At 38.5% G+C, this 576,716-nt stretch overlaps 6 protein-coding genes and 1 pseudogene across 21 annotated transcripts; 3 read left to right on the plus strand and 4 right to left on the minus strand.

Moving 5' to 3' along the window:
* The first annotated feature begins 83,913 nt into the window (after positions 1-83,913).
* Positions 83,914-332,799, plus strand: STXBP5L (syntaxin binding protein 5L). Of its 9 annotated transcripts, XM_041002601.1 has the most exons (28): positions 83,914-84,065; positions 85,202-85,398; positions 133,088-133,185; positions 160,118-160,199; positions 164,336-164,436; positions 167,684-167,818; positions 182,145-182,208; positions 194,504-194,587; positions 195,471-195,594; positions 209,443-209,527; positions 214,686-214,840; positions 221,357-221,429; positions 224,426-224,573; positions 225,719-225,786; positions 232,354-232,394; positions 235,094-235,311; positions 236,709-236,881; positions 241,454-241,579; positions 260,375-260,526; positions 262,510-262,581; positions 275,808-275,873; positions 303,945-304,115; positions 310,249-310,488; positions 321,863-322,223; positions 324,647-324,812; positions 328,496-328,607; positions 330,486-330,706; positions 331,286-332,799. In XM_041002601.1, the coding sequence occupies exons 2-28, from the start codon at positions 85,210-85,212 to the stop codon at positions 331,325-331,327; spliced, it is 3,567 nt and encodes a 1,188-aa protein (XP_040858535.1). In that variant the 5' UTR covers positions 83,914-84,065; positions 85,202-85,209; the 3' UTR covers positions 331,328-332,799. The 9 variants fall into 9 exon arrangements, with proteins under 9 accessions (XP_040858535.1, XP_040858537.1, XP_040858536.1 ...); XM_041002603.1 differs by lacking the exon at positions 262,510-262,581; XM_041002602.1 differs by lacking the exon at positions 83,914-84,065 and having other exon boundaries at positions 85,210-85,398; positions 195,471-195,601; positions 209,456-209,527; positions 331,286-331,838.
* On the minus strand, positions 122,494-128,278 carry LOC121171069 (annotated as a pseudogene).
* Positions 332,800-344,352: 11,553 nt separating the features above from the next.
* On the minus strand, positions 344,353-441,816 carry POLQ (DNA polymerase theta). 3 transcript variants are annotated; one of them, XM_041002882.1, is made up of 30 exons: positions 441,654-441,816; positions 440,937-441,116; positions 438,485-438,615; positions 436,161-436,317; positions 434,622-434,730; positions 431,304-431,523; positions 427,926-428,073; positions 427,072-427,218; positions 425,873-426,085; positions 413,951-414,093; positions 410,814-411,018; positions 410,208-410,350; positions 401,893-402,086; positions 400,710-400,834; positions 399,111-399,354; positions 394,912-397,958; positions 391,119-391,262; positions 389,685-389,881; positions 388,582-388,822; positions 385,155-385,348; positions 383,178-383,315; positions 381,366-381,540; positions 378,887-378,988; positions 378,054-378,173; positions 372,806-372,990; positions 368,944-369,055; positions 363,010-363,134; positions 348,470-348,623; positions 345,439-345,554; positions 344,353-345,053 (listed from the first exon to the last, which is right to left on the minus strand). In XM_041002882.1, the coding sequence occupies exons 1-30, from the start codon at positions 441,814-441,816 to the stop codon at positions 344,940-344,942; spliced, it is 7,686 nt and encodes a 2,561-aa protein (XP_040858816.1). In that variant the 3' UTR covers positions 344,353-344,939. The 3 variants fall into 3 exon arrangements, with proteins under 3 accessions (XP_040858816.1, XP_040858815.1, XP_040858817.1); XM_041002881.1 differs by having other exon boundaries at positions 378,054-378,175; positions 378,862-378,988; XM_041002883.1 differs by lacking the exons at positions 425,873-426,085; positions 427,072-427,218; positions 427,926-428,073; positions 431,304-431,523; positions 434,622-434,730.
* Positions 441,817-457,620: 15,804 nt separating this feature from the next.
* Positions 457,621-461,896, plus strand: ARGFX (arginine-fifty homeobox). Its single transcript, XM_041002560.1, is given in 5 exon segments — positions 457,621-457,747; positions 460,579-460,727; positions 461,345-461,401; positions 461,404-461,685; positions 461,687-461,896. Coding segments are annotated over 5 exon segments (825 nt in total).
* A 10,971-nt stretch (positions 461,897-472,867) lies between these two features.
* Positions 472,868-483,317, plus strand: FBXO40 (F-box protein 40). Its single transcript, XM_041002561.1, has 3 exons — positions 472,868-472,969; positions 478,876-480,801; positions 483,102-483,317. Exons 1-3 carry the CDS (start codon positions 472,868-472,870, stop codon positions 483,315-483,317), a joined length of 2,244 nt encoding a protein of 747 aa, XP_040858495.1.
* Positions 483,318-487,078: 3,761 nt separating this feature from the next.
* On the minus strand, positions 487,079-510,469 carry HCLS1 (hematopoietic cell-specific Lyn substrate 1). 2 transcript variants are annotated; one of them, XM_041002994.1, is made up of 14 exons: positions 510,341-510,469; positions 507,629-507,712; positions 507,038-507,111; positions 498,897-499,026; positions 497,301-497,411; positions 495,232-495,286; positions 491,295-491,405; positions 490,666-490,721; positions 489,998-490,067; positions 489,224-489,435; positions 488,724-488,828; positions 488,069-488,276; positions 487,841-487,912; positions 487,079-487,642 (listed from the first exon to the last, which is right to left on the minus strand). In XM_041002994.1, exons 2-14 carry the CDS (start codon positions 507,710-507,712, stop codon positions 487,509-487,511), a joined length of 1,422 nt encoding a protein of 473 aa, XP_040858928.1. In that variant the 5' UTR covers positions 510,341-510,469; the 3' UTR covers positions 487,079-487,508. The 2 variants fall into 2 exon arrangements, with proteins under 2 accessions (XP_040858928.1, XP_040858929.1); XM_041002995.1 differs by lacking the exons at positions 498,897-499,026; positions 510,341-510,469.
* A 2,018-nt stretch (positions 510,470-512,487) lies between these two features.
* GOLGB1 (golgin B1) lies at positions 512,488-559,965 on the minus strand. 5 transcript variants are annotated; one of them, XM_041002596.1, is made up of 21 exons: positions 559,675-559,965; positions 558,619-558,771; positions 558,267-558,419; positions 556,649-556,777; positions 554,884-555,000; positions 551,446-551,553; positions 550,226-550,339; positions 549,298-549,700; positions 547,683-547,798; positions 544,382-544,496; positions 541,868-541,959; positions 534,329-539,481; positions 531,461-533,357; positions 526,146-526,324; positions 521,264-521,429; positions 520,971-521,108; positions 517,854-517,997; positions 517,138-517,235; positions 516,451-516,585; positions 514,164-514,269; positions 512,488-513,902 (listed from the first exon to the last, which is right to left on the minus strand). In XM_041002596.1, the coding sequence occupies exons 1-21, from the start codon at positions 559,765-559,767 to the stop codon at positions 513,768-513,770; spliced, it is 9,744 nt and encodes a 3,247-aa protein (XP_040858530.1). In that variant the 5' UTR covers positions 559,768-559,965; the 3' UTR covers positions 512,488-513,767. The 5 variants fall into 5 exon arrangements, with proteins under 5 accessions (XP_040858530.1, XP_040858528.1, XP_040858527.1 ...); XM_041002594.1 differs by having other exon boundaries at positions 551,446-551,568; XM_041002593.1 differs by having other exon boundaries at positions 534,329-539,508; positions 541,886-541,959; positions 551,446-551,568; positions 554,884-555,009; positions 559,663-559,965.
* Between the last annotated feature and the right edge of the window lie 16,751 nt (positions 559,966-576,716).

Consider the following 576,716-nt stretch of genomic DNA (forward strand, 5'->3'; position numbering starts at 1 on the left):
AAGGGCCCACGGACAGAGAGCTAGGGCTGGGAAGGGCATGTACGTTGACCCTTGTCCTGGGTCCTTTGTCAATGAAGGCAAAGCTGGTCAGTTCATGGCAAGGAAGAGCATCATGAGAATAGCTACTCCTAAGAGTTCCCATTTTTATCATGATTACTTTTTCATGAGTTCTCTTAAAATTATTTATTTATTTATTTATTTATTATTTGAAAGGATGGGGCACAGATTTACTAGCCACTGGTTCATTCCCTAAATGCATGCAACGACCCCATATTGTGGTCAAAACCAAGCATTCAACCCAGGTCTCCCACAGGAATGGCAGGAGTCCAATGACTTGAGCCATTATTGCTGCCTACTATGGTCTACTTGAGCAGGAAGTTGGAGTCAGAGCTTGTAGGAGGGGTCTAACTGAGGCACTCTGATGCAGGGCGAAGGCATCTTCACAGGTGTCTGAACTTCTAAGCTAAAGTCTGCCCCATATGATTTTTTTTTAAGATTTCTGTAACCTTGTAGTCAAGGCTTTGCATTGATAGGAGTGGGAATAAGAAGAGAGCTTTCCTCTGGAATGAGGTTTAAAATTCAGGACAGAGAGAGGTCTTGCACTTCCGACCAGCCAGTTCTTGCCAAGACAGATACAGGCGTTTTGGATCGATGGAGCACAGAGAAAGGGAAATGTAGGGAAATAAAGCTCCTTTTTCCTGCTGCTGAATTTTTACAGATAGAAGTTACATTTTGAAAACACTAATATGAAATAAACACATTTTCACATATAGAGTTTATATTGATCCATACATGAGCACATAGCAGAGAAGGGAAAGGGAGAGTGTTTTATATTTCAGTTCATTTTCTTTTGTAGTAACAAAATACACGAGACTGGGAGATTTATAAGGGATGGAAGTTTGGGGCAGGTATTTGGAGCAGCAGTTGGAATCCTGCATCCCTGCCTGGGTTAAAAACCTGGCTCTGTTTGTGATTTCAGCCTGCTGAGGTACACCATGGAGGGAAATGGGTAATTGCTTGAGTGGTTTAGTCTCTGCCATCATGGGAGATTTGGATTAGGTTTCTAGCTCTTGGCTTTAGTCCTGCTCAGTTTTGGCCATTGAAGAACATGTGTGTATGGGGTGGGGTGCGATTGAGTGAATCAGTAGATAGGAGTTCCTTCTCTTGAACAAAGAGTTTAAAAAGAATATAAATGTGTTTGGCTCATAGTTCTGCAGGCTGGGAAGTTCAAGATCATACAGTGCTGATATCATAGTGTGGCAGAGGACTTCAAGGGACAAGACAGAACAAATTTGCTAGCTTGGGCTTTCTTCTACTTATAAAATCACTAATACCATCATGAAAGCCCCAACTTCAAGACTGCACCTAATTCTAGTTACTTCTCAGCCTCCAAATGGCATAAACATATACATTTTGGTATCAAGTTTCTAGGACATGAAATTTTAGGGGACACATTGAAACTGTTGGAAAGAGAAAACAGAATGGCCAGAATGAGGCAGGTAAGATGCAGATCTGACAACCTTTGGAATTATCAAGAAAGAGAAAAGATACAGTGCAGGTTGATAATAATCTATATTTATTGATCACCTATTAAGAGCCAGAATGGTGTTGAATACTGGGTATCCAAAAACTAAAAAGATATGCCTTACACCATTCCATTAAGAAGCTCATGTTTGGGCCTGGTGCCTTAGCCTAATGGCTAAAGTCTTTGCCTTGCACACACCAAGATCCCATAAGAGTGCCAGTTGGGGTCCCGGCAGCCCCACTTTCCATCCAGCTCCCTGCTTGTGGCCTGTGAAGGCAGTAGAGGATGGCCCAATGCCTTGGGATCCTGCACCCATGTGGGAGACCAGAAGAAGCTTCTGGCTTTTGATTAGCTCAGTTCTGGCCATTGCAGCCACTTGGGAAGTGAATCAGCAGACAGAAGATCTTCCTCTCTCTCCTTTTCTCTGTATATCTGACTTTGTAATAAAACAAATAAATATTTTTTAAAAAAGAAGCTCCTGCTTTAGAGGAGGCCTTAGATAGGTTCACAGATGACTTCAACTGAAGACATAAAGTGACAGATTCAATAGAGCTACAAGATGTATGCTGAGTGAGGCACATTAATTCTATCTAGCAGATCATAGAATCCCTCAAGGAAGAAGTGACATTTGACATGAAATGTGAAAAGTAATTTTATTTTCCTATGTTTTTTAAAATAGGCAAATCCATTAGCTTAAATATAAATCTCTCCTCCTTGCATTAAAAAAAAAATACCAGCAAAAATATGTGTGATGCCCCAGGAGGACATATTATTACTTGTCAGAGTTAAGGTCCACATCCAATTGCCTCAAAAGCCATGCAAAGGATCCTACAGACAAGAGAAGGTACAGTCCAGAGAGAATCTACTAAGCTATGATAAGAGACAGGAACTTCTTGAGAAAATGAAAAGATACTATTTGAGAAAGGAACTTTGCCCTTTCCCCAACAGTGTTCAGCTATTGAATCATGGTAATTATATGTTAGATAATTTTTGCAATCCACTGTTCTCATACTCGTATGGGAAATTGTTAAGTATATAGCAAGTGCTGAAGTTAGAGATTGTACCACTTCTGTACTTAACAAAGGTCAGAAAAGCTTCTGTAATGACCTGAAGAATATTTTCAATGTTTTAAAAAGATTTATAGATTTTTATTGCAAAGTCAGATATACAGAGAGAAGGAGAGACAGGAAGATCTTCCGTCCGATGATTCACTCCCCAAGTGACTACATTGGCTGTAACTGCCCCATATGAAGCCAGGAGGCCAGAACTTCTTCCAGGTCTTGCACGTGGGTACAGGGTTCCAAGGCTTTGGATCATCCTCAAGTGCTTTCCCAAACCACAAGCAGGGAGCTGGATGGGAAGTGGGGCTGCTGGAATTAGAACTGGTGGCCATATGGGATCCCGGCGTGTGCAAGGTGAAGATTTTAGCCACTAGACCACCGCACTGGGCCGAAATATTTTCAGTTTTGTGGGCCACATGGTCTCTGTTGCAAGCACTTTGCTGTTTTCGCAGCCTGCAGGGAGCCCTGGATCACATATCAATGAATTGGTGTAGCTGTGCTCTGGCAAAACTTTATGAAAACAATGAACTGGATTTGGTTCTAGAGTCTAGATTGTTAACCCTTGATTTTGACTGACTTTACATGGACTTGTCTTCATTCCTACTATGAAACTGCTTCTATAGCATGAAATTCCAGCACTCTGTTAGTATTTTCTAATCAATAGCTAATAATTTCTTTTTTTTTTTTACCATGTGTCAGGTATTGGTCTAGCTAGCAAGAATGAAGCAGTGAGCAAACAAACAAAACTAAGGAATTCAAACTTTCATGGGAAAAGACAGGCCTTATAAGAGATGATAAATGTGTAGTGTCAAGTAGCAATAAATGTTACAAAGAAAAATAAAGCAGGGGAAGAAGATAGAGAATGGTAGGGCACTATTTTGGAAAGGATTGTCAGATAAAATCTCTCTGAGGAGATGAAATTAGAGCATGGACTTGAAACCTTGGGGGCAAGGGTGTCCCTAGCAGAAATAACAAGTGCAATGACCTTTAGGCAAGGATGTGCTAGTTGTAGCTAGTTGGACCAACACAGGAATCGGTGGTCGCTGGAGGGCTGAGAGGAGATGGCAAATTCACACGTGATAGGGTTAGCAGTGTCTGAGATCCAGGCAAGGTAGGGTAAGAAGCATCATTACTTCATTTATAATTTATAGGTGTCATTCTGGCTGCTGTGTAGATATGAGACCGTAGGGGTAGAGAGCCCAAGGAGACCAGTACAAGAATCCAGAACTAATGGCAGCTTAGACTAACATGCTACCAAGAGGAAGGCAGGAAGTGGTGGAATAAGAATACATTTTGAATCATTTGCTGTGCACTGAATATTTAAGAAGAGGGGGAAAAAAGAAATCGAAGATGAATTAAAGTTATTTGAACAGTGAATGGAAAATGATGAGGGAATTGTGGTACAATAGGCTGAGCCCCTGGAAATGCCAGGATTCCGTATTGAAGTGCTAGCTTGTGTTCTGCTGCTCTGCTTCTGCTTCAGCTTCCTGCTAATGCACCTGGGAAGGCGGCAGATTATGGCCCAAGTGCCTTGGCCCTGCTATCCATCTGAGAGACTCAAAAGGGGTTTTGGACTCATGGCTTTGACCTGGCTCACACCTGGACGTTGCAGCAATTAGGGGAGTAAAGCAGTTAATGGAAGACCTCTCACCCTTCCTCCCTCTTTGTCATTCTGCTTTTAAAATAAGTAAGTACATTTTCAAAGCTTGGTGTCATTCTCTGATAAGAATATGAGGGAAGCACAGTAGGGGAGATACTGAAAATGTTTTCTGAATATGTTAAACTTTTTTCATATTGTTGATCTTATTTTAATCTCTGAAAATATCTGTTAATTCTCAATGGCATTTCTATAGTATTTAAATAGAAACTTGAGCATGTCTATTGTGCTACCTTTAAAGCTAGATTAGTCATAACTTTAATGGCCCCAGCAAATTTAGCGAAAAGAAAATTTTAAAAATAGTGACAGGAGATACTTGAGCAGCATTTAGTTATCTGGCACTATTCTTTGCCCTTTATAATGTATTTATTTGTTCTTCAAAATGATGTAAGGTAAAACAGGCATAGAAATATTTCAGACTTGCCCTAGATCATAAAGTCAGTGGTAGAACTTGTTTAGAAACCTGGGTAGGACCAAGTGTTTGGCCTAATGGACCACATCTGACACTGAAGCACTTGGATTCAGCTACTGACTCCATCTTCCTGTTAATGCAGGCTTTGATAGCAACAGTGATGGCTCAGAGAGACCTTCTCAGACAGAGCTTCTGGCTTTAGCCTGGCCCAGCTCCAGGCCTTGCAGACATATTCGAGTGAAAGAGCAGAGGGATTCTCTCAGTCTCTCTAAAATTTTGAAAAATAAAAGGCATCCAACATGGTTGCCTAACAAATCATTCCTTTTCTTGTGACACCAGCATTCCAAATGTGCATTTGTTTCAATCCTGTCTGCTGTAGTTCATATCCAGATCCCTGACCATGGCTCGGGAAAGCAATGAAGAATGACTTAGGTTCTTGGGTCCTTGCACCTACATGGGAAACTCAGAAGAAGCTCTTGGCTCCTGGGTTTGGATTGGCTCAGTTTCAGCTGTTGTGGACATACGGGTGAGTGAACCAGCGTATGAAGAATCTCTATTTCTTCTTGCTGTATAACTCTGCTTTTCAGATAAAAATTATGAAAGAAAAAGATTGCAACATTTACTAAGAAAAGAATCCCTGAAGTACTTGGATCTAAGGTTTATGTTCTGAAGCATATTCTACTGACTCATGTATAATTTTTCCCTTTGTTTTATTAATGAGGTATAATACACTAAGTAATTTTCATATGTCAAACATCCATGTGTTCCCAGAATAAATCCCACTTCATTTGAATGCATGATTTAGCCTGCTGGTATTTTTGTTAAGAATTTTGCATCTGTATTCACTAGGCATAAGTACGCACTTTCCTTTTCTTGATCTCATAGAATAAGTTTGGGAGTGTTTCTCTTTGCTTTTCAAAACACTTATGAAGGATTAGTGCTTGGCTTTTTGGCAGGAAAGACGGAAGATTTTTTCCCATTTGTAATCTCTACTTTTTATCAGTCTGTGAATATGTTCTGTTTCTTCTTGAGTCTATTTTATTAGTTTGTGTCTTTCTAGGAATTCTTCCATTTCTACATGTATTTTTTAATTTGTTGCCATACAAATGCTCATACTATTCCTTTTATAATCCTTTTTATTTCTGTAAGTTGAGTAGTAAGTTCTTCTCTTTCACTATTGAATGCAGTCACAAATATTCACTATTATTTTCTTGATCAGTTTAACAGAATGTTTTGAAATTTGTTGACTTTTAAAATCAACTTTTGATTCTTGTTTTTGCATTCCCTATTGCATTTATTTCTACTTTGAATGTTATTTCCTTCCTCTGCTTATTCAAATCTTCTGTTCTGTTTCTAATTTTTCAAGGCAGAAAGTTGGGTTATTGATTGTGATCTTTCATTTTTAAGATCCACATTTAGAGCTGTAAATTTTCCTTTGCCCAGTATGTTAGCTGTATTCATAAAGTTTCGTTTGATTTGATGGGTTTACATGTGTTTTCCTTTTCATTCACTTCAGATTATTTTTCTAATATTCACTCTACTTCTTTGATCTACTGTTTGTGTTGTATAATTTCTATGTATTTGCAATTTTCCCAAATTTCCTTTTGACACTGGTTTCAAATGTCATTCTGCTATAGATGGAGAAAATGTTTTGCATGCTGTTAATTTTCTTCAATGCATTAAGGCAGCTTTATGGATTAGTAGATATTCTGTGTGCCTATACAAAGAATGTGTATTCTTCTGTTTTTGGGGTAGATGTTATATATGTATCTGTTAGGTGGTTATAGCATTACCAAGTCTTTATTATTATTATATTAAAATATTATTTATTGTTTTATTTTGATAATCTTCACATAGTTGATTAGGGCACAAAGGGTCAAGGGCTAGAAGAAAGTGGGCAAGACCATTGTTTCAACATTATTATTATTTTTCTAGCTCTGGGGTAAGCAGAGAAATTAAAGGGAGAAGAATACCCAGCCTCCCACCCAACCCAGGTTCGTGACAATGGCATGCTCCAAGGGCACTGCTCAAGTGGTTTTGATAGTTCAACTGTTCTGAATTGCTGCCAATTTCACCATTCCAAGCATGATGAAATCTCTCCAGAATCCACTGGCTGACATAGTTCATTTTAGAGTCTCCATTTGCCAACACATGGCTGGGGTAGATATCAATTTGTTCTGTCCTCTGTCCTGTTGTGGTGCCATGTGCCCTCTGCAGGTTCCATTAGACTGCCATATCCTACATGTACACTTGGATTTGCTGTCTACTGTTCCGTCTGAACCTCTGAGCAGCCTCAGCTTTGACACTTGCACTCCACGGTCAGATCATGGAACTTGTACTTCTCTTCGTGGTTGGGGTTCTGAGATTAGCAGTTTGATTGTGGGGATTCCCAAAGAAACTTCATCTGAGGTGATGCCAGACCTGATTCTTGTGTGTGCATGCCAGTCCAGGGTCCATCACAGTCCATCTCCCCAATCAGCTTATGCATATGTTGGTGGTTGCAGTTGCTGGGCCAGTTCTGTTCCAGCCCTATCTTCCATACAAACAAATGAATGTTGCAGTCTATTTTATTATTGATTCTCCTTGTCATGTAAATTACATCTTCTTATTAAATCTTAACATAGTTTTATTTCCTATACATTTTTCCTAAAAATCATATGGGAAATAAGATTTAGTCCCTTATTGTTCTAAGTAATCACCTTTTCTGGGACTCTATTTTTCATGGATTTGAATTATTGTATAGTGCCCTTGCATTTTCACTTGATGATTTCCTGTCAGTTTCTCTTATAAAACAGGTATATTTGATTCTCTTAGTGATAGATTCTTAGTGTTTATTTATCTGTATTTTAATTTCTTTGTTACTGAAAGAATTTTTTTGGGTAACAATTTTTGCTTAATTGTCATTTTCTTTTGGCACTTCATTCCACTATCTTCCAATTATGATAGTTTCTGATGAGAAATCAACTGTTAATATTATTGAGATGCCCCTGTACAGTATGAATTGCTTGCTTTGTTGATTTTAACATTAATTGTCTTTGGCATCGAAGATTTTTGGTTTTAATGTGTCTCAATATTAATCTCCTCAATTATAGCTTACTTGGAGTTTGTTGAGATCCTTAGATGTAGAGACTAATTTCCTCACATTCTGAAAGTTTCTAGCTATTATTTCTTCAAGTATTCTTTCTGGCCCTTTCTGCTGTTAGACTTATTTTTATACAATTGTTGGTGAGTTTGATGATATCTCACAGGACTCTGATACTCTGAATTCCCTTTTCTTTTTGTTCCTGAAACTATATAATAGCAGTGAATTTATCCTCAAATTTAGTTTTTTTCCTTCTGCTAGCTCAAATTTTATATTGAGCCACAGTTCTAAATATTTTTAAACTATAAACTTTGTGTCTAGTTATTTTTTTAAAAAGTATATTTTATATGTCTTCCTTGAGTTTTTTTTATCTGGCTCTGTGTGACTGTTGGGACATTCCATCATTCTTTGGCATTTGCAATTTCTCCTTAGGTTTCACTTCCTGCTTATATGCAGCTTATATACAGCCAGAGTTCGTGCATTAGGGCCTTTTCAGGATTTAGCTGAGTGTTCACATAGTCCTGTACCCTCTCTGGCCATCTAGACTTCCTGCAATTCATTAAAACTTTTCAAATTTTCCTATGTATATTTCATTTTTCAGTTTCTCCTTTTAAGTTCTTTTTAATCTACTTCTTCTTTGTCTCCTTTAAGCAGCTGTAATGTTAGACAATTTCCACTGGACGTTTTTGACAAATGCTGAAGAGAAAGTATTATCCATGTCAAGTTGCCTGCTTGTCATTTTAAAGACAATCCTGTGAGCCAGGCCAAACAGTACCAATCACCTAACCTGTAACTCCTTCAGAAACAAATCTGCTTCCTCCCAGAAGCTTTCAGAGCACCTTCCTTCAGTTATTGTTATCACTAAAGCTGTGAATTATCAATGCTACTGAGGACTTAGAAGGAAGGGAATGAAAATAAATGGTTGTTGATTTTGTTTTATGGCTTTTTCATTTAAGGGAATGTATAGTAACTATGTAATAGAGACTATGTAATATAGTCTGGAGATTATCATATCCAGATGTGGAGATACAATGCAGTATGCATCTCTACTTTCAAATCAAAGATGAACTCCCAAAGAAACTGCTGAATGTATCTTGACAACAGGATGCTGAATTCTTTGGCAATGTCCAAATCTACAATGTTAGGATACATTTAAATAGTAGAATGATGGACTTAACGACTATTTATGAAGGACTATACTATAGCAATCATATAGAGGAAGTCAATGTGGTAAGAAGAGGTCTTGGGGAAGGAGTAAGAGAAATCCCAGAGCCTATGGAATTGTATCATAAAATAATAAAACTTAAAAATTTAAAAAGAAAAAAGAGAAGGTCTATCTATCAAACATGTTCATTTCCACTGCATGTCATTGTTTTAGGTTCTCTCAGAAGATAAAGAATATGAATATATAACAATCTAAGAATGGTGATAACTATAAACTTATTTTAGATTTTCCTTATCAGATTGTGGAAGGTTTTCTCTATACCTACTTTTCAGGCAAATTTTATTGTGTAAAAATCTTGTATAGTTAAAAGACATGATAAACATTGGTCATATAACACTTCTGATCATCATGATACAGCATACTGTATCTTATAAGTAGAGTTCATCCTAAAATAACAGTGAGACTATTATGAATAAATAAGCTAGTAACTTTCAATTATCAAGTGTTGTGTACTGTATATAATTGCATGTGTTATACTTTCATATGAGCAGCATTGTAGGGAGTTTGCATACAACATCACCACAAATGCCAGAGTAATATAGTGCATTGTTTTGATAGCTATCAGATCACTAGATGATGGGAATTGTTGAGTTCCATCATAATCTTATGGGAAAAAAGTTCTACTTGTGGTTTTTAAATTTATGTATGTGATGAATTATTTTTCCTTTTATCCACCATCTCCTTGAAAGACAATGATTTTATGGCTCTTTTTCTCTCCATTTTTAAAAAGATATTTGTTTATATTTATATATATTTAAAGTTATTTATTTATATTTATTGGAAATGCAGGGAGAAGGAAAGACAGAGAGAAAGCTCTTCTGTTGCTGATTCACTCCCCAAGTGGCCACAATGGCCAGAGCTGAGCTGATCCAAAGTCAGGAGCCAGGAGCTTCTTCCAGGTCTCCCATGCTAATGCAGAATCCCAAAGCTTTGGGCCAACCTCTACCGCTTTCCCAGGCCACAAGCAAGGAGCTGGTTGGGAAGTAGAGCAGCCAGGACACGAACTAGTGCTCATATGGGATCCTGGCGCATGCAAGGCAAGGATTTAGCCACCGACCCATTGTACCTGGCCCCAGGTGAACCTTTGGGCTCATTTCCTAGTTTACATGCTCACAATTTGATAATAAAGTCTCTTCTGATCCCTTGGTTTCCTAAACCAATCTTCATTCAATAACTAATAGAGCTAGAATAGTGTAATAACAAAAATTCTGAACTGCATTCAAAATGACGTTTCCCTATCCCCAACATGTGCTTACTGCAACTAGGAGTGTGCCTGCTGGTTGGTATAGGTGGGAACTTGTGGACTGTATTCCTTACAGCTGTCTTGCTCAATAGGCTTTTTGATTACTTCTATGGTGCGCAGAAGCATAGGAAAGAAGGAGATAGATTCAGCAAAACAATCTGACTGGCACCATAATAATGGCCTTCATTTCCTCTAACTGCAGCAGCAATGCAAGTAAACTCTCTGGAGGTGCTTTTGTAACCTCTTTGAAGATTTCCCTAGTGGATCACTTGAGTGGGGCCCCTTTCTGTGGTAGCCACTTCTAAACCATTTCATACTTCTGAGCTTCTCACTAACGGAAGATTGCCTTGCTTTCTCAAACAGCCTTGTGGGTGCTATCTTAATCAATTCAAGGAAAGTAGTCTTTCTTCTGAGTTGTTCGCAACTCATCTATGAAATGCAAGAACCTTGGCTCTGAGGGTGGGAATCCAGTTGCCTTTCTGCTGCAATGCTCTGTTCTGCTGCCATGGGTCACTTCAGATAGCATTTAATCCTTCCTATTTCTCGTAATTGGCCTGCAAACCTGAACTCTCTTGTGTTCTCCTGGTCAGTTCTCCCTCGTTTGGTTAGAGGTGCAATGAGAGGATCCTTGTGGCTGCAAGGTGAACAGATATGGAGAAGAAAAACAATAAAAAAGCTTACTCAGCCTCTCCAATCTTATTTTTTCTAAGACTGGTTATGGTTAACCAACTAGTGTTCACAAAACTCGATGTCCTGTTTTGGATATGGGGCATCTCTCTTAGAAATGTTGGCGTGGTTGGCATTCATTATCTCTTTTTTCCAATGAAACATTTTATTATGAAAAACTCCTCATTGTTATTCCTTGTGCTTTATTTTCCACCCACCCTCAGTTTATTTTTGTTGTTATTTTGATTTTTTTTAAATGATGTTTACCGTCTGGACTCATGTTTTCCATGGGGTGTGTTGTTACATTAAAAGAATCCCCTGCACAACAAGGTTGAATGTTTCATTATAATTTTGATTCCATGCCCAAGACACATCTATGTTTGATCTGTTGAAACTGGTTGCATTGCTGAAATTTTTCTTTATAATATATGCTTTATAGGTTTTTAGGCATTCATTATTTTAAGGGCCTCAGCAAAAAGGAGTCCCATCTTAACATCCCATTACATGTATTTCACAACACATGCAAGTCTGAAATGTATGTCTTATGCATGAAATACTTTTAACTTGTCTGGTTGTTCAACAGTTTTCATGAATTCCGAAGACTGAATCATATACTTTTCAGTTTGTTCTGGAAGGTTTGCAAAGACCTGTGGCTAAATAGTTTTAGAATCATTCATTAGCATAATCTTGGAACCATATCATATCTTGGAACCATATCAGATATGATGAGCCAAAAAATTCAGTTTATAATGCTTTCAGGTATTCTGAGTGTGGTGTTACAGTTTTATTTCATGATAGAGTCTACTTCTTTCCCTTGAGGCATCATTTTTCTAATACAGCTATAAAGGCAGCAGAAGGTAGTTCTGCGTTTATTACTTATGTGTTGGTGGAGTGAGAAAGAACAATTTCTAATTTCTGCCAGTAAAATTCTTTTCTGTTCCTGTCTGTTGAGCTTGTTCTGGCAGAATCATGTCCTCCCTCCCCCTTTCTCTCTCCAGTCTTAACAGAGATTCATTTGTGTTCATGTTGGATTGACGCAGAAAAAGTAGAAAAACTCTTTTTTTTGGTGGAACCATTAATTCCTTTTTGGATTCAGAAATTGGGACTGAGTGGCCTACACATCTAATTACCTCCTCTGCTATAAAAGAGAGGGAGCGTATGAAGACAAATGAGGAGTTAAATGTTTCATGGCATTTTATTAACAGCTTGTATCTTTTTAGCCCTTACTAATTATTTTCTCACCCTCCCCGTCTATTTATTGACTCACTATTTTCTTTACCCTTCTTTTTTGGAATGTAAATGATGTTATTCTGAATCAGCACAGGTAGCTAACATATACTGATACCAAGTGGCCTTGAAACATGAGGGAAAGCCACAAAGTAAAGGCTCATTTCTATTGAATGACAGCTATTCACAGGTTCAACACAAGTAAGAATGGTTTGATCTGCATCTTGTGCTCCTAAGGTTATTCATTTAAAAAAATTCCATTTTTAGGTTTATTTACTTAATACAAAGATAGAGAGATAGGGATAGAGATAGAGAGCACTCTGTCTACTGGTTCACACTGCAAGTGACGCTCTAGCTGACAGTAGGAGAGGCCTAAGCCAGAAGGAAAGGATTGAATCCAAGTCTCCATTGGTGGCAGGGACCCAATTACGTCTGCTGTTGCCCCTACATCCCAAAGTCCACCTGAGAGGGAAACTGGACTCAGGAGTCAAAACTGGCACTTAAACCTAGGCATTCCAATATGGTGTCTTCAACCTCTGTCTTAATTGCTACATTCAAAGCCCACCCTCTGGGTTTGTTCTTAACTGACTGATGCGTTCTGACTTAAAAATCCCATGGGTCATATTTTATGACCATTCCAACTAATTGTCTACGTAATCAGTTATTGTAGTGCTTGAGAATTTAGCTCACTAGTAAAGCTGTTGATATACAGTTCTATTTTATGCTTGGTGACAAGTTTTGCAGGAAATAATCCTCAGGAATCTTGGGAGTCTCCCCAACCCATGACTCTACACTCTTAGAGGACATGGCTTTTGCTTGTCTTTCTGCAGTTATCTTTATGCTTTATTGTTTATGCCTTATTGTTTAAGCTGTATATTCTTAAATACAGTAAGAGCTGTCAGGAACAGTGTTCTGGCTATGCACATGCCACTGTGCAAATATGCATTACCACATTTAAATGTCCAACATCCTATCCTAGCTCCCCAGTAATGTCTCTTCTCTCTCCTTCATTGGGGAAATTCTTATGATCTCTGGATGTAGCCATGTCATTAGTGTCACACTGACAAAATGTCAACATCTCTGCAAGCATGACTTGGACTCACCACCCTCTAACTCAGCATCTGAGGAACACTTCCACTTTCCCCTACTGATTGCTTTCTCTGTATATTATATCATCATTTTGGCTGTAATCCACACTTAAAATACAGTCACTGGGAAGGAAGGAGGGAGGGAAAGAGGGAGAGAGACAGAGAGACAGAGAGAGTTTTCCTTCTGTTGCCTCTAACACAATAACACATTGCTACTCCAAGCCTTCTCACCTCATCTAGGAATTACTACAACTATGTCTAGGGAAAGCGGTAGTGTTTCTTGATTCTTGGCACTTCACCCTTTCAGAACCAATCTTTTACATACTCTTCTCATGTCAGCTGGTTGCCAGTGGCCAATGGTGTTAAAGGCGAAAGATTTATACAATCTAAAGAGAAACCAGATTATTGCCAATGGTGTTAGATCTAAATCCTCATTCTGGTCCCATTTAGCTAAATTGATCTATGCCACCTTCTTCTTCCTAATCCCCAAAATATAATCTCTGCCTTAGTAAAACCTATGCTCTTCTTCCTTTTACCTAGGTTTCTGTTCAAATGATTCCCTTTATCCAGAATTTTCTCCTCATTTTTTACAGATTAAAAAATTTCTAGGCTTTCAAAAGTGAAACGATATTCTTGAGGTCATATTGTTAACCAATGAGCTGAATTTTAATTTATTTTACTGATTCCCAAAGCTTTATTTCTTTAATGTTGGTGCTTAGTTCAGAATCATATTAACATAGGATAGAATTCATAGATGGAAACTCAAATTGCATTTGTGCAACCAATGTCTGACAATAAAATTATTATCAGCTCAGGCCATCCTAGATCCTTGTACTGGACCCCAGCCATGGTAAATGGACACATTTCAATACCTCCAGCCAAATAGATCTGCAAAACATGGCTGAATTTTTAATAGCCTTTTGATCTGTAGTCCCTTTTAGGAAAATCTTAGAATTCAAATAAAATTATAATAGGGTACATATAATTTATTCTAGTCACTGAAATTCTCCGTTAAAGTTCAATTTCAATCATAGATGCATTGCTCATAGTTGTCCTAGGTTTGTACTTTAAGCTGCACCCAAAGTTCCAGCACTGTTTTTTCATGATTCTAAAAAAGGATCAGATAGCATATGTTCAAGCTGAGCAAGTTACTGGGATGCCAATAGTATGTTTCTGTAAACTTTTGATTGTGGATTTCCTATGCAAATCAGACTTTGGGTCTGTGTTAGTGTTGCTTTTGAATAAGGACATGACCTTTAGTTCAAACGAATATCAAACATTATTAGACTCATTCAAATTATTTCTCAGGGGTTCTAAAGTGCAGTGAGATGAATTTGTGATATGGCTCATAACTTACCAACGAATGTTTTTCTCCGTCTCTGATTCCTTTTCCAATAAATGTAAAAATTATTTCCATTCTTCTAGCAGTATCAAAGGAATAAAGGTATCGATGCACATCATTAAAAACGAAGATATATGTAATTTTAAAAAGCTTCTAGCTCTAATCACATCAAGGCGATAGCTGAATTTTATTACAGGTGTCTGTACTGGAAAGTTTTTCCTACTCATTTAATAAGTCTCATTATTTGTCATCATCACATTGATTTCAGTCTGAAAAGCCAGAAATTTAAACATTCAACTTTGGTTTTTTTTTTTTTTAAAGATTTATTTATTTTTATTGCAACGTCAGATATACAGAGAGGAGGAGAGACAGAGAGGAAGGTCTTCTGTCTGATGATTCACTCCCCAAGTGAGCACAATGGTCGTTACGGCACCGATCCAAAGCCGGGAGCCAGGAGCTCTTCTGGGTCTCCCACATGGGTGCAAGGTCCTAAGGCATCGGGCCGTCCTTGACTGCTCTTCCAGGCCACAAGAAGGGAGCTGGATGGGATGAAGGGCCACCGGGATTAGAACTGGTGCCCATATGGGATCCCGGCACGTTCAAGGCGAGGACTTTAGCCGCTAGGCCATGGCGCCCGGCCCTAAACATTCAATTTTGTACAAATAGAAACACTCAGGGATCTGATATTTTTAAGAATCATAAATGATCTAATGCCTCTGGACTCATTCTCTCTCTTTTTTTTTTCTAAAATTTTAGTATTTTGGTTTCAGAGGCCATTTGTTAAGAGTAGCAGATGTTATGCTAATCTCACTCCAACCTTCCAAGCATGATAAAAGTGCTGGTGAACACAAAAAAGTCTTTCTATTGTCTTCTGGAGGAAAACAATGCATACATCACACCACAAACAGAACAATTGATTACTCATTCTTTTATTAATCCAGTACCTACTATGTGTGAAATATTGTTTGTAATCAGGGGAATGGAATGGGAAGCTCAAGAAGAAGACACAATCTCTCTCTCTCTCTTTTTTTTTTTTAAAGATTTATTTATTTTTATTACAAAGTCAGATATATAGAGAGGAGGAGAGATAGAGAGGAAGAAATTCCATCGGATGATTCACTCCCTGAGTGACCACAACGGCCGGTGCTGTGCCGATCTGAAGCCAGGAACCATGAGCTTCTTCCAGGTCTCCCATGTGGGTGCAGGGTCCCAAAGCACTGGGCCATCCTCGACTGCTTTCCCAGGCCACAGGCAGGGAGCTGGATGGGAAGTGGAGCTGCCGGGATTAGAACCGGTGCCCATGTGGGATACTGGCACATTCAAGGTGAGGACTTTAGCCGCTAGGCCACAGCGCCGGGCCTTTTTATGGAATTTATATTCCAACACAATTCTGCTGTTCTATCTATAGCATAATTTATAATTCATTTCCAAAAAACGTATAATTTTTCTGCCTTCCTTTTTGTACATAAAGTGGAGTAATAAGCTTGAGATGAGTAGTTAAAAAATTTGAATCAGTTCTACTATTGACAAGCGTGTTTGGCCTTGATAAGTCATTTTGCTTCTCTGGACTCCAGGCAATGTTCTCATTTGTGACAGTATAAACTTCAAACTTCTCATTCCCTAAACATTCAAGAATTGTTACAGCAACTACTCGATGTGAGGCAGTGTTCCAAATACTTGAGAAACTCTCCTCTCAGATTCTAGAGGAAGACAGTGAATAATAAACATTGCAATAGATAAACAGTATTGTACATTAGATGATCATGTTGTAGTATAATGGGTACATTGCAAGCTGGAATCAGGAATATGGGATGGAGAGGAGTTGCAATTTGATAACAAATTTTTATGTAAGACTAAGAGCAAAGATTTCCAATATTTTCTTCAATGCCCTCTCTAAAATTTTTTTTTCTATGTTGTAAGAAGGGAAAATATTAGAGGACTGCTGGAATAGACACCGCAGAGATGACTCGAATTTTTCTAAATCCATGATCTATGAATTTTCTTGCCAATACAAAAGCCGTAGGCCATATATGTCTCTTGAATTCTTGAATTGAGACTGGTTTAAATTGAGATGTTTTAGAAATGTGAAATGAGAGATCTCCTGTGAGTTTAATTGGCATTCCTTTTAGTATGTCAGTTGATTTTTTTTTTCATGTGCACATTTAAGGATCTTTTGCTTATGTTCAATTGAAGAGAGCTTGATGATCATGTGTCTTGGTGAAGATCACTTTTGGTCAAGCCTGTTGGGAGTTCTGTACCCTTCCTGGATGTTGTTTCCAAATTCTTTCTCTAGATTAGGGAAATTTCCCCTTATTATTTCATTAAGTACATTTGTAAACACAGCTTCTCTTTCTGCACCTCTGAGACTCCCATAACCCTTATATTTAGCCTTTTAATAGTGTCTTTCAATTCTTTTTTTTTTTTAAGATTTATTTGTATTGGAAAGTCAGATATACAGAGAGGAGGAGAGACAGTGAGAAAGATCTTCCATCCAATGATTCACTCCCCAAGTGAGCGCAACGGCCAATGCTATGCCAAGAAGCCAAGATCCAGGAACTTCTTCCAGGTCTCCCACATGGGTGCAGGGTCCCAAGGCTTTGGGCTGTCCTCAACTGCTTTCCCAGGCCACAGGCAGGGAGCTGGATGGGAAGTGGAGCTGCCGGAATTAGAACCGGTGTCCATATGGGATCCCGGGGCTTTCAAGGCGAGGACTTTGGATTTGGCTGGTAGGCCACGCCGCCACGCCCGTCTTTCAATTCTTGAATACTTTTTTGGCCCGATCCAGCTTTGCTTCCAACTTTTTGTTTGTTTCCCCCTGGTGACAGGAAATATATTCTAATTTTGAGATTCTTTCTTCTGCCTGCTTCATTCTATTTTAGAGACTCTCTACTGTACTTTTAATTTGCTCCACTGTATTTTTCATTTCTGATATATCAGCTTTCATTTGATTTATTTCCAGTGTGACATATTCCTAGAATGCCTGCTTTAGTTGCTTCTCATTGTTGACAATAAGTACTTACAATAAGTATTTTGAATTCTCCATCCCCCATTTTCTTGATGATTTCCTCAGTGAACTCTGAGGTTGGCATAGGATTTTGCTCCGTTGCAGAGGAGTCTTCAGTAATATTCATTGTGCCTTTGTCTCTCCTTTTGCTCTTGGTCATTGTACTTCTGGTTATCATATTCTTCTCCTTGGGGCAGGTTTCTAAGCTCTGTCACCCCCAGGTCTACAGTTTGATTTACTTATTGTGGTTGGTACATGGCTCTTTGTTTTCAGTCACTTGTGCCACTCCCTCCAGCAAGTTCCAGGTGTGGGTTCTTATGTTAGATTTCCACCATGGTCTCTGTAGCCCCAACCACTGGCTCACCAAACTCCACCTCCTGTGATACCGTGCTGGGGCTGCGCCATTGTTTGTACAACCTTTTTTCCACTTCTGGTTGAAGTAGGTCCCAGGATTAGGGAGAGAAGGTGTCCTATATAGCTAGGTTGTTGGTGGTGCTAATCTTGTGGAACCTGTTGACTGTTAGGTCTGAGGGCCGCACAGACCTATTTTGACCCCTACGATGCCATAGTCAGTCACTAAGCTCAGTGAGTTCTTGTTGAGCTCAGTGCATGTGCAGTACACTGTTGTCTCCTGCAGTCTTAAAGCCCCTGCCACACCATATGAAAAGGTGCCTGATGTGCCAATACTAGAATTCTTAATCTGCTCGCCATCAGGTCTGAAGGTTACCCAGATCTGTCTTGGGTGGAACGTTATTGCCACGTTATTGCAATTTACTTAGGCAGAAATGAGTTCACTCCCAGCTCAATGCATGCACAGCACTGTTCATAGTCCTTGCCTCCTTAAACAAAATGGCACCTAATTTGGCTCTAGTAGTGGACTGGGTTGTGAAATCCACCCTGTTCTTGCACACCCCATCTGGGACCTGCCGCTCTGTCTCTGCTCTTGACAAAATGAAACAGACCAGCAGGATGGGGAGTTCTTTGTCTGGGTTCACCTCCCAAGCTCCCAGTGAACATCCTTTCCCACCTTGTTGCTGCTGTAGTTCTGGCTGCCGGTGGAGTTCAGATCGCTGTTTGCTGAATGGCACCAGGGTATCAGACACTTCAACTGAACACAGAACACTGCACAGAACACCGCTGTTTTTGCTGCTTTCCTGTGTCTGTCAGTCTCCAGGTCCCCCTCCGCTGTTGTTCTGTCCTCTCCTATTTCCTGGAATGTGTCCTCTCTGCTTCACACTGGCTAATATTTCTCCTTCTGTTTAAACGTGACCTTACTCTATTCTGCCATGTTGATTCTTGCTTCCTTCCAATTTTTTTGCATGAAGAAAAACAGTTGGGAACTTACCTCTTAAAATTGTTTAAGTGTATAAGCGGGTTGAATGCAATTCATTCCTCTCTTCTTCCATACCCTAAATCATTGTATTATCCACAAAGCCCTACAGAGCTGCACAAGATTGTTGCCTACCCTGTTATTTGTATTTTTTGTGACTTTGTCTATAAATCAGTTACCTTAAATTTTCTGTATTGAATTTCAGTCTGTTATCTTCTCATTTATCAATGTCTTGGGCTATGTGACCTTTACTTGAATCTGTGCTATAAACCATAGCACTGCTGAAATAAATATTCTGTAAGAAACCGAGAGAAACCAGACTCCTCTGAAGAACACAAGAGTAAAAGAACAAAAAGCGGGGATTGATTATGAAGAAGCAAGTAACTGAAAACCCAGATAGTCACATATGATGCAGTAGCAGGGAAGAGGTTCAGATAGAACATACAAGAAGTAAAATGATTTCTAGGTTTCCTGAGTTATATTTAAACACAGAAAATCCCATGCAGTAGGCTTAGAAATCCCCCACAACCCAGTTTAAAATAACACAGGTTGGGCTCTTTTATCCAGAGTAATTTTCTTTGAGGACAATGGAGAGAAGACTTTGTTCAGGTACTCTCCTAGGCTTTTTTAGACCAGTGTCCCCACCATTGTTAAGTTGCTCAATTTAATATCTTTGGTCTTGTAGGACACATTCTCCTTCATTGGGTTGTGAGTTCCTCAAATTTAGTGACAATGTCTTGTTCATTTTGGAGTCTCTGGGTTCAAGTCAAGGCTCAGAACAAAACAAAAATTCCATCAATGGTTTGTTAGTGAGTAGTGATTAAGTTATCCATTCATCAGAAAGCAAATGGATGATTGCCTTTTTATGCAAAATTGGCGGCTAATTGGTATTTTAAAGCAAAATTATTCATTTACTTCTCCAAACATCATTGGTAATAATCTAGTCTATGCACAATCAAACTTCATATTGATTAAATATCAAGAAGGTAAAATTTCTTCATTTTCTAAAAAATAGTCTAGACAATAATGCAAATAACATTTATAAAATAGTTTCATATATGCACATATATATGTGCATATATATTTAGATCTGCCTCTCTTTAATGAAAATGAAAATCAAGGTGATCATTTGTGTGAACTGTATCTAATTAAGGAAGCCAGAAGTCAATCACAACAAGTCTGTATTTACTAGCCATGAATTGATGGGGTCAGTTGAGAGTCATTCAGTTTTTGAAAACTGTGCCGGGCAGGACTGAAGACCAGACACCAGAGAGTATCATCATGGTTTGCACATCAAGTGGCCACGGCCTGCATGAGCATGAGGACTGCTCACTCTTTACTCCAAGAACGATTTTCTGATTGTTGATTTGTTTTACTGTAGCAGTTTAGACCAAATTGGAGACTGGCCCTTGTCCTTATGTGGTGCATGTGTGAGCCTCTGGGCTAAGGAAACTCTCGCATTTATTTCTCCACATGAGGGGAATTGAATAACTTTTCTGTCAGGAATGGTTCTGAGTGCTATAGAGGCAGAGGAACAGTTAGTAGTCATGCAAACAAATAACGGCAACAAATATGATTGCCACCATAACCTAGATTACCTAGGTATCTTTGCCTGGGGCAAAGTTCAGGATACAAAACTCATCTTGAGGTCCTGGCGTGATAGTGTAGTGGCTAAAATCCTTGCCTTGAACACGCCAGAATCCTATATGGGTGCCGGTTCTGATCCCAGCTGTTCCACTTCCCATCCAGCTCCCTGCCTGTGGCCTGGAAGCAGTCAAGGATGTCCCAAAACCTTGGGGCCCTGCACCTGTATGGGACACCCAGAAGAGCTCCTGGCTTTGGATTCAGATCAGCTCAGCTTTGGCAGTTGCGACCACTTGGGGGTGAATCAATGAACGGAAGATCTTCCTCTCTTTCCTCCTCTCTGTATATCTGACTTTCCAATCAAAATAAATAAATCTTCTTAAAAAATAAACTCATCATGAAACTGTTTCTCTAGTTCTGTTCCTACCTGCTGAGCCCTCTCCTCCCAATAAATACAACAATAAAAAATCTGAAATAATCGTTTGTTTTCACAGTCCTCCAAAATAATTTAGGATTCCTTAGAAGTGTCACAAGCTTTTTTTAATCAGCTACCACATGGTGTCTCTTTTCTGTAGTATAGCACATGGAAAATTCCTGATCAAAACACACTTCAATATTGCTGGCTATAAAATGTGGAGTGAAGTCTAGTAGAATACAGGATTGCCTGGACTGGAGGAAGTCACATATCTACATGGTTTGTGACTTCTCCAAAATTTCCCCTTGATGTGCATTTATTAAGTTGTATCTTGCCTTCATAGGGATGTTCTGCAAGGATTCTGTTAAGAAGAACAAGAAAAGAACAAAGAGATCCCTTTGTGCTGCATTTTTGGACTTGTTTTTGGCATGAGCTGGGCTGGCTTGCTAGACTGATGGAATGCTGCCATTGCCTTCTTTAAACTCTGCCATTTCTGTTTCTCTTTTTGTGCTGGTAACTGAACCAATTTCTCTCTGGCTCTTTACGGCTGAGAAACCTCCCAAATGGATGTCTGTCTCTAGGCCCATGCAACATGTCTGGGACTTCTTCCTGAGAAGGTCGTTAATGCTACCTTTAGTTTTTCTTTCTCTATATCTCTTCCTCCCCTTTTCTTCCCTCCTCCCCACTTTCCTTTCTTATTCTCTCTTCTCTTCCTCTTCCTCTTTTTTCCCCATTGCATTAGCAGAGAGCTGGATTAGAAGTGGTACGGACAGAACTTGAACTAGAGCTCATAAGGGTTGCTGACATTACAGGCGATGGCTTAAAATGCTACTTTACATTGCTGGTTCCTGGAAATGGTGGTGTTTTAATGATAATGTTATGTTTATTTGTTTGCTTAAAGATTTATTTATCTTACATGAAAATCAGAATTGGAGAGATTGGTGCAGACAGAGAGAAATTCTCCATCCACTGGTTCACTGCCCAAATGTCTGCTATGACCAGAGCTGAGCTGGTCTGAAACCAGAATTTAGGTGGATTGAAAGTGGAGCAGCCAGAATGTATAATGTTGCCTATGTGGTACTTTGCTGCCACAGGTGGGGTATTAGACTGCTATCCCACCACACTGGCCTCATCTAACTGTTGATTTTGCCAGTGATATTGGGCTTTCTTCCATTGCCTGTAGTTTTGGCTCCTAACTAGAACTCTAGACTTTGGCTATGCTGGCATTATGCCTTTGTCAACTGTCTAAACATGCCTTGAATTGACTATTTTCACTGTTTAATTTCCACTCCTCGTTCATAGCTCCATTTTCAAATTTTAATCCAAAGAGCTGCTGCCAAACAATAAGTATTTGGCATAGAGGCATTGGATCATCTCACATTTGTACAAGATTTACTGTTAATGAACAACTTTGCTAACTTTTAAAAGAATTTTAAAAATCTGAATCATTTCTTACAGTGGCAAAATAAGTTGAAGAACATTAATTTCCTCAAAATTTACCCTAAGTCCCCATCAAAAGATGAATAGACAAAGAAAATATGGCATATACATATAATAGAACATAATTTAGCCTTAAAAAGTGAAGGAAACCCTATCATTTGGAACAACATGGAGGATATTATGTTGAGTCAATTAAGCCAAGCACAGAAAGACAAATGTTACATTACATAATCTCCCTTATGTATGGAATCTTCAGTTGAACTTACAGAAACAGATGGTAAAATGATGGTTACCAGAATCTGAGGAATAGGGACACTGGGGAGACATCAGTTAAACAACACAAAATCTCAGTTAGAGAGGATGGGGATGGAAAATCTTTTTATGTCATGGTGATTATTATGTATTATATACTTTAAAAGCTAAGAAGTAGACTTTAAGTATTCATACACTAGAAATAAGCACATAAAGTAACACATACGTTAAATAGCTTGATTTAGCAATTCAACAACTTACACATACATCAAAATATGTAACATGCATGCAATTTTTACATGTAATCTAAAATATTCTGTAAGGTATGTGTAATTTTTATTTATAATTTTTAAAAATTGGCCCACCATTTGCTGGTTGTATTGTCCCCTTAGCATATACCATTCCCATCTAACACATATCCTTCCTTTTTTTTAAGATTTATTTATTTTTATTACAAAGTCAGATATACAGAGAGGAGGAGATACAGAGAGGAAGATCTTTCGTCCGATGATTCACTCCCCAGGTGAGCGCAATGACCGGTGCTGTGCTGATCTGAAACCAGGAACCAGGAACCTCCTCCAGGTCTCCCACATGGGTGCAGAGTCCCAAGCTTTGGGCCGTCCTCAACTGCTTTCCCAGGCCACAAGCAGGGAGCTGGATGGGAAGCAGGGAGCTGCCGGGATTAGAACTGGTGGCCATATGGGATCCTGGGCTTTCAAGGCAAGGACTTTAGCCGCTAGGCCATGCCACCGGGCCCCTTCCCTTTTTCTTTTCTTTTTTTTTTTTTTTGCATGATTGGTTCTTCCCTATAGTTTGTGTGTTGTTTTATTTATTTAATATTTAAAGATTTATTTATTTTTCTGGGAAATGTAGATTTACAGAAAGAGGGAGAGACAGAGAGAGATCTTTCATTCATTGGTTTATTCCCTAAGTGGACAAAATGACTGCAACTGAGCTGATCCAAAGCCAGCAGCCAGAACCTCTTCCAGGTCTCCCGCATGAGTGCAGGTCTCAACACTTTGGGCCATTCTCTACTACTTTCCCAGGTCACATGTTGGGCCCAATTTATGTCTCAAACATCACCCTCCAAATACCCTGATCCTTTCTAAGAAGCTTTCAAATTCCTGCTACATGGTTCTTGCATAGTTTATTTTTTTCTAGATTAATAACAGGTTGTGCTTGTATTTGTTTATGTATTAATTACATCTATTTTAAAATTTACGTCATTAGGCTATACATTCTAAAAGTACAAGTACACATGAATTATATTTGGTTAGTTTGAAATTATGATGAGCAATATGTAGAAATAAATAAACATGCTATGTGTGGTATAATATTTGGTAAAAGATGTTTTAAAGGAATGTAATCTTGACAGGAGATACACATGACAGCATCAGCTTAACAATGTTGTGCAATGGAGAGTGTCCTGGGACTAGACCAAAATGTATCTACACTATATATAGTATACATAGTATCTATACTATATGTGTGTGTCTATATATAGACATTGTAATTGGGAATGAAAGCACAATTGGCTGATGTCATGTTGAGTTCTGTAATTCCCAATAGATTTCAAGGCTAATCAACACTCAACCACAGTTGGCTCTCTGACCTAGTTTTTGCTGAAATGCCTCCTGAGGCCATGAAAGTTGATTAATTATTGGGTTAATGGACAAAAGATGAATGGTGTCTCCCGATTCAGATGGCTTACAATGCTGATGTAATGCATTCACATCCTCTTACACTGCCCCTTGCAAGATCACAGGTCTCCGTTTATTCTCTTCCCTTAAGTTAACTCTAATGTATGACTGAGAGATTTACTACCTGTGGATTTTTCTTTTTCCTAAGATATAATTGAAAAAAAAAAAAACAGAGGTGAGGTTCAACAGATGAGTTAGCAGTACAATCTGATGTGATCCGGGAATGGAACACTGTGTGATTTTATGAAATTAAGCTTATGATTAAATATTCCTGAAAATAGCACTAAAGATAATTAAGATAATCTTCTGTCACAATTGTGAGCATAATGAAGGCTTTCATATGGATTTTCTGTTCTCAGAAGGCTGCATTATGCATAGACTAATATATTTTATTGAGAAAAAAACTGGAACCTATTCAATTTAACAAAGTTTGCTTAAACAAAAAAAAGTCTCTAGACCCAGGCAGCATTCTAGATTAAAGATGATTCCAAATGCCTACTCCTTTCCTATGTAGTGAGCTACTTTAATAACCAGAAAGAGAGGAAATGACACATAGGATTGTTTGAGTACAGTGTGGTATGTTAATTAAGTTTTCAACTTGGAATTGGATGAGGGTTTGGCTACTGTAATTGCTGAGGCCCAGATGCTGGTTTTAAGAGTGTAGCCCTTGGATTAAGTTCCAACCTCCTGGAACATCAAGCTAGGTTGTAGTTCAATACACACAGAGTTCTCTTTGGGTCAAATGCAGTCTTGAAATATAGGGGTTGATTTAGGACATTTTATTCTGGTTCAACACTTTATTAAACTTAGGCAAAATAATAAGCTATAAATGAATATAGGTAAATGTAAGTGAGGAAAAAGAGGGAAACATTGTATGTATGCACAGTGAAAAACTCAATTCCTTTGGAATGGGAAATCCTCTAGGACTCCAATCGGGCCTGGCAGAATTAATCCTATCTATGCACACATTATGATCCAGCAATTTCATTTCTACATATATAAGTGATCAGAAAGCACACATGTTCAACAAAACATGCACTTCAGTGTGTACGGAAGCACAGTTTGTAGCAATTTCAAACTGGAAACTACCCAAATGCCCAGCAGCAACACAAAGGAGAAGCAAATTGCAGTATAATCACACTTTGAAATATTAGCCTGCCATAGGCAATTAAGATCTAAAGCTAAAATTAAAATCTAGTTACACAACAATAGGAAGAGAAATTTCAGAAGCATTATATTGAGAAAAGGAAAATGGAGAGTATGTAGAATATGATTCAAGGGGTATAAAATATGAGCACAGGCCAAACTATGCTATTACAAATGAGAATCTTAGCTCAGCTGGAGGAGAGACACAAGGACCAGAAAGAGCACTGCAGGTTGGGACTTCTGGAATGCTCTACTATTTCATTCCTTGATCTGAGAATTGGTTAAGTACAGTGTTTTATTTGTGAAATTCATTAAGTAGTGTATTTATGAGATGAAAACACTTCAAAAATTTGTGGAAGGGCCTGACATGGTAGCCTAGTGGCTAAATCCTTAACTTGCATCCAGAAAAAGCTCTTAGCTCAGCTAGCATCTTCTCGGCTGCGGATCAGCTGAGCTGCAGCTGTTGCGGCTCTTTGGGGAGTGACCTAGCAGATGGAAGAGTTTTGTCTCTCCTTCTCTCTACAAATCTGCCTTTCCTATAAACAAACGAACAAACAAATCTTTAAAATACAAAACAAATTAGGGTCTGTTGTGATAGCTGGTGGTTAAATCCTTGCCTTGCATCCACTGGTTTGTATTCTGGCTGCTCTACTTTCCATCCATCTCCCTGTCTGTGACCTCTACTGTTTTAGTACAGGATGGCCCAAGACCCACAAGGGAGACTTGGAACATATCCTGGCTCCTGGCTTTGAATTGGCTCAGCTCCAGCCATTGCAGCCACTTGGGGAGTGAACCAGTGGATGGAAGATCTCCTTTTCTCTGCATATATGTCTTTCCAATAAAATTATCGTTTTTTTTTAAAAAGTTCGTGGAAAATGAAATTATAAGTAAAGTTTATTTTGGCATCAAAATATTTTGAAATCTGAGCACACACGTGTGTGTGTTTGTGTGTGTGTATTACAATCCTTTGAGGCTAGAATTCCCCATTTTCCTAAATATCAAATGCTTAGTTTCTTTTTGCCTTTATACTTTTTTATTATCATCTTGAAAAAAAAATTTTAAAAGATGCAATATTCATTTAAAAGATGGAGTTACAGAGAGAGAAGGAAGGAAAAAGGAAAAAGACAGAGAGAGATCCACCATTTGCTAGTTCACTCCAGGGTTCGACCAGGGCAAAGCCTGGAGTCAGGAACTTCATCTGGACTCCCACTGGGTGGTAGGTGCCCAACTACTTGAACCGTATTCAACTCGTCCCAGGTGCTTTAGCAGGGAATTGGATTGGAAATCAAGCAACTGGGCCTTGAACCAGCCCTCATATGAGGTATCAGCATCACAGGTAGAGGCTTGACCTGCAAAACCACAATGCTAGCCTCAGTCTGTTGAAACTTTTTAGAGAAACAGCAAGCAGTAGTTTAAACAGTTAAATCCAAATAAAAACAGTGAGAATCAAAGCAAGTTAAAAAGAAGGAAGAAAAATAATTTTAAAAATAGAAGAAGGAGAAGAAAAAGACAAAAGAAACGTTTTCAGCCAGTGTCAGTTCATTTTCCCTTCCTTGTCCTGACAGTTGTTAGGCCTTCTCACTCAGTCAGCCTCTACTTCACCTGAGTGTGAGTACGGAGAGCCAAGCTCCACAGTCACGACTCTGTGAGCAGACGTGGCTGCCTCGAGCAAGAGACGGGGAGCAGAAACGGGTAAAGGAAGAGCTGGCAGACAGCTTCAGTGAGGCTCATTGTCAATCACCGCCAGCAAACTGATTTGAACATATTTTTAATTTTCCTGTCATTTAACTATTCAATGGCTGTTTTGGGAAACAAGTCATACAGAGTTTTCAAATCAAATAAATTTCACTAGATAAATGTTCCCCACTTACTCTTGAATTTAAGTGAAAACATTTCCTTCTTCAATACCATGTACACATTCTTATTTTTAATGTATTTCAAGCATTTAAAAATATTATTGTTATTATTATTTTCCATGATAGCACTTTATAGATATAGGGATTCCTCTCTGTCCTTTCCTGCTCTTTCCCCATCCGCATTTTCCCCTTTTACCATTTCCTCCATATTATAGTAGCATAGTCCTTTAATAACTGTTACGGGTTTAACATTCTGCTATTTAAGTGTGTCATGGCATTGTAACTATAGACAAAGATAGAAAGCCTAGTATCAGACTTTCAAGGTACGTTTAACTGTTTTATTTTGAGTCCTCCATTTATTTGGGAGTCTGGATGTCTACTGTGATGTTATCTTCCCTTCCCAGTAGACTAGTCTCCATTATACAGTTTATCTATGAGAAATATGTATATACTTGTTTCCCTATATATCTACTTGTTTTGTATTTTACATGAAGTTTGCCTTATATCAGAGAGGACATATGATATTTGCCCTTTTTGGATAGGCTTATTTCACTGAGCATAATGTTCTCCAATTAGGACCATTTTTCAAACATTTCTGTAAGTGAATTGCTTTTGTTCTCAGAAAGTTTCAATGACCTACATGGAATAAAAGTAAAACCTATTGCTCATTAAAAATGATTACTGTCATTTTATTTGAGGGAGGGAGAGAGAGAGAGAAAGAGAGAGAGACAGAGAGAGAGAGAGAGAGAGAGAGAGAGAGAGAAACCTTTCACTTGCTGGTTAACTCCTCAGATGCTTGCAACAACCTTGATCTTTACCAAAGTAAAAAACTTGGAAATGAATTCAAGTTTCTCCCATGAATGGCAAGGACTCAACGCTCGAGCCATCACTTACTGTCTATCAAGATGGGCATCACAAGAAGTTGGAATTTGGAGTGAAGTTGTGGCTTGAACTCAAGCACTCTGATATATAATGTGGGAATTCTGTGTGTGGTCTTATCTGCTCTGCCAAATGCCTACCCCTAAAAATTATTTTCCGAGAAAACCCTTCAGAGTGACTAGAAGCTGCCTTGGCTCGGTGAGCTTAGCCACAGAATAAAAAGACAGTATCAAATATCTGAAATCCAGATAGTATTGATTTGTGATGGCTTGTATCTTTTTCCGAGATGTCTCTATAATAACTTCTATGTGAAAAAGGCCACTGGGGTTTTTTAAATCTATATAAAACCCTACCTTCAGAAACATCTTGATAAACTATGTTCATCTGTAAATGAAACATAAACATAGGCGTTGTTACTGCTTTGCAATAACCTGGAAGATAAACTCAGCAGTCAAAAGAAGTCAGTGGTCTAGAGTCCAGGGTGGAAGGAGTTCCTTTTCTCACTCCATGTTAATTTTTCATTTTTAATAAATGAAAAGATAGGACTCATTCAATAATATACAGCTGGTTAGTTACTGGAATCCAGACACCAAAGTTCAAAGTATTTTATTAAATTTTAAATAATTAGATAATTATTATAATTGAACTGGGAGTACAGCTTGTAGAATCAGTGGCCCCACAACCTTCTTGGTAAAATATGCCCCACCTAGAATAGTTTTTCTGTGTTTCATCTTGTCTGCCATGAAAGATACTCTTTTTTCAGGCTGGCATTGTGGCATAGTGGATAAAGCTGTTGGCTGTGATGCCATCATCCCTTCTAAGCACCAGTTCATGTTCTGACTATTCTACTCCTGATTCAGTTCACTACTAATCTGCTTGGGAGAGTAGCAGAAGATGGCCTGAGTGTTTGGGCCCCTGACACCTACATGGGAGATCCAGATGGATTCCTTGGCTCCCGGCTCCAGCTTTTTTTTTGCTCCAACCCAGGTGACAAGGTTCCTGAGGCATCACTTGCCATCTCCCAGAAAGAGCACGAACAGAAAGCTGGAAGTGGGAACAATGGTAGAGCTTGAACCCAGGCCCTCTGGGTACCTGAGAGCTGGGTTCCACAAGCAATGGCTTCATTCTGTGCGTAACACTTGCTCTAGTAAGCAAATTTTTATAAGATCCAAAATAAAAGCATTTGTTTTTCTCCTTTGGTAAGACTAAGGTTTCAAAGAGTTATCCCAGACATTAGCATATGATGAGAATGTAGTGCTTTATAGCTTACTACTTTGATACAAATTTTTGTTGATACAAGCTTTCTTGATCTTTACACAAATATGAGAATTAGTCAAGAGAAGCATTACCATTTCAAAGATAAGGAAACTGAGGTTAAGGCAAATGAAGAAATATTTGCACAATCTCACAACAATTTTGCAGGAAGAAAGGACTTGAAACTAAATTTTTGATTTCAACATTCTGCAGGGGATTCTTAAAAAAAAGTTATATGTTGGTTGATATCCTTCTTTACCCCTCATTCCCTATTCACTGCTCTTCTTACTCAGCATAGTTATTCTAATGTAGACTCTTGAGAGTATAAAATCATGAAGACATACTGAAAAGAATGCTGGCTGTGTAAACCTCCAACCTCCTACCCAAGTGAAAAAATTCTGGTGAGGCCATCTGTGTAGTCACGCATTTGCTGGATGGCTGTGGGAGGATTGACAACTGCACTACCATGGATTCAGGCCCTAGAGAGTAAATATTGAAACGTGTGTTTGTTTCTGTTCATGTGCCTCAGGGCTCCGTGATGGGCACATTACAAGAATCTAAGTAATAATAGTCACGGTGATTCTGCCAGCCGTAGGCTTATTGCTAGTCAAAGCTTCCCCTGTAGGAGACCTGTGTCCATTTCGCTGATTACACAACTTGCCACACATTGGTGCAGCCTCTCTAGGCAAATTCCTGTTTCTGCTCTCTTTCGGCCTTGGTTCTTTCCTTACTTTTTGCTGATATCTCTTCTCTTTTAAAGGGGTCTGCTGTGTATTCCCATCCACAATGAATTTTTTTTCTAAGGATTGCTCACATTTTTATTTACTCTTCCCCATTTGTTGAACTACCTCACTGCACAGTCATCAAGGATTTCTTGAGTAAGGTACGCATAAGATGCCAGGGGACTACACAAAACAAATGGAAACTTAACACCTGCACTGAAGTATCACCACAATTGGTTTAGAAGAAATAGAATGAGTTCATCTAGGAAAAACAACATTCAACTAAGTGCCCCAAATTACAGATGATGGTACACACAGGAGAATCAAGGAGTAGAGGTATAAGGTGAGGTTAGACAGGGATGGATTTATGAAGAAGGAAAAATTAGTATCAAGTGGCAATTTAGATGAGCTAACATAGGCATCTCCATCAACACTAATTCTCAAATTATCCCAATTAAACAAATAAAGATAGTTGAAAAAGTTCAAATGTCAAGGGTTCTAATGTCTATTATGAAAAAACTGAATTTCAATTTTTTTTTAATACCAAAATGCACTTTATTTTAATTTCAATTTCTACTAACTTTTTGAAATATCCCGCACGAAATCTCAGATTTTCAGAGAACATTTGCTAGGCAATTTCAGCTCCAAGAGAAGGTTTGCTAGTCCTTTGGATTAATGTATAATCAGGCAAATTTACCATGTTTAGAAGTCTTAGAAATACACTAAGAAGTGTTCCAAAGGAAACTATGAATATAGAATTTTAGAAAAAAAATAATTTTGTTTACTGCTTTATCATTTAAAAATGTTATCTGTTGATGATTTGTTTTTGTAAATGAGAATTTACCTCCTGTATAACTCCACCTTTTCTTCCTGTTTACTCCATCTCTTGTTAAGTAATTTTTAAAGTTAATTAATATTCAATATTTTCATTATGATAATGATATAAATACTGTTTACCACCTACTTAGATAATGTTCCCTGATTATGTTTCCTTGTGGTGTAACTGTTTGCTTTTATTTATTTTTTTTTTTTGAGTAAGAAGTTATATTAAGATTTTAATGATTTGGACCCAGCACAGTAGCCTAATCGCTAAAGTCCTCGCCTTACACACACCAGGATCCCATGTGGGTGCCAGTTCTAATCCCAGCAGCCCTGCTTCCCATCCAGCTCCCTGCTTGTGGCCTGGGAAAGCAGTCAAGGACGGCCCAAAGCCTTGGGACCCTGCACCCGCGTGGGAGACCAGGAAGAAGCTCCAGGCTCCTGGTTTTGGATCAGCTCCAGCTCTGGTGATTGCAGCAACTTGGGAAGTGACCCAGCAGACAGAAGATCTTTCAGTCTGTATTTCTTTCTCTCTGTCTATCTGACTTTCCACTAAAAATAAATGAATCTTTTAAAAAGATTTTAATGACTTTATTCCTGTCCTTCTGCTTACTTGTTTCTAAATGCTCCACAGATTTTAAAAGCACCTTACAGTACTATTTCCAGATAATCTGTCAGTTTCTCACTGTGTGTGTGGGGGGTCGGAGGGGGCGTTCATTTTTGGGAACTTTCCTGTGCCCCGTCTCCAGCCCCCAGTTTGGAACAGTTGCCCTGCTATCATCCTTCATTGCTCATCTGGGCTGGATTTAGCATTTTCTGAGTCTTGTATCTTCCTATTTCTTAATTTATTGTATTGCTTTTAGTAAAGCGAATCCCAAGAAGTATTCTAGAAAAAAAGTCCATGGACCATAAAGTTTTGAGTTGTTGAGTACTCACACAGTGTATTCTCATAACTGGTTAATCATTTGTGCATGTGTGGCATTTATAGAAAATTTTGTTCCAGAATGTGCAGGTTTCACTTGTTATTGGAAAGTCCAGGGTATTCCAATCATTTGTGATTCAGAGTGGTTTGTTTTAGAATCTTCTATCTCATATGTTTGTGTGTGTGTGTATGAGTCTTAGTGCTTGGGATTTTAAAAAATTGTATTAATATAAGGAGAATAGATTACATGTAATTCATACACACAATGTTAAGAAGATAAGTGCCCTGTTTTTTTATCCTTTCTCATGTGTTATTCTTCCGTTTATCATTTGTTTTACATTGGAGAGCTTTACACATATTTGTCCTCCAAACCTTCTATTACATTTTATGATTTTTTTTTTATCAGAGGTTTTTTTTTAGCCACTGCTGCTTCACTTTCTAAATTGTTACAATACCAAGGGGTTGGCAGGGCTCAGTCAGGACCCAAGAACTCCATTCTGGTCTCCCATGTGGGTAACAGTGAACCAAACATGTGGGTGTTTTGTGATGATTCTCAAATGTATTAGCATGAAAGTGAATCAGACGCACAGCTGTCAGGACTCAAGTCAGAACTCTGATATAGGATGCTCGTTCCGTAAGTGGTAGTTTAAGTTGCTGAGCCACAATGTGAACTCCTGACTCATTTTTAAACAGAGAAAAAAAATGTTGAAGCTAATTTCTATAATGGTTGGCCATTCTCCTTAATTTTCAAAGAAAAGAATTATCCTCATGACCTAATTGAGGAGGACCAACAATTAACATCAGAAATGATATCCAACACTATGGACATCTCCATTGATTTAATTAATTCAATTAGACAAAAAGGTTTAAGTTGAAAAGATTTTCTAATTAATTAGGTGCCAAAACTTCCTATATATGTTGTGGACAAGATCTGGGTTTCCATAGAAATTTTCAAAACAACAACAACAACAGCAACAATATAATAGATCTAAAGCATTTATGAAAGTAAATTGTTAAAAATAAATGAAACACGGGATGAAGCACAGCGTTACTGGTACAATCCTGAAAAAATAAAGCACAGTTAAAGCAATGGATATCAAGACGCAAGAGTTGTCATTTAGAAATAATGTTATACCAGTTTTCTAATGAAGAGAACTCTGTAACTTAATAGTACAGAAATATAGGAAAGAGCATAAAGACTTTTGTAATCACTCATCTTTAGAATATGATGTATGTATACATGTACACTTTTGGTTCTGAAGATTCTAGTAAAGATAGCAGAACAAAATGGATCTTACATCTCCTTATTTTAAAACAGATATGTGTAAGTCTGAAGCCATGATATTGAACATATCTTTCCTACCTTCCTTCTTCAAACTGCACTTTCCCTGTGGCTATGTGGAGTGTGGAGGCTTAATAATATCTTATTTTCTAGGGATTGGTCTAACTGTTCTTCTTGACCCCTCTTGGAACACATTTGTTTTCTGGTTCAAAACTCCCAGAATTCTCTGAGTTCTCATATTTATCCAAAATTTCTCATCTGAGGGACATGCCTTTCCCCCCAAATAACAAAAGTATCCAATGTGCTCCCCTTTTGATTAAGGTTATTGGTTTTCATAAGTTTAGACAATTTGAAGACATGCAAAAGGATTATTTTGAGTATTTTATTGGACAAATGACTTTTTTGCTGATTATGCCTCATCTATTATTGCAGATGTTGAACTTTTATAAGATAACGCCCATTCACTATTGACCTCAGTATATGCTTTAGAGTTAGTCTTTAAAAAATTAATAGCATTTCTTTATTTTTGTATTTTTCTTCTAAAAATATAGAGCCATAAAAAACATGCTCAAGCAAGTCTCTCCTCGATAGCTGGGACTCCTGTAAAAGAGATTTTTAAAAACATAATTAAAAACTTTAAGAAGAAGGAAATGCTTAAAAAAAAAAACAAGGACAAGTGACTTTAATCCAAATTATCCTTCAGTGTTTCCAACTCATGAATGGAAGGAAAATATCTTAAGTCTTTCCACAGATTTTCACATTCAACCAAAGGATTGTATAAACATTATTTCCTGTTTCTCCCTTTTATCATAATTTCACTATTTATACTGCAACAGGATGAGATGAGCATTATGTGTGAAATTGCTATGAATTGTGGCTGGCAGGGAGCAGCACAGCCAGAATAAGTGATCAAAGAAGAGAATGAGGCATAGCTTTGGTGGGACCAGGGTGCGACTCTGCAGCTGCTACCCCAGCAGGAGAGAAGGGACCTGTTATGCAGTCAAGGGGATCATATGGTCTGCTTTCATCCTGACAGAGTCCCTGTTTCCACTGAATTCTCTGCTGACTTGAGCTCTCTGGCCAGAGGGAATTGGCACGTCATTTACTACCTGGAGGGATCAGAAATAAAGACCCAAACCCACACTGAGCCTTTGCATAAGGAAGTTTAGAAAGCCACAGAAGGGTGGACAGATTGCTCATAGCAAAGGGTGGAGGGTATGGCTTCTATACTAGGGTCCTAAGGAAATCCCAACTATAGGCAATCAGGAAGAAGAAAGGGTAACATCTCTGCCAGATGAAACTCTCTGCCTGGGTAGGAACTGATTACACTGATCTTGTGTTTATAAGCTTTTGTGAAGACTGCTTAGGAAAACTGGACACCCAGAAGCAGCTGTTCTCTGTTGACAATTGCCAAGAGGCAGTTTTCTCCTTGGCATGGGGAGTCCTCCATTTCTTACATACAATGCACTGGAACCTGGACACAAAGCTCCTTGGAAATTTTCCCAAGTGCATTCTCTGGAATGGGCCAAGTTCACTGCAGTCACTTTGAATCACAGAAACTTAGAATTAAAACGCCAGAAGGGGCCTTGGAGGTCATCCAGTCAGCTATGTGTATGCCCAACAGACTCCCAAGTGAATCATGAGTTTTCATCAAGTTTGGCAACTGCCTGTGAATTTACATGATGTCACCTCAATGCTGACAAATGAACAGTGTGGTTAGAGCCAACACTTGTGTGGGATGCTTCATCCACAGACATTAGCTGGTTAATTCGATGAAAAATCAGTTCTGAGTCAACGCACTGCCTCACCAGCAATTTTGCCTGGCTCAAGCTTCATTTTCCCATCAACATTTCTATGATTGCTTGGGTCTCTCCATTCTTTCATATTTCACTCTTATGCCCACTTTCTGGTGGGCTGGTTAATTAACCCATTCTTCTACACTTTGCTTACACTTTTGGCGTTATGCCTTCTCAACATCTCTCTCCTCAGATCAGGGGAAAAGAGCAGTAGAAACCAGGCCTCATGTGTCAGGATGAGAATTGATTGAACATTTTCTTTCAACCAGAAGTTCTTCCTTTCCCCTCTAGGCTCAGCATATCTCAGTTCCCCATTTTCTTCCTTTGGCAGCAAGGTGGAAGTTTTAGGCAATGGGAAAGGAAACAATGATTCTGATCTTGTGTATGGACCAAGGACAGAGACTAGGTCAGATATAAAGAATGCACTGTAGAAATTTAGTCCTAGAGAATATTCTTGAATTGAGGGAAGACACAGGACTGTAGCTAGAGAAACCTCCTAGCTACAAAGGTGGGGCAGGCTGCAGGGCCTTCTCTTAGACCCACTTAGCCAAAACCTCACTCTTAACATGAGACCATGAGTCTGGGAAAAAAATAGGTGCACATCAGTGAAAGGAATATCAAGAGAAACCAGAGAGACTATGTGACCAATATAATCCAAAACAGGAATACACACATTTCACGTGGGAATTAGCACAAGCAGTGTTTGTGCATTTCATTTCTGAACCATGGAATAATACTATCAGAGAAGCTCAAGAATTATGAATGCCTGTATAAACTGTATAAATTCTGAATCAGTGGCTTTCAACCCTGACATTACATTAAAGCCAACTGTGGAGAATTCTAAAATACTGACTAGTGGGGTGCTGCTCTCAGAAATTCTGATTTAATTGGTCTGGGGTGCTGACTGAGCATGGGACACTTTAAAGTTAGTCTAAGTAAATCTAACACAGAGGCCTGAAAAGCACTGTTCTGAAAACCAGATACTTACAGGTGACCTTGAAGGGCATTCCTTCCTAAGGGAAATTCCTTTGAAATTGGGAGGTGGTTTTCTCTCATAAGGGTGAGTGTGTGAAGGAGCCCGTGGAGTGTGACTCAACAGCTGCTAGAGAAGATGAGATATAATTAGATGCATCATGTTGTGACAGTACCCAACCATCAGTTGTGATTCCTCAGAGGGAGAAAAGGTCCCCTGAAGTCCTGGCAGATATTGTATGCAACTCATAGTTTTTCTTTTGTGCCTGAAATTTCCTTCTTACTGTTTCCAGCTCCAATCACACCTCACTTCTCTGAAGTGTTCCCTTACCACCTCAGGCAAAATCGATCTTTCATTCCTAGAGTATTGCATGCATATCGCTGTGCCCTCTTCTGTCACATTGTATTACAGTTATTTGTTTGCATGCCTGTCTGCTTTCCCAGCTAGATTGTGAACTTACGTAAATCAGAGACTTCATTTTTCATCTTTATGGAATAAAATTTTAGAGTGTTTGACATACATTAAGTGCTTAACCAACCATAAGAAAGAGGTTAAGTTCCTAGAGGGTAGTCCAAAATCCCATTTAATTTATAAAATGCAATTGAAATACATATACAACTAATGAATGATAGAAGATAATAATGTGAAAGTTACTGTCTTTCAAGTGCTATGAAATGTCTTTAAATAATAATGGAAACATTAAATACATAATGCAGAAATTTTATATTTCCCAAAACTGGACTAATCAGTGCTCCAAGGCCTTGGAGTGTCGTGTGTATGGGGTATAAAGCTGGTGAGAGATGCAGTTAGAATGACTGGCTGAAGATTATGGTGAGAAGTTTTGTAGACTACAGGAGGGGTTTGGATTTGAAGTTTGTAGAGCTAGAAGTGTTTTCTAAATAGGAAGTGACAGAATCAGATTCATCATTTCAAAAATCATCAAGTGGCCTAGAAAAGTATCACCCCCTGGTTTTTGGCAAATTTGTCACAGTGCGATAATGTGGGGAGACCAGGAGGAAGTGAGAGACGAATAAATGTATTTTCTGTATTTTGTTCCAAATAATGAGATCATCAATTTTATCACAAAAGCTAAAACTTAATATGTTGAAGTCTTAATACCAGTACATTCTAATTCATTTGCAAGAAGGCTATTAAGGAGGTACATAGATTAAAACGAGGATAATTTATGTATTTTTTTCTAACATAACATGACTAGTTTCCGTATAAGAAAACCCTGGGCATACTCATGCAAACACCCCCATAACAGGGAACACTGTAATACAGGGAGTGTATAGACATATGCAAGTGGGAAGAAAGGACATGAGAATCTACCCCTGTTCCTTGATCTTGGGCTTCTAGACTCCAGACAGTGAGAAAATAGATTTTTATTGCTGAAGCCACCTAGTCTTGTGACCCTTTTTTATGGCTCTCCTAGAAAACTAGTCCACCAAGAAAGTCTCAGGACATACTCAATAGTGAAGCTGTAGACTGCTCTTAGTATTATTTCTCATTGTTTATGCCCCTAAAGCTTGGTGTAGTTTATGGACTATGGAGTAGACCTTTCAATACACTCTTTAACTAAATTCTAAGGAAATCCTAGAAATGCCCCTGCATTAAAATTATAGTTTGGATGAAGAATAGAAAGCCTTCAAAAACTTTGGTATTTTTCATTGATTTTAGATTTCCCTGAATGAATGTATCACAAACTTGTGTGTGTCATCATTTTCCCTCCTCTGTTCAACCCCATTCATGCACTTACATATACTTACATGTAAAACCTACAGAGAGAATCTTCAGGACAACCCTGATGCCTCTGCAAGTAACACATCACGCTGACCAACTTTGGTTAGGTCATCCTGGGGATGGTCATCTGGCCCAAAGAGAACCAAAGAATTGGTATAGCTAGTGTCTCCTGCATTGATTGGTTCTTCTGAAGGTTCTTGATTCATAGGAGACATGTAAACACCCTCAGTCCACTCACACATCATCTTTGCTTGAATCATTTCAAGTACATTTCGCTTCCTTGCAAACTTAACAGAAATTCAGTGAATTTTAAGGCTGATGTTAAGCTTGGGAGACTAAAACCGTGAATAATAATGGATAAGTTCCAAAATACGTGCACTTCCAGACGTTATTTTATTCTTTAGCTGAAGAGGACAAAATCTGTAGCACAAAGTAGGGGAGAAGTAGGGTAGAGTAGAGAAGCAAAAACAAAAGGTAAACTTAGTTTTGCATTTTGCCAAGATAATCCTCTCATTAAATATGAATGAGTGTGTCTGTAAGAATGTATCCATCTGACAAGTATAACAAGATTGGGTTGAGAATTACTTAAGAAAAGAAAGAAGGCGGAGGATATGGAATTAAAGCCTGGCATTCTAAGCTCCACATAGAAAGCTAACAATTTAAAATTCACCCCATAATACAAGTACTTAAAACAGACACGTGAAATGCAAATATTTTCTTTGTTTTTTTAAAGAACTAGAAATAGATGCCTAAATTTTTCCATTTTCTTTGGCTCTTTCACGTGTTATGAATAACCAACTGAAAGACCAACCTGAACCTGTAAATTTTGAAAGTAGAAAGACTTTAGTAACTTTATAAATTGCCATCAAATTCCTGTATGTAAACATTTGAGTCATTCTTAATTCACTGAAAACACCCATCAAGGTGAATTGCAAGTATGATGCAATAACCTCTTCTGTCTGACTGACTTCTGCCAGATCAACATTGCTCTTGGTGGATATTGTCACAGACTCACATTTCATGAGTCAGCTCTTTCTTGGAGGAGGATATGCAAGGTTTAGGGAAGCTCTCTGGATTCATTGGAGCTGTATTTCTTGGCAGAGTTCTGTGTTCAATATTAGACATGAAACTGGGGTCCTAAGCCCACCTGACTCTCGTCGACTTTCACTAGGGGACCAGGAAGTCAGGCAAAGGCGATCTTGCCTTCCCCTTTTGGCATCTGTGCCAAGGCAGAGATCAGGTGACCAGTCCAGCATCAGGAACATGGAGATGAGTGTGATTCAAAAGCAGAGAAAGCGAAGCTATAAAGTGAGACACGGCACATGCAGATCAGACAAAGTAGCTTAGTATTTACGCTCGTAGGTCCCAAGGAGAGTCTCCTGGAGCCCAGACTTCTTGGTTTATTCACTTTCCTGACTTCTCCCAGTCCTTAATTCCCCTATCTGAACAGACACATGGCAACCATAGTCCATACCTCATAATGTCGCTTCAAGAATTCAGTATGATAATACACATAAAGTGACTTGCTTCTAACTCCTGTTTGACAAAGGTTTTATGTTGTTAATGTATAAAACTTGCCAACCTAGAGGGGAGATCAGCAGTAGGGGCAGGAAGAGGGGTATGAGCATGAGGGAAGGAGAGAATAGATTTGGGCTGCTTCTCACTTATGCTCCAACTGCCTATGGCACAGAGCTAGCCTGTGCTCCTCCAGCTGGGGAGCAGCACTCACACATTTTAGAGTTCCAGAGAACTCCAAAGAAAGCCAAGAAGAGCTGTGCCTTTCTCCTTTGTTCAGCTTATTTTTGTTCCCTGGGAAGGCCACTCTAGCTGCTCAAGTTAAAAAACAAATCCCTCACCTAACCAAACACACACCTCTCTAGTGAACTGAGAGATTCACATAGCAGCTCCAGTGACAGAAGCTCTGGCTGGCTGACTCCTCTGTGTTGGCTCCTCTCCATCCCTGCCCATCCCTGTCCTAGCTTTGGCTTGCCTCCTCAGCCTTCTCTGCCTAGCAGCAGAGGGTGTGCTGGGAGAGTTCTGCCCAGTGACTGACGGGATTGCAGCAGCCCCCGCAGAGGCAGCCAGGCTGTGATTCAGACTTCAGAGCACATTTGGAGGGTACTGTGCCTCAGCTGCCAGGAGCAGCAATGTTACACTTTGTGTTTAGTAACCATGCATACTCTGTGGTCGCTTTTCTCATTATTCAGTCTTCCTGCCTACTTCTCCCTTTTCCCAACTAGCCTACCTCTTTCCCCCTATTTCCCTTCTCATTCATGTTCTGTTTAACCCTCATAAATAAGTTCTTATTGCTAGAAATTCCTCTTGCTAATCTAAGGAATACATAAAAATTATGAATGCTTTTGGAAGAGTCTCACTTAATGACAAATGAGGCTACTCAATGCCTGTCCAAGGGGACAAGAGAAAGACTTTGGCTGCTTTCTATATCCCACACATGTTCCCTTCAGCCCTGAGTTTCCTAGACCAGGGACCCCCTAATGTGATTTTGTGTGCCATCAGATTGATCTTTTCAGATGCTGGAATTCTGAACCTTCAGGGACAAGTCTAGTGCCACTCACAATGTCCTATGATAAATCCAGGTTATTTTCCATACATGCACATAGGATTTTTGCAAAACGAGAGTTTGCACAGCACACAGCCTCATTGTTGATTGAGATATTTATGACATAAGGACTAGACCGGACCACTAGAGTTCAACAAAGTTGTGTAAGAGACTGCTGTGTGAAAGTGATTGAGAGCAAAGAGAAGCCAGTGCACTCTTTACTGTCTTCTCCTTTGTCCCCAGGAGTCTGACTTCTGTGGACTACAGAACTGGACTCTTTTGCCCTTTAGCGTTCCACTGGAATCAACCAATGGGAGAAGCAGGAGAGACTGAGGGACCAAAGGAAACAGAAGCAGGGCTGCTTATTCTTCCGACATCCTCCTTCCTAGGCTATGGGTTGCCAGTAGTTGCATGCATGTACTGCAGCCTGTATCTCCTACTTGCTGATCCTCTTCTGTAGCTATAGTTCTTTTTGTTTACGTTTTATTTATTTTTATTGAAAAGGCAGATATACAGTTAGGAGGAGAGACAGAGAGGAATATCTTCTGTCCAATGATTCACTCCCCAAGCGGCTGCAATGGCTGGAGTTGAGCCAGTCTGAAGCCAGGAGCCTCTTTCTGGTCTCCCTCGTGGGTGCAAGGTCCCAAGGCTTTGGACCTGCTTTCCCAGGTCACAAGCAGGGAACTGGGTGGAAGTGGGGATTAGAACAGGCACCCTTATGGGATCCCAGCATGTGCAAGGTGAGGCCTTTGGCTGTTAGGCTATCACACTGGCCCCCTGTAGCTATAGTTCTTACCAGATTTGGTAACCACTCAGGCTGCTCTCTTTTGCACCTTCACATCTAAAGTGCCAAGACCAGCTCCAGCCCTTCAGCCACTTTGACTTTCCTGGGATGATTTTCCTTTACCTTGTCCAGACTTTTGTGAATAATCCCTTCACTAAAAACTTTCACTCACCCTTCTTGAACTTTCTGTTTGTGTTTGATTTTGCTGGGTTAGGCCTGTAACTGATTGAGTTGTCTATTATAAGATTTGGTTTAGTAAAGGATTTTGCTGCTAAATAAAATTTGGAAAAACCATAGCACTGACCAATCAGAAGCATTGTGCGAACAAATGTCATAGACTTTGTCATTGTGATTATCCAAGATGGTTGAAGCAATGTCTTAAAAAAAAAAAACCTAGCAAATATGTGATCACTTTTATAGTTTCTGTTAAGAAATATATTTAATTTAGAACTAAATTGAAGACCTAAAGGGACTCTGGAATCACAGCTGCTAAGAACATCCTGTCTCTAGTGATTACTTGCTTTGTGACACTGGATAAACTGTTTTGCCTCCCTGAGCCTCAGTTTTCTAATCTACAAAAACAAAGTCGTAATGTCCCTTGCCTCATGCAATGGTTGTGAGAATTAAATGAGATATATGTACAGAATGTTTAGTGCTAAACTTGGTTCAATTGAGAGCCAATAAATTTTTATTCTTGCTATTATTTTCTAATAATAATAATATGCAAACAATACATCAAGCCAGCAACAGTCGGTAGTTTAGCGAAATGAGTTAAGTGCTGGCGTGGTAGCAAAGGAAACAAACTGATTCTTCACCTGTGGTGCTGGTTACCATATGCGCACTGGCTCAAGTTCCAGCTGCTTCATGTTCAATCATGTTCCCTGTTTATGGCATGGGAAAGCAGGGGAGGATGGTTCAAGTGTTTGTGCCTCTGCACCCACTTGGAAGACCTTAAAGAAGCTCCTGGCCGTTTGGGGAATGAACTGGATGATGAAGATCGCTCATTTTGTCTCTCCTAACTGTAAAAATAAACTTCAAATAGAAAAAATATATATGTATTTTTAAAGAAATGGTATTTGGGAACTTAAAAGTCTGCATGGAGAAACAAGAATTGTTTCACTTATAACACAAATTAGAACTGGTTCTACCTAGAGCTTGTATGTATTTAAAACAGCTTGCTGTTATCTATGGTGAGCTACCAAAATGCCCTCTTGTTCAGCAGAGAATAAATGGTGACAACAGTAAATTCCACCTGGCTTATATAAAGTGAAAAAGGAGGAAGTCGTCTGAGGAAATGATCAGTACTGGAGACTCTCTTTCAAATCTTGGCTTAAATGGTTTTCTCTCAATGAGATGTACCCATGGCCTAGTAGGTTATTTCACATTGTGGAAAAATGGAATGAAGCAATGTTCATTTTGGTGTAGAAATTTTTGAATTCATACATACAAGGGATCATGCAAAGTATGGACTATGAAAAATTATACAGGGATTTCAAATACTATTAAATATGTATTTTCATTTACTTGAAAGGCAGAGTGATAGAGAGAAGAAGGGAAAGAGAGTGTGGGGGGAAGGGAGGAAGAAGAAAGAGAGAAACACAGATCGTCTATCTACTGGTTCACTCCTCAAATACTCACAGGGCTGGGCCAGACCAAAGCCAAGACCTCAGAACCATGTGTGGATCTCCCACCTTGGTGGCAGAAGCCCAAGCCCTTGAACTTTTCCTTATTGGTTGCTTCCCAGGATGCATGAGCAGGAGTCTAGATCAGAAACAGAGGTGCTTGGACTCAAATCAGTACTACAGGATGCAGGCATTACAAGTGGTAGATTCACCCGCTGAGCCCTGCTGCCTGCCCCCAACTTATCTTTATTCTTATCTTTCCAGGACCTATTATTTTATAACTGCAACTTTTTTTCTAATACCCAGAGTTTCTGGTTTCCCACGCCTTGTAATATATATTTTCTTTTCTCCATCTCACCCACCACCTCCACTTTGGGTTTTGAAACCCAAAGTCCTATCCTCATATTTATTCTATATTAAAAGAACACGAACTCAATTCAGTTATGATGCTGGCAAATACAGTCTTTGAAATGTGATTGGATTGAATTAATAGAGTGCAGCCCCTGTGATTAATCCTGGAGCATTTAAAAGACCATATAGACACAGGCATCGCCTTGTGATGTCCTGTGCCACCTCTAAATTCTAAGGGTAACAACTCTCAGTAGAAGCTGAACCAATGAGGTCTGCCCAATTTTGGACTGTGAGTCTGCAAAACAGCAAGCCCAAATAAGACATTTTACTTATAAAGATCAGGTATGTTGTAATAGTGACAAGGTTGACTTAGATGCCTTCTAAAATTGCCATACAACTTTTTGTTTATTGCATTTCTTGCTTGTTATCTTCTTCAGCTAGAATGCAGTGTTCTCTGAAAAACTCACGGAAAATGGAATTTAAAACATATTTTGGTGTAAATTTTTAAAAATCCATGCCTATAATATGTCATCAAATTATTAATAGAAACTACATATTGTAAAAACATTATGTTTGGATTTCAAGATTTTTTGTAGTAAAACAGTTTTTTAAAGATTTATTTATTTGAAAGGAAAATTTAGACAGAGAGAGAGGAAAGACAGACAGACAGACACAGAGCCTCCTTTGTATGCTAGTTCATTGGTTTACTCCCCAAATGGCTTCAATGGCTGGGACTAGGCCAGGCTGAAGCCAAGAGCCAGGAGTCAGAAGCTTCTTCTGGTTCTCCTATATGATACAGGGGTCAAAGCACTTGGGCGAGCCTTTGCTGCTGTCTTGGGCACATTATCAGGGAGCTGGATCAGAAGTGGAGTAACTGAGTCTTGAACTGGCACCCGAATGTGCTGCTAATGCTGTAGATGGTTACCTTACATGCTATACGAAAGTACTGGCTCCTAAACATATCTTTAAATTCCATTTTTTCAGTCTTTTTGGAGTATTTTTGTGTAGGTGCCATGTGGCAGCATTTTATTTATTTTTTCTTTTTTGTCTTGTACACAGTTGCTTTTCAACTCTCAGAGCTCAATAAAAAATGCTGCTAAATATTGAATGTTGTTGAGTCATCTCTGCATTGTGTTGTGAGTGAGATTTGGCTACCAAATGATGCTAAATGTTAACCACTGGGTGACTGTTTAATTGTATTTAATAGATGTTTACAACGGTTTAGCAAGTGAGTTGTCATTTATGTTTGTCTTGACACTAGTGTAACTGTTTAATTGTCTGACACAAAGTGGGTACCCAATAAGTCTCTGTTGCTCCATGTGTATAATGTGTGTTGAATATAGCTTATTTTTGAAAAACAAAAAATGGCCTTTGGGCACATATTGTTATGTGAGTGGGTGTACAAGCTTTTAAATATCTGTGACTTACCCAAAAGGATACTTGAATTGCTTCTTTACATTCTCATTTCATTTTGATTAGTTTCTGTCACTTCTTTCTTTCGCCCAAGAGTGACACATTTGCTTTTCTAATTTTTTATTATTGAGTTTGTTTCCCACACTAGGCTAGTGCAACTTTTCTTAATCAATTTTAGTTCTGTTTGTACTCCTGTTGTCCCATTAGAAGGTCTCATGATTCCTGTCCAAATTATCTTCCAAAGGACTCAGGACCTTCTTCACTTGCTTCTTCTTAAGAAAGGTAGGGTTGGGGCCCGGCGCGGTGGCGCAAGTGGTTAAGGTCCTCACCTAGCACGCCCGGGATCCCATATGGGCGCCGGTTCTATCCCGGCAGCCCCGCTTCCCTTCCAGCTCCCTGCCTGTGGCCTGGGAAAGCAGTCGAGGACGGCCCAAAGCTTTGGGACCCTGCACCCGCGTGGGAGACCCGGAAGAGGCTCCTGGCTTTGGATCGGCATAGTATCGGCCCGTTGCGCTCACTTGGGGAGTGAATCATCGGACGGAAGATCTTCCTCTCTGTCTCTCCTCTCTGTATATCCGCCTTTCCAATGAAAAAATAATAAAAATAAATCTTTAAAAAAAAAAAAAAGAAAGGTAGGGTTGGAAATTGATGTGATAGTCTATAGCATTAGGTCCAAAACCCTGGGATTAATGCAAAACGAAGAATTTGTGATGGAGGATATATGGTAGGAAGAAGAAATGATAAGTTTTCTGAATCAAAAGGTGGTGAGTTTATATAGGACATTTGAAAATATGAATGCTTAAAGGTTCTTATCCAGTATGAAAGGCTATTATTTGTTTCCTCAAATCCCATGGCCATAGAAAACAAGTCCCATCTTATATTTGATAACAGTCATTGCTGACTGGAGTACTGCTTCTCAGAGTGTAGACTGACCCGTAACATTTACATTGCTAGGAACGTGTTATAAATGCAAATTATCGGACCTCACTCGAAACCTCAGAAACTCTGAAGTGATCTCTCCTTCAGTAAAGTTTTCCAGGTGATTCTGATGCAAGCCAAAATTTGAGAGCATCTAGTTTGCAGTATAATGTCAAAGATTCACTGAAGGAAAAACAATGTGGTAATCCATTAGAAACACCTATGGTGACCACGTAGAGACATAGAAGCTGGTGCACTATGGACTGGACTGATAATTCAGTTCTAGATGTAATTGATAGACATCATGCAAACAAATGAGTTAAACAAGGTAGTAGTTGCCCCAAAATTCTGAAGAACTACAGGAACAATTGATCACAATAACTAATACATGCAGATGGAATGGTGCAATGGGTCCATGGAGAGCCTCATAGGTGATGTTTTAGAGGAGATTCTAGAAAATGTAAGTTTCACTATGTTTGACAAGATATGATCCTAATAACTGCAATGTTTACGATGCATAAAAATACAACTTGAGGGCCCAGCACGGTGGCGCAGTCGTTAAGGTCCTCGCCTTGCATGCCCCGGATTCCATATGTGCGCCGGTTCTAATCCCGGCAGCCCCGCCCAGAAAAGTAGTCAAGGACAGCCCAAAGCTTTGGGACCTTGCACCCGTGTGGGAGACCCAGAAGAGGCTCCTGGCTTCGGATCGGCATAGCGTTGGCCGTTGTGCTCACTTGGGGAGTGAATCATCGGACAGAAGATCTTCCTCTCTGTCTCTTCTCTCTGTATATACGCCTTTCCAATAATAATAAAAAAAATACAACTTGAAAATATCCAGAAGGTTTTCCATAAGGAGTATTAAATATTTGCTGAGTTTATGGGTCTGGATTTTACAGTCAGTTTCACATATGAAAAAGTGATTTAAACATGGCTGTTTACTTCTGTGTATGTTTTCCCTCTGAAAGGAAGCAAACATTTCTAAAAAGAACATTTTTTTAATTTAAAAACTTATTTATTTGCTTATTTATCTTTTAAAGAACATTTCTAAGAAGGGTCACAGGAGTTTTAGGAGAAATGGCTCAGGGTAAAGTAGGAGGAAGGAAAAATGAACATTATTTGTTTTCTTAACACTGACCCTAAAGTTATGTAATTGAAAATTAAAGCGCTCAAAAGATTGGTGAAATACTTAGAATGACATTTTCTCTATGGCCTTCTGGTATTCTTAGGGATAATTTTATATAAAACGGCACAGTGTCCGCTGACAAGCACCACAGTATAGTTCTTCAAATACAAAGATGAAAATAAATTTTATTTTTCCCTTCCATTAATCCAAGTCAGGAAGAAGAAAGAATTAAGAGATTTATTTGCTTATGGACTTGTGATTTACAAGTTTGGAAGTTTTCCAGTTCTGCTGATTAGGCTTTGAAGCCTGAAGGTAAATAGTGGTTGCAACGCACATCTGTCCCCCGAGAGACTGGAATCAAGAAGTACATTGCCCTAATTCTTTAAAATACCATAGTGAAAGAGAAGGAGAAGGAAGAAAAAAAGAAAGTAAATTCATATAAAGATGCAACAATTTAAAACATGGCATTTCTGATCCACACAGAAATAGAGAGATCATCATTGACAGGTAGGAATTTAAGTACATTTGGACAATAAAAGTAGATAAGAATTCAACATTAGCATATAGTCTAAATAAATTGTCACTGAAGCTTTATTTAGCTGGTGTTGTTGCATAATCACCTCCTTGACCTTGGCAGTGAAATGAAGCTTGTTCCACTAAAAATTTGTTTATATTCCACCCTGTGGGGACCTGTCTACATTGGTACATGCTGTAGGTTGGTATTTATATGCAAACCAGCCAATTATCTGTGGTTTTCTTTGTCTCCCCTACAGCTGAATGGTGAAATTCATTTCTTGTATGTTTAATCCCAAGAAGGAATACAATGCTAATGAGGAAAAAAGAATTCATACAATTCCCATGCTACCAGAATGATCAAATACAGTTTTACATGTGAGAAGTGTACTTCATTTATTTATTTTTTAAAAAGAAAACCTTCATGGATAAAAGAGAGAAACCACATAAAAGAACAACAAGAACAAGCTGATTTTACCACTTTTTTTCTCACTAGCTATTGTCTTGTTGCTGTTCCTACAAAATCAACAGAGGTAGCCAATTATCTTTCTTGAGTCACCAACTATTTAAATCATTTGAATACACAAAACCTTTCAGTGGCTTTCATTTGTCGGCCAGGCAACCATAGAGCATCAATAAATAAATTGACCAATCACTAGTAACAAGTTATTTGTCACAGGACTATATTGCTCAGTGATGATGCAACTGATTTTTTTGCTTGTTTCTGAATTTCCCCTCATCCAGGTGGCACCTTCTTCACAAATCCAGTCTCTGCTTTCTCCCAGGGTCTTAGGATAAGTCCTAGACAATTTGTTAATTTGTGATCAAGCCAAATTTGTTGTTACCCTGCCTCTAATCCTGCTATCCCGTTGTTTGTTCTTGATTGGGTTCATTTCCTACCCTCTACTTGCATTATGAAGTGGGCTTTCTGCCAGTTTATCCAGATCTCATGTTGTCTGAAGCGTATTAGTTTGCCAGGGCTGCTATAACAAGGCACCACAATATTGATTCTTTCCCCATCCTGCAGCCAGAAGTCCAAGATGAAGATGTTTCCAGTTGGTTTCTTCAGAAGATTGTGGAAGAGGATCTGTTCCATCCTCTTCCATTGAGTTGCTGGTAAGTTGTGACATGACTTGCAGAGCCATTACTCTGATCTCTACCATTGGGATATCTGGTATTTCCCTTTGTCCCTGTCTTTGCACACAGTGTTCTTTTCAGAAGGACACTAGTCATACTGGATGAGGAGCCCAATCTACTTACTTGGACACTATCTTCACTAATTACATCTGCAAAGGTGCTATTTCTGAATAAGGTTAATTCTGAGATACTGGTGGTTAGGACCTCAACACATCAATTTTTGGAGAATACACCTTAAACCATAATAGTTTATAACTCCTAATTTAATTTCCAAATGCTACACCGCTTGATTTCTGTCAATGGCATGCAGGTGGCTTACTTTCTGTTGCTTTTTCTTTGATATATGTCTTGGTTTTGATCTAAATATCACCTGACGGTATGATCTTCTCATTTTTTAGGACACAAATATGCTAAGTCCATATCTATATTGGGAATTGTGTCCCATATGCCTACTTGTACGTGGTAGGCTGAATAACAGTTCCCCGTTTTTATTCATGTCTTATCTCCAGAGCCTATGAATATGTTGGGTTCCATGAGAAAGAGGAATTAAGGTTTCAGATGAAGTTAAAGCTGTTTATCAACTGATTTTAAAATGGGAAAATTAACCTGGGTTATTGGGGGTGGGGGACAAATGTAATTACACAGTCTTTGCAAATGAAAGAAGGAAAAATAAGACATTTGGAAAAGATGTAACCATGGAAACAGGGCCAAAAAGATGCTATGTTTCTGGCTTTGAAGGTGGAAGAGGCGGCTGGGAGCCAAGGAATACAGGTGACTTCTAACAGCTATAAAAGAGATCTCTCTCCTATAGCTTTTAAAAAGCAACACAGTTCTGCTAGTATCTTTATTTTGGCCCTTTGAAGCCAATAGTGTGTTTCTGAACTATAAAATTATAATATATTTGAGTTGTTTTAAGCCATTAAGTTTATGATAACTTATTAAGACATCAATGTATAACTAGTTAACCTTTGAATAAATAATTCCTAGTCTACCCTGTCAGGCCTTCCTGTTTCCCTAGCCCTGGGGTTGCTCCAATTAATTCATTCTATCACCACTTCATCCTGAGAATTAACATGCATTAGAAGCAGCATGGTATACTAGGGTTTGATAGGCACTGGAATCAAATTTGACAGCAAAATTTGAGTCTGAAACTTTTTAGTAACCTCTCCCTTGTCTACAAATTTGCCATAAGATATGCTACTTATTGTAAAGATTGATGATAACATCTGTAAATGCCTCTAATATGCTGCATTGTACTTTTTAGGCATACAGTAAGTTGTAGCTATCATTAAGGAATTTTAAATAACTTTTAAAGTTCAAAAAATTTATTCATTATTATTTAAAAGAGAGTGAGAGAGACAAAGAGAATTTCCCATTTGCTGGTTCTTCCCCAAATAGCTTCAATGGCCCAGGGTAGGTCAGGTCAAAGCTAGGAATCCGGAAATCAGTCTGTTTCTTCCACATGGGTGACAGGAGACCCAAGCATTTGAGCTATCAGTTGTCTTCTCCCAAGGTAAACAGTAACAGGAAGCTGAGCTGAAAAGTGGAAATGGAACTTGAAACCAGGGACTCTAATATAGGATGCCAATGTCCTAAGTGGTTTCTTAACTGTTGGCATCAAGTGCTTGACCTAAAGTATTTTGAATTCTTAAGCTCATCATTTCATTTTCCCACCACATGCTATTTTTAAACAAGGCTTATTTTGGATTCAGTATGTAAACAAGTGATGGAATCTTGAAAGGAAAAATCAGTGAGCCATTGTATCTTAATGGTACTTATTGGTGTATGGATAAACATTCAGGGATAAGAAAAAATAAAACTGCCAAATTTATATCTTGTGTTATTTTTTCTTGGAGTAGACACCCTGAAGCATAAGAAGATAATGCTCAGCAGACTGAATTAATCGTGAACAATGTACTTCCCTGCACTAGATAGAGAAAAGATACTTGCTTGGTTGAAGAATAATGTAACAAACCTGAAAGCTGTTTGAGAGACCATATGCATCTCTTCTTCTTCTTCAGAAAGCTTTGCATCCCATGGCCTAAATCTGCTTCATAACGTCATCTTAGAGTTGAAAAACCGCAAAAAAAAAAATATTTCAGAAAAACAAATTATAAAATACTGGAAAATCACTCAAACTTTAAAATATATTATGAACTTTGTTTAAAAGTATTTCCAGTATTTAAAAACAGAATCAGGGGCCCGGCGTGATAGCATAGTGATTAAAGTCCTCACCTTGCACACGCTGGGATCCCATATGTTTGCCAGATCTAATCCCGGTGGCCCCACTTCCCATCCAGCTCCCTGCTTCTGGCCTGGGAAAGCAGTCCAAGATGACCCAAGACCTTGGGATCCTGCACCCCTGTGGGAGACCTGGACGAGGCTCTGGGTTCTTGGTTTTAGATTGGCTCAGCTCCAGCCATTGCAGTAACCTGGGGAGTGAACCACCATCAGACAGACAATCTTGCTCTCTGTCTCTCCTCCTCTCTGTATATCCGCCTTTCCAATAAAAATAAATAAAAAAGAAAAAAAAAAGAATCAAAAGCAGAATAAGGATATGAAGAATGAAAAAGTGACACTAAAACATTGTACTAAAAGCTAATAAATAGATTGAAGTGGAAATTTCCTTTGAGATTCAAAACAAAACTCTTGAAATAGTAATAGCTGTTGAGGGTCTTGCTGTAGCAGGACAGTAGGGGCAGAGCATTTAAGGCAATACTTTCTGAGTTTAACCACAGAACTACAAATGTGATAGTATTTTGAATTCATGGCAATTAGCCATCATTGCCTCTTGATCCATAATACAGTTTTGTCAGAAATTTATCAACTAAATGATTGGGATAAGACTATTTTAAATCATATTTTGAGGCACAACATGTATTTTTTCATCCTAAGAGCCAAAACAAAAAAGTAAAAGGCTCTTACTAAGATACAAGATAGTTTTTGTTAACTACTGCTGCAAATTTCTTAAATCTGCTATTTTAAAATGAAAAATACACAAGGTTAGCCCTATGACTGTATCTTCTAGGATGCCAACATAATTATCAGAGCTTGTAGAGAAGGTGGGATTTGAACAGGTAATAATAGTGGCAGAGTACAACAGTGGTGACAAATGGTGAAGTCAAAGCAGCAACTATAAGGTTGAGGCTTTCAGGACGGTGGGAGGAGTCCACACTGGCATGGAAATGAAGCACCCACAAGAAACGCCTATGTCCCTCCTGGGGACGAAACATTTCAGACTCAGAGAAGTACAGTATGAGGCTGCAGAATACATGTGGCACACAAGGAAAGCATTTATGGCAAAGTAGAAAGGGCTGGTTAAGTGCAAAGAAGATAGAAATGTATAAATGGAAGCAGAAACAGTGTAAATTCACTCAGGATCACTGCACAGGTGCAGAGGAGGAGGCACACCATGAAGCTGCAGAATCCAGCAGGCAGTTCCTTCTAATGATGAACTTGTGCGCATGGCCTAATTTCCACAATGTCAGCCAGGACCTTCTGTCTGTTATTTTCAATTCCTAAAGTGGCCAGGACTGGCCAGGTGGACAACAGTATGAGTCTTGGCAAACAGTATCCTTGTGATTTGATACTATAAAAACAGAATGTCTTCAGGTGGTAGGTCCCAGAACACAGGCTAGGATTCTGCCAAACAAATATGTCCAGAAATATGATGGCAAGGTCTTTGCACAGCAAGGCTTTTGGCATCTTTACTTCTTGTCTGACGAAGATGTTCCTCATGTATTTAGCCAGTGACAAAATTAAACCCACGCTCCACACCAAGACATATCTTGATTGGGGCAAACAAAGTTGGCTTAATTTGGGATATTTGGTAAATTTTAGAAACCTGTGAAATGGAGGAAAAACAAGATCATGAGATGCCTAGAGTCAATTGGGAACTTCCTAATTCATCTCGGTTATTGATTTATGTAACGATTTCTGGCAAGTGGCCTTGGACAAAGAGTCCAAGTTTTAGACTGCATTTATAACACCAAAAAAATATGCTGGTGTGATAGCTTTCTCTTTGGGTTGAGAATGCTGGAACTTCTGCAAAGATGGACAGATGAACTGGTAAATGATCTAAGAGTTTTTGCTTGTTCAGCTTATTAGAAGCTGCTTTATTTTAATCCTTTTCACTAAATGTCTCACAGTTCACTTTTGGCTTTTCACTTGTGAATCTTTCTATGACATTGCTTTTGTTTAGTAAACATCACTCGAGTTATTGTAGCAACTTTATAATTGGCTTCCAGTTCTACTCACTTTCATTTATTCCAATTTCCTTTCCATACCGCGGTAATTGTTGTTTGGTTGATTATTGTTTTCTAACCTACCCAAGATTAGAAATCACTTCATTTTCCTGATTAAAATCTTTAATGGTGTTTCACTTTTCCTGATATAGAGTGACTATTCCTCAAAATGGTCTACAAAGATGTTCATAATGTGTTTCTCTTTCCTTCCCCAAATCACCTTCCACAGTCCAGTGCCACTGAGCAAGTTGAGACTCCAAATGCCATGATTTCTGACCTCTGGACTTTCCACTGATGTTCTCTCTGACTGTAACTTTCTACCTGACTGATTCCCTACTTCTTCTTCTAATTTCAGATTGACTTTTACTCAGACTGAAAGGGTGGCCTCGCCAGTGTTCTTCCCCTCTTTATCTTTGGCATATGAGCAGACTGTTCTTCCTAGCTTTGCCTGCAATGAGATGTGACCACGTGATGAAATGTGAGTGGAATTGCTGTGTCACTTTCTGGGTTTTCCCTTAAGAAATATGCTACCACTGACCTACTGAGTTCTGTCTTCCCATATATCATCTGACTGGGAAAGACCCAGAGGACTTTGTGGGGGAGAAATACCCAAGATAAAGATTCCTGGAACTTTCATCTGATTAAAACATAAGCAGAAAATAAAACATTAATGTGTTGAGCTGCAGAGAAATTAGAATTTGTTTCAACAGTTGGATTTACTTTCCACAAGTAACACAAGGTCTTAGATTACTTGTAAATTTTTCTGGGAAACCGTATTTGGACAAACCACATTTGTCTTCTCTACTGTGAATTCTATAAGGACAAGGAATGTTATCTTATTCACTGTTTTTATCTTTAGTTCTTATTATAGCATCTGCCCACAGTATCTAAACACCCCAAAAGAACTGTTGAATACTAAATAGGTGAGCTTCTTATTGAAGCTTAGAGAATTCATATTTGAGTGTTCAGAGGATAAACATAGAGAAATAGAATCGAAAATATATTTAATTTCTTTTTTGGAGAGTGTAGAAAATATATAAAAATAGGAAAATCTTACATCTAAGCAAACAAATAGCTTAGAAGAATAAATTGGTCTTTTTGGATTAAAAAAAAAGATGGTATAGAGTCAGATTTACTCCTCACTCTGGGTTCAAGCCTGCTTCCTCTCTGATTTTAGCTAGAAGAGAAAGCCATGATAACAATATCTGACATCTGGAGTGTCAAGAAGCTTTTGAAAACCTGAAATGGGCCTTGATTGTCCGTTGACTTTTAGAATTCCAGGCATTTCAAATCTGTGCTAGTATCAGTTGACACATGTATAAGAATGGGTAGTACACTTCATCATTAGGCCACAAAGTAACAGTCTTTTACTTTTGAGAAAAAAAAAATTAACCAAGAGAAAGCAACTTGTTATCCCTTTAGTATCAGCATCAAGTAATTTATAATATTTGAATAATCTGAAACTCTGCCTTTGCCTAAGATCTTTTTGTATGTGAAGTGGTTACGAGAGAGAGACAGAGAGAAAGAGAAAAAATACACTAGAATATTCTCTCCTGTGAATAGAGAGCCTAAGGTTTTCATATTTCATGGATCCCCCTCAGCCAGAAGGTACACTGTTGACTTTTCACTAAAACTAATGATGCCATAAATCAGAGAACACAAGATGAAAGTGGTATTCATAATTCATTATTTCTTTATTTATAAAAATTATTAGATTTATGCACAACCTGTCTATGAAAAGAATTCAGAAAATATTGTTTCACGCTGATTGAAGAAAAAACACGACTGACTGCTTTAAATCCATAACCTGCTTCTTTCAGAGTACAGAAGAATGACTTTGTGTTCCCCTGCAAATAATGAAGCATGATCAGAATGATTTTTTTTTAAGATCAATTTATTTTTATTGGGAAGTCAGATATAGAGAGAAGAAGAGACAGAGAGGAAGATCTTCCATCTGTTGATTCATTCCCCAAGTGACTGCAATGGCCAGAGCTGAGCCCATCTGAAGCCAGGAGCCTGGATCCTCTTCCTGGTTTTCCTTATGGGTGCAGTGTCCCAAGGCTTTGGGCCGTCTTTGACTGCTTTCCCAGGCCAGAAGCGGGAAGCTGGATGGGAAACAAAGCTGCCAGGATATGAACTGGTGCCCACGTGGGATTTCGGCACGTGTGAGGCGAGGACTTTAGCTGCTAGGCCACCACGCCAGGCCCAGAACGATGATTTTTTTACACCTTTCCTTCCTTATTTTCTTGACACTCTGAAGTGGTCATGTGATCTAGTTCTATCCAGTGAGCACTAAGATTGGATGTGCTGATGGAGGTTCTGAGACAAACATTTCTCCCGATAAAAAGGCATATACTGGCATTACTCTCCTCTTCCTTAATCTACTCTATTCTGCTTTGAATACATATGCATAGAGCTTCAGAAAGAACAATTCCTCAGCAGTGAGTTGAGAATAAAATCCAATTTTCTTTAATGATAGGGCTAAAAAACAGGAAGAGTTTAGGTTCTTGGGATTGTTGGACAGATCAACTAATTAAATAATTATCTCCAGGCTTCTGTTATAAATGAAAAATAAACCACTATTTGTAAGCCATCATTAATCAGATTTTCAGAAACCCTCAAAAACTTGATGCATACTTAGAAAATAGTAGAACACATTTTGAAACATGTTTAAAGCTCGTACTACATTCCAGTGTACATCTTTCATTACCTCTTAGCCAAATTCGCCTGGGATACAGGCTTATTTGTATTTGGGTATTGAGCATTTTTTAAAAAGATTTATCTTTATTTAATTGAAGGGTAAAATGACATATAGAGAGTGAGTGATAGAAAAGAGGAGATCTTCCATTTGCTGGTTCACTCCCCAGATGGCCACAACAAGAGGCACAGCCACCAGAATTGAACCAGCGCTATGGGATGCTGGAGATGCAACTTGCTGTGCCAAAGTGCCAGTTCCCTGGGAATTAGTTTAATGGTAGAACCATGACAATGGTGACCATAAGTACACAACAATTAGTTAAGAAATGCTGTTGTTGGTTACTACAAAAAGAGTTTTTCAAGACATCCTAAAGACAAAGCAGAGTTACAACAGAATGTATACTACATTAGAGAAGACTAGCAGCCTAAAGATTGAGTGACTTTTTTAATGCCTTATTTATATAATGTAACAAATTTCACATGCTTCACAATACAGATTTAGGAGCATAGTTGTAATTCACCCTTCATTCTCTCTCCAGCCCACCTTCCCCATCCATCTCTCTCCTTCCCTATTTCTTTCTTTCACAAAGTTTTACAAGGGTATACTTTCACTTCACTTTTCTAAACTGAGGTATTTTCACAATAGGATTTTTACAAAATTATTAATGGGTATGAACAGGATTGGTTGCAGTGGCCGGGACCAGGCGGGTCGGAGAGGGTTCTTCTGCGCAGGCATCCCCTGTGCACGGCTTGGGGGGGGGGGGGGTTGGGGTCAGGAAAGGCCTCTGGGTCGGCAGCTGCCGGAAACAAACAAACAAAAAAGAACAGGATTGGTCATCAAGTCTGGAGATGACCAAATCCGTAATCTAAGCCAAATAGGTAAGACATGGCTGTAGGAATAGAGAAGGTTAAGTCACTAGTGGATAATTATCTAAGAAGCTGTGAAACAGTCAAGAGAGTGTATATCACTATCAACCCATTATGGGGATTAGAAATATTCGATTACATCTTCGTTTTTTGGGTGGTTGCAATCTCAGAAATGCTTTATCAAATATCATCCCAATATTAGACTCAATGCCTATGAGAGGGCCTCAGCAAATTCATGGAAAATATGTGGGATGAAACCATATCTTGATTTCAAAAAATATTTGTACTAAAATAACTATATCTTTCAATTCTGTATTCCACAAATATTTTGCAGCACCCTCATATACAGTCAAATATGACATGAATGTAAATTGTTATGATGGTGATGTTGATCATGGAAATTCAGGCTAGCGTTTTAAATGAATCAATCCAGGAAACACTAATGCCTCTTTCTTATTTCCTTCTAAAAATCACATGTGACTGGTCTTCAGCACTGACATTTCATGAACAACCCTGCCCGAGCTCAGGGAGCAAACAGAAATGTGAGATTCAGTTGCTGGAGTCAAGGCAGTTGCTCTCAGCCAGCACATGTCTGGTAAACCCTCAATGTTCCTGCCAACCAAGGTGTGCTTTCCAGCTCACTCCTGTCTTCCTCTGTCAGAACTGGAGACATACTCAGTGTAAGAGTAAAAATCTAAACGCTTTCTCCTCTCTCGGCCTGGAAGAGGAAATCATTTGGCAGAAAAACCAACTGTTCACAGCTCTGACAAAGGCCTAACGTTTACTTTTCTCGAATGCATTTCTTATGAAATAGTACAGAGATAGAAAAACTTCCAGCAGTTTATAATGAATAGTCACGTGATTATCACTCATCTTGAGAAACACGAATAATGTAACTAAATCCCATCGGTAATCCTGGCAGAGTCATGGATTTTTGCAGGTAACCAGCATCTTGAATTTTGTTGCATGTGATACAACCAATTCTCTGTGTTTTAGCTATTAATCAATATCAATTCTTTGAAGAGAAAATCTTGCTAAATTTGTCAGTTCTTTAGTCCAATATTCCTTTTCTGTATCTTGTTTACAATTTTTTAAATTGAAAGATTTAATTGTTTATTTTGAAAGCAAGAGGTACACAGAGATAGGAAGGTATGGAGAGGTAGAGAAATCTTCCATCTCCTGATTCACTCCCCATATGGCTGCAATGGCCAGGGCTGGACTAGACTATAGCCAGAAGTCAAGAATTTTATCTAGGTCTCCCAGGTGAGTGGCAGGGGCCCAAACACTTGGGCCATCTTCTGCTGCTTTTCCCCCGGCCAGTCCCAGTGGTAGGATCAGAAGTAGAGCAGCTGGGACTCTAACTGGGCCTCATATGGGATGCTGGTGTTACAGGTGGTGACTTTATTTGTTACACCAAAATGCCAGCCCCTAAAAATTCTTTTTAAAATTGTTTCTCATTATTGAGTGTATTGCAACTGCCTCAAGATTTCAGCTTATTAGAATAGATGCTATTTATTTATTTTACAGTAATAATCACTGAACCTCATTATTTTTTACACTATGGAATGTATCTCCTATTCCTTCTGTCTTCGTGAACTCCTCTCTTTATTCGTATTGGCATGTGGACTTCTTGTTCCCACCAAATGAGTCAGTTGAACTAGAACGGATGTTAATGTCTCCTAAAAAAAAAAAAAAAAAAAAAAGCCATACTGCCTTGCAAAGCCACAGAAAGTGTTAGTTTGAGCCAAAACTGAAAAAAAAAAAAAAATCGGGAGAACTCAGATAACAGTCTGCATTTCTGATTTCTTTAGATAAATGAAAAACAACACTCATGATGACACAGTGCCACATTTTTACAGGGCAGTACTGCTTTTGAACCCAGGAGCAGCTTTTAGATGGGCATTCCCCATTGTTTCCATGTTTTTATCAAAAATTTTCCTGCTGGAGATTAAAACCAATGTCAGTTGGTATTTGTTATCATTCCTGGACTGCTGATGCTCCTTATAAAATATCTTGACCTGTGTCAATACTATCAAGTGGCAAAATAAAAATATTAATCAAAATGTCTAAACCCATTTTGAAGTCCCCCTCACGTAAACAGCTCACAGTATACCTACTTCTCGATCTCAGCTTTAAGAGAATTCTCCTTCCTCACTTATCACTTTGCTGCCTCTACATTCTCTCTTCTAAAAATTTAATCTGCTCGCTCTTCACTCCCAAACATTCCATCAGTCATCAGTCTCTTCTCTTTCTAGATTTATATGTAGTTTCATCTAGACTCAGGCAATGACTGTGAAAAATGAGATCAGAAAAATTTAGGAAGAAGATAAATATCAAAGGATTCCCCAATATAAGCTCTCCCTTTGGGATTAAAGGTAATGCCCAGAAATTGACACATAGTAGATAGCACAATTTGAAAAAACAATTTCACAGTGGAAACCTACGTTAAATATGATTTACAAAAAAATGTTGTTGGTGAAATGAAAGTATCTGCTTTCCTAACATCTCTTCAGTAAACCAATCTAAAATGTGGTGATGAACGATGAACTCTAACTTTGGATATCATATTGGGAGATAAAATTGTAATGACTTGAAGCACGTGGACAAATCAGGAAATATTAAGAAAGGAGAAAGACAAAATAAAGAAACAATTAGTCTTTAGCTGCATTCAAGGGGAAAAAGGCATTGTGGGAAGAATTTTATCCACTGCTAGTGGTATTCTGTGGTATTCTCTGGACAAAACATGTGTAAGTCATCTGGTTTACACATAAAGTATTCAAATACATTCTCTTTTGCTCCATGCTTGACAATCATCTTTAACTGTTATTTTGAGAAGACTGTGTTAACTAATAGAAATGAAGATAAATACTTCCTGATTTATAAAAATCTGACTTACAAAATAATTGATAACTTTAGAGTATTTTCTCTCAGAATCACAGTCCTGCCCACATGTCACTCTTTCCATGACATTATCCTTGCTATTTGCTCTACTGTTGCAGATCATATGAGAACACAGGGGATAAAATGCTGGGGCTGGGCCCACAGCCCCCATGATAACCTAGTTGCTAAATCCCCCCCTTTCACATGCCAAGATCCCATGTGGGTGTCAATTCATGTCCCAGCTGCTCTACTTCCCTGCCTGTGGCCTGGGAAAACAGCTGAGGATGGCCCAAATCCTTGGGACACTGCCTTCTCTCTGTATATCTGCCTTTCCAATAAAAATAAATCTTTTTTAAAAAGATGCTAGGGCTAACAGGAAGGAACAAAGGTAACTTTCAGAACTCCTACAGCTGCCCCACCTCTTCCTCCCTAGGCCCTTTGGTCATCTCTGTCCGCTCTGGAGGGACAGTGTCAAGGAAAAGCTGCTAAAACAGGATAAATTCAGGATGTCTGTATATACACTCTTCAATGCCTTTTTCCAAATAAATAATGTTATAAATTGTGACTAAAAGTTGCTGAAATAGAAGTGAGAGCATCACACTCAAGTATACTTTTTGATCAATCATTCTGAATTAATAGTTGAGAAATACTCCACACTATATATATACAAGTTAAATTTTGGAAACGACTGACTTTTCATTTTGGGAAATGTCTTCCCCTACAATTATTATAAACTACTGCTCGTAATTAATTTATAAATCCTCAGGCTTAGTTATCTTTTGATTGTGGATAGGAAGAAGTAATGCTGAGTTAAAATTTAGAGTCCCAAACTACAATACTGAACTTAAATAAATAATTCACAATTATTTGTTGAACACCAGTACGTATTGGGCAGCAGACTAGTTTTGAAATATAAACGAGTAAAATAGATGAGGTTATTGACATTAGAAAGCTTGTAGTTGTGGTGGGGAATACAAATTACTAAGCAGTTGACCACACCAATAATTGATTGTGATTCTATTGAGTTCTACAAATGGGTAGTACTTGTCCTCAAATTATTATAATAGCTGGGGATTATAGGGTAGGAGGAATGAGAGGGGGATGAACTCCTCTGTTTATGAATATGAATTATGGAAATAAACAATAAAATGGACAGGATTAAACAGGGAGAAATGGAAAAGAGAGACAATATAATAAGGGAGTTAAGAATTAGGGAAAATTAAGGAAGGCTAATATAGGGCAATCAAATGTGTACAAGGGAGGCACTCGTAAACAAATGGGGAATGAGTATCCCATTTAAAAGGATGAATATTTGAAAGATGCTAGAGGTAGGAAGAAGTATGGGATATTGTAAGAAAAAAAGATAGTATGGCTCTGGAACAGGTTGGCCTAAGCCCAGGTTAAGCTGGGAGGCAACAGACAGATCAAACAAAATGTTTTGTGTTTGTCATAGAACTTAGACTTCACTCTGTTACCAGTGGAAAGCCCTGGAATATTTTCATCAGGGGAATGACATAGTCAGATATAAGTTTAAATCCAGTTTCTACTTCGTGTATATACAGTTTCCCTCCAAATTACTCTGTGGTTGCCTCAATCCACTCTAGCATTCTGTATAACATACTTCTTAGTCTGTTCTTGGGATGATCCTTTAAAAACACAGAACTGGGACTGGTGCCGTGTAGTAAGCCTCCATCTACAACCCTGGCATCCCATATAGGTGCTGGCTTGTGTCCTGGCTGCTTCATTTCTAATCCAGCTCTCATCAAAGACCTGGGAAATCAGTGAAGAATGGCTCAAGTCCTTAGGTCCCTGCGCCAGGAAGAAGTTCTTAACTCCTGGTTTTGGATCAGTTCAGCTCCAGCTGTTTTGTTCTTTTTGGAAGTGAACCAGCAGATAGAAAACCTCCATCTATCTATCCTTCTCCCTGTAATTCTCTCAAATAAAAATAAATAAACCTACAAAAAGAAAAAGAGACATTACAGAATCATTGCATCCCAGCTTGCCTCCAATAAAAATTAACTAATTCCTCAGCCTGAGAGATAAATGTAGTTACGAATGTTTTTTCCTAAAAAATGATCTTCAGGGCCCAGCGCCATGGCCTAGCAGCTAAAGTCCTCACCTTGAACGTGCTGGGATCCCATATGGGTGCCAGTTCTAATCCCGGCAGCTCCACTTCCTATCCAGCTCCCTGCTTGTGGCCTGGGAAGGCAGTTGAGGACGGCCCAAAGTCTTGAGTTCCTGCACTCGCGTGGGAGACCTGGAGGAAATTCCTGGCTCCTGGCTCCGGATTGGCACAGGACCAGCCGTTGCGGTCACTTGGGGTTATACAGAGAGGAAGATCTTCCTCTCTATCTCTCTCCTCCTCTCTGTATATCTGACTTTCCAATAAAAATAAATAAATCTTTAAAAAAATGATCTTCCATCTTTTATTCTTATTTTCCATTATACAGTTTTACAGGTATAAGGTTTGACAGCAAGTTACTAAACTCTCTACCATTGATTATATCTAGTGTTATCTTCAATCTTTTAAATTATTTACCAATTTTTCTACTAGCCTCTAAGCTACTGTCTGGAAGTTTGTAGTTGAGAATCTATGTCAACTCCCAGGCCACCAGGAATTCATTTAAGGAATTGAAATGGCAATTTATTAGTAATTGGCATGGGAGCCCATTCCTTATCTTTGTTTTTGTTTCTGTATTTAGGCCATCCTGCAAAGTGGCAGTTTCTCATAGCCTGAGACAATAAATGTAGCATCTATATTGGCTAATTTGTGCCCAGTGAGAGAGCACACTAAGAGAATTTGGTTTATTATAAAATGCTTCCTGCTGCAGGTACCAGTTTCATTTAAAAAATAAATAATACAAATAGGATGCAAATCACTAAATTCAGACTCACAAGACTTGTCCTTTGTTTTTTTCTCACACATGCAGGGCACTGTCCAGTTATCCAGAGAACTCAGCCTACAGAAGTAAGTGTGTGTTTGGGGGCGGGGAGCAGGGCAGGGTGGACAGAATGATTCTGGCCCTTCATTACAAACTGCTGCCTTTTCACATTAGGCACACTTGCCTGGCCCATCTGTCTTCAAAGACTCAGCAGAGAAGTCAGAAAAACTTTCTCTTCAGTGTTTGGAGCTACATTGCCAAGTATTAATAACTCATTTTATTTGTAACTGATTCTCCAAAGTAGGAAAAACAGGTGGTACTTATGAAGAACTCAATAGTAGCCAAATTTCAAAGGTCAGATGCTGCAAGTGTTGAATGAGAACAAGCTTTTTTTTTTTTGGTTCCTATTCTTACTGTAAAAATGTTTGCCTGTGGTCCTTTATCCAACTAGAATACTAATACTTCTGTTCAGGAGCTCTCTAGAGCCTGAGCCTATATCCCTTGTCAAATCATTTTCTGAGATGTTCTCCAGGTTGTAGACATAAAGAAATGCTGTCATTTCTTTCCCACAAGGTCTTGCTCTAACAAATTGTCACCATCTATTCTCACAATTCAATGAACTATTTAGTAATAATTGTCTGTTGTTAAACCTTTCCAAGAGGCAATGATTACACAAGACAATGGAATCATAGACGAAGATTTCAACGAAGTAGCATGACAGTAGGCAGAATAAGTGTCAATTTTTCAAGCTGTGATCATGGGATCAGCACTCAACTTCTGAGAATTTCAGGATGGGAGAGATGTTAGGCGTAAGAGTTGTATTCTTTGAGCTTTTCTTTACTGTGGAAGAATTTTATTTCCTTTCAAAGACAAAGGAAAACCTTGCTGGGTACATTATTGTTGGACAACACTTTTTTGCTTTTAGAATCTGGAATATGTCACTCTATTCCCTTCTTGCCTGTAGAGTTTCCTGTGAGAGGTCAGCTGTGAGTCTGATTGCCATTTCTCTGTAGATCAATTGACTTTTTTTTCATGTGCGTATTTAAGGATCTTTTCCTTATGTTCAATTAAAGAGATCTTGATTATCATGTGTCTTGGTGAAGATCACCTTTAGTCAACCCTGTTGGGAGTTCTGTGCCCATCCTGTATTCTGTTTTCCAATTCTTTCTCCAGATTAGGGAAGTTTTCCTTTATTATTTCATTAAGTACATTTTTAAACACAGCTTCTCTTTCTGTACCTTGTAGAACTCTCATAACTCTTACATTTGGCCTTTTAGTGGTGTCCCATGTTTCTTGCATACTTTTTTTTAGCTTGACCCAGTTCTGCTTCCAGCTGTTTGTTTCCCCATTTTGACAAGAGAGATCTTCCAATTGTGAGTTTCTTTCTTCTACTGCCTTCATTCTATTATTGAGATTTTCCATGGAAATTTTAATTTGCTTCATTGTCCTTCATTTCTAATACTTCAGCTTAATTTAATTTCAGTGTTGCTATTTCCTGTGTGACATATTTCTTGAACTCCTGTATGTTCTTCTCATTATTGATAAGAAGATTTATAATGAGTTCTCTGAATCGCCCATTTTCTCAATGTATTCCTCAGTTAACTCTGAGGTTAAAGAATGTTTTTGTTCCTTTGCAGGGGAGTCTCCAGTAACATTCCTTGTGTCTTTGTCTCTTTTTTGCTCTTCACCATTGTGCTTCTGGTTAGCAGATTCTTCTCCTTAAGGCAGATTTCTAAGCTGTGTCACCCACAGATCTAGAGTTCAATTTTACTTATTGTGGTTGTTACCCAGTTCTTTATTTGTAGTCATTTGTGCCATTCCATCCAATGAGTTTCAGGTCTGGATTCTTGTGTTAAGTTTCCACCATGGTCTTCATAACCCCAGCTCCAGGTCACCACTTTCCACCTCCTCTGATCCCATGCCGAGGCTATACTGTTGTCTACACAACCTTTCACTCTCTTCCTTTTCAAGCAGTTATTAGGATTAGGGGGACGCCATGTGTCCTAAATAACTAGATCATTGTTGACGCTGATCTTGCTGGAACCTGCTGGCTGTAAGGTCTGGGGGTCATCTGGACTTATTTTGTCCTGTTTGATGCCAAAGTTGGTATATTTTCTTTATGAGACCATGCAATGTACTGAGCTGTTAGTTCACGTCCAGCTTAGTGCATGCGCAGCTCACAGTCCCTGCAGTTTCAAGCCTTTGCCACACTGTACAATATGGCACTGTGACACTGGCTGAGTTTTGGATCTGTCTGCCATCAGTTCTGGGGGCTACCTGGACCTATTTTGATGGACCCTGTAGGATGCCATGCCATTGCAATTTACTGAACCAGAAATGAGTTTGTTCCCAGCTTAGTGCATGCACAGTCCCTTCCTAAAGCCTTTGTGCTTGATTTGGCTCTGGTGTGGGTCTGGACTATGAAATCCACTCTGTTCCCACCCAGCCTGTTTTGAATCTGCTGCTTTCTCTACTCCTGGGTGAATAAAAAAAAATCAGTAGAACAATCTTTGCCTGGGTTCACCTGCTGAGCTCCCAGTGAACTCTCCTTCCCACCTGGTGCCGGTGGAGTTCTGACTGCTGGTGGAGCTCAAATTACTGCCCACTGAAACCAGTGGAGCATCTGGTCACTGCAACACCACACCATTGTTTCCACTGCTCCCATGTCTGTCAGTCTCCAGGTGCCCTTGCGCCATCAGTCTCTCCTCTCCTATTTTCTGGAATGTACCCTCTCTGCCTTATCCTGGATAATGATTCTCTGTTTGTTTTCCCAATATCTTTTCTGTCCATTACTTCTTCTCATAGTCATGTGTTGACTCTGAGGCTCATTTCTCCTGTCTACTCCCCGCTCTAATGAACAGGTGTTCCTGATTTTTGCTGATGTTTTAAATATACATAGATGATATTTCAATAGTTTTTGTTTTACCTCTTTACTTTCCTCTAATAACTTTGTTTCCCACATTATGTTGGAAGAATCACTCCATAGGTCCTATCTTAAAGGTTGTACTTAGCAGCGACTGAAATCTCCTCAAACTTCCAAATTTCCTCTCAGAACTACTTCTTCTAGCTCATTTATTCAGTGCCTCACTTTCAACAATCCTTCAAGTTTACCAGGAAAAATAAAATATCCATCTTACTACCATTTATCTAATTGCTCATGTAGTCACTTCTTTTGTGATTTAGCCTGAATTCTGAGGTCAATCATACAAATTCCCTCATCTATATCTTCAGTCACTTTTCACCTTCTCACTATATTGTTTCCATTTATCTTCAATTATGCTTAAATATAATTTTAAACATATTGCCTGCTTCTACCTATTCAGTTGACATAGCTAGAGAAAAAGAACAGTGCTAACTGGTCTGTTTTTATAGCCATGATCATTAACTTTAGTGGGCTCTTGAAGCTGCATGGCAACTATACTCCCAATCTATTAAGTTATTCCAGTCTTTCCCTTTTTCCTCTTTTGATTTTTTTTAAAGAATCATGTTTATTTAGTTAGTTGGTTGAAAAGCAAGAGGAGAGAGAAGAGAGAAAAGGGAGGGAGTGGTGGAGGGAAAGAGAAAGAGCTGAAAAATGATCTTCCATTGGCCGTTTCACTCCCCAAACGCCAAAATAGCCAGGGTTGGGGCAGGCCGAATGGAGAAACTTTCTCTGGGTCTCCAAAATGAGTGGCAGGAATTTAAGTACTTGAGTCGTTACCTGCTGCTTCCCAAGCACATTAATAGGAACTGGATTGGAAGCAGAACAGTTGGGACTTTTTATGGGATGCAGGAATCTCATCTGCCAACTTAACCAGCTCTGCCACCACCCCCTTATGCTGTTTTCCTCCCTGAACTCCAACATTCTCTTCCTCAGGATTTTGTTTTTTTCTTTTCCCAAGAAATATAAGAAATGCTCATAGAATATCCAAAGGCAATACCTGAAACATTTATGACCTTATACACTGCCTTTTCTCTTCTTATGGAAATATTTTTGCACTTCTAGATGAAACCATATCCTTAAGTTATGCCTTCAATCTTTCTCTTTTTTCAAATAATGTCCCCTAAGTAGTCTTCCCATTTCTCATGAATTATTCATTTCCTGCCAACGGGCCTTTCCTAATTACAAGCATAATATTTTTATTAAATTTTAAAAATATCAACCCTCTCTATCTTACTTGTCTTGTAGCTCATGAGCCATTTCTTTTCTTCGTTTATAGTAAAATTCTAATAAAAAGGTATTTGTACACTTGCTGTCCAATTCTAACCTTTCTGTTCTTGAATGTACTCTAAATAAGCTTTTACTCTTGCTGCTCCACCACAATTACTCCTGTCAATATCATCCATGACCTTAAGTCCTCATCTTATTAGACTCTCAGTAGCATTTGACACAGCTAAGCACTCTCCATTCCTGTTGGAATGTCTAAGGTTCATTCTATGTAATTCCCTTTTCCAGCTGTACTCATTCTCTTTACCAGATCTAATATCTTGTTCTTATCCAACAGTAATGACATATGTATTTTTAAATGATGTTTACATAGTTGATTAGGATGGGAAGAATCAAGGATTAGGGGAAAGTGGGTGAGAGCATTGTTTCCAAATTTTATTTTTATTCCTCCTGTTTCCGGGGTAAGGAGCAAAAAAGGGGAGAAGCAGCATTCAGTCTTCCAACCACCTCAGCACTTAGTGATGGGAAATAGCCACCAAATAGCAGCCCAGACTTCCTGATGTGGAGCATGTAATGAGGGTTCTGCTTAAATGGTTTCAATAGTTCTGACATGCTGTCAGTCTTGCTGATCCAAGGATGAGAAAAAACTTCCAAGGTCCATTTGCTGACATAGACTACTTTATAGTCTCCATTCATTCAGATATTTGCTGTCAATTTTTGGCTGGGGCAGTTCTCTAATTTGTTCTGCCCTCCTTCCTCTGCTGTGGCACTAAATGTCCTCTGCAGGTCCCAATGGACTACCATCTATTCCATGTGCATCTGGTCATGCCATCCACTGCTCCGTCTTATCCACTGAGGTGATGAATAAATTTGTCTTTCTAATATGTAAAGCTGAGAGTTTGCCTTTGGATGCCCACCTTAACTATCCAATTTCCAACTTTCAGGCACTAAAATATGATTAATTGTTCCAAAACTACTTGCTTGCTAAGTCTTCCCTTAAGTAGTGAGTGGAAACAACGTTCTTTTAATTGTCCAGGCCTGAGGCTGTAAACTTTCAGTACCAGTTTGCATTAACTGATTATCTCTTAATCAATGGTTCTTTTTATCAGTAGATTATTTTTCAATTACTGATTAATTATCACAATTGTTCAAGTAAGAGAAATTCTATCCTATGTTTTTTGGATCAAGAATATAATCTTCACATTTTTTTGGAATCACAATTTAAAAGGGCTTCAGATATCTGAAGGGTTTTAAGAGGAAATGACCAAGATATTAAGAGAAAATAATCATGTTTCATGACGTATAGTTAGAGAAATTAAAGACACATTTAACTTACAGAAAGAAGTAGAAGGAAAAGTTATATCTGGTATATATATTTCTAGATTTGCATATGAAAGGATGTTTACCACACTTAGACTACCTGTGCTAGTTCAGCTTAACCATTGGAAATGTGACTATACTTCCTCCTGAGAATGGAGGACTTGAGAATCAGCCACTGGAAGAATATGGTACTATAAGACTTAGGCTATTTAGTTTCTAAGATTATATATGCCAAGGGAACAATGTCTGGAGATGCATTACAATAGTAATATATTTTTGTACGTCCTAAGGACTTTTGCATGGTTGTTGCTTTTTAATATCCCTCTAGAGTAAAGAGGCAACCCATGGTTTCATTATTCTAAAATGAAAGTTTACTTGGATGTTACCAAATCTCATGTGAGGAAGTCATGGGCAGGCATCTCTTAGATAGAAAAGTAGAGACTAAAATCTGTCCCAAGAAAATCACATTTTAGATGAATTTTGTACTAATTCTCTTAAGATGAAGTCTTTCCCTCTTCCCCCATGCCTCCCAGGTATGTAAAAGTTTAAAGAAAAGGATCTTTCCCTCAAGGCTGAAAAACAAGAGTTTTATGTGATGTCTTTCACTCATCACTCTAAACCTTTCACTGATCTTTCATAGTAAATAACCTAGTAGTTGACTTAACAAGGAAAAGAAGATTTCCCCCTGATCTTCAGCTATATTCTTTTTAGGGTCAATGCATTATAGTTGCAGAGTCATATTTTGACTTTCTATAAAATCAATTTTATAATTTTCAAAATATGATATTTTGTAAAGCAATTGTTATCCATATAGGGTGCATTTGAAATCACTTTGGAAGGCTTTTTTTTTAAAACATAATCCTGGATCCCACCCTCAGAGATTTTGCTTCAGTTGATTTGCACTATAGGCAGAGATAACTGAAAGCTCACTATAGGTGTTCCATTGTGCAGTCAAGGTTAACAATCTTTTCTCTAGAGATATTTATACTTTCCATCACTGGGAAAAATGAGGGAAGAGGTTAGTAGTAGGGGGTAGTTCTTAGGTGTATGGTGAAGACTACCAACAGAAAATATTGTTGATATCATTTAAACATTGAACAGCTGACTGGAGTTCAATCTTGAGTTTCCAATCTTGAAATGCTATCATTTTGTTACTATCCACCATAATACATGCCTATGGAATCAAAAAAATAAATCAAGGACACAGGTTTTACTGATATGCATAAATCAGAATATCTTTGCAGTATTGCTGTATTCCTAGTTGCTATCTCTTTGAGTTGGTGAACTATTATTCTATTCTGAACTGCTTTTCAGTGCATATGACACTGTTTTATTAGGTTACATTGTGCAAAGCATCATTGAGTCAAAGTGATGTTATTAGCCTGCTAGAAGAAGCTTTTTAACCAGCTGTGCGGGCTCATTAATATACATTATGATGTTAATAGCAGACATGAACTGTGCCTGAGTAGGTGGTAGGGGATAGAAATTTAAACCAAATTAAGAATGTGAGAGAGAAGCAACACATGGGAAATAAATGCTCATTGCCACTAGTCTCAATTATTTTCCTCACTTTCAAGGTCAAGCCAGCAATTTTTCACAACTCCTACCCGCAAATGCCCTTCCCGATTGATTGACTCTTATAGCTAGAAGCTCTCCTTACACTCAGGAGGCAATGCTTGCTTTTTTGTCATATTAAAAATATTCTAAATGCCAAAGGGAAAGGAAGACTGGGCTTCTGTTTATTTTTATCTGAAAAATAAGAACAACATGCCAATTCTAAAGCAGTTAATTTTATTTCAGGATTAAAAAAAAAATTGCAAATTCTCAAATATTATGCCAAGGACACTTAAAATTATTCTTACTGGAATTGAATAAAACCTTATAATCATTCTGGTAGGTAGGAATTTTCAAACTCTTTCATTCCTCTCAATAAAACATGCTCTCCAGTGTGGGAAAAGAAGTAAAACCTTTCCTTCACTATATCTTCATCACTTCTATTGTAGGATGGAAAAACAAATCTAATGTTTAGACCTGTGCTGGGCTTTCCCTCATGTATGTATTTCTTCCAAATTCAACCATGGTATGAAGAATCAGAATTATGACTGTGGGCATTGTAAATGTAAGTAGTTCCTAAGGATTCTTAGTGGTCATACTGACAAAGACTGACCTATATACAGTTTGATAGAAGTTGGAGAATGAGATTGAATGGGAGAAGGTAGGAATAAACTGGGAGATAGGAGCTATCAGACAAACAGGAAGATAACATTTCTAAAGTTACTATTCAGTTGTAAGTATTATGCACTGTGTCAACCTCTCTGGTCCGATCCTAGATTTTCTTTCTTTTGGTGATCTAATAAGTAAGAAAAAGAGTTACTATGTTCATTTTTCCTACTGCTCAATAATGAAAGTGCAGAATAGGATGTAGACAGAACATAGAACTCATGGTCATAGATCAGTTATCACCAACTGAGGGAGAATGAATAAAGACTTCTGGTATGTGCAATTTACTTGAATGATGTATCCTTTCTGAAACATGGAACAGTGGTACTTTAGTTTGGAATATGTGTTTTGAAGATTTCTTTAAAAACATCATAATGAAAATAATAAGTAGACAATTGACTAGAGATATTTGTAACTCTGAAAAGAGATAGGCTCAAGTTCTCAAGCTATGGATTATTAACATATAGATGATTTTTAAAGCCATGGGACTAGACACCTCATAGGATCCAGGAAACAGAGTGTAAAGGGTAAAGGAAATGAGGAATGAGCCAATTCAACTCCAGAAAGGAGTGAACAGAGAAGTAGGATAACAAAAAGAATGAGCTACAGAAACTAAGAGAAAGGAATATTATAAAAAGAGAGATTTAACTATGTTGAAAATCAGATATGAAGGAAATTGAAAAGTCTTCCTTATTTTTCAATGTTTGAAGTGAATAACCTTAGCAGAGCCGAGTAACCTTAGCCAGAGCAATCAGATAGCAAAATGGAATTTTGGAAGCTTAAACAACTTTGAGATAACTTATTTGAATTCTAAGGAGAGTAGAGAGAGCATGATGGTTGAAAGGAAATATGAAAGAAAACAAATTGTTTTAAGATGGACAACATTCTAGAATTTTTACATATTGAAGGAAGGATAAGAAATGAAAACACTGAAAATGTAGCATACAGGCTAACTGGGTAAGGTTCCTGAAGAACTTGGAGGATTAGATCCAGAGCTCTTATCCTGGGCCAGGAGGAGAAATCCTTCTCAACTGACAATAGGGTAAGGTAAATACAGGTAACCAGAAATGCAGGTTTTGTTGAAAAGAATTGATGGTAGGGGGATGAGGACATTCTTATTGAATGGCTTCTGTTTTATCTACTCAGGGCAATGTCATTAGCAGGGGTTATGGTGGAAGGAGGAAAACTGCATGTTGGGAAAGGAGAAAGGTTGAGAAATAGATGCTGTAGGCTCTGACCTTGTTTCATCAGTTGTCTTATTTCACTTTGGAATCTGTTGGGTTTTTCGTAGTTCTACATCTTGGCCTCTCAATTGTAAGTTCTCGAATTAACTTCTATCTCCTCAGGCCTTTTCCTTTGCCCCTTTTTCATTTTCTTTGCTTTACATTTTCTTTTACTGCAAACTCATTGAAATACTGATTTATGATGGCTACCAATTTTTGCACACATTTCATTTGCTTGGTAAATCCTTAGAGATTAGGGAAAGGAAGATGACTCTGTGAAGGAGAAGAAAGAGCCCTCAATGACTTACGAGAAAATTAGCCAGGTTGAAGAGGCTAGATAGAGAATATAGTCCAATAACAGCCAAGACCATTCTTCTTAATTCCCTCATCTCTTCTTTAGTGAGATGACTGGAAGGAATAGCTCATTATTCCTTCAATACAAACTCAGGGCTAATTTACATCATTACTTTCACAGCATTGATCTATACTTAGGTGTTTGCATGTTTGACACTACCTCTATTACTATTTCTTCAAATTAGTATTATTTCTTTTGTTGTTGTTGTTTTTATTTCCTGTAATAGCTAGAATTGTATCTCTGACAAAATAGATACACAGAATGTATTTGTTGAGTAGGTGAGCATTTTATCTAGATTGTGGGTTAATTACATTTTCAAACTCAGACTTGACCTGAAAATCTAGCAAGAAAAATTGTTTATCTACTGATTTTCATTTATTTTGGTTAATATTTACTGAATGCCTACCATGTAATAAACACAATTGCACATACTGGATAAAAAAGGGAAGAAAATGGATTTTTGGTGAGTCATTTTACAGATCATAAATTGAGTCTTCTGTGTACTCTTGGTATTTTCTCTTTGCGTATCCTGCACTATAAGCTGCTGAAGCTTTCATTAAGCTTTATCTACGTAAAGTCAACAGGCTCCTTCTTTATGTTTTCCATTGCTTCTCACATCTCATAGAACACATCATTACTGATCTCGATTCACCCAGCTTTTTTTCTTTCTTGGATTGTAGAAATTTGTGTAAGTGTTGATGAATTAAAATATGGTAAGTAGATTTTTGATTTCTTTATTGTTTATCTAAAAATTCAAGTTCTTTTTAAATTACATATTTGAAATACAGAGAGAAACACACAGAGACAGAGATCTCCCATCTACTGATTCATTCTCCAACAGCCCACAGCATTCAGAAGTGAGCCAGGCTGAAGCTAGGAACTGGGAGCTCAGTCTACGTCTCCCATGTGTGTAGAAGAGACCCGCATTCTTGAGTCATCATGTGTTGTCTCCCTGGGTGTGCATTAGAAAGAAGCTGGAATTTATAGCAGGAGCCAGGACTCCAATCCAAACGCTCTGAGACAGAAAGCAGGCACACCATGCTACCTATCAACCACCACACCGAACACTCATCTTAGTAAACACATTTTTAAAAAGATTTATTTATTTTTTATTGCAAAGTCACATACATAGAGAGGAGGAGAGACAGAGAGGAAGATCTTTCATCCGATGATTCACTCCCCAAGTGAACACAATGGCCGGTGCTGCACCGACCTGAAGCCAGGAGCCAGGAACTTCCTCCAGGTCTCCCACCGGAGGTGCAGGGTCCCAAGGCTTTGGGCCATCCTGGACTGCTTTCCCAGGCCATAAGCAGGGAGCTGGATTGGCAGCAGGGCTGCTGGGATTAGTTCCGGTACTATAGGGGATCCTGGTGCGTTCAAGTGAGGACTTTAGCCACTAGGCCACGGTGCTGGGCCCAGTAAACACTTTTAAATCTACATGTCAGAGTACATATCTTACAAAAGGCCTATTTTTTACCAAGTATTTTTTCTGCCAACTTCTTACAGTAGTATAAAATTTAAATCAAATGTAATCATACATATAATGAATAAACTTTATTATGGAAAAATTATATGAAGAGAAAAAATTCAGCCAAGCTGTATATTAGTTAATACAATATTTGCATTGACATTTTCATCATCTGCTATAGAAATTATGGCATGTTATTACTCTTACACTTGTTTGAAGAACTCAGCTTGCTTAATGAGTCTGAGCTTGCACTTACTCAGCTTGCTCTGAGTCCTTCATGTGGGATATCAGCAAGGATTTTACAATGCCAATCAGTACCAATGATTATTTCAATCTCCAAAAGCCATTACTTAAACAAACAAAACGAAACAACAAAACCCTCAACAACCCATAAACCAAGCAAGCAGTCACAATTCCCTTCAATCTTGGGGTTTGATCAGAGCCAGGGAGATTAAGTTTACATAATTTCTTTCTGTCTGGAAGAGTGATATTTCCATGTTAAAAACAAAGATAGTCAGCCATTTTTGATCTGTAGTCACATTCCCTTTGTCTTGTTGTGCTGGAAGTTCTTGTGAGGAACTAGCTTAGGACTATCGTGTTCCTCAGCTAACGCTAGTAGATGCGTTGCCGATTTTCCAAGTTTCGCCATTCTGAGTTTCCCCATCTTCAACCAGGCTTATGATTTTTATAAATGGCTTTTAAATTGATTGCATAGTTACTAAACTACAAATGCCTGGCTACTCCAGATCATAATTAGTGGCAGTTTGATCATTTTCAAGTTAAGTTCTTTAATTTTGTATGGTGAGATGAACATTTTTTTGCCTCATTCTTTTATGATAATCAGTATTCATATAAGACTGTAGTGCTAAAAATTAATAGTAGTTAATCATTAGGGTGCTTCTTATGTGCCAGCCAGTGGGTTAAATGTTGGCATGAAATCTTTCACTTGATAATTTTTCATTTTATAAGTAAGAAAACTGAAATACAAAGACATAGATAACTTGTCCAACATCACACACTGGGTAAGTGGCAGACTTAGGTCTGCCTAAAACCACAGTAGCTGCTTTTAAAAATACACCATTGTGTATCTGTCACTCCCATATGCTTTGCCATTTGAATTTAAAAACAGCATTATGGAAAACAGTGGCATTTGTGGGGAAACTGGACTTTTTTTTTGATGGTTTAGGAGAAAATGGTACAGAATATTTTAAATAGGAGCTGTTCCAGAAAATTTAAGATATTTGGTCTCTCTAATGAAAGCATGCTAGACATAAAGGCACGCCCAAAGCTGAACAAACAAAATAGTATTTGCATTAAAGAAGGGACAGTGGCTAAAGAGAGCAGAGAACTTGGAATGATAGAGGAGCCAAGGAACTAGGCTGAAAAATAAAATTTGTTTTTCTAAGTGAAGAGAGCTGGAGGGAGGAGAAACTGTGTATCACTTGGGCTGTTTCTGTAAAAAACCAAAAACCAACCAACCAACTAACTAAACAAACCCCCCCCCCCCGCCCAAAACCAGAAAACCTTATAAAGTTCCTCAGCTTGGCAAAGATTAAGAGAACAATATGTTTTTTCAGGCAAAGCTAGCAAGAAGCTGATTGGAGAAGCCCCACTCAAAGGACTTCTTGAGCCTGCAGTTGGGCAGCCGGGAAACCACTCATCACTGTTCTACTTTGGTGATTCTGTTTTAAAAATGTGCAGCAAAAAGTTCTGTGAAAATGTATGTACGTACTCCATCTAAACTGAAATCATGGCCTCAGTGTGGTGGCTCAATCAGCTAACTCCTCATCTTTCAAGCGCCAGGATCCCATATGGGTGCCAGTTTGTGTTCTGGCTGCTCTGCTTCCCTCCTAATTCCCTGCTTGTGGTCTGGGCATTCCCAGTGGAGAAAAGTCCAAAGCCTGGGAACCTGAATCCGCATGGGACAAACTCCTGACTTCTGGGCTTTGGATCTGCTCAGCTCTGGGCTTTATGGCCAACTGGGAAGTGAGCCAGCGGATGAAGAATCTTTCTCTGTGTTTCTCTTCCATAAATCTGATTTGCCTTTCCAATAAAAACAAATAAATCTTAAAAAAATAAACCATACTCAATTACATTTTTGGCCACACTTCTCTGTTTTGTTTAGTTTATTATTCCTATGAATGTTTAAAACTCTTTATACACTTTCTCAACATTCAATTTTTAAAAAGTTAGGGCAGACTATCGGATTTCACTTTACAAGGGTCCTCCACATATATCTAAGTTCTTAATGAAAATATAAATTTTTATAAAGTTTTAAAACTAAAGTGTAGATTTTGCATTAAGTATGAAGACATAAAATGTTGACACACTAACATACCCTAATAATCTAGAACTTTACCAAATAGGTAGCATAAAAATATTCTTTCCATTTGTAGATATAATAGTATAAGGTTAGAAACAAAATATTCATAATATGGAGATAATTAGTTTCAGACTATCCAGATGATTTAATATAACATTGATATTCAAAATTGGTTGTGACTGAACATATTTTAATTAAATGGGGGATGTGCCCAACAAAATGTTTAGCTAAAAACAGTAATCAAAGTTTCCAATTTTTCTAGCTGTTAGACTACTGCCTAGATTGGCTTGTACCCAGGCACAGGTTATACTGCTGAAAGAAAAGCAGCCAGAAAATCAGGCATTCTTGGCCTGGTTAATGCCAAATATGTATTTACCATACCAGTGTGTCAGCATAATTATCTACTCTATTTATTATTATTGTTGTTGTTAAATATGTGATGAATTCTGAACATAGCTGAATTCAAGGGACACTGGGCTGGAATATGTCTCCCCTGCCACTAGGCACACCATATACCACCACTTGCTGGGATGGGGAGTGCTGCTGATTGCCTGGGGGAAAAGGTCTGGCACATGCAAAGGGTAAGACTGAGGGCAAAACCACTCAAGTAGCACCCTCAGAACATTCTTCCACACATTGGGATTTCTAAGGTATCATCAAATGACCACCCTCCATGCCTGGATTCTGACGTAGTTTGGCAGCAAGGAGGGGACTCCTCTTCTTCCCCCAAAACAGACATAAGAGAAAAACAAAGAACAGAACTGAAACATATGTCCCACCCAGCTTCCTCCATACCTCAACCTTCCTCATCCTACTTGGAGGCCCACATGGCCCTCTCAATTATATTAACAATATTTAAAACACAAAATTAAAAATAAAACAAAAAATTTTAAAAACTTCTAATGTGTTTACAAGTGTCCAATAAAGAAATACGAATATGTGCTTATATTTTCCAGAATGTCTACAGTAAGCACATATTACTTTTTTAAAAAGATTTTTATTTTATTTTTATGGGAAATATACAGAGAGGAAGCTCTTCCATCTGATGATTCACTCCCCAAGTGACTGCAATGGCTGGAGCTGTGCTGATCCAAAGCCAGGATCCGGGAACCTCTTCTAGGTCTCCCATGCAGGTGCAGGGTCCCAAGGCATTGGGCCATCCCTGACTGCTTCCCCAGGCCACAGGCAGGGAACTGGATGGGAAGCGGGGCTGCCGGGATTGGAACCACCATTCATATGGGATCCCAGCAAGTTCAAGGCGAGAACTTTAGCTGCTAGGCTAATGCCCTGGGCCCATACCTTACTTTTATAATCGGACACATATAAATGGAATTATTGATAAAACATGGTAAAAATATATCTCTAAGAAACTGTAATTTGTGTAAGCATACTTTTGAAGATATGCGAGTTTTATTCCTACTATATCCTACATTTCATCTCTATTGGTCAGTATCTATCATTGTTGTCCCTTTAGTTATCTTATCAATGAGACTTTGTAGTGTTTACAAAGTTTGGTGAACTTTGATTAAATAAATCATATGAGAGGGGGGAAAAAAACCCTCCTCTGTTTCATTTTTAGTCAACCTACTAATGCAAGCAAAGGACTGTTTCATTAATAATAATTAGAAAAGGAATTCAATCTAACACCAATTCTGTAAGTTATTTCACCACATTCTACAAACCACTTTTTCTTATATAGTTGCAGCCACTTATTATCATGGTCTATATTTGCTCTGATATAAAAAAGGAAAACGAGGCACAGAGACTAAACGGATGTGTTAGTGCTATGATTAGTAAGTTAGGACTTGTTGGAAGACTAAATCCCCTTCTCCTACCACATCACAGTGTGATGGATAGATATATGAAGATCTGTTTTAGAATATGCACAAAGAGCTAATTGTAATTGTTTAATAGCAAATATTTGAGTTTTGCCCTTGAAGGCATGAGTTCTGTTTGCAGTTCTGTTATTGATTGTGTGCTGAGCCATACTTTGTATGCTTTGATTCTATCCTAATGACCTCTAGTTGCTTATCTGGACCCCACGAGGCTGTGACACTGTTTAGTTAACCCTGTAATTTCCCCTTTATGGGCTTGCACTACGCTGAATAAGGACTGGTCACTATTTTCTGCCACGCTGATGGAAACTTGACCGACAATTATCAATCAATACACTGCCTGATGGATAAATAACAGAATCAGAGGGAAGTCAGATTAACATATAGAAAGGAACTGTAACTATTAATCTTCCTGAAAAATTTGCCAGAAAGGGTATACGTAGCACCTTGTTTTGTACTATATTACTTTAAGCCTGATAAGTAATATGGATTGTGCTGGAACTTTGTTGAGAAGTCAGAAGTGGGTGAAATACTGTTTTTCAGTGCAAGACTTAATACCTCACACCAGGCAGATTGGAAAATTTCATATTTTTCATACAAGTAATTTGCATACTAGCTTATGGTAAATTTTGTGCCATCACTGTCCACTCAAATTCTCTTTTAAGCTGTTCTGTTATTCATTGTGACTACAGTCTTTCTGAACAAATTAGTACTTCCTTACTACATCTAATAAACTACTAATTCACTAAATTTCTTCTATTTTGCTGGGATGCCCTTTTGTGACCCTGTTAATATATATCAAATTTTACTGAAATTTGTTGTAAAATAAGAATTTGGTCATTTTCTTGTAATCCACTAAGTCTCCAACTTCTGATACTCTGTGCATATAACTCCCAAAGTTCTTTATTCTATAGCACCCAAGCTACTAGTTATTTGTTTTTAATTTTTCTGCTGTTTTATCCTAACACTTGAATTTTGCCCATTGCTTTCTAATATCAAGTATCTATGCAATGAAATTTCATTGTTTTTTTTCAGAAAATTATCATAAGATAATGGCTTTGTTATATTATTTATAAGAATTCAAATTTCTGTTTTAAGACTTACTACGTGCATATGTCAATTGTTACCATGCATGATTTTTGTGGATATTAAATAAGAAACAGTTTTCCCACCATTTCATCTGAAGTTATGCAGAATTTGAAGACCATATTGATATAGATTGAATTCTGTCCCTGAATTGTGAGCAGACTTCAAAAAGTTTGTGGGAAAAGAAATTAAAAGATTAACATTTTAAGAAGTGTAAACTCAACACAAACTCCATCAAGTTCTTGATTCTTTTCTAAACAATTATACCAGTTATTTAGTCTATGCCCAAAAAACTGAAGTTCCTGAGAACAACCAAATCAGTGCAGTCTTTTTGATGTAGTCAACAGATGAAAATGGGTACACTGCAAAGAAAATTTAAGATTATGGAGGAAATAAAAGTCAGGAACAACTAGATCAAGACTGTAAGGTGAATGCCTAACAGGTTCCTATTAAAACTATACCAAAATATGGCCAGGATGGTGGTGTAGCAAGCTAATCCTGCAGATAATCCATGTGGGTGCCGGATCGAGTCCTGGCCGTTCTATTTCCAACCCAGCTCCCTGCGGACAATCTGGAAAAGTGGCAGAGGACAGACTAATACCTTGAGACCTTGCACCCAGGTGGTGTACCCAGAAGAAGCTCCTGGCTTTTGACCAGCAGCCACTTAAGGAGTGAATTAGCAGATCAAAGATCTCTTTGTATGTCTCTCCCTCTCTGTAACACTTGACTTTCTTGAAAATATATAAATATTTAGAATAACTATCAAAATTACCCTGTTTGATGAGAGGAAAATCAGGAGCATTGTCATAGAGAAGAAGGACTTTCTGATAAAGCCTTACAAGTGTTTTTCTGTTAAAGCTTTGAATGACTTTCTCGAAATACTCTCCAAATAAGCAGATGTTATTGTTTGGCCCTCCAGAAAGTCAACAAGCAAAGCGCCTTAAGCATCTTAGTAAACATGCCATGACCTTTGCTCTCAATCAGTTTATTTTTACTTTAGTGAGACCAGCTCTTCCTTTAGGTAGCCACTGCTTTGATTGTGCTTTTTCTTTAAGATTATGCTGGTAAGGTCATATTTCACCGCTCATTTCAATTCTTCAAGGAATTACTTCAGGATCTTGATCCTATATATATTAAACTATACATTATGTTAAACTATATATTATATATTATAGTACTATGTGTATAAGTATGGATACTATATAATACTGTATATACAGTAATTACTTACAAAGTGAATATGACAACTTGTTAGCAATAGTTTAAATTACAAAGCCCTACTATTAAGTTAATTTGGGCAAAAGAGTTTTGACACTCATCAAATAGAATGTTTGTTGCATTTTTATTTTCCATTTTGAGCTAATTGAGATTTGTATCATGTTTGCTGTTGTTTCTGTGGTTAATCATTGGTGCTTTCCATTTAGGGTATGAGCTAGATTGATTTTTCTTTACGTATGGAGGTAAATGGTCTCCTTCTGTGGCTTTCCTCTTCAATATCTGTTTTGTCCCTTATTGAAATGAAATGAATTATACATCTGCAAATAGCTTTCTTTGATAATTTTCCCCATCAATTTAATATAAAACATCAATGATTTTATCATTCTTCAACTCAAACTTTATCATCAATTTGATGCTTTTGCTCCAGTATTAGCAGAATTCATCTCTGATAGATACTCTATTCAAATTGATGACTTATGCTTCTTAATGCCTCAATTAGATCCTATTAGAAGTGTTGTGTTAGTATGAGTTTATTTTGGTGCAAAAGTTTCTTGAAGTTTATGCATAGTTTTTTTTTTTCACAGAATGCATTTCTTCATGAGTTTTTTGAGGGCCTCTCTTTTTGAAGTTTTAACCCTCAGTGCCTCAGGATATACCCATGTAATATGATAAAACCTTTAAAGAAGCTATTACGTTGAAGTGAATACATCAAACTCTTATCCAATTTGATTGGCACTCGTATAAGAAGAGGATATATGGGCACAGAGACAGACACAGCAAATTGGTGCCTGTGGAGAAAAGATCATGCCATGCCACCTGCAAGCCATTGAGAGAGGGCTTAGAATAAACCAATCCTACCTACTGCCTCCAAAACCGGGAAAACACGTTTCAACTGTGCATTTTACCCTGTAGTAGTATTTTATTATGTTGCCTCTGGGAAATTAATACACCTAAGAGGGAATTTCAACGAATTTATGGGGGAAGATGAAAATGAATGAAATTTGAATGTGAAATTTTCTTGAACTTTTTTTTGAAAGATTTATTTTTATTGAAAGTCAGGTTTTAAAGAGAGAAGAAAGGCAGAGATATCTTCCATCTACTGGTTCGTTCCCAAATGGTTACAAGGGCCAGAGTTGAGCTTATCTGAAGTTGGGAGCCAGAGGTTCTTCCTGGCTTCCCATGTGGGTACAGGGGTTCCAGGTCTTGGGAGCCTTCCATTGCTGCTTTCCCAGACCATAAGCACAGAACTGGATTGGAACTGCAGCAGTCGGAACTTGATCTGGTACCCATATGGGATGCTGGTGCTTGCACACGCTGGCCTTTTTCTTGAACTTTTGGAGCTCCTCATATATTCATTAATTCAGAAGATTTGACCCCACCCCCCACTTTCACTATTTAATCTTATACTAGAGTAGTAGCTAAGAGCATGATTTTAGAAGACAGACAGTCTTGGGTTTAAAGAATGAATTATTGACTTAAGTGACCTTAGGTTAATTTCCTCAGTGATTTTCAGTCTCAGATTTCCTCATCTATAAAATACTTATCTTACAGAGTTATAATAATAATGAAATTCAGAGGTGGTTGTAAAGTCCTAGTGTTTACACTGTAACTGCTAAGTAACTGGCATACATTTTTATCTTCATGGAGCATGGATCATTTACATGTATAGCCAGTCTAACAAATTTCCTTCTCTGTGTTAAGTGCTACACATGTATATACTTCCTATAGTTATTTGATTACTTTTTGGGAGTGCAGAAAAGATGATCAGTTTAATTGTTGGTTTGATTCCAAGTAGACAGACCCTTTTTGTGGTATATAAATACACATTCAATGTATATCTTAAAAATTCTTCTGATAGATTTAAGTGATTAGACTATTTTTCTTTCAGTTCTTCTCTCTTGTAATTTTAGAAATAATTTTAGACTTAGTCAGAAACTGTACCCTACTAATTCTTCTCCATGAGTTGATCTTCCCACTGTTCAGGAAAGTTAATGAAAGCTTCTAATTATTATTACTTGATCCAGCTCTAAAATTTCCAATGAGTATTTAAAGATGTATTTTATGGTCTTGTTTCATTCCTTACACCTTATTGCTTTTTAATCAGTTCAAAATAAAATTTGCTCCCATAGATATTTCATTATACTTTGCCAACTAGAAGGAATTTTAGGCTACAGTTGTTTATGCTCTCTATTCATATTCACAAGACATTCCTCTTGCTTATTTCTGTACTTTATGCATAGTTTGTGAAATTGTATAAAAAATCCTGTTGTTTCTCTCCTTGTCTCTGAGATTGCAATTACATTGAACTTTCTACTTGTTCTATATTCAAATTAATATTAACTGATGTTTTATGTCATATATAAATATGATTTTATGCTGGTTACTGTAGAAGAACAAAAATATTTAGAAGAATTCCAAAGAATCTATAATATAAGTATTCTCATGGCCTATATTTGTTTTTTAGGCTTCTAATATTTCTTTGGAAGCATTCATATACTTGAACTTGGCTTTTCTTCTACTTTCCATACATGCTGCCCCATCTGAAGGAATATTTTTCCTGTCACCTCTTTTTAACTCATCAAATTCTCTCCAGGGTCCCGAAGAAGGATCTTTATCAATCATGTATGTACTTTTTTCCTATGCTATTCCCCATTTTTAAAATTAAAAAGTCACTTAGTTTGATATAACATGATTATAGTAATCGGTGATTTAAGGAGTGTCTTTTGTAACCATCACATGTCACTCTGTTGAGCTTTTTTTCTTCCCTGTCATCAAAATACCAAACCACAGTTTCTATAAGCTTAGCATTATTTTCCTTTATCTGATAGTTAAGGAATTATGGATGGAACTGCTGCTTCAAATGCTTTAAAAGACAAGTCTGGGGCCCGGCTTGCTGGTGCAGTGGTTAAGGTCCTCGCCTTGCACGCCCGGGATCCCATATGGGCGCCGGTTCTATCCTGGCAGCCCCTCTTCCCTTCCAGCTCCCTGCCTGTGGCCTGGGAAAGCAGTCGAGGACGGTCCAAAGCTTTGGGACCCTGCACCCGCATGGGAGACCCGGAAGAGGCTCCTGGCTTCGGATTGGCATAGCATTGGCCGTTGTGCTCACTTGGGGAGTGAATCATCGGATGGAAGATCTTCCTCTCTGTCTCTCCTCTCTGTATATCCGCCTTTCCAATAAAAAAATAATAAAAATAAATCTTTAAAAAGAAAAGACAAGTCTGAGATAAAAAGAAAAAAGCACACTTTTTAGATAACCCCATATATTGTTGGGAATTCATTATAGAATTTGGAACCTTATCAAGACCTAGTGTACATCACACATTTTTTAAAGATTTATTTATGTTTTCAATTGGGAAAGTCAGACATACAGAGAGGAGGAAAGACATAGAGGAAGATCTTCCATCCAATGATTCACTCCCCAAGTGACAGCTCAGCTGATCTGAAGCCAGAAGCCAGGAACTTCTTCCGGGTCTCCCACATGGGTTCAGGAACCCAAGGCTTTGGGCCGTCCTCAACTGCTTTCCCTGGCCACAAGCAGAGAGTTCGATGGGAAGCAGGGCTGCCGGGATTAAAACCAGCACCTCTATGGGATCCTGGCACGTTCACGGTGAAGACTTTAGCTGCTAGGCCACTACGCTGGGCCCCACAAACTGTTTTTGTTCCTCCTTCATTTTTAATGCTGCCAAACCTGATAGACTTGTATATTTCCTTATCAGTATTTAATAGTGATTAGTAAATCAACTGTTCAAAATTGTTAAGCATCTAGAATAAATAAATAAAACATTGTGAGAGGCGCTAATCCAGATAGGAGAAATACATAGCACTGTGCCTACCTTCAAGAGAATGACTGTCCACCTGTGTCAATGAGACTGCAAGACCATATAGGGGTAAGTAGAAACAGAAAGATAGACATGAAATACCTAAAGCCTAGAAAAGAGAGTCAGTGTTGAACTGAAGATGTAAAAAACAACTTCATGTCACCAGCAATGTGATTTCTCTTTTCAAGTATTCCCTGTTCCGCCTTGTATCAGGGTAGGGAGGAAAGAAGGAAGTAGGAGGTGACAAAATCATTCTAGCACAGGAAAACTGAAGACAATGTTGGGGTGATTATTACTGGGCTCTGTTTCGTTGCCTAAATTGCTTTCTATAGTTAACTATGGCCACCTGAACACCCTTCATTTTCACAGCTGAATAAATGTAACAACTCAGTTACACTTCAGATTGCAAACAAAATCTCCCCATACCGATACAATTCTCTCCCACCTCACCCCTCCCCGCACCAAATGATGCGTCTTTCAATATCATTCCTGTTAGTCATAAGAAAAGCTTCAACTATATTGTAGACACGATTTATTTAACACAATACAATATTTCGTTAAAACACTGAGGAGCTTCGTACACATTTATGTACGAAGGGAAAGTAGTTCTACTTATCAGCGGGATCTGGAAGGCTCCAGGTACAATATAAAGAGTAGATTCCAAAATTACAGAAATAGAATACCTTCCAGCACGGCTGATGCATCTAAAGTCATCATTAGGTAACAGCTAGTGGGAGTTAATCACAAAAGTTGAGTGCAGGTGGCAGGGCTGCGAAGGGAGGCAAGTAGACACACCTGGAGGCTCACAAAGCTGGTTGCAAAACACTTGTCCAATCAGACCAAGGTAACTCTCCCTGCAGCCCTGGACTGCGGGTACCCAAGTTCGCACGCCTGCAGGCTTTCTATTGATTCACACTCGCGTCCTTCAACAGGTAGCGCCAATTACAGCCCCCAACACACGGCTCCGCAGGAGACTGGCCAATGTCGCTGTCCGTCAAATGCGCACGTCTACTTTCCTAAATTCCTCTCGCCCTCCCTCTCTCCTTGGCTTTTTCCTTGGGCCTATCCCCAGATGCCTTCCGCGCCTGGAGACCGTGGAGCCGGGCTCTGCGGGGCCTAGGATTGGTGTCGAGCTCTTCCCGCCCTTTGACGTCCAGGAGCGCTACCCTCCCTCCCCGCCGCCCCGCGCGGCCCGGGGGCGGGGCCGGCTCGGGGGCGGGGCCTGCCTCCCACGGCGGGAGGGCGGAGTCTGCGCTGGAGCCGCCTGCTCGCTTAGAACCTCGGAGAGCGCCCGGCGCCGCGACCAGAGGGACTGGAGAGGCGGCCGGAGCCGGGCCGGACAGACGCCTGCGAGCCCGCCTCCCTCCGCGCCCGCAGCTTCTCAGGCTGGCAGGCGGCTAGTGGCGTCTGAGGAAGGTGCCTTAAGTCTGGGGTCCGAGAGTCATCCCTCTGGGACGCCGCCGCCGCCGTCCAGCCGCGGCTCCCTCACACCTGTGCGGTGTGTGGTGTGTGCGCGTGTGGGAGTGTGTGTGCACGCCCGGCACGAGCGTCCGTGCGGGGGCTGTAGGTGCGTGTGCCCCGGCCTGGCGAGCCAGTGTCTTGTGGGAGCGTGTTTGTGTGTTGGCGCGCCCGCGGGCGACAGCAGCCCCGCGCCCTCGGCCCCGGGGGAAGGCACAGCGGGAGCGGCGGCTCTGCGCGCCCAGCGGGGCTGAGGCGGGACTCGGGCCGCAGCCGACGCCGCCACCGCCGCTGCCTCACGTCCCCCGAGAGCGGCTGCCCAGGGCTGCGGGGAGAGCGGACGGCGGGCCGGCGAGTGCGGCGGCCGGAGGGGGCCCTGAGCCCCGGCGGGAGTGAGCCGGGGGCAGCAGGGGCAGCGGGGGCAGCGGGGGCAGCGGGGGCAGCCCCTCACGACGGCTGTGGGCTGCGGTCAGCCGCAGAGGTTTGGAGGTTCGGGATTTGAGGGGTGACAGATGGAGAAAGGCCTCCCCGTTTTCCTACTAAGGCCGAGGGGACATTGAAAAGGATGAGGGGAGAGCCCGGGAGGTGGCGGTGAGAGTAAATATCACTTTGCCCCCCGCACCTCCTTTCCACAGCATCGTTTTTCTGAAAATGAAATATTTAGAGCTGACGCTTGAAAAGGAAAACCCGTCGTCAAGAGAGAGGCAGAGGGTCTAGGTCTACCCGACTCTCGTTTGATTGTATAATAATGATGATATAATGCTAATGACGATGATGACACTGCCTTTTATTTTTACCCCAGTGCTGATAAAGCATAGCTACAGCTGGGGATGAAGCCCTTGAGAAATCTGAGTGAAGAGGGAATACTGTTGCTTTCGGAGTTGTGTTTTATTTATTTAAGGATGTGCCTCTCAGAATTAGAATATGGCAAAAGGAAGACTTTTACCCCTCTAGTTACATAGCCCATGCTTTTGATAAAATGGGGATTGGTTACTGTTGTTGCCTTGACTAAGGAAGATATAAAGGCTTATACTCGGGTATGATTTTATGTATTAAGTCACCCTTTTTTCCTTTTCCTTTGGATTTCTCAACAGATTTTAAAATGAAGAAGTTTAATTTCCGGAAAGTTTTGGATGGCTTAACTGCCTCCTCCCCAGGCAGTGGTAGCAGCAGTGGCATTAACAGCAGTGGTGGAGCTGGCAGTGGTTCCCTGCATCCAGGGGGGACTGCAGGGGCCCTCAGAGAGGAGATTCAAGAAACCCTGACTTCAGACTATTTCCAGATCTGCAAGGTAAGTTTGGAATTGGCTGAAGGCCTATTGCTTGTTTATCTGACTCTTGTGAGGATATGAGGGAAACAGAATACTCCTGGGACTGAAAGCTGTTGAGATGCCAGCATCAAGGAAGGTCCGTTGCAGAGAACTCTGTGGGTAGGTCAGGTTGAATTAATCAAGATAATTCAGGCATCAGCTGGATATGCAGTGATGGTTTAGGGGGAAAATAAGTTCATGTGAAAGGAATTTGAGAGATAATGGCAAGGCCCAATAGTGAGCAACATTTCTAATGTAAGTAGTCAATGAGACAAGAACATAGTAATTTGATTTCCTTTGTTATTTAGAGAATGTTGTTTCACTTAGAGATGAATAAAATTATTTATGTAGCCATGTCTGTTTAATTCTAATACATTAATTTAAAGGGTCCAGTGATTTTGTTGTAAAGTCTTGAATGAACATACTTCTAGATTTTTAAACTCTTCAAAATAAGGAATGAATACCACAGGATTAATAATGTAAGAACTAGTAATACTTGTAAGAACTCAAGAAATTGCTAGAGTTCAGCTTCAGTAAGAAAACATGTCAAGTAACTGTAACTTGATGTTGAAGTTCTAATGCATACACATATTTTTATAAGAGGATTAAATGAGAATTTATGAAACCTATCAGTATACGGACATACAATATTTTCTGACATAAAGTAGTCTGTTATGCTTTTTCTGACTTGGAATGTGCTTTTAACCTGTAAGCAGTAAAAAATACTAAGTCACTCATGATACAAGCTAATATAGTTTCATGAATATGTACTACATAGGCAGAAATAATTAATTTTTTAAAATACAGAAATTAAATATCAACTTATTGGTACTTAAAGTTTTTTTTATAATTACTACATTTATAGTAAAGAAATAAGCTACAGTAAGTTTTAGTCATTACTTCAGTTTCTATTTATAGACTGGTCAATACAAAACATTAGAAATACAGTTGTTAATGCACTTAAAAACAAATTTTCTTATATTGGGTAAACAGATTTAACCTAGCCTGTGAAAATTATGTATAGCAGTGGATTTTCCCCTCAATATGGAATAATAGATACTCTGTTATTGTGGGAGGGACTGTGATCATAAGATAAATCCTAAGAGGCCTTCAGGTGAAATTCGTAGGCAGAGGAATTATTCACTGATTCTCTAAGCTTTGACATGTTACTGTTTCCTTTTACGGATTCTGAAAATATTTCCAAATTTTCTGAGTTCATGGGTTTGGTAGTAATGTGGGAAGTTTTTAGTGGAGGCAAAATTTGTAGAAAGAAACTTCTGGAACATGATGATGTTGGACTTAAGAGATTATAAAGCTGGTGGAGAAGGTTTTAAATGCACATTTTCAGGGAAAGGTATAAATGTGAGAAAGGGGAATGGAATATGTAATTGTCTTTCTATTTATTCGGACAAGAGGTGATAATGGGAAGTGATAAAAGTTAAATATTTTGCCATTTCAAACATACGGCATAATAGGAAGAGGACCAATTTTGAAACCCGAAATTTGTGTTTCATGTAAAGGTTCTGGGCAAGCCATTTATCTTCCTTAAGCTTTGATTTCTGTTTTTGATTAGGGGAATAAATTTTTTCTCACCTAAAAGAGGGGTTAAAACAAATAGAAAGATCAGACAAGTTAGCAAGATGATGGCAATGCATACATGAGAAAGATAACAATATACTTATATTCTGAAGCTTTAAAAACCATCCTGTTTGCAGTAGGATGATTATAACTGGTCGGTTATAATTTTAGGTAACAATTTTCAAGGAAGCTTAAGAATACATCACTATATTAATTGTGTTCTGGTACTTCTGAATCCTTACTAAATGGAGAAACTGTCATAGCATCTTCGGAAAGGAATAGGATCTGACTACTACAGGTTACATTGTCAGTAATAATAAATATATAGATGCTTGGTTACCAAAGTTAGAACCATTGTCTAAATGAAGTCCTCATTTCAATTTTCTGATTGAATGTGCAGAAAACATTCTATTCTGAGTTTTAACAAGTTGACACCTTCTGGGTACTTGTACGTTTTCAACCCCCAAATTAGATTATAAACCTAGACTCCTCCTTTGAAAACCATTCCCTCTAACCATCTGATTAGTCATCAAGGCCTATCTCTTCTATTTTAGTGGTATTTCTGCCATTTTCTCCATCCACAGTATTGTTCATTGTATCTCATTTCTTGTGTCAATTTCTAAATGACCACTTCGCTTCTTGTTTTGAAGATGATTATTTCTGAAACACAATGTTAATCTTATCATTTCCCTGCTAAAATGTCTGATTTTATAACAGTGATATTCCTTAAGAATTTTTTCTTCAGAGAAACTGAAGTAAATGAGATCATTTAAAAACAAATGTGGTGCTTCATTGGCATTCATTTGCTTTATAAATTATAATAAGCTATATCCACAATTGGTAAAATTTACGTTCTTCATATGCATGGAAAGGTAGTAGGGCCTTTACTAGCCTCAAGTAAGCAAATGTTTAAAGGTCATAATCAGTGACATGTCTATAAGAAATTCAAAACCAGAAATGGCTGAAGCCGCTTTCATTCAAGGTCATCAAAAAACAAACTAATAAAGCAATTTAATACTTTGATTTTGTATAATTTTTAAAAAAGATTTATTTATTTTTATTGGAAAGGCAGATTTACAGAGAGGTGAGGCAGAAATATCTTCTATCTGCTGGTTCACTCCCCAAATGACTGAAATGGCTGGATGGCTGGAACTGAGTCCATCTGATGCCAGGAGCCAAGAGCTTTTTTGAGTCTTCCTTGCATGTGCAGGATCCCAAGGCTTTGGGTAATCCTTTGCCGCTTTCTCAGGCAGGGAGTTGAATTGGAAGTGGAGCAACCAGAACAGAAACTGGTGCCTGTATGGGATGCTGGTGCTAGCAGATGGAGGATTAGCTAACTGAACCATTGAGCTGGGTCCCCTACTGTCATTTTTTTTTTAAGTTCAGTTTATGTTTGTGCAAGTTGTTCAGATTATTTTTGAAACACTTGATCACCTTTCCTGAACTTGTATACTATTAAACACGACTTTAAATCCCTTCTCTATGTAATAAATTTCACACTACTTAATTGTATGTAGTTCCTGTCAGAAGTGGTTATTGTTTACCTTTCTACCATCATTTTCTTGGTTCTCTAGGTATATACCGTGTTTACTGAGTGTATCATGTTGTCTCCTCTCTCACTGCCTCTTCTCATTCTATTTCTGTTGTCTGGAATCACTCTTCTACCTGCAATAAAATCGAGAACTCTGAGTTATCATTTACTTGACAGTTCTACTATCTCCATGAGACCATCTCTGACCATAGTCTTCTCATTACTGTACCATCTCTGGACTGGAACAGATTGATAGTGCAAATTTAGCACCATTTCACATATTCAGACCATCAGATATATAATCTAGAATATATTTCATAGTTTATAAAAATATTTATAGCATATTAATCCATATTTGTATGCCTAGCAACTGGAGAGTTGAAGATATCAATTTGTCTTATATCTACAACAAATGCATAATCTACCTTTCTGTACATGTATCTTAGTTGCTATATAGCTAATAAGCAAATGGAGTAGGAAAATGCAAATATTTTAGCTAGAGTATAAATTTAAAGCATTCAATAAAAGTGTCCACCTCTTATACAAATAAAGTGGAGTTATAACAAGTGCTTTTACTTAAAGTTAGAGAATTTCATCTGCAGAATGCTGTTGAGCTGCATTTGATCTGTGTGATAGTGATAGTCATGTAAGGAAAATACAGTGTTAATATTTTAATTTTACTCATAATGCATCTAAAGCTACAGAATGTCAGTTGTAGTCCTAGGTCTCCAAGTTGGTAAGGGACAAAGGTGTTCAACACTTTGCTTTTCAATTTTCACATTCAGTACTCTTTTTACTGACTTCCTGAAAAGGCAATAAATTACATTTCCAGGGAAAGATTGAGACCTTGATAAGGTAAACACTACTATGTTGACTGTTCCTTCAAAGTAAATATCAAGTCTGATCATATTTCTTCCTTTCTAACATTGTTTAACCTAATCCAAGTCTCTAGCATTTCTTACTTGGGCTGATCCACCTATATAACCTTGGAAATGTTCCTTGTGCTTTTATAAAGGCATCCATCACTAGAATCTTTTTTTTTTTTAAGAATTAACAATTTTTTATTGGAAAGGCAGATTTACAGAGAGGAACAGCTCTTTTGCCTGCTGGTTTACTCCCCAACTGGCTGCAATGGCCAGCTCTGAGTTAATCAGAAGCCAGGAGCTAGGAACCTGCTCTGGGTCTCCAATGCGGGTACAGGGTGTCAAGGCTTTGGGCCATCCTCTACTACTTTGCCAACTACAAGCAGGGAGCTGGATGGGAAGTGGAACAGCCAGGACCTGAACTGATGCCCTTTGGGATCCCGGATGTTGCAAGGTGAGGATTTAGCCAATGAGCCATTGTGCTGGGTCCTGGAGTCTTAAAATAGGTGGAAGAATCCTTTATGCTCAAAACTTTCCAGTGGCTGTTTCTCTTAAAAAATAAAATGGTAAATTCTATTACTCTGATTAAGTTCTATATCATCTAGTTACTGATAAAATTTTATCTTTAACTTTTCTTTCATATATTCTTATAATCTGCATTTAGCTTTAGATGTGTGTGTTTAGGTTAAAAGTGGAGAGTAAGAAATCTCTTATTTCCTGATCTCATTCATCAAGTAGACCTGATAGAACAGTGCCTACCTCATTGACGACTAAAATATTTGTTGAATTAATGTGTGAAAAAAGAGTAAGGACACTGGTGAGTTAAGAGAACAGCTTCTAGAAAAGAGCTTTTGTGAAATAAATTTTGTATTATATAAAGAGAAAGAAACTATAGTTAAAACATGACATTTTAAAAACAATTTTCAAAAAGATTTGTAAAAGATTGTAGAAAGACAGAATTAAATTTATTTCCATTTTTAAATTGAGGAAGACATTAGGAACATTCTTTTTTCCAAATGATCTTTTCAAAGGAATGGATTAGAATGATTAGATCGACAGTGACAAGCACACGGGGTGTTCTGGACTCAGTTCACAAAATAGGCAAAAATAAATATGTCATCAGAACCAGATTGCATAACCTTTAAAGTTCTGAATATATTCTGAAATTAGCCAACTCACTATTCATTATGATTTGTGAGCTGTTATTATACTTGGCCGTGATTTCAAAGTCAACATATAGCTTCTTCAGGGAAATGGATTTTCACACCAGACATATTATTAGAACTTCACAAGTGATAGATGTAAAATCAGAAATGTATGCAGTATAGAATTGGGCTCTCTATATCCTGGGTTTATGAAAAAAAGATTAATTGTTCAGATATCCATGAATATCCTCATCCATGAATACCATAAAGAACAATCATTTTTTTTCTATGAAAAGCCTCTTGGTGCTCATATGTTGTTAGCAAATTGAGTTAGTCTCATTTAGTATGACATTTTAAAAGTTCTTATGAGCAAATAATGCGGCTATACTTTGTGTCTCAATATAGAACCAATTAAAAACCTTACATATTTTCCAAATGTGTTTATTTATAGGATTATTACCAGTGATTATGTTTCTGTCTCTTCAATATTGATGTACGGTGTGCACATCCTTTTTCCTTAGGTAAAGCTGTTTGTGAAAATCAGAGCTAAATTCCATGGTTTGTTAAAACATTGTTTTCACAATAGTAATTTTCACCATATCCGTGAAAGATCTCAAGTAGAAGCCCTGCTTTTAAGTTTGTAATTAAGAGTTTTTTCTCCTGTCACGGAGAATTGAGCTCCTTAATATATGTCAAAATAATGGTCTTTGTAAAAGCTTTGTTTGTAATGACAATTCTTGTTTCTTCTAAAGAAGTTAAGCTAAAAAACTATCTTTAATATTTAAAAAGTTAGTCTGGGGTAGATATTACGACAGAAGAGTTAAAACATCGTTTGGGATGCCTGCATCCCATATCAGGGGGCCAGGGTTCCAGGTCCAGCCCCAATCCTATCTTTCTGCCAATGGACACTGGGAGAGGTAGCAGGTTTGGGTTCAAGTACTGGTCCCTGCCTTTCACTCAAGAGAACTGGATAGAGTGCCTTGTTTCTAACTTAGGCTTGGCTCAGTTCCGTTCCAGCTCCTACAAGCATTTAGGTAGTGAACCAGTGGGTGAAAGATTGAACTCTCTCAATCTCACTCTCTGTATCTTAAATAAATAAATCTCTTACACTTTCAAATAAATATAAATAAAATTTAAAATAGCTACCATATAACACTAGAATTACAGAGGCTGATATTTTAGCATGTCATACAGTGGTGTTTTCATTGAAAAACATTCAGACTACTGGAGAATCATTCCTCACTTTTTTGGTAATGCTAAAATGGGTTTGTAAATACTCACAGAAATTACAATTAAGTTTAGATAGTCAGAAATAGAGCCAGTGCTTTAAATGATTTAGCGAAGATAGTGGTGAAAGATGAAACAAAAGACCTCCAAAGTGTAAATACAAGAGCCAATGGATAGGCAATCTCTATCTGTTTTTCTAAGGAATAAAACAACTAAAATGCACACACTAGGCCCTCTTTGATACTTAAGGAGAGGCTTGGATAAATGAGGCATCATAAGTATTGATGGAATACAGTGAAAAGGTATTTTCACATGCTTATTGTTCAAAAAATTGATTTTTAAAATGATTAGAACATAAGCCATTCTCAGCCAACTGACTATAATGAGTGAAATAAAGCTATTTGATTGACTTACAAATCAGCAAAACTACTCTGCCTATTTTCTCAAATTATGTTAAATATTGGAAGACTATGATTTTTGGTTCACTTGGAGACCTAAAATTACCAGTAGATATTGATGGTGACTTTAATGATTTTAATGTAATGACATATAATGATACATAATAGAAATAATGAATTTGAAATTGGAAATAGAGTTAATGTTAGAATTTTACAATAGAATTATATGGGTTCAATAAATACCTTTTGAATGGACAATATTATAAATTAACATCTTATTAGGGCTTTTTGGATAAATAAAGCCTACCATTTTATAACATTTAAAATGCAGATTTAATATCATAATTTATTAGAAATAAGAAATTATTAGAAATTAAGAATTAATTGGTAGGTAGAGAAAAATTGTAATTCGTATGTTTTCTGGTTTATTATAAACTTCAGTTCTATTGCTCAATTAACTTTACAAAAATGAGCACAGTAAAACTAATTTTACTGTCAAGAAAATTGGTTGAATTGCTTCATGTTATCCAGTTGGCTCATTGAAAATTTTCTAAAATCCTGCTTAAAATCTCCAAACTAACATGTTTGAAAATCATTAGTAGTACAGTAAACTGAGGTGTTTGGGTGGAGAGCAAATGCTTATACCCTTGTAAGCATCCATATCATATGGAAAAGGTAAAATTAGTGTAGGAGATTACAGAAAACTGAGCAAAGACACAACTGAATTAGATCAAGAGGAAGCTGATTTAGGGTAAAAATATTTCCAGCTAGGTGGACGTCACACTAATTGAGAGTAGACTTGATAGATGTGTAATGAATTGACTTTAAGAGAAAAGTGGTGATAAAGTAGCAAAGATGGCAAATCCAGATATCATTTTGTACATTGTTGGGTGGTAATGCAACTAAGTACATAAGTGCAATTGAATCACCTGTAAAAGGATAGGATAGGGAAGAGAAAGAAACTTTGCCTAGTAAAAGGTAGTAGAATATCTGATTTGGAAATTTTCTTTATTTGGATGAAAATACATATTTCACTTGAAAATTTCAGTAAAGCCTGTGCCTTATCCCCTTTCAGGTATAGAAATATGATTCCACTAGAAGATTATTATTAGCTTCCTTTTACAGTTTCAACAATTATCAAAAAAAAAAAAACTAGTGGCTTTGACACAAAGCAACAAAATTTTACTATGTTTTATTTTGGAGGACAGAAGTCTGGTGGGTGTCATTAGGCAAGTCAAGGTGTGTGTGGCTGCATTCCTTTCTGGGGGCTCCAGGAGAGATTTTTTTTTCTTAGTTTTTATAGAAGCTGCAAGTTAGAACCTGCTTATAGCTCCCTCGTTGGCAGCTGACTTCCATTTGGAAAGCCAGCAGGGGCATTGATTTAGCTCACGTGTTATCACTTTGACACTAACTTGTCTGCCTTCCTCTTCCATGTATAAGGATGCTAATGATTAAATTGGGACCTTGAGGGTATCCAGGTTAATCATCTGGTGTCAAGGACAAACTGATTAGGAACTTTCCTTCTATTTGGTACCTTAATTTCCCTTGGCTATATAATTTGTTACAGGTTTTTTTGGGCACTGTTATTCTAACCACCAAAAAGATAAGCATCATTCTCACCTATTTTTCTTTCTCAGTTTTATGGAAATTTGATACTATAACAGATATTTGAATAATAAACCCAGATTCAACAATGAACAACTTTGATAAATATTGCTTATTTATATTTTCTGACTTAATACTCTTATTATCTCAGACATTATGTCCTCTTACCTGAAGAATTTCAGAGATCAAATAAAATTCCATGTTTTTAATACAACAATATCATCATCACATCTATAAAAATCAACAAAAGTCATAGATCAGTAGACCGGTTTACAAAAACAAAACCCATCTATTTGTTGCATACAGGAGACATATCACACCAACAAAGATCAGCGGAAACTATCTCATGGATTTTGATTTTTTTTTTCAGTCTCGTCTCTTCAAAACACTTTCTCATTAAATTCTTCAAAGACTCAAAGATCATACAGTAGCATTTTCTTCAAGAAGGTTCTTGATTTCCTTTTTCATTTCTTCAGTGAAACATTAGTCATTCAGTAGCATATTATTTAGCTTCAAAGCATTGTTAAGTTCTTTTTTCCCTCTATTGATTTTGTTTTGTGGTTTTCATTTAAGGGGATATATAGTAACTGAGTGATGGAGAATATCATATCTAGTAGTATGTTATTTAACTTTATGACATTGTAAGTTTTATTTGTCTTTCTGTTGATTTTGTATTGTGGCTTTTCATTTAAGGGATGTGTAGTAACTGTGTAATAGACTATCATCCAGATGTGAGGATACAATGCAGTATGCATCTCTACTTCCAGGCAAAGATGGACTCCGAATGAAACTGTTTACTGTATCTTGACAGAAGGATGCTGGACTCTGCCATTGTCCATACCTGCAATGATGGACATATGACTATGTATGAAGAACTATACTATAGTAATAGTAGAGAGGAACTCAGTGGAGTAGAGGAGGGAACTTGGGAAGGGAGTAAGAGAAATCTCAGGGCTTATGGAACTGTATCATAAAATGATAATAAGTAAAATTAGAAAATCAAAGTTTCTCAATGATTAAATGTCTAGTTAATGTGGGGCAACTGAGCAAATTTCAATGTTTTTTTTTTCTTCTGGTTGATTTGTTTAGAATTGGAAGCAAATAAAATACACATTGCATTTTCACATGACCTGAAATTTTTGCTAATGAATATGTGTAAAGTTAGAGACTTTGATAAGATTAATCATATTGTGTTTTAGTGGATGATGAAGAAAATAGGCCCTTTCTGGCTTAGAACAGACAGGAAAAGTCAGCTTGGACTCCCATATACCTTACTAGGTAGGACACAAAGTTTAGTTACTCCTCACTAAGGTATTGAAGAGTTCTCTGCATACCCCTCCTAAAAGTGTTCTGCTCCTCAATTAACATGCGGTGTGTTAGAGTTATAAGCCTGTTTGGACTATCCTAAAACTCTTGAAATTCAGTAAAAATCATGCTTGAATACTGTAAGCTACTAAATATAAAAGTGAAATGACACGAGACAGCTGAATAGCACCCTATAACCATTTTAAGGTTTATAGCAGCCAGTTGTATATAAACTAAAATTGAAATGTCAATGAAGTAGTTACAGGATGTGGTTAAGAACTTGCATTTTCTAACATATTGGTCACTCAATACCATGTCAGTTAACTCCATGATGTTGTAAATTTCCATATTTCTTCCTGTTGGTGAAGTTGTGTAGTGGCTTTTCATTGGAGGGGATGATACTCTGCCAGCTCCACTTTCAGACCAAGGATGGTCTTGCAAGGAAACTGTTGAATTTGTCTGGACATTAAGATGCTGGACTCTACGCATGGCCGCAATTAAGGAATCATGACTGGTTATGAACTGTACTATTGTAACAATATCGAGAAATTAAATATGGGGGGAGTGCTTGGGGAGGGGTGAGGGGAATCCCAGAGTCTATGAAACTGTGTCATAAAATGAAACAATAATAATTTTTAAAAAAGCCCTTTCTGAACTGGAATGCAGTATGTAAGAAGTGGGTGGATTACTCTGTGTACCGCAAGATATCAAGTAAAGGACTTTTGAAATGTGTTTTCTACATATGGTAGCATCCTTTAAAGAATTTTCTTGAGAATAACTTTAACTCAATCTGGGCAACTCTACTTTTTTAGTTTGTTCTTTTATACACTGTTTCTAACAATGATTTAAGGTAAGCAGATTTCATAATCAAGATTTAGTAGTAAAAAAAGACTCACCCTGTCTTAATTTCACTAAAATTTGTTTTAAATAACTTGTTTCCAGTTTCCTTTAAAATCACAGCCTTAACACTCCATTAAATAAATAATTTAACAGATAGTAAGTAGAACAAAATTTAAAACCACTGTTTGCTAAGTATAGAAAAAAGATTGCAAACAATAATCAAATCTCAAAAATAGTAATTTCACTGATAGATTACATTTTTTTTTGTACTCTGAATTAGTTACTACAAATCAGGGATGACATTTGTCTTTCTGGGACTGGTTTATTTCACTAAACATGAGTTTCCACTTCCATTTTGTTGCAAAAGATGGCATTTCATTCTTTTTATGGCTGAATAGTATTCCATAGTATATATTTACCACCACATTTTCTTTATTCAGTCATCAGTTGGTGAGCATCTGCTTAATTACATATATTAGCTATTGTGAATTGATAACTCTTGATCATAGTTAACTATAATGCTGACTTAATTTTATTTGGGTAAAATCCCAGGGGGGATATGCAGAGAAATCTTTCATACCTTGGTGAGGAGTACTTGTTATTTGTGTTCTACCTAGTAGGGTATGTGTGAGTCCATGCTGACCAATCTTTCCTTGTTGTTCTCTGCTTATCTATTCCAATTTGTGTGTGTATGTGAGTGTTTTTTTAAAGAATTTTTAAAGATTGCGTTAGCTGTTCTTGGCTCTTGTGTTTCCATTATGGATTCTAACATCATCTTTTATAGATCTGAGAAAAATGTTGTTGGTATTTGGATTGAGATGACATTGAATTTGTAAGTTGGACAGTATGTATATTTTCATGACATCAATTTTTCCAGCCTACCAGCAAGGAAAATTCATCCATTTGATGTCTTCTTTTAATGTTTTTGTTTAATGTTGTTTATTGTCTTTGTTTAATGTTTTTTGTCATTACAGAGATCTTTCTCATCACTGGTTAGATTAATATCAAGGTATTTAAATATTTTTGTAGGTATTGTGAATGGTCCTGACCTTTTACGTTTTTTCTCATTCATGGATTTGTTTGTGTATATGAAGGCTGCTAATTTTCCATGTGCTTATTTTATATCCTGCAACTGTATCAAACTTTTTCCCATTCAATATTATGCTAACTGTGGATTGTCATACTACCATGATTGTTTTAAAGAATTTTCCTTCTATACCTAATTTGATTAAGTGTTTTTTTTTTATCACAAAAGTGTATTGTATTTTATCAAATTCTTTCTCTGTTTCTATTGTGATAATCATTTGGTTTTCTTTAATTTGTAAATGTGATGTATCACATTTATTGATTTGTATATTTTGAGCCATCCATTCGTACCAAGGGTAAATCCCACTTTCTCCAGGTGAATGATCTTTCTGTGGTATTGTTGGATTTAATTAGCTAATATTTTGTTGAGGATTTTTGCATCTTTGTTCATAAGGGATGTTGGCATATAGTTCTTTTTCTTCATTATGTCTTTTTCTGGTTTTGGAGTTGATGTAACGCTGGCCTCGTAGAAAGTGTTTGGGAGAATAATCTCCTTTTCAATTGTTTTGAATAATTTAAAAAAATAGAAATTAGTTCTTCTTTAAGAGTTAGTGGAATTATACAGTGAAGCCATTTGGTCCTAGACTTTTCATTGTTGGGAATTCTTTATTAGTGATTCAATCTCTGTCTTGGTTATTGGTCAGTTTTAGGTTTTCTGTCTTTTCCTGACTCAATTTTTGTGTATTTTATGTGTCCAAAAATCTGTCCATTTATTTTTGATTTTTAATTGTTTGCATATAAATGTCTATTAATTGCTGATGATTCTTTTTATTTCTTTTGAGTCTGTTGTAACATCCTACATTTAATCTCTAGTTTTCTTAGTTTGGGTCTTCTGTTTTTTTTGTGGTCAGCTGGGCCACTAATCTAGTGTATCAATTATATTATTTCCAAAAAACAGCTCTTTAATTCTGATTTTTTTTTTGTATTTTTTAATCAATATTATTTAGTTTATTTCTTCTCAATTTTTCTTTCCTCCTACTAATTCTGGATTTGGATTTTTATAAATCCCTGAGATGGCCTTTTAGGTCATTTTTAATATATTTTCAATTTCTTGATGTAGGCTCTAGTTACCATAAACTTCCCACTTAATATTGCTTTTGTTATATCTCATAACTTTTGAAATGTGTTCCTGTCCTCTTATTAATCCCCAGGAATATTTTGATTTCTTCTGTAATCTGGTGCTAATTCAGGATCCTGAACCATAGGAACCATATGTTTGCTTATTTTCTATGGTTTATTAAGTGATCAATTTCCAACTTCATTCCATTGTGATCAGAAAGGATAACATGTTATGATTTCAATTTCTTTTTGAAGAACTTTCTATCCTAGTATAGTCTATTTTAAAGCAGGTTCCATGCATTGATGTACAAAGTGTATACTGTGGGGAGAAATGTTAGATTGGATTCATAGTAAAGATTAACTCTGTTGCTTCTTTCTGATTTTTTGTTTAGTTGATCTATCAGTTGATGGGGTTTTGAATTCCCCTGTTTTTTGGTATTAGAATCTATGTGTGCCTTTAGATCCATTAGCATTTGTCTTAAATAGGGATCCTGGCTTTGGGTGCATATACATGTAATCTATTTTGTTTGATATTAGGATGGCTACTCCTGAATTTTAGTTTTCTGTTAGCATGTTTTCTCATTCTTTCACTCAGTTTGTGTATATTGGAAAGGTATGTTTTTTCTTTTTATTTTTGTAGGTAGAAAATAGAAGGGAGCTTTTTTTTTTTTTAAATCAAATGCATCACACCAGTCTGTGTTTTTTAATGGGAAAGTTTAGGCTATTTGCATCCAAAGTTATTTTTGGTAAGTGAGGGCTTGCATGTATTTAAGAAGAAGTTGTAAAAAGTCAACAGGTATTTTACATAGCATTTCCTTTAGTAAACATTTTTGAATAACAGTTGTAAAATTGATAGTAAAATATTTGCAGTGTTTATAAGGTACAATATGACATTTCAATAAAATACATAAAATGTACTAATTTTTTGTGGGTTTTAGATTTAAGTTAGAATGGTAGAAAATAAGAAAGTATAACAGACATGTTGAAGTGAATAAAACTGGGGTAAATTTTTAGGGGTCATTCACTCATTTTTATTTATAAAATACATCATTGATAGGCAATATGGCATTCAATTTCACATGGTTTTTCTTTAATGTGAAGGAATAACTGACAATTAGTGTGAAGAACTCACATAATTAAATGAAGGACTCACTCTCCAGTACTAAGACCAGACCTGTATAGGAGGAACATGCCAGAAATGAATTGGTCAAATTCTTGTTTTATTTCTGTTTAGATAAAGGCTTATTTAGTTTTATTTGAATGGCAGATTTTACATAGAGTAAAAGAGAGAGGGAGATTTCTTCCATCTGTTGGTTTACTCCCCAAATGGTTGCAGTTGCTGAGCTAACAAAGCCAGGATCCAGGAGCTTCCTCCAGGTCGGCAACGTGGGTGCAGGAGCCCCAGGACTTGAGACATCCTCCACTGCTTTCCCAGGCCACATGTAGGGAGCAGGATTGGAAATGGAACAGCTGGGACAGGAACTGATGCCCATATGGGCTGCTGGCACTGCAGACGGAGGCTTAGGCTAGTATGACATAGTGCTACCTTTCTTGCTTTATTTCTAAATGATACTTTTTAAAAGTTCTGTCATAATCTAGACTACTAGGCTGAATATATCTGAAGAAAGAAGTTGAAAGGCAATAGGAAGAGGATTATAATACTAACAAGTAATATACTTCAATTTATTGAGTTCCATTTGTAGATAATCTTTACACCATGTTATTGATTCCTTGCTTTTTTTAAGTGTGTTACTTAATAATTCAGAAGGTTCTTTTTGCTGACTCTGTCATTCTGCGGTAGTTTCTTTGCTGTTTCTTTGCTTTTTCCATTTCCATCTTGACCAAAGTTTTCTATGTGAGTTAATATTCAATATTCTTGTACTTTTCCATATCTGCCCAGTGATGTTATTTGATAGTTTCACTTACTTATTTTGTAGACATTTATTGGAGACCTATTTTATGTATAGCTCTTATTTGACACTTTTGTGGGCCTTCTTTTTTTTTTGAGATTGAGTTTGCAAAACATGCACTTACTATCTGAATCTGTTTTGCTTGTGACTATTAAAGTGATTTTGTCATGTACATTTTAATTTGATTTTTATAATTTTATGATTCAAATTATTTCTTTGTTCTTTTCATTGTTCCATTATTTAAGAATTGTATAAATTTAATGAACAACTGTATTTCTCTTTTTTCTCTGATTATATAGTTTTTCATTTATATTCTATTGGCTAAAATTTCCTTTATTCTAAAATGAAAACTTCAGAAAGGTTGAAAACTTACTTTTTTTACCATAATTTAATTCTGCTACAAATTCTGATCCTCTTGAGACTATTAACATAACAAAATAGACAAGTCATAATTTCTCTTATGCTCACCAGTTTTTTTTTAATTAAAAAGCAATCTTGGTGTTCTCATTGAAGTCATCACAGAATTATCTTCATGCTTTTGTGTTCTCTGATACATAATATTCAATATTCATTATTCTCTGTCTTCATAAAAAGCATGGCTGTATTTGTACAGGTGTGTGTCATTTAATGTTTAATTTTCAGAAAGCCAATGTATTTTATTTTGCGGAAAACTATGGATTTAAAAAGCTTTGACCAAGAGATACATATTGAGGAGATAGCTGAAAATTTGATAGTTGTCAGCTGAAGGCAGAATAATCACTAGAGAGGAAAGTATTTGAATTTTAGATAATATAAAATAAATTTTCTGGTTTAAAGTGCTCAGTGAATGTTTCATAGCTATATGAGCAGTCTTCAAAAAGTTTATAGAAAATGTGTATTTGAAAAAACTATGCTTTACTTTCATTTTTTTGTACCAAAATAAGCTTGTATATTTGTTTTCCCTTAGACTTTTTGAAGTACTTTGTGTACATACGTGTGTTATGTATGTGTGGTATGTATATGCATTTGTAAAACAAAATATAGAACATATCAAATTTTTCTAAAATTTCTTCCTAGACATTTCTAATCAATCTCCCACATCTGTTCTTTTTCCAAAAATAAGTAAATTTTGACTTCTACGACCATATTCTACTCTTGCCTGTTCTTGGATATCATATAAAAAATATTGTACACAATGAAGAGTTTATCCATGTGTGTCTTTCCTACAACAGACTTTTTGAGATTGATATTGTTGAGTCCATCAACAGTGTGTTCCTTTTAACTGATGAGTAGTTAGTCCATTGAATAATTTTATTGAGGAGCATGTTTTTTTTAAATACAAATACAAATTCTTTACAGAAAACACAGTAGACTAGAGTGAAAACACTCCCAAATTGTCCATGTTCCAAACATTCTTGTACAGAAAACATTTTTTTGTGGATACAGTTTATTTTAGGAGTTTTATGTTTTTATTATGTGGAAATAGAAACCACCCTAATGAGAGATATTTTTAGTAAAAAAAGAATAACTCCAGTATATGCTCCTTTTGGAGATTTATAAGTATGGAAAATTAGAAGCAGGTAAGAATGAGTGGAGCATCCTAAGTAATTGGTTTGGGAAATGTATTTGATTTTCTCTCCAAAGTTTGAGGGAGAGGGCAGAGTGAAGATAGCTGCCACAAAGTAACAATCTGGCAGTCACTCCCCAGTCAATTCCTGATTATTACTTACCAATGGTTTTTCAAATTAGTTTTGAATATAAAACCTTTTCTATATGGTTATGGATTTTTCTTTACATAAATATCATGGTTCCGTGGCTGTCAATCTAGAGGATACAATCTTATTACAAATTCAGAGTTTCAGTATTTCTAGATTTCCAACTATTTCTTATATTCCTTGCTAAAATATTTTCCAAGATGTCAAACATTTTAATCCACTGTAGCGGCAGGAATTGTGTAGATTGAGTGGTTGCTTTGGACACTGGAATGCTGGTTTTCCTGGCTGTTGTGCTTATCTCTCTCATACTAATGCAGCTGAGAAGGCAGTAGATGATGACTCAAATACTTGGGTTCCTGCCATCTACAAGGAAAGCAACTTGTTGCTCTTGGCAGTTGTATCCATCTTGGAACTGATTCAGTAGATAGAAGATCTTTGTTTTCCTATCCTTCTCCTTCTACCTCTGTCAAGATAGCTTTCAAATAAATAAGCACTGATACAAGGATAATCATTTGGATGAATCATACAAATATAACTGGACCTTATTGAGATTTAGGTAAGAAAATAGAGTGGGCATGGTTACAGTGATTTTCATGTAGTTGTATTGATGCTAAATTCTGCTTGTTATGGGTAACATTGCATTTTGGGAAATTGTACGGTACACTTTGAAAATGCATTTTAGTGATTACCTAGTATTTTATTCTGTAGCTGTGCTATATACTTCATTGAAACAAAGTAAATGCTTATTTCTCATCTCTACTGTTTCAAAAGACCCTTGTACATATTAACTTTCCTTAGTATGACCACGTATAGGGAAAGATTATATATTCAAGGTTAAAACTAGACAACTATGATAGTGAACAAGAAACCATGTATTCAGTTTGATTTCGAAAACCAGGTTTAACAATTATTGGGCCATTATGCATCAATACAAAAGTTAAGTCTGTTGACCAAGATGTCCTTAATTTAATGATGGTATTAATTTTAAAGAAATTAGTCTGCTGACATCAATTTTATTTTAAATGGACTGTCAGTAATTTTCTTCTCATAAATTCACATTACAAAAATTTTAGGTTTTTATTTCTCTGCCCAGGTTAGGTCTAATAAGCTGTTCTTCTTCCCTTTTAGAATCATTATTTCCTACTTTTGTTCTTTTTTTCTTTTCTCTTTACTGTATCAACTGTGTGGGTCAAATGATAGTCTTTTCTCTGTTCCCAAATTAAGAATAATTTCTGGCACTAAATTGTGTTGAAGCATTTAACTTTTTTCAATATCTTTGTCGAGATTTCTTTGGCTCATGTGTTATTTAGAGTATGCTGTTTAATCTCTGGATAAATGTTTCCAGCTTTCTGTTATATTGTTTTTTTAAGTGTTGCTTTGTATGGTTTCTATTTTTTAAAATTTGCCAGGTGTGCTTTGTATCCTAGATCGTAATTTATCTTTGTGACCCTTCCATTTAGCTTAAGAAGAAAGTGTCTTCTGCTGTTGGATGAAATTTGTCATGGAAGGAGGAAGGAAGGGAAAGAAGGAAAAAGGAGGGCAGGGAAGAGAGAGATTGCAAGAGAGGAATGAAAGGAAACAAGGAGGGAAGGCAGGCAGACAGGCAGGAAAGAAGAAAGAAAGAACGGCTCATTCATTTTCCATTACAATCCGTGGCCAGGAATGCACCAGACTGAAGCTGGAAGCCAGATGCTGAGTTTAGGTCTCCCTTAGGTGTCAAGAGCTAATTCCTTGAAATGTCCCCAGCTTGCTCCCAGGATCTTTATTAGCAGTAAATGGAATTGAAACCAGAACTAGGATTGAATTAGCAAATATTTTAACTGGTAGGAGGTCTCACACCCACCCTTATGAATTTTGATTAGATCTAATTGTTGGGGTTTTTCAGGTAACTGTGTCCTTACTGATTTTCATCCTGCTATATATGCCACTTGCTTAGAGAATATTAAAATCTCTGCCAGTAATGGAGGATTCATTTTTCTTTGTAGTTCTGTCAATGTTTGCCTCACTGATTTGATTTTGTGTTAGACATACAAAGAATTGCTATGTATTCTTGGGAAATTGATCCTTTATCATTATGCAATGCCATCTTTAAGAACTGATTATTTTCTTTGTTCTGAATTTGACTTTGAAGTTAATATAGCCCCTCCTGTTTTCTTCTGATCAGTGTTACCATGGAGTCTTTTCATCAGTCTCTATTTTCACATTAAGGTGGATTTCGTGTAGACACTATATCACTGGAGGTTTGTTTTATTCTGTTTTGACAGAGTATGCCTTGGTAATTATTGTTTACTCATTGACATGTATAATGGTCACTGATTGGTTGGATTAACACTTATTACATAGAAATTGTTTGCAATTGTTCTTTGTGGGTTTTTTTTTTTTTGTCTTTTTCTGCCTTTTCTGGTTTTAATTGAGCATTTTATAGAATGCAACTTTCTCTGTTTTTGGCTTATCAGTTGTACCTTCTAGTAACTTTTTAGTGATTGTCCTTGAGTTTTAATGTACATTTACACAAAATAAGGGCCTTTAAAGATATATAAAGTCATAATTATCAAAACCAGGGAATTTACATTTAGCTAACTTAGTCTTTTAGTTATAATTCTGTGCTCTTTATAACACATAGATGATCTGCTTTGTTCTTGATCCTAAAGTTTTTACAGCAGAAGTGAAAGGTGTTTTTTCACTGGCTCTTTTTCTACTTCTAAGAGTAATTTGTTTTATAGTAGGCACTTAATTATTGTTGACTCATCTGCTTTATCTTGCTTAAGGAAAGACAGTCAAATAAAGTAGAAAATAAGCTATTCTTGCCAATGTCAACCAGTTCACATTTTTCTGCTATTGTTTTAGAATTCAGCTAACCTAGTATTTCTTATCCTCTTTTCATCTTCCATCACAAGATTATTAAGAACAGAATTTTAAGAAATTTCTTATAAAACCAGTTTGTCCACTTGAATTCTAAATCATCTTAATATAAAGTCAATCAATTATTTTGCCTGTTTCTTAAGATGACCAGTGTGTGGGAATGCATATGTACACACATACATATGCACACAAACTTGCCCAATTAACTTAAATAGAATATCAGCCTGTAAGGAGGAGGAGGTTATAGCTAATTAAGATATTGTATGCATATGGTAAAAATATTTTAGGTACCAAATTCAGCCAAAAAAATAATTCAAAATACCATTTTATATCATATTTATATAATAAGTGAAATAAATGATAACATAGTTAATATTATTTAAATGCTTTCTCTTAGAACTTGTAAGTACCTCTTTTGATTGACATCTCATAAAGTGAGAGTTGTTCTAGTGAATCAGATAAGGCAAGTGAGGCATAAAGAGATTTTAAAGAAGAGAGGTGTGCCTTAGGTATTTACAAGTTACTTATACTTGTACAAATAACAATGGTACTGGTTATCTTAGCAAACTACTTGAAATAACAGTATATAGCCAATGAGGAAATCAGACTAAATGTATAGAAAATTATATTTAATAATCTAACACCATATTTAGATTTTTTCTGATTGGGAAACAATGTTAAATCTAAGTTCATTGCTGTTCAGGAATATGCACTTTCTGAAAAATGTAGAAACATTAGATGTCTATCATTTCTCTCCAAGTGTGCCATAGTTCTTAGTGTGTTTGGAGTATAGCTGGAATTGAAAGGAACCTTAAGATTACTTAGTTATCCCTCTTATTTTGTAGATGGAGTTACTGAGTAGCTAAGTAATGTATCCAGGTTAGATAGGCAGTGACAGATGTGCAACCTGAGTCAGGTCTCCTGACTGTAGGCACAATATTCTTAATTATCATTCCGTCTATATAAATTTGCCTCACAAGATTATTTCTTACTTTCTTTCTTTTTTTTTTAACCAAATCTTTTAGCTTACTATGCTTAAAAGAGCATTTTCAGTTTTTTTGGATTGGCAACAATTTTGTATGTTTTTTGGCACAGTGTGATGTTTCAATACATGCATACAATATGTACTGATTATATAAAATTACATTTTCCTCTCCTTGTCATTGATCTAAGATTGGAGTCATGGAACCATTCTTGTCTGTTTACTCAGAAAATATATAACAGTTTGCGAACTCTAATATCACCTTATTGTTTTGTGATACTAGGAATTTATTCCTCATTTCTAAATGCGGTTTGATACCTTCTTACATCATTATTCCCCAAACCTCTCAACTTTTAGAAAGTAATATTTCATCTCCAAATGTCTTTTTGAAAATCTGCATGTAAAAAAGAATGTGGTATTTGGTTCTCTATGGCTGTCTTATTTTGTGTGAGCTAATGTCCTTCAGTTCCCTCCTTTTTTTTTTGCAAATGATGGGATTTTGTTCCTTTTTATTGCAGAATATTATATGTATATAATATAAATTATGTATATAAAATATATATTGTGTATATATATAAATTCATCCATTAATAGATAGCTAGGTTGATTTCACATCATGGCTTGTATAAATGGTCAGTGCTATAATAAACATTATGGAGCAGCTATCTCTTTGATACAGTGATTTCATTTCTTTTGGATATATTCCCAGTAGTAAGATTGCTGGACTATACAACAGTATATAAGAATTATTCAGTCTTTAAATTTCTACCAGCACATGCCATTTTATTTTTGATGACAACCATTTAACAATTAAGAATTGATACCTCATTGTGGTTTTGATTTGCAATCCCCTGGTGGCCAATTATATTGAATTTTTTTTAATGCATTTGTTGGATATTTGTATTTCTTCCTTTGAGAAATGGCTGTTCAAATTCTTTGCCCATTTCTGGACAGGATTAATATTTTGTCACTGAGGTTTAAACATTTTTTATGTGTGCTAGATATTAATATTTTGTTAAGTAGCATGCAAATATTTTCTGCCATTCTGTTTTCTGTCTTCCTCTTTTGATTGTTTCCTTTGTTTTTCAGAAATTTCCTGGCATGATTTAATCCAAATTTTCTAATTTTATTTTCATTGACTGTGCTTTTGGGGGGTCTTTTCAAAATAATTTTGCCAATATCTGTGTGTTGAAGTGTTTCCCCTGTTTAGGTAATTTTGTAATTTCAGATCTTACATTAAGGTATTTGATCAATCTTGAGTTAACTCTTGTGTATGATGAGAAGTAGGGATCTACTAATGTTTTATTAGCATATGTTTGTTTTTTCCTTTTTCTTCTGAATTTTAAGGTACAATTCCATAGGGTCTGAGATTTGCTTAACGCTTCCAAAATTTTGTTAGCAGTAATCACTGGAGAGATTGTCATTTCTCTAATATATGCACTTGATATATTTGCCAAAAAATCAGCAGTATATGTATAGGATAATTTCTGGTTTGCCTGTGCTAATTTATTAATCTGTGTTGATTTTTATGTCAATATGCTAATTTGATTTGTAAATGTTTCAGCGTACTTGAAGTTGGTTAGGGTTTGGGTTGCTTCCAACTTTTTTTTTTTTTTTTTTTTTTTGCTCAGGCTTGCTTTGGCTCTTCTGTTTTTTTTTTGTAGTTCTATCTGAATTTTAGGGATTTTTTTATATTTATGTTGTTTATTTAGTTTAATATTTTATTAATGATTATCTTCTTATAGTAGCTTCTTTTTAAAAAAAATTTCATTTTGTGACACAGTTTCATAGACTCTGGGATTCCGCTAACCCTTCCCAGGCACTCCCCCCATATTTAATTTCTCCACATTGTTGCAGTGTTACAGTTCATATCCAGTCATGATTCCTTCGTTGCCAGCCTCTTATTGTGCATAGAGTCCAGCCTCTTGTTGTTCAGATAAATTCAACAGTTTCCTTGCAAGACCATCCTTGGTCTGAAAGTTGGAGCTGGCAGAATATCCTCCCCTCCAATGAAAAGCCACAATATGACATAGACAACAATTTACAACATTATGGAGTTAATTGACATGGTATTGAGTGACCAATATGTTAGAAAATGCAAGTTCTTAACCAGAATGTGACTACTTCATTGACTTTTGAATTTTAGTTTATACACAACTGGCTGCTATAAACCTTAAAATGGTTATATGGTGCTATTCAGCTGTCTCGTGTCTTTTCATATTTATATTTAGCAGTTTATAGTGTTGAAGTGTGATTTTTACTGAACTTGGCAAATTTTAGGGTAGTCCAAACAGGCTTATAACTCTAACAAGGCATATGTTAATAATTGAGGAGCAGAACACTTTTAGGAGGGGTGTGCAGAGAACTCTTCAATGCCTAAGGTATATGGGAGTCTGAGGTGACCATTTCCTGTCTGTTCTAAGCTTTCCTTATTGGTCTCTATCTAATCTAATCTAATTACCTTTGGGGGTTGGGGTTGGTGGCAGCTCTGGAGCAACCCTCCTGGTCCTTGCAAGAGAGGGTGGGGACCCAGAGTTGGAACTAAGTAAGGACCAGAGAAAGATCCCCTCTGGAGTCCCAAAGGAAGTTTACTGATCTTCTGTTTCTGAAGACCACTCAAGGCTCCCAGCTATTGTTCCAACGAGATTAGATCCTGTGAGGAAGGATCTGGGCTTCTTCCATCCCATATGGGAGGTCCGAAAGGGAGTGTATGACCTCAGAGTTCTTGGCCTACAAGGGCAGTCCAATTCCCGGTGATCTCCTTGGCAGTTGGGATATAGCCCTTGGTGCCCGTACTGGTAGTCCTAGGTGAGGATCTGGGAATCCCCAGGGTTGGGACACAAGCCTCCTCCTGTCCTCCTGCTCTATTCTGGGGTCCCCCTCCCCGTTCTGTGCATGTTACCTCATTTTAAGAGGTTGTCAGGATCGCTCTTGATTCCCACTGTATGTCTTTATAGTTTTGATAATGTGTAGTGCAGATTCGATTCAGTTGTCTATAAGTTACATGTTATATTCTTGATAGAATATGTGAGGAAGATATTAAGTATATCCTAAGAAGGTAGACAATTTCTCTGCTCTCCCGACCCATTGCAGAAAAATTCGGTATTAAAAGCATATTAATTAGGTATTAAAAGCATATTAGGTTGTACAGGTCTTTGATGTAGATCATAAACAGTCTGACTCTCATTGTTGCTTCTTTGGTTATATCACAGTATCTTATTGCATGTGATAAGGCTGTTTGAGGATGAGATAATATTACAAATTACAGGTAATATTTTCCGGATTGACGTTCTTTCATCTTAAATTAAGGCAAACATGTGGTATCTAACCTTTTGGGATTGGCTCATTTCCCTTAGCATAATGATTTCTAGTTGGGCCCATTTGGCCACAAAGAACTACATTTCGTGGAGTAGATGAACCGTAGCTTTCTTATCCAGTCTTCTGTTGATGGGCATTTTGGTAGCTTCCAAATTTTTGTGATTATTGATTGTGCTGCTATGAGCATAGGAGTATATGTTGCTTTTTCGTGTAACAGGTGTCTTGGATATATTCCTACAAGTGCTATTGCTGGATCAAATGGATCAAATGGTATGCAAATTTTCAGTTGTCTGAGTGTTCTCCATACTGATGTCCATAGAGGCTGCACCAACCTCTATGGAACAGTGGAGTGGGGTTCTCCTTTCCCATATCCTCACTAGCAATGTGCTGTTGGTGGTTTTTTGTATGTGAGCTATTCTTACTTGCATTAGGTGGTACCTCATTGATGTTTTAATTTGGATTTCCCTTATTGTCAGAGAGCTTGAGCATTTTTTCATATGCTTGTTTGCCAAAGGTTTGTCCCTTTGTGAAATGTCTGCCCATTTCCCATCCCCATTTCTTTTTTTTTTTTTTTAAGATTTATCTATTTTTATTGGAAAGGCAGATATACTCAGAGAGGAGAGACAGAAAAATCTTTCATCCAATGATTCACTTTCCAATTGGCTTCAGCAGCTTGAGCTGAGCCAATCCGAAGCCAGGTGTGAGGATCTCTCCTGGGACTCCCACATGGGTACAGGGTCCCAAGACTTTGGGCCGTCCTCAACTGCTTTCTCAGGCCACAAGCAGGGAACTGGATGGGAAGCAGGGCTGCCAGGATTATAACCAGTGCCCATTTGGTATTCCAGCACGTGCAAGGCAAGGACTTTAACCACTATGCTATTGTGACCCGCCCCCCCCGCCCCGCCCACTGTGGCCATTTCTTGAGTGATTTGTTTAGGTGCTTTGGTTGTTCTGGAGTTCTTTGTATGTTCTGCAGATTAACCCCTTGTCTCCTGTGTAGTGTGCAAAAATCTCCCATTCTTTGGGTTGCTTTTTTACTTTGTTGATTGTTTCCTTTGCTGTGCAGAAGCTTCTTAGTTTGATATAGTCTCATTTGTTCATTTTGGTCTTGATTGCTTTTGCTTTTGATGATTTTTTTTTTTAGGAGGTGAGGGCCTACACCTAAATCTTACAGGGTGTTTCCAACTTTTTCTTCTGAAAGTTTGAAGGTTTCTGGATGTAGGTTTAGGTCTTTTATCCATTTAGATTTGATCTTAGTGTATGGTGAAAGATGTGGGTCTGGTCTATCTTCTTGTTTCTGCAGGCTATCAACCAGTTGTCTGGACAGCATTTATTGAAAAGACCTTCCCATCTGCCTGGATTGTCATCTGTTTTTATGTCAAAGATTATTTTGCTGTATCTGTGTGGGTTCCCTTCTGTTGCTTCTATTCTCCATTGATCCTCCTCTCTATCTTTATGCTAGTACCAGGCTGTTTTGATAACTACTGCCCTATAGTATGTCCAGAGGTCTGGAATTGTGATCCCTCTGTTAACTTCCTATTCTTCAGGATGATTCTAGGTATTTGTGTTTTTTTTGTGTTTCCAGATGAGCCTTTGTATCTTTTTTTCCAGTTCTATGTAGAATGTTTTGGGTAATTTGATTGGGATTGCATTGAATGTATATATTGCTTTTGAGAGTATGGACATTTAAATGATATTGATTTTACCTATCCAAGATCATGGTATGGTTCTCCATCTTTTGAGGTCTTCAATTTCTTTTTAAAGTGTTTTATAGTTTTCTTCAAAGAGGTCTACATTTTTAGTTAGGTTTATTCCAATTTTTTTATATTTATGTTAAAGAATTTCATTGATATTTTTATGGAGGTTGTATTGGACCTGAAGAATATTTAGATCATCATGGAAATATTAACAAAATTAATTTTTATCGATGTACAAACATTAAACATCTTTCTATTTTTGTGTATTTCCTAAGTTGTTTGAGCTATGTTTAATAATTTTTATAGAGATATTAGTTTAAAATTTTAAACAATAATCAAGTATGTTTCTAGCTACAGTGTTTTATTCCATTTCAGACATGTAATATATACTGGACAATTTATAGTAATCAATATTTCCTCTTGTTTGAATAGAGGCTTGTAGTTCCTCCTGTTCATAAATTTATGCTAGTTTATTATGAACCATAGTCACCAACTATGCTGTGTTAGGAACTTAATCCTTTGATCTGAGATCTGGTACCCATTATCTGAACTCTCTCTACCCCTCTTTTTACCCCTCCCAGCTTCTTGTAATCACTGTTCTGTGTTTAGTTTGAGTTTTTGTGCTGAATATGAGAAAAGCCATGTGGTCATTGATTTTGTGTGTACTATTTCACGTTAAGTGCTGTCTTCTGGTTTCATCCATTTTACTGAAAATATAAGCATTCCATTCTTTTCTTTTTTTTATGGCCAAATGATATTGCAGTGCGTGTGTATGTGTATGTGTGTGTAGCAATCACCTGCCTGGGTTGGTTCCATGTCTTAGCTATTATTAATGGTGAAGAAATAAATATCATGTAGCAGGTATCACTTCAATAAAATGATTTTAGCCTTTTGTGTATATAATCAACAGTGGAATTACTGGATCATATTCCAGTTCTGTTTTTGTTTTTAAAGGAATCTCTGTACTATTTGCCATAGGGACTGCATTAATATCCCTGTCCCATTAAGTGTGTAGCAAGCAGTTCCCTCTCCTATACCGTAATTTGCTACTTTCCTTTTGATGATAGATATTTCAAAAGAGTTGAGTGATATTTTATTATGATTCTGATTTGCATTTCCCTAACAGAGTTACACAGAGAGATATAGACACACAAATTTTCCAATCACTCATTCACTCTCCAAATGGCCACAATGGCTGGAGTTGAGATTCTGCGACATGGGTACAGAGTCCCAAAAAAGTTTTATTGCCTTCCCCTCACATTTCTGTTTCATCCTTTGAAAATTGCATATGCATGTATTTTGCCTGTTTCTTAACTGGATTATTTGTTTATTGCTGTGAAATTTCTTAAGTATTACAGATCTTGGATGTTAATTCTCTATAAATTGCATAATATGCAAATATTTTCTCCCATTTTGTTGGTTGCCTCTTTACTCTCTTGTTGGTTCCCTTTATAGCTCAGAAGCTTATTAGCTTAATGTAAGTTCTTTATTTTTGCTTTTATAGCCTGTTTTCCAAGAAGTGTTTGCCTATGCCTGTGTGTTGGCAAAGTGTCCCTGATGTTTTCTTCTGGTAGTTTGATGATATAGATCATGGATTTAGATCCTTGATAGATGATGAATTGATATTTTATAAGATGTGGAGTAGGGTCTTTTTACTTCTGCACATGTGGATCCAGTTTTCCCATCACCATTTGTTGAAGAGATGATTGTTTGTTCCTGGATTGATTTCCACTCATTTGTCAAAGATTAGATGGCTATAGACATGCAGATGTACTTCTGCTGTATATGTTCTGTCTTGTTGATCTTAGTATCTGTTTTTGTGGCAGAACTAGACAGTTTTGATTATAACTGCTCCATAGTATGCTTTAAAGTCTGGTATTGTGATGTCTTCAGCTTTATTTGCATTGTTTAGGCTTGTTTTAGCTATTCTGGGTTTCTTGTATTTTAATATGAATTTTAGCATCTTTTCTTGGTCAAGGAACAATGTTTAAGCATTTTCATTGAGATTACATTGAATCTATAAATTTATTTTGGTACTATGGTCGTTTTGATGATATTCTGCTAATCCATGAACATGAAAGACTCTATTTTTGATGCTTCTTCTATCCCTTTCTTTAATATTTCATAATTTTCATTGTAGAAATTTTTCACATGCTTAATTTTATTTATTACTATGTATTTAAATAGTTTTATAGCTATTGTGAATAGGAGTGATTTTACAAGTTATTTCTCAGCTATGGAATTGTTTATGTATATGATAGTTGTTGATTTTTTTTGCATTGATTTTATATTTATATTGACCTTGCCAAATTCTTTTGAGTTCCAGTAGCCTTACAGCAGAGTCTTGTGGTTCTGCTCTATAGAGAATCATGTCATCTGCAAACAGGGATAGCTTGACCTCCTCCTTCATAATTTGTATCCTCATGATTTCTTTTTCTTGCCTAATCACTGATTAAATCTTCCAGGATTATATTAAATATTAGTGGTGAGAATGGAAATCCTTATCTAGTTCTGGATCTTAATGAACATGCCTCCAACTTTTCCCCAATTCAGTATAATGCTGGCTAAGGGTTTTTCATTTACTATCTAAATTTTACTTCTATACCCAGTATTAATTTCTTTATCATGAAAGAATGCTGCATTTTGTCAAATTCTTTCTCTGCATCTACTGAGGTAACCATATGGCTTTTGTTCTTCAGTTTGTTTAATGTATCACGTTTATTGATTTGCACATGTCGAACCAGCCCAACATACCAGGGATAATTATCACTTGTCAGGGTGATTGATCTTTCTGATGTGTAGCTGGATTTGATTAGCTAGTATTTTGTTGAAGACTTTTGCATCTGTATGCATCAAGATAGTGATTTATACTTTTCTTTCTTTTTTGTATCTTTTTTATTTTGGACTTAAGGTGACACTGGTTAAATAGAAGAAATTTGGAGAATTTTTCTTTTCAATTGTCTTGGGTAGTTTGAGAACAATTGGAATTAGGTTTTTGGAAAAGTTTAGCAGAATTCAGCACTGAAGTCATCTGGTCTTAGACTTGACAGGTTTTCTCTGTCAATGTGAGTCAATTTAGGTAGATTGTATCCAGAAATTATCAGTTTCTTCTTGATTTTTCAATTTGTTTGCATATAACTATTTCTAGCAATTCCTGTTGATTCATTTTATATATCTGTGGAGTTTGAGTATGTTTCCTTTTCATCTCTGATTTTATTGTTTGGGTTTTCTTTCTCTTTGGTTATTTGGATCAGTGGTATATAGATTTTGTTTATATATATATATAATAGATATAGGTATATAATCAGTTCTTTACTCTGTAAAGTATGAATGTCTTCTGAGATTCCTTCTTATTTAAAGATTTTATTTAATTTTATTTAAAAATTTATTTATTTGAAATAAGAACAGAGACAAAGATCTTCCATCTGCTGTTTCACTCCTTTGGCCCTGAGACTGTGCCAGTATAGCTTGAGAACAGGACATAAGATAGGTCTCCCTTGAGTGGCAGGAACTCAGATAATTGAGCAACCAGCTGCCGCCTTCCAGGGTATGCATGAACAGAGAGCTGAAATCCAGAGCAGAACTGACCCATCCTTTCTGGGTATTCTAATATGGGTATGGGGCATTTCACTTGATATATGCTGTCCCAAATATCTGCCCCTAAGAGTCCTTTAGAAATAACTTTAGCGGGCCTGGCACAGTGGCCTAATGGCTAAACTCCTTATCTTATGTGTTGGGATACCATATGGGCGCCAGTTCTAATCCCAGCAGCCCAGCTTCCCATCCAGCTCCCTGCTTGTGACCTGGGAAAGCAGTCAAGGAAGGCCCAAAACATTGGGATCCTTCACGCACATGGGAGATCTGGAAGAAGTTCCTGGATCCTAACTTTGAATCGGTGCAGCTACAACTTGGGAGTGAATCATCAGACGGAAGATATTCCTCTCTGTATATCTGACTTTGCAGTAAAAAAAAGTAAATCTTAAAAAAAATAACATTAGCAAATATATGAGGAAGAATATTATTTTTCTACAATTGTATTATTATCAAGGTTTATTTTGGAAGCAATTTTATATTCCCAGTTAAAATTTGAAAGCTGGGGCTTGAGTAACAAAAGGAAGGGAAAGAACATATCAAGTTAGTAGAAAATAATATATAAGATGTAAATATTTAACATACCATCATTTCTGGATTAAATAACTTGGTCATTGTTTATGATTGCTTGGATCCATTACTGGATTGTATATACCAATAACTCATTTAGTGAATATATTTGTAAGTCTTGTACTTTGAACAACCTGATATAATATATGTTATGTACTTCAAAACAGAGAGCATTTTCTTCCCTTATAGCCTTTTGGAGCAACTCTTTTATGCCTTTGTACGCAGGAAACAACTGGTTTTCTTTTTGTCATTATTAATTATTGACATTTCATATAAATAGTCTCTGGGTATATGTCTTTGCATATGAACATGATAAACATATTGAGAGTTATTTTGGTGGATAAGGGAGATATTTAAGTTTGACTTACTGAAAAAAGAGTCTTAGAAAATGTTTTATTTTTTATAAGTTTTAATTGCCGATTATTTTCCATGATACAGTTTTGTGACTATAGGGATACTGCACACCACCTTCCCATTCTCCTACTTATCATTACAATAGTATAGTCAGTTACAATTCCAACATTTTGCTACTTAACTGTATCATGGCATTGTAGGCATAGGCAATGGTAGAAACTAAATGCGTAAAAAAAGATGCAAAATTTCAAAATCTAAATGTTAACATATTCTCTCATTTGTGCCTTCAGATATCTTGTAAAATGGGAGTAGGAGTAGATTTGTGCTTGCCTTTGGAGCATTGAAAATGATAGTTTTTTTTTTTCATGTTTTTCCAAGGGACCTATGAATTCTACTCTGATATGAATAGTATCAAAGTCTCAATTGCCAGTGACCACTGACAATTTAATGTATCCTCTTAATCACAATGCAATAAGTTTTCATAGCTTTTTATTTATTTCATACTTTTTAATTTAACCATTATGCCACTCCATGGTATCATATATTCTCCCAGATTTCTCTTACTCAGTCTTTTCTTCCATACAAGAGAGAACATTACTCAGTAATACTTTCAGTGACCAAAATGACATCAGATACAGGGAACAAATGCAAAAATATTCTCATGTCTTTGGAAATCTCTTGGTTTAAATTATTTGACTGTTACTGGAAACATGAACCGAAATGAAATTTTCCAGGAATGAAAGTTACTGAACAATTCCAGGCATAGTTGGTTATTATCAATCAAAATGTAAAACTATACTGTGTCTATATGAATGTCTCTTCGAAGTATAATCCTTATGTTTTATCATTTCATATTATATGGATTTAAGGCTTACACTATCCATTTTGAGAAATACAGTTCATTTCTGATTTCTGGATTCAAGGTCAAGAATGATTTACCTTTTTTTTTACCCAGAGTATAACACTTGTAGACCAAACTAAAGAGTGAGCTAACAGCAGAAAAAAAAATTTATTATATAATTAAAACTATTTAGAGGAAAATATTCTACCTAGAAGAGTTTTGAAATAAAATTATGACATAGCTGCAATATTAGTTCTAGATATTTTCTATATCTGCTAGTTTCCAATAATTATGTTCACATTATAAAGTCAAACCTAGTTCACTGTTTCTACGAGTTCCATGTTTAAATATAGAAATGACGGCTTTAGCATATCAGTGTAATTTGAATATCATAGATACCCATATATGAATGAACTATGAATATGGTGACAAGCTGGAGTTCTAAAGAATGAAAAAACATTTTAATTTCATTTTCAGACTTGTGATTAATATGGGGAGCATTCTTCATATCTTTTTTTTTCATTTTTTCACTTTATTTGTCCTAATGACTTGTTTTTTATTGTTAATAACACTGTATTATGAAATACAGTTTTATAGGTACAGGGATTCTACCCACCCCTCCCATATCACTCCCCCCATGGTGGATTCCTCCACCTTGTTGCGTAACCACAGTTTAAGTTCAGTTGAGATTTCTTCATTGCAAGCATATACCAAGCATAGAGTCCAGCATCTTATTGTCCAGATAAGTTCAGTGGCTTCTTGGGGAGACCTTCTCTGGTCTGAAGGTAGAACCAACAGAGTAAAAATCCCGATCAATTAAAAGCCCCAACATAACATCAGACATTCTTCATATCTTAACCTGGTAGTTCAATAATTTTACTTTGATTTAGAAATAAATGGTTGGAGTTTATATTAGGATGCAAGTTAGTATAAGGTAACAGGTGATAATAACTGTGGCTTAAAAGATTAAAGAAAAAAAAAAACAAACAACCCAACACTTTTATGACTCTGTCCAAGCATAAGTTACCCAGAATGATTTAATGACTCTATCTCAAGAACAGAGCAAGATCTTTCTATTTTTTTTGCCCTGTCATCCTTAATGTATGGCTTCATCTCCTATTCTAAGATGGCTGGTCCATTTCCTGCCATTGTATCTAAATCAGCATATGAAAGAGCTGTCTGTACCCCAAGCTTAGAGCAGTTCCTTTCACAATAGATAAGATATGAAATGAACTCAAATGTCTACTAACTGAGGACTGTATAAAGAAAATGTGTATACACAAAATGGAATTCTGCTCAGCTGTAAAAATGAATGAAATCCTGTCTTTTGTGACAAAATGGATCTAGCTATAAACCATTAAACTTAGAAAATGTTCCAAAAAATTTTTTTTTCCTGATTTGTGGAGCTAATATATAGAGTACAAGAAAGCTTGATGTATGAACAAAATTGATATCTTGGGAACTGATAATTGTTTATAGCCCTTGTCTATATTTCATGCAAAACAGTGATCATCATACTTTTTACTCATAAACTTATTTAGATGAGCATTAAGCCTGTGATTATCAAGTATATTGAAATTACGTTATCATAAAGAGACAAACTAAGGAATCAGTATGGAAGCAGGAATGTATCAGTGTTTTTAGATCTAAAATACTTGAGTTATGTTCTGTTTATATTACTAAACAAAAATGCAAAGAAGAGAAATAAGTAGTCGCATTTTGATGAAGTATATATAATCTCTGCTCTCATTTTTTCTGTTCAGAATCATGCTATTCTGCAGTGAATCTGATAATTAGAGTCTAATTGGATTTCTATGTGCCAAATTAAAATTTCTATTGCAGTAGAGAAAAGAACAGCAGATGTTTGAGAACAATATGTAGTTTCTGTGGGTTTGACAGTATTAAGCCAAGACAACCAGGTCTAATATGTTTTTTTACCTCACCGATTTTCTCAGTTCTACTCTAGTCTTTATATATACGTCACATTTGCTTTATCCATTCATCTTATGATGTATAACTTGGTTCATCCCATGTTTTGGCTTCTATGAAGAGTTCTATTATAAACATGGTGGAGCAAGTATCTTGGAGTTAAAACAGTTTCATATCTTTTGGATATACACCCAGTAACGACATTTATGGATTATATAGCACACCTATTTCTAGTTTGTTTAAAGAATTTATTTGAAACAGAGAGGAAAGATAGGGAGAGAAGGAATAGAAGAAAGGGAGAGATTGATTCAGTCTTATTGGTGCATTCCCCAAGTAGGCCAGCCCAGAGCCAAGAGCTGCATGTCAGTCTCCCATGTGGATGGGCAGGTGTCCAAATTCCTGGTTGATCTCTGGCTGTTCTTTATTGAGACCGCCAGCAGAGAATTGGATTGTGGAGCAGCTGGGGCATGAATCCGCACCCATATGGTATTTTAACTTTGCAGGTGGTGACATTACCACTACAGTAACTTTTGCTTTTTAGAAAAATATCTGTACTGTTTTCTACAGTGGCTGTACTAATTTTCATTGCCAGTCATTGCCACTAACATTTAAGAGTACCCAATTTTGAATGCTTGCATTTCATATATGGCTGCTGCTTTGAGACTCCCAGCTGCTCCATTTCTGATTCAGTTCCCTGGTAATGTGTCTGCTAAAGTAATGGAAGGTAACCTAAAAGTTCTTGTATCATTCCATCTTACAAAAAAAAGAATCCTCTTTCCCTGTGCTCTAACCAGCCTTTGTTATTCAGTGTCTTTTGGTTGTTAGCTGTTCTGACAAGGATGAGGTGATAACATGGTTTTGCATTTTCACAATGGTTACTAATGAGTGGTTTTTTTTTTTTATGTTTTACCATTTGCATTTCTTCTTTGGAGAACTGTCTATTCAGGTCACTTGCCCATTTCTTACTGTATGGATGTTTTTGTTGTTGCTGTTGTTGAATTTTTGGAGTTGCTGATTTATTTCTGGATGTTAATCCTTTGTCAGGTATTTTGAAAATATTTTCTCATTCTTTGGTATGTTTATTATTTTCATTGCAGAAATATCTGAGTTCAATACAATCCCGTTTGTCTAGTTTAGCTTTCATTACCAATGCTTTGGAAATCTTATACAAGAAATTGTCACCTAAACCAATGTTTTGAAGGGTTTCTCATACTTTTTGTTTTTAGCAACTTATAGTTTCAGATCTTAAATTTAGGTCTTTGATCCATACTGAGTTGATTTTTATATTTGATGAAATGTAGGGATCTAATTTGCTGCTTCAACATACTTATAAGCAGATTTGCCAGTGCCATTTACTGAAACTATTCTTTCTTGTCATTTTTGTCAACACTTGGTTGTATGTACACGGATTAGTTTCAGGGTCTTTATACTGTTTCATTGAGTTATATGCCAGTATTTATGTCAATCCTTTGACTGTTTTAATTACTGATGTTTTGTAGTATGCTTTGAAGTGGTACACTTTTATGACTCCAGCTTGATTTTTTTGTTGTTGTTCAGGATCACTTTTAGCTAGTGGGTGATTGTGATTTTGTATGACTTTTAGGATTTTTTTTCTAATTCTTTTAAGAATGCCATTGATATTTTGAGAAGGATTGCATAGAGTTTGGATTGCTTAAGTCAGTATAGATATTTTCTAAGTTTATTTAAAAGGTGAAGAAATAATACACATGTGAACAATAATCAGAGACAGTGGGTAGAGAGGGGAAAGGTAGGGCAGATGTTTTCTTGTTTAATGTTGTGTCCACAAGAAGAGAGCATTTTTCCCTGTTGCTTAGCTTCTCATAAGCCTGAAAAGGGAACTGGTTACATGGTATAATCTACAAGTGTTGGGATGGAGAGTACATCCTGGGGAACGGGTCATTTGATTGACAGGTAGACAGACAGTATCATATAGGACAAGAAAGGTCTGGCTTTGTTTTGTGGCTCTTACCCAACTATCTACCTATTCAATGTTATTTCCATCAGATATTTCTGACCCTTATTCTTATGAGTTGCTGAGGGATATAAATTCTTATCTTTTATAGCTAATTCTTGCTGACTAGAGGTGTAAGATCTAATTTGGAAATCTTTCCCTGACTCATCTAATGGGTTCATCTTATGAGCCAGTTGGATTCTTTTATTTTCTTTCTTTAAAATTAGCAGTTTATAGTATTCAAGCAAGATTTTACAGAACTTAGTGCATTTTTAGGGTAACCAAAACAGTTTTATAACTAAAAATCCATATATTAACAATTGAAGAGTAGAAAAGTCTTAGGCAGGTGAGCAGAGAAATCCCTAATAACTTAGCAAGTGAGGAAGAACTGAACTCTACATCCTACCTAGTGAGATCTAGGAAGAGCCAAATTAGGAGCCTAACCAGTAAGGTACAGGCTTTTTCCTGCTTGTTCAAAGCTTTTTATATTAGTCTCTCTCTATTTGAGCTAGTTCTGAGGCTCCTGAGCCATCCTGATGATCAGTGTGAGAGAGCATGAGGAGCCAAAGCTGGAACTAAGTAAGAACCAAAGAAAACTCTCCTGAATCCAGAAGGTAGTTTACAATTCTTTTATCTCTGAGAATCACCTGCAGCTCCTGGCTGTTGTTCCATGTCACCAGACCCTATGAGGAGGGTACTGGGGTGCTTTAATCCCGTGTGGGAGATCAGATAGGAAATAACTGACCACAGAGTTCTCAGCCTATGAGGGCACTCAAATTCCCTGTGATAGGGTCCTTGGTGCCCATACTGACAATCCTTGATGAAGTATCCACTGCTTCTGTAGCGAAAGCCCTTGAGAGGCCTCCAAGGGTTTCCCTGAGACTAGGATTCAGACTTCCTCTTACCTTCCTGGGACCCCTCCTACTCTGTGCACATGACCTCCTTTAAGCGGCTGACAGGGTTGCTCTTGGTTCCCACCATAAGTCTCTACATAGTTTTTGCTAATGTCTAAGTCAGTTAAGAATCTTACCTACAAGTCACCTGTTACAATCTTAATAGATTATGCTTACAATATTCCTCAAACATTCTAAGGTGGAAGATTTCTCTTTACTCCTGACCTGTTGTGGAACAAAAAGGATATTAAAAGCAAATCAGGATTTTCAGTTCTTTGATGCAGTTCTGGGAATTCCATCTTCTCCAGGGGCGCATTGTGTTCAAGGGAGTGTTACACTTCTGAGATCAGAGGAGCCATAGGGAAATTTTAAAAGTGTTATTGTATGCAATCCATCTCATTGATTATTGATTCTTAGGTTACATCACAATATTGTATTGCGTGTGGTACAGACAGTTTGAAGGTGCAATAATATATAATTTACAGATACTATTTTTAGATTTGACATCATTTTATTTTACATTAAGGCAAACATGATATCTAATGTTTTGGGATTGGCTCATTTCCCGTAGCATAATAGTTTCCAGTTGAGCCCATTTGGTCATAAAGAAATGCATTTCGTTTTTTTGTTTGTTTTGTGATACTGTAAGTTATTTATTCACTATACACAGAAAATGTTCCCTAAAAAATGTACATGTAAATCACTAAAGTATAATTTGGTGAACATTTTCTCATTATAGAACATAATTAATCAGTTGGGGTAACAGTTCTCTGTCTGCCTCAAAATATCTAATTATAGCACCCAGTGTCCCTTTTATCTTTCTAACACAAAGTTAAATACTTGTGGGATTCTCTTCTAATATGTGTTTGATAAGGCAGAGTTAACAATTTAATATTACTTTAATATATTACAGTTCAGCACAATAAATCAGTTTATTACAGATCAAGATAAATTATTTCTCAATATTTTTTATTAATGGGATGCAAACAAATACTGGATGCTTTTTTTTTAAGGCAGATAACCACAAAATTACTTATCTCTGATAGCATACTGGATTTTATAATTACATTAAGGTGTAAATGGTGTAATATCACAAATACTACCCCTGAAAGAAAACAATGAGGCCACATACAATGATTCACTAGATTGTGTTCAGTAGACATTTATTGAATATGGAAATTACCTGTTGTTCTACCCAATTATCTAGTACAAAGTTTGGCCCACTGTTAAGTGTTCAATAAATATTCACTGAACATACTGATCAGGAAAGAGTTGAGAAGAGATGGGCCCTCTCAGCTTGATGTCAAGTATAATTGGAATCTATGTGGGAAAAAGTGGTTGAAGAAGTGAACTGTATTGGCATGTAAGCAATTATACTCAGATGCCAACAAAGCAAACAATTAAGCAGAAAACATTGGCACCAAAATAAACAAAGGCAAGGTTTGCCAATATTGGGAAAAATGGAATTTTAAGGATCACTCTGAAAAAGCTTATATTGGATCATACTTTTTACTATCCAATTCAGTTTCCTATTCCAATTCAGAGGCACTCTAATAGACTGTCTTCCTGGATATTATGACATCCTAGTTTCCAATAATTTATTACGGAATCAGTATAAACCTAACACAAGTACGAAGTTGAACTTCCTTTTATTTATCCTAAAATGCTTACTTTCAGACTTGAAGGAACTTCAATTATTCCATATAGTTTTACATAATTCTTATCTTTTCAGACAAGAGTCAAAATATTTGTACAGTATTCATACTGCAGCAGCTTTCACTCACCTTAGGTCTCTTGAACTGCCCTTCTTTGGTTCTTTTCCTGCTTTCAGATATTTCTTGAAGTATAGTAAGCAAAACTGTACTGGGTATTCCAGCTGCAGTTTGGACTTAAAGAATGATGTTTGTCAGTTTGGTTTTCTCTTATTCTTCTCTGTGGTATACAGGATTTTGTCTGTTGGATGTAGCAGCGTACTGAGCCAGTTTTTCAAGAGAATAGTACAACAGTCCCAGGCCTTTCCTGAGATGGTTAACTTAATAGCTCATACTCTGTGTGTAGCACCTTTCCTTTCTCACTGAAGCATTATCTCTCATTTTTTTCCTTCTTGCTTACTTGGCTTAAACAAATGCAGAGAAATCTTAAGTAAAAAGAGAGGAGCAGCTGTCAGCCCTCACCTGAATGGTGACAGGATTATTTTACTATTGAGCCCAGGGCCAGACACATCATCTTGGAATGGTGTAACCCCAAATGAGCTTAAACACAGCCTTTAGAGGCACCTCATGAATTAGGATACTTGGAAACACCATGGCTCAACCACAATAGTTCTTCTGATGCTGTTATGTATATCACTTTACAAACAACATATAAGGCTCTAGAGAAGATACTCCAAATTTTAAAACCCAATGCAAGTTAAAGCAAAACAAAACAAAACAAAACCAGGATCAGGCCTTCTAGTTCCACAGAGATTGAAAACAATTTTGATGAGGGCCATGTCCTCAATCGACTGAATAATTCACTGTTATGTTTTGGACAAAAAAAACCAAACAAAACCATGGCCCAGGTCTGGGCTCAAATCCTAGCTCTTGCCTTTTACTTCTTTGTGTCTAAGTTTCCTTATTTATCATTTAGATCAAATAAAAGTTTTGTGTACAAGAAATGAGACAACACATAGCCTTTCAAAAGAGTGTCTGGCACATCATAAACACTCGATAATCAGCTATAATTAATTAAACCATAAAGCATCCATACTACTTTCCCATAGTAATTATCACTTCATACTAACTGCTCACCAACATTCAAAGATTTAGAATCGTGCCTTAAGCTTTTAGCCCCAATACAGCTAGTTTAGGAAGAGACAGAACAGAATTACTGATCCACCAACAAAATATAAACTCACCATCAGATGACCCAATTTTATTTGAATGTGTACCTAATACTACCAAATAAACCTTATGTTACTTAACCCAAGAGGGTTAAAATGAAAAATCATGAAATAAATTTTGATATTACATGTGGAATTCTTAACTCTTAATGTAAAAAATGTAGCTTGCTGGCATTTATATCAACTCCAGAGTGGTGCCCAGTGCAACACTGATTTAAAAGAAAAAAAAACCCTACAGCTACAAAAGGCCATTTTCATTATTTAGAATCATATTTAGTACTATAGTAATTCCAGTTAATCATTATTTCCTTTATTTTGTTTTTATTATAGCATGTTTGCTTAATTTACAGCAAGCAGAAAATAAGCTGTGCCTTATCATGATCCAAACATTGGAGTGTTAAGGGTTGTACACAACATTTATTAAAAAGAACACATAAAAATACCTTTTTAGAAGATTCTATAAGAAAATACAGGGCCCAGTCATGTGGCCTAGCGGCTAAAGTCCTCACCTTGAATGTGCCGGGATCCCATATGGGCGCTGGTTCTAATTCCGGCAGCTCCACTTCCCATCCAGCTCCCTGCTTGTGGCCTGGGAAGGCAGTCGAGGATGGCCCAAGGTCTTAGGACCCTGCACCTGTGTGGGAGACCCGGAAGAAGTTCCTGGATCCTGGCTTTGGATCGGCATAGCATTGGCTGTTGCGCTCACTGGGGGAGTAAATCATCGGCCGGAAGATCTTCCTCTCTGTCTCTCCTCCTCTCTGTATATCTGACTTTCCAATAAATAAATAAATCTTTAAAAAAAAAAAAGAAAATACAAAGTTTAACCCCACAACTTTCCTCTGTTCTAGAACTGCGAACTACTGCTACAATTTTAAATAGACTTTATTGTTTAAACTATACATCCAGAAAAATCTAAAAAAAAATGTGCATATGAATGATTGCATAGCAGAAATGAACATTAACTGCAAATAGTAAAGAAATGAAAGTTAAAAGTACTATCAGATATACAAAGGTTCTAGAATCAATCCTTCAAACACATTCCATAAGTGTCTAAAACCCATCCTTTTCTTCACAAACAGAGCCTGGATTTCTAAAACCAAAATTGGAAAAAGTATTCCTCCTAAAAGGAGTCATTTTCCTACAAATTACTTAGATAAGCAAGTAATCTGAGATTTAAAAAAGATGCCAGCTTTATTCTGAAATGAGACTGGACATGTCACTTTATTGCCTTAAAATGACATTTCAGATAAATACTAAAAATTATATACATGGTTATGGGTATTCCTCATGTATAGTCAACCACACTGATAATTAAAAATTGAGAGATGACTCCTGCTTAAAACTAATCCTTGCCCCAAATAATTCTGCATTTGATAGCACTACAGAATCATCTAGAAAATGGGGAGTGTGGTTTCTCATTCCAACTTGCCTCACTTTAGCTAGAACTGAGGTGTGAAGAGTGAGTTTCCCTCACGAAGAGAGAGGCCTGTCTGGATACAAACGCACCTGTTGAGGGCTGTAAGCTAACACTGACACTAGGGACACACATAGAAACCAAATGGACTTTGAAACAACTTACTTTCTCTTAACAGCAGGAAGAATACTAGTCAACAGTGCTACTTAAACTTTAGAGTAACTACACAAGAACATTCTTTGTGTCATCAGGGACCTGCTCAAATTCTAAGGTGAGGTTTTTTTGTTGTTTGTTTGTTTTTTTTTTTTTATGTCTGTATGCTCTAAACCTAGAAACAAGAGAAAAAGCAGTGAAGGTTCCATGTTTAGCTAAAACTTCAATAGCCCTGAAAATGCTATTTAACCCAGCTTGGAGCAGGGGTTATTCCCCCAGAGGTGGGTTCACAAAACAGCTAGTTCAAACTGTGTCATAAATAAACTGTCAGTAGGGGTCAGGCCTAGGCATCTTGGTAAGATATAAAGGTCCGCCCTGACCCTACTGTGTCTGAGCAGTCAGTGCTTTACTGTGTCTATTCACTTCTGTATCATTCTGACTTATTAGCAAGCTACAGCTCTAGGTTAACAGTTCCATAAAATATGGATATCAAAGTTCATTTTAATAATACAGTGTTACAAATTAAGGTCAACCAACATCTTTTCACCAAATACTTCAAGCATTAAAAATGAGAATCTTTACAAAAATATAGACACACCACAAATTGGTAGCTGCCCATAACATTAAACAAACTGGACTCCCATGTGTGGCTTCTCAACAGCTTATCTTTTTAATTATTACCATTGCCTAGTACAGGGACAACTAACAAGGGTTTTTTAAGCATCATTGCAACATTGTATTTCTGATAATTTAAGTAAACAAGCTATAAGTAAATGAATGATACATGTCTAAAAATTATCATGGTTTATGCTATCAGTGGCCACTGTTTTAGGACTAGTCCAAGACCTTGATCTAGATTTGGACCTAGACCTAGACTGTGATCATGACTGAGATTTGGATCTAGGTGGTTCCTTTTTCTTTGATTCCTTTTCATCTCTTGAGCCAGATTTATAATTAGATATTATTATATTATATTATTATATTATTATATTATATATTATTAGATTTATAATTTAAATTTATAATTTAGAGGTGCCTCTACTTTTGGTGTGAGAGGCAGACCAAGAATGTGATTTAGCTTTCATTTCTTTCTTTGGCTGGGACTTGGACCGTGATCTTGAATTGGATTTACATCTTGAAAAGGATCGATTTTGGTGTTTGAATCTATCATTGTCGGAATGGCTCCTGCTACGGTGAGGTCCTTCTGTCGGTCTACTGTTTCTAGGACTGTAAGATCTTCTACAGTTGTAATCAAAAGACTGACTTCTTGATCTCCTTTCATAACTTCGGCTTCTGGAACGTCTTTATTTGTCATAATCATCATAACGTGAAGAACTGTATGCGTTTCTCCCTTGCTTGGCTTTCATTTGATTTGGTGTCTTCCGGTACCCTGGTGCAAATTGTATTTCAGTCTGACGACCACAAATCCGTTTTCTATTCAGATTATGTAAAGCATCTTCAGCATCTCGACCATCCTCAAATTGAACATAAGCAAATCCTCTTGGACAGCAAGTGTAGAATTCAAGTGGAACATACACATCAACTATAGGACCATAGCCACCAAACTTACACTGCAGATCTTCAGACAAACAGAGATGTGTTGGCGGGGATGGGGGGGGGCCACCACGTTCCTGACAAACAGAGATGTGTTCTCAGGGATGGTGGGGTGCAGATGTGGGGATGCAGGTAGCAGGACATGGCAGTGACAGCAAGAGTCTTGGCCGGGGGGGCACTAATGGGCTCAGCAAACCATCCTTGGCCCAAGCTCCATTTTATTTATTTTTAATAGCTAAGTAGTATTTCATAGAGTAGATGAGCCATAGTTTCCTTATCCAGACTTCTGCTGATGGGCTTTTCAGATGGTTCCAAGTTTTTGTGATTATTGATTGTGCTGCTATGAGCATAGGAGTGTATGTTGCTTTTTCATGTAACAGGTGTCTTGGGTATATTCCTACAAGTGCTATTGCTGGATCAAATGGTATGCAGATTTTCAGTTGTCTGAGTGTTCTCCATACTGATGTCCATAGAGGCTGCACCAACCTCTATGGAACAGTGGGGTTCCCCTTTCCCACATCCTCACTAGCAATGTGCTGTTGGTGGTTTTTTGTATGTGAGCTATTCTTACTGGCATTAGGTGGTACCTCATTGATGTTTTAATTTGGATTTCCCTTATTACCAGGAAGCTTGAGCATGTTTTGACATGTTAGCTGTTTGGATTTGTTCCTTTGTAAAGTGTCTGCCCATTTCCCACCCCCATTTCTTGACTGGTTTGTTTGATTTGTTCTTTTGGTTATTCTGAAGTTCTTTGTAGGTTCTGCAGATCAACCCCTTGTCTCCTGTGTAGTGTGCAAACATTTTGTCCCATTCTTTGGGTTGCTTTTTTACTTTGTTGATTGTTTCCTTTGCTGTGCAGAAGCTTCTTAGTTTGATGTAGTCCTATTTGTTCATTTTGGTCTTGATTACTTTTGCTTTTGATGATTTTTCTAGGAAGTCAGAGCCTAGACCTAAATCTTGAAGTGCTTCCAACTTTTTCTTCTGAAAGTTTGAAGGTTTCTGGATGTAGGTTTAGGTCTTTTATCCATTTAGATTTGATCTTAGTGTATGGTGAAAGATGTGGGTCTGGTCTATCTTCTTGTTTCTGCAGGCTATCAACCAGTTGTCTGGACAGCATTTATTGAAAAGACCTTCCTTTTCCCCTGGATTTTTGTCTACTTTCTTGTTGAAGATTATTTATGAGCCAGTTGAATTCTAGCCAGTGCCAATGGCTATGGCTCCCTCATCATCATCACTCTGAGAAATCATTGGCTTCTATAACAGAAAAGTCTGTCAGCATGTACAAATTTAGAAAGCAAAAGTGCAAGCAGAGTGCTCTCCAGAAAAGGAAAATTGTGCTTTGTTGTATCCCAAATACTCAGTAATTAGACTGCTCCTGTGCAAATTGAAAAAATTCAGCTTGAGTGCAAAGACTGTTGTTGTGCCCTAGAGTGAATATACCATTCTCACATAAAGGTGACAGATTCTATCAGCTGCTGCACAGACTCCTCCCTGCCCTGCATGTCAGAAATCAGGCTTCCAGACTTAGTTTCATGGAGTACATCATTATCTACTATTATTTTATGGCAGGAACTCATCAAGGAGCTCTCCCATACCTCAAACAGTTCCATAGAGGATCAAGGGAAGAGATAGGAAAAAACATGTATGCCTTGAAATTTAGTGGCCTTGATATGGCAAAACCAAATGTTCCAGTTACCTTTTTGTCTTTTGAAGAGGCATCCAAACCCTCAGCTTGTTTACAAAAGCAGGCCGATTCATAGTTCTTGTACTCTTGGGCATTTCTACTGCAAAGGAATCAGCATCGGAAGCAGCATAACATGTGCTGTGTGCTTTGATGCCATGACACACACCCTTGGGCTCTGGTCTCTGAGATTGGAGATCCTATTGCATCTGAGACCAACTAGACATGAAAGCCTGGGGTTCTTGGCAATGGTAAAGACACTCAATGGGCTTCCTCCTCTGCCAGTACCCTGCATTAGGGCCTGGGGCTAGTTTGGTGATGTACTGCAAATATGGCTTATCTGTAATCTGTCAGGCTCATGATCTGCTGCTCCCAGACTAGTGTAGTGGCTTACAACGAACAGGGTCTAAATCCTGGCCTGCTAAAGACCATCAGTAGTCACCCTCAACCCTAACCCTGGCCTTGCATAGTGGCATATTGGGGTTATGCTTACTCAGTACCCATCAAGCCCATGACCTGCCACTCACAGGCCAACAAGGTGGAGCACTGTGGGTGTGGCCTGCCTAGGACTGTGGCATCAGTCTCCTGGTCTCAGTGTCATGGTGGCAAAGTACTCGTCAGACCCCTAGCCTGCAAAATGCTCTCTGCATTCCTATGTCAGAACCCGGGCCTCAGGCCCCTCAACTAGTACCCTGAATGCTATGGTTGTGGCCTGCCTAGAATAGGTGAGGTTCCTGGCATGGAAGTGTGCTGTGAGTGTGGCCTTGCCAGGACTTGAGATTCCCCCAGCCTGCCCACTCGCTGCTTTAGGACCCTGGTTTCAGGCATGTGGCCCACCTGCTCCATTCAGATGCTTTAATGGCATTGGTACTTCCAATCAATGAGCAAGGAATATCATTCAGTTGTATTGTGGCCTTGAATTCTTTCTTCAAAGGTTTGTCTTGCTCCAGATCTGAGAGGAAAATCTTTCAGGTTTTCTTTGCTCAATATTATATAGACTATTGGTTTGTCATATGTAGCCTTTGTAATTTTGAGATATATTTTTTTATACCTGTTTTTTTGCAGAGTTTTTATCATGAAGGGATGTTAAATATTATCAAATACTTTGTCTCCATCTATTGAAATCATCATATGGTTTTTGTTATTCTATTGATGTGATTTTTTACATTGAGAATGTTGAATTATCATTGCATATTTGAAATAAATATCTCTTGATTATGATGCATGGTCTTTATGAGGTAGTTTTGGATTTGGTTTGCTATTTTTTTTCAAGAATTTTTTTCATTAATTACTTTGCATTATGTGACACAGTTTCATAGCCTCTGGGATTCCCCCAACCCCTCTCCGGGCCCTCCCCCCATATTGGATTCCTCCACCTTGTTGCAGTATTACAGTTCAAATTCAGTCAAGATTCTTTTTTTGCACACATAAACCAGGCATTGAGGCCAGCATCTTATTGTTCAGGTGCATTCAACGGTTTCTTGGGGAGACCATCTCTGGTCTGAAGGTAGAGCTGGCAGAATATCATTCCGATCAATTAAAAGCCCGAACACAACATCAACAACAATTTACAACATTTTGATGAGAATTTTTCCATTTGTATTCATCAAAGAACACAGTGGTTTTCTGTTTGTGTTGTACTTTGTTCAGTTTTGGTATCAAATGATGATGGTCTCAAAAGTGTTTGGCAGAGTTCCAGCCTGCTCAGTATTTTGGTAAAGTTTGAAAAATGTTCCAGTTAATTCCTCTTTAAGTGTTTCATAGGATTCATTAATAAACCATCAGGTCCTGGACTTTTGCTTTATGAGAGGTTTAATAACTGGTTAAATTTCATTGCTTGTTATAGATCTGTTTAGATTATCAACATGTTCTTGATTTAATTTTGGAAAGTTATAAATATATGCATCTGGAAATTTGTTGATTTCTTTGAGGTTTTTCCAATATGTTAGCATATAGTTTTTCAAAGTAGTTGCTTATGAGCATTACATTTCAATGTGTTGGTTGCATTCTTTTTCATCTCTAATTTTATTAAATTTTTTCTCATTTTTTGTTAGTAGAAGGCTTATCTTCTCAAAAAAAGCTATTTATTGATCTTATGTATTTTTTAAAACTTAAATTTTATTTATATCTGGTTTGATCCTTATTTCTTGCCTCCAGTTGATTTTGGGTTTTTGTTCTTAACATTTCTAAATCTTTGAGTTTGAACCTTAGGTCATTTATATGAGACATTTTTCTTCTCTGTAATTAAAACGCTTAATGGTAGAACTTCTTCTCTTGAAACTGCTTTGACTGGTTTCAATATGCTGTCTGTTATCACTTATTTCAAGAAAGTATTTGGTTTCCTTTTTAATTTCTTCAATGTCCCATTGATCATCAATGCCTGTTTAATTTCTACAATGTTCTCTTATCACACTGGCAAACGTGAATGATACTTGGGCTTGTGGCACCTATGCTTGTGCCCTGCTAGGAGAGACTATTGCAGATAGGGCTTATAACACCAACACCCCCAATCCCAGGGAGCCCTGCTCCAACCCTGTAGTGTGATACAAAATATACAAGTGATTTTCCCTTAACAGGTATATTTTCCTTTGGGTCCTCCAGATAGATTCCAGTGACATTCAAGGAATTAGTGCCGATTGTTACAGTTCATGTGTTGCAGGGTATAGTGGGTTTCACAGGGTGGGAACCTGATGTTGGGGATAGTAGTAACCAACTATTTGAAATGGAGTGTTACTGTGACAGTGAATTAGTCCAAAGTTTGCAATACTAAAATCAACAGTTCTGATTCCACAAAGCATAGATCAAGCAACTGCTGGTCCTCATTATGCTTGTATGGGTATTACTGTTGGCTTTTGTTTTTGTTTTTGTTTTGCTAGAAAAGTCCCAGTACTGTGATCTAGGACATATGAAGGTAGCATATTCAGGGACTATATACATTTTTTATTGTTTGCTGCCAGTGTAGCTCCGAGAGAATGAACAGAACCCCTTTCTTTTTTATCTCAGACAACACAGCTCTGAGGCTTAAACTCCAAATCCCCAACTCCTGGTTCACATTCTGTACCTCCTGTGATCCCATGCTGTGTTTGCAGTGTTGTCTGCACAACCTGTCTCCCATTTTTGGTTTGAGCATTTCCCATGATTAGGGATAAACTATGTGTCCTAAATAATTAGGTTTTTGGTGGTGCTGATCTTGCTGGAACCTGCTGGCTGTTAGTTCTGACGGCCACCTGGACCTCTTTTAGTGGAACCTGCCAGGCGCAATAGCATAGTGGTTAAAGTACTTGCCTTGCATAGGCCAGGATCCCATATGGTCACTGGTTCTAATCCCGGCGGCCCTGCTTCCCATCCAGCTCTCTGCTTGTGGTCTTGGAAAGCAGTCGAGGACGGCCCAAAGCCTTAAGACACTGCACTCGCATGGGAGACCCAGAAGAGCTCCTGGCTTTGGATCATCATCAGCCGTAGCGGTCAATTGGAGAGTGAATCATCTGACGGAAGATCTTGCTCTGTCTCTCCTCATCTCTGTATATCCACCTTTCCAATAAAAATGAATAAATCTTTTTTAAAAAGTTTGAGATATACCTAGAGAAATAAAAATCTGCTTGCTTATGCATTCCTCAGATGGCCACAGCCACCAGGGCAGAAACCAACAGCAAGCAACATCATCCAAATCTGTTTTGTGAGAATTGGTAGTCTAATTACTTGGAATAGCACTGCTGCCTTACAGGGTATGCATTAGCAGACACTGGTGTGAAGAGCTGAAGCTGGAATCAAACTTCATGCTCTGATATGAGACATGAATATCTTAACCACTAGACCAAATGCCTACTCTTCTTGTATTATATTTATTTCTGTGTTTTGGTACATTTTTATAAGCTCTCCATTTTGTTTGTCTGTTCCTCTACCCAGCTATCTATACTATTTTTGATGAATTTTCAATTTGGATATGTTGGTACATATTACTCCGTAATACTTTAGAGTATATAACATGAACAATACGTCACTATTTGCTTGTAATACTTATTTACTCACTTTTATTTAGATACACTCTACATAAAAATGTTTTTGTACTGTTTGATGTTTTCACTAATGCGTACATACATGTTGTCCAAAGCACTGTTGAAAAGGAGGTTTTTTTATACCCCCTTTTTTGTAGTTAGTCCTCTAGGCAAGCTCTGCTGTGATTTTTTTTTTTTTTTCTTTCTTGCAACTTTGTATAAGTGTGTTCAAACTGTATAAACACTTTGATAGCATAATGTTTTTGGAAATCATTTGTGTTACCTCTATAAACAGAATTTATATTGTAATTCTTGAGTAGCAGATCATTGTATGATTATAATGTAGATTTTCCATTTTTCTACTGTTGAACTTCTGGACTCTTTCCAACTTTTTACAGTGTGAATAAAGTTGCTAGGAGAATATTTATGTAGGTTTTTTTTTTTTTTTGTGGCTATATGCTTTAAATGTTCCTGGGTGCATTCTTAGTAGTAGAATTGCTGGGTCATTGAACAGGTATATATTTAGTTTGACAAGAAACTTCGATATTTTTGCAAAATGGTTGCATCATTGTACAATTCTGCTAACAATGTATAAAAGTTTAGGTGTCTCTGTATTCTGTCTACATTTAAATTTGGCTTTCTTTTTTTTTAAAATTAGTCATTGTGGGTATATAATGATATTTTGTATGGTAATTTTAATTTTAATTTTCCTATTGGTTATTTTACTGTTTTCTCTCTTTCAGACAGTTCGACATGGCTTTCCTTACCAACCCACAGCATTAGCCTTTGATCCAGTTCAGAAAATCTTGGCTATTGGAACAAGATCAGGTGCTATAAGAATGTATCCTTAATTTGTGGTTTCTTCAGCATTTAGATAAGTAAAATATATGAACAATTAAAATTTGTTTCTTTAGAAATGAGTGACTATTGTAAAAATTCACATTGTAAATTGCATTGGTATATTTTCAATTTCTTAGAGATCAGTATTAATGTCCTTTCTTTAATTCTTACAATTTTTAATTTACCTTTTTTCATAACCAATATTGCTAAAATTATAGCACTTGTATTGATTTTCATAAAAAAATAAACTTGTATTTATTGGTTTTATTTTGCTGTGTTCTATTGTTTTTTGCCTTCTAATTTTTCCCTTTTTCTTACTTTGATTTTGAGTATTTTTGAAGTGACTTATGGTAGAAACAATGATTTTCTTGTAATATGTGCCTTTGGTATTATAATTTTTTGAATTAAACTTATTTTGAAATAGTTGCATTATATTGTATATATGGCATTTACTACATAATATGTACAAATATATATTTACATGTAAATATTTATATATATACACACACATAGTGTAAGAGAAAGTACAGTGAAATTCCATGTCATTCTAACCCATTTCCTCTCAACAACTTGGAAATCACGTTTTTATTACCAAAAATATTCTGTTTCCTATTTATATGCACAGCCTGTCTCTCCAAATCCCCTTCTCTCCCCCTTGACTCTAACATCAGTTAATCTGTTCCTTATTTCAGTAATGGTCACTTCCGTAATTTCATATGAGTATAGTGTTATGTATTGTTTGGCAAACTGTTTTTCAAGTATGTTTCATCCTTAGATGGGTTGGACCCTTGAACGTGAAACAGCATTAACCTTTGATCCAGTTCAGAAAGTCTTTAATTCATCCAATACAGGCTGACTATACACCAGTTGTACGTTCCTTTTTATTTCTGAGTAATATTTAGTGGTATGGATATAACACAATTTAACCATGTGTTTAAACATATTTAGCTCATGTCTCATTTGGTTATTTTTAATAAAGTGGTTTTGAACATCTATATATGCAGTTTTTGTATTATGTTTCATTTTTATTTCTCTGGTATAAACACCCAGGATTGGTAGACCATATGGTAGTTGTGTGCCTTAAGTTTTTCCTTAAGTGTAGCTGTGTGTTACTGAATGAATTCATGATAGGAGAGCACTTCAAAAGTTTTTGAAAAATTTAATGTAAAAGACAAGTGTATTTTGGTGTAAGAATTTTACATGTGTGCAGTTATTTCATAATAAGCATTTTCATGAGCATTTTAAAGAACCTACATATCACAAGTGAAATACAGTACATGCCTTTTTCATATCTGAATAATTTCCTTTAGCATAATATCTTCAAGAATTATCAGCTTTTGCAATGTTAGAATTTCCTTGTTTTTAAGAGATGTTTGTATAAACATTTTTTATCCACTTGGACATTTGGGCCACTTTTGTGTATTATATGATTGTTTTTATCTGTTGTAATATAAATGCTACTATGAATATGTATTTTTAAAAAATCCCTTCTGGACTTTCATTTCAGTTCATTTGTATATGCACCCAGAAGTAGAATTGCTGGAGTACTTTTACTTTGTATTTTTAAAAAACCACCATAATGTTTTCTATGTTGGTTATACATTTTACACTTACGCCAGTTTTAATTGTCTTTTGATGTGCAATAATTTTAAATAATTCATGAAAATCTGGGTTTATTTTGCCCAATGTTTTTGGTATTTTATCTGAGAAATCTAATGCTATGAAGTTTTTGTCCTGTATTTTCCTTTAATACTTTTATTGTTTTATCAGTTTTGAGTTTATTTTGCGATGTAATTTTATTAAGTACAGGTCTAATTTCACACCATTTTTGTATGTGTATCTAGTTTTCCTAGCACTATTTATTTAGAATCCCCATTGAATGGTCTTGGTGCTATTGGCAAAATTAATTAGCTATATATTGGAGGGTTTATTTATGGGATCTTTATTCTGTTGTTCTGCATGTCTGTTTTCATAGCAGAATTAGTGTTTTTATTATTATAGCCTTGTAATTTTGAAACCAAGACCTGCAAGTTCTCCAACTTTTTTTCCCCTATTTTCAGATTGTTTTGATGCTTTCAGATCCCTTATAATTCCATATGAATTTTAGGATGAATCTGTATCTTGGCAAAAATATCATTGGAATCCTATTTTAATTTATTTATGGAAAGGAAGATGGTAGGGATAGGAAGAGAAAGAAGGCAGAAAAAGATCTCCTGTCCGCTTGCTTGTTTCTCACCTGCCTGTAGTTGTGGGATTGGGTGCCAGGACTGCTCTGATTCTGCCTTGTGGGTGGCTGGAAGCCCACTACTTGAGCCATTGCCTCCTACCTGCCAGAGTGTTGATGAGCAGGAAGCTGGAACCAGAACTTTAATTCAGATATTCTGATATGAAAAGAGGACGTCACAAGTGGCATCAGAATTGTGATGTTAAATATTCATCCTATGTTATTAAAATGTTAAAAGAAATCATGTTAGATTTGTGGATCTTTTGGGGTAGTATTATTATCTTTTATAACTATTTAAAATTATGTAAATGGGACAGATTTAATGTATTTTATATATACATTTTTAAGAAATAATTCCTATTTCTCTCACTCCCCTCCCTTACTTCTGCTTCCCTCATCCTTTTTATTTTTTCTTTCAATTTTTGCAATGATGTGTGCTTTCAACTTTCTTACAAGCATGTTCTTCTACAAATAATGAATTCAGTAGATAGTAAGTAGAAAGATCACTGATCCTCAGGTTATACACAGAGCCTATAAACCATAATGACATTCTAACAATGTGAAGACTCCAATCCATGAAAATAGTGCTATTTTATTTATATCTTTTATTTTAGAAACCTTTTACAGTTTTATTGTGTATGCCTTTTACTTCCTTGGTCACATTAATTCTAAGCATTTTATTATCTTTGATATATTGCCTGTGGAATTAATTCCATAATTTCATTTTCAGATTGTTCATTATTGAGACACAGAAATATAATCTATCTTTATGTGTTAACCATAGGGCATTTTTTTAAAAGACAGACTTAGAGAGAGAAACAGAGAAATAGAGATCTTCTACTGGTTCACTCCCCAAATATCTACAATGGATTGAGCTGAGATAATCCAAAGCCAGGAGCCAGGAGCTTCTTCTGGGTCTCCCAAATGAATGTAGGGGCCTGAAGTTCTGAGCCATCCTCTTCTGCCACAAACAGGGAGCTGGATCCCAAGTGGAACAGCCTGGACAGGATCCAGTGCCTCTATGTGATGCCAGCACTGCAGATAGAAGCTTAGCCTACTTACTATGCTACAGTGCCAGTCCCTAGAAAATGTTTCTCTACTGAATCCATTTTTTACCTTTTAGTAGTGTTTTTGTGAAAACTTTTGTATAAATATATAATCTATAGATAGTAATAATTTCATGTTTCCAACTTGCATGTTTTTAAAAGTATAATTTTATGCAGTATCATACCATATTTTGATACATGTTTATATACTTTAATTTCTAAGCAGTGTAAACATACCTATCTTCTCAAACATTTAAACATTCTCCTGATGAAACCATTCAAAACACAGACTTGGTATTTAAAGTTCAGAACAATTTGATCTTGCCAGAGAAAACTTTATACTTTCTCATCCCCAGATTCTGGACTAGCTTATTTTCTAATTCTATTGCTACTGGGTATCCACCCTATTCTATTACTATTGTGCCTTTTAAAGTTTAATTTTTTTAATGCAGAACTTGGATTTTATGCATTTCATACATATAGTACCAGGAGATAATTCCACTTCTGTCACACTTGCTTCCTCCCAGTCTCCTCCCCTAACTTCCCTCTCTTCAGGAGCTTTTTTCTAAGACATAATTCTCTATATTTACAGGCTTCCCTTTTAACAAATCCTAACTTTGAACAAGTAATCAGTAGAAGATCCATTTCCACAGAAAAAGAGCCCAAAATGATACTCGTATCCCAAAATGACAGTTTCATTCCTATGCATTTTTTATTCTGTCTTAACTGCCACACATCAGAAAAAAACATTTGTGTTTTTGAGGCTGGTGTTTTTCACTAATGGTAATTATTTGTACTTGTGTGCACTTTGTTGAAAACAACAGTATTTTATTCTTATAGCTGAGTAGTTCCTTAGTGTATATACATCATATTTTTAAAAATCCAGTCCAAAATGATACACATCTGGGTCGATCCTGTATTTTGTGTTTGTGATTTGAACTGCAGTGACAATAGGAACACATATAGTTCTTTCAAATGTTGATTCATTTTATTTGGGTAAATTCCTAGGAATGGGATGGCTGAGTTATATGCTACATTTGTTTTCAGATCTCTGAGGACTTTCCATAATGTCTTCTGCAATGGTTATAGTAGTTTACATTCCCACCAAAAGTGGATTATAGTATCTTTTCCTCACATTCTCCCCAGAATTCATTGATGTTTTTGAGTTTTAGACAATAGCCATTCTAATTAGGTGGAGTGAAACCTTTCTGTTAGTACTTCACTGATGGTTAGTTATTCTCCGCATATTTTCATGCGTCTGTTGGTCATTTGTATGTCATTCTCTGAAAAATGCCTGATCATGTCTTTTGCCCATTTTGTTTTTTTTCCTAATTTATTGTTTTAATGATTTTTTTTTTCAAAGCAGTTTTACTGAGAGAAGGAGAGGCAGAGATTTCCACCTCCTGGTTCACTCCTCAAATGGCCATGATGGCAGGAGCTGAGCCAATTAGAAACCAGGAACTAAGAGCTGCTGCTTGGGTCTCTCCACATAGGTGCAGGGACCCAGAACTTGAGCTCTCCTCCTCTGCTTTCCCAGGACATAATCAAGGTGCGGGTCAGGAGTGGAGTAGCTGGAGTTGGAACCAGTGCCAATATGAGATTAGCCGTGGAAGATTAGCCTGTTATGCTACCACACTGGCCTCCTTTTACCCATTTAACAATTGATTTGTGGTGGTGTTGAATTTTTCTGAGCTATTTATAGGTCCTGCATATTTTCTTATCAGTTTCATTGTTTACAGATATTTTCTTACATTTTTCAGTTCCTTCTTTGTCAATGCCAATGCTAATGTCTTACATAGTTTCTCTGAAGTTTTTCTCTAATATTTCATAACATCAGGTCACAGATTTAGATCCTTGATCCATTTTGACTTGGTTTTTTTTAATAAATTATATGAACTATAAGAATCAGATGTATTTTTAAATCTACATAATGCTCTTTATCTCTTTTTACACTTTTTGTTAAAATCTATTTTTCCAGATGTTAGAATGGCTGCACGTGCCCGTTTTTCTTTCTGTTAGACTGAAATATCTTTTTTCCATCTTTTCACTTTCAGGCTGTTGTATCTTTATTGGTTAGGTGTATTTTTCGTAAGCAGTGAATAGGTGGATCTTGTTTTGTAGATCATTCGGCCAAACTGTATAATTTATTTGGGTAATTTAGGGCATTCACATTCAAGGTTATTATTGATAAGTAACAACTTGGTCCTATGATTTCTTCCATAAATATTTCTATTGTTTGCTTTAGATTTCCTTTATAATTTTACTAGATTACATGCCTTTGTGTTCTTTCATCAGAGTGATTATCTTCTGTTTCTGTGTATAGCATACCCATAAGCATTATTTGTAATGTTGGACAACTGCTAACAAATTCTTGAATCTCTGTTTTAGAAGGCCTTTATTTCATCTTAATTTATAAGTGAGAGATTTTCTGGGTACAATATTTTAAGTTAGCAGGTTTTTTTTTTAAAGAAGATTTATGTGTTTTAAAGGCTAGTTACACAAAGAAGCAGAGAGGAGAAACTTCCATGTGCTGGTTTACTCCCCAATGACCACAGCATCTGGGGCTGGGCCACATCAAAACTGAGACAGGAAATTCCTTTTGGTTTCCCATATTGGTGGAGGGGCCCAAGCACTTGAGCCACCTTCTGTTGCTTTCCCAGGTACATTAGCAGGGAAATGGCTAAGAACTGGAGCTCCTGACATACAAACCAGCACCAAAATGTGCTGCTGCCTCTGATAGTGGCTCGATGCCTGCCCGAGTTTCTTTTAGGACATTATGTCCTAGCCAAGATGGTTAGTGATGGGAAATCACCTATTTGTCTAGTTGGGGTTCCTCCAAAAGTAATCTGGCATTTCTTTCATGCCCATTTTAGAATCTTTTCTCTGTGCTTTCTTGTGGAAACTTTGATCCTAATGTGTCATGGTGCAGATATTTTCTAATCGTGCCTGTTAAGAGCTCTACAGCCTTCCTGTATTTAGCTGCCACTTTCTTGATCCAAATTAGGAAGGGGTTTCTGCTGTTGTTTCACTGAGTGGGTCTTCCAATCCATTCTCTTTCCCCAATTTAAGGAACTCCTAAGATATATTTGGTTGCCTAGTAGTGTCTCATAAATTTTAAGCATTATTTTTTAGCTTTTCTGTTTGCTTTCTTTCAATCTTTTTGTCTAACTTATATATTTCCAAGATTTCTCTTCCAGCTCAGATATGGTATATCCTACCTTACTGAGTCTGTTGTTGAAGTTTTCCAGTATGTTTTCTATTTGACATTGAGTTCTTCATTTCTTATATTTCAGTTTGACTTATCTCCAGCATCTTGGATCTCACAAATTTTCACCCATATAATGTATGGATTTTGTTATCTCATAATTGAGTAGTTTTATGATTTTTTTGATTAATTCTCAATCATTTCTTCAATCTCTTCTTCACATTCTAATGTTGAAATGTTGTGTTCCTTTTGGAGAGTCATATTGTCTCCCTTGTTCTTGTTTCTTGTATTTCTGCATTTCTTTTTAGGAGTTTGTAGAAGCAGTCTTCTCTGATGTCTTTTCTCTGTATGCATCAGTGGCTTAGTGCAATGACTGCTTCTTGGGGCACATAAAGAGATCCATGCTGGGTAGGGCTAGGTTAGTGCTTAATGGTGACACCTGTGTTGGGCATTTAATGTCCTCTGTTGTCATCAAGGCAAGGGTTATGATCACAATTGTAATGGGCTCACCTCCTCCCTTCCAAGGTGATCAACACGTGGGCTCCTCCCACACTGATATAATCTCTACCCACATAAACAACCAAAAAGATTTGTGGGGTTCTCAGTGTGAGCATAAAACCTTGAAGTAATCTGCAGGAAATCAGAGATCTGTGAACTTCTGGAACTGGACACAGTGATTGCCTAGAGACAAAGCTACATGTCATGTACTATCATGTAGGCATAGAATTCCCCCAAAGTGCAAGGCCTCTACAGTCTTCGGGTGGAATCCAGGCACGCTTATTGGGAGTTGGGGAAAAGAAATGTGCTCTTGGTCTGTGCAGTATTGCATTGAGCCTTCTACCTCCATGTCTGTAGGCTGCTAATGTGGTCAGTAAGGTTTTTGACTGTGTATTTTCTGTGTCACTGGCTGCTGCTGTCTGCTCCCCGCTCACTCTTAGAAGCTGACATCCCGTCCAGCACCTAGCCGTGGAGTCATTTGTAATGTTCTTGCTCACTGCTGTGTTTTTGCAATATTCACGCTGTTCTATGGTGTGTTTTTAAATTTTTTTTCTTTCTGTAGTTCTGCACACTTCTGTCTGACTCTTTTCCTTGGGAATGTACTTCCTTTGTTTTTCATCTACTAACTTCTGGTCACACTTTTTTTTTTTTCCTCTTCAGCTATTTTGGGAACTCTTCCACCCTACCTTGAAAGTCTGTCTTTTGTAGTGAGATGGATTCCACTAGATATCATTATGAGTGGTGGAATATGCTAGTCTGAAAAAAACTATTTTGTTGGGTGCAGCACAGTAGCCTAGTGGCTAAAGTCCTTACCTTGCATGTGCTGGGATCCTAAATGGGAACCAGTTCTAATCCCAGCAGCTCTGCTTCCCATCCAACTCCCTGCTTGTGGCCTGGGAAAGCAGTTGAGGACCACCCAAAGCCTTGCGAACCTGCACCCGCATGGGAAACCTAGAAGAAGCTCTTGGCTTCTGATTGGCACAGCTCCAGCTGCTGAGATCACTTGGACAGTGAATCACCGGGCGGAAGATCTTCACCTCTGTCTCTCCTCCACCCTGTATATCTGACTTCCCAATAATAAATAAGTCTTAAAAAATGTTTTTTCTGATATGGTAGTTAACACAGAATACAAAAAAGTTATAAGAATGAAAGACATGATATAATCTCATTTTAGCCCTTGTTCAGTCACATGGAATTGTGGTTTTCTTATTTATTATTTATGATTGATGGTGAATGGTGAATTAAGCCTGTGATTATAGAATGAATTGGATTTATGTCTTTGTAGAAATTGAGGGAATAAAAGGAAGGGAATGTGGGAAGGTATTTGAGGGAAGCAGAGAGATAAGTTGGTTATCCTCCTTCAATTGTTCCTGTAAATTGCATGAAATCTGTTCTCTTTGTATTAATAAACATTTAAACCATCTCAAAATTAAATAGAATTCATTCAACTGAACACCTTTTAACTGTGAAATTAAATCCATTTGCCTTCAGGATTAATATTACTAAATAAGAACTAACACCTGCTGCTATGTTGATTGGCTACAGATTGAATCAGCTCTGTTAATGAATTTGGTGGTGTCGAGTTTTTTCATAATGTTTACTTTTCCTGGAGGATTCCCTTCAGAAATTTTTGTCAGGCAGTTTTGGAAGCCATTTATTCTTTGATTTTTTGCATTGTCTGGTAATGTGCTATTCTACTTATGTTTTCATTTTTATCATTTTATGATACCAGTCCATAGACTCTGGGCTTCCCCCTCTCCCTCCCCAAGTCCCATGCCCACCCCCTTAGTTCCACTATATTACAATAGTTTTATTCTTTATAAACAGTCACAATCCATCATTGTAGGCATGGACAATGGCAGAGTTCCAGCGTCCAATTGTCAAGATATAGTTAATAGTTTCATTGGGAGTCCATCTTTGATCTGGAAGTAAAGATGCAACTGCATTGTATCCTCATGTGCGGATATGATAGTCTCCATTAAATAGTTACTATGCGTCCCCTTAAATGTAAAGCCACAAAACAAAATCAACAACAGGAAGAAAAACAGAAATTTGCAATGCCAGGAAGTTAACTAGCATGCTACTACTGAATGACTAATGTGTTGCTGAAGAAGTGAAAAAGAAAACCAAGAATCTTCTTAAAGAAAATGATACTACTGTATGATCAATGAGTCAGTTAAGAATGAGAAAAAGACTGTTGAAGAATTTAAAAAGAAACCCAAAGCATCAAAACTTAATGAGATACACCTTCCACTGATATTTGTTGGTGGGATGTGTCTGCTGAGGGAACACATAGGTGGGTTTTATTTTTTAATCCAGTCTACTAAGTGATATTTGATTGATGGAGCCTTTTAAATTCAGGATTGATATGAATAGGTGGTAATTTGGTTCTGTCATTTTAACAATGAGTTGTTCATTGTTTGATTTGTCTTCTGTGGTTATTATACTGTGGTGTTCTTCATGTTTGCCTTTGGTTTTGGTGAGTGCCATTCCTTCTGTCAAGAGAACATTAAGTATCATTTGGAAGAGGCACATTGTTTGAGGATTTTTTTTTTACTGTGGGAAAATTTTCTTTCTTTTCAAAGACAAAGGAAAACCTTGCAGGGTATGTTATTCTGAGCCAACAATTTTTTTTGCTTTTAGAATCTGGAATATGTTACTCTGTTTTGTGGCCCATAGAGTTTCCAGTGAGTGGTCAGCTTGAGTCTGATTGTCATTCCTCTGTAGATCAATTGATTTTTTTCATGTGCACATTGAAGGATCTTTTCCTTATGTTCAACTGAAGAGATCTCGAGTATCATGTGTATTGTGGTGAAGTTCACTTTTAGTCAACCCTGTGTAGAGTTCTGTGCCCATCCTGTATTTCATTGCCAATTTTTTTCCTCCACATTAGGGAAATTTTCCTTTATTATTTCATTGAATACATTTTAAAACACAATTTCTCCTTCTGCACCTTGTAGAAGTCCCATAACTCTTATATTTGGTGTTTTAATAGTGTCCCCTGATTCTTGCATACTTTTTTAGCTTGACCCAGCTCTGCTTCCAACAGTTTATTTCCTTTTTTGACAAGAAATATCTTCTAATTTTGAGATTCATTCTTCTGCCTCCTTCTTTTTTATTATTGAGACTTTCCATTGAAGTTTTAATTTACTCCATTGTCTTTTGTTTCTAACACTTCAGCTTGATTTTGTTTCAGTGTTGCTCTTTCCTGTTTGACATATTTCTTGAACTCTCCTGTAAATGCTTCTCTTTGATGATTAGAAGCTTTATATCAAGTGTTTTGTATTCTGTATCTTCCATTTTCTCAATGTATTCCTCAGTTAGCTCTGAGGTTAAAGAAGGTTTTGCTCTTTTGTAGGCGAGTCCTCAGTAATATTCATTGTGTCTGTCTCTTCTCTTCTTTTGCTCTTCACTATTGTACTTCTGGTTAACAGATTCTTCTCCTTAGCACATGTTTCTAAGGTGTGTCACCTACACATCTAGAGTTCAATTTTACTTATTCATTTGGTACCTGGTTCTTTGTTTGCACTCTGGAATCTTGTGTTTGGCTTCGAGCATGGTCTCTGTAACCCCAACTCCTGGTTCACATTCTGCACCTCCTGTGATCCCATGCTGTGTTTGCAGTGTTGTCTGCACAACCTGTCTCCCATTTTTGGTTTGAGCATTTCCCATGATTAGGGATACACCATGTATCCTAAATAATTAGGTTTTTGGTGGTGCTGATCTTGCTGGAACCTGCTGGCTGTTAGTTCTGATGGCCACCTGGACCTATTTTGTTCCATCGGATGCCAAGGTCAATATTTTTTTCCCTGTGTATCAGTCCAGTGCTGAGTTGGAACTGAGAGCTCCCAGCTTAGTGTATGTGCCACTCACTTTCCCTACAATCTCAGTCTTTGCCACACTCTGTAATATGGTGCCTGGTGTGCCTCTGGCGGAGTTCTGGGTCTGCTGGCCATTAGGTCTGGAGGCTACCTGGACCTATTTTGGTGGAACCTGTAGGATGCCATTTGAGTGCAATTTACTGAACTAGAGATGAGTGTGCTCCCTGCTTAATACATCCTCAATCCTGCCCCATAGTCTTGTTCTCCCTATACAAAATGGTGCCTGATGTGGTGCTAGTGGGGTCTGGGCTATGAAATTCACCCTATTCCATCACTGCCTGTTTGGTGTCTGCTGCTCTGTCTTTGCTCCTGGTCCAATCAAACAGACCAGCAAGATAGGAATTTCTTTGCGTTTACCTCCTGAGCTCCCTGAAAACTCCCCTTCCCACCTGGCTGCTGGTGGAGTTCCAGACGCAAGTGGAGTTCAGATTATTGCTCACGGAATGCCACTGGGGTATTTGGTCACTGCAACACTACACCTTTTTTCCACTGCTTTGCTGAAGGTGCCCCTCTGCTGTCAGCCTCTCCCCTCCTGTCTCCTGGAGTGTATCCTTTCTGCTTCACCCTAGTGGAAGTTTCTCTATTTTGCTCTGTCCTTATTCTGTTCAGCCATCTTGATTTTCCTGTGTTATTCTACTTCTAAAGGATAGCTTCACTGGGTGCAATAATATTCCTGGTTTGCAGGTTACTTTTTTCCTTGAAGACCTTAAATAGATCATGCATATGTCTTTTGGCCTGTGATTATTTTGGTGGTGAGTCTGCTGATCGTATAATTGGTTTTCCAAATATGTAACTTCACACTTTCTCTTACTATCTTTAGGATTCTCTTTTTCCTTGAGTTTTAACAGTTTGACTAAGATATACTTGGGAGGTTTATTTTTTTGTTTGAATCAGCTTGAGGTCGTTTGAGTTCCTATATCTTATGTTCATATCTTTTTTTAAAATTGGGAAATTTTTAACTTATTTCATGTAGTAAAATGTCTATGCTGTTTTTTCCTTTGGGAATCTTATAATTGAATATCTAAGGATTTAATTGTATCTCTTATTTTTTGTATGCTTCCTTCATTTAAAAAAGTTATTTTATCTTTATTTCTTCCAGATTATTTCAAATATCTTATCCTCCAGACCAGAAATTCTTTCACCATCTTGTTGTGTTGTATTATTGAAGCTTTCAGTTGAGGTTCTTTTTAATGACTTCACTCTCATTTTTCTCATTCATGTTGTGTTTTGTTTTCTCATTGCTTTACGTGACTAGCCACATTCCTTTTGTCACACATTGAGTTTCATTATTTTGAATTCTGAATCTGTCGTTTACTTGTTTTACATCAGAATACGATGTATTTCTGGAGAATTCTGATATTCTTTTTGCGGTGTTGTACTTCCTTGCATTTCCATATTTCTGTGTCTACACATTGACATCTGCCTATATGGCATAATAATTCTTCCCACTTTATGGAGTGAGTTTATTTGAGAGTTTTGGTTTATACTTATCTTGTTCTTTTGTGTTTGGTTCTTGGTGAGCCCAGAAACATAATAGCTGGATAATTTCTTTTTAATCAATGTCACCGTTTAGTTTCAATATCACAGTTATATAGTCTTATCTGTTTATGGAAGTAGAAGGATAGTTTTGATTTGGAAGTGGGTTTTCCAGCCAGTCTATCTTTAGTCCCCACAGAGTTGGGTGTCACTCTTGCAATCCAGTTCTATGCCAGCCAGAGCCTCGTTATTGGTGCTGAGGGGTTGTTACCCTGGCCCATCATGCAACTGAATGTTTATGGCACTTATAGCACAAATAGCAGTATATCTGTGATTGTGAGATGTGGGTGGATTATTTCTCAGGTTCTACTGACAGAGTGTGACTGGTGCAGGAGTTTATGGGAAAATGTTATTGGTGGTCACCAGACAGAACAAGAGCAACACTGATACAGCTCTGCATATAATAAAAGTGGCTGTAATTACTCCATATATTTTAAGACCAATATCAAGAATCCTGGATCTACAAAATCACACATTTCAATGCTTGTGTTTCAATTTAAATTATCTTCTAATTTTCTGTTAATATTTCTCAACCTCTGTTTTATTTATGTATACCATTAGGTGTCTACATACTGTATATTTTCCCAGTCATCTGCCTGTTATTGACTTTTATTGTAATTCCATTATGTTAAGAAAATATACTTGTAGGATCAGAATTCTTTTCAATTAAAAATTTTTTTTACAGCTATGTCTGTGGTCTAACTTGATAAATGTCAAATATGCATTTTAAGTAAAATGTGTTCCTATCATTGTTGAGTGGGTTCTTATATAAATGTCATTTATGTCAAATTGATAGCATTCACATCTTTTATATTGTACTGATTTTCTATCTACTTTGTAAAGGATAATGGCATTGTATAATAGAATTTTGTATTCTACCAATTTCATCAGTTTTTGTTTCATGTATTTTGAAACTCAGTTTACAATCTTACATTTCTGAGTATTAACTCCTTTGATGAATTAATGCTTTTAAGATTATGAAATAAATGTCCCTATTAATATTATTGATTCTTAAATTTGAAATAGTTAGAGTATTTTGATAAGTTTTAACATGTATTTTTTCTATATTTTTTATAGTTGAGAAATTTTTTTTGTTCTAATATAATCTCTGCCTTTAAAAATGCTCTTGATTTTTTTATATTATCAATGGATACTTATCTTAACAAAATGCTTATTTTTAAGAAATGTGACTATTTCTGTTTAAATCTTTTAAATTTGTCAATTTTTTTAACATATTGAATATGATTTGTAGATACAGTTCTAAGAACATAATGAAATTTTCTTTGTGCACTCTTTCTATGTTCCACCACCTTCCTTCTCCATTTCTTTGTCTTTTTTTTTTTTTTTAGTTTTTGACATAACATTTTGAATTCATATTATAAGAAAGGCCCAATATTTTATCCAATATAAGGTTTAGGAAGAGCAAAAAGGCCCTAGTTTAGTAGGAATACAGACAATGAGTATAAATAATGACTGAGTAGAATATTGAATGTTTCACCTATTTACAGTTGGTTTGTCATATATAACCTTTGTAATCTTGAAGAATGTTCCTTCTATATCTAATTGTAGAGAGATTTTTAAATCGTCAAAGGATGTCGAACCTTACCAAATGCTTTTTAGTATACATCTGTCGAGGTGTTCATATGGTTTTGTTCATTTTTAATAGAATGTGATTTATGATATTTGCTGATTTAGGAATGTTGACCCATCCACGTATTTTTTGTGATAAATTTCACTTGAGCATTATGTGTGATCTTTTTGATGTGGGTTTGGATTTGACTTGCTATTGTGTTGAGAATCTTTGCACATATGTTCATTAGAAATGGAGGGCTGTAGTTTTCATGTCTTGTGTCATGTTTGCTTGTTTTGGTATCAAAGTAATGCTTGCCTCATTAAAAAAACGTTTGGCAGAATTGAGTGAGGGTGCTAAAGTTCTATGAAATTCTCATATTTGAATCTCCATGTCTCTTTCAAGATCTTGGAAGTTTTCAACTATCATTTCATTTAGCACATTATTAGTGCTTTTTTCTTTTCTTATTCAGAATACCTATGATATGAATATTTGTTCATTTACTAAGGCCTTTTATTTTACATAGGCTTTCTTCAATCTTAATTATTTTCTCTATTTTTGTATGATTGGGTTATTTAAAAGTTCTTGGTCTCAAGGTCAGAAATTCTATGAAATATAGCATAAATACCTATATAAGTATGTTTAACATTATACTTCTGAAGTTTAAAATATCCAATACTGGTTCATCATTACTTGAAGCTGACTGGAGATAAAAGGGCAGGGATGGAAAATTATGCTCCAGCACTTCTGACTTATTGCTTGCAAAGAATGAGCTTTAACAGCTGGAAAATCAATCAAGTGCTGGTAGTTGAAGGTGATCCTGTTTACCCAGAAATTCTGAAAACAGAAGGGATGTGGTCAAGATGCTGGCAGCATCTGTTACAAGTTCTTACCTTTAGTCACTTGGTTATTCCTATTCCTCAAATTTACTTCATCCATGGCCTTATTAGTACAGATAATATTTAGTAACATCTAAAACACAGCAGGAGGGTTTAGTGGCACAAACTGTAATTCTCTGATGTTACAGTTAATTCTATAATCAGATTAGATATTTATTGTCTTTTTCTACCATTTATTCTAGAATTCTTTATTTCAACTGCAACCTTTGCTTGTTTTGTAGTAATTCACTTGGATAATTTCTGCTTCACTTTTCAAGCTGCTTTTTCTTGCAGTTGTTTAAATGTTTTTACTAGTGAACATCAAGAAACTTCTCTGGTTTTTAAAGCAACCACCTTAGATTTTCATGAGGACTTCTGTTTCCAGTATTACAATTCCTCTTGGTCTAGTGGCAAGAGAAATTTGAAATAATTTAGTTGCAGTCATAGTCTTGAGAACTTTTATTTTCCTAGCAGAAATGTTCATTACCCTAGAATTAGAATTTATATCTCAAGGACCCCAGAGGCTAAATTTGTATGCACAAGAAATGTGGATTTCCAAAAATAGGTACTGTGAATGATGGTATGAGAAATCCACTTCTGCTTTCCCTTTCTGTGAAACCCATGTATTCCAGCTGATAGGTATACAACACCAGATAAAAGTGGTTGATTCAAATGTTCTTTATCTTGATGGATAAGAATAACACCATACAGTATGCTGGGGTGTTTTTTTTTTTTAAGGATTTATTTTGGAAAGGCAGATTTACAGACAGAAGTAGAGACAGAAAGATCTTCCATCCACTAGTTTACTCCCCAAGTGACTGCAATGGCTGGAACTGAATCAATCTGAAGCCAGGAGCTTCTTCCGGATCTCCCATCTGGGTGCAAGGTCTCAAGGCTTTGGGCCATCCTCTACTCTTTTCCCAGGATATAGCAGGGAACTGAATGTGAAATATAGCAGCCAGAACACTGGTATGGCTATGGGATCCTAGCAGATACAAGACAAGGATTTAGCCACTAGTCCTTAGCACTAGGCCCAAGTATGCTGTTTGAGAGAGTAATTTACAATAGTTTTGAGAGGCTATTCTAGCCTATTTGGTTGCTAATTTTTAGTTGATTTGATAGTCCTGATAATAGGATGAATGGGTTCCATAGTCATTTGTCCTTTGATGGACCTTTCTCATTTTCAACTGGGCTATTTGATTTGAATCAAATTTGTACCAGTATTCATGAAGGTAAGTTATGTTCTTGATAAAATTTTAGCTGATTTTTATATAATGTTCAAGGGTGGGACTTTGATTCATAATTTGGCAAACATAGATCCAATTTTTCCCAGCCCCATTTGTTGAAGAGGCTGTCTTCTCCCAAGATCAATTTCAGTTCACTTCTCAGAAATAAGTTACTATGTGTTGGCTAGTTTCTGGGATTTCCCTTCAATTCCATGTGTGCCAGTCCAGAGTGTTTTAATTACAATGACCCAGTAGTATGTCTTGAAACCTGTTTTTGTGATTCCACCAGCTTTTTTTGGGGGGGGGGGGATGTTTATTTTGGTTTTATTTGACAGAGTTACTGAGAGACAGAGACAGAGACTCCAATGTATTGGTTCATTCCCAAATGGCCACAATGGCTAGAGATGATTCAGTCTGAGACCTGAAGCCTCTGCTGGGCTGCAAAGGACTTCACCCTCTGCTGCTTTCCCAGGCCATGAACAGGGAGATGGATTGGAAGTGGAGCAGCCAGGACATGAACCAGCACCCATATGTGATTCTAACTCTGCAGGTAGAAGCTTGGCATACCACTACATGGTACCAGTTCCCAGTGCTATTTTTCTGTTTACAACTGCTTTATCTATTAGGGGTTTATTCTGTTTTCATATTAACGTTAGCATTTTCTAGATCTTAGAAGAAGGTGGTAGGTATTTTGATAGGGATCACGTTGAATCTAAATTACTTTGGGTTATATGGACTTTTTTTTTTTTTTTTTTGGAAAGGCGGATATACAGAGAGGAGAGACAGAGAGGAAGATCTTCCATCTGATGATTCACTCCCCAAGTGAGCGCAACGGCCGATACTGTGCCCATCCGAAGCCAGGAACTTCTTCTGGGTCTCCCACACGCAGGTGCAGGTTCCCAAAGCTTTGGGCCGTCCTCGACTGCTTTCCTGGGCCACAGGCAGGGAGCTGGAAGGGAAGTGGGGCTGCCGGGATAGAACTGGCACCCATATGGGATCCCGGGCGTGCAAGGTGAGGACCTTAACCACTTGCGCCACTGCGCCGGGCCCTATATGGACTTTTTAATGATATCAATCTTACTAATCCACAAACATGTCAGGTTTGTCCATTCTTTGGTGTTGTCTTCTGTTTTTCCTTAATATTTTTTAGTTTTCATTATAAAGATCTCTCACATTCTTAGTTAGATTCATTCCAAGGTATTTATATATTTTAAAGATATTGATGGTGAATGGAACTGACTTTAGAAGTTATTCTCAGCCATGAAATCAATAATATATTCAAAGGCTATTGATTTTTGTGTGTGTGTTTTAGATCCTTTGACTTTTTCAAACTCTTACACCTTCCAGTGGTCTCTTAGTAGAATGTTTTGGTCCCTCCATATAGAGAATTATTGACATCTGCAAACAGATAGCTTGACTCTTTCCAATTTGTATCGTTTTATTTTTCTTACCTAATAGTTCAGGGTAAAACTTTTAGGAATACATTGAATAACAGTAGGGAAAGTAGTCATGCTTGTCTGGTTCTGGATCTTGGCAGGAATGCCTCAAAATTTTCCCATTAAATATGCTAGTTTTGGCTTTTTCATATATCGTTTTTACTGTATTGAAGAATGACCCTTTCATAGAAAGTTTAAGCTTTTTTAAAATCATGAAAGGATGTTGTATTTTAACATCTGTTGATGAATATATAGTTTTTATTCTTCAGCTTGTTGATGTATCACATTTATTGACTTGTATATGTTGAAGCATCCCAACATATTGTTGGTAAATACCACTTGATTGGGTTGAATGATCTTTCTGATGTGCTTGATTAACTACTATCTTGTTAAATATCTTATGTCTATGTTTATCAAGTATATTGGCTTATAGCTCTCTTCATTGTATCTTTTTCTATTTGGGGAATTAAGGTGATAGTGGTCTCTTAAATGAGATATGGAGATGTTCTCTTTCATTTGTTTTGAATAGTTTGTGAAGAATTGGAATCATTGATGTTTGAAAATTTTGGTAGAATTTAGCAGTGAATTTATGATCTTGTGCTTTTCTTTGTTGGTAATGTCTACTGTTGATTCAATTTCCATCTTAGTTATTGGTCTACTTGGGTTTTCCTTTTTTTGTTAAAGATTTATTTTTATTATTTTATTATTGGAAAGACGGATATACAGAGAGGAGAGACAGAGAGGAAGATCTTCTGTCCGATGATTCACTCCCCAAGTGAGCGCAACGGCCGATCCTATACCGATCTGAAGCCAGGAGCCTCTTCTGGGTCTCCCACACGGGTGCAGGGTCCCAAAGCTTTGGGCCATCCTCGACTGCTTTCCTGGGCCACAAGCATGGAGCTGGATGGGAAGCGGGGCTGCTGGGATAGAACTGGCACCCATATGGGATCCCGGGCATGCCACCGCGCCGGGCCCTACTTGGGTTTTCTTTGTAATCATGACTCAATTTAGGTAGATTGCATGTTTCCATAAATCCATTTCTTCTGTATTTTTCAATTTGTTGGCCTATCACTGTTTATTGTAAATCCTGGTGATTTCTTTTGTGTATCTGTGGTGTTTCTTGTTAAATTTCCCTTTCCATCTCTGACTTTATGATTTTGGTCTTCTACAGAATACCTTCATAGTATCAACTAGACTTCTACTTAATTGTAAGCTGGGTAATGTAGGTTACCTAAATTTACAAATAAATTAACAAAAGATGCATGTTATGAAGGAGCCGCATTATGAAAGCAGTGAGATTTAAAATTGTAATTGACTAGCATGTTGTATTTAGAATGAAATCTAGGAGAGCAATTGGACCTGACCATCTTAGTGGGTATTATTGCCACTCAATGAGGTAGCAATCAGAGGGGTAGGGAATGTAACTTCAGTTTGTTACTAAGGGTAAATATTTTGTAGTGTATATAGGCATTTAGATAAGTTTTTGAAACTTGAGAAAAAAATTTTAGGTACAGATACAGATTTGGGAATCATCAACCTATAGTGGCAGTTGAAACCTGAGAGGGTCTAGAATGTGTGTATAATATATGAAAAAAATTAAATGTACTGCAGCACCAGGGAAATATTCATGAATCAGAGACAAATAATTTACCAAAAGGACCTGTAAATTAACAGCCAAAAAGGAAATAAATTTTATTTTGTTTACTACAAGAAACACAGGCAGAAGAGTGCATCTAGAAAAAAAAATAAGCTTAAGATTAAATAGTACAGTGGTGTTTTTAGTTAGACATGTACTGGAAAGTGGTTTTTGAAGTTAACTATTAGTTATCGCTGATGCTATTATCCAACAGATAATGAATTTGTTTAATTTTTGTGATGTTAAACCCATATGTTACCAGGTATTCTGTAATCTTCTTTCTAATTTAGTGTAAGTTTTCTGTATTTTGGACTTGTTCTATATGATGGACTTATTTTAATAACAAAGATAAATTATAGTATTTCATGTAAAATTCTATACTTTGAGTTTTCCCACCATTTGCAATGATTATGTAAAATAAACCATCTTTAAAAGTATAAAACATAATGTGAAACCATGAGTTAAACTGATTAAATTATTGCTTTCAGAAATAGATCTTGAAATACTTTCCTATTAAAGTGATACTATGCCATATATGTGCTTTTAAAAATTTATTCAAGTCCTTTAATATCTACTAAAATTTTACCAGGATACAATGCTTGGGTATTATTTTAAAGTGATAGCTGCAAAATACCACCTAAAGCATAGACACTAGTGGTGTGGTCAAAGATACTGCCACAAAGCTTACCTTTCATAATTATTATGCTGCTAATTGCCTGTTTGAAAAATTAATTCTGCAGTTTTTTCTTTGATCCTTGAATACCTGGACTCTTTCTTGCACCCAAGCATTTACCAAATAATGAGTCTAAATTTATTAATTCCCTTCATTCTTCACTCCTTCCTTCATTTTCCTTCCTTTAAATTTTAGAGGTAACATTTTTTAATCTACATTATAGTCAAAACCTTCATGGGCCAACAAATCAGAAGTTCAAGTAAAAAATAGTAAGATCGTAGTTCTTCAGGAATATATGTAAAAACTATAAGCTTTTGTAATCAAATGAGATAGCTGTTTCACCCATGTAGAGTTTTTTTCTAAAAAAAATCATAGATAATTAAAATACAGTATAATAACCGATTTGGCAAAAGTATATGCAGCAATACTGAAAACCACAGATATATCTTGCCTTTTGTTTTCTTTTTCTTTGATGGTTTAACATTTTATGTCCCCCTTGTAATGGAGAGTATGCTGTCTTTGTCTTTCTGAGTTTTACTTATTTTACATGATACACTTCTGTTACATCCCTTACTGTGTAAATAGTGGAATTTATGCTGCCTTTTTTTTTTTTTTTTAGCAAAAACAAGATTTATGAAGTCAGAAGCTTCCTGCTCCAGCAGTAGGTGGAGCATTGGACGTTGAATTTTATTTTCATAGCTGAATAATATTCCATTGCATATATGTATATGCCACATTTTTTTTTAATTGGAAAGGCAGATATACAGAGAGGAGGAGAGACAGAAATATCTTCTGTCCCCAAGTGGCTGCAGTGGCTGTTGCTGAGCCAATCCGAAGCCAGGAACCAGGAGTTCCTCTGGGTCTCTCACATAGGTGCAGGGTCCCAAGGCTTTGGGCTATCCTCTGCTGCTTTCCCAGGCCACAAGCAGGGAGTTGGATGGGAAATAGGACTGTGGGAGACCCAGAAGAGCTCCTGGATCCTGGCTTTGGATCCACCCAGCTCCAGCCGTTATGCTCACTTGGGGAGTGAACCATCGGATGGAAGATCTTCCTCTCTGTCACTCCTCCTCTCTGTATATCCGCCTTTCCAATAAAAATAAATAAATCTAAAAAAAATTAAAGAAAACACGTAAAATAGTATATTTATATTTCTACTCCTAATGGTGTTTATGCTTATGTTGACATCCTTTTATTCCACATGTGTTATAAATCACAAATAGATTGTCATTTGCTTTAAACAGTTATTTTGTATTTTTATTTTACTTTTTTGGAGCTTATATATCCTTTATGAGCATTAAGACTGAAAAAATATATTGTACCATAAATAAGATTTGGGACAGTATAATTTCTTTAAGTATATAAGCTACCTACAAGTAGGACAAATATGATATCTATCCATTGACATATTACAGAGTATATGAATATGTGTCCAGATTTTAATTCTTAAATTTTATTAATGTTATGATATAGTGTTTTGATATAATTTTTTAAAAATTTATTTAGTTTTATTGGAAAGTCAGATATGCAGAGAGGAGGAGAGACAGAAGAAGATCTTCTGTCCATTCATTAACTCCTCAAGTGACAGCAATGTCTGGAGCTCAGCCAGTCTGAAACCAGGAGTCAGAAACTTCCTCCAGATCTCTCACGCAGGTGGAGGTTCCCAAGGCTTTGGGCCATCCTCAACTGCTTTCCCAGGCCACAAGCAGGGAGCTGGATGGGAAGTAGCCCTGTTAGGATTAGAACCAACCCTCATACGGGATGCTGGCATGTTCAAGGCAAGTACTTTAGCCACTGGGCCACCATGATGGGCTCTTTAGATACAATTTTAATATATAATACTTACTGTTTCATTATTTTTAAAAATTTTTGTGATACATACTGTAATTTACTTTAAATTACCGGCTTAAAATTCTCTTCTAAATAAAGAGTTCAGCAAGTAAAAAACATGGAATACCACTCTTCAGCAAGAATATACCTAAGGGCTATAAATAATTATCAAATCCAAGATTTCAGTTTTACTCATTTATTTTTAAAATTGTATATATTACTTACTACATTTTAGGAAAATATTTGTCTTTTTGAATCTGGCTTTTCATTAAATACAATGGTCTCTAATTATATCCATTTGGTTGCCCAAGACAGGATTTTCATTTTTTAGTGTGAGATCATTATAAGGCAAAAGTTAAAGAACTCTATGTATGAATGAGAATTGTCAGATAAAGCAAGTAGTGTTTACCCTAAAATTTCTCATTTTTTTTAGATTTATTTTTATTGCAAAGTTAGATATACAGAGAGGAGTAGAGACAGAAATATCTTGTGTCAGATGATTCACTCCCTAAGTGACTGCAGCAGCCGGTGCTGCATCAATCCGTAGCCAGGAGCCCAGATCCTCCTCTGGGTCTCCCATGTAGGTGCAGGGTCCCAAGGCTTTGGGCTTTCCTGGACTGCTTCCCAGGCCACAAGCAGGGAACTGGTTGGGAAGTGGGGCTGCTGCGGGATGAGACTGGAACACATATGGGATCCCGGTGCCTTCAAGGCGAAGATTTTAGCCACTAGACCACAGTGCTGCCCCCCCACCCCCGTTTTTAGATCAGTGTCAGTTTATCTCTGTTTTTAGCCTTCTTAATTTTTAAAAGTTATTTATTTTGTTCTATGATACAGTTCTGTAGGCTTTTGGATTTTGCTTCTTCCTTACCCAGGCTCCTGCCCCATTAACCTCCAACTAATTTTTCTCATGTCATTACAATAGTATAGTCCTTCATAATCAGTCATAAGTTCATTATTCTGCTATTTAACTGTATCCTGACAGTGTAAGCATGAACATTGGCAGAGTCCAGTATCCTGCTGTCAAGATACATTCAACAGTTTCATTAGGAAACCATCTTTGATTTGGAAGTAGAGATGCATACTGTATTGTATCTTCACATCTGTGGGTGATAGTCTCTATGCACAGTTACTATGCATCTGCATAAATGAAAAGCCATAAATCAAATTCAAAAGAGACATTAAAATAGTGCTCAGGTTTCCTAGCTATCAGGGAATACAAATAAATTCACATTGAAGCTCCACCTAATTCCAGTGACATTGGCCTACAGTCAGAACTTACAACACTTGCTGGTGTGGATGTTGGGAGAAAGGTACCCTTCTTCACTGTTTGTGGTAGTGCAGACTACTGCAACTATTATGGAAGTCAGTATGGAGAGTGCTAAGAGAACTGAAGATTGACCTGCAGTATGACCCAGCTATCCCACCCAGCTATCCCACTTCTGGAAATATATCCAAATGAAATGAAATCTGCGTATGAGAAAGGGATTTGTAATCCTATTTGTACAGCAGCACAAGCTACAATAGCAAAGACGTAAAAATAACTCAGATTCCCATCAAAAGAGAAGTGGTACATCTACTCAATGGAATATCACTCAGACATTTAAAAAATGAAATTCTGTCATTTGCAACAAAATCGTTACAACTAGAGACCATGATGCTCAATGAAACAAGTTGATCCCAAAAGGACAAATATCATATGTTCTGTTTTAAGGCAAGCTCCATTCAATATATGAGATCAATATCCCTTTTAGTACTGTTTTTCCTGCAACTCATAGGTTGTAACATATATGTATTTTTATTATGCATTCAAAAAAAGTTTTTCTCACAGGTGACACAATAGCATCATTTGCTTCAGGAAGCTTTTTGATTATTTTTCATTACTTCAATGACACATTGGTCATTCAGTAGCATGTTCTGTAACTTCATGTAAATTTTGTTTTTCTCTGTTAGTGATCACTTTTATGTTAAAGTGTTCTAGATAAAGTAGTTTAAAGAGCATTCATTAGTTAATGATTGTTAACATTTTGCCATGTTTTCTTCACATGCCAATATTGTATGTACACATAGAATTTTTCTTGAAGGCAGTTTTTAAAATGTAGTATTTGTTTAATTTTTCAAGGTACAGATCCTTAGGCTCAGGGATTTGCCTTTCACTTGCTCCCTCCCCTAACTTCTCCCCTCAACTGATTTCCCCCATATTATTATAATAGCATAATCTTTCAACAATAGTCACAAGTCCAGTTATTTTATTATTTAAATGTATCATAATATTGTATGTATAGACCATGGTAAAAATAAAAGTTCAACATCCTCTTGTCAAGATATATTTAAGAGTTTCCATTGGGAGTCCATCTTTGATTCAGAAGTAGAAATGCTTGCTGCAAAGTATCTCCATAGTGTATTTGCCTCCATTACATAGTTCCTTTAGATAAATATATGTGTATGCATTCTTACCTATATATCCAAAGATCTTGTATTTACCATAAAGGTGGCCTTATATCAGAGAGAACATATGTTATTTGTCCTTTTGAGATTGGCTTATTTCATGGAGCATAATTTTCTGTAGTAGGGATGATTTTGTTGCAAATGATACAATATCATTCTTCTCAATGCCTGAGTAGTATTTCATAGAGTAGATGTACCGTGAATCAAATTTTTATAAAGACTGGCTTTTTTTAAAAAAAAACTAACAATGGTATGTAATATGTACAAATCAAAGCAGGATAATCAATATTTTTTCTTCATTAATATTGCTTTCTGGTTGGAATCTTGCAGCTTTTTCTTGTGCTTGCTCATCATATACACTGGCTATTGTGAACTATTATCTCTAGTGTTATGTAGTACTAGGAACTAAGTGATTAAAGGACTTTTCTCTCTTGCACTCAGTTTATTTTTCTCTTACTATGCTCTGTTTAAATAATTTCTATTGGCGTAAATTCAAGCTATCTAATTTCTAGTATACTATTAGTATCTTCAGAAACTGTATTTAAGAACATGGACAAAAGATTTTCCCGTATATCTACTTAACATGATCTTTTGCCTGCCTTATATAGCATATGCAATTAGTATAATATATAAATATTTTAGTAGTTTTTGTTTTCTGAATGAGGCTCAGACTTTTTAAATTTTGTTTTTTGGGTAATAGAAGTTTTTTACTCATTTGTGTGTATGTGTATACATATATATATATTTGATAGGTAGGGATATGAGAATAAAGGAGGGGGAAAAGGAAGGGAGAGATATCTTCTATCTGCTGCTTTACTCCCCAAATGTTCAAATTGCTTGAAACTAGGCCAGGATGTAACCTTCTTTGTTTTTGTTTTGTTCTCTCTCTTTTCTTCAAGATTGAAATTGTTCACTTGTTTGTTTTGGTTTATTATTCAGGGAGAATATTATTCACTTTTTGGTTCTTTCTTTCCTGTCGTGGGTTATTTGCTCAAACCTACTTTCTGATCATTAGTTAGCTAAAGATTCAAGGTAGATTGTGCTTGAGCTCCCATTTCTGTTAGTTTGCTCTCCTCGATTCAACGGTTCTGTGAAGCACATGCCTGTGCTTCAGCTTGGAAACTTGCTGTGGATAATAAGATATAGTAATCATGTCATTTAACATTTTCTTTTTGGGGGCAGGGGTTACTGTCACCTGTATCTGAGATATAATAATTGAAGTCTGCTGCTATGTACATTTTTCCAAATTTTAGAATATTAGGTTGGAAGGGTAGATCTGGCTTATATTTATTTTTTCATATTTCTTTCTTACAATTAGAAATGCGTGTTCTCATGTAATTTGTATCTTTATGGTGGGAGAACTGTTAAATGGTAATGTATGTAAGAATATTTCAAAAAGTTTATGGAAAATGGGATTAAAAGGTTATGTTGCAAAAGTTTTTGAAACATGCATATGACGAGTCTTAAAAATTTTGATGCAGTGGCAGTACAGAATATTGTGCTGTTGCCTGCAACTCCAGCATCTCATATGAGTGCCTAGTCTGGCTGGTTCATTTCCAATCTGACTTTTTGTTGATATGCTTGGGGAAGCAGTAGATGATGACCCAAAAACTTGGGCTCTGAAACCTGCATAGGAAACCAGGAGGGGGGCTTTTTGGCTCCTGGCTTCTGGGTTCATCCTAAATCCACTCTAGCTATTGCATGGGCTGAACCAGTGAATGAAAGATCTGTATGCATGTCTCTATAATTCTGCCTTTCAAATAGATTTTAAAGATTTTAAACTTTTTTCATGGAAAATGCATGCTAAAATGCACATGAATTGCAGTATTCTTGCACCACAATCAACATTCTCATTTTGTTTTCCATGAACTTTTTGAAGTAACTTTATAAATTATTTCATATAGAATATATGAGTAAATATTATTCCATGGCATTTTCTAATTTTTCCTCATTCTTTTTTTGTCATCTTTATATGTCATTTAGCTTTCTTCATTATACATATATGTGCATATGTATGTATTTTATATATGACTCTTAAAAATAAGTCTATACTATATCCCGGCATTTGTCTCTTATTTATGGTATTTTTCTATGCAAAATTTTTTGTTTTAATGCAGTCAAATATGTAAGTATTTTCTCATAATGTGTGAGCTTAAAGGACTATGTATATGCTAAGATTATCAACATATTTATCTAAATCCTGTTTTTACTAGTATGCTTTCAATCTTAAACTCTTATACTCTTTTTAAATTTGATTAAAAGTAGAGTTTTCAGCCCAGCACAATAGCTCAGTTGGCTAATATTCCCCTTGCAAGCACTGTAGTCCCATATGGACACTAATTCCTGTCCTGACTGCTCCACTTACGACACAGCTCCCTAATTATGGCCTGGGAAAGAAGCAGAAAGTCCTTGGACCCCTGCACCCATGTGGGAGACCTGGAAGAGACTTTCAACTTTGGATTGGCTTAGCTCCTGCTGTTGTGGCCATTTGGGAGTGAATAAATAAATCTTTAAAAAATAAAAGTAGTGTTTAATCAGGTAAGTGAATTTTAAATGAAGTGAAATATATCTGAATTTCCAATTCTTATTTTAAATTATGGAAAGCAAACTACTCCTTTTCATTTCCTTTATTGTGCTATTCCAACAGTTGTATTTTTAAATATAAATAATATATTAATTTTCATATAATAAATAACAGATATAATTTAATTTCCATCAAGTACAAATTTTAAATTCTCTGTTTACAAAAATAAAATTAAGAAATTACAAACATTAGTTGCTTCATAATTAGCTGCTTCCTTCCTCATTAGGAGTACTTAAAATGTTAGATTCCTTGACTTTTATTACAACAGACTCGGGAGACCTGGAGTTGATTGTTATTGCCAACATGAAAGTGGTGCAGCTGTTCTACAGCTCCAATTCTTGATCAATGAGGTAAGGACATTTTTACTATTTGAAACACACACATACCTATGCTTCAGATTGAGTATTCCTTATCCAAAATATGTGCAAGTGGAAGTATTTCTTCTTTTTAATTCTTGTTAAAATTTTGGAAATTGCATGTGCCTAATGATATGTGTTGGGACAAAAACTAATCCCAACACAAAACTGATTTATATTTCATGTATGTGTTATACACATATCCTGGGGGTAATTTCACACAATACTTACAGGTTGCCTGCATTTTTTACTATGACTTGATACATGAAATCAAATATGAAGACTTTCACTGCAGTGTCATTTCAGCACTAAAAAAGCTTCAGACTTTGGAGGAGTATTTTGGATTTGGGGTTTTCATATTAGGGATTTTTAACTTACAGCTGACATATCTTTATTATGATTCTAAATGCTTAAATTTTGTAATTTCATTCTTTGTCATATTAAAAAACTATACCTTTGTATTTGTCAGTTTATTAAATTTAAAAGAAAATTTAGCAAAAATCTAGTTTTGTGGCTATATAGTATACTTTACTTATTTAAATAACCTAAAGAAAAACTGAAAATTCTTTCATAACTTCACTAGCTATTGATTCTTTTCCATTCACTTTTTTTTCCACCAACCTAAATTTTATAATGCATTCCAACCCTCATTTGTTTTGTCTTTCATGACATAGCCTATGGCTGTTTTAACTGTTTACACATGGTCTTTTATCACCATATACAATTGTTGATATATGTATTTATATGTATATATCTACCAGTATTATAACAATTAGCTGTTTACTGTATCATTGATGTTTATGAACCAAGGTGATGAAAAACTCTCATAAAACAAAAACATAGTTACCAATATCAGAAAGATTGTAGATCTTCATGGATTCAAGCTAGGTAGAGTTTTTGCTGTAGATGCTGGGGTATCTTAAGTAAAGCAGTCCGCACAAAAATACTTCATACAGTACCACATTTAGGTACTTGGAAGGTTGAACTTGGTGTCCTAAAAAAAAAAAAAAAGGCTGTGATCTAATAGCATGAAGAGAATCTTTTGTAAATCTCAGTGTAAATTTTCATATGTATATGAATATGTATATTACATGTTTTCCTACAAATTTAAAACACAAATGCCTCAAAGAATTTCATGTCATATTTGCTTGAGGCAAGAAGAATTTCTCATATTGGCAAACATACATGTTTACATTTCTTGATTTAAAATTTCTCAGAGTACTCTGAAATCCTACTAACTTCTAAACTTAAGTCACTTTGAAAACAGAATTGATAAGGTACCAGAAATAAATTTCTCTAGAAACAGCTTATTGTGGTAGCTAGTAATTATTATCTAGAATGCTAACCTTTGTGAGATCTCAATGATGCAGGGTAGTTTCTAGTTTAGGTATCTCAGATTTTGTCTTCTTTATGGATCTGTTCTGGTTGGCATAATTGCTTCCATGTGGCTCATTCTGCCCTTGATACTCTGAGTTTTCTTCAGGTTCTCCAATTTGTCCCCCTCTGGTACATAACTAAGAATAAAGGCAAGTCTTCAGTGTACTTGTGTTGCTTACAGCTTCTCTTTGAACTTTCCACCTTCAAACTCCTCACGTTAAGTCTCTGTACTTGTCCCTTGCATTTTGTGTTTTTTGATGCCATAAATGGTATTTTCACAGTTTTAAATATTTTCACAGGTATTAATAAAGTATGCAACTTGTAGATTCACTTTGTTTTTATAAATGATCCCTCAGCATTCTGTTGAGGTGCATGCTGGCTTGGGTCTGGTCCCACTTGGTACTAATATGCTCAGCGGTTTTGCAAACTTTATCACAGAAGTACCACTAAGGTGCTTGCTGATTTTATTCAGGTATTACTTAAGATATTGTTGAATACATGCTGCTTTATTTTTAATTCCATTGATTTGGCCATGTTGTATCCTTTGTATAGCAGATAATTATCCATTGTAGAGAATGTTTTATTAATCTCCATATCATATTCTGATGTGGAACTAATCCTAATTCCACATCTATGAGAAATCAAATCATCATCTTATATCTCAAAAAAAATCTATTTTATATATGTGTGTATATATATATATGTATCATGTTAAGTGTTTCTAAGGAATCCTAATAATTTTCTAGTTTGTATACAGGAGCATAAATCTATTCTACAAGTGAAAAAAAATTCAAGCAAAAAGCCAGATACCAGGGGGACCAGGAATTTCCTTTTGTCCTTGGAGAGCTCCTTTGAAGTAAACCTTTAAAAGGTGCATTCCTCACTATTAGTATGCGTCTCTTTTTTCTCCACTTTTCCTCCTGCCACTATGGCAGGGGGTAAGGGTCCTTTCTATCTCAGAACCTTCCTCCTCCCCCCCACCCCCCGTCACTAGGACGGGAGTCTTCTTTCTCAAGTTTTCTAATAAATCTTGCTTTAAAACTAAAAAAAAAAAAAACTCAAAAATTCTGAAGGCATGTATAGGGTAGATTTTGTTGGATGGTCTGGAAGTATGTGACTTCATGTTAAATACATATACCAGTTACTATTTTTAGGTATATAAAATATACTTTTAATATTTATATAGTTCAAATAACTTACATACATTTAGAAATGTTTTTATGAATTAACCACAGATACATAATTATAAAAAGTCATAGGATAAATGTACATTTCTTGTTTGGGAATTGTCACAGCACTGAATTTAAATTCTTCCTCTTTTAATTCTTTTTTTATAATAGACTTATTTTTGATGAGAGTTATGTAGTTGAGAAGGATGTATGACTATGTGGGCCATTGTTAGGGTGGGAAGGGCTCAGGAATGGGGGAAAGTAGATGAGACAACTGCTTCCAATCTTCTTTTTTTTTTTCTTCCTGTATCTGGGGTTAAGTGGGGAGGAGGAAGAAAAGGGGTGAAGTGGGGAGAGAGGAAGAAAAGGGGTGCTACCAGCTTCTTAGACACAGCAGTACCCAAGGATGTGGGATGGCCAGTTGATGTCATCCTAGTGTCCCAATGTGGAGCATTGTGAATATAGTGTTTAAGTTGTTTTCAGTAGTTCCAAGTTGCTCTTGACCTCCTTGCTCCAAGGTTGAACAAATCCCCCCAAAGTCCATGGGGTGACATATGATAGGAATTTCAGTTTAGCTCTTCCTTGCATATAAATGGGATAATCATTTTTGTCAGTGATCAAAGCCACAGTCTATGCAAGTAGTTTCCTAAGTACTTTGGGAAATATGAATAATATTTTAGGACTCTTAGGATCACCATAGTTCTGTATGATCACATTTTCATTCAGTATTATAAAGTAGCTTTAAGTTCTGTTAGGTCAAACACTAGAAATTTTAGCTAGAAAATTATTGTTATGGTAAAAGTTCTGACATGCTTAGTGAAACAGTTTAAGCATATATATATATTTATATATATAAAGTTAAGTTATATATGTTATATAAGTCATATATAAAGTTATATATATAAACTTTTATATATTATATATATATTTACATATATATATATTTACATATATATATATAAAGTTATACCTGGCAACTAGATATGTTTCTATGACTTCTTCACAGGTAGAAACTATTGTACCTGAAGTACAATTCATTTGTGTTTGCTAGTACTGTATATAGTATGCCAAATTCTAGTTGAGAAATACTTTATCAAGTATGATTTACTTTATAATAGGTGAAGCTTCTTGGACTTCAAAAAGCAAATTAACGCTTAGAAAGAATATTTACTTCCAACTGTGCAAAAATTCTTAGGAAGGAAACTTTTCATATGATCTGTATTCAGTTTCTAAAACTGAGTTGGGTGCTTGTTTCTCTTAGTGCTTGTTTCTTTGTAGTATTGTGTGAATAACATAAATAAAAGACTTAAGTTTTTTTCTCAAAGAAAACACCAAATGATCCTGTATAATTACTGTGTATTAACGAGTATTTCTTGAAAGGTGGTCTTCCTGGCCAACTATATGCAGTAGGCTATTTCCCTTTTCCACTCTGTATTCTTCACACTCTGGATTCAATTATATGCACTTGTCCTTGTTTATTTCTAGGTTATGAAGATACAATTATCTCAATAGTGGAAAATTCAGAAAATTAATATTGTTTTGTTTCCATAAAGAATTAAATAGTCTGTCTTCTTTTTATACTAGGGTGCTTTGGTCAGTGCAAGTTCAGATGATACACTTCATTTGTGGAACCTTAGACAAAAAAGGCCAGCTATTCTTCATTCTCTTAAATTTAACCGAGAACGGTAAGAACATATTAAGCATTTCTTAATGTACCATACTGTTATATCTTTGCATAATTTACATTAACTTACTTTCTCTTCATAATCTCACTAGTCAGAAATAATGTAATGTTTATTCTAATAGTTTTTTTTAGTAGAAAAATGTATGGTTGATATACATTATATCATCTTCTAATGGAAAGCATCTAATCTTTTTGTTCTAGTATAAATCAGTATTTCAGCAATAGCATTTTATCCTAGGCTAGGGTAATGAAAATCAAGACCTGAGATTTTAAAGTCAACTAAATAATAAATGAATATATCAATGTATTTTTTTTTACATCTTTTGATTGTGGTAACTACCTTCTATACTCGGTCCTTTTATTTAATTTTTTTTTTTTTTTAAGAATTTGCCTATTTATTTGAAAAGCAGAGTTGGTTAGAGAAAGAGAAATTTGCTGGTTCAGTGCCCAATTATTCCCAACAGCCAGGTCTGGGCTAGACCAAGCTAGTTACCAAAAGTCCATTCTGGTTTCCCATATGGGTGCCAGGGGCCCAAGAATTTGGGCTGTCGCTTACTATCTTTCCCTGGAATATTTAGTAGGAAGCTGGACTGGAAGCAGATCAGCTTGGACTTGAAGCAGTATTCTAATATGGAATGCCAGCATCACAAATGGTAGCTTAACCCGCTGTCCATACCACAATGCCAGACCCTATATATATATTTTTTTTAAAGATTTATTTTTATTATTTTTTCATTGGAAAGGCGGATATACAGAGAGGAGAGACAGAGAGGAAGATCTTCCGTCCGATGATTCACTCCCCAAGTGAGCGCAACGGGCCCATACTATGCCGATTCGAAGCCAGGAGCCTCTTCCGGGTCTCCCACAGGGTGCAGGTTCCCAAAGCTTTGGGCCATCCTCGACTGCTTTCCCAGGCCACAAGCAGGGAGCTGGAAGGGAAGCGGGGCTGCTGGGATTAGAACCGGCGCCCATATGGGATCCCGGGCATGCAAGGCGAGGACCTTTAACCACTTGCGCCACCGCGCTGGGCCCCCTATATATTTTTAAATGTTTATTTTTGATTAAAATTTAGAGTTGCAAAGAGAGGGAGAGAGAGAGAGAGAGAGAGAGAGAGAGAGAGAGAGAGAGAGAGAGAGAGCGCTCCTTTATCTATTGGTTCACCTCTCAAATGGCCACAATGACCAGAGCTGAGCTGGTCTGAGCCTGAGAAGCAGAGGCCTCTTCCAGGTCTCCCAAGTAGATGCAAGGATACAAGGTCTGGGCCATCCTCTGATGCTTTCCCAGGTCACAAGCTGGATGGAAAGTGGAACATGCAGGACTCGAACTGACACCCATCTGGGTTGCTGACAAAATAAGTTGAAGATTAGTTTGCTAAATCATTACACTGGCCCAGTCCCTAAAGTTAATTGAAGTAAACTGTACATTTTAGCATTTTTAGTATTAGATTCAACCAGAGTAAAACATTACATGTATTAACATGTATTTCCTTCCTTTCTCTCTATGATGTTTTCTGGATTTGGAATGCAAGATGATTTCAGTAGGATATTTTGGATAGATGAAGTTTGATTCCAAGAGGTAGAGTGAAGAATTATTCAGTGAACCAAGGGCTGGTGCATTGGCTCAACTGGCTAATCCCATATGGGTACCATTTGTGTCCCACTTTACTTCTCATCCAACTCCCTATTTCTGGCCTGGTAAAGTGGTGGAGGGTGGCCCATGGCCCCTGCACCTATGTGGGAAATCATGAGGAAGCCCCTGACTCCTGACTTTGGATAATTTCAGTTCCATTTGGGAAGGGAACCATAATTTCAGTTCCATTTGGGAAGGGAACCATAATTTCAGTTCCATTTGGGAAGGGAACCAGCAGATGGAAGATATTTGTCTCTCCTTCTCTCTCTAAATCTGCCTTTACAATAGATATAAATAAATCTTATAATTAATGAACCAAGCTGCAAAAATAATTTAAAAGTTTAAATTAGATATTCAAACATAAATATGTTTAAGATGTGATTGGTTAGAAATTTATTATCTGGATCCTTTTATTAATATTATTGGTGTGTCTTCCTGGTGTCAAAATTTGGTTCTGCTCCTCCAATAATTTACTAACTCATCTTCTAAATAAATCCAGGAACTGATAAAATTAAATAGCAAATTCTAACAGTGACTAAAGAGTGTAATGATGATAGTTATTTGGTGTAGGAGTTAATATTCCACATGGGATGCCAGCATCTCATGTTGGAGATCTGGGTTTGAGTCCCTACTCTGTTTCCAATTCCAGCTTTGCTAATCTGCATTCTGGGATGCAGCAGGTAACTGCTCAAGTATCAGTGTCCCTGCCACCTAGTAAGAGATCAAGATGGAGTTCCCAGATAGCAGATTTGACCTGGGTTGTTCCCAATTATTGCAGGGATTTAAGGAATGAACTAACAGATGAAAGAAGCCAGCAGATGGAATATCTCTTTCTCTCAATATCTTCCTCTCTGACAACCCATCACAACACAAAACAAAAATAGAAAACTTACAGGGGAAAAAATATTATTAAGCCAAAGTAAAGAGAATAATGATGATGTGACTACAAGTTTCTGGTGAATTCTATTGCATACGTGAGAGGCATGGCTGCTCCAGATCTGATCTCAGAGCTGATCAGAATTCATAGTGAAGATGACAGTGAAACAACCAAGCTAAGGAAGGAAGAGTACAATAGATTTCTGACCTCTCATGTTGCTTTCTTTATTATTTAAATGTCGAGCATATGACTAAAAATAGATTATCATTTTCCACCTCTCTGAGTTTGTACATTTATGTTTATATGTATGTATGCATTATCTTTGAAATAAGTCTAACTGAAACAATATAGCATAGTGAAAGATTATTATTTTGTAACCAAGCAGGTATAGATTTTTAGTTTTGCCACTTATTAACAGTGCTAGGAGGTAAAATAAAAATAATTTGCCTCAGGGTTCTCATTCTAAAATGAATGTGTATCTGCTGGCAGTAATTTTTCCAGAAATAGAAATAATGTAAATTCATACCTCAATAGGAACTTTAAAAGTTGTGGTTATTATCATTATTTTTAATGATATACTGTTGTTGCCAACAGATGTTAGCTTTCACTAATAACTGTTACTTGGATATATAGTAAATCTCATTGTTTATATATCTGTCCTTACATAACATATATATAAGGAAAATGTAATACTGAACACATATAAAATTAGATATTTTAATTGTAATTTTCTTTCTTTCAGAATTACTTACTGTCATCTACCTTTCCAGAGTAAATGGCTCTATGTTGGAACAGAAAGAGGAAACACACATATTGTAAATATTGAATCTTTCATTCTTTCTGGATATGTTATCATGTGGAACAAGGCCATTGAACTGTAAGTTTTAATTTTGATACCACTTTGTTTTGAATATTTCAAACTTATGTAACACATATACCAAATTGTTATTTGGCAATCAGATGCTAATTAGTCATTAATTTAACTGAAAAGTTTAGCTGAAATAGTTTTCAATGATAAAAGCTGTACAAACTGATATGTTAGTATGTCAGGATTAATTGAATAGACAAGAAGATGCTTAATGGAGAAATGATTTTATTATTCTGCACTGCAACCATCATCATCCACACTTTTAGGATGACGCTGTTTGTGCAAGAATTTTTATACCCCAAAATAACCCAGGTGTTGTACAAAGCTTTCATTAATACTTATCTTCATCATTATTATTATTATTATTGTTATTGGGAAGTCAGATATACAAAGAGGAGGACAGACAGGATGATCCTCTATGCATTGATTCACTCCCCAAGTGGCTGCAGCAGCCTGAGCTGCGCCGATCCAGAGACAGGAGCCAGCTCTTCTGGGTCTCCCACAAGCAAGGATGGGAATTGGGGTTTGCGGGAATTAGAACCAGCGCCCATATGGGATTCCGTATGTGCAAGGCAAGGACTTTAGCCATTAGGCTATCGTGCTGGGTCCAATCCTTATCCTATGAAAAGCTAACGATTTTTAGAAGAGTTTTCTTATGTTAACCAAACCAAAAAAAAAAAAAAATTATAAGGGTGAAGGCACTAACACAGAGTCTTGTTATACTTTGATTCATTACTCATGGACAGAAAGAGGAAAAGATAGTATTGAGCCCAGAGACAATCTCTTCTATTATTTGTAACCATAGTGAGACCCAAAGGAATGAAGCACCAGGGGTTGATCTGCTTTGTTTTCCAAAGTTAGTCACAAGCCCAGGTTTTCCTGGTTTGTAAATAGCTCCCTTGTCCACTGATGCACTCTGCACCTTCAGTAGTACTAGCATATATTCATTTTAGACTTTCTAAGTATTCTTCATAAGGCTTATATGCACAAAATTAGATAATAAAATATCAATACTCTGTACACAAGTTAAACATAGAAATTATCATTTTTGGGGCCTGGAGCCATGGCCTAGCAGCTTAAGTTCTCACCTTCAATGCGCCAGGATCCCATACAGGTGCCGGTTCTTGTCCTGGCAGCTCCACTTCCCATCCAGCTCCCCGCTTGTGGCCTGGGAAAGCAATTGAGGATGGCCCAAAGCCTTGGGACCCTGCACCCACTTGGCAGTCCCGGAAGAACTCTTGGCCTCTGGCTTTGAATTGGCGCAGCATCAGCCATTGCAGTCACTTGGGGAGTAAATGATCAGAAGGAAGATATTTCTTTGTCTCTCCTCCTCTCTCTATATATCTAACTTTGCAATAAAAATCTTTAAAATAGCAAATTACCATTTTATTTAACAATGGTATAATCATGGTCAGTGGGATTGGATTATTTAAGAATAATTATGGTTAGTTGAGATGCCTTTCAATGTTTTTCTGTTGCTTCATTGAAATATTATTTTCAATTTGAAGTAAAATAAATTTATCAGTGTCTTTCATCTTGTCATATAAAAAAATTTCAGGATGTGGTTTTTGGCAGTTACCACCAAGAATTTGAAATAGACATTTAAATGTAAATGTTCATATGTAAAATGTGAAATTTTCCAAGTATGAAACTTGATGGTATTTCAAAATATCATTGCAGTAGATGCATAAGCCATTGTCCCAGTCAGCATTTTAGCTAGGAAAATAATTTTTATTTAATAAATATTTAGGCTGTGTACATGCTGGTACTTAATTAAATATGATTGACTTGAGGCTGGCTCATTTTCTTTTATAAATTATTATTAAATTATAAACTATTAAATTGTTATCTGATTAAAGTATCAGATTTTGATTAACTTGAATCTGATTTCTGATAAATCATTTCTCTAGTTCCAACATTCATTGTCTATCTTAATTACATAAAGGAAACAAACTTCGTGATTTCATATATGTAGTTTTAAGACTGTAATAATTCCCACCTAACTCCCTTACTCACCACTGTTCTTCCTTTCTTAATTTTCTTTTAAAGTTTGCAATGACATATCTTGAATGCACTTAATAACCACAGCTAATATAGCTTGATAGTGAAGGGTGTTGATAGTTAAACACTTGTTACAATGTTCTTTTGCTTATGACTCCATGGGTTTGTTTTTGTTTTAGTTTCTCATTAATGTTTTTTATTTCTTTATTAGATTAGAAACTACTGCAACAAAGAATTTTTACCTTGTTCTTTTCCTTATTTGATTTATTTTAGTGTCTTCTACAACATGGCTGCTAAATGATAACATTATTGAAGCATTAGTATAATAAGCATTTATAAACTGTTGACTTAAAAATGTTCATTTATATTTTGATGACAGTTTGTATAATGTGTTTTAATTGGCATAATGTATATGTATGTATGAATAAACACATTTTTCTTCTGGACAATCCTATGTTCCCAAAGAGTTACATAGTTTTTACTTTAGCTGTTTGAAAAACTTTCTCTCCTACAATCTTAGGTCCTGTAAAAATATTAAATAGGGTAAATTGAATGACTTTTATATAATCTTATTTTAAGTTATTAGTAACAACATACAAAATTTTGGTATATTTGAGAAAATATCAGAATATAGAACTTTTACACAAATTCTTTATTGGTACCGGTATACAAATGTGACATTTGTGTGGGGTAGAATAAGTTCAATTTTAGGTCTGTTCAGTTTTATGTTTTTGACAATCAAATGGAGTTGAGATAGAATGGTAGGAGATGGGAAATATGTATCTCAAGGTAATGAGAGAGATCAGAATGGTTTTTGAAACCATGAGAATAGATGAAATAAGGTATGAAGAGTATGGAAACGAGAAATTGTGACCTGTGTTATGGCATAGTGGGTAACCTGTGACAGTGGCATCTCATGGGCACCAATTTAATGCCAAAGTACTCTACTTCTATTATAGCTCTCTGCCAATTGATGTGCCTAGGAAAGCAGTGAAAAATGGACCAAGTACTTGTGTCCTTGTATCCACATGAGAGACTGGGAAGAAGCTCCAATGTCTTGACCTCATTCCAGCCCAACCCAGGCTGTTGAGGCTATTTGGGGAGTGAACCAGCAGATGGGAGAACTTTTTCTCTCTGTCTTTCCCTCTGATTTTGCCTTTCAATTAAACAAATAAGTAAATCTTTTAAAAACACAGAAGGTATATCAAATTAGTAGCCACCAAACAAGTTACAACTCAGATATTTGCTTATTTTTATTTTGTACAGGTTCATGCTTTTGTTTTTTCAAGTCTCATGTTAATGTGATATTAATGCTAATAGAATAGATTTCATGTAGTTCATTCATATGATTCTAGAAATACAGTGATACTCTTATTTTCTAGATAACATTTTAAATTTACATTATAATCAAAGGCTAATGCTTCATTAAATAGAGTTCAATAAATGAAAACTGAAAAGACCCTGATTCAGTGGGACAGTCAACAGCTGTAAACAATTATCAGATTAAAAAAAGACCATTCATTGCCTTTATATATAATAAACTTAAAAATAATCACACTTCATTAAAACTGTAGTAGTATATCATTCTTAGTCATTGATTTGAGAAGATAGAAAATATTTGACAAAACTGTATTAGCCATACTGATATGCCAGACATTCCTTTTTAAACATTTTCTTTTCAAATTTTAGCTCTCATATATGTGAGAACAGGCAATATTTGTCTTTTTCACTTTGGCTTAAATCACTTAGTATAATGTCCTCCTTAAAAAATCTGCTCTGATGAAAATGGCAGAATTTCATTTCATTATAGCTGAATGATGTTACCTTTTGTGTGTCTGTGTATGCACATCACATTTTTTTTATTCATCTCTCTGGTAATAGATACCTATATTGATTGTAAATTCGGGTTATTGTAAAGAGTACTGTAAACATGGCGGTACAGTATACTTTTAATTCAATATGTTCATGCCTTTTGGGTATATAAACAGTAGTTGGATTGCTAGGTCATATTGCAAGTATATTTTTACTTTCTAAAGAAATTTGCATGCTGTTTTTCATATAGTGGTTGTGCTAGTTTACAGTCCCACCAACAGTGAGTAAGAATTACCATTTCTTTACATCCTCATTGGCATTTGCTACTGTCTGTGTTCTTGATAATAGCTGCTTTGCCAGAAGTGAGATGATAACCTCATTATGTTTCTGATTTGCATTTCACGGATGGCTAGAGATATTGAGTGCTTTTTCATACATTTGTTTAATTTTTTTTTCTTTTTTTAAAGATTTACTTATTTATTTGAGAGGCACATTTATAGAGAGATGGAGAGAGAGAGCGAAGGAGAAAGAGGCAAGAAGTTCTTTATTCACAGGTTCTGTCTGCAGAGATTTGCAGTTGCCAAGCTGAACTGACAGAAAGCCAGGTCCCCGGGGGAATGGTTCAGTACCTAAATCCTTGTCTTTTACATGCCACGATCCTGTATGGTTCATGTCCTGGCTGCTCCTCTTCCCATCCAGCTTCCTGCTTGTGTCCCTGGGAAAGCAGTGGAGAATAGTCCAAAGCCTTGGGATTCTGCATTCTCATGGGATACCTGGAAGAAAATCATGGCTCCTGACTTTGAACTGCCTCAGCTCCAGCTGTTGTGGCTACTTGGGGAGTGAACCAGTGAACAGATCTTTCTGTCTCTCCTTTTCTCTTTGTAATCTGATCTGCTCCTCTAATAAAAATTAAAAAGAAAACAAAACAAAAGCAAAAATAAAGTTAGCAGCTGATACTTCTGGATTTCCAGTATGGGTTCAATGGCCCGAGGATCTGAGCTATCATCCCTGCTTTGCCAGGTTATATGCTGGGAGCTGGATTAGAAGTGGAGCACCTGGGACTCATACTGGCACCCATGTGGGCTACCACTGCTGCAAGTGGAGGATTAGCTTGCTGATTTACTGCTCCAGCCCTTGTTTTTCTGTCTTTTGAAGTTCTTTCCTCATCTCTTAGCTGAATTGGTAAATTTTTGTTTTGTTTTGGCATCAAGATATTTGAGTTACTAAAATATTTGGATATTAATTTTTTGTCAGGAAACTTGTAGATAATTTAACCATTCTATTAGATGTCTCTTCACTATTAATTGTTTCATTTGCTAAGCAGAAGCTTCTGAGTTTGATATAATCCTATTTGTGTGGCTTCACTTTTGTGGCGTGTTCTTTGAGAGTCTTAGCCAACAGGTCATCACACACATTTATCTATTAAAATATTTTCCCTGTATTTTCCTTGAGCTACTTCCTAGTTCAGGTCTTAAAGGTAGATCATCAATCCATATTGAGTTGATTTTATATGCATTGAGATTTAATTGCATTTTTTTGTATACATATGACCAGTTTTGCCAGCATCATTTATTGCTGAGATTATACTTATTTCAATATATGGTCTTAGCACTTTGTCAAAATCAGACTTCTGTATATATCTGGGTTAATTTCTGGGCCCCTTGTTCTGTTCTGTTGATCTGTACATCAAATTTCTGGCAGTGTCATATTGTAAATTCTATGGCTTTGTAAAATGCTTTGAAGTCAGTTGTTATCCCTCCTATGTATTTATATTTTTAAAAATGTTTGCTTAAGGTTGTTTGGCTTTCTGAATCTTTTGTGATTCCATGGGAACTTAGAATTAGCTACAGAGAGCTGGAGACATAAAAACAGATAAAAACCTTCTGTCCTCTGACTCTCTTTCCAAATGTCCATGGTGGCTGGGACCAGGCCAGACCAAAGCCAGGAGCCTGGAATTGCATCTAGGTCTCCTAAGTGAATTCAGAGGTCTAAGGGTTATAGATGTCTTCCACTGTTTTTCCAGGTGTATTAGCAGAAAAGCTAGCATGGAAGGGTAACTAGGACTCGATCCAGCACCCATTTGGGATTCTAGCATTGCAAATAGTGACTTAATCCACTAAGTGAGTACTCTGGCCCAGGGATAGTTTTTTTCTAACTCGGTAAAGAATGCCATTGGTATTTTGATAGGAATTGCACTGATTCTGTAGATTGCTATAGCTATTATAGACATTTTAATGATGTTGAATCTTCCAATCCATGAAAAGGAATACATTTACCTTTTTTGTGTCCTTGACGATTTTCTTCATCTGTGTTTCATAATTTTCATTGTAGAATTCTTTCACTTCTTTTAGTAAATTTATTTTTAAATATTTTGGGTGTTTTTGTGGCTGTTGTGAATTGGATGACTTGCATGATTTCTCTTGCAAGGAGTTCATTAGCATATAAAAAGCTACTGAGATTTTTATTTGTATGTAACCTGCACATTGACTGGTTTGCTTTACCAGTTTTTATTTCTTTTGGGGGGGAATATTTGTTTTTCTATGTATACCCTCATGTCATCACCATACATAGTTATTTTGATTTCCTCATTTCCGATACTGATGCTCTTTCTTTCTCTGCCGTAGTAGCTCTTGATAAATGTTGAGTACTATGTGGTGAAAGTGAACATAATTGCCTTATTACAGATATAGGGGGAAAGGATTTCAGCTTTTATGTTTAGTATCATACTCTGTTGGTTTGAGATGTGTTCCTATTCCTAATTTGCAGGTTTTAATCATGAAGCGATGGGAATCTTAGCAAGTGCTGGCTCCATATCCATTGACATTACCATGTGGTTTCGTTCTTCATTTTCTTAATATAATTTATTATATTGATTGATGTGTAAATGTTGAACCATCCATGCACTCTTGGGATAAATTCCACTTGATTGTGGTATAGGATTTTTTAATGTAATTTTGGATACAGATTTTTTTTTGATAATTTTTACATCTATGTTCCTCAAGAAGATAGGTAGTTAATTATTTGTGTTGTGTCTGTTCAGTTTGGGTATCAGAGATGACAGTGCCATAAAATTAGTTTGGAATAGTTTGATAAATATTCGAGTTAGTTCCTTTTTAACTGTTTGTTGAATTCAGAAGTTAAGCCATCAGGTAGGGGTCCTTTACCACTACTTGATGGAAGAGTTAATCACCACTTTAATCTCATTACTTGTTATGATTCTATTTAGATTTTCTATAACTTCTTGATTTAATCTTGTTAAATTATATGTATGCAGGTGTATATTCATTTGAAGTTTTCCAATTTATTATATAGTTTTCATAGAAGTTTCTTGAAGTTTTCCAATTTATTATATAGTGTTCATGGAAGTTTCTTGTTTGCATTTCAATGGTGTCATTCAGTTAGCAAGATTTCATTGCCTTTTTGCTTTTCTTCAGGATCCTCATCATATAATTCTTTGGTTATTTACATGTATCACATACTTCTAGTGTTCTTTCCATTTCTCTTTCATTCTTCTCTCTTAATTTTGTCTTGGTTATTTCAAAAGTTCATGTTAGTTTATCTCAAATTATTTGACTTGGTTAATTATAACATTAACACTCCAAATGGGTATTTCTTATTACACTGATGGAAGTTTTATCTGCACAATATCTATTTGGTTCTTCTAATGATTTCCATCTTCTTAGTGATTTTGTCATTCATATCTTACTGGTTCCTAATTTCTTTAAGCTATCTGAATTCTGATGTGCCATATTGTATTTCTTTACAATCATCATTTTGAATTCAATTTCTGATAATTCAGAGATTTTCTTTAGATCAGTATCTAATTCTGGAAAACTAAAACATTGTTTTGGAGGTGTATACTACCTTGTGCTTTGCTTCCCATGTCCCTACGAAAACATCTCTGCTTCTTGTATAATAGTTCCTTCTTTATGGAGAATGCTTTATTGAAAAGGAGTTAATGTTTTGGATGGAATTCAGGGCATCTCTTGACATATGGCTTTGGTTTTGGTTCTAGGCAAACCCTCAAGTATAAACTCTGCGTTGTTTTTTCCTTTAACTAATGATAGCTGTGTCTGTAAGTGACACAATGATCTATTCTTCTGCTATCGTAGGGTAGAAGTCTGACTTTTTGAGGTGAATGTGGGATTCCAAGGATGTTTATTTTCTTCAGCTCTCAGAGAGATAAGTGTCAAATACTCTGTGGATTATGATAACTGGGGCCTTATTCTTGCTGCTGAAGAAGACAAAAAGGGCTACTCCCTTGTCCCATGAGAGTTGTGGGGTATGTGGCACCAAAGGCTGTGGCTTTAGACATGTGGGATAGGGATGGGCCCTTTCTTAGATCCTCCAAGGAGAGTGTTACTCATGCTGGGTGTTACTCAACAGTCCTTGTGTTTACTGGGTGTTACTCAACGGTCCTTGTGTTCACTGGCTCTGTATTTAAGGGGATGTGTAACAAAAGTGTAGCATAGACTGATATGTTCAGATATGAAGACAAAGTGCAGTATGTCTCTCTGTATCCAGACCAGATGGAATCCAGGGAAACAGTGAAAATATCCTAATAGTAGTATGCTAGACTCTATCTAACATTGTCCATACTCTCAAAGTTGGAAAACACCTCAATAACAGCATGATGGTCTTATGACTGTTCATGAAGGACCACCCATTGCAATACTAGAGGGGAAAACAATGAGGGGGAGCAGGAAGGAAATTTGGGGAGGGAGACGGGAAATCCCAGAGCCTATGTAACTGTATCTTAAAACAAAAATAAAAAAATATTTTAAAATAAAATGATCAACAGTCCTACTTCTAGGGCTGTTGGTATAAACTCTGATTCAGTCCTATAAGGTGCACAGGAAATTTTTCCCTACAGTATGGATATGAAGTGGTGGAATGCAGGCAGGTTCTTCCCTAGGACAACTGGTCACATTCCAGTGGGTTTGAGGAAATTAATACTGCTTGTTACAGTCCCCGTGTTGCTGGGAATAATGAGGTCATTACTCAGATTCCCCAAGTTGAGAATCAGGTATTGATGCAAGTAGCAGAGTAATACAGATAGAACATTCCCACTATTGCAAGTGAAAGTAAATTGAAAGATTTTTTTCATACAAACATCAACAGTTTCAAATTCCACAGGAACAAATGAAACTTACCCCAGTTCTCACAAGGCATGCAATGGTGTTGCTGGATTTTGTGCCTGGGGCTCCCAGTGCTTTGAACTAGGACATTTGAAGAGAACTTCTTAAGGTTGGGTCCAGATATTTTTATGGACTTCTACTGGTGCTAGTCCCACAATGTTAAAATGAAGCCCCTGGATCTAGGACCTTTTCCTAAGACTCCCAGTTGCAGGATGCAGAGTCTGGCTCTACACGTTACACTGACTCTGGCTTTGACTATTCCTGATAGGAGGGTAACATAGATAAGGTATATGACTTTCTCAGCCAACTTATCCAGTGTTCTTCTGAGGATGGGAAGAGAGGAGAGAGGCAAGGTGTTTACCCTTCTGAGAGACTTAAACACGATGAATCAGATACTTGCATCATTGTATTTATAGTAGCACTCTTCACAACAGTCAAAATACGGAATCAACCAAGGTGTCCATCATCAGATTGATCACATGATCTTCCTTTAATATGGTAGCTAAAATAAAGGAAGATGAGGAAAAAAGAATGAAGTGGTAGCAGAGAGAGGGAGGCAGAGAGGGAAGGAGAAGGGAAAGAGTGCCTGTGTGTATTAATATTGCTAATGAAATGTTGTGAAACTCTGTCTTATACCTCTGGCAAACCAATGGTTAAGAATGTTATACTGCTGTAGTGTTAAGGATCTGTGATTGGGTGAAATTGTCATTATTCCATTCAATTTTTGTCTGTAGCTGTCATCTATATGTCCACTAAGTGAGGGTCTTTCTGTTTTTCTAATTCTTAAACTTCATATTTAGTGAAATAATAACCTTTTTACTATGACATAAATTTCAAATGTTACCTCAAAAACAAAACAAAGCAAAAACCGAATGAACAAAAACCTGGGGCTAGTGCCTGGTGAGGTGAAACTTCTGCCTACAGCGCTGGCATTCCTATGGTCACCAGACTAGTTCGTGTCCTAGCTGCTCCACTTCTGATCCAGCTGCCTGTTATGTCTTAAGAAAGCAGAAGAGAAAAGTTCAGGACTTTTGGCCCCTACAATCACATGGGAAACCCAGAAGAAGCTCCTGGCTTTGTGTTGATCAGCTGCAGGTGTTGTGGCCATTTGGAGAGTGACTAGGAGATGGAAGATATTCTCTCTCTCATCCTCTTTCTCTGTGACTTTGCCTAGAAAATAAAAATAAATACCTTAAAAAACTTAAAAATACAAAGGGAGTAGAAAAGCAAGTGGAAGAGAGAAGGGAATATCATTATGTTCTTAAGAACTGTGTCTAGTTATATTGAACCTGTTATGAACTAATTAAAATTTAAAAATTTACTTGATGCATCACCACTGTTTCCCAAGGTCTGCATTACTAAAATGCTGGAGTCACTGTCCAGATGTGGAGACATAGTGCAGCATGCCTCTCTGCATCCAGACCAAAGATATTCTCTTAGTAAAACAGTTGAAAATATTTTAACACTAGGATCCTGGACTCTCTGAAATGGTCCATGCCTACAATGTCAGGAACCACTTCAATAGCAGGATTATGGACTTATGACTGTTCATGAAGGACCACCCATTGTAATACTAGAAGGGAAATCGGAGAGGGGAGGGGTTTGGGAAAATCCAGAGCCTATGTAACTGTATCATAAAACAGTTTTTTTTTTTTTTTAAATGCTGTTATCAGGAGCCAGAGCTGGGAATTGAACCCAGACACTCCAGTTTAACTGCTGGGCTAAATCCCTGCTCCCAGAGTGTCTAAACATGTTCCAATTTATTATTGTCTAATATTAAAAAAATAGTATATGTATCATATAAACCAGTTCCATGAGAAAATATCCTATTCAAGCAATCCTGCCTGGTAGCAATCAATTGGAATCATGTAGCAACTTTGCTTTGTAGATGCATTCTATCCTATACAGTTTGTCTCAATTGTTTTTTCAGTGTATTAAAACATAATTAGGCTCCTCAGGGCATTTTGGTCCATTGCTACTTACCAGAGGGTAACAGATGGCATTCTAGTTCAGAATTATCAAGTAGTATCAGTATTCAAGGAGTGTGTGTGTGTGTGTGTGTGTCTGTGATCATTTTCTCACGACTGTAAGTTCTGCCAAAAGTATTTTGTAAGTTTTTGAAATTTAATGCTAAGGAAAAAGAAAAAAATAGTCAGATTTTGACAGTCGCTATCTCCAAATGGGAATTAATATGAGAGTTTCTTCCTCATATACCATTTGATAGGATGTTCCAAGTTTTCTAAAATAGTATTTATAGAGTTACAGAAAGAAACAGGGAGAGTGTGTGTGTGTGTGTGTGTGTGTGTGTGTGTGTGTGTATGTGTATGTATGTATGAGTGTGTGTGACAAAGAACCCCAACCACTGGTTCACTCCCCAAATGGCCATGCAAATGGGCCTGGGTAAGACTGAAGTCAGAATCCTGGAACTCCATCTACTTCTCCCACATGGGTATAGGGACCCAAGTATTTGAGCCATCTTCTGCTACTTTCCCAGGTGCAGTGGCAGGGACTGTGAGTGGACAGCTGGACTTGAACCCATTTTCTTGTGGGAATTTCAGATGGCAGTTTCAGATGGTAGCTTATTTCACTGTGCCACATTGCCAATTTCTAACTTTTCTTTAAAAAAAAAGTAGTATTTCTTCTATAGCTTGAGACATTCATTACAAATAAGACGTTCAATCTCTTTTATTTTTTTAGAGTCTGAGCATCTAAATGAAAGAAATTTATACATATTCTAGCTAGAGTTTTCTAAATACATTCCGGTGATTCCTTCAACATCAACAGAAAGATTCAGTGAGCCAATATATGCTGAAATATGTTGAATATTTGCAGTGTTAATTTGCACAGTACGAGCTTAGGAAGTTCTATAAAAATATTTAACTTCCCAGACCTTTTTTAAGATTTATTTTTAGTGGAAAGTCACATATACAGAGAAGAGGAGAGACAGAGAGGAAGACCTTCCATCCATTGATTCACTCCCCAGGCGGCCACAATGGCTGGAGCTGAGGCAATCCAAAGCCAGGAGCCAGCAATCTTTTCTGGGTTTCCCAAGCAGGTGCAGGGTTCTAAGGCTTTGGGCCATCCTTGACTGCTTTCCCGGGCCACACACAGGGAGCTGAATGGGAAGTGGGGCTGCTGGGACTAGAACCAGTGCCTATGTGGGATCCTAGCACATGCAAGGTAAGGACTTTAGCTGCTAGGCTATTGTGCAAGACCCAACTTTCCCAAATTTTTAAAATATTCATCACTGTTGAGTCTTCACTAGTGTATCATGGGAGCATACTTTGGTAAATGTTGACACAATCCAACCCTAGAACACCAAATTTATGTACAAATAGCTTGTTAAAGAACTGCAGAAAAGAACAAAGAACAAAAGAACAAAGAACTGCAGAAAAACCCTGCAAACTCTTTATGAAGACCTTATTGATCTCCTTTCTTCCATTATATATTACAGAATCAGATAACACTCAGTTATACTGTTTTTGAATATGTGTGTGCATATAATGTTTGCTGTTATGTGTTATATATATAGTATTTATTATCCACACTGTACAGTGAACATATTCATATATAATGTATATATAATGTTTGCTGTTATGTGTTATATATGTAGTATTTATAATCCTCACACTATAGGGTGTATTCTACCCATTCTTAGAGGAGAAGATTTGGGATGAATCTACTGAAAAATTCATCACATTCTGATAAATTGGTACATATTCCTTAGAGTTGCTCTAAGGATTCAGTATCAATTATATAATCTGTCTATTTTTTTTTTAGCTTAAAGTAGACTCTAAATTCAGAGGACCCAGCATTATGGTACAATTGGCTAATCTTCCACTTGTAAGCATCAGTATTTAATATGGGCACCAGTTCGTGCCCTGGCTGCCCCACTTCCCAACTAGCTCCCTAGGAAGGCAGTGGAGGATGATGCATGCCTTGGGCATCTGCACCCACATGCAAGAACTGGAAGAAGCTCCTGCTTCTGGGTTCAATAGGCACAGCTCTGGCCATTGCAGCCATTTGAGGACTGAACCAGAGCATGGTTTCTCTCTTTTCTGTAAATCTGCTTTTCTAATAAAAATAAATGTATCTTTTAAAAAAGAAATAAACCCAAAATATGCAAATATAATAGATTTAATCTAGATCTATTCAATTAATTAATGGAAATGTTAAATTTCTGATGATATTGGGCCATATTTTAATAATGGCATCATCATATTATATAATGATGAAAGTTAAACTAAGAATTATAAAAGGAACAGCCAATATTGGAGTACAGTAAATTTAACTAGATGACAGAGCAGTGGTTCCTTTGACTGTATGCTAATAGATTACTTGTCTGGTAGCAGTACACTAGCTATCCATATTAATTTCACATAACTGATGAGTATCAGCAGATTAGATCTCTTTTAAAGATGTATCTGTACTGTTCTCTAATTTGATTACTTATTTAACTTTGTAAAATATTTTGAACACTACATAAAGCATAAAAAAAGAGTCCAGTGATTAAAATAGATCAAATAGACTTAACAAGTTTTAAGTATGGCATATTCACTTCGTTTAGAAATATATACATACATATCATTTTTCTTGATAGCAAGGGTATTTATGACAAGAATGATAAAAGTTATATAATGACAAAAGGTTACATTTTGTTATAAGAGGTGTAACTCAGTGGAGACAACACTTATAAGTGTCTATATACCAAGTAATTTGTCATTGAAACAACTCTTTGTGGCAGAAAATGTGAATTTGTCATTTTGTATCTTTCCTATTTAAGAGCTTAATGCCCTCTAATTTTGTTTTGCTGCAAATGTCAGGATGTTTTTTTTTTTAAATAAAATTGTATTATGGTTTTGGTAAGTTTTTATCATTTTATCCAGTTATTCATTGGTGGACATCTAGGTTGATATTGTGTTTTTTCTATTGTGAACAATATTTTCCTTGAGAGACAAATCAGAGTATATTTCATTTCATAGAAAAGTGTAAATCAGGTGTGTATTCTGCAGTTTTTGGCTTAAACAGCTTAAATTTACAGCATCACCTCATGCTGCAGTGATCTTTTCTCCATAAAAATGAAAACTTCGATTAAAAATTTCAGAGGCTCATATCTGGGAAGAATCATAAGATAATAAAGAATTACAGTGTTAGTGCATCTTTGTTCTTTAACCTGTGTTTTTTTTTTTTTACATAAAAATTCCAGCTACTTTAATGTTGTTAGTAGGAGGAAAGAAATACTGCATAACATAAACTGAGCACTCAAATGACCTTAATGCAGAATTCTAGGAATTTATTCCAGGATAATCTGAACCTTTTCAGTCTTTTATTGTTAGATATTTTAATATTTTATTATTAATCATGCTTTTGAATTGATTTGACAGGTCCACCAAGACTCATCCAGGGCCAGTTGTACATTTAAGTGATAGTCCAAGAGATGAAGGGAAAGTGAGTATTGTAATACTATTCTTGCTTTTGTTTGCCTCTTTCTTGAAAGAAAGAAGTGTTTCTTGCTATTATTTTATACCCAACATCTATCCCAGTTCACAGAATTTCGTGTTATTTAAAAATTGAAATTTACTGAATGAATGAGTAAATGAATGAAAAACTTATTCTAATTACAGTTCCAAGTTAAACATTAAGCTAAGGTTGGTATTTAGTTGTGGAAGTTTGAGGAAATTGAGCTATAAAACAACTTTGATTTCCAGATATCTTGTTTTAAACCAGTATTATGACTACCAAAATTATGTGTTTCTTGCTCAGTTTTGATACTGATAAGTAATAACATAGCAGTCTTAAATTTATAAATATGTAGCAATTGGAAAAATTCATTATACAGAAAATTCTTGCCTTGATTATAGCATAATTTTTCCTTGATAGTGAGGGAATAAAGTTGATATATAACAGGAAAATATCTAAAGTACCACTATCATCATAAATAATATTTATCTTCACATGTATATTTTTTGCTAAGCACTATAAAAAACATGAATTTGAAACTGATGGAATAATTTATATTCCTTAAAACTGGTCTATAAATAGAATATTGGTCCAATGAAGTGTCATTGAAGTTTTTTAGAGAACTCCAAAGCTTATTTGCAAATTCATCAAAAAGTTTTAAATAGGCAATATTCTTAAAAAGAAATGTAATATTAAGACTTGCACAAGATGATCCATAAATCCAAATAGATATTATGAACTGTTTCCAGAAGTTGAAAGAATTTTGTGTTTTAGAAAAAGTATTTTAGGACATTGTTAACTATTGAATACAAATATTGGACATTTTGCCATCCATTTTGAAAAGATAGTCAGCCTTTACATCATAACGTTTGCAGCAATAAATTATGATGCAGATAAAATATAGACATCAAAAATCACCATTCAGAAAGTATTTTAAGAATATTATAGTGTGTGATTGTTGATGTGTATTAGGGACACTTTTGGATTAAGACTTAGAATCTAAAGCATTCCCAAATAATTCTAGTAACACATAGACAGCAAAGTTGGAGACAATATTTGTTACATAACAGGCACAATAAACATGAAGAATACATATAATTCTTAGAAGTTTACTGTCTTGGTCTTTTATAATAACATCAATAGATAATGCCCACATTAAGATCAGGAGATATCAACATGGATATATTTATATGTTGGAAAATAAATTTACCAGAAACATGGTTTAAGAGTTGAAGATGTGGGTGTCTCTCCATTTCTGGAAATCAGACTTTCACATTTTTATTGCTAATGTATCAAATGTAATAGGTTGTTCTTGGTAATCAGATTAGGGAAATGCTGAACATTAATAATACTAATAATACTAAGATTATGAAGCAATAAGAACTGATGGGGGGAGACTGGAAAGTAGAATTTGGGAAAATGTTAACCATCAAGTTTTCTTGTGCTATTCAGAATTTTATGAAATAATGGAGTATGTGCTAATCATATAATTAAAATTAAAAGACTTGGAAAATAAATGAAAGCATTAGAACCATGACATGCACTAGAATTGTCCCTCTAATCCTTATTAGCACGTGATTCTGAATGTTAATTTTAAAATCAGTTTTTTCATTAATAGTTGTTTCACACATGGATATTTTAAAAATTTTACTGTATTCATTTTTATTAGTGCTTTCATTTGATTCCTGCTTCTTATTTAGTATATCTTTCCTTTGCGAGAGAAAATGCAATATTATTTTTCTATCAGTTCTAAAACTTTGAATTTTGCATTTAGGTTTAAATCTAGATGTAATTCTTATATAGGTTTAGTATAGTGGTATATTTTTATTTGGTACATATAGTATTTATTGGGTAGTGAATCCATTTTCCATGGATTTTAAGACACCCCAATCATATATAAATATCTCATATTTGGGTGAGTTTTCTGGAATTTCTATTACTTTGCATTACTATTTTATTAATGAAAATAAACTTGTAAAATACATGGACTCTGGCAAATTGATTCCCTTTCGGCTAAGTGATTCTGGCTATTTCTAAGCCTTTATTCTATTATTCTCTTTTTTTCTGAACAGCATATTGAACTCCATGCAATTTCCTTTTAGGATTTTATTTGAAATTTGCATTTATAGAAAATTTACATGTTTAAGATACTGGTATTCCATTATGAGAATTTTGTATTTACTGTGACTTTTCTTTGTGTTTCTCTACAAAACTTGTTTTCATAAAACTTATAAATCTTTTACTAGATTAACATAGATTGATTGCCCTTGACTGAATCTTATAAATCAGCTTTAAAATATTTTATTTAGTGACATAACTGTGTATTTTTTTCAAATAGATGTTCCTAGAGCCTGTGAAATACCCTGCATTAAACTCATAGAGAATAGAGACAAATTTTGTTTTTGCCTTTGTAATGTTTACAGTCATATATCTTACCATTGTCCTGAGGCATTATTGAATGTTAATGATGTTAATGAGAACTTTTTGGTGTTTCCAGCATTGGAGGAAACACCTCCAAGATTTCGAAAGCAAGCTAATTTTTTTTTTTTGCCTGTCTTTGATTGATTGGGTTTATAATGTCAAACAATTTCCAGCTATTTCCACTGTTCTAAGAATTTTAAATTATGAATGATACTGAATTATATTAAATACTTCTCAACATTTATCCATGTAAGTATTGATTTTTTAAAAAATTCTTGAAATAGGTCAACAAATTTGCTAATTTTAAGTATTTTTGTACTTTTGATATATATACAACTTGGAAGGGGAAAGCTTTTCTTGGAATTTATCAGTAAAGTGAAAGAAGGAACAAATTACTGAAGTTAAGTTTACTATGGAACCAGGATAGTATCACAAAATCAGAAGATATACAGTCCTTTTCCCAAATGTTTGGAGAAGGAAAAAGCTGTGTATTAGTTGGCCAACTAAGCAAGTGTGCTCTTGGATTGAGAGATATCTGTTCTGAATAGAGAAATGAGTATATATTTTCAGAAACTCTCAGCATTGCTTCTTCCCATTCTCTGAACTGTTTTGTGTACCTCATGTCTGGCAGTTAATCAGCTTTGTACTTTCACAAGGTTAATGTTCTGAAATTGATTAGCTATGCCCAGATCTTTGACTCCTGCTATTAATTCTGTATTCACAATATGCACCACAACAAGAGGCAAGTGATCTGATTTCTTTAACAATCACATAGATCAAATGACATGACTTGAAAGTGATAAAAACATTGAACAGGATCAGACAAAAAATCAATTCTTCCTCCCTGTTATTGAATTATTTTGAGACAGGGCTTTTTTCTTGGAAGCTGCTAGAGCTATTCTGTGAGTCCATGCTGATAATACACCTGCTAAGTGACTTAATATTGTTCCTTCATCTCTCCATAAAATTTGTGGTTAGTGTGCTAGTGAGTTATTTTCATTTTGCTTCTTTGCCTTATATTTCCTTTACTGTTAGAAGCCTGAGATTTTACTTCTGTGTGAAACACTAGCACTTAACATTGCCTCAGGCTTCCCTTCCCCTTGTTTACAGAATGATGGTTAAATTAATGGTTACCACAGTTGTAGTACATTATAAGGATTAGAAACTAAGCCCAAACTGGTTTGATACCTATGGTTGTGAAAGAACATATTGGACCCCACCCATGCTGATTAGATACATTGCAAATGAGTGCTTTCTTGTTATTAGAGCAGAGTTTACAGTTATGACAGACTACTTACTTACCATGTCTGGAATATTTAGTACCTAGACTTTTGCAGAGGAAATGTGTTGACTTTTATTCTAAATTTTAGACCCTTGGGATCTAATTTTTGAGTTGGATTTTTTCTGTCTAAAATCAAGAACTTTTTGAAGATGTCAAGAGGAGAGATATTAAACCCTGTTATGTTGTCACATCACAGTTACTTGAGATAAGATTGCTAGAAAGATAAGACAATGAGAAATCAAGTAGGTTGCTTGACCCATGCATCTTCAGAAGTCTCCAGGAGAGGATCCTACCTTACCTCAACTAGCTCCTGATACACCCTCATGTGTGATAGTATAACCCTAGATGCCTCTGTTTTCGTGACTCTGTCTCTGTTTTCTCTTCTTACAGGGGTACCAATAATTGAATTAATTTCCCACCCTAAACCCAAATTTCTTCTTAAGATCTATATTAGATTATATCTGCAAAGATCCTATTTCCGAAGCAGGTCACATTCTGAGTTCCTGGGTAGACAGGACATTTTGGAGCTGCGATGGGGAAATTTGTATACAGAAGTGTGAAAATGTAAAATGCCTACTTGACCAGTAGAATTACTGTGTCCATCTTTTAGAGGGTGAATATTTTTTTTTACGAGAAGACTATAATGGCATCATTTGACATCATTTCTTTGTATGTTATTTATATTCGTAAGACTCAAGAAGATGGAAATATTAAAATAGATACAACATATTTTTCCTGACTTCACCTGCAGTTTCATTGCATTCTCTAGGGAAATTCTAAAAACTGTCTTCATTTAACCTAAACAAAAGTGCTCTAGAAGGACCTGTAAGAGCATATTTGAGAAACTTGGAAGTGGTTATCCTTTTTAGGATAACCAAGTATAGGTCAGTGAGGACCCCCCCTGCTGAGACACTACTCCTGCTGGTGAGAACTGGGACCAGGAGCAGACCAGGCTAGGCAGGGCTACAACACCCATTGGCCTGCATGTGAGCTGGGTTAGGGAGAGAGCCAGGCTGGGCTAAGTAACCATATCCATTGGTGCAGGCATAAACCAGAGTAAGTGCAAACTGGTTGGGGTTTGCTGCAGTATCAGCTGGCAAATCCTGGGACTGGGGGCAAGTCCTGTCAAGCTAGAATGCAGAACCATCTGAAAAAGTGTAAGATCTGGAGTAAGGAAATTGCAGGCATCTAAATGATGGGCTGCAGCTTCAACTGGTGAGCATAAGAACCAAAACTAGAGGATGGGCCTAGTTGAACAGGCAGTAGCATCCGTTAGCATAAGTGTGGGCTGGATGGTGGGATCAGCTGGGCTTAGCTAGGCAGTAACATTCATTGGTGTGTACAAAAGTGGAATGGGATGCTAGACAGACTGGATACACCATCTTGTGCAGGAACCAGGGCTTGGGGCAGGAATGGTGGGAGTTATTGGGGGTCACTCTGACTAGGCTGTAGTTCCTACTTGTTAGGGTTGAGTATGTGGTGGGCAGGGTTGGGCTGGATTGCAGCATCCATTCATTTGCATAAGAGATGGAGTTTGAGACAGAACTGATTCAATAATTGAAATCTCCAATGTGTGTAGGCTGATGTGGGTGGCAGACTGAGCTAGACCCCATATGAGCTAGCACATACAGGAGTCAGGTCTGGGATTTTCTCAGGCAAGGTTTCTTGGGGACCCCACACCCAACTGAAACACTGTACTCGGAATTCCAACCATAGGGAGAATTGCAGGATTTGTGGTCGGATGTGCATGTGTCAGAACTAGGCCTCCTCAGCTCCTGAATACAGTGCAGTGGTCATCATACCCAGATGCATATGGGGGATATGGCAGTCCATTGGGCCCGAAAAGGACATCTAATACCATAACAGAAGATGGAAGGCAGAGCAAATTGGACAGCAACCTCAGCCAAGCACTGACAGCAAGTGTCTGGGCTAATGAAGATTCTAAGGTGGACTGTGTCAGCCAATGGACCTTGAAAGGATTTCCTCATCTTTGGAGCAAGGAAATCAACAGTATTTCAGAACTATTAAAACCATTTGTTAGAACCCTTAGAGCATACTCCACATCAGAGACCCTGGGATGACACTGGGGGCCTTTTCTCATTTCTGGGCACTGATACGGTTAAGATACTGGGTTTGGCTTCTCCCCTTCTCTCCCACTTTCCCCCAGATACAGGAATAAAAAAAATTGAAAACAGTAGTCTCATCTACTTTCCTGTAATCCTCGACCCTTCCCATCCTAATGAGTGGTCCACATGGACATGAATCCTTCTCAACTATCTAAACATCATCATCATCATCATCAAAAAAAAAAAAGATAGCATCCTTTCTAGCAGTTAAGATGCTGTTTGATATGCCTGCATCCCATTTTGGAGTCCCTGGGTTCAAAAACTAGCCTTTGATCCTGACTTCAGCTTTTGTGTTAATGTGGTTTCTAGGAGGCAGGAGTGATAGTTCTAGTGATCTGGTTCTGCTACTCATGTGGAAGACTTGGATTGAGTTCTCAGGCCCTGACTACTGACTTTTCCCTGGTCCAGCCATGAGCTGTTACAGTATTTGGTAGTAAATTAATGGAAGCTAGATAGGTAGCTAGCACTCTGTCAAATGAAAGTAAAAATAATCATGTACTTCCATTTTGCCCAGGCTAGGTATTTGCAACAAAACAGAATTGGGAATGGAGCTGGGCCTTGAAGTCAAGAACTCTAATAGTTGTAGGCATCCCAAGCAGCATTGTAACTATTACAACAATTGTTTGTCTCGGGAATATATTGTATAATAAATGACAATACAAATGTAACTTGCCAAGATTTATATAATGTGAGTAAAGCTACTTCTAGAAGGAAGTCTATAACATTCATTGCATTTACTTAAAAAGGGGTCATTACTGTAGCATAATACATTCAGCTAGTACCTCTAATATATCTTGTCTAGGAATGCTCATTTAAGTCCCAGCTGCTCCGCTTTTGTTCTAGGTTGCTGCTAATGAGCCTGGGAAGATAGTGGAAAATGGCCCAGGTCTCAGCTATTCCTGCAGGAAACCAGATGGAGTTCCTGGTTCCTTTCACTCTGACCTACATCTGGTTATTGTTTCCGCTTGGGGAATGAAATGGTGGATGAAAGATTGGTCAGCCTCTCTGTCTGTCTGTCTCAACTCACTTGATTATTCTACCTTCCAAATAAGAAGTTTTTGAAAAAGCAAAGATCTGAATATCAATAGTCTAATACTTACTAAGTAAATGGGCAAATAGTACAAATAGAGTCAATAGAGTCAAACTCAAAGAAAGTAGAAGAAACATAACAGAGATGTGATAGGTGATGGTTAGTTCCATTTGCCAAATTGATTGAGCCTTGGAATACTAGATGTTTAATTAAACATTATTGTACCTCCTGCTAGTTTGAACTCTGGGAAGCTAGGTCTCTGCCATGAACATGAATTGCGTTCTCAGACCCTGGATTTGGTCTGGCCCAACCCTTGATGTTGTGGGCCTAGAAAATAAACCAGATGACTGGAATTCTCTGTCTCCTTCTCTCTTTTCTTTCTGTATCTTTCTTTGCCTATCTCTTAAAGTCAGGAAATTTTAAAGAAACCAAAGCATTTTTGGTATATTTCTTTCAGGATTTTCTTGAATGAGATTGAAGTATGAATTTATAGAATGAGAAAGTACTTTGTGTTCCTAAGATGAGCTGGCCACATCAATCAATTGAAGTTAGAAGAGACTGACCCTCACCAAAGCAGCAGAAAACGTTTTCTGCTTATGAGCTGAGACATCAGGTCTTTCCTATTGAAATATATTTTTCTAGTTCTGAGGCTGCTGATCTTGACTCTGCTGATCTTGAGTCTGCAATTATTATTACTATTATTATTTGTTATTGATTCTTTTAGTTCTCAGCCTGGAGCACCATTGACTCTGCTGGGTGTCCAGCAAGCCAACTAATCCTATAGATCTTGGAGCAGTTATCCTTCTTAACCATGTGAGACAATTCTTCATTATGTATCTTTATATAGGGAAATCCCCCTGTTGTGCTTCTGTTTCTCTGGAGAATCCTAAGTTCAAAGATGTAAGAATAAATTAATAAGACTGGAAAGCAAAAACTCAGTACATTAGGAAAAACAAAAGTTGATTTTTTTGAAAACACTGATGCTATAGCCTGTTAAGCTGCAGAGGCCTGGTAATTATTTTAGGCAACTGGTCATGAACTCTAAGGCCTGATGAAACAACAGATAAATGATAACTAGTTGAATGCTTATTGTTCTGAAACCCTCCTCCCACCTAGAACATTCCAAAGTACTAATATGATGCAGTAAACTTCATCAAAGATCCTTTCCATGGATCACCCATCCACCTTTTCAGGGTCCATGTGGTGTTCTGCACTTTGCCTAGCAAGCTGGGTAAGATACTCAAACAGAATAAAGTTGAGTTTCAACCGCCGCCCCCCCGCTCTTTGTCTAAGTAGGCTCACTCCCACCCTCTCTTTATCTTCTATTTTGCCTCCAACTAAAGGAAAATATTTTCTTTAGCCATCTCCTTGCCTGCTTCCAGCTATAAAATCTTAAAACCTAAAATCTAACAAAACTACTGGATTTCTAGCAATTTTGATCAAGGGTGATGGACGAGACACTGAATCCCTATCATCTTACAAACAGTTTAACTTTTCTAAGTCAATGTATTTCTCACTTTAACAAAAATAAGATATGACAATAAAAATAGATACATAGGAAAAAGCTTTAAATTTCTTGGCTGAAAGGCAAGGGGATAAGAAGAGGATAAAGAAAAGTTGACTAATATAATGGTATTAAAGAATAATGGTGTTAAATATTTTGTTCCCTGGGCCCGGTGCTGTGACCTAGCAGCTAAAGCCCTTTCCTTGAAAACACCGGGATCCCGTATGGGTGCCTATTCTAATCCCAGCAGCTGCGTGTCCTATCCATCTCTCTGCTTGTGGCCTGGGAAAACAGTCGAGAATGGCCCAAAGCCTTGGAACCCTGCAACTGCGTGGGAGACCCAGAAGAGGCTCGAGGCTCTAGGCTCCTGGCTTCGGATCAGCTCCGCTCCGGTCATTGCGTTCACTTGGGGAGTGAATCATCAACAGAAAATCTTTCTGTCTCTCCTCCTCTTTGTATATATCTGCCTTTCCAATAAAAATAAATCTGCAAAAAATTTTTGTTCTTGATATCTTTTGCTATACTGGAAAATCTTTGGTACACTAGGGAGAGTGAGGGAATTTATTGAAACTTGGCTATTTGGTTAGTAGCTATATTTATATTATAAAAAATGAGAATAAATTGGAACTCTTGTGTGTTTGGCTGAAAACTAGCAAAGCCACTTCGGAAAATGTCTTGGAAATACCAATGAAATTTATCCATACTCTATAGATCAATATGTACTTGAGAAATATGCGTGTAATGTATTCACCCAAAATACATACAAGTTTGCTCATGATATTATTACATCAACTGTGAAATGAATAAATTGTAGTAATGTAATAGCCAAACAGTGAAACTTCAGTAATGAAACTAATAGAATTACTGCCAAACAAAAATAGAGTCAAGACTTAAAAATATAATTCCTCTTACGTAAAATTCAAAAATAAATAATAGCTCTGGTGTTGGAAACCTGATAGTAGCTGGAGAAGAATTTAGAGAATACTGACTGAATAGGCATCTCAGTGGCATGCATTCTTTATCTCGTATTTTTCTATTGTATTTCTTGTCATAGATAATAGTTTCACTGGAATATTTACCTCATCATCATTCATTGAATGTATATCTATAATTTATTAATATTTTAATAAAATATTTAAAATGTAAACATCTGTTCCTGATAAATTCATAACATATGAATCTACTCATTCTGCCTTAAATCTGTGCCTGTACATCTACCCATTCATCCATCCATTCACTACAAAATCCAGGATGTTATTCAGTGAGGAAACACTAGAAGGAGTGACAACCAAGTTAGGAGAAAAGAGAGGAGACTCACCTTATCCACTATTTTTATGAACTATTGCTATGTTAATAATGTAGTTAAATACAATTAGAGGTATTTATTTTGAAAATATTCTGTATTTTAGATCGTATGATCATGTACACAGAATGCCTGAGTGTCAACATTAAGATACATATAAATAACAAAGAAATATGTAGCTTTACATACTTAGAATATTACTACACGAATAAGGATCTCAATTCCCTCCTCCACCTCCCAGTCCCCATTGTGGCATGGTAATTTAAGCCTCTCCGGTAATGCTGGCATCCCATGTGAGCACCAGTTACAATGCATGCTGCTTCGCTTTGGATCCAGCTTCTTTCCAGATTTTGACCCTGGAAAAGCAGCAGGAAGTGGTGCAAGTGCTTGAGCTTCTGCCACCTGTAAGAGCAACCCATATAGAATTATGTAAAGTGAATAAATGATTCTACTACAGTTTCAAGAGCGCAGTAATGCTTCCCTCTTACTCTCCTGTCAGAGTTCCCTTCCCACCCTTCTTCCTTCCTCCCTTCCTCCCTTTTCCCTGATCTTTACAATGGTCTGTCCTAGTCACACAGTGACCTGCTCAGGCATCTCCTGAATATCAGAGGCTCTTTTCTCTATTCATGAATTGTTTATAAGACTCTAATGTTGTATTTCTTATAATATAGTCTTATTTATTGCAACAATTTATGTTTCATGGCTCAATATCTGTATGTTGTGATGATTGGGGGCTATTGCTGGTGATTTATCAACAGAACAGCTTTATTTTTCAGATATTTTGAAAACAATATAATAGTGTTTTAGAATATTTTTATTGCATCTTTAACCTTTAATTTGGAGGATCATGTTATTAATCTCATTACTTCTGTGATAATTTCTAAAATTTTTAGTCTAGCAAATCTTTTACATAGCCCAAAAAAGTCCATAGCAGTTGCTTTTAGGGTTCATCATTTTTCTCATATATATAAAAAGAATTAATTTGAATGTAAAACCTGTCAAGGTATAACTTTATATTAGTTTTATGTAAATATTTATGTATTTAATTTAGTAAATTTAGGATGTGAAACTTAATTTTAATTTTAATAATTAAATGTTTAAGAATATGATATAGCTTCAAAAATAACTATCACTTTAATGATCTACATTGAAAATTTTATCTGTTCTCAAATAGTCTATTTTAAAAGGAAAACTACATACTTATAAATTATTTGGTCTATTGACCATTATACTAAGTCTTAATTCACTCACCAGTAGTGATTAATTTAAGCTGCAAAGAGTGGGGAATCAAAGGGATATTGAATGAATGCCAAAATACAGCCAGGTGAAGGTAATGGGTACTGGTATTCCACATAACAGTAGATTAAATCTAAGACATAATAAAAGAAATAGAAAGGCTAGTTTCTAGACATTATTGGTTTTTACTATGCATAACTATGGAAATTTAGACTGTATCTCACAAAATGTACGGTTCATGTTAATTCAAAAGTTTTTAAATTACATTAATCAGTCACTTTGTTAATGTAAATCTCAAAGATATTTGTAACTTCTGGGGGTTTATAAACCACGAGTTTAAAAAGTTGAAATTAAAGAAACAACAGGATTTGATTGATGTAAAGAAACTTGAAGCAAAATCTGTGTTCATTTCTCAAGTGCATTGGTCTGACTGGTATATTCATGGTTTATTATAATTTCTATCCATTTTCTTTTGTATTTATATTTTATATATGCATGTCTACTTATATACTCTCACATTTCCTATTTTGACTGATATTAAATTCTTGATAAATTCTTATATTGCAAGAGTCAGCTTTATTTCAGTGTGAATAATGGGCTTACATTTTGGCAAAGCTGGTAAAATCACTGTATGTGATGCTAGCATCCTAAAAGGGCACCTGTTTGTATCCTGGCTGCTGCGTGTCTTACCCAACTCCTTGATGATGCCCTGAAAAAGCAGCAAATGATGACCCAAATATTTAGGCCCTTGCCACCCACGTGAGAGAGACACATGAAGCTGCTGAATTTGGCTTGGCCCAGCTGTGATCATTGAGACACTCTGGGAATGAACCAGTGGGTGGAAAACCGCCTTGTCTCTACTCTTTCTATAAGGATTGATTTTCAAATAAGTAAGTAGATAAATCTAAATCTTTTTATGTAACTTGAGAAACCTACATTCACATACTGAGATAATATTTCAGATGCATGCATGCATGCATTCATTAATTCAAAAGGCAGTTAGAGAGGGAGAGACAGAGATCTTCCATTCGCTGGTTCACTCCCCAGATGGCCACAAGGTTGGAATTTGGTTGGTCCAAATGCAGGGTTCAGGAGTCTCTTCCATGTCTCCCAGCTTTACATGGGGCTTGTCGCTTGGACCATCCTCCGCTGCTTTCCCAGGTGCATTAGTAGGGAGCTGACTCAGAAGTGGAGCAGCAGTACTTGAACTGGTGCCCCTAAAAGATGCTGGTCTCCCAAGAGACAGCTTTACCCACTACGCCACACGCTGGCCCCTAAAATAATATAAATAAAGTTTATTATAATGTATGACTTTGCTTTATCATATTGAACAAAAGTTGAAGTTCATGTAATAATTTTCAAAATTGTGAAATTTTTACAGCTCCTGATAGGATATGAAAATGGAACTGTAGTATTCTGGGATTTGAAATCTAAAAGAGCAGATTTGAGAGTTTATTATGATGAGGTAAGTTATTTCTAGCAAAATATTTGAGAAGGCACTTATGACTTTGTTTTCAAGCTTTGTACTCTACTGTTTTATAATGGGATACCTTGTTTTTGACCCAATTACAAATACTTGGCTTTTGACATTTGTTCAAGTTTCAATTATGGGGTTTTTCTCCCATGAGGATATTCTATCTTTACTCTGGTCTTAATTCCTTCTATTTGCCACAGAGTTCATGCTTGTGCCTTGTCTCATTGTCTTTAAGTTCACTAAAGAAAATGTATACCTTCCTTAGAAGATTCATTTTCTGTGGCAAAAACTTAAGTTGTTTTGAAATTCATTGTTTATAATATAGCTGATATTTGGTCATGACTGTGAAGAATAATCTGGCAAGAAATGTTATATAATTGTATTATGGAATATTCATGCAGTGGAGCACTCCAGGTAATGAGAATGAGCAAATAAAAAGCACACACAATAAATGGTTGCATCTGATGAAGTTGAGATAGGCACAGAAGATTGTATGCTGTATTATTCCATTGGCAATCAGCTTAAAGCTGGCATATTCAAAATTTAGATAATAGTTACCCTAGAGAGCAGAAGTGGGTGCAGGATGCCCTTTCATGCCAGCTTTTACTAAATTGTCACTGTCTCTAAATGTTTTTAGTGAAAAGAACTGGAAACTGAATTATAAAAGAGAATAGACATCATGAGCTTTCCAGATTAGATTTATAAGCTTCAGTAGCTTTTTATACATCTATACATGGCTGAAGCCAAGGAATCTGATCAGGTCAGAAAAATGTTTCTCTGTGTCCATAAAGTGACATTGTATCAGAATATTCTTCCTAGAAATATGTTTCTGCTTCCCCACATGCACACTTGTTTTTAATTGTTATCTTATTAGGCTATTCATTCAATTGATTGGCATCATGAGGGCAAACAGTTCATGTGCAGCCATTCAGATGGTAGCTTGACCTTATGGAACCTGAAAAGCCCAAGCCGCCCTTTCCAGACCACAGTTCCACATGGTAAGATGTTTATTTTCCAAATTAACCAACACTTATCTTTAAATAATAAAAATATCTTAAACTTTCATGTGTAATCTCTTTAGTGATATAGTTTTCATTAAAATTCCGTTTGAGATATTTCCTGATTCTTATTATAATTCTTTTTATGCATGAGCTTGTACATGTGTTTTCAAGTTTTTAAACATGTTTTTATTCTCTTTCTGTAAGAATTGATTTTCAGAAAAGTAATAAGGTTCAAATAAGGTTTTTGAATTATCAGAGTGGGTGGCATTATAATAATCCTACTGAGATTTGATTTGCTGTATAATTAGCACATAATAAATTCCCATAATATTCCTAAGGTGCTTGGGAAGAATTTGTATTTCCTATTACATAAAGCTCAAGCCTAAATATGTATTTTTCATTATGTGTTGTTAAAATCTTCACAAGGTTTTTCTTTCTTTAAATTGCATTTCATTTTATAACATCGTTTCATAGGCTCTGAGGTTCCCCTGACTCCTCCCCGTACCCTCCTCCCACCCCGGTGGATTATTCCACCTTATTGCAGTATTACAGTTAAGTCCAGTCTTATTTCTTTCATTGCAAGCATGTGCCATGCATAGAGTCCAGCATCTTATTGTCCAGATCAATTCAACAGTTTCTTGGGGGAGACCATCTCTGGTCTAAAAGCAGAGCTGGCAGAATATCGTTTCAACCAATGAAAAGCCTTAACATATCATCAATAACTGCTTACAACATTATGGGGTTAATTGACATGGTATTGGAGTGACTGATATGTTAGAAAATGCAGGTTCTTAACCACATCCTGTGACTACTTCATTAACATTTCAGGTTTAGTTTATATACTTCCAGCTTCTATCCACTTTAAAATGGATATAGGATATTATTCAGCTGTCTCATATCTATTTTCATTTTGTATTTAGCAGTTTATTGTATTGAACCATAATTTTTACTGAACTTGGCAGATTTTAGGGTAGTCCTAACTGGCTTATAACTTTAACAAGGTATATGTCAACAGTTGAGGCACAGAACAGTTATAGGAGGGGTGTGCAGAGGAATCTTCAATACCCTAGTTAGGAGTAACTTATTTTCGTGTCCTACCTAGTAAGATATATGTGAGTCCCTGATGACCATTTCCTGTCTTGTTCTAAGCTTTCCTTGTTCTCTGTCTATTCTAATTTTTTTGTTTTTAATTTGATATTTGATCTCTAAGAGAGGCGAGTTAATAAATTCTATTATAATAGATTTTTCCTGGTAATCCTGATCATTTTTCTTTTATAGCTGTGAAAATCAGACGGATCAGGATGATTTATGGTGTTTGTCATTGTGGTTTTGCTAATATGTCTAATGCTATATTTGTTGAGATAGTGGTATTAAAAGTCTATGGATTTCAACCTTTTTTGAACCAAAAATAAATTTATCAGTAGTTCCAATTTTTTGCGTGTTGATATACCCTCACATACATGCTAGTATGTATGCACAGAATATTTATCAAACCCTATCAGAATACTTAATAGTGGAAATTTTAAAACAATTTTTAAATCTCATTAATAAGGGACAATATACAGTGTTTATCTTTCAGTGACTGGCTTATGTCATAAAGCATGATACCCTCCATTTGCAACCATTTTCATATGATAAAATTTCCTTTTTACAGATGAGCAATAAATTTTAGAACATTTCAATTTTCACTGAAAGAAAAGCATTAGATATTTATTTCCATCTCCACTTTCCTAGTCCTCTAGCCTGAGGCAACCACTAATCTTATGTCCTCATTATAATACCCCAAATCAGTAAAAGATCTGAGTAGATGTTCTTCAAAGTAGCTATAAAATTTTTCATGTGTAATGTGAAAAATGTTGACAAGGATATTGAGGAAAGGAAACCTTTGCACAGAATTGGGGATGTAAATTGTTGCTGCCATTATGGAAAGGAGTTTGGAAGTTCCTAAAGAGATTAATACTAAAATTACCGTACTACATGGCAATCTTTTTTCCAGGAATTTACATAATGGAAATAAATTCAGTAGTTTCTAAAGATATCTGGACTACCATTTTCATGACAGTATTTTTCTTTTAAGGATTTACTTGTTTTTATTGGAAAGGCAGATTTACAGAAAGAGAGAAAGAAAAACATCTTCCATCTGTTGGTTCACTCCCCATATGGTCACAATGGCCAGTACTAAGCCAATCAGAAGCCAATCAGAATCTGCCACGTGGGTACAGGCTCCCAAGGCTTTAGGCCATCCACAATTGCTTTCCCAGACTGTAAGCAGCAAGCTGAATTGGAAATAGAGCAGGCAGGACATGGACCAGTGACTATATGGTATGTGACCATCTGCAAGGTAGAGAATTAACTAGTTGAGCAGTTATGTCAACCCCTACTGCAGGATTTTTATAATAGTCAAGATCTGAAAACAACCTAGGTGTCCATTGATGGAAGAATTGGTAAAGAGCCATGGTTAAATTGCCCAGTGTAACTAGCTTTGAGTAAAATGAAATAAAAACCACAATGAGGCATTATTTCTCTCTAATTAGAATGGTGATTTTTTTTTTAAAGACAAAAGTGGTTATGAAGTTGTGGACAAAAGAAAATTAGCACATCATTGCTAGGGATGTAAATTAGTACAGCCAATGTGAAAAGTAACAGGGGTCTCTAAAAACTAAAACTATAATATGATACAGCAGTCTCACTACTGAATATAAATATCAAAAGGAAATAAAATCATTTTGTCAAGGAGACCTTTATAGTCATCTGCTTATTGTATACAATTTTTCAATAGCCAAGAGATGTTAACAACCCAACTTTTCATTTATTGATGAATGAATAAAGACAGCTTGCTACATATATCTGATGGACTACATATATCTAATGGACTACTACTAAATCTTGCCATTTGATACGGCATGGATGGAACTGGGAGGCTCATTATCTTAAGTAAAATAAGCCAGATCTAGAAAGATAAATATCATTCATGTGTAATCTAAAGCAATAAGCTATCTCCTAGTCATTAAAAATATAAGTATACTTAACCAGAAACAGGAGAGAGAAGTGGGAATGGAGGGATTAGTAAAGGCTGATTGATTTATTAAATTATAGCTATATAGGAGTAAGAATTTCCAGGGTTATACTACATAGCAGGGTTCTCTATAAAATTAGATACTATTTTTGACAATTTCCATATTAAAGACATGTTAAATGCTTGAAATTATGACTCTGTTTACCCTTTTGGGCATTACACAGTGTATATATTCAATGAAACATTGTATATTACTCCATTAAATATATATAACTTTGTTAATTTTTAATCAAAACTTTTAAAACTACACAATGAGGTACTTACTGCATCATATTCATTAGGTTTACTGTTGTCAGAAATACCAAAATAAAAACAAACTAACAATTGCTAGCAAGATGTATACAACTGGAAATGTACACAGTGTTTGTGACAAAGTAATATGCTACACTCGTGGAGAATAGCATGACGGTTTCTCACAATATGAAAACAGAATCACCATATGCCACAAATTGTACTTCTTTCAAAGAAAACAGTTCAGTGAACCAGAAAGATATTTGTGTACTTTTCCAAGATTCCCTAGAACATACTTGAAATGATAGATAGTGCTAAACATTATATATAGAATTGTTTCCTTTACATGTGTAGGTATGAAAAGGGTTTTTAAATAATTATTTTTAAAAAACACAGTATACAGAGAGGGAGAATCAAAGTTGGGGGTTTCTGTACTCTTCCAGTTGCTAGTTCAGTTCCCCTAAGGCCACAATATAAAGGCCTGAGCCAGACAGAAGGTAGAAACTTCTTCCAGAGTTCCCACTTGGGTGCAGCAGCTCAAGAGCTTGGGACATCTCTGTGCTCCCATGCACATTGGCAGGGAACTGGATTGGAAATAGAGCAGCCAGGATTCACACCACTGCCCATACAGTATACTGGCATTGCAGGTGATGGCTTTACCTGCTCTGCCATAATGCCTGTGCTGAGAAATTTTAATTTATAATAGGCAATAAATTAAAGGCAATAGTTCTAGGGATACTGTTAAGTCAATTACAGTTACTCTAACACAGAGACTGTAGTACTGTGACAGTTGATCAGTAGCTACAATAATTGTTAAATTACCTAATGAAAAGGTTTTATTTATAGCCTGCATATACTTTACCAAGGGAAGATTGATGTTCTAAGCTGAATGAGAAGGGATGGGATGAGATTTCATCCTGCTCCTCAGAAAAATATACAATTTGAAGCTTATGAATTGTGTGATTTTTCATATGATCAAATACTTAGTTACATAAAAGTAGATGTGTTATCTTCATTGTTCTGCACTTTATTATCTAAACTCTAGAACTTTGAGGTTTATCCTCATTAACATACCCAGATACATCACTGTTTTTCATGGTTTTTTACACTGTTGTAGTCACATGATGCAACAAGTTGTGATTGGTAGATGATTAGTCTGGGTTTTAGGATGGCTATGTTCATGATAAATTCCTAACAGCAGGTTTTTAATATGTTTTACATCAATTCATATCCTCACTAATTTTTCTACAAATCTTTAATGTAAGCTATATTAATAAATTACTGGGTTTGTCAATCAAATGGATTTTTAAAACTTCTTTTTACTTAGATTTTAATTATTTTTAAGGTTTATTTTATTGATTTTATTTTTATTTGAAAAGCAGGTTTACACAGACTGACAGAATTATTTGTTTTAAAATTTAATGATCATGTAGTGGAGTAAACGTTGTATATAAATTTTCACATGGAATGCACAACCCATTTCAGTATTTAGACATAACTACTCTTCTTCCAATCTAACTTCCAGATGGTATGCATGCAGGGAGATAGCAGAGGATGGCTGACTCCATGCCACCCCACATTTGACCTGGAGTGATTTCTGGGCTCCTCCCTTAAGCTCAGCCCTAATAGTTTGGGGCAATTAGGTAGTGAATTTACAGATGTAAGATCTGTCCTTCTCCCTATGTTTTGATCCCTACCTTTCCAAGACAATTGAAAATAATGAAGAATTATAAAGCACATATTATTAATATACTTTTAAGGGATACAGTGTTATTTCAGCAGATACACATAAACAGGTCAAATTAGGTGATCGGCACTTCCATCTCTTCACCCTTTGTCCATTTTAGAGCACAAAAGTCCTCAATTCCTATTCTTTCTATATTGCATTATATATTATCACAATCCATAGTCACCCCCTGTGCTGTGTAACCCTAGAGTCTATTACTTCTATGTGTATCGGTCCATCCAACTTCTCTGCACCTTATCTCCTCCCTGGTAATTTGGCAACCACTATTATAACATCAGATCAATATTTTAAAATATACTTGAAAATTTGAGTGAGAAATGTGGATTTCTGTGTCTGGATTACCTGATTTAACATAATCTCTAATTCCATTCATTTTGTTGCAGATGTCTAGACATTTTAAGCTATTTTTTTTTAAATTTCTGTATACCTCTTAATCTTTTATTTTCCTTTTAAAAGAATTTATCTATTTTAAAGGCAGAGAGAGTGAGACAGAGAGCTTCCATCTGCTGGATTATACACTGAATGACTGAGGCAGCCAACCCAGGAGCAGGCCAACGCTGGGAACCAGGAATTCCATCTGAGTCTCTCACAATAGTCCATATGCTGCGGCCATCTTCCACTGCTTGCCTAGGTGCATTAGGATGGAGCTGTATTTGGAAATGTAGCCTAGATTAGAAATTGTGTTACAATAAGAGATGTCAACATTAAAAGCAATAGCTTACTTAATGCACTGCATAATAATGCTGTCTTGGGCCCATTTCAATGACTCAATTAGCTAATCCTCCACCAGCAAGTACCAGCAACCCATATGGGCACCAGATTGAGTCCTGACTGTTCCACTTCCCGTCCAGCTTCCTGCTCATGGCCTAGGAAAGCAACAGAGGATGTCCCAAAGCCATGGGTCCCTGCATGCACATGGGAGACCCAAAAGAAGCCCCTGGCTCTTGGCTGCAGATCAGCCCAACTCTGGCTGTTGCAGCTACTTGGGGAGTGAGCCTGCACATGGATGATCTTTCTGTTTTTCTTCTCTGTAAATCTGCGTTTCCAATAAAAATAAATTTTTTTTTTAAAGATTTATTTTTATTATTTTTTTATTGGAAAGGCGGATATACAGAGAGGAGAGACAGAGAGGAAGATCTTCCGTCCGATGATTCACTCCCCAAGTGAGCGCAACGGGCCGATACTATGCCGATCCGAAGCCAGGAGCCTTTTCCGGGTCTCCCACGCGGGTGCAGGGTACCAAAGCTTTGGGCCGTCCTCGACTGCTTTCCCGGGCCACAGGCAGGGAGCTGGAAGGGAAGCGGGGCTGCTGGGATTAGAACCGGCGCCCATATGGGATCCCGGGCGTGCAAGGCGAGGACCTTTAACCACTTGCGCCACCGCGCCGGGCCCAAAATAAAATTTTTTTAAAATGCTGTACCAAAGGTTTCATATATACACACACACATACATACATATACATACAGATACATATATACATATATGTGTGTGTTTTCCTATGTATCTTTTTGGTTTGAATTTTGCATGAATGTTGCCTTACATCAGAGGGAACATATGATATCTGTCCTTTTGGGATTGGCTTATTTCACTGAGCATAATGGTCTCCAGTTGGGAACATTTTGTTGCAAATGGTAGAATTTCATTCTTTTTAGTGACTGAGTAGTATTTCATGGAGTATAAAAAAGCAGTGCTTCTTTATCCATATATTTTCTTGAAGGAATCTGGATTATTTCTATGATTTGCTGTGGTGGATTGCGCTGCTATAAATTCATGGGCACAGATCACTTTCTCATATGCAGATATCACTTCCTTTGGAAATATTCCCAGGAGTGGGATATCTAAGTCTTAGAGTAAATCAATTTTGAGTTATCTTGGCACTCTCAGAACTGACTTTAGTAGCTGCTGATGTGGTGTATCACATTTATTAATTTGCATTATGTTATGGTAAACCATTCCTGCATTATAGGGATAAATCCCACTTAGTTTGGGTGAATGATCTGTCTAACATATTACTGGATTCTATTGGATAGTATTTATTGACGATTTTTGTATCTATATTTATAGGGGAATAACAATCTGTAGTTCTCTTTCTCCGTCATGTGTCTGGCTTTGGTATTAAGGTGATGTTGTCTTCATAGAAAAAGTTTGGAATGCTTCTCTTCAGTAGAGTAAGTTCTTGATATATTCAGTAGAATTCAGCAGTGAAGCCATCTTTGGTCCTGGTCTTTCTTTGTTGGGAGAAATTTGCTTACTGATATCAGTCTCCATCCTGGTTGTAGATCTGTTGAGACCCTTATTTACCTCATACTCAGTTTTGTCAAACTGTGTGGGTCTCAAAATGTATCCATTGCTTCCAAATCTTTTGATTTGTTGGCATATAGTTGTTTTAGTTTCTGATTATTCTGTGTATATCTGAGGGATCTGTTGTTACTTTTCCTCTTTCCTCTCTGATTCTATTGATTTGGATCTACTCCTTCTTTTTTGGTTAGTTGAAAATCTATTTTGTTAATTTTCTCAAAGAGCCAGCTCTTTGATTTGTTGATCTTATGCATTGATCCTTGGAGTCTATTTGGTTCATTTCCTCCCTTATTTTGCTTATTTCTTGTTTTTTTTTCTGTCAATTGTAGGATTGTTTTGCTGCTGTTTTTCTAGTTCTTTCAGATTGTAGTTAGGTCGTTTACTTGAACCCTTTCTGACTTCTTAACAAAGGCACTAATTTCAGTGATCTTTCCTCTTAGCACTGCCTTGAATGTGTCCCACAAGTTTCGAATGTATTGATCATTTCTTTTTAAAGTGATTTTTAAATTTTGACCTGTTGGTCTGCAGTTTCACTGCATGATAGTCAAAGAACATAAATGGATTGATTTCATTTTATTTTAAATTACTGAGGCTTGTTCTGTGGAAGTTTCCATGTAATGATTCATTAAAGCTGTATTCTGTAGGATGAAAGGTTTTGTGTATTTCAGTTAAGTCCGTTTGTTCTGTTGTCTGGGTGAGCTCTGTTGTTTGCTTGCTGAGTTTCTGTCTGTTAATCTGTCCTCTGAAGTTAGTGGGGGTATTAAGTCCCTCACTATCATTATATTGGAGTCTGTTTCTCCCTTTAAATCTATTAATATTTGTTTCAGGTAGCTAGGTGCCCTGGTGTTTGATGTACACTCATTTATTATTGTAATTGCTGAATTTATCCTTAAATCATGTGATGACCTTTTTCATCTCTTTTAATGCTTTTATCATCAAAGTCTATATTATATGATATTATTATATGATGTAATATATTATCTATATTACACTGTCTCATTTTTCCTTTCCATTACCCTTGAATATCCTTTCCATCCTTTTGCTTTCAGTTTCCACATATTTTTGTTGGTAAGATGTGTGTTTTAGGCAACAGATGGATGGGTCCTGATCTTTGCTCCAATGTGCTAATCTGTCTTTTGATTGATGAGTTTGTCATTTACATGCAGGGTTAGTATGACAAGCAGTGATTTAATCCTATCATTTTAGCGTTGAGTTTCTTGCTTAAGTTTTCTTTTATAGTTTTGTTGATATGTTCTCCAAATTTGCCTTGGTTTGGGTGGGTGTTAGTTTTCTCTGTAGCAACTGTTTAAGCAACATTTGTAGGGCAAGTCTGATAGAGGCAAACTTTTTCAATTTTTATTTGCTTTGGAAATATTTTATTTTCAAATGCAAAGGAAAGCTTTGGTGTATTACACTGGGATGACAGTTTTTTGTTTGTTTTAGTATCTGGAATTTGTCGCTACATTCTCTTGTGGCCTGTATGGTCTCCACTATTAGGTCAGCTGTGAGTCTGATTAGTATTCCTCTATAAGTTATCTGATGTTTCTTGAGTGCTTATTTATCTTTTCTTTGTGTTCAACCAAACAGCATGATTATGGTGTGTACTATTACTTCCAGTAGAATCTATTTGGTGTTCTTTGCCCTTCTTTGGCTTCACATTTATTTCTCTATGTGAGGGAAATTCTCATTTACTATTTCATTAAATACATCTTTCAACTCACCTCTGCCCTCTGTGCCTTCAGGAGCACCCATAAACCTTATGTTTGGCCTTTTGATGGTATCAATTCTTCAATAAATTTTTAACTTAACTCAGTTTCTCTTTCAGATCTCTGTTTCAGAATTTTCATGTGTTGAGTCTTCCAGTTCTGCAATTCTTTCTTCTGCCTTACTCATTCTATTATTGAAACTATCCTTTGTATTTTCAATTTTCTGTATTCTTTATTTTGGTAATTTAGTTTGATTTTTTTTCAATGTTGCTATTTCCTATGTAGCACATTCCTTAAATTCCTTGAAATTTTGTGTACTTCTCTTTGTTTTTAAGGAGATTTACAATGATTTTTTTTTTAATAATTTTTCTTCTGGTTGTTGATTTTGTGAGTTTTCATTTCAGGTGATGTTTGTAACTTTGTAATGAAAACTGTCCAATCCAAATGTGAGGATACAATGCAGCATGAATATCTACTTCCAGATCAAAGATGGACTCCCATCTTTAAACTCCATGTACAGTGCTGTCAGTGGCACCCGTAGGACAGATTTTTTTCTTTCTTCTTGCCAATAGCAATTAGGTCTGAAGGCAACTTGGACCTTTTTTGGATGGAACCCATGGGATGCCAATCTGTTTTTTTCTTGGTGGGACCAGTGCAATGCATTGAGCCATAATTAGTTCTCCCTGGCTCAATACATGCACAGTTCACTTTTGTTCCCCAGGGACTTTTGCAAAAAACTTAAAATGGCCCATACTGTGGCATTGATGGAGGGTCTAGGCCATGCAATCCATCATGTTCCCATACTTGTCTGAAAGGGTTCCACCACTCTGCTTTTGCTTGTGGTCACATCAAAAAATTGAGTAGGACCTGCAATTCTGAGTTGATACATCCTGCTTTCCTTGCATCCCCTTCATAACTGACCATTATTGGAGCTCTGATTGCTGCTGTGATTTCTGTTTGCTGCAGCACTGCTTCACTGTCTCTGTTGCTTCCCTGTGTTCACACATCTTCAAGTGTTCCCCTGCCATCAGCTGACCCACTCCTTTTTGGGGGATTGCATCCTCTCTGCTTCTCCTCCACTAATCCTTCTGCATCCATTTTAATGTGTCCTTACCCTACTCCCCTGCAGTGTTGCTTTTTTTTCTTCTATAATGTGTTTTATTACAGATCAAGGGAAGCAAATGACTTTTGTCTTTCTGAGGTTGGCTTATTTCACTAATCATAATGATTTCCAGTTGTGCCCAATTTTTGTTGCAAAAGACAGAACCTCATTTTTTTTTTGGCTGAGCAGTATTCCATACTGTGTGTATGTATGTGTGTGTGTATATATATATATACATATATCACATTTTCTTTATACAGTCATCAAGTTGATGGCCATCTGGATTGATTCCATATTTTCACTATTGTGAATGGGCTGCGATAAATGTAGCAGAATAGATAACTTTGTGATATGTTAATTTTATTTAAGTGTATTCTGAGAAGTGAGATACATGGGTAATACATTAGATCTATTATCAGATTTATGAGTAATTTCATATTCAGTAATGGTTGCACTACCTACATTCCCAACAACAGTGGATTAGGGAACTATTTTCCGCACATCCTCTCTAGCACTTTTTATTTTCTGATAGCCATTCTAAATGGAGTGTTGTGAAACCTCATTGTAGCTTTTGTTTGCATTTCATTATGCTTAGTAATCCTAAGGATTTTCATGTGTACATTGATCACTTGTATTTAATCCTTTGAAAATTGCCTCTTCGTGTCGCTTGTTCATTTTATAACTGAATTGTTTTGTTGTAGAGTTTCTTGGGCTATTTATTTTATCTGAATATTAATGCTTTATCAATTGATTATTTTGAAAATACTTCATCCCTTTCTGTCCATTGCCTTTATACTCCGTTGATGGTTTCTTTTACAGTCCAGAAATGTCTTAGCTTGATATGATCTCAGGTTCCCAGTTTTGCTTTAATTGCCTGTACAGCTAGGGGTCTTTCTCAGGAACTCTGAGATTATGCCAGTGTACAGTGTGAGGCAGGATTCTTGTATCATACTTCTGTACATGGAGATGCCATTTCTTCAACATCATTTGTTGATTGTTATCATCTTTGCAGGGACTGACTTTAGCTCATTTGTCAAAGGTTACTTGGTTGTAAATGAATGAATTAACTTCTGCAGTATATTTTCTGTTCTATTAATCTACATGTGTATTTTTGCACCAGTACTATGCTGTTTTGATTAACACCGTCCTGTAGTGTGTCCTGTAGCCTACTATAATGATGTCTCTGTGTTTCCATATGGATTTTAGTATCATTTTATTCCTGGTCTGAGACGAATGTTATCAGATTTGGATTATGATCACATTGAATCTATAAATAGCTTTTAGTAGTATGGGCATTATAATGATATTATTTCTTCCAAATCCATAAATATGACAAACTCTTCCTATCTTTTTGTGTTTCTTTCTTTAATGTTTTTACTTTTCATCATGGAGGACTTTCATATCCTCACTTAGGTTTATTTGAAGTTATTTAAACTTTTATATCTATCATGAATGGGAAGTGAAACAGCTAAGACACTAACCAGTGTACATGCTGGCACTTGAAAGGAGAGGATTAGAGAATTGAGCCATTGCACCTGGCCCCAGAGAAAACTTCTGATGTTTATCTTTATAGGTTTGACCTATTTCACTAAGTATGAGTTCAACTTCCACCTACTCTGTTTAGATGAAAGAGTTCCTTCCTTTTTCATGGCTAGGTATTATTCTGTCGTGCATACATCTTGTGTTGTCATTATCTAGGTCTTAGTTAATAGACATCTTAGGTGATTCTATATCTTAGAATCTATATCTTAGGTATTGTAAATTGAACTGATGTAAACATGGAGTTTAAATAACTTTAATAAGTTGACTTCATTTCCTTTTGGGTATATTCCTAAGAATGAAATGAATTATATGACCGATATGAGCTATTAGAACCATCAAATAGCATTTAACCAGCTGTTTTTCTCTTACCATTTTAAAGATTTTAATTTTGTTTTTTAGGATTTTTACTAAGATATGTCAGATATGTCTCTTTTTTATCTTATTTAGGATTAAATGAACTTAATGTTTCCCTGTTTGAATTTTTTCTACCTTCAAACTGCTCTAATAAGGGAAGCCATTTTAATGTTTTTTAATATTTAACTAAAATTTAAAATGTACTTTAAATTTAAAGTGTTACATATCTAACGTGTCAACTTGCAGACTTCTAACAACTCTGTGGCAAAAGGTGGCTGTTAATTGTCTTTTGTGCTTCATGAACATTATTCTTACTGTAGTTCTACCTGGATCTTTTCATTTAGCCAAATTGCCTGCCCATCTTGTTTTAATTTAAATTTCCACAAAACTTTATCATTTATTTGCTTATGACACTTCATAGACTTTGTGTTTTTGTTAAGTCTAGTAAATTTTGGGCCCTTTTGATGTCTGATTGTCATTTGTGCCCTGTCATTAGCAGGCATCTGGATAGGAAGTAGTGAGCTGGAACTCATACTGACTCCCAAACATGGTGCCAGCATTGCACCTTGTGGCTTAACCTGTTATGCTACAGAGCAGCCCCCAATAAATCTTAAAACAATTGTGAAAAGTGAAGCCCTGAGGAAAATATTTCTTTTTATGAGACCTTGGCATGTCTTACTTGATCGCATATAATTTCAACAATTCTATTTTACACGTGTTACAGAAACTTATATACCTGTTATCATGCAAATAACTGTCATTACATTCACATTATCGATGCTTCTTTATTCAAAATAGAAAGAAACATCAGTTTCAGAAAATATGCCATGGAACAAACCATGGTTTTATTTTATGTCGATTCCTTGCCTTTTAAACAAATTCAATAAAACTATCTTAATTTGATTTGGCTATGCCACTTTGAAGCTATCCTAAAATGTAAATGTGTATATATAAATACCTCTACATAATCGATATGTGTGTCTATATTTTATGTGTGAAAATACATAAGAATGAAGGTACTTACTGAAAGTATACATGAACCATAATACTTCAGAAAACATGCCAAGTTTATGTAAGAGATGTACGTACATGCCAAGAGATGTAGAATTAAATGAGACGTGTTATGTGTATTAGTGACTTAACTTTCATCTTTTATTGATCCTTTATTCAAAACCATGTGGAATCTAAATTGTATAACCTCTTCCTGCCAGTAGCTAGAATTTTTATTTTATGCCAATACAATATATCATAAATTTATTTTTTATAAATTATGAAGTATATAATCTGTTTATTGTTCAGTAAACTCTCCTTAAAGTGAATTAGATGGAAAGGAAATCATTTTGATTACCCATCATATGGTTTAAATGGTGTTTTTCTGCATATGAATGGAGATGCTACTATTATAGACAAATATTGATCCTTGTATGTATTTTCGTGGTAGCACATTTTATTTTACATATAAATATCTATTTTCAAACTTAAAATGATTTTACATGAGACTAGATTAATATGTAAAGAATGTAAAGCAATATGATTTGTATTATTTTATCTAACATTTACAACCAAGTACTTACGCTCTTGAAATGATTTACAACGTCCATAGAAATAGTAAGATATGTAGGCATCATCACTTCTCAGTATTTTGGCTAAGATCAAGTGAAGATATATAGGCATGTTTATGCTATTATTAAAAACATATTTATGTTATTGATTTTTATACTCTTGTTTTTAAATTCTCATGGATGTGTATAATTCAAATTAAACTTAATAAAATATCTTCTTTTGTTAGGAAAAAGTCAAAGTCAAAGAGAAGGAAGAAAATCTGAATCTTGTAAACCAATTCTTAAAGTAGAATACAAAACCTGCAGAAACAGGTATGCATTTTTTAGGAAATATGGGAATACATTTAAGAAACATAAACAAGAAAGATGGATATAATTTTATACAACCATATTGTCTAATGCTTTATATAATTATGTTAACTGGCTGAATTCTCATAAATAATGACAGCTTTTAATAGACATCATCAATGATCATTATGAATATTGCAATTATGTGTTCTTTTATTTTTGCAAGTACTTTGAGTATTATATATTAATTTTAACAATGTAGGACTTACTGGCCATACACACTTCAAGTTACAGGGTTTACTAAACATAAGGTATATGCTATTGATAATGTTTTGACAGAATTAACTACATAACCGCATCTATATACTGGGACTTAGATTCTGAATTTGCAAGATTCCTTTAGCTAGAAAGACAAAATGTAGATTGAAATTATGTTTTTTGCAAAAATTAAGAAAACAGAACTGAAGCAGGGGAATTGAAGGAAGAAAAGAAGTATGACTATCTTCTTAGAATTTTACTTAAAATATACATGAAATCTGTATGAATAAAAGTTTTCAAGCATGAAAGGAAAAATAAATATATGTATCCGCATAGTATAAATTTACTAAAATGTAATAAACATATTGATTCAACTTTTGGTGGAATTCTAAAGATTAATTATTTAAAAGGAAGACTAACACATTTTTCATTATTTAATTATTTAAAAGGAAGAAAAACACATTTTTCATAAGATTGTTCTCTCCCTAAATGCCCATAGCAGACACAACTAGGCCAGGCATGTTAAAACCAGGAGCTAGGAACTCCACTGTTGTCTCCCTCAAAGGTAGGAGGATTTAAGCAAGCAGTTGGGCTAAGCTCCAGGAGCATTAACGGGGAGTTGCATCAGAAGTGAAGTAGTGGTAGAACTTGAACCAGCACTAACATAGGATGTTGGTATCACAAATGGTAATCTAAACCCCTGTGCCACAGTGCTTGTCTCTTCAACTAATTAGCTATTTGTCCCTTTAACTAATTAAAAGTTCATCAAAGGGATTAGTGATTTATTAGAGCAGTAGAGAGAGACTAGAGATGAGAATAGAGATCTTCCAGCTACTATTTCATTTCTCATTTTCCCATAACAGCCAGGGCTGGATCTGGATGAAGGCAGGGTCCTGAGATTCAGTCTGGATCTTTCACATGGATGGCAAGGACTGATTAAGAAGAACCATCACCTATTGTCTCCAGAAATATGCAATATAAAGTAGCTAGATCAAATGTGGAGGAGCCCAGACTCTAATCAGGTTGATAGAGGCATCATAAGTGGTGCCTAATCAATGTGAATTCCCCAAAAATGTTTTAAGCTCTAAGATATATAAAATTGAACAAAAAGTAATATTTTATGTATTTTATATCTATATATCTACATAATAAATATACTGTTATTTTCACCTGTAATGGTGATTAATGACTAGTCTCATCCAAAATTAAAATAATAGTCCTGTGCCTAAACATTAATCTAAGCTAAACTGTATTCTGTATTTATTACATACTCACAGTAGCACTCTTTTTGGTATCAGATTTGTTTACACCTGTTTTTATGAACTTATAAAATTTATATAATATATAATATAAAATTAATAATTTTAAGCAGTTAACTTAAATATATGTCAATACATTTTAGCCTAGCCTGTTGTTACAATACATGAACTGATAAAATGAAATTACCACAATTTTATACAATTATGACTAAAGTATTAAAGTATTTCAATTTAACTTTAGGGATGGAAATGTAAAATACATCACATATATTAAAATTGTACTTGAAGTTGTAATTCAAAAACAAGTTTTTTGTGTCTTTATATTCATTATTATTTACGTCAATTGTTACGTAGTGTTTTACTTCAAGGATTATTGAGGTGCAAAATGTTATGTTAACTATTGCTAGGAAGTGTTGGTTTGATATGTTTGTTTCTTCCTTGTTATATATATGTGTGTGTGTATGTGTGTGTTTTAAGTTTTACTCTCTCCTTTAGTTTTGCTCTTCCAGGATGTCTGTCATTTCCTGTGTGTGATCTGCTAGTGTCCATTGTTTTTTTTCTATAGGCTAAGAAACTTGAAAGCCAATATTTATACAATGAGGGTAACAGGTTAACATTGAAGGCCCGGTGGTTTTACTACATATGAGGAGGTCTTGGAAAAACTCAGGCACAAGAGGGAAATCTATGCATGAATTAAGACTTTTGCAGCAAAACAATTACCATTTTAATTTTCTTGTGAATTTTTATGTATCCTTATACATGATCTGTAATCTTTATGACATTTTTCTTAGCTGCCTGTTTAAAAACTTTTATGAATTGCTTAAATATTCAGCTTAATTCAGTTAAAACTATTAAATTATTACTGTAGGCAATGTGCTGTGTAATTTGGTGTATGAACTTGACATTAGTATTTGGTGTTGAATTTGTTCTAGTGAACAAGTAGTTGCCGAAAGAAATATCAAGTGTGTTTTATAGAGATAATGCTAAGGAACACAGAAAAAGGGCCATAGGCTAGTGTTGACAAAAATGGTGGGGAGAGCCATGAAATGAAAGATCAGGGAATGCTTAGCAATGGAGATTCCTAATATGGGACTTAGTGAATTCAAAGTTGGTGCCAGGCAAGGGAGAAAAGTTAAAAGTCAAAAGAAGTTAATTTAGGAAACAGGACCACAAATCAAGGCAGTATAATGCTTGAAGCCATTGATTTTTGAATAAGACTTCTGTGTGACATCAAAAATTTTAATTGTTTAAACTTCTGCTTCATATCAATGCCTATCTCAGCATGTTCCTCATGAATACTAAATAAAATAATGTGCCAGGCATATAGTAGTCTAACTTTATAAAGGTACATATGGATTTCTTAATAAGTAGAAGTTAATTTAATAGGGTTGTCATTAGGTTTAGGGTATCCTGCATTGTTATTCAACAAGCATATGCACTTGATTTAGTAATTGATAATCCAAGTATGTGTAGAAATGATTCTTCAGATCTGTACTGTGAAACAGAAAGATTATTGATAATAATTACTGTCATGCTACTTACATGTAAATGTATGCATTGTGTCTGTTTCTTGTGATTGCTACTTTATTTAGAAAGTCAACTCTGATGCTTAAAGCTCAGAGTCTAAAAACCAGAGGATCACTAAAGAGTACTGGTGAAAGCATTGCCATTACAAAAAGATCATAGTCTGAAGTGTGGGAGTGCTGAGGAGGGCCATGAACTATCAGATAAATTAGGTCATTTATTATTTTTCAGAACATTTAACGTGTAGAAGTGCTTGACAAATTGTGAAATTTATTTATTGAAGAATTTAAATATTAAGTGAAGCATCTAGGTCTTGGCATTTGGTTTGTTTGTCATGACATTCAACAACTGCTTGACCCTGAATAAGTTATTTAACCTGCAGTAATCCTAGATTCCTCCAAAATAAAATTGGACTACTAATGTCTTTATTATAGTTGTTGTGAGAATTACATAAAGTTTATTTTGTAGGTATATGTAACATCTATTACATGGTAAACATGCAGTGAATTTTAGCTCTATTACCAGACTTGTATGTTAGGAATAAACTCCGGAGTCTGAAATATTCCAGTTTTCTTTTGGCTTTTGCTGCTTGTTTTTTACCCTCATTAATAAGATAAGTAAAAATACATATTATCTAATATGGTAATAGATATGTAATACAGTTATCATGAAAAGTTCCTTCAGCAATTTTCTAGGGCAGTAACTTTTGTTCAGATCATTTAGTAGTTCACAGAGTGAATGTGTGTTAATAATTAACTTAGGGCCCGATGTTTTTTTGATACAGAGCCATTAGAACAGAAATTTTGTACTTTTCCTATCCTAGGGTGTGTTAAGACAGGTTTTCTAAGGTGCATACAAAAAAAATTGCTATTTCATAAAGAATCACATTAGAAATAGTTTTAAATATGCAAAGGTTTTACTATATATGCACAGTTTGTAGAAACAAATAATAGATCCAAGAGTATGCCTTTTTTTTTTTTTTTGCTTCATTAATAGCATGTAGAATCACAGGTGCAAGAGTATCACTAAAATCAGCCAATGAGGAAAACAGAAGAAATCTGAGTTAGAACATGGCAGTTTGTTGTGCTTACAACCTAAACAAATCCAAATAGTAAGAATTTTTAAAAGGCAAAATTACTCAGTTTTATATGTAGGTTTAATATGGGTTTGGATAAGAAAGTTCAGAATTTTCTGATTGCTCTATAAACTAACATTAGCGCAGTGCAAAATAGAAAAAAAGAAGGGAAACCATACAGAATGATTGCTTGAGACAAGTGTGTTCTTTAGTTTTGCAGATAGGATGGAAGCGAAGTCTAAGAGGAAGCATATTCTCAAAGAATTTAAACCTGAAAGATTCTTTTTGAAAAGGTTTTTCTGACAAGAATATTTTTAATTGGGGATTTGCTTCTTTAAAAAGGCTGCATAACTTCTTTTCTTTTATACAAATAGTGTAAATATGTAGGTAATGATTTGAGAAAAGAAAAATCATAAAGCTATTAATAAGACAACTGTAACAAATTACATTTATGCCAACCCAGTTCTATCTACTTATGTCTTACAAACTAATAGGCAAAAATAATTGTTTGAAGTTCATTAAGCAAGGAAACTGGAGATCGCTGGTCATAGGTACAATCAAGATCATGTTTGTCTTTGGTGCTTTCTTGTTGTCTTCTGTACCAGCTTTCTCCATCTTTAAGTTATAATCACAGAAAGTGTATTTAGAATTTTGTGTTCACTGACTAACATTCTTGGACTTTCCACTGTCACATTTCTTTTTTTCTCTTACAGATTAGAGTCTCAAATACCAAATAGTAAACCTGATATTCTAACATAGACTAATCTTCTACTTAGAGTGCTTTACAGTATAGGAACCAACTAATTCATGTAAAGAGGCAATGAGCACCTCCAGAGTCCTCTAGCTTCACATTACTGGGGTGATATGTTCATGATTTTAGTGGTGAGATTGTGTATCCAGAAAAAGGGAAATGATTGTAGAGTGAGGATTTGGAGACCAGGAAAGGCTATTTGTGTCAAATTGAATTACAGATAATTCCCATCAAGCATGTTCCATAAAAGTTCAGTCCTGTGAATTCCTATCATCTGAAACTTGGCAGTCTCATTAACATTTTTTTCCTGTTTAGTGAACCATTCATAATATTCTCTGGTGGATTATCCTATGACAAAGCTTGCAGAAGACCAAGTTTAACCATCATGCATGGAAAAGCAATTACAGTGCTTGAAATGGATCATCCTATTGTTGAATTTCTAACTTTATGTGACACACCCTATCCAAATGGTAAGTAATAACTCTATTACTGTTGAGAAATCATTTTTAAAATGACAAGTTCTTAACAAAATTAAGATGAAATATTTTCAGTTTGGCAGCAGATGTCCACTGTCCTACAACACTGAGCTACAGGTGCTGGAGCAGGTCTGCAATTGTACCTACTTGACAAACTGGAATTAAGACAGATGTAGTGTGGCAGTGCTGGCGTTTCAGGTTCTAATTTCAGGTAAGTGCTTTAAACTTTGATAAGGATGGTGGAAGCTGAGCTGGGAGGGAAGGATAGGGGTCTGGGGTGAAATTGCTTGGGGAAACTGAGGTCTCCTAATAGTCTCTCCTAGACCAGCTCCACCCATCCCATTCCAAAGCCAATCAAAGTTAAAGCACTTACCTGATATCAGTGATCTGTAACTCTGGTGATGCTGCATCTGTTTCAGATCTGGCTTTGCTTCAGATGCAACTGCAGCACCTCTGATTACTCCAGGATTGCTGATGCGTGGTTAGTGATTTATTTCAGTTTTGAAAATAATCAGAAAGCTCTTCTGGAAGTCATATGCTTACATGGTTTCTTATCATCCTGAATATAAAGACTTTTTTTTTAAATTTAGTATGAGAAATGTTGCACTCATACCCTGACCCATACAAACTCCAACCTGAATGCATACTGCACTCAATTATTTCTTGAGTGCCCATGTGATTGATCAAATAATATTCCTTTATTAAATTTTGCTAGTATGCTTACTGCTAAAAGCAAAGCAAACCAGTCTAAACACATAAGCAGAATATATAACGAAATTTAATGACCATGAAACCTTAATAATAAACTCTTTAAAGCTATGAGAATGAACATATAACAAGTAAATAAAAGTTTGTTATTTAGGCAATGTGATTTGAATGCATGTTGCTCATCTTCATTAGGGAGCTTGTAGACTTGGGGAAAGTGCACTACGTCTGAGTACATGATATCTCAATTTCTGATTTAGTCTTACCGCTCACTAGATATGTGCTTTTGAGTAGATTACTTAACATTTGTGATTTTCTTATCTTTTGTAGAAAGAAAATAACCTTGACCACACAGGATTATCAGAAAGTGAACATACTTTATTAACTAGAAAGAAATATATGTTCTTAGTTGTGTTATTGAATGAATTCTTTTAAATTATTTAATTTCATATTAAACACTGGGTAGATATTAATCAGAATAGCATTTGATTTCCAGAATTACTAGTGTCAGATAAGTCATCTATATTGCCAATTAATATTTATTACATACCTATTGTATCAACAGAGCAGACTGTAGAACATACAAATCAAGAATGAAACAAATTTCTGGTATCATATTTTAGTCTGATCATATGAACAAAATTATTAGAATTTGTTAAATTTAAATAATCTAAAATCTTAATTAAATACTAGGTTATATGGGTGTCAGTATAAGTAACAAACCAATATATAGTCTAGTTTAATAGTTAATGACTAAGGCACTCACGTAATGCTTCATGGCAAAATTGGATTAAGTAGGCTTTGAAAAGGATATTAATGAAACATGTTAGAAACTGTGAGGTTTTATAGTATAAGTAGTTTAGAGAAAAAATTGGAACCTTTTAGATATGTTTTGAAGTAGAGCATTGGAGGAATTTTGAGGAAACACTAAAGTTTCTTTTTAATGATTTTTCTTTCTAAATGTTTTTATTTATTTATTCATTTATTTATTTGACAATCTTGACATAATTAGGGTAAAAAGGTTCAAGCACTACAGGAAGATGGGCAAGACAATTAGTCCCGTATTGTTTCCTTAATATATGTGATGTAAATGGGGATTTTAAGGGAGAAGCCCCACCCACCCCAGGTCCCAGATGTGGGGCATGTTCCGAGGGTCTTTCTCAAGTGGTTTTGATAGTTCAACAATTCTGAATTGCTGCCACTCTCACCACTCCAAGCACAATGAGATTGTTGCAGAATCCACTGACTGACATAGTCCATCATAGAGTCTCCATTTGCCCAGTGTTTTCATTGCCAACATACAGCTGAGGTGGTTGACCAATTTGTTCTGTCCTCTGTGTTTTGATGGTTAGGGTTCTGCGTCTGGAAGCTCGATTGGGGGGATCCCCAAAGAAACTTTGTCTGAGGTGTTCCCAGGCCAGATTCTTGTATGTACTAGCAAGCACAAGACCCGGCACAGTCCATTGCCCCGATCAGCTGGTGGTTGCAGTTGCTGGGTTGGTTCTGTTTCCATCCCTGTCTTCCACTGGAACCAGTGGGTGTTTGCAGTCCAGCCTGGTTCTGCCCTGCACATACTCGGCCCTCACATAAACCAGTGGGAGCTGCAGCCTAGTCGGAGTGACCCACCATAACCCTCACCAGGCCCGCCCCCTACCCTGGTTTGCCAGTATGTGTGGCAGACTAGTCCAGTCTGTCCCACATCCCCTTCTGCTCTCATACATGTCAGTGGGTATTAAAACCTTGTTCCATCCAACCAGCTCAACTATCCAGCCTTCACGGATGTTGTTTTGTGTCTCTGTTTAGCCACCCCAGCCACTGTCCTAGTTTTCATGCCCTCCTGTGGGGGGTGGTAACCCAAGAGGGAGGAGCCTACTATTTCCCTTCCAGGCCATTCCCACTCCCACATTATGCACTCTCCAGGTGGTTCTGTGATTTGACTTGACAAAACTAGCCCCCAGTGCCAGCTTCTGCCAGCTGATGCTGTGGCTAAGCCCCAACAACCCTCACCCACTCTAATTTTGTTTGCACCAGTAGGAATAATCAGCCCAGCTTGGTTTTTCCTGATCTAGTCCACATGAGGCCCACAGGTGTTGTAGCCCAGCTCATGCTCTCAAATGAGAGTAGCTGTTCAGTTAGGGAACCACCCCTTATTTCCCTGCCGGTTCTGCCCCCTCCCTTCCTGATTCTCATGTGTGCTGTTGGGTGCTGCAGTCACATCTGGCACAGGCAACCTCACCTTGGCATTCTGTATTGTGCACTGCTTTTGTCTCGACCAAACCTGGCTCGAACACACTCTGTTCCGGCGTTCAGATTTGCCAGTGGATGATGTGAACTGATTCTGCCTGGTCTGCCCCCGACCCATGCCAGAAGCACTAAGATTAAAGCAATACTTTACTGAGATATTCCCTCTCGCCTCCCCCCAAAAGAAGCATGATTTTTGAGGGAAAACCCTGAAATATGATATCCTAGATTCCAGTAAGAATTTTTATAATGTGCATTTAAAGTTATCAAGGCCTAAAGTTGCTATCTGAAGGAATGGAATGAGAAACACCTCATTAAACTTGCTGAATTTCTGGACTGGGAAATGACATCAGGAAAATGGGATAACTATATTTCAGAAATATTATTTCATATGCAATAATAGCAAAAAGAGACAAAGATCACTTATTTGGAAAATGAAAAGATAAGGCTTATGATATTTATAAACATTCAGAAAATAAATGTTTTAAGGAGTTATGAGAATGGACAATGATAAAGTAAGAGAAAATATATGAGCAAATCTGAGCTTAGGAAATTGCTTCCTTGACAACAAAGAAAGGTATTTGCGGCCTGGCACAGTAGCCTAGTAGCTAAAGTCCTTGCCTTGCATGTGTCAGGATCCCATATGGGCACCAGTTCTAATCCCAGCAGCCCCACTTCCCATCCAGCTCCCTGCTTGTGACCTGGGAAAGCAGTTGAGAATGGCCCAAAGCCTTGGACCCCTGCACCCGCATGGGAGACCCAGAAGAGGCTCTGGGTTCCAGGCTTTGGATTGGTGCAGCTCTGGCCATCCTGGCTGCCTGGGGAGTGGATCATTGTACGGAAGATCCTCCTCTCTGTCACTCCCCCTCCTCTCTGTGTATCTGACTTTGCAATAAAAATAAATAAAGCTTAAAAAAAAAAGGAAATTGCTTCCTGTTAAGAGCCTTGAGGAAGATGCTACAGTAATAGGAATTGAATGTGTGGTTGCAAAGGTAAAATACTTCATATCTGTATATATAAACATCCACACATCACTGGAGATACTCAGACCATTTCTGATGATGCTTAATGAAACATAAATGAACTTTAAAATCAAGCTTAGTAATCTCTAAGTCACACATATAAATATTTGTTTTTCAGAGAGATGGTAATGAGGATCAAATTTTTCACTTGTTGGAAGCTAGAAGTAGTTCAACTTTCCCCAGTATTATTAACCAATTAAATGGATTTAACTATTAATGTAGTTGACATGTGAAAATATCATGAAAAAGGCTGGCAATAAACAGCTGTATAAAATGAAATTTCTCAGGTTATTTTTATTGGCGACCAGTGCTACCAAGTTTCTTCTACATTTTTCCCCAAATAATCTGTGCACATAAATAAGTTTATCTAATTATTTATGTGTGCATAATCTTTTTTTGAACAATAGCATTTTCAACATACTGTTCTGTAGTTTATTTTTAGTCAGCTGTATAAATTCAGTTTCATGTTAATAAATATGTAAGTTCATCCTCTACATTCACATATTGATAAATATTATGCACATGTTCAATGCAACAAACTTATTAACATGTTTTGTTATTGCTGAACCATTTATGACATCTGGCAATTCAACTTATTTCTCAGAGTGCACAGCGCTTCAATGCTTTTAATTGAGATGGCACTGCCCTGAGTAATTAAAGACTATGATCAAAATTTGTTTCACATTGAGGTTTAAATGTGTTCATTCCTCTACATCCCCATAAATAATGTACTGACCCCCCCCTCCAAAAAAAGAGTAATTATAACATAATTTTTGTCCCAGTAGGGCTACTTTTTTAAAAAAGCTGAGCCCACTCAGAAATAAACCAATCTATTAAAAAGGGAAGTAGTGCAGTTGTAACCTGTGGAATGCCTACTGTGTACCAGGCTTTGCATTAAACAATGTTCTGTACATTGTTTTATTTAGTGTTTGTGATAAGCTAAGGTTGTTTATGCTGTGCCATTTCAGTAGAAAGAAGTTTAGATGAACAAGTTAACAAATTTTTTCTTCAGTAAATAGTAGACATAAAATTGATTCTTTGACTCCTAAGAAATCCTTTTATTCACTAGCAAGTATAATACACAAGGTACTGATGTAAAGCTATGGCCTTTGCTGCCAGTTAGTGTTATTTAAAAGAACAACAGGACTAAAATGGGTACAATTACCTAAGATTGTAATTAATGTAGCTATAACTTTAGCTCTTTCATGCCTGTTTCTCAACTACTGTATTTTTGTAGCATTTCCTTTCTAACCAGTGATATCCCTAAAGGGGAGTAAAGACAAAAAAAAACAAAAAACAAACCTAGTCTCATGGAAACCCACTTTTCTTCCCACTGAAAAATAAAAACATCACCCAGATGTGTTGAAGCAATCATAAATAACACAATTATTGCTTCACTGAGTTAAATGAGGTACATGGCAATATGCTTTTCCCACCCCCACATAATTTTCATTTACACATTCCACACTTCGTGATGTATTAATATCCCTATTTCAAGAAAAAAGTGTAAATGTGCAATTAACATCTGCCTTTGAATTGACTAGCAGAATGTTAAAATGACTCAATTTTAATACAAAGAATATAATCTATATCAAAAGCAAAGGGGAAAACTGTTTTTAATTCTCAGAGCTAAATGAGAAGATAGAAAGTCTCAGAAAAAAATTAATGCACCATATGACTCGGCCGTCTCACTCCTAGAAGTTTTACCTAAAGGACATGAAATTTACCTAAAGGATATGATTTTATATCAGCATATGAAAGAATTATCTGTTTCCAATGTTCATGGCAACTCAGGTCACAATAGTTAAGATTTGGAATCAACCCAGATGTCTATAGATAAATAAAATGTGTTAGTTATATACAGTGGAACTCAGCCATAAAAAAGGAGTAAAATCCTGTCTTTGGAAACAAAATGGATACAATTGGAGAACACTATGTTTAGTGAAAAAGACTATCCCCAAAAGATAGATATATGTTTTCTGTGATTTTTTTTTTGCAGATAACATATGCAGCACCAAAAAAAGATAATGCATATGAGTGAAATTAGCATATCGAGATTGGATTGTTATTATAGCACTGGTCTGTACTGCTGAGGAACGGTGGTCTTTCTACTTGTTGAATTATTGATTTAGTGGAGGATTAAGCTTGTGATTATAAAGTAAATTGAAAGTATGTTCTACCAAAATAAAAATAAGAAAGGAGGAAAGGTGGGAACTATCATTAGGTTATATGTAGTTACATGTAGTTAACTCCAAATTACTAAAATTATAGAAGAGTTTGTAAAACAACAGTTACAGCATGATTTATTTCACATAATCTGCTCTCATGACTTCAAGATGTGAAGTCATATCTCACTTTCTTGTTTTTTGTGCTAACAACAAAGTTGAGAGAATGTTTTTTTTAAAGTGCCCTTTTAGTCTTATTTTGACTTTAATTTTGATCTTTTCAAGTCATTTAACATTTGTATAGGAGAGAAAAATAATGTGATATTTTTAAAAATATATAATATAAAAATGCTACAAGTTTTTATTTTTACTTTTAGAATTTCAGGAACCGTATGCTGTAGTGGTACTTCTGGAAAAAGATCTCATTGTAGTTGATCTGACACAAAGCAAGTAAGTTGTCCATGTACATGTAAAAATATTTTAAAGTATTGTTGCCATTAAATACAGAAGTACATTTTGGTATTAGCATTCTTTGAATAGTAAATATCATGTGAATACAATTTTGCTAAAATTACAAAAATACGATTTTGTTGAGTAATAACTAACCCAGGAAAGTTTTGCTGACACTGAAAAGGGCTTATGACATTTTAAAAAGGCTTATAACATTTATGACCTGATGTTTGGACAAAAGCATTTGAGACAATGGATACAGAGTGGAATATATCTCGGCGGTTTCCTTAAACTAAAACCAATGTTAGGAAAACATGTGTGATCTAGTTGGTGACTATCATCTAAGGTCTGTTGGTTAGAATAAAACTGACCAAAGGAAAATGATCCATGGTTAAAGTATTATTGCACACAGACAATACAGGAAGGCAAGCTCTCAGGATTAGGGAAGATGGGACCTTCTTTCCTTTTGCTTTTACATTGTGTTGTATGATTGAAAAATATCTAGAATACTGCTGTGACACTGATATTCTCTATTCCTTGCCATGGGCAGTTAAAGTAGGCTGGGATTTATGGGCACAGTTTTTCTGTTATACTTTTTCATTTTAAATGATGTTAGGCAAGAAATTAATTTTCTCTGATTGTGTGTAAATTCTCCTACCACCAACTCTTAGCCCTTGTATCTGAAACTAAATTTGATGCATTTACTCTTCTTTGCTTACAATGATCTCTTCTTTCTATTCTTGTATTAACTTCTTATGTGTAGGAATCTCAGCTAAGATGCCACTTCTTTAAAAATAGATCTTTCTTTGCCTCTATAATTTGGTAAATTATTCCTGCATTCCTTTTTCATAGCTTTTGTGAGCCATGCAATTTCCATTTAAGGATCATGTCCCTACTGAGCTGTGGCCTCGTGTGTGGAATAAATTCTCAGCAAATTTTTGTTGCATACATTGTAGTTAAATTATACTTTCCATGCAGTTTGTAAATTTAAGAGCTAAAGTTCTATTTTGTGCTGATTTGTGTTATGCAATGTATCTTCATTTTGAAAGGGACTTGTGATTTGAACTATAAGATTATTACAACAGTGAATTTTGCCTAATTGCCCTGCTAAGCATGGTTGAATTTTCCACACATGTAATTTATGCTGCTTCTTGTAAGAAGTTGTAGCATAAGTTTTATTAAGTTGCATTCTTTCTGATACCATTGATATTCAGCTCTTTGTTCTATGTGATGTTTCTTGGTTTCTCAAATGCTAATTGTAATATTCTCTAAGGCCCTTTATATTATTAATAGCCACTTTTCAGCATATCTATTTATATTTATGTTTTAAATTGTTTTTTATTGTAAAATGTGCATCACATGACAGTTACTACATTATACATTTAGGTGTATACTTTTTGTTATCAATTTTTGTGAATTGATATTTTGCTTACAAGTTTTTATTTATTTTCCTTTTCATGTTTTAAAAGTCTGAATTTCCCATATCATTATATTTACATAATATAAAAACTGTCAATGTTGAATATATTTTCTTTCCCCTCTTAGTAGTTCATCTCAGACTTTCTGAATGTTAAACAAATTGTGAAAGTGCATTCTTTTGCATATTCCTCCCTGTCCCTCTTCCTTTTATGCTTTTCCATTCAATTCTCAATATGAAAGTAAGCACTAAGGATTACAGTTTCCTCCCCTTGATCCTGAGATACATAACTTCATTACCATCACCACCATCACCACAACAACCAATTGCATAAGTCCACATCTAAGTGCTTATTATAAATTTTAAGCTATTTTTTATTTCTTCAGTATTTTGCCTACACTTTGTCAATATACCAAATAATTTTTCTCAAAATAATTTTTTTACAGTAGTATTCACCTAGTTACAAACCGTCATTGCTACTTCGTAGTAACATCATATTCCAAGTTGTAGGTCTGGTTTTAAGTTGACTCTTATGTCTTCTAACTCATGGATCTCAGTGATGATAATTTCTTCTCTGAAATGGGAAATCTCTGTTCACCTTAACTCACTTGATGTTTACTATGAATTATATCTATGTACATTTCTGTACACCATTATGACTTCCTGGAATATCAGCTTAAACACTTCAGATTGCTAGAAAGAGAATCCTTGCAAATAGACAAACGTGATTGCACAGACACAGCACACACACACACTTGCCAAAATATACATACACATCACATACCTTGGAGGTTGAACTCAAGTCCTAAACTTAAGATTCTTGATACCTGAGGAGAAAATTATTTTGAAAAATTGTCCCAAGAAAATCTCAAAATTAATATGATCATTCACCAAGTCTAAAACAGGCGTCACATAGAATAAGATTCATTTTATCCTGAAAATAGCATCTAAAACATGAGAAATTCTTAATTATTATGGTTGTAAAAATTGTTATGTTGATTATATGTGTATTTTTCCTAAAGTTACAGTATGCTTGAGGATATGAGATTATCTCCAAGTTTTCCTCCCATCCATTTGTAGTTTACATGATAAATGATACATAAGACAGACATAATTACAGACACACACCTACAAATTACAGTCTTTAAATACCTTCCAGAAAAAATGGAAAACTTGCCTGTGTGGATACTTCCCTTTTAAAAATATCAGAAGTTGCTATATGTTAATACTAAAAAGTAATTAGAAATTTTTTTTCAAAATGACTAGTTTATATGATTTAAAAGATATTGTAAATTATTTCATAATGTCAAATTTATTATAAGTCATTGTATCCATAGTAGGATGCAACTTTACTGCCGAATATTAAAATTCTGAAAGGAAAATGAATTATATTTGTTAAAATTTTATCAGCATAGTTTCAGATAAATCTCTTAAAGGAATTTTTCTATGATTCTTACTTTATACTACTTCAAAAGCTTGAATTTATGGTAAATATTTATAAACACATTAGGGCTTACATTATGAGGATTATTTCATGTGTTATCTTTGTAAAATGCCTCTACTATTTTGTCTTTATCAGTTTTCCCATCTTTGAAAATCCATATCCCATGGATATTCATGAATCACCAGTTACATGCACAGCGTATTTTGCTGATTGCCCTCCGGATTTGATCCTGGTGCTCTATTCTATAGGAGTCAAGCATAAAAAGCAAGGGTACAGTAATAAGGTAAAAGTTACAATTATCAGTCATTGCTCTCACTCATAAAATTGTTCATATCATTAAGTTGAGAGGAGAATTGAAGTTGCCAAAGAGTCAGGAGAGGAAGGGGGCAAAAAAATGGGAAGAGGTTAGTCAACTGGTACAACATTTGGTTAGGTGGCGGGAACAAGTTTTGGTGTTCTTTGTGCTTTGTAGTGACTCTAATGACAATAATTTACTGTGTTCTTCAATATATGGGATTTTTCAGTGTCTTTATCACAAAAAAGTAGTAAATGATGTGACAGCATAATCACTAATTTGATCATTATGCAATGTATACATTCATTGGAACATCACATTAGATACCATATATATGTTTATATATTTTAATTATGTCAGCCAAAAAATTTTAAAATACCCATCAAATAGTCCTTCAAGTTGACTTAGACTAACATAATCAGAAACCGAGGCTGCATCAGAGTAATCTAGATTTTAATAATTCCTTGAGATAACTCTAATATCAAGCCAAGTGTAACTGTCCCAGATATGTATGCTCTTTGTCTTCACTGTATAAATTAAATAATATTTATGACTATTTCCTCTAACACCTATATTTGAAACCCAAGCTGAAACTATCAGAACATGAATTCAGACTGCCCATGGTGAATCAAGCATCTTATTTTCCCAGTGCTATCAGGATAGACAATTTTAAAAGATGTCATTTACTTATAATTCTGTTAAGTTGCGCCATGGTAGTGTGGTCGTCCACAAACTGTGACACATGCAGCAACACTATTCAAGAGTCCTTCAAGAAGGCCATGAAAAAAAGGAATGAAAGGCAAGCTATTCTGGTGCAAAAAAATTTGAAACCTATGCAGTTTTTGCATCATCTACATTTCCACAAAATGTTTTGAAGTACCCTCTTATTTGCGCAAGTTAAATATTTGATTATTATAAGAAAGCTAATATTGGCTAAAAACTGCATTAGTAGAGATAGAATTGTGCTTTCAGAGGTACTTGTTCTTTGGAAAATTTAGAAATATGCACCTCATCCTTGATTGCTTCACAGCTCTTTAATATTAAGCAAGACTTATTTTAAAATGTGTTATAAGTTTGACTATCATTCAAACTAAGAGAAAAATGTATATATTCTTTCTGTGTAATGCACTTAGGAATGGCCAATTAGTGGAGGAGCTTGGAACCTTGGAGCACAAACATATCCAGAAATCATTATTACCGGGTAAGTGAGATGTGTTGTATGAGTTATCAATTCATCAACTACAATAAAAAATACTTCTGAGTTCCAATACTTTTTAATAATTGTATGTGTATTAGCAGTGTAAGTAAAAGTATGATATGCTTCTATGCAAAGATTATAATATTGATGATAGAATAAAACCACTGTAAATATAGTACTGGTTTTTAAAGAATTAAATATAAATTATGTCACTGGGAGAAAATCCAAATGGAAAGATCATGATAAGTTAGTCAAGAAAGAATTCATGTGAAAATCAGAGGATATTGCCAACAATTATGTGATTGCCACTAATCCAAGAATCGTGTGTGTGTTTGTGTGAGTGTGTGTGTGTGCTTATCACATGGTTATGTAAAATGTTTCAAAGCTGTAATACCAGAAATATTTCCAAATTGTATATTAACCCACTTCATGTTCTAATATTAGGAATGAAAATAAAAGTAAAGCTAACTATGAAATTTTTAAAAAATAGCAGGAGCTTCTGTTAATGTGAAGATAGATTACTAAATGTCCTTTACAATTTTTCTACTAAGTACCATTAAAAATCCTTGGTTTAATTTAGAAGACAAACATAAGAGATCTTGGAAAAATAGGAGAAATGTTACAGTTGGTAGCACCTGAATCCAAAGAACAACATAATAATGAGATTCTTGGACTTCTTTCTCCTCAAGTACCCAGGAATGATAATGTGCTGGCAATTTTGAACTGCAAATGGACACACACACGCGGACGCCTAACAAAACCTATTTTAGTCTTTACTGAAGAGATGAAGAATGAGGTAGCCTATCAAAATAAATGAATTTCAGAAAATGATTATCTCTACCTGAATTAAACAACCCCTTCGCATACATATACTCACACACAAAACTCTGGTTCCATCCTACTATGACCCTAGCTTAACCAACTCCAGCAAAAACTAACTGGGATACCCCAACCTTTACCCTCTGAGATTATAATAAGATGCTCCAACTTCCTCAGATTGTGCAGAAACACCTAGTAAGGGAAAAATATGAGTCTTGTTGCGTGAAAGTCCTTGGGGACAAGGTGAAGTACCAGAATTTCTATTACTCTTACCAGAAATGACACGCCAGAAGTTCCGAGGATAATGAGTAAGGAGGATTACAAAATGTTTCATGGAAATAACTATCTGAAAACTCAAATGTAGTAAAGTATAGGAACCTGCAAATTCCATGAGGTGAAAAATTCCAGTTAAATCCATATTAACGTTTATCACAAGTTTCTGAACACCAATTAAAGATACCTTACAATTAGTACTTAACCAGTTTTACTCAGATTTCTGATCAGAAACTCTGAAGGCCAGAAGGAAACCTAGCTATATTTCATAAACCAAAAGAAAAGAATTGTCAACCCAGGATCATGTACCAGTGAAAACCACTTAGGATTAAATGCAGACATTCTCTGATGAATGGAGTTAAGAAAATTTGTTCATAGGAAACATATTCCAAAAATATGAGTATAAAAAGTTCTCTACACAAAAGAAAATGAACAAAGAAGGAGTATTGGATCATGAATCAGGAGGAACAGTATAGCAAAAATATGGATAGATCCAATAACTTTTCCCTGTATTAAGTTTTTAAAAGTATTTTTGATGATTGGGTTTGGAACATAGATTATAGCAACTGATGTGGTTCTCAATGTATATACAGGATATATTTGACATGAAGAACTACAATGTGTCTGTTTTCCTTGGTTTACAATAAGATCCACAAGTAGATGGTGTTAATTTATGGATGTGCAATAGAATAACTAAATCAGTCACTGAGAAATTTAGATGAGGAGGTGTATTTAAGAACACATTTGTTGCTTCAATATGGAATTAGTAAAATAAGTAACTGAAGTAATAGCAGAGAAAAACAAAGCTAAAAACTAAACGAGAGAACTAACAAATAACACCTAACATTAACATAATTATCAACATAATAATTACATTAAACAAAAATTGTTTAAATAAGCTTGATAAATGCAAATATTTATGTAATAGATTTAGAACATGGCCCATCTATTTGCTGTGTATAATACTCTTACTCCAAATGTAACACAATCAGCAGATTTTGAGTAAAAGAAAATTATAAAAATAAAAATCAGTAGAGTAATGACAGCAAGGTGGCAGAATAAGAAGCCCTAAACCTTGCCTCAGGATATATTGTATATAGTTATCATTTTATAATAATAATAATTTATAATATAATATAGTATATGGTTACCATTTTATAAAATATGTATTATATGATCTGTATTTATGTATTATAATTATATTAGTAAAAAAAAAACGTTATGAGAGTTCTGGAAATTAAGTTCATAGTAACAGTACCCTAAATACATTCAAAGCTAAGAAAAGTACCTTGAAATGATAAGAAACCTCTCCTCCAAGTTAGCAAAGCTCAAATTAAAGAGGAAAAGTACAACTTGGGGCTTCACATTTGGAAGAAAACAGAAGAGGAACTTAATCCAATGTCTGGACATACAGAGGCTGCCCAAAGATCTGGCATTTACATTTCTTGATTCAGAACACTAATGGGAACTGTCACACTTTGCATGCCTGTAGGCACCTTGTCAGACAGCCTGCAATAGAGAGAAAGATGCAGGAGTTAACAGCCTACATCTGGGAAAAGTAATGACAGACTTCTCCCTTGGGAAAATACTCACATAAACCAAAGGAGACAGCCCATGAGAGACTTGGGACTATCAGGATTTCTGCATCAGCTGAATGCATGGGCTGTTCACTTTCCATGTAAAAAGTCAGTCCAAGTGCACACCTTGCAGTAAAAATAAAGCACATGAAAAAAGCAGGAAAATATGGCTCTATCAAAGGGACAAAGTAGCCTCAAGAAAGTGACCTTAAAGAGCCACAATTATTTGAATTAAATGACAGAGTTAAAATGACATTAAGGAAATTTAGTGTTTGAAGAAAGCACAAATTGACATCTAAACAATATCATGATACTATGTTTCAGCAAAATGAGAAATGAGCAGTTTTAAACCATTAAAGTCTCTGCTCAAAAAGAAAGCATACGTTGAGCTCAAGGTCAACCCAGAATACTCTCCAGAATAGGAAATAATGTGTTGTTACTTAATGACATTTCTGAGGATAAGCCACAAAACCCAAATCTTTAAAAATTTAAGATTTAAATCATAGAAGTATCTTTGCTGACCACAATGGAATGAAACTAGAAGTCAATAGCACTAGGAACTGTGGAAAAATATATGTATTACAGGGTTTTCTAAAACTTCACAAAAATGTGTAATATGAAAAAAAAATTGCATGGACATGGATTTTTAATATTTTAAAACCAAATTAAGTATAAATTTCTGTTCAAATTTGCTTATAAACTTGAGATCAAAAATTTAAAAATATATTCTAATGGATATAAAGGTGTATATATAATAGAAGAAATTATGGGGAGAATTTTAAAGAATTGTGAGGAAAAAAGTAAACCAACATAAGCCAAATTTACTGACTACAATAAGATCACATCTTAAAGTATGTTGTAATAAATGACTGCTTAAAAAAGTCTCAAGTCAACTATTTAAATTTATACCTAATGAGATTAAAGAGAACAACTTAAACCCGAAGCAAGTGAAATTACAATTAAAGCATAAATAAGCCAAATAAATATATATTTTAAAAAAAATCTATGGTTTCTAATGAGCAAAATCAAGGGTTGAATTGTAAGGAAAAATAATAAGAGGAATTATAAATGGCCAACAAGCAAAAAGATGCTCGGAATCACTAATTTGAGAACATTTAAAGAAACATTATTTCACTTCATGCCCACTAACATAGCAACTCTCAAAAATAACTCAGAACCACAAACATTGTAATCAATTGTGATTCTGTTGCACTGTATACGGTGCCTATATAATGGAAAATAGCATTGCAGATCCCCAAAGGGAGAGAGAGACAGAATATCTCCCATGTGTTGCTTCACCCCCAGCTGTTTGCAGCATCTAGGGAAGAGCTAGGAGCCAAGAATGCAGTCCACATGTCTCATGTGGGTGAAACATCATTTTTGCCTCCGATGTTGCATGTTAATGGGAAGCTGGAATGGGAAGTAGTGCAAGAATTTGAACCCAACACCTATAATATAGGCTATGAGCATCCCAAACAGAGTCTACCACTGTATGAAATGTTTACCACATTTGTGAAATTTCAAAATTTTTCTCTAAGCCCAAGTATTTTTTAACAAAATACTCATACTCACTTTTAACCACTTTATAGCAAAAATGTTCTCTGCAAATCTAATGTGATAAAATTCCGATCTGTAATGATCATGTATGGTAAATAAATATTGAGTGGTATAATATTATAATATTTATATTAAGTATCTATTTCATGGAAGTCTAAGAAATAACAGTATCATTTTTGGCATATAGAATTAATATGCCAAACAATAATTTAAAATATTGTCATAAAGAACAGAAATGTAATGACAGGAAAAAAAGATGGGGCAGAAGAAAATGGTCATAAAATATTTAACATTCTTTGGGAAAGTAAATAATTTGTACTCTTAATTATTTAAGGATAAATTTTTGTAATGTAATCAATAAAATCATGAATACACAAAAACTATGAAATAAAATCTTTTAAAATGGAATTTATGAATAGAAATAGCAGAGACAAAACAGTTACAAATGGAATGTAACATGTTTAAATTTTAAAGCCAAATGTCATTAATTGCATTTAATATAATTTAATAGGATTTTCCAAATATAAGACAAAAGCTATCAGAATAAAAAATAGCTTTCAGCATTGCGAAAGATACATCAAATACATGTATATAGAAAATTTGAAAGTAAGAAAATTCAAAGTATGATATATGAGCATTTTAAAATATATATTTCCCTCTGAGATGAATTTATTAGTATTTCATTGCTGCATAACAAGTGACCATAAACTTAAGCAGTTTAAAATATACCCAATTATTACATTACAATTCCATAGATCAAATGCCTGATACTGTATGTTTATAATCTCTGCTAGAATATCATGACACGGAATTTAAGAAGTCCATCTAATTTATCTTTTGGAGACTCTACAAGAAAATCTGCTTCCAAGCTGATTCAGTTGTTGACTGTTTTCAGTTTCTTTCTGTTATAGGATTAAAGGCTGCATTTCCTTGATGATTAACCGATGAATGCATTCTTGGCTTCATGAAGTTCCTTATTACCAGCTTTGTTGTGTAGTCTAGCCTAGCAAATAACTAAACATCTCCTATTTTGTATGATTCTAATCTCAGACTTCCCATTTCTTTGACCTCTGTACCTGCATTTACAGGGCATTCTGTATTTAATCAGCAGTTTGTAGTTCAGTCTACAGATATAACCCACATTGTGTGAGGTTAAAGCTAAGGCTTATGTGGTGTTGATAGGGTTTTTAAGTAGTATCATTTTGTACTGTCCACTTCCAAATGTTTGAGCCCCATATATAGAAATACAGTTGATATTTGTACATTGGCATTATGTATTATAATTGTACTAAATGAAGGTAAGAGTTATGCCTCATTTTAAAAATCTTCATCATTTTCTTTATTCCTATCAGATGATACATCTTGCTTTTGCTTTGTATGCTTTTTATTTTTCTTCAGTTATTAAGTGGGTAACATCTCTAATAAGATACTAAATGAGACTGGTGAGAATGACCATTTTTGTTTTGTTTGCTAAGGAGGAAGCTTTCTGTCCCTCGTAATTACATATGTTAGGTTAGACCATGTCTGTAGTTCATTCCTATATGCAGCTTTATCTGCTGATGAAATTTCCTCTGTTCTCAGTTTATAGAAACATTCTTTTATGCCTGAGTGATGAATTTTTGTCTAGTACACTTCCCACATTTAATAAGATGACCATATGGCTTTTCTTCTTTAATGTGTCACTGTGATTAATCACCATATGGTGGATAATATGGGCTTGTATTCCTAAGATAAACCCCACTTAATCATGACTTATGAATTCATCCACATAATCTTTGATTTGATTTGCTAGTATTTTCCTAATAACTCTATGCCTATACTCATGAGGCATATTAGTTTTAAGTTTTCTTGTACTGTGATTTATTTCTGATTTTGGTGTTAAGATAATGCTGACCTCATAAGGGATTTGGAAGTTACTCTGTTACTTTCAAAGTGCATTTTTATAGAAGTGACATTGTAGTATTTACTAACAATAATACAGCTCTAGTTAAATTTAGAGATTTGCATTTCAATAATATAAAAATTTATTTATTTTTAATTGAGTATAAAGTTTTCTCTAAATATTGTCCAATTTTAACATGTTATTTTTTATTACACTCTACTACATGTAAAGTATTAAAAAGATATAAGGAATTATTCTTTTTTGAATCTTTAGATTTTAGTGTGTAATTTAAGAATAAACCATTATTTTGAACTTAGAAATGGCTTACCATACATTAATTTTCATTATAGTTGTGTTTTTGGAGCAAAATTTTAACAGCAGCTCAAGTTTCTGTACATGTGAAATTTTTATGATTCTCATTTTTATTAAGCCTCAGCTAATACTAATTTATTTTTTATCTAGTCATGCAGATGGATCAATAAAATTTTGGGATGCTTCTGCAAGTAAGTTTTGAATTTCTCCCTGTATAGCTGAGAGCGGTTAGTTAATATTTGCTCATAGCCATTCACTAGTTTTCAGTTTGGAATTGGATGTACCAGACATATGTGTATGCATGTAATTTATACAATCTGCAGTTTCATCTCTGCTGTACTTTTCTTTTTAATGTACAACTATTAGGACTAAGTATTTTTCAGCAACACATTTTATCTACAGTAGACATTATGTTGGCAAAGTACAGACGGGGTTTCCCTTAAACAGAGTTCATCTCATAGCATTGTTCTGTTGGATAAATGGTTTGAACCTTCTGGTCCTTGGATCCTTTACTTCTCTGCGTACCCTCCCAGTCTTATGAAGGTACGAGCTAGTGACTAGATAAATGTGGAAATTATTTTTGAAGTATTGAGAATTACTTAAAAGAAAAAAATAGTGTTCTGGTCTTTGTTAAAAGATGTACAAAAAGTTATAAGACTTCATTATACATGTATATATGCTTAGGAAAACTTATAGTCACTAGAAAAGACAACGAAATAGTTAACTACGGGACAGACAATATGACAATCCAAATGTAGTACAACAAAATTCTGTTACCAGAACTGAGATCTATTTATTTGGATAAAGTAAATCAAAGGAAGGTGTTTTAATGAAATACCATAGATGAGAATGCATCACAGGAAAGTAATACTAGAGAAGCAGAGCAAGAAACTTCACTATTGATGATACTCATCACCCAGTAGAGATTGCTCTCAGCAGCTAGGCAAATACACAATCAGCAAGAGAAAAAGACTGAAAGATTTCAATTCATGGTTTATGAGGCACGCAGTAAGGAAGGAGTAGTAAGATTCAATTCAAATGGACAGCAGCTCTCTTCTAGTGAAATTTCATCAAATCTGAATTTTTTTTCCTGGTACAAAATTAACTGCATAATGAAGTCATTGTTCCTTTCTCACTTCCTCAGAGTTACTTCTTGGTTTCTAAAATGGGAAAAGGATGCCTAAACATTCTTAATTTTTGGAGTGCATAAAATTCCCAAGTATGTACAATAGCATTTCCAGAAGTTTTTAAATCAAAACTTCTGTCACATTCAGAATATAAATTACAAAATTTGCACATTAATGTTTTATAGCCATAAAGTATAAAAGCATATTTTCAACATAATGAATGTGCCTGAATTGTCATTTATCTTGTTAATTTTGTGAAGTTACCTAGAATAGGAACTGAGGTGAATTTTAATAATTGAGCTTTCATTATGTATATCAACTTTCTGTTGCTGAGTAATAAATTGTCACAGTTTAACAGCTTGAAATAACACTCATTATTTCCTAGCTTGCGTAGGAGAGAGATTATACCTGTCATAGATTGTCTTTAGCTAAAACCTTTGCTAAGGATCTCACAAAGCTGTATTCATGCTGTTTTCTGGGACTGCAGATTAACCTGATGCTGAGGGTACTTCAGACTCGTGATTTTTGAAAGACTTCATTTTCTTAAAATGTTGGAATTAAAGATGGCTTAATACTTCAAGCACATACATTTGTTCCCATCCATATCCTTTGTCCCTTCTCTTTTATTTATATTCTTTTTCTCACAGATGTACATAAATATATACACATAAAAACAAAAGCATTTTGGTAACCATTTTAAGTAAGACAATGCAACTGGAGTACCACATATACCAAATGTAATTCAGTATACATTTTCTATGAACAAAACAATTCCCTTGCATCACCTAAGAATTGTGGTCAAAACCAGATTAACATTGATGAAACACTGTTATCTATTAACCAAATTTCATCAGTTTCCATATTATCCTTTACAACAAAAGAAAATTCAGGTCATTTGTAAGATTTAGTCAGCTTGTCCAGCATTCTGTAAAATCTGGAACAGTCTTTATTTCATGGCATTTAAAAATGTTAGGAGTCCAGGCTCGTTTTTATTTTGGAAGGTGGGGGATTAGTGGTGTGATATGCTCCTTCACATGTCATAATCCCTTCAGTAAGAGTTTGATTACTATATTTAACGATTAAATTCATATTGAGCACTCTGGCAGGAAGTCCTGATTTTCAAATCTTTTCTCAAAGATCCTTTGTAGAATAAGAAAAGTTTTTGTTTTAATTGGGGAATGAGCAATATCATGTTCTCAGATTTTAAATTCTTGAAAATGTTACACAGATCCAACATGTCATGGTTGGTTTTGTAACTGACCCTTTGTTGACATAAAGCCACTCCGAAAACTTGGTTTCTGCAATAATTATAGATCTTTGCATTTCAAATAAGGCTAGCTGGTGAATTTCAGCTCTTAACAGAAGGAATATAAAGTCTATATAAAGGAATAAGCTTTCCATGGATTACATTTCCTCTGTAATGACTTCTCATGTAAGGATAGAGGGATCTCCCTTAAGAAAATTACATGTAATGTTGCCTTTGTAAACTTTCATGTGTCATAGCTATTTAAGTAACATCATATGAGGAACTATCTACATAAATCTTTGGGAAATCATTCATGTTTTTAAAAAATGCTTTTTTTTCCCTCTGTACCCTCCCTCCAGGTACTATAGTCATGGAGCACTGAATGCTTACTAGTTAAAATGTAATTAATTTTGTCTGTTTGGATTTTGCTTTTTCGCTTTTGCATTTCAATAAAATATATTGGAAAGTCTTTAGCACTTAAAAAGTACATTAGAAACTAACTATGCTTATCTTCCAGTAACTCTACAAATGCTGTACAAACTAAAAACTTCAAAAGTTTTTGAAAAGCAGAAGGTAGGAGAAGGAAAACAAACAGGAGAAATTGTGGAGGAGGACCCTTTTGCCGTGCAGATGATTTACTGGTGTCCAGAGAGCAGAATATTCTGTGTATCAGGAGTCTCTGCATATGTCATAATTTATAAATTCAGCAGACATGAAATTACAACAGAAATAGTGGTAAGTTATTTAAGTTTAACATTCATACTTCGACCTAACCAAAAAAGTAGTTGCCATACATATTGGTTACTTTTCAATCTACCATTTAAGCCATCAAGTGGGCATTATTTGGCCATAATACAATTCATATGATATTTAACTGTTATTATTACTGTTAAAATGACTTGACTTAAAATGGTAAAAATAATTCTCTATCAGAAGTTGGTACTTGCTTTCAGTATGAAAATGACCTTAACATTTTGTATTATTTATTTATTTATTATTTATTATAAATTGTTGGAAATTCATTATGTTGTATTTTTGTCCATGATTTTAAACAAAAACTGTATCACTTTGATGTGGCATTTACCTCACCAAAATGAATAAATTTATTTTGTTTGTTAATAATAGAACGTTAGCATTCATTTTATAAACTTTTATAGCAATAAATTAAAAATTGAATATATTTTGTGTTCAATATGAGGTTTTTGTAAATAAGTATAGCTACAAAATGTACAGTTTGCTTATAAAGTTATTAACTTATAGTTAGGTCAAATTAATATAGAATTTGTTCTATATTTTAAAATTCATCTTAGTTCTATTGTCGAGTAGTTTTTGTAAATTATTATTTCTCAACTGTAGTAAATTCATTTTTAAGATTATCCATACGTAGTATTTTTGATAAGCTAAAAGTAATCACTAATCTTAATTTTACCTAGTGTTTATTTTACATCAGTGAATAGTCTAAAGATTGAAAATCTTAACGCCCTGTGCAGTAAGCTAATTCCCAGTTAATGTGCCTATAGACAATTTTTGTTTTCTGTCCAGTACCTATCTATCCTTTTCTAACCAGTACCTAAATAGATTAAAAAATGTTACTCTTCTATAATAATTAATTAGAAGTCCAGGATTTGAAGTCAGATAAAACTAGATTTTAATTCTGACCTTAAAGTAAATATCTCTGTACAAGTTATAGGGATGCTCATTAGTAGCAGATTCTGAGTATGATAAAAATCTATCATTTTGGTAGTATTGCTATATTTACTACCATATAATAGAATTTTTATAAGCGATTTCAGTCTCAAAAGTGCACATTTTTTCTGATAAATAGAAAATATTTATTATAATATTAGTTTTAACTCCACTATTAGGTATTTTTCTTATCACTTTTTCAAATGAAGAAAATACATTTTTCTGATTTATCATTCAATATTCTAAGCAATTTGCTAACTTCTAAGCAATGAAAAAATTACACTTTTAAATGATTTACATTGAATATCCCAAGTAGCTTGCTACTTAATTCAGCATGGAAAATTGAGCTTATTAAACTGAAAACAAATGAATGATTTCTTAAAAGTTATCAGATCTATTACTGTGATTATTATTGTGATTTAGACTAACACTTGATTTTTTTAAAGTCATTAGAAGTACGACTTCAGTATGATGTTGAAGATATTATCACTCCCGAACCAGAAACAAGTCCTCCATTTCCAGATCTCTCATCCCAGCTTCCATCTTCAAGGAGTCTTTCCGGGAGCACCAACACTGTGGCTAGTGAAGGAGTAACAAAGGACAGTATTCCATGCCTCAAGTAAGAGCAAATTTTAAGGATTTTTTTTTTTTATTTGAAAGGCATAATTACAGAGAGAGACACAGTTTTCCATCTAGGGCCAGGTTGCCAGCAGGAGCCCAGAATTCCATCTGAGTCTCTTACGTAAGTAGCAAGGTCCCAAGTGCTGTGCACATTATAAGGGACCTGGATAGAATTGATAACAGCCAGGTAAAAAACCAGCATTCCTCTGATTCAGGTGGGGGGGGACTTAACTCATTGTTCTACAAGGCCATCCCAACTACCAAATTTTAAAGGTTTATCATATTTGGAACCATTAAATATAATATCACTCTTCTTTCTTATGAGGTTGTTATCAAATACTCTACAATGCATTGTCAGATACGGTTGGTCTTTCTTTGAAATCTGTGATGAAGATATAGTGTTTTCTTCCTTCAATTACTTCTTTACCCCTTCAATTCTAAAGGAAACTGAAGGAAATATTCTTTTTGAATGGGAAGTTCAGAGCAGAAATTTGGCCTTGTGTTTGTTACTTCCCATTTGAAAACTATATATATATAATGTATAAAATGATATTTCTTCAGCCTTTTTGAAATTAAAAAGACGAGAAAGTTTGCCGTCTATTTATTTTACATTTTACACACACACACACACAGATACACTAAGAATAATTGAGATTGATGATTCTTTGGATATCCCTTTTCATCTATGATTTTATTAGCCATATTTTTTTGGTTAGTAGGGCTATAGTGAATTCGTTATTTTTTTTTTCAAAACAGCTCACCAGTTCATAAGGTAACAAATAATTTTATATATATCTTTAGTTTCAATTATATTTATTCTTTAATTTATTTCTTTCTACCAGCTTTGTGTTTGATTTGTTGTTTTCCTAGGTCCTTGAGCTTCTCTGATAGCTCTCTTATTTGATGCCTTTCTCGTTTATTGCCACAGGCACTAGTTACTATTAATTTTCCTCATTTATAAAAATATTTATTTTTATTAGAAAAGCAGTCGTACAGAAAGCAGAGACAGAAAGATCTTACATTCTCTGGTTTACTTAAAAATGGCCACAATTGCCGGAGCTGAGTCAATTCAAAGCAAGGAGCCAGGAATTCCCTCCGGGTCTCCCATGCAGATACAGAAAGCTTTAGGCCATCCTCTGCTGCTTTCAAAGGCCCAACACGGAGCTGGATTGGAAGTGAAGTAGCCAGTATATGAACCAGTACCCATATGGGATCCTGGCACTTACTTGGGGGATTAGCCAATTGAGCCATTGTGCCAGGCCCTGAACTTTCCTCCTAACATGCTTTTTTCTGTATTCTGTAAGTTTTGAAGTATTGTGCTGTCATCTCATTTGATTCCATTAATTTTTGAATTCTGTTTAGATTTGTTCTATGATCAGTCAGTAGTTAAGCTTGCATATGTTTGATTTCGTGAACTGATTTCCAGCTTCGTTCCATGGTGGTAGAAAAGAAGATATGATTTCAATTCCTTTAAATTTGCTGAGCTTGACTTATGGCCTAACATGTTGACTTTATCCATAGACTAGCCTCCATGCACTGATGAAAAGATGTGTTCTGCATCTGTGAAATGTAATGGTCTGTAGATATCAATTAGGTCCATAGACCTGTTGCTTATTGGTATTTTATTTAATGTATTGATGAAAGTGGGTTGTTGAAATTGGTAGTGTATTGAAGTCTCGTTTGCCTTTAGAACTATTAATGATGTAAACTGCCAGATGCCCTGACAGTTGCATATACATTTATTGCAGTTACTTCTTGTAGAATTGATCCCTTAATCATTATGTAATGCCCGTATTCATCTCTTTTAAGAATTTTTTTTTTATTGAAGACTCTTTTGTCTGAAACTAGAATGGCTACATGCTCATTTTTCCTTTCCATGGGAAGGGCATGTGATATCTTTTTCCATCATTTCACCTTCAGTTTTTGTGTTTGTTGGTGAAGTGTGTTTCTTTGAGGCAAAAAATCATTGGGTCTTGTTTTTAACCCATTCAGCCAGTCTGTCTCTTTTGATGAATAATTTAGGTCATTTGCATTCAGGATTATTGTTGAAAGGTAAAAAATGTTTTACAAATACTCACATTTTTTACTTTGGGTTTTCTTTGTGCTTTTAGTAAATTTTCCAACGTCACATTCTTTCATTATATTGATTGTAATTCTCTATTTTTGTGTGTAGCATATGCATAAGCATCATTTGTAGGACTGGAGAGATGATGGCAAACCTTTCAATTTTCTTGTTTAATCTTTGTATCTTGGGGCACAAAAGAGAGCTTTGCAGAGTATAATATTCTGGGTTGGCAGTTTCTTTTAGGATCTGAACTATGTCTCTATTCTCTTCTCTCCCATAGGGTTTCTGATGAGAAATCAGATCTAAGTCTAATTGAAGATCCTCTCAGATTAATCTGTCATTTCTCTCATGAACATTTGGAAACTTTTCTTACGTTTAACTGTAGAATGTTTGACTCTAATATGTCATAGTATAGATCTAATCATGCCATTTAGAGCACTGTGCTTCTTTTACTTGGATATCCCTTTCTTTCTCTGTATAATGGAGGTTCTGTTATTCTTTCACTGAATGTGCCTTCTAATCCATTCTTTTTATGTACTCAGGAACTCATAAGACTCATCTAGGATACTATTTTTGGTTTTTCTTTCTCCCCTTTGTTACTCTAGTTCAGAGGGTCTATTCTGCCTCATAGAGTCTGTTGCTAACACTCTCCACTGTATTTTTTTTAATTTGTCGTATTGAAATCTTCACTTCTAATATTTTAGTTGTTTTATCCTCAGTCTCATTGATGCCATGCATGGATTTTCTTAATTCCTGCCTTTGCTACTGCTTGTTTTGAATAATCTTATAATTGATTTTAACTCATTTTCTTCAATCTATTCATCTTTGTGGCCTAATATTAGAGGGTTGGTGTGTTCCTTCATGGGAGTCACCTTCCCTCCCTTGTTCATGTTTCTCATGTGTGTCTATAATCATTTCTATTAGTACTTGTTTTAGTCCTCTGATAGTTCTTATCTTTGAATTATGCCTTTTTGGCTTGGTGGAATGACTGCTCCTTCAGTATCTGGAGATATGTACCAGGTTTAGGCAGCACGTTGTGGTCTGTGATCAAGTATGGGATAAAATTCCAGGGTGACACCCAGGTTGAGCATGGTAGATTTCTGCTTTTGTCAACACAGGGGAGTTAATGATCATGACTATTAGTGAAATCATTTCCTCAGTTCCTCTCATTCCAGATGATTGGTGCCTGAGGTTTGCCCATGGTGGCTTCACAGGTTTATTATTATTATTATTATTATTATTCATTACATTGTATTATGTGACACAGTTTCATAGGCTCTGGGATCCCCCCAACCCCTCCCCAAGGTGGATTCCTCCACCTTGTTGCTGTATTACAGTACAAATTCAGTCAAGATTCTTTCTTTGCAAACAAATACCAAGCATGGAGTCCAGCATCTTATTGTCCAGATAAATTCAACAATTTCTTGGGGGGGACCATCTCTGGTCTGAAGGTAGAGCTGATTAATTAAAAGCCCCAACATAACATCAACAGCAATTTACAACATTATGAAATTAATTGACATGGTATTGAATAATTGAAGCTCCCCTCAGCCACACAAGTCTGTTGCTTTGAAGAGAACAGTGGCATTTACCTCTGGGTCCTCCACCTGAGTAGATCACGCTGCCATATCTCCCCTCAGGGCTCACTGTAGGGTATGTGTGGGAGGAGGTATACATGCCTCCCCACCATGCTTCCTGCCCCAACTCAAAATTCACCAATGAATATGAATTTACCATTTTGACATAGTGACCTAATCACATGTTGGTGCAGAATAACCTGGCCATTGCTGCTGAAGCCGCAGGACCTCTTGCTGCCCTGTAGCAGGATGGGGAAAAGGAGCATATTCCTTTTGCTTGGTGAATCATTACCTCTGGGATCTAACTGTACTTAGAGTCAGTGTGGCCTATGAGATTATACACTAAGCAGTACCTCGGGTTACTCTGCCTGCACTTGTGCCCCAGCCACTTTCTCTGAATCTGCTAAGGTCTGTGATGTGTGGCACAGTGACTCTTACTTGAGATGGTGGTAAGCTGCTTCTCGTGCTGGCTACCTTACATGGCTGACTGCATATAGCATTTCCAAGTTCCATGGTCTTGTCCCATGAATGTTTTATTTTCAGAAAATTTCTGTTGCGGCACCTGTGGAAGCATAGCCCTTTCTTAATTCTCTGCACAAGTGGTTGGATACAGGGTGTCACCTGTTTGCAAAAAATCTGTTCTCATTTGTAATAAATGCAAGTATTGCATTGTAAAATAATATAAATACTATCTTAAAAATTTAAAGGAAATTGTGTAGGCCAATTGAATTTGGGGAATTACAAAACTAAAGAAATAATAAAGCATTCAAATGAAGTTTGGTGTATTTTGAGAAAACTGCAGGTCACCTACCTCCTGTGTGCTGTCTGCAATGCCTGGTGTTGTATATTTATGTAGAATGTAAATTAGCAAAGTAAGCATAAACATGTTTATTAAGCTGTATGTGATAGAATTTTCTCTTTCTGTTAGCGTGAAGACCAGACCAGTGCGAATGCCTCCAGGGTATCAAGCCGACCTTGTTATTCAGTTGGTGTGGGTAGATGGCGAACCTCCTCAACAAATTACTAGTCTTGCTGTAAGTTCAGCATATGGAATGTAAGTAGTTAAACTTTTTTCTGATTTAGATTATTCAGCTAACATTTGATATTTTAGATGTTTTTAATTTCTCAGATGAAGTTTTAAAAGTGAGAAAAACTCCTTACCTGAATTAAATCAAACATGAGAGAAGACAAATCATGATTTAAACTTTAACTGGTTATTTCTTTTCAATGTCAAACTTGCATTTTTAATTTTGGCATTATTAGTAAACAATAAGGATGTTGTCATATATAATTTTTTATTTTATATTATCTGTCCCTTGTCTCCTTGTTTTTTATTTTGGATATTTTCTTATCTTTTAGAGTTTACTAGTTTGTCTTTTAGAGTTTACTAGTTTGTCTTTTAGAGTTTACTAATTTCCTTTTCAACTATGTCTAATCTAATGGTAGATCTACCATAGGAGTATAATTGCTTTATTTTTCAGTAATAGACCTTCCATTTCTATTAAATCTTCCTATTCCTATGTTAAATTGTGATTTATGTCCTTTGCATCTCCTTGAATACATTGAGTATAGTAACTTTACATACATGAGTGTTCTTTTTACATTTTAAACTTTTATTAATATAAAGAAAACAGATTGCATGCATTTCATATATCCAGTTCAGGAAGAGAACCACACATCCCCCATTCCCTGACTTCCCCTCACACTCTTCTCTACCTTCTCTATATTCAATAGAGCTTCTGGAGTCATAATTTTAGTCTCCTGCATATTCACAGGCTTAATTTACCTCTAATCATGATATTCAAAAAGTAAAAACTAAAAAGATCATAAAACCACATTCCCACTGACTGCAGGATAAACATAGGATTAAAGTGACCGTCCTATCTCAAAGTGACCACTTCATTGCTACACATTTTTGTATGTTCTATATTACCTGCCAGACATTTCACTGAGCACAATACTTTCTGATTGCATGGGGTTTCATTATTATTTTGTGGCTGAATAGTATCTGGTATTGTGTATATGACACATTTTCTTTATCCAGTCATCCACTGATGGGCATCTAGGTTGATTCCATATCATAGCATGGTGAATTGAGCTGTAATAAATGTGGGTTTATTGTGGGACCTGGCACAATGAGTCAGTGACTAAATCCTTACTTTGTACCTGGCGGGATCCCAGATGGGTGCCATTTTGTATCTCTGCTGCTCCACTTCTCATCCAGCTCCCTGCTTTGTCCTAGAGCAGCAGTATAAAATAGCCCAAAGCCTTGGGACCCTGCACCCATGTGGGAGACCAAGAAGAAGTTTCCAGCTCCTGACTTTGGATTAGCTAAGCTGCAGTCATCATGGCCACTTGGGGAAGTGAACCAGTAGACAAAAGATCTTTTTCTTTGTCTCTCCTTCTCTCTGTATATCTTCTTTTCCAAAAAAACATTGAAATAATAAATATTAAAAAACAAATAACTCTCTTGTATACTGATATCATTTCTTCCGGGTGAATTCTTAAGACAGTAATGGTTGGGTAATTAGTAGTTCTATTTTGAGTTCTCTAAGGAATAATGGGGAATAATAAAATGACATCAAGCAGCCGAATAGATGAACCATAAAAGTTCCCAAAGAAACAAAAAAGAATAGATTAGAAAATATATTCAATGAAATAATATCAGAAATTTGCCAATTTGGAGAAAGACTGGCATCAAAATACAGAAAATGGGAAATACCTCAAATAGACATGAATAGGAAAGAACTTCATCCTCTGCTTTTAAATAATAGCCATTATGACAAAAGTACAGTGAAAATTCATTGTGATTGTGATTTTCATCTCCCCAGTTACTAATACTTTTGAGTATTGTTTCATATTTTTATTGGCCATTTGTATATCTTCTTTTAAGAACTGTTCATTGAGGTACCTTGCTCATTTCTTGACTGGTTCCCTCTGTTCAGCTTTTGGAATTACTGATGTATTTTTTGGATCTTAATTCTTAGGTAGCTTAGAAACATCTTTCACATGTTCTCCTGAATTATCTTCAAACTCTTCCTGATTCATCTTGGTGGGAGTAGCCTAGGTGAGTCTGACACTGGAGGAACAGGTGCTCAACTCTCCTAGCCACATGGTGGTTGCTAGAGGACCCAGTTTTAGCCAGGCTCAATGCTTAGGAACCCAGCTCCAGCCACTGCTGCCAGGCAGTGAGCATATCCTGAGCTTGTCCCTAGGCCTAAGAAACACCGCCTCCCACAGTAATTACATTGTGAATATATCTGGGAAGACACAGGAACCTGGCTCTGCCTACCACCGCCATCTTGGTAGGGACAGCCCCATGTAAAGGTTGGGGTGCTGGACAGTAGATAATGGTGCACATGGAGGACCTGGTAGCTCATTGGGGCTTCAGAGGATGTCTAGTACCATAGAAGAGAATGGAGAACAGAACATATGGATAACTACCCCAGACAAATGATGACAGCAACTATCTGGGTGATTAGAGACTATGAAGTTGATGGTGTCAGCCAATGCACATTGGAAGCGATTCCTCATCCATAGATTGGCAAAGTCAATAGATTTCAAAATTATCACATCAACCTGGACAGAATCCTCCGAACATGCATCTGTGTGACCCCGGGTTGATATTGGCTGCTCACTTCTCCATCCTTGGGTACTGGGATGGTTGGGAGGCTGGGTATGGCCTATCCCCTTGTATTCTCCCACCCCCCAGAAGTGGGAAGAAGAAATAGAAAGCTTGGAAACAATGATCACATCCACTGCTCCATGACCTTAGATCTTTCTCATCTTGATTGACTTTATAAACATCAATTAAAATTTTAAAAAGAGAAATTTTTATACAACTCTTTCTGACTTTTTTGATGTGCAGAAGCTTTTATTATAACCCAATTTGACTAGTTTTGCTTTTATTGCTTATAATTTGGCAATCTTATCCAAAAAGTAATCACTTATACAAATGTCTTAAATTTTTTCCCTATGTTTTCTTCTACCAGCTTCTGAGCCTTATGTCTTAAATATGGATCTTTGATCCATCTTGAATTGATTCATATATATGGTACAAGGTAGTAATCTAATTTCATTCTTCTATATATGAACATCCAGTTTTGCCAGCACCATTTATTGAGATTTTCCTTTCTTCAGTACACTGTCTGAGTACTTCTGTCAAAAATCATGTGGTTCTATATACCTGGAATAATTCCTGGACTCTCCGTTCTATTCCAATGATATAATCAGGCTATTTTAATAACGAGGTTTATAGTATGCTTTGAATTCAGGCATTGTGATGTCCTCAAGTTTATTTCTTTTTGTTGAGGATTGCTTTGGCTATTTTGGGTCTTTGGTTATTCATATGAATTTTAGGACTGTTTTTCCAATTGTATAAAGAATGTCATTAATATTTCATAAGGATTTCACTGAATCTATTAACGATACCAAAACTTCCACGAGCAAGGAATATTTTCTCATTTTCTCATTTTTGCAGTGTGCTTGATGATTTCTTTTATCGGTGTCTTACAATTTTCTTTTTATATAGCTTTTTTTTTTTTATTAATTAACTTCCCATCCAGCTCCCTGCTTATGGCCTGGGAAAGCAGTAGAGGATGGCCCAAAGCCTAGAGACCCAGAAGAAGCTCCTAGATACTGGTTTCAGATTAACTTAGCCCCAGCCACTGTGGCCATTTGAAAAGTGAACCAACAGATGGAAGAACTTCCTCTTTATCTCTGTAAATCTTCCTTTCCAATGAAAAACAAACAAATCTTTAAAAAATTCTCAAAAAAATACTAGTAAATTCAATTCATCAACACATAAAAAATTATTCACTCTGAACAAGTAGGATTTATCCCAGAGATGCAGGAATTGAAAAACAACAAAAGCCAGTAAACCTGGCAGAACACATTAAAAAACAAACAACAACAACAAAAAAACGAAGGCTAGAAACTATATTTATCCCAAAGACAGAGAAAGCATCTCATAAAAGCATCTTTCATCATTTAGAAAAAAAAACTTAAGATGGATAGAAGCATACTGCAATACATTAAAGGCAATATGTAAAAAAGCCAATGTCAACATCATATTTACAAGGGAAAAACTGGAAGCACTTTGACTAGGATGGAACCAATTAAGGATGCCCATGCTCAATGTTATTAATCCACATAGTTTAGGACATTCTAGAGCATTAAGCAAGAAAAAGAAACCAAAAGAATATAACTGAAAAGGAGGAAGTAAAATGATCTGTTTGCAGATGACATAATGCTTTAGATAGAGAAATCAAGACTATTATGAGACTATTAGAACATATAAAAGAATTCATTAAATTTCCAGGTTATAAATTCCAGAAAAAATCAACCATTCTTGTAGACCAGCAACATTCTGGTGTGAAAAAAGTTACAAATCTTATTCACAGCAACTATGAAAATTTTAAACATGCTTGTATAAATTTAACCAAGGATGTGAAATACAATGAAATTATAAAATCTTAATTTAAAAAGTAGAAAAAGACTCAAAAGATAGAAAAAAATCCTGTTTTTGGACTGGAATTTAATATCAAAATGTCTGTACTACCCAAAATAATTTATAGATTTACCCAAATGAAATTTACAAATTTCTTTGTGATCCCAGTCATAATGTGAGGACATTTTTCATGAGACTGAAAAAAAAAATCCTAAAATTCCTATGAACATAAAAAGATCTCAGGTAACCAAAGCAATCCTAAACAATGAAAACAAAACTAGATACATCACAATACCAGATCCCAAGACACATTAGAAAGCAGTTATAGTCAGAATGACCTGGTACTGGCACAAAAATAGGCATGGTAGACCAACCACATATCCATAAAGAACTGAACTTGGTAAGCCTAAGTCATCCACTAAGGAAAAGACAAACTCCTTTTAAAAAATAGTTTTGGAAAATTGGATTTGCACTCTCAGAAGTCTGATACAAGATCTCTGCCTTATATTCTATACAAAAATCAATTCACGGACTGGTGCTGTGATTCAACAGGCTGTTCCTCCATTTTCAAGCACAGTATCCCATATCAGTGCCAGTTTGTGTCCTAGCTGCTCTGCTTCTGATCCCTGCTTATGTCCTGGGAAAGCAGCACAGGATGGACCACGTGCTTCAGACCCAGCAGCTGCGTGGGAAATCCAGAAGAAGCTTTTGGCTCCTGGCTTCAGATCACTTCAGCTTCAGCTGTTGTGGCCATTTGTGTGGGTGAACCAGCAGATGCAAGATCTCTCTCTCTCTCTCTCTCTCTCTCTAAATATGCCTTTTGAGTATAAATAAATATTTTTAAAAGCAATTCACAGTAAAAGAGCTAAATTGAAGACCCTAGACCATCCAGTCAATAGAGGAAAATGTAGCTGAAAATCCTGCAAGTCATGGACATGGGCAGAATTCTTAGCACAGCCAAGGAAATCAAAAATAGACAAATGGGATTCTAGCAAACTAAGATGCTTCTGCACAGCAAAGGAAACACTCCACAAAGCGTGTTTCTCCCACCGAATGGAAGAAAATATTTGCAAACTCTGCATTCAGTAAAGGATTAATATCCAGAATACTTAAGGAATCCAAACAAAATGGATAGAACTGGAGATTATTATGCTAAGTGAAATAAGCCAGATTCAGAAAACAAATATCATACATTTTCTCTTATTTGTGGAAGTTTATAGAGAATATGAAAATACTGTGATGTCATACCCTTAGTATTTGTTGTAAATATTGCTTTGCTTTTAGAACATTAGATGACAGTATATTTTTCTTTGAAGAACCCCTCACTCAGTGATATTAAAATTTATCTTGAAAAAATGGTATAAATGTCTATATATGCACACAATAGTTACTTTGAGGTCAGTGTGAAAAAACTTTTTGAAATTATAATGTTTTTATAAAATGGTAAACTCCAAATTTTAAAAACTTAAATTTTATATATGGCTATTGGTAAACTGCCAATTATCACTTCTCAAGAGAGAGGAAGTGACATTATCTTTACACTAGAATGTTTAAAAATAGCTTTGGTGTTTATATTTAAGTCTATGATTAATCTCAAATTAATTTTTATTTATGAAAGTTGATTTTTTTTCTTGCTCTACACTTATTAATTTGTTTCACTGTTCCATGAAATAAAAATTTTCTATTCTTTGTAGAATTATTTTGGCAGAAGAACTGGACCCCACTAACTTGTAAACCCCAGTCTGAATTCAAGCTGCATGCTCAGCTGACCACTCTTTCCTCAGCCACTCCTGGGCGTGCCTAGAGTGCTATCTCAAACTATTGAACTTTGCTTTCTCTAGACTAAACAACTTGGCACTCTCTCTCACATTTTGTCTGGAGAGGTATCAAACCATTTTGATCAATGTCCTACCCTATTAAACCTTGCTACCCTGCTTACCACTTCTGTCTTGTGTCCGTTCTTTTTGTGCAAAGACAAGTCATATCTTGCTCATCTCTGCTAACACTTTCAGCAAAAGTTTGCATAAGATGGTTTTTTTTTTAATAATTAAAGCAGCTGTGACCTAGAAGGTTTTTATATAAAAATTTAAAAAAATAATTTGATTTTCAAAATAAGGATAGGTTTATTCAAATTTTCTGTTTCTCTTTATGTTAGTTTTGGTAAAGTATTCCTTTCAAGGAAGCTGGCATCCAAGATACTAAAAAGATAAAATATTTTATTTAGGTGTAATTTACATAATGTAAAATTCATTCATTTATGGTTATGATTAAACTATTTATTATTAATTTGCATAATTACATAACTATAACCACAGCAAAATTTAAGAGCATTTTTATCACCCTCTTATAATTTTCTTATATCACTCTCATTCATAACATTTGTCCCAGATGCCACTTATTTATTTTCCATCTTCATAGGTTTGCTTTTCTGGAGTCAAATATGTTACATATTGGATTTGATTTCTCTCATTTCATCTACGTTTGACTTTTTCTAAAAGATGTATTTATTTGAAAGACAGAGAGATACAGAGACAGATCTTCCTTCTACTGGTTCACTCCACAAATGATGAGAGTGGCTGGAACAGGGTCACTTGGACGCCAGGAGTCAGTTACTTCTTTGAGGTTTACCACGGAGATGCAGAGCCCCAAATACTTGGACCATCTTGCACTGCTTTCTCAAGCACATTAGCAAGGAGCTGGGTCAGAAGTGGAGCACCCAGAACTCTGTGCTCATAGGGTATTCCAGTACCACAGGTAATGACTTTACCTCTCTCCCTTTCTCTCTTCCTCCCTTCCTCCCTCCTTTGCTCTCTTTCCATCTCTCCCTGTCTTTTTCTCTCTCCCTCTCTCAACTTCTCTATTTCTCCCTCTCTCTTCTTCCTTTCTCCCTCTTCCCAATCCTCTTTACCTCTCCTCTCTCTTCCTCTTTTTGCCTTTCTCTGTCCCTCTCTCTCTTCCCACTTCTCTCCCCTGCGCCATCTCTCTCCCCTGTTCCCACTTCTCTCTCCCTCACCCCCTGTTCATGTCTCCCTCTTCACTTCTCTCTCTCCCCCCTCACTATGTGTGCATCCTTTTGACTTTCAAATAATAAAAAGAATTTTCCAAAGAAAGATAGGAGTGTTAGTAATTACTGTTTAAGTCTCTATTGTAACTGTTTGAAGAAATTTATTTTCTGCAAACACTGCTTGAACTGCTTATCTTAAGTTTTTGGCTTATGCTTTCAATATTGTTTAGGTGTTTTGTTTTAGTATTTCTTGCACTTGGCTATTTAGAACTGTGTTTAATTTCTGAGTACTTGGAACTTTTGTATATGCTTAATTGCCATCAATGACCAGTTTAATTATGTTGTTTGGAGACAAGCATGTTTGATAATTTACATTTCTTTTAAAGTTTTGACAATTGTATTAAATCCCAGAATATGACTTCTTCGGGGAAATGTTCCTTGGCTTATGTTTATCTCTAAATATGCATATTTTTCAGCTTTTAGCATTTGTTTCCAGCCCCAAGAAGCTTTTTAAATGTTTTGCAGTTGAGTTTTTGTTGGCAATAAATCTTTTTCATTTTTGTCTATCAGTTATGGAAAAAGGAGTTATGCCTACATACTTTAAATTAGAACATTTTATGCATTATGGATTATATTCATAAGGGTTTCTTTTTACATTTTAGATTACCTGTAATAGTCATATTTCAGTATGAAAAGAAAAGAAATATTTAGTTTCATAATGTCATGATTATGAATAATTTTGAAGATGTACAGGGATTTAGTAAGGTAACTAAGTAAAATAAGTGTAGGCATATTGAGTGTTTTATCATATAGTATATCTTTAAGAAGTTTGTGAAAAATTTACTATAATTTGTGCATGGATCACAAAGTTTATTGCACCAAGATAAGATTATCTTTTAATTCTGTGTTTCCTGAACTTTTTCCTGAACAGTCTCTTCATTATAGAAACTTTTTATATGATATTATCTGTACATATATCAAATCACTTTAATGTATTAAATGTTATGTATACTCTAATTATATCTAATATTTATATATACTATAACATTATAACTATAGTATACAGTTATAATGTGTTTTATATATTCTCATATGTAATAAAATGATACCATAGTTAAATTCTCATTAATAGTGAATATCAGTCTGATCAAGTAGATACGTTAACATTTTTAACATCAGTTACACTGTCACATGATTCAATAATTAAACATTTTGGCTAAAAAGATTAGAATCATATATAGCAATTTTTGTGGGAAACGAACTTCAAAATAGTGTTATTGCCAATGTGACTAGCTGAGAAATGGTTGATACTGTTTGATTACTTTTTCTTACCTGTGGCTGCCGGAGTCCAGCTCCGGCTGAGTTCAGAGCTCGAGAAGCGTATGTGGAGTTGGCGATAAAGAAAAGACACAGACAGTGTCACTTGGTGCCTTCTTCCTACAGCTCAAGAAGAAGCTGTCATTTTTATATTTACTTAGACACATCACAAGCCTCTACACAAACATTTGATTTTACTGTCTTTAACTTCAGAACTAAGCCAGCATGTACAGATGTTCAATTAATTTTTACTTCATGGTCAACCAGGTGCTCTTAAAGATAATTCTGTAAGTTACTATAATCGGTTTCTTCAACGCAAGTCATTATTCATTCTTCAGAAGTAGCCATTAGGTGACAGCCAGAACTCCAAGGCCAAGTCACAGATGGTTGCCTACTAATCAGTAAAACATTCCTACTACATTTTGTTTTCACAACTTATCTACCACTTAGTGGGAGAAATACATCAAAAGGGAAAAAAACATAATCTAGGACAAAAAGTTTCAAACATTAAATGCCCCTACAACTGCAGGCTCGACAACCTCATAAACAATCAAACAATAATCAAAAGTATATCTCTATAATGTTAATATAATCACCCTATAATTCCTTTAGTTAAAAAATTATAAAAGTGGCTAAAACAACTATATTTTCTATGTTCCAAAGAAACTGCAAAGACAGACTAGTCTTTGAAATAGCAATAACTATATTTATTGCCATAGCAGTTTCAGCTCTCACTCCCATCACTTGCATTAATATTTGGGATATTTATCAAGCCCTTTCCCAGAAGGTGTGCTACATGTTTGGACCAGATTCTGAGGCAATGGTTAAGTACCCAATAAGGTGTCCAGAAATGGCATGGACTTAATTGTGCTCCTGTGTGTAAATTGTCAAAGGCTCACTCACTAAGACATTATCAGAAACATTAACTCTCAAGCTCACATCGGTTGCAAAAACCATGTCACAGGGGCAAACAACAATGCCTCAGTACATTACAGAATTCTTAATGGGGTACTTGAGTGTCCATGCAAACAGGGGTGAGACTGTGTCAAGGTGGTCAGAGAGAAATCCGCTGGGCCCTGCCAAACAGCTGGAAGCTCCCCTGGGCCCTGCCAAACAAGGGAGCTGTTCTCCTCACACCTTTGTGTCATCCACACCTACTGCATGGACCCCAGCATGTGGCTCTGGCTAAAAGTTAAAGGATCATGTTGAATTGCAATGTTGAGAATGGGAAACCTTGTCTAGTCTCAGATCTTAGTATAAATGCTCCAACTATTCCTAATTCAAGGTTATACTGATAGGACTCTGGGATCCCATTTAGGTGCCAGTTGTTTTCCCACATGCTCCACTTTGCATTCAGCTCCCAACTTGTGGTCTGAGAGAGCAATAAAGGATGGCCCAAAACCTTGGGACCCTGCACGTGTGTGGGATATCTGGAAGAAACTCTTGACTCATGGCTTCAGATGGGCTCAGCTCTAGCCTTTGTGGCCACTTGGGGCATGAACCAGCAGATGGAAGATCTTTGTCTCTCTTCTGTAAATCAGCCTTTCCAATAAAAATAAATAAATCTTTAAAAAAGAAAAGAAAGATGATGCTGGTAATGTTTTTTTTATATATTGTCTTGTGTTGAGAAATGTTCCTTCTATACCCAATGTAATTGAGTTCATGTATTTTTCATATATTTTCTCTGTGTCTTTGGAAATAATCATATGATTTCTATTCATCCACTTGTTAATGTGTGTTAATTAATTTGTGTATGCTGAACAATCCTTGCACACCAGGATAAATCCCATTTGGTTCTGGCTAATGATGTTTCTGATGTGGTTGGATTTGATTAGCTAGTATTTTGTTGAGGACTTTTACATTTGAATTCATCAGAGATATTGGTCTACAGTTCTCTTTTTGTCTCTTTTTCTGGTTTTAGAATTAAGTCTCATAGAAGGAATTTGTGAGGATTAACTCCCTTCCAATTGTTTTTGAATAGTTTGAGAAAAATTGAATTCGTTCTTGAAAAGTTTGCTGGTATTCAACATTGAAGCAATTTGATCTCAGGCTTTTCTGTTATATTCACTAATTTAGTTTCTTAGTTACATATGTGTTTAGGTTTCCTATGACATCATGGCTCTGTTTAGGTAGATTGTATGTGTCTAGAAATCCATCCATTTCTTCTAGACTTTCCAACATGTTAGAAATTTGTACTAATTCCTTATAATTTTCTGTCTGTGGTCTCCATTTTTGTATTACCATTTTCAGGTCTTGTTTCATTGATTTTGGTCTTTCTTTTTTCTGGTGAGATGGTCTAAGGGTGTATTGATTTTGTTTAGGAAAAAAAGCTGTTCAATTGATCTTATGTATTTTGTTTCAATTTTAATTTTTTCTTATTTTTAATTCTGATTTGAGGTTTGGTAGTGTTCTTCAGTGTTCTTCTTGGTCTTTTAGATACATTGATTAGTCATTTATTTGATGCATGTCTAGTTGCCTATGTCTTAACTATTTTCTGTGAACTTAAAACTGCTTTTCTGTACCCCGTAGGTACTATGCTGTCATCTTGATTCAATGCCCTAATTTTTGAATCCCCATTTGATTTCTTCTGTGATCCACTGTTCATTCAATAGCGTGCTATTCATAGTTCCATATGCTTGCATATTTCTAGAGTGTCTTGAGTTGTTAGATTTTTAGCTTCATTCCATGGTGATCAGAAAAGATGCATGGTATAATTTTAATTCTTTTGAATTTGCTGAGGCTTGCTATATGTCCTAACAAATGATCTGTCATACAGTAGGTTCCATATACTATTGAAAAGATTGTGTATTCCGTGTTTCTGAGATGAAATATTCTGTATATATAAATTTGATCCATTGTATAGATTAGGCCTATTGTTTCTTTTTGATTTTCTATCTAGAGTGTTGATGAAAGTGGGGTGTTGAAATTCCCGTTATTACTGTATTGGAGTCTAGGTATCCCTTTAGGGTCAATAATAATTGTTTTAAATATCCATGTGTTCCAGCATTGAGTACATATACATTTGATATACTTATTTCCTCTGGTTGAATTAATCCCTTAATCATACAGTGTCCTTCTTTATCTCTTTTAACACCTTTCATGATAAACTTTATTTTGTTTGATACTATAATAAATAGGTCTGCTCGTTTTTTCTTTCCATTGGCATGAAATTTCTTTTTCCATCCTTTACTTTCAGTATATGTGTGTTTTTGTTGGTAAGGTGTGTGTCTTGTAGGCAGCAAATCAATGGATCTTGTTTTTTTAAAGGCCATTATCACTGGAGTCACTATTGAAAAGGAGCAATTTGATCTTATCATTTTCACACCAATGTCATTATTTTTGCTTTGGATTTTCTTCGTACCTTTACAAGAAGCTTTTCTACCTTTGTAATTTTTTTCATTGTGATGATTATCATCCTCTATTACTGTGTGTAGCACATTCTTAATTAGGCATAATTTGTAGGCTTGACCAGGTATTGGAAAATTCTTTAATTTTTTGCTCATTTTGGAATGTATTTTTTCTTCAGGTAAAAATGAGATTTTGTTGGGTATAATACTCTGGGTTGGCAATTTCAGAGTATGTTTTTCCATTTGCTCCTGTGCTAAAGGGTTTCTGATCAGAAATCAGATGTAAACCTGGTTGGGGAGCTCCTAGAAGTAATCAGTTTTTCTCATGCATATTTTAGAATCTTTGTGAAATACTTGATTAATATATCATTATGAAGATCTGTACTGCTTATGCCTATTCAGAATTCTGTGTTCTGCCTATACATTTATCCTTTTTCTTTCTCCATATTAGTGAGTTTTCTGTTATTCTTTCATGCAATATGCCTTCTAATCCATTCTCTCTTTCATGCAGTCATGAACTCTCAACAGCACATATGTTAAGTTGTTTAATAGTATCTCATAAATCTTGGATGCTATTTTCAGTTTTTCTTATTTCTTTGTTTTGTCTGAAAATTTGTGTTTTAGCTCAGAAATTATTATTTTTGCCTCACCGATTCTGTTGTTAAGGTTTTGCACTTTTTTTATTTGGTAAATTGAATTCTTCCAATAATTCAGTTTGACTGCTCTTCAAAACTTCAGTCTTGCAGGAAAATTTCTCATTCATGTTGTATGTTCTTAATTCATGCATTTACTTCTTAGTCTTTTCCAGTAATATTATGAGACTTTCTAAATGTATTTTCAGATATTTCGTCTAGTCATTGGTCATCATGGGAGAGGCAATAAGCATGACATTAGTAAAATCATTGCCTCATCTCCTCCCAATCAATATGACCAGTCCCTACGTTTGGTCATAATGACCTCAATCCACACCCATGACAACAGATGAACTACGCAAAAAGTCTACGCAGTTCTTTGTGCCCAGAGATCCAGCTACATACATCAAAAATTATGCATAGAGTCCCCACATTCATTGCACCCAAGACTCAACATTGTACTGAAGCTGCCCTCAGCCCCACAAGTCTGACCCGAGCACAGAAAACAGCAGTATTTCCGTACCAGTACCCGAGAATGCTCTACATTAGTGGGATAAGCAATCTAAGACATTTACAAGCAATGGCCTTTTAATAAAACCATGGAGACAAACCATGCTGCATTAAACACCTGCCCCAGAAAAATCTCTAACATTCATCCTTAGTTAACGTGTCTGATGTTTCTCATTTTGTATTTTCATCTGATATCAATATTTTCTGCTAATAAGTCTTCTATGTAATTACTTGTACCAAGTTATGCTAGTGACAAATATCCTGTTCACTCACAGAAACTTTTTTTTGACCATTTGAAAGATACATACCCTGAGTATAAAATTTCAAACTTACATTGTTTTCCTTTATTGCTTTAGATGTGTCATTGGATTGTGATTTGATTTGTGTAGCTTTTGGTGAATGACTTTTATTATACCTTTTACCTGGGTAGGAAGTATATAATTTTTCTCTTCCTGCTTTTAGCATTTTCTGTTAGGCAGGGTTTTTTTTTTTAGCTATGTAATTTTATTTGAGCACTTTTATTCATCCTTTTTCTGTATGGCATTCTTTGGGTTTTGGGATCGTAATTTTGTTGTTACCCTAAGTTTAGTAACACTTTTTAAGTTATGATTATGATGTCCTTTCTCTTAGCATTATAGTTTCCAGTTGGGCCCATTTAACCACAAAGAACTGCATTTTGTTTTTTTTAATAGCTGAGTAGTATTCCATGGAGTAGATGAACCAAAGCTTTCTTATCCAATCTTCTGCTGATGGGCATTTCGGTTGCTTCCATGTTTTTGCAATTACTGATTGTGCTGCAATGAACATAGGGATGCATGTTGGTTTGTCGTAAAACAGGTGTTTTGGATATATTCCTAGGAGTGCTATTGCTGGGTCATATGGCATGCAGATTCCGAGTTGTTTGAGTGTTCTCCAGACTGATTTCCATAAAGGCTGTACCAATTTGCAGCTCCACCAGCAGTGGAGTAGGGTTCCCTTTTCCCCGCATCCTCGCCAGCAAGCGTCGTTGGTGTTCTTGTTTATGTGGGCCAATCTTACTGGTGTTAGGTGGTACCTCATCGATGTTTTAATTTGGATTTCCCTTATTGCTAGGGAGCTGGAACATTTTTTCATATGTTTGTTTGCCATTTGGACTTGTTCCTTTGTGAAATGTTTGCCCATTTCCCGTGCCCATTTCTTGAGTGGTTTGTTTGTTTTGGTTTTTTGGTTGTTTTGAAGTTCTTTGTATATCCTGGAAATTAGCCCCCTATCGCCTATATCGTGTGCAAAGATCTTCTCCCAATCTGTGGGTTGCTTTTTTACTTTGTTGATTGTTTCCCTTGCTGTACAGAAGCTTCTTAGTTTGATGAGGTCCCATTTGTTTATTCTGTTCTCAACTGCTATTGCTTTTGGTGTCCTTCTTAGAAAGTCGGAACCTACTCCTAGGTCTTGCAGGGTATTTCCTACATTTTCCTGCAAGAGTTTGAAGGTTTCTGGATGTAGGTTTAGGTCTTTTATCCATGTAGATTGGATCTTAGTGTATGGTGATAGATGTGGGTCTATCTTTTTGTTTCTACAGGCTATCAGCCAGTTGTCCCAACAACATTTACTAAAGAGGCCTTCCCACTTGCTTGAGTTGTCATTGGTCTTTTTGTCAAAGATTAATTGGCTGTATTTGTGTGGGTTCCCTTTTGGTGCTTCTATTCTATTCCATTGATCTTCCTTTCTGTCTTTGTGCCAGTACCAGGCTGTTTTGATAACCACTGCTCTATAGTATGTCCAGAGGTCCGGGATTGTGATTCCCCCTGCTAACTTCTTATTTTTCAGGATGGTTCTAGCTATTCGTGGTTTTTTCTGAAATCAAATTCATATATTCTAAACTTAAATTTAATTTTGTCATAGAGGTCTGAAATATTTTGTTGATTTTACTATAGTTTTTCCTCTCATGTTTCATTTTGGATATTTTTTATTTTTATTTTTTCAAATTCATTATTGTAATGCATTTGGACTACATTTGCAAAAATATTTTTTTAAGATTTATTATTATTATTATTATTTTATTGGAAAGGCGGATATACAGAGAGGAGAGACAGAGAGGAAGATCTTCCATCTGATGATTCACTTCCCAAGTGAGCGCACCGGGCCGATACTATGCTGATCCAAAGCCAAGAGCCTCTTCAGGGTCTCCCACACGGGTGCAGGGTCCCAAAGCTTTGGGCCGTCCTTGACTGCTTTCCCAGGCCACAGGCAGGGAGCTGGAAGGGAAGCGGGGCTGCTGGGATAGAACCAGCGCCCATATGGGATCCCGGGCGTGCAAGGCGAGGACCTTAACCACTGCACCACCGTGCCGGGCCCACATTTGCAAAAATATTATGAACTGGGAAACTGCATCAGTTTTCAACTTATTTCTGGAAACAAGACAACCAACAGATTGAGTTTTAGCTGAGGACCCATTCCTCAGTGCTGGTGTGTTCTAACTGCATCGTCATCACTTGGTGGAAGTGGCACGGCAGTGCTCGGGGGCCACTGTAAAGGAATGAGTTCCATTCATAAGCCTCTGCCTTTGTGGTCTAATCATCTCCCAAAGTCCCCTTCCTCTCAATGGAATCATCTTAGTTAAGGTTCAGCAATTGGGTTTTGAGGAGGACACAATAATTCATATCACAGAATTTGCTACTATTTTCTGCTATAATGTTTAAAATCAGGTGACTTTCAACTTGGGGAATATTTTTATCTCTAGAAATTTTTATTATATGAAGTTTATACATGTTTATGTAATACAGTAGTGATTGAGACGATTGACACATGAACACAAGGTGCTATTAGCATTTCCTTATACTCAAACATTAATCATTTTGGCATGCTGTAATCCTTCAGACTCTTCTAGTTACTTTCAAATATAGATTAATGTAGACTATGATTATATTACTAGGGTATAAAGCAGTAGGACTGATTCCTCCTGTCTATTTTCATGTCTCTTATCTAACTTGTTTCTGTTCTCCCTGCCTTTTACACATCCTATTCTCTAGTGACAACCATTCTATTTTTTTTCTTCTTTGAGGGATCTTTTTTTCTTTTTTTCTTTCTAATATGAAAAGGAACATGCCAAGGCAAGTGCTGTAGCATAACCACTTAAGCCACTTCCTGCAGCATCAACATTCCAAATGGGTGGCAGTTTGACTTCTAGCACGCAGATCTCTCTCCCATTCTCTCTCCCTCCCTCTCTGTGTCCTCCTCTCTATATTTATTTCTTCCTTTCAAATGAAAAAATCTTTTTAAAATGTGATATTTGTATTTCTGTGCCTAGCTTATTTCTTGGTTTCATCTCCTTGGATGCAACTAATGGAATTTCTTTTTTATAGCAGAATAAAGTGTGTGTGTGTGTGTGTACATACACACAACATAGAGAGTTACTATTCATAGGTAGGATATTTTAGTGATTCTACATCTATATTCTAGATTTATATCTATTTATATACTTCATTTCAGGGTGTATTTCTATTGAAGTGTTTTTCCTAATTATCAGTCATTTATTTGCCTAATTTCCTGATCTTTATTATCTGTTACTTAGTGTATACTAACTAGACTCTGTGACTTTTACTATTTTGGTAGTGTTTTATTAGATTTTTTTTTCTACAGTGTTGGGTAATTTTCTTGAAGGCGTTTAGGTAACTCATGAGCATTGTTTTAAAGTCTTTTTTAGTGTAGATTCTAGAAAACCTTTAGTCTATAGTGAATTTGTCCTGCTACTGAGGTGGCAGCAGTCCATCTGCTGTTCTATGTGTTAGAAGATCTGTGCAGATTAGCATGTAGTAAAATGAAACACTCTTGACCTTGTGTGAGCTTTTCTAGAAACTTGATTCAGATTTATCACATGTGTGACAAGAACCTAATTGCTTGAGCCATTCCTGCTGCTTTCCAGGATCTGCGTTAACAGGAAACTGGAGTTAGGAGCTGAGACCAGATATGGAATCCAAGTGCTCAAATATGGGATGTGTGGATTTTAACCAACATCTCAACCACAATGTTAAATGTGTTATAAATTATGTTTTTACAGTCTAAGTCTCTAACCTGGTACCTCAATTCCATGAAATCTCTGACCTCTGGGTCTCGGTTTTTAGTGCCTTAGTCTGAGACATCTCTCCAGGGATTAAGCCAGAACATTTATGAAATGTACTTTATTATCCTTCTGTCTTCCCATCTGTGTCAACTGTGAAAACTGTGAAAACTGTGACTTACTATGTTATGTGTAGTTTCCTGGTAGTAGGATAGATGGTTATTTAGTCTTTTAATGACTTTATTACAATCACTGACTATACCCTAAGTCTAATTACTACTGTCCAGTTTTGTTATTTTTCATTCCAGGGAAAGAGTAATAGCTTATGATTGCTGTCATATAGTCTAGTTATATATTTCCCCTAAAGATTGCAGGAATTTTGTCATATACATGAGAATTAATTAGCTATAAAGTAAAAATTTAGTGATATTAATTTCTATAATTTGACATAAAACATGGAATTTCCTAACAATACTGAAATGAAATTCCTTCACATGGAAATTTCTCAAAGTTCTTTAAAAATAATGCTCAAACTTAGTATATGTAAAAGCCCTGGAAACTAGATACATGTAAAACTGCTGTCATGTGATACTCATTTTTAAGAGACTAAGACCCAGCAAAATTCATTAATTTTATCAACATTATATAACCTATAAACTGTGAAAATGAGAATCAACATAATTTTCTGGTTTTTGTGATAGTATTTTTTTTCAGCTTCCCAGATCTCTCTCAGTAAAAGATGTAGAATGCCTTGTGAACTACAAAACATTTAATATGTGTAGAGTAGAGTAAAGTAAAATTCCTACAACTAGTGTGTGTTTCATTTAGGGAAAAATATAAAAACAAAACTGAGACATAATTGTTTAGCTAGAGATGATATTGTAAAGGAAAAAGAGGTAATGGATGCCTGCAAGTGAAGGTGACAAAAATACCTGCTCAAGAATGGTCTCCACTTTAATTTCTCCTGTGACTTAGGAATTAAGGAAACGTCTTTTGTCTTTCAGTAAATGGTACAAAGTAAATAGCCAAAAACCCCTGAGAAATCCATTCAAGTTTTTGTGCTTAGAAGAAGCTGTATTTTCTGAACTGTATTGTCAAAATATATGCAATATATGAGGTTAATTTTTTTCTCTTGTTAAGAGAATTGATTTGGAATGTAATAATTATAATTATACTTAAGGTACATAATTACATGCCTGAGCTTTTGTAGCTGCTAAAGTGTGATTTTTTTCTTGACCTGTGTGCCACTTTGAAAATAAAAAAGGTTTTTGTGCTATTCTTTAATAAATAGTATGACATCAAGTTACAGAGCAAATTGAGTAATAACAGCCTTCCCGATGAAACTGCTTATAAAATATAATTGCAGGTCATCATTAATTGCTTTAGCACAGTGTCATAGTGAGTCTGCTGGGTCAAAGAAAATCATCCTTCCTGACATTGCACTAATCACTGCCCACCCTCCCCAGCTCTAGGCATTATATTACAATAGTCGGATTTGAAACTTAAAATAACTTCGTTGTGATACATTTTGGTTGCACATTTTTTCTCTCTTAGAGTTGCTTTTGGGAATTGCAATGGATTAGTTGTGGTGGATTTTATACAGAAGACAGTACTGCTAAGCATGGGAATCTTTGATCTGTATAGATCAAGTGAACTGTACCAGCGACAACCACGGTCTCCTCGTAAGAACAGGCAATTCATTGCAGGTAGGAAATAAAACAAATGAGTTATAAATTTAATGTCTGTGTTTACTTTTAAATTCATTTTCTTCTGGATACTGTTGAAATGTATGGCGATATAATTTACAATGCAATGCAGGAAAAATGAATTGGGAAGAAACATAGTGAGACTACTTGAAAGGGAAAGGAAGATGTTTAAACTTCTGTTTAGTGTTGAAATTAGAAAAGAATGTAATATTATGAAAATAAGAGATCTGTAGTTTAAAAGTTGCATGCGGTGGTAATATTAACCAGGTTAACTTTCTTCCAGTATGTCTAACCATATTACAAGACACTCCTTGATCATTAGCTACTTTTAATTTTTGTATTAACTCCATTTTGTAACTGTCACCTTTACTTGATGCAAAATGACTATGGAATTTACTTTCATAAATGCAGTAAGTTTTAATTAACAATGAAAAATCACATTTCTTGGCAGGATCAATAAATTTGTTTAGCTATATAAGCTTAAAGTAGTTGGAATATAAGATTTTACATTGATATGTCAAATTATCCAAAGTTTTATTGAAATTGCAGTTTACAGTTTAAGAGTTGCCAATTTGTGTTTGTTGCCTACTGATTTAATCTAGTTTATAAAAATATTGAGCAATAGCTCTACAGATGGAAATTCTTTATTAACACAATACATGTTATTTTAAATCAGTCTTAATTTTCTACTTTTATTTAAAATAATCAATTGAATATTGAAGACTGTTGAATATACTCTTAAAAAGAACATTTTGTGGTAATGAATTAAAAAGTTTATTGATGCTATTTATTAAGTAACAAGCATGTCACATTTAAAATTGGATTGATAATAAGTTTCCCTTTTGGAGGTGTGAAGCTCTCCTGTGTTAACTTTTCTTTTGCGAACTTCAACCTTTTCCATTTGTGGTAAGTTTAGACCCTGTCCAGGAACATACACTCTTTCCTTCAGAACAAGATTGGGGTTTGTTGTTGTTTAAACTCTGAACACTTAGTAGTATTTTAAGAATGCTAGGAAGTTCAGGTTCTACAGGTTCTGCTTCTACCGCTACTGGCTTGTATAAGGAAAACATATGAGAAATTGTGTATGTATGTGTCAGCAGATTCCCTTATGATTGGAAATGGAAGGTTAATTCTTCATACAGGAGGATAGAAAGACAATAGGGGGCAGTACAACACTGTTTGCAATGCTTGAAAGCTCCAAATCAGTGAGGAAAAACTGGGTTTTGTGAAAACACCTAAGTTACTTTCTGTATCTACATAGTAGGCTGAAAAAGAATGTATTTTGATAAAAAGCAGTATAAATTTTACTTGGTTTTATTTAAACTTGTGCCTCAACGTTTATAGTCAGAACTTAAAATTTTGTTATTATTTTTAAATTTATTGTAAATAAGTGATATGAGCATTTTTATTTAGCTATTGTTTATAATCCTGCCTATATTCCTGTTGAATATGGTCTTTTTTTTGTTGAACTCTTTGAGTATAATATAAAACTGTTATCAAAGATAAGTAAAACAAATCAGAAAAAACTGAAAATCTCATACACTTGATTTGTATTTAGTGTCCATGGCTACAGTAAGTACCCGTATTTAAAAAATACATCAAATACTAAAATCTAATTTCTTTTTTAATGTCTGAAGGATTAAAAATGATCATTGTGATATTGATGAGGTAATTTATCTCTATATATTCTCTGGCAAAATAAGTGCATTGTATAAAAACATACAGAAAAAAATTCCATCTCTTTTTTAAGACAATTGATTAAATAAAATTTCAAAGGCATTCTCATCCCTCATCTATCATTTCTTACTTTCTAATTGGTTTATTTTTAATATCTCCTCTCTAATTGGATTGCCTAATCTTGCTGCAATTTCTCCATCTTGGCTTTTCTAGATTCTGGTTTGATATCACTTCCTTTCACTTTAGACTGTTTTTCTCTCTTTTCTCTGCCTGCTGCTGATGCTGATGTTCTGGCATGTTCCAAAGACAACTTTTGCATGCGTGGCCTGTCTAACTTTTATCCTGATTTAACGAAACGGATCCGTACTTCCTATCAGAGTAAGTTCTATAAAGGTTAGGCAAAAGGGTTTTTTATTCCATAATGCTTGAGTTAAATCCATATGTCAGAGCTCAGTAATGTGTTTGTTAAACACATTCAGCATGCATGCAAATTTTTGTTTTGTTATGAAGTGCAACCTAATAATTTACTGAAATTTATTATATTCATGTTTCAAACTGTTATTGTCATGAACCCATTCACTCATGTTATTCAGTGTTTATTTCAAATCATTCAGAACATGTTTTGTTACTCCAAAAGTCATTGTCTTGTTTTGAAGAAGAGCCATGATGTCCATTTATATGCTAAACCTGATATGCAATACCAATACTTTAAGGATTTCTTATTTTGGAAACAGTGTACTTTTCATAGTTTTACATTATAGCCAGGACCATACTATTTGCTTATTAAACAGTTGTATCTCTTGACGATAACAGAATATGCCCTAATTTCTGATGTTTTTACTAAAGCAGGAAACAAAAGCATGTATTTTGATAGTAATTTTAGGTACCAAGCAAAGAAATAAAGGAATTAAGCTTATAGAGACTGTTAACATTTACTGTGACAATAAATTCAAATCTAAAGATGGCTAGAGTAAGCATTTTTAAAGAGTAGCATAGAAGAGATGGAGAGTTAGGGCGTGCAGAATAAATATTTATTTACCAAAAATGTTTATAATTGTTTGTTAAAGTTATGTATAAAACCAGTATCTTAATACAAAAAGATGGCCCTATATTTGTGTGTATTTATACACACAAACATAGATAGACAGATAGACAGACAGACAGACATCCATATAAATGGATGGGACTTTAGATAAGTAGAAGTATAGATATACACACATGTACACAGTGTTTTCATACTCAGATGGGTACATAGATTGTAATCTGATTTTCTTCAGTTTTCACCAGCTGTACTTTCTGATTTATGATAATAAACATGTAATGTCCTTATGGAAGAAGAGGAATCGAAAGCAAGATAAAGAACAGAATTAGGCTCTGAGTTCATCCCAAGTCTATATAATGTAAAGGATAGTGAAGTTGTAAGAAATGCTCAGTAATCTTATGTTCCCTTAAAAATAAAAAGAAGTCAATTATTTAAAAGTTGCATTCAGGGCCTTCTAAGATTCGTGTATTTTGCATTTGTATCTTCTAATGAGTTTTCTACTGCTCTCTAACAAAATAATTCCCATTCATGCCAATCATTTGTATGGAATGTCCCTTTGATTTACTCCTATTATCTCTTCTATTGGAAATACCCTGTTAAATTTTTAAGTCATATGGTAACCATTTCCTGATGCCATGGAGTCCTGTCATGGCAACTTCTTTATTTGAATGCCTGCACTATGTAGGTTGTACAGAGTAAAGTCCACATTGTTTAGTTTGCATTTAGTCTGGGCTCATTTGAATGGATACATTTTTTATGCTAGGCTCTACCTTTTCAAATGCATGACAAGAAGTTGAAGTACATACATAAACAATTTTTGTATCTTCTACACTAGCACAAGTCATGAACTCAGAGAATAAATGATGATGATAGTAGGTTAGAGCATGGCACCCGGCTTTTTTCTGTCATCTGAACAACTAGAAGAATTTTCAGGTCTAACAGATGAGAGAAGAACTAGCTTTTGTAGTTACTAGATTCATTAGAATTGAACTGGATTCATTAGAATTTTGCAAAAAATTAATCGTGATTTCTTTTTAAAGAACATAAAAATGTCAAAATAGAAGTAAAGTCAAATTGTTAGGGGTCAGCCTTTTGCGTAGTGGTTGAAACAATGGTTATGTTCCAAATTAGGTTTGATTTGTGGCTCCAGCACCCGATTACAGCTTGCTATTAACACAGATACTAGGAAGCAGCAATAATGGCTCAAATTGCTGTCTTCTGTTCATGAGTTCCCAGCTACCAGCTTTAGCCCATTCCAGCTCTAGCTGTTACAAGTACTTAGGAAATAACCAGAAATTGGGAGTGCTTGCTTGCTTGCTTGCTCTCTTTCTCTCTCTCTCCATCCTCCCTCCCTCTCTACCTGCCTGCCTCCCTCATATCTCCCTCTGGAGAATAAAGATAGACCTCAGAATCACTTTATATTTTCATCAATCCCAAGATCCTGAAATCAGATTTCCTGAAACCTTCATTTGATGATAAACAGTGTATATTAAGAAAATGGGCTTATTCTTTAATGATTCAAAACGTGTTCTGGAGTTTGCTTTTCAAGATTCGTTTTATGGAGTAGACCTTTAGACTATCGATGAAGATGTCCATATCCTATGCCTGGATTTGATTCTCAGCTCTGATTCCTGTGCCTTGAGAGAAAGTGGTGAAGGCTGAAATGGTTGAGTTTCTACCATCCACATGAGAGACCTACATTGTGCTGGTAGCCTCTGGCTCCAGCCCCAGGCCTGACATACTCCCGACTGTTGTAGGCTTTGGAGGAGTGAAACAATGAATTACAGTTCCCGCTGTCCATCAATCTACCTGTCTGTATTTCCATCTCTATTTTTCTTTGTCAGTGTCTCTCAAATTTAAAAAATGTAAATAAATTTAAGAAGATTACACTTGAACTATTAATTAATTTAGTGACACATTTGTATCACCTAAGTTTTTTTTTAAAGATTTATTTTTATTATTTTTTTATTGGAAAGGCAGATATACAGAGAGGAGAGACAGAGAGGAAGATCTTCTGTCCGATGATTCACTCCCCAAGTGAGCGCACCGGGCCGATACTATGCTGATCCAAAGCCAAGAGCCTCTTCAGGGTCTCCCACGCGGGTGCAGGGTCCCAAAGCTTTGGGCCATCCTTGACTGCTTTCCCAGGCCACAGGCAGGAAGGGAAGCGGGGCTGCTGGGATAGAACCAGCGCCCATATGGGATCCCGGGAGTGCAAGGTGAGGACCTTAACCACTGTGCCACCGCGCTGGGCCCTGTATCACCTAAGTTTACCATTATAGAAATTTTAATTGTGAATTGTTTCCCAACTTTCAGAAAAGCATATCTGCATTTTTTCTAATTGAGGTGACAGAGCCATTTTCTACTAGGTGTTTATTCTGTTTGGAGATTGAGGTAGGCAATCTGGCAGGGTTAAATGATTATAACCTGTTATAACTTCTAAAAACCCACTGAGGTGGATTGATATTTATTTAAAAATTCTTGTAGATGATAAAACTGAAGCTGAGATGCATTAAATTAGTCACGTAAAACCACATACCATAAGAGGAAACCAACCTTATACATATGTAACACTAAAGTGATTCCATATGCTTTCTTCTATGTGTGTCTAAATATTTTGGATACATTAGAAATCAACCTCATTCTATAATCATAAGCCATATTTTTCTTAGTTTTTACCCCATATAAATTAAAAATAATCAAAAATAAAACTAAAATTTTTTTCATAGGTTTAAAATATGAATAGATTGGGCAAATTTCTCTCCAAATGTCCCTTATATGTCAAGAAATTTATCATTATATCACTTATTCACTTGAAGTAATGTTGCATTCTATTTTGAAACTTATGCTTTTTCATTACTGGAAAAGCATTTTCAGTCTGTTCCTAGGCTGATTCTCTTGTTACATTATAGGCTAGATTTTAGACTCCAAAGAGTTTTTTTCTCTGTGATTTTAAATTATCATCTTCAAATCTTTTACTTCATAAATTAATAACATTTTCAACTTGGAACAATGCTTATATATTTTTCAAAATGTGATTTGGAGAAGCAGTTAAATGCTTTGAAAAAGATAGAGAGCGATGACAAGAAAACCTAGATCAAATACTAACTTTCATTTAACTTAGTAACTACTGTACATTTGTAATCTAAGTAAGATAGCTAATCACTCAATTTCTTTTTATATATATAAAGTGAGGGCAATAATCTTTGTTTTTTCTGGAATAATATTTGTAAATGCATAGTTGTAAATATTAGGTATGATTATCCAAATAAAAGATGAAGCCAAGCCAAAGAGAAACTAAATACCTTTTCTAGAATCACAACAAATCAATGCCAGACACAGTTGCCCTACTTTCCCTCCATCTCCCTGCTTGTGGCCTGGGAAAGCAGTTGAGAACAGCCCAAAACCTTGGGACCCTGCACCCACGTGAGCGACCTGGAAGAGGCTGTTGCTTCCTGGCTTTGGACTGGCTCACATCCAGCCATTGTAGCCATGTGAATCAACAGACAGATCTTCCTCTCTCTCTCTTCTCCTCTCTATGTATCTGAATTTCCAATAAAAATAGATGAATCTTAAAAAAAAGAATATTTTAATATTTAAAAGATAATGTGTGACAGTTTGTAGCATATAGTGGAAAATGTATAACACTAATACAAAGTAAATAACAATACTAACATAATAGGGCTATAAATAATTATACTTTTGTAAGTTTCTTCCATCATTAGATATCAACTATGATGAATTATAAATGCATGTTATAATCTAAGTGCTAAAATATTCAGCAAATATGTATTGCCTGAAAGCCTGAAAGGGTAAATAACCCTGACCCCAGATGCAGTGTGGACCCCAGATATTAGTGTGGAAACAATGGTCTTACCCACTTTCCTGTAGCCCTTGACCCTTTGTACCCTAATCAACTAAGTAAGATTATTTTTAAAAGAACAGCAATAAATAAGTACCATTACAGTTCATGAAAAAATGATTTTTTCACAGAAAGAACTGCAGGTTTATTGCATATATTCATATTATTTTCTGCTCCAGAAGAAAATGGTTTAAGTAATTATAAAAAAAGAAAAGAAAATAGATCATGTGTTCTTATAAAACGCCAGAGAGATGAAAAGTGTTTAAAAAATGAACAGGAAATGAAAAGAAATATGGAAGTAATAGACACATCAAAGTCTTTATAAAATTTAAATGGAGCAAACATTCAAAAAACAGTAAAAGAGATTGTGAGACAGGATTTTAAAATAAAAAGCGCAACTTGTTTTTAATAGATGGACTTTATGTAAAGGAGCACAGATAAGTCAAAAGTAAAGAAGAAGAGAATTCCCTGAAAATACTAATTCCAGAAAGCTGATTTGACTATATTGATATTAGATGAAGTGGACATGGAGGACAGCAGACAGAAAGTCTGAATTTATTAAAGTTACTATACATTACATATGTACAAAAATATGTACTTATACATCTCTAAGTAGAAATATATATAAAACAGAAATTGTCAAAATGATATAGACAGATAATGCCCCTTGTTAACTGATAAAGCAAATGAACAAAAATTGTTAAGTCCAAGATTATAAAAAGCTTATAAAACTATCTTAACCAAGTTAGTTTGGCATGGATATCTAAACCATACAATTGAAAATTCACATTACTTTCAAGCATAATACTATTTTTAAAAGTTCTTGGAAAATGGAATTAAAAGGCAAGTTTATTTTGGCAAAAAGTTTCTAAATTCATGCATATTTTTCACCCATTTGTATGAACTTCAAATTTTTTACACTAAAATAAACATATTTTAATTCTACTTACTATAGACTTTAAGTACCCTTGTAAACATATAAAATCCATAAAAACAGATGCACCATAAAACTAGTTATAATGAATCACAAATTGTTGAAATCCAGCAGAATATCATTTACTACAAAAGAAATTAAAAGCAATACTCAAAATGTGTCTGAAAATTTGCCTAATGCTTGGAACTTAACATATGTCTAACTATATCTCAAGGCTTAGAAATTTATATGAGGTCCTTATGAACATTAGAATATTAGAATATGAACATTTAGAATAGTATATGCTTGCAAAAGAAAAAATATCAAATTATTTAAGCTTTTGTAAAATTAAAGATGCAAGAGTAATTAAACAAATAGATGGAAGAAAAGAGTAAAGATCAGCCATCAGTGAGATAGAGGAAAAGCTGATCAACAAAACTAAAACAATTCATCAGAAAGATTACATATAAAACCTGAGTAAGATTGAACAAGAATGAAAGTATGGATAATAAAATTCTAGATATATAAATGGAAATATCCTTATGTGCTCTACGAAATATAATAAATTAAGATTATGAATAAATATGCCTAGAAACTGACAAATTAGATAAAATAAGAAATTCCTTGAAAGATAAAACTTTGTAAAACTAATATCAAATACATTGGAAAATATAATCTTCTGTTTAATTTTTTTGAATTAAAAATTAAATATTCTCAACCAAGAAAAATCTACAATGCTGGATGAATTAGGCAATGATAAATTCAAAGGAAGGATTAATATCAGCTCTACACAAACACTTCCAAGGAAAGGAAAAGCAGGAAAGCCTTTCCAGCTGATTATCAGAGGCCAGCATAATGTTGAAAATCAAAAGTTGACAAAGATAAGATGCAATAAAAAAAGGTAACTCTGACTCAAGAACATAGATGCAAAAATCATAGGTTAAAGTTGACCAAAGGAATATAGATAAATATAAGAAAGATACAATTAACAGAAGTAGACTTATTCTAGGATTCAAAGTTAAAAATCGAATAATAGTATAAAACAACTAATTAAAATAGTGATGATCTCAAAAAAATACAAAAATAGTCTACGATATAGGACACTTATTTAGTACAAAAATCGTTAGCAGAACAGGGACGGAGAAAATCTCAATTGAGTAAATTCCATGCATTGTAGACCGCAATTAACATAACACTATTTCAAAGCATTGAGTGATTTTCCCTAAAATCAATTAACAAAGGAATGAAGTTCATTGTCATTGTTATTCAACATTGTGGTTGATGACCTTATAATGGAAAAAAGCAAATTTTTAAATATGCCTTTTTAAATATGCCTAAATATTAGAAAGTATTAAAAGTGTCAGTGGGTTTAATGGCATGTAAAAAAACCCCAATGGAATCTACACAAAGAGTTACAGAACTGTTCAGCAATTTTAGCAAATATGACAAATATCTGTATATAGGAAAATGCACAATAACATTGAATTAAATCATAACTTTGTTTTGCAAAAAGTAGAAATCCTTGCATAGGTACTTTTAATATAATATTCATTTTCTTTAAACTTTTGAGAATTTTTCATATGAATGCATTTCAGACATTCTTGCACCAAAATTAATTTCATTTTTCCTTGAACTCTTTTACATATCCTTGGATAAAAGCAATTATATTTGTAATTGCTGCAAAAATGTAAAATGAACTTTTTAAAAAAGTATAGACTTTGAGATGATAGCCTGAGGAGCCCTATAGACCCATTTCCTTTCCCACAAAAAAAAGTCAAGATGAGTCTTAATAAATATGAAGTCTCCAGAAAATGAAGAAACAGTTATTCCAGAAAATCTGCAACTTGATTAAAACAAACCAACCAACCAACAAACAAAAACACAGTGACAGTGTTGAACACTTGAGCCACAACCGGTTCAATTCCTCTCCCCCCTCCAGGTTGCCAGCATTTCTCATCCCCTCCAACTCCAAGTTGAAGAGGCCCAATTCCTGGTAAGTTCGATCAAGACCTCTGAGGCTCCTTTCACTTAGCCATTCCCCATTCCTGAGACAGAGCTCCAGTACAGGTGTGGGAAATCAAAAATGCCAGGCCTGGAATGCCTTCACCACCATTTTGTTCTAGCCAAGGTTTCGATTTAGAAAAGATAAGCTAAAATAAATAAAGTCATCAAGCCTGAGTGCCCTCATAACCAATGGAGAATTTATTGGCAATCAAACTAGAGGCAAACTGTTTTATGAAACAATCCTTGAGTGATGGGTAATTCAGCAGTGTGAGAAGCAAGAAAGCACACAGCTAAGCCCTTCTATGATTTAAACAAAACTGAAAGACTGGTCTTAAGGACATCTCACCCCAATCAATCAGATCAAAACGGTGAGCAGTATATCTCATGGGATATTGTCAAAAACAATAGTACAATCACCTAACTATAATCATGGACTGTAATAGCTGTATGTGATGCCAACAGAGGCAACACAACAAACTGCCAACTAGATGCCTCAGCTGTTACATGTAGCAAATCAAGGCATGACAACAGCCATTACAATTATGTTTAAAGAAACTACCAGGCACCCTATTTAAAGACAGTTGTGATAACAGTTTCACATCAAATAGAGAATATTGATCTAGGGTTGAAGTTACAAAAAGAATCAAATAGAAATTCTGGAGTTGAAACAACAAAATTTCATGAAAATAAATATGAAATATAATTATAAATCTGGATTTCAAATTTTTTTGTACTAAAACTGTCTTTTATTTTTATTTCCCATGCATTTTTTGGAGTAACTGCATATGTGAAGAGATACATTCACTAAACTCAACAAATTATAATTGACAGAAATAAGAAAGAACATACTAAAAAAAGTAGATACATTCACTAAACTCAACAAATTATAATTGACAGAAATAAGAAAGAACATACTAGGAAATAACAGAGGAGGAAAAACTAAGACATATCACCTTGAACCTAAAAATATTATCAACAACAAAGCAGGATAAAGAAGAAAAAATAATTTTGAACAGAAAAGAACTTAAACCTTCCCCAATTTAATAAAAATAATTAATACTCACACAGTAAGCTTAATGAACTCCAGTAAGAATAAATGTAAAACTGTCCACACACATCATTATAAATAATCTGAAAGACAAAGACTATGAGAAAATCTAAAATACTAAAAGAAAATTGACTTGTCACATATAAAGGAAGTCTAGTACAATTAACAGCTCATCAGAAACTATGGAGACCAATGGGGAGTGAGATAATATGTTCAGAGTCATCAAGGAAAAACTTAAACCTCAAATCTTATAAAATCTGTCTTTCAAAAATTCAAGTAAAATAGGTATTCCTAGATTTAAAAAAAAATTGCTGCTAGCAGAGCAACTTTCTAAGAAATACTAAAGAAAAATTGGAAGGCTAAAGAGATTCCACATGACAATCTGCATTTAAACAAACAAAGAGCATGTTTAAGATAAGAATGTAATTATGCAAGATAATATAAGTGCTTATTGCCTCCCTTAAATGTTTTTAAAGCAATTTATAAAACAAAATATATGTAATTGTTAACTAGGGGTGTATTATACAGAGAAGTGATACAAATGTTTGGATAGCAAACAGGACATAGGGAAAGCAAAATTGTGCTTGAATAAACAGTAACTTGGCTGCTTTAGGACAATGTTAAATTAGAATGTGAAACTCTAACTTTTTTTTTTTAAAGATTTATTTTTATTATTTTTTTTTTATTGGAAAGGCGGATATACAGAGAGGAGAGACAGAGAGGAAGATCTTCTGTCCGATGATTCACTCCCCAAGTGAGCGCAACGGGCCGATACTATGCCGATCCGAAGCCAGGAGCCTCTTCAGGGTCTCCCACACGGGTGCAGGGTCCCAAAGCTTTGGGCCGTCCTTGACTGCTTTCCCAGGCCACAGGCAGGGAGCTGGAAGGGAAGCGGGGCTGCTGGGATTAGAACCGGCGCCCACATGGGATCCCGGGCGTGCAAGGCGAGGACCTTTAACCACTTGCGCCACCTCGCCAGGCCTGAAACTCTAACTTTATTTAAAGATACAAAATTGTGTAAACTGGTAATTAGAACAATGATTTATTGTGTCTGTAGCATATATGTGTGATAAATATATCTGGAAAAGCACAAAGAAGAAATGCAACTATATAAGATAAGATACAACTAAGATAACTTAGATCAGGATTCAGATAAAATGTGTGTGATAAGTCCTGGAGAAAACACCAGAAAAACTCTAGATAATACAGTTAAAGGTTTACTAAAGTGATTTTAAAGGTATTCAAATGTTACACTAGAAAATACTCTTAATATCAAGCAAAAAAAAAAAAACCACACAAAAAGAGCAAAAAAAGGTGAGATAAATAGAAAACTAAAAGGAAAAATGGTAAGTATAATCTGTTAATAGAAATAAGATAGATTATGAAGTAAATAGAGATTTTATAATGATAAAAGCACCACCAGTAAATAAAATATAACAATCATAGACATATTCACTAATAAGGTACAGAATACTTGAAGCAATACCTAATAAAATCAGAGATAAATAAATAAATAATTCAGTAATAATTGCTTGAAATTTTAGTACCCTTCCTAAATTCCTACAATGGATAGAAAAAAAATATATAAATCTTGAAAAATAACATATAAAAGACTTGCAGTGCAGAAAAACTTTAAATGGAGGAAGATACCATGTTTATGGGTTGAAAGGTGAAATACTTCTAATTTTTATTATACCAACCTAGGTGAAGCTATTTTAGAATTTACATGCAATTGCAAAGGACCTAGAATAACTAAATACTTTTGGAAAAGAATAAGAAGATGAAGAAGTTCATTACATGATTTCAAGATGGGCTATAAAATTACATTAATTATGATCTTGTGATAGTCAATAAGATAAAAATAATGATTACAAAACAGGCAGTCCAGAAATAGTCCCACTTATATATGGTAAATAGATTTTTAATCAAGTCACTAGTAAAAATCAATGAAGAATGGAATGACGGAAGAGGGGGAAGCAGGGAAATGTGGTTGCGATGTGCTCTTACCCCAATTGCATGTAATAACCAAAAGTTAACTTGGGACGAATTACATAAAAATGAGATGAAATGTTAAAAGCTTCTGGAATAAAACAAAAAATGTTAACTTCATGATCATGCAGCTGGTGATGATTACTTAGACTGGAGTCAAAAAGAAACAATTAGAGAAAAATAATTATTCAAGTTAATTTTGTGCTTATCAAAGACAGCGTTAAGAAAAAGATAAATTATATGGTATGAAAAATCATTCATAATACCTACTTCTGATTTATTGTTCACAGTACCTATACCTTCCTGAATAGTGTATAAAGAATTGCTACAACTAAATAACAGTGCATGACAAGTAGTTCAATTGAAAAAATTAGACAAATACTTATTCTTTCATGTTTTTTACCTTTGAAATTTTCTACAGAGACTCATTAGTTCTAGGGAAACGTGTTAATAATGGTTTCAAGAAGTAATAAAAGTATTATAAAATATTTAATGTTGGCATTGGATATATTGTAAATTGAACCTTAGAAATGGCTTTAATATTATTAGATCAACATTGATCAGGAAAGCAAGTGAATTCGGAACGAACTAGAGAAAGCAACGGTTTCAATAGACAAGAAACAGAAAATATGTTGTTTTTCAGGTAAAGGAAGCTTAGTTCTTAGAAATCTTTCAATATTTTGATAGAATTCTTTCTAGCTTATACTTTATACTTTCTTGTTGTTAAATATCTTAGTTAACTTCATCTCAGTTGACCTACTAGCTGTATAACCTTGAGAATACTCATGTGAAAGTCCATCTGCCTCTGTTTTTTTATTTGTAGCATGAGTTTAACAATATAGCCTTTCTCACAGCGTTCTTAAATGTGAAAGAGATAAATCATGTAAAGGATTTAGCAGAGTATTATGTAAAAATAATCATTAGTTGTTCTTATTACTGTTACTACAATGAACATGTGTCACATTAGGCATTGAAGAAATTTGACTCAACTTGCAATGATTTCCTCAACATCTTTCAGAGAACTGTAGGTTATTTCCCTCTGTTAAATGGTCCCAGGTTTATTCAGTAGTCATTCTAGTTCTTGTTGTTCGTTGTCTGTTATTCAGTTATTTTTATTAATATTTCTGCTTCCAATAGTATACTTTTCTTTATAACCTGTTGCTTCTAGTTGGTTGTCAAATGAAAAAGCTTTTTAAGTGAATAAACTTTCAAGGAGTAATGGGGGGAGGTGAGTAGGGCATAGCAATTCTGTTGACTAATATTTATTGGCTAAGCGTTAATAAACTTTGTCATGCCCATTTAATATGTTTAAGATAAAGACTCTATTAAAGATAGTTTAGGTTGATGATGTCTATTTCCAGAATAATAGCAGTATTTGCATCAGTAAATATTATAAAATACATGTTTATAACTAGAAAAAATGAAAGTCATAATAGAATTAAAATTCTTTCAAACTAACAGTGAAAGAATAAAACAAACAATAACCTTTGCAGTTGGTGCCACAAGCCCTAGAAGCAACCTAAATGATAGTGCAGGATAACATGGATGAAAAAAAATCTGCACAACCATATGCTGCTTTAGACAACATATACAACAATAGTCTGGTAAAATTATAATAAAACTGAAAAATACCTTTTCCTAGTTTCTTTATTGTATCTTTTCTAAGTTTGGATACAAGAGTGTTTACCATTATGATTACCTATAGTATCCAATACAGTCACATATGCAAGTTTGTACCCTAAGTACATCCTGTTATAGCCTATGTGTTTGGTAGAGTATAAAATTATGATTTTTCAAGGATGCTTTATGATGTTTGTATAATGACAAAGTTGACAATCTGTCATTAAGCACTGAATGACTGTGCTAAAGCATTGTCGGGTCTCTTCAAACATTGCCATACATTAGTTCTGTGACCTGGACTAAATAATTTAAACTCAATTCAAAATTCTCATCTCTAAAATATAAGGATTGATAGGAAGATAACGAATGAATATTAACAAAGAAATTTGTGGCCTTTGGCAATAACTCTCAAATATTTCTGATTATGAGGATTTACATTAAAATGGAAACAATATTAATTCACAAAGTAAAAAGTATCTAAATTTTTTCAACAAGTATAGGGAAAACCAGGGTGAAAAACGTTTTATAAATGTCAAAGGATGCCATCTAATACATGGTAAGGATTACAAAATTCTTATATTCTGTAATGCCTATCCTTGAACTTGTTGGAAAAATCATCCAATAGAAAGAAATATTAGAAATAAGAAAATATGTTACGCTTGTCATAGGAGGGAATTTCATACCATTTACAAATCGTTTTGTATATAATATATATATATAACACTGTATTTTATAAATTTGTAATATTTAATTTATAATACCTCTTTAAAAATACCATGAAAGCCAATGAATGTATCTACTGAAAGTAGAGTAGATTAGTCTTTTAAAAGGCCATTTATTAATCTCTTTTCAGCTAAAACCGGATCATTTATTAAGTTAGCTATTTCATACAAAAAATAATGAAAAAGGAATTTTCTAGTCATACATGTTTAATTACACTGCACACATCAACCAGTTGTTATTTCCTATTGTTTCCTACTTAAACACTTCCAGGATTGTTGCCCTAACATGGACGTGGAAGTAATTTTCATGGGGTTGAGAGGAAGGAAGCATTTTTAATCCTATGAGGATTAAAAACTCAGCATTGGTGCTAGCCATCTCATTTTACTGCTGATTGCATTTTCAGGTTTAACTGAGCTGAATGACAGTCCCGTCCCCCTGGAACTGGAGCGCTGCAAGTCTCCCACTTCAGGTAAATATGAACAGTATTTTTTGTGATAATGGTAATTCTATGTAGTACTCTTGTTTTATTTTACATAACTCTAGTGTCATATTAATAATTTAGTAGTTTTAATTCTGTTTTGGAAGTATAAGTGCAAATATATTTCTTCCAAAAATCAAATAGAGGGGTCTGTACAAGCTCTACCATCCCGTATGGGTACCAGTTCGTATCCTGGCTGTTCTGCTTTCCAGCTAGCTCTCTGCTTGTGCCTGGGAAAGCAGTCGGACAGCCCAAAGCCTTGGGACCCTGCACGCAAGAGGGAGACCTGGAGGAAGATCCTGACTCATGGTTTCATATCTGCTCAGGTCTGACCTTTGCGGAGTGAGCCAGCATTTGGAAGATCATTCTGTCTCTGTAAATCTGTCTTTCAAATTGAAAATATAAAATAAAACTTTTGTTTAAAGTTAAAAAAAAAACCTAGAAAAAACAATTGGAAAGAAACAACTTAAAAATATTTTTGAAAACATATTGCAAATATATACATTTGCTGCAATATATACCCAAAATTAAGATCAGACGCATAAATTCAGTACTTTTATAGACATTTTAATGGGTGATCATTTCATATAATGCTTAATGGGTATCAAATCAGAGTTGTACATAAATGATGCCATCTTATTGTCAGGGCTGAGATAATGGGCAATATTATACTATAGGTGCAGTAGAAAATGGTACTACTCCGCTGTGCCACCATTTGGAGACATTCATATGTATAAACAAAGGAAGAAAGCTTCTGACATAATAGGGAGTACAGTAAAACATCTAGATAAAGCATGCAACATTTTTAACATAAATATTTATTAGAAGAGCAGAGCTAGAAAGACAGGTATTTCACCTGTTGGTTCACTCCATAAATGACCAAATCTGCTGGAGCAGGGCCACAAACCCAAAGCAAACAATTTTTAAAAAAAATATTTAAAATATGAAGATAAATATCTTATAAATAAGATTTATTTTTTTAAGATTTATTTATTTATTGGAAAGTCAGATATACAGAGAGGAGGAGAGACAGAGAGGAAGATCTTCATCCGATGATTCACTTCCCAAGTGAGCGCAACAGCCAATGCTATGCCAATCCGAAGCCAGGATCCAGGAACTTCTGGGTGTCCCACACGGGTGCAGGGTCCCAAAGCTTTGGTCCGTCCTCAACTGCTTTCCCAGGCCACAAGCAGGAAGCTGGATGGGAAGTGGGGCTGCCAGGATTAGAACCGTCGCCCATATGGGATCCCAGGACATTCAAGGCAAGGACTTTAGCCACTAGGCCACGCTGCCAGGCCCTTTAAATAAGATTTATTGAAGAGTCGATGATATGTTAGATTTGTGGTACTAATGAATAATTTATGTATGGTTTTAATTTTTGTTTATATGACAATTTTGGTTATGTCTATACTGAATATATAACAATGAGAAAATTATGAACCATCAAAAGTACTAGGTCTATCTTTGATATTGCATTATAAATATATTAATGGGATATCTAAAAGTTGTTATTTTTCTTATTTCTATTAGTTTTTTACAGGGGATAATGTATATTTATCAATATTTTATGATGTCTTTACAAAGCAATCTAGTGTAATGTTCAACATTTCTTATCTTTATGCCATAATGTCATTAGGTCTTTATCCTGAGAAGTTCAGACTATTTAGAATGTATGTATAGTCATATATTTTTTCTTCAAAATTAATGATCATGCTTTATTGTTTTCACAGATATTTTAAGGGCTCATAAATTTAACCTTTCTTTTGCATTTTCATTAATATTAATCCATTAATTAGCACATACCTAGAATATCTGAAGTATACTTGTAGATATATTTGTTTTCCTTTTCTCCCTTTTATAATTCATTTTTCATTTTTCACTTTATTTTACAGAATCAATCTTCTTAAAAGTTTATTTTGATTATATTTTCCCAGGGTCATAGATAATCAATATAAAATAAATTGAATATTCCATTTCAAATTTGCATTTATTAAATTCTTATTCATAATAGATGAATAATAATACATCCACATGATTCAACACTAAGAGAAAATTTAACTCTTTCACATTAGATCCTACATTTTGCTTCCATTTCCAAAAAAGAAACTTGATTAATTTCTTATTTATTCTTCCAATCTGTGTTTATAAATAATCTACGCACCAAACTTGTATAAACATGTTATAAACCAATTTGTGTTTATAACTGAAAAGATCTACTCTTTTCAGCTTTCTATTTTATGTGCCTAGCATATCAACCTGATTTACCTTAAAGTGTATCTTTGTCTTTCCAGTTCATTATAAAGTACCAACTCGTTCTTTTTTATACTTGTGAGGTATTATTTTGGTGCATGTACTGTAATCCACTTACGCAGGTCACCTGTTAGAGGACACTTTGTTACCAGTATTCTGGCATTATAAACAATTCTGCAGTGACTAACCTCATATATGCCTTATTTTAAATGTGTGTAAGTATCAGGATAAATTTCTGAAATTAGAGTTGATATCAGGGAGTATCTGCCTTTCTAATAATTGGACAAACTCAAATTCTCTTGAAGATTTACCAAAGTTTTATATTCTGGAAATGGTATGGAAATTTTTTACCGTTTTTTCTAATTTTTGTGTTTAATAGGTAAAAAGGAAATGTGGAAGTTATTGTTTATCTTTTACAAAAGTGGTGTTTAACATTATTTCCTAAGAGCCATTTTCCTAAGAGCCATGGAAATATTTTTTGTGAAACTTCAATGTATAAATTTCACCAATTTTATCTAAAATTGTCTTCTTACTTTCAATATATGCAATTTGTTCATTAAGGAGGTCACTACTTTGTTACGTGAGATCTAATGTATTCTCAAGTTTAACTTTTAATCTTGTTTCTGATTTCTTTTTCCTTTAGTAGATTTTGACGTTCTTTTTGCTCATCAATTTAAATAATTGGTGCCATTTTTAGATGTTTCTTCAAAATCCCCCTAATAAATAATTTACCCTCCAAATATTCCTTTTACATGTATTCTTTCTCTCTAAGCAAAGTGTCTTCAGAGAAATTTTGCAAACATCCAAAGTTTTAATTTCTAGTCCAAAATATTAGGTCTTACTTTGTTTTAACATTGAAATCACTATTTTGTCTTTATTCTGTTTTTACTTCATTTTCATCTTCAAATTTTAATGATATTTGCTCAATCAATTTGCATTTATTATTTCTTACATATTGAAATTCAGTTGCTTATTTTTCCTTTGAAATAATATTAAATAATCACAGTTTTCATAAATTATATAAGTTTATATTTAATGGGCAATTTGTTAGACCATACTTAAGGTAAATATGTAGGCAAATAAGTTACTTAAGGGAAAAAATAGTGATAGCTATAATCTTATGTTATTGAAATCTTTCATTTCCATAGCTTTGATCTGTCAAGGATGGAGAACTGGTGAATTAAAATATACCAATGTATTTTTGACTCATTTTATTTTTATCTCCTGTATTTTTATTTTTAAGAAAATTTGGGTGCTTTATTTTATGTTTTGATATCCAAAAAACTAATCTATATTTTTGTTTCCCATTTGATTTTTCTTTTTTGTTTCCATGTAGTTTGCATTGTAAAACAAAAATTGAAAAATAATGACAGTTTTCATACAGCCCTAACTCCATGTTCTGTTAGCATCTCATGTTTGCATATTTATTGCAGCTAATTCAACACACTCAAGTACTCCCTTTTTTGACCAGAGCTGTTTTTGTACCTCCTACCTCTTCAAACCTCTATCAATCAACATTCTGGGATTGTTGTTTTAGCTCTTATATATAAGGAAATATTCAGCTCTTGCCTTTCTATGTTTGGCTGATTTTACTCAACATGATATCCTCCAGTTCTATGTATTTTGTTGCAAATTATATAATTTTAATCTTTTCATGGCTGGATATTACTCGATCATGTAAATGTGTTTGTGTGTCACATTTTCTTGATCCATTCACCTAATAATGGACACTTCAGTTGATTTCAGATTTTAGTTGTTGATAACGATGCTGCTACATGATGGAGCAGGTGTCTGTTTGATGCAGTGTGTTTGAATCTTTTGGATATATCCAGTAGTGGGATTCCTTAATCATGTACAGTTCTATTTCTAATGTATGTACGTATTAAAAAACCTCCATATTCTTTTCTACAGTAACTGCACTAATTCAACCAAAAGTCTGTAAGAGTTTCCTTTTATCTACATCTTCTGCATTTGTCACTTTCTTTTTTTAGATAATAGCCACTGTGACAGGAGTGAGATATTATCTCATTCTGGTTTTGATTTGTGTTTCCATAATGACTAGCAATATTGAGCATTTTCATACTTTTGGGTGGGAGTGCTTTTAAATTTTTTTCTTTTAAAAGCTATCTGTGCAGATCTCTTGGGTTTGTTGTTGTCACTGAGTTTTTTTTGAGTTGACAGTATATTATGTGTATTAATCCTTTGTTGGATAAGTACCTTACAATATTTTCTCTCATTCTGTTAGCTATCTCTAGTTTGATCTAATTTCATTTGTCAAGCTTTGTTTTTGTTGCCTGCACTTTTGGTATCTTAAATAAGAAGTCTTCACCTAAAGAAATGTCTTAAAGTGTCTCCCCTGTTTTCTTCTAGCAGTTTGATACATTAGGTCTTATATTTAGGTCTTTGATCCATTTTAAATTGACTTTTGAATTTGGTGACAGGTAAAGGTCTAATTGAATTCTTCTACAATATATGATTAGTTATGGCAACAACAGTTATCAGTAAGAATATCCTTTTTCCAGTGTATTTTGTTGGCAACTTTCATTCAAAATAAATAGTTGCCTTATGATATATTTGGCTAGAATCTGATAGGCTAAGACACTCAGGTTTCTGGTTCTGCAGTGAACTGAACTCTGTGACCTTGAGAAAATCACTTAATCTCTTGAATCTTCAATAATTTCTTTCTGTAAAATGAGTAAAACACCTATGTCCTAGGGTTATTATGTGGATTCATTATTGGTAATGACTAAAGCATTTAAGCTTCTTAAGGATGTGTATACATATATATGTGTGTGTATATATATATATATATAGTGCTATATACACAATACATAATGCTGTATCTATATCGATACAAATATATGTAAAAGTTGGTTTATTTGTGAAAAAAATTAGTTGGATTCATTTCTGGACTGTCTTTTGTTTCAATGACCTATGCGTTTTTTTAAATTCCAGTCCTATCCTTTTTAAAACTAACGTGGTTTTGTACTGTACTTTGAAATTTGGTAATTTGAGGTCTCCCACTTAATTTTTAAAAGTTGCTTAAATTTTTATTAATTTAAAGAGAGCAGTTTTTGTGTTTCAAAGGTACAGTTCTAAGATAACCATATTTACCTCCATTCATTCTTTCCTGTCTCAACTTTCTCTTCTTTCTTCCTTTTTATTTCTTTAAGTTTTACAAAAAAACAAACAAACAAACAAACAAACAAAAAAACGAATCAGTCTATTGTATAACCACAGGCTTACTTCACTACTAAACATAATATTCCACAAATAAAAATAGACAGCAGTTCTACAGGAATATAAAAATGGGTTCAAAAGAATATTCATGTAACTGTTTATGAAGGGCTATAGTACTGTAATATTATGGGGGAAATCAGTGAGAGGAGAATTGGAGAGGGGACAGGGGAAACTCCAGAAGCTATGGCACCACATTGTGAAATAATAAGAACATGCAAATCACAAGATGTCTGTTTCATTCTATATATTTATTATATTCTATTTTAGCTACTACATATTAGATAAAATATATTTGTTTCTTTGGGGACTGACTGTTGCAAAAGAAACATTCTTTTTGTGGTTGAGTAATATTCCATAGTGTACACATACCATGGTTTGTTTTCCTAAAAGATTTATTTCATTTACTGGAAATGCAGAGTTACTGAGAGAGAGGAAAATACAGATACAGACTTTCCATCTGCTGGCTGACTCCCCAGCTGGCTATAGTGGCCAGGACTGGGTCAGGCCAATGCCAGTGCCAGAAAGCAGGAGTTTCGTCTGAGTCTTCCCACGTGGGTGCAGGGGTCCAAGCATTGAACCATCTTGTGCTGCTTTCTCGGGTGCATTACCAGGGAACTGTATTGTAAGTGGACCAGTGAAGATGCGAACAAGTAGTCATATAAGATCCCGGCATCGCAGGTGGTGGCTTCACCTATTTTGTCCCAATGCTATCTCCTCCTCCCCAATATTTTGATCTAATCATCAAGTGGTGGAAATCTTGGTTGATGAATTGAGCTGTAGTAAACAAAGGGTACAATTAATTTATATGCTTATGTCATTGATTTTGTTTGGGTAAAATTCCAGCAGTGGAATGGCTTGATAATATGATAGATCTATTTTCAGATTGCTGAGGAATCTTCATACCATCTTTGATATTGGTGTACTGGTTTACAATCCACTAATGGTGTTTTATGGTATCTTTTCCCTACATCCTCACCAACATTTATTGTGTTTTTGACTTTTGAATAATGACCTTTCTAACTGGAGTGAGGTGAAACTTCATTCTGCTTTTCATTTGCAGTTCCATGGTTGGCTAGTGACCCTGAGAAGTTTTTCACGTGTTTGACAGCCATTTGTATTTCATCAATTGAAAAAAATGTTTGTTCATATTCTTTGCCCATTTTTGAACTGCATTTTTGTTTGCTATTGTTGAATTTGTGAGCTCTTTATCAGGTGCATGGCTTGCAAATATTTTCTCCCATTCTGTGCCTGATTCTTCACTTTCTTGATGGTTTGCTGTGCAGTGCAAAAGCATCTTAGCTTGCTGTGTTGACATTTGAATATTTCTGCCTGTTCTTCTGGTCTTTTTTCAAGTAGTCTTTCCCTATGCCAGGGTCTTGCAATGTTTCCCCAATATTTTCCTCTATTAGTGTGATGGTATAAGATCATACATTTAGATATTTGATCAATTGTGAGTTGCCTTTTGGGTAAGGTGTAGGGTAGAGGTCTTGTTTCATACTTCTGCATGCATACATCCAATTTTTCCAACACTGTTTGTTACAGAGACTGTTCTTTCTCCAGGAATGTATTTTAGCTTGCTTTTCAAAAATTAGTTGGTTGTAATTATTTGGCTAATTTTGGGATTTCTGCTGTTTCACTGGTCTAAATGTCTACAATGTGCCATTACCAGGCTGTTTTAATTATGACTGCCCTATAGTATGTCTTAAATCCTGGTATTGAAATACCTTCAAATTTATTGTTGCTGTTTTGACTATTCAAGGTCTCCTGTGTTTCTGTTTGAATTTTAAAACTTTTTTTTAGTTCTGAGAAGAATATCCTTAATATTTTGATTGAAACCACATTATATCTGTAAATTGCTTCAAGGACTATTGATATTTTGATTATATTAACTTTTAAAAATCAATGAACATTGATTATTTTTTGCATCTTTTTATGGTTTTCTATTTTCGTTATAGAAATATTTCACATCCTTAGTTACATTTGTTTCAAGGTATTTGAATTCTTTAAATATTTTGTTGCTATTGTAAATGGTACTGAGTTAAAAATTTCTTTTTCCACTATGGCATTGTTTGTACATACAGAAGCAACTGATTTTTTTTATTGATTTTATATCCTACAACTTTACAAATTTCAGAAGTCTCTTAATGACATCTTTCATTACTTCTATATTTTAGCATCATGTCATCTGCAGCTTGATTATTTTTCCTCAGAATTCCTTTTACCTCCCTGGGACTTTTGTGTTTCCATATGAATTTTGGAATTATTTTATTCTAATTTGATAAAGAATACAAGTAGAAAAAAGATTTTCTGTCTGTTAGTTCAATACCCAAATATCTACAAAAGTCAGGGCTGGGCCAAACCAAAGTCAGAAACCTGGGACTCCACCTGAACCTCCCAGGTGAATGACAGGATCCTGAGTAGTTTGGCCATCTTCTGTTTTTTGCAGTCACAATAGCAGGGAGCTAGACTAGAAGAGCAGCCAGACTCAAACTAGTATTCCCTCATGGCATGCCAGCATTACAAGTCATTGCTTAACCGGCTGTTCCATGACCCCTGAGTTATAATTCTGGGTATTTTCCTTCTCTACCTAATTCTGGAGGAATTTTAATCACAAAGGAATGTTGGGTATTACCAAATTCTTTCTCTGTCCCCATTGAGATGTTTCTTTCTTGTTCCTTCTGTTGATGTGATTTGTAAATCTTATTGGTTTGTGAATGTTGAACCACCCTGACATTGCTTGCGTGAGTTTCACTAGATCATGGTTTTTGTGGAGAATTTTTACATTTTCTGTTCATCAAGACATGTTGGACTTTGGTTTTCTTTTTGTTATGTGTCTGAATTTGGTATCAGAGTGCTGGTGTTCTCATAGAGAGTCTGACCTTGTTCCACCTCTTTCAGTTTGGGGACTAGTATAAAAATCATTAAGTCTTTAAGTGTGTTTAGGTGGTGTGTTTTTTAAGTTCTCTTCAACCCCCTTTTCTTGTTCTGGGTCTGTTCAGATTATCTGTATATTCTTGATTTATTTTTAGAGGCTATATGTATCCAGGAATTTAACTATTTCTTCAAAATATTTTAATTTATCATATTTTGTAGTAATTTCTTATGATATTTTATATTTCGATGGTATTCATTTATTTTATTTTTTCTAAAACCAAATTTTTGAAGCTCTTGTTGTTTTTTTCCTCCAAGGAAGACACAGAAGACTTAATGTACATTTTTATACAGTGTCATTTGGAATAGAAATTGTTGACTGCCATAAGATTAATCTCTAGCTTGAGAACTAACTATGGCAATTGTTGTGTTTGTATCTTGATATCAACTCCCTTTTAATGAATGCATACAATTTAAGAGTAGATTCAGCTCTTGCCTTCTCTCTCTCCTATGATTTGGCACAGTGGTTTCCAAACTAAAGCTTATATCAGAATCAGAAGAATCTGTTTTAATGAATATGGCTACATGCCAGAAAGTTTAATTGAGTTGGATTTGATGCACCTAAAATGATGCATTTCCAGTAAATTCCCAATGGTTTCTGGTGCTTCATGTCTCTGGACTATTTGAGAAATATTGTTCTATAAAGCTTTTATATCATACTTTATAGTAATGACTTCCTGTGTCATAGCTCTTTGTGTACTATATGATGTCATCTCCAAAGAGGGTGAGCAATCGCTAACAACATTAAGTCTTAGTATCACTGACTGTGGACAGAATCACAAGCCTAAAAACAGTTCATTTTCTTTGGACAGAGTTGAAAACTCACTTTGTCTTCAACTGTAGAGTTGTCTTCCCCCAAAAGTATGCATGTTTCTAAGATATCTGCTTGAAAGTACCTTTTTTTTCTTACCTAATCCTTTTTCTTCTAATTTAGCTAGTACGTTTGCCCCTGATTCTGCTTTTATAGCCATCTATTGTCTTGATTAATACTATCCACAATTTATGTGTTCGTTATACTATCAAGTTTAAGTGAAGCATAGGATGATAAAAAGATTTATGTTTATTAAAACATCACAACATTTGTTATCACAAACTTCTGAGAAAGAAATACTCTATTGCTCTCAGGTCTGGATTAGAGTTAGATAACCTATTAATTTGAAAAAATTTATAGTAATAATCACCTTTTAAATTTTGAAAAGCATGTTATCTATATCTAAGTATATATAATAATACACACTCATATAAAATGAAACTAAGGATATGGAAAATTAGATGCTCTTCAGAAAGTCCTTATGGAAGGATATTGAGTAAAATAGCTGTGAATAGGTTCATAATAATGAAGCATTAAAATATTATTTCTCAAAATATGTCATCCTGTTAAATATCAGTATCATCTGCAACACTTATTAAAATAGATTTTTGCTGCTCTGAAAATATCTGGGAATGGTCACTGTCATGTGAAAGCAAGTCAGTTCTTTACAGCTGAAGAGTTTAGAACTGAGAAAAACTAGTAAATAATAGAGGAAAGTGGTTTTGGATGAAATAAAATCTCATAGCAACTATAGCATGTAAAAATTGAATTTTTTTATGCCTTTTAACGTTTCTATCACAGAATTAGCTAAGCTAAATGAATGACATATATTTGTTTTGAGCAGAATTTTGCACTAGATGACCTTTTCTGTGCGGTCTGCTAAGCTAGTGAGTCATGAAACATTTCTATTTCTATTTACTCCTATTGGCTTAATATTGACATCAAAGTGTCACATATGCTTTAGCTTGGATAGCAGTGAAAATGAAGAAATTTGGAGCCCATTCCCATGGGCCATTGCAAAAACTAACAAGCATTATTTTCATTCAAAACACTTCCAGGACTACTTGCTCATTTCCCTCTCTTGCCTTGCTCATGGAAACCAAATTTTGCAAATGTGTTACATAATATACTTTAAACTGAAACATACTCTATGCTCACCTTTCCTGTTAAAGATTCAATCTGCAAGCATTCACCATATGTTCTTCCCCAATGCTTTAAGTTTCGGGAATTGGGGATATATTCTTGAGGGATGGCTCTAGGTTTCAAGTAGGAAGTAGGATACAGGAAGCTAACAAGATAAGTAAAAAACTGGGAATAGGGCAGAGCAATTCTTGAAATGTGTAGATTTCAGAACTGGAGTAAATTATATACTCCATACATAAGATGGGACATGTAAAATGCTTGACTTTGTGAATTGGCCTCTTTTAAAAGAATCTTTCTAACGTATTGGCCTCTTTTGAAATAATCTTTGTAATACCTTGTAAGGAATCAATACCATGGGGGAGGGCTGTTTAAATACAAGATAGATGCAAAAGGGACAAACTCAAGTCCTTATATATAATGAATTATTTCATGTCTAAATATTACTTGAAAATTTATTTTAAGGGCTAAATGTCCCACCACCTGAATCTATATAAATTCTACAATACAGTTGTTAACAATTTCTTCTGAAACACAATTATGGCAGTTTTATTTTTACTATATTTTATCTAAGTAGCATCATTTTTATTTACGTGTTTAATTACAATCCCAGATTATTGAAATGTGATTTGGTTGCTTATTCTTCTGGAATTATTTTAATGTGTTTTCAAGGGAATAACCTTCTACTACTATGATTTATTATTATCCTCATAGTGTAATACTTTCATGTTTTTTATTGTAAGTAGATAAGAATGGCAAATTATAATCAGCAAACTATAGCCCATGAATCAGTTACAGTTTGCCATTTCTTTTGGTGTGACTTACAAATTTAATAGTAACTTTTTAATTTTTTAATTATTTAAAAGATGAAAAGATAGATAGTCCTTTGGGACACAGGGACAACATGTTTACGTTTATATTTAAGTTTTATGAGAGCTGTTATTTAAATGTTACCAATCATATCCAAACTGAAACATCAGAGATCACACCAACTCTGCTATTTGACAGAAGAATTTAAGCTACATGATAATGGAGAGATTTTTCTTGAAGTTTTAGGAAGATAATTGCAATTCAGAAAAATTTTACATTTTTTTTGTTTTAAATACTGCATTCTGTTTTATCATCCAATATCAGTTTCTTGAAATAACTTTCATATTTGAAAGAAAATCACTAAATTATAAATTGTCAATTGACAGAAAGGGTTTCTAAAAGTTTTTCCTAATGCATTTTTTTCAATGCTAGTTAAATATTTTATGAAGCATCAAATGTAAAAATTTACTAATAAGTAGTGGCAAAATCTTTTAATCATTATTTTCCTCATATATGTAAGCTTTCTTCTAACTTATAATTAATGTAGTAAGGTTCATTTAAAAATATTTTGTATTTTTAAAATGATCTTATGTACTTAATTCAACATCAGAGGATTGCATATTAATGTCATTTTGTTTAGCATGTGTATGTAGAAGTTCCTTTAACTGCATCAAATAGTTTTTTCTTACTATTTCCATGAAAAATGTTGACAAAGTTGATGAGTTTTTATGCTTTCCATTGTTATTTGTGATGAGTATATACATTTATTGCTCTGGCTTAATCTATTAGTTTTGTCTGAAATTAATTTTTCAATCCAATGAAATAAAAATTGCATCTCACACTGCATGTGAAAGAAAGACTGTAAAGACATTCTTAACCATATATTGTGAAAACAATTGCTTTCCTCATTTGTTTACATAATTTTGCATAATATTTGCATAATATTTCCTGCTGAATAATGGATTGACATTAAAATATTTCTGCTTTCATACAAGCTCCTAAATAGTTGTTCATTGGGATTTTAGTGCTTATTCTGCAAAGCAAACCGTTTCCCCGCACTCCTCTTTGATTTCGTGTACTTAACAACTGCCTTTTTCTGCCTTCTTCTGTTGTTTCAGTGAAAGGATCAAGAAAGTTAAGTCTGCCAACAGATCTTAAAGCTGATCTTGGTACTGTAGGCAAAAGCCAACAATTTTCAGTTTTCTTACATCCATTGGGTGAATATTGTTACCAATCAATCCATGAATAACACAGTTTCCCAAGATGACAATATATGATAGTTTTACAAAGAAAAAAGGCTCTCTTAAAAACCACCATACAGTTTTGTTGGCAGCATTCAGCATTTTGTTTGTTAACAATCGTTTATAGAAAATTATGTTTATACGTCATTACAGACTCAGGAATCTAATGTTTTACTGGTTTTCTTTGTGTCATGAAAATATTTCAAAATGTTGAGTAGTTACATCATGTAGACCCTATGTGACTGTGATCATTTAAATAGGCATGGTTTTCTGAAGTCACTGTTCCTATTTTGTAAATAGATATTGTTTATGATCAACGCTTGTTTTAATGAATGAACAAAAGTCTTACAAAGGAAACAGCCTTTTCCATTTTTTTAGGTAAGTTATAGAAAATATGATTCATTTTTAGTTTTTTACTCATGGTCACAGTGTAATTCATATATCTATGAAATGAAAGAAGGCCTTATCAAATTCCTTCATAAATTATTCTCGTTCCGCAATTGTTGTCTGTTAGTTTCAGTATGAGTTGATTTCTCCTTGTTAAAAAATATTGGATTGCCTTATTTTCAAATCTTTTTTTTTTAATTTATATGTTTTTGTTTGTTTTTTGATACAATTTAGTTGACACTGGGCTCTCCCTTCCCCCTCCCCCAAGTTCTCTCTCCTCCTCTCTCTTCTCCACTCCAGATTCATAATGTGTGTCCTTTTTGAATTTTCCTAAGCCCATCATGTTTCCACTGGAGTGTCTCCCAACCATGTAGGAGATTGTGATTTTGTTGTGGGTTCATTCTTGTATCCTGGGGCTTTAATGCAGGTATAATAAGGACTAGATCTTTGTTGTTTATGGGCAGTACCAATAACAGTGATAAAGGGGACATTGACCATCTCAGGTGATTGTAAACAATCAGACTCTTATGGATGGTTGATTAATGAATTACATCGTAAGTTCTTGTGACATAGAGTAAGATTCACGTATAATATCTCTAGATTTGACATCATATTATCTTATATTAGAGCAAACGTAAGATATCTAACCTTTTGTGATTGGCTCATTTCCCTTAGCATAATAGTCTCATATTTCATTTTTTAAATTGCCGAGTAGTATTCCATAGTGTAGATGAACCACAGTTTCTTTATCCAGTTGTCTTTGGACGGGCATTTATGTTGCTTCCATGTTCTTGAGATTGTTGATTGTGCTACAGCGAACATTGGGGTGCATGTTGCTTTGTCATGTAACAAGTCTTTTGGACATATTCCTAGATGCTATTTTCAATTTCTTTACCCTAATTCTAAGCCCCAACATTTAATCATGCTGATGTTAAAATAACAAAAATGCACTAATTTTTTGCATAATTCTTCAGATTTTAAAATTAATTTCTTATTAGATATTGAGCATCTATACCCCAAAAGCTAAAATTATAAAACAAAAAGTAGTGGATTCTTGAACATTTCAGATTTCAGATATTCAGATTAGTGTTTCAAAATGGATACAGTCTATGCAAATAATCCTAAAAAATATGAAACATTTCTGTTTTCAAGAATTAGATGAAGGAGACTCAAGTTGTATTTGTTTTTCTGAATTCTTTATGTTGTTGTCAGTCTTTGCAATCCTTTTTTCCCTGCACATCGGAAGGAGACTATGTTGCTAATAAATAATGTACTCAAGATTAGAATTTACTGTTGATCGTGGCTTCAGAGTTTACAGAGCATGTTCATAGTCTCATCTCATTTTTCCTAAATAATTATTGTAACACATCATTGTATGACATTTAAGATATAATTATATGTGATATATTAAATAGAATATAGTGTTTAAAACGTGTTTTTTTGTTTGAAAAATAAACAACGAACCCCCATCTGTTAGTTTACAACCTAGATACCCACAGCCAAGTAGAAGCTCAAGCTGGGAGCCTGCTATGTAGTTCAAATCTTCTGGTTGAGTGTCACAAACCCAACTACTTGAGTCATTGCCACTGTTTCCCAAGGAAGCTAGAGTCGGGAACCATGATTGAGAATCGAACCCAATTGTTCCAGTGTGAATGGTTAGCTGTCATAACCATCGTCTGAACTACTCATCCAAATACTCCAGCATCTATAATATTTCTAAATGAAAAGCACTAACTTATTAGTTACTGTCATTAATTAAATATTAAAAATTAAATTAAGTATATCAGTTATTTTGTAGGCATAACTGTTGTGTGATAACCCAAAAGTATAGTTTTATACACTGACCATCTATTATCTTTCACTGTCATATAATTTGTAAATAATTATCTAAAATAAGGTAGATGATCTCACATAACAAATCCTCAAAAATCAATGAAGAATTCAAACCTGCTTAATGCCCCTCAAAAATTAGCTAAACTAGAATGTAACTGTAATCTATATGACTGTGCATTTCTACTGTTTTATTTCAGATAATATAGAACGGTGTAAAGAAAGTTAATGAGCACAAATATGTTTAAATTTTTGCCATATCCATTTTATGCATAAATTTTATATATACACATTTGCTAGTATCTTAGAAGTATAGATATTTCCTAGATGTGGGATTTATGGTCAAGATTATGAAGTTTAGAAAAAAGGATATATTATATAAGGGGTGTAATTCAGTGAAGATGACTAACACTTATATCCCAAATAATATCATCTACACATTTTTACCCTCCCTTTTTTCCTCAAATGAGAGGAAACATGGAATTTGTCATTCTGTTTCTAGCTTATTTAACTCAACATGATGAGTTTTGTTGCAAATGTCAAGGTTTCATTCTTGTTTATGACTGAGAATATTCCATCATATCTATGCCATATTTTTCTTTATCCAATCAGTCCCTTTGGATATATTTCCCAAAGTGGGATAGCTGAGTCATATGGTACATCCAACTGTAGCTTTTTGAGAAAACTCCATTCAGTTTTCCAATGTACTAATTTGTAGTAACAGATGTACTAATTTGCATTTCTACAAACAGGGTATTAGATTCTCTTTTTTTCTATATCAACATTATTCAACATTTATCATTTTTATTTTTGGTTAATAATGATTCTAATTGGAGTGAAATGTTGCCTCATTTTGGTTTTTATGTACTTTTCCCTGATGACTTTGGCATTTTTTTATATATTGTCTATTTTATCTTTTTGAAAAATATTTGTTTATATCCTTTGTCCATTTCTTAACCAGATTCTTTGTTTTATAATTTCTTGAGCTCTTTATATTTTATGGATACTAGTCCTTTCTCAGATACATATTTTCAAATATTTTCTGCTATTCTGTTATCTCTTCACTCTATACTCTTTTCTCTTTTTTTTTTTTTTTTTTTTTTGCTGTTGTTGATTTTTTTTTAATGATGCAATTTCATAGGCTCAGGGATTTCCACTTCTTCTTCCCCTTTCTCCCTGCCCTGCCCTGCTGATTTCACCTGTAATATTACAATAGTATAGTCCTGCAACAACAGACACAAGTCAGTCATTCTGCTTTTTAAGTGGATCTTGACACTCTGTTATTTTATTTGCAAAACAACAAAGTGTCAAGACCCTATTTTGTTTTAATTTTGTTGGCTGTGGCTTTTAGGATATTCAAAAAGCTGTTGCCTATCAGTATCTTAGGGTTTTTACCCCATGTTTTCCTCTAGTAGTTTCAGTGTTTGATTAGATTTTTGTTCCATTTTGAATTTATATGTGCATTGGGTATAATATAAAGGTCTTGTTTCAAAGTTCTACATGTAGAAATCTAATCTTTTCAACACAAACTTTATTTAAGAGATTGTTCCTTCTCTGGGGGAAGTTTTTAACACATTCATCAATAAGTTGTCTGTAAATACATTAATTTATTTCTGAGGTTTTTATTCTGGTGCGTTTATCCTTTCATCGATGTCATGTTCTTTCGGTTTGAATAGCTCTAGAGTATGTCTACACCTCTAGTACCGTGATGCTTCTAGCTTTAGTATCATTGTTCAAGATGGCTTTGGTTATTTGGGATAGCTTGTGTTTCATATGAAAATGAGGGCTGTTCTTGGTTCTATGAAGAATGTTATTGGTATTTTGACAGGGGTTGAATTGGATCTAAATTGCTTTGGCTAATTTGAGCTTTTTATATTAATTGTTCCTCTCCTTGAGCATAGATGTATTTTTACTGTTGCTTGTCTTCAATTTTTTCCTTTTGTGTTTTGTAAATTTTACTTTATTTCACTTCTTAAATTAATTTATTTTAAGGTATTTCATTTTGTAACCACTGTGAAATTGTTCTAAGTTCTTTTCCAGCTGGGTGATTGTTGAAAGAACTTTTTTGTGCTATTGCATCTTCTCCAAATTTTCTGTGTTCTCTTGACAGATAGTATCTTGGTGGAATCTTTTGGTTCACCCATATATATCGAATTATGTCATCAACAAATAAGGATAATTAGACTTTCTTTTTCAATTTGTACACCATTTGATTCTTTTTCCTCATGGCTCTGGCTCAAATTTCGAGAACTGAAGTAGATTAGAGTGGAGACATTGGACCTCCTTGTTTGGTTCCAGATTTTAGTGAAAATGCTTCCAACTTTTCCCCATTTAGTGTGATATCAGCTGCAGACTTTATTTCATGGAAAATTCCTTCAAACCTAATTTGTTCAAGGATTCTAGCATTAAAAAGTATTGTATTTTTTCAGTTTCTTCTGTGTCTGTTGAGAAATTGCATGGTTTTTATCCTTCATTCTATTGTGACATGCTATTTTATTGAGTTGCACATGTTAAACCATCGCTGTATCCAGGATGAATGCCACTTGATCAGAGTAGATGTATCAGTTGATGATATTTTGTTTAAGATTATTGTGATTTAGTTCTCTGCTGTGTTATTGTATCTGTGTCTGCTTTTGGAATTGAGGCAATTATGGTCTCATAAGTTTGAAAGGGTATCCTCCCTTTCAGTTGTTTCATTTAGTTTGAAGAGTTGCTATCGTTTCTTCTTCAAATGATTGATGAAGCAGCTGGTGATGTGGCATATCAAGTTATGCTGCTTCTTGTGACAGTGGAATCCTATATCAAAGCGCCAGTTTGAGTTCCAGTGGTGCTGCTTCCAATAATATGTCCTTATGGAACTGGATTGATTATGGCCCAAGAACTTGAAGGCTTGAAACTCACATGAGAGGCTTGAATGGAGTTTAGGGCTTAGGATTATTTAAAAAAATTAATTGGAAAGTCAAATATATAGAGAGGAGGAGAGACAGGAAGATCTTCCATCCCCTGATGTACTCTGCAAGTGGCCGCTACAGCTGGAGCTGAGACAATGAGAAGACAGGTGCCAGGAACCAGGAGCTTCTTTTGGGTCACCCAAGTAGGTACAGGGTCCCAAGGGCTTGGGAATTCCTTGACTGCTTTTCAAAGCCACAAGCAGGGAGCTGGATCAGAAGCAGCACGGCCAGGAATAGAACTCTCAGTCTGACTCTAAAATTAAAAAAAAAAAAAGAAGGAAAAGTCATCAGTGAAATATTCATACCCTGAGCATTTGTTTACTGGGAGACTATTTCATTTTTTTCAATTCTTTTAATTTGATCATCTTTACATAGGTGATTAGGGCACAAAGGGTCGAGGGCTACAGGAAAGTAGATAAGACCATTGTTTCCACATTAATTTTATTTTTTCTATTTTCTGTATCTGAACTATTGGGAGAGACAAAGGCAGAAGGCCCATCCAGCCTCCCACCCATTCCATGTCCACAATGTAAGGCATGCTCCAAGGGTCTTGCTCAAGCAGTTTTGATAGTTCGACAGTTCTGAATTGCTCCCAGTCTCGCCATTCTATGCATGATGAAATCTCTTCAGAATCCAGTGGCTGACATAGTCTATTCATGGTTGGAGTTCTGAGATCAGCAGTTCAGTTGGAGGGATCCCCAAAGAAACTTCGTCTGGGGTGATCCCCAGACCTGATTCTTGTATGTGTTTGTTTGCCAGGACAGGGTCCAGCAGAGTCCATAGCCGCAATCAGCTTATGCACATGCTGGTGGTTGCAATAGCTGGGTCAGTTTTGTTTCTCACCCTATCTTCCACACGAACCAATGGGTGTTGCAGTCAAGCCTGATTCTGTTCACTTCACACTTGGCCTTCACGCAAACCAGTGGGAGCTGCAACCTAGTTAGGGTGACTCCCAGTAACTGCCTGCCCCTTACCCTGGTTCTCATGCTTGCCAGTATGTACCGCAGACTTGTTCAGTCTGTCCCACATCCCTTTTAGCTCTTATGCATATCACTGAGCATTGAAGCTTCATTCAACCCAACCAGCCCTACTGTGCAGCCCACACACATGCTAGCAGGTGCAGTTTTGTATAGCCATGCCTACCCCAGTCCTGGTTTTCATGCTCACCAGTGGGAGTGGTAACCCAAGAGGGAGGTGCCCACTATTTCCCTACTGGAACACTGCCACTCCTGGATCATGCACTCTCCAGGTGGTTCTACAGTTGAACTTGACAGAATTAGCCCCCAGTGCCAGCATTTGCCAGCTGATGCTGCGGCAGAGCCCAACCAACCCTTGCCCTCTCTGATTTATGCTTGCTTGCAGCAGTAGGAACAATCAGCCCAGCCTGGCTTTTCCCCAATCTAGCTCACATGAGGCCCACAGGTGCTGCAGTCCTGCCTAATCTGGTCTGCCCCCATCTCAACTCATGCTCCCCAGTGGCAATGGTGGTCCAAGAGGGGAGCCCTCCACATTCCCCCTCACAGCTTTGTCCCCTCCCCCGATGGTTCTCACATGTGCTGGTTGGGTGATGAGGTCCAGTCTGACATGGCCTGCCTCTCCTCAACTTTTACCAGTGGCTGCTGCAGCCTGACCCAGCCTGGCCCACCCCTAATTCCAGATGACACTGGTGAAGGTTACAGCTTGGCTCAACACAGCAGGTGCCCAGTCCCAGCCGTAATGTGTACTAGCTTGTGTTGCAACCAATCCTAGTCTGACCCACACTGTTCTGGTACTCAGATTCACCAGCAGGTGATGTGAATGGGTTCAGCCTGGCCTGTCCTGACTTGTGCCAAATGTGTGCTGCTGGGTACCTTTCCCTGGTCTGATCTGGGCTGCTCTCTATTGTAGTTGTTGTGCTCATCTGCAGGGACTATGTCCCAACAGAGGAGTTTCCCAAGTTCCTCCATCAGAACCTCTCCCATCACCAGATCTTGTGCATACCAGTGAGTCAATGGGTAGCTCTACTTAGTCCACCTCCTGTCCTGGCAGTAACAGTGGTCTTTCCTGACTGGTCTTCAACCCATTCCAGTTCTTACTGTTGGATGTTTTAGCCCAGTCAAGGCTCATCCATACCCAGACATGGCTCACACATGGCTCAGTAGTGGCAGAGACCTAGCTAGGTCTGTCCTACATCTACCCTAGTTCTCATGAGCACCAGATGGTGCTAGAGTGTAGCTTGGATCAGTGCACCCAGCCCCAGTTCACACTTGTAACAAGGGATGTCGTAGCCATATCCAGATCAGAATGCAGACCCACTCTGGCCCCATACTCACCAGTGGGAACTTCAAACCAGCAAGGGTGTACCCTCATAGCTGCACTACCTGGCCTATTCCCAGCCCTATATTACGCATATGCCATTGTTTGCCCTGTCGTGGTTGGCTTAATCCATTACCTGATTTGACCTTTGTCTCAAATGCTATTGCCTAGCCTCCCTGGCTCATGCAGACTTATTGGTGTAAGAGCCTAGCTTGGCATGACTGGTGTTCCAGCCTGATTTCTATTCTTCCTGGTAAGCTAAGGTTTGCTTCTCCTGTCTGCTCATCCTCCTTCCAATTGCAGCTCGGCCCGCCCCACCTCCTGTTTAAGGAGGCACATTCAGGTGCTGCTGCCTTGACGTGCCAAGACTGTTGTAGGTTCCTTTACCCATAAGTGATGGCAGTTTCCATTGTCACACCTAGCTCAACTCATCACCACCCCAACTCTTGAGCTAACCAGCGGGACTTGTATTTCCACAGAGTTTGGCTCACTGATTCCCCCACTGAATCTGCCTCTGGACCTGGTTCTCTCGTGGCTGGTTAGTGTCTTGACTCTACAAAGTGTGACCAGTCCACTGTTCCACCACTCAGTCAGGTACTGGGACCTAGCCCTGCCAGACAGGCCCCCAAGCATAGCTTTCATGTGGACTAGTGTGTGGTAGTCAGTGATGCTATATGCTAACAGCCCATTTTGGGATTCCCATGTGGACTGGTGATCAATCTGGCCCAAGCAGATCTTATGGACTCTTCCCTCCAAACCACCAGGTCTCAGTTCCTTTGCTTGCCAGCAAGTTCCATGACCCCATTGCTGGAAGTCACACAGGATTCTTCCCTTCCCTACACTCACAAAGTCTTATCGATATATGTTCCTAGACAGTAATTACATACCCTAAAAATGCTAGAGTTTGCCAACAGGCTGCCAGTAGGCAGAGCCTGGCGCCCAATGGACACACTGTCCACCCAAAGTCAAGTCTAGGACTCGGTCACCGTGTGGTAGCAGTGACCTTGGCCTGAGTCCCAAGCATTGGGGTCTGTCCTGGCTTAGGCAACCCCTACAGCTGCCATGCTGCAAAGTGCTGTTTTCACCCTAGTCCCATTAGGAGAGTATTTCTTTTTTGTTGTTGTTGTTATTAACATTGTATTATGTGATACAGTTTTATAGGTACTGGGGATTCCCCCACCCCATCCACATCCCTCCCCCCATAGTGGATTCCTCCACCTTGCTGCATAACCACAGTTCAAGTTCAGTTGAGATTCCTTTATTGCAAGCATATACCTAGCATAAAGTCCAGCATCTTATTGTCCATGTAAGTTCAGTGGCCTCTTGGGGAGACCTTCTATGGTCTGAAGGTAGAGCTAACAAAGTAAAGTTCCGGTCAGTTAAAATCCCCAACAAAACATCAGCATCAATATACAACGTTATGGAATTAATTGACATAGTATTGAGTAAACAATATGTTAAAAATAATGCAAGTTCAATTCTTCAAAACATCTGGGTTGAGACAGTATCAGTGACAGGTTCAAAAAATAACAAACCACCAAGTAAAAATTACAAGTTAAATCAAGGCAAACATGTGGTATCTAACCTTTTGGGCTTCACTCATTTCCCTTAACATTATAGTTTCCAGTTGGGCCCATTTAGCCACAAAGAACTGCCTTTTGTTTTTTTTAATAGCTGAGTAGCATTCCATGGAGTAGATGAACCAAAGCTTTCTTATCCAATTTTCTGCTGATGGACATTTCAGTTGCTTCCATGTTTTTGCAATTATTGATTGTGCTGCTATGAACATAGGGGTGCATGTTGGTTTGGATAGGTGAAACAGGTGTTTTGGATATATACCTAGGAGTGCTATTGCTGTGTCATATGGTATGCAGATTTTGAGTTGTTTGAGTGTTCTCCAGACTGATTTCCATAAAGGTTGTACCAACCTGCAGCTCCACCAGCAGTGGAGTAGGGTTCCCTTTTCCCCACATCCTCGCCAACAAGTGTCGTTGGTGTTCTTGTTTATGTGGGCCAATCTTACTTGTGTTAGGTGGTACCTCATCGATGTCTTAATTTGGATTTCCCTTATTGCCAGGGAACTGGAGCATTTTTTCATATGTTTGTTTGCCATTTGGGCTTGTTCCTTTGTGAAATGTTTGCCCATTTTCCGAGCCCATTTCTTGAGTGGCTTGTTTGTTTTGGTTTTTTGGTTGTTTTGGAGTTCTTTGTATATTCTGGAGATTAGCCCACTATCTCCTACATAGTGTGTGAAGATCTTCTCCCATTCTGTGGGTTGCTTTTTTACTTTGCTGATTGTATTTCTTAATGATTGATTCAATCTCAGCCGTGGTTATTTATCTGTTCAGGTTTTCTGTTTTGTGAAATCTGTCTGTTTCTTCTGGATTTTCAGTTTTTTGGCCTATAGTTACTCATAATAGTTCCTAGTGATTCTTATTTCTCTAGTGTTTGTGATAAAATCTAAGTTTTCATCTCATTTTATTGAATGTAGTTAATTGTTTCACACACAAAAAAAAGAAATAGATCTTCATTCCACTAAACTTTTGTTTTCTTTTAATTTATATTTTACTTATTTCTTCCCTAACTATACTATTTCTTTTCTTAATTTTGGGTTTTTTTTCCCTAGGCCTGTAAGATGTATTGTTAAACTATTTATGTGGTACTTTTCCTTTATATATATAAGCAACTCACTGGTACATAATTTCCTCTCTCTTTTTTTTTTTTAGTAATTTCCTCTTAATGCTCCTTTTTCTCATAACTTTCCAATTTTCTCTTAACATTCCTTTTTAATTTTTTATTCATATAAAAAAACAGATGTCATGTGTTTCATAGGTATAATTTCAAAAGAGACCAATACTGTCCTCACTGGCCCTCTCCTTCCCACTTTCCTTCTTGCTTTTTCCTTTTTTTACAAGCACATATTTCACATTTCTTTTACAAACATATATTTTAATCTATTCTGTAATTTCAGGCTTTAAAAATGTATCTGAATGAAGCAGACATCTTGTTGTGATTATTACTCTTCCCCTGTTTATTATATTCCTGAGGAATGGTTATCTTCCTTTTATTAGTTGAATATGGTCAGTGGTGAGTAATAATCCTATAATTGCACTTAGTAGTTAGCTGGTGAATTGAAAGAGCCATAGAAAGAAGAGAAATTATATTAATTTTACCTTTCATGAAAGGAAATCAATTGATAATATGCATAGATGATCATTAAAAATAGTTTAAAATAACCACATAAATATTACAATACCCCAAACCTTAAGAAGTATTCAAAAATAAGAAAATATATAAAACACCAAAAAAAAAGAATATGTAATCTGCTGTAAAAGTGGCAGAACTGGTCATAGCGTATTCATATAGACTAAGCAGAATTCAGATACCCACTCAGAGCTTGTCTCAGCTCCAGCTTTCCCCCTTGGAAAATCCCAAGAATTTTATATCTGCAGCAGTTTTTTTCTAAAGCCGGTAACTTGCCATACTTGAAACAAGGATTATGCTCAGGTTATCATTGTTGCCAATAATCATGAAGTGCTCATCTATAAAAACAATGAGAGCCAGTGTGTGATATTTCGTGATCTCTAAGAGTATTTCACAGTTATTGTCTGGGCTCCCAACTGTGACTATACAATTATTATTTGCAGGTGCCATTATTATTTGCCATTTTTTGGTGTGTGAATTAGAATGAAATTACTGTGGAAAGAGAGTATGATTCATTTCTATTTGTTACTTGAGTGTGAAAATGTTACAGGCTAAGCAAGCAAATGAAAGGCCATGGAGAGCTGGCATCCAAAGGTTTTGCTGTCAGCATAATCATACAACTTTAAATGCAGAGTGATTCTCTGTGCACTAAAAAAAGTGGATGAAACATCAATCAGTATGCTATGGGACAGCAAGATCTGCTGATGTCAGAGTTTGGTGGTGCTGCAGATTGGATCCCGGATTCAATTTGTCTTCTAATGGGAAGTCTCTAACCTCGGTCAGCTAGGCTATGACCATATCCATTGCTGATGCTTCAAACACTGCACAAGTTTCAACTCTCAAAACAGTTCGTGTCACTCTGTGTATACGATTTGTCTCAGAGAAATGTATTGTTTTAGCTAGTATGGCTACTGCCCAGTGCTGTTTAACTACCTTGATCTCCAAAATAAACAGTCTTTAATCTCCAAAATAAACAGTCCAGAACAGAGCATTCAGCATAATGTCAGCCATGGAGCAGTTTCCCCACATAGGCCCAGTGACAACCAAGAGCAACATAGCTTCCAACTCTACTAGTATGGAATCATTCACATGCCCATCTGTGAGATGGAAAAGCAAGATTAAAACAAATGTTGAACTAGAGGAATTGATTTATGACAATTTAGAATGTCAAGATCTTAGAACCATTAAGTCCAAGACCTTCAGATACTACTACCCTGATGACCTCCATGACATACCATGACAAACTGCAGTTGACTGTAGCCCTGTTATTTATGTCATGGTAGAGAAAGCCAGCCACAGGGAAACACTGAAAACATGCTGTGCAAATATCATTTTTGTTTTACATAAATGTAATTGCTGGACATGTTGCATTTTAAAAGCAGCAGTCTGTTCCACATTAACTAATTTTTGCAGTTTCATTCCATTCTTGACTAAGGCTTATTTTTAAGCAGTTTGCTCTGATAAATTGAAACACTCAGAGGAGGAAAGTGTTAAATAATCTTCTAGAAAAATTAATTAAATATGAATTGTTTTATAGTGACAAAGTTGAGATGAAAAAGCTCTGTCATGTCAATAAATATAAGAAAAAAGGAGCTTAAAACATGCATTACAAACTAGAGAAACAAAGTAATTCAAAGGTAAGTATAACATGTTGGGCAATCCTAGGAAAAATAAAGGGAAATTTGTTCATTCCAATTAGTATAATCATAATGAAAAATAGTATGGAGGTTCCTGAAAAACTAAAAACAGAACTACCATATGACCCAGCAATCCCATTTCTGGCTGGTTAACCAAAGAAGTTGAATCAGAATCTTGACAAGATAGATCTACTTCCATATTCATTGCAGCATTATTAGTAATACCCAAGCTATGGAATCCACTTGTCTATGGATGGATAAATTTAAAAAGAAGTTGTATACCAAATGAATTTTTAAAATTTAGAAAAATTGAATGTAAGGATTAAAAACAGATTGATTTCTCAGCAAAAGCTCCATCAATTTCAAGGCATTGCTTTCTGACAATAGCAGTACCCTGGCAGCCAACTTCCTTTTGGGCAGGAGGATCCCAAAATCTGTGAGGGAAGCAGGTTGTGTGCCACAATGAGAAACCACCAGCCACACAGACTGAGAAATTCCAAGTGGTCTCTTTAATGCTGAAGAAAGCTTGGGATTTATTTCTCTGTCCTGAAGCAGGTTCAGTCTCTCTAAGTGTTGGTCTTCATATCTGTGAACTGAGAAGTCCTGTCTGTCCCATGAGATAATTGCAAAGATAAACAATACATAATGAATGCTTCGTAAACCCAACAGTTCAGAGAAAATGTTAGCTGTTTGGTTAGAAGTTGTAGTATCATGAAAGGTTTTTAGACAGTAGGAATTTCCAGGAGGTAAGCTCCTCGTGGACCCCTGTGTTGCTACGGCTCACCTCCCGAGGCTTGGATGTTGTCCAGATAAGCACAGCAGCTCTCTGAGGTTTTGTTCATCACTCAGAGGTCAATGGCTCTTTCTCTGGAAAACTCTGTATACAATAAAGGCAACTGTACTGTAAGTGGTACAGTTTTATTAACTAAGGCAGATACATGTATATGTATATGTGTACATACATATGTATATTACCCCTTCACCATTAATGTGTATGTCCGCTATACAGTATGAATCAGGATAAAGAGAAAAGAAGGTATGATCTTCATAATTTTGCCACTCAACCATCAAAAACAACATATAATGTGGCCTTCCAGTCGTTTTTAGTATAGTCAGATGTTGATAACAAAAATGTGTCTTAACCATTTTAAGCGTATGATACAGAAACATTAAGTACATTTACTATATTGAACAACCACATCTACTACCCATTTCCAGAACTTTTTCATAATCCCCAGTACAACTTCTGTATCTGTTGTTAATAATCCTGCCACCACCACCACCAAGTGTTTGGCAACCGTTCATTTGTTTTCTGTCTCTGGAGAAGCAGTGAACCCAGAAGCAAAGTTTTTGGAATGCAAAGTTTATGGGAAGTTCTTTCTAACCAGTGTACCCAGTTTGGCATGCTTTTACTCCAAAGGGTTGCTGTTGTCTTATTCTTGTTAAGTTATTAGGTCATTAGTTCCAGCTATTGCCTCCAGTGTTCTTATTTATGAACCTTAATTTGATTGACACAGAGGAATGGGACTTTCAATTTCAGCTTTCCCCGTGACTAACTCATGGGATACTTCTGCTTTTCTAGCAGGGATTACTGAGCTATACATCAATATGGAAGATGACTGGTTCCAAAAGGCATACCATCTGTGTGAATTTTGTGTACTTCCTGAACTCTACAAAATGTGATTTCAAAGTTTCTACTCTTTCAAGTATTTTAGCTGACTCTGTATCCCACTGTTTACAGAGTGAGAACATCTGGATTAGAATCCTGTGTCCGTGATTATTACTTATGTGACAAGTTTTCCAGACTTTCATTCTGAACTTCATTTTCCTCATCTGCAGTATTCATAATGAAAGCACGAGTGTTGCATAGTTTTTATGAAGATTAAATAAGATATTGTGTATATAATTCCCAGAATTTAAATAGTCAATGTATGTTAAATCTAATTTTTTAAAATTGGTCTCAACACATGTTTACATGGTGAAAACTAATTTTTATCTTTTTAACAGTTTCCAAGGGAATCATGGAAGTATGGTTTAAGGTTTTTAAACTTTTAAATAGAGAGGCTGTAACGGAGTAACTCTTAGGTGTTAGTTCCAATTTCTCAATGTAGCCATTAAGCATGATTATTTCCCATATAACTCTATTCTTTTAATGACCAAGGGTGCATATTTCAACAACCATTCTGCATATTGTATAAATGCAAGGTGATCTTCAAATTCAATTTAGTGCATTGCCAAGTTTTGTAAGGTCTATCAAAACAATTAAGCTCACAAGCTTCAAATGAAATGAACAGTACTACTGCCTTTGACATAAACAGCTTTATACTCTGCAATGACAATAATAACATTTTTGTTCAGAATCTGCCATATGCTGACATTTACTTTCACATGTGGCATGTTGTCTCTCACACATAAATGTGTCACAAGAATCCCATAAGGTAGGTAATATTCTAAATTTATAGAAGGAGAAACTAAAGCATGAAAACTTTAGTAAATTATACAGTTGGTAATTGGTAGAACTGTGACTTGAATACAATCCAGTTCTAAAGATAGCATTCTTATTTTACCACTCTAATCTGCTCAGTAAGCTACTTCCCTTCTGCATTTTAAACTCTAAGCTCTTAAAGGACTTCTAAAACTTACATAAATTGTTGTATGCTTAAATTATGAAGCAAGCAGTCCAATATGATAACTTGTTTCATAATGTCATCAGATGAAAAATACATAGTAGAGATTAAAATTATAAACTGTTAACTAATCAAATGATAATTAAACAGACTTAATATTTCTTGAAGTTTTGGCTAACTATTGAAATCACTAAATTTGAGAATAAAGAGGTGCTTCAAAAAGTTTGTGGAAAATGAAATTTTGGCCAAATTTTTTGAAATTTGTGTGTGTACATATGTACAACATATATATTGTAATAAACATTTTCTGTCTCACCACCCAGATGGCTATAACAATCAGGGTTGGGTCAGGCTCAAGCCAGGAGCCAGAAGCTTCACCTGGTTCTCATCAATTGCATGGTAGGGGTCCCAGCACTGGGGCTATCTTCCACTGCCTTCCCCAGGTCACTAGCAGGATGCTGAATCTGCAGTGGAGGAGTCAGGACTGAAACTGGCTTCCATATGGAATGCTGACATGGCAGACAATGGCTTCACTTGCTATGCCGCAAAGCCAGTCCCAACAATGTACATTTTCTGTGGACTTTTTGAAGACACCATCATAGTTTTGAAATAAATTCTTGGTCCTCTTAATTTGTTAACCAACACATGTAGATTCCTTTACCAAGATTTAACTGTGATATTTATACTGCCTTCCTCCTCTTGGTATAGACCATGTAAATGGACATTGCACAAGTCCAACTTCTCAGAGCTGCAGTTCTGGAAAACGTCTTTCTAGTGCTGATGTTTCTAAAGTTAATCGCTGGGGTCCTGGAAGACCACCATTTCGAAAGGCACAGTCAGCTGCTTGCATGGAGATACCTTTACCAGTTACAACAGAAGGTAGGTTAAACACATCCACTGTTATAAATACAAACAAAAATGGTGTTCCATCATAATGGGAGTTGAGAGGTAAGGGATGAAATTCACATGTGAAAGATATAAACAAATACTACACAATGAGTAAGAGTTTGCTGGCATAGTCAGCATGACCCCAAATCCATTCCTGACTATACTTTTTTCCTCATCTCTAAAACTGGAATGGCTGTTTATGGTAGGCTCCTCTTGCCTGCTACACAACATGACATCAATGCTTCTGTCCATTCTCTGCATTACAGTAATATTTAATAGTTATTAAACTTAATAGTAAACCTTTCAGTGTCACTAAATGTATGTAATTATTCAATGTCTTGCAACCTTAGTTTCCTTAACTGTCCAATGTGACCCAAAAAAAAACATACATTAAATCTTAAAGTTTGCGATCTTCATTTAGATGTTTTCACTTTTTTGTCTTCAGACATTTATTAATAGGCTCTCAGGACCTTAGCAAATGTGTGATAATTATTACAGTAAAATTTTTGTCAATATTTATGTAAAGATGATATTAATACAAAAATAACAGATTCCATGCAGTTTATGGATATAATTCTAAGAATATAATACCACTACACCCCTCCCTTTCTTGCTGTATTTTTTAATTTTTGAGGTAACATTTTTAACTTCCATTATGGTTAAAAGCTTAATGCTCTGCTAAATAAAGACTTTAAAAACTAAAAACTAAGAAGACCATAATTCAGCAGGAATGTAAGCAAAGCTGTAAACAGTAATTAAATAAAAGAATGTCTATTGTACCCAAATTCAGTAAATTTTAAAATAATCACAGCTTATTAAAACCATTAATTTGACAAAACTATTTGCATCAATACTGATATACACAGGAACTCCTCTTTTTTGATTTAATTTTTTTCTTCTTCAATTTTGTGTCTCATATGAAAATGAACAGGCAGTGTTTGTTTTTTTATAACCAGACTATTTAACTCATAATGTCCTCCAGTAAAATCTATTGGGATGTCAATTGTAGAATTTCATTCATTTTAATAGCTGAATAATATTATATGCAATATGAAACATTTTATTTAATAATCATTTGATGATAGAACATTGATTGATTCCAAATTTTGGCTATTGAGAGTAGTACCACCACAAACATGTGGTACATGTATCCCTTTGATAGCGTGTTTTCATGTCTTTCGGATGTACTCCAAGCAATGGGATTACTGGATCCTATGTAAGTCTGTAGTTTTTTGTTGTTTTGTTTGCAAAACTTCCACACTGTTTTCCTCAGTGACTTGTAATTTAATGTTCTCACCAACAATGAGCAGGAGTTTCCTTTTCTCCACATCCTTTCTAATTTTGTTACTTTCTTTCCTTTGCATAATAGCCATTCTGACAGGGGTAAGGTAATATTTCATTATGTTTGATTTGGATTTCTCTGATGGCTAGTCATGTTAAGCATTTTTTCATATATTGATTGACCATCAATATTTCTTTTGAATCCTGTCTACTGAGGTCCTTTGCCCATTTCTTAAATCGATTAGTTGATTTTTGTTATGAAGATATTTGAGTTCCTAATATATTCCAGATATTAATCCTTTGTCATATAAGTACTTGTAAATATTTTTCCCATTTTGTTGGGCATCTCTTTATGATTTCCTTTACTATGCAGAAGCTTTTGAACTTTTGAGTTTAATGAAATCCCACTTGTCTAGTTTTTGCTTTTATTGCCTGTGTTTTGGGGATCTTAGTCAAGAAATAGTTACCTACACCAATGACTTTAAGTGCTTTCCCTACATTTTATTCCATCAAGTTCATTGTCTCAACTCCCTCTTGAGCTGATTTCTGTAGTATGGATCTATTTTCTACATATTTTGGCCAGCACTATTTAATGAATAGATTTCGTTTCTGTGCTGAATAGTCCAGGTACTTTAATCATTGATCGGTTGGCTATGTGTACATGGACTGGTTTGGGGGCTCTCTGTACTGCTCTTGTGGTCTTTGTATTTTTGTCAGTCCATGCTGCATTAATTGCTATAGCTTGGTAGTACGCAGGATAGTCTTGGCTGTTACAGGCCACCTGTGAAGATACCATATGAATTTTAGTGTATTTTTTCTCATGTTTTAGAGAATGTCATTGGATTTGTGACAGATACACATTGAATCTGTAATTGCTTTAGTAGTATAGATGTTTTGATGATAGTAATTTTTCCAATATGTAGGCAAGGAATAACTTTCAATTTTTTGTGTGTATCCTTGGCTATTTCTTTCATCAGTGTTTTATCATTTTTATCACAGAAATATTTGAATTAATTGGTAAATTTATTCCTAATTATTTGATTTTTGTGGCTATTGTGAGTGGGATTTCTTAATTTCTTTTTAAGTTCAGCACTTCTGTATAAAAATACATTGTTTTTACATGTTGATTTTGTAATCTGAAACTTTACTGAACTAGCTTATCAGTTCTAACAGCTTTTTGGTGGAGTGTTTGTTTAGGATTTCCCATTTACAGCATCATGTCATCTGCAAACATGAACAAATGAATTGTCTTTGTCCTTGGCAACTTTGACACCCTTTATTTCCTTCTCCTCCCTGATTGTTGTTGCTAAAATTCCCAGTGCTAACCGAATGAGAGTTGTAAAATTGGGTATCTTTGTCTTGGTCCAAATCTGAGGGGAAATGTGTTCAGCATGATATTGACTGCTTTTTGTCATATACAGCTTTTATAGTTCTGAGGTATGCTAATTCTGAGGTATGCTAATTCTGAGGTATGCTAATTCTGAGGTATACCTAATTTGTGGTATAGAGCAACTCATTGATTTCCTCCCTTTTCTGTCTGTATTCTTTGTATCACAGTGAGTTTCCTTGCAATTCTGATTGTGAATTCTGTATCTGGCGTTTCAGATTTCTTTCAGATAAAGGTCTAATTCTGAAGAATTATTTTCTTTTGGAGGCTTCAAATTACCTTACTCCTTTGTTTCCTGTTTCCCTATATTTATATCTGGCAAAATAGACTCTTCTTTATGAAGTAGTCTGTACTGGAAAACAATTTATGGTGTAGATACAATGGAGGCAATCACTTGGCCTGTTGTTTGGCTTGGTTCCAGGTGAGCCAAGACTTACGTCCTGAGTGATTTCTTTTGCTTTAATTAATTCCAACTGTATCTATAAGTGACACAGTGATCTTGTCTGCCAGAGTCTATAGATGTAAAAGTCTGACTTGAGGCAAATGTGGACTTCCTACAGTGTGTATCCTCAGTCCATAGAGAAACTGTCAGAGACACTAGGGGTTATGATAGCCAGGGACCTTGTTCACAATGCTAAGGGGCATATAGGAGGCTATCCCTGTATCCCAGGTTCTGCTAGGAGAGTGCAACTGCTGCTCAGGCTGTAATACATAGGCTCAGTACTGGCAGATATGAACAAAACCCTGCTCCAGATCCACAGGGTGACTATATGGTATCCAGGGGTTTTTTGCACTGGCAGATATGGATCCAGAGGCAAAATGTGAGCATGTTCTTCTCAAGGTAACACCAAGTAGATTACAGTGGATTTTAGGAAATTACTACTGAGTATTACAGTCTTCATGTTGCAAGATTCAGTGGGTTCATTGCTCAGCTTTCTCAGGATGGAAGCCTGACACTGGGAATAATGTGAACCACTTGTCTGAAGCAGAGAAATGTAATAGAACCCTCAAGGTACCACAAATGTATAAAAATTACTCCAAAGATAATGAAACCAATATGAGCAGTCGCAGTATTGCAAGACACAGACAAAGTTGCCCTCATTTTCTCGTAAAGTATGCAAGATGTTGTTGGGGTTTGTGCCCAGGGCACCTAGTCCTGGGGAGCTAGGAAGCTCACAGGGAAATTCCTTAAATCAGGTCAGAATTTTATGGACTGATGTTGGTACTAGCCCCAAGAAACTAAAGGAACACCCCCACACACCCCCAGATTATCCAAAGTGAGTGAGCACAACTTAGGGGCTTCTGTCAAAACTCCTGCAGTTGTAGGAAGCCACAATCTGATCTCTGTCCCACGAAGCATCCTGACTTTGGCCCTAGAGACTTCTGGTAGCAGCAGAACAGAATATGTGTTCTGTCAGGGTAAGGAAGGAGAATAAGACAATGTGGCTTCCCTTTTTGAAACCAAGCAATTGGCTTGGTTCAGAGTCAGGCACCAGTTGGTTCCCAAGGCTGGAGCTGAAGTCAGTGACAGACTGTGGACTGCTCCCTCAGGTAAAGATGTCAGGCACAGGGCCCACAGCAGCTTCCTGCTATCTGACTTGGGAAGGTGGTGCCTCCCAATGGACAGCTGACTGCATGCCGTGGTCAGCCACAGAAGTGTGTCTGTACTCTGCTCTGTTCTGTCACTTCACTGAAAATGTCTACCGGTCAGGCTCCTGGAAACGTCCTTCCTTTGGTTTGTTCATGTCCCTCTGTGGCTGTAGTCAGTGCATCTTCTCACTATTCAGCCATCTTGGACATTCAGTCTGGATGTTTGTATATGGAATGAAATTGAGAGCAGGGAATGAAGTATAAAAACCAGAATCTAGAAATTTTTCCACAGGAAAAATGGAGAAATTGTGTAACTCTGCTGCTACCATCGTGTTCACCGAGAACATTAGGGAGGGGACAGTGTTGCAATGCAGCACATTAAGCTGCAGCTGCTTTCTCCCTTAGCCCGCACATCACTTCCTGTCCAGCTCCCTGCTAATGTGACAGGGAAAACATCAGAAAATAACCCAAATACTTGTTTTCCTTAATATGACAATCTCATGAGCAATCTGGATGGAGTTCTAGGCTCCTGGTTTCATGTAGGCCAGCCCTTGCCCGGGCCTTTGTGGCCAGTTGGAGTGTGAAACAGAATGAAAGATTCATTCTCGATCTCTCTCTCTCTCTCATTCTGCTTTTCAATGAATAAAGTAAATCTTGAGGAAAAAGTTTTAGGTATTTTTGTTTAGTAATTCTATGCTTTACTGCCTTTTTAAAAATTTGATGATCTGTATTTCCTCCAAAAGAAGTTGTAAATTTATTTTCAGTTTTTTCAATTTCTTTAACATTATGCTATTAACACTGGTTCCTGGACATAAAGACAACAATCTTATCTCATTTGCATATGAGTGTAAACCTTGAATGTTGATAAATTATGAAAGGGAAAATTTTGGAGACATGTATTGACTAAAATTGTTATAACAGAAGCAGTACATAGGAGTTAGAGAAGAAACATAATCTTAATCACCTTAATAAAACATGTAATTTGGGGTTTTAGATATGTGTGCCTCTAATTTGTTCTGAATTCTAAGAAAATAAATCTGTTTCAAATCTGTACAGTATATTTGATCTTCCTTTGTATCTGAGTTCTATAACAAATAATTATTTTTGTATCTTTGATCATGGACAAAAAGGAGAAATTTGTCCTGTAACTTTAAATTGTTTATTTAAGAAAGCGAGCACTATGATCTGCTCATGTGTACCCAAGTGCCCACAATGGCCCCCAGCAAGGGCTGAAGCCAGGAACTAATAGCATGGTCCCAGTCAATGAGAATAGTGCAATCCAAAGCTCCCTATTGGCTCTGAGTTTAGATTCAAAGTAGGTGGCTTGGAAGATTATATTTGCATTTTGCCTTTGATTTTACCTTTAATTTTTATGAAGGTAATTATAAGAGATATACAATGTGTTTGCCACAGTAGAGTGCAGTATGGATTAGTCCTTCCATGTCAGTGTTCACAACAATGTTGATAAATGGGAAATGCCAGGAGAACATTAGGAATACTTGCAACAGTTGAGAGACAGGAAAAGACATACTCTTAAAACAATATCAGAAACAATTGTAACCTTGACTGTTTAGATTATATTGTTTTTCTAGATTGAAGTTCAACCAACATGTGAAGTCATGTAGAGATAAAAACTATAACCTGGATCTTTGGAAACTCACATTCTAATTCTAGTGCTTACTAGGTTTATGATTTATATGTTTGAACTTTAGACTCTCCATTATAAAAAAAAAAAAAACTGATGACCTACCTTCCAGGTCAATTAACAAAGAATAAAACATAATTTTGGCGTTCATGTATTAAGTCTAATATTGATTTGCTGTGGAAAAACCTATGATAACTCTTATTTTTTCTTAATTTCCATAGAAACCCGTGAAAATTCCTATAATCGTTCCAGGAGCTCTAGTATCTCCAGTATTGACAAAGATTCTAAGGAAGCCATCACAGCGTTATACTTCATGGAATCCTTTGCACGGAAAAACGACTCCAGCATCTCCCCTTGTCTGTTTGTTGGAACTAGTCTGGGAATGGTGTTAATCATATCCCTAAACCTGCCAATAGCAGATGAACAAAGGTTTACAGAACCAGTCATGGTATTGCCAAGTGGTAAGAATTGTTTTTATTTACTCCATTGTTACTCTTTCAAACTTGGATAAAAATGTCTTTTGAAATGTAAATTTGTGTTGATTTGGGACAGAGGTTCTGAGAGAAGTTTTCTGTGTAACACAGTATTCAGAATCTCATTAATCATACACTGCCTTAACATTTGCCACATTGTAATTTACCTTTCATTTGGGGTAGAGGAATACAACCTCTCCTATGATGGTGAAATGTGGCATTGGCAACCCAATTAATGCTATGAGAAATACATTTCTTAAAAGCACTTAAGGACACCCTAATGTAAAAATTAAATCTAATTTTAGTAAGTTTAAACTTTTTCCAAAATTCTATGCTGGATCAGAGCCTATGAGTGCTTTAATGTCATTATTGAAAGATTCAGCTAACCTAAGGTGGATGGCTTATTATTTTATTGATATAAAGGCATTAAAATTTATTTACTATACAATACAGTTTCAGAAACATAGTGATATCTTCCCCCTGCGCTCCCTCCTGCCCATGTTCCCAACCCACCTTCCTTATTTCTGTTTCTCTCACTAAGATTTTTACCATGGCATACTTACAGTTCACTTGTTAATCACAGGCTTAACACTTTATTTGATAAAGAATTCAACAATTAAAAGATAGAAAAAAGCCTATTATTTGTAAAAATTATAAGTTATAAATAATCATTCTTGCTCATATAGAATACATAGAATACATTTTTTATATTCTGTGTGTTGGTTATTACAGACCAGGGAAAACATATTTGTTTTTTGAATACCACCTCCTTTTGCTAAGCATAATGGTTTGTAGTTGCCTCCATTTTGTTGCAGAAGACAGGATTTCACCCCTTTTTGTGGTTAAGTACTATTCCATAGTATATATATTTTTTTCTGTATCAAGTCATCCATTGATGAATATCTGGGCTGATTGGATATCTTAGCTATTACAAATTGAATTATGGTAAACATGAGTATACAAAAACACTCATGTTATAAAGGCACTTGCATAATTTGTTTTTCTTATTCTGAAACCTGTAGAGTTTGATCCAGGTCATAAGAATTTTTCCTAAGTAAATGTTGTATTTTCTTCCTTCTTGAGTTATCTTCCCCCCTTTCAGACAAAGAATACATGTGAATCCTATTATTCCTTTGAATATTTCTACACTATATATTATAATTTTAACTTCTACAAATGATAGAAAATATGTGGTAGTTGTCTTTCTTAATTATTTTACTTAGCATGATAGTCTCTGGTTCCATCCGCTTTGAAATGTGTTCTTACCACCAATTTTACTCTGCTGTCTTTTGAAGAAATGTTTTCTAGATCCTTAAGTTAAGAAATTTCTTAATACTTAGGTAATGGTTTTTATTTTAAAACAATGTACACAATATGGCAGGTTAGAGTTGTGTTTTCCCAGTAAATTGGTGTGCTATTTTCATATCACTAGATTTTAGGTGGAAAAGTCAGTTTGTGCATTGTGTTTTAAAAGCTAATGTAAAGGTCACTTTATTTTATACATGCTTAGGTATTTCAGTGAGAAAATCCCTTTATTCATTTTAACAAAATATGCACAATTCTTTTATGTTCATTGAGTCAATCAAATGCATATTTACAATGTTTTAACCCATATACCATTGTAATGTTCTGTGTTGTAAAAATGATATTCAACAGGGTTCATAAAACAGATCACTTGTTGTCACAGGTAAATTTACCATTCTTAGCAAAAAAAAAAAAAAAAACTGAAACAAAATTCAAAATAAGTATATATTTGAATTTTGAACTCTTAGGCCAACACAGTGATGTAACAGGCCAATCCACTGTCTGTGGGGCCAGCATCCCAATTGGGCACAGGTTCAAGTCCTAGCTGCTCCAATCCAGCTCCCTGCTCAAAGCTCAAAAAGCAGCAGAGAATGGCTCAAGTCTTTGATCCCCTAAACTCATTTGGAAATCCCAGAAGAAGCTCCTGGCTTCGGTTTGGCTCAGCTCTGGATATTGTGACCATTTGAGGAATGAGCCAGCAGATGGAAGATCTCTTTCTCTTTATCCCTCTCTGTCTCTCCCCCCACCTTCTCTAACTCTTTGAAGTTGAATAAATAAATCTTTGAAATAATTTTTTTGAACTCCAGTTAGTAAATACTTGAAAGTTTCCATTTTATGTATTCAGTGACATGTAATGGGAAGTTATGATCTCCAAATATTTCTTTCATTATTCACTTATTCTTTCAAGACTTAATAATAATGTGTCATTATCAGTTCACCTGTTATAATAAATGCAGTAATTGATATGTTAATAATAGAGAAGTTGGCCGAATGCATATATGGGAATTCTGTAATATCTATTCCTTTGATCGTAATCCTTAAACTGTTATTTAAAAAATTAAGTCCAGGACCCAGTATGATGGCTCAGTTAACTAGTCTTCCCCCTTCAAGTGGCAGGATACCCTATGGGCACTGGATTATGTCCCAGCTACTCCCTTTCCCATTCAGCTCGCTACTTGTGGCCTGTGAAAGCAGCAGAGGATGACCCAAAGCCTTGGGACCCAATTCACACATGAGAGACCTAGACGAAGCTCCTGATTTTGCATCAGATCAGGAGTGGCCATTTGGGGAAAAAAAATGGAAGAGCTTTCTTTCTGTCTCTCTTCTCTGTCCTATATTATATATAATAATTATATATAATATATCATATAATTCTATAATATATTATTATATATAATATATATTAAAATAAATAAATAATCCCAGCATGACACTTCGTGCAGTAGTTAAGACACTGCTTCGGATGATACACCCCAAACTGAAGTGCATGGCTGCAAGTCCCAGCTCTGTTGCTCATTAAGCATCATTCTGAGGCTGCACCCTGGAACGTAGCAGCTGACAGCTCAATTCTAAGATCCCTGCTAGCCTTCTGGTAGATCTGGATTGACTAATTCCTGACTTCAGTCATGCTTAGCCCTGGCTGCCGGAGTCATCAGGGGAGTGAACGGGAATAGAGACAAGTGTCCTATGTCTGTTTATCTCTCTCTTTTACCCCTTAAATAAGCAGATAAATAAAAAGATCTTAAATCTACATTTATTTTTCAAAATTAATAAAATCAATTAAAAGCAAGAGAAAACTATGAATCTAGGGTCACATGCTTTCTGTAATCCTTAAAAGACAAGAACCCCTAATTGGAAAACATGATTTATAGTAGTAAAATGAAAAAGGATATTTTTTCAATTTTTTTATTTTGATAATCTTTACATAGGTGATTAGGGCACAAAGGGTCGAGGGTTACAGGAAAGTAGGTAAGACCATTGTTTCCACATTAATTTTATTTTTTCTATTTTCTGTATCTGAACTATTGGGAGAGACAAAGGCAGAAGGCCCATCCAACCTCCCACCCATTCCATGTCCACAATGTAAGGCATGCTCCAAGGGTCTTGCTCAAGCAGTTTTGATAGTTCGACAGTTCTGAATTGCTCCCAATCTCGCCATTCTATGCATGATGAAATCTCTTCAGAATCCAGTGGCTGACATAGTCTATTCATGGTTGGAGTTCTGAGATCAGCAGTTCAGTTGGAGGGATCCCCAAAGAAACTTCGTCTGGGGTGATCCCCAGACCTGATTCTTGTATGTGTTTGTTTGCCAGGACAGGGTCCAGCAGAGTCCATAGCCGCAATCAGCTTATGCACATGCTGGTGGTTGCAATAGCTGGGTCAGTTTTGTTTCTCGCCCTATCTTCCACATGAACCAATGGGTGTTGCAGTCAAGCCTGATTCTGTTCACTTCACACTTGGCCTTCACGCAAACCAGTGGGAGCTGCAACCTAGTTAGGGTGACTCCCAGTAACTGCCTGCCCCTTACCCTGGTTCTCATGCTTGCCAGTATGTACCGCAGACTTGTTCAGTCTGTCCCACATCCCTTTTACTTCTTACGCATATCACTGAGCATTGAAGCTTCATTCAACCCAACCAGCCCTACTGTGCAGCCCACACACATGCTAGCAGGTGCAGTTTTGTATAGCCATGCCTACCCCAGTCCTGGTTTTCATGCTCACCAGTGGGAGTGGTAACCCAAGAGGGAGGTGCCCACTATTTCCCTACTGGAACACTGCCACTCCTGGATCATGCACTCTCCAGGTGGTTCTACAGTTGAACTTGACAGAATTAGCCCCCAGTGCCAGCATTTGCCAGCTGATGCTGCGGCAGAGCCCAACCAACCCTTGCCCTCTCTGATTTATGCTTGCTTGCAGCAGTAGGAACAATCAGCCCAGCCTGGCTTTTCCCCAATCTAGCTCACATGAGGCCCACAGGTGCTGTAGTCCTGCCTAGTCTGGTCTGCCCCCATCTCAACTCATGCTCCCCAGTGGCAATGGTGGTCCAAGAGGGGAGCCCTCCACATTCCCCCTCACAGCTTTGTCCCCTCCCCCGATGGTTCTCACATGTGCTGGTTGGGTGATGAGGTCCAGTCTGACATGGCTTGCCTCTCTTCAGCTTTTACCAGTGGCTGCTGCAGCCTGACCCAGCCTGGCCCACCCCTAATTCCAGATGACACTGGTGAAGGTTACAGCTTGGCTCAACACAGCAGGCGCCCAATCCCAGCCGTAATGTGTACTAGCTTGTGTTGCAACCAATCCTAGTCTGACCCACACTGTTCTGGTACTCAGATTCACCAGCAGGTGATGTGAATGGGTTCAGCCTGGCCTGTCCTGACTTGTGCCAAATGTGTGCTGGGTACCTTTCCCTGGTCTGATCTGGGCTGCTCTCTATTGTAGTTGTTGTGCTCATCTGCAGGGACTATGTCCCAACAGAGGAGTTTCCCAAGCTCGTCCATCAGAACCTCTCCCATCACCAGATCTTGAGCATACTTGTGAATCAATGGGTAGCTCTACTTAGTCCACCTCCTGTCCTGGCAGTAACAGTGGTCTTTCCTGACTGGTCTTCAACCCATTCCAGTTCTTACTGTTGGATGTTTTAGCCCAGTCAAGGCTCATCCATACCCAGACACGGCTCACACATGGCTCAGCAGGGGCAGAGACCTAGCTAGGTCTGTCCTACACCTACCCTAGTTCTCACGAGCACCAGATGGTGCTAGAGTCTAGCTTGGATCAGTGCACCCAGCCCCAGTTCCCAAAATAGCGGAAGCGACATGTGTTGTGGCACAGCAAGTTAAGCTGCTTTAAGAAGCAGGCATGCATGTCAGAATGCCACTTTGAGTTAACAGCTACTGTGTTTTCATGTGGCATTCTACAAATGTGCTTGAAAAAGCAGCAGATGATAGCATAGTACTGGGGTCCCTGCTGCCCATGGTGGGTATGTGTATTGCTTTACTTCCTCCCAAGTTCCAGCTTTAGCTCTGTCCTGTGTGAGTGTTTGTGGAGTAAACCATTAGATAACAGGATAGTAGTGTATGTTCATATTCTCTCCCCTTCTGCCTTTACTTTTTGCAAAATAGAAAACTCATCCCTCCTCCTCCTTCATAGCTTCTTTCTTGACTATCATTGTTGCCACAGTTTTCACCATTCTGCAGTATCGGTTCTCCATTCTATATCTTCTGGTTCCTGCTTCAGATTATGGGAGCCATTCAAAACTATTGTAATTGTGGTGTTTTCTGCTTCCATTGGTCAGCATTGGAATGACATGAGGATCTGAATACATTTTTCTTATTAAAACATTGTTAACTTTTTATCTATTAGTTCTGAAAACACATGTGATCCAAATAGTTTAAACTTGAAAATAGTCCATTTTTAAATGTATTTGTTTATTCAGCCTTTACCAGGAACATACTACTGTATTAAGTGCAAGGAGATACTAAAATGGTTCCTGTTTTCAGAAACTTCTAGGAAAGAATAAATTTAAATAAAAATTGCAGTAAAGGAATAAAGTATATAGTGCTGTATGGAAAATGAATTTAGGAAAGATCTCCCTAACAAATGTAGTATCTGAAGTGGGAACTGGAGAGATTTCAAAGTAGATGTTTACAGTACAATGTGTGACATAACAAACTAGGCAGTGTGCTCGGCATAGAAGCCTAGTGGCTAAAATCCTCACCTTGCACGTGCCAGAATCCTATATGGACGCTGGTTCTAATCCCAGCAGCCCAGCTTCCCATCCAGTTCCCTGCTTGTGGTCTAGGAAAGTAGTTGAGGACAGCCCAAGGCCTTGGAACCCTGCAGTCACGTGGGAGACCCAGAAGAGTCTTCCTGCTCCTGGCTTTGGATTGGCTTAGCTCCAGCTGTTGTGGCCACTTGGGAAGTGAATCGAGGGACAGAAGATCTTCCTCTCTGTCTCTCCTCCTCTCTATATATCTGACTTTCCAATAAAAAGAAAACTTAATAAAAAAAAGAAAAGAAAACCTAGGGGGCAACAAAGAAAAAGGCGTGGATAAATCCTAGGAATGGAATGGTGCCAGATGACAGAGGAAAGGAGGCAGAGAAGATTGTATTGAATCTTAAAAGCTGTCACAGTGATAGAAAAGACTTCATTTATGTGGGTTTTATTAAAGAAAACTAATCATGTAGTGTACTGTTTTTTCCTCAAATACTTGTTCTAAAATGTTCTAATTTTAAGAATCTTAAAAGAAATTCTGTTACCAGTAGTCTTTGTACTTTCTCTGTCTCTCCTCTATCTCCTCGGAATTGCACTGCCCATCACTGTGAGAAATTTGGTAATACTCACTTTTAATAATAATCTTTGTATTAGCTATGTTGCCATACAAATTAATGATTATCTGTTCTTCCAGATGTGGTCCCTATTTTGGAAGGAAATTATTTTGATGGCCCATGACCAAACTCAGGTTTTAAACTCATGAATAAATTCAAGGCTCTCAATTACAAATTCATTCTCTTTACCCCAAGTGGTCCTTCTTACCACTCATCCATTTTCACTAATAGCACCATAATATTTCTCTAAATGACTTCTTGACTGATTTAAAGAGAATTCTGCATGCTAGCTTTTTGGTTCTTTGCTTTTTCAATCTAATTTGTTCTATGTTACCTATATACTTTTTTTTTAAGATTTATTTTTTTTATTGGAAAGGTGGATATACAGAGAGGAGAGACAGAGAGGAAGATCTTCCATCTGATGATTCACTCTCCAAGTGAGCGCAACGGGCCGATACTATGCCAATCCAAAGCCAGGAGCTCTTTCGGGTCTCCCACGCGGGTGCAGGGTCCCAAAGCCTTGGGCCATCCTCGACTGCTCTCCCGGGCCACAGGCAGGGAGCTGGTTGGGAAGTGGGGTGGCCGGGATTAGAACCAGTGCCCATATGGGATCCGGGGCGTGCAAGGCGAGGACCTTAACCACTGTGCCACCGCGCCAGGCCCTACCTATATACTTCTAAGGTTGAATTAATGTTTCTTTGTAACATAATCTCCAGCTCAGAACCTTCATGTCAGAATTATGCTGGATTGCATCAGGTCTGTGGCAATTTTCCTGGAAGCTCCCACTGTATCTGGGATCCTAGCAATAACCTAGACATAGTACTTTTGTGAACCCCTTGAATATACACATCCCTCCACAAAAGTGCCCCCTCTCCTCTTTGTGCAGATCAGTGAAGTACTGTTTCATGTAGTGTTACTTGATTGGAAGATATTTAGTGTGGAAAAAGTAAAACAGTCCTAAATGATGAGTAAACATCATTGTTAAATGTTGCTAATTTATTAATATTATTAATTGACGGGAAGAATTTTTTCTTTTACAAATCTTATAATAATATATGAGCATGTGAACATATGACTAGGATTCTCTTCTGGGCCTTTGATCCAATACCAGTGGAGGACCCTAAAGTTTAAGCTTTCTTAGTTTCATGATAAGCCAAGCCTCTGTTCAGCACACCTCAAGTGATTGCTCTTAGATAGGAAAAAGGCAAGCACAGATTAATCCCTTTCATCAAAGCCACCATAGGGAATGCAGTCTAAACACATCGTAATATGTTCTGAAGAAAAATTAGTAAGCAATCATACAAACTTTCTATCCCCAAAGAGCTTTACATCTGGTTACTGAGAAGTTCCATGGCTGTTAACAGGTAAATTAAGATTTGAATACTTTTGTAAGGGAAAGGGCATGTAAATAGCTTCACTAAGACTCCTATAGGCTCTGAGTTTAACAACACTTTCATGTACTGCAATCCCCCTGCTGCTCTTTTTGCTTTATTATATCAGGATATAATCATGCTATTATTTCTCCCATTAAAAAAAGACATTTTTGTGGATCTATTATTATGTTTCTTCTTTTTTAATGCAAGATTTATTGATACGATTGGGTTAGGTTCACTTTTTCCATTTTGTTCTTCCCCTCTTGACCCCATTCTAATCAGACTTTTTCTCACACCGTTGAACACAACAGCCTGCATGTGTGTCACCACTGACCTCACTGATAAGTCCAGTGGTCAGTGTTCAGGCAGCATCTTCACATAATAAATGTTAGTTAATCATTCTCTCTACCTTAAAATATATCATTTGGATTCTAGATCACTACACTGTTCTGATTTTCTTCCTATCTTTCTAGCGATTGCCAGAGTACTCTCTTCTCATTTTACTGAACCTAATACAGTGCCCGAAGAAGGACCGGTTAAACATTTTTTTGCTGTTGTCTTTATTTTGAAGACATGAATGAAATCAGCCTGTCGTATGATCTTAAATGCTCTTTATAACCCGAGGAGCATATGTTAATGTTTATATTCTGAATATTGCCCCCAGTTCCCTCACAGTTGCCTAGCCTATTTATTGTCCACTTCAATGGCTAATAAATCTCAAAATTAGCATATCCACAACTAAGCTCCTGATATTCATCTCTTTTCTGTCCTGGTCTTTCCCATAGCCATGCAATAACATTTCAGTTCTTCTCAGATCAAAATCATTGACATCATATGTTAGCCTTATCTGTTTGTTAAACTTTAAATCAAACTTAGTAGTAAATCCTTCTGATCCTCACAGTGTATTTAGAGTTGGACATTAATGATAGAGGTTCAAGCAAACCTCTATCCATTTCTCACATGGGTTATATGCTGGCCTCTTCACTGCTGCTGCTTTTTGTTGCCTTCCCTTAGACTATACCCAGCCATAGATGTGATCCTATTAAATGGTAGTAAGATCATATCATTTCTATTCTCAAAATCTCACCACCTCTTAGAGCAAGTAAAACTCTAAGTCTAGCACCACTTTTATGTTGCTGATCTCATTACCTGTAAGTCTTTTGTGTTCTAAAAAGTAAGGACTTGCCAAGATTCTGAGATTTTACTAGACTCACAAGTTAATAAAGTTAGATTGCTAGTTTCATGAAGGTTGATAGAAGACATGAGATTTCTGAAAATTGAAAGATAATTTTTCATTGATAACATAGAATGTCATTATTCTGATCTAGTCTTCTAAGAACCAATTTTGAAAGAATGATACAAAGAATCCTTTCATCCTGTAGTAGTGTGCTTGGGCTCCCACAGCCGAATAGCACAAACTGTATGGGTTGCACAACAGAAATTTATTTTCTTGTAATTCTAGAAACTTGCAAGTCTGGCATCAAGGTACCAAAAAGGTTGGGGTCTAGTGCAGGTTTTCTCTGTGGATCACAAGTGGCTGCCTTCTTGTTACAGGTTCACATAACCCTTCTTTGGTATACAAATGGAAATACTTTCATTTAACTGGTACTTCAGTTGTCATTCAAAAGTATCTAAACTGAAAACTTGATCTTCAAGGTCTTATATTAATGGTTACAGATTAGAAATGGAAATTTAATACAGTCATGGTATCTGCAGGTGGGGCTTTGGAAAGTGATGAGAGTTGATTGTTCTGGTGGTGCCTGTACATTTGAAACATGGTGGCGTGGCTTTGTAAATAGAAGCTACATTGACCCAGATGTTTATCAATTACACATGATTCTAATAAATCATTCTTCATTGCTATTGGCAGTCTTTGATATTCATGGAATATTGGGCAACTTCAATTTTCTGTCATTTTTGTTGTGGCTTGTACCTTGACCCATGGACTGAAGCACCTGAGCTCTATTCTATCTTCTTCAGTTACCCTAGGACATTCAAAGGCTTCTTTTAAAGTTTGCTTAAAAACACAGCTTAGAAGCACCAGCACCATGGCATAGAAAGCTAAGATTCTGCCTGCAAATCCAACATACCATATGGGTACTGGTCTGTATCCTGGCTGCTCCACTTTTCGATCCAGTTCCCTGCTTATGTCCTGGGAAAGCAGAGGAAGATGCCTAAGCCCTTAGACTCCTGCCCAAGAAGAACCTCCCAGAAGAAGCTCCTGGCTTCAGATGGGCTTAGCTCCAGCCATCATGGCCATTTGGGGAATGAACCAGTAGATAGAATATTCTCTTTTTCTCTTTCTCCCTTTTCCTTCTCTCCCTTCCTTCCTCTTCCTCCCTCTCTCTGTAACTCTGCCTTTCAAATAAAAAGTAAAAAAATTTTTTAAAAATCAGATCATCCAAATATGTATTCTCAATCTGATAAATTTTTAAGTGCTTTGAATTATAGGTAAACTAAATTCTAAATGGAATGTATTTTTAGTTATCACTCTTTTCATATCTGTTGAGGCAGATCAGTTCGGATTTACTTAGGATCACTCAACATGATATAAATGAACAAAGGGGGAAAAAGGAATAGTGGGGTGCTCATTAGAGCAGAGTTTAGAAATAGCCATAGATCAGATTAGCTCAAGTTATTTCCTAAACTTTGTAGTGTACTGTCCTCCAAGTCTGGTAAAAATCTCTCATAGGTAATGATCTGGCATGGATAACCAACCTTGGAAAATGGAGGTGAGTAAACACCTTTTCTATATACAGATGCATAAGCCTGTGCAAGAGCTGACACTAATTTTTTTATTTACTAGCATATTGAAATTTCATGAAGTTTGTTGCGAGTACTTAATTTCAGGAGAAGAAAATTTTTTTTCTAGCAAATGAACTTGTGAAATAAGGAATGCAGTCAGATTTAGTGATTATTTTCAGTTGGACTATGTATCATTTCAATAAGTGAAGATTATACATTGTTTTAAATTTGCTTTTACAAATACTTTAATGGATACCAATCAGTAACTGGAAAACTCTGGTTTAGGAATCAGGACACCTGAAATCAAGGCCATACTTAGCGACTATCTTCCTGTGTGACCTGGCCTAAATCAATCCTCTTTCTGGGTCTTGTTTACTCACTAGAAAAATGAAACAATTTAACAAGCCAATATATTAGGCTCTTTTTAAGCCCAAACATGCTAAACGTTCAAGGTATTGAAACAGGTATATTCACAAATAAACTGATTGGTATATTTTTATGCGACATCAAGACTATGAATTTAAATTATTATAATAAAACCCTTATTGTCCATAGATAAGTTGCAGTTGTTTTCAAAAGGCTTTCACATGCCAGTGATGGAAATTGTTTTTATAGGTACATTCCTCTCATTGAAAGGAGCTGTGCTAACTTTCTCCTGTATGGACCGAACTGGAGGATTAATGCAACCACCATATGAAGTTTGGAGGGATCCAAACAGCATGGATGAAAATGAAAAATCCTGGAGAAGGAAACTGGTCATGAACTCCTCCTCTGCAAACCAAGAAATAGGAGATCATCAGTATATAATAATATGCTCTGAAAAACAAGCCAAAGTCTTCTCACTGCCTTCTCAGACTTGCCTTTATGTTCATAACATCACTGAGACATCTTTTATATTGCAGGCAGATGTGGTGGTCATGTGTAACAGTGCCTGCTTGGCATGCTTTTGCGCTAATGGGCATATTATGATAATGAGGTATGTTCCTTCTTTAAAAAAATATTTTAGTAATCATGGCAATGCCAGCAAGTTACAATTCTGAAAAGTCTGTATAATGTGCAAGATGTTAAGATATTAAGAAAATTGAATGTTTCTTTATGTTTGTGAATGCAATATGAGGTGAATTTGTTCATAATTTGGCTTTTGTTTTGGTGGGGATGTGTGTGTGTGTGTGTGTGTGTTTGCTGAAAATATTTGGCATTGTGAATGAACTATGTATTTCAGTTGATGCCAAAAAACTTATGAAAATACTGCTTCTCCAGTCACTCACATATTTTTGTTCAAAAAGCACTTGCTTAATAGATTTAATCTCTCCGAAGTTATGCTGTCCACCTAGGAGTAAGCAAGCAAAAGAATCATCACTTTCACAGTACATACAAGGATTTTACATACAGAACTTCATTCGATCCAATAGCCTCTCAGGACATGGGAAAATTTAGTATGACTTGCATCCTCCATTTTAGATCTATTAATAAATCAAAGTTAACCAAGTTGCCAAAGGTTGTAAATTTAGGGGGGAAAAAATGGCACCTAACAAGGTGCCAGCCAATAGATTTCATTCCACTGTCACTGCAATCAAATGAGACTTGTGAGACTTTTGAGAAAATATTACCTTTTGATTTTATGAATTCAGCAAATAGTTCATAATATTTTGTACAACTCACTGCCATTCTTTCAAAAATCTCACCTAGTTCTCAAATAACATGATTAAGCATTGAGAAAACCTGTGAATGATATAAAAAAGATAGTAAAACCCTTAAGGAGATTAGACTGGTATACAAATAACTGTAAGCAAAGAGAATGCAAACTCCAGTAGAGGAACTACACAAGTGTGATTTGGAGTCAAAAACTGTTAGTCTTGAACACTTTCGTCTTAGCTCCTAGTTTGATAGATTGCAGAGTGGCTAAGGACTGCTTCGGCCATGTAATGCCCAGTCTTAGAAAACCCAGTTTGAGAGTAAATAGAAGAGACTTTCCTGTGTGCAAATTCTCAAACTGTGCTCAACCAACCACTTTCAGTGAGAAACACCATTAGCTAACTGTCCATATTTCTTTATAAAATGTCCCTGCATAGAAAAAACATTTTTATCAATTGTTAAAGCAATCATTTCTCAGCCATTAGCAACTAGCTCCCTTGCTTTTCCCAACTGCAATGATAGCACCTGCTTTTCTTATCTGAACATTTCACAACATGGGGTGAGTCTGAAAAAAAAAAATCACTGGAACCTCTTTACCAATGCCAGCCACTGATTTAAAAAGAATCCACAAAATAAATTTGTTTAAATGGGTTTGTTTTGGATTCATGAGATACTTTAACAGATCATAATAAATATCTGTTTATTCCTACAACAGCATTTAAAATCCAATGTGGAATTTACTCTTACACTGCATAGCTGTTCAGACTAGTTCATGTCAGTTGCTCCATGGCCAGGAGTAGTTAGGCTACCAGATTGGGTAGCACAATGCTAGAAGGTCATGGAAAGGTTGTTCTTATAGCACACAGTAGAGTTTCATAGGCACAAACTACTCTGATAAAAGAAATCAGGTTCTGGTTGTTTTTTTTTTAATGGTTTGAAATAATTTACCATCATTGTGCACACTCATAATCACTAAAACAATTTCATAACTGACAGTTAAATTACATGGGCCTTTTTCCCCTTGGCATTAGAAGTGTGATTTTTAAAAATTAGTAACAATAGTTTTGCTTTGGTAGTTCATAAACGTGGCATTAATGAAAATATCCAAAAGGACATTCTGATGGCTATTTTAGCAAAAGTATTACCTATGACATTAAGATAAGCATATTTTGGTGTAAGATCGTTCAGATGTCTAGTACTCATTTGGATGTACAATTTCTAATCTATTATTTATAACTCATTCCCTTACAGCCTTTGCTATTTCACAGTTAATCATGTTTCAGTGTAGGTTCTCTAAATTATATGCAATTTTCATTTCCTGGGTTAGAGAGAATAAGGAATGGCCACTCCATGCTTAGACACAGTGGACTGGACCCCCTCCAGGACTCTGCCAGGATATGACCTCCTCAGACTCAAACATTTTATCTTAAAGAAAGATTAAGTTTTAATAGACACTTTCTGGCTGTGATGTTGGTGACATAACCAGAAGTTGTTCTAGCAACCTGTGACATGCTGTAAAATTGTCCCTGAGATTGCTAGCTAATGCATCTATCCCTTAAAGATATTTGCTAAGCACCAGTGAGGATTAATATAAAAGACCTGGCCCATGATCATGATTTTTTGTTACTTTGTGAAACTATCACTACTGAGCCTTCAAGTGAACAAAAACAACCATAAAATAATAGTAAAGCAGTTGTTGTTTTACATAAGGATCAGTGTCTAACAGCTTTGATGTGAAATGCACATTTACTCTTTTCTGTTCAGCCTACCTAGTCTTCGACCAATGTTGGATGTTAATTATCTACCACTGACAGACATGCGGATAGCACGGACATTTTGTTTCACCAATGAGGGGCAGGCCTTATATCTTGTCTCCCCTACTGAAATTCAGCGGTTAACCTACAGCCAAGAAATGTGTGACAATCTACAGGTATGTCAGATATACTTATGATAAAACATTATATATGGCTATTAAAAAACAGAATGAGAGTTGCCTAAAAGTTAAAGTACTATGAGATCGTACAACAAATACACTCTTGGTTCATGTTTTGAACATATTTTCTTCATTGTGATGCTGTGAATTCTTGTTTAGTTCTAGGTAAAGAGAATGTTAAACATTATTTATAAAATAGTCTTGTTGTTATACTTTTTTCACACTTGGAAAATCTTCCAAAAGATTGCAGAGTTTCTCCTGGGGAGAAATGTCTATGCACACATCTTGGATGCAATGCAGGGAATGCATAGACTTTTCTGAAGAAACCTTAATTTTGATTAGGATCGACACTAATAAATATATTTGCTTGAGGTAAGACTGGGTATTTGAATTTGACCATGGTGATAAGAATAGCCTAGAAACAGGATAAAAGTCTGTCAAATTTGAGTAAGAATGGTCACAACATTTTTAAATATCTCAGATTTAATTAGTCCAAGTCTCATTTCACGGATGCCAAAACTAAAAATAATATAATACAGAGATTAAGAGAAAAGGCTCTGAAGTACAAGGGCTCTTCAGCAAATTCAAGAAAGATTTCTATTATGAAAAAAATTACCTATAGATTTTTTACAAAAAAAACTTTTGTGTGAAACTTATGTCTTAATTACATTTTCACTGAACTCTTTGAAGTGTCTTCTTAGTTGAGCTGTGTTTGGCTCCTCCATTTGTGATTGGACATTTTTCTTAATCTATATACTTAGCATATCTATACTATCTATACGTACTCTGCTTTTTGCAACATTGTTAGAAGAAATAAGAATTTACGTAAAACACTGAACATGGTAAGGTGTTTTTTGTTTAACACAAATTGCGATAATGCTATCTTTTTTAAAAAAGATTTGTTTATTTTATTGGAAGGGCAGATGTGCAGAGAGGAGAGACAGAGAGGAAGATCTTCCATCCGATGGTTCACTCCCCAAGCGGCCACAACAGCTGGTGCTGTGCCGATCCGAAGCCAGGAGCCAGAAACTTCTTTCAGGGTCTCCCACGCGGGTGCAGGGTCCCAAGGCTTTGGGCCATCCTCTGCTGCTTTCCCAGGGCACAAGCAGGGAGCTAGCTGGGAAATGGAGCTGCCGGGATTAGAACTGGCACCCATATGGGATCCTGTGCATTCAAGGCTAGACCTTAACCATTACACTATCTCTCTGGGCCTGATAATGCTATCTTGAAAATTGGTGTTCAACAAATATTTCGGAGGTTTTTACTGAGTGCCTTAAACTTGGCCAATTTCTAGCAATAAAATGATAAATAAGTTACAAGATCCTATTGGCTGTGGAAAACAAATTAAACAAGTTAACCACAGCAGTCTGTGGGGAATGTTCAACATGGCTATTATACCAAGGCTAGGGAGACACCCGGGCTGGTGGAGAAGGGTTAGGGGCACTGCTGATATCTGATGGTTCCACAGAAATGACTCAGGTGGAGGGAGGCTTCGACATGGACAAGTAGAGCTAACCTACACAAAATTGGTGATGCACAAAATGCTCAGAGTGCAGAACAGTTCAAAGCTAGGAAGACTATAGGGATAGCAACACAAATTTACTTAAAATAGATGTTGGAATTTTTTATAAACTTAAAGAAGCCAGTAAGGCAGTAGGAAATCATTGACAAGTTTGGGCAGATTTTTTTTTATTCTTATTAAAGCAGTATTTTTGTTTGCAGTGCAGTAGCTGGTTTTGAGCAAAGACTGAAGATAGTGAAAAAATTAGGAGGCTTTGTAAAATAATTAAGACTGAAAATACTAGGGACCTGAAGGAAGGGCACCAACCGTGAGGCTGGAGAAAGTGAGCTGATTGAACAGTTATGTGGTGGAATCAGCTGGGTTTGGGGATTATTGGGAGTAAGGTAAAAGACGGAATTGATGATTACTGAGGTTCTCACTTGGGGGACTGAAGAGATGGTGCTGCCAATTCCAAACAGAAGGGCTTTAAGAAAAAGACCACAGGCTGTGGGTAGAGGTAACGGGAGATGAAGCTTAAATCCTGCTGGAAGGTAACAAGTAAACTAATAGATCACAGATCTAAGTTCCTTCCCCCATTCTGATGCTTTGTAATTTTGATTTATTTTAGAAAGACATAAAAAGAAAGGTCTTATAAAAATATAGATCCTAGCATAATTGCATTGATTCTGATTTAGTTTGTGAGGCATTTGACCTGAACATTATCAGTTCTTCCTTTGAAGATTTATTTATTTGGAAGGCAGTTACAGAGAGGGAGAGAAAGAGATCTACCATCTGCTGCTTTACCCTCCAAGTAGCCACAATGGCCACAGCTGAGAAAACCTAAAGCCAGAAGCCAGGAGCTTCCTCCAGGCCTCCTACATGGGTGCAGTAGCCCAAGGTCTTGGGCCATTTTTTGCTGCTTTCCCAGGGGCATTAGCAGTGAGCTGGATGAGAAATGGTGCCCATGTGGGATGCTGGGCTGCAGGTAGCAGCTTTTCCTTCTGCACCACAGAGCACCAGCCCTGAAGACCAGCATTTTTTTTTAAAAGATTTATTTTTATTATTTTTTCATTGGAAAGGCGGATATACAGAGAGGAGAGACAGAGAGGAAGATCTTCCGTCCGATGATTCACTCCCCAAGTGAGCACAACGGGCCAGGATACTATGCCAGTCCGAAGCCAGGAGCCTCTTCCGGGTCTCCCACGCGGGTGCAGGTTCCCAAAGCTTTGGGCTGTCCTCGACTGCTTTCCCGGGCCACAGGCAGGGAGCTGGAAGGGAAGCGGGGCTGCCGGGATTAGAACCGGCACCCATATGGGATCCCGGGCGTGCAAGGCAAGGACCTTTAACCACTTGCGCCACTGCGCCGGGCCCCGAAGACCAGCATTTTTAATGACATTTATTCAGTCCTCTTAAGACTCACCAAATATTGGGAACAACTATACCTTATCATTCAGTAGCTACTTATTTTAACTCATTTAAATAATTTTGAACCATTACATAATTATTCAGAGAAGAGAACCAGTATAAGAACGATGCTGTGGGGCTGGCACAGTGGTATAATAAGCTAATCCTCCACCCATGGCACTGGCATCCCATGCTGATGCTAGTTCATGTTTTTGGCTGCTCCACTTCCAACCCAGCTCCCTGCACATATATGAGAGACCTGGAAGAAGCTCCTAGCTTTAACTTCAGATTGTCTCAGCCCTGGCCTTGTGATTATCTGCAGAGTGAAGCAATAGATGGTAGTGCTCTCTCTCTCTCTCTCTCTTTCTCTCTCTTTCTCTCTGTAAATCTGAGTTTCAAATAAATATTTTTAAAAGCAAGTCAGGCTGTGATAATAGATAAAGAACAAGAAATCTAGAATGGCAGTCATTAATGGAAAGTAAACATTGATCCTAAGGCAGGTACATTAGCTTGCTAAGTTTTCTAAATCTAGAGGGGGAAAAGTGATTTAAAAGGAAAACAGTGAGTTTTAGCATACCAATTACTAGCAAATGGAACCAAAAGGAGCTTCAGGAAGGCCAGGGAGAGAGAGACCTGGGAGCAAAGCAAACATTACCAGGAAACGTGGAAGCTGACTGCCTTTTCATAATGTGCTCCTACATATCCCAGCACTGCTTTTGTATCTGCTGATTTGTTTTCAGTTAGCCTAAGGCTTCTGTCTTTCCTTTTGGCACAGGATATGCTAGGAGATTTGTTTACTCCCATAGAGACACCAGAAGCTCAAAACAGAGGTTTTCTTAAGGGACTATTTGGTGGAAGTGGACAAACCTTTGACCGGGAAGAGCTCTGTGAGTAAAATCTTAATTATAAAAATGTGTCTCAAAATGGGGCCTGTATGTGTGTGTATGCCTTAATGTGATGTATAATCCCAAATATTAGACTAGACGCTTTTAGTTCTTTATAAAAATGTGCTTCTCTATCAAAAGTGAATAGGATGAGTCACTTAAGGAATAGTTTAACAAAAATTATTAATATAATTTATACAAATAATGAGCAAATTAATGTCCCATTTGTTAGTGCACACACCTGCATGAGATGGTGAGAGCAGTCAATCATTAAAGTATTTTTAAAATGTTTTCAAATCTGCCTGCTTTTAAATACTGCAAGGAAAGAGATCCTGTATTCAGAATACAAGTTTTGAAAGTGCCACAGAATAAATTACTTTTAAAAATCTATTGGTGATACTTTAATGAAGAATAATCAAAAAGTTTTAGTAGGAAAATATTGGGAAGGATCTTCAACCAGAAGGATATAGTTTTCAAGGGTGAGCATTTAGCTGCTGCTAAAGGGGTCTGTGTCCCATGTCAGAGTACTTGGATTTAATTCCTGGCTTGCACTCCCAAGTCCAAGTTCCCGTAAATGGGGATTCTGGGAGGCAGCAATGATTTCCCAGGTAATAAAATTCTTGTCTCCCACAGGGCGATTTGAATTGAGTTCCCTGCTCCCAATTTTGACAGTAGTGGCCTGGCCCTAGCCAGAGTTGTTGTATCCACTTTGGGATATGAACCAGCAGAATGGAGGCACTGTCTCTTTGTGTCTCCTCAACTAAAGATAGATATGAATATAACTTTTCAAGAATATGTCACCACCATGTGGTCTAGTAAAGAATACTCTTGCAAACTATGCATGCAAAACTAGACTACCACACAAAGCAATGTTATTTGGAAAAAAATGGAATTCAGTATTATAGTATTATAACATGGCTAAACTTCAGATCATGCTGAATCAGGAAATCAACCCAAATAAGGTCATATCTTACATGATCTTATGTATATGAAATGTCCAGAATAGACAAAATCGTAGAGGCTTGAGGATATATCAGTGGATCTTGGTATATATATTGATAGATAGATATAGATATAGATATATAGATATAGATATAATTTATATCTTTGTGAACCCCATTCTTTATTAGGTACAGAGAGAGACAGATGATCTGAGGCCTACAAATCTGAATTTTCCAGATGAACAGTAAAAATTAAAGTTAAGACCTAGGCAGAAACCTAAGGAAAAGCTCAGGTCTGAGTTCTGAATAGACACTAAAATGAGAGACTGTGTTGTTAGCCACATCATGAAATGGAAATATGCCATTGTGTATAGAACTCATTCATGCACAAGCAAGGCATCCGGTAACAATATATAGCTCATAGTTTCTCTTATAGGCATTTTTCTTGCTCAAATACTATTTTTTAAGATTTATTTACTTTTTTATTGGAAAGGCATATTTACAGACAGAAGGAGAGATAAACAGAAAGATGTTCCATCCACTGGTTCACTCCCCAAATGGCTGCAATGGGCAAGCTAAACCAATTGGAAGCCAGGAGCCTCCTCCAGGTCTCCCGCATGTGTACAGAGACCCAAGGCTTTGGACCATTCCTCTATTGTTTTCCCAGGCCATAAGCAGGAGCTGGATGGAAAGTGTAGCAGCTGGGACATGAACTGGCACCCATAGGGGATGCAGGTGTTGCAAGTCAAACATTTAACCAGTTGAGCTATTGCACTGGCCCACTAATATCTTCAAACACATCAATACCACAGGACCCCATATATATCTATTTCAAGAATTATGACTGCAGGCTTGAATGTGAGTTCTTTTTCTTGGTAATAAATATGACTACTTGAATTACTAACAAAATGTTTTGAATTGCTATGAATTCAATTCCCAGTTGGGGAAGCTTCTGCAGGAAGAGCATCACGTAGTCTTGCACAACACATTCCTGGACCAGGTGGAATAGAAGGGGTGAAGGGTGCTGCTGGAGGGGTGATGGGAGAGCTGACCCGGGCACGAATTGCACTGGATGAGAGAGGACAGAGGTTAGGAGAACTGGAAGAGAAAACTGCAGGCATGATGACAAGCGCAGAAGCCTTTTCCAAACACGCACATGAGGTAAGTCACCCAAGTAATTCAGGCATCTTATTCAGTAGTAACTTAATTGAAGTATTTCAGCCCTGCGTCAGAAAGTAGAAACAGAAATGCTACATGAGTGAGCCTGTGTGAGAACCAGGATAACCTGAATCTCTCACCACAGGTATTATATGCCCCCAATATTTCATTGATTAAAATTCTTTTTAATTTTTAAATTAAGTGCTGTAGAACAAAGATATTGCTTTACCTTATCAGATAATGAAGACCACTGTTCATTAGTTCCGATACTTGTTCTCTATTGTGCTCTAGCTGCTAGAAGGTGTTTACAGAGCTGATGGGGCTCCCCTTGAAGGCATGACGGACAGCAGAGGCCAGGATCCACATGCTCCCTTTTGCCATATTAGAACAATTTCCTGTCAGCTGAGACTTTACATTTTAATTGGGTATTTGTTTTCAAATTGCTGTCATATGCATTTTATTCTATAAAATATGTTAAGTTTGGAGATTTAGTAAATATGCATGATTAGCTGGGATTTCTCTAAATAGCACTGTTTATAGTTTTTTTTTTTTAGCATCTTATGATATTTATCTTCCTTGCAGTTAATGCTGAAATACAAGGATAAGAAATGGTACCAATTTTAACTGCGAAAAGAGCCGTGACTGCTTTGAGAAACCATTATTCAGGGAAACCAAATTTATTCCCAGCATCTCTAGTCAACCGCTAGAAGCCAGTTTCTTCTACAAAATGTTCCATTGCAACTCAACTGAAATTAACATAAAGGAAACTTATCAGAGACGCTGTACAACCCAACAGCTGGAACCCTGGTAAAACCCCAAAACAGGTGGAATTTGTCTTTTCCCATATGGAATGGAGCTGTCGTACTGGAATGTCCTTTGCTAAGGGTTTACATTTAGAAACCATGGCGAGTCCTTCTGATTTGAAAATTCCTGTACAAACAAAACCATTAATGCACTTAATGAAAAAAAATCTTTGCATGTAAATTAACATCTTAAAAGGAAAAGAAAAATAAGCATGTTGTGACAGAAGAAAAAAAAGATTTATGGTAAACTATTTTTTATAAATTGGGCCATATCCAACAATTTAAAAATATGCATTAGGAGATAGCAGTATATTTGAAGAATATTTTCCACACCCAAATGAAAGGAAAGCAAAACAAAACCCCAGAGTTGTTCTTCTCATCTGTAATTTAATTATACTAGGACATCATTGAGTCTTCAAGGCAAGAGTCTAATTAATATTCTTCTCTCTATATAGTATTTTTACATCATTCACAGGTCTCAATCATTTTTTGCCAGCATAGCTCTTTGCATTTCTGTCACCTTCAGTACAGGTTGCTCTTTTCAGTCACATACTGTACAAGGTTGGGTCACCTCAAAGCATTTTCTCAGCCTGGCTTGTACTCTATGCAGGAAAATTGACAATAGGTTTGGGAAAACTAGTCTAGCACAGCCATGTAGTTAGCTCTGGGGACCGAATTCATAAGAAGTGCATTCACATGCATCCCAATTTCAGTTTCTAAAGTGATATATTTTTAAAACTCCATTTGTGTCATTGCCTGCCAACTACACAGTATATTACTGTTCAAACCCAGTGGTCTCTACAATCCAAAGGTGCTCTTGCAGCCTGACGTTCACAGACCAAAGCGGTCATGATCTTCAGTGTGATTCAGTAAAACCTCAGTCAGTGCTTTGAGAGAAGAGATTCTTACTACAATTGTGATTAAAAAGGGCTTTCATTAGAAAACACTTCTTTGTTCAATACTATTATTGGAAATCTTTATAAAACACGATGGCATTTTTGCTATCTTAGCCTCATCATCATTACAAACAACAGAAATACATAGTGAAATGATATAAAATTAATGATGGTGTCACTAACTAGGTCAACTAATAATGTAAGTTCCAGGATTGTGTTACTAGATATCAAGCACCTGTTCCTTGTTTAAAAGTCTTTAAAAACCAGAATGCAGAATATCTTTAATTTGGTAAAAGGTATCTGTCATAGCTCCACAGAGAAGCACTAGAGGCAAAATGAAGCAAATACTGTTACTACCATTATTTATCATGATTCTGAAAATCCAGAATCACAGGAACTGGTTTTGTGTTGGAGCTGGGCTATTAGGTTAAGTAACGGGTATGGGGGGGGGAGGATTTTGTGGGACTGAGGGGGGTTTGGGGCTACACCATCCACACTCTTACTCCCACCCCAACACAAACCACCACACACACCAACAACACCCCCCCCCCCACCACCACACCACATGAACCCAACCCCCGCCCCCCAATTACACACATCAGGAGGGGTCGGGTTCTGGGGGTTCGTGGGTGGGTTTCGGGAGGGGCGGAATGTGTGGGGTTGGGGGGGTTGTTGGATGCTTGGGGGAGGGTATCGGACAAGAACCGGTGGGGTTGTGCTCCGGGGGGGGGGGGGGGGGGGCGTGTGGGGGGGGGGGGGGGTGCCCTAGTACGGGTGGAGGCTGGTGGTAGGGGGGGACGATGGGTGGGGGGTTATTGGGTTTTGTGGGGCGGGCGGTCACCATTGTCGGGAAGTGTTGGGGTAATGTGGTATGAGGGGGGGATGGGGAGGGTGGCCGGGGGACAGGGGGTAGGGAGGGGCGGGGGGTTGGAACCAAGACGGACTATGGAAAGGGGACATCGCGGGTTTGATGAGGTTGCCCGCGAGCTCGGCAGTGTACGTTGAGGGGACACGGGGTTTTGGATGGCCTACGGTCTGAATGCATGATTGTACTAGTTTGTTTGTGGTGTAGGAGTGGCCAGGTGGCTGCCACCCTGGGGAGGGGTTTTTCATCGCGGGGCTTGGTGGTGGCTCCAGGTCTGTGGGGATACGGTGGAGGGCTCCAGGTTGAGGGGGATTCCAGGGTAAACAGGCGGGGATCGACAAGATGCGGGGCGCACAGCAGGGACGGGGAGGCAACGTCGTGCGGCGTGGGGCGATGCACGGAGCTGGGTGGCGAAGGTTTGTGGGGTGTGGTGTTTGGGGGTGGAGTCAGCGTTGTTGGTTCTTGGTGTGTTACAAGTTGGTGCTGGCCCCTGGCGGGTTGTATGGACTTTCGCGGTTTTTTTCTCCGCGGTCTCGGGTGGTGGTGGTGAAGGGGTGTGGGGGGTCATGTAGGGGGGGGCGACTTCCAGTTCTACTTTGTTCAGTTTTGGAGGGTATGGCGGGTTGATAGTGCAGGGACTCGGCGTGGCTGGGGGCGTGAGGTATGAAGACGGTGAGGATCGTGGGACTTGCTCGGTGATACCAGGCGTTGTTGGTCTAGGTTATTTTGGCCGTACGGGAGGTCCGGGTCGTTTTTGGTACGCCAACTAAAAAGGCTATAGTCTTTTTATCTTTCAGTGTCAATTGTACGTTGGATTTTCAACAAAATCATAAAACACATTAACACTCATCCACCAATCCACTATACAACCATTCAATTAAATAATATTAACCCCACACAACCCCATTCTCAGATAATCATATGTTTCCCCCCCATGTGCCCCCCCACCTAACATAATTTTTAGAGAAAGCATACATGAATCAATGAGCCATCACAGAATATTTTAAAGCACTCATAGAGAATATCAAAAAGAACCTGATAGTATTTCACAGAAGTGCTTAAAACGCTGGATTCAAAATGGGTCAAAACGTTTATAATTGACACATCATTGGGAAGTAAACAGGTGCTTCTGAAATGCTTGAAGAAAAGGAGAAAAGTTCTTTTAAATAGTGTAAACATCTGTCACAATTGTTCTGTAGACTCTTAATCTAAGGGTAAGCTCACCAACAACTCCTGATTAGTAGAGTCCAAATTAATGAGGTTTTACTGTATCAAAATTGGATTTTTAAAATTCAAAGAGATAGCAATAATAACACTCTACTGTGGTGTGACTTTCTTCTCTCATCTCTCTTCTGTTGCACTGACCTTAGCCTGTGCATGCACACCACCACCAGCTGCCACCACCTCATCACCATCATCATCTTAGAAATGGAATACTGTTGATCCATATTATCCTTTACATCTTTTCTTTACTACATTTCCTCTACCTTGGAACATAAGAAAAATATTCCCTAGTAACTTGCACAATGATAGGAACCATGACTCTGAGCCTCAGTTACCATTAAAATTGCATTATATCTGGCAGCAGAAGATAAGGCTTGCAAAGCACAGAATCAACAAGTTGATTTGTATCTCCCTATGACACTGTATAAAAACGTAAATCCTTTCTAGTGTTCCAGAGAAAATGGATTTTTCTTTCTTACCAGTGGGAAAGAGAAGCATTTGTTTCCCTGGTTCTGGAAATAACAAGAGTGCAATAATCCCTACCATGAAATCACCCACTGGCCCCAGGGTTTGGAGGGAGGCATGACTGGGTTAGCATTTATTTTATGCCCTCTGAAGCAGTGTTACTGACTTGGTTTTCTAGACCTAATGAGCCTCAGACTTACTACCCTAGTCACCATTACAGTCATTGACTGCAATGTCTTTGGTAAGTGATTCTTAAGCAAATAAATTAAAATTCAGGTCTATATTACTCAAAGCTTTTGAAGAAACTTATGGGATAAAATTTACTGTTGGAATCCCTTTTTTAGTGACCTACATACCCAGTTTTAAAGATACTATCTGTCCATAATCCATATTAAGGGATCACCATGACTTTAAGAGAAAAAGGAATAAGATTAGGTCTAGGATTGGTTGAAGATTAAGACAGGTTATTCAAGAAACCTGACTCTAAAATGTCAGACAGAAGGGGGAAATGAGTTTAGTAAAGCAAACAAGGATTCCTCTCTTTTGCCTAGGCTCTCTGGCACAACTCAGAAGGACATCTGTGTGATTTCAGCTAGCCTTGTCATTAAACTGACCACATTGGTTCAGAGAGGGCAATGCCCATAGGTGTCAGGACACTCCTATCAAGTCTTGCTCTTTGCATAGAACAAGCTTCTTCCTCTCTGCCTCTCTTACCTAGTTTTAGTTTTAGCTGGGTATTGTTGCACATTCACACAGCCCCAGGACCAGGAGTACTTGTTACATATTTAGATTGGACAATATCTCTGATACGTACCACTCAAAGAAGCATGCCAGCACAACAACAGATTTAGTGTTAGCAAATAACATTCTTAAATGGAAGAAATTCAAATAGGTTAAGATCTGACTTAGGGAAGAAAAAGGAACCAACTTAGTGCAAAGAAGTTGGGATGAGGAAGGATATGAGAGCCAGGGCGACATGGAGGAAACTTTGCTGAAGGTTCGGAAGCATAAATACATATGTACATAGAGTGATTCTCAATCTTGGTGTATGCTTGGCCAGGCAGAAGAATCACCTGGGGAGATGTAAAAATTCCCAGTTACATCAAAATCCCTCCCAGTGACTAAACACATACAAGTAAATTTGAAAACCTTAAAGTTGGCCCAAATGTCTAAAGTTGACAAATTTTTGCTTTGAGGCCACTTAAGGACAGTATGTTCATGCAACTTGGCTGTTGTCTCAGCTCAATTTCTGAGTGGTCTGAGAAGGCAAGGTAAGATACAGTGTGGACTGGGTTAGTGTTTATTCCGTGTCTTTCACAGGACAAAATATTTCTGCTCAGGCAGTGCCTATTAACTCTTAAGAACTCTTCATGATATTTTCCTATGTGATTTTGCCATGAATTACTCTAATTCAAACTTGTATGCTTTCCATTGTCTCACACATCTGATTCACTGGATCATTAATTGCAACAGCATAATCACACCAACTGGACAACTAATTCTCAATATTTAGACAGTGGGAATTTTCAAAAGTCATTTACTAAGTCAGGGACAAGTTGGTTGTTATTTTGCAGGTGGCATGGGTACTAGGTGTTCTGCTGCAGATTTCTTTTATTTGACTTGATCTTAGCAGAGAGGGATAACAACTCTCCTTTTTCATTACTATCTTAACGAAAAGCTTCCTGGGCCATTGAATTGAGTTTCTTATTTGATGGACAAATGTTTAAAGAGAAAGGAGAGCCTGTAAATTTGCTGTCACCGTCCAATGCCCTGAGAGCTGTTTACTGCTTCCACAGGAGAGAGTCCAGCCTGTCAGAGGCAGTGGCACCTAATGAGAAAACACCCAGTTATCTCTTCTCATACTGCCTCTCTTCTGGTATTGGCTCACTCTTCTCAACTGCAAAGCCAGAAAATGAACTAGGTGGTGGTTTTGGAAATTGTACACAGAATCAGAACCTCTAATAACATATAATTTTTAGTACTTAGCTATGTGATGTTTTCTCCTAGGAAATAAGAAACAGATGACATCATTGATGTATCTTTCTTTCATCTTCAGAATTTTTGCATCTTTTCAGAAAATGACAAATTACTATTTTTCTGTTGCACTCCGCAATTGTGACTATACTTAACAAAGTTCTTGTAGTATGTAGAGATACCAATAAAATTGTATATGTTTGTACATAGATGCTCTCTTATGTCATAATCTCATGTACTGATAGTAATTTTTGTCAACACTAAATATGGGCAGAGGTTGAGACCCTCGATCTCATAGTTCACTCTGAACTATGGTTTTGCAAAGTATAGTTTTTTTAAAGGGAAGGGGTGGGAGAGCACTTAGAACATAGTTATTTAAACTTAAGAAAAAGAAGTAGATGCAAATTTCAATAAGGTACAAATTTTACTAGATTTTATTAATCCAAAGGGTAATAATAGCCATTGATAATTTTTAACAAAGTAGGGAGATGGTAAACTTTTTACTGGAGGACTAATTTTTTTTTTATTTCAGTTGAGAGGAAAAGAAAGCTAAATAGAGCTCCCATCCACTAGTTCACTCCTTTAAGTGCCCCAAATGGCTGGGGCCCAGAACTCAGCCCAGGTCTCCCATGTGGGAGACAGACTCACAATTACTTCAGCCATCACTGCTGCCTCCTTGATCAGCATGAGCAGGAAGCTGGAGTCAGGATCCGGAGCCAGGTAATCAAATCCGGGGGCTCTGATAGGGGGTGCATGCATGTTAACTCTCCTCGCCCCCTTCCCTTTTTGAAGACAACTTCAGAAGATGAAGTACACCTTTGGTAAAGTACAAAAACAAACTTGGTAACAGTGCAGCATAAGAAACTAAGGTAGAATAAGACAGCCCTACACATGCAACATGCAGTCCTTATTCCCTGGTTGTTTTCAGTTCCAGCTTTAATCATTGGTCAAGCACAGCAACTGTTGTTTTTTTTTTTTAATTGTTATTAACATTGTATTATGTGATACAGTTTTATAGGTACTGGGGATTCCCCCCACCCCTCCCCCCATAGTGGATTCCTCCATCTTGCTGCATAACCACAGTTCAAGTTCAGTTATTATGGCCTTAGTCTACCACCTAGAAGCCATAAGGAACTTTGCTACCCAGGGGTCTCCAGGATGTGCTCCAGAGCTGGCCTGGGCAGAGCTAATTGCTGTTAACTTGCTAACATTGTTTCCACAAGCCTCAACTCCTCAGGTAGTTTTTCCTTTTGGTTTTTGTTTCACCTACAAATTGGGGGGCAAATTGGGGGGGCCCACTAACCAACCCTAAGCTAAAAATGTTTTTTTTGTAAATATGAAAAGTACAAATGTAAAGGCAAAACCTCTACATGCCAGCCTTCCTTTTAGAATTTTTTCAAAGGGATCCACTGAATCCCATCTTTGAATTACAATTGCATGGGCTTCTCACTTCTGCACTCAATATTGAAAATACCTGTTTGACTTGCTTCCTCCCTCCCTTTATCCTTCTCTCCCTCCCTCCCTGTACTTCCAGTATTCCCCTTCTTCCTCCCCCCACCACTTCTTTTCTTTGATCCAAAAGTCAACACTTCAGACCCATACCACCTACCCTTGTGTTGGGGAAAGGACAGCCCTCAGGGGGATGCAGTTGGAGGTAGCAGTGTCAGGGGTGTGGCTATGGGAGCCAGGTGGAGAATGAAGAGAAAGTACAATTAAAAGGGAAAATTAGAACCTATTTCTCTTTTACATTTGGACTGTACTATTGCACAGCAAAGTGGCTGAGTTTAGTAACAATGTATTGTATGTTACAGTATAGCTAAAAGAGATGGATTTCCAGTGTTCTCACCACAAAGCACTGATAAATATTTGAGGTAATGTATATGCTAATTACACTGATTTGATCATTCTACAGTGTATACATGTATCAAAACTTCCCATTGTATACCATAAATATATATAATTATTGTCAATTAAAAATAAAACATTTTAAGAGGGAAAGTTAGAATAAACCCTGAAGTATTGATTAGAGTTGGAACTATCAAAGTATGTTACACACGCACATAAAACAGGATGCTTCAAAAAGTTCAGAAAATAGATTTTTAAGTTCATTGTGGCACAAAAAGACTTTGAAACTCTTGCACATACAAGTTTCATAAAGTTAGAGGGAATGCACATTATGAGAAAACTGGGCAGACTTAGCTTCACTGTGGAGAGACCCCAGTTTCATATCAGAATGGCTGGGTTAGAGTTCTGGCTGCAGCTCCCAATTCTAGCTGCTTACTAATGCATATGAGGGATGGCAGCAGGTCCTGGCCACCCTCCTGGGAGATCTGGATTCATTCCTAGCTCCTGCCATTAACCTGCAGGCCAGGAGCTGGTATCGGTGGATTACGAGGTTTCTCTCTGCTTGCTCATTGGCTATCTCAAAAAGATAATGACAGTGGGGGGGAGGTCCTGGAAGGCGGGGATTGGAATTAAAACCCATCTGTATTATCATGCATGGATTTCTAAAATTGTTGTACCAAATCTGATTTCTTCTAACCCTCACCTTCCATGAACTTTCTGAGATATTCTACATCACATACAAGTTGTGGGAGGCAAGGGCTATTTTGAATCATGGAAAATACCTGACTTTGATTTCTTCACAAACTTTTTGAAGTATCCTATGTGTGTTTGTCTATTTACAGATGCCCAGACTCAGATGTAACTGAGTTTTTCATACAGGTATATGTGATGTGGAGAGAGGTTGTGTTGCACAAATGTATGTCCTTACTGTACACCGAGTGCATGGAGCCGCCCTCCAGGAGCAATGGGTACACACTTTGTGCTTAGATTCTGATTGCTAAGTATTGTTTTCTGCTGAGAGGAAATACAACTCCAGGGAGCAGTAGCTGATTTCCAGACTGAACATTTTTGTCCAAGAAAAGGTTTTTAGAGAATGATTTTTTGTTGAAGGTCACAGAAGACGGCCCGAAAGGACCTGCCCAAATATGGCTACAGCAGGGATAATCTGAGCATCAAAGATAATGACAGTGACTGAATAAAACAGGTGCTGAAGAGTCCACATTGATGCATGGAAAGGAGAAAGCTCTTCCTGACAGAGCACCAACCAGTAAATGTACATGAAGCTTACAACCCACCAGTTTCCAACCATTGCAGTAATGATTTGTGCACTGAATATCAATGGATCCTAAAACTAGTAAGGTCAAGTGTGATGGAAAAATGACATTTACATACTCTCAAATTATTCTCACAAAATATACTTGTGAATCATAAACACAAAATGTCATATATATGTCTATGTCAAATAGAAAATGCAGAATTATTTAAGTGATCAAAGTTATTACATTTAGTCAATGTCAGGAGCAGTGCCACTGAAATATTCCTGCAAACATGCACAGTAAGACCAGGTCGCCAGTTCCCTGATGGCTAGTGATGCTGAGCATCGTCATTTGTTGATCACGTGTAGCCCATCCTCCGATTAACACCTGTTCATGTCTTTTGCCAATTTAACTAGATTGTTTTGTTGCTGAGATTCTTGAGCTCTTTATAGATCCTGGATATTAATCATTTACCAATTCCATGGTTTGCAAATATTTTTTTTTTCCATTCTGTCAGTTACCTAAACACTTCATTGAAGGTTTCTTTGTACTGCAGAAGCTGCTTAGTTTGATGCAGTTCAATGTCAAGTTTTGTCTTTGTTGGTTAAGCTTTTGTTGTCTTTTCCAAGTCTTTAATTTTGCCAATGTCTTAACAGTTTTCCCAATGTTCTCTTCTAGCAACTTGATGGCATCGGGTCATAAATTTAGATAACTGATCCATTTTGAGTGCATGTTTGTTTGTTTATGGTATAAAAGGTCTAGTTTATATTGCTACACATGTAGATCCAATTTTCCCAACAGCTTATTTTAAAGATACTGTCCTTTCTCTAAAAAACTGGGTTTACCTTATTTATCAAAGACTAGTTGATTGTAATTGTGTGGATTAATTTCTTGGATTTCCATTCATTTCACTGGTCTACACATCTATTTTTATGCCAGTGCCAGGCTTTTCCATTTTCACTGCCCTGCAGTATGACGTGAAGGCTGGTATTGTGATACATCCAGCTTTATTTTTGTTGTTTAGGATTGTCTTAGCTATCCAAGGTCATTTATGTTTCCATATTAAGTTTTGGCATTTTCTCTTTGAGGAGAATATTGGTATTTTGAACCTGTAAATTACCTTTATTAATATGGACATTTTGATATTCTTGCAATCCACAAACATGAAAGATTTGTTTGTCTTTTTCTTTTGTGATTTTCATTTTAGAGATCCTTCAAATCTTAGTTACATTAATTCCAAAGTAGTTTTTTTTTTAACTATAGCTATTATGAAAGGCGCTGCTCTTACAAGTACTTTCTTAACCATGGCATTATCCATGTATTATAAGTGTTATTAATTCCTAAGTGTTGATTTCACAATCTGCAACTGTACCAAACTCTTAAGAATTCCAAGTCTCTTAGTGGAGACTTTTGAGCCTCCCATATATAAAGCTTATCCAAGCAATGACTTGACTTCCTCATTTCCAACTTGGATTCCTTTGATTTTTCTTGCCTAATGGCTCTAGCTATAACTTCCAACTATACCTAAAAGCAGCGGCGAAAGTGATTATCCCTGTCTGTCTGGTTCCAGATCTTAGATGAAATGACTCCAACTTTTCCCCATTCAAGATGGTGCTGGTAAGTGGCATTTTCATATAGTGTTTGTGTTGAAGAATGTCCTTCTATACTCAACTTGCTTGAGGTTTTTATTATGAAAGGATGCACTTTATCGAATGCTTTCTCAGCTTCTGCTGATATAATCACAAGCTTTTTAATCCTTAAGTTTGTTAATGTGATATATCACATTTATAGATTTATTGTATTGAACCATTCGTGCCTAACAGGTCCCACTTGGTCCTAGTGAAATGATCTTTCTGATGGGTGGCTGGGATCAGTTAGCTAATATTTTGTTGAATCTACTTGCACTTTGTTCATCTGGGATATTGGTCTATAGCTCCCTTGTTTTTGAATTATGTGATACTGGCTTCATGGGATGAGTTTGAGAGGATTTCCTTCCTTTCATTTGTTTTGAATAGTTGAAAAATTGGAATTAGTTCTTCTTTAAAAGTATGGCAGAATTCTGCGGTGAGGTCACTCAGTCCTAGAGTTTTATTTTCTCTGAGACTCTTAATCACTGATTTCATTCCTTCTTGGCTATTGGACTACTTAGCTTTCCTGTGGCTTCCTGACTCCGTTTAAGTAGACTGTATATGTCTTGAGATCTATTTCTTTTAGGTTTTCCACTTTGTTACAGGTGTTGTAATTTCTGATGAATATCTCAGTGATATTTGTAGTAATATCTCCTCTTTCATCTCTGACGTACTGTCTCCTCCCTCCTTTTTGGGGGCTGGGGGGTTTTGTTTGCTCCCTAGCCTTTAGGGTTTCTGATGAGAAATCAGCTAGAATGCTCAACGGGTGTTTCTCTCATGCACGTGTAGAATTTCAGTTTCACTGTAATGTGTCGTGGTGAAGAGCTTACCTGACTACTTGTTAGAGGTGTTTTTGTGCTTCCCTTATTCGGATCTCCCTTTCTTCTTCCTGTTTCTTCACTGGATAGACCTTCTTATCCATTTACTATTTCCATGTTTGTATTTTTTTTAAAGATTTATTTATTTTTATTGCAAAGTCAGATATACAGAGGAGATACACAGAGAGGAGGAGAGACAGAGAGAAAGATCTTCCATCCAATGATTCACTCCCCAGGTGACTGCTACAGCCGGTGCTGCACTGGTCCAAAGCCAGGAGCTTCTTCTGGGTCTCCCACGCGGGTGCAGGGTCCCAAGGCTTTGGGCCAACCCTTTCTGCTTTCCCAGAATACAAGCAGGGAACTGGATGGGAAGCGGGGCTGCCGGGATTGGAACCTGCGACCATATGGGATCCTGGCACAATCAAGGCAAGGACTGTAGCTGCTAGGCCACTGCGCTGGGCCCGTTTTTGGGTATTCTTAAACTTATTTGGTTGCTTTATAGTATCTCACAAATTTCAAACAGTTTTTTTCTAATTTTTTCTTTTTTGGGGTCTGTTTTCAAGCAGGTGCCTTCTAGCTCAAATATTTTTTTTCTGCCTCAGTCTCTTGTTGAGACTTTGCACTGTATTTTCTACTTGACATACTGAACTCTTTATTTCTGGTATTTGATTGTTCTTCAGACTCTCTTTGTAGATTCTTTCACCATATCATGCATGTTTTTCTTTATCTCAATAATTTGTTTCTGTATGCTTTTGAGCAATCCTGTGATCATTTTTTCCCATTTGATTCTCAAGTTTTCCCACTGAGTTATCTTTGACTTCTCATTTTAATGCTGAAGAGTTGCTGTGTGCCTTAAGACCCAGACTTCAGTGTTTGAAGCCAGCAATACTTCAGGCCTCTCTCTGACTCGGTTGACATATCTCTTCTGACTTTTTGCTTTCTTTTCACAAGGACTCTATCCTGGGTTATGTGGATGGTTCCAATGTAACAATAAACACACTCAAGCTCTGATATAATCACTTCAACAAAGTCCCTCTTTCCAAGTAATGTAACAACAATTCATAGTTGCAGGGAGTATGGTGTGAACCTCTCGGAGACTAGAGGGCTGTGGTTATTCTGCCTAACAATGTAAATATGTAAATTACATATGAATTTTGGGTTTTCTTTGTTATACAATCATTCATGGTCATACCTTGAGGTAGCTGAAATTTGAATTGTGTTGGAGAACTCATGTAGACAGTTTCATCATAGTGCTGGAATTTGTGCATAACTGTATCATGCAAAGTAAGAAAAGATTGCCTGTTTTAAGTCCGAATGATAAGTCACAAAGGGTGGAAACAAAATGCATGTGACTACAAGTGCAAGCCAAGGCTGCAGGAAATGAAGTAGAAGTTAAGAACACACATGCATTTATCTTATTCTGGAGCGCAGAATATGGATAGTGCTATAGCCTTTTTAAAAAATTGTATATGGGAAAAATAAATCTGCACCTTTACTATCTTCTGCCCCCCAAAATTGTCAACTTTCAAATTCACCAATACCCAATCGCTAATATGATAATCAGTTAATAAAACTTTAGTAAACATTTCTATGTGCTCTGACAGTGAGTTATGCGATATAGAACCTAAGTTTGATATTGCTAGGCTGAGTACAATATTGAAACACTTGATGTAAAGCTTCTCAAATACAATTTATTTCAACAACAAAATGGTCATTTCTGCACCTCTGTTTTAGTTTACAAAGTATACTCTTTTCTTCCAGAGTATTCCCATCCAGCCACAAACACAAGAGGCATGATGGGATGTTTTTTAAATCTGGTAAGCGTAAAACCATCTGGTTTTAAACAAGACACCTTTTGAAAAGGCATAATACTTGAATATTCCAAATACATATATTGTATGAGTTGGAGAGAGAAACGGAATAACAAATTTTATGAAATTACATTCCTAGATTTCATCCATGCCCAGTCTTACAGAATTCATAATTAGTATTTTAAAATGGAATTGCCTACTACAGTAGAATTAAATTGGCACTTGAGGGGGGTAGAAATCACATCCAGGATCTAACCAGTGGTATAAATGAGCTTGTGCTCCAGTTGGGGTCTACATGAGTGCCGGAACACAACGCTGAAACTGCCCGAGAGCAGTTTTCTTCATGCTTGGTCCAGTTAGATGAGGATGCAAAGTGCTAAGTGCATGATTTCAAGCACACATTCTGGATCTGTTTAAAGGCACAATAAATTATAAAAGGTAAATTCATATTCTTGAAGAGAATAATTAAACATGGTATGTTTCCCACAAAGTTTTTGGCACAACACAGAACAGATCCTAATATACATTCTGAAACACAGTAACATTTCTATGAAGTGCATCCAGACCTGAGCGTTTGTTTTCAAGATGCAGGTGAAGCAGAAATGTTCTTTTTGGGTAGGAACGTGGGAGAGGACCTGAGCGAATCCGCACTCACACATCAAAGTCCTTCAGGTCTCCCCAGCTCGAACCTATTTTCACTTTCACTTTGAGTTTCACAGAAAGTTTTATGGCATTTTCCATTTCATTCTTGACGATCTGAGCTACCTATAAAATGGGATAAAATAAACGGGTTAACAAATTCTCTACCCAAAGATTGTTCCAGTGAGAAGGTGATGCTGAAAACACCAAAGTCAGGATGCTCAAATTGCTGTCTTCCCAGAGCCGTGGCTTCTGACACCTACATCTGGCATGCTCACAGCCTGGAAAACTTCAGTTAACACTCCAAATTCATATCCCTAGCTTCTCTCAAACAGAAACATCCGTTTCTCCATCAGGAACTTCTTAAAGAATGTGTATGGACAGCACTCTTAGTGCCTTCTTTCCCAGTTGAAACTTGACATTGACACAGCCATCCTGGGGCTAAGCCCCAGGCACAGGACAATAAGCTGTCAGCCCCGACTTGTCAAATGGACGTAACATACAAAAATACCTGAACAACATCATCTTCTGCCACTTCATACAGGAGTTCATCATGGAGCTGAAGGATGAAGAAGCCTCCTCGGATAGGACAGAACATCCCAGGCAGCGATCTCTTGGGTAGCAGTCCTAGCCCGGGGAAATGGGAGACAGCTGATGAGCGCAGCACTGTGCTAGAGGCCAAGATTTTGTTTTAGCTTTAAGAGATTTAAAAAAAAAATAAATAAAACCCTTGCCAACTCAAATCCTATCAACTTCCTTAGGAAAGGAATCCAACAAGAAGTCAGTCAGTGGGTGTGAATTCTAAACTAACTGCTCATTTCCTTTCTCCTTGTGCCACCCTACCATCACCCAGCTCCTGCTGCAGAAGAATGAAGCAGCATCATTAGGCGGTGTTTTGTTAGGTGGACATTCCTTGGAATCTCTTGATAAGCATCATCAAAAGGCAGAATCAGTACTTCTCAATTGCATGATACACTCAAGCAGTTCTAAAACTAGAGTCCAAACATGGATTTGAGTGTATGTGAAATGTTTGGAACTGTAATAAAAGCCTGTTTCTCCACTTTTTCCTTTGGGAAAGATCCATATTTTTCAGAGGATTCTCAAAACAGGCTAGTGGCTAAATCCTTGCCTTGCAACGGGATTCCATATGGGTGCTGGCTTGTATCCCAGCTACTCCACTTCCCATTCAGCTCCCTGGGAAAAGCAGTAGCGGATAGCCCAAAGCCTTAGGTCCCTGAACCCAAATGGGAAGCCTAGAAGATGTTCCTGGCTTCGGATCGGCTCAGCCCCAGCAATCGCAGCCACTTGAAGAGTGAACCAGCGCACGAAGGACCTTCCTGTATCCCCTTCTCTGTGTATCTGCCCTTTCAATAAAAATAAATCTTTTGGGAACAAAAAAAAGAACCTATGATTCGAATATGATGAAAACTCTCTGCATTAGACTTAGCTACATTTCCTCCCTAGCAGATCCTGCAGGTGCAGACTGTGCTTCACATGATACCTTCAGAGTAACTATTTGTTCCTTTCTGCCACCCAAATGTCCAATCCATTCTTTGATTTATACCCTCAGTATCTTGATGCTGCCACTTTCTCCAGCAAAGGTTTGAACAGAGGTAGCTCTCACAGGGTGAGGGAACAAAGGCAGCTGCCCCAGGCAAGCTGCTTCCCACTCTGGGCTGCACAATGTGCCCCACTAAGCCCACATCACCAACTTGCTGGATATTCCAGCTTCTCTCCTCTTGGAATTCCTTTCCTTCACCCTCCTGATCTCCCTGGGTTACCTGGCTTCTGACCTAGAATGCCACGATGCCCTTATTCCCGGTATGTGCTACCTTTTTAGATAACCTCCCTTTCATCCCACTGATAGACTGCTACCTTTAATTCTTCCACTCACTGTTTGAGGCTGGTATCACCCAGAGACTCCTTTTGACACTTGACTCCTGCTATAAAGAGCTGCATAACTACTTCAGTCAACTGTCATATCTTCTGTTCTTAGTTGATTTTAAACCTAAATACATGTTGATAACTTTTGCTTCTAAATCCCCTGAGCATATATAGCACAGGGTTGTTTTGCAAGTGGGTACAGCTCTCAGCAAATGTATGTACACACATACACACATTCCCTTCCACAACTTCATTCTGAATAGGATTAAAGATAATCCTCATTTAATAAGTAAAACTATTGTATCTCTGTAAATATACACTGATGTAACTGGCTGTATTCTCTGAGACACCTTCAAAAAGTTCATGCAAAGTATGTAAAAAAATGCACCAAAATAACCATATCAATTAGTTTATCAATTGATTTTGTATTTCTATGAGCTTTCTGAAATACCTCCATCTTCTGCAAATAGAAAATCGCATCCTAAGAGCCCACCGCTGCCATTCCCGCTCTATCTCTAGTAGCTTATTCTTCCACTGTATACCTCAATTGATGATTTCAGTGACAATGAAATGATTTTTAAAGCATAAGTACAGAATGTGGCAAAAGAGACTTGTTGGAAAAAATAAACATGAGTAACTTACCAAATTAATAAGAGAACATACGGAAAACATGAAACAGGAGTAAGCTGACAATATCAGCAAAATAACATGCTATAAGTAGATGAGCTAGTTGCCAATTCCCACACTTCAGAACACTAAGGTGATTTATAAATCAAGATGTTCTCCAAGCAAGGTCCAGAAAGCACACAGCAGCCCTCAATCAGCAAAGTCCAAATGGCTCATCATAGCACCACGAGGTTATTTGATTTTTTTTCTCTTTCTCATAATTGACTAGCAAGGTGAACAACCATCCTGGTTTTAAAACTTCCATGTCTTGGGACGCGGTCTCCTGTAACAGGACATCTATTACCTCTGCTTTTCAAAGGATTTTCCAGAAGTAACTGTACATCTGATATTGTTTTAGGATGAATGAAGAAGCAGATAAAAGAATTCACCAGTTTTCTCTTATATCAGACATTAAAAAATTTTGCAAAAATGTAAAATGCATTAAAATTTTGTTTTGAATATATATTGTTTTCATAAAATAACTTCTATTAAAATTCTTGAATTCCCAACATTATACATACAGCACACAGAAGCAGCAGCTCTTTGGGATCCTTAGCCATTTGTAAGTGTACAAAGACATCACCTCACCGTTTGAGAACTGTTAAAATATAGGAGCTGCTGCTGTGACTTAGTAGGTTAAACCACCCATTTAGAGTGCTGTCATCCATATGGACACTAGTTCAAGTCATGGCTTTTCTACTTCCCATCCAGCTCCTTGTTAATCAACCTGGGAAAGCATCAGAAGACGGCCCAGGTGCTCGGCCAGCATCCACATGGGAAACCTGGAGGACATTTCAGGCTCCGGCCTGGCCCAGGTTTAGCTGTTGCAGTCACTTAGGCAGCGAGCCAGTGGTTGGAAAACCACCTTCTCCCATTTCTGTTACTCTGCTTTTCAGATAAATCAATCCTCAAAATAACAACAAAAAGAATACATTTGTTTTTGATACCATCATCTCAGCATATTATCACAATGGCCTCACTGACCAACAAACCTGTTTTGTTGCTTTGGAGCATACCATCCCGGTGACCGTGGGATTTGAAGGCTGAGCGGAGGGTCTCTAGTTGCTTCTGAATGTTAATTGTGGCTATTTTAACTATATCAGCTGCTGATCCTTGGACTGTTGTGTTGATTGCCTGGCGCTCAGCCTATGGAAAGGAAACAAGAAGAGGTGCTCTATTAGATCTGCCAGATGTTTTCATACTTACCCATCCTGTCCACAGATCATGTCAGAATGGTAACCTGGACTGATGAGCCAGGACCAACCATTAGACTGCATCCTAAGAATAACAACTGTAACGATCCTAGAATGGATTCCCGGCTAGCCACATTAGAGCAGACTAAACATAAGGTCAGATTGTTTCAGTTTAGCATTCTTCAATACTCAGGAACCCCCAAAACAGCATTGCATTTTGCAGCTCTAAGTTATTTCATAAACATTTGTCATCAGTGCTTTAGCTAATCAAACTTCAATGTAAAGGACTTATCCCAAAATACTCCTACACCTACAAGGATGTGAGCATAATATCACTTGTTTTGCCGTGGGGAGGCCAGTCCTAAGCCTAGGGCACATTATAATGGCTTCGTGCCAGTGACATAAATCAGAGCTTTCAGTGGACGACTGAGGCTGCTGGGGAAAAATGCTGATCCTGGGAAGTAGCAACTTCCCTCAAACCTGTGCTGCTGTGAGCTGCTTGACGGGCAACCAAGGCTGTGGAAGTCATCCAGGGCCAGTGGGGAAAGAAGGTGTAAGTTAATATCCAGGTGTAACTTCCTCTGAACATCTCTCCTGATGCCCCTACCGGGGGTGGGGGTGGTAACTTAAGTGGGATCCTCTGGTTCCTATCAATGGGGCTATAGCCAGCGTCTGGAAGATAAAATATCTGCTAGACAGACTTGTTAAATAACTGTTTTGTTAAATGCTGATGAATCCGCTTTAATCTCATTCAGTTGCTACTGTGTAGAGTGACAGAATGTCAGCCATATTCTTCCTTGGAAATGTAGGCCTTCGTGTAGTAGACAGTGTTATTGCTGCGTTTACTTGCTGCCTTTCTCTGTGACATAAGACTCCTTGCCATGAGATTTGAAGTGCTATTTTCCATTAAAAAAAAAAAAAGGCTTCACATGTCTTTGTTCAATGAAATAAAAAACTACCATCTAGCGTACCTACGAAGTTTAAAGACCTATCCAACATCTCTATAAGCAGGGGACATTTCCTTTATTCTCAAGTCCAGAATAAAGATTTATTTTATTTCTATTGGAAAGTCAGATATTCAGAGAAAAGGAGAGACAGAGAGGAACATCTTCCATCTGATGATTCACTCCCCAAGTAGCTGCAAAGCCCAGAACTGAACCAATCTGAACCCAGGAGCCCAGAACCTCTTCTGTCTCCCACGCGGGTGCAGGATCCCAAGGCCTTGGGTTGTCCTTGACTGCTTTCCCAGGCCACAAGCAGGGAGCTGGATGGGAAGCAGGGCTGCCAAGATATGAACAGCGCCCTTATGGGATCTCGGTGTGTACAAGGTAGGGCTTTAGCCGCTAGGCTATAGCACCAGGCCCGATAAATTAACTTCTTGTAATAAGCCACCAAAACTGCGGGATGGGGTTTTGTGACAAACGCAAGCAAAAATATGCCTAATACACACTTCATTTTCATGACATTGTACTACTCCAGTTCCCTTCTAAATGAACAAAATTGACATTCTTATAGTTTTTTGTTTGCCACAAAGCTCAGTTCTTTCACCACCAGAATTTTTGACCTACACAAAAATACAGGCTTCCAACAACAGACAACTAAGCCGTTAAACCCCATGTACCCAGTTATAATAACTGAACCTGGAAAGGCAAACAAGAAATGCCTCTTAGAATAAGTCAGCAAAAAAAAAAAAAAAAGAAAGCGAAAGAGAAGCAATAGAAGTATGATCCTGCTATCAGAGGCCTCCATTTCACAATATTCCAGAGGCGGCGGCGGGAAGGCTGCGGGTCAAGCAGAGCTTCTGACAGCCACGAGATGACCAGGGAGCACACACTGGGTTCAGAGGTCAAGAAACAGGGAACAGGGGGAAGTGGTAAATCATCCAGCAGCAATCCAAAATCAACACCCCAGGAAGAAGGGAGGTCAGAAACAAGTGGCGCCAACAGCCTTGCTTCTCTGTCCTTGAAGCAGGAGGTGCTGATCAGTCTACCTTCCTACAGGAAGCAGGAACACGGATTCTGTCTGAATAAAAGGAACATCACAGCACAAGCTTCAAATAGTTTCAGTGCTGGATAGCCAGCTTTTGATTTGATCAAAAGTAACCAGACAACAAGGAGTTGAGACAATGTAGAAAACTAGAAAAAGGAGCAGGCATTTGGTACAGTAGTTAAAATGCTGCATCACACGCCTGCATCCTATGTAAGAGTCCTGTGGTTTGAATCCCAGCTCTGCCTCCAAGCCAGTGTCCTGTTAATGCACACTCTAGGAAGAAGCAGGTAGTGTGGGTGGGGCCATGCACAAGGGAAATTACAAAGGAGTTTCAGATTCATGGCCGCAGCCTAATCCAGGGTCAGCTGCTGCAGGAATTTGGGGATTGTACCAGTGGGCAGAAGAACCTTCTCTAAATTAAAACATAATAATAAGAAGAAAAACTTAAAAAGCAAAGGAAGGAGGGTAGAGGGAAGAAGGAAGAAGGAAAAAAAGGATGATGAAAACCAAAAGCTAAAACGAACTATGGGGATACAAGCATAAGAATTAGCAGGCAGCACAGTATCTTATCAGGCCAATCTGCTGCAGTGCCAGCATCCCACATGGGCACACATCCAGGTCCTGGCTGCTCAACTCTCAGTCCAGCTTACGGCCTGAGAACGCAGCAGAGAACGGTCAAAGTCCTTGGACTCTGCGAACACCTGGGAGACCTGGAAGAAGCTCCTGGCTTCTGGGTTCCAGTCTGCTCAGCTCTAGCCACTGTGGCCATTTAAACAGTAGACAGATGGAAGCACATGCTCGCTTGCTTGCTCTCTCTCCATAAATGTGAACTTCAAATAAAAATAAATACGTCTTTTTAAAATATTTATTTCTATTTGAAATGTAGATATACAGAGAGGAGGAAAGACAGAAAGAAAGGTCTTCCAACTGCTGGTTCACTCCACAAGTGGTTGCAACAGTCCGAGCTAAGCCAATCCAAAGCCAGGAGCAAGGACTTTCTTCCGGTTTCCTATGTGGGTGCAGGGTCCCAAAGCTTTAGGCCACCCCTTTCTGCTTTCCCAGGCCACAAGCAGGGAGCTGGATGGGAAGTGGAGTAGCCAGGACATGAACTGATGCCCATATGGGATCCCAGCGAATGTAAGGTGAGGACTTTAGCCACTGAACTATTGTGCCAGGACTCCAAAATAAATAAACTTTTTTTTTTTTTAAAATCAAGCATGAGAAATACAAGACTATGGATGACCAAAGTTACTGTATAACAACATAACCATTTATAGGAGGGAGCAAGGCCAGGGTACAAACATGCAGCCCTGAATTGAGTGGTGGGACAAAAGCAGGTACAGAGCAGAAGGAAAATCCCTGCCTGGCTGAGGGCAGTTCACAGGCGATGGGGGCAAGGTGTGTGGATGAGGAAAACATGTTGAAAACAAGGTTGTAGCCCACAGCCCAAAAAGGAGGGTGAGCAAAGAGCAAGCTACAGGAAGGAAGCCCAACCTGTGGACAACAATCTTGTGGTTGGAGTCAACAAAGGAAGAGTGAACAGGCAGAATCCAACAGGAGCCCCCAGAGAGGGAGCACATGAAAAAAAGCCACAGGATAGGGCCCAGTGCCGTTGCCTAGTGGTTAAAGTCCCCACCTTGCATGCACCAGAATACCATATGGTCGCTGGTTCTAATCCCGGCAGCCGTCTATGGCCATACCACCCTGAACTCGCACGATATTGTCTAATCCCAGCAGCCCCACTTCCCATCCAGCCCCCTGCTTGTGACCCCTGAAAGCAGTTGAGGATGGCCCAAAGCCTTGGGACCCTGCATCCACATGGGAGACCTGGAAGAAGGTCCTGGTTCCTGGCTTCAAATCGGTTCAGCACTGGCTGTTGAGGCTACTTTGGGAATGAATCAATGGATGGTAGATGTTCCTCTCTGTCTTTCCTCTTCTCTGTATATCTGACTTTCCAATAAAATATATGAGTAAGTCTTAAAAAAGAAGAAGAAAAGAAAAAAGCCGCAGGAGCAAAAGGTGGGACGCCAACTGCTATGAAGAGAGTCAAAACTGCATGGGACTCCAAGAGCTGCCGCTCACACCCAGACAGGTAGAGTCATGCCCTTGGGGAGCAAACCAACCGAGGGAGGGACCCAGAACCGGGAGGCAGAAGCAGAGTCCACCCCTCCACAATGGAGGTCTGCACTGTAAACCCCTGTAAGATGTCAAGGCAGCCAGGTGGAAACTCAGGAATCTAGTGTGGCAGAGGGTAGAACTGGATCAGCAACATGAATCCTAATGAGCAAGCCAAAACTAAAGGTGAAATGCAGGGCCCGGCGCGGTGGCGCAAGTGGTTAAAGGTCCTCGCCTTGCACGCCCGGGATCCCATATGGGCGCCGGTTCTAATCCCGGCAGCCCCGCTTCCCTTCCAGCTCCCTGCTTGTGGCCTGGGAAAGCAGTCGAGGACGGCCCAAAGCTTTGGGAACCTGCACCTGCGTGGGAGACCCGGAGGAGGCTCCTGGCTTCGGATCGGCATAGTATCGGCCCGTTGCGCTCACTTGGGGAGTGAATCATCGGACGGAAGATCTTCCTCTCTGTATCTCCTCTCTGTATATCCGCCTTTCCAATGAAAAAATAATAAAAATAAATCTTTAAAAAAAAAAAAAGGTGAAATGCAGTCAGTGTAGGCAGACATAAGGGCCCTGGTGCTCAATTCCAACACCTGGAGTGCAGGCATGGTGGGATGGGTGAGTGAAGGTTGCCTAGGCAAAGACAAGCAGTTCCAGAGTAAGTAGCGAGTGCAGCCTTCACAGGAGCAACCTGGTAGGAACCGTTCCCAAATGCATGTGCTCGGGCACCACCGGAGGGAATCAAGATAGCAGCAAGCTAAACCAGAGAGTTGGGTGGTAGAAGAGGCATTCACAAGAGGATAGGAGGGAAGGAGCAAAGTTGCTGGCCTGCACACAGATCCACAGTGCCGCGGGGCACAAGTAGAGGGAGAATGACGCTCACATAAACAGGCTTGCTGCTCTCTGGCTCCACAAACGCTCTGCACCTGCCTCAACACCCGTGCCAGTGTCTGAAGCTCCAGCAGCCCAGCAGAAGAGCAGCCCGGCAGAAGTCCCCAATGCAGAGCAGGTGGCTTTGCTAACAGGTAGCAGTCAACAAAAGGAAGTTGTTGAGGCAATAACTCTCCCACCCCCCCCAAAAGAAAAGGGAGACATTCCCTTGCTACCATTTATGAGAAATTTCTCTATTCAGTGGAAGACTCAAGGTAAACCATGCACCACCCAGGGACAATCAAGAAAAGAACAAAGAGCAACAACGCAGTTGCAAGAGTAGCCACTCTGGGCCTGGTCGCTGCCTGGTCACTGCTGAAACAACCAGTGAGAAGGAGATTAAGCAGATACAAGCTGTGAAGCAGGATCAAATGAAAAACTGAACTAAAGAATATAATACAGTAAATTAAAAACAAAACAAAACAAAAAAAACTAAAAGCCACACCAATAAAATGAGAAACCTAGAAAAGTGAATTTCAGAACTAAAAGACATCGAGAAAGCACAAATAAATACAAATATGGAAGAGGAACTGTGTAAAGCTAAGAAAACTATCCATGTATTAAATGACCCCATCAAAGGAACAAATATAAAGATGATAGAAGTTCCTGGAGGAATGGAAAGAGAGTCAGAATTGCAAGATGTATTCATTTAAATTATAAAAGAGAATTTCCCCAATATTGGGAATTTTAGGGACGCCAAATACAGGAAAGACAGAGAACCCCAAAAAAATTTGATCAGAAATGGCCCTCACCTAGACATATCATTATCAAGCTCCCTTCAGTTGAAAATAAAGAAAAGATGCTGAAACAGACTGGAAGAAGATCCAATAACTTATAGGAGAACACCAATTAGACTCCCTACTGACTTCTTGGAGCAGACCCTTCAAGCCAGAAGAGAATGGAGTGGCATATTCTAGATCCTAAAAAAAAAAATCATCCCAGTAGCATAATGCCCAATGATGGCAAAAGAGGGGGAAAATCGCTCAATAAAACTACAAAAGAAACCTAAACCAAGCAATGAGAAATCCAATGCAAAAATAATAGGACTAAAGCACTAACTGGCCCTGAAGGCAAATGGATTAACCTCAACAACCAAAAGACCTAGATTAGTAGACTGGATGGAAAAAAGAAAAAAAACTAGAACCCATTATCTACCTGTTGTCTAAAAGACACAGCTGACCACAAGATGGATGGAAACTCAAAGTGAAAAGAGATTTCAGGCTAATGGAAAAGAAAATTGAGGTGATTTAGCCATTCCAATATCAGGTAATAGAATAGAGACTTCACTTTGCGAAGCATTAAAAGGCACAAAAATGGATATCACATAATTTACAAGGGATCCATTCAGCAAGAAGAAATAATAATAAATGTATATACACCAAATACCTGCATGGAACAATTGTTGATAAACCTAAAGGTTGTTAATAGACCTAAAGAGGGACACAGACTCCAATACAACAATAGTGAGGGACATTAATAATCCACTAACTTCAATGGACAGGTCGGTAAGACAAACTCAGCAAGGAAGCAACAGATTTCGTCCAGATGACAGAACAAATGGACCTAATTCATCACCAAACAGACACTGCATATACTTTTATTCATCAATACCTGGAACCTTCTCCAGGACTCGTCACTTTATAGGCCACAAAACAAGCTTCAGTAAATTTCAAAAAACTGAAATTACCTTATGAGATCATCACAGAATGAAACTGGAAACCAGTGAGTCAAAATACAAAATCCAGAAAAATAGGCAAAGACTTAGAAGCTGAACAACATGCTACAGAATGAACAATGGATCAGAAATTAAATTTAAAAATTTTCTTTAAATGAAGATATCAACACAACATATAAAAACCCATGGTATGCCACCAAAGCAGTGCTAAGAGGCAAATTTCTTGCAATCAGCGTCTTTATTAAGAAACTAGAAACACACCAGGTTAACAAACTAACCATACAAGTAAAAGAATTTGAAAAACAACATAAAAATAATCCTAAATTTAACAAAAAATAGTCAAAATAAGAGAGGAAATAAACCAGACATAGACCAAAACAGCAACACGTAAAATCCATGAATCAAAGAGCTATTTCTGTGAGGAAATTTTAAAAAATACATATTCCACGAGCCTAAATGATCAAAAAAAAAAAAAAGAGGGAGAGGACACTAATCAATAGAATAAGGGACAAAAAAGGTAACATAATAACAGATACCTTGGACAAATCTAAAATAATCAGGATCTACTGTAAGCAACTATATATATGCCAAAAAATCAGAAAGCTGAAAGAAATGGATACATTTCTGGACACAAATCACTCACAAAGCTGAATCATGAGGCAACATAAAATCTAAATAAACCTATAACCAAGATGGAGATTTAATCAGTAATTAAATCCCTCTCAACAAAGAAAAGCCCAGGACCAGCTTAATACCAAAGCTAGATAGATATACAACAGAGAAAGAGAACTACAGATCAATATCTCTAATGAATACAGATGCCAAGATCCTCAACAAAATACTGGCCAGCAGGAACCAACAGTACATGAGACGGATCATTCACCTGGACCAGGTGGGATTTATCCCTGGCATGCAGGGATGGTTTAACATACACAAATTAATAAATGTGATATGCCACATGGAACATTCCACAACACAATCAAAGCAATATATGAAAAGCGTAATGTCAGCATCACACTAAAAAGGCAAGGACTGGAAGCTTTTCCACTAAGATCTAGAACTAGATAAGGATGTCAACTTTCATCACTGCTATTCAATATAGTCTTGGAAGTTCTAGCTAGAGCTATTAGGCAAGAAAACGAAAGTAAAGGAATTCAAATAGAAAATGAGGAATTAAAATCATCCCTGCTTGCAGACAACATGAAACTATACATAGGAGAACCAAAGGACTCAATCAATAGACTTAGAACTTATAGACAATTGGGCAAGGCATCAGAGTACAAAAAACTTTGCTGCTTTGCAATTGTCTGGGTTTCACTTCTTGGGGAGAGACTCGGGTTGGAGGCAACAAAGGCAGCCAACAGAAGGGGATTAAATCTTTGCACACCACACAACAGATAGGGAACTAATTTCCAGGATTTTCAAAGACCTCCAGAAGCACAGCAGCAGAAAAATCAACCAGCCAGCCAGCCAAGAAATGGGTGAATGAATAAGAAGCATTTTTCAAAAGAACAAATATTTTTTTTAATTTAAAAATATTTTAATATATAGATTTTTTAAATTTTTTCATTTTTTCCATATTATTTCCTTCATGTTTAAAGGGGGGGATTAAGGGAGAAGGGCCACCCAATTTCCCACCCTGCCCAGGTACCGGATGTAGGGTATGCTCTGAGGTTCTTGCTCAAGCGGTTTTGATATTTCAACAGTTATGAATCGCTGCCAATCTTGCCACCCCAAGCACCATGAGGTCCTTGAAGAATCCACTGATTGACATAGTCCATCATAGAGTCTCTGTTTGACCCGTATTTCGCTGCCAAGATACAGCTGAGATGGTTGGTTGACTTGTTCTGTCTTCTTTCTTTTCTTGGTTAGGGTTCTGAGTCCAGCATTTTGATTGGGGAGATCCCCAAAGAAACTTTGAGGTGTTCTCAAACCAGATTCTTGTATGTGCTAGCAAGTACAGGGCCTGGCACAATCCATGACCTGATCAGATGGTGGTTGCAATTGCTGGGTTGGTTCTGTTTTCACTCCCAACTTCCACTGGAACCAATGGGTGTTGCAGTCCAGCACATACCTCGGCCCTCGCATAAACCAGTGGGAGCTGCAGCCTAGTTGGAGCGACCTGCAATAACCCCCACCAGGCCCGCCCCTACCCTGGTTTGCCAATATGTATAGCAGTAACCCAGTCTGTCCTACACCCCATTCCACCCCAGCCACTGTCCTAGTTTTATGCCCTCCCGTGGAAGTGGTAACCCAAGTGGGAGGAGCCCACTATTTCCCTCCCAGGCTTCTCCCACTCCCAGATTATGTACTCTCCAGATAGTTCTGCAGTTGACTTGACAGAACTAGCCCCCAGTGCCAGCTTCTGCCAGCTGATGCTGTGGCTAAGCCCAAACAACCCTCACCCACTCGAATTTTGTTTGCACCAGTAGGAATAATCAGCCCAGCCTGGCTTTTCCCTGGTCTAGTCCACATGAGGCGCACAGGTGTTGTAGCCCTGCCTAGTCTGGTCTGCCCCTATCCCAACTCATGCTCTCTAGCGGGAGTAGCTGTCCAGCAAAGGAACCACTCCTTATTCCCCTGCCGGTTCTGCCTCCTCCCTTCCTGATTCTCATGTGTGCTGTTGGGTGCTGCAGTCACATCTGGCACAGGCAACCTCAACTTGGCATTTCATATTGTGCATTAGTCTTTGTTGCGACTGAACCTGGCTCAACCCACACTGTTCTGGTGCTTGAATTTGCCAGTGGATGACATGGACAGATTCAGCCTGGTCTTCCCCCGACCCATGCCAATTGTATGCCAGTGGGTAACTTTCCATGGCCTTTTCTGGGCTGTTTCCTATCATGTTTCTTGCGCTTACCTGCTGGGTCTGTGTCCTGCCAGAGGAGTTGCCCAGGCTCCTCCATCAGAACCTCTCCCAATGCCAGGTTTCACGCTTACCAGTGGGTCCATGAGCCAACTCCTGTCCTAGCAGGAACAGTGGCTTTTCCTGACTGGCTTTCCACCCAATCTGGTTCTTGCTGTTGGATGTTTCAGCCCAGCCATGGCACGTCCTTACCCACATATGGCTCATACATGGCTCAGTAGGGGTTGAGACCTAGCCTAGTCCATCCCACATCTAACCTGGTCCTCCAGGACACCAGAGGGTGTTGGGGTCTGGCCCGGTTCGGTGCATCCAATCCCAGTCCACACTTGTACCAATGGAGACTACAACCATTTCCAGATCAGAACGCAGCCCCCGTTTCAGGTCACACGCCCCTTGGTGGGAACCTCCACCCAGCTAGGTTGTCCCCTTGGCTCCCTAACCAGGCCTGTTTCCAGCCATAGATCACTTGCATGCCAGTGGTTGCTCTGACTCAGCTTGGCTCAGCCCCTCACCTGTCCTGACCTCTGCCTTAGACACTGTGGCTTAGCGTTCCTAGCTCACGCTGACCAGTAGGTGCAAGAGCCTAGCTCGGCATGACCAGTGCTCCTTCCTGGTCTTTAGTTTTGCTTGTAGGCTAAGGTTTGCTCAGTCCTGCCTGATCTACCCTTTTCCATTACTAATTCACACATTTGCCAAGCCGTTGGAGCTACTTTGCCCAGCTTGTCTGACCCCCAGGTCTGGACCACATGTTCACCAGTGGGAGCTATGACTCACCAAGGGAGTTTCCTAAGTTACTCCACTTAATCCACTCTCAGACTCAGTTCTCATACATGCCATTGGGTTTAGGCCAGTGCCCAGCGCAGTCTGGCCTTCCATTTGGCCTTGTATAAGCTGGTGAACGTTGCAGCTGGCCCCACCCTAATCAGGATGCACATTCGGGTGCTGCTGCCCTGACAAGTTCAGACTATTGGGGGTTCCTTTACCTGTGATTGATGGCAGGCTCCTTGGTCACATCTAGCTTAGTCCATCACCACCCCAACTCTTCAGATAACCAGTGGGGCTAGAATTTCCACAGGGTGTGGCCCACACATCCCTCACAGAATTTACCCTGGTTATGGTTCTTGAATGCTAGTTAATGTAATGGCTTGCTTAATGTGACCCTTCTCCTGATCCATCATCATGTCAGGTAAGATGATATGATTCTGCTGGACAAGCCCCAGGCCATAGCTTCTGCATGGACTGGTATTTGGTGGTCAGCATTGTTCAGTGATTACAAGTTTTACAAAAGAAGAGTTACTGCCAATGGGAATCTTTACGAATGCTTCACGTCCTAGAAGCACAATGGGTTCAACCTGGAGCTAACTAAGCAGCAACTCAAAGAACCAAAACCCCAGAGCTCCCCAGCCGGGCAGCCAGCAGGCGGAGTCTGGCACCAAATGACACACTGGCCGTCCAGGGACAGCTCACCGTGTGCACATGGTGGCTGTCGTCTGGGATCCAGGCATAAGACGCCCCGTCCTGAGACCCACCAGCACCCGGGAGGCTCCTGGAAGTTTAAACCCCCAGGCCCAAGGTCGCACCCCTCCCAAATCCCATTCACTGCCCAATAAAGGTGGTGGGTGGGTCCCGGACCTGCCCAGTCACGGAGACCTGCCCCCTTGGTGTACTCACCCCGAAGGGAGTAGTCCCTGGAGCCCAGGCAGGCCTGGGGACAGCTCACCACGTGCACATGGTGGCTGTCGTCTGGGATCCTGAGACCCCTAACAATATATTTTTTATAAATAAATAGCTTGGGGCCCAGTGCGATGGCGTAGTGGTTAAAGTCCTCACCTTGCACATGCCAGAATCCCATATGGGCGCCAGTTCTAATCTGGGCAGCCCTGCTTCCCATCCAGATCCCTGCTTGTGGTTTGGGAAAGCAGTTAAGGATGGCCCAAATCTTTGGGATCCTGCACCCACATGGGAGACCCTGAAGAGGCTCTGGGCTCCTGGCTTTGGATTGGCCCAGCTCCAGCCATTGTGGCAGCTTGGGTAGTGAATCATCGGACGGAAGATTTTCCTCTCTGTTTCTCCTCTCTATATAGCCGCCTTTCTGATAAAAATAAAATAAAATCTCTAAATAAATAAATAAATAGCTTGGCTCCCTAGCAATAAGAAAAATACAAATAAAAACCACACTAAGGTTTTTAATCAGCTGCAGTGAAAATGGCCTACTTCAAAAATACCACCTGCTGAAGAGAATGTGAGGGAAAAGGTGCCTACTCCACTGTGCAGCACCGATGGAAGTCAACGTAGAGTGCGCTCAGAGAACTGAAAACTAATCTGCCACATGACCCAGTGATTCCATTCCTGGGAATATATCCAAAAGTGAAACCTACAAATGAGAGCGCAGCCTGCAACCCTATATTCATAGCAGCACCACAGATCAAAATGAAGTGATGGAAACAACCCAGATGTCTGTAGAAACAGGACAGGATAAAGAAACTGCAGTAAATCCACTCTATGAATACTTCTTAGACATTAAAAAGAAAGAAATTGCACCATTTGCAACAAATTGGTCCCACCTAGAGACCATTATGCTCAGTGAAATAAGCCAATCCCAAAAGGTCAAATATCATATGTTCTCTCTGATATAAGGCAACCTTCATGCAAAATACCAAAGAAAAGGTATATAGGTAAACAAGTATACATTTACACTTACATTCTGATAAACAAATGATGTAATGAGGTTAGAATATCGGGAAACAAAGCGGAGTATGTATCTCTATTCCTGAATGGAAGAAGGACCTCCAGTGAAACTGTTAAATATACCTTGACAACAAAATACTAGATTCTCCATCACAGCCTATACCTACAATGTCACACATAAGTCACAGAATGTTGGAATTGTGACTGCAGCTGAAGATCTACATAATTGTAAGGAATTCGGGGTTGGGGCAAAGGAGGAAAAAGCCATATAACTAAAAAACTTCATAATGGAAGATAATAAATATTTTCCCCCAAAAATCATATAATCAAGGACAAAGAAGAAGAGTGTCTCAATAGAAAAATAAATGGTATAAAATAAGAACAAAATAGAAACTTTAGAATGGGAAATGTAAAAATACTCAATAGCTGAATTAAACAGCATATGGAAAAGCAAATCAAACTAGAAAATGAGTTAGGAATTCAGAGCAAATCATGATGAAATATAAACAAGGGAAACATGATATAAAGCACAGAGGGTTAAGATTTATAACAAGAATTCTAGAAACAAAGGAAGAAAGTAATGACCAAGAATCTTCTTCAAACCAAACCTCCTAAGCCTCACATTACCAATAGGATCAGTTAGGCATGCCCTACCTGAGAGCACATCAACTACAAAACCAGACACACTCAAGATAACCTGCTGGAAATAAGGAAGAAATAAAAAATACCAGGTTGAGGGAAAAAAGTACATTCAAAGAAGTAACAATGAGATAATTGGTCAGTTATTTGCAGGTTACAGGTCAGATCTGACCTACCTCTTGTTCCTGGAAATAATGTTGTCTTGATCCACACCTTACTACTTATTTATGTAGTGTCTCTGAATGCTTCTGTAGTACAACTGCCAAGTTGCACCAAGAACACCGGATAAGAATGTTAAAATCAGGAACACTCACAATAGCTTCAAATTGGCTTATTCCCCAAATGCCAGGGCTAAGCCAGGCAGAAGTCAGAGGTCAGGAGCCCAGAGCTCCAGCTACACCTCCCATGTGAGCGCAACTGCTTTGTGCCATCATCCACCGCCTTCCCAGGCACATTAAGCAGGAAGGTTGACTAGAAACAGAATGGAAAGAGAAGTTTTAAAAACAACCACTCTGACTTGGGATGTGGGTATACCAAGTGGCAGCTTAACTAGCTGTGCCACAACATCAACCCTTGCAGGTTTTGGGGCCAGACAGAAGTGCAGGCAGATACACAGCGGGGTGTTCTCATTACATATTACTGGCACTGACACACAAAGTATGAGGAAGAACAAAATGCAACCAGTTAAATTAGGGTGATCCGGACTATAACACAAACTTAAATACTAGATACCAAGAACACTTTTATGAATTTTACTACTTCAGAAAAAGATTTTATCCTAGTCTGAGCAAGTATCATCCATAGGTCTTCAAAAGGTCTCCCCAAGAAGCCATTGAACTTATCTGGACAATAAGATGCTGGACTCTATGCTTGGTATATGCTTACAATGAAGGAATCTCAACTGAACTTCAACTGTGGTTATGCAACAAGGTGGAGGAATCCACCACGGGGGAAGGGTTATGAGAGGGGTGGGGGGAACCCCAGTACCTATAAAACTGTGTCACATAATACAATGTTATTAATAATAATAAAAAAAGAAAATAACATATAAAAAATGTTGAAACAAGCCATTTAAAATATTTGGATAGCCTAAGAATCTCTGATCTGACAAACTAACAAATACCTAAAACAAAGAATTAGCAGATCTAAGAACTAAGTTTACTTATAACTATTATCAAAGCTAATAAACAATTTGCTCACTAAAATAGAACAGTAGTTAAATAAAAAATGAATCGCTATTTACCTCAGTTCCCTAAACACTGTGTCCAGCAAATTTCAGCATTTGCCATCACTTCAAACATCCTGAAATGAAACCACTGGCTGACCTTACACAGCAGACCTGCTAATGCTCTTGAAAGGCACAGTACTGGGGTTTAATCTTTGTTGAAAAATTACATATCACTGAGATGTCAAATTCATTTCCAGAGAAATTTCAACATACGTGAGCTTTATGATAAGGATTGTTGTCTTTGATTCCTGGCAAATATCTACGTCTTCCCAAAATGGTTTGAACAAACCCATCTCTTCTGCATTTCTTCACTGTCTCTTTCATGAAATGGTTAATTCCTAAAAAGGAAACACAAATACTTAATTAAAACGAAGTCCATCCTTCCTTTCATTCACTGGCTTCCATAGTGAAATGTCCCCAAATATGCCAGGATCCCATCATCCCGATCTCTGCTCATCCTCAGTAATGAACACTGGTCTCCCAACTGGAAGCCCTCCTTGGGGGCCTCCCCAGGAGTGAGGGCACAGCAAAGATACCTGGGGATGTGACAGGTGAAAGGAGGGAAGAAAACCCTAGCAGGTGAAGCTGGCTGGCGGCAGAAGAATCTCAAATAGAAACCAGGCTCTCATCTTTGGCCCTTTAAGAATTGCTGTAATATTGCTGGCTGAGGAGCAAGGAAAATGATGAGATTTAAAAAGCTACACCTCCACAGATTCTCTAACTCTTTTAAGATGCCTTCAAACATGCAACTTGACAGAGGTACTTTAAAAAAAGAATCCTGAGATATTATTTACATAAAATAAGATTCATTTCAAGTGAAAAGTTTAATACATGTTAACAAATGTACACACCAGAGCTACCCATGCAAAATATAAAACATTTTCATCTCTCCTTACAGCAGGCCCCAATTAGCAGCACTCACTGATGTGCTGTTACACTGAGTTTCACATTCTCAAAATGCTCTAAAAACTGAATTTTACTCTACATTATTTGTGTCTGCTTTCAACAATCAGTACTGTGTTTTCAATCATCAGTATTGCCATGAGCATCAGCACTTATTGTCTTTTGTCTGATGTTTGTTATGCCCACACCCCGTACGGAGTGCCTGTGTGTGAATCACAGCATTGCTTCCAACTCCATCTTCCTGCGAATGCGCACCGGAGGAGGCAGCAGATGATAGCTCAAGCACTTTGTCCATCCTCCACACAGGAGATCTGGACTGAGTTCCCATCCTGAGTCAGCGCAGGCCCAGCTGTTGCAGGCATTTGGGGAATGGAACAGAGGATACTCCCTCTTTTACTGTTTCTACCTGTCCTTCAAATAAAATAAACATTTTTAAAAATTCCTTCTACTGTTACAAGTATCGGATTGTAGAGGCATACTAAAATTTGCTTATCCATTCTCCTGTTGAGAAACATTTGGCCTGTTCTCAAATTTGGGTTGTGTTAGGAATGAGGTACTCATTCTTTCATCCGAAATAGATTGCCACTTTTCTTGGGCAATTTTCTGATAGAATTGCAGGGTCATATGTTTAAGTGTATGTTAAACTTCATACAAAAGAGCAATACTGGTTTTGCAAAGTGATTCTAACACTACAATCTCATTAGTGATATAAAATAATACTTTAAATTTTAGACATTCCATGATTTGCGGATATTATTAAGATTTATTTGTTTTACTTGAAAGTTACAGTAGGAGAGGGAAAGATCTTCCATCTGCTGGTTCACTCCCCAAAAGATGGGCAGAGCTGTGCCAGTCCTGAGCTGAGAGCCAGGAGCCCCTGAGGTCTCCCATGTCGGTGCAGAGTCCCAAGGCTTTGTGCCACCCCCTGCCATGAGAACTGGAGTGGAATGGATTGGAAGTAAAGCAGTCAAGACTGAAACGGGCATCCATATGGGATGCTGGCAAGGCACACACATTAGTGTGCTATGTCACCAGGCCAGCCCCAAACCCCCAGTTTTTGTAATAGTATTTCTTTGTGATTTTCATTTGCTTTTTCCTGATCACTAAGGATGACCATGTTTAATATCGGTCACTCACATATATAATAACATATTTGTTCAAACCTTTTGACATTTTATTATTTTTTTGCCATTTGAGCATTGAGTTTATTATGCACTCTGTATATATAATTATATGTTATTATATATACATAACTATACACACACACACAAATCCTTTGTTAGATGAGAAATCCTGCAAATATTTTGTCCAAGTCTATAGTTTGCTTTTATACCTTAAGGGTATCTTTAATCAGTGTTTTTCTTATATCATTAATTCAGCGTTTGAGAAAAAGTTGAAGTTTTTGTTGTTTTCCCATATCAGTATTCAGTTATTCTAGCATCAAGTGTTTAAAAAAAAAAAAACCACCATTTTTCATTAACTTACCTGCCAAAAAACCTATTCATCATTAACTTACTGCAGTGACATTTGTATTTGTATACGCCAGATTCTAGATCATCCATTGTGTTCCACTGCTTGCTGTTTGCTCTTAGACCTATCCTGATTATCATGGTTCTATAGTAAGATTTGAGAGCAGGATGTAAGTCCTCATCATTGTACATTACTCCAAAGCATTAGTCTGGCTATTCCTGGCCCTCTGTATTCCCATATCTGTCTACAACCAGCAAGTCAAGTTCTATGCAGAAGTCTGATGGAATTTTGACTGGGACTGCATCAAATGCAATGCATAGGAAAATGTTATTGTAACAATATAAAGATACCAAAATAAGTTTATGGGAACTATTATTTCAGTGCAAAATTGATTTTAAATCTACAATGGGTTTTCATGATACATGTTTTCAATAAACTTCTGGAAAATCCCTTATGTGTATGGATTACAATTTTTTGGCATCAAAACAAACATGTTGCATTTTCAATTTCTATAAACTTTTTCAAGTACCCTCAAAGTATGTGTTTAATAACTTCACATGGTATAGCTCATTCATTTACACATCCTTTACTGTGTCTTCAGTTGCTTTTGGTCTCAAAGTCTTAGGTAATTGTTACCAAGAATGAAACAGGTGGAGCCTTTGGGAGTAATTCAACTAGATTGGGTCTTGAGTGCAGCTAGCATGCTTAAATCCTGGTAGCTTTAAAAGGGACCACAAGGGAGGAGGCAAAGCAGGTAGAGGAAATGTGGAGGGCTTCCCTGCTGCACCACCACTCCCACTGGAGAGTATGAGTTGGGATGGCGGCAGACCACACTGGACAGGGCTACAACACTTGTGGGCCTCATGTGAGCTGGACCAGGAAAAAGCCAGGTTGGGCTGACTGTTCCTACTGGCACAAGCATAAATAAGAGTGGGTGAGAGGTTGGTTGGGCTTTGCCACAGCATCAGCTAGCAGATGCTGGCACTGGGAGCTAATTTCGTTAAGTTCAACTGCAGAACCACCTGGACGGTGCATGATTCAGGAGAGTGGGAGTGGCCCAGCAGGGAAACAGTGGACACCTCCCTCTTTGGTTATTGCTCCCACTGGAGAGCATGAGAACCAAGACTGGGACAGTGGTGGCTAGACAGAATGGCACCCGTTGGCAGCATGTGTGTGGGCTGGATAGTGGGGTTGGCTGGGTTGAACTAGGCTTCAATGTCCATTGACATGTGTGAGAGCTGAATGGGATGTAGGACAGATTGGACCAGTCTGCTGTACACACTGGCAAGCACGGAAACCAGGATAGTGGGTGGGTCTGGTGGGGGTTATGGGGAGTTGCTCCAAATAGGCTTCAGCCTTCAATGGTTTGCATGAGGGCCAACTGTGTGGTGAGCAGGATCAGGTTGCACTCCAACACCCAGTGATTCATGCAGAAGACAGGGTTGGAAGCAGAACAGACCCAGAAATTGCAACCACCAGCACATGCATAAGCTGATTGAGGCAACAGCCTGTACCAGACCCTGTACAGGCATACACACACAAGAATCAGGTCTGGGATTACCTCAGACAAAGTTTCTTTGGGGATCCCCCCAATCAAACTGCTGATCTCAGAATGCTAACCATGAAGAGAAGTGCAGGTTCTGTGATCTGACCATGGAGTGCATGTGTCAAAGCTGAGCCTCCTCAAGTCTCTCAGACAAGCAGTGGACAATATATCCAGGTGCACATGGAGGATATGGCAGTCCATTGGAACCTGCAGAGGACACCTGGTCCCACAACAGAGGATAGAGGACAGAACAAATTGATCAACAATCCCAGCCATGTGTAGGCAGTGAAAATCTGGGCAAACAGAGACTCTAAGGTGGACTATGTCAGCCAGTGGATCCTGACGAAATTTCATTGTGCTTGAGATGGTGAGATTGGCAGCAATTCAGAACTGCTGAACTCTCAAAACCACTTGAGCAGTGTCCTCAGAGCATGCCCCACCTCGGGGACCCTTGGATGGGTGGGAGGCTGGGTGGGACTTCTCCCTTTATCTCTTCGCTTCCCCAGTTACAGAAAAAAAAAAAAAAGTGGACACAAACAAACAAAAAAAAGGGACCACACATGCAGTAACACATACATGCTCCCTGTCTCAATACTTGGTCTCTGCTAGTAGGAAGGCCATCAGTGATCTTGGATTGCCCTAAGCCAAAATAAAGCTCTTTTCTTTTAAAGCCAGTCTGTTTCAGGTATTTTGCTATTGTAACACAAGACTACACAGATTTTATAAACTTTACACAGACATACATGCAAGGGCACTTAATAAAAAAAAGTTAGTAGGAAAATCTTAGATTTTTTGTTAAATTTTTTTGAAATCCATGCATATTTCTTTCATCAGATGCATTATCTATTAACCTTTAAAGAGTTCTCATATGAATAGACCTCATTCTTTTTGCACCAAAATAAACTTATCATTTCATTCTACTTTTCTATGAACTGTTTGAGGTATACTTTGTCAGTATACATGCATGACGCACATCATGCTCTGAACTACGGCTCATCAACAGAATTACAACTGATTTTTATAGACTGATTATATGTTGGGACCTTGTTAAATTCAGTCACTAGTCTGAATAGCTGCTATTGTAAAATCCATGCACTAAAGTCTAAAATCATGTCACATGTAACAACTTTTTCCTTTACCAAAGCTGTGATACTTTTTTCTCTGTTCTAGCACTTGCTCCTTCAGTATTTGGGAAAAAAGGACAGATCTGAGTACAAATGGGCAAGAAAGAGCTTCTTGGTGACAAAGTGGTGCTTTTCTATTGTGGTGATTGTGCACAATGTATGACACATTCATTTGTCAAAATTCATGAAACTATACAGTTGAAAAAAAAAGAATTTTATGGAATATACCTTAATGAACCATCAAAAGAAACAATATAAGACTGATATCAAGCTCATCTATAACACAATTGTTTCTCAGAATTTCTGAATTAATGGCTTGCTATTTTTTCTTCTTTTTTGTATTTCTTTCAAACTTTCAAGTGAAATTTCATTTTTCAAGACACAAATTTAGAAGCACAGGGCCCCCTGCCTCCCTATTTTCCCCCTTGCTTTTTTTCCCCAAATTATCAAAATAGCATATCCATTGACTTCACATTAACAAGCTTAATTTGATAATATTAAAAGGTATAATGACACAGCAAAGGAAAAAGAGAATATAAAAGGAACCTAAAATAAAAATGGAAAGCCTACTATTACTCAGAACTGACGCATGCCACATACAGCAGTTAATTCCCAGTATACTCATTTCATAAAGATTTGGCTTTGTGAGCTGTGTACATTAGTTGTCACATATCAGAGAGAAAATATGATATTTGCCCTTTTGGAACTGGCTTATTTCATCAAGCATAATGGTTTCCAGCTCATACCATGTTGCTGCAAATGGTAGAATTTCATTTTTTTAAGGGCTGCATATTTTAAAGCTATCCCAAACTATCTCAGATTTTACAGCACAATCACAGTGACCCAGCAGCATAAACATCACATTTTTTTTAACTGTTCCTTCTTTATCCCTACTCTTTAGGGTAAAAGTATGCCTTAGCAAATAATCACAGCAAGTAAGTTAGTGTTCTCTGCCCTTAACGATGCCTGGTGAAAATTTCCAAATAGTGGAGATTTTAATAGGAAACTCTCTAACAAAATTTTTAAAATTGAAACACTTTGTGGTATAAGATGCATTGAAAAGAACAATGTCCACAAGGCAATCAGTAACCGAGGCCTCTGTACCTGTGTATCTGGATTTGAAGGAGTCAATGTAGCAAGCAGCATCGTTTTCCTTGACGCCCATCTGCTCTCCCAAAGATTTAGCTCCCATTCCATAAATGATCCCATAGCAAATCTGAAAGAGAGTCACCATGTTCAGTCTGCATGTTAAAGGTCATAAAAATATAAAATACAAACAAAACTAATTAAATTAAATTGATTAACTTATTTCAGTGATCCAACAGATGATCAGAACTTTGTGTGTGAGTGGGTTTGACTGATAAAAAGTGATACCCAGTTAACATCTTTTCTTTTAGCAGTATTTAAAAAGAAAGAGAATATGAATGAATATGGATGTGTGTGTGTGTGCTCTAAGAAAAGCATCCCCGTGACTTTTAACAGCAAAAATTTTGAGATTACAAATTAGTATAACCAATATGGAAAACGATATGGAAGTTCCTCAGAAAACTACAGGTATGAGCCAGTTTGTGGTGTTGCAAGTAAAGCTGATGCTTGCAATAGCAGCATCCCATATGGACTTTGGCTAAGTCCCAGCTGCTTCATTCCAATCCAGCTTTCTACTGATGTGCCTGAGAAAAGCAGTGCAAGATGGCCATTGGGAATCAAACCAGCAGATGGAAGATATTGTTTCTCCATCTTTAATTCTTCTAAAAATAAATGCATCTTAGAGAAAATGGACTACAAGTAAAACTACCAGATAACACAATCCCAGCACTAGACATACACATCCAAGAAAAATTTAATCTGTTAAAGTCACCTGTACCCCAATTTTTTCCACAGCACTATCCACAAAAGCCAAGATACAGAATCAACCTAGATAACCACTACTGATAAATGAATAAACTAAATATGGTATGCATATAATGTGGAATATTATACCTCACAACCACCAGAAAAAGAGTAATACGACTAAACTAGAGAATATTATGTTAAATGAAATAAATCAGACACAGAAAGACAAATACTACATACTGTCACTTATAAGTGGACACCGAAAAGTAGATCTACAGACCAGCATTGTGGCACAGTGAGCACGGCCACTGCCATGGCAGCAGCAGTTCACGTCCTGGCTGTTCCACGTCTGATACAGCTCCCTGCTAGTGGCCTGGGAAGAGTGTTGGACCCCTAACATGAACCCATGGGAGACCTGGTGAAGCTCCTGGCTCCTAACTTCAGCCTGCCCCAGCGCTGACTCAAGTGGCAATTTGGGGAGCAAACCAGCAAATTGAATCTACCTTATCCTTGTCTTTGTGTAACTCCTTCAAAATGAATAATTTTTTAAAAGATCTCATAAAAATACAGAATATATTAGTAATTACCAGAACCTGGGAAAGCTGATGGCGAAAGGATATTTAACAAGCATTGGTGCTGCAGCTAGATGGAAGGAATAACTTTCAATATGACAGTAACCATGGGAAGCTCACTATGGGTAACAATGAATGGGTTACTTCTTCGAAATAGCTAGCTGGTGGATTTTAAACATTCCACACATATAGGCATGATACACTGGTGAGGTGAAAGTATGCCAATTACTCTGACTCTACCACTACACAATGTATGCATTAAAACATATTTTATCCCTCAAATATATACCATTAACGTATTTTCTTCTCTTCACAGCCACCTGAATCCCCTTAAGCACCTGAACTCTCATAGTGGTAGAAATCATTTGAGCTGAATTCAAACAAAACCCCAGAGAGGATGTAGTGAGAAGGGGGAACCAGTCGAGGCAGGTCACTAAAGAAACTGACATACTAAGTGTTGCTTGGGCTCAATTCCTTGTGCCACCATCGACAGGACAGGTCTTCCATATGCCACCTAATTTCTTTGAATCTTAACGTCCTCATCCATAAATCAAAGACAAGAACTATTACATTAAAAGTTACAAATAATAACAACTAGTTAAGAAACTGTCTGATATAAAGCAAAGTCTATATAAATGTTATTAAATTAAATCTAAAAGGAAAACCTGCATATGACCACTCTATTACAAATCTGCTAAGCTGATAAGTAGGTAAGCAGAAGGCCCCCTTCTTTTTTTTTTTAAGATTTATTTTTATTATTTTTTATTTTTTTTTATTGGAAAGGTGGATATACAGAGGGGAGAGACAGAGAGGAAGATCTTCCATCCGATGATTCACTCCCCAAGTGAGCGCAACGGCCGATACTATGCCAATCCGAAGCCAGGAGCCTCTTCTGGGTCTCCCACGCGGGTGCAGGGTCCCAAAGCTTTGGGCCGTCCTCGACTGCTTTCCTGGGCCACAGGCAGGGAGCTGGAAGGGAAGCGGGGCTGCCGGGATAGAACCGGCGCCCATATGGGATCCCGGGCGTGCAAGGTGAGGACCTTAACCACTTGCGCCACCGCGCCGGAAGGCTCCCTTCTTAATTCGTTGTGGATGGGGGTTCTTTTCTTATTTTTTGTTCTTAGACATTATTTTCTTGCAACTCCTCTCATTTCATGTTTGTTTTTTAGTTCGTATGGCATTAAGTGGTGTATGAGCTCAGAAAGATGCACTGTCTGACATACACTTGGTATCTTGATTATTAAATCACGTAGGAGCATTTTAATAGAGGCAGCTCTCACTGGTGAATAAATGAACAGATTAGGGAACCAGAATGCCCACAATCCAGTGTTCTGGACTTATCCTACCTCAGGCAGTTACCAGCTTTCTGTTTCAGGTTCCTCCTCTGTGTAAGGAGACAGTTGCAATGCTACCCTTCTGATACTTGCCAAATTCAGCACTCATGGAGGCAGGGGATGAGGTGGGAGCTGGGTAAACAGGACAGAGCTGGCTTTCTAAATACTGGAAGAAACAAGTGCTGGTACTCAACAGGAAGGTGACAGAAGGTGTCCATGCCAGTCAGTCACTCAGTCAAACAAATACAGCAGCAAGAGAGTAGAGTGTGAATGCAAAGTGACAGCACAGGTTCTCAGGGCTGGCCTCCACCTCAGCCACACCCCTACGTTCTGGAAAAGGGCATACTAGATTTCCCATGAGATGTGTGGTAAGGATGCATCAATAACTACTCAGGCCACAACATGGTGTAAATGAGGCCTTTGACTTTATCTGTGCCTAACCAACGTTGTCAGCTGCTGGTTATGCTGCACAGCCCAGCAATATTCACCTTTTCAACATTTAGGGAACAGCTTCTACACAGTGCACCTTGGCTTCATACTATGGGAGACATCAACATGGAAATATTCTGAACTTCACTAGAGGGCAACTAGAGATGAGAAAGTTTTTCTAAATATGTTTGCACATACAAAGATATATATACATATACACACATAAATAATCACCACCACTACCATTTTTAAGTAAGTAGCTACTGATTAAACTGTAACCAGCTACATTTCCAAACGAATGGCTTTGCCGACTGTAATGGCCTCAGACCTCTGTCTAGCTGATATTTTCTATCGCTTCTACAAAGAAGAGCTTTACCTTTGATTTGGTGAACTCTTTATGTAATGGGGCATTAAACCCATCACTATAACAAGAATTTAAAATGTTATCATGTGACCAATATTGTGGTGGATCAGGTGAAGCCACCATCACCAATGCCAGTGTGCCAGGGGAATGGTGGCTTGAGCCCAGCAGCTGATTGTGTCTGTCTGGCGAGTGAACCAGCAGATACAAGATCTCTGTCTCTATCCTGTGCTGCTTAAGCCTGTCTTTCAAATAAATATATTTAAAAAAATGTTATTCTAGAAAAAATAAATTAAGCTGGGGGAAAAATAAGACTGTAATGAATATAAGATAGGCTCACAGGATTGACCCAAAGGTGAAGAAATTGTTCCAACTGCAAATAATTGAGACTTTCAATTTTTTGAATCACATATATTGAGCACATTCCCCAAAATCACCTGCTTTGCCTGCTGCCGCAGATCATCCCCGACGGATTCGGGCTCCATCATCCGCCACTCTGCTGCAATGCTCCTGAAAACATCCTCCCCAGTGTTTAATACTTCAATGAGACGAAGATCATTCGACAAATGGGCCAAGATCCTCAATTCAAGCTGAGAATAATCGGCAGCCAACATTAATCCACCTGAAGCAGAAATGATTTCAGAAATGCTAATACAAAGTTCTATGCACAATGTAAGTTCTATAATATAACTGAGTAGAATGACAGAAATTAAATAAATTCTAACCTAGAACTTGGAGACTCTGTAGTCGTAAGTTAAAATCTAACTCTTTATCTGATGTAATTCAGTTCTGTATTTTAGGTCATTTTGGGGGGTTGAGACTTCAGGTACATGTAAAACTCACACTGTGGTAAAGCTGCCCCCGACTGCTACCCCTTCCCAGGGTGTGCTTCAGTATGCCAACAGCACCCGACACACAACCTAAAATGGTTCTCTCATGCCTCGTGCATATGGTGCTGGGTGTCAGGTCTTCATTCAATTTCATAGAAGCATTGGAAAGTCCCTCATAAGCCCTGAACTAATGGTTGCTGAAGAAATGAATTAGTGGAAAAGCTTGTGTTCAGTAAATTTACATGGACAGAAATGTGTGCTTCACAAAAATGTCCAGTGTAGAAAAACAAGTGTTTAATGAGTGAGGAGAAATCATTGAGAGATTAAAATATTTATCTATGGATTTGAAATAAGTAAGCTAGATATATATGGGGGAAAAGCCAAATTAAAAAATTAAATGTACGATCAAATAAAAGGTAGAGGAAATATTTGCAATGATATCAGAAAGGATGCACTGATACAATAAAGTTACTAAAATTGAAAATGACAAAAAAATTTTACAGAAGTAATACAAAAGAATATAAAACACAAAGGAACACTTAACTTCATTCATAATAAGGGAAATGCAAATTGGACCCATAGTAAGCAGTCAATTTTCCTGACTTATACTGCAAAACTCCAGAAGTTTGGATAATACCCTCTGCAGCAAGGCCATAGAGAAACAGTCCTCTATTGTTTCTGAAAAATACAGTGGTCCCTTCTCCCCTGCTCAATGGCAGCATTACAGAATCTCCACAAGTTACACAGAGTCTCCTCCTGTAACTTAGGAAACAAGCTCACAGATCACTTCACAGACTGCTGGCTCCCAGTCTGCACCAGCTAATGTTCAAATTCATTACATCCAGGTCTTTAGCATATAAACATGAAATGTGAAAGACACAAAACAGTATATGTAAAACATTAAATTTTTTTGTAAAAACAGTGAGATTACTCATATTTGCTTAAATCTTCCTAAAGAAATCCTAACTCTGTTTCCAAATCAGCATCCAGCTAATTCGCACCTGGGAGGCAGCAGCTAGTGGCCAAATACTTGGGTACCTGCCATCCACACGGGAGACCTAAACCGACATCTCAACTCCTTGCATATTAATGTGCAACAGAAAAATGGAAGGGAAGAAGAGCTGAAAACAAACCAAATGAAAAATCACAAGAAATAATGACTGACAACATTCTAATTTGGGAGGGCGGGCATTTGCTAAAGCAGTTAGGAAGCCAATTGGTATGCCTACATTCCTTGTTGGAATGCTGAGGTTTAAGTTGCAGCTCTACTCCCCATTCTAGTTTCTGCTAATGTAAACCCTGGGATTAAACAGGTGCAGGCTCAAGAACTTGAGTTCCTACCAACCATGCAGAAGTGCCAAATTTGTGTTAACAATACCAATGTGCTAGTATAATAGTTACCTATTCTTTTTTCTTTTAAGATAGATGGGGAGGCTCCTGTTGGTGAGCATGTGACCTGGCTGGGTGTTGGTCAGGCTGGGTAGGGCTGCTTCACTTATTGGAGGTGTGCACATTAGGTCAGGGGAATGCGGGGGAAGTGGCAGGCAGACCAGGCAGGGCTGGCCAAACCATAGCACACTGGCATACATGGGAACCAGGATGGGGTATGAGCAATGCTAAAATAGGCTAGCCTACAACACCTACTGATTTGTATGAAAGCAAGCGATTGGGCAGGCTGTGCAGGGCACCCACCAGCTAGAGTTGACACTGGGTGCGGGTCAGGTTGCAGAATCTAATGTCAAAGGCCAACCAGTGATGGGTTAGGCCTGGATGGGTGGAAGCAACCACCGGCACTCCCAAGATCAATGGCTGGGAGCAGGTCTGGTCAGGGAGCTAAAGGGGACACTCCAGCTGGGCTGCAATTCCCATTAATGAGTGCAATAGCCAGAATGGAGGCAGCAATCTGGGCTAGCCATGGCTTCAGCATCCCTCAGCAGGGCCATGAAATGCGTCTGGGGTGTGCTAGACTGGGCTGGAGTCCAGTACCCATAGGTGCTGGCAGCAGCCAAGGTGGGTGCAGGACAGGCTGGGTTAGGTATCTGTAGCCACTGAACCATGCAAGAGCTGGATTTGGGGAAGGGCTGTGACACTCAATAAAGGCCAGAATGGGAATGGGCCGTTCAGAGAAAGGCACTGTACCAGCAAGGACAGGAGGTGGACTAAGGCAAAGAACCCACCGGTGTACACAAGTTCTACAACTAGGGTGATGATAGAGGAGCATGAGAAAGGTCAATTCATAACAAACACCGGCAGCTGTGAGAACCAGGAGCTGGTGCAAGATAGGCCACATTGGGCCACAATATCAGCCAGTTCACATTAGGGACAGGACTCGGGACAGACAAGGCTGGACTAGGCTGCAGCATCCATCAGCATGAGCTAGACTTGGGGTAGGCTGAGCATAGCCAGGCAAGTCCTGGCAAGTCCTGGGTCTGGGGGCAAGTCCTGTCAAGCTAGACCATGGAACCACTTGGAAAGTACAAGATCTGGGGATAAAGGAAGCCTAGCAGAAAATTGTGGGCACCTCTCTGATAGGCTGCAGCTCCCACTGGTGAGCATGAGAACCAGAGCTGGGAGTGCGCCTGGCGGGACAGGCAGTGGCCTCCACCATCATGAGTGTGCACTGTATAGTAAGGTTGATCAGGTTGAGCTAGGCTCCAATACCCATTGATGTCTACAAGAGCCAGCTGGGATGTGGAATGCATTGGGCCATTCTGCTGCACACACCAGAATGCACAGGAACCAGGGCTGGGCCAGGTCTGGTAGCGGTTATTGGGGTCACTCCAACTAGGCTGCAGTTGCCACTGGTGTACATGAGGGCAGTGTGTGCAGTGGTCAGGGTTAGGCTAGGCTGTAGCATCTACTGGTTTGCATATGAGATGGGGCTAAGGACAGAATTGACCCTGTGAATGCAATGATCAGTGTGTGTGTAGGCTGATGTGGATGACAAACTGAACCTGACCCTGCACTATTTGGCACACACAGGAGCCAGGTCTGGGGTCACTTGTGGTGAGGTTTCTTTGGGGTTACCCCAATTGAATCACTGGACTCAGAACTCCAACCACTGGGAAAATCACGGGTTCTGTGGTCTGACCGTGGAGTGCATGAGTCAGAACCGGGTCTCCTCAATTGTTGAAGTCTGTACAGTGGATGGCATGCCCAGATACATGTGCGGGACATAACAACCAGAAGACATCTAGCACTATAGAGGGCAGAACAGATTGGACAGCTCTCCTGGACAAGTTTTGACCTTAGCAAGTGGAGACTCTAAGGTGGACTATGTCAGTTAAAGGATCTTGGAAGGATTTCCTTAATCTTGGAACAATGAAATCAACACCACCTCAGAACTATCAAAACCATTTGAGCATTATCTTTGAAACATGCACCACACTGGGGATCCTAGGATAACATCGGGGACCTTGAGATGACATCAGGTGGCCATGTCTCATCTACAGCTAGTGATGAGGTCGGACTGCTGGCAGTGGCCTTCTCCCGCCTTTCTCCCCACTTTCCCCAGACACAGGAAGAAAGGAGATTGGGAACCATTATCTCATCCACTTTCTGCCATTCTTTGACCTTTCCCACCCTAACTGGTGGTCCACATGGACATGCATCCTTCTTAACTATGTAAACATCATCAAAAATATTATTTAAAAAAATGGATGGTAGCTTTTTCTGTCTTTCACATTTAAAATGAAACAAAAGCACTAAAATAAACAGGTAAATAAAATTTCTTGCACAAGAGAGATAACCTTTTTAGATTAGAAACTATTTTAGGCAAAAAAAAGTTTAATAGAAACTTAAAAAGACATGATTACTATAGGCATGGTATCCTCATTTTCCAATTCAATAAAATTTCTTCACAACCTCACAACCTCAGTCAACATATAAAGTGTTGTGCAATCACTTCCAAAATTTAAAAAATAAAAAATCTGAGCTGTCCAACATGTTCTCTGTGTGAAAGGGACAATGTTCTCCCTACCTGCCTTTGTCTCACACTGTACAAAAACAGCATTTTCCTGGTCTTTTGGGGGCCATGCGTTTTCTACTGCAGATTTGCCGACAGAATGGCCCATGAGACAGTGCTGCAGTGCTATCTAGTGGTCCTAAATCGGAGAGGCCATTATGTGCCTGATAAGAGATGTGTTTCACATAAGCTTGCTCCAGGCAGGAGCTATAGATAGGGCATTGGCTGTAAGGTCAATGCTAATGAACCAACACTGAACACAAGGTTATCTACTGATTGGCTGGTTTTGACCACAGACTCACAAAACAGCAGTGTTCACGACAACTTTCCACAACACAACTACCATGAATGAGAATTGACTCACTGATGATTATTTGTGTTATGCTTTGTCTCAATTGATTTCCAAATTTATTAAAAAAAAAAAAAGTCATTCTTGGCTAATCAAACTGGCGGCACATTTTTAATCTTTTGTATTTTTAACAGCAGAGTTTCAGATAGATATGAAAAAACTGGTTCCTGTTCTGACAAGGTTCTAGCTCTGAATCACTAAAACTCAGAATTTATTGATTATAAACCTGAGACTCATGCTGAGAATGCGTGGCGTTCCACTACTTCATGCTACTTTGCGTTTCTTCATTCCACTGTATCAAATATACATATTGAAAAAACCTAATTTTCAGAATCAGACTATCAAAAGAATCATTGCTAAAATCATTTCATACACATGTAAAAAACTGAGTCATCACCAGTTTTATGGAATCTTTGAAAGAGTTGAAAACAACACAATTAAAATTTTGTGTTGGTTAATGTGCATCATAAACCCGGCTTTCTTGGTGCTTTGAAAAGCATTCCGACAGCAATGAGCGGCTTGGCAACCATCGGCCACCTCACCTGGGAAGGGCACAAAAGCATGTCGCATGCTCACTGAGAACGGCACGCCCCTGCCTGAGGCTCTGTCATCCATGGGTGCCCAGGGTTTAGGGTTCAGGCCACCTGCATTCACATTTGGTACTCTGCAATGCAAACACTATCATCAGCGGTACATGAGACATCAACAACAGGAAAGATGTGATTATTAGTAAAATCAGTATTACCAACTACAAAAATGCTCCTATTAGAAACTCAATTTAAAGCATAAGATACCTCCTTTAACAAGCATTCAATTAAATATCAAGGCATTTCTAAAATAGCTCCCCCCCCCAGATTAATGTCTTCTGAGATAATTGTTATTTAGCTCCTCAGTAAATCCACCCGGCATATTTAATATATATTCTCTACGCTGTTTCCACCTGCCTATAGGAGAGGTCGTAATGGGATGGGGGGACGTGGAACTCTCCCCTTCAGTATCAGACCTAAAGAAGCATGCAAGAGATCCTCAAGAACTTTCATGAGAAAGCATACTATGAAAATATTATGCATGGACTTCAAAGAGTTTTACACCAAAAGCAGCATATTTTTTAAACTCCATTTTTGACCAACATTTTCAAGTACCTTGCTGAGGTACTAATTCGTGGTTCAGGCCTTAAGCCTTTGACCACCAACTAGTTTCTTGCTGTGCAAACTCAGGGTGTGAAAAAGGTTGTGACTAAGAGAATGGCCATGACTAAAACTATCTGATCCCATCATCTTGCTGGAAGGGTAGCTGTGAGCCTTTCCACACACAACAGCGTATTAGTGCACGTTCAAAGAGCCAGCGTACCTGCCCTTGAGGAACAGGCCTCCACCTTGGCCTGCGGGAGGCGGGCTCTCCCCCACCAGTGTTGGCATTTTGATCTCGAAATCCCTCGGTACATTCTGAATATTTGGTTCTGTAAAGGATATTCGTCCTAAAATCAAGCACAACAAAGACCTAAGATTAGAACAAGGAAAAAAAAAACTTGGACATTTATTTTGACCAAACTATTTTTCTGAATAAACCCAATATTATCTTCCTGTTATCTAGCTCTTAGTATAAAATAATTGTGTAATTAGTAACTTTTAATATGATTGCTATTAAATTGCCTGTTCAGTGTTATAATGCTAACACGTAACAGAACCACGTGTAAGATGTAAGGCACTTTCATCTCAACACACTGTCTTCTTTGCAGGAATATACTCAATACTCAGCACACATGTCCTGGCCTATCAGTTGAAATCAGAAGGCAGCACTGGCAGGCATAAAATGAAAAGTTAACTAGAATACATCAATAAAGCTTAATATGACTCTGGGAGTCCAATTATAAGGCCTCCTGGAAACAGCAAAGCTATGACGACAGTAAAATGATCAATAGTTACCAGAGGTTAGTGGAGCTGAAGGGACAAATAGTGCACAAAGAATTTTTAAAGCAGGGAATATACTCTATATGCTATTATAATTGCAGGTGCATATAAATATGTGTATTTTTGGAAACCTATAGAATGTATATCCAACATTAAATTTTCATGTAAAATGTGGCGAAAAAAAAAGCTTAATGTAATTTATTTCTAACTGTAGAATGGCTTTGTTAAGCTAGAATAACTTGTATTCCTAAAACATTGTGGAAATAATAAAGTTATAAAATTATAGATATAGATATATGAAAGGCAGGTATACAGAGAGAAGGAGAGATAAAGAGAAAAACCTTCTATCCCTATCCATTGGGTCACTCTCCAAGTAGTCACCACAGCTGGTGCTGAGCCAATCCGAAGCCAGCAGGCAGGAGCTACTTCCAGGTCTCCCATGTGGGTGCAGGGTCCCAAGGCTTTGGGCTGTCCTTGACTGCTTCCCCAGGCCACAAGCAGGGAGCTGGATGGGAAGTGGAGCTGCTGGGACAAAACTCAGTACCCATATGGGATCCTGGCGCATGCAAGGAAGGTCTTTAGCCACTAGGCTACCACACTGGGCCCCCAAAACAGATTTCAATGAAGTAGAATTGATTGCCTTCTGCTTTATTAGTAACAAAACTGTGTAACTCCTTTGAGAATTCAACTCTGCTTTTGCTTTTTTATCACCAAGGATTTTATTTAAGTTTACAACGACAGCAATTGTTAAGGTGAGATGTAAGGGGCTAGCACTGTGGTGCAGCACAAGCTGTGCACATCCCACAGAAGCACTTGCTCGAGTCCTGGCTGCTCCACCTCTGCTTCAGCTCCCGTCTCCTGTGCCTGGGCAAACTGTACCAGACCGCTCAACGACTTGGGCCCCTGTATCTGCACAAGAAAACTTATGCACTGCCAGGCTCCTACCTTTGGCCTGACCCAGCCCCAGTGGTTTGTGGTATTTAGGTAATGATTGGTAATGAGACAGCAGATAAAGAAGTTTTTTTCTCTTTCTCTCTCCTATCTCTAACTCTGTCTTTCAAATAAATCAGTTTAAGCAAGTGAAATTTAAAGAGATAACCAGGAAGAAACAAAAGGTAATCTCAATAGGGAAGTAGGAAAAGAGCTGGAAGTTGCTCAGACCGAGGGTTAGGTTAGGAGAGGAAGCAGCGGCTCCCCAAGGCGCCTGCCCTTCCCAGAGCAGCAGACAGCGAGCATTCCAGGAGCAGTGCACCATCCGAGGCACCGCCATGTGCTAATCGGGCTAGAGGCAGGAACACCAATCCCGGCTCTGAGACACTCAGGATTTCATCTAAAAACTCAGAGCTCCAGAATTAAAAGCTAGATTCTGATTTCAAAGCTCACGTTCGGTAGCAGCCATCTAAGCTGTCTCCTCTGTGTTAGAGCGACTCTTCACTGCACGTCACGCTGAGCAAAGATTGAGTACTACAGCTTTTTCTGCACCAGCCTACACTCGTACCTATCCCAAGGGAACCAGAGACTCCCAAAAGACCCTAGGTTTTCTCTTCTGCGAGGGCAAAACAAGACATCCACTTATCATAGAGATGTCACAGAGGCCCAGACAGAGTTAACCCGGGTAGAATGAGAGGCGCAAGAAAGGCTTGGGGCTGAAGTTAGACAGGATTACTGACTCAAACACACACGTCATTCCTACATCCACATTCATGTCAAGCACTGTCTCAGACAAGCAGTTTTTTCTACACAAGAACTTGAAGGCAGAACCTCACCTGTGCATCTAGTTAGTCTCTATGCCTTGAATGGCATGTGTGTTTTAGGAATGGCGTTATACGCCATTGAGCCCAAATGCCAACACTGCAATTCGCTGGCCATCATAAGCAAATACTATAGAAGAACTTGTCTTCCTTTCAAAGGTGGAGGGTATTCACAGATAAAATTTCTCATCACCTGTGGCAGTGTGGGATTGTGAAACAGGATAGATTCTCTCCATTCCAAGAATAGGATTCAGACGCTTTTCTCGCTGCAGGGGAAAGACCACTTTGGTAATAGCATTAGTGATTCTTCTCCATTCTAATATCAAGCCTGGTAAAGGATGCAATGCCTTTAATTTATTTAAAACATCCTGCCAAAGAAAGATAAGAATATTGGATTATTATCCAAATTGTGAATTCCAACTTCACTGAGGTAAATATAATCTCCAAACCCGATAACATCAGATCCGTGACTCAATCCCTGAAGGTTTTTAGGAAACTGTCATGATGAAACTATGGTAACTAGCTAATAAAATGCAAACAAGATAATGCTGAACACTGTCAGTTTAGAGTGACCTTACAAAAAACAAGCCAAGAAGACATCAGGTTAGCCAAATAACTGTCTCCTAATTTCTCATTAAGAAAATGCAACATCACTTTTTTTATGCACTGTCTCAATCCAGTTCTCACATGACTGGAAAACCCTAGTTATTTTCTTGCTTGCCTTTGTATTTACATTTCTGTACTGAGGAAATCAGAAGACATTTCTTTTCAAAACTGAATTCGTCCATGCTATGGATTTTCAATGAACCATTACAAATAGAAAGTTTTTTAGTTGAGATGGTCAATGCCAGGCCAGGCATTGCGGCACAGTGGATGAGCCACAGTGTGGGACGCCAGCATCCACATTAGAGTACCTAGGTTCAAGTTCTGACTCTGCTTTTGATCCAGCTTTCTGCTAATGCCCAACTTGGAAACACACAAGCAAACAATGGCTCACTCCTTGGATCCTAAGCATTTCCATGGGTAAAAGACATGGATGGAGTTCCCAGTTCTTGATTCCAAACTAACCCCGTCCCAGCTACTGCAGGCAGGTGGAGTGACCCTGCAGATAATCTGTAACCCCCACCACTCACTCTCCCCATCTGCAAATCTTCCAAATAAATGAAAGTAACTTTAAGTAGGCAATGAAAGTAACTCTACAAAGTTAAGCTGCAGAAACTTTCCAACGGCAGGCAAATCAGTTAACAAGACAAGGGGCTGAATCCTCAAGTGGCAACTTGCACAGCTCCCTGAAGCTGCAGTAGTCACATTTCCACACAGGATTTCCTATAGAAATTCTAGTTAAAATGTAAAATTTAATTAATTAATTCTCTCAAACTCAGATTTCATGTGTTAGGATTAGCAATTCTACTTAACCAGATTTGAGACAGAGAGAAACTGATTCGTTCCCTTGAACACCCACAGATAGCTGGGCTCGGCCAGGCAGGCATCAGGAAGAGGCATACAGCTCAGGTCTCCACACATGCAACAGGAATGCCATCATGTGAGTCAACACTCCGGCCTCCTGGGACCTATCTTGGCAGGAAGCTGGACTCGGGAGGCAAAGCCTGGAATTGAATCCAGCTACTCTGCTTTGGCACGCAGATATCTTCACTGCCTAAATTTCCACTCCCAGCCGATTCTATTTTTAAATTCATGGAAAACTTATGAACTTTTTAAAATTTCAATTCTTCCATATTTTTCTCCATATTCAGATAACTATACAAATTATATTGTGCTTGAAGTCCGAGATGAACGGATGACACTTAATAAACTTTTTAAATGTTTTCATAACAGGAAAAAAAAACAGAAATGTTAATCTAGACTTTTCGTGTTGGAATAGCACACAACAATACAATAATGTGGAGCTGGATGAGCTCAAAGAGTGGACTATCCGGATGCTGACTTTGTGAGATTCTTTTCATGCTGCACCCACCCAGCTCCGGCACGGCCGCCCCCGAGGCACCTTACTAGTGCTGAGCTGTCGTCCCAGCCTCAGTTTGCCTCCCTTGTCATTCCCTCTCCTGGTAGAACCCAGAGTTTTCTTGCTGCCTTGGTTTTTCAGATCTCCGTTTGGTGGCAATTTCAGTTCCAAAAATAAAACCTGTAAGAAATTAATGCTTCTTTAGTCAAGATCATAAGAACTGTCATTCATAAAAGCGTTGTTTAAAGATTCACTCATTTTTATTTGAGATGCAGATTTTAGAGCAAGAAGGAGAGACGGAGTGAGCGAGCATAAAATAGTTTTAAATGTTCTTTCAGAAAACATCTTCTACAAGGCTACCATAGGTTACAGGAATGTTTCTTTGTGTCATTTTGGAATTACCACATTTAAATGATGCCAATGAAAATGCTAACTTTTTTATTTAGTAGAGGATTAAGCTTATGGTTATAAACTAAGCTGAAAGTATGTTACCACAAAAATTAAAAGAAAAAAATAAGAAAGCAAAGGGAAGGGGAGGGGAGGGAGAGTGGGAGGGTAGTATGGGAAGTTTAGTGTTCTCAAAATTACATATATGAAATACATGTAATTTGTTGCCTTTTTCAAAGAATCAATTAATATTTAAAGTAGTCTGTCCATATCCTTATACTAACACAAGCTTTACATGGTCATGAACACAGCTTGCATCTCTGTGCTGAGTAAACAGTAAATCAGCTACTGACACTGAAGACTGCGAGCTTGCCTAAATTCCACTTCATATGGCAACAGATTTAACCATTCAATCATTTATCCCACAGATTACAAAATCAGAGAATACTGAGGGAAGAGGGGATCCAAAAAGCCATCTAGTTCCATCACAACACTGGGCTCTGGGATTCTCTAGACACAAAGTTAGGAGGCTGGCTAATCCAGTGCAGCAGCAGTGAAGCATAGCGTGGCCAGCACACACCTCTTGAAGAAATGAGGCTTATGTAGAGAAGGGATCTAAGCTCCAGGGCGAAGGGAAGATCCCAGGTAACGCTGACGCTCATGAGCTCAATATCAGAGCTAAATCATGGGCAACTCCAAACTAGCCACTCTATCTACTCACTTAGTTGTAAATCTTGAGTGGGTCTCAACAAATCTTGGTTTATTTTCCCACTGTTTTAAAACTTAAGACCATCTGCAGACTTGCAATATGAAGGACAAGCCCTCACAGTCACCCTCTCCCTATTACATCTCTAAAACAACCCAATTATCCACTGTAAGGGTGCAAGCCAGGCACCAGAGGAGAATGAAAAGCCAGAACAGAATGCTATCCTATGAAGATAAAACAAGAGTAACTTTGTCAGAGTTTTATGAGGTAGGGCTGGCATTGTGGCACACTGGGTTAAGATATCCCCTGAAATGCTAACATCCCACATGGGCACTGGTTAAGTCCCAGATGCACCACCGCTGGCTCCCTGGGAAAGTAGTGGAAGATGACCAACGCACCTGCCCCTGCCACCCCAGGATAGAGTTCCAGGGTCCAGGCTTCAGATGGAAAATCTCTTTCTCCCTTTATCTCTGTAACTCAAAAAACCTTATACAAAGTGACAAAAATCTTAATTAGGTTTAAGACAAACACACACACACATCACTGCTGCTTTTACATCTCAGCGAAGTATCCAATCTCCTGTGCTAGAGAAGCATGTGGAGTGGGGAAAGACACAGGGTTCAAGAAACAGCTAAATTCCAGGAGAAACAGCTATGCCAACATGCAACCACCATTTCTAACCACGTGTTCAACAACCATGCGGTGAGCGCCTCCTCTGCCCAGGCAGACCCCTGCCCTATACTGCTGGCATCCAAGGGCTTTTCTTCACATAAACAGGGACAGAGCTTAAAGTGAGATGCTGGAATACTCCATTCCTAAAGCATTCCTGCTGACTGTTTTATTTTTCTAATTGGATACTTAAACGCATTTTAGAACTACACACATACATCATTTAAAAGGAAGAATTTCCCAGTCCCCAGTACAACCTCAGCGATGTCATCAGAGCTGGTGAAGGAAAAGCCATGGCCGGCGAGCTGATAGGCCTCGGTCTCGATCGCATCCAGCTTGGCTTGCATTATATGTTTCTGACTCTCACATTCTGCAGTACTAAAGCCGATTCCATTTAGTTCTAGCAAAGCCAAGCAGTACTGAGAAGGCATTTCCACTTTACAGAAAATATCTGAAAAGAAAAAATGAAAACTAAAATGTTAATTCACCAACTGACTAAATCAGCAGCATTATCCAAACGACATAGAATTTATGTAGAAAAATCCAGAGATGACTCCTGAATTATCCTTTAGGATCTAGTCCCTTCAGCAGTAAGCAGCAATAAAAAGTAAAAGAATATAGGTATTTAAGCATTATTCTACTGTCTTTGTCCACATAGAGGGCAGAAGATCTAGCAATTGTGCGAATAGCGTGCATTACAAGAGACTGTATTTGTCCCAAAATAATGTTTCTGCTTGTACTCCTAGGACCAAGACAGCTAACCTTATTTGCTAAGCTGATCACATAGTATTCATTCTTCAAAACATTTTCAAACATTTCAGCCCCACAGATTCATGCTGTACAACTAACTAAACACAGCTGGGGCTGGAGCTGTAGCACAGTGAGTAGGCACCGCCTGTGAAGCGAGCATCCCATGCACACATCGGCATTGTCCCACCGCTCCACTTTCAATCCAGCTACTGACTAACAGCCTGGGAAAAGCAATGGGAGATTATTCAAGTGCTTGCATCCCTGCCATCTGCATGGGAAACCTGGAGGAAAGACCTGGCTTATGGCTTTGGCCTGTCCCAGCACTGGCTATTACAACCATCTGGGGTATGAACCGACAAATGGAAAATTTCTGTCTCTCTCTTTGTAACCAATTTTCAGATACATATATCAATCTTTAAATCTTTTTTATATGCTTTCCTTTTTCAATATTTATGTATTTTTATTGGAAAGTTAGACTTTTAGAGCGAGAAGACCTTCCATCTGCAGGTTCACTCCCCATATAGCTGCAATAGCTGGAGCTGAGCTCATCCAAAGCCAAGAGCCAGGAACTTCTCAGGACCTCCTACATGGGTGCAGGGTCCCAAGGCTTTGGGCCATCCTCCACTGCCTTCCCAGGCCACAAGAAGGGAGCTGGATGGGAAGTGGAGCAGCCAGGACGTGAACTAGTGTCCTTAAAGGATCCAAGGTATGCCAAGCGAGGACTTACTCACTAGTCTATTGTGCCAGGCCCTAAATATTTTTTTAAAAGGCTAAAAATTGGGCCCGGCACGGTGGCGCAAGTGGTTAAAGGTCCTCACCTTGCACGCCCGGGATCCCATATGGGTGCCGGTTCTAATCCCGGCAGCCCCGCTTCCCATCCAGCTCCCTGCCTGTGGCCTGGGAAAGCAGTCGAGGACGGCCCAAAGCTTTGGGACCCTGCACCCGCGTGGGAGACCCGGAAGAGGCTCCTGGCTTCGGATCGGCGTAGTATCGGCCCGTTGCGCTCACTTGGGGAGTGAATCATCGGATGGAAGATCTTCCTCTCTGTCTCTCCTCTCTGTACATCCGCCTTTCCAATAATAAAATAATAAAAATAAATCTTAAAAAAAAAAAGGCTAAAAATTGAAGTTTCATAAGATATATAAAAGAATCAGTGTTTTTTTTAATTTGTTGACATTTTTCTTCAGGCCACCCTAAGTCGGTTCCCAGCGTGTTCTATCCGCCCACTAAGGTGCCAGTGAAAGGGTGCAGTTGAGAAGCAATGCACTGACAACAGTTGTTATCACAAAGGCTCTGAGAAGACCTGCAGCACAATAATGTAATTATTTTATCTGAAAACCTCGAAATTACTGGCCATAAAAGCCTTCAGTTTACATAATACCTGTTTTCACACTGAAAGTTAAATGTCTACAGAATGCAGATGTGGAAAATACAAACCTACCCAAATAAGGAAAAAAAGACTTCAGTTTCTGAGCAAGCACAGCCCACCCCGGCTCAGCTCCACACAGTCTCTGAAATAATGCTGGTCTCCACCAGCAGGAGGGATCTCCAAACACCCATAACCACCACCCCAAACAAACAAACGACAGCTACCAGCATCTAAAAGCCAACAGCAGGTGCTGGGCAGCCAAACCAGGGCTTAGGGAACCTCAAGTCACAGCACAATTTCCTGTGATGCAGGAAGAGAGAAATAGAGTGCTGGGTTCAGCACGGGCACAGTGAGAGGGACACACAATGAGTAAAAGGCGTGGATCCACATGCAGCATCAAGGAACAAGGCGGTCATGAAAATGATTCAATATCCACGTCAATATCAATTCAAACACTGCAGGATATTTATTGTGTTATTTGATCCTTATAGCATCATAAAAACCAGACTCATAAGTGTTCTAATAAGTTGTCTAAGAGGATCCAAACCCTGTGCTGTGTGAACGCATCAGGCTGCTGTTTCCAGTACTGCGAGATCAGTCAATACACTCCTGGTACAACCTCCTCACAAAGAAGTCAACTCTGTCTAGCTCCGCCACCTCTGCCAAGGCATCTGCGAGGCTCTCTGGAGACAATGCACTCAATCTAAGTTAAAAGACTATGTAACCAATCTGCCTTGTTGGCCAAAAAGAAAACCTCTGTCAAAGAAAAAAACAAAGCTTTTGATAGTTCACTTTTTAAAAAAACTTATGAAAAAAAAAATTTCTAAGTATGGGTAGAAATCATTTGATAGCACTGAAATGTAAGATTAGGGCCCGGCACGATAGTGTAGCAGTTAAAGTCCTCACATTGAACACACCTCGATCCCATATGGACGCTGGTTCTAATCCCAGCAACCCCACTTCCCATCCAGCTCCCTGCTTGTGGGCCTGAGAAAGCAGTCGAGGATGGCCCCTGTGTGAGACCCAGAAGTTGTTCCTGGCTCCTGGCGTCTAATTGGCTCAGCTCCAGCCATTGCGGCTGCTTGGGGAGTGAATCATCGGATGGAAGATCTTCCTCTCTGTTTCCTCCTCCTCTCTGTATATCTGCCTTTCCAATAAAAATAAACAAATCTTAAAAAAAAAAGAAGTACAAGATTAGCAATAAACACTAAAATATCATTTGTCTCTAGCAGGGCTAAACAGTGCCAGACGTATGTTTTTACAAGTAAACTTTCACTGGACGACAGCACGCCCATTCACCTGGATACTGCCCGAGGCTGCTTCCTGCTACAATGGTAGAACCTGGTGTCTGAGATGGCACACAAAACCAAAAATGCTTACTATGTGGTCTTCTCGGGGGGGGGGGGGGGGGAAGGAAAAGTTGACTCCTGTAGTAAATGATCCAAAGGTGGGGTCTGCAGAAAATGGGTCATTTACCCATCTGTGAAAGAGTGATTAAATACTTGTATCCCATTGCGTAACCAACAAAAAGCAACAACAACAAAAGCGCCTAGAACTGTTTTTACCTTGAAGCTTTTCTTTCAGCAACAGAGAGCTGAGCTGATTCATACAGTTGAAGGTGAGAATGGACTCCACAGATGCTCGGTACCGCCCAGAATGTTCCGTGCTAACATTTAGCCCCAGGCTTTGAATTCCCTGGCCAGTCTCCATCCCTTCTAGGAGTGGAAGCTCATGAGGAAGAAAACTGGTAACTATGCTATGAAGAGTCGGCTCCTTAGAATCCGGATCCAGCAGCCAGCATGCCACCTGAGTGGGGAACAATCAGGATATTCTCTTGATTTTTTTCAAAAACATTTCTGTTCCCTTCAATTAAAAAAAAGTCGGGGGAGGAGCTCCTTTCTGCTCTCACTCATTTTCCCTTGGCATTTATTCTGCCAGGAAAAAGGAAGGACTACTGGAGAAGGACGCCCTTTGGATGGCACTGACCTTAAGGGGAAAGCCACCGCCTTCTCAGCAGCTTTAGGCTGACCCGGTGCTGCAGTGCTTTAGGCTGACTGGGTGCTGCAGCAATCCGAGGGCCTTGGGTCAACTGAAACTACGTTTCAAAACGAACATGGGCTGCTCATTAACACTGATTTTCCCCACAAAATCCAAAGATGGTGCTACACGGTTTTAGGTTTATTTAGCTCATTCAAAAACATCAGAAGGAAAGCATGAAGATTTTACTATTAAGATCTCACATCCAGGGCAGGGATTTGGCACAGTACCTGAGACACCCATAACCCACATCAGAGTACACGCCTGAGTCCTGGCTATCCTAATTCTGATCCAGCTCATTTGCACCCTGGGAAGCAGCAGATAATAGCTCAGGTACATGCTGCCCATGTACCACAGGACAAAAAGTTCAGCGCTTATGACCAATAGTTACAAATTCTTTTTTCTATGTCACAGAAATGACATTTACATTAGGGCTTGGGGTTGGTGTTTTTACCTACAAAAAGGCATTTAGTGAATGATATTCGATTCTGCATGAAAAGATTTCTTGGTTAAAAAGTAACTTCTCCACACTTAAACAGTACTATTAAAGGTAAGTAAACACAAAGTCATTAAAGATTTAACATTTTTTTTAAAAAAAATAAGTATTCAAAAACTAAGTAAGACATAGAACCTTAGGATCTTCGGAACTTTGTTCGAGGGAGATGCCACAGGACAGGAGAAGAACTTTATAGGTCTGGATGAAATCATAGATGATAACAGAGCATTCTTTAGCAGACTCCTTCTGTAGGCAGGACTGAAGACGCCCCAGCCTATCATTCACAGACAGGCTGGGATCCAGAGAAGGTGGCGCCAAACTGGCACTGATTTCTTAAGAAGGAAGAGAAAAAAAAAGTCTTAAGGCAAAGTCACGTTCACTTAAAGAAGTAATCCTTACCAGAGAGGACAAAGAAGGCTGAGCAGGCAAGGGGTCTCCATCCACATGACTCCATACTCACCGGACCCTTATTAGCTATGTTTATATGAAAATCAAAATCAAAAATTATGCTTTAGAACACTTATAATGTCCTACTGAATGAGGTGTAAAAAATAAAATATCAATGCTTTTGAAAGTGAAATTATATTTTTCAAAATGAAGAATTAAAGAGGGGTCCAGTGCAGGAGCCTAGTGGCTAAAGTCCTCCCTTACATGCGCTGGGATCATATACAGACACTGGTTCATATCCCAGCTGCTCCACTTCCCATCCAGCTCCTTGTTTGTGGCTTGGGAAAGCTGCAGAGAATGATCCAAAGCCTTAGGACCTTGCATCCACATGGGAGACCTGGAGGAAGCTCCTGGCTCCTGACTTCAGATTGGCTCAGGTCCGGCCATTGTAGCCACTTGGGGAGTGAACCAGCAGACGAAAGATTTTCCTGTCTCTCTTCTCTGTAAACCTGACTTTCCAACATAAATAAGTCTTAAAAAAAAAAAAGTATTAAAGACAGGAAAGCATCAAAAATTAATTTTTAAAAGATTTAGCATAAATCTACAACACGAAAAATAAACTAAGTACAAATTCAAGTTCTGACTCATTCCAAGACACCTTTCTGGCAAAACAACTAAAAACATTTCATGATTACTGGAAAACAGATATATGGCATTCTTAGTTTTGCTACTATGGAAAATGAACCAATCAGTTGGGTACGCAATAGACATAATCGGACTACAGCTCTTTCCTTTGTGAATCCACTTCTGTAAATCTTCTCTCCAATACTGCCTGCAGGCAAGTTCCACATACCCAGTCAATGGGAGAGAAAAGTGACAACTCCAATGGTTCAGTCTTAAAAAGCAAATCCTGAAGGTAACAAGCAAATCCCTGAAGCTCCTCTGCCCCTCAGGGAAGAGCATCGTTCGCCTGATGGGACAGGCAGGACGGAGCAGGCGGCAGGCTCTCATCCTGGTTCCCGTGTGCAGCAATGGTCACACGAGCTACTCTCCAAATGCTAATAATTTTCATCCTACTCACAAATCCTATGTAAATTCCAGGAAGTAATTCTCAAATAAGATCACTATCTTCACAGATGTTACATTAACCAACATGTTGATTAGCCAACACTGTTCACTTACCAGAACTCTTCTGTTCCTTTTGTAATGAAAAATAATATGCATCCCTTCCACCCCAGCACACTGCCAGGCCAACCACCAGCATGTCATCACAGCCTGGAACCGGGAATCCGTCAGCTCCACTAGAGGTTTCCTGAGATGAATCAACTAAAGGAATCAACAGCAAGATCATTTTTAAGAGTCGATAAAAATAAAATCAAACTGTTTAAAAAGTGACAATAAAAACTGATAGACAAAAATTTCATGATCCTAAAATACATATTAATCATTTCATTTAATCATTTTATTATTGATATTATCTTCCATTGATACCTTTTGTAGGTACAGTGATTTTTCCCTTTCCCTTCCATTTCTCCCCCCACCATTTTATCCTGCATTGTAATAGTAGTATAGACCTTCAGAAACAGTTACAAACTTAATGTTCTGCTGTATAAGTGCATCATGGCATTGTAGCCATATACAAAGCTAGAAAATCTAACACATTGTCAAGATATTTTTAACTGTTTCACTGGAAGATTTCCTTTTATTCAGGAACAGAGTGTATACTGTGACCTGTATCTCCATATTTGGAGCAGCACAATCCACATTAGCAAAGGCATAGAAACAGAGGTGCCCACTGAAAGAGAAATGCAGAAAGAAACTGTGAGCGGACAAGATGGCCAATAGGGGGACACAGGTGTAAGGAACAAGCCCGCACGTTTCACCATACACAATGATCAAATCTAACTGAATAAGGAATCTAAACTTACACCCAGAAACCATCAAACTTAATAAAATGTAGGAAATAATCTACAAGATAAAGGTACAGGCAAAGACTTCCTAGAAAAATCATCAAAAGCACAAGCAGTCAAGACCAAAATAAACAAATGGGACTACATCAAACTAAAAAACTTCCACAAAGCAAAGGAAGCAATCAACAGAGTGCGAGGAAATCTTTGCACACTACACGACAGACAGAAGACTAATACCCAGAATATACAAAGAACTCCAGAAAAACCATAATAACAAAACAAATAAGTCAGTCAACAAATGGACAAAGGAAATGGGCAGACACTTTTCAAAGAAACAAATCCAAATGGCTAACAGACATATAAAAAACAAGTTCAAACTCCCTAGCAATAGGGGAAATTCAAATAAGAACAACACTGAGGTTCCACTTAACTCCATGAGAATGGCCCACATACAGAAAACTACCAACACCATCTGCTGGCCAGGATGGGGGTTGGTGGGGAAGGAACCCTACTCCACTGCAGGTGGGATTGCCAGCTGGTGCGACTGAAAATTCACCTACCATATGACCCAGCAATCCCACTCCTGGGAATATATCCAAAGGATCTAATACTGTTGCACAATCAACAAATAGCAAAAACATGGAAACAATCTAGATGCCCACTGATAGAGGACTGGATAAAGAAACTATAATACATCTACTCTATGGAATACAATTCAGCTATTAAAAAGAATAAAATTCTATTTCTTGCATCCAAATGGGACCGGCTAGAGACCATTACGGTAAGTGAAATGAACCAATCTCAAAAGGGCAGATGTCACATGTTTGCTCTAATATAAGACAACTCCCACAGAAAACACAAAACAAATAAAGGAGAATAAACACACATGTGTAACTCCACAAAGGATGCCACATACACCAGGGTATCAGGAACCAAGGAAAATCAAAACAAGGCATCTCTACTAAGGAATGGAGAGACGCCCAATGACATTTCCAAATATACACAGACAACAAGAAATTACAGTCCTACTATTACCTATGCCAACAGAGTCATGACCCACGTAAAGAGCAGAAAGCTGGGAACATTTCTGATGCATCTCATTTTAAGTCGTTGTCCTCTTCCAATGTTAATATGACTGAGTGGTTGTTTTGCTCATCTTCTTAGTGCATGGCTCTATCAATTTTCAGTTTTTTGTTTGTTTCAAATTCAATTATTTTTGCTGTGAATTTTACATTCTTTGCACTTGCCATTTTGTTTGTCTTTTTCAACAAGTCCTTGCAATTCATTCACAGATCATTCATAAGAGACACTGATCATCTGTAAGCATCTGATGTTGTTCATGTCCCTTTCAACACTGTTTTTGCCACATCTCATGGCATTGATATTGTTTTTACTGTGATTTTTTTTCAACACCACATGGGTCATGCAGTAGCATCAATTTCTACAAGAGTTTGACTTTCTTTTTCATCACTTTAGCGATGCATTGGTCATTCTGTGACATGTTGTTTAACTTTACACTGATGTAAATTTTCTGTTTTTCACCTTGTTGTGGACTGTGCTTTCTGGCTCCATGTTTATGGTAATGTATAATAGAAGTGTAGTGGAAATCAACAGGTCCAGATGTGCTACAAATGGTCCTAACTGGAGACCATTATGCTCAGTGAAATGAGCCAGTCCCAAGAGGACAAATATCTTATGTTTTCTCTCATGTAAGGTAACATTCATGTAAAATACAAAATAAATATATAGATGAACAAGTATAAACATATGTTCTCATATATGTATAATGGAGACTACATGCCAGGAAGTGAAGTTACGTTTCAATCATTTTTAGATATCTGTTTGGTATATATCAGTGCTTTTCAAATAAAATAACTATTTTTAAAAAGAAACTATGTCAGCAAGTAATATGGTGCAGCGTATTAAGCCACTGCTTCAGATATCTGCATCTCTTACGTAGTGCTAGTTCAAGCTGTGGCTGCTGCACTTGTGTTGCACTCATGGATCCCAGGAAGCAATAAATAGATAAAAACTCAAACACATGGGCCGCTACCACCCATATGACAGACTCCTGGCTTCGGCCTGGTCCAGCCGTGGTTGTTGCTAGCACTGGGGAATGAACAGGCAGACAGAAAATGGTCTCAAGTTCTCTCTCTCATACACTTACACAAACACATTATACTCTTACTCCTTCTCAAATAAAAATGTCAACAAGCAACAAAACTGTCTTATTTTTATCTCCAATACCCAGAAAATAACCATCACATAGGAATTCAATACATATTTCTTAAATCTGAGAACATCCTGCTTGAGTCTACACAGAGCCTGATACAGAAATGTTATTCAACATGAAAAGCTCACATAAAACTTGTCATGAACACATCTGTCTCATGAATTGAAATCCAGACACTCAAAACACTTTAACAATCTATTCATGGAGACTTAAAAAATGTAATTGAATCTCTCATTACCACACCAGGTTGTCAAGTAGACTACAGTCATTCTCTATTTTCTAGAATGTAGACTTTTGAAAAGAGACCATAAGGTTCAATCCTCTCAAAATCTAGAATAGCTCTGCAAGGCTTTGCAATCAACACTTAAAATATAATTCATAGCTATCTTTATAAATCGATGTTCTACTTGAATTGAGTCTTGAACTGAGTCAAAATGTAGTTAATGCACATTGCAAAAAACAGTATCTATTTGCTATTTTTGTTGTTATCAAAGATAATGTAAAATAATTCATGAGCTTTGATGATTAATAAAACACCATTATGTCAGGTTAAAATATCATTAAGAAATGGCTGATCATATTCAGAGTATATTTTTTAACCTAATATTTTGATTAACACCATCTATATTACATGCAACTTTTACACTTGAAAACAAATGTTAGCAATCTACTGTTGCATGTAAATCCACATAGGAGGTACTTATTAGAGGAGATACTCGTTAAATTTTGGACATTTAATATCCAATTCTGAAAAACCCAAATCTCATCTCAGTCCACTAACCAGCTGATCCCTGAGAAACACTAAAAACTTTGTTTAACTCTAAATTCTTACCTTGTTTAAACCTACCACCAATGGCAACAGATCTAGAAGGTCTCATCTTTTCACAAGCCACAGAGATGGAGAATCGCTTTTTGCACTGCCATTCATTAATGAATGTTTGAAAGAGAGTTCGATCACTTGCCACATCAATTATAGCCAAGCTTTCTGAACTGCAGGAGTCTTGGGTTGACTGTAGTTCATCCTGCGACAGCTGCAATGAAAAGCTTGTTTCTCTCACAGGACTGTCGCCTTTGGAGCCGTTTCTACATTTAGGACTTAACTTATGGTTTATATTTGAAGGTGAGTCAAATGAGTAATTTTCACCTGGTGCTACAACACTCCGCGTTTTCTCAAGTTTTACAGATGTTCCAAGAATCCCTGACAATGGAAGCTTGGAAGCAGATGTTGGGATGGGAGTAGGAGGAACAAGACCATTATCATCAACTGCACAGCTTTCTTTAGCAGGCAAGAGGGACGAGGTGTCACCGCGCCTGGCATTGTACTCCAGTGCCTCATCCTTGGTATTTACAACTTCGTTATTAGGAAAAATGGAAATTCCCTGTACTTGACTTGTCCTCAGATGTGAAATCAGTTCTTGTTTCTCATTTAGCTTTGTTGTTCCTTCTAAACTAGACACATTCACAGTCATTACTTTCACAGTTCCTTTTTCTAAAGGACTGGGCACCTTATCTAAAATCCTCTGCAGTCCTGGGCTTAAATCAAATGATGCTCCTGACCATAACAACGAGTCATTTTGCCTGACCCCAAACAACCTGGACTTGGGATTTTGTTCATTTTGTTCTTCAGTTACTTCCCTTTGGCAGTGATCCTTACCTGCATCATCTAGCTCCACTGTTCTAAGAGATACTGCAGCACTCTCTTTTTCTGAGACAAAAAATCCATCTACATTGTCCAAAGCCTCAACCATCTGGCTAGAATCCACTTCTGAAAATAGAACAGATTCATCGCTGAAACAGGCCGCCCACTGCTGATTACCTTGATTCTCGCTCTTGTTCATTTTTTCAATGAGGTCCTTTTGATGTGGACTCACACAACCTCTGCAGTTTTCTGACGTTCGATCAGAGAGATCGGATTCTTTCATTGGAACCTCCGGTGGCTGTTCTTTTGTAAGGCCGTCATCACTGAAACTATCAAACAGTAAACAATCACTCATATTTAGACTTGTTTCAGGAGTTGGCAGGCTCTCTCCTTCTCCACCAATGGGAGAGCTCTTCTGAGGACACAGGGCTGTAACTGACTTTACAGTTCCTTGCGTTTGATAACCTTGAAGAAAACTAGTTAATTGGGAGTCAGTAACAGAGAGTTCATTCCCTTTAAAACAAGGTTTGTGTTCTTCCAGTAGTACTGGAGAATGACAAATGTGGTTTTCTGGAGTCTGGTTGTTAACACCATGTGCACCAGTGCTTTGCTTCATAACCTCGATGGTCTTGAGGTCCATCTGATCTGTCTGAGTTGCTCCTGGAGAACACCGCTTTCCAGAAAAGGCAGTGTCCGGTTTATTCTGCAAGGAGGTCACTGAACTCTGTCTGGCCACACTGTTGCCTTGAGCTGCCAACATGGCATTTTCTGTTGTCACCTGTTGTATCATTTTCTCTGACTGAGTATCAAGGTAGAGACTGTCTTCAAAATCACAGGGAACTAAACCCAAGCTGGGAGCATGATCATTTTTAATTTGGTTAGTTGTATAAACATCAGCTTTTTCTTGCACTCCGGGGGAATTCGGAAAATTCTCCAGTTGGTCTACCTTACCAAATGTTCCAACTGGCAGAAGTATTCTGGGTCTCTCAATTCTGCTTCCTTTATCTCCCGAGGCAAGAAAATGACCTGGTGTCTTCTCAGCAGGATTAACCTCCATATTCAGACACGTGGCAGCAGCAACATTGGAGTCTCTATTTGTCGAATGATTGACGGCCTCGCAGGGCATTTGTCTCTCTCGTGCATCTCCATGTTTGGTATCAGTGTTTGTCTGCTTATCAGCATGCTTTTCCATGCACTGCTTAGTTGGAAGGGTGTCATAGTGCTTCACATAACCATTTTGGCTTTCTGGATTACCCTGCATCAGCACTCCATTTCCTTTCTCTGTCTCAACAGCAGCTAATCCCCTTGCAGGTTCCATTCCCACATTAGTGGCTTCTTGATAAGTCACATTTTTCCTTTGGGATCCTGTGACAACACATGCCCCAGCAGTGCCACTAATTATTGTTCTGTTCCTTGAGCAACTCTGCTCTGTTTGTAATGGAAAAGATTTTCTTTTACATTTTTCCTTAGCATCCAAAGACAGATTTTCAGGAAATAATCCTGGACTTCTAAATTCCACATTCTGCTCATTGATGGTAAATGAATCTTCGCAAATAGGACTGGACGTTGTTTGTCCTCGCACACCACTAGTGCGCATCCCAGAGTCTTCCACAGGCCTGCTGTTGCTGGAGCGTTTTAGCTGCTTTCTATGTTTCAAGATTCGAAAAGCTGTGCTCTTGCCTGAACTTCCTGAATACACAGATGTCTTCTCAATTTTCTCAGGTGAAGAAGTCTGAACAACTTCCTTAGTGCCTATTTGTTCCCCACTCAAAGGGTTTCCTGACTTCCCCCTGTCTCTATCCAAAAGAGCCCGCTTTCTTGCTCTGAAGACGGATTGCCTCTCACGTTCCTGATTCCCATCCTGCAACTTACCATGAAAGGAATTTGCATGATCTCTACTTCTATGCAAATTGTGCACTCTAGTTGGTGAATCACTCAAGCTTGTACTACTTCCGTTTCTTGATGTTAATTTTTTACAAAAACTCTTAGCATGGGATGTATGTTCTTTTCCATCTGACTTACTACTGTTCATCAAATGAATATCAGAACTTAACGGAGAATATGGCTCCCATTGCACTCCCATTTCAACTAGGTCTTGCTGAAGAATCACTTTAGCTTCTTCCACTATAAGGGCTGCTGCTTCCCTTTCAGTTAATCCCTTTCTTCCAGACACCCAGATAGTTCGCAAACTCCGCCGTTCTTCGACTGCCTCCTCTTCCTCATCCACTGCCTTTCGGGTGCTATACAAGAAGACAGGAAAATAAAGTAGTTAATGTACTGATTTCATTTATTCATACAACAATATGCGCTAGGGCTGCCACCACGGCTTAGCAGGTGAATGTGAATGTGGCACCAGTATCCTAGCCAGTTAAAATGCCAGCTGTTCTACTTCCCACCCAGCTCCCTGCTAATGCACCCGTGACAGCAGCAGCAGACAGCCCACGTGCTTGTGCCCCACCCTCATGGGAGACAGAGAAGGAGTTCCTAGTGCCTGACTTTGTATCAGCCCAGCTCTGGCCATTATAGACTTTATGGTCATTTGGGGAGTAAAACAGCATATGGAAGAGCTCTCTCACTCTCCCTCTTAACCCTGACTTTCACATAAATAAATAAATCTTAAAAAACAAAATGTGTATGTGCTAAGCAAGCACACTAAGCTCTTCTAGGAACTGGGAAATAATATTGAACAAAGACAAAGTATCTCTTCCAAGGTATTTATCTGCTTCTTGGAGGATTTAGAAACTAAACCAATGTTTAAGATACATTCTGTGCCACTGCTACTAAGAGTTGCATATAAAAATGCAGCATAAAAAAGAACTGGGTACTTGCATAACTTGTAAGTGATGTCATATGAGAAGGTTTTAACAAGGAAGATTTTTTTAAGCAGAAGCCTTAAAAAAGGTGAAAGTCAATAAACTCTCACTGAAAACACGTCCTAAACACAATATAAACTCTGGACATTTAGGAAGGGACTAGAGAGAAACCAAAGCCAGCAGTTACCGGGGGGGTGGGACCTAGAAGAAACAGCAGTGGATGGATTCTTGCTTTCTACCTCAGGTCCAAGTCAGAACCATTGAGACAGATTAGTTTCAATAAAAACAGCTGGAGCACACAGACTGACAGGAATCAGAGTAGAACTCAGGGTAAGTCTTGGTATTACTAACTTTGATCAAAATAGATTCTGGCCTTCCAGCTGAGGCACAAGCACCCGAGTCCATAACCCCCACAGCTGTGTTTCTGATTACCGGCTTCAACCTGCCCCAGCCTTAGCTGTTGTTGCAGACATCTGAGGAATGAACCCGTACACAAGATAGCTCTATGTGCCTTTCAAATGAAACAGATTTTTATTTAAAAACAAAAACAGGGACAGAGGTATAGAGGGATTTTCTTACCTTTTAAAAGGTGCAGCATTTTTCAGAACCACCTCCACCTCGGTAACAGTGGCTCTAGCAAGATCTGCCACCGTGAGAAAGCCAGAAGCATAGAGAAATCTGGCTCTCTGAGCATTAAGTAAGGATACCCGGACCAGGTCACACAGCTCCCTCTGGATGCCAAAAGTAAGACGCTTCTGAAACTGGGACAGTAGAAGCTCCATGTTGTACCAACCCAGGCGGTTGGAAAATACTGTAATCATCCCTAGAACAGTCAATGAACACATGTTCAATTAAAAAGTCCTTACAGATCATATGCTTGCAATGAAAGAATCTCAATTTAACTTGAATTGTGGCAGTGCAGCAAGGTGGAGGAATCCTCCATGGGGGGAGGGTTTCAGAAAGGGTAGGGGGAATCCCAGTACCTATAAAACTGTGTCACGTAATGCAATGTAATTAATAAAAAATAAACAAGAAAAAAAAAAAAAAGAAAGAGGAAGAAGAAAGGAAAAAAAAAAGTCCTTACAGATCATGCCTACATCTCTTACTTTCCTGGTTTGGCTTTGTTAATGGAAGAATCAGAAGGCTTCACAAGGTTCAAGGTGCACTGCATATGAGAGCAGCCTAACAATGAAACACCACTTGTTGGAAATTCAAAGCACACAAAGAAGCCCTCGTCCTACTTCATCCTCTTTCATGCTTCTCTCGTCCTTATCTGCAAACAGATAAAGGACATATTCTCCTGGGTGAAAAGAAAGTAATCAAAATGTTCAAGTGCTGGGAGGACTCCAAAAACTGAAGTTTCCATTATTACTTACTTCATATAAAGGTTACTCAGCTCAACATCTATGTCCTCTTGAAATAAAGAGGCCAGAGCAGCAAAGTGCCCAGTCATTAAGAAAGTCACTTCCCTATGAGAACACTAACCCTAAAGGCAATGTTAGAGATGCCAGTTAACTGAACAAGAAGTCCCTCCCTTCTCACTGCCCTCCTCCACATTTTCTCAGTGTCCACTGGAATGCACATCTTACACATGTAAATACACACATCCTCAATGCGCTGAGTGTTTCCTGCCAACAAGCTTTGTGTGAGCACTGCTTGGTAAAATAGGTCCAGATTTCTGTCTGGCTGTTGTGTTTAATGTCTTTTTCTGGGGAAGCTCTCGTTTCCTTAATACGTGAACTCCACATTCTAAGCTTGGTAAAGAACAGAATTCCTTCTCACCTGCCAACTTTTGCCTAAATAACCACAACCTTCATGCCAAAGGGAGATCACTAAGAAACTTGTCTCTCTTGCTTCTTTTTTAAAAGCAAAAACAACAACAACAACAAAAAAAAACAAGAAAAAAATAAAACCCTAAAGAATACGAGAAAATCAAGGAGAGGGACAATAAACACTCAACTTTAATGACCGCAAAAGGAAAAGATCCAGAAAAATGGTTTGTGTTGCCAAGTCCTCTACATCACGGCATGAGTACAGAAGAGCAATACTTTTATACCTTTTGATAATGATAAGGACTGATAATCACACTTAGAGAGGATTTTATAAAATGGATTTAGGATACAATCTTAACTTGACCTCAAGTCACAGAGTTAAATAAAAGGGAAACCGTTCACTGACCTGCATACACAGCAGCTGACTGCTGCAAAGACTGAATCTGCCCACGATTGCATCCATATTTCTGGTTAATTTCCTTTAAGGGAACTTCACTGATTAAATCCAATAGCACAAGACTGGTGAAAAACCTAAACACCAATCAACAAAAGCATGGTAAAAGGTTGCTGTGTCTACTATTAAAGTATCATGTGTGCTGCAAAACTAAGAGCCAAAAAGGCAATAGAGGGTGTATACACTGAGGCAAAATGCTAATACATTATAGCATTAGTGAACAAAGACTGAGATCAACGTGTGGAAAACCACTTTTAATGCTAAAGCAAATAAATCATGTCAACACGACAAAGTAAATAAATAAAAAGATCTCCTGTATTTTCATTCTGCAAACAACTTTAAAGAAATATCACTGAGTTCAAGAAATACAACAGCACACAACTTAGAGGCTTGATGTAGTTAACGTCATTTCAATGAAATGACAGAATTTGACTATGAGTTTGATTTGAAAGGAAACAGTAACAACCCATACATATAAATTCTTATATTTATAGTTGACCATACTGTAAACTATACATGAATGCTTAAGACTAATATCTTTCATATTTTTCAAAGAAACAAATTCTCTGAAGCATACAACTTCTCCACATGCAACTTTTACTTTGTTCTATCCTACTGCTAGTTAATCATACCTGAGAATGGATGCATGACTACAAGTGAAGCCACAGCAAGTGGGCAGCTTTTCCAATCACATCTTCTTTAAGACTAATGTTCTATTTTGAAAGGTTTTAATATGCAATATTTAGCAATGACTGCTAAACTACAAGATGCAGAAAGAAACTGGAACATCCATAACATTCAGTAAAGATAGAAAGCTGAAAAATTCACTATAGTCAGCAACAAAAGTGACTACAGGAAACTAGACACCTGCTGTATGCCAAACACTGTGTTAAACATGGGAAAGCCCAGGCTCTGGATGCTTACCTTTCAAAAAAAAATTTTATTCTATTTTTATTGGAGAGGCAGATGTGCAGAGAGGAGGAGAGACAGACAGAAAGATCTTCTATCCACTTTTTCAGCCACTGAAGGGCCACAACGACCAGAGCTGAGCCAACCCGAAGCCCGGAGCCAGGAGCTTCCTCCAGGTCTCCCGCAGGTACAGAGTCCCAAGACTTTGGGGCCACTGGATGCTCACCTTTTATGGATGGCCATTTGTCGGTGCTGTCTCTCTGTTCTGGCTATTACTTTTCCTTTCACACAGCGAGCCAAGAATGCTTCTTCAACTCCTACTAGCTCTGCCACCCTTTTCATAGAAGTTGGCAATTTCTCCCATAAACAGAAAAATCGATACCAATCAATAGTAGTCCAATCCTCAAACATGGGTGTTACCTAAAGGTAAGATTCATCCATCATTAAACAAAATTGCTGCACAACAGAAGAAACAGAATTATAAACATCAAGCTCACATTGAAGACAAACTCCTCAGCATTTAGGAAAAATTTCTAATGAGATTAAACCTCATTTAGATATGAACATGACTTATTCACACATAATTCACTGCAAGAACAAAAGGAAAAGACAATTAAGCATACAAAGTGGTTATTATAGCACCCAAATCTTGAATCACAGACCACTGATGGGAAAACTTCAATTTTTATACAAAGAATTCTGCAATTATTTTTATTTGAAAAGCAGAATTGCAGAGAGAAGAGCTAGAGAGAGACAGGCCTTCCAGTCAATAGTTCACTTCCCAAATGGTTGCAATGGCCAGAGCTGGGTCCCTCTGAAGTCAGGAGCCAGGACACCTCCAGGTCTCCCATGAGGGTACAGAGGCCCACGGACTTGAGCCATCATCTGCTGCTTTCTCAGACCATAAACCAGGGAGCTGGACAGAAAGCAGAGCAGCTGGGATGCAAACTGGCATCCATAAGGAATGCCAACACCACAGGTAGAAGCTTAGCATACTATGCCATAATGCAGGTCTCTCCCAAGAATTCTGTAATTTTCAGGAAATAATAAAGAAGAAATTGGAGGAGGGAAGGTTCACAACTCAAGTTCTTACATTATCTAAAATGTATGGGACTAAACAAACAAAAAAAAAGCAAAAATTGAGACATGCAAAAAACAGGAAAGTGTGTCCCAAGCACAGGCAGAAAAAGGCAGGCAAAGGCGACAATTACGTGAGGCCAGCTTCACGGCACAGCAGATAAAGACAAGCCTGAAACACAGCTGCCACTGGTTTGTGAGTTAACTGTTACATTGCCAATCTACCTCACTGCTAACATGCCTGGGAAACATGGGAAGATACCTACCCCATCCCTACTGCTCTCCCCCACCCAACCCCTCCTCTGTAATTAGAAAGAATTAAACACATATGCAGAGAGGGAGGGAGAAAAAAGAGACAGCTATGAGGGGCCGGTGATGTGGTGCACAGAGTTAAGCTGCAATCTGCAACATCTTACATCCCTTATTGCCCATATTTGAGTCCCAGGTGCTCAACTTCAGATCCAGCTCCCTGCAAATGTTCCTCAGGAAACAGTAAAAGATGCTCCCAGTGCCTAGGGCCCTGCCAATCCATGTGGGAGATCATGATAGAGGTCCAGGCTTCAACATGGCTCAACTCACCCCTGCAGCCATTGGGAAGTGAACCTTGGAATGAAAGATCTTTCCCCTCTCCCTCCTCATTCCTCCATCTCTCCATCTCTCACTCTGCTTTCCAAATAAATATTTTTTAAGACCTTAAAGCAGATATTACAAAACTGACAACGAAAAAACTCGTCTGAAAAAGGAAAGCATGAAGAAGTCTTAAAAAGCACAGATGATAGAAGAAAAAAAAGAGTTAAATGACAATGCTATAGTTGAAAAGCACAATAGGCCAGCTGCTGCTCTGTTTCTAAGGTCCAGGCAAGCTGGTTCTATCTTCAAATGATAATTCCTTCTTCCTATGTGTGCTCAGCTTCCTAGGGAGCTCAGGGTCAGCTGAGTCATCTGGAATGTTGAGATTATTGCCACCACTCCATAGCCAGGCTGACCAGCTTCTGTGGCTCATTTGTATCATTCTAGTCTTTGAGAAGTGTTTTCCCCATAAACACGTACAGCAAACAGGTTTTGCCTTTTCCCCCACATAGAAGTAATAGCAGTGAAGACACCTGTAATGGAACCCAAACTATTGTGGCCTAAAGCCATCAAGCACAGACACCACTGGGACTACAACCATATACATTTCAACATGTAATTTTCTCTCTCTTTTCTTTTTTTTTTAAAGTATATTTGTAAGCTCAAAGCTGAGCAGAAGTGATTCTACTTTTTCCATTTGGATACTGAGTTGCCTATATTTTTTCCCTTCCAACTTTTCTGTTCCCTTTTATCTTCCTTAGGTAATAGTCCAAGACTTACATTATTTTCGCTCCTGAAATTTGAATGAAAATTTCATGCCATAGATTTAATTTTTCTTTTTGAAATACACCTATTTGTCAATTTGTTCAAATATAAATGTTCTGTTACGCTTATGGAAAAATTTTTTTTGTAATTTAAAAAAAGCACAATAATTGAAATGAATAATTCACTGAAGAGTTCAAAAAATATAAGGGCACTTTAAAAATTTCATTAAAACAGCTGAAAGGATGCTCATTCTGGTGCAAAAACACAGTTTATGCCCATGCATGTGTTTCCAAACACAGACTTTGTGTCTACAGATTCCTCACGTGTTTATCTAAACAAGAATACGAAAGAATCAGCAAACACGAAGATATGATGACAGAGATTATGCTAATCAAAGAGAGGAGTGAAAAATGAAGCAAAAATGAACAAAGCATCAGAGAAATGTGAGAAAATGTTAACTGCACCAATTACGCAAAAATGAAAGTAGCAGAAGAAGCAAACAACAAAATACCCTCAGAAATTACTGCTAAGTTTCACAACTTGATGAAAAACGTTCCTTGAAGTAAACAAGAAGCTCAGTAAACTCCATGTAGGATAAATGCAAAGAGATAGGTAACAAGATGCGTAACAGTCAAAATGCTAACTAAACAAAAAGTACATTTTAGATGCAGAAAACAAAAACCAAAACATCATATGCAGTGTGCCAGGGTTTGTATGTGGTATGCTACTGAAAGTTTTATGTGTAAGAAGTTTGGTCCGCTGTGTGACAATAGAAGAATGCAACCTCTAAGAGGTGTGATCTATCACGAGGGCCATGGGTCCCTGGGGGCCCAGCCTTCAGATGCCAGTGCTGGTCTCGGGGTCCTTCAGAGACCCTGCGGTTAAAAACCCTGAGCTTGGCCTCACCCAGTCTCTCTCTGCCTCCAGCCTCGCCCGGGATCTTCCTACTACACAGGCTCCTGCCACTGTAATCCACCATAAAGAAGACAAACCACCGGGGCTGTCTCATATTGGAATTCTGGTCTCCACTCTGGCTCCAGCTTCCTGCTGATGCTAACCCTGGAAGGCAGTGATGGTTGTTCAAATAACTGGATTTCTGCCTCAGCTCCACATGTGAGACCGAAACCTGGACTGAGTTTTCAGCTTCCAGTTCTGACCTGGTCCAGCCTCAAGTTACTGTAGGCATTTGGAGAGTGAACCAATAAGTTGAAGTGCTTTCATTTTCTTTCTCTGTCTCAAATAAGAATTTAAAAACAAAATAAAACCCCTCAAATCAATACCCTAATCTTCCATTTATACAAGGGCAAAGTAAACTCAAAGCAAATAAGAAAATAATAAACAAGAGTTTATGAATAGAGTAAATATTTATAAAGAAAATAGAATAAACCAAAACAGGCAAGAACAAAAAGATAACAAAATAGGAAAAAAAACTGCATTTAGAGTGATCAAGAAATGAAAACAGAAAACTCAAATTACTAAAATCAGGAATTGGAAGAGTACATTCCAGAATTGACTGGATGATACCAAATTGAATGATCTGAAAGAAATGGATAAATGTCTGGAAACATACAAACTAAAAAAACTAAAGAAATAACAAAACTTGAACAGGTGAAGAACAAATAAAATCATTTTTAAAAAATGCATTTCAAGGAAAACTTTGACCTGATCAGATGGCCTGACATGTGAAATCTACCAAATAAAAATTAGCAGCAATTCCCCATATAATATTCCAAAAAAAAATTGAAAAGGAAGCAATCCATCCTAAATCATTTGGTTGAAATGTAAGGATTCTCAACACTAGCACATCAAATCTAGCAGCGTATTAAAACAACTGCGCACTGTGACCAAGCAGCATTTACCAAAATTCTCAAGACTGTTATAATACCTAATAAACAGTTTCCATGGAGATCATATGGGAATGTAAACAGATGCAGAAAAAGAAATCATCAAAACCTAATGCCCTTTCATGATTAAAAAAAATTTTTGAACAAACTAAGGAAAGGAAAACTATCTGATTAAAAATCTTAAGAAAGCCTACAGCTAGCAATACTTGATGATAAATGATTGAATATCTTCCCTGTAAGATCAGGAACAAGACAAAGATGAAGGATCTTGCCATTTCTAGCCCAGATTCCTGGCCAAAACAGCTAGGCAAGTTAATAATTAGAATGAAAGAAACAAAACTATCTCTACTTCAATGGCATAATCTTGTATCAGCCAACAAGATGAATATTTTTCAGTATTAAAAACTGATGTGTCAATAAAGTTTTTCTTTACAGGTTGATGGTTAATCCTAAGCTTGTTTTCAGAAAGCACTTCATTTACAATTCACAAAAAGTCTCAAAAATAAAAGTTTGGAAATAAATTTAACACAAGCACAAAACTGTGCTCTGAACACTTCAAAAACTGGCATAAGCAATCAAGGACCTAAACAAATGGAACAATAGTGTATATTCAGACTACACAGTAACTGCCAGTGAGTGTCGAGGAAGGGATGCACTGTGTTGGACTGACGACACTAACCAGCTCACAAGAGAACTGGGTCTTGGAGCAGATTTTGTGAGGAATCGTGGGCTTACGCCTGAGGAACTGCCATATCATCTGGTTTACTCAAGGGACTATGGTGGTTAAGGGCTAGGCTATGTAGCACCAGGGAATTCAACAACACTCACGGGTGCTGGAGTTGAGAACAGGCCAAGGTGGTCCAGGCTGTAGCACCCACAGGGACCCCAAGAATTTGGAGTGGGACAGGCTGGGCCACAACATCCACCAGCACATGCAAAGACTGACACTTGTGGGAGCAGACTGTGCCAGGTAAAGGCCTAACACTCTCTGGCACATGTGAAATCTGGGTCTAAAAGTGAGCCAGTGGAGTGCTGGTGGAATACTTAGGGAACTCCCACTGTGGGAGGGCTGGGCATTGGTCAGGCTGGGCAGGGATGCTTCACTTGCTGGTAGCTATGTGGGTTGCCCCTGTTGTGCGCAGCAAACCAGACAGAGCTAGGTCAAACCAGACAGAGCTAGGTCAAACCATAACACACTGGCATGTGTGGGAGCCAGGATGGGGTGTGAGCCATGCCGAGCTAGGCTAGGCTATCACATTACGGGATTGCACGAAAGCCAGAGATGGGGGCTGACTGGGCAGGGCTAGGCTATAGCACACACAAGTGAGAGTTGGGACTGGGTGCAGAACAGGCCACGCAAGGCTGCAGTATCAGATGGCAAAGGCCAAGCTGGGTTTTGGGTTTTGTTGGGCTAGGTCAGAGCAAACACTGTAAAGCGCAAGATCTATGGCTGGGAGCAAGCTTGGTGGAAGAGCTGAGGAGATACCCCTTCTGGGCTGCGGTTTCTAGTAGCGGGCACTAGAACTGGAATGGGGGCGGCAATCTGGGTTGACATGGCTTAAGCATCCCTCAGCATGCATGTAGACTCAGTATGGGGTGTGCCAGACTAGACTTGGCTCCAGCATTCACCAGTGCTCACAAGAGCCAGGGTAGGTATAGGACAGGACAGGCTAAGTCTTAGAAGACCTGCTAAACCATACAAGAGCTGGGTCTAAGGATGGACCAGGCATGGCTTGGTTGTAGCACTTAACAGTGAGAGCCGAAATATATGTGGGCCAGACAGGCAAGGCCACTGTTACTGCAAAAAAAGGAGGTGGGCCAAGGACCCATTAGTATGTGTAAGATCTGCCACTGGGGAGTGACCTGGTGGAAAAACTTGAGGAATTCCTCTGTCAGGATGCAGTCCCTGCAGGTGAGTGCAAGAATCAAAGCTGGGAGCAGCTCAGATCAAGCCAGGCTACAGTACCAGCCGGCATATGTGTGGGTCAGGACTAGGGGTGGACCAGGCCAGGACAGTTCATAGCACCGACTGAGATGTGAGAACCAGGATGGGGAGATGGACAGGCCACAATGGGCCACAACATCAACCAGTTCACATTAGGGCCAGGACTAGGGGCTGGCTTGAACAGGCTAAGCTGAAGCACCTGCCAACAGGAGCTACAACTGGAGGCAGATCGGGCCAGGCCTGGCTACAGCCCCAACTGGTGGATGCCAAGGTGAGGCAAGCCATGCCAGACTGGGTAGCAGCTCCCACTAACACACTTAAAAACTGGATGGAGGATGAGCCGAGAAAGGGAGCTGCAGGAGTTTCCCTTTTTGGGCCCCTGCACCTTCTGGTGAGTGTAAGAGCTGAGACCAGGGCCAGATCAGTTGGGCAGGACTACAGCATTCACTGGCCTGTACGTGAATTGGGTTTGGCACCAGGCTGGGCTAAGTGACCATATCCACTGGTGCATGCACTTGCCAGAATAAGTGCAGGCTGGTAGGGCTTTGCCACATTAGCTGGCAAGTCCTGGGTCTGGGACTAGACCACAGAACCACCTGGAAAGTACAAGATCAGAGATTGGGGATGGGCCTGGTAGAATAACTGTGGGCACCTCTTTGATAGGCTGCAGCTCCCACTGGTGAGCATGAGAACCAAAGCTGGGAGTGGGCCTGGCTGGACAGGCAGTGGCCTCCACCATCATGAGTGTGGACTGTATATGAAGATTAGTCAAGAGCCGACTGGGATGAACTGGACCATTCTGCTGCACACACCAGAATGCAGAGGAACCGGGGTTAGGGCCAGGTGTGGTGGTGGTTACTGGGGTCACTCGAACTAGGCTGCAGTTGCCATTGGTGTATGTGAGGGCAGAGTGTGTGGTGGTGGTCAGGGTTAGGCTAGGCTGTAGCATCTACTGGCTTGCATATGAGATAGGGTTGGGGACAGAACTGACCAGGTGACTACAAGCACCAGTGTATAGGCTGATGTAATGGACTGACCCAGACCCCACACTGCCTGGGGTCTGGGGGGGTCACCTCTGGTGATGTTTCCCACTGCAACTGGACCAGTGAACTCAGAACTCCAACCACAGGGAAAATCACGGGTTCTGTGTTCTAACCATGGAGTTGCATTGTGTCAGAACTGCAACTCCACAGTTGCTGAAGCTTGTGCAGTAGACAGCATCCCAAATGCTCATGGGGGACATGACAACCAGTTAACTGAGGCCTAGAGAGGATGTCTACCACCATCGAGGGCAGAACAAATTGGACAGTTCTCCCAGTTTTCTGGGCGAATGGAGACTCTAAAGTGGACTATGTCAGCCAATGGACCTTAGAAGGATTTCCTCAACCCTGGAGCAACAAAATCAACAGCATCTCAAAATTATCAAAACCACTTAAGCAGTAGCCTCAGAATATGTTCCACATAGAGGAACATGGGATGACATCAGGTGGCCACTCCCTATTCCCAGTTACTGATGCGGTTTAGCTGCTGGGAGTGGCCCTTTCCCCTTCTCTCTCCACTTCCCCCAAATACCAGAAAAAAAAAATATTTGGAGGCAGTTGTCTCATATACTTTCCCCATTCCTCAACTCTTCCCACTGTAATTGTTGGTCCACATAAGCATGCATCTCTCAAATAAGCATCAAAATTAAAATGAATTTATTACTTAAAAAAATTATTGTTAGGGCCTGGCTTGATAGTCAGTGGCTAAATTCTTGCTGGGATCTCATATGGGCACTGGTTCATGTCCCAGATGCTCTGCTTCCCATCTAGCTTCCTGCTTGGGGCCTGGGAAAGCAGGTCTTTATTATAAGAATGTTAGTTCCAAGTATCTTAACATTAATATTTTTAAGTAGCAATTTTGATACTTTTTCTAAACCTTTTTTGCTTTTTACTTTATGAACATTGGGACTGACCAAGGTTATCTCTTTGGCTTGGAATTCCAGCAAATAAAGCAAAGTTTGAAAGAACTACCATAAGTAGCTTAATGGCACGACCATTCATGACCGGCCTTTGCCTGAGTTTGTACACGTGATCTTACCTCCACTCTGCTGATATCCCACTGCCCTTCGCTATTCCCGTAAGACAGACTGTTTCAGCTACCTCAAATTATTGTAAAAACAGATTAAAGGTCCCTAGAACATTCAGTTCATTATTTTAAAACAATTTTAATCTTAGCCTCTTCTCCATTCCCAACTAACCTGGTCAACAATAATAGACAATACGATCCTTGAGGCAACTCTGATGCATAGTTTATTTTTTCTGTTTTCTCAAATGTAATACTTAAAAAGATAAAACTTACCAGATAAACAATATGAAGGTCATTTTCTAAAACAAAGCCTTTCATTGCTCTTTGGAGGTCAGCAAAAATATCTAAGGTATCAGTTGGAGAAAGTGAAGAAGAAAGAGTAGCTGAACCCAGATGTGTTGGATGATACACCTTTCCTGGTGAAATAGAGTTTTAAATACTGTCAGTTTTCCAAAGGCCAATAATTATAAATATGAATAAATATGCATAAATAATTATAAATCATTACAAACACTGGTTTATACCCAAAAGGCTCAGGACAATGCAAAATACTGGGAACAATCCAAAGGGATGGGAAATATAGCACTTAAAAATAAAACAAACCAAAGCACCGCTCTGTGCTCTGTACTCCTTAACTAACCCTCCTGGATTGACAAATTTTACCAGAAAACATCTAGGCCAACACATAGAAATTTATAAGCAGACTTGATGCCATCTGAAGTGGCTGAATTATGACATGATACATTGCTTAAAAAATCACTTTCCCTTTATACTCCCTGAAAAACCCATTTTCTTTTATGCAGCAATGTTACACACTCTGTGTCAGTAAAGATGAAAACATGGAAAAGTGAGTCATTTGCTACTAGAAGTCACATTTACCTTCTGTTCCATCACCAGTTTCTGTAATCTGGATGAACTCATTTTCGAGGAGCCATATCACACAGGCCTCGATTGCTCCGAGCTCGCCAGAATGTTGATTTCCCTGAATTTCCTGCTTTCCTTCTTTCATACTTGCAGCCAAAAATGTACAAGATGCATAAGTCTGCATATCTTGTGATGTACTTGCCACTCTGCCAACTATTATCTGACAGAAAATGTTAGAAAAATTTTGTAATTTTTAATAAGACATGCAAGTATGACATTGTACTACAGCAAGTAAACCCACTGCTTGCACCACCAGCGTCCCACACAGGGACAGATTCAAGTCCCAGCTGCTCCATTTCCCTTCCAGCTCCCTGGTAATACACATGGTAAAGCATGAGACCCTCATGATATAAAGGAAATGAAGGGACTTTCTCTTTAAAATGTTCTTAAAGAACCCAACACAAGTGATTAAATCCTTGCTATGCATGCGCCAAGATCCCTTATGGGCACTGGTATGTGTCCCAGCTGCTCTGCTTCCCATCCAGCTCCCTGCTTATGGCTTAGGAAAGCAGTAGAGGAGAGCCCAAAGCCTTGGGACCCTGCAACTGTGTGGGAGACCCAAAGAAGCTCCTGGCTTCTGGTTTCAGATCAGCTCAGCTCCAGCCATTGCAGCCATTTGGGGAGTGAATCAGCAGATGGAAGATATTTCTCTCTGTTTCTCCCCTCTGTAAATCTGACTTTCCACTAAAAATAGATAATTTTTGTTTAAAAGTTCTTAGAATTTGGGCTGACACTGAGGTACTGCCGGATAAGCCTCTGCTTGTGATGTCAGCATCCCATATCGGGGCACTGGTTCAAATCCTAGCTGCTTCATTTCTGATCCAGCCTCTTGCCAATGTACCCGGGAAGAGATGGCCTAATTACTTGGAACTCTAGCACCCATGTGGGAGAGCAGGAGGAAGTTTCTGGCTCCTGGCTTCATTCTAGACCTGGTTGTATGGTCATTTGGGGAGTGAATGAGTGGATGGCAGAGTGTGCACTCTGTCTCTCTACCTTTTAAGTAAATAAAACAAATCTTTTATTTAAAAAATATTAAATCTTAAATATTTTTTTTAAAAACCTTAAAATATTACAATCTTAATGTGGAGACTTTGTGAACTCTTCTATCGCTGTAACAATAGATAACACCTATGAACAATACAAACAATGACAATTTGTCCTAAAAAGTAGAAAAAGGTTTCTCATAAGTAAAAATAAATTAATCGGGCCAGGCGCGATGACGCAGTGGTTAAGGTCCTTGCCTTGCATGCCCGGCATCCCATATGGGTGCCGGTTCTAATCCCAGCAGCCCCGCTTCCCATCCAGCTCCCTGCTTGTGGCCCGGGAAAGCAGTGGTGGACGGCCCAAGCTTTGGGACCCTGCAACCATGTGGGAGACCTGGAGGAAGTTCCTGGCTTCAGATTGGCTCAGCTCCAGCTGTTGCGGCCACCTGGGGAGTGAATCATCGGACGAAAGATCTTCCTCTCTGTCTCTCCTCTCTGTATATCTGCCTTTCCAATAAAAAGAAAATAAATCTTTAAAAAAAATTAATCATTATTCATTTGAAATTTTGAAACAACAGTTATAAAAGACGTAGAGATGGTTCATGACGATGCACCAGATCAATTCTTTCAATTCTTCCTCTGAGATATCCAGGCACAGAGGAATGGTGCTACTGAAAAACCCTTCTGGGTGAGATTAAGTGCAGGAAAAGATGAAGTCAGTTGTGCCTTCTGGATATCGTTTCTCACAACCCTCCAATACGTATCTGCTAATTAGCTTTTTGCCTTTTGTCACTCTATACTGTATACATCAAACCAGCATAAACAGCATTCTCATTCTTTTCAAAAATCACAAATAAAGGGCTTAGTAAAATTTATCTAGCATTAACAGTATTTGGGCTTTTCCAACTATTTTATCATCAACACTCAATAAGTGCTTCAGTACATTTCAGTTGATATGGCTTCACAGATACACTGCTAAATAAAGCACCTAGAGGTAACAGTGGTCTAGGTAACAAGGGGGAATGCACAGCTTCTACTGCAGTAGGTATGATCAGCTTACCCGCTGATGTTTCAGCAGTATATAAAATACATGTTCAGAATATAAAAGTCCCTATTTACATCTCCACCAACCGTATGTTATCAAGTGCTTTCCTTTTCTTTCCCCCTCACACTAACAGTTAACAAGCAGACAGAACACAGTTCCAGGTACAGAGTCACTAGTTCTTGCAGTGTATCCAGGACCTCAGCAGGCTGGCGTGTGTATGGAAAACCTTCCTAAATGGACACATGAAACACTGGACTGCACCTCCTTTGAGGAATCTGAAGACAAAATGATTCTCTTTCACCCCTGATTTCTTCATAGTTTTTAAAGCATCTAATCATGTGTATTTAAAACTATACTTAATTTTATTTTAATGTCATCAAGTATTATACGGAAGTGGATACACTGTTTTTACCTTTTCTCTAAGTTAAAAAAAAAATTTTTTTTAAATAATAAAGATATGCAAAAACGAATAAAAAGCCATCTGGCATTTGGTTTTTAATTATTGTTTTGAAATTCACCATTTCAGGTGCCAGAGCAATGGCTCAACTAGCTAATCCTCTGCCTATAAGCAACAGGATCCCGTGTGAGTGCCAGTCCATGACCTGGCTATTTCAGTTCATATCCAGCTCCCTATTTGTGGCCTGGGAAAGCAGCAGAATGGCCAAGTCCGTGGACCCCTGTACCCACATGGAAGACCTGGAAGAAGCTCCTCCTCCTGGCTTCAAATTTGCTTAGTTCCAGCCATTGTGACCATTAGCAGAGTGAACCAGCAAATGGAAAATTTCCCTCTCGCTCCTTCTCTATAAATCTGCTTTTCCAAGAAAAACAAAAAAAAAATCTTCTAAAAAATTAAACTCTACCATTACAGTACTAACTTTATCAGACTCCAGAAACCAACTGCATACATATACACACACCCACATTGTTTATAGATTCAGGCTTGGGAAGGCTGTAACTATAATAATGTTACAGAGAAACACAGAGCTAATAGTCTTCACACACCAAAGTTCTACTATAAAATAAGTGTAAAAGAGCAAACGAGAATTTAGTGAACCATCTCTTACCTCCAGAATAGCTCGAACCATACTGGCAGTTACTTCTTCTCCTTCTTGTTTTCCCAGACAGCTACGAACAGGTTTTAGAGATCCCTGAAGAAGAGCTATCCCTTTTGATTTCTCAGAGTTCTTACAAACTAAGATACTCTCACCTACAATCAAAAACCATACGTTACTTGCAAAATGCCAATGCATTTCTGTAAGATATCTGCTACAGAGAATTTATGTTGGCTTACTTATTTAAATGGAGATAAGAGATGACAGTAGCTATTGTCAAAATTGTAGCTATTGCCTTTTTTCCTGGCTTTGGGCAGCATGGAATTACAAATGCTACTTTAAAATATGCTACTTCAGCATAAGGATTACTTTGAGCTGAAGGCAACTGAAAAGCAGACACAAAAAGAACTTTTTGTCCTCTCCCAATCTTCCTGAAAATAGCATTTATTTCTCGTGTTCCCCCTCCCCTTTCCAACAGCAGTAACAGAACAATCCCATCATGGCAGTCACCGGTCAGTACAGAGAAGATCTGCACAAACCTTACAATCTTATCTTCCATTAGTTTCCCTCAAATTATTGATCTGCTCACAATTTTTGTCCTTAGAAGCCCAAACACTATTTCCCTTGCTCTGTCATTTTTCCCTATGCATTGCCTTTTGTTGAAGTACTAAATATGCCCCAGGTCGAACAGTAATTTGGGTCTTCACTCATTTTCTGTAAAAGCCCTCAGGTGTATAAAAATTCAATTACTAACATCAATTAAGGTTTACATGCCTTTTCATTTTAACTAGCTGTCCCCAGCTGCAGAACCCAAGAATGAAAAGACTTTTGTTCCCCAACAGGATTAACCAGTATAATTTTACAATCAAATAACTAATACAAATGCTCTGTAAAATTCCAATGCAAATTCAAAACATTTAGCCAAAAATTATAATTTCCTAAACAATTGGTTTTTTTTAGGTTATGACAAGCAAACAAAGAAAAACACAGAAAAACACATGTAAATTAGGGAAATACACAAACATGAAATTTTTATACAAGGCAAGCATGTGTCAAATGGTTAAGACACACCAGTAAAATGCCCACATCCCATACCAGAATGCCTCAGTTCAGATCCCACCTCTGGTTCTCAATTTCAGCTTCCTTCTAATGGGAACACTGAGAGGCAGCAGGGAATAGCATAAGTAGTTGTGGGAGACACAAACTGAATCCCTGGCTCCTGGCTCAGCCCTGTCATTGAAGAAAGCCAACCTACCAATGACCCTCAGGCAAAAACACCTCTGTCAGAACTAGAAAATTTGGGAATAAGCCTGAGGCATCCGAATAGAACACAGAACTAGAAATGCGCATACACACGCTAGCACAAGAGCTTCACTTTGTGTTGTTTCTTCCCTCCACTAAACACAGCAGGAGTCCCCAGAGCTCTTTGCTTTTGCTGTCAGTTTCTACAGAGAACGCAGAGCTTAGATACAACACCTGGAGTGTGAAACAATCAAAGGATCTTGGTGGTAAGCTCTGTGAACGTGCCAGCAGTGGCACTCAACCAAGGGACAAGTCAACAACACAGCCTACCTGCAGGGCTGAGCTAGTCATGCCCTAGAGTCGGAGGGAATTCAGCTTAGCTTGAATTCCTGCCCGCCAACCTCCAACCAGCCCCTCACCTCACCCTCAAACCAAGAAACTTCCAAGAAAGAGAAACAATTCTAAAGCAGTTCAGCAGCAAGCAGAAGCCAGTTCTCCCACATCTATGGATTTAAGTAATGTTTTGCTCAACCTCAAGGCCCACCAGCGCATCAGGCAGGAACTCTGAGCCACATTTCTGCTGAGGATAGCGAATAACCCCAACCTTTCCAAGCAACATCTCCTCCTAACCCTGGGGCCGGCAACACCATCCACGTGCAGATCTGAACCAGCAATACCACCTGGCCAGGCAAAATATATCAGGCTCCAGCCCAATCAGAGGTTAATTATAATCCACAGTGAGCGACTCTCATTACAAAGCTGAGTAGGCTTTCACCTGGGACCACTGCTCAAGCAGCAATCCCACCTGAAACCAATGCCACTTCATCTACCCACAAAACTCAAAACAAGCTCTGTCTGCCCAGGGTCATGACCAGCTGGCTCACTCAGAATCGTTCCAATTTTAGTATATGCGCTGCCGAAGTGAGCACCTCACTCAGAATCAAAGCCCTGGCTAATAAGTAAAATTATCCATGCCAAACCCCAGCAAAAACCAGAAGACACAGCAGTCTCCTCAAATATGTAGACATAAATAAAAGACACAAGGATTACAAAAAAAAAAAAAAAAACCTAACAAAGCTTCCAACCAAAGGCATTTTTAAAAAGAAACATCTAAGAAATCATAAAGAATTATGAATAATATTCCTTAGTTACATGAACTACAGGAATGTTATGCCAAGCAGAAGTAACTCCTGAAGGAGATGAGTGTATCAGAGAACAAGGAAACTTATCACAAGCAGAAGCACCTGGCCACCCTGGAACACAAACAGCCTCAATGCTCTCTTTGCCAAGGTCAAACAGACACTCTTATCCAAAAATGTTTTAAAAGGCCAAGTCTGCACAGAAGGACAATACCTGCCAGGATGACACATCACAAATACATGTGCTGATTTATCTGCTGTCACTGATGACACCTCCTGAGGCCAGGATTCTTCACCAAACCACCCTCAGAGACTACAGATTCCAGCGAGCCTGGAAGGACTCTAGCTACTTTCCAAACAGCCTTGTGGTAAGCAACTTCTCCCTCCTTTAATACTCTTCTTCATGGGAATTGTCACAGCCCCTTGCCTTAACTTACCTCTCTTTCAAAAATTTGTTCATGCTCAAATGCAGAAAATTTCTAATCAAACCTTTAACCAGCTCCTCTTACAGGGTATCTGCCTCTCCTAACCCAGCATTCCTCCTGCAACCACCAGGAGACCGTTGCCTAGATAATTCAGTACCCCAGTTCAGCTCGAAGAAGCCATGGAGAACAACACCGCTTTTTCTTTATATATAACAAAAGGGAAGAATATAAGGAGGGAGTCTGAGGACTGACCCCACCATCCTGGACTCAGTGCCACCTTGAATGCTTGCTAACCCAGTGCTGCCTTCAGTGCCCTAGGTCTTGGTCCCCTTGAAATGCTAGTTACCCAGACTACCATAAACCTCCTAGCTCTCAACCCCCTTGAGGCCCACTTGCCTAATCAAGCTTAATGACCTTCAGGTTTAAACTATGCACTCAACCAATCCCTTGAGGCGTACATTCCTGGTGTCCGCCTACAGCCGCATCGGCCAATCCCTGACCCCCATATTCCCTAGCTCCCTACCCCGAGGCCATAAAAGATGCCGCTTCCCTTCTTCTCTCTCTTTCTCCTGTTCTCTTTGCTCTTCTCTTGTCCTTTGCTCTATTCTCTCTCTCTCCCTCTTCTTTGTGCTCTGCTCTCACCTTCTCCCTACCCCACACTACCACCCTCTCTGAAATAAAAGCTTCTCGTATGGCTCACCTACTGTGTCCAGCATCTTGGGTTTGTGGAAAAAGCTAACAATATACATGAAAACACACACACACACACACACACACACACATTAGGAAAACAAAACAAGCAGTTTCAAAATGAAATACAGACTGGGCAAGAGTTGGTAGGGCTTTGCCACATCATCAGATGGCAGAGACTGGCACCAGGGGCAAATTCTGTTAAGTAAAATGCCAGAACCACCTGCGAAGTGCGCAATCCAGAAGTTGGAGTGGCCTAGTAGGGAGATAGTGGGCACCTCCCTTGTGGGTAACCACTCCTACTGGAGAGCACGACAACCAGGACAGGGGCAGGGATTGCTAAACAGAAAGACACCTGCCAGTATGTGTGTGGGCTGGATAGTAGGCTGGTTGTGTCAAACTAGGCTTCAATGCCCATTGACAAGTACCAGAGCTTGTCAATGGATCGAGCTGAACCACAATACCCATTGGACCAAGTGGATGACAGGGCTGCAAACAGAATTGACCCAGAGGAGACCGGTCACATTAAGCAGGGCCATGACATTAACAAACACACTTAGAGAACCATATTGGGGGGAAGATTCTGTGGGGGATGTGTGGGGCAAACGCTATGCAAATTCTAACCCCACAGGTTACTTCAAAAGATGGAGTGGTGGTGGACTAAGCCAGGTATGACCAGGGAGCTTACCACCAATCACAGACTGGAGAACTGACGGCAGTCTGGACTAGTCGGGTCAGCGGCACTGAAGTGTGCATCCTGAATGGGGTGTGGGGTGGGCTGGGCTGCAACGTTCACCAGCTCATGCAAGGCCAAGGGAAGGGCCGTACTACGCCAGGCACTGGCCGAAAGCCCAGTGGCATGTATGAGAACTGGGTCTGGGAAGGGATCAGGGGGAGAAACTTGGGAAGCTCCCCTGGCGAGTCATAGCTCCCACTGGCAAACAGGTGGTCCGGACCTGGGGATTGGACAGGCTGGGCTAGTAGCTCCAACAGCTCGTCAATGTATGAAAAGGCAATGGAATGGGTGCACCGAGCAGTACTGAGCAAACCTTAGCCCACAAGTAAGACTGGAAACCAGGATGGAGCACAGGACATGCCCAGCTAGGTTCTTGCACCAACTAGTCTGTGTGAGCCACAGTGTCTAAGGCAGGGGTCGCAGCAGGTGACAGGCTGTGCCAAGCTGAGTCAGAGCAACCACTGGCATGCTGAACACTGGCTGGGAACAGGCCCGGTTGGGGAACCAAGGGGACACCCTAGCTGGGTGGAGGTTCCCACTAAGGAGCGTACGAGCTAGAATGGGGCTGCGGTCTGGTCAGGATACAGTTGTAGTCTTCCTGGGCACAAGTGTGGACTGGGACAAGACACACCAGGCGGGTCAGACTGCAATACTGTCTAGTGTCCTGCAGGACCAGGTTAGATGTGGGATGGACTAGGCTAGGTCTCAACCCCCTACTGAAACATGTGTGAGCTATATGTGGGTATGGACGAACCATGGCTGGGCTGAAACATCCAACAGCAACAACCAGAATGCGTTGAAGGCCAGTTAGGAAAAGCCACTGTTCCTGCTACGACAGGAGGTGAACTGAGTAGGGCTGGCTCATGGTCTCACTGGTATGTGCGAAATCTGGCACTCAGGGGGTTCTGATGGAGGAGCCTGGGCAACTCCTCTGGCAGGACACAAACTCTGCAGGTAAGTGCAAGAAGCATGGAGGGAAACAGCCCAGAAGAGGTCATGGAAAGTGTCCCACTGGCATATATTTGCCATGGGTCGGGGGCAGACCAGGCTGAATCAGTTCACGTCATCCACTGACAAATCCGAACACTGGAGCAGAGTGTGGGTCAAGCCAGGTTTGGTCGAGACAAAAGCAGTGCACAATATGGAATGCCAAGGTGAGTTTGCCTGTACCAAATGTGACTACAGCACACATGAGAACCAGGAAGGGAGGGGGCAGAGCTGGCAGGGGAATAAAGGGTGGTTCCCTTGCTGGACAGCTACACCCACTGGAGAGCATGAGCGCCTGTGTGCCTCATGTGGACCAGATCAGGAAAAAACCAGGCTGGGCTGATTAATCCTACTGCTGCAATCTACAATTAGAGTGGGTGAGGGTTGTTGGGGCTTAGCCACAGCATCAGCTGGCAGAAGCTGGCACTGGGGGCTAGCTCTGTCAAGTCAAACCACAGAACCACCTGGAGAGTGCATAATCTGGGAGTGGGAGTGGCCTGGGAGGGAAATAGTAGGCTCCTCCCTCTTGGGTTACCACCCCCCACAGGAGGGCATGAAAACTAGGACAGGGGCTGGGGTGGCTAGACAGACACCCAACAACATCCGTGAAGGCTGAATAGTTGAGCTGGTTAGATGGAACAAGGTTTTAATACTCATTGACATGTATGAGAGCAGAAGGGGATGTGGGACAGACTGGACTAGTCTGCCACACATACTGGCAAACCAGGGTAGGGGGCGGGCCTGGTGAGGGTTATGGTGGGTCACTCCGACTAGGCTGCAGCTCCCACTGGTTTATGTGAGGGCCGAGTATGTGCAGGGCAGAACCAGGCTGGACTGCAAACACCCACTGGTTCCAGTGGAAGACAGGGATGGAAACAGAACCAACCCAGCAACTGCAACCACCAGCTGATCGGGGCAGTGGACTGTGCCGGGTCCTGTGCTTGCTAGTACATACAAGAATCTGGCCTGGGAACACCTCAGACAAAGTTTCTTTGGGTATCCCCCCCCCCATTTGAGCTTCCGGACTCAGAACCCTAACCATCAAAAGACAGAGGACAGAACAAGTCAATCAACCACTTCAGCTGTATGTTGGCAATGAAAACACTGGGCAAACAGACTCTATGATGGACTATGTCAGTCAGTGGATTCTCCAACGACCTCATCCTGCTTGTAGTGGTGAGAGTGGCAGCAATTCAGAATTGTTGAACTACCAAAACCACTTGAGCAAGACCCTTGGAACATTCCCCACATCTGGGACCTGGGGTGGGTGGGAGACTGGGTGGGGCTTCTCCCTTAAAATCCCCTTTTACATCAGATATATTAAGGAAATAATACGGGACTAATTGTCTTGCCCATCTTCCTGTAGTGCTTGAACCTTTTTACCCTAATTATATCAAGATTGTCAAATAAATAAATAAATTTTTAAAAATGAAATACAAAACAATTTAAAACCAAATGGAAATCCTAAAAAAAAAAGGAATGTACACAAAATATAGCAAAAAGCTTCAACAGCAATCTTAAATAAATAGAAGACTCAATTATTGCACTCAAAGACAGTATTTAAAAGCACCTAATCAGTTAAAAAAAAAAGAATGAAAGAAAAGAAATAAAATAATAGCCAATGAAGAAATGAAAGAAACGGAATTATGAAACATCAAGAAGCCTAGAGTCTGGCACAGTGGCATATCACTCTAATTAATCCTCCAACTACAGCTGCTGGCATTCCATGTGGGCACCAGTTCATATACTCGCAGCTCCACTTGCCATCCCGCTCCCTGCCTGTGGTCTGGGAAAGCAGTGGAGGACGGCACAAGTCCTTGGGCCCCTGTAACCACATGGGAGACCTGGAAGACGTTCCTGGCTCCTGGCTTCAGGTCAACACAGCAATGGTCACTGCAGCCATTAAGGGAGTGAGCCAGCAGGTGGAAGATCTCCATCTTTCTCTCTATAAATCTGCCCTTAATTTATCTTTTTAAAAATAAATAAATCTTTTAAAAAAAGAAAGGAATGAAGGGAGGGAGGGAGAGAGAGGAAGAAAGGAAAGAAGGAAGGAAGGAGAGAAAAAGAAAGATAAAGCAAGAAAGCATGCTAAATGTTTTTGAACTTAATCCCAAAAGCACAGACAACAAAAGCAAAAAAAAAAAAAAAATTGTGCCAAACTAAAAAGCTTCTGTACAGCATAGGAAACAACAGACAATTCATGGATTGGGAGACAATATTTACAAAGCATATATTGGATAAGAGACTAATATCCACAATATATAAGAAACTCAAACTGATGAGCTGAAAGCTAAGATATACTACTGAAGAATTAAGAGACAACTCACAGGTCGGAAGACAATATTTGCAAGTCCTACAGCAGGTAAGAGGCTAATGTCCAAAATATATAAGGAACTCAAACAAATGATGAAACAAAAGCTAAGATGTACTACTTTAGTTTCAGGCAGGAGGGCAGAGGAAAGGACGAGTTTAACTGACAGGTTGGAACAAAAAAAGAAAAAGTAGGGAAGAGAAAAACAGCTCTACACTCCTTTCCCACGTAAGCCCTCAAGACTATTACAAGTTAAACCTAAGAATTTATGCCTTCTTTTCACCAAACTTTCATGATAAAATACCCTGGCTGCCTAGATACAGTGGACATTTTTCCAAAGATGAATGCTACTGGAGGCTTAGGGAATAGAACAAGAATGGTGATTACAAGAGGCTGGACAGCGGAGGGAAGAGGGAGATGCCAAAGACACACAATATTTCAAGCAAGAGAAATAAATGGTAAGTATTTGAGATGATAATTAGTTTGAGCCAATCATTCTACATTACATACTTACATGATAGTTCTTTGTACTTGAGTACACAACCTCATAATTTGTTGACATCCATATGTTAAAAATAACATGAACAAAATTTAGCACTTTGCTCTTATAACAGCTATTAAGGAAACCAGTGTAAGAGAAAAAAAAAATCAAAACTTAGAACAACTAGTATTAGTGACAAGATAACCAGCCAGCCATGTCAAGCTGTTTAAAGATCTTCCAAGCCTTGATTCTTCAACAAAATAGAATAATGTTGTCAGAATGAGCAAGACACGGGGAAATGTCCAAATGAGTGTCAGTGCATGTGTTCCAGTTCCTGCTCTCACTCATCTGGGAAGGTTTCACTTACATCAGAGGGAAATCAAAGCTAGGTGGAGCCAAATCATTCGTTCCTGACTGCTGAGCTTCAACACCAGTATTGTGACACAAAGCACCATCACCATCACTGTAAAGTTCAAGGTAAACTACAGAAAAACTAAGTCATCCAATAGTTCAAAAGTATTCATGGCACATTATCAAATACACAGTAGAAAGATGCTACTCATATGAAAGGAATGCCCAAGTATTTAAGTCTTCATTGTTAATATGAAACAATATATTCTCATACTCCCAACTTAACTTAAAATGAAATGATAACATGGCAAGAAGTCTTTCAGAGCCCATAAACAATGTTATTTTAGTTCTGTTTGCCGATTAGCCTAGGGCACCAGTCTTTCCATTGTGCTTTCCCATGATAAACACACACTAGAAATGTTGCAAGGCAAACAAGATCCCATCTCCCCCATTAAGTTACAGATTCTCTGGCCCTGAAGGGAGAACTCCATATGAAATAGACTTAGACTTCACCCTCCAGAGCTGAGTCAACTAAGAAATCAGAGGGGCAGGCAAACAGAAATGGGAAGGGAGTATCTTAGTATCTTTGCCCCATCTTTCTAAACATGTACATGGAGCCTGCATATTTTATAGGTAAAGAAAAAGATAAATTTCTCTGATGGCTGCTGTAGAGTAAATTTAAAGTTAGAAGCTTTTCATCACCAGAATTTTTCAGGCTTAAAATAGATAGCCCTTCAGCAACTGCATATGGTTCATTTGTTATTAGCACTGAGAATGACAGCTGCCCCTTAATGGCCATTATCTTATTCTTACTTTGAGAAAGTACTGTTACTTAAGCACTTGGCCACTCAGGTAAAGACTACAATGCCCAGCTCCCTTGCAGTGGCGGAATGGAACCATGTAATTACATTCCAACCAACTGTGCATGAGAAGAAACACCCCCCAAAACTTTAGGTAGCCCCCAAAATGGGTAGGGCATGCCCTTAACTACCTCATCTCCCTTTTCTGTTGGCTGAAATGCAGATACGATGACATAGATTAGACTTATCTTTTATCATGGGACAGAAATTATATTGCTGAAGATAGAAAAACAAAACATTAAACAAGGTCCCTGACACAACAAATCCACTGTATCAGTCTCACATGAATTGCAATAGTACTGATGCTTAGAAAATAAACTCAGGGACTGGCTCTGTGGTGCAAGCGAAGCCAGTATCAGCAATGGTGGCACCCCATTTGGATGCAGGCTCAAGCCCTGGCTGGTCTGTTTCTGAATCAGTTCCCTGCTTCCATGGGAAAGCAGCAAAACGGTCTCTGTACCCATAGGGCAGACTCAGATAAAGCTGCTAGCTTCAGCCTAACCCAGCTGAGGCCCTTGCAAAAACAAAGACAGAAACTTCTAAATTCTTTTTCTTCTTAAGACCTATTTATTTATTTTAAAGGCAAAGTTACAGAAAGAGAAAAGGAGATCATCCTTTACTGGTTCACTCCTCAAACAGCTAAGAGAAACCAGGAGCCAGGAACTCCACCCAGTCTCCCACATGGCTGGCAGGAGCTCAAGCATTTGGGTCATATGCCACCCATATGGAATGCTGGTGTTGCAGGAGACACCTTAACCCACAGTGCCTTAATGCCAGCCCAACCTCCACCTTTCGCATTAAATTAGCCTTTTTTTATAGGAGTGAACTCTACCTAGTCCAGTCACCAACATACAGCCACTCTTGTTATCTGTGGCATTTATGTTCCACAAAAACTGAATATCAATGAGTGCTCAATTACTGAGGCAGAGAGAATAGAGGAATCATACAACCATGCATGCCTGCAGTAAAACACTATTGTCAATCAATCAACACAAACTTTGTTTTGCTGTGCTTCTAAATATATACATTATTGATTCTTCACAGTAAGCTCAAAGCCAACAGTGGGATAGCTTATGCCTGGAGGGAGGGCATTTACACTATTTTCTCCAGAAGGTACATCTTCAAATTCCCTAAGAAATATCACATAGCACTTCAGGACCATAGTTGGGGGTCATTTTCAACAAAGTAATCACAAAAAAAATGTGAAAAAGTGGGATTAGGTAGACTAACATAAGGACAGTTGCTTAGAATAAGAAAGTTGAAACAAAAAGTAGAGGTTGCCTCCAGACCCCAGCAAAGTGCTCTTGGAAGGACTCAAATTTCTTACAGCTCTGCACATTTCCAAAAGGTCCCCTAAGGAACTGATATGGGAGTTTTCAATAGTCTAGTGAGTGATCAAATTCACAAATAGGAAATTGATTAACACTGAGGACTGACTAGATCTGGGGAGTTAACATACCAAGTCATTTTATTCTAAAAGTTGCTTCCTCAGAACCTACTCAGCTTTTGTGCCCAAAATTTCCACCTATGCTCCCAAGGTTTTCCCATTTCTACTTGATTTCCTAATTTCTCTTCAGAAGCCTCAAAGCTGTTCGCCTGTGTAATACTAGAGCTGATTATGTCCTAAAAAAGAAAGATGCAGTGACAGGCAATGTGCCTCCCAAGGTTCTTTAATGTCAGAAGGCTCATAACAATTTCGTGTCACCCAATGATGTGCAGCACAGATTATAAATTAGGTTTGCTGCTGCCTTAATATTTGATTCAAGTCTTTTATTGCTTAACATAAAATTTTTGCCTGGTAATAACATCATTTACTGGTGCAAGGTAAGAAACTGAAAGATATTCTCAGAGCCAGCACTAATTTGGAGAGAAAAACACAAGATATAAAGCTTCTAGTTCTGAAGGTGACAGTGCCTCCCGCTTTGACCTCTGGACCAGTCACCTATAGGATAAAAAGTCATGTTGACTTGCACAACTATGAAATGTTTTGTTGTGTATAATAAAAAAGAAAATTTTCTTTTTACGTACGTAGCCACCAACAATTGACCTATGAACACAGATCAGGCTAGGCAGGGAATTGGAGAAAAGGAGCTGAGACTAGTAGTACCAGCAGAGCCCAGCACAGCCTGAAACACCACTCCTTTCAAAGGTGATCCAACATGGCTGCAGGCTCAGTACACCCACTTGCTCATGCACCTTAGCCTCGCTGCCTCATTACACACAAGACACCATGACAACCATGTGAAGACAGCCCTGTGTGGAAACACCATAATCAACTCCTCAGAAAGTATCACTTGCACTGAAGCCTTGCCCAAATCCTGCCCCACTGGATTTTCAATTAAGTCCCCACCTCCTACTCAAAAAAGGGAACTTTGGTGGGGACAGTGGACATTCTTTCCTCTTGGAGCCAGTATGCCCACATTCACATTTCATTATGCACTAACCCTTTAAACCCTGCTTTCCTTCTTACACGTAATTAATTATATATGTCAGTGCCTTGAATTCTCATACCAGGACAAGAACTTGGGGTAAGATAAGCTGGGGACCCCATTCCTACAACATATTTAATATAAATATTAAATGAATCAAAAATGCATTAGTACAGTATATAATAAAGAAATACAGTATGAGGAGAAACAAGTTGCCAGGTACTAGTCAAATTTCACACAGTCTTCCGGTAATGCTATTACAATTATATTGAAGCTCACTTACCTACTGTGTCTACACCCTTCCTGCCAGCACGACCAACCATCTGCTTGTAGGTAAGAACATCTAGAGTTCGACTACCAAAAACAGGAGTCCGAATAATCACACGACGTGCAGGCAAATTCACCCCAGAAGACAGAGTAGAAGTTGCTGCCAACACTCGAATGAGCCCTTGACGGAAGGCTCCTTCAATGACATCCCTCTCCTCAAAAGTAAGGCCTTTAAAGACAAAGGGGCTTCTGTATTATATAACATTAAATAATGGTTAACCTACAAGGAAAATGTAACTCTTGATCACTTACAAATGGGTCCGAGAATCTGCTACAAGCTCCTTAAGGTTACTCTAAGCAATCGTTACTATAAACAAAGAAATGAGTATCATCTGCCACCTCCAGTATATTTCATCTTCTAGACCCGGAGGCAGCAAAATTTTCTTGGTTTATGTTTTGTGGAATAAATGTCTCTGTTGCACTGCCTATGCCCTACTACTGCAACATGAAAGCAGACACAGAACAAATGGGCATCACTGTATTCCAATAAAGCTTAATTTACACAAACAGGCTAGATTGCACCAACATATTATACTTTGCCAACCCATTTTATGTATATATAAAAATCTAACTTTAAGCATATTTTTAATTTTAGATAAAGGGGTTAAATTCCTAATTTAGAAACTATACGTTCTTCATCATATGCTTAGCACATTAATTCATTGACATTCAAACTATTGCAATTTTGACAACTCAACCATATGACTGGCAGATACTTCTAACCCTTTCCAAAGGCCATAAGACAATCTCCAACATCAATCTGATTTTGATATATTTGAGCAAATATTTCAGTACTCCTTAACACAAAAGGAAATAGACTGGCAAAGACTTGGCTTGCAAGTGCTACCCCAATCTAAATTTTAAGAAAACAAAGTACAGAAAGGTTTAGAATTTCTGTATTCTAAACAGAACTCATTAAAAGTAACAAGTTTAGAATTCACTTCCCCAGTGGCCTCAAAACATCTTAATCTAGTATGCATATATTAAACAAATAAGTAAACTTTAACATGTTTGCTCTAACTCTTAATTTTGGTCATGCAAGTTTTGAAAATAATCGAAGAATATTAAGTTTAACAAGAATAAATGCACGTAAACATAAAAAGGATGGGATTTGGGGAGAGAAGATTTTTAGTAACAGAGTATAAATATGAATACCTGCATGATGAAAGGCCACTCCCCATGGTACAGTTTTTCGTAACACAGAGTCCAGTCCTGAAGGCAAACGTTTCAACTGGTCTATCACTTCCAGGAGTCCCTTCTGTTCCAGAGTCACTGGTGGAAATTCAGGTGGTTTTACCAATCCTATAACCCAAAACATAAATAAATAACACTGTGCAGCTCTAGCTAGACATCTTCCAGTGCTTCCTGCATAAGTGAGGCTAGAACTAAATGCAAAAAAAAAAAAAAAGGCTCAGAAACTGCTGCAAAGCACAATTACTGACAGATCTTTTCAAGCAGCACTGCCCACCTCTCAGCCGTGAACACTGTCACATCATTGCTATGCATTATGACCTAGACATGAAGAATTTGTAAATCATCGCAGAAAATTGTAATGTAAGTCAGTTAGGAAACTGTCTCAGGGTGAAGAGAAGCCTACAGGGCTGATTGTAGGATCAGCTGAAGGAAGGGGAGGGTTAGCCATTGAGCCATTGCATCAGCCCTCTCTGCCCCCTGACTTTCTTATTTAAATACATAACCTATGCAGCATCATGGGTATCAGCCAGGAACCTAGTTTTCTGTGAAAACTGTCACAGCCTCCTTGGCACTATCTGTTAATCATCACACATTACCTTTCTGTAATGTTCTCTGTAACATTCTCCACAAGTAACTTCCTACATAAACCCAGGACGCTAAAACCCTGAAGACGATCAGCCTGAACAAGTGTCCTTACCCATCACGGGCAGGAGAGGGTCAGACGCACAAAAGCAGTTTTGGGAAGAGAGTACTCAGTAAGCAGCAGTGATGAAAGAGAACCAGGCATAATCACTAACATTCCATTCTCAACTCACCCTCTGCTTGACGGTGGAGATTATAAAACTCTCGGGCAATGACATCAGCCAACTTTTCACACCATTTTTTTGATGGGCAGAAAAGTAACACTGAGTGGTTATCACGAACGGTCTCATAACATAAACTAACAACATGGTCCTCATCTCCCTAAAAAAGAAAAACAGCCATTTTAGTGGTGCTTTCCAAACATTTTCACATCATCTTCAAATCACTTTGCTTCATGTGGAAAGATTTTTCACTAAAAAGTCACTAAAAACAAAACAAACAAACAAAAAAACAGGAGTCAGAGACAAAGAAAACATTTAAAAAATTAAACACAAACCTTTTGATACAAGATGAGAAGGAAAAACAGGGAGTCATCAAAAATTTCATAGGAATGTACATTTAAAAAAAAACACTTTGCATCAAATAAGCTTATTTTTTAATCCCATTTTTTCAGACTTTCTGAAGCACCCTAGTTGTTCCTGTCCATTCAACTTCTTTTTACTGAATTCCAGCCCTCGGGGAATGGGGTAAAATGGTGAGCAAAAGAGCGTGAAAACATTAAGCCCCTAATCTTCAGGCTTATGGCTTGACTGAGAGACAAAGCAAAGTTCTAAGCAAACAAGTGCAAAATACAGCAATAGATGAATCATAAAAAAGAATCCAGTGTCTTGAGGGCTCCTATTGTAAGGAGCTATTCAAACAGCGACCCCAGGACTGACCTTGCCGTCCTGAACCCCGAGGCCACCTTGAATAGCTGCTTACCCAGCACTACCTTAAATCCCCTAGGCCCCAGCCCCTTAAGGCCCACTTGCCTAAGGAAGCTAGAGACCTTGGGCTCCACCAATCCCCCTAGGGCAGTTATCCCCCTCCAGCAGCCAATCCCTAATCCTGTACTCCCTAACATACCTCGAGGCTACATAGGTGCCTCTTCCCTTTGTTCTTCCTCTCTCCCTCTCCCCTGCTCTTCTGTCTTCCTGCTCCTACTTTCTCTCAGCTACCTCTTCCACCAAAATCAAGACTTCTTGTGTGGCTCACTTGCTGTGTCTGGCATCTCGGGTTTGTGGCAGGAAAACAGCTAACACCTATGTTATAGAAATTTGACAGAAAAATCAGAAAGAAGGGGTTCTTCGATAAATGATTTAGCTGAGAACTGGAGAGGTGGCATTATCTTAAAGAAAAGTAATACACTTTAGGCAACCCCCTATATCGGGGCTGTAAATGGATTAATTTATCTGCCCATTCACTCTTCACTAAGTGAATTAAATACTACTCTGTGCCAGACACTGTTTCAGGCATTGGAGATGGGGAGAAGAAGCAGAAAGAAAGCTTTGTCTCACTAATGCTTCAACTCCAATAGAAGCGATGGTAACAAAACAAAGTAAAGCACATAGTATGTTCTATTTGAAAAGTCTAACAAGAAAATAAAACAGGAAAGGAAACAGAAACAACAATAGGAGGACAGTGCAATTGAGATAAAATGGTCACAGAGGTCTAAGAAAGGTTAGGCCTACTATGGTAGCCTAGTAGCTAAAAGTCCTTGCCTTGCACATGCCAGGATCCCATATGGGTACCAGTTCACATCCTGGCGGCCCCTTCCCACCCAGCTCCCTGCTTGTGGCCTGGGAAAGCAGTCCAGGATGGCCCAAAGCTTTGGGACCCTGTACCCGGAACCCGCGTCGGAGATCTACAAGAGGCTTCAGGTTCCTGGCTTCCATTGGCTCAGCTCCGGCCATTGTTAGACAGAAGATCTTCCTCTCTGCCTCTCCTCCTCTCTGTATATCTGACATTCCAAAATAAGTAAATCAATCTTAAAAAAAAAAAAAAAAGAAAAGAAAAGAAAAAAGATCCAAAGGTTAAAAAGTAAAGTTTGCAGATGACTGAGGGGAAGCATTCCAAACGAAGAGCACGAATGGGTGACTGCGGCACATTAGGGAACAGCAGACACAGGAGTGACCTCTGCAGGGGAGTCAGATTTTGTAGTCTTGTAAAGCTTTTATTCTGAATGAAACCGTCATTGCAAGATTTTGAACAGAAAAGTGGCATTACTGATGTTCATTTTTTTAAAAGATTTATTTATTTTTATTGGAAAGGCAGATATACAAAGAGGAGGAGAAACAGAGAGGAAGATCTTCCATCTGATGATTCACTCCCCAAGTGGCCACAACGGCTGGAACTGAGCCAATCTGAAGCCAGGAGCTCTTCCAGGTCTCCCACAAGGTTGCACAAGGCTTTGGGCCGTCCTGACTGCTTTCCCAGGCCACAAGCAGGGAGCTGTATGGGAAGCGGGGTGGCTGGAATTAGAACCGGCGTCCATTTGGGATCCCAGGGCATGCAAGGCAAGGACTTTAACCACTAGGCTATCGCGCCGGGCCCTGATGTTCATTTTAAATAGATCACTAGCTCCTGATGAAAGGTGCATAAGTTCAGAAGCAGTAAGTCAGAAGTGAAAGTAGCTCAAAGGAAGTGGAAGCAAACACATGGGAAAACAAACAAACAAACAAAAAGGAGCAAACTCGTGGTAAGGAGAAGGTGAATACAGCAGTAAATACATATTCATATAAATATTTATTGAGGTGATAAATGCCAAATAAAATAGTTACTTTGTTCTGCACTCTACATTTTATCCAAAGCATGCAGAGACTATGAGCCCATAACCATAAAGACATTCTCTCTCACACGTACACACAAATTTAGTCCTATTCTCAACTTTAAAATGTTTTAGTATCCAGAGGCACAAATCTGCATTAAAATAGAGCTGTCCCACTCCACAGATCAGCCACTTCTTTAGCCTCTGGAGTAGAGTCAAGCTTCAAAAAAGTAAAAAAAAAAAAAAAAAAAAAAAAATCTGTCAACTAAAATGTCTCAAGTGCATTTAGGGGTATGGGAGAACATTTATTGACCAAGCACTTTCTAAGTGCTACACAGTTTTTAAAAATCATTCTTCATTCTTACTAAAGGATTACAATCTACAAGGTCCAGAGGGTTTTGTGATTCAGCTAACATCACAGTCACACCTAAGATGCCTGACTCCCAAGCGGCATCTTCTCTACCCCACCATCAATGCACGAAGCAACAAAACTTCATTTTCCACATTAGTATTTGATGTGAAACCATAACACCTTTCCCATTTAAAAAGAAAAATCCACAGAAGTTTTTATTGTTTATATCACGCATCAAGAAATGCTGATTATTTAAAGGTTCAAATACATTCCCACTCTCATCACTGCCAATTCTTTAAGTTGACACCAATCAGCTTAATATTAATGACTATACATTCAATGACTTTGCAACTTCTGCAACTTCTGAGAAATTTGAGAACTGTTAACAACTTGCTAGAAAATGCTGTCAAACACAAGGACACTGCTAAGAGTGATGTAAAACTCCTGACTTACCCTCACTTGTAGCAGGGGCTGAAATTCTCTCACAAGCTTCATTGAGGAGTCATATATGGCATTTCCAATTTTGATTGACTCCAGAAGTGGTACAGGCCGGAAGTCCGTGTGGTAGAGCTCAGCATTGAGCCACGAAGCCACAAGCTCCAGGTTGGGAAGAGTGGCGCTCATGCCCACAATCTGCACGGCATTAGACAGAGGGCTGGCTAAACCCGACCGGCTATAAAACACAAATGGAAGTGTTTAGCAAAAGAGATGCAGTAATTAACAAGTAATGCTCTTAGTAATATTCTTGGTTGTGTCCTTTGGTACCCATGCATGCATTTCTTAAGGATTTGTATCTAGGAATAAGATCACTGAGTCCCAGATGACTAAGCCAGAGACTGTGTTCAATTTTAGTACACGAGACCAAACTACTTTCCAAAAATATACATCCCTACAACTCACATGTATGTATTCTTTCTCCACAATCCTGCTTCCACTTGGAATTGTCAGTCTGTTCAATGTTAACTAATAGAGAGAGTATGTGACATAACAGCTCTTCGAAGAGGAGTTTATATTTCCCTGAAAGGGGACATCTGAATATTCTCATGGGAATGCCAATACAAGTTCTTACCCATTGATACATTGGGTTCTTATTTGCTTGTAGAATTACTTGAATGTATGGTGTGCTTGCTTTATTCTTTCATGAATTTTTTTCATTTATTTTCTTAAACTTTGGTATCACTCTACTATTTTTTCTAAGTTCTCTAGATAGATAAAGTATCAATTTTTGGTCTTTCCTCTTCAATAACATTAACAATTTTCACATTAAGAGCTTTTCTTTAAAAACATTAGCTTCAGTGCACAAATCTTATGAGAGGTTTTTATTACACTTTCAGCTCAAACCATCTTCCAATTTGCACTGTGACTAGGTTAAGTCAAAAAATTGCTGCCATGGCCTCTGCTCTAGGCTTGTCCGCTTACATTTTGGCTGCACCACTAGCACCCCTTCTTGGTTGCCACCACCTTAACTGTGATTTGATTTTAGGACTATACTGGTTAAGCACTGTCTCATCTTCTATTACAATTCTCCCAAAAAATTCCCTAGCAACTTGACCCAAGCCGTTTAAATTGTTCAAAGTTTGCACTGAAAGCTCACTCTCATCTGTAGCTAATCTAGGCACAATAATTTTGATACTCGTCAAGCAAGAAGCTTTCCTAATTTTAATTTTTCAGTCCGAATTGTACAAGCTGTCTCTGGTTGTTGATGACTATTTCTGTTAAGCACCAGTCCTATTCAATTATGGTGCAAATGATTATTTTTTTCTCACACATCAGGGAGGATGGGCTACTGCTACAGGGTTCTTTTCCACATCATCGTATCCCATCATAAAATGAATTAAAAATGTGTAAACTGCTGAACAGTTTGAGGCACTATACCTATAAACTTTTGTAAAGCATCAATAATTTCACTATTATTATCCCAAACCTTCATCACTGACTAAATATTTGTTATTGTCTCAAATTCTCACAGAATTTATACTAATCTGATAATGGCTCTTTTCCTAGCATCTTAAACTACTTCTTCTTCAGACATGTCAAAAGAAGTTAAAGACCCATCACAGACTTGCACAGGGTAAGTAGCCATCTGCAGTGCTGGTATCCATACGGGCACTGGTTCGAGTCCCAGTTGCTCCACTGCCAATCCAGCTTCCACCTAACAAGCCTGGGAAAGCAGCGGAAGAATACCCAAGTACTTGGCTTGGGCCCTGCCACCCATGAGAGGCATGGGTGAAGTTCCCAGCTCCTGGCTTCGGGTCTAGCCCAGTCCCGGCCATTGCAGCCATTTGAGGAATGAACCAGGGGACAAAAAAGATCTTTCTGTTTCTCTCCCTCCCTCCTTCCCTCTTTCAGTAGCTTTTCTCCTCTCTCACTATAACTCTGGTTTTCAGGTAAAAAAACAATTTATTCTTAAATAAATTTATTTTGGTACCAAAAAAATGTTTGAAACCCATGCAGTTTTTTCATGATATCTATTTTCTACAAACACTTTGAAGATGCCATGCATAATATACAAACTCAAACACTAGAAAATCCTCCACCTGTGACACTAGTATTCCTCCATGCAAACACCAATACTAGTTCCAGTTGTTCCAGTTCTGATCCAGCTCCCTGCTGTTGGCCTGGGAAGGCAGTAGAGGATGGCTGCGGGTCTGGGGCCTCTACATCCACACAGGAGACTGGGAAAAGCTCTTGGCTCCCAGCATCACATCAGTCCAGCTCTAGCCATAGCAGCCATTTAGAGACTGAACCAGCAGATGGTAGATATCTCTCTCTCTCTTCTATCTATGTATAACTCTTTCAAACAAAACCAAATTTTTTGCAAATCTGTAATAAAAATGTGTACACTGAAATAAACTGACAAGCAGTCAGAAATTTAAATTTATGGGGCCAGCATTGTGTTACAGAGAGGTTTAAGCACCATCAGTGATGCCAGCATTCCATATAGCTGCCAATCGAGTTCTGTCTGCTCCACTTCCAAGCCAGCCTCCTGCTAGCACAAGTGAAATAGCAACAGAGGACACCCCTGGACCCCTGTCACTCACATGGTAGATCCAGATAGAGCTCCTAGTTCCTGGCTCAGGCCCTGGTCTGGCCCTTGTGGCCATTTGGGAAGTGAAAACAATGGATAGAAGACACAGCGTTCTCTCTCAGGATAGAGGACATAGCTCGCTCACTCTCTTTCTCTCTGTCTCTCCTACCTCTGTTAAGTCTATATTTGAAATAAATAGTCATTCCTAAAAAAAAAGTTATTACAAAATAATTTTTAAAATTTCAGGCTGCAGTACTTTGTTTGGACCATTAATGACCTATTATACACAAGTTTGTTGTAATTTTTTTTTAATTAGTCTTTTTGTTTTTAAGGTTTATCTTCTATTTTTTTTTAAGGCTGATTTACAGAAAAAGAGGGAGAGCAAGATCTTCCACTTGCAGAGTCACTCCCCAAATGGCCATAATGACCAGAGCTGGGCCAAGCCAAAGCCAAGAACCTGGAGCCTCTTCCAGGTCTCCCATGTCATGGATGCAGAGGCCCACACGCTTGGACCATCTTCCACTGCTTTCCCAGGTGCGTTAGCAGACAGCTGGATTGGCAGTGGAGAAGCCAGGTCTCCAACCGGCACCTTTATAGGATGTTGGCACTGGAGGCAGTGGCTTTATCTACTCATCCCTAACACTGGTCCCATCGTGTAATTTCCTTTTACACTCCTGAACTTTCACAGATACTTTATTAATACTGTTCTGAATCTAAAGAACTCAGTTATTTCAGGCACTTACCAGGAGGCTGATTTCCGTGTAATGTAACAGATCTTGGTCAACAGAAGTTCCAGCAGATACCCTCGATGAGAGTCTCCCAGCATATGCAACTCATCCACGACCACCATTCCTAAAGAATTGTACACTAGAATTTAACACAATTCATATTCACAACATTTTTTTGAGAAGCAAACTTCTACAGTAAGTAGCTGTCATTATATACTATTAACGCAAATTTAAAACCGTAAAACAAAAAGCAGATTCCACATTAACAGGCAAGTATTTCCAAACATATTTCAGATATTATAAGCTGACCTATTACAGTGTATTCTGGATCTTAAAATCATTGATTAGCTTACTGAGGACTAATCAAATGCAAAGCAAATCTCTTTTACTACTCAGATGCCTCAAACTGGCAGTTACAGAAATAAACATGCAACAAAATACAGAAGACATCCACATTAGCCACTCAGTATATTTATTTTTCTGTGGGAAAGCAACTATATACTTAAGTTAGAAATGACAAGAGGAAAAAAAAAGATGATGCCAACAGATCATTTTTCAACCCTTTTTTCCCTAAAGGTGAGGGGATCACCCCACTACAAAATAAGATCATATGCACACCCTTATCTTCTCAGAGAACTGAACCCAGTCTATGTGTTTGGAATAACACCCAAGAATGACTGAAAACGTATTATTTACCAATATCCTTTTTTAAGCATTTTGATAAGATCAGCTTCCACAGGCACTGATGCCCATTTTAAGTACAATGAATATAGTAAGATTCTATTACAGACTTCAAGATGCTGAAGTTCATAGTCACAAGTTATAACTACTTCTGAAACTGACGGTGATTTCTCTCTCCAAACTTCACAGGGCAGCGTCCTGTCTTACAAATCTTTGATTCCCATCTGCCACCCATACCCTATCACAGTGCTACAATAGTTTGCTTAAATTCACCAGGATCTCAATGAACAACTGATTTTCTTGCTGCTTCTGCTGCTGCTTCTACAACCATAATAATCCTATTGCTAAAGCTACATCACGGCCTTTCCTTAGAGTTTAAAAAAAAAATGCATGAACGGAGAAAGTATTTGCAGATTAAATCCTCCCAGTCCAAAGGCACCATCAGTTTCTGAGGCTCCTGACCACTTCCTTGGCAAATAGTAGCTTCAAGGCACAGGCCTTTTCTGAACATCACAGAACCAGAACAGTGTAACACACAAACTAAATGCAGAGCTGGTAGATCCAGCCCAACGTGCTTGTTTCTGTCCCTGGTATACTTCATACAGGAAAGAAGTAATGGGAAATTATTGTGGTTTCAAGGGCATTCCTAGATGTTTGATGAAATACAGAAGCACCAGGCAGAATGTCAATGACAGCAGCAGAAATCAAAACTTTAGTTTACATAAACTTCCTGACATGACAGATGTAGCTCTTGCCTCCAGATGTAGAAAACAAAAACAGAAAAACATCAAGGATATAAAAACAATTACAGCAGTTCTATTCCATTCCGTCAGAAATAGCAACAGAACTTTATTTTTTCCCTCATTGTCTTACCTAACAGATCCAGCTTGTTTTCCTCTATGAGACGATTGATCAGACCATTGGCTCTCTCAATTGTGCAAACAGCAATGTCCACGGAAGAAAAGCGCACTGATGGAGAGCTGCTGCCCATATAACCATCTACTTTTATTCCTATTTCCTGAAACAGACTCTGGATTGAGTCAAAAGAAACCCAGGTGAGACAATTCAAAATGTATGAGGGATACACTGGTTCTATCTGAGGACACAGACAATTATCTCTAAACATTTATCAAAACTATTGTCAACTGCTCTTGGCCAAGAAACACTTGCTCTTTTTTAGAATAACATACTAAAAAAATAATTAAGTTTAGAACAGGGATTTCTGTTAGGATAAAGTCAAATTAAATCAAGTATGCCATTTCAATTATGGTGCTTAATGCTCTACAAAATTCTAAGAGCTACTTACAGAAGTTAAAGTTGAAGAAAAATTATCTTAAGCCTAAAACTTTTAACATAGTAAACAAGAAACTAGCTAGTTTTTTTTAACACTGACATAATACCTCAAGAAAATATCTTATACTTGATGAGGAAAATGGTCTTATTATCCAGCTAAGGACCAGGTTTATTATGCAGTGGAAGAAAAAAATTTTAAAGGTATTTTCAGTGGGTTGTTGATACTAATTTCTTTAGCTTAACTTTAAACTAACATACCTTCTCAATACAAAGGATCCTTTCATCATTTTGTTACTTGGGGTCTAAGTTGAGAGGATGTTACCATGTAGGACCAGCTTTGTAGGCTATTTGGCCTCTGAAATAACCATTAAAAAGATTTGTAGAACCACAGAATTTTAGAACTGTTCATTCAATAATTTTTTTGATTGTTTATTGAGTTAGCCCACAATGCAAAGGATCAATAGCTTCACTTTAAAAGGAAAAGCTAACTCCCAGCGGGGTGTGTGTGAGACTGGAGACACAGTGAAAAGACTAGGACCAGAACCCAGACTTTTTGTAAAATCAGTAAAATCATTCCACTCCAGAAACTTTCTGGCTTGTAAGAGGGATCCACGATGAGACAGAGATTTCTGAATCTCGAATAAGTAAGCCCTATACCCCTAAGTTAAAGATTTGAAATCTTAAAGGAAGGAGTGAAACGAGACTGCTAGGTTGGACGCCATACTTCCCCCACTATAGGCAAACACGACACACCTGTCAATCAATTGCCCCTCCTCCAGGAGATACTCCTCCCAGCGTGGACCTGGGGGTGGTACATGTAACCAATCCCCTCCCTAGGGTAGTGGGGCAGAAACATTTCTCACACCTTTCCCCTCCCAGCCCATTCCAGACTTGAACATGGCCCATGTGTCTGGGATCTTTCCACTCCAATGCACTGTTTTTTTCAATGCAGAAATCACAATACTGAATTTACTCCAACAAATTAACACAATACACTTATAAAAATTTCATAAAGACTACTAACATATTTGAATAAAATATTTTCTGGAAAACAGGCGAGAAAGCAGACCTGGAGATCGTGTCCTTCATCCCTTAATGTTTTCAAATGGCCCTCAGGACAGGAATGCTTCCTTAAAGCACTCCTTTCCATTTTTCAGTCTGCTGCTATGCAGTTAGAATACTGGCTTTTAATTTCCAAATATACTGACTGAAGTATTCTGTTCACTTGTTAAGGAAAAGTATACAAAACTTACATGATTTTTACTACTTACTCTTTTGATTCAACCCATAGCAGCCTCAGTTTGAATCCTGGCTGCTCCACTTCCGAACTAGGTCCCTATAATGCGCTTGGGAAAGCAGCAGCAGCTGGCCCAAGTTTTTGAGCCCCTGCCACGCAAACGCGAGTCCCAGCGGAGTGCCAGCCTCTAAGCTTCAGACTGGTCAGCCCCAATCACTGCGGTCTTTTGGGAAGTGAAGTAGCAAATGGAAAGGTTCACACACTCACATTCTCTCTCTGTAACTCTGCAATTCAAACACCTACTAAATCTTTTTTTAGGGGAGGGGAACCTACATAGAGGAAGTAAAAAATACTATTTTCCACGCAGCATTTTTTTATTATCCACTTAAAGTCTTTGCCCATTTCTTTAAATATCTATTTTTATCTGAAAAGCAGAGAGGTAGAGAGAGAAAGAAAGATTTTCCATTTGCTTATTCACTCCCAAATGGCCATAACAGCCAGAGCTGAGCTGACCCAAAGCCAGGAGCCAGGAGCTTTTTCTGGGTCTTCCCACATGGATGCAGGGGCCCAAGTTCACTCAACTTTTACAATCTTATTTCAAATAAGTGAAGCCAAAGTTGCCAATAATAGACCTTTGACTACTTAAAGTATAGTAACAAAACATTACCTGGAGATAATATTTCTTCTCTTTAGCCACAGAAACAAAAGGAAGAATGAATAAAGCTTTCTTCTGCGTTTCTAAAACCCGTTTCAAGATAAGTAATTCTGCAACAAGAGTCTTCCCAGCACTTGTAGGCGCTAAAACACAATCATACACAGTTACAATAAAGAGAAGTAATATTTGGTATACTGCATTAATGTCTACGTACATTCCCATACTACAAAAACTAAGGCTAACCTGTCATTAAGCCCTCCACTAAGCACTGGAATCTTCATTCCCTGAAGTGCCCCTAATTTCAAATCAGTTTCCTAAAAGCCCTACCCTAAAAAATGGACAGTAAAAAAATATTTATACCAGCAATAAATGATGAATATTACTGATTGTCCAGCTTTTATCTAGATTCTTTATTGGCGAAAAGCCTCAGTTTGAGGAAAACCATAAACAACTTGAATACAGAATGATAGGAACTCTAAGAAGTAAAGGGAGAAGGGCTATACAGAGTGTATAGAAAGGAAACTTAGAACTTACAAAAGGGAAAGAAAGATGGGAGGAAAAAAGAAAGTAACAGGAATGGCAAGCACAAGAAACAGTCCTCACAGGCCTGGTGTGCTCAGAGGACAGAGGGAAACTCAGTAAGTCTGGAGCCCCAGCCCCAGCGGAGTGATGGAGGGGTTCTGAAAGGGCCACATGAAGAAGAGTTTTATGGTCCTGTGTCAAGCATCAGACTTCATGCTGAAGCAATGCAGAGTCACCCAAGAGTTCTCTGAAAGGGGGTAACAAAATCACATTTACACTTTACAAAGATTGCTTCGAGGCACAATCAAGGTAAGAGCAGAAGAAAAAGATAAACCAGTTACCAGGCAACGCAAGAAAGAGGGTAATAGAATGTGTCATTTAATGAACTCAAGAAAAAAAATCAAAGTCAAGTGGCACTTAAGGTAACAGACACAGGACTTGGTGGGCATGTGATTTCATGACCAGAGTGATGAATTAGAACCAAACTTTGGGTTAAGCTACCGAAATGGCTCAGGTGTTTCCACCAATGCCACTAACTGCCACTACTACTGTTCCAAGTTTCCATACACATGAAATGATTCACACATACCTTCATAATCTCTGTAATACACACGGTTACACAGTCAGTAACTGACAGCCTTCAAGTCCAACCAGTCAGGGTCAGAGCTGTGGCATACACAGCAAATAAAGACATCACCTGCAACACTGGCACCCTATATACAGCTACCAATTGACGTCCCAGCTGCTTCACTTCCCATCCTGCTCCCATCCTGCTCCCTGCCTCTGGCTTGGGAAAACAACAGACAATGGCCAAAAGTCTTGGGAACCTGCACCCACGTGAGAGACCCGAAGAAGCTCCTGACTTCAGATCGAGCTCAGCTCTGGCCATTGTGGCTCACTTGGGGAGTGAACCAGTGGATGAAAGATCTTTCTCTCTGTATCTCCTTCTCTCTGTAGATCTGCCTTTCCAATAACAATAAAATAAACCTTAAAAAAAATATATCCAACCAGTCTATAACTCCACACAGCCTGACCTTATATGTACCCATGTAAGCTAATCCTCCAAGTCTTTCTTGTAACCATAAATAAAAATTCTAGGTAACACTATTTTAGAAAAAACTGACCCCAAAAGAACTGCAGCTTATCAGGGCCTGGCATGGTAGCCTAGTGGCTAGGTCCTCGCATTGCACACACCAGCATTCCATATGGGCACTGGCCTGTGCACCGGCTGCTCCACTTCCAATCCAGTCCCAACTTGTGGCCTGCAAGGGGAATGGAGGATGGCCCAAAGCCTTAGGAGGCCCAGAGCAGGCTCCGGGCTCTGGATCGGCTCAACTCCAGCCGCTGTGGCCACTTGGGGAGCGAACCAGCAGACAGAGGATCTTTGTCTCTATTTCTCTCTGTAAATCTGACTTTCCAATAAAAATAAATAAATCTTTAAAAAAAAAACCTGTAGTTTATTAAACGTATCCAACATTAGTGTAGAAAGCATAGTTTAAAAACTGTATGTGAAACTTGCCCTTTGAAATTCATAAATCTTCCTTTAAGTATACTATATAGAATTTTGTACTGCAATCCTGCATATGCAGATCAATGCATAAAGGCAACTATATCATGAAAAGCAGCTAAGATCAGATTCCCATCTCCCACTGCCCCTCCACTCAGGGACATACGTTTGTCAAGCAGAACACAGGAAGAATTGCTAACTCTTCAAACTCAAATTTTTCTTGCCCCCTCCCCACAAAGCCCCACAATGAAACTCTCAAAATTTAAACATACGTACGATGAGCCCTGACTTTTCGCATATTTTTAAATTCCATTTAACTACAAAGCACAATCTCATCCCCTTTTATAAAATCATAACTTCCTCAACAGAGCACCCTTCACGCTGATATCCTGAAAATCACATAATTAGTCGCAATCATTTGAATCATTTGAATACCTGAATAAACTAAATTCTTTCCTTCCAGAACTTGTCCAAGCAAAAGGCACTCTGCCTGCCATTCAAACATCTTTTTTACACCAAAACTGTCATATTTTTCCAAAACCGCCTTAGGGAGCCCCCAGTTGGCCAGAAGCAGCTTGTCAACTTCAGCATCAGGAAGTGTCTGTCCGCATGCGCCTTTCAGGAAAAAAAAAAAGAAACCAAGAGTTTAATTGAGATCTAACACATGAGCTCCACCATGTTGGCATTCAGAACGAAGCTATTCAAGGTGCATCTTAACCGCAGGCAGTTGTTGAGTAACTGACCACGCTCTTCTGGAAGAGTAAATCGCTATTTAGTGCACGGAATTAAAAAAAAAAAAAAAGTCTACTTAAACCCCATGCAGGAAATTGTGCTGTACACAATAAAGAATGCTGGCCGTCCCCCAAGCAACCACGGCAAAGCTAAGACAGAGAAGTCAGCCAACCCGAGAAAACATTACAGTTTCCACTCAGCCTTCCTCGGAACCCCAAAGGCGCTGCTCCACGTCGCAGGCTCCAAACCCCAGACAAGACACTCCCCACCCCGTGACAGGTGACAGGATCTGGACCACCGAGGAAACCCTATCGGGTCCAAAGACCCTAGAAGCCTCCTGAACGCCGTCACCTGCGGTCCCCGAAGCCACGCAGGCCGCTGGCACACAGCACCTCCGGCCCGAGTGCCCACCTCGCCCACGGTCCCCACGGTCCTGCAGGCTGCGCCCGAGGCCGGGCGGCGGGCTCAGCACGGGCCCCGCGAGGAGCCGGCGGCTGGCGGGGCTGTCATCGCCGCTTGCCGAGAACGAGTCTGAGTCTGAGACGGAACGCAGCCGCTTCCCACTCCGGCGCGGGAGGTTCATGGCGATCTCTTTTCTTTTTCTTCTTCTGGGGCGTTCAGGGCAGACCGCCGTCCCACCGCCCTCCCACTCGGCAGAAGCCCGGCCTGAAGACTGCGGGCGCAGCCATCTTCCCGCCACGGTTTTGAAACTCGGACACCCAGACCTCCCAGGAACCATCGAGTTGTCCGTGGAGAGAGTCCACCAGAGAATCATAGAGTCGAAGGGAAGGAGAGGCTCCGACCTCTGGCCTCCCTCCTTAGCTCCAAGTTAGAACCTGCACTTCAGGATCCGGCGCGATGGCTCAGTGGCTGAAACTTGGAATTGCAAGTGCCGGGATCCCACCTGGACTCCGGCCCGTGTTGCGGCTGTGGAGGATGATGGCCTAAAGCCTTGCGAGCCTGCACCTGTGAGGGAGACCCCGAAAGATCGGCTCAGCTCTGTCCGTGCTGGCCACCTGGGGAATGAACCAAGTTCTCTCTGTCTCGCCTTCGCTCTCCAAATCTGCCTTTCCAATAAATAGCATTAAAAAAATGCTTCTAAAAAGAGAGAAAAAAAAGAATCTGCACATAAGCCAGGCTAGAAGACAACCTGTCCTGCAAGAGCTGCGCCATTCTGGAACACTAGAGTGGCCAGTCGAATTTAAAAAGAAAACTTCAGTGGGAGTCTGGGAAGTAGTACTTAACCATCCATTCCGGTTTCTGATTGAAAATAATAATAATGGGCAATATTCAAGTACTCCACAAGATGGAGACGTTACTCCACGAAGAAGCCTTTTCGTTGTTCCTTTCCATGCGTGCCCTCAGCAGTTATTAAGGAACAGGTTGGGTATGTGACATATGAAAAAATTCCTACTGTCAGACTCCAGAGAAGGAGACATATTGTACTAATTAATAATTTTAAAGTGCAGTAATGCTCAGGAAATAAATAAAATGTTATCAAAAAAATTTAAAGGACTCCTAATTCAGACTGCAGGCCTAGACCTTGGTGATATACAATGTAGCAGGGGGTTAACATTGCCAAGTCTGAAGGCAGTCAACATAGACTTCAAGATTTCATTGCTGGGCCTGGCGCAGTGGCCTAGCAGCTAAAGTCCTCATCTTGTGCTTGCCAGGATCGCATATGAGCACCAGTTCTAATCCCGGCAGCCCTGCTTCCCATCCAGCTCCCTGCTTGTGGCCTGTGGCCTGGGGAAGCAGTCAAGGACAGCCAAAAGCCTTGGGGCCCTGCACCCATGTGGGAGACACAGAAGAGCTCCTGGCTTCTGGCTTCTATTGGCTCAGCTCTGGCTGTGGCGCTCACTTGGGGAGTGAAGCATCATGTGGAAGATCTTCCTCTCTGTCTCTCCTCCTCTCTGTATATCTGACTTTCCAATAAAAATTAATCTTGAAAAAAAGATTTTATTGCTGTTTGATTGTAGACAACTTGCTTAGCCACTCTGCACCCACTTCCCCAGCAACACTGCATAAAGATCTTAAAAGAGTGCTGATAACACATGCTGCAAGTCAGAAAAAAATAATGGAGACATGTTCAACTCTAATTGTCTCTTTGATAGGAAAGGAATAAACTAGAGAAGTCTCTCACAGAGTTATTCTGTTTTTACTAAGTGAGCCAGGAGCAAATGAAAAAAGTAGAAGAAATTGTTCATATCATCCAGGACAATGTTCTAAAGTTGATCATTTATTTCAAGGTTCCATATTTGTAAGGAATGACTCAAACAGCGACCCCAAGACTGACCCTACCATCCTGGACCCAGTGGCCACCTTGAATATCTGTTTACCCAGCACTATCTTAAATCCCCTAGTTCTCGGTCCCCTTGGGGCCCACTCCTAAGTGATCTTCAAGCCCTCTGGGTTTAGAACGTGCTCTCCGCCAATCCCTGTTCTTTGTGACCCCCATCCCCGAGGTTCCTGTTCTACTCAACCCCCTGAGATGTTTATCCCTAGTGTCCACTTACAGCCACATCTGCCAATCCCTGACCCACACTCCCCACACCCACCCGGGGCTATACAGGTGCTTCTGCCTTTTGCTCTAGCTCTGCTCTTTCACCTCCTGTGGTGTCCTCTCCCCCACCACCACTCTCCCAGTCACTCTCTCTGCTCCAGCTTTCCCTCTGCCCTGCGGCTCACTCCCCACTCAGAATAAAGGACCCTCTTGGGTTTGTGAAAAGAAAGCTAACACTATCTAGTTCCAATAGTTTCAATATCTTCAAAATTAGAGAAGGCAACTCTACAAAGATATTAAAGAAATGTTTATGCTAAGTCATCATAATAGTTTATGTTAAGACACTGAGACCATTTTCCCATCTCTTTTCGCTTGTATCTGGGTTTAGCATCCTTGCCGTTTTCTCTATGATATTGCTTCAAATTCTGAGTTAACTGTCTAAAAGAAGCATGCACATACTTCTGCCAGTTACCTGGAAGACACACCCAGTTATTCACCGCTGCCATGGCATATCTTTAAGGCGCAGAAGCAGCAGGATGAGGTGAGACACTCAGGTCAGATTTGGACAGGCTTCCCATCAAATACATCTCTCTCCATTGACAGTGCTGGCCTTTCCTGGAGTTTGGCTTCACAGGAGAGGCATTAGATCTTACCTCACCCCAGGGGGAACTCCACATTCCTATCCCTCAGCACCCATTAAAAAAATGCCTCACACAAACAGGCATCAGCTGACTTCACCACAGAAGACATCGGCTCTAATTGTGCGCTCACTTCTCCATATTGTGTTTATTTGCCACATCCATCCTACAAAGAATTCTCTGGGTTTGCCAGCTTTGTCATGAACTTTAAAAGTTTCATGTAACACAAGATTTAGACTTTTAAGTGAAGTAGACTTTGCTAGAACTGGTTTTCCTTTCAGCATTATTTTGCTGAAAATTGAAGCAAAAGAAACTCAAATAACAAAAAATGGATGTGCATCCACAGACATGGTCTATTTCAGTCTGTCTTGTTAGGAGAATGGAATAGGTTCTTATCTTCCTACAAGGAAAAATTCAGGCACCAGAGGAACAGTGCTAAATGAAGTAGCAAGGCTTAATGGAATAGGCATCCCTCGAATGAACCGGCACCTCTCCAAATGGAATCAAAGAGGGAGGAAGTGCCCAGTCATTCAGACTGGGGTAAGCAAGAGTACATAATTTGGTGTAGAGAAGATATCTGACAAGAAAAGTGGGCAGCTCAGCAGAGGGCTGAAAGCCTGGAGGGAAAAACAATACATGTGGACACGGCATGATGGCTCAGTGGCCAAATACTTGCCTTGCAAGTGCGGGATCCCTTTTTAGGCACCGGTTTGTGTTCTCACTGCTCCACTTCCTATCCAGCTCCCTGCTTCTGGCCTGGGAAAGAAGTAGAGGACGGCCCAACACCCTGCACCCAGGTGGGAAATCAGGAAGAAATGACTGGCTCGTGGCTTCAGATCAACTCAGCTCTGGCCATTGCAGCCCCTTGGGAAGTGGATAGAGCATCTTTCTCTCTGTCTCTCCTTTCTGAAATCTGCCTTTCTAATAAAAAAAAAAAAAAAACATAAATCTTTTAAAAAGGCACCAGACAAGCTGGATGGCTGTCCCAGCAAAGACGGAGAGTACAAGCTGGATTCGCAGTGGGACTTACAAGGGCATGGACCAATTCTCCCCACCTTTTCTCCTTCCCCCAATCCTCACCTCCTGGACAAAGAGCTTGCTGGGTGTTAATGGTTGAAATCCCTCCCAAGGTTTTACTGCTCAATGTCTCGGGTTAAGCAGCCCACAAGAAGCTGGACAGAGAGGATTTTCATAAGGTGCCTATCTTGGGTGAAGGCTGGTAGTAGGATCTGGGCAGGTCTTTGTAGAAGAGTGGGTAAGGCATGCTTCTGAGGCTGCTAGAGCTTGTGACATTCCCCTGCACAGAAGCTTGGTTTTCCTTGAGCCCCTCTTACACACACAGGCTAATTTCTAATTTCCTACCTAACAGTTTACATAAATGAGCAAGTGTCTCTCCTTTTCTTTGTATGTCTGACTTTCCAGTAAAAATAAATCTTTTTTTTTAAAAAAAAAGTAAAAATAAAAATAGAAAGAAAAACAAAACCCTGACTCTGCCACCTTGTAGGTATAATCTCAGACCTGCATGAGCACAACTCATAACACAATCCACTCAAATTTGCTAGAGAATTAAACACAAATAAGCTACAAGATCATGGCCTGGCACAAATAATTTAAAAGCATACCCTTTCCTCCTCCAGTTTTTTGTTTTTTAGAGAGACAGAGAGGAAGATCTTCCATTCGATGATTCACTCCCCAAGTGACTGCAATGGCTGGTGCTGTGCCGATCCGAAACCAGGAGCCAGGAACTTCTTCTGGGTCTACCACACGGGTGCAGGGTCCCAAGGCTTTGGGCCGTCCTCGACTGCTTTCCCAGGCCACAAGCAGGGAGCTGTGGGATTAGAACCAGTGCCCATATGGGATCCCAGCATGTTCAACGTGAGGACTTTAGCCACTAGGCCACAGCGCTGCCCCCTGCCTCCAGTTTTGAACAAAGACTCTAGCAGGTGTGAGTGAAGGAGGTGCCATATCTACACCAAGACTAGAAGAGAAAGCTGGAAGAGAGTCAACAAAGCGGGGAATAAGGAAGAAGCAACCAATCCAACTTTGAGAAGCAGGATCAGCTCCTGGGATGAGGCCTATGTGCCTGGAGCACTAGTCTTCCAGCATGAACAAATGCATGAGCTAGAGTCTCCCAGCCACCCCAGCCTAGGCCAAAAAGCCTGCATGGTTGATGTGCAGAGAACAAGCCTGGGTAGTGCCCGCAGTTCTTGCTGAATAACTCCCCTCCCTCTCAATACCCGCCAGGAGCAGTCAGGTTTCCCCCCACTGGGTTCTGAAGCTTGGAATCTTGGCTGTCAGCCCCAAAGTGCTTGCTCAGCACATTTCCTTACCTTTAGCACTACTATAGAAAATCCCACAGCCCTGCCTATTCACCATCCAGCTGACCCAAAGGAGCAAACAGCACTTCCTGGGAGAGAGGGCCAGAGCAAAGAAGCAGGAGCTGCCTGGGGGTGGAGCTGGGATGAGCTGGAATGGTTCTTGTTCTGTATTCCCTAAAGGGAAAACCAAACCAGATGGGAATGGAACCATGGGGAGACAGAGGGAAAATTTCAGAAAATGTGATTTTTTTTTAAATTTTCGTTTTTTCTCGTTCTTACATAAAATGAAAATAATAGAAAGAAATGTTCAATGAAATCCAGATCCCTTAAGAGCATGGCTGGCTTCTTTCTCATGCTTTTTTCTTTTGTTGGTCTTCATGCTTATAGTAATAACTCATTTTCTTATTTTAAAAAATCCCAGTGGAATCTTCTTATATCATTGCCCAAGAACACATGCATCCATTCCCCATGCACATATCCATTTATAAAGCATCTGCTTTTTTTCACTTTGTTTTACAGCTATTGCATGGGGATACAGCAGCCAAGTCTTATTACTTGGCTCAAAGGACTTGGGTTCTCTTGAAGGGGATAAGGAAACTTAAATATACTAATTGATTATATTTATTTTAAAATTTCTTTATTTGAAAGACTGAGTGACAAACAGAGACAGAAAGAGGTCTCCCATATACTGGTTCACTCCCACAAATGGCTGCCATGGCCAGGGTGGGGCTGTGCCAAAGCTAGGAATTCACAATTCCACCCCTATCCTTCGCTTCAGTGTTAGAGCATAAGCTTTCTCAGGCCCCTTAGCAAAGAGATAGGTGGAAAGTACAGCAACAGGGACAACTGTTGCCCAACACATCTTATGCTGACCTCTGATTCATTATATTTTATTGTTTCAGTTTGTTAAAGATTTATTTATTTTTATATGAAAGGCAGATTTACAGAGGGAAGGACAGAGAGAGAGATCTTTATCCACTGGTTCATTCCCCAAATGATAACAGCTGGGGCCGAGCTGATCCAAATCCATGAGCTTCTTCTGGGTCTCCATTTGGGTGCAGGGGCCTAAAGACTTAAGCCATCCTCCTCTGCCTTCCCAGGCTATAAGCAGGGAGTTGGATCAGATGTGGAGCAGCTGGGACATGAACCAACACCCATATGGAACGCCAGCACTGTAGGTGGAAGCCTAACCTAACATGCCATGGCCTGAGCACCAAGACTGAGGTTTACCGTAAAATTTTATCACTAAAGCAAATATCACATTGGATATTATTAAATAGCTATCTTTGTAGAACCCTTTCACATATCTTTATAAATTTCTTTAGATACAAATAAGTTTACTGCTTATATTTAAATGTTAAATGATGTGGGCTGGCACATTGGCGTCATGGGTTAAACCTCAGCCTGCATCACCAGCAACCTATGTGTGTATGATTTGAGCCAAGGCTGTTCCACTTCTGATCCAGCTCCTTGCTGATGTGACTGGGAAAACAATGAAAGATGGCCCAGATCCGTTGGCTCATGCACCCATGTGGGAGACCCTGAGGAAGCTGCAGGCACCGTGCTTCAGTCTAGCTCACGCCAGGTGACAGTGGCCGTGAACCAGCAGATGGAAGATTTTCTTTCTTTCTCTCTCTCCTCTCACTGAAACTCTGTTTCTCAACTAAATAAATAAGTCTTAAAAATATAAAAGTTTTATGATAATCTAAAATAGGAAAGTGGGTAAGACCATTATTTCCACATTTCCACATTCTTTTTTCCTTTCTGAATCTGGGGGAAGGTGAGAGACAAAGGGAGAAGCCACACCCAGCCTCCCACCCATCCCAGGGTCCCTGAGGTGGGGCACGCTCCGGGGCACTACCCATGTGGTTTCAATAGTTCAACTGTTCTGAATTGCTGCTAATCTTGCCCTTCCAAGCACGATGAAATCTCTTCAGAATCCAATGGCTGACATAGTCCACCTTAGCAGCTCTACTTGCCCACATTTTCACTGCCAACACTTGGCTGGGATAGTTGATCAATTTCTTCTGTCCTCTGTTATGGTACCAGGTGTCCTATGCAGGCTCCAATGTACTACCATATCCTCCATGTGCACCTGGATATGCTGTCCACTGCTTCATCTGAGCCACCAAGGAGGCTCAACTTTGACACATGCACCCCGTGGTCAGATCATGGAACCTGCACTTCTCTTCATGGTTGGCGTTCTGAGATCAGCAATTCGATTGGGAAGATCCCCAAAGAAACTTCATCTGAGGTGATCTCAGACCTGATTCTTGTGTGTGCAGGCTTGTACAGGGTTCAGTACAGTCTGGCGCCCCAATCAGCTTATGCACGTGCTGGTGGTTACAATTTCTGGGTGAGTTCTGCCTCCAGCCCCATCTGCTACACAAACCAATCGGTGTTGGAGTGCAGCCTGATTCTGCTCACTTGACCATGTAAACCAGTGGGAGTTACAGCCTCGTTGGGGCAACTTCTAATAACCCTCAACAGGTCTGCCCACTGCACTGGTTCCCATGTTTGCCAGTACGTACAGCAGACTGGCCCAGTCTGTCACACATCCCATTCAGCTCTCATACATGTAAATAGGCATTGAAGCCTACCTCAACCCAACCAGCCCCACTATCCAGTCCACATACCTCCAACAGGTGCCACTCTCTGTCTAGCCATGCCTGCCCCATTCCTGATTCTCATGCTCATCAAATGGAGTGGCACCCCAGGAGGGAGGTGCCCACTGTTTCTCTACTGGGCCCACTCCCAGATTACGTACTCTCCAGGCAGTTCTGCAGTTTGGCTAGACAGAATTAGTCCCCAGTGCCAGAATCTGCAAGCTGATACTGCAGCAGAGTCCAGCCAACCCACATCCACTCTGATTTATGCTTGTACCAGTAGGAACTGTCAACCCAGCCTGGCTTTTCCCTGGTGCAGCTCACTTGAGGTTCTCATGTTGTAGCTCTGCCCAGTCTAGTCTACCACATCCCAACTCATGCTCTCCAGTGCGAGTGGTGACCCAGCAGCGGAGCTCCATGCCGCCCCCCCCTACCAGCTTTGCCTCCACTCCACCAGGTTTTGCGTGTGCTGGCTGCGTGTCACAGCCCAGTCTGGCATGGCCTGCCTTGCCTCAGCTTTTGCTGGTAGATGCTGCAGCATATCCAGCCCGACCCACACCCAATTCCAGCTCAAGTTGGTGGGGACTCCAGCCTAGAATATCCCAGGCAGCAGGGTGCAGGTGTCTCTTTGAAGATTTCAGACTTCCAGGAATACAGTCAGCTTTGCAATTAACCCTTACATCTCATCCTTGGAGCATGAAAATCAACATCATGTCAGAACTATTGAAACCACTTGAGCAGAACCCTTGAAGACGCTGCACATCAGAAATTCTGGGTTGATATTGGGAGGCCATTCTTCATCCCTGGACACTGAAGCAGTTGGGAGGCTGGGTGCAGCTTCTTCACTTGTCTACCCCCTTCCTGCAGATACAGAAGGAAGAAAGAAAATTGGAAACAATGGTCGCAAACACTTTCCCCTAACTTTCTTTTTCCCCACTAAGTAAAAATAATAAATCAAATTAAATTAAGTTAAATACAAACAACATCCACAGAAACACCCAAAGAAATGCCTGGGCCTGGCACAGTAGCCTAGTGGTTAAAGTCCTTGTCTTGCATGCCTGGGATCCCATATGGTGCAGGTTCATATCCCAGCTGCTCCACTTCCCATTTAGCTCCCTACTTGTGGCCTGGGAAAGCAGTCGAGAACAGCCCAAAGCCTTGGGATCCTGTACGCATATGGGAAACCCAGAAGAGCCTCCTGGCTCCTGGGCTTCAGATCACTCAGCTCTGGCCATTGCGTTACTTATAGAAGGAACCATCAAATGGAAGATCTTTCTCTCTGTTTCTCCTCTCTGTGATCCTGACTTCCCCAATAAAAATGAATAAAATTTGAAAAAAAACCTACCAGGTTTCTGTAAATCCCTTAATTCATTCATGTTAACATCTAAATTAAAATTAAAAATCACAGACTTTTTTTTTTCACTCTGGGTTATGGGTGACATTTTTGAAAATTTTAAACAGATTTTTAAATTTTTTTCTTCAGAGGTAAATCCCTCCTCCTCCCCCCCTTTTTTTTTTTTATCTTTTAAGGGCTCTTTAAATTTTTGTTTGAAAGGCAGATTTACAGAGAGGAGAATAAGAGAGAGGGGTCTTCCACCTGCTCTTCACTTCCCCAAACAGCCACAAGAGCCAGAGCTTAGCTGATCAGAAGCCAGGAGCTTCTTCTGGATTTCCATGTTGGTGCAGGGCTCAAGAATTTAGACCATCCTCCACTACTTTCCAAATCCATTAGAGAACTGGATCAGAAGTGGAGCAGCAAGACACATAATGGCGCCCATATGGGGCACCAGCACCGGGATGAAGAATTAGCCTATTAAGCATCTGCAGAGCCCTCTGGGGTGAATGTTTTTGGTCGGAGGCAGAACACACACTCTGGTCTTCAGTATTGTGATCTTACTGGGAAGCCTAAAACGAGTGCCACTGGAGTGGGAGCAGGAGGAGACTGAGACCAGAGCTCTGTCCCTAAGCCAATCAACTGATGGTTCTCAAGAATATTAGACTCAAACTGTATAACACCAACCTACCTCTGTTCTGTAACAGATCTTTTTTTTTTTTAAGATCTATTTTATTTTTATTGGAAAGGCAGATATACAGAGAGGAGAGACAGAGAGGAAGATCTTCCATCTGATGATTCACTCCCCAAGTGAGCGCAACAGGTCGATGCTATGCCGATCCGAAACCAGGAGCCTCTTCCGGGTCTCCCACATGGGTGCAGGTTCCCAAAGCTTTGGGCCGTCCTCGACTGCTTTCCCGGGCCAAAAACAGGGAGCTGGATGGGAAGTGGAGCTGCCGGGATAGAACCGGCGCCCATATGGGATCCCAGGTGTGCAAGGTGAGGACTTTAACCACTGCGCCATCGCTTCGGGCCCCTGTAACAGATCTTATCACCAGAAGGCACCCAGTAAATATAAGATAACTGAATGAATAAATATATAAAAGAATAAGTAAATAAATAAGACTTTAATCTTTAAATTTTTTATTTCATTTATTGTTAGTTATTATCATTTTATGATACAGTTCCATAGACCCTGGGATTTCCCTTATCCCCTGCCCCAAACCCCTCTGCCACTGAGTTCCCCTATATTATTACAAATGTTATACAGTTCTTCATAAACAGTCTTAAGTCCAACACTGTGGGCAGGGACAATGGCAGAGAGTCCAGCATCCTATTGTCAAGATATAGTTAACGGTTTCATTGGAAGACCATCTTTGATCTGGAAATAGACATGCATACTGTATTGTGTTCTCACATAGGATATGATAGTCTCTATTACAGTTACTATACATCCCCTTAAATAAAACGCCACAGAACAGAATCAACAATGGGAAGAAAAAAGAATTTAACACCACCATGAAGATAAATAACGTGCTACTGAATGACTAATGTGTCGCTGAAGAAATGAAAAAGAAAATCAAGAACCTTCTTGAAGAAGATTATGCTACTGTATGATCCATGAGTCAGTGAAGACTAACAAGAACAAACCATTTTGAAGAAATGAAACTAAAAACAAAAACATCAAAATCCATGAGATATAGTTTCCACTGACTTTTGTTGAAGAGATATGTCTCCTATAGGCAACAAATAGATGGATTTTGGTTTTTTTTAATCCAGTCTACTAATCTATGATTTTTGACTGATGGGTTTAAGCCATTTACATACCATGGGTGGTAATTTGGTCCTGTCATTTTAGCAATGGGTTGTTCATTGATTTGGTCTTCCGTTGTTATTTTACTAGAATGTTCTTCACACTTGCCTTTGGTTTTTGTGTGTGTTGTTACTTTTCTCTGTCAAGAGAACATCTTGAAGTAACATTTGCAGGGCAGGTCTGGAAGAGGCATTCTTTGAGATTTTCTTTACTGTGGAAAAATTTTATTTCATTTTCAAAGACAAAGGAAAGCTTTGCTAGAAACATTTTTTTTAAAGATTTATTTTATTTTTATTGGAAAGTTAGATATATAGAGAAGAGGAGAGATAGAGAGGAAGATCTTTTGTCCGATGATTCGCTTCCCAGGGGACCTCAATTGCCGGAGCTGCACCAATCTGAAGTCTGGAGCTTGGAGCCTCTTCTGGGTTTGCCACACAAGTATAGGTCCCAAAGTTTTGGGCCGTCCTCGACTGCTTTCCTAGGTTACAAGCAGGGAGCTGGATGGGAAGCAGGGTTGCTGGGATTAGAACTGATACCCATATAGGATCCCTGCATGTGCAAGGTGAGGACTTTAGCTGCTAGGCTACCTCGCTGGGTCAAGCTGGATACATTATTCTGGGCCAACAATTTTTTGCTTAAATAATCTGGAATATGTCACTCTGTTCTTTTCTGGCCTGTAGAGTCTCCTATGAAAGGTCAGCTATGAATCTAATTGCCATTCCTCTGTATGTCAATTGATTTTTTTTTTCACATGCACATTTAAGGACCCTTTCCTTACAATTACATTTGGTTGAAGAGTGCTTGATCCGTGTGAAGATAGCTTTTGGTCAACCCTGTTGGGAGTTCTGTGTCCCTTCTGGATTTTGTTTCCCAATTCTCTCTCAAGACTAGGAAAGTTTTCCTTTATTATTCATTAAATACATTTTTAAACCCAGCTTCTCTTTCCGCACCTTCTGGAACTCCCATGACTTTTATATTTGGCCTTTTAATAGTGTCTTTTAACTCTTGAATTCTTTTTTTAGCTTGACCCAGCTCTGCTTCCAGCTTTTTGATTATTTGCCCATTGTGATAATATCTTCCAATTCTAAGAGTCTTCTGCCTTCTTCATTCTATCATTGAAAATTTCCACTAAATTTTTAATTTGCCTTATTGCATCCTTTATTTCCAGTATTTGGGCTTGATTTTATTTCAGTGTTGCTATTTCCTGTGTGACATACTCCTTAAATTCCTTGAACTCCTGCATGTTGTTAATAAGAAGTTTTATAATGAAAGAAAAAAAGAAGTTTTTATTTTCTCGATGTCTTCCTCAGTTAACTCTGAGGTTGGCAAGGGCTTTTACTCCTTTGCAGGGGAGTCTTCAGTAGTATTCATTGTGCTGCTGTCTCTTCTTTTGCTCTTATCATTGTACTTCTGGCTAGCAGATTTTTCTCCTTAGGACAGGTTTCTAAGCTGTGTCACCACAGATCTACAATTGGATTTTACTCACAGCGATTAGTACCCAGTTCTTTGTTTGCAGTCAGGTATGCCACTCCCTCCAGCGAGTTTCAGATTTGGGATCTTATGTTAGACTTCTACCACAGACTCTAGAGCCCAAGCTCCTGGTTCAGCTCTCTCCTCCTCCTGTGATCCCATCCTGGGGCTGCACTATTGTCTGTATAACCTTTCTCCCACTTCTGGTTTGAGCAATGCCCAGGATTAGGGAGACATCAGGTGTCCTATATAGCTTGGTTGTTGGCAGTACTGATCTTGCCAGAACCTTCTGGCCATTACATATGAGGCTCACACGGACCTATTTTGAGTTGTAAGACACCAAAGTCCGTATTTTTGTTGTTATTTTGTTTTCATTTTTAGTCAGTATTATTTTTATGTGGGACCAGTGCAATGTGCTGAGCTCAATGAGTTCATCCCAGCTCAGTGCATGCACAGCTCATTGTTGTCCCAGCAATCTCAAAGTCAAGCATCTGATATACAAAATAGCACTTCATGGAGTTCTTCATTGCTGGACATTGGGTCTGGGGGCTACATGCATCTAGTTTGGGTGGAACCTGTAGGATGCCACATCATTGCAATGCACTGAGCCAGAAATGAGCTTGCTCCTAGCTTAGTGTGTACACAGTACTGTCCCATAGTCTTTACCTCCCTATACAAAATGACATGAAATTGGCTCTAGTAGGGTCTGGGCTGTGAAATCCAGCCTGTTCCCACATTGCCTACGTGAGATCTGCTACTCTGTCTCTGCTCCTGGTCAAATCAAACAAACCAGCAGGATGGGCAGTTCTTTGGACTCACCTCCTGAGCTTGCAGTGTACTCCCCTTCCCACCTGGTTGCCGGTGGAGCTCCTGCCCTTGTGGAGTTCAGATTGCCACCTGCTGATCACCAACAAGGTATCTGGTCACTGCAACACCACACAACACCACACGTTTGTCTCAGCTGCTTTCCTATGTCTTTCCGTCTCCAGTCTTTCCTGCCATCAGTCTGTCCTCTCCTATTTCATGGAATATGTTTTATCTGCTTCACCCTGGCTAATGTTTCTGTCTCTTTAGACATGTCCTTAACTTTTTCTGCTGTCTTGATTCTCAATGTATTATTTTGAAGAGTATTTTATTTTATTTTGGAAAGGCAGATCCACAGAAGGAAGGAGAGACAGAAAGAAAGATCTTCCATCCCCTGACTCACTGCCCAAGTGGCCATCACAGCCAGAACTGATCCAAACTTCTGAGTCTCCCATGTGGGTGCAGGGTCCTAAGGTTTGGGCCATCCTCTACTGCTTTCCCACGCCAGAGGCAAGGAGCTTAATAGGAAGTAAGCCAGTTGGGACACAAACCAGCATCCATATGGGATCCTGGCACGTGAGTAAGGTGAGAAATTATCTACTGAGTCATCACTCTCAGCCCAAGCCTTTAGTGTTTTTTTTGTTTTTTTAATTATTTATTTTTACTGGAAAAGCAGATAGACAGAGAGGAGGAGAGACAGAGAGGAAGATCCTCCATCCACTGATTCATTCCCCAAGTCACCACAATGGCCGGAGCTAAGTTGATCTAAAGCCAGAAATCAGGAGCCTCCTCCAGCTCTCCAGGTGGGTACAGAGTCCCAACGCCTGAGGTCGTCCTCAACCACCCTCCCAGGCCACAAACAGGGAGCTGGATGAGAACTGGTGCCCACATGGAATCCCGGTGCGTGCAAGGTGAGGACTTTAGCCATTAGGCTACCATGTCAGGGCCCTCTTTAGTCTTTTTAATTTTTAAGGCAGATAGATAGGAAAAGAAAGGGAAGACAGGGAGAGAGGGAGGGAGAGAGATCTTGTATCTACTAGTCTACTTCCATAATGCCTTCAATAGCTAGGGCTGGGCCAGGCTGAAGCCAGGAGCTGGGAACTCAAACCCACACATTCAGTCTGGCAGACTGGAACCCAACTACTTAAGCACTCACCTACTGCCTCCCACGGTGCACGCTAGCAGGATGGAATAAACACATCAGGCTTTATGCATTATGGCCAACAGGCTTAGCTTTGAAGTCAAGTATATGACATATGGTGGAAAATACAAAGAATCGAATGTGAAAGTCAAGTATAAATCTAACAGAAATTCCAGAAGAGGGGCTGGCTCAGTGGCCTAGCTGGCTAATCTCTGCCTGTGTTGCTGGCACCCCATATGGATACCAGTTTATGTCTCATTCCTTCCACTTCTGATCTAGTTCATTGTTTATGACCCAAGAAAGCAGTGGAAATGGCTCAAATCCTTCCACTACTGCGTACGCATTAAGAGACCAGAAAGAAGCTCCTAGCTTCTAATCACCTAAGTTCCAGGAAGCTTAGTTCCTGGGAATGAACCAGAGGATGGAAGAACTCTCTAAATATATCTCTTCTTTTCTCTGTAAATTGGTCTTTCAAATTAAAATAATTAAATAGCTAAATAAGTAAATATTTTTTAAAAGGAGGGATTGGTACATTAGCCCAAATGGCTAATCTTGCACTTCTTTGTTTAAAAAAACTTTATTCATTTTTATTGGAAAGTTAGATATACAAAGAGGAGGCGAGACAATGAGGAAGATCTTCCATCAGTTGATTCACTCACTCCCCAAGCAGCCATGCTGAACTTGAAGCAGAAGCCAGGAGCCTCCTCTGAGTCTCCCACATGGGTGCAGGATCCCAAGGCTTTGGGCCGTCCTCAACTGCTTTCCCAGGCCACAGGCAGGGAGCTGGATGGCAAGCGGGGCTGCTGGTATTAGAACTGGCACCCATTTAGGGTTCTGGCTTGTGCTAGGCTACAGTTCTGGGCCCTAATCCTGCAATTCTTTTTTTTTTTTTTTTAAGATTCGTTTATTTTTATTGAAAAGCCAGATATATAGAGAGAGGAGGAGAGACAGAGGAAGATCTTCCAAGCGATCATTCACTCCCCCAGGTGACCACAATGGCTGGAGCTACGTGGATCCAAAGCCAGGAGCCAAGAGACTTCCCCAGGTCTCTTATGTGGGTACAGGGTCCCAAGGCCTTGGGCCATCTTCAACTGCTTTCCCAGGCCACAAGCAGGGAGCTGGATGGGAAGTGGGGCTGCTGGGATTAGAACTGGCGCCCATATGGGATCTTGGTGTGTTAAGGCAAGGACTTTATCCGCTAGGCTATCATGCCAGGCCCTAATTCTGCACTTCTATGTGCCAATATTCTATATGGGTTTCCTATCCTGGCGTCTTCGTTTGGAATCCAGCTCTCTGCTTGTGACCTGGGAAAATTGCCAATTGCCCAATGCCTTGGGGACCCTGCACTCACGTGGGAGACCCAGAACCAAGCTCCTGGCTTCTGATTGGCTCAGCTCTAGCCCTTGCGCACATTTAAGGAGCGAACCACAAGATGGAAGGTCTTTCCGTCTCTCTTCTCTCTGTAAACCTGCCTTTCCAGTATAAATAAGTATATCTTTAAAACGGGGGGCGGGGAGGGGGGGGAATAGGGACCAGCCGCTGGCATGCAGGCAGCCTGCGGGGCACACGCGCACAGTGAAGGGTTCAGATCCGGGGAGGGGCAGGGCGATAGGCACAGCGCCTGTAGCGGCCAGCATAAAAAAGATGGTGCAGGGCACTTTTGAGCAAACTCTTCGAGAAGAAGCTGGATAGCCCTTGCACGACCTCTGTCTCTATGCTACCAGCTCACCCTGGATTGTCATCCAGGAGGCCCCGGAGACCATGACCTGGGACTTTGATAGGATCTACTATGGGCACTACTGGCTCAACACCGTGAGCAAGCCCAGCAAGTCAAGGACAGCTACCCTGAAAGTTCGGCCCACAGTGCGGCCTCTGCTGACCTTCCTTCGTGTGGACGAGGTGTGACCGAAGCTCAGGGCAGGTGGGCTGGGATTAGGGGTTGAGGGGGTGGAAAGGTATGTATATGCAAACAGATTGTACCAAGTAAGGAAGTAGAAGTAGAAATAGGCCCAAATTCATGACTACCAATTTGTCCAATCAATCATGAGTGGATTAAAGTCATGGTAAGCTCTCTGATTGGGTTATTGCTTGAAGGAAAACGCATTCAAAACTTTAAACAGGTTTCCAAGTTGTGATTGCATTAAAAGGCCCAGAAAACTGATAGGATTGATCTAAGGTAGGCAGTTTGAATATAAAAATAATGACTATCTTCAGCAAATGTGACACTTAATTAGATGAGATGATAAAGGGTTAGGTATAGGGTGTGTGAATGGGTGGCGGTGAGGGCGAAAATTAAGGAAATTAAGGACACATGAAGCTAGCACTGTGGCACAGTGGGTAGAGCCATTGCCTATAGTATCAACACCCTATGTGGACACTGGTTTGGATACCAGCTGCTCTACTTCCCATCCAGCTCCCTTCTGATGTGCCTGCAAGAGCAATGGAAGATGGCTCAAGTGCTTGAACCCTTGCACCCATGTGGGAGATTGTAAAGAGGCTCCTGGCTCCTGGCTTCAGCCTGTTCCAGTGCCAGCCTTTGTGGCCATTTGGGGAGTAAACTAGTGGATGCAAGATTGCTTTCTGTTTTGCATTTCTCTTTCTAACTCTGCCTTTCAAATAAATAAATGAATCTTTTTAAAAATTATAAATTAAAGATATAAGTAGAAGACAGAACAGGTCAACCAACCATCTAAGCTATGATGGACTATGTCAATCAGTGGATTTTTCAAAGCCCTCATAGTGCTTGGAGTGGCAAGATTGGCAGCGATTCATAACTGTTGCAATATCAAAACCACTTGAGCAAGAACCTCAGAGCATGCTCTACATCCGGGACCTGGGGAGGGTGGGAAATTGGGTGGGCCTTCTCCCTTAAATACCCCCCTTTAAACATGAAGGTAACAATATGGAAAACATACTAGTCTTATCCACTTTCCTGTAGCCCTTGAACCTTCTTACCCTAATTAACTATGTAAAGAATGTCAAAATAAAATTTTATTAAAAAAATATTGTATCTCTCTATATATCATATGTTACAATAAATATAAATAAATTTTTTAAAAAAGATATAAGTGAATGGAAAGATACCTCATATGTATGAATAATTTCTGGATATGTGTGATTTGTGAAAACTGAGTTGTGAAGACAAAGATCTCAGCCGAACAAGAACCAAGGAAGCAGATTATTCAAAGTTGAATCAATAATAGAGTCTCCCAGCAAAGAAAAGGCCAAGATCAGAGTTTTCACTGCTGATTCTACAAGATTTTTTTTTTAATAAAAAAGATTTATTTATTTTGAAAAGCAAGAGTTATAGAGAGAGGAAAGGGGAATGAGAGAGAATCTCCATCTATTACTTCACTTCCCAAATGATCACAGTGGCAGAAGCAAAGAGCCTAGATCTGCATTAGGTTATCCCATGTGGGTGGCAGGGCCCAAGGATAAGGCCATCTTCCACTGCTTTCCTACATTTCCAGACAGCTAGATCAGAGGTAGAGCAGCCAGGCTTCTAAATGGAGCTCAAATTAGATGCCAGTGTCACATACAGTGAGTGGTTTAACCCTCTGTGCCACAACATCAGCTGCTTCTGCAATAATTTTTTTAAGGAATTATTTTTTTAACAATTATTTTTATTATTTGAAAGACTCAGAGACAAAAAGGGAAAGCGGGAGGAGAGGTGAAGAGAGATATTCCATCGGCTGGTCCACGGCCTCAATGGCTGCAGTGATAGTGGCTCGGCCAGGCAAAAGCCAGGACCCTTTTGGGTCTTCCATATCGGTGGCAGGGACCAAAGAACTTGAACCAATGACTTCTCTCTGAGTCCATTAACAGCGAGCTAGATCAAAAGTAGAGCAGCTAGGACTCAAACCAGCATTCCAATAGGCGATGTGGACATCCCAAGCAGCAGCTTAACTCACTGTGCCACAGTGCCCACCCCAAGACCCTCGCTCTTTTTGTTGAAATGAGATATAAAGATTAGCAAAATATTGCAGTTGATTCCATCACTTACTCTTACACAGCTGGTCTCTTCAGGGCCTGCAGTTCAGTTTCAGCTAACTTTGGTAATTGCTTTTTCTTGCCATTAAAAAAAAAATCTGTAGTTATTCAATCTTCTGCACATATTTAGCTATGTTTCATTTCTTATGACCCTTATCCCAGAGTAGTATAGAAAAAAAAAACAAAGAAAAACTTGCATTTGCCAGATGAAATATATTGGGCTCCTGACGAGCAGATGCAGAGCAGAAACCCAATACGAAGATTATGTTACATTCTGGTGCAAAGACATGGAGTTGCTTCGTAGTTTCTGGAAGAAACAAAACTGTGAAAAAAAAAAAAAACATGAGAAGACAGAAGCCACTGTTCCCTGCTCTGCAGTGAGGTCAGGTAGAGAAACTGAGGAAATAGGCACAGGAGAAATTATTTTCCATGCAGAGGAAGCAAAATCTCAAGGGAGCCAAAGTGAACAGACTGAGTACATGGAGAATTTAAGAGTCGCTCTTTCCCTATTAAGAACAAACTAAACCAGAGAGCAGCTCTTTGCTATGGGAGTCTCAGGCATCCAGACAAGATGTGAGCAATTATCTTGTGGAGCCCAAGCCTGATGAGAGGGAAGACATGGCAGGAGCGCAGCTGTGGTTTATTTAATTTAATTAATTAACTTTGAAGGAAGATGAGGGCAGAGCAATGAGTGATGTAAGCATATCTCTCCTCTGTTTCTGGCTACAGGAATGCTGAAGAAGCCTCAAGAACGTACCATATTCACCCATCAACAGTACAGGGAGTTGGAGGCTCTCTTTACACAGATCATGTTTCCAGATAGAAACTAACTCCAGGAACTAGCCTTGCAACTCAACCCGCCAGAACAAAAAATAAAGGTGTGATTCCCATGGGCCCCCATCCAACCCACTTCCCACTCAGTATCCTGAAAATTGCCCACCAGTGACAATAACAGCATCTGACTTATTGAGTACCTACAGAGCTGGTGCTGCTCTGCACACATGGTGTATGTCAGACTCACTCCCTTGCAGTATAATACTTTTACTATAGATCTCAAAGAGGCGGTGTTCTCATCCAGACTTGCCAAATAGAGTTTTCTCGAACAACCCAGTTTGTACATAATAGCTGCCTCTGCTTACAGAGTCTGCTAGGCCCATAAAAATCTGGCAAGTCTTTGTGATACTGGAAGTCTTCCAAAATAATCTTTGAAAATGCCTCGGTTCACATTCCCACCTCTCCCAGAATCTTTGAATTAGCTTTTTTTCCTCTGGAGTTCATAGCCCTTTCTCTGAAACCCCAGTACAGCCACTGAAATGAATTTCCTTCTTACCTTCCCAATCCTGTTGGCTTTATGGTTCCCCATGCTGTCAAAACCCAGTGTCATGGTAACATGGAGGGAACGTACAGGTGGTAGTGGAGCTATCTATTTTCACTGAGAAGCTTCCAGTGCCTTCTCACACTAACACAGTGCACTCTCCTTCTTCCCCTACTCCAGGTTTGGTTCCAAAACAGGTGATTCAAATTTAAGAAGCATCAGCAGCAGCAGCAATCACTAAAGCTATCAATCAAACTCTTGCAGCTGAGATGAATCTACCCATTTACCCTGGAATATCCATGGATCCTTGCTCTTTGTTCCCAATTGTTTCAGATTTCTGTAGCACCCTTCTACCTCAGCTCTTAAGCCCTTCCTGTGACAAGTGGGATTTCATCTTCACAGAGGATCCCATGGGTGATTTCTAAACGCAGGATCTTCCCTTGGAGCAGCTGGTGGCCTTGGTTCCTCCCTTGTTCTCGAATGCCAATAACATAGCCCAGATCATAGAGTTGTAACAGCTTTCCTGATGAGGATGAGATATCCAGATCCTCCTTCCATTGTCTCTTTCAGCATCTCTCGCCACAAAGCCCCCATCTGGAACAGGATTCCTCCTCACTCAGTACTTCTGCTGGTGAAGCTCTGAGTTTATCTCCTGAGCTAGCCTGGCCCAACTCAACAAGCCAAGAGTGTGTAGCCTGCAGTGGCACTGACAGCACGGAATTCCAGGACTAACTACCACAGTACAGCAGACTTTCCCTTTCTTGAGTCAGAATACTAACAAACAACAGACCATGTGAAAATGCTCTCCTTCACCTCTAGAAAGTATTCTTTATTTTCTTTTCTTTGATTTTTCAACCTAAAAATCTGCATTGGTGTCACTTTGATTATCATGGGAATATTGTAAAAATTAGATTTTCTGAATCATACTTTTTTATTTGAAAGGCAAATTATTTTCTTTATGGAGAGAAAAGGAGACACATAGAAAGAGGTCTCCCATCTGCTGGTTCTCTCTCCAAATGGCCGCAATGGCCAAAGCTGAGCTGTTCTGAAGCCAGGAGCCAGAAACTTCTTCAGAGCCCACCCAGTCACAAGGATTTGAGCCATCTTCTGCTGCTTTCCCAGGCAACAAGCAGATAGCTGGTTTGAGAAGTGGAGCAGCCAGGACTCAAACCAGCAGTCATGTGGGATACTAGCACTGCAGGTAGAGGATTAGCCAACTAAGCCACTGTCACAACCCCAAAATAGAATTCCATTCAGGTCTAACTCAGAACAACACAGTCAGCCTTACAACTTCACAGGCAGAGGGCTTCCTGATTCCTTAGAGGGCAGAAGAGGCTACAAAACTCTCTTCTCAACAATGCTTAAGATGTTTAAAGAGACAGCTCCCAGCTGGAGACAGTTATGCTTAGTGAAATAAACCAGTCCCAAAAGGACAGACACCATGTTCTCTATGATATAATACAGCCTTCATGCAAAATACAAAGTAGATAGACATAGGTAATCAAGTATTATATTTTCATAGATGAACTGTATTATGGAGACTAGCATTCCAGGAAGTAAAAGCATGTGGCAGCATGCATTTCTACTCCTAAGTAAAAGGAAGACTCCAAATGAAACCATTAAACATACCTTGACAGTTTGATAAGAGCTTTTCTACTTTTGTCTATACCTCAATGCCATGATATACTTAAATAATAGAATGTTACATTTTTAACTGCTAGTAAGGGACTATGCTACTATATTAATATGGGGGAGAGAAAAAAAGGAAGGGAGAACTATTTGTACCTATAAAATTGTATAATGACATTTAAATAGCAGACAGTTAATCTGGTAATTGTTACTAAGGGAGTAAATACTACTGTAATAATTCAGAAAATAATGGAGGGAGGGAAGAACCCCTGATACCTACAAAACTGTGTCATGGTACATAATAAATATATTTTTAAAAACTGTATCATGGGGCAGGCTCATGGGGGTCTGAGATACAGACTTGCAGGGGTTCTAGGGGATGGTACCTTGGTGGTGTGTGGGGACCTGGAGACTCATGCCCAGGCAGGTGGAGCAAACCTGGGGATTTCACCACATGCTTGGTCCTAGGCAGGTTTGGGGAAGGTAGGGGAGAGCCCTATGTTAGTCTGCTGGCGTAGTGTGATGGTGGACCAGGTTTGGGGAACTGTGAATGTGCTTGGATACTGGGTGGGTGGAGGGATAAAGTCACAGGCCAGCATGTGTGCCAGGAGCTTGGGTCCCTAGTGCATGGGCAGAGCTCCAGGCCAGCATCCCACCTCACTGGAAGACCAGGTTTCTGAAGACTAGGCTGGGGAAACCCTTGCGCTCCATGGCACAGGGACTGGGGATTGCTCAGGGAAGGGTGTGAGGGTATGTGTGGAAGGGAGGGCCATTGAGGGAATATGTTTCAGGTGAGGAATGAGGGACTTCCATCAATAAGGCCACTGTTCCTGCAGGTAAATGAGGGGGCTGAAACCAAGTGGTTTGGAGTGGGGAAGCTGGAAGACCTTTCTGGGTCAGGCCAATGCCCCTGCCCATGTGGGTGACCTGAGTTGGAATTGACCACTGCCGACAACCACCCACCAGCACACTGTAAAACAATGGCTGGGGGTCTAACCTGGCAGGGCTAGATCACAGTACTTGCCAATGAGTGTTGCAACATGGGATGAGTAATGTTAGGCTAGCCCATGACACTAACCAGCACACAAGAGAACCAGGTCTGGGGGCAGAATCCGTCGGGGATATGTGGGCTAACACTTGTGGAACTCCAGTTTCTACTGTTTTGCTCAACAGCTGGGATGGATGATGTGCTGAGGTAGGCATGACCATGGAACCCCCGGACACTCATGGGTGCTGGTGATGGACACAGGCAAGGCTGGTTCAGGCTGTAGCACCTGTAGGCACATCCAAGCATAAGGTGTGGAATGGGCCGGACCACAAATCCACCAGCTCACATAAAGGCAGAGGCAGACTATGCTAGGTAAGAGCATAGCAATTTGTTGGCACAGATGAAATCTAGGTCTGGGAGTGGGCCTAGTGGTGGAACTTGGGAAACTCTCCTGGTGGCTATAGTTTCCACTGGTGAGCATGTGATTCATGCATGGGTATTGGTCAGGCTGGGTAAGGCAGCTCCACTTGTCAGCAAGTGTGTGGGTTGGTTCCGGAGGTTGAGGGAACACTGGGCCAAACCTTAGGACACTGGCATGTGCAGGAGCCAGGGGGTTATGCTAAACTAGGCTATCATACCTAAAGATTTTCATGATCCAGGAATGGGGCAGGCTTGGCAGGGCCAGGCTGCAGCACTCCCCACTGAGAGTTGGGACATGATGCAGACTGGGCCAGGCCAGGCTGCAGCAGCTAATGGTAAAGGCCAAGATGGGGGATGGGCTATTTGGGGCTGGGTCAGTGCAACCACTGGCACAATGCAAGATTATAGCTTGGAGCAGATCGGGTCAGGGAGCTTTGGGAATGCCTCAGCTATGGTTCACACTAGTGAGCATGAGAGCCAGAATGGGGCAGCGATCTAGGCTGGACATGACTGCAGTGTCCCTTGGCATGAGTGTAGATTGGATCTGGGGCATGCCAGCCTAGACTAGACTCCAGCATCTGCTGGTGCTTGTGAGAGCCAGGGTGGGTATAGGATGGGCTGGGCTAGGTCTTAGTACCTACTGAACCACATGAGAGATGAATCTGGGAGTGGGTCAGGTATGTCTGGGCTGTAGCACCCAACAATAAGAACTGGAATGGATGTTGGCCAGTTGGGTAAGGCCACTGTTCCTGCCAGGACAGGAGGTATACCAAGACAGGCTGGACCAAGGACCCACTGGTATGTGCACGAGATCTGTCACTGGAAGGAGACCTTGAGGAACTTGGGGAACTCCTTTGTCAGGACACAGTACCTGCAGGAGAGTGTAAGAACCAAGGCTGGGGATAGCCCAGACCAAGTCAGATTACAATACCTGCTGGCATACATGTAGGTCATGTCGGAAGGCAGGACAGGCTGGGCCAGTTCATAACATCCACTGGCAGATGTGAGAACCAGGATGGGGTACAAGAAAGGCCAGGTTGGGCTACAACATCAGTCAGTTCACATTGAGGATAGGACTGGGAGCTGGCTGAGCTGGGCTAAGCTGCAGCACTCACTAGGATGAGCTAGAAATGAAGGCAGGTCAAGCTGAGCCAGGCTGCAGCACCTATCAGGCCATACCAGACTGGGATACACTTCCCACCAGCACATGTAAGACCCTGGAGTGAGGGGTAAGCCCAGTAGGGGAGTTGCAGAGGTTCCCCTGCTGGGCTACTGCTCCCACTGGTGAGCTTGAGAACTGGGACCAGGGGCAGAACAGGCTAGGCAAGACTACAATACCCAGGAAAATCAAGATGATGGAATAGAGTAAGGACATGCTTAAATGGACAGAGAAACATTAACTAGTATGAAGCAGAGAGGGCACATTCCAGGAAATAGGAGAGGACAGAACAACAGCAGAGGGGTACCTGAAAACTGATAGACACAGGAAAGCAGCAAAAACAATGGTGTGGTGTTGCAGTGACTGACACCCCAGCGACATTCAGCAAATGGCAATCTGAACTCCACCAGCAACCAGGTGGAAAGGGACATTTACCGGAAGCTCCATAGGTGAACCCAGACAAAGAACCGCTTGTCCTGCTGGTCTGTTTTATTTGACCAGGAGCAGAGACATAGTGGCAGATCCCAGATGGGCAGTGCAGGAACAGGGTGGATTTCATAGCTCATCTGCCCGCCTAGAGCACCATGTCATTTAAGGAGGCAAGGGTTATGGAGTAGGACTACGTGTGTACTGATCTGGGAGTGATCTCATTTCTGGCTCAGTGAACATCAACAGTGTAGCATCCTACAGGTTCCACACAAGACATGTCCAGGTAGTCTTCAGACCTGACAGCCAGCAGATCAAGAACTCTGGTAGTGGCATGTCGGGTGCCATTTTGTACAGTGTGGCAAAAGTTTTAGGACTTCAGGGACAACAGTGAGCTGTGCATGCACTGAACTCACGAGAACCCACGGAGCTCAATGCATTGCTCTGGTCCCACAGGAAGATAATATGGGTCAAAATAGGTCTGTGTGGCCCTCAGAACTGGGACCAAAGCCTTAGGACCCTGCTCTCATGTGGGAGACCCTGAAGAAGTTCCTGGCTGCTGGCTGCTGGCTGCTGGCTTGGCCTTGGATCAGCTCAGCTCCAGATATTGCACCCACTTGGTTTTCCAATAAAAATAAAATTAAAATCTTTTTTAAAAGAAACTAATTAAAATTAATCAAGAAAGAAGCTGTAGTATGAATGCTCTGTTAGTATACATTATATGGTAATGATCCAGAGCAGCATATGCTGGGAGAATGGGAATTCTAATGTGGGACACATGCTCCTTAACTGGGATCTGAATCATCAGGCTTAAATGGCCAGCCCTGTTTAGAGCAGCTATAGCCTCACAGAAAAAAAAATCAAAAGCACAGAGAATTCTTATATACTTCTTGCTCCTACAAATTCATAGCCTCTTCCACTATCAGCATCTCCCACCAGAGTGACACATTTGTTACAATGAGCCTGAAGTGACACATCATTTTCACTTTGAAGCCCAGAGTTTATGTCAGGGTTCACTCCTCAGGTTGTACATTGTCAGTTGCAATGTCATATAAAATTCTCTGAGTGCAGAAAAAAAAAATCTCAGTGCTCCATATCCTCACTCCTGCATCCCCCAGCCTCTGGAGACCAGATACTTTCACAGCTCTCACAGTTTGCCCTTCAAATCAATCACTTTTCACTTTAACACAAGTAAAAAAAAAAAAAAAAAGGAAGGGCAAACTAAATTTAAACTAAAGAGAAAAAACTAGCAGAGTGATAATAACATAAAGGATACAAAAGCATTAAAAAATCTGTGAGGACAAAAACTGATTCTTTGAGGGATCAACAAAATGCAAACCTTTAGTTAAACTGACAGAGGAGGAGTAAAAAGGAGCAGAAGAAGATGAGGCGTAATATACTGGTTTGAATGAAAGAGGTGATTTAACTAGCAAGCATTCAAAAATAAAAAGCATTATAAAGAAATAAGTATTTGCTGTCTGGCAGCGATGGACTTGGTGCATGGAGCCCACAATCATACACGTGGACTACTGACTGATGGTCAATAGCTGAAGTTATTAACAGCATCAGTTTATTAAGTTTATTAAAAGCATCAGACTTTTAAAGACCGACAGTCGCTCAGGCACGAGGGAGGGCAGCTTGAGGAAGTTACATATCAGCAGCAAGAAGGAGTTGACTTGAGACTATGGGAGTTCCTGCACCCGTGCCAACAAGAGGAAGCAGTTCTCTTTGATCTGATATCTATATCTGAGGATTTAGGGAGTTTCTGGGAGTTTCTGTAACAGGGTTGCAGCTGGCCATGGCTCCACACTGGCAAGGTTTCCCAATGTCCTCTCCTAATCAATTGTCATGCTGCAGACCTAATCAATTGTCCTACACAATTATTTGCCAATCAATGAGATAACTGACAAAATGGACAAATCCTCTGAGAAGACATAAAACACTGAATGTGACTAAACAAGAAACACAAGTGCTGTTAATTACAAGTGTAGCTGGCTGAGTTCATAATCAAACTGCTCACAAAGATGTATTATGTCCACATGGCTTCACAGCTAAAATCTGCCAAATGTTTAAAGCATTGCACCAGTCCCTCACAAACTCTTGCAGAAACATGGGGAACACTTCTTAACTCATTCTATGTTAAGTCTTATTCAGTACCAAAACTGATCAGACACCACAAGAAAATTAATTGTTGAACAAAAATGCAAAAAAATGCCTGGTAAAATACTAACAAATCAAACACAGCAGCTTTTGAAAAGGATTATATGCCAGGATCAAGTGTGGTTGATCTAAGAATGGAAACTCAGTTTGACACATAAAAATCCATCTCTGTAACATGCAATATAAATAGAAGAGTGAACAGAAACCACAGGAGCATCTCAGTAGACAGAGAAAAAACATCTGATCAAGCTCCACTGCTACATGGCAAAGGTACTCCACAATAGGACAAATCATCAGCTTCTCTTCTTGACTTGATGAGGGCCATGTGCACAAATCCATGGAAGCATTACACTTACTGGGGAGAGACTGAGCATGTTCCCCTAAGAGCAGGCAGACGTCAGCTGGCTGCTGTCTCCATCCTTGGGAAGCACGGTGCTGGGGAGGACCATAAAGCTGCAGGAGCAAATGAAAAGCATCCAAATTAGAAAGGAAGAAGTAAAAATACCTCTATTCCATGAGAAAATAGTTTGAACTGACTGCAGCAATGCTACGGGACACAAATCATTAAATAATATTTTATAATTTTTTAAAGATTTATTTTTATTGGATAGTCAGGTATACAGAGAAAAGGAAAGACAGAGAGGAAGATCTTCTATCTGATGATTCATTCCCCAAGTGGCCGGAACTGTGCCAATTCGAAGCCAGGAGCCAGGAGCCTCTTCTGGGTCTCCCACGTGGGTGCAGGGTCCCAAGGCTTTGGGCTGTCCTTGACTGCTTCCCCAGGCCACAACCAGGGAGCTGGATGGGAAGCAAGGCCTCTGGGATTGGAACCAGTGTCCATATGAGATCACGGCACAGGCAAGGTAAGGATTTTAGATGCTAAGCTACTGTGCCGGGCCCAATATTTTACAATTTTCAACTGTTAATTGCTCATCTGAAATGTTTTACCTCTATGGACCTACATGTGTGAAAGTACCAGGGAAAAGCAGTAACTGTTAATTGCAACAGAATTTACCACATCTGTTTTTAATATATATTCAAAAAATAGCAGCGAGCATTGTTGCACACCCAGCAATTATATATATTTACACATATATGCATATTTATCTATTATTGCAATCAATTGAATTAGAAAATAAGCTTATTTTGGTGCAAAAAAAAAATAGTTCGGAGACCAGATATAGCAGGCTTTATTTTTCATGATCTACAATTCCATGAATTTTTTGAAGAGCTGTTGTATTTATCCATGGGCACACCAAATACTAATCCCCATTTCAGAAGTGGGAAAAAGAAGATGGGAGTGTGTGTAACTATCAGTCATAGCCACATACTTAGAAAAGAGCAAAGCCAGAAATAAATATTCTCGTTTCTTTGAAGACAGCCGAATGAATCTATCTAAAGAGGGTAAAATGAAGAGCACCAGACTGAGAGGTAGAGCTCCCTGGGGGTCTCATCTGATTCTCCCACCTGGGAGTTGTGTGGTTTGGATGAACTGTTGATTCCCTTGGAACCTTCCTCTCCTTGTTGGAAAAGATCTAGTTGGACTAAGTGATAGCTAAGCCTCCTACCATTTCTAATTCTCTCACCCTGGACTTACTCTACGGCCAAATTGATAGCAATAAACCCTCCCTTTCCAGATGCTTAGGAAAGATCAGGGCCAGAAGAGGACAGACACCCACTTCTCATGACAAGAAACAGGAGAAACAGGATGTCAGTTGCCCAAGTGGCTGCTTCAGCCAGTGACGGACTTAGGTGAGAAGTGTGGTTAAAATTGGAATGGTTGCCTGACCTGAGTGCTCCACCAGGCTCCATCCAGCACAGCTGGGCTTGCCGGCTGCACACACTGGAGGCTAAAAGGGTTCTTCAGCCTTGGAAAAGATCCTTCTTCAGAGGAATCTCCTCCTTCTTCGAAGGGAAGAAAACCCACTGATGTAAAGCCCCACTTCCCAGCTGGTTTCCCCTGCTACATGCCGCTCCAGAAGACATCAAGTGTTGACACATACAAGGGAAGAGTCGTAAGCTGAGCCTGGTCACATTGCCCCTTGTGATATAGTTTTATTTTTAACTTCAAAACACTTGAACTATTTCTGTTGAAGTTTGCTCTCCCTTCCTTGCTTTCCCAGCAGAACTCTCTCCTCTGCAGTAGCTCAGGCACCTCAGGCATCAACGTGCAACTTGCTTGCCACGATCAAGACGCAGGTGCAGCAGATGCTGACTCAGCCCGTGTCAGGTAAGCATTTCAAACATGAGCAGGTGCACTGAGGGGATGGTTAGAGTGCTGGGCGTGCAGCTGGAGACTGAAGGGCATACCATCTTTGTACCCTAAGGAAGCAGGTCAGTAAGCGAATGAGTTCTATATGAGAGGAAGGGTTAAAACCAAGAAGGAGAAACAGCCATGCGTGAACCCCTATTTCAAATTTAAAATCTTAGAGAAGCTTAGAATCTAAGCCTCTTTATGACAGCAATGGCTGGTTGGTTTTTTTGTTTTGTTTTGTTTTTTTGTTTTTTTTTTTTCCTACAGCCAAGCAGCATACTTCTGTGAGCTCTCTAAAGTTGCACCGTGATAAAGGGGAGAGATGTATGGGTGTTGGAAAGAGTAGGTAGAAATATCCAGAATTCACAATTAGTGTTTTCTGAAGCCCAAGTGCTGGGATCTTTCTCCAGCCAACAGCTGCTGTGTTAATTGCAAGTCATTCTCCTGCAGCTTAAATTCCATCCCCCCGTATCACACTACTAGCTAATGCAGCACAACTGTATTCACTGCATGTACTATTTAAACTGTGCATTCAGCATTTGAAACTCAATTTTCTCTAAGCATATACCCCAAGTGTGATTCCCTTCTCCTCAGTTCTTTCGAATTCAAAAGAGATTTATTGGATATAATTGAAAATATCTTACAAGTTGAAAAATGTCTACAGGCTATGCAGCAAAACTGAAAATTATTAGAGTTGAAACTTGCTCATCTAGAGATTCAAAACTGAAATAGCTAATAATATTTCAGGTATTGAAAGTCGTAAAAGACATACAGATCATTTTTTGGCTTCTGGAATTTGTATATAGTGGCAGAGGTAAGAGAGGTATAATTTTCTGGTTTTCCCTGGTTCAAAGTTCAGCTAAGGACATCCTGGGAAGTGGCTTATGCAGTCAAAGGGATTCTGTACACCAACGCCAAGAGAAAAAGGTATCTAAACCAATTACTGACATACCCTATCGATTGCTTCCTGCTAGCTCTGCCCCTCCAGATAAACCTTAGTTCCTGCTGTATTTGTCTGGGTTATAATTATGCCCATTCTCTAGGCACAATCAGCCTCACTGTGTATAACTGCCTATTACTTTTAATTTTGCCAAAGTTTCCATAGCAGCAAAGTCTCTAAGGTGTATGCTAGATGTCATCCTAGTGAGATGAGGGGGTGTTTGCTTAGGAGCAAGTAAGCATTCATGCTGATTCACAGCTCCACTAGATAATCCAGGCAGTTAAGCACTTTCTTGGTACTATAACAGAGATTTCAAATACAATCGCTAATACACACATAATCACCAGATATGAGCTTTAACTAGTGAATGAAATATGAAATAAGTAAAAAGTTTAAAGTTAGAACATTTCTACCATTGATGGAGAATTGCAGATTATGGCATTGCATAGATCTGGGAAAGTGGGTTATTTTTCTTGGTGACAATAAATGCAACTGGAATCTTAGCCTGGAAACACAGGATTATAGAATCAGATGTGCAAATTTTTTTTCAGCCAACTGGTTTTGTTAAAATGTTAAGAGGCAAAAAGATTATGTAATTGCACTTTCTGCATGTTCTTGCCCTAGAATTATGCATTTCCATTGCAAACGATCAGGTTAACAATGTAATAAGTAAGTAATTAATTGGCTGGTTAATAGGTTCAGAGTTAAGAATGTCTTTGGCTTTTAACTTTTATTGAAGGTAAAGCTCAGAAATAGATCATTCTTTCCGGGGCTAGCCACATGAGGAAGCAGAATAGTCAGTGACATCACATGAGGGGTGTGAGAAGGCCCCTGGCCTAAAAATATCTCCCTGACATCAACTCTGTTTGCCTACTAATGTTAAAATTATAGTAGCAAATGTTAAAACTACTGTTTGTTCATCCCATTGTCTTTCGATTGAGTCAGTGATTTAAATATATCTGCTATAAGTGTTATCATGACTTAGCTGATGGCAGGTGGTCACCATTTCCTCCTCATTCTTCCAGGTCCTATGCTACCTTACCCTGTGTACCATCTAAACTTCCACATGCCCTTGGCCATCTCCACACGCACAGCTCCATATGGCACTGTGATTTTTATAGACTTTCTCAATAAAACCTAAAAATGCAATAGGAAGAAAGCGTGCAATTAGGACTGGAGACTATGGAAGCATGGGCCAGGCAGTTTACTTCCCACTTCCATGTATCGTGCTTTCTTCTCTAGAAAAGAAAAAGATTATATCAGGATCTCTGGACCCTCAGTGTCTGGAACCCGTTATGTGGGGAGAACCTCAAGTCTCATCCCAGTCATCTTGACTCAGAAAGGTTGCCTGTGTGATTTCCACACATGTTGACGTTTGAGAAACAGTATGGAGGATTTCTCGTTTTCTACCCGATCCAGATTCCTGATTCTGTGGTTGCAAGTACTTAAAAGAACTTAAAAGTCCTGAAGCCCTCTGGAAATGATCCTAGCAGCATTCATAGGGTTTGTTGTGCTCTGAATGATGTCTGTTTAATGCAGCTTACATTAACCTAATTAAGTTGGGAAGACTTCTTTTCCTGCCTAAAAAACAAAGATATCCATCATACATTACTAGCAATACATCGCTAGCCTTTATCTATTTTACCATCACTCTCACAGCATTCTTCAAACATACCCTTTTCTAGGATTCTAGTCCACCCAATTCAATGCAGTCCTCATTATGAACCATGAGGGGATGTTGGCAGCTGTGTCAGCCGCACTTGCTCGCCAGTCTCTCAGAGCCCATTCAAGATAGACCTGGAGGGCCCCAGTGCCCTCTTGATATTCTGGTCAGTGCTGCCTTCACTGTCAGGGCACAACCCACTGACGCCCAGCCAAGCCTCTCTCACATTCACACCTCATAGCATGAGTCACTGTCCACAACAAAGATGGAAGTTTCTCTTTCTTTCTGTCCCTCTCTCATTCTGCCTTTCAAATAAATAATCTTTCTAAAAATTTAAAAGAGATAATATTAGCATTTATCCCTTGGAATGAGACCCCATTGAATATTTTTAAGCAGGGAATAAACCCAATTTTATGGACAGTTAAAATCATTCCTTTTATTTGTGGGATAGGGTGCAGATGAGGGGAATGAGATGGATTCTAAAGTTGAGAAACTAGAACATATCAGAGATGAGGCCATTTGGACCTGGGCAATGGTGGTAGAGATGGAAGGGAGTGGATAGGGTCCTCTGCCTTTCCAGAACTTTCATCAAGGCCTTCTCACCTACCTGACAGCAGTTCTTTTGTGATTAGGGGTACAATACCAATTTGCTTCTGGTTCAGAGGCTCCTCAGATTGAATCTCCAGGACCTGGTAATTTTCATTTGTAGCCAGGAAAAAGTAGAGATGAAGACCAAATAACCTAGGTCTACTTGGGCCTTAGTATCCTTATCTGTAAACTGGAATCAATAATACCCATCTGACATGTTTTTTTGTAAGGGTTAAAATAAATACTATCTAAAAGCATATGGAGGGCATAAAATCTTATCTCTTCCTTTATGACATCTAAATGCAGAGAAATCTATCTAGGAAAGCCAGACACTCCAGGGACTGTGGACTGGAACAGAGAAGATTCAAATAGGGGGGATATTATATCACAAAGCAACCAATTATATACATATATCATGAGGCTTCTGGGACAATACTAGAAGAGTCTGAGGAAAACCCGGACACTTGGTCACAGTAGTTCCCCAGCAAGAATTAGGCTGTGAAAAACTCTGGATTGACATACCTTGGTGAGAAACCTTCCCCAAGGAACCACAAAGGGTTCACATTTTGGTTTTCAAATGCTTTTTGCCTGTTCATCTTTCTCTTTCCTTTCAGTGCCAGCAATCTTCAGAGTGGTCTATAGTCACCGTGTCTTGTGGCTCAGCACATGCCCTCTGTCAAAGTCACTCATCTGGTATGACACCAAAAGATCTTTAAATAGCAACAGAGAGAGAGAGAGAGAGTCTTTGTTGCCTGTTACATTTTTTCTTCTTAAAGTTGTATTTTCAAATAATAACAACCCAATGCAGAGCAGTTAGTCTATAAACAAATAGTTTCAACATCAGTAGCATTGCTGTCAAGAACCATTCTCCACATGCTGGAAGGCAAGAAATAATTGGGTTAAGAATTCATCACTAGCATCCCTACAGCCGGACACATCCCCATGCTGGGACATCATTCTTGGTATACACCGAGAGCATACAGATCCATGCTACCCTTCTTTTAATCTCTCAACAAGTGAACTCTGTTTTGCTACATCAGGCTGGCAAATAGCAAGTTGGACATTCCTGACACTGGTCACTTCTTCTATTTTTTGTGCTCTCCTCTTCTGACACCCAGCATGGGACTCTGACTCCTCCAGATTCCATTCTTACTCATGAATTTCTCTTCTGAACAGAAAGTAGTTACAATCCCTAAGCCAGGACATAACACTGCCACCAGAGAACTTCCCCTTTGCTTTTGAGCAAACACCATATTTTGAATAGCCAAGGATCCCACTGTGTGGCTAAAATGCCATATTTGATCTGGCAAGAGTTCTTTGGGGACCTCCTCTAAGCAAGGACATGGTCATCACTATTCTCATCTTTGCTCCAGAACATGACGCTATCACCCCTATTTCCCTTTACAACTGTGTCAGCATATTCCTTGCTCTGTTAGCTTTTGGGTCTCTCCTTCTCTGGCTCTGCTGCTTCCTAATGCTTCCCATTGAGGAAAATGTTGGGTGATGCACTTCATGGATTGCTTTTCTATTCTCACATCCCCAGTTAGGGTTTCCTTTCTCACTTTTAAGTAGATCATTCTAATTTATGCATCTCTACATTCTGGTCCCCCATCTTCTTGTCCACATGACCACCCTAAGCAGCTTGTACTAAACTAATTGGAACTCGACTTTCTGTTGAAGCATTTGCCTTTCCAGATCTTCGTTTCTCTGAGATTTGCAGCTGATTTGTTTCCTTTTCCTAATTCAAACATTTGGCATCAGCTTTGATTTTTCCTTCCCCTTCTCCAGCCAGAAACAAAAGCCTGATTCTCTTGTGTGATGTTTCCTGTGTGCCTCATGTTGCCCATTTCTTTCGTTACTCTCATGCATCAGTTTCTAACACTTGGTTTCCCTACTGAATCCATCCCTCTGCTACTACTGGTTAATAGTCCAAGGTACTGTACTAAATGACTCTCTACTGTATACAAATCATTCCAGATGCTCTAACTTAATATTTAAGAAATTCCACAGTAAGTCCATATTGGGTTCCCCCTCCCCAAGAAGTGATTTGAGGTGGCAAGATTGTATTTGCACATTAAACTCTAAGCCAACATATCAGTAGCTTGATTTTTGTATCCAAATGGAGTGCTGGTTGCTTGATCCTATTCCACTCCATCGCAATCTTAGTCCATTTCACCTGGTGTAACAGTATACCACAGACTGGGTGACGTCTCTACAACAGAAATGTATTTCTAACATTTCTGCCACCTGGAAAGTCCAAGGACAAGGTGGAGGCAGTATGATATGTGCTAAGGGCCTGAGTCTGGTTCAGACGGCCATCTTCTTTCTGTGCCCTCACAGGGTAGAAGGGACAAGGGATCTATTCCCAGTTTCTGTTACTGAGACACTAGTCCCAGCACTCTCCCCAAAAGGCCCCACCTTCAAATACTCTTACCTTGGGGATTAGGAGTCGACATAGGAATTTTAGGGAAACATATCCAGACTGTAGCACAGTCCATCTTTCGAAATCCTTCCAGCAGCTATCCCCTCCTCTGTTGGGCTCCTTTTCAGGCTTTTGCACTTTGCTTAATTTTTCTCCTGGTTGCTGAACCTATCTGATGTCCTGGCTTGCAAACTGTCATATCTGTTTCAGCCGAGTATTGAAAATATAGAGCACTCTGGCATAACAGTGAACCAGTGGAGTCTGAAACAAGGCTTCTCATGTATTAACGTGCGTAAGAATCAGATGGGAGAGTGTTAAGAATGTAATTTCCATACTTCTTACTCAGGTCAAGGATGAAGACAACATCTGTAACCAGTGTTTTCTAGAATGTTCAATTAATATATAAATGCTATGTTTTGTGCTGCCCGGTACTGTAGCTACTAGCTGCATGTGGATGTTGAGCCCTTGAAATATCTCTCTTATTACCATAGAGCAGAATTGTAAATGTTCTTTCATTTTGACAAATTTAAATTTAAAAAGTCACCTGTGCCTGGGTGATTACAATATTAAACAGAGAAATCTAAATGTTAAACAAGCACCTTAGCTGATTGTAATGAACCATAGTATTTAAGGACCATGTAATCCCAAGTAATGCTTATGTTCACTTAACTGGTACATGGTAGATAATTAAGATTGTTGGATAGATGGATGAATGCATGGGCAGATGAATAAATGAATTAACTAGACTGTAACTTTCTTGAAACTTTGTTTCTCCTGAAACAGAAAATCTGGGAGACTCTTTCAGGATAAAAGAGGGTAAAAACACTTAACGACCAAATGTAATAAATTGGCTTTAAAAACATTGTTGTTCAAAAGCTGAAATTTAACCAAAATAACTGTAAAGGATACTTTTGTTTCAACTGGAAAAAATTAAACATAAGCAACATGTTTCATGATATTAGAAAATAATTTTCAGTTTTCTTAAGTGAGACAATGTTACTATAATTATAAAGGAAAACATCCTTGTTCTTGAAAATATCTGCTGAGGTACCGGGCACTGAATGTCACCATATCAACAGCATCTGAGAATATTTCAAAACAATCCAAGAAGATGGGATTAAAAGACTTTGAAACCTATTCATGCATGAGGCATGTAAAAAGTTTATAGAAAATGTATGTTTTGAAAAACTGCTTTGGGTGGGACTTCTCCCTTTATCGCCCCCCCTCTTACCCCAGATACAGAAAAAAAAATAAAAGAGAGAGAGTGTGTGGAAACAATGGTCTTACCCACTTTCCTGTAGCCCTTGACCCTTTGTGTCCTAATCAATTATGTAAAGATCATTAAAATAAAAAACAAATAACAAACAAAAGAGAGAGAGAGAGAGAGAGAGAGAGAGAGAGAGAGAGAAACTGCTTCCTCCGTGGCGGTGTGAGTCAGTGACAGCAGGATGAGCGGATAATGAAGGATCGGAAATGTGATTGCTACTCCCCAGCTGTGTGACCTTGGATGAATGATTTAACCTCTTCAAGCTTCCATTGCTTTAACCTAAAAGAGGAAAATTACAACTCCAGGGTTCAGAAGGAATTAAATGCGAGACTATGTGAAGTCTCTTTGACTCCTGACAACATAGATAACCACAATACTTTTCTTACTAATCATGTAAATTCAAATTTTCCCTTAGAATTAAGAAGCAAGAAGAACGTGTGAAGCTATGGTGAGTACTGGGTATAATGAAGGCTTGTTTTTCAGAAGGTCTCAATCTTGCCTCATTAAAACCTGCAGACAAGTAGCTGGCAGACTTGTACTTACGGTTTGATATTTATTGATATTTTTACAAAACAGGAAAGACTGAACAAAATTTGAAAGCAAGTGACAGAGTGGAATGAAGTAAGGAGGTGAGAAAGATTTGTGAGCATATTTTAGTGAACTTCGGCAAGTAAAACAGCCCCCTCAAAAGCCAGCAACAATCTAAGTGGCTAACAGTTCCTTCTTTCAGCAAATATTATTCAGTGCCTGTAATGGTGCAGGGCCCCTGTCAGGTTCTAGGGATGCTAATGTGAGCAAAACTAGATCTGACCTCTATACCCCCAACATATCCTCAGGCAGTGGTTAGTGAAGTAACAGATAGCACACCCATGTTCTGGAATGTTCTACTGTCATTTTTTAAAAACTTGCAAAGAATAATTCATAAAACAATCTGATCTTATGTTATAACAAACAAGTTTAAAATTAGGTTGCAAAATTATTTTTTATAACACTACATGATCTATATTAATCATAACCCACAACATAGAAACAGCAATTGTCAACATCACAGCCTATTACCTACAGCTGTTTTTGCCTCTTTTTTTTTTAAAGATTTATTTTTATTAGAAAGTCAGATATACAGAGAGGAAGAGATACAGAGAAAGATCTTATATCCAGTGATTCACTCTCCTGTGGCCACAACCCCCAGAGCTGAGCCCAATCCAAACCCAGGCAGGAGCTTTTTCGGGGTCTCCCACGTGGGTGCAGTGTCCCAGGGTTTGGGCCATCCTTGACTGCTTTCCCAGGCCACAAGCAGGGAGCTGGATGGGAAGTGGGGCTGCTGGGATATGAACCTGCATCTGTATGGGATCCCAGCACATGCAAGGCAAGAAGCCTAGTCACCAGGCTACTTTGCTGGACCCTTTACCTTTATCTTAAACCTACCTAGTATATATATAGAATAAACTGCTGGAAAATTGTAATATAGAAAGAATGAAAAAGAGGGAGGGAGGGAAAAAGGAAGGAAGGAAGGAGGGAGGGAGAGAAGAAGGAAAGAGGGAAGGAAGGAAGGAAGCAAAGAAGGAAGAAGGGAGGGAGGGAGGAAGGAAGGAAGGGCTTATGGTTGTTGTTTCTGAGTTGTGAGATTATGATAGTTTTTTTCCTCCTCTTCCATGGTTTTCTACCTATTACAAGATTCCTACCCATAAAAAAGTATATACAGGAAACAAGTAAGTTAATAGTCACAGGCATGCTTGGAGTTTTCTCTTCTGGCATTCATCTGTTTTCTTCTTCCCATTCCCTTCTGTGTCTACAGGGCAGAGTACACAGACCCCCACCTGGCCACAGCACCCCTCACCGGCACTGTGAGGGGTGCATCAATCGCCACTGCCATGTTCCTGTGGAGCCCAATGTCTCCTGCCTGGTGATAAGCTGCCGCCTGCTCTGTGGGGCCACCTTCCACATGTGCAAGGAGACAGAGCATGAGCTTCTCTGCCCCTTGGAGCAGGTTCCATGTCTCAACTCTGAATATGGCTGCCCCCTTTCCATGTCCCGCCACAAGTTGGCCAAACACCTGCAGGTGTGCCCTGCCAGTGTGGTCTGCTGCTCCATGGAATGGAACCGTTGGCCAAATGTGGACTCAGAGACAATTCTGCATGAGAACATCATGAAAGAGACCCCCAGTGAGGAGTGTCTGGACACAGCCCTGGCCCTCCAGGACCAGAAGGTCCTCTTTAGATCCTTGAAGATGGTGGAACTGTTCCCAGAGACGAGGGAAGCCATGGAGGAAGAATCGGCCTTGAATGGTGACAGCAACTGGGAAGAAATGGGAGGAGCAGTTGGGGGAGGGGATGCTAGGTCAGTGCCCCAAGGTTGTCTGTCAGCTGCTAACGGGGAGACGGTGGAGCTGAGTCAAGAAGAACGAGAAGTGCTGGCCAAGACCAAGGAAGGGATGAACCTGGAGAAATTCGACAAGTGGGAAAATATGTTTAGTAAAGAGCATGCCGCCTCTACCTTAGCAAGTTCATCAGCCAGCAGAGACAGCAAGAGCAGGAATGGCCCAGGGACACAACAGGGTTCCAGTGACAATAACAAAGCAGAAGGAGAAGGCATTGCCAAAGGGGAGGAAACACAGGAAAACCAGAAGCAAAGGGACTCCCATGCAGCTGTGGAGACAACAGGGCTTGCCCCGTGGCAGGATGGTGTTTTGGAAAGACTGAAGACAGCTGTGGATGCCAAGGACTACAATATGTACCTAGTGCACAACGGGAGGATGCTGATTCACTTTGGTCAGATGGCTGCTTGCACGCCTAAGGAGAGAGACTTTGTCTATGGTAATTTGGAGGCTCAGGAAGTAAAGACCGTGTACACCTTCAAGGTTCCCGTGAGCTACTGTGGGAAACGAGCTCGCATTGGAGATGCCATGGTGAGTTGCCGGCCAAGTGAACACAAGGCCGTCGATACTTCGGACCTGGGGATCACAGTGGAGGACCTGCCCAAATCAGACCTCATCAAGACCACCCTTCAGTGTGCTCTGGAAAGAGAACTCAAGGGTCACGTCATCTCTGAATCCAGGAGCATTGATGGGCTGTTCATGGACTTTGCCACTCAGACATACAACTTTGAGCCAGAACAGTTTTCTTCAAGGACAGTGCTGGCTGACCTCCTCACCACGAGCAATCCTGGAGGGCTCCACGTGGAGCTCCACAGTGAGTGTGTGACTAGGAGACACAACAAGAGTAGTTCTGCCTTCACGTTCACTTGTAACAAATTCTTCAGAAGGGATGAATACCCCCTGCACTTCAAGAACGTCCACACCGACATCCAGTCATGTCTCAATGGCTGGTTCCAGCATCGCTGCCCCCTTGCCTACCTGGGATGCACATTTGTTCAAAACCACTTCCGTCCTCCAGGGCAAAAAGCCAAAGTGATCTACAGTCAGGAGCTCAAGACCTTTGCCATCAGGCCAGAGGTGGCTCCAGAGCTGAATGAAGGAAGGCAGGTCAACCAGCTCTCCGGCCGTGGAGGAAAAAGCCACCACTCTCTCACAAGCCTGCCCCTGGAGCTTCTGCAGTACATTGCTGGGTTCTTGGACAGCATCAGCCTGGCCCAACTCTCTCAGGTGTCAGTGCTGATGAGGAATATCTGTGCCACTCTGTTACAGGAGAGAGGAATGGTCCTCTTGCAATGGAAGAAGAAAAGATATTCCCATGGAGGTACCTCCTGGAAGGTCCACAGACAGGCAAGTAAACACTCAGCAAATGTGTATTCAGAGCTCTTTATGTGGCAAGCACTGTGACAGACATGAGACAGTTGCTGGGAATAAGACCAAGTTGTGGAGGTCAGTTTAGTAGAGAAGACAGAGCTAGAAACATGTAAATGGCAACACTGTTTGCTGGTTTATCAATAATTTCTGATTGCCCACATGACCCATTCTGCATCCTTTTCCATAGTGTTCTTTTGCCCCAAGAGGCTGATCTCTGCTAAATGCCTCAACTGGCTGCCTTGTCCTGCAGCTTGCCATTGGTAATCCAATTAGGGTGTTTCAGTGAGAAATATGGGGAATATGGGAATGGAAGTAGAATGAGGTTGAAGCAGCTGTCTCCCAGCATGCCTTGCAACTAGTTATGCCTCTGCACTGAAGGGGGCTCTGTCATGTGCTCCCGCCCAGGAACTATTCATTCTGGACCCCTTCACCATCAGGCCTAGGATAACAGTTTTTTAGACTATTACTAGCCCTGGGTACTGCTATCTGCCTGCATATTTGCATATAACTCATTGGAAAAAAAAAATCCCTCTAACTTGCCCGGTTTGAGTATGCCATCTATTTCCTGCTTGGACTCTAACTGATGCAGTATGCCAGCATATCTCCTCAGTCTCATGCCACCTGAAGGTTTTTTTTTTTTAAGTTTTGCCTTTCATTTTGAAACTTAAATGGAATTAGGTCCACTTGTTTCTCCTGATTCAAATGTTTATTTAATTTAAAAACATTGTATAAATCAAAGATTTATCTTCAGAAAGCCTTGTTCCCTATTCTATTAGACCTTCCATGAGGTCATATCACACAGAAGTGAAACTCCTTCTTCACCATGGCCCAAGTGACAGTAACATCCTCTCTCATGGTTAGTATGCTAGTAATTTGCACTACAGACTTATAATACCCAGTTTGGTCAACAATTCCATAACCTCACTGTTGAATTTCTTCTTCATGTATGAATGTTTAAAACTTGGCATTAGGAAGTTATTTTTATTAATAATGCCTCAAACATTATGCATATTTCCCAGTGTTTATACCTTAAGTGGTCTTCTTAAAAAAAAAAAAAGACTTGGCCTCATGTATCCATGTGTTAAATAAATGCTGACTGCCAACCAACCGCATTAGGTATAAACACAAATGAGACTAAGAGGCTGTGTAAGGGATTGTTGTCTGAAGAGCATAATATTTTTTCTCTATAAAATCAGATACAAATTATTCATGTTACATACTAGATATTCCATTATTTTTCAGCTTAAGTTTGTTCCCAAATCAGTGGTTACTGACCACTCTTGGGTATCATATGGAACAAACTATCTTCCTTGGAGAAAAAACAAAGAGAACTTAGTTGAATCTAAAACACATATCAAAGTGGCTGTTTTTAAATAACAAAAAGAGAGACAGTTATAATATTCCAGAAAATAATTGTCTTACATGGGAATAGTGAGAAGAAAATGAAGATGAAGTGTCAGGTTGAAAGGTTATCGAGTTACACGCATGCTCATGAACACAGACTGGGAAACTGATGACTTTGCCACCACTGCTCAGGTGGAAAGGCCAGAGAGTGCTGCACTGAGTATCAGAATCAAGGAATCCCCTGAGGAACCTGTAACCTTCATTAGTTAGAGGGTTTTAATTTCAAGCAATAGAAACCAACTTAAGAGGTCACCAATAATAATGGGTATTCATTGGCATATGTAACTAAGAAAAAAACAGAAGTAATTGTTTCTTGTAAGGCTTGATCTACCAGCTTAGTAATTATACCCAGATGATCTTTTTCTTTCTATTTCTTACCTCTGCTTCCTCAGTAATGGCTTCATGCTACATTGATCTTAGCCAAAAAGCCAAGAAACGATAGTGGCTTCATGCTATGGCAGTTTCTTGGTTGCTCTGGTGGCTAATGGCAGCTCCCCAGGCTGCAAAAGGGAAAAGGAGAATCTGCTTTTGGATATTCTGGAGTGATTTTGTACGTCTCAGTTTGAACTATGTGCCTACTCTAGAACTAACCACATTTGGTGGTGATGGAGCAGGGGATGTATGTTCCACTGCTAACTACTATTGGTCATTCTTACACAACCACATGGCTAGTTAGAAGATTATTGCTAGGAAGGACAGCTAGGGGGATTGCATGCTGGAGAAGGAACTAAAGATGTTTGCAGTAGTCACCCACTACTCTAGAGACTAAGAATAGGAAGGAGAGAGGCATTGCTCTATAATGTTCAGTAAAAGTCAGCCTGCAGGTGCCGCCCCAAGTTCACCTGTGAGCATCCTTTTATCCTTCTCTACAGATTTGGCAGTTCAGCAGCCTCTTCTCCAAAATCAAGAGCTGGGAGTTTAATGAAGTCACCTCCATGTCTGAGCACCTGAAAACCTGTCCTTTCAACGTCATAGAACACAGGACAGATCCTGTTCTCTTAACTAGCATGTGTCGGCCCCGTGAGCAACCCCGGAAGAGCTTAGTCTCCACCTTCAGAGCCCGACCTCATACAAGACAAGCCTCCTGAGGACATCGACACGACCATTCTTGGATTTCTGATGAGTGTTACTGAAAGTAGGACAGAGTATGGTTTTGAAGACCCCTCCCCTGGCTTTGTAAACTCCATATGTGCTTATCTGAATGGAACATACAACGTGCTTCAAAACCTGAGAAAGTTTAAGAATTTAAGTTATGACTCACACTATAGTGCCACGTTGATGACTGATTTTCTTGTTCTAAACGAGATCAGTCTTAGGAAAAAAGAAGTAACTCGAAGCCATTTGAAAGACAAACCCAAGTTCTTAGGAAATGAGAAAGCAATAAAATTTCATAACCAGCATATCCCTGTGCTTTTGGTTTGTAGCATTTTCAAATTCATGGGGCAAGCAATGCAGAGACAGGGACAAAAGTGCAGAACTACCTCCCAGAGCATCCAGGGTGAAGGACATCAGCTCAAAGGCTCTGGGGCTAGTTGTGTCTTGATAGTCAAGTCCAGGACTTTTTAGGTTACTCTACTGCCTCTAATCCCAGGTGGTTTCAATATAGCCCAACAGCACTGGGCCTCTTGGCTGTGCCAGTGGCCTCAAGGATACCAAAGGCCAAAGAGTTAGGGGCAGAAATGAGGTCACAGAGTCTGCTGAATAGACTCTTGGTAACCAAAGAAGGAAAATCTTCAAATGGAGATACTGTACTTACACTAGGGGGGAAATTAGGGCAAAAAGCCACAAGCCTACTTCTTAACATTTTAATAAGAAGAATAAAAATTGGCTTATTTTGAACATAATATTCTAGGTCTGGGACAGAGAGAGCACAGGCATAGGCTTGAGTTACCTTGCCTTCTGAAATGGCCTGAATACATTCGTACCCAACAGGATGCAGTGCAGAACAAAGAGACCACACATCTGCCAAATGCTAGACAAGATCCCAGCAGTTCCTGTGGTATCAGTGGTAATTAGGCACAAATTGGGGACCTCACTGGGGCTTTCGGAGAGGAAGGTACATTAACTTAATGATTCCCCAGAAATACTGCTCTCTGTAGCTTTTCCTACTTCCAGCCCATGACAAATGGGTGATGCTGTTGCTTCTGGTAAGCACTCAGTATCCGAGATCAGAGGCAAAGTTTCCAAAATTCACCATTGAAACAGGTCTCTCCTAAAGAAGGGTTTCTGACCTTGGAACTATTGACATTTTGTCAATATGAATCTTTGTCATAAGAGACTGTTTTGTGTATTACAGAATATTTACAGTCCTTAGCTTCTATTCATGAAATTTCAGCAGCACCCCTACAATGGTGACAACCCCAACTTTTTCCTGACCTTGCTAATGTCCTCTAGGAGAAAATGTCCCCTAAGGATACCACACCAGTGACAACTACGTGGGACATGCTGATTTCTGAGCACAGCAGAATCATGTCACACAGCCGGCTAGAGTCACCAACAGAGCTGATTTAATGTTGCTCTTTTCTAAATAGGGTCCAGAAAAATGGTGACTTTAAATTGAGAACTAGATAGACATGACTTTTTAAACATGGCTTCAAGGTCTTTAGATACATACAAGAATGTATGCTTTCGGCTCCCTCTGGGTAGACCTGAAACTGGGAAAGTTACTTGCGTTGAAATTATATCTCTCTTCCCTTAATTTATGCCATTTTCCCACCAGTTCTGGCATTTTCTTAGCATGTGATAAATAGGGAAAATGGAGGAGAGCTAATGAGGTAATGAAGGGAAGCAGAATTTAAAATTTAGCCAGCAGAACGAAGTCTAGTCAGTTTGGTCATGACTGCCTAGGTCTGTCTCGGAACATGTCCCAAAGCTGATGTGGGGAAAGTAGCTGACACCACTGAGAAGAGGGAGGAGAGCAAATGAACCAGAAATAACACTCCTAGCCTCATACTAATATGCCACTTAGTACTGTTTGGTAGTGCAAATCTGTTTTTTTTTTAATCCTTATTGTCAGGTTTGTTTTTCTCCCACCTTTTTTTTTTTTTAACACCTTTTAACAATGTAACCAGAGTGTGATCTAAGATTTCATTCCATGAAAGTGAGTATATGAAAACAAGTACATACTGAAGTGGGAAAGACAAGAGAGAGCACACTTTCTGGTATCAGTTCCATGTGTTTCCACACAAAGGCAGAAAGCTCCTAAAGACCACTCTGGACTTGTTAGAGAAAGAGAGAATGGTAGACCCAATGCATATGAATGCAATGAATATAATTAGTGAAAAACAAGGTGCTGTATAGAGAAAGGAAGAAATTAGAGGACTTACCCATTACTAGCTGGTAGGGTGGGTACAGGCAGCCCAAGTTAAGGGGACACTTCCTGTAACTGCTATGGGAGTGAGCAAGGATGTAGCCTTGCTGCTACATATTTGTCATCCCTTAACTTCTGTCAGAACATAACTGAATTGATCAACATCATCAAACACATTTATATTCTCTGTAGTTGCATGCATTACAGGAAACCAGGGCACTGCAGACACCTCCCGGACCACAGAAACAAGCACATTCAACGAGGAAAGGGGCACATCTAGAGTAGAAGAGAAGGCACTCGGAGAAACTGGGTTAGACAGAGATGGTGAGAGTGGCAAGATGACGCTGTAGCAACAGGGCGAACAATGAGTTACCTGACAGTGGCCAAGACTGCCAGAAGTGAGTGTAGATTAAGCAGCAGCTCAGGAGCATGAAGAGGGCCCAGGTAGCAGAAATAGAAGCCTGGCAGGAGAGATGTCTCCATGTAGACTACCTGATGACTATTACCACCACCGAGAGCCATCCACCATGGAGATGAATCCACGGAACTGAGGCAGAAGGAACTTAGCTGCCTTCAGTGGCACAGGGATCTGGAAGGGAAGTTTCCATATCATCATAAAAGAAAAAGTGGAATTTGGAGCTGTATCAGGAAAGCCATCACCGAAGTCTGACGTATGATTAATCTAAGTGAGATCTTGTGTATGTATGATTTAATTCTGCATACTGGAAATTCCAAAATCTCTATAACAGGAAATAAAGCGTGTTCTCCTTTCTGAAAAGCCCATAGGGTGAATCTTGTGAGTTAGGTCTACAGATGACAAGTTCACAAATCAATGGCATAGAGGTAATGGTCAAACTTAAGGAATGAGTGTCCTGAAGAAAGTCCCAGAGGAAGCCACATGGGCAACTCACCAGCCCTGTGCAGCCATAAATGCAAGAATTGCAAAACTCCTTGATTTTCGCCTTCTCTATCTTTGAAACCTGGGTCTGCCTTCAACACTGCAATAGCATACACTTATTGTGTCCTATAAACCTAAAGCCCCCTATGTCAAATTCCTGACTGTCACTTTGATTGTGTCCTAGGATCCCCACCTAACTCTGACCTTGCTGAAGCTGAGCACAATAGCATGTGGTCTGGGATACACCACGGTTTCTGATTCAACATTCTTTTAAACCTCATTTGAGTTTACTTTCCTTTAGCTTCACTCTTTTCTGTTGGTAAAACTTTCCTTCTCCTCCTCCCTGTCCTCGTGAATCACCATGTTCTTAAAATGTGTGGCTATTACTTCCCACAGCTGCTAGATCTAGTGGATGTTGAATTATCTTGGTATGGAGGGCACCTGGCCCCCTGTGATCCCAGCTTCCTGCCATTCCCTAGGACGATCTGCTTTGGACTGGAGTTAAAGTGTCACCTAAGGAAAAAGGCCTGGGTCTTGACATCCAGGTTGCAAGGGTGGTACAGCCTGGCAGTGGTAAGAAGGAAGACCTGAAGCCATGAGAGTCAAGGCCATTGGAGCCTGCACAGAAGGTAACACTGACCTCAGCTTAGAGGGGAACCATTGTCCCACTTTATTGCAATTTTAGAACTGAGTAGAGAAGGTCCAGATATATCTCTGTGGGGAAGGAAAATGGGTAAACAGCATAACCAGACAATCCAAATTCCCTCTTCCAGTTAAGGAAACTGGAAACCCCAAGCTCACAATGAAATAGAGCAGAATTTGGGTGCATGGAGGGGCATCCATGGGGAAGGAGGCAGGGACATGAAACAATGGCCAGGAGCTCATCCAGGGTAGAGAGGACATGGGTGTGAAGGGGACCCCCGTTCCTCCTGTCCCTGCCCCAAGCCCTGAACAAAGCAGAAGGAAATCTGCACAGAACCCTAGGCCCTCCCAGCAGGAATGGGGATGGAGTATAATAGGGTCACTTTGAAAGTAGGGAGCTGCCATGTAGGAGGTGGAGAGGATATATCACTAGAGGAGCTTCACATAATTGGCAGGGAAGAGTCCAGAGTAGCCACGGCAACGTCCCCGCCACCAGCCCTCATCCACCATCTCAATGTCTGTGATGATGTCATCCGGATCGAAGGAGAGTTCATCACTTCCCTCTGGAAAGGCAGTTGAGGGGATGTTAGCATGTCAGACAGGAACCTGTCTATCCCAGTGCCCACTGCAAACCTCAGGGAGGCAGACAGACCTGGCCTTCCTCTTGATGCCAAGCTTAGGTCCTTCCCTAACCCCCAGAAGCTACTCCCTCCTCTTGTATCTGCCTCCCAGCAGTAGCCCTCCACGCCCTGTTAACCCACCTCCTTGGTAATCATACAGGGCCACAGCTGAGATCCCCGCAGCCCCAAGCCCAGCTGGGCAGCCTGGTGCTCCTGCAGGCAGAGACATAGAAACAAGGGCTCACCAACATGGAGAAGGCAAACAGAGACAGATCCGCCCACAGTGGGACAATTTCCTGTCCAGTACCTCCCACCATGCTCCTCCACACCTGTGACTCAGTTCAGGAAGTGCTTCTGCCCACCACTCACCGGATGGCTCAGAGGGATGAGGGGGTTCCTCAGGCTCAAGAACGTCCTCATAGTCCCCCTCCGGCTCGTTGTCCTGCTCACACACCTCTCCAACATCCTCGTAGTCATTCTCTGGCTCGGGCACAGGCTCCGTCTCATACACGGGCTCTTCCTGCAGCTCGAAGCCTTCTGGAGTCCTAGGGGGCAGGGCTGGGGGCTCCTCATTGTCCTGAACAAAGACAGTGTGCAGCAGCATGGCCTCCACTCAGCAGGAGAACCCACCACGTGTTCAGTGGAGGACTGTGTGGACCCCAGCTGTCACTAGCCTCTGTCCCCACCTAACAGCCTCTCCCTGAGACATGGTCTTGCACCCCTCTGATTTCCTCAGTCTCTTCCTTCACTCTCAAGGTGTGAAGGTGTACATAAACGGAAGGGGGGTAAGGAAGTCGAGGTGAGTCAGATTCCTCTGAAGACGAGAAAATTTTGAAGTGAGATAGAGCATCGTTGGGCTGACCAGCTGTTCTTACTTGCACAGGACTGGGGAGTGTCCCTGATGAGGGCTTTCTGTGCGAACAGCAGAACCACCCCAGGCAAACAATGATGGTCACTCCACATAGTCCACCTACTTGATATCAGAAGATTGGATAGGGGGCAGAAAAGTTTGCGGCCTGCTTACCTCTGGGAGATTCTGTCTTGTTGGGAGGGAAGGCACTGGGCATTCCCTGCTGGCTGGCACGGGCTCAGGCTCTGGCTGCGGAATCTTCCTAGCTGGAGGCCAGGCCTGTGGAGGATGAAGCGTCTCTGGTAGGCAAGCCTCCACCTTCCCTCTGAACCCCACCTGGAGCACTCTACTTCCCCTCTGCCAGCCCAGATGGAACTCAGTCCTCAGCCTGTGTTCTACCTCTTAGTTCCTGCAGCAATGATTGCTGTATTTAGTGGTCACCTGCCTGCTAGCGTAATATGTAAGCTTTGTTGTCATTTTCTATTGTCTTAGAGCAACCTGATCAATGAGGCACAATTACAAAGAGAAACTGGAATTTGCCTGAAGGTAGGGAAAGCAGACTCTCCCTAACACAGATCTGTCCTACTACTTTATTTTTCACCAGTACTTTTGATCTTTTAGACTCCTGGCTAGGCAGTCCTCCTGGAGGTATATTCCAAAGGCCTGGAACTCACCTCTGAAGGCATTTTCTTGGGCAATGGGGCTGGCGCTGCTGGCTCTTCCACAGGCACCACTGGCTGCTGAGCCTCGCGGCTTATCTGCAGCATGGCCTTTCGCTCCTGTTGCTGCCTGGCCATCCTCTGTGCCTTCTCCTCTTCCTCCTGCTTTTTTTTCTCCTCAGCCATGGATTCAAATTTTGCTTTTAGCCCACGGGCACCACTGGAAGCTACAAGCACCAGCAAGAAGAAATAGGGTTGCCTTGGATTAGAGGGTGGGGGAAATAGGGGTACTTGAAGGAAGAGGAGATTAGATGTGGAGAGAACTCCTGGGGAGGACAAAAAGAGATACTGATGGAGGGATAAGCAGATCATGGGAGGGTGGTTAGTTTTGAAGCCTAGATTTCCATGTCCTGGACTATGTTACCAGAGGTTACTTGCCCTTTCAAAATCATAAGCCTTCATGCCCTCTTCCACATCTTTCTTTGATATTATTTCTTAGATCCTTAGGCCCTTTGGTCACCACCCATCCTCTACCACATTCCAAGCTCCTGTCCCCATCCCTCTTCCCAAGTGGTTCTCCATCCCACTTCTACTCCCTTTCTCAATGCCTATCTATCTCTATCTACCTGACCTGGGTTTTCAATGAGACAGAATTGGAGAATATGAACTAGGGATCAAGTACATCTCAACTAACCTCAGTAGTTAACAAGCACAGAATAAATAGGCTAGGAAAGCAGAAGGATATGAAGGGAGAGGGCGTTGACCACAGAAGTAATCACTACAACTCACCAGCTTCGATGGGTGTTGTCTTCTTATAAGCTGTGGTTGGGGCCTCCATTTCATTGAAACCTACAGCACTCTGCAGGTAGAGAATAGTATGTGTGGCATGAGGGAGAGGAGAGGCCATAGTGATGCAGAAAGCAGGACTGGGGGTATCCCTGACCATTTGGTGCTTTAGAGCTGAACACCATATTCTAATATTATTTTTTCGGTGGAAAGAGGACCAAAGAAATTCTAAACTGGTGAGCTCAGATCACTTTTTTGAAAGTTCAATGATGCTTCCAAGTCCAGTTGCTTAAAATGTAGCAGTGTCCCTGGCAAACATTCAAGGGGGAACAACAATAACGGAGCCAGGGAGCCAGAATGGGAATAGACTAAACAAAGGGCCAAGCAATGTCAAGAGCCATGAAATTTCAAGTGTAACATTACCTCTCCCCGACCATCCTCTCTCTGCCTCTCCCTGCCTCCCTCTCCTCTTGTCAGAGCTGAAGCTCTAGAAGACATGCCCATTAGATGCAGAGGGAAATCACTGGGGAGAGCAGGATACCAGCAGGACAGACCCAGGATACCCAGCACCACTGTCCTGTCCTTCTCCCAGCCTTGTTTCTTACTCTTCCTTGCACATTTCCTTAGACTTCGGGAACTCTGCTCAAGACAATAGTTTGCTGGTACTTTACCTTATCCACTCGGTCCTTCTGGATTCCATACTGGCCACCAAAGCCCTTGGCATAATCTGTTAGACAGAAAGTCCTATGAGTCATAAGGAGATAAACACGCTGGGAATGGGGAGGGAGAGGGAGCAACAGCAAGAGGGACCAGAAGACAGGACTGTGGGAGTGACTGTGGGAATCGGGCTTGGGAGGAATGGCCGGGAAGAGAGAGAAAAATATGAGGAGAAAAAAATCTGCAAAAGAGTAAGGAAGATGGAAAGAGAGCAACATAAAAGTACAAATTACAGATGAGGATAAATAGAAAGAAAAGAATAAATAAGAGCCCTCTGGCCATTCACTTTTTATCCCAGGGAGGAAGTAAACTTTTAGTCCCACGTGAAGCACAGGGCCCACCACCTTCTGGCCATCCTCATTTTTCATATCTCGCTCCATGATCCCTTCTCTTTGGCTTTTTTCCTTTATCCTAAACCTAATCTTTTTATTTCCTCTCCACCTTCCATGGAATGTCCCCCAACACCCACCCAGCACACATTCATCTGCCTCTCTATTCTGGGGCCCTTGGGTCACAGTCCAGGAAAGAAGGAAGGAGTCTCTATGCTCTGCTGTGACCCACCCTCATCCCAAACCCAGCTCACCTCTCTGGGACTCATGCTTCTCTGTCTCTCCCTTGTAGTCATAGCCCAGAGCTGCCTTGTCCCGTTTATCCGTCTCCACCCCATAACGGCCACCAAAACCACGGGAGTAATCTGCAGTTGAAAGAGCAGTCATGAGAGCCCATTCTCAGATCACAAGGAGTGCTAGAGATGAGCGAAGCTAACAGGCAGGAGCGCAAAGTGATGGACGCCTGGGCAGAGAGGAGGACTCAAATGCAGGGGAATTAAGTGGACACTGCTCATTCTTCTCCTCCCCTCTCTCATGTCCAACACAAGATGAGATCATTTCCAAATTTCTCCCTTCTTTAAGGAAGGATCAAGTACTGCACAGAGGTGCCCAGAGGAAAAAAAGGCAGACACATATGAAATGCATACATTTCTTTACACCCATATAAATGCACAGATGTGCCAGCTAAAATACATTTGGGGAGGGGAATTACCAAAGCACAGAACAATAGCAGAAGAGAAGAATCTGGCCTCAGAAACAAACAGATGAATCGAAGCTGAAATCGTAAGGATAATCATGAGCTGACACTTCAGAAAACCGAAGGGTCCTATTGGTTCCAAGTTAATGACTAGCAGTTAGGATCTATGGTCTGGGACCCAATTTTCTATACAAGAATGGGGGTAAAGAAGGGAGGAGCCAGAAATAAGGATCTGCCCTCTCCTATCAAGGAAGACAAATTCTAACTTTCTAGCAAAAGAGAGGACTTGTAGTCTATTCAGCATTTAGTAAAAGGGACGCCTACGTAAAAGATCTGAAAATTCCAGGCCTATACTTGAGTGTGGAATACAAATGTCCATTTCTTTTTATTGCTATGTACTTCAGGAATGCTAAACTGAAACTGTAACATAAATAATGATCCAGGAAAGCACATTCCATGAAAAGAATATGCACAGAAAAGAAAGCATGACTATAACCAACACAGACCTCAAGAGAAAGTACATTGTATGAGATAAGGATATGACACAAGGGTGAAAAGAATCCTCAGTCATTCATCAGGACTATGTATGCTGACATAAGCTCAATGATAAAATAAAATCCACTAAGCAAAAACTCACAAAAGTAAGGAGCTAAAATAAACAAATCTGAGCATTGTTGAAAATGTTAACACCAGGCCTGGCAGCGTGGCCTAGCGGCTAAAGTCCTTGCCTTGAACACGCCAGGATCCCATATGGTGCCAGTTCAAATCCCGGCAGCTCCACTTTCATCCAGCTCCCTGCCTGTGGCCTGGGAAAGCCGTCAAAGACAGCCCAAAGCTTTGGGACCTGCACCCATTCCTGGATCCTGTCTTTGGATAGGCATAGCATTGGCCATTGCAGCCGCTTGGGGAGTGAATCAACAGACGGAAGATCTTCCTCTCTGTCTTTCCTCCTCTCTGTATTTCTGACTTTCCAAGGAATAAATAAATCTTAAAACAAAATTGGAAAATTTTTTAAAAAAAGAAAATATTAACACCATTTTCTCATTAGCTGATAGATATTTCACACAAAAGGAAATCAGTAAGCTTACAAAAGGTTCAACCAGTATTAACAAAAAAGATCTAACTATTATAGAACACTATACCCAAACACTATAAAATTTAATTTTTTCACACACAGAAAAAATTCACAAAAATAGACCATATATCATTGATATAGTAAGTCTCAATACTTTTCAAAAGATTTAAATATTAGAAATTAGATTTTGATAACTTATTTAAAGCCAATACCAACAAAATGGAAAAAAATTCCCTAATACACCAAAAATAGTGTTTAGAGGGAAATTTAAGGTTCTTAGATATCCAGGCTTAAAATCACCCTAATGTTTCTTTTAAAAATCAAGAAAAAGAACAAACTGTGCCTGGCATAGTAGCCTAGTGGCTAAAAGTTTTTTGCCTTGCATACTCCTGGATCCCAAATGGGTGCCAGTTCATGTCCCAGTAAGATCTTTGAAAACAATAGTTAAATTTATGAACTTTTAGTAAGAAAAATTAGTTGGAAAGACAAAAAATGCTGAAGAACAAGAAGAGAAATGAAATGGTCATATTATACATATATCACTACAGATATTACAGGAGTTAAAACAAGAAAGACATAGGGTACAGCACAGTAGCCTAGAGCTAAATTCCTCATATTGAATGTACCAGGATTCCATGAGGGCACTGGTTCTAATCCTGGATTCCTTGATTCCCTTCCAGCTCCCTGCTGTGGCCTGGGGAAGCAGTCAAGGATGACCCAAAGCCTTCAGACCCTGCACCCACGTGGTAGACCCAGAGGAGCTCCAGGCTCCTGGCTTCAGACTGGCATAGCACTGGCCATTGTGATCACTTGGGGAGTGAATCATCAGACAAAAGATCTTCCTCTCTGTCTCTCCTCCTATCTATATATCTGACTTTGCAAAAAAAAAAAAAAAAAAAAAAAAAAAGAAAGACATATCTAAATTTGACAATATGGATGAAATATACAAATTCCTGACTTAGGAAAAGATAGACTAAGTGGAGTTATAACTATTTAAGAGATTTAATGAGGGAAAAAGTAAAGAAAAGTAGCTCATTATTCTAAAACTTTTAGAACTCAGAAAGTAGAGGTAAAATTTCTCCATGATGCTTACAGTTTGATTCATGGATCTTCAAATAAATAAATACCCTCTACTCTACTGAAATAAGTTCACCACAAAAATTACAAATGACCTAAGAAATAAACAACATGAAGGAAAGATTAAACAATTGAACAGATAATTATTCAAATATAAAATATATGAAAAAAACTATACATACATTTAAAATCATTAAAGAGATCAAAGAAAAAAGATATTGTGATGAAAGCAATGAGTCATTATGGGAAAAGAATGAGCAGATTCGCAATAGAACCAAAAGGAACTTATGGAAATTAAGAGATCTGAAAGAATGATTAAAAACTTAACCAGCTGATTGAACAATAACTCAGTATACCTAAAAGAAAAAATTAACTGACATAAACCCAAAGAAACTACCCAGAATGCTACTCAGAAAATAAACAGAAAAAAGAAATGGAATTAAGAGACACTGGAAAGAGATTTAAAAGGTCTAATATACAAGCCAGTAGGAATTCCAGAAGAAATGAGAAGGAGCAGTGCTACTCAAGAGAACATGCTTGAGAACTTTCCAGAACAGAAATTATATCTGAGATTGAAGAGGGTCACTAAGCTTCATATTGTATAATTAAAAAATAAAACTAACACCTAAGTTCATGCTGATAACATTATAGAGCATGTCAGAGACAAAATGTGGAATTTTCATAACAATAAAAGAGGCAACACATGTACCTATAAAGGAATACTAAATAGACTGACATAAGAGAGATGTCTTCAAGGAGTTAAAGAGCAGATAACAGAGAATGAGGCCGCAAAACAAAAGTGTTGTTCCAAGATCGGGAATTGCTTCACACACTCACTGAAAGACTTATAACTGGATAAATGTTAGCAAGAAAATAATATAAAAAGCAAGGAGGAAACAAAAAATCCTATAAACCTTGATAAGCCAGGAAATTGGTCAATATATCAGTCAATTTAGATAAGCATTTGCCAGGTAATAATGATTTATTTTGTTTAAACCCTGACTAAAATACATGTACCAGACAGCAATATGATTGGTACAAAGAATTAAGTTTAAACGCTGCATGTTTCCTACATTATTTAGAAAGAGATAATGATAAATTATAAATTTATATCCCAAATACATGTTGATAACCTATTAAAACAAAGGAGGATATCTTATTTTCAACTCATGACAAATAAAAGGGGGACTAAAGAAAATTTAGTAATGCCACAGAATGCAATAGAGGAACAAAGAACAAGTAGTGGGGAGCTCGGTCATGGGCCAAGAGCAGCTGATGGCAGTGGCTGGAAAGGGAACAGAGGCCAGCTGGGTTGCCGAGGCTCAAGCATAGGGGTCCTTGCCTTTCTGGGATGTGTGCTTCTCCACTTCTCCTTTATAATCAAAGCCAACAGCTGACTACAGGGGAAAGGAGAAGAAATGGATTAGAGTCCAAGCTGACAAGTCTCCCCTCTGCTGACTTACCCTTCCTCCCAGGCCAGCCCCAGGGGTAGTTCGTGGGATCTAGGGTTGGGGATGGGGGTGGTCTGGAGGCCCTGAACATGCACTCTGGACAACATTCCAGACCCAAGCTCTACCTCCCTGTCTACCCTTAACTAACTTCAAACACATTTCTTAGTGTTACTGAGACCCTGTGATTTCAATTATGAAATGAAGAGAGGCATATGTGCCTGACCTACTGCAACTGTAAAATGCTGCCTCTTATTTGGAACAATATCACAGGGAAATGAGACAAGTACAGCAAGCAAGCCTGCATTGGGTTATTTATGGAATTAATGCTTTTCCCCTTTACTAATCTTCACAAAACTAGAACAAAATAATAGTCAAGTGCCTTATAAACTATAAAGCATTAGGTGCATACAAGAGATATTCCACTCCTAGCTACTGACATTGTGTTTTATTTCATTTATCAATGATAGAAACTCAAAAATGGGTTTTGGAGAGATAAGAACAACTCAGAGAGCCTAGAAAGTAGCAAGTTGCAGGACTGGACATGTCGGCTGGTGCCTGCCCTCATAGTACAGTATGTTCCTATCTTTTCTGTGAATAAGGGTCTCTAAGTCCAGATATTGGATTGTAAAAAATAGTAGTATGGAGTATGTCTTGATTTATATTGCATGGATTATTTGATTGATTCAATTCCTGGTTCATAAGGCAGAAGATGCAGCAATTAGACACAGGCAACCAGGAAAGGGACCAAAATTGAACAAGAAAGGCCATCTTGACTACAGAAAAACACTCTTACATTTTCATCTTCCATTATTGCCTTTCAAAAATTACCTTCCTGGGGGAGGCATTTGGCCTGGAAAGTAAGCAACCAGTTGGGACACCCACATCTCACAGTGGAACACGTGTACTACAGTCCCACTCTGCTCCTTATGCCAGTTTCCTGCTAACGCACACCCTGGAGTGCTTGAGGACTTGGATCTGTGGACTGAGTTCTCAGCTCCTGACCGAGACCATTTCCAGCAGCTGGGGAGTGGACCAGTTAATGGGAGCTCTCTCTATCATCTGTCTCTCAAATAAATAAATACTTTTTAAAAAATGAAGTGCAAAACCTATTTAGTTAATAAATAATTTAAAAATCCTTCCATACTTTTCTTTCTTTCATAGTACTTTTTGAACTTCCCTGGTTTAACTTGTTGTTTTTTTTTTTTCAATGCAGAATATTAACATCCTAGCATTTTAGGATTAAGGTTCATCCAATTAACAACTACTGGGAAAAGAAAAAAGTCTCAGCATGGTGTGAAGATGTTTTCTGTGTGCAGCTGCAGGATGAAGGCTCCACCCTGCATCATGGAAAGCAAGTTCAGAGGGTCAGATCTTTAAAGCGTGGAACTGAGAACATCAGTGAGTTACAGATCTTCATCTGCCCACTCTATCAGCTTGCAATCATGCTGTTCTGTTTCTTCTCTTTAAAACCTCACTGTGTTTAAAGGAGTCTTTACAACGCCCAGACATCAAAGATTGATGATTGATCTTGTGAAAAGAAAATTTTACTTTCTTAAAACCTTACAGCTCTAATTTGCTGTTTTGCTTGTTTATTTGTTGCTGAGGAAATAATATTCAAACTGTTTTCTTAAAAGGCATTAATATGCATGGGCTTTGATGGTAGAACAAAAGGGGAACTTTGGAAATTCTCTATTAAAAATACCGATGGCTTGAGGGACTTATTCAGAGTTTTGGGGGTTCAGGTAAGTGTCTGCCTTTCTGCTCAGCATGTGCCCTCCAACACTGGCACCAGAGACTGACTAGGGAAGGCCTGGGAACTAGCACAGTGATGGTGATTTGCCCCATTCATGAAGAGCATTCATCTCCTCTTTCACAGAGCACCACTGACCTACATTCAAGGGCAAGCTGGTAGTTCCCATGTGATTTGAGCTGGATTTGCCAAGACAGACTTGTCACTTACCTTGTCAACCCTGTCCCTCTCCACTCCATATTTGCCCCCAAAACCTTTGGCAGCATCAATCTGAGAAGAGTGCTTCTGCACTTCAGCCACATACTCATGGCCCACTGCGCTCTGAGAAAAACCAAGCACTGGGTGAGTGAAAAAGGTCAACATAGTCTCAAAAAAATTGATGCAGAATTGGAGTAGTATCATGTACAGATATAAGAAATTTCATTTGGATCACACTCGTAGCCTATGATGGTGGTGCGAAGGAATGTGTGTCAGGAGAGCAAGGAGACTTATTGCAGAGCCTTGCACAAAGCTCATTCTTTCTTAATGCTATTAGGAAGCCTCCACTCAGAAAACCCCCAGAGAGCAGGCTGGGAGCCAGATGAGAGACTATGTCCACAGAGCTGCGTTTACATGGGAACAAAAGTGCTAGAGCAAAGGTATTACAACAGAAACAAGGCTAGTTTGAGGAAGTGATTAAAGAGGATCGATTGGATGGTATCACTGGGATTGAAAATCATGCAGTAATTTAGCTAGTTGATTTTGTTCTAGACCTGTGCTCTTGGTCACCAAAGCTCCTGAGTGAACTCTGATTTTTTATGAAACAATATAAGAAGTGAAGTTGCAACATAGGTATAACACACAATCAATTGAAAAAAGGTAACTGTTTTGAAAACATATTTTCCCTTTTTCTGCTTATGCTTCCTCTCTCAGTCTATAGGTGGCTGTGTGCCTGGGGCTACCACAGGCAAGCTCTTCTCATGTCTTGACTTTCATTCTACTCCATCTCTGTCCCATGTGTTGGGATCAGAAAAAAATTGATAAAAATATTTGTGACACTTTCTTTTAGAACCCAAATGAATACTGCATTTCTGGGTCATGTTTTACATCGTAAAACCAGGGCATTGTGACATGGCCCAGTGGATTAAGCTACCACTTGAGACAACTGCACCCCATATTAAAGTTCTAATCCTGGCCACTCCACTTCTGACCTAGCTCCTTCCTAATGTGCGTGGGAAGCTGCATATGGTAGGTTGAGTATTTGAAATTCTGCCATCTACATTGGAGACCTGCATGGACTTCCTGGCTCCTGACTTTACTCTGGCCCAGCAAAGGGTTCAGTGATCATTTGGGGAGTAAACCAGCAGATGACAGATCTCTTGAGATGTATCTCCTTTCCTGTCTGCTGCTCTTCTTTATAAATAGAGAGATAGATAAATAGTTAAAAACACAAAATGTAGGCCAGTGTCATGGCCCAGAAAGTTAAGCTATCACTTGTATCTCATGAAAGTATTATGTAGAGTCCTGGCTGCCCCACTTGTGATTCAGCTCCCTGTTAATATGCCCAGGAAAGGTAGTGCAAGCACTTAGGCTTCTGTCACTCAGGTGGCAGAACAGGATGAGACTCTTGGCTCCTGGCTCAGTCTAGCCTGGCCACAGCTATTATAGCCATTTGGATCATGAACCAGAGAATGGAAGATCTCTTTCTCTCTCTCTGTAACTCTGTTTTTCAAATTTAAAAAATCTTTTTTTAAAAAATAAAACCAATAAATGAGTTAATCTGTTTTTTGTTTTGTTTTGTTTTACAATCTTTCTATTGCCACTCACCTTGTCCATTCGGTCTCTTTCCACTCCAAATCGCCCTCCATAGCCATGGGATGCTTTGGGCCCTGATTCCATCTCTTTCTTCTTGAGAACATCATGCTCCTCTGACACTTTGCTCCTCAGCTGGTGGATACTAGGAAACACAGGTGACTGATACTTATCTGGTACAGGGAGGTCAGTGGACCCACCTTCTCAGAAGAAGGGAAATGTTGTGGTCTGTTCTACCTATTTTTATCAACAAGAAAAACCCCTAAAATATACTAATGATGCGTCTCAAGGTAAGAGATAAGTATGGCCTGCAAACCATAGCCTGGTTTAAATTCTCCAGAAGGCAATGATATTTCTCTTGGCCTATTATTTTTTCCTCACTAAAATAACCATTTGGTGCCAATTTTTAATGTGCATAAATTTAGAGGGAAGTGATATCTACATTCTGACAGCTAGGAAGCTATTTGCCTTTGCACGGTTCTGCATGTTTTCAAGCGGCCCTGCATTTTTGAGCTTTTTCAGGTGACCTATCTCAAGAAGCACAAACGTATTTGCAAACTTCAAACACACATATTTTAGTCTTGGGAGTCTATCTGTGGGAATTTTAACTATGAAGCTTAATGTCTAATGATTCATTGAATTAATTGAATATATAATGATTCAGATAATTATGCAAACATCTCAAGAATTAGTAGAAATGGAATTAAAAGTAATTTATTTTAGTGATAACGTTTTTAGACTCTGCATAGTTTTTTCATAAATGCATTTCTTATGAACTTTTTCCAAACCCAGCTAGACTAGCAAAACCAAGAAACAAGCTAAATGGGCAAAAAATGGACAATAACTAAGTAAAATGAAATATTGCGTTTCAATATCATGCTAGGAAGTCTTTGAAAGTGATGCTTACAACAATGCAGCACTGGGGAAATTATACATTACTGTTTTGTTTGTTTAACAATGGACATCCTTTGTCCCTATACAACTCTGATAATTCCTGAAGGAAAAAAAAAAACTAAGAACCTATAAAAGCTAAATATTAAAATTCACATGTAGTTCATTGTTGTAACAAAATGAGGCTCTGATAACCTTGGTTTGAGATTCCTTTCTCACTAAAGGGATACAATAGTGAAAGGAATCACTCTCTTACTTCACGTTCCTTTCCAGGTTCACCCTGATGGTGACTGCAACACTGAAGAGGGTGGAGAGCTGCCTCTGCCAACCTGTATGGCCTGAGGATATGAGATGATGGCTGGGTACCGAAACCAACAAGGGACAATGGGGCTGATATTTGGACTCAGATAAGAACTTCTGGGGGAAGTCTTAGAAACATAAATAAGAAATTTGACTTCCTGAAAGCGTTGAGGGTTGGAGATGGGATGGCGACGTTCTTGAGATTTTATTAACTCAGGTCAAGCAGACACATCCACTACAGGTCAATGAGCATTTCGCTACACAAATTCTCTTCTCTTCCAGAAGAACTGGTCCATCAGCTGGCCTTGTAGGATAATCCCTCTAAAGGGCTTTGAAAAACCCTTCTTAGCTTTAGCCACAGTTAATTTTAGCAAGCTGGCTGTGGACCAGATGGAATTAAGCTAAGTGTTGGAAGCACCCACTGTTCCTGTGCCTCTAAACCCTTTGGCAGCCATGCAAGCAGCGATCCTGTGTTGCTAGCTCAACACCATCAACAGTTTAGAACTGACTGCTTTGAAACATTCCTGGCTCCAAGAACACATAAACGACTTCCCAATGGTCCCCAAATACGTATCAAAGAACAAAGACAATGGGAAAAATGTTGCTTTCAAATGGGAACATTCTGTAAAATCTTAATGAGCTCATTGGTTATTAAGTGGGTCATAGCTATATTACAATTAAAACACGTTTTTAAAAGGAATTAGAAAATGCTGCACAAAGAATGCCCACTTAATAAACAGTAGAAAAGCTATACAGAGAATCCAACAACATATGATATAATTTGAATGAAACTATTCGGATTAAAGAATACCAACTTATTAGAACTTCTTTAGAATAAAAGCTAAAACCATTCTCTCTTTTTTTCACATTTTACATTTTATTATTATTATTATTATCATCATTTTATGATATAATTCTATAAGCTCCTGGTAAAACCATTCTCAATATGTCTTAATGATACCATCCCTTTATTCAATACATATTAAACAATTCTTGAGTATTTGATACTGCTAGGTCTGAGGACTTAAAGGTGATCCATATATGAAAATAATGTTCAAGGAGAAAAATAAGAGAGCAAAATAACAGAAAAACAACTACAGTTGAACATGCTAAGTGTCAAAACTAGGAAACAACACAAAAGAAGCTCCTCACAAATTAACTCACATGTCTTGTTTTTGAGTTTTATAATGCCTTGGAGTGGATAAAGCAATGCAGTATATGGGAACTAAGCAAGATCCAGAACCTTACAAATGGGCTAAGAAGCAAAAGAGATCATTCGGATTAAAGGAACAAAGATTAGACTTTAAGTCTTTATTTATAAGTGATGGGATCCTGTATGTAGAAAATACTAAATAATTCACACACACGAAAAAGATAGTGAAAGCTGAAAGTGCTAAGGTCTCTATATTTAAATTGTTTTGCTATATATCAGCCACAAACTTTCTAAAATTGAAAATTAAAAGTAGGGGCCAGAGTTGTGGCATATGAGGTAAAGCCTTCACCTATGATGCCAGCATCCCACATGGTTGCTGGTTCAGGAATTGACTGCTCCACTTCTGATCTAGCTCCCTGCTAAGGAGAGGAATTAGAGAGGGGATATCTCAGAGCCTATGGAAATGTATCATAAATACATTTTTAAAAATTAAAGAAAATCTCAACAAATGGATTAGAAATGTTAATGAATTAGAAAACTTAGAAAGATGCCAGTTCTCTCCCAAAACATCTATAAATTAAATGCATTCCTCATCAAAATCCAAGTAGACATCTATGTGGGAATTGACTAAGTGATGTTTAAGTGCATGTGGAAATGTAAAGTCCTCGAATAGTAAACTTTTTTTCTTTTATCCCAAGGAGAGGAAGATTAGAATAACATTTAATTTCTTGACATGACAAGGCTACAACAGTCATTGTAATTTTATCTTTTTAAAATATTTAGTTTTCTATTTTGAAAGACATGCATAGAGAAAAAAATTTCCATTAGCTGGCTGGCTCACTCTCCAAATGCCCACAACGGCCGGGCTAGAACCAAGAGTCAGGAGCTTATTCTGGCTCTCCCACATAGGTGGCAGGTGTGCAGACACTTGGGCCGTCTTCCTCTGCTCTCCCAGGCAGAGTAGCAGGGAGCTCGACTGGCACACCAGACAGCAGCCTATTCTAATTATACTTTTTAAACTTTAAACATCTTCCATCTGCTAGTTTATTATCCAAATGTCTGCAACAGCCAGAGCTAGAAAAAGGTGAATTTGGGAGGTTGGAGCTCAGTCTGGGACAAGTGGTAAAGTCATCACGTGGTTGACCACAGGGTGCTTGGTAGCAGGAAGAGTAGTGGAGTTGGGACCCAAATAAGGACACTCCAGTAGGAGATGTGGGCATTCCAAGTGGCATCAAAACCATTGCACTGAAGCCCACTGGGTTTTAATTTTGTTTTTTGTAAATTTCAATCTGTGGCAGAGCTGAAAAACAAAAATGCAAACATTGTTGTCCTTTCTCACAGCTGTTCTGGGGTCATAAGGATCCTGACTAGCCAAGGAATAGATACTAAAAGAACATGAATGGGCCAGAGTAGAGTAGTTGGAGGAAGGGCAACAGTCCTGGGAAAGCAGAGCGTTCCTTTATACAATATATGAGGGAGCAAGGGGTCATTTGACTCACTCCCTGAATTACCACACTACTCCCCAAACTAAATTTGTTTGAGACAGATATAAAAAGAAACTGTGCTATGGAGGAAGTAGCAAGATTGGAGGAAACCACAAACACTTCCTGTTCCTACTTTGAGCTACCTCAGCTATGCTGCTGCTGTTGGCCCCAGATAGCTCCCCGTCCTCCTCTCCAGGGGCTGAAGTGATCCCACTCAAGGCTTCATGATGGGCTTACCCCACATGGGGTAAGCCACGGGCTCCCAGACTAACAGAGACTCACTACTGCAAAGTCCCCTGGCAAAATGAGAGCCAAAGAAGAGTGACTTGCCCAGGGTCATCCGGCCTGTTATAGCTCAATGGCCTGCAGAAAAAAGAGGCAAGGGAACTTTGGTGGAGCTATCACTACCATTTTTCTTTTTAGAAAAGACCATTTATTTACTTGAAAGGCAGAGTGTCATAGAGAGAGGAAGAGACAGAGAAAGGAAGAAAGGGCACTTTTACCTGCACATTCACTCCCCCAAAGCCCTCAACAACTCTACCTGGGCCATGCCAATGTCAGGAACACCAGCTAGGTCTCTCAGAGGCATTGCAGGGACTCAGTATGGATGTGAGCTATCAACCTGTTATCTTCCCAGGAGAGGGATCCAAAGCTCCGGGTAGCTGGGACTTCAAACACTGTTCCCATATGCACTGTGAGCCTCCCAAGTGGTGGCTGACCCCACTACATCATCACACTTCTCTGTCATTTATTCTGTCCAATATGGATCCAAGGAGGTTGACAGGGAAATATATACAATCACCACATTGTACTATGTTAGGAAACATCAGTCAGAGCAACCTATACCCTGGAGTGATGCAACACAGCAGGCCAGCCTAACATCATTTAGCAAGCATGGTGGTCCTTTGTTTACTCTATGTTAGGTTTTGGTGGGAGGAAGTGGGAAACAGAAAGCTCATTATTGAGCTGCTGGCAAATGCTAAATGCTGCATTAGGCTATCCCACTGAATTCTATCAGAAACCTGTAGGATAGCTGTGGTTGTCCCCATCAGACAAACAAGCTGAGATTCTGAGGAGGTTCCATCATTAGTAGTGGCAGAGCTGCTAACTGAAATCACATCTGTCTGATATCCAAACTCAAGGCCTTACCGTAAGAACACATACAAATTGAGGAGCCTACTTTAAAATAGTCTACTTCTACCTGCCTTACTTAAGACACTGAAAGGGCAAAGACAACCACAGTTCTCAGCAAAGGGAATGAGGTCTTGATTTTTTTTTTTTTGATCTATAAACCTACACAAGAGTAGCATCAAAAAGGCTTCCTGAGTGACCCTGTTCCTTCATGTGTGTGGGGGGAGGGAGGGGGAAGGCTGTTAACTGCAGCTGCTTCCAGAATTGCTTATTTTAAGAATAATATTCATTGTAACCACTTACCACAAACCATTTATACTAAATATACAAAATGAAAATAAAAACAAAAATATCAAACCCCCTGAGATGTAACAAAAACAGTATTGAAAGGGCTATTGATCTTGCATTTTGCATGAAGGCTGCTTTACATAAGAGAGACTATATGATAATTGTCCTTTGTTTAACTGAGCATCATGGTCTCTAGTTGGGACAATTTGGTGACAAATGGCAAAATTTCATTCTTTTTAGTGATTTAGTAGTATTCCATGAAGTAGATGTTCCAGAGTTTCTTTACCCACTCCTCTTTGGACGGATATCTGGGTTCTTTCCATGCCTTTGCCATTGCAGACTGTGCAGCTGTGAATACAGGACTACAGATCTCTTTCTCATACAGACTTCATTAAGTTCCCTTGATATATTCCCAGCGGTGGGATAGCTTGGTCCTTGGCAGATCAATTTTCATTTTTCTTAGCACCCTCCATACTCACTTCGCAAGTGGGTGTACTAGCCTACATTCCTAACAACAGTGAAATAGGACACTTTTCTCCCCACATCTATGCCAGCAAATGTTAGTTGAGTTCTGAATGTAGGCCAGTCTCACTGGAGTTAGGTGGTATCTCAATGTGGTTTTCATTTATATTTCCTTATTTTCTCCATAGCTAGGGAACCTGAGTATTTTTTCATATGTGTATTAGCCATTTGAATTTGTTCCTTTGAAAAATGTTTATTTTTTTCTCCCATTTATTCATAGAGTTGTTTATTTTGCTGTTGGAGTTTCTGAAGTTCTTTGTATTCACACATTGGTCATTCAGTAGCATATTATTTAGCTTTGCGTTTTTGCAAATTTTCTATTTTCCTTCCTATTAGTTTTGTTTTATGGCTTTTCATTTTAAGGGGAAATATAGTAACTGTGTAGCAGAGATTATTACATGTAGATGTGAAGATAAAATGCAGTGTGCATTTCTGTTTACAAATCAAAGATAGACTCCCAATGAAACTGTTGAATGTTTCTTGATAATAAGATGCTGGACTTTTTGCCAATGTCCATGCCTACAATGTCAAGATACACTTAAATTGAAGAATAATGGACTTATGACTGATTGTGAAGGATTAGGCTATTGTAACAACATGAGGGAAATTAGTGGGGGGGGTGGTGTTGGGACTTGGGGGGGGGGAGAAAGGAAATTCCAGAGCCTATGGAACTATATCAAGGAATAATAATAACAGTTTTAAAAAGTCAGAGTTACAGAGAGGGAGAGAGAGGAAGAGGCAGAGAGAGAGAACTTCCATCTGCTGGTCCACTTGCCAAATAGCCACAATGGCTAGAGCTGGGCCAGTGTGAGCCTAGGAACCAGAAACCTTGAATGGAATTTCCACATGGGTGCAGGGGTCCAAGGCCTTGGGTCAAATCTTCTATTGCATTCCCAGACCATTAGCTGAAAGCTGGATTGGAAGTAAAGTAGCTAGGATATGAACTGGCACACATATGGAATGCCAGCACTGCAGTCAGAGGATTAGCCTAATATTCTACCACACCAGCTCCCCAAGTGTCATATTTGTTTATGATACCATTCATGGCTTTTAATTTCTATCAGGGAGTCAAGTACAAATTTGTATTTTAAAATCCATTTGAAAGATCCCTAATGGAGATCCTTATACTCAACGAAATAATAATCTCAGAGCAATAAATATCATATGTTTGCAACCTTCATGCAAAATACAAAACAAATAGATATATAGGTGAGCAAGTATATACATACATTCTCATAACTGTATAATGGAGACCAGTATAGCAGGGAATGAAGATACATTGCAGTATGCCTCTCTACTTCTGAATAAAAGGAGTACTCCCAATGAAACAATGAAATATACCTTGACAATATGATACTAGATTTTCTACCATTGCCTAAACCTACAATGGCATGTTACACAGCAGATTTTGGGACTTGTGACTGAAGGATTATATTATTGTAATAATACGGGGGGAAGGGTAAGGGGAGTTTAATGGGGAGGGAAGGAAGGGAGAGAGAGTGCCAAATTTCTGCCTATAAAACTGTATCATGGAAAATAATAATAATTAGAAAAAGAATTTAAAAATAAATTTGAGACAAGAATAGAAGCTGTCCTCTTTCCATAGCATTTTTCTAAGTTTTCACCTTGATATTTTGCTGAATCCCTCCTAGGTTGCATGTCAACCTGCATTCTAAACATACTTTTTATTTTTGGAAGGATGGTGAAATGACTGACAGATGATAGATGGATGCACAGACAGCAGAAACTATATCGATAGTTGAGTCACTTCCTGTTTAAGGTCTTCATGTCTTAACTAAGGGAGAAAATTAACATAACAGACTCAGGAAAGAGCAGAGTTGTTGAGACAATAAACAAATAAGGTTGGGGATAAAAGAAGAGAGTTGAGGGCCTGGCACGATGGCCAAGTTGCTAAATCCTCACTTTACAACCACTGGAATCCCATTTGGGTGCTGTTTATGTCCTAGCTGCTCCAATTCTCATCCAGCTCCCTGCTTGTGGCGTGGGAAAGCAGTAGAGGACGGCCCAAAGCCTTGGGACCCTGCACCCACAGGAGACCAGAAGAGGCTGTTGGCTCCTAAGTTCGGATAGGCTAAGCTCTGGGCATTATGGCCACTCAGGGAGTGAACCAGTGGATGAAAGATCTTTCTCTCTTTCTTTCTCTCTGTATATCTACCTTTTCAATAAAAGCAAATTAATCTTTTTAATAAAAGAGAGTTGAAATGGAAACAAAATGACCAAACAAAATGGAAAAAAAAGAGTTTAGATAAAAACGAAGATATACAGGCATGAACCTCCCTCTCTCCTTCCTCATCTTCTGTGAGTCTCCAACTTTTCTATAAGCTCTTCATAACCCTATTTCCATGCCCAATCCTTTGGGCACCTACTTGATATGCTCTGTGCGTCCAGATCCTTCGATTGTCTTGGCTCCCCATCTCTGCTCCTTCTCAGATATGTCATTCTGCAAAACACAGCACCCAGGATTAAGTGATGGCTGAAAATGTTCCACACTACATGGGGCCATACAACTCTGGCACACTCCCTCTACATTCCTTGCATCAGCTGCCTTCCCCAGTCTATATTCATAGTCCTCTCTATACTGAACCCACATTAAAATTAAACTGGTGAGCTCTGAAAAATTCCTTCCTCCTTAGCATCTTTCATGTAACCACTCCTTCCCCGGAAAATTATGCCTCATTCTTGGATCAAAGACCAGATAAGACACACATTCACTTGCTCCTTATCTTCAGCACAGCTTGTTACAGCCTGTCCATATACTGTCCAAACTCATTCACTCCATTCCTTCCATTTGCAACATGCCCCATTCATGTCAGCCAATTACCTTATTGATTACCCATCATGAGAACTCAGTCCCAAATGAACCTGCGTAAGTTCCCTCAGAGGTCATACAGTGACATTGCTCCCTTCTCACACAAGCACCCTCCTCATTACACAAGTAAAGCTCCTTTCCAACTCACCACAAAGTCAGGGTCTGTGTCCCAGTCATCGCCCTGGGTCTCCACAGTAACAGATACATCATGTCCCACTACAGACTTCCACATCTGAGGGTGACAGAAAATGGGAATAATTGAGGACAAGAAGAAATATCAACAAGAAGGAAAACTAGAATGCTTAAAATCAATGATAGAGCAGCTCCAATGTTTCCTGCCATTTTTTTTATCCTATGAAAATGAATGTGAGTTAAAGCCGATACATGTTTTAGGAAGCATTTCTCAGCCACAGGAGGAAGGAAAAGACAAAATGTGGCCTGGGCCCTCCTGGGTCTGAAAAGAACCCCCTTAAAGGCAGGCAATACTGAATAACTAGACTCTTAGAATGGTTGCTGTTGTTTGTGTCCAGTCAGCAAGGTAGTGGCTTGGAGGGGCCATCAGTGAGATGTACCATGTCATTCAGATTTTTACATATGATTCCCTTTTTGGCTCCCAACTGACCAAACCCCTGGAAAAGTGATTTTCTGGACTCTTAGCTACAACCTGCTTAACCATATTGAGATTTTTTTTCCAACCTCAGCATCGGCACCTAACTTCTGTCTCAAGATTGGTCACTGCACAGCTGTGGGAGGTCAGTGGGAACAGTCAGCTGCAATACTCAAACTGAATAATACACAGGGAAGCAGTAGTTGCAGGGAATAAGTTACTCATTACTCAATTTTTAAAAGTAGTTCAGAAGTGACAGTCAACTGTGCAATGAGTTAAGCTCCACTTGCAACACCCACATTGGAATGCCAGTGCGAGTCCTGGCTACTCTGCTTCCAAATCAGCTTCCTATTAATACATCCTGGGAGGCCGAAGATGATGCTCAAGTGCTTGGGCCTCTCCTTCCCAAGGGGGAGACCTGCAGGGGTTCTGGGCTCTTAGCTTGGGCTTGGTTGGTTTGGACAGTGAGAGAGTGAACCAGTGGATGGAAGATTAATATCTCACTTTCTCCCTGCCTTCTTCCCTCCCTTTATATCTGCCTTTCAAGAAGATAAAAATAAACATTTAAAAAAATATAGATGCCTTTGAGCTTTAAAAGTTAAATTATAATTCGAGAAAGAAAAATGGTTCAAAACATAGCATGTAATAAATGCTTTATTTAGACCATTAGGAGGTATAGGACTATTAGTAACTGAAAAAATGCTTAACAATGTACAAATCACAATCTGGAAAGAGTTCCAACCTGTTACTCAAGGACATTCCCAGTGTCCTACTTATCCTTGCTAACTGCATGAGAAGGAGTTGCACAGTTGCTCTGGGTCTTGGCATGAAAAGGAAACAATGGACAAATCATCTACCCTGGGGCCACTAAGACCTCTGGATTCAGACAGCACCTGCTAGGTGGCAACTTCCCTGTCCATGACCCCTCCTCAGACTCCTTATCCCCAAGAAACCTCAACCGCACTCCTCATGGTCTCCCTTTCACAACCTCTCCTGGCTGTCCAACCCATAGCCCTTTTATTCCCCAGCTTTCTCTTTCTCCTTGAAAAGCTCATCTTTCTCCATGGTCTTTGAACAACTGGTGAATACCAGCTCAGGGGAAGTTTGGGGTAGATTCTAGCCGATGAGATGCTATGGGAACACTCAGGAAGTGCTGACTGGTTCATCCTAACCACAGGGTAAGTCACCGCTCAGAGAGGCTTGGTCTGCTCTCATAGGGCAGAGTTATGCAAAGGAGGCAGGTAGATAATACACTCCTGCTTCCTTTACAACCCTGCTGTTCCGCATGCTGGCTCCTGGGCTGCTCCGCAACCAAAGGACTTCACTACAAAACTGCAAAGGAGAAGTTGCTGAAATACTCACAAGCAATAAGGAAGCAATGAAGACCAATGGTTCCATCCTCTTCCCTGCTCTCCCTCTCAGGCCTCAGCTTGACTTTCCAACAAATCTCCCACCTTCAGAGTTGCTGACAGACATACTAGCCTTGACATACAGACCAAAGGTCAGGAAGGCCAGGGGTGCTATTTAGGAGCAGGAGACGAGAGGGTGGCCCCAGCTGCACCTAGGGTCTCATCTCAGTGCTGACATGGCAGTTCATGAACTGGCAGCCAGGGGATCCAGCGATCAGCTCAGCTCTGTGACAGAGCCTCTGTGGGGTCGTGGTGAAACAATGAACAGAGTATGTTCTCATTGGCTAAGTGGCAAGCAGACAAGATCCTCCACAAATGCTCATCTACTTTATTTGTCAAACCACCTATTATCTCTGACTTCCTCAGTGAAAAGCCAAAGAAGGGGTTAACCTAGCTAACCTAGAAAACCTCCACCATTTCTGACATTCTGGGATTGAATGATCCCATGAGCACAGAAAATGTCCTAATGGAACAATCATGTCTTCCTTGAGCCTCCATCAGTAGTGGGTTCTCAGCAGAAGAGTATGCAAGCAACAGCTTCCTGTGGGTTTAGTCTCTTTATTGGACCACAAGTTTTCAAGAGATTTGATCTTTGCTGCCTGTACTCTTCCTCCCTACATGGCAACGGGTCTCACAGGGACAACCCTGCAGCTGATTTGGAGTCCTGGATGACTGTAAACCCTGTTCCCTGAGCTTGAGTCCCTTGCAGCTGCTGGTTCCCCACAACCCTGCCTCCACCCCACACCCCAGGCCTAACTTCCCTCCCCATGAACTAACCCTCAGGTAGTTTCCGCTTCAGCCCCCACCCCAAGCTCTCGGCTCTCCCATGGTCAAGAGTACCTACCTCCAAAGGTGTGAGTGTCAGCGTTAGGCCCCAGGCTCCTCACGTCCACACCAGACTCCCTATTTGGTTGTCTGCTTCAGCAAGCAGACCGAGCTGCTGCTTCAGTTCCGTCTTCAGATTTTCTGTCATTTCCTGCCACACTGTCTTCACAGCTACTTCCTGAAGTTTGAGTCAGTTCCTTCTGCTTTAGGCATTTAAATAAGAGAGGATTCTACGTTTCTGTGTCTTGCCTTCAGCAAGGTTTTGAGGCTCTTGGACAGGCACAGATAATGTAGCTCCAACTTTCAGACTTTGTGATCCAGAGAAATATTCCATCAGAAACAGATCAGACAATGCTGCAGAACAGCACTGAGGCACTTGATAGGTGGGTAGATATACGTGTGATAACAAAGGAATTCAGAGATTTGGGGATGGGTTGTCGCAGAGGCTTTGGGGATTTGGAGATCTGGCGGTGGTTGCCACAAAGGCTTAACTGGAGAAGTGACTACTGTGGATTTTGAAGGGAAGATTGAAGAATAACTGCTCCATGGCCCACAGCACTCAAACATGGGGCTTTCTTCTGCTAGTTAGTCAAACAAACATCACTCAACTGACTGAAGGAAAAGGGCAAGACCTGGAAGGGGAAAGGCTCATAGCTTATTAGGTGACACTGTAGAGGCTGAACTTACAGGTGGAAAAATCCGGCACCAGACAGAATTCTGAAACAAACAGGTACATGCTGATGGGCAGTGTCTGCAGTATTCTGCCTTGTTGTTGGTTAAGATTTGCTGCCCTCCCTCCCTGCTTGTCAAATGTGCACAGGTGACTAGTGTTGGCTAGTCGTGGTGGGGACATAGGATCACTGCAAGTTTTGCCATCTCTTTGGCTCACTGCCCACCAAAGCCTCTTCTGATAAAACAGCCTTGTTTTAGCTACTGAGAATTTGGGTGTTTCTTGCTTACTTGATCTAGCTTTGCTGAATCTTGTCTGCAGACTTCTGACCTTGATTTACTCCCCAAAAGGCTCGAGTAGAACTGCATAAAATTGATCTATTACACACCAGAGCATTTCTGTAATAGCGATAGTAAGTCTCAAAGGTCACTTTCAAATCTGAGGATCTAAGTCTGGAGGCAATTTTCTTTCTTTCTTCTACTTCATGATTTGTAATGGTGGCACTAAATGTACTTTAAGGAAGAATAAATTTATAATTGAAGGAAAAGAGCCCTTTTAGATCTTTTGGAATTCTAACATATTAAAATAGGAATGATCAGACCAGACATTGCGACACATGATCCAGGTACATAATTTACTGAGTATCAATAGAGATGACACCAAAAAACTTCATCTCTCCTTAGAAAACGCCCCAGGTTCATCCCCAAGAAGGAGTCAAGGTGTAATCAAAAACATGGGACATGGCTGGCATTGTGGTACAGTGGGTTAAGCTACATGTCGTTGTCCAATGTCAGAGCACCAGCTCAAGTCCTGGCTGCTCTACTTCTGATCCAGTTCCATGCTAACACACCTGGGATTGCGGCAGATGATGGCCTAAATGCTAGGGACTTTGCCACCCACTTGGGAGATTTGAATGGCATTCTAAGCTGCTGGCTTCAGGACAGACAATGTTAATGACCATTTTCAGAATTGAATCAGCAGATGAAAGAGCTCTGTTCTTCTGCCTTCTGAATAAATACAAAAAAAAAAAAAAGAAAAAAGAAAAGAAAATAGCATGAGCTTTTAAGCAAGCCAGAATTAGTTCCATTAAGTTACTTATTATACTTTGAGAAAAGTGTGCCAGCTTTTCCCAAGTGGCAACTTAACATAAAAACATAATGCACATCTAACCTGATCTGTTATTAAACTTCCTTCTCCTACTCCTACCAGAGGGATCCCTGGGGACCTAATCTTCTCAGCACCAGCCAACAGTCCTCCCAGGATGTTATATGAATCCCACAGGAATTTCATGCCTTAAGGCCCAGTCTGTCTCAGGATTAGAATGGAATTTTCTCATTATACTTCCTTATCCTAGGATCTAGCTGCTAAAGCTAAGGGGATACATGCAGCGATTTACTGACGTTGGCCAGTGAGAAGGAAGCCTGAACATAGAGCTGTCTCCCACCCCCGATAGTTATTCTTTTCTAAGGCATGCACACACACACACAAACACAATATTTCATTCTGAAAATAATTTTATTATCTTACAGTTGTTCAGGAAAGTCCCTGGGATTCTGTGACCAACATTCAATCACCATAAAACCAAGATTTAGAGCAGATTGGACACCTACCAGTCTTCCCTCTTCCTTGGGTGGTGACAATAGGCAGGAAACATACAATGTACATAGTGAAAAAACAGCCAAGTGGGAAGGATGGGGAAGGGAGGGCAGGGAGGGCAGGGAGGACACAGGCACAAATGGAATCCAGTCCTGGTTCTCACTTTCAGGGCCTGGTTTAAATCTTCTATCTTCTCTTTACTATTTATTTCCACAGAGGCCAGAGGACTCTGAGACTGAGAAAGTGGAACAGCCGTCACCGCCATCAAAACGGCCCAGTGCTCCACACGGCCCTGGGAGTTGCAGTGTGGCTACCAGAGCCCTGGCTGTGAGTCAACACTTCCCACCTCCTGCTGGCCTCTGGGAACACTCTCCAGGCCCCATTCAGGGCATTTCCAGATAATACAGGAATGACAAGAATTGGAAATCTGCTTGTCCACAGCTGGCTTTTCCTGCCTCGGAGAAAAGAAAGGCACTGGTCACTTAATACCTTCATACCCAAGATCAAGTGCACAGGAGATGGGATCCTATGCTTACAGTCCAGGACCACAAATCTTCACCACAGTTGGGGCTGAACAGTTCGGGAAGACGAGGCTGTCCTTCCCACAGACTTTTCAAGTGAACCCCTCCAGAGAGCTCTTCAACATCTACCCCGATCTGCAGCGGACTTAGCTGCATGTCCTGTGAGGCAATGGGTCCCTCCCCAGAACTCTGCCTTTGACAGGGCCATCTTCCCCTCAAAGCAGGAGAAACCTAGGCAAATGTGGTAAGGAGAGTTATCAATGAAGATGATATTGGTCTTGGGCAGATTTGGTTTATTGGAACCATCTTCCTGCTTGGCTGAAATGCATTCCTCAGTATCTTTTACAGGACCATAAACGATCAGGACCCAGCAAGATCTGAACAAAACTGGCCTCAACAAACCAACGGTGGGGCTTCTCAACTTAGACAGAAATCTCCAGGCTGTGAGTGGCAGAAGCAAGTCAGCACACCAGTCCCTGCATCTCCACCTTGTCCTCAAAGCCACCTGTGTGTTTTTGCAGGCACTTTCTGTGGCGATCTGGAGATGGTCTCTAAAGGGAAGACTGGTTCCATGGGACTTGACACTTCTGACACTAGAGGCTAGAGGCCAAGGGAATCCCAAATTCGGAGGGGAGTGGTCTAAAAAGTGACAAATAAGTTTACAGATGACCCGTGAAACACAGAATAAGTAGTACATGAACCACTAGAAGGTAGATGGCTGCTAGTAGGGGCACTCGGGTGCGGGAATGGCAGAGCGAACGCAGGCCCCGCTTCCACCCAGCACCACTCCGGCTCTGAAAGAGAAAGCACAAAGTCAGCAAGTTCCATCTCTGGGATACATCCCTCTCCCTCCCCGGGTAATCCGGCACGTAAGCAAAGCTGATTTCACCATATTCCTTCAATCTTTCAGCTCTTCCAGTCTTAACCCCTGACCTGGCTTATGGTCAAACTTCTGCAATCCACCCCCAACCTGCCTCCCCCTGGACTCCTTGGCCTCCTCACAGCCAGCCCTCTCTGAGAATAACATCCTCTCAATATCCTTCTTCCCGTCTCACCCTTCGACAGCTGCTGCTGGTTAGATCAATTAAAAGTGCCTGCTCCTGAGCGCCACAGGAGCCAATGATGGGAGTTCGGCCTGAGTCCCACTCGGTATGCTCCATCCTGTGTTGGGGACAAGAGAGGCATGGCATTGGTTCATGGCACCAGAGGTTGGTCAGGTGAAGTCCACACTACCCAGCTCAGAGGACCTCTGGCCAGGCTGCTCTCCCAGCCCCTGACCCAATGCATGGAGGTTATTGGCAGTCAGGTTTCTTTCAGCAGGACTAAGAAGTGAGAATAACTGCTTACTCTGCATCACATGCCACATAGGCGAATCCCCTGGCTTTGAGGTCAGTGTTATTCTCTTCAAAGTAAGGCTTTGGGAAGTTAAAACTGCTCGCTGCCTTGCAGCCATTCTAGAGCTGGAATTCAATACCCTCTTTTGTCTTCAAACCACAGGCTATTTTTTTTCCCCACTAAACCACACCTGACTCAGAAAACCATACAATTTTTTTTTCATTTACTAAAAATCAGTAAGAAAAAGCTACCAAGAAAGGTATTTTTTGTGGGTTCTTGAAGCTGAGCCTCTTTTCCTTTCTGCTTTATTTTTGCTGATCTGCTTATTCATTTAGTAACAGAACTTCTCCATTTACATGATGAAACTGCCACTATTCATTCAATGGTTTCTGACAAAAACACGAACTGTGGTAACTTGACCAAGCCTTCGTGCAAAGAGGTGCACTTTTTAACTGAGTAGGGAGGATGAAACTCTTACTGTTCTCCCGGGAGAAGACACCTTAATCTGATTTGTGAGTCTGGAGAAAGAAACTGAGCATCCACAGCCTCATTCCTGCCTGCCTGGTTCTCTTTTGCGATCCAGGCTGGGGTCTCTGCCTCTGGGAATAAGCCTTCCAGAGGCTGCCTTCACCTGGAAGGCTGTGGTATGTTACTCTGTGGCTCATGCTGACACCTTCCACAGACTAAGCTGAAGGAGAATGTGATGCTTTGAACATAGCTGCTTTTAAATGGAAAGTGCAATGAGGCCTGTGACTGAGTAACTGTGCAAATCTAACATGGAATGGCAGTACTTGGCCTAAGGAGGCCACTCTTAACTACTTACCCTGATGCGCATTCTGTATTGGGGCCTAAAAGGGGCTGTGGAAAAGCTAAGTTGGATTGATGGGGCTCTGTCCAGGGGCTCCAGAGTTAGCCTGTGCACACAGTCTCCAGCTGACTTGGACCAGGTTAACTACAGATGAAATAGATTAACCTCCACATTGGCCAATGTCACAGGACCAAGCAATTCCCATCCAAGTAGAAGTGAAAACAGCTACGGCCTGAAAATGCTTGGCAGAGATAGTAAGATGCAAGGCGATGTTGTGCACAATAGAAACACAGAACCTACTCTCAAGCTGTAGAGAGGTAAAGATGGATATTTTATTTAATAATTGTGAATATGCTGGATAGGAAAGAAGGGCACCTTAAATAAACACTATTCCCTGGGGGCGGCCACCTCTACCAGCTGAACATTGAAAGAGGCACAAATGCCATTCTCTGAGGAAAAAGACAACCTACAGAGGTGGCCTTCAACCTGCTTTTCATGTTGCATTTCAGGGATTTGCAGCAGCAAAAACAATGACAGCCACTCTCCACTCTCTTTTTCATTAGTGACATTTCTGATGGGCAAGTTGTGAACAGGGAGTTAGGGATGTGTCACTTGGCCCTTCCAGAACATGCCTGGAGCCACTGCTCACAGGATGCGCACCTCTGTGATTCTAGTGTTCTAGTGTGGCAAGAGCAGTGTAGGGAAGCTTTACTCCAGCCCCAAACTACCTGGGATGGGAGCGGGTGTTCAGGGGTAGGATGGGCACCTGTCACCCACATCAAAAGCCACCATCTCTTACTAGCAACTTTTTACATGTCAATAGAGAATGTGCTTGTGTACATCTATTTATTTGGCACTAACTGCTACCTCAAACTCATATATCTATTGTTGGGGTGAATCAAGATATCTTTCATAACTTATTTCATATCATATGAAATAGGTGACTATCATCATCATAATATAGTAGTATCATCATTATTAATATTATTCCCTAAGAATAACCACCTTGGAAAGCACGGTCCTCCTGTACCCCAAACACGTCATTTCACTTCGGTGACCACAAAGACTCTAACCTTCATGCAGCACTTCTCTCAAGATGAGAATCATATGGTGACCAACATCACTCTGCATACTGATATGTGCATGCTGATGATCAGAGAGGGTCAGCATGAACAGAGCCTCGATCCCCCACGCCTTACCGCCTCAACTGCTCCTCAGCCACAGAGAGGGCGTTCTCAGCAGCCACTCGTTGGTCGCGTTCTTCTTCCAGCAGCTTCCTCAATTCACTCACTTCCTGTTTAGTGTTGCACAGCTGCTGCTGGGCCTCAGAGAAACTTTCAGATAAAAGGGAAACAAACAGCATCACTATATGCAAAATATAATTGCTAACATGACACTTTCAAAAATGTCTGGACAAAGGAAATCAAAAGGTTAAGCTTATCTGGGTGCACAAACTGTCTGGAAATCCATATATAGCTTTTTCATAACATATACACTTTCTGTGACGCTTTGAAGACCCCCTGTATGATGGAATCAGCATCTTCATGAGGGTATAAAGCAGATTTACAGAACCCTGTCTGAACAAAGAGTGTATTTTAAAGGCATAGCTGCAAAGAGACTGAATGCAGCTACAAAAGACACCTGCAGTATTTTCAGGGACTGACTGCACTGTTCCATTGGAATATTATAGAGAGTTTGTTAGTGGGTGAGTACGCTGGTGTTCATTTTCACACATAATTTGTTAGCTGATGATTGATGCTATTTAGTCTTCACATCTCTTCCGTGAGGTAAGATAATGAGATGTTACTGAACCTTTGTTCAACCCAGACTGGAATGCAGTTTCTGCAGTTGGAGTACATGCTCAGGGTGACAGTGCAGCCCCCTACCTGAGCTGTGGCTCCCTTAGATCCTCGGGATCACTCCTCCTGTGCACGCCATTCTTCTCCTGCGGAGCTCCGGGGGCAACATCTCCGTTGAGTGGCCCCTACAAGAATGAATTTGAAAAAGCAGTCATAAAAGCTCTTACAGAACTTCACCCGCATAAAGTGAGAACCTGCCTGTCGTTGGAGCAAAGGAGAAATCCTGGAGAGGATCTCCCTGCTCGACAGTATCGCAAGTTGAGAGGCGAGACTCTTCTGCTCTAGAAAGAAGACTGCCTGCCACATCCACATCCTTGATTTTCCTCTCTTAAAAGTTTAAAATCTGCATTCTTTTCGTGGAAGCACAGGGGTTTCTCAGAAGCTTCTCTGATCCTTCCCCTGCTCACCAACTGGCAATCTTCCACCCTCATCTCTACCCTCCTCCAAGGCCACCAACAACTCTACCTGTTGGTCTCTCAGTTCCAAATCCCCCTACATGTGACTGTTTTTGCTTTAGAGTTCTAAAAGCCTTGGACATCACTGTTTCCACCTTATTTTCTGATTGCCTTTCCACCATCTCACTCTTTCTCAGACCCTGTTTTCATCTGAATTAACACTCTCCCTTTCCATTTTCTTCCATCATATTTAGTCACATGAGCTTCTTCCATGGTGCCCTCTGGACTTCATCACTGGCACTCAACTCCCCAACACTTCTCCCAGCCTCTTGTCTTCTCTGCACTCACCGCCTGCAGCTCTTGAACCTGCTTCTCCAAGACTGCACAGTGGTTGAAGAGGTCACTGTAGTGCTGCTGGCTCTCACGGAGACTCTGGCTGGTGTCACAGAGCTGAATGGAAAGGGTGTTCTTCTCTTCGAGCAGCTGGGAGAACTAAGGCAGAAGAGAGGCTGAGTGCCATCCCACAAAACTGCTGTTGTTCTTCACTAGTGCTTGGGCTAACAGCTCTGGGTTTTAGGGATCTAACTTTTTAATGTAAGACTTTTGTTATTTAAACAAGGGCAACATGATGTTGGCCTTATATTCTTTCAAGGTGAAAAAAAATGCAAATTTTGAACAGCTCTGGAAGAACAGCAGGTGCCTCATACATGAACACCAATAACAGAAATAATGCAGAAATCCTTCAGTAACAGAACATGCTAGCAGAGTATGCAAGAGGCAGAAGGTAACAGCTTGGGGTCCAAGTTTAGGACCCAAGAAATGACTATAACTCCCAGAAATAAACACGACTAGGCAGAGAACTGCCACCTAAAATGCTGTACACTAATATTAGTGAGCAGATCCATCGATGCCACAAAGAGCTATCAACCACTAAGAAAACAGAAATTTGGGGATGTGGTAGGAAGGAAAAACTAAAACAAAGCCTAATATGCCTGTATACATCCAAGAAACTGAGTTGAGAGAACATTCTCATGCAGGAGTACACTAGCAACAGGCGCAGGACCCCCTCCACTGGGAGTAGGAAGTTAGTTACCTGGCCAGGCAATCCAAGCCACTTTGACCGTGTGTAAAACAGAAAAGCAGCTTTTAAGTGAAACATTTGCCCAATACAGCTTCCACCCACCTATGTGAATTCTGTTCCCTGGAACTATAATTCTAATTCCTTACCTGCCGGCTGTGAAATTTTAATTTTTAGTTATGATTAACATCCAGATACATATTAAGAGTTACAAAGATGTCTTTCCAAAGTACCTGTTGTGGGATCTTGGATATGTTATGAGTAGGAGCTGCATGTTCAGCCTTTTGTTTTTTTTTCTATGTGTTTGGGCAAAAAAGTTGCATGGATATTTTAGAGATATTAGAGTTCCAGAGACACTCTAGATGATGGCATTTGTTGCATACAAAAAGAGAGAGAGAGAGAGAACGGAGAGAGAGAACCAAAGAATTCACACAGAGTTGCCAGTGTTTTTGTATACTGAAAAACTGCTTTTCCAAATCTAAGATCATTCCTCGTGTTTGTCATTCTGAAGAGCAATTTTCAGCTTGCAAGGGATTTTCACAAGTAATATTTGAGGGCTAGAAGAATAATTTTTGTCCCTATTTACAAATGACAAACACACACTGACTTGTTTTGAAGGCATGTGGCCGGTGCATGTCAAAAAGGGACTTGAGTGTGATTCTCTGAGGTTTTTTGGTTTGTTTGTTTTTCTTAAGGCAGAAAAAAAATAATGAAAGACAGCAAGGGAAAGAAGAGCAGCAGAAAGAGCTGCCATCTGCTGGTTTATTCTCTAAACACTGCAACAGTCAGGTCTGGGCCATGTGGGTTGCAGGAGCCCAGGTCCTTGAGCTCTCACTGCTGCATCCCTGACCCTCTACTGACAGAGGAAGCTGGAGTTGGGAATCAAACCTCTACTGCACTACAGAATGTAGGCACCTTACCTGCTAGAACTAAGTGCTGACTGTTATGGTGATGAAGTCCCAGGTAAGAGTCCAGGAGGGGAAGCTAAAAAGGTCATGGAGTTTATTTTGTTTGGGGTAGGGGTTGACAGACATCAGTATAAAACGCAAGTAAATGTTTGAGAAGTAATGCCAGTTTGAAGACAGAGGTAACTGAGTACAATGACAACTACTAGATTCTGAGACAGGGATTGACATAATGTTCATCTAACACAGAGGGAAGTTAGTTTTACGGGCTGCAATGAACAGTCCAAATGTTCTAAAATAACAAAATAAAAACAAAAAACCTTCAGAGTTGAAAAGTCCTAATTCTTCAGCAGATCTGAAGCAGGAAGGACAAACCTGTGAAACTCATGAGACAAACACCCTTAACTGGACGTTTGTACTAAGCCACCCTCATACAAACCACCTTCTATACTTGTATTATTCTATCTAGGATAAATAAAGGTTGCTACTATTCAAACATTAGCACTGTTGCACTTTTATTCTAACCAACTCAATGATTAGAATACCAACTCATTTATGCATTGTCAGTCACTGATTTAAGGCCATAATTGCAGCGATTAATATTTATCAAAAGATATTTAATAGCCCTAACTCTTGATGGGTATCTGTGATCACACCCATGCACACGCATGTTCCATCTTTCTCTCATCACTCTGAAACAGTTTTTTCAAAATTTAGACATTCACAGCTATCCTCAAAGCAAACCTGGGCTCCACAGTCTGACTGACTTCTTGCATTTTCTTCAGTATTAAGATTCCCTGACTAGGTTTCTGAGATGCCAGAATTAGAGGAAGTTCCCCTGGAGAATCCATTGAGTAGTCAGACAACAAGAGGACAGTGATTCATGGTAAGGTGGTACAAGAAGGTGGGGGAAGAAGAGAAGCAGAGAATGGATGCTGAGGGAAGAGAGTGGTGGGAAGGCACCTGATTTCCCTAGTGTGTTCAGAGTATCAGAACTAAAGTTTGGGTAAAGACTAGCTGACTCCTTCAATTTAAGGGCATGAGACCCTAAAAAAGCCTCCAAATGGGGTACAATGAAACAGACTCCTCACCTCTATCCTTGCCTTGAAAAAGCTCTGCTCCCTTTTACTGAGACTCTTATCTACTGCACAGGAGGAACTTGTTTGAGAATCTACAGGGAGTTACCCCAACATTACTAAGAAGTTTTGGAGGAGGGGAAAGAATGCTTGGTGGGGGTGGGGATGGATATCTAAAGTCTCTTTATTCTTACTGTGTGGATTTCCTCAAATCATTCCCAAATACTCTCCAAAAACAAGGAAAAGGAAATGGCCCCATGTCCAGTGCTTTGGGGCATGCCATCCCAGTTTGAAGTAAAACATGTACACCCTAAGTTACTTGACAGCTGCTCTCTAGACCAAATCAGTTTCCTGCTGCCAGTTGTATAACAACAAATTGAATTCTAATCAAGCAGGAGACACTTACCTTGCTGTTCAGTTGCTGAAGTCTTAATTCCTTTTGGTGAATTTCCTTCAAGCTGTCATTGAGTTGGGTCCTGAGAAGTTCCGTCTCATAAGCTAGGTTCTGTGATCCATCTGGGCTAGCTGATGTGTCTGGAGAAGCCTGGCAGGACACACACACTGATGAAATTCTCTCCTGACATACCTCTCTTGGGAAACCTTATCTACCCTTTAGGAAGGCAAACACTCCACAGGAGTTCCTAAGAAGCTCACTTAGAAGTGGCAGATGCTTTACTCTGTGGTACAGAAACTACGCACCTGTCTTTGGTATTGCACTTTGAGGGGCTGAGTCTGGGAGGACGAAAGCCTCAATTCCCTCATGAGGTTCTGCAGATGACTGAGCTGCTGGTCTTTATCTGAGAGAGCCAGAAGGTACTGCTCCTTCATGCTCCTCTCATGCAGTTCCCAGGAACTCTTCTCCATCCTAGAGGAATGCAGGTAAAAACACAGGTAAAAAAACAGGCTATGAGACAAGATCAATAATTTCATAGTCAAAGCAATATTATGAGCTGTTGGGAGTCTAGCAAAGAAAGTACATGGAAAAGAAAAATAATTGGAATAAAATTTCAATTATAAAGACAACTATGCAATAAAGTGATGACAGAATATGATAAGAATTCTTTTTTTAAAAGATTTATTTATTTATTGGAAAGGCGGATATACAGAGAGGAGGAGAGACAGAGAGGAAGATCTTCCATCCACTGGTTCACTCCCCAAGTGGCCGCAACAGCCAGAGCTGAGCTGATCCAAAGCCAGGAGCCTGGAGCTCTTTCAGGTCTCCCCCGCGGGTGCAGGGTCTCAGGGCTTTGGACCGTCCTCGACTGCTTTCCCAGGGCACAGACAGGGAGCTGGATGGGAAGCAGAGCTGCCGGGATTAGAACCAGCGCCCATGTGGGATCCTGTTACGTTCAAGGTGAGGACTTTAACCACTAACGCTATAGTGTCGGGCCCAGAATATGATAAGAATTCTGACTGGAATGGCTTCACAGAAAGCTGGTAATTGGCCTGCAACCTAAACAGTGACTCAATTCCCCATAACGGAAAAGATAGTTCAGATTCAGGGAACAAAAGGCAGAAAGCACATATCTGGAATGAGTAGCATGCATTTTACATCACTGTAGGAGACACTGTATATGATGGCTATAGTAAGAAATGAGGGTGAAGAGGAATGAAGTCAGTGGGGCTTGGAAGCCAAGGCGACTTCAGCGGGACAGTGGCATGACAGTGTAAGATCACAGTGTTGAGAATGTAGCTAAGGACTTGAGCTCAGAGGCTGGCTGTATCATACACAAAGTGTGGGACTGAATAAAAGTTACTCTCTGGATCTCATCAACAAAATGGCTATGACTCGGGATTATTGCAAGGACTAAATGATACCATATGCTAATTACTGAACATAGGATCTGGTAGATAGTAAAAATTCAATAAATACTCGCTCCTGGGGCCTATGCTGTGGTATAGCACATTAGGTTGCAGTCTGCAACACTGGAATCGCATTTGGACACCAGTTATGTTCCACCTGCTTCACTTCCAATCCAGATCCCTGCTAATGGCTTGGGAAAGCAGCCAAGAATGACCTACGTGGGAGACCTGAAGGAGGCTCCTGACTTCTACTTAGATGAGCCAGGGCCACTGTGGTCATTTGGGAAGTGAACATGCAAATAGAAAATCTCTTTCTTTTTCTGCAACTCCATCTTTTAAATAAATAAATAAATCTTTTAAAAAATTCACCCTTATCATTTCTATTTATTTATCCCCTGAATTTGGCCAGCAGCAAGCCTGCTTTTTCTTTTTATTATTATATAATTATATTATATACTATATATATTATATATATTTTTATTATAGTAAAGATAGCTCCTTTGCTATTATTTGCTTAATGCTTTTTATACTTTCTCTGAAAAAACCCACGATAATTATGATCAAATTTCTGCATGCAGCATCCCTTTATCTTTCAGCAGCATCAATGTTTTCATGTCACCAATACAAGCCTTTGTTTGAATTATCCTAAATTTTTTTTTAAAGATCTACTTATTTTTATTGAAAACACAGATTTACAGAGCTGAGAGACAGAGAGAAAGATCTTCCATATACTGGTTCACTCCCCAAATGGCTAAAATGATCAGAGCTGAGAGAACAGAAGGCATTTGTATTTTTTAGAGAACAAAACTCATCCTTTTTTTTTTTAACCTCCTCTGCAACCCCCATCATTTGGTCAAAAGTGTGTCCTGTACTTTTATTATCTGGGGAAGCTGCCAACTCCCTAAGGAAGCTGTCCAATTGATTCACTGTCACAAACATGTCCCCAAAGATGTTAAATATGAAAGTTTTTAGGTGTAATTTTACTCCATAGAATTTAAAACATCCAGTTCAGCACTTTGCTGCATAAATATTCCTTAAGGTTTATTCTGAAATATCATGCAGGTTAAGGGCGTCGACAAAAAAAACACATTCCTGAGTCTGCCCAGCAACAGCGCTCTTAGAACAGCAAGATTACATTCTGGTCTGCTGGCCACTAGGCACCTCTCACCCTCCTGACTGAGTGGGGTCAGAAGAGGCCAGTGTGGGGTCTCACTGTCACCACTCCCCACTTCATCCCCCACTGCAGAGTCAGCAGAGGCTGCAAGGAGGGCCTGGACGTCCACCTTGACCTCTCGTCAGGTTACTACCGCATCCCTACCTGTACCTGCAGAAGACACCCAGTGAGGAACCTGGAGTGTGGACACCACCCAGAGTTAGCAAGGTACACTCCTCAATGGCCTTCAACCAGGGGCAAAGGAGGCCCAGTGAAGAGCCTGCACTTCTGATACTGTCCAGTGTCATGCTCTGCCCTGCCCTGTGTCCCTCAGTAGTATCAGTGGAGGCCAGGCAGGCAGCCTGGACTTTGACGCTCCCCTAGCAGGATCAGAGCTCCACTGTCCTCAAGTCGTTTCAACAGGCATGGAATGGTAAGCCTAGATTTCATCTGCATGAACTAGTAAACTGGACGTCTTCTTCACTCTGTTAGTGTGGGGTGGGCGGAATTTTGGGAAAGCAGCATATTTACAGAAAATTAAGAAATGTTTAAAATTTCCAGGGCACAACTGAAAAATCATTCATCATGCCAAGAACCAGGAAAATTATAACTTGATTAATAAATAGTAATCAACAGATTATAACCCTAACACTAACATAGAAGAGACACAGATGATAGAATGGTACAAGAATTTTCAGATAGACATCATAGAAATATTGCATATCAGAAAAAAAAATTAAAAACCCCAGCAAAGAAAAAATACAGACAATATCTGAATAGACACTTTTAGGATCAAAAAATATAATCTCCAAAATAAAAAGTTGAACAGATGGGTTCAATAACAGAAAAGAAGTGATAGAAGACAATATAATAGAACATACAGAAAATAGTTGCAAATTACAGAGTTGACAGGAACACATATTTTTAAAAGATTTATTTTATTTCAAAGGCACAGTACAGAGAGAGAGAGAAGAGAAGAGATATTGCTCATCTACTGGTTCCCTCTTCAAATGGCCATAATGGCCAGGACTGGACCACACTGAAGCCTAGAACCAGGACCTTCTATCAGGTCTCCCATTCTGGTGGCAGGGGCCCAAGCTTAGACCACATTCCACTGCTTTTCCAGGCCTTTAGCAGGGAGCTGGGTTGGAAATAAAGTATCTGGGACGCATATGGGATACTTGTGCCACAGGTGACAGTTTTACCTATTATGCTACAGCACTGATCCCTCCTATCTAGAATATATAAGTAACACAAAAGTCAAAAATTAGAAACGTGAGCCTAGAGTGATAGCTCAAGTAGCTAATCCTGTACCTGCAAGTGCCAGGATCCCATACAGGCACTGTTTCGCGTCCTGGCTGCTCTACTCCCCATCCAGCTCCCTTCTTGTGGCCTGGGAAAGCAGCGAAGGATGGCCCAAAGCCTTGGGACCCTGCACCATGTGGGAGACCAGGAAGGAGTCCTTGGCTCCTGACTTCAGATCAGTTCTGTTCTAGTCACTGCAACTATTTATGGAGTGAAACAGAAAATGGAAGAATTCCTTTTGTTTTTCCTTCTCTCTGTAAATCTACCTTCCCAACAGAAATAAATAAATCTTCAAAAAAAATTAAGAACCTGAGTTTAAAATGGATAAAACATACAGACACTTCATCAAATATATATGGATGCAAATAGGCTAAAAAAAATCTCAACATCATTCATTATGATATGAAAACCACAATAGGATATGATCACACAGCTCTTAAAAACAACTAAATAAAAAAATTATACTATCAAATGCTGGTGAGAATGTATAGAAATACGCTACTAGTAGGAACATAAGATTGTATAGCCACTCTGGTAAGTAGATTTATAGTTTCTTCAAAAATGAAAATACACAGTTACTACATAAATTAGTATATTCACTCCTGGACAATTATTCCAGAGAAATAAATACTTAATTCCGCAAAAAACATATGACAAATGGTCATACTTTTATTTTTAACAGCTAAAAATTAGAAATGACATACATATCTCTTTAGTGGGTAAATGATTCAAGTGGCACATGCATAGTGCACAACAGTATTCATTAACAAAAAGAATGAGCACCAGTACACACAATAATCAAGGTTGATAGATTTCAACAGTATTTGATGCATGAAAATTGTCACTTTCAAAAGGATATATAACACCTGATTCCAGATATAAAACATTCTCAAAAATGACAAAATTACAGAAGGAGAAAACAGATTAGTGCCGCCAGAAGTGAAGCACGCAAGGCTTGGGGGATGTATGGTAGGGTGAGCAGGAAGGAATGCCACTACATGTGAAGGGCACAAGGGACAATATTATAGTGATGGAGCAGCTACATTTCTTGGTTGGTGATGTTTGCATCAGCCTACACATGTGACAAAATTGCACAAACCACACATATTCAAATGAGTGCATGTGAAATCCAAGTAAAATCTGTTCATTGACTCAACGAAGATTTCCTGGCTTGGATATTATGTTATCATTGTAGGAAACGAAGTTAAGGATACACAGGCAGTCTCTGTGCTATTTTCACAGTTTTTTATAAATCTATAATGACTCGAATAAAAATAATTAACGGAGAATAAAAGAGTCCAAAGGTGGGGATTATCATACCTGAGCTGATGCAGCTCATGTTGCCAAGAGAGGTTTTCCTGCCTGAGCTCGTCTTGCATAATCTGAAACGTTTTCGTCTTGTCTTGATATTCCTGAAGCTGGGCCTTCAAAGGGCGTAACTCAGTGATCTCTTGATTCATCTGTAAATATTGTTGCTGCAGATTCTTTAGTTCCTTCAGCTTTAACCAAATGAAAAGCAAGAGTGATTTGTTTTATCTCATTTGCTGAAAGATAGCTGAAGCTCCCCAAGTTGAGACCACAACAAACAACTACCACTGTCACTGACACATCTCTGCAGAATGGATTTCTGAATTGGTGAAACAAGTCCAACTAGATGGGTGGAAATATATAGACTGGACCATTTCTGCGGCTTGTACCCCTGATCCCAAGCTGACTCGAAAGCTGTAATTCTAACATGAGACAGACTTAGGGGGTCTAGTTACTTCATTGGTTGTAACATCCTAGGACAAGACATGTAAAGACAGATTGGCTTTCCATTTAATCATATGACTAGACATCTAAACTTTCCTAAATCTGGGTTAGCTGATGTTGATTATAAAGAAGGTAGCACTGCCAGGCGTGGTTAAGAGCACTTAGGCTCTGAGTAAGATATCCCAATATTTCTTCACTGTCCATGACCCTACACATGCTCTTCATGCCCTCTAAATATCTCCTACCCTTATCTATTAAATGAAGATAATTACAACACATTTCCCATATAACTACGTGAATTAAACAAAAAACAAAGACACTTCACTTTACTCATAAAGTTAGTGATAACCATGAATTTGCTTTAGTTAGCAAAAATGTTGTCATACATCCCAGATATATTTCAAATTTTCACTACAACACTGATTAAAATCCTCATTGTAGGATATTTTCAGGACATCTGACAAAGAACACACATCTTTTACACTTATAAACATGAAAGCTACAATAACGGCATTAAAAAAATACACAATAACATAAAATAGATGAGTCAGCGGCAATGAAATTAATTTCAGAAGCTTCAGAGCAGAAGATAAAGTGGTAACTGACTTAACAGATTGGAGAGAGCTGAATCTTAAGCTGGCAGCAGGGAAAGCCAAGAGCCAAGAGAACTTACTCGGAAGAATCTTCGAAAGGCTCAGGAATGAACAGCACCAGGCACCTCTGGAAAATATGGTGATAGGGTGGGAGCTAGGAAGAGGTTGTGGCTGAGATAAAGAGCATTAGTTGAAATGTGCTAAGAAATCATTTCATCAGCTCCATACTTTACATTACGCTGACATACACTAGAGTTGCACCTTCAGGAGAAGGTAAAGGAAGTACCTCCCAGCTAGGGATAGCAGGGACAGTCATAAAAAGAGGGTACTGTTCCAAAACAAGGGTGAGCAAGTCAATGCATGCTTTCAGTTTTTCCCCCTGTTTTACTGACAAAAGATCCTTCACGTGGAAAATAAAAATAATCTTTTTATTGAGCACAAGAGGAACTAAAGATGCCAACCTAGGCACTATCAACAAGCTCAAGAAAATCACCCTGTCAGTTAGGTCACAATTGGGAAGCTCTACTCCTAAGTTTTTTAGACCCTATCCCTAAACAGGAAGAGTAACCGAAGGATAACAGACTCGCTTGAGAAAAATTAACATTAAAGAAGGGGTGTAAACCAACTGGAAGAAAGTGACTTAGAAGACACAGGGATAGAATGTGACCAAACGTTTGAGAATATCACAAAGAAGAAACACCAAGCCTCAAGTAAAATTTACAGGAAAAAAAAAATCCCACCCTAAAACTACCACCACCATCGCAAAAAGAAAATGCAATAATGACTCAAAGGGAAAAGACTTAGAAGTACAGGATGACAAAAACAAGCACTTCAATTCTGAAGTCAAAACACAAAGGTTAGAAAATTTTACAAAAGGATAGTAAAAAGCACAAAAAAGGTAACAATATAAAAAGAACTTATCAGGAAAGTAATGTATCTACTAAATAACAGGATTTTCTGAAAAAAGATAACAAACAAAAAGGGCAAGGGAGAATAGTAGAAAAATAATTTGAAGGAATTTTCAAAAATTAATGTTTTTGACTTCTTAGTTTAGAAGGGCTAATTAACATGATGAAGAAAAATAAACTATACCTAATAAAAGTATAGTAAAACTTTAGGTTGGGGAGGAAGGGATAGGAAGGCGAGTGATAAAGAAATCACGTACAAAGAACAAGGAATCAGAATGGCTTTAGGCTGTAGAACCACAATGGAAACTAAAAGACGAAAAGACTGGAAGTTTTTAGAATTGTGATGGGAAATTATTTTCAGTTTAGAATTCTATACCTAGTCAAACTATCAGCCAGGAACAAGAGAAGAAAAAATATTCTCATTAAGTTTATTTTATGCCTTTTGTTATGGAACTACTGAATGATTTAATCCATAAAAACAATATAATAAAACCTAGAAGAAGTAGGCATACAATACAGAAGACAGGGAAACTAGTATAGCAGGGTGGGTAAAGGGAAATGTGACAGGATGAACACTGTTCTAGGAATATAGGACATCTGTTTCATCATGCATGAGTAAATGAGACTCCAGGACAGTTTCCAACTTGAAGATGAAGTTGACAGGAATAAACATGCAGATGGGTAATCAACATGTAGAGAGCTAATAAAGACAAACTGCAGCATATGTGGGGGGGAACTGCATTGATAAATCAAGGGAACTAAGAAAGTAACAAACTCACTAAGTAAGAAAAAAAATGTTGAAAGTAACACACATCTCAGCACTAACAGCATTGGTAATTATAAAAATATAAGCACTGAACCAAGTTAACCAAATTTAACTTAAATTACACCAGTAGACTGGAGAAGCAATTATGTATTGGAGATGTGCATACATACTGAGGAAGCAGAGGGAGTAAATAGAGCTAAACCTGTTAGCATAACACTATTAGCATTTTAAGAAGTCAGTTGTGGGCCCAGCGTGGTGGCGCAAGTGGTTAAGGTCCTCACCTTGCACGCCCTGGATCCCATATGGGCGCCAGTTCTAATCCCAGCAGCCCCGCTTCCCTTCCAGCTCCCTGCCTGTGGCCCAGGAAAGCAGTCGAGGATGGCCCAAAGCCTTGGGACCCTACACCCATGTGGGAGACCCGGAAGAGGCTCCTGGCTTTGGATTGGCATAGTATCGGCTCACTTGGGGAGTGAATCATCGGACGGAAGATCTTCCTCTCTGTCTCTCCTCTCTGTATATCCGCCTTTCCAATGAAAAAATAATAAAAATAAATCTTTAAAAAAAAAAGAAGTCACTTGTTAAATACTGAAAAAACCACAAAAAGTTGAAAAAAATTGAAACTATCTTAAGATGCCCTCAGATGAAGCAGAAACAGGGATGGAGTGCTACTCCAGCTCTTCTCAGAAAAAAACAAAAACTCTAGGAATTAGTGACTAATTGTGTATAGGTACAATTTTAAATTGGAAAGCATTTTTTATTTGAATTAAAGCAGAACTACGTTCCTCATGCAATTTACTCATTGCAATTACTCTAGTCTACACACTCAAAATGCTAAACAGAGCTATCATCAGAAGGCTGGGCATGAAGGATGCTTTGAGGCCCCCACAGAGGCACCTTCAGGGAACTTTTGCTGTTTTGCTGAGCTTTTACACCAAGGGACAGCTAACTCAAAAACATTGTAAGACACACACTATGCAAGGGGGAGGACTATTTGGAGCAGCAGTTAAGCCTTGGGAGTCCTGCATCCCATAACACAGGGCCTAGGACTTTCTCTTGCCCTCCAGTCTTCTTTCCAGCCTCCTAAACACCCTGGGAGATGGTAGGCGATGACTCACCTAGTTGGGTCCCAGACTGAGATCCTGGCTCCTGGCTGTGACTCTGGATCTTGCAGGCATTTAGGGAGTGAACGAACTAGTAGTTGGGAGACCTCTCTCTCTACCTTTCAAATATGTACTTAAATTTTAGAAACCACACACTATCATTTACTGTAGAGAAATAATATATGTTTCACAATCCAAAGCCAGGAGCTCTTCCAGGGCTCCCACGCTGGTGCAGGGCCCAAGGCTTTGGGCCGTCCTCGACTGCTTTCCCAGGCCACAAACAGGGAGCTGGATGGGAAGCAGGGCCACTGGGATTAGAACCGGCACCCATATGGGATCCTGGTGCACACAAGGCGAGGACTTTAACCATTATGCTATCGTGCTGGACCCAGAAAGGCATATTTAAAGAGAGAAGGAGAGACAAAGATCTTAACCCACTGGTTTATTCCTAAAATGGTCGCAATGGAAGGAGCTGAGTTGAAACCAAGAATGAGGAGCCAAGAGTCTGTTCTAGGTCTCCAAAGTGAGTGCAACGGCCCAAGGTTTTGGGACATCCTCTACTGTTTTCCCAAGCCACAAGCAGGGAGCTGGATGGAAAGCGGGATGCTGACGCTTGCAGGTGGAACATTAGCCAAATGAGCCAATGTACCAGCCCCAAATATGTACATATTGTGTTGATATTAAAACTAAAGCTGAAAAGGGGGACTCAATTCAGATTATAAAATGAAAACATTTTAAGTACTTTATATTAGATGTAACAGGGATAAACACATTACCCAGAAAGAATAAAAATTTGCACAAGATTCAAAAGAGAAAATTACCCTTTCAGGAGAGCTAATGTTAGGAACTGGAATTTTCAGGGCCTGGTACAATGGCTCAATTGGCTAATCCTCTGCATTCAAGTGCCAGGATCCCATATGGGATCCTGTTCATGTCCCAGCTGCTCCACTTCCCATCCAGCTTTCTGCCTGTAGCCTGGGAAAGCAGTAGAAGACAGCCCAAAGCCTTGGGACCTTGCATCCACTTGGGAGACCAGAGGAAGCTCCTGGCTCCTGATCACCTTTGTTCTGGCTGTTGTGGCAACTTGGGGAGTGAACCAGTGGATGGAAAATCTTTCTGTTTCTCCTCTCTGTAAATCTAATCTGCCTTTCCAATAAAAATATATAAACATTTAAAAAATCATCAAGTGATCACTATACTCTCTTTTAGATAGCTTGCAAATTAGCCATTTGTGTTTAAAATGCCTCTCCACCCCTCAGTTCTCTTCTAACCAATAAGGAATTTTATACGAAGGAAATGCATGATGTTTTTAAACCAGCCATGGCAGATTTAATGCAATTTAAGTAATGCTCCTGCATTTTTTCAAAACCAAATAGAACCTTTGGGATATTGCCACTGAGTGCTCAGATACTATATGAACATGCTCTTCTAAGGAAATAAAAATTTAAAGAAAACAAACAAACAAAAAACACCACTCTTTCAAACATAGATCCAAAAAGGAGAACCAAGTACTCACTAGTCGGTCTCTGTCGTTCTGGAGGGAAGACATGGCTTTTTTCAAACTCTCTACTTCAGCTGGGCTGGTGGCAGGCTGGGCTGCAGATCTCTGCTTCCCTTCCTCTGTCTTCCGGAACTTCTCCAGCTCACTCCATAGGTGATCCCTCTCATTCTGGAGACTGGCCATAGCCTTGGAAAAGGACTGCAGTTGGTTGTAAGAGTCTTCCAGTTGGGAGGACAAATGAAGCAGCTGCTCGTCTTTGGATACGAGTTGTTGGCCAGCTTTCTCGGGGGGAGATGAGCTGTTTCCATCAGCGGAGTTCAGTGGGAAGGCAGCACCTCCCTCTCGGCTGAAGATTCCGTGTTGTTCTTTCAGCTGTGCCAGCTCTTGCAGACTCGCGTCATATTTCCTTTTCAGTTCATCAATCTCCTCGTGAGCATGGTCTCTGCTATCCTGCAGGGAACTCATAGATCTTCCGAAAGACTGAATCTGTGCCGTGAGATCTTTGTTTTCTTTGGTGACCGTGAGCAATTTCTGCTCCATCTCTACCAGATCTCTTGCTAACTCGGCCACCCTCTCTTCGGCTGTTTCGGTTTCATTCCGCATTATGCCTGCATCATGATGAAGATGTTTTAATTCTTTCTTCAGTTTATCTTCGATTTCACTCACCTTCTTGGCAGCTTCCTTTTGGACACAAACCAATTCCTCCTCCAGTTCTGTAATTCTCTTCTGAGAAGAGGAAAGTGTAGAACTCAACCGTTGTATCTCTTCTTCCTTTCCTTTTAACTGGGTGTGATACACTCCCAAAGCACCTTCTTCTTGCAGGGTTGCCACTTGCCTCTTTAGCTGGGATATGGAAGCTTTCAGGTTCTCAATCTCTTTGGATAAACTTTGGTTCTCCTCTTGGAGGGCATTGCTGGATCTACGCAGATCCTCCCTCCCCTCCTCGGACTCCTTCAGTTTTCCTTCTAACTTGGCATATTCATTTTTCAGCTCTTTATTTTGCTGAAGTTGAGCTTCAAGGAGTTGTTTTTGCTGACAGTCTTTTATGGCTATCACTTGGTTCAGGTCTTCTCTGTACTGGATCAGTTCTGCATCTAGCTTGGCGTTCTCAGAATTGAGATCATCCATGTGACTTCTCAAACCTCGCATTTCTTCCTTAAGTTTATTATTCTCAGCAGCAGCATCTTGAATGAGTTGGTCTTTTTCCAAGATTACAGAGAGATGCCGCTCTTCTAGCTGTTGATACTCAGTTATTATGCGGTCTCGGTCATTCTGGAGAGAAGACATGGATTTGACAAAAGAACTCAGCTGAGCCTTCTGCTGAATGTTCTCTCTCTTGATGGCTTTCACTGTTTCCATAAGCTGATTGCTTTTGTCCGCAGTCTTTTTGTTCTCTTCCAAAACAATATTTTCCTCTTCTTCCCAGGTCAACAGGTTTTCCAGTTCTTTCATTTCTTTATCGTGCTGCTGTTGCAGTTCAGCTATAGCTGCTTGGATGGCCTCTTCCTTGCCAGAAAGCAGGCTTACAATCTTTTGCTCTTTCGTATTTATTTCTTCCTGTAGCCTACTACTCAGCTCTCTGGATGTCTGAAGATCAGTCTCGAGTTGTTCATAACTGAACTTACAATTTTGGATGTTTGCCTCCTGCTCTTTTATGATCCGTTCCAAATTCTCTTCTTGTACCTTGGATTTTTCTAAAGAGTTATTTACATCAGTCAACTGGTTTCTGAGAACCTTCAGTTCTGATTCTAACTTAGCTAATTCATCCTGAGAACCAGAGTACAGGTGCCGAGCCTCTTCCAGCTGGGACAGAAGTTCTTTGTTTTCCCCCTGTAGAGTAACACAGACCTTCTGTTGAAGCTGAACCTCCGTCTGGGCCTTGGATTCCCAAGTCTGCTGATCATGTTCAAGCCTGATAAAAAAAAAAAAAAAGGAAAGTCAGCAGTTATAGGTTTCAAAGAAAACCTCATTATGTCTAAGAAACAAATATCATAAAATGTTCTTTGTGCATCTACAAATGAACTAATATTCATAACGAAAAAGGTTAAACTTTTTAATAAAGAGATGTTAGTTCTCACCTTTCGTCTACTGAATTTTCTGAATGAGTTATCGGTATCTATAATTTTTCTACTGAATGTATTAAAGGTCCATTAAACACAAAGATTTACTGATTAAGAGCATAAGCTCCAAAATAATTATTTTAGTGACATAATTTTGGACACTTTGAAAGGTAAAATTCTCCCCCATTCTGCTTTATTTTGTAACAAACTAATGTGTGGTATCTTTATAAAATAATCTCAATAAACCTGTTTCAGAGCAGAAGAACTAATTAGAAGTGGGAAAATATAAAGGACAGGGGAGATAGGTTTTTTTTTTTTTTTCATTTTATGTCACAGTTTCATAGGCTCTGGGACTCCCCCCAGCTCTTAAGCTTAAACGAGTGCTATTGCCAAATTGGAGTTTGAGGAAATTAGCTCTGACATTTGCAATATGCATTAAGGCAGACTAAGAGGAAAAGAAGAGATGTTTACGACGCTGAGGCAATAATTTGGGGACACTTTGGTGGAAATCCAGGCAAGGATAGTAGAAATAGAAATGAAAAGAGAAATCTAAAGGCTCTCTCAGTAGGGAGATTGGAAGAGATTATGCAAATTTCTCATGTTAATAGAAGTAGTAATTGAAAAAAAAGTAGTAGTAACTGAACGTTAATTGCAAAAAAAAATAGTCTGGAGTGAAAGAGAAAATACATCTTCTGATGGAATTTAGGCCAAAATTAGTCCCATAATATTAAAGGGGAAAGAAATGGTTTGATTCTGTCTTTGCATTCAACTGTCTCTTAAGCAGGAACAAGCAAAAATAAAAACACCCACCCTGATCATTTACCTGGAAACGTTGATCTTCAGCTCTTCCATATGGATGGTCATCTGTCTAAGTTGATCCTTTAGAACACTGCAATTCTCCTCTTTGAGTCTAATTTCTTCTTCTTTGGTTTGAATAGCATCGCTGAACTTCCTTTCCCATTTCTTGGCTTCATCTATCACCCTGTCTCGATCATCTTGGAGGGAGGACATGCTCTTGGTGAAGGCTGCGAGCTGGGCCACTGTGCTGTCCAAGCTTTCCTGAAGCTGCTTCACTTCCTTGTCCTTCCTATTCAAAGTAACCTGAATCTCCCCAAGTGTCTCTTCCAGGTGGACTTTTTCTCTACGCAACGCATCCAGCTTTTCTTGCATGTTCTTCTTCTCTTTCAGATGTTTCTCTTCAGCCTGCTCCAGTCTTCGCTCAAGATCTTCATCCTTTTGCCTCATTTGGCTTTTAACTGATTCTTTGTTTGACTGAAGTTCCTTTTTTAACTTGAGATTGTCTGCTAGGACCCTTGCTGCTTCACTTTGGGTGTCATCCAGCAGTACTTTGAAGCTAGCTAATTCTGCCTGTGCCTTTTTGTGGTGATCAGTGGTTTGAGCCAGATTTTGTTTGGTTACTTCCAGATCTTTCTGAGATTCAGTCTGCACAAATTCTAGAGCCTTCACAGTTCTCTCTAGAGCACTGATTTTCTCTTGATACCTGATGCAATCCTTCTGTAGTTGCTTTACTTCTTGCTGTTTTTCCTTCAACAGCTCCTGAAGTTCCTTTGCATGGCTTTTATTACCAGGTCCTTTCTGAGCTCCTTGCAGTTTCTCCAGATACTCCTTTCGTATTTCTGATTCCACTTGAGTTTTTTCCTTGACTAACTGTTGCTTCTCTTCTTCCAATTCACTCACACACTTCTTCAGGTTCTGCATTTCAGATTCCAGTTGCTCATTTTTTATTTGGGCATCCGTAACATTCTGGTAATAGTTTCCAATGCTTCCGTTAAGTTCTGCTAACTGATTCATTAGCCTCTCCTCTAGATCATCCTTCTCTTCTTCTGCTGTCTCCTTCAGTTTGGTGACTCTGGAGAGTTCTTCTTGCATTTCCTGATTTATCAGGTTTATCTTGGTTACTTCTTCCTGAAGCATTTTGAGCTCACCATCCTTTGTTGACATCTCAGTCAACAATGCCTTTCTCTCACTCTCTAAGGTCTGGCTAAATTCCTTGTCTTTCTGCTTCTCCTCCTCTAACTGAGCAATTCTTTCTTTGAGATGATCAATCTGCTGCAGGTATTTATTGATTTCATCGTGGGTGCTCACAGTCTCGTTTATGCCGGGCACAGCACTGTGCTCTGCCTGAATGGATTCTGAGCTTTCGGGCCCTGTGTACGTGCTCACAAAGTCTTGTTCTGTAGCCTCACTTGGTACAGATGGTGCTGCCTCTTCAATGATTTCCACGTGGTTGTCTGGTTTCTCACTGCCCTCTGGGCCAGACTCTTTAGACAGGCTCTCTTCTGTTTGATGCTTCAAACCTTGAACCTCTTCACTTAGTAAGTTTCTCTCAGCCATTAACACCTTGAACTCCGCAGAAAGAGTTTTATACTCTGTTTTGACTTTTTCTAGCTCCTCCTTCAGGTCAGAATTGGAAGAAAGAAGTGCTTCTAGAGACTCCTTAGTTGAACCTTCCGCAGGCTGAGCTTCTGTTCTGAGCCTCTCATTCTCTTCTTCTAGCTCTAAGATTTTCTGCTGTTTAGATTTAGCAAACTTTCTCATCTTTTCCTTCATTTCTTCCATTTCCTGTTCAGCTTCCTGCAGCTGCTTTTCTGTCTCTTTCTTGTCTAGTTCTGTGCTTCTTAACTTGCCATACAGTTCTTGCTTCTCTTGCCTCATGGTTTCAATGACGTGTTGGATCCTTTCTGCTTCATTACTCGCATTCTCATAGGACTGCAGAAGGACTTCGTACTCTTTCTGTAGCTCCTTGTGTTTCTCTTGCCACTCAGTGTTCTCTGCAATCTTCGAACATTTCAAAGACTCAATTTCCTTCACCAAGTTTTCCTTGTCTTCTGTAAGACCCTCTAGAGCTAATTTCAGACTTTCACAAGAACCATTGAGACTTTGATTCTCTAGCAAAGACCTGTCCATTTCTGCAATGAGTTTGTCTCTTTCTTCCTGAAGAAGACTCAGCTTTCCTAAGAACGTATCTTTTTCTTTATTTTGAGCAGACACTTGGCTTTCCACATCTGCTAGAGACTTGGTGAGGTGTTCGATGGTCTGTTTGGCTACAGACAACTCCTCGTGGAGACCCTTGTTTTCCTTTAGTACCTCTTTTCTGGAAATGAGGGCAGCTTGCAGCTTCCTCTGTATTTGTTGCTTTGCTTTACTTTCTTCTTCAGCTTCTTCTGGTTTTTGCTTCAGTTCACAAAGTTCTACCTGTAAGTGCTTTATCTTCTCATCATGCTCTTTGGCTTGCATTTCCAGCTGTGTGTGCAGAGACTTAATTAAAACCTTTTGCTCCGTTATTTCTGTCTGCACTTGGATAAGGGTTTCTTCTTTCTTGCTAACTTGTCCAGAAAGGTAGCTAATTTCTTCTTCCTTTTGGCTTACAACTTTCTGCAGTTCATCTAATTCAGGCTGCAATGTTTTTAGGTGTTCTAGGCCAGCAATCTCTTGTTGACTGCTTTCCAGTTTCTGTTTCAGGCTTTCTGCATTGGCTTCAACTTCACGAGACATGGCATGCAATTTTTGGATTTCTAAATCTTGTTGATTTATGTGCTCTTGTAACCGAAGTACCTCTTCTGATTTTGTAGTGAGCTCACTTGTCACAGAATTGATTTTCAATTCCAACTGCTCTTTTTCAGCCTCTAGTTCTTTCAGCTGGGCCTTCATTTGGCCAACAGAAATACTGTCCTGCACCTCAGGGTGAGAAGGATAGTCTGAGTATGAGTTGGCCTCTAAGACAGGCTGAGTGGGGTGCTGTCCTGGGGCTGTGGATAATGCATCTTCTAAATTTTGAGTGGGAGAATCCTGTGCCTGCTGATCGGTGCCTGCGTGATTTTTATCTATGGATTCTCTTACTTGAATCTGAAGCTGCCTTAGCTGCTCGCCAATGTCCTCATTTTCCTTGCTTTGCTCATCATACTGTTCTTGCAAGCGATTATAGTTATCTTTCTGTTGCTTTAGCTCCTCCTTGAGATGTTTTTCTTTCTCCTGTGCCTTTTTAAGAATCGCTTTGCGGGAAGTTAAGGCTTCCTGTAGCTTCTTTTGAAGTTGTTCTTTTTCTTTTTCGAGGCACAGTATCTTTTCTTCTAGTTCTGGTTTCCAGTGTTCTCCACCACCTGCACCAGGTGGACCGCTCACCACTGTCTCTTTCACAGATGCTGCTGCAGCTCCATCACCTGCATTCTTGCTACCTGTGGTTAACTTCTGGATAACTGCTTGATTTTCCATGATTTCTGCCTGGAGCAAATCTATTTGGCTTGCCTTTTCTTGCAAGTTCTGCTGCATCTGTTTAACCATTGCCTGTAGCTGTTCTGCAGTTGCCACCTTTTCTTCCAAATCCTTCTTTACATGCTCTAATTCTACTTCTTTCTCGGATATTGCCTGTTTTAAAGCAATCTCTATTTCTCGGTTCTCAGAAGTCACTGGTTTTTCCAAATCTTCTTTGTTCTCCTTATCTTCCTCCATTTCCCTCTTCTCATTCTCACCGAGTGGGATCTCTTTCTTGGATTCATCTCTTGCTTTGGCTAACTCCTCCTCTAACCTACTGACTCTTTGCAGAAGTTCCTTTCTGTTAATAAGAGCTGCCTGGAGCTTTCTCTTTCGCTGCTCACTCTCTTTCTTCAGTAGGTCTATTTCACGCTGAAGTTCTTCTTTACTTGCTAGCTCTCCTGGGCTCGACTCATAATTAGGTTTGAGGCCAGAACCCACTTCGTTCTCTTCTTCCACTTGCTCTTTTTTGGCTTCTTCAGCTCTGGACAATAAATTTAGCTGTTCCTTAAGAGTCTTAATTTCAACACCCAGAGAAAACTTCTCTTCGTTAAGCTGAACCATTTTCTCAGTCATACTAAAGCTGATCTCTGTCACTTGCTGATCCTTCTCCTCAATAGTTTGTTGGAGGGTTTCCACATCTCTCTTTTTCTCCAGTAAGAGCTGATCCATTTTTGTAATTTCAGCTTCCTTCTGTGAAAGGGCTTGTGAAAGCTCTTCCACCTTACTGGCCATATCCCTCACACGTTCTTCGCTCTCCAGCACTTCACCTTCCTTCTTCTGCAGCTGGCTTTGCAGGCTTCTGATTAGTGTATTCTGCTCGGAAAACTCAAGCTGTACATCATCTAGTTCCTTCTGCAGAACTTCAATTTTCACATCTTTGGATTTGGCTTCTATGTTGAGACTGTGGATCTGCTCTGTGAGCAGGTTGTGCTGGGCAGTTTGGCTTTCATAGTCCAGTCTTCTTTGTCTTTCTGCTTCCTCCAGGTTCGTTTGCAGCTGTTTCACCTGAGCTCGCAGTTCTGTTAGCACGTTGAGCTCCTCCAGCTGAGAAAGAAGCTGGTCTCTTTCTTCAGACAAAGCAGCCATTCTCTGGCTGGTGCTCTCGGCATTCCTTGTATGCTCCTCAATCCGCTGGGTTAGACGGCTGATTTCCTTGGCTTTCTCATCCAAACTTTGCTCATAACATTCTTGTGCTTTATGAAGACTTGTCTCAAGTTCCAAAATTTTACTTTTTAACCTTTCCAACTCTTCCTGGTGATGCTGACTGATATCGGGCCCAGCAGAAGGGGACTTATCAATAGTGTCCTGCTCTGTGTATTTCAACTCTACTTCAGCGTCATTTGGATGTGTTTCCTCAGATGTCACAGCCAGGTACTGATTGCCAGTCTCCTCTTTTTCAGTTGCTGGAAGGCTGCTCTCCTCAGTGGGTATGAATGGAAAATCTTGCCCTCTATCTTCAACGGCTTCCATACTAACAGGAGGTCCCCCCTCATCCTCCGCCTGTCTTATTTCTTTCCCGTCAAGGACCTCACGCTCTTCCTCAGCCTTTTTGCCCTGGAGTTGTGATTTGAGAAATGCAATTTCCTCTTGAGCTTCTTTCATTTCCAATAACAAAATAGATAATTCCTTATGTTTCTGAGAAAATGTACTCTCTACGATATCTTGTCTATTTTCTTCCACAGGAGAGCTATTCTTGTTGAGCTCAGTAACATCAACCACGCTGAGGTGCTTAAATAAGAAAAAGAAAATCAAAAGGCCATAATCAGATGTTTTATAATGTAAAAATAGCCCAAAGTTTAGTATTTCATATGTTTTCCAAAACCTGAAACTTTTTAATCAAAATCTTGGCATTATAAGCTGCTAAATCCTCACAGAATCAGTTTGCATTTTGTCAATTGGACCTCTGAGGACTCTGTCAATCCTAGAATGAGATCAAGCTCTACTCCTGAGAGCTAGACCTGCCTCACGTGACAAACTTTTTCTTCAGATTAAAACTCCTTGAGAGCTAGCAAATATTCATAAAATAGGCATTAACAGACCTGCAGATTGTCAAATATATAGACTTAGATACATTACTGGGATTCATAATGAAAACAGTATTCTGGAAGTGCTTGGACATGTGATGATAGGTATGTTTGATAAAACATGAACCCACTTATTACCAAGATTGCTGTGTTAGATTTTTAATTTATATAACTTATTCCTAAAATTGTTTAAAATTGAGTTAAGCAGCAGCATTTTATTAAATGAGCTCAGGGACTGGGCACATAGTAACATCTTTATTGAGGCCAACAGCACTGTGTTCTCCTATAGAAAGACGTCCCAACTGGATTCGAGAACAAACATATACAATCACTGGCCTGTCAAATAACACAGTGGCCAAGAGCACGAGCTCTGTCACCCAACTTCCCAGGTTCACAACTCAGCCACTCTGTCCACCAGCAGAAGCCAGCACATGGTAGGCATTCAATGAAAATCAGAAAATCTTCCTATCATTCCCCACCAAGGCAACAGAAACATTGCTTTAGAATTATTCACTGTTACCTCATCATTTTTCATAAGCACTCTGCTAATCATTTCAAATCCTCTGCCCTCCACATTACCTATATCTTCATTAAATTTTTAGAAATCAAAATTCAAGTGTGTATTCAGCACAGGGAAAAAGCTGCTTTACAATTTCTTCATGTCACAGTCCTACTTCTTTATCCAGATGTACATTAAGAACTGACATGCTCAGAGACATCCTATTCATAAGAAAATATCCATGTACCTCACTCCTTTCCTTATTCTCTCTCTTATCCCAAATGTTCTTATTTCCTCTTTTAAAACTATTTTTCATGCCATGCACACTCGATCGCTCTTTTTTCCCTTGGCCATGCTCTCTTGCAGCCCCTATGATACCTACCGACATAGAGTTCAATTAGGTTTTGGCTAGGGCAAATAATCAGTATTGTCCTACCCCGAGAGGGTAAACAACAAAAGAACCTCACTCACTCTAACTATTCTCTTGCTTTTCTAATACTACTCTTTCCTGTTCAGCTAAGTTTACACCATATTTGAACCTTTTCTATTTGCTTCTTCCTACCTGTGGGGATTATACTGTCATCATTCCTATTGCAATTGCTTTTTAAAAATGTTTAAATATATTTATTTTTTATTTCTTTGAAAGGAGGAGAGATAAAGATCTCTCTTGTCTCTAAACTCATATATGAATTCTGCCAGCAAACTAGCAGCTCGATAGCCAGCCCTGAAGATTTTGGACATGCTAGCCTCCATAACCACATGAACAATTCCTTAAATCCCTCTGGACTTCAAAAAGTTCATGAAGGGTAGAATTTAAAAACAAGCTTATTTTGATGAAAAATGTTTAAATGTGTGCATTTTTCACTGCATTCATTTTCTATGAACGTTCAGAAGACCCCTCATTATGCATGAATTTCACAATAATCTTACATTAGCAGAATGACATTAAGCAACTTTATATCTCTTATAATAATAGACTATAAAGATCACCATCTCCAAAGATTCTCTTTTTATATAATGCTAAACAGTGTGAACTGTTGAGGAAGGAGAGGTAGTGAGGAACTGAACTCATCTCTCCATTGAGAAACTTTCCTGAGCTGGACAAAGCAGCTGAGGACTAACTCTGTCCGCACCTACAATGTCAGGATACACTTAAACAGCAGAATGATGGACTTATGACTGTTTCTGAAGGACTAAAGTATAGGGAAAATCAGTGGTGGGAGGGGGCTTCAGGAGGGGGTTTAAGCAGGGAAAATCCCAGAGCCTATGGAACTGTAATATTAACTAAATAAATACATGTATTCTAAAAACAAAAGAAAGGGGGGAAAAAAGAAATGAGTTTTTAAATCCCAAGTAAGTAGCTCTTATATTTGTGTTGATTTAGGACAAAGAATTTAAAATATCCAAAAACATAAGAGAATAAGTAAGAAATAATGTCCATTACGAGTTTCTTAAATATCATCTGTTAGGTAATATAATTCTCTGTGAGCAGGAGAAGATTGTACAAATGTGGAGATGTAACGTTAGCCGCTCTTTCTCACCTTAGACCACACTGTGTTTGCACTGAGGACACATCACTCACCTCCTGGACGTCTCTGTCTGCTTCCCCACTTCCACCCTGAGCCTCCAGGAGAGTAATCTGAGAAGACAGTTTTTCTGAAAGTCACAAATACAAATGTCCTTAGGAAACACACATGGAGTGTTTAAAAAGAGATGTGATAAAAATGTGATGTTATTTAAGATACCTGAAATAATGAAGATGAGAGAAATAGGCAGAACAGGAGAGATCAAAGCTTATCTTATTAAACTAATGTCAGGAGAACACAAAAAGAGATGTAAGACAAAATGGCAGTAGATGATGAGTGCTATGTAACTAAACAGTGCAAGGCTTCAGGGAAGGGTATCAGGGCATATGACACAATGTGGAACTTTGCCTTATCCATAAGCCTACTACATTCACAAAATATATTTTGCATTAATAAAGCATCTACCATGTCTTCAATGTTCTTTCCACGTATTTATAAAGAAATCAAACTTTAGTACTAAAATGGAACTGCCTAAATTTCTTAACGACCAAATAAGGCAACAAAGAAAGGGATCACCTGAACAGATTACACAGTTAGTTCAAAGCAAGCAGGCTCAGAAGAAACCAGGCTCCTGAGTTCTACCCTCCAAGCACCATGTTCTAGAACAACGAGCATCTCTTAACAACCCCCTGCCAAAAGCTTACACTTTCAGAGGCTTAGATACATCAAAGGAAAAAATAATTTATTTTTTATACTACATCCAAATTGTCCAAGGGGCCTTCACGTTTTGACCCACTTATTCCCCAACCTCCTCTGTTTGTACTTTCAATGTTCTGTTCATTTTAAATTCAAAGTCAATTCAAGATTGTGTATAATAGGTTCAGATATTTCACAGGAAAACATGAGGAAGGAAGGGTCTAGTGGTAGAAATGGCAAGGCAAAAAGGAACTTGACACACAAACCCAAGGTCTCTTATGAGATCAGATACAAAAGCCAAAACAGAAAACCTGGCATTGATTCCTGCAAAGTCAAGGAAAGAGAATGCAATTCATAAACTGCCACAAAACTATGTGAAAGCCTCATGAACCAGACAAGAACTGATGGCAAAACCGCCAAATAAGCATCCTGGACAAAACAAAGTCTCAAAAGTACTACTTTGAGTTAAATAATGAGCTGAACTTGTGATGTATTTTATTTATTGACATTGGCAAACGTAGTATAATAAAGGTATATAATACCCACTTTAGAAATAAGTGGGAAACTGGGCCCTGTATGGTGGCCTAGTGGCTAAAGTCCTCGCCTTGAATGCACCGGGATCCCATATGGTGCCAGTTCTAATCCCAGCAGCCCTGCTCCACTTCCCATCCAGCTCCCTGACTGAGAAAGCAGTTAAGGACGGCCCAAAGCCTTGGGACCCTACACTCGCGTGGGAGACCCACAAGAGCTCCTGGTTCCTGGCTTCTGATCGGCACAGCTCTGGCCATTGTGGTCAGTTGGGGAGTGAATCATTGGATGGAAGATCTCCCTTCCTGTCTCTCCTCCTCTCTGTATATTTGACTTTGCAATAAAAATAAAACAAATCTTTTAAAAAAGAAATAAGTGGAATACTGTACAATGGCTAAGATGGAAATGTTGGCTTTAGAGTTGAATAACAAGTGTAATTTGTTATTCATTCTTGCTCCTCTAAGACATAGCCAGTTAATCTGACATGAATTAGGTCAGTAAAACATGAACCATTTGCTTCTAGATCTTATGAAGTAGATGGTAGGTGGAAGTAGATACCTTCATTCGACTTGGTTCAGCTGCTACTATCTGCTAGTACTATACTAGTTCCAACTAAACAAGAGAGAAATAAATAAATAAAACTAAAATTAAGCCTGCTGAACAGTTTATATTTTACCTTAAAAGAGCATATAATCAGTAAAAATGACAAACATATAAATAGGTCACTTTAATACAATGTGAAAGGTATACAAGGATGTCACAAAACACAAAAATGCATAAGCTCCTAGCTCCTGACTGCAGCCTGGTCCAGCCCCAGTCACAGCAGCCATGTGGGGAGTGAACCTGAGGATGGAAGATTTCCCTCTCTCTCTTTGAATAAATAAAATAAGAAAAAAAAAAAAAGAGGTAAAAGGAAAGAGGTCAGATTCTAAGCAGTGCCCAGCATAAGGAAAACCCAAAGTGGTTTCTACTTTTGCACCTTCGTTTATGCAATCTATCACCTCATCACACAATTATCACCAAGAATACCCTGTCTTTTTTCATTTGTTTACTTACACAGTCATCATCATCTTATTACTCAGGTATCGTTCAAGTCAGACTTCCTAGAACATACTCTGACCATTCCAACATTAATATAAATTACACAGAAATTGGCAGTATTTACATGGCACACTGCAAAATGTTATCACATGTAAACACTGGTAATAAGCTCTAATGATTGCATGAGAATTAATCTTATCTTTGATAATTACCCACTCTGCAATCTAGGAACTTTATTATTATAAGATCAGAGAATCTATATGTTAACTGTTTTCATTTATACATACCATTCTCAGCTTTCAGCTCCTCCAGCTTTAAAGAATCAAGGAGGAAGGCTTCCTTTTCATTTTCTAGTTCTAGCACTCTCTTCTGCAAAGAGGCAATATCATCCTCAGGGTCTGCCTAAATGGAAGAAAGACAACAAATGAATGATTCTCGAAAGTCTCCATACTAATGTCCAGACTGCCTCCAGCCGGTTTGCTGTCTCAGAGTTCTCCAGCCATGAAAATACTTTAAAATAGTACCTACTTATCTGCCTACGTAATCTTTGAAGAACTGTTTTTATTTGAAGACAAAAAAGAAGAAATGCAATACACAAACTGACCCACTGGTTTTTGAATTTAAGATCAAAACCTGAATCACAGAGATAAAAAGCCCAATCTAATACAGAAGAAAGAACATTTTAGGTTCACAAACACTATGTTAAGATAAGTAGAAAGGTTTATCTCCTGAAGCAAGATCAAAATGAGAGGTTCCCCAAGCAGGAAGAAAGGCAGATGTACTATGCACCTTGTATGAGAGGAAGGAGAGTCGTAACTGTTTTTTTTTTTTTCTTTTTGTTTTGTACTACCTCAAGTACACTCATGCCTCGCCTAGCAATGGGGATGTATTATGAGCAATCCATTTATTAGGTGATGTTGTAGTTTTGTGAACACCGTATAGGTGCTTAGCAAACTAAGATGGCCATGATGTCACTAAGCACTAGAAACCTTATAGGACCACCATCATAAATTCAGTTTGTTATTGACCAAAGTATTATTATGCAACATGTATGACAAAAATTTCCTAACACTTAAATTGTACACACGGAAATATGTGACTTTCCTAAGGATACGCATGTATCTAATTACATCACAAATTTAGCTATATGTCTTTATATACATTTTTTTCTCCAAGAGGATTATTTCATAAAAATTTTCATAAAATTGTATAATTTTTATGCCATAAGGGTTTTTTTTTCTTAACAGTGTGCTTGATCTCTAACACTCACATTGAAAGGGAATAGCCAAAATTCCAACAGAATAGTTACAAGTATCTTTGGCTTGCTGAGTGAGAAATTGGACTTTAGGACAGACATACCTGGCAGAATGTGAGGAGAAAATTCAGAGGGAAGAGAGATTATCAGCAAGAACAGCCCAATATTCTGTGAATAAACTTATCCCAAATTACTGGCTAAATAATGAACTAGGTATTTTCAGTGGTGACTTAAAATGGTCCAGTTAAGATAAAAATAACTTTTTTTTTGGTTTTATTTTCACTTTATTTGAAAGGAAGGCAGATAGATAGTTCACTCTCAAAAAAGTCACCAGCAGCTCATGGTGCACATTAACAGGAAGCTGTATCAGAAGCGGTGGAGCCAACACATAAACACAACACTCCAGTAAGAGATGTGGGCATCCCAAACAGTAAGTCACCCACTACATCAAATGCCTACTGCTGAACAGAGCTTTTACGTGGCTCTCCGCTACAGGCCAGAGTTTGTAGGCTGAGTCCAAGTTACTATTTAGATGAACCACATAATGATTCAGATTTTGCAGTTAGCAAACAAAGATTTTAAAAATGCTAGTACAGGGGCCAACACTGCAGCATAGAGTGATGAGCCAGTCTGTAACACCAGATTCCATGTAATTGCAATCCAGCTCCTTGCTAATGCAGCTGGGGAAGCATCAGAGGAAGATATGTCAAATACAGTAGGATCCCTGACACCCTCATGGGAGACCTAGATGAAGTTCCTGGCTCCTGAGTTTGACCCAGTCCACTCCTAGCCAGATTGGTGCAACCATCTAAAGAGTGAACCAAAAGACGGAAGATTTCTGTGTGTCTTTTCTTTTCTCTGTCTTTCAAAAAACAAATAAATTTTTAAAGATTTTTTAAAATTTTTATTGGAAAATCAGATATTTTTATTAGAAAGCCAGAGAGGAAGAGAAACAGAGAGGAAGATCTTCTGTCCATTGACTCACTGCCCAAGTGGTCACAATGGCCAGAGCTGCGCCGATCTGAAGCCAGGAGCCCCAAGCCTCTTTTGAGTTTCCCACACAGGTGCAGGGTCCCAAGGCTTTGGGTTATCTTTGATGGCTTCCCAGGCCACAGGCAGTGAGCTGGATGGGAAGCAGGGCCACCAAGACACAAACTGGTGCCGATACCAGATCCCAGCACATGCAAGGCAAGGACTTTAGCCACTATGCTACCACACAGGGATCAAAAAACAAATTTTAAACAAAAATAAAGAAGTTATTATAAAGCATGCTTAGAATACAAATGATATGCTTTAAATAAATGGAAAGGTAGGAATCCTTGGACAAAGAAACTAAAACTTTTAAAAAGCTGAAATTCTAGAACTAAAACAAATATCTAAAATGAAAAATTCAATGGATGGGATATATAACCAAAGAAAAACTTGGCAAACCTGAAAACAAATCTACTTATCCAAGCTGAAGTCTAAAAACATATAAAAGAATAAAAAAAAGTATAAAAGAATAAATGAATACAATCTCACGAACTATGCAGGGTAATATTAAGAGTCAGTATACGTGTAATTGCAGTGTAAAGTCAGAAGAGAAGAACAGAATAGGTAGGAAAGAAATTGAGAAATGGCCAAAATTTTCCCCAAAATAAATTATACATGTAAAAAATTTAACAAAAGCCAGCAAGAAAGACAAAGAAAATCACATAAGTATACTAAATACAAAGTTTTTAGGAAGGAAAAAAAGCTCTCCATGGAAAAATGAACTTTCCATACAGAGAACAATAATTTTAATGACCATTTGATCAAGAAAATGGTAGAAATTAGCAGGGAAATATAGTAAGAAACAGTAGGGGAAAATATCATAGGCCACAAAACAATAATACATTTTTATTAGCTATGAGAAAAATTATGTAATCAATAACAAGTATCATTCAATAATAAAAACAAAATAAAGGCATTTTTTGATCATTAAGAAAAGTTTAATCGATATGAAGCACTGCCCAGGAATTGCTGACCAACAGGCTAAATTATGTCGGGAAAGACATAATTTTAAAATGGAGAGAAATGAACTCAGTTACCCCAATCTGACACTAGCTGACTAAGATCAACAAATTTTCCTTATTTTGCTCTTGATCAAGGTACTTGCTATCTATTACTAACTCAACGACTTAATGGCTTTCAGGATTCTTTTCAAATACACTTGTTCCCTAAAAAGTATTGATCAGGACAGATAAGACACAAGGTTAACACTACTGTCTAGAATTAATCCTCATTAAAGCATTAAAGTAACCAATAAAGCAAAGCCAACAAGTTGCATCTAAGAGAAACTCACAATTAATTACCTGTGTGCCTTCATTGTAAACATCTGGCGAAGAAGTTTGAGATGCTGTCTCATGTTTCTGCAAGGTGGATTTATCCAGAAGTTGGCTAATTTCTTTGGATTTTTGCTGGAGTTGATCTAGGGAAAGAATACAAATAGAAATGATAGCTGCTTTAAGTCTGAAACAAAAGCTGCACCTACTCAATGCTGTTATTCAGTTCAATTCTTTAATTAAAATGATGCCAACAATATTTCAAACATTTTTAAAATGTTATTTATCTGAGAAGCAAAGCGACTGTGACAGGCAGATCCCTGGTTTATCCCCAAGATGTCTGCAATAGCCACAGCAAGGCAACACTGAAGTAAGACGTCTAGGACTAAATTGGGGCTCTTGTGTGAATGCAGGGACACAAAGTATTCCATCACTGGTCTCCTGGGGCGAGCATCAAGCTTCAGCCACACGCTGGAAATGCAAGCAGAGACAGCACTTAAACCCAGGCACTCTAATGTGAGATTTGGCATTCTAAGCAGGTGCCTTAACCAAAGTCCAAATGTGCACCCAACATGTTTATTTTAACTTTTTCAATGTTCTCAGGGACCAAAGGACACACTTCAGTAAGAAGTAAATTATATAGGCTTGGATTTTTAATAGCCATCTTTTCTTTTCTCCCTGGAAAACTACTTTAGTGGCTTTTACTTTATTTCCTTCAGTTCCATACCACATTTCCACAAGGTGGTTTTAAACATGAACATGGTTCAGTTAAAAGGACAGCACGCTCAAGCACATCTGGTCACGGAGACCTGCAACTGGTACTCAGTACTATGATAAATACAATACGAAGACATTTAACTGTAATCAGAAGCAAGAAAAATGCAACCAAGCATTGAGAAGACATGCCTTTCTTCTTTCCAATGCTTTTTTTTTCCTTTTTTAAAACCAAACAGAATGTTTACCTCCACAGACTTATGCCCCAAATGCCTACAATAGTACGCAACAAGAACCAAAGATGACAGCCAGGAACTCAATCCAGGTCTCCCACATGCTGCCTCAACAGGAAGCTGATGTCAAATGTGGAACCAGTTATTAAACCAAGGAATTCCAATATGGGACATACGTGTCTTAACCACCAAGCCAAACAACCACCCCAAGAGGCCTTTTTTGGGCCCAGTATGATGGCTCAATTCACTAATCCTCCCCTTCAAGTGTCAGGATCACAATCGGGTGCTGGTTCGTGTCCTGGCTGCTCTACTTCCCATCCAGTTCTATGGTTGTGGCCTGGAAAAATAGCAGAGGATGATCCAAAATCTTACCACCCTGCACCTACATAGAAGACCTAGAAGAAACCCCAGGCTCCTGGCTTCTGATTGGTTCAGCTCCAGCCTTTGGAGCCACTTGGGGAGTGAACCAATGGACAGAATATCTTTCTCTCTGTACCTCCTTCACTCTGTAAAAAATCTACCTTTCCAATGTAAATAAAGAGATGAATAATCTGTAAGTATTTTAAAAGAGAGAGAGAGAGAGAAGCCTTTTTTCATCCTACTGACGAAACTGACCAAATGCTGTCAACTGATCCCTATAAGGAAGAATCACGGGCCACTCAGGCACTAAGACCTGGGCTTCAACAGCACACACTGACCTTCCAGCTGCTGAATGGCCTGGGCAGACTGCTCTGCCTGCTCACTCTTCTCTTGGAGAAGCTGTGAATTTTGATCCTTGAGAGCATCACAGACAGACTGCAGCTCCTGTTCAGTTTTTTGAAGATTCAAAATGCAAGTGGTCTTCTCTTCCACGTCTGCTTTGTACTTGTGTTCCAAAGCACTGTACTTAGACTCCAGTTCAGCCCGAGCATGACCTGCTTGCTTAAACTCTTCCATAAGATGCTGCATTTCTTCTTGTAGACTATGCAAGGATAATTTTTTCTCTGCCACTTCCAGTTCCATCTTTTCCATCTGAATCTTGGACTCCTGTCTTTCTGTTTCCACGGTGTTCCTTAAAGTACTACACTCAGCTTCCATCTGCTGTAACTGCTGAGACAGAATCTAGGGAAAATGGCAAAGGTTCATGAACCTAAATAACATTGCTTTTCTTTCAGTAAACACAGTGCCTCTCTTGGATGAAGGATGGTCTTAGTCACCTGGGACCAAACTTACAACTGTGTGAGTCTGTATTTTTGCTTTTTGACTCCTTTTGACAGTTTGCATTCACATTTATTTGTCTGTGTAATTATCTTTTAATTTCTCTCTCATTTAAGATAAATTCCATAGGGAAGAAGCTTAGTTGAGGAAAAAAAGGCATTCTAGAGAAAGTAAGATCCTAGATTTAAAACAACAAAGGAAAACAGCAACAATAACAAGTAAGTTCTATGAGGACAAGAGTTACGCTTTTGTTGTTGTTGTCTTTTTTTTTTCCTTTTAGTTATATTTGTTTTGCTCATCATGCTCTCACCACCCATGAAGCACAGGATATTCACTGGAAGAATGAATAAATTGCATCAATTCTCCAAAGGCTATCGTTATGCTGCCCAGAAAATGAAAGCGGAAACAAATGATCCCAAGGAAGCGTACCTGATTTTTCTGTTCGGCAGCTGTCAGCTCCTGTTGAAGCAAGTCCACGACCTGAGCCCGGCCCAAGAGGGCTTCCTCGTGTTCTTCAAGCTTTCTCTGCAGCACCTTCAACTTCTGAGAAAAAAAATAAAATGCTTTGGACAAAATGTGCTAACAACTGAACGTTATTTCTACTTACCTTTCAAAGTGCCACATGAATCTGTGTACTTAAATTCTGGGATATGGAAGATGGTAGACTAAAGAATGAGACACCCGAACGCCATGCTCCCCATCCAGCAGCACCAAAGAATCTCCAAAGATGTCTTCTCCATAGCACCCACACGCATACACAGGCCAGCCCCTGAATCAGAGGGCCTTTTTAATAACCAGAGGAACACAATACAGAGTCACTTTCAGAATTAGCAGTTAATGTCCTGTACCTAAAGGCCATAGGTACATGTAGATCTTAACTCCCAAAGAGAACACTCTCTGTAGGCAGGAACCATTTCTCCTGTAGTTTCATGCATGGGGCAGGCACTTGAAAAACTCTTGCTGGACAAATAAATCAATGACACATATACAATTAATATTCTATGTAAAGTGATATACTTTGAAACTTAGTGGTGCATTCTGAAGAATTGCTTAGAAGTTTTCCCACCAAAACGATTAGGCAGATCAAACATTAAATACCATTGGAGAGCCTTTAAGTACTGCCCTGCACTACACATTAAACAAAAACAAACACCGTGAATGTTAGTAGATGATGAAATCAAGCACAATGAAGCCAGTTTTTAAAATCCATTCAATGATTTTCTAAGATGAATGATTACTGACTTAATATACGTCTTTATGGCTTCAAAATTTCACTGTGCTAATGTTTGGGAGGCTTAAAACTGACTTCATTGATTTGAAGTTTTGGGTCAAGTTTTTAATGTGTGAAGGCTGCTACAATCAGAAAACTAAAGAGAAATCAATTTCTGACTACATTTGCCAGGTAAACTCAGCTTCTGAATAATAATGATTTGATTATAGAGTCATGAAAGGCAAGGTAAGGATAAGAAAAATAAAGAATTAATGCACAACAGAAGACAAAGGCACCCCCACCAAAAAAAAAAGCCAATGAGGAGCACACCAAGACCAAGTGCAGAGCAGCAGGGAAGGGCAGTGGCTTCAAGGTGGCTGTGGTGATTTCACCAAAGGTAACCCAAATGTAGTCATTCTGCCAAATATTAGCAACACACCTGTTGCATCTCTGTTTCCACATCTGCCTGGGTTACTAACTGAAGAAGCTCATCCTCATGAAGACGAACTTGTGTCTCAAAGCGCGCATCTTTCTCTCGGACCACCTGCTGCATGGAACTCAACTGAAGACACATACCAGAGAAACTAGGCAAGTTACACTCCCCGAATTGCAAAAACAAAATTCACAGATTACACTACAAAGACAGACACTGAGAACAGACAGATAGAAACTTTGCAAAATTTCGAATATCAAGAATGAGAATGTTGGAAATGAGATAAGTCTGACAGTAACTTATGAATGTGAAAGAAACCCTATGAGAAAATCTAGAATTCAGTGTAAATATAAATTTAACTAAAAAGTGTATTCTCATGGTCACAAAAATGCTTCAAATCTACAAGTACTGAATTTTTTAAAGTCCCAAAAATAACAAAATATTTAACAAGTTAGAGCTTTGTTAAACTCTAAACACTTCCTTCACTGCTAAAATCTTTTTAATGAGATTCTCACACCATGTAATTGAAAATTCAAATGAATAGTTTACTCAAGATTCTATAAACTGGAAATACAAATTTATCTATGTAGTTCTGGTTTCAAAAGATGACTTCTATAAAAAAGTGGTGAGCTTACAAATCCACCTCCACAGATGGCTATTTTCAGCTTTTAGCATTTGCAGGCATCTAGATCATGCTTGTTGTAATCGGCTCTTAAATGGAACCAAACAAGAAAAAAAAAAAAAAAAGGAAATAAATGGACTGACCATGATATTCAATTCCAGTGGTCTTACTTTGATATTATATTATTGCCTGCTTATTCACTTCCTTAAGAACCAGGGCTAAGCAGCCTGACCAGGTTTGCCCATTTTGCAATGAGCTTCCAACTACTGCTGATTTTTCAGTTTGTGACATTATGAATTCAGAATTCTGTGTTTCAACTGTGTAGGCACAAAACCCTTTCATTACCCAAGCACTAACGTGCTTTTCTGTAACTATACCTTATTCTTTTTCTGAGACTTTCTGTAATGCCCCTCCCCACAACTGGAAGGCAGAATAGGTATTCATCATGGTTTGCCAAAATCTCAAGTTTACCATTAACATTTCTTGACTGTTCCTTTCACAATAACCTCTTTTCACTTCAAAATGCTTTGTTGTATAGCAGGTGTTGTGCGGCAGTGGGTTAAGCCCCCAACTGCAACACTGACATCCCATAGAGGCACCAATCTGAGTCCTAGCTACCTCACCTTCTCACCCAGCTCCCTAGTAATACACCTGGGAAAGCAGCAGATATGGCCCAATTACTGCGATATTTGAGAAAACCAGATAATGACTGTGGCTCCTGGTTTCAGTCTGGTCCAGAACTTCTGTTGTGGCCCCTTTAGAAGTGAATCAGCAGATGGAAGATTATATTATATATATACATATACCTATACATATATATGTATGTATATATAAGTTTGAAATATATAAGTAAATCTTTAAGGGGTTAAAAAAAAGCTTTGGAGCCAGCACCAAGGCATAGATGGTAATGCTGCAACCTGGTATTTCACATGGGCATTAGTTCAAGTCCTGGCTGCCCCACTTGTGATCAAGCTCTTGGCCAATACACCTGGAGAAGCAGCAGAGGATGCCCAAGTACTTGGGCCCCTGCACTCACATGAAAGACCCAAAGAAGCTCCTGGCTTCTGGTTTTGGATTGGCTCACCTCTGCCCACAGAGGTATTTGCAGAGTGAACCAGGGGATAGAAGATCTCTCTCCCTGTTTCTCCTTTTCTGCAACTCTGTTTTTCAAATAAATAAATAATCTTTTGGGGGGGCTTTTTCATATTATTGCTTTCACTGGCACTTATTTGGGATACTTTATATTGCAATGGATTCGTTGAGATTTATATATCATAGAATTTCATAGTGAAAGACAACCATATGTTTCAGGACTGATGTGTTGGCTCAATTTGCTAATCTTCCATCTGCAAGTGCAGTCATCCTGTATGGGTGCTAGTTCATGCACCGGCTGCTCCACTTCCCATCAAGCTCCCTGCTGTGGCCTGGGAAAGCAGCGAAGGATGGACCAAAACCTTGGGACTCCATCCAAATGGGAAACCCACATGGGGTTTCTGGCTCCTGGCTATGTACTAGCTCAGCTCTGGCTGTTGCGCCCATTTGGGAAGTGAACCAGTGGATGGAAGATCTCTTTCTATGTCTCTCCTCTCTGTAAATCTGCCTTTCCAATAAAAGAAGTAAATCTTTTTTTTAACTAATTTTTTTTTCTATTACAAAGTCAGATATACAGAGAGGAGGAGAGACAAAGGGGAAGATCTTCCATCCAATGATTCACTCCCCAAGTGGCCACAACGGCCGGTGCTGCGCCAATCTGAAGCCAGGAACCAGGAACCTCCTCTGGGTCTCACACAAGGGTGCAGGGTCCCAAAGCTTTGGGCCGTCCTCGACTGCTTTCCTGGGCCACAGGCAGGGAGCTGGATGGGAAGTGGAGCTACAGGGGGACTAGAACCAGCGCCCACATGGGATCCTGGCGTGTTCAAGGTGAGGACTTTAGCTGCTAGGTCACGGTGCCGAGCCCAAAAGAAATAAATCTTAAAAAAAAACTCACTTTATTACCTCCTATAACATATGCAATATTTGCATATAAAAGGACATAGTAAAAGCTACCAGGTAAGTTTAAGCATTTCAGGATACAAAGCTGTAACTGCAACCACAGCTGAGGCCATCTGTGTACAGACAGCACCACTAAAAGCACAGGTTAATAAAGTAACTCCTCATACGTAAAATTAGTTGTGAGGAAGGTATTTCATCAAAAAATGAATAAACATACATACAAATTTCATGATTCAAAAGCATTCCTGGAGGAAAATTATGGGAAACGTGGCAATCAAGAAAAACAGGAAGAGTTGAGAATGCCAGTCCCACCAGAAAGAAATATGAAAGGAGTGTTACACACTGGGATCATTAATCATCCAACTGCATAACTTACATCACTTTCTCATTACATGCTCAGTAAATAATATTCTGTTCATAATTTATCTTTCTATTAGCATTTCATTTTAGCGAAAGAATGGACCAGATTATTTGCATTTCTTTTGGGTTATGTTTCAATTCCTTTTGAATTCAGCCTAAAGCCTTTCCTAAGACTATTAATATCCAGTTATTATTGAAATCAAGGTCTGAAGAAGTAAGAAACAGATATAAATTGGGCTATGAAAAATTTATCAAGGCAAATAACACTTTTCAAATTTTTGCTGTATTTCTTAATGACACTGATATGCCACATTTCTAAAGTTCTTACTACCATAACATTAAACTATCTCACACTCCAGCTACTTTTATCCACAAAGATTTTAAGAAGTATCTGTCTGATCTGGCTTGCCACATGACACTGCACTTCATGACTTCCGGTCCTCCTGTTAGGAGGAACCTTTTGGCCCTACCTGTGCAGCTTGCTCGGCCTGCGTCTGGCTGAGCTGGGTCTGCAAGTTGTTGATGACTTCTTCCTTCTCCTGGAGCTGCTGTTTCATCATTACATATTCTTCCATCTCCGTAGAATTCTTATCAAACTGAGAACACAGCAAGGAAGAAGTTACATAGTAATCTAAGTAAAAGGATCAGTATCTAATTATTCTGCCTATCTCTCTCCTTTCCAATAAATACATATAATATTCTTTTACAGTTAACACAAAGAGAAATGCAGACTACAGTTTTTAAAACGTATCAAAATTCGTTGTCAGACAAAAGCAGTAGCAGCAGTTACCAATTTTTCTGAATCCTCACATAGACAAAGTACAACTAGATAAAAACAAAAAAATCCATGATCAGCATTTATAATAGAAAGATAGTCCTACAAACCCTAAAATAAAAAGCAGTAGGGACAGAACACCAAAAGGTTTTTGTATTAACATCAAAAGATTTTGTGTAACAAAAAAAGAAAAAAAAAAAACAAAGGCAATCATCATACAGTGATGTCTGGTCACCCTAAGTACAGAAAAACCACAAAGTAGTATTTGCTGGACTGTCCATTTGGCCAATATAAGCAGAGCAGCAGAGTTCCCCAGCTCTCCGTGATGGGCTAACACAGGGGGCCCACGGTGGAGAGTACTAAAAGGGCTAGAGCAACACAGCCCTTCGGACATCTCCAACACTGGTACAAGCAGACTCCCTTCAAAGACAGCCTCACACTAGGAAACCGAAGTCACAATTCAGCAGAATGAGGATAACAGAGACAGAAGAAGAAAAGTTCTACAAATACACTAAATAATTCAGTATTAACTAGCTATATTTGACCAGAGAGCATGAGATGCACATAATGCAAAAGTAAATAACTATTTTAATGTTATTCAATTTTACTTAAATGTAAAACCTGAAATATTATTTTCCATCAAGTAAATTTTTCAGTATGATTATATTTTTTTAATATTTATTTTAATTGGAAAGGCAGATTTATAAAGAGAAGGAGAGATAGAAAGAAAGATCTCCCATCCACTAGTTTTACTCCTCAAATGGCCACAATGGCTACAGATGAGCTGATTTGAAGCCAGGAGCCAGGGGCGTCTTCTGGGTCTCCCATGTGGGTGCGAGGGCCCAAGGCCTTGGGACATCCTCCACTGTTTTCCTAGCCCACAAGCAGGGAGCTTTATGGAAAGTTAGGCAGTCAGTAGCACCAATATGGGATGCTGGCAGAGCATTAGCTGGCTGAGGTATTGTGTTGGTACCAGTATATCTCATTTCAGTTACAGCACCATATAAGTTATAATTTAGACATTGCACAAGTAATATGTTTTCAGGAAGCTGTTTGTCAATGGGCTGATTCAGCTTGAAAGAAATTTTTAATATGCCTGTGTAACAGGGTTACTTAGAGCAAACCACATGAATAACAGCTAATATCAAATCTAGTGGTAACCTAAGTCTCCAAAGAGAATCATAGTGAAGGAACAAATCACACAGTACATATTACACAATTCAAGAAAATTACTCTGAAATAAAGATGTGAACCATGTAAGCCAGAATATCAAACACTAACGCATACTCCAAAAGAATTACTACACTTGAGAAGGAAGGGAAGAAGGTAGGAGTGGAGGAATATGATAATATACACAGAAAAATATGCAGTGGGAGTCCAGAAAAATGTACTTATAAAATAATCCATTGGGTTTTTGTGATCTGTTCATGTAATAATGTGGAGGCAACTCACACACCTACCTGTGCAGTTTGCTCTGCTTTTGCCTGGGTAAGTTGTGCTTGCAAACTGCTAATGATTTCCTCTTTCTCCTGGAGTTTCTCTTTTATCTTCTCTATTTCCATATCTTCCTCAGTGGAACTCTTATCATGCTAAAAATACAATCATTTGATTATAATCATTTGATTACAGTCTTATCAGAATTACAGGAATAAGAAAAGCCAGCTGACCGGACCACAAGTAAGGACTCAGTTTTCTGGCTTAAGCACATCGTCTCATAGCTCTCATCTTACCTACTTTGATTCAGGAAACAGCAATAAACCAGACTATAAAAAAACAGCTACACAAAAACAGACCTCAAGCGGCAATGCTGACACTGTGACCAAGTGATGACCCTCAGTTTGCCATTCTGACAGCGTTTAGTCTGAAGGAAGGACCGGGACTGAGGTCTTGAGTCAACAATTTAATCCACATCTGGACCCAGTTACTTCAGCCACAACCTGCTGCCTCCCGGGGTCTGCAGCTTCAGTCAGAAGCAGATGGGCACAGCAGAGCCAGGCTCTCTGACAAAGTAGGCTGCCTGATGAGGGGCTTAACTGCTCAGCCACTCAGAGCTGTAGAAAGGTTTTTTTCAAATTTATTTACTTCAGAAGAAAGAGACAGAGAGAGAGAGAGAGAGAGAGAGAGAGAGAAAGGAAGGAAGGGAGGGAGGAAGATGGGAGGGAACAATGGAGGAAGAGGAAGAAAGAAGAGGAAACAGCGAGATTTCCCATCCACTGATTCACTCCCCAAAAGCCTGCAGAAGCCAGGAGCCAGGAACTAAAGCCAGGTCGGCCCCAGCAGAGATTCAGTTAGTAAAGTGGCCACTGCTGTCCCCCAGCGTCGGCACTAGCAGGAAGCTGGATCAGGAGTGAGAGCCGGGAACTGAACTCGGGCACTTCGATGGGGACACTGGCATCTTAACTGTTAAGCCAGAAGCCTCCCCATGTTCTCCTTTTTTAATTCCCTGGATAGTCTTGACTTGTAAATGGCATTTTATGTTCATGTCTTCCATAAGTCATTGATTCTCCCTGTGTGGTCTACATACTAGCTAGAATACAAGCTCAATAAAAAAAGGAATAAAGCTTAGTATTGTATTATTTTAGCATCAAAATGATTGTTTTGAGTGAAGATCTGCTAATATTAAGAAGGCTCATCCTTTTTACTTATTTTTATTTATAAAAAGAGAACAAATTCCCGGTAGTTAACAGATAAATTTCTAGGAACAAAATGATACTTCTCTCCCCCTTCCTTTTTTTGTTTCACTTTTAAAATTTTTCAGATACTTTACTTCTTATGTGAATATAATAATACAAAGAGAACAGGTTCAGCGCAGTCTATGGATACAACTGCCATCTTTCCTCTCCCCCCTTCCTCCCCCTATCCTTTATTCCTCTCCCCTCCTCTTTCCTTTCTGTTTCTTTCCTCGTTTCCGTCATTCATTCATTTTCAGTTTTTCAGACAGCATTTTTACTCAACATTATAGACAAGGGTGTAAGACTCTACTAAATAAAGAAATCAACAGGTAAAAAAGACTTCACTTCAATGCTAACTTGGGCAAGCTTTTCAACTTGGGAAACATGGTGTACTCCGTCACAGTACCTTGGAGAGCTGGTCCTCTGACTGAGGCTCTGCAGGCAGACCTGTCCCTCCTTGAGCCTTCATTTCTTCTATGTGTTTATTCAGGGATGTTAATTTAGCCTTAGCATGAAGCTTTAGTTTCTTTATCTTGTTATCAGCAGCTTTTCTTTCTTCCTGCCAGAGTATAATGGTGGTGAATACGTAAGTAGATAGTCACAATCTACCTAGCAAATGACATAAGTCATTTTCAGTAGGCATTATTTCACAAGAAGCAATCAGATCACCTGGTAATGTGAGGGGAAAACCTGAGAGAAGGGGTTAGCTGCCTATCCTTTATCCAATGCTCTGGAAGAAAGGAGAGAGGCAGTGGTACCTGCAGAGCTTCATCTTTCTGCTGCAGTTGCGCGTCCTTCTGTCTAATGATCTCTTTGAGCTCCACCACCAACTGCTCTGCATAAGCCAGGCGCTCCACAACATCCTCTTGTGTTTGACTGTTAAGTTCCATGTCAGATTCCTGGGGTAATTCCTGTCAGAAGAAAGGATGCCAATGCATCAGAGAAACTGCAAATTGGAGATCCTTCATTCCAATTTTGTCTTATTTTTTGCTTAACTCACAGTTTTCACTTAAGAATCTTTCCTACTGAGATTCAACAATAATCACTAATATAACCATTACAATGTATTTCTATAAATGCTAACCATTTTGCAAACATTAAATCTTAACTTTTCGCTATCCTTTTAAACTTTATCTTTCAACTCTGATTCAATAGTAACCAATATTACTAGCCATTACAATGTATTTTATAAATGTTGAACATTTAATAGACTCATTTAAAGTCTTAATATTCTAATTTTACCAGAATTAAAGTGGACCACAGATCACAAAATATTAAGTGAAAGAGTATAATATTTAAGGGAGTAGTTGAATAAAATTCTCTTAACCATAAGGGAATACCACTTGCTGCTTCACAAAACTAAAGGACTTCTTTTGACTTCTCATGTGGTCCCCAGAAAATACAATCCAAATTATATAAAAGAGGTGAATTTATAGCAGCAAGTAAATATTTATATTAAATATTATATAAATATTAATGCACATTTAATGTAATATAAATGTGCTCTAGTCCCTCTCCACTTGTCATTTAAATCTGATCTATGCAACAGGAATATATATGCTCATATACCAGAGGAAGAGGACTGCAAGCACTCTGGCATTAGGTCAAAACAGAAAAATGAGAAAAGATCTTTCAAATTTCACCCATGAATTGGTCCCAATCACTGTAGTTCTTCGGCTACAAATTTACAGGAGAAGACATTTATAAAGTCTCAGTACTTTCATCCTCACCTTACACTCTTCTGTCTTAACTGGGTTTCCTTAGAAGCACACAGAACAGTGTCTCATCAGTTTACAGCCAACAGAACTACTCACGGTGTCTAAAGGAGCCGTCATATTCTGATCAGTGTCATCTCCTGATAATTCATGCAAAACCACATTTGCTAGTCCTGATAATCGGCTCAACATTTCTGCAGAAAACAGGGAAAGAAAAATATAACAATCAAAACAACAGACACAGACTTACCCTATTTTGGTAATGATATTTTCAATAGAAAAATGGTGCATGTGATATAAACTGAATAAATTCTACAACATGACGATGTCATTTGAGTGTGTATCGTGTAGTCATGCACTGCTATTTTCAGTGGGGAGAGCACAGAGAATATAATCACCACCACTAACACCAGTCTGGTTTTTTTAAAATTTATTTATTTTATGATACAGCTCCATAGGCTCTGGTGTTTTCTTCCTTCCCCCCAAGTCCCATCCATCTCCCCACTGATTTCCTATATATTATTACAATAGTATAGTCCTTCATAATCAGTCATAAGTCCCTCTTTCTGCTATTTAAGTGTATTCTGACATTGTAGGCATGAACAATGGCAGAGTGCAGCATCCTATTGTCAAGACCTATTTGACAGTTTCATTGGGAGACAATCTTTGATTTGGAAGTAATGATGCATACTGCATTGTATCTTCACATCTCGATATGACAGTCTCTACTACACAATTACTATACCTCCCCTTAAATGAAAAGCCATAAAACAAAATCAACAGGAAGAAAAACAGAATTCACAACTTGAAGTTGAATAACATATTACTGACTAATGTGTTACTGCAGAAATGAAAATCAAAAACCTTCTTGGCAATAATGCTACTGTATGATCTATGTATGATTCAGTAAGGAAATTAGTAAGAGAAAAATACCCTTTTTTGAATAAATGAAAATAAAAACAAAAATATCAAAATCCATGAGATGTAGCAAACACAGTATTGAAGAGCTACTGATCCTGTGTTTTGCAAGAAGGCTGCCTTATATCAGAGAGAACAAATTTGTCTTTTTAGGATTGGCTTATTTCACTGAACATAATGGTCTCCAGTTGGGACCAAAATTTGATTGCAAATGGTAGAAATTCATTCTTTTTAATGGAATATAGATGTATAACAGTTTCTTTATCCAGTTCACTTTCGACAGGCATTTGGGTTGTTTCCATGTTTTTCTATTTAGATTATACTGCTGTAAATATAGGATTATAGAACCTTTTGACATATGTAGATTTCATTTCCTTTGGAAATATTCCCAGAAGGGGGATAGCGGGGTCACCTGACAGATCAATTTTTAGTTCTCTTAGCACTCTCCAGCCTATGCTCCCACCAGCGGTGAAATATGGTATTTTTCCCCTCACATTCATGCCAGCAGGTGTTGTTACTAGAGCTCTGAATGTAAGCCAATCTCAGTGGAGTTAGGTGGAACCTCCATATGGTTTTCATTTGTATTTTATTGATAGCTTGGGAGTCTGAGCATTTTTTCATATGTCTATTAGCCATTTGAATCTGTTCTTTTGAAAAATGTCCACTAACACAAATTTTTTCTAAAAATACAAATACATAATAATTAAATCCAAGCTCATAATTGGTATGTCCACTATAAAGTTTATGTTTAATGCCCTTTCTTTACAGCTTCATTTATAAACATGAATTCTTATGTTTTCTTTCCTTGCCAGAACATTATTCCTCCTGCTTTTTCCACTAAGCCCCAAGATTCAGTAAGACCTTTTTTTGTGCCCCATAAATGCTATTCTTTCAGGAAATATTCCTGACAAACCATGTGTTTCCACTAAAATTTAGACAGAATAATTATTCAAATGTGCAACAATAAATACATATTTTACAAAACAAAGAAGAATAAAAGTCAATAATCTAAGTGTCTTCCATGAGACTAGGAAATAACCACAAATTAAAATGATGTACATAGAAAAAGAAATGCAATAACCAGAACAGAAATTGTTAAAACTGAAAATACACTGGTGGGCATTATGGTAAAGAGGGTTAAATCATCAACCGAGTCCCCTGCATCCCTTATCAGAGTACCTGGGTGAATCTCCGTCTCCTCCATTCTCATGTGTCTGGGAGACAGTAAACACGGCCCAAGCATCTGTGTTCCTGCCACACATGTGGGGGACTCCAAAGCAGTTCATACCTCCTGGCTTCAGCTTGGCTCAGGCCTGGCTGGAATAGTCAGCTGGAGGACCAGTGATGAAAGACAGCCCTCTCTGTCTATTCTTTGCGTTCCAAGTAAACAAACTCATTTCTCAAAATTAGTTTATACACACCCACAAATAAAACTAGAGCAAAAGCAATAAAATTAAAAACTGCCTCCTGGCTTCAGACTGGCTCAGCTCCAGCCTCTGTCGCCACTTGTGGAGTGAGCCAGCAGATGCAAGATCTTTCTGTCTCTACTTCTCACTGTAACTCTGCCTTTCCAATTAAAATAACTAAAAAATTTTAAAATGCTAATACATTACAACTAAGTTTTGTTCAAGAAACTTAAGTCTAGTTCAAAACATGCAAATCAATTAAGGTAATCCACTATATTAGTAAGATGAGTAAGAAAAGTTACATCTATAGATTCAGAGAAAGTACTGATAAATTTCAACATACATTCACAAAAACTCTCAATAAACTAAGAATAAACACAAGTTCCCTTAGTGTAATAAAGGGATCTTATAAAAGTCCTATACAAAACTTGATACTTAAATATTCAACGTAAGATTAAAAACAAAACAAAGATGTTGTCTCTACTTTGACTCAACACATACTAGAAGGTTTAGCCAACTAAATAAATAGGCATACAAATCGGAAAAGAAAAAAGAAAAATTGTTTCAACAGAACGTATGAATGTCCATGTAAACTTTCCTTTAAAAATAAACAAGGTTTCTCTGGCGAGTCCCTACCAAAAAACCGCTGGACTCAGAACCCTAACCATGGAGAGAACTGCAGAATCCACGGTCTGACCATGGAGTGCATGTGTCAGAGCTGGGCCTCCTCAGTGGCTCAGACAGAGCAGTAGACAGCGTATCCAAATATACATGGAGAATATGATAGTACACTAGAGCCTCCAGAGGATGTGGTACCATAGCAGAGGACAGAGGACAAAACAAATTGATCAACTACCCCAGCCAATCGTTGGCAGTGAAGATCTGCGTAGAGACACTAAGGTGGACTACAGCAGTCAGTGGATTTGGGAGAGATTTCATTGCAATTGGAGGGGTGGGATCACCAGCAATTCAGTACTGTTGAACTACCAAAACCTCTTGGGCCTGGGGCAATAGCGTAGTGCTTAAGGTCTTTGCCTTGAACGTGCCAGGATCCCAGACAGGCGCTGGTTCTAATCCCGGCAGCTCCACTTCCCATCCAAGTCCTTGCTTGTGGCCTGGGAAAGCAGTTGAGGATGGCCCAAAGCCTTGGGACCCTGCACCCTCATGGGAGATCCAGAAAGAAGTTCCTGGCTCCTGGCTTCAATTGGCTCCAGCCATTGCGGCCACTTGGGGAGTGAATCATCGGATGGAAGATTTTCCTCTCTGTCTCTCCTCTCTGTCCATCTGCCTTTCCAATAAAATAAATAAATCTTTTTTAAAAAATGAGAAAAAACCTCTTGAGAAATTCATGGTGTTGTAAATTTCTATTTTTCTTCCTGTTGTTGATTTTGTGTTGTGGCTTTTCATTTAAGAGGGATGTGTGGTGATTGTGTAATGGAGACTATCATGTCCAGATGTGAGGATGCAATGCATTGTGCATCTCTACTTCCAGATCAAAGATGGACTACTAATGAAACTATTAGCTGTATCTTGACAATAGGATGCTGGACTCTCTGCCATTGTCAATGCCCACACTGATGAACATATGACTGTTTATGAAGAGCTATGCTATAGTAACAACATAGGGGAATTTGGTAGGTAGCAGGGGACAGGAGAAATCCTTGGGCCTATGAACTGTATTATAGAATTATGATAATAATTTCAAAAGGAGTAAAAATAAAATAAATAAATAAATATTAAATAAGCTGAAAGAATGAAGAGATGAGTTTCGCAAGATTGCAGGCTATAAAGTCAATATGAAAGAGGAATTGCAAATACTGAACAGATGTCATTCAAAATCAATATGATAGCATTTACTACAGCACTAGGGAAAAAGGAAACATGCAGATATAATAAACTGTACATGGAACATGAATGCTGCAAACTATTTAAACACTAAGACAAAAAATAAAAAGCCTGGAAATCAGAATTGTGGTATAAGCTACTTAAGCCACCACCTATATGAGACAGGCATCCCAGAGGGGCTCAGGTTTGATCTCAGCTGTTCCACTTTCATTCCAGCTCCTTCTAATGCACTTGGGAAAATACCAGAGGATGACCCAAGAGTCACAGTCCCTGCCACTCATGTGGGAAAACCAAATGAAGCACCTGGATCCTGGCTTTGCACAGGCACAGCCCTGGCTGGGCAGCTGGTAAAGGATCTGCCTCTCCTACTCTCGTTGCTCTTCCCTTCAAAGAAATAAATAAATATTCAGAAAAAAAAGGTCTGAATAAACACAAATATTAAGACTACAGTCATGAATTTGGAGAGTATTTCAAAAACTCATGGCAACACATATTATGTAAAAAAAAAATCACAGATAAACTTTTTCTTTTCTACATGAAAATGGACTTGACTTGATTTTTAATTTCACTTCCCACGGATTTTTTGGAAGTGCCCTTATATTATTAAGGCGTCAATTCTCTTTGTTTAGATCTATAAATTCCAATGCAAATCCTAGTAAGCTTTATTTAACAAAAACAAGCTGACTCTACAATTTATCTGAAAAGGGAAGGAAAGGAGAACTTATTGTAAAAGGTACAATTATAAGCCAGTAAACATATGGGTCAAAGTACAGACACACAGGTCAATGAAGCAGAACAGAAGGCCTGGTAACAGACAAACACAGAGAATAACTGACCTTTACAAAGACAGAAACATGATGTAGTTGTAGAAGGACGACCTTTTCAACAAATGCTGGTGATAACAATTGGTAATGGGTAAAATAACACACTCATAACTCATACTTTTTATCTCAAAACAAGAAAAACTATGCATAAATTGTGAAACTTTAACAATTGTGGAGAACATAAAAAATCTTAAATTTGACAATTAATTCTTAGATACAAAAAACGGTACAATAAATAGTAGAAAAAATTTAAAAATAAGAACTTAAGGGTCAGGATAAGGCAAACCCTGTGTCTCTCCCTCTCTACTCTCTGTAACACTGCCTTTTAAATAAGTAAATAAGCACATAAGTAAATAAATAAATAAATAAAAAGAGTTTATCAAAGTTAAAAACTTGCTCTTTGAAGACAAAGTTAAGAGAATGAAAGGACAAATCAAAATAGGAAAGTATATTTGCAAATAACATGGCTAAAAAAAAAAAAAACAAAACTGGTATCCAAGAGTATTTTTTAAAACCCACAGTAGAATTCACCATTAAAAGAAATAACCTCACAAATGTGTAAAAGATCTGGACACCAACAAGGAGGAGGCATGGGTGGTAACTTAGTGTGTGGAAAGATGTTTTACCTCATTTATTACTGGTAAAACATCCACTAAAAGCACAGGTTTTGCCACAATGTACTCACTTTCTAAAACACTAGCTCTATTTAGAGAAACAAGAACTTTCCTTTATGGTGGATCAGAAAAAAAAAATGGTATAGCTATTCTGGAAAAAAGTTCTGTAATTTATTTAAAAGTTAATTATATTTGTGTTAATTTCATTCCTAGGCTATTTAACCAGTTGAAATGGAAAATTAAGTCTACAAGAAACCTGGAAGTAAATATTTAAAAGAGTTTCACTCATACTGGTGAACAGTAATGAGTGCATAATAACCTGTGGTATATCCAAACACGGAATATTATTCAGCAATAAAAAGGAAGGAGCCGTGAGTCATACAACACAATACAGATAAAATGATTTCTGGTAAGTAGAAGATATAGTGATTTAGGGAAAGGAATACGGAGAACTCCAACCTGCGACACAAAGGAATTTTTAAGGTAAAGGAACTGTGCTATAGGGTCTTGGGGTAGCCGATTCCTAATCATGCACACTGGCCAGAAGTGACAGCACACAATTACACACAATTTAACAAACATCAAGTCGATGTTAGGGGTTCCCAGGAGGAACGCCAGATGGGCAAATTCAATTGCTTTATAAATATATATCATAACCTCATTGAATGAGATGAGGATAATAAAACCAAGCAACTTTGGAAAATGCGGTTTTGACTGGGGACTGATGATGAAGATCAAAAGTGGTGACAAATACTGTACTCTAGCTGGTAAATTTCTCTCACAGTCATACGGGTTAACAACTCTGAAACTACTTCATATGAACAGCAGGGTTCAATGATTAAGTAGATAAATTACAGATTAACAAAAGCCTAGTTACTATCAGTGAAAGGGTTACAATAACACAGGAAAGGCAGCCAGGAGAAATCCTGTGGTGTTAGATTACGGCTGACATGCTAATATGAACTTAGGTTCATGTTGGTTTACACATATAGAAACATAAATAAAATCAGCATCATTTCATACTGGGTTAACATGCAGAAAATATGTACCCTAGCCATGCCCACTGGTAACTCCTAGAAACAGCAACATTTCATGAACAATGAACACAGACAGCACGCAGATCTATTTCTAAATGCAATTTCCAAAAGAGGGAATCAGGGCTGAGAAGCCATGGCTGACTATAGAATTGGGGGTAAAGAAAACAGAAGCCAAGACAAAGCACTTTGCAGGGCCACAAATAAAGGAAGTGGGAGGGGCAGGGAATGTTGGGAGGCGCATGGAAAACTAAAGTAGCTTCTGATGACCAAAGCCAGAATAATCTGAATCACAAGATATATAACGGCCTTATTGGATCACAATCCAATTTTAAAAATAAAATACCTATGCATGTAATATAAGAAATTAAAAGCAAACAAAAGGTATAAAATAGGCAATTTTCTTTATAAAAGAATTCCAAATAATTTATGTACATATTTATCCTACTAAGAAATGGAACTTAAGAGGTATGGATTGGAATTAGTGACTCACTTCCTAAGAACAGAAAATGAAAAGGGAATAATTATGACTTCAGGGTAGAGAGATCTGGCAATCACCACTGCAACCTAGATCAAGGTTAATATCAGTGATATCAGAGTAACAGCACATGGAATGTGACAAGAAGGGAAATGCGATTTTTTTTTCTTCTAAAACTCACAATCTAGGCCCGGCATGATGGCTCAGTAGCTAACTCCTCCTTGCCTTGCAACCACCAGGATCTCATATGGGCGCTGGTTCATGTCCTGGTTGCTCCATTTCCCATCGAACTCCCTGCTTGTGGCCTGGGAAAGCAGTGGAGGATGGCCAAAAGTCTTGGGACTTGCACCTGCATGGGTCACCCAGAAGAAGCTCCTGGCTTCTGGTTTCAGACTGGCTTAGTTCCAGCCATTGTGGCCACCTGGGGAGTGAACCAGTGTGGATGGAGAATCTTTCTGTCCGTCTCTCCTTCTCTCAGAGATCTGCCTTTCCAATTAAAAAAATAAATAAATAAACCTTAAAAAAAAAAGTAAAACAACTCACAATCACAGTGTACCTATGAGGAAAATAACAGACAAGCTCAAAACCAGGGACTTGCCCAATGCTCTTCATAACTTAAAGCAATAAAAAACAACAAAAAGCTTTAAAACAAAAAAAAGTCACAAATCACGAGACAAGAAAACATGATGAATAAATGCTAAGTGTTATCTTGAATTGGTCTTAAGACAGAAAAAAAGGAAGTCAGTGGAAAATATGGTGAGTTCTGAATGAAAGCTAACTATAGAATAGTTAGTAGCATTACAATAACATTCTTAGTTTTTAAAAATTTACTAGGGTTAAAGAATAGGTTAATATTAGATGAAAGTAGATTCAGAGTATAGAACTTCTTATACTAATTTTTCCAAGCTTTATGAATGCTTATTCCATAAATTATTCCAAACTTGATTCACTTAAATAATTACTACGTATGTTACATATTCAAATTAATGTCATCAATTCATAAACTCCTTGAAAATAAGAATATTAATAATCTGAAAAGAACAATCAAAATACATAATCAAAACTCACAACTTAGGGAAAGTGCATGGCTCAATAGGCTAATTCTTTACCTTGAAGCCCTGGAATTTCATATAGGTGCTGTTTTATGTCTTGGATGCTTCACTTTCCATCCAGCTCCCTGCTTATGGCCTGGGAAAGCAGGGCAGAATGGCTCAAAGCCACATGAGAGATCCAGAAGAAGCTCCTGACTCCTGGTTTTGGATGAGCTCAACTCAGGCCATTGTGGCCATTTGGGGAATGAACCAACAGATGGAAATCTTTGTTTCTCCTTCTTAGTGTAAATCTGACTTCCCAATAAACACAAATATCTTAAAAAAAAAAAAAGTACATTAGACATTCTATTTTCTATGATAACGTTTAAGGGAGAAAATGAATAAAGTCATTAACAACACTTCTGTAGGCCCGCACTGGCACTAACTGAAGGAAATAATAAAATAAACTAACTTAATAAACAAAATTATTTTATCTTAGATTTCCCAGACCACTCAGGGAACAAGCAAACCAAATCAAACCAAGCTGCCGACTGGAGGGATCTTGAGGACATCGTAGGAGCAGAGTAGCACAGAGTTTTTCTTTTTTCTTTTTTTTTTTTTGCTATCTTCCCAAAGCCATACATTAAAAAAAAAAAAAAAAAAAGCCATGAATCAGCTTAGTAAAAAAAAAAAAAATAGCAAAGTTTCTATAAACCTCAAAATAAACACAGATAACAGATATAGAAAAACGATCAATAATCAGAAGATCTGGGTGTCACTAGAGTGTGTGGGGGAAGACAGAGGGAGGAAATGGAAGGAAGTTCAAATGGCTAACACCAGGAGAACCACGAGAGTCAGCTGGCACTCCCTGACAAGTGTACCAGGCCAACCAGAGCACAACAGCTAGAAAGGCCACCTCCACCGCAGCAGATACAGCAGTCCCCTTAAACCACAGCGAATACATTCCAAAGCCACAGATAGTACCAAACGCTAAACAAACTATTTTCTTCCTTTAGATACCTATTCATTCTTACAAAATTAAATTAATAGGCACAGTAAAGGGCTTAAAACAATAACAATAAATTAGAACAGGTATAACATGCACTCATAAAAAGTTATTTAAAGTTTATATGAGTTATTTATTTATAGAATTTTCCATTTAAATTTTGGGGGACCATGGTTGACAGCAGGTAACAAATGGCAGAAAGTGAACCTGAGATAAGGGAAGACACCTGCAAGACATGACATGGAGCAGGAGGTTTGGGCCTCAGAGCTCGCTCTCAGACCTGAAGAGAGGGGCTCTCCTCCAGAGCAGGGTCCCACAGTGAGGAGAACCTGCCCAGAGGATAATCAGCATCTATGAACAAGAGAAGGGAAAGTCCAGGTAAAGAGTGAGAAGAGGTGCCAAGGAAAGAGTGAGGAAATCTCAGAAATCCAGCATCCAGTGCTCGCTTTGGCAGCTCATGTACTAACACTGGAAATCCAGCAGCTGCACCTAGCTCAATGCATCAACTCAGGAACCCTCTCCTTGCAACCACCAGGATCCTACATGGGTGCCAGTTCATCTCCTGCCTGCTCCACTTCCCATCGACCACCCTGCATGTGGCCTGGGAAAGCAGCAGAGGATGGCCTAAAGCCGTGGGACACTGCAACTACATGGGAGACCCATAAGATGCTCCAGTTCCTGCTTCTGGAATCAGACCAGACCGGCTCCAGCCATTGCAGCCATTTGGGAAGTAAAACAGCAGACAAGGTTCTCTCTCTGTCTCATCTTCCCCCACCCATAACTCTTCCTTTCAGATAAATAAATGAATCTTAAAAACAAACCTTTACATAATCAAAATAACTAGGCAATTGTTGTAAGAATTGCTGATGAGAGTTAAACACATAGTTATTTTTAAAAGTAAGACTAACTAAAGACAGGAAGCAAGTATATAAAAATTATAGACTCTGACAATATACAGGGAGAAAATATGGGGACAAATGAGGAGAAAGTGAGCAGTACATGCCAAAGAACCTTAAAAATTATTACTAATAATCAAAAATGGTGGTGGTGGTAGGGTTATGAATGGCATTCTTTTTCATAGATTACTGAATGTGGCATTCTATCAAATGAGTAATAATGGACATTCTAATTCTAGCCTCATATTTTCAGTATGGAAACAAAAGATTCATAAACTAACCCTCAGCTTGCAGTATAGCATCCCATATGGGTGCCAGTTCATGTCCCAATTGTTCCACTTCCCATCCAGTTTCCTATTTTTGACCTGGGAAAGCAATGGAGGATGACCCAAAGCCTTCAGATCCTACAACCACATAGGAGACCTAGAAGAAGCTCCTGGCTCCTGGCTTTGTACTGACTCAACTCTGGTCATTGTGGCCATCTGGAAAGTGAACCAGAGAATGGGAGATGTTTATGTCTCTCCTTTTCTCTGTAAATTTGCCTTTCAAACAAAAACAAAAATATTTGTAAAAATTCACTTCTGTTAAACAAAAACAATAGTATGACTTTATAATGAAATGGCTCATTCCAATTCCAAAGCAGAAAGCATAAATAATGAGCCTAAAACATCTTGCACTGAAGCCATCAAAAACCACTAGAATCAAGTGAAATAGTTCTAGGAGCCTAACTGATCTCTTCCTGTTCGCCAAAAGGACAATTTGGGTCTAAAGAAGAATTGCAACAAATTGAAACCCACAAAAAAGGTGAGATCTAAATCCAGGAATTCACAATATGAAAAAAATAGTCACAATCTAAACCAATTGTGTTGAAAAATAAATAAAAGGCCTTTCTATTTGAATTTTATCATCCAGGAAGCAAACAGATGAAAAGATCAATGTCCTTATAAAAATGCTCCAATCATTGGGCAGGTATTTGACAGGGAGGCTTCAGCTGAGGATGCCCATTGATACACCTAATTTCAAGTACTCGCTCCACTTTCGATTCCAGCTTCCTACTAATGTGTCCTGGTAGGTAGCAGATAGAGGCTCCAGAACTTGGGGCCCTGCCACACACCTAGGAGACCTGGACTAAGCTCTAATCCTATTTGGGGAGTGAGCCAGTACCTGGAAAGTGTCTGTCTCTGTGTTACTCAAAAAGTCAATCAATGGCACTGGAGAGAAGATGCTGCTTGGGACTCCTATACCACCTACTGGAATCCCTGGAACAAGTCCCAGCTCCATTCCTAATTCTAGTTTCCTGCTAATGCCCAGAAGGAGATGGTTCAAGTGCCTGTGTCCCTGACACTCATGTAGGATAGCCAGACTGAATTCCAAGCTCCTGTCTTCAGCTGGGCTGAGCCCAGCTGTTGCACTTATATGGACAATGAACTAGCAGATGAGAAACCTTTCTCTCTGTCACTTGCATGTTTTCCTCCCTTCTTTCTGTCCTTTACATTAAAGACAAGCAATGAAAATTTAAATTTTAAGGCCCAACGCAGTAGCCTAGTGACTAAATCCTCACATTGCATACACTGAGATTCCATGTGGATGGCAGTTCATGTCCCAGCTGCTCCATTTCCCATCCAACTCCCTGCTTCTGGCTTGGGAGCAGGAGAGGATGGCTCAAAACCTTGGGGTCCTGCACCCACGTGGGAGACCCAGAAGCTTCTGGCTCTTGGCTTTGGATCGGCTCAGCTCTGGCAGTCGTGGCCACCTGGGGAGTGAATCAGTGGACAGAAGATGTTTGTCTCTCCTTTTGTTTGTAAGTCTCCTTTTATAATAAAAAAAAATAAAAATGAATTTTTAAATTTTAAATAAAATTACTCCAATTCATAAATAAATGGTAAAAGTGGAATATTTATTCTAGTATCCTAAGGAACTCATGGGTTTAGACACTATTAATAGTAAGTAATTTTTTAAAAAGCAAAAACCAGACATGACCCTCTTAATAAAAGACAGCACCACCTACAGCCTCACCACAGGTTACAATGTCAGGTTAATAAGCCTCCCATTTTGTTAAGTGCAGGAAATACAGGGAGACATGCTGACCTGCCAGCAGCTGCTATTCCTAGCCCATGGGACACTGAAAATCAAAAGGCCTATGTCCTTTAACACATAAAGTATAAGGAAAAGACTTGAGATGTATCAAGTTAAAAAGAAAAACACAAGATTTATTTTTGGGTAATAAAACTACAAAGAAACCTCAAGAAAGTGATTATTTTCTAAAGGAAAGGCCATGACTGGTGATAAACACATGGAGGTATCTGGGAAGTCTAGCAATATGGTTTTCTATAGTTGTGTTTTATCTTACAACATGCATTTTTTAAAAAGAGCTAACAGAAGTTATTAAACAGTTATGCTTTAGGGACATTCACAAGGGAGTTTTGTGACTTAACCCCATCTTGTCCCGCTCTGTGACATATACATACCAAACTAAATGGTCACTTTTCCTCACTTACAGTTTAGATTCCCCAGTCAACCCCTAACTCCATCTATCTCCTAGCCCTGTTGTTTACACCCATATCTTCTGTTCTGATGAGTTTGGCTCCTACTGCGACTGCTACTACGTCTATACTAAATATAAAAGTACTAAAATTTCAGTCTGAGTGTTTCTCGGCCATTTTTAAGCCATACCCCTCCAGGGAACATAAAGACTATCACACATTTACAAGGTGGTATATTGACATACACCTATGGAGATAGGCCTTACATCAGAGCTTTTGTTTATAACTAATAGCAAAGTTGATTTATATCATGCAAACATTTTCCATTTTGTTTACATAAAATTCAAATCCTGAATATTTTTCTAAACTATAATTATCTTCCTTTCTCCCCACACCACTCCCACAGATGAGATTCTGACTCATCCTCCCCAGGAGGTTCTGTCTCTAACCAGCATGTCACTAAAATCAGTGACATAAAGGCCATGCCCACATGGGAACACAGAAAAACGATGGTATTGACGGCAATAGTTACTGTGCAATATACAATTGCAAAGTGCGTGTGCCAGATGTTCTATGTGCTCTTCACAAAATCTGAAGGGAAATATCATTAGCATCTCCATTGTACAGACTGACAGGTAATAATAAGATGAAAAGCTCTTTAGATGAAAAATGAACTATTTTTTCTTACAAAGCTAACTAAAGTATGTGTTTCAAAAAAGGATGGAGCAGTATCTGGGTGAGATAAAGATCTAGGGAAACAGTAGGAAGGTACCGTTTCAGGTGAGATGAAAAGAACCTCTCCAAAGTCTGAGCAGTCTGAGTGCTCCACGGGCAAGCAGCTGACGTAGTGGAAACAGCATCACAATGAACACCAGGGAACCGAACTTTCAGTCCTAGCACAAGAAGAAGCTACAGCACATCAGCTAAGTCACTTTATCTTCTGAGTGTCACTTTGCTCATATCAAGATGAAGATCGATGAGGACCATTCAACAGCACACTGATATGATACTGTCACTCAAGAGTGGTTTCTATAGCTGTTCATGTTAAAGGAATCATCTGGAAATGTAAGTGCAGTAGCACCTCAGGTGATGTGGTGGTTTTGGTAGCTCTAAGGTTAGGGCCCTGAGCCACTAAGTGACCATGCTTAAGCCAAACAAAGATCAGTATCTTGCTTTATGAGGCTTACTGAGGGGTACAAGTGAACCAATGTATACACAGTATGGAAATCAAGAGAGGAAAAAAGAACAAAGATAATAGAAACAAAGAAGAAAAAAGAAAGGGAAAATAGTCACATTTGAGTAATCAATTCATACAACTAAATGTATGTGGCTGTTGGACAACATTTTCTCACGGTTTCATCAAGTAAGAGGATTGTGAATAGCAACTAAAGAATGCTATACAAGAGGCAGGCATTGAGCCTCCTGGCTAAGGTGACCACATGCTATACCACTGCAGCTTGAGTTTGCCTCCTGGCTCCAGCTCCCAACTCCAGCTTCCACTGCCTGCCCACATAGACCCTGGAGGGCAGGAGTTGGGGACAATGCATGTAACCGGGCATCTGTCGGCCATATCAGAGACCTGGACTGTGTTCTCAGCCCCTGGCCATTGGGGTTATTTGGGCAGTGAACCAGCAGATCACAATTCTCTCTTCGTTTGCCTTGCAAATAAAATAAATTCATCAACCTGATTAAAGATGGAGTTTCATGCCAAGGCCAGGTTTCCATAAAATACTCAGGTAAATAAATAGTCAGGACTGCCCTAAAGTCTATGCTGGCCACACCTTCCACAAATCCTGTCACAGGACCTTGACACATGTTTGCCTTAGTGCCACTTAAACTAAAATAGACAGTGTTATTTTCTCAAAGCTTTCACTATTGATCAATAATTATGCTTTTCTAGAATCATGCTTGTTTACCATGACATGCTAGAAAATGGGAAAAAAATAATGAAAGGCATGTCCCAAACTGCACAGAACTACAGAATATGCGCAAGAAACAAAATAACGGAAGACAGTGACTTTGTGCACACACACACATGCTCCATTTGCTTTCGAATTTAGTTCACATTTTTCCTAGAGAATCAAGAGAGAAGATGAGTACATTCCCACTGAGGTTGCTCCTCAAACTTATTTCATGCATATTTAGTTAAGCCTCAGTTTTCCTTAATTTTCAAAGTGAACCTCAACCAGCTTGAGGCACTAAAAGGAAAGTCACACTTTCTAGCTGGAAGAAGTATATTCAGTAGTATCATACAATTTTACAACTGGAACATGAAAAGATGTTTTTAATGATACAGATGAATTACTGCACTATTTTCATGAAAGAAATTCAAAAGTAAATGGTGGTTATATTATATTATATAACAGCCACATCATGAAACTTTGTTCCAATTGCTTAACTTACAACTTATTTATACTTTATACTTATTTCATTCTTCAAACAACCCCAATGGGGAGGTACTTCAACATCCATAATTCCAAAGTAAGTAAGCTAAGGCATAAGGAAGTTAAATAACTCATCCAAGTCATATAAGGTTCTTGGCTGGTGGAAGTACACAAAAGATAATCCACTTTCTGAGTGACCTTACCTCTCCAATATTCTTTACCCAAGCTGAAAACAGGGATGGGGGCACTATGTGAATACTGCTACTGGTGTTTTTTGAGCAGAACATTGAGCAAAATGGGATAAGATTTATAATGTATGGCCCTAAGCAATTCCATACTGTTTACACCAGAGACAGGTTCATAGAACACACACACATATAGGGATGCTCATTACAGCAGTATTTTGGTGGCTAATGACTGAAAACAATCTATCAATGCTCATTAATAAGGAACAGCCTAGTTACATTTGCAAAAATATTTCCATAAAGGAATACTTAGTAGCCAATTAAAATACCAAGGTAGATTTTTATTCTCACGTACTTCTTTTAAAAAAAGAAGTTGTATTCAGGCTGAATATCTCCATCCAATTACTTGTGATCTGAGGTTTTTCAGATTTCTGATAGTTTTAGATTTTGGAATATCTGCATATACATAAAGGAGATAGGTTGGGGATGGGATCCACCTTACCTACATAATCTAAAGGCAATTTTCTACAGTACCTTTAATAATTTTGTACATGAAACAAAGTTTCCCAGTGGGGAATTTTTTATGTGATGTGTGAAAAGTTTCAGAATTCGGAGCACTTTGGAGTTGGGGTTTTTCCATTTAGCAATACTCAATTGGTGTACACTGTGAGGCCCTAAATACCATGAATACTATGATTCCACTTCTGGGGCAGATGCACTTCACTATGACCAGATAATTTCGCTACAGCGTTTGTGAAGTGGGGAACAGAGAAGACAGCAGTAGATGGGGGAAGCCTCTTCTTTTTACATGATATTCTTTTGTCTTAAGTTTCCTTTTACCAAAGCGCAGAAAGCTGATTTTATGACAACTTAATTACAAACAGAGCATTACACATTCTAACATCCTTTTATGTCACAACAGACTGGGATGTCATGACCAGTGATGTGTCCCAAACAATTAACTGCAAATAGTAATTGGCCTACGAAGTTAAGGAATGATTTACCTCACAAACAAGGGTAAAATCAACAACTTTTTCGTGTGCACATTAATCAGAAGGGAAGGATAAGAGGTCTTTAAAATCACACAGAAGAGAAAATAATTACCTTATAAAAATTTTAAGAAGGCCTATATTCCAGAATGGAAGTGTCCAAGTCTGGAGGCCCTCAGACATGGAAACAACTTTGGCAAAACAAGGGAGAATCTTTAATCCTCAAATCACGTTGGGAGTATGTTGTGGTAGGGGCAACAAAATTTTAAATTTCTCTGAAACTTACATTTTTGTATATTTTATCATACTTACAGTGGTGTTCATACATTACTCGCCATTAAATATGTAGTATTTGTGGGGGACTGCACATTCAAAAAGTATTTTACGGAGTGTGCAGTGAAAACCATTGAGAAATCTGACATAAGCAAATGGAACACAATGAAGAGGAAAAGCAGTAAATGTCATTTTAGGATCAAGGGATGAGAAGTAAACACTGTAAAGCCAGTCCGTGTACAACGTCTCTCATTCCACTGTTCTCTTCATCCTTCCATAACCAAACCCTGCATGTTTCCAACAGGCGGCTTCCTGGATTTGGCCCTTCACAAACCCTCGGCCCACTTCAATCTCACTAGTCCTTGTTTCTCTCGCATTTCTGTGAGTTCTCCACTGGCATGCTGGCACTGAGCGTAAGCGGGTCAAGTGTTGGGAGAGCTTCCAACCACCTCCAAAAAGTGCAGCCAGGCTTTTAAGACAACTCCCTCCCACATTTCAATTGTGCTCTCCCACTAGCCAACTGGAGCTCCTTAAATAAGCCAAATATATCCTCCATTCCACTCCGTCCCATTCCCATGCCTGACGGACGTGCTGAACAAACACACCCCACTTCACCAGCTGAGGTTCCTTTCCCTCCAGCACTCTCTCCCTTTCTGCTTGTCAGTCTGCCAGCTGATGTCAGAGCTGAAGGCATCATCAGGGTCATCAAGAACCTAGGATCATTAGTGGGACCGCTTGGCTGCCCTTCGTCAGTATTCATATCGTCCTATGTTTC

The sequence above is a fragment of the Ochotona curzoniae genome, unplaced genomic scaffold (genome assembly GCF_017591425.1).
Source record: "Ochotona curzoniae isolate NIBS_2020 unplaced genomic scaffold, NIBS_Ocur_1.0 scaffold_2587, whole genome shotgun sequence".
Taxonomy (NCBI): domain Eukaryota; kingdom Metazoa; phylum Chordata; class Mammalia; order Lagomorpha; family Ochotonidae; genus Ochotona; species Ochotona curzoniae.

Coding starts and splice junctions, on each gene's coding strand:
- STXBP5L (XM_041002601.1), top strand. CDS start 85,210: ATGAAGAAGTTTAATTTCCGGAAAGTTTTGGATGGCTTAACTGCCTCC. Junction 225,787..232,353: donor CCAGAAATCATTATTACCGG/GTAAGTGAGATG, acceptor TTTTTTATCTAG/TCATGCAGATGGATCAATAA. Junction 330,707..331,285: donor TTTCCAAACACGCACATGAG/GTAAGTCACCCA, acceptor TCTTCCTTGCAG/TTAATGCTGAAATACAAGGA.
- POLQ (XM_041002881.1), bottom strand. CDS start 441,816: ATGAACCTCCCGCGCCGGAGTGGGAAGCGGCTGCGTTCCGTCTCAGAC. Junction 410,351..410,813: donor AACTGGTGATGGAACAGAAG/GTAAATGTGACT, acceptor CTATTTCACCAG/GAAAGGTGTATCATCCAACA. Junction 385,349..388,581: donor GCTGAAAGAAAAGCTTCAAG/GTAAAAACAGTT, acceptor TTTTCTTTTCAG/ATATTTTCTGTAAAGTGGAA.
- FBXO40 (XM_041002561.1), top strand. CDS start 472,868: ATGAGGGGATGTTGGCAGCTGTGTCAGCCGCACTTGCTCGCCAGTCTC. Junction 472,970..478,875: donor AGTGCCCTCTTGATATTCTG/GTCAGTGCTGCC, acceptor CTGTGTCTACAG/GGCAGAGTACACAGACCCCC. Junction 480,802..483,101: donor CCTGGAAGGTCCACAGACAG/GCAAGTAAACAC, acceptor CCTTCTCTACAG/ATTTGGCAGTTCAGCAGCCT.
- HCLS1 (XM_041002994.1), bottom strand. CDS start 507,712: ATGTGGAAGTCTGTAGTGGGACATGATGTATCTGTTACTGTGGAGACC. Junction 495,287..497,300: donor AGAGGGACAGGGTTGACAAG/GTAAGTGACAAG, acceptor TTTCCCCTGTAG/TCAGCTGTTGGCTTTGATTA. Junction 487,913..488,068: donor TCATCCCTCTGAGCCATCCG/GTGAGTGGTGGG, acceptor CTCTGCCTGCAG/GAGCACCAGGCTGCCCAGCT.
- GOLGB1 (XM_041002593.1), bottom strand. CDS start 559,767: ATGTTGAGCCGATTATCAGGACTAGCAAATGTGGTTTTGCATGAATTA. Junction 541,960..544,381: donor GGAGCTGAAAGCTGAGAATG/GTATGTATAAAT, acceptor TGTGACTTTCAG/AAAAACTGTCTTCTCAGATT. Junction 526,325..531,460: donor AGAACGACAGAGACCGACTA/GTGAGTACTTGG, acceptor ATTTGGTTAAAG/CTGAAGGAACTAAAGAATCT.